Source organism: Osmia lignaria, chromosome 4 (assembly GCF_051020975.1).
Source record: "Osmia lignaria lignaria isolate PbOS001 chromosome 4, iyOsmLign1, whole genome shotgun sequence".
NCBI lineage: Eukaryota > Metazoa > Arthropoda > Insecta > Hymenoptera > Megachilidae > Osmia > Osmia lignaria.
The window spans coordinates 9,469,019-10,000,000 of NC_135035.1; the positions used below are offsets into that span (position 1 = coordinate 9,469,019).

Sequence of the window (530,982 nt, forward strand, 5' to 3'; positions counted from 1 at the left end):
AGTTGCCGGTCTGCCGGGGCGCCGCGCGATGCACGTGCATTGTGCACCGTGAAAGAGAAACAGAGACGCGAGCTAGATAGGGAGGAAGGAAGAGAAGGAAGGAACAGAGAGAAACTTCTTGGTCGAGTCGGACGATGATTCACGCTGCTGGCAGAGAAGGTGTCACTGGTTGTATGCATAAGAGCGACTCATTACTGGGGGCCCTCGCCGAGGCCCACGTGCCTCTTCGGACGCAGAATGCAAATCGAGAAAGCCTCGAGCTGTGTATCTCCAGCTCCTCCACTTTGGCCTGATCGACCTCGAAATCGCTGCGTACGATAACACGCCGCATGTGGGACGGCTTTGTTGAGGAATGAAACGCGTTTCTGGGTGGTTTCGAGCTTGCGACAGAAGCTTTCGAGGAAGTTCTACTCGAAGATGAGGAAAACAGGTTTCACATAGTTTCTAGATTTTATTAACTTATCCAATCGATCGATCGTGAACGGATATTAATTTTCTGGCTACACTGTTGGTATGCCTGGTAAGGTGTTCGTAACTACCACTGTTTAACCTCGGACCACGCCGTCATTTTCATAATGACAATGGCTCGACAGCCTACACGGTGTAACCATGATGAGTAGTTTACGCTGCGACTCCCGCCACCTTCGCAAATCTCCAACCAGTCAGAGCCATGAATCTCTACCGATCCTTGTCTACTTTGCTGCATTGTAATCTTCCTAGACAATATCGTACCGTATAAAACTTCAATTCTAATCTGAAGAAAATTGAATTAAACAGCTTCCATGTAGACGACACGCGAAATCTTGTTCGATGGTTGTAAAAAAAAAGAAGCAGCTTACGATCGGTATCGTCGTTCGGTGCCTAATGAGAGTGACATTTCGTGATTATCGTCGTAAAGATCATCGAATTACGATCAGTCGGGACCACACGTGGGAAATGTCAAACGTCAATGTTACTCATCAACGTTAAATCCTTGAGGAGCGTATATATTAATAGTGAAGTTATGGGTAAGGAACACAATTGCGGATCGTGATTCGATACTAGACATATACTTATCACTATTGTTATCCAGCCGGGATGTCATCGGGGTCTATCGGCGGTATCACGATCGGTAGCTATACGTGTACCGCGAATAAACGATTACGATAACTCGGGGTCGATAACGATCTCGTTTATGAGCGACTCCTGGACAGGATCAACGGTGAACCTAGAGCCGAGACAAAAGCCGTGGATCCCAGTGGAAAATAAAGGTATTTCACGATCGTGAATCGCCAGTCGTACGACTCGTTATCTAATCTCTTTGGAGGACAATTGTTTTCTTTTTAATTGTTTTGAGACACTTGTCGCGATCGACGATCATTGAAATCGGTAATTTTCAAGGGTTTTCCTCTTGAAGATTTTAAAGTTATGGGGAATCAAATAAAAATTAATTTCACACTGATATTTTGGATTTGAAAAATAAAAAGTACAATTTTCATTCCAATTGAAAATTTGCTCCTACAATTTATCCTGCCAACCTTTCGTCTCTTAACTTCAATTATCAACCACAATGGAAGTTTTTACCAGTTTTTCCTATTGAGTTATGGTTGGTATTAGGTAACAATAGGGACGTTAAAAATAATAATCAACGATTCAAACGTCAGGATATCGACTCGCTACGAAATTCATGAGACTATATCGTATCTGGTTTGATCGATTAATCCTGCATTTCCTCCGCAATCAGCCTTTCTTTTTCCCGCTAACAGTCCTCGCGATGGTAAAACGCTGAAAGCGCGACTCGCTTACAATATTGCAAAGCGTGACTCATTCGACGTCTTTTGCTCGACCACGCGTGATTATTTCACGTTTGAAACCACCTCCGCGGTGGCAGGCATACACACCGCACACACTGTCGGCACTGCCACCTCTCCTTTATCACATTCTACACGCTACTTATCGGTAGTCTTACCTGAAGACTACTGAAAATTTCTTCTCACAAAGGAAACAGGAAAAAAGCCATGCCTTAATGTTCCACTTTAAAGCGACGGAAATGAATCATTTACGCGAGAAATTCGTAAATGAAGAAAAGGTAGATTGAAAAGTCACGTTTTACCGCTTCCTGGCGCCTCAGCTGGTCCAGACAATACGTTACACACTTACAATCGCTGTACAAACGTCGAACAATGGTCCATGCGTTAAGACAATACGTCGTTAATGCCTCCCCTGTGCTCGTGACAAGATTTTTCGCTGGTAGACCGGTGAAACCGGGATTCAAACGAAGACGATGGTAAACCTGAATCTCTAGACCGGTACAACTCGATCCTCGACGATTTTACGGGAAAAGTATGCGGAGGAGGAGGACTTCCTTAATTGCGTTGTATAATTAGGAACGTTAATGAGGTACTTGGATCGTCGTGAACTCTTCCCGAGGGTTAATAGACATTTACACACAATAAAATGGCAAGCTTGCCGGTCATTTGTCTGGTACATGTGAGGCAGTGTACGAAATTAAATTTTCCATGAATAATGGTACGTTCTATAATTTATTATTATATTAGAAATAATATTAAAACTTTGAAGGCTATCGTGGGTGAAATTTTACGAAAATATCCTACGATACTAAATCAAAAGAAAAATCGCGTGATTCGACGAGCTTCGACGTTGAAAACCACCCTATTGTTTCAGCTTCGCTCGACGCCCACGCGATGAAATAAAGAAAAAAAGGGAAAAAGGCGAAGAAAAACGAACGACGAGCATTCCCGCGAGGCGATCTCGCATAAAAAATTCCCGCGTACGTTTCCGTCGATCGAGCCTGCGATGCGACACGGTCCTGGACAGAGAATTATTCGACGTTCCTGGATACGAGATCTCTCGATATCCCGGAGAAACCACGGAGTTCGATCTTGCCTTCGCGATTTCACCTTCCTCCTTTTCTCCACCTTCCCGGTTTCCCTTTTCTCCTCCCTTGCGATGCCTGTTTGTGGCGTGCCACAATGCACACAGGGTAACTGGGAGTACGGTCATAAAGCAAACGATAGAGAGACAATATTCTCTTGCTGAGCAAACAATGGCTAACTTACGACAATCGTAAACAATCCCCTTATCCGCAGGTCGTTAACGCTGCATAATAATTTTCGCCAACCCCCACCGATCACACGCGTGCCTAGCTATTATTTCCTGAGGGATCGATCGGGAGCAGCGGCGATCGATATCTAAGCAGCACCGCTCGTTAGAACCTACTCATCTACTTCGATTCGATAATGCCCACCTTTAAAGGCGCCTAGTCAGACTATTGTCGCGTGCTGGCTTCATTTTTACCCTGTTACTGCGGAATGGACTCGAACAGATATTTGTGGAATTTAAATGATGGTCCATTGTGAAAAATTTTAGGAAATCTAATTGCTAAGTCCCCATTAGAAAACCTCGCGTGCAATCTGCTCCCTCGTCTAGATAACCATTGGCTGGAGGGCCCGCATCCCATTAGCGCTCGATAATTCCCCGTTGATACATCTATATTAGATTCACTAATTCTCCCAACAATTGTCTCTCAATTTTCCATCGGAGGAAATATTTTCCGTTTAATAAGTCCCGATCGCACACGACCGGGCTCGAACAATTACATCGATCGAATCGTATCAATGCTCGATGCAATTTAATTGGAACGGTTTGGCCGTGTTTCGATACGTCAATGATAACGTCAAGCTCGGCCCATTGAAAGCTATCGATTCGAGCAACGCCGAATAAGTTAATTAGCCTCTTTATTGGCAAATCGATCACAATGCGTCGCGCGACGTGGATCGTATACTCGAAACGGTGAAAAAATCGAGCAGCAAGTAAGTCGAAGAAAATATCTGACAACGTTTCCACGGGTTATCTATAATGAGATCGATGGCATTGATTCGAGGCAAAGTTGAAAATCACTTTGGTCAAACGCTCGGCACGGAAAACACGCCTACAGGCCGGGAACAGGCGCGAGTGATCTATTTACGATCAGGTGTGATCTATCGGCGATCGACGACCGTGGGTGGCGGACATTCGATCCGCAGGACTAAATCTTTACACCGTCGAGAGGTCATTCTGACTCATTTCAGCCATTGACACGATGTATTTTCCAAAATCCTCGAGAAAATTGATATCTTCGATTTTATAATCCGTAGGTAAGATAATAAAGCTATCTCTCTTTCGTCTCGAAAGGATTAATGAAACGTTTAGCAGCTGAATTCACGAAACCTTTTTACCCGTCCCGTCGTTTATAAACAGCATGAAAGATCGCGGGGGAAAAATCTGCACGTTGTACGGCGGTGCAGAAATCGCCCGCAGCTATACACAGACCCGACGTAATATATATCGATCGGGACGCCGATTGCGTAATTGCAATTAAAGCGATCTTGTAATCGTAAGCCGGGTATAATTAATGAACTGAATCGTGCTGACGCTCCGAGTGTTGTCTATCGCGGCGCACGATCGTGCTGCGGGCCGTGAGTAAGCGCAATTTGCCATATTGTCTCTAATAATCCTGGCTAATTAGTTTTGTCTCCCGTTTATATCGGTCTCGCTCACACCCGAGCCTCCTCTGCCGCGTTCTACAAACGGAAGAGAAAGCATCGCCCACGCGTGGCGCGTGACCGAGTTGAAAAAAATTTGGAAAAAATCTGGTGACACTGTTACGAGAAAGCAGAGGACAATGGTTACATAAAAAATGGTTAATTTCCATAATCATTTCGTTAAAAATGATTTGCATGATAGTGACGGAAGGAACATTGCTGCTTCTTGATTTACCCCGAAGAAACTCGAGCGAAATCCCGGTCAAAGAAGCTAAATTGAAACGTAAAAGGGGACTAGGAAATAATCAAGGACTCTTCCATGGGTTTCTTCTTCTGCAAACAGGGCATAAAACCCTGCCGGTCATAAATCCGCGACCTACGGCCGTCGAGTCACTCGCTGGCTCGCTTCACCTTCTTGCATTACCTTTGCCTTACGTGCAAAACTAATTTCCTTCACTAATAGACCGGGCTTCTGCCTACGTTTCTACGTCCCCCATTCGTGGACGTTCGCGAGGACACGAAGGAGATTCTTCCTCTCTTTCTCCCATCGAATTAGCGTTCTTTCGACCTGGATGAGCATTCAGTTTTACATGGATTCCTAATGTTAAAGAAGAAAGAAGGTGAATATCAAGAAAGTTTCTATTTCAACGACAACAAGCCAGCGACAGGATCGTTCCGAGCGAATTGCTCGTCGAGCTCGTAAACTATGACGCCGGTTTAATTACACAGTGTCCTGGTCACCGTTGAACACGTTTCTGTCGCAACGCGAGCCAATAAAGCCCGGGGAAATCTTTGTTAAAAGATCGCCGCGAACCAGATAAATCTCAATACAAAGTCAATTATAGCTGGCAGCTATGGTCGCGAAGGTGGGCGTGAATAGGTCGAACGAAGCGTTTGCATCACGTGTAGCGGTGCAACTTCTCGATGATTTACAAATTCTGGGTAAGCCAGGTTGAGAAACCTCCTCGTTGACTGACAGCTCCATCGAGCCATAGAATGACGTTGTTTTTCCACTCCTATCACATAAACGTAGTTTATTAAAATTGGACCTCGCTCCATTGACGATTAAGCGAGAATTACGAGGCTCTCGCAGCCGGTTTTCTTCTTTTTTCTTTCCTCGCCACGAAACAAACAGTTATTATCTTTTAAAACTACATTTTGAAGCCTGCTTTAACCCTTCAACAGCGGTGATTTTTCACTGATATTACATTGAAACTAGGGCTCTCTTTGACTCCGCTTTCTACTCGTTCAAATAACTAAAATCGTGGCAATTATTAATTTAACACTTTCAGCAACAAAGTACAAAGGCATCGCTTTGCGTGTCAATGCTAAATACTCGGGCAGCCTCCCGGGACGATAATTAGCACGGAACGGAGAAGGAATGTTCAATTTTCATTTTATGCAGACTCGAGGAATCCGTAAGAAATGGGAAGAAAGAAACGTTTTTGCGCCATTACAACCTCGTTTCTTTTCACTGTCCTTTTTCTTCCCTCTTCCTTACTTCGCCACGTTATAATGACGCTCGCATAACTCTTGTAAAACGACTTCTGACCAGGTACACGAAGACAATCAGATAACGAACACCCGCACGATCTTACGTACACAGCAACAACATGCGTTACGACTTACTATACGGATGTAATCAGCCGTGTTTCGATTTTCTTCTCGCTAGTTTCGAGTTTCTCTTCCACAGAGAACGTATGGGGTTTGTGGGTAGCAACTGGATGATACAGGTGAACTTACAACTAAGGTTAAAGTTTTTTAATGCAAATGTTTTCAAAAGATCATCGCAGGACTATTGTGCAAGAAAACTGTCCAAGCTGGACGTTGTAACAGAAATTCCTGCTCCACTTCGATCGAACTGTTTATGGCAGCTGTAGCAATAGCATCGATCTCGATCCTCTCCTGAATCGTTTAACATTATAATGACGAGGCCCCCAAGAACACTCGTAACAGGTAGGAACATACTTGGAGACCTGTTGCGAGAGAACGGACCCCCCGTAGCCTGCGTTCACCGACATCAGATGTTATCTTCATCTATCTAGGCCTAGAGAAGCGAGCCGCTCGATCGGCTTTTCATCTCCTCCTGTTTCAGCTTGTGGCCATGTGAAAATAAAGACGCCTATAACACTGAACGAGTGAATTTCTCTAGCAATTATAATATGCACCGCCCCACACAATTTTATGTTCAAGCCTTTTAATTTTAAAAACATTTTGCGGTCCTTCAAGGAATATTATGTTGCATAACTATTCTTTTCACAATTTTGATGGTGTCTGAAATCCCTATCTTACCGATAGCCCTCGCAAAGAACTATCATGGTGGCGCGAGCTATTGACATCGGCACGAATCACGTTATCTTTCTTTTTAAACCGATAATAGTTTACCATTTTATGATACAGAGGAGATATACCTAAGGAGTACTACTACTGCTAGTAGTCTCTGACCAGTAGTCCTGACTCACAGGAGACACTTTCTACGTTCGTTTAATTTGATGTATTAAACGCATTAGGGGACTGAACGAGTTGATTTTATTGTTCCCTTCCATTCCTCCTATCACTTACATCCCAGCATCACTTATATCACTGCATCCTTTACATCGCTTCTTTCTTTATGTCCTTGCATCGTTTTCACCACTATCACCCTTATATCCCTGCTCCCTCACATTCCCGTATGCCTAACATCCCTCTAACCTTTCCACATTTCTATCCCTTACACTCTTCAATCCTTTACATCTCCTTTAAATGTCTGTTCCTCCTACAACCCTGCTTCCCTTATAGCCCTGCATCCGACAAATCACTCTATTCCCTCCAATCTGCGGTACCTTACATCCTTGAAATAACGCTTATGGCGGTCATAATAGTGCCCTCTAGTGGCGAAAAAAGGAACTAAAGTACGGATGAGTTTAGCGCCCTCTGGCGGTAAAAAATGGAACTAAACCATGCTCAATTTTTGGCCCTCTGGCGGCAAAAATGTTAACTAAAATTTCGACCTCGAATCAGCGCCCTCTGGCGATAAAAAAAGGAACTAAACCTTGCTCAATTTTTGGCCCTCTGGCGGCAAAAACGTGAACTAAAATTTCGACCTCGAATCAGCGCCCCCTGGCGGTAAAAAAAGGAACTAAACCATGCTCAATTTTTGGCCCTCTGGCGGCAAAAATGTGAACTAAAATTTCAACCTCGGATCAGCGCCCTCTGGCGGTAAAAAAAGGAACTAAATCTTGCTCGATTTTTGGCCCTCTGGCGGCAAAAATGTGAACTAAAATTCCGACCTCGAATCAGCGCCCCTGGGGGTGTCTGGGACCCCCTAAATCATGACTCGTCGAAAACAAGGGCATGTCCAATCTTCTACATCTGTAGTCACTGCCTGTAGTCACTGCTCTAGGAGAGTGTTCACATAACGTAAAGTAAGTATTTTAAAATTAATATACTTTATATGCATACTTACAGTAACGTTATATTGTATAATGACTGTCTGTATTATGAAAATTATAAAATACGAAAAAGATGTTCGATAAATTAATCCAGAACTTTTCAATTCATGTTATGAACATTTAATTGTTTCTAAAACATCTTTATCTCTTTTGCAGTTCTAATACCAAGGAAGAATGACTGAATTCCCAATGTACTCTGCAGATAGCTGTTTACCATACATTCTTACCGGATGTATTTTTTATGGCTTTGGTTTGAAGTGGTGCTATGAATATGCCAAATACTGGGTGTCTCTAAGATCTAGAGATGATTCAAGTACAACCAAAGGATTAAGACTGATAGAAAAATGTGAGAAGTTATTAAATAGACATCCTATTGAAGGGAGTTTAAAATTAATAGCAACTGCTGTAGGTTTAGCTGGTACAATAACTGGTGGGATGCAACAAGTTGGCAATGTGTCTCCTAAAGTTGTACTTGCAACAATCTATTTGTTTTTTGCATTCTCTGGTCTTGTTGATGTTTTAAATTTCTACTTTCCTCACAATGTGAGTGAGGGATTAGTTAAATTGGCACTTGGTCAAAGCTTCTTCATAGAAGGATTTCTCTTCTTATGGGGAAGTGTTGGAAGTAATGCAATAGTGAATTTAATCTTAGCCTTTATAGTATGGACCACATCTCTGGCTATTGCCTTGGAACTTGTGTGGCCTGAATTGAAACTATTAAGAGCTTCTACAACACTTCTTCATGGTGGTTGGATAGCACACATGGTACGGGTATACCATACAGGTATACCAGTAAGACCAGAAGGTGTTGCTCTTATATTTTCTTGGCATGTAGCAGCTGCTTCAGCTGTAACATTATGTGTGGTAGCAATAACAAGAAGCTGTGCTCCTAGAATCATACTAGGAGAACCACCAGAGATTCCTATTTATGATTATTGTCAAGAGCCAGATCAGAGAATGTAAAAATCTCAAATGAGTGCAATATAATTTTGTGCTATTATATAACATTTATAATACGCATAAAAATAATATTTTTAGAGTAGCATATTACTAAAGTAGTTTCAAAAAATCAAATAACATATAATACTTGCGATTTTTACACAGTATTAGTATTTTTTTACTTAATATTTATAACATCGAGATATATCTTGTACCACAACGAACATTTTCTATTTTATACAACCCCTACATAAGCGCGATAATATATACAATTTTCTAATATCCCGAAATAGTAGGTAAAAATACTCATTAGCAATTAAGAGGTGCCTTACGATATTGTTGCTTATTTATTTATTGAGTAGAGAAATACATCATCTTTTGTAATAAATTTTTCTATTTCACCACAAACTTGTATGTGCCAAAAGAATTTGCATAATTATACACTGTAAATAATTCATTTCAATAAACATTTATAAACCATAAATTGTAGTACTTTATTTAAAACAAGGAATACGGAGATACAGTGATAAAAAGAATAAAGAAGGATGTGCAGAAACATTCGTGAGTAAGAATTAATCATGTATGGATTCATTTTATTAAATGTGTAAGGAAATTTGTGGCATAACAAGTCATATGCCATAATACTTTTGTACCCAATATTTTATTTCGACTACGATTAGTTACATAATTTACATTTCATAGAATTGGCACATTTACAAAGAACGGTATAAAACTTATTAATCGTAAATATTGAGTCTGATAAAGTAAATACCGTAATAGTGCAAAGAAACAAGAGAAATGTATAGATATTTACAATGTAAATCGGAAGTTTCGATTGTATAAATACTTTGAACGTATTAATAAATACGTATAAATGTATATCATAGAGTAAGTCAAATGTAAAAACTCACCATAGTTGATGAATAATGTTGTGTTGATGAATAATGATGAATATTGTTCAGTTCATAAGACGCTAACAGTATCGTAGTATTTAATTTAATCAACAAAAGTACCTTAGATCTAACTATGAATGATAGCTATATTGCAACTGATGAAATATTCATTAGGTATCAATATTATATAAATGTAAAAACCAACTTGAATGTAAAAACATCTAAAAAATGGCAAAAAACCTTCTCCATTAACTCTTACTATAAAAGTAAGCTACAACTGTTATACAGGACGTTAATCAAACTTTTAACCAATACTGCAAACATATTCCATAACTTCGTACGTATGTTATTTATGCCTGTAATTTTTCTTACTAGTAATAAAATATGAAGTGTCACACATAGACACTAGTGTAATAAAATGCACAATCTTAAACATGGCTTGAAATTTACTGACTTAAACATCTGGCACAGAATGGTCCATCAACGTTTTTAATAAGCTGCTATTCATTCTGAAAAAACAACATTCATTTAATACGCAAATTTCTATCAAATTATTACTTCAAGTATTAACACGAATGTACTTTTTAACCATATGGTCGTAAATGTACGATGGAATAACCGTCACAGTGATTATGTTCCCGCCATTTTCAATTTCAGCCGTAATTTCTTTATCCTTTAGTCCAATAACATTCTGAAACATTGTACGAAGTTGATGAAATTTATCAATCTCGTTGAATACTTGAATTTTCAAGTTTGTAATGTACCTTCCCATTAATTTCAAGTATTTGATGATCAGTTAAGAGACCATTTCTAGCAGCTGAAGAATCTTTAACTAAAGCAATAATCTTCCCGTTCTTAAACTGAAACCCGATGTATCCTGTACTGTCTTTGTGCATAGTTACCGTGCGTTCGAAAGGTCTAAAATGATTAAGATTTAATCAGGATATTTGAAATAAAAATAAAATCCACAGGATTTCTTTATAATCTGATTGACCCGCCATAACTAACCTATCCCGTACCACTACTCGGATGTTATTAACGTCAGCATTTCGTAACATTTTGTGAACTTGTTCCATAGTGTATCCAGCAACAGAAACATTATTGATACTTAAAATTTGATCTCCAAACCTTAATCCAGCAAGTGCAGCAGGAGTATTTTGGCTCACAAGACACACAAAGATACCATTATTTACAGCATGTACCCTTAGACCAATTTTACCATCTTTATCTTTGCAGAGGATCAACTACAACAAGACAGTGATATTTTATATTTGAATATTATATATACTTATATAAATAAAGTATGTTATACTTACTTCCCTTATTCCATTTGTAACTTGAGCTCTCTGTAATCCCAAAGACTGTCCAGACAATGGTGCAACCATACCTGCTAATGGCCCCAATGTTGCAGGGGTGCAGACTGTCATCTGGAAAAAAAAATTTTTTGATGTAATCATTGGACATTAAATTATCATGTATTACTTACATCTGATTTATGTACAAGGGAATATTCAGGCATATTTTGTGCTATCATTTCCTCTGTAAGTTCCAAGCCCATATATTCCCCCAATGAGGGGTATAATGGAATAGAAGAATTATAAACTGGTGCAGTAGGGGCAGATTTTTCATGTGATATAGGTGGAACATTATACTGTGATTCTGCTTGTAGTTGTGCCTAAAAGTAAAATAATATATTAGTTAAAGTAACATTGCTTGAAAAATAGATGAATGTTTTCTTATTTACCTTCATCATATGATCTACCTTCATATCTTCAAGAGTAGGATACAGAGACATTTTGTATAGATTTTTCTGAAAGAAAACACATCTCTATGTGAGATACCTTCAACAAGATACTATGATATAAAATGTCATTCATTAAAAAATAATGCATCAAACAAGGGTAGGAAGGGAACAAAAACTTTGTAAATAAATTTATTACAAAACATGCATAAGTATCCAAGATTTCGAGTACTGCAAATATCGTAAAAAGCCGGAGATATGCGGCATACCAATGTGATGAATCTACTGCAACGCCTAAGAAAGATTCTTAAACAAATATGTATACCCACAAATAAATATCTTAATATTATACCTTTAAAAAATAATTAATATAACGTAATAATTATATTGTAATATGTAAAGTTGTGCGCCAAAAATTACACCACTTTGTGTAAAAACACCCAAGTCACACGACTTGAACGTCACGAGTAATACTTTGAAGTATTATTGATAAGCTACATATGATGAATAAAACAGCCACGGTACTGGACAGTGTTAACGTCAGTGCTGTTAGACCAATTTGTCGATTGGTTGCAATCGTTATATATATTGTGTTCCTTCATGCAAACGATTGGTTCAGAGTCTTCGTTGTGCGCCATTATGTGCAGCCCCGACACCATGTACGCCAATCGCTTTACTCATTCCCCTGTAACCCCGCCAGACCGCTTCAGTTTGAAATTTCATCGCTGAAGCCTATCGTTTTTCTAATAAAATTTTTGAACTCAATGATGAATCTCTCTAAAAAACGTATCCTACATACCTAAATAGTTGCATATAGTTGTTTTATCATTTATAAATGCAATCTCATTACGCGATAAATTCACTATCAAGTCTTAAGTAGAAACTTAACAACTCTGGTAGTGGTAAAGAAACTTATACTCAAAGGACATTAGAAACTTCTAAACATTTTATAGAAAGAGACGTATTTATTAATTGCTATGGACGAAGAGGAAGCGGAAGGACCGGAAACTCCCTATATGACGTGGCGATTTGTGTCTTGCGTTTCAACTTCGTTGACAAGTTAAAGAAGGAATGAAATAACGGTGGGGGAAAATAGAATACGGTAGGGGAATAGCGGATCGTCGGCTAATATGTAGGTAGTACTCAGTAGTGTGGCCTCCGTGCGGGCCGTGGTGGACCAACAGGTGTTTCGAGCTTGGCTTTCGCGATACCGGTTCCCTTCATTTTCTAGCGGTGTTTACACCGGTTCCTTTCACTCACAAATATACATCGAATTTATCCATAGTATACTTGCTGCCGAGCAAACGTAATATGATGTCGGAGACCGTTGTGACAATGGACAGTTCCAGCAACAACACCAGCAATAATCCTCGACAGGTGCCTACGGTGAAGACAGAACCGGGTCAACCGAACCCTCTGACTAGCATTAGATTAAACGTGCCCTACTTCACCACCATACCCGGTATCATCAAACTCGTGCAATTGGTGAGTACATTACATTGGTTTCCTCTTCTCGTTATTAGAAAAGAATTGATCGCTAAAAGAAACTTATTCAGCGAACTTATACAAGATTAAAACGCAATTTCGCCTCGCTCTTAACCGCGATCGATACAATGCTTTCATTATCAGCTATTCAAAATAAGAGTATTAAAAGATATTTACTGAAAAATACTTTAATCCTTTGTAATCTTTATTTTCTGCTTTATTTTCCAAAGTAACAGATTATGTAGCATTACGTAATTCAACCTTACATTATCTTAATAAGAACAGAGTTTCCTCCATTGTAATTAATAACTAGCAACGAATGATATGACTTGTAAATTTAAATAAAGAAAATATATTCAAACTATAAAACAAAAAACAAATATCATGTTTTGCACCTTACGTCGAAAAGATTTCGTTCTAATTGTAAGAATATTTAATGCCGTAAAATAATATTTTATAAAAGTAAGAACAATCTTATGTTCCGTAAGATCGTATTTTTTACGATGCAATTAATCTCATTGTATTTTGGCAGACATTCATCATTGTTTTGGCGCTTTGACTGTCCATCTATCTTTTATACGGCGTTGTTATTTTGAACGCGTATGTTTTGGAGCGTTGCGCAATTATGCGTCCGATTCGTGAAGCTTATTTTCTCGCAAGAGAACCAGTTTTCATTCTGAATAATCCTGTATCGTAAGCAATAAAACTTTGATAACGTTTAAACTGGCAGGTAGGAAACAGTACAACCTTCGAATTGTATGGTTTGCATCATGACGTTGAATGTGCAACGGTATAAATGCATAACGGGAACCTCTTTACGGAACTGTTAACAAAGTATCCTGAGGGGACAGAAAGGGTAGTTTCTAATTATGAGACTGCGATATCAAGCGTTAATCGTTGTTAACCGGTAACGTTAAGCACATTTTCCGTTTCTTCCGATGTTCAGCAATGTTCAGCGATGTTCCTTGTCGAAATCGATGGTACCGTTAGGTGATCAGCATCGGTAAGCATCGTTTCTCTTTGGTTTACGCACGTGCAGTCAGAGACACGCCCGTAAATCTTTCTTCTATATCTGTGGTGTATAAAGCGCGTGTACCTTCCTTCAATTTTTATATTACAAAAAAATCTGTTTGTTTCTTACCACGATACGATTGAATTTCCGATCGAATATCTGAAATAATCGTTCAGATAATCACCCCACCTGTCATAACTTTTCGATAACGCGAACGAGCGAGCATAATTTTAACGAGACTCTGTAAAACAATGTTACCTTGGCGTAACGATGTCTTTTGGTACACAAAAGTAGGAAAATGCGTGCGTGACGAACGGTGATTTTGCAATAGCACGATTGAATTACCAACAGATAGAAATCAAATACAGCACGGTGTTATTTCATGAGACTTTGCCGTCCTCGAACGGAGGGTATCTTATTGATTGCACATTTACATGCCGTGCAAAACACCGTGTCACGGATTCTGTGTAACGAACTCGTTACGATCATTCAGCGTTAATGAGTTTCGAGCGTTCAAATGCCAATTATCAGCCCCTTCGTTTCAACCGAACGCAAACGAAAGATGGAATTCTCGCGACGTATGGATTCCAAATTTATACAAGCGTCAATGATATTTAAAGAACATAGAGGAACCGGTTTTTCGAAAAGAATGATAATCGTGCATAGTCGAGGAAAAACTTGGCTGGTGTGCTGGCATAGTTTCAATACACTCGGAACACGTCCCTACTAACTAGACGCACGTTTGATGACCATACATGTTCATCCCGATGACCGGGACCATACGTGGCGTCCCACATACTCAGAGTTCCATCGTACTGGCACACGTCGAGGCCGCACCAACGGTATCGAAACGATTCATTAAGAATTCAAGCTGTCCTTGACTTTTCGACGATGATTTTCGTTCCTGTACGATCGATCTACCACTACCGGTTGCCCACCTATGCGACTTGATACGTTTTACCAAAATTTTTACTAGTTCGTCAGTAGGAAATGTTAACAGTATCGAATCTTTAAGAAACAATGTCTTCTTCTTATCAGTCTGCATGTACAATCGCGTTTGTTATGCAAATCCGACTAACCGAACCTTGAGAGGTAATAATTAATAGCAAGGATTCGTTGTCACGAAATTGCGTGTAGGATAAACAAGAATTGGAACATACAATAGTAGAAGTAGTATAATACAAATGCTATGTTCTACGCGTTGTGTCATTTGCGCGCGTCATATTTATTTTCGCGTACATACGTACTCCGCATATAGGTTTAATCTTACATTACGTATATGTGTTGCCCTCCATTGGAATAAATCTAGGTATTTTTCAGGGTCGTCGATACTATAGACTTCGTGACTTTTCCTAGCGTTCTTTTAACGCTTTCCCTTGAGTCTGAATAAAATTACGTTTATTCGATTTTTTAAAAGACTTTTTCATTTACCCAAAACACGTTTTAAATGAATTTTAACTTGTAGCCTGAGCCCCGAATAATTCCCATGCAAGTATACAAGCAGATTATCCTATACGAGGGGTTAATTTCGGTCAGGGTAATAGACGCACACGTTCCTTCTCTGACCAGTGATCGTCTTCTATTAACTGTGAGAAGAGAACGTGTGAAAAAGTTACGCTTTTAAGGTCACCACGTATTCTGATATCGATATAGGGTACATACAGATTAGTGCTCTCGGTATATTTGTCGAATCATTTTTAGAGTCGTGTTGACGCATAACTTCGATAACACGATTCAGAATATCCTCAGTTTAAAAAAAGAAATTTAAAAAGTTTGAAGAACAGTCGTACAATTTCGTGACGAAGACGGTGTTTAACATTTTACTGGAAAAATAAATGCCTGGCTATTCTAGTTGGGGTAGGATGGAACGAGCAACGCACCGAATTACGCAATGCCAATTATTACAACGGTTGTCGGGTCGTAGTGGCACGAGTTCTTATGGTGTGTAGGCTGTTCACCAGGCATATCGGCTGGTGCAACAAGTTATGCATCGTAGTAATTGCACGCAAGTAGCTTATAGCAAGGACAAGCCGCACCTCGCAACGCGGACTACTCGCGGCCTGGTCGACTATGTACCTATCGGAATCGACACGGACGGGTCATAAGAACGATCATTTTTTTTGCGCTCGCGCTTGCAAGAATACCGCCAATCGATTAAACTAGTTCCATCGTTTGATTTGTCGAACAAGCGAGTTCAATCGTTTGTTCACCGAGTTAGCGTTTCTAGCTTTCTCTCAACATTTCGGAAAAGAATCGAACCGAGCCATTTCTTAGCCTTTTAAGAACATTGCGCTTACGTTATATCGTAGGCAGAACATTATGCAAATGATTCATTCAATTAGTAGCGGCCAATCAAACGTTGCTAGTCATGCTCACTTTTCGTCTCGTTTTCGTGGAATGTCGCGAACAAGAACAAAAGGAAATTACGTAGGATAACAAAGCAGTACGCGCACCGTTTATGAATGGTTAATGTTGATACACATACCTGTCGAAGAAATATGATTCACGGTCCTAGAAATTTCTATGCGATATCTGGCGATAGGAAAAATGGTTTGAGCTCTACGTAATTCTTGCAAGAATATGCACGTCAGTATATACGCACACAATGGCACGTCTATCGGTGTTTACTGACACACATGCACGTACATCGACGCAAAATTTTTAACCTTATTCAACGCGATTTACATTGCTAATTACGTAGCTATTTCTATAACCGCTGTTTATTCCATCGTGATCCTACGAGCACGATAACGTAAGTTAATTCGTCAGAATAGTAATCGTTTGTGCAAATCGCAACGTTGCTTAAATTGATTAGCAGATAAGAGAAAAAAAAAAAAACAGGGCTTCTTTAGAAAAGAACGACAGCCTTTCGAGAGAAAGGCAATCGTTACAACACCTTAGAACATAGCGTAAATCCTGTAACAATTTGTTAATTTAAACGAGTACGGTAGCTATTATTACATTATTGCAAAGAATAATGCCGCGATGACGATTGTATTATAAGAACATTATTTTCAGAAAGTTCAGATAAAACAGGGTGTGTGGCAGAGTCATCGCTGTTTTAAGAAGTAAGCTTACGTCATCGTTTCGACATTTTACCAAACTTTATCGCATAATTTGTAAAAATGGCTCCTCTATTATACTGCTAAAACTTCATGATTTGCATAATTTAATCTTATTTGAGGAATCGATGCTTTTGAATATTAATTAAGAGGAGTGACAATAGTTGAGCGCGTCGTGAGAATGGTTATAGCTGCAAAAGTTACTAGCGTAGGATGTACCTGGTAGCCACTTAGTAATCGCATACGAATAACGCATGTGGGTCGTAAGGTTTCTATCCGAGTTTTCTTATCTATGCTTGGACTTGGTATGTTCAAGTAGTGCTCTCAATTTCATTCAAGTAAGCGGTTTTCTACGCGAACGGATAGCTACGGTCGCGTTACGAAGTGCAAGCAATTCAGCGTTGCATCCACTTCTGGATTACAATACTTTTACTTCGCGACAGAAATACTTCTGAATAACGTTTGGCGCGCATGTTTTGTTCTACATTTATTCGATAAACTCATCTGACCCTTGACGATATTAATCGGGAATTTGTTTCACGCGATGTTCCAGTGGACTTTCGTCCTCGTTCATCAAACACTATGAACGATCGTTCGACGATAGATCTGAAATTCCTGTTGCTAATTTTAGAGCCGATGCCGTTTCTTCGAGTACTCTGCTTGTTTTGTTTCGTGCTTTCGCATCCGTTGTGTTTTAAGTAATTCGATCGAATTATCATGAAAACGCGTGATTATGAAAAGTCGAGAGGAAAATTGTAGCAGAAAAGTAGCTGGAAATGTCTATCTGTTACGTTCCGTTTCGCTGCTCGTTGACTCTGATTCTGGGGGGACAAGTGAATGGGATTTAGGACACTACCGTCATTATTAGGATCGTTAATATTATGTATGTATATTAGAAGTAATGTACAGACGTACAATCCCTCCCATGAATAATGTAGAACCCCGACCTATATTTTCGAGCGGCTATTTCTCCTCCATAAAGTTATTTTAGGAACCGTCGTCGTTATTTCTCGTTTCTCTGCTCTCGAATCAAGAGAACGGCGAACAAATTTTGTACACAATCTCGCGTCGATGGTGGCCAGAGGAAACAGTTTGAACAAGTTGAAATATTCGCAGGAAACCATCAGCCATTAGCTCTTCTAGACGCGTATATTTAGCGAGGAGACCAGTTGGCTTAGACGTGCCACCATCAAAAGGTCAATTAACAGAGTACCTATTTTTATGCAGGAAAAATGGTTAGAAGGTAAATTGTATTCTAGATACTTGACAAAGCGTGTACGGACGAAACCTATTCGTGTTTAATCGGTGTGTCTTGTAAACATTTGTAATGTTCGAGCTATTCCTACGAATATTAATAACTCGTATAATATTGCACGAACCATTGACGCTAGGAATTCTTAGCTGCACATTTATTGCGGTCGACGACGTTTTCAAACGGTGAAAGTGAAATTCTATCTTCGGTGCACAGTTCTAGCGTTCCTATCGTTCGCACTTTCGCGCCCGTTCACTCTTTCACGCATTCCTGTCTCTTGAACATTTTATCTGCATTCATTTTGCGTTTCTTAAGTTTTACTTAATACTTTGGGTAGATATATTGTAACGATCAAACGGATTACCAAAACTTTCTGCGAGAAGGTGGAAACAGGACTGTTTCTAGGGTGAAGGTTTGATCGATTTTGGTAAGGTTTGAAATGTCCGCGATACCGTGCACGCAGTATGGCGGCAAAGAAAAAGAAGATGCCGAGGAAAGGGGTTAAACGTCCACTTGACTGGACGTTAGTCGACGAAAATATCGAAGATGTGGAACGGATAAAGCTGGATGCCGAAACGCAACGAGAACTGGGCTGTTTGGTCGGCGAGCACGTGTTCCTCGAATACCCGTGGGCGTACGTGCAACGAGATCTCGTTATAAATTTCTCTAAACTACCCGAGTCGTCTCTAGAAGCGTTTCAAGAAAAAATTCTCGCCTACAAAGCCGACACGTTTCTTCTGGGCTACGCTTCAACCCAGTTGATTTCCGACGAATTTGTGATTTGCCTTAGCGAGCACGCGAAACGCATTGTCTGCGAGCGAAACAGAGATATCTCGAAGGCAATCTGGAACAAAGTTGCGAATAAAGTAAGAAAAAAGGCAAATTACTGGCAGTCTTTCGGCAGCGAGTTGGAAGTGGAAGAAACTTTTGTGAAAAATCTCAGGGAATTGTTCGAAGTGGAAATTGTGTTACCTGGAAAACTGTTGGGTTCGAACCGAAAATTATGCGACAGAGGTTCGAACGATTCTAGAGATAGCTACGTGCAGCTCGTGAACGCGAACGAGAACTTTGAAAACATCGACAGAAAATGCATCGCTAGAACTGTTCAAACGCATTTGCCATCTCGGGAGGCTTTCGTTCAAACGTACCTTAAGAATCCTAGAAATGCATGGACACAGTATGTGTACGAAGACACTTTGAACGACGCTTCTATTCATGAAGAAGATCTCGAAGAAAAATCGGAGGAGAATGACGAGGAACGATCTCGAGAAAAAAGCGACATCGAAGACAAGGAGGTCGAAGAGATACCCAGAGAAAAAACTCCATTAGAATTATTTCTAGAGGCTCGATCACAGGAGATGATCGAGGTTATCAGATATAACGCAGCAGTAAATTTACACGTGGACGATGTTCAAAATTTATCTCGTCCAGAATGTAAAATCCTAGCTCTTCCTAAAGCGAATACTTTGCGCGAACGATGCTCGTTCATTCCTTTCAATTTTAAAGTCAATAAAGCTATTTCAAACGTTTCCGTCCATCCGAAGTTAACAGAGTACGTAGCAATTTCGTACATCAGCGTCCCAACTGGAAGCTGGGAAAATAAATTTGCGAACGAAGGCGAATTTCAAACTAGAGTGCTTCTTTGGTCGTTTCAGGATTCGCTTCGTCCACAACTCAGCCTTCAGGACCACAGAGAGATTTATTCTGTTTGCTTTTGTCCGTACGACGACAATTTAGTGATCGGAGGCTGTTCTACCGGCCAAACGATCGTTTGGAACATCGAAGATTATTTGAGCAGCGATCGAAATGACAAAAATATAAAATTTAGAACCTCATCGCAAAACAACGCGCCAGTATTTCGTCCGATTGTTGTTTCGGATAAACATCGTTCTCATTGCCTACCTGTTCGAACGATCTGGTGGATGCCTGCCAGCTATAAAGTAGAGCCAAATGGAAAGTTGACAAAATCATCCATTTCCACGGACGTGCAATTTCTAACCGCTTCCGAGGATGGCACGGTTGCCTTTTGGAACCTTTCTCTTAGCTCCAAGTTCCGCACTCTCGTCGAGGACGAGATTTTTCAACCAGTCTTTCGCTTAAGGGTTCCAATTTCGAGCCAAGAATCAGAGAATGTAACGCTGTTATGTTTGTGTCTACCATCGATCAAGAACCCGAAGGATACGGAGTACACGAGAAGTTTGTGGATAGGTTGCAGAGAAGGATTGATAAAGTGTAAATGGGAAGAGCAGGCGGAAGATACAGCAGAGATCGTCGAATGTAAGATCTTAAATCATTCGTACGTGCACGACGGTCCAGTTACAGAAATTACGAGATCTCCTCATCTTCGAGATGTTCTTTTGACGATCGGTGGACGAGTGTTCGCCATTTGGAGAGACGACTATCTGGATTCTCCGTTATTCTGGAGGAGGGCTCGTAGGTACACGGTTTGCTGTTGGGCCAACGAACCCGGAGTTTTTCTCCTCGGCACCCGAGACGGTGCATTCGAAATTTGGGACATAAAGAACGAATCGAATCAGCCGGTGTTTTCGCGAGTCGTATCATCGAGATCGATCAGCAGTCTGATATTGTTGGATTATCTTGGGTGCAAAGGTTCGAAAATGATCGGTATAGGAGACCAAAATGGATTTTTTCAAGCGTTCGAAGAACCCGAGATCTTTCGTGGCGATCAGACGATTATCGAGAGGATGGATTGGTTCGAGGAATACGTGTGGCGAGAAGCGCGAAGGAAAAGAGTTTTCATCGGTTGGCAAGAGGATTTTCTTGCCAACGATCCGGTCATGATAGCGAAACGAGCAGCTAGGCGTGACGAAGAACGCAAAAGAGAAGCGGAAAAGACGAGGGAAAGGCTTCGTAGAGAGCAGGAAGCGCGTTTGAAATTGAGAGCTGAGAAAAGGACTCGCAGTGCACCGATATCAAAGGATGTTGCGTGGAAATCGAAGGAATTCGATAGAATGAAAAATGTACTTCTTAGTAAAAAGGGCTTGGTTCCTGCCGAGCTCGAAGCGAAAAGGCTTCCTCTGGTTGTCGCAAAAGCGGAAAGGGATGCAAAGTTGAAGAGAGCTCAGGACAAAGTTGCCAATCAGGAAGCACACTTTTTGAACAAACTGCTCATTGATTTTCCAGAGTTGTTCGAAACGAAAAGGGAAGCTTTGAAATCCAAAGAATCGGTCGAACAACAAAAATCCGTGGACGATTATTTGAAAAAATTTGACGAAATACGCAATCGAGCTAATGAGATGTTAACTAAAAATTCGCGCAATTAAAAATTCAATATTTTTGCATGGTTGTCATTTTGCTTCTATTTATATGGTAGTAAATAAGAGAAATCTGACAAAATACACGAGAAAATATAATTAAATGCAGACGTATTTTTTCATGTTTCAGGCTCTTGGTATAATATGCATGGCATGCGCGTCTCCAGCATGGGTAGGTGCAACCCACTGGTTTCTATTTGTCGCTGTGACAGCTTTCATCGCCTCTTTATTATGGTGTTTCGTTTACGTGTTGTCGATTCGAGAAGCACTTAAACTACCCATCAACTGGATTTTGACGGTAAGCGAAAAGTTGAAACGTAAACGTAATTACGCAAAGTTAACTGTATTCGATTATTCATAAAATATTCATTTTGCAGGAACTTTTGAATACTACGGTGTTCGCGATACTCTACATGATAGCCTTCATAGCACAATTGTCGGTATGGAGCGCGTTGCACCATGTGTCTACCTCGAGGAACATCGCAGCAGGGGTAAGAATAAACGAGCTCTATCAAAAGAATGTAGGACGCGAACGAAACATTTCGGCTAGAATCATAAAATTCTCGTTTCTCGTCCCTTAACGACCGCATTAAATTGACATGAAAAACACGACACAGATAACAGTCGTTAAAATTTCTTGTTTCTTCATAGGTATTCGGAATTTTTAACACGCTTGCGTACGCCGCTGGAGCGTATTTCCTGTACGTCGAATGGAAGAGCAGCAATACGCAGTGAAGATGATCGAAGGTACTGAAAGAAATCAAGGTACCTGAAGAGCACCTACGACAAAGCTACTACACCCGGGTTCTATCGATCCAACGACTATTCAAGATCATGATAGACCATCGCAGAATCATCGCGTTCGATCAGAAGAATAAGCACCAGGCTAAAAGAAGAGATCGATGGGTTGAAGCTAGTCCAACGTGGCCCTTTCCCAATCGTGTATCGTAGCTTAAGATCAGAGAGACTCTGTAATCTATGTGCCTTAAAAATAGTTTGCTTGATCGACAACGCGCCTCGATCGCTCTCGTAATCGTCTGGAATCGCGTACGCGCTGTCAGGATCGATAGAAATCGTGTTTCTTTCGAACTCGACGCATAATTTCTTTTAGACGTTTCGAATTTCAAAGTGTTCCGGACAATTACGAGAGCATCGCGCGTTTGTTAACCGAATACAGTTTGCCGCTGACCTGAGACAGGTTGCGCGCCGAACGGGAGATACCAACGACTCTCCAGAACTTCTTCGTTTCGAAGGAGATTCGTAGATTCTCCTTTTTCAATTTTCTCACGGTACGAACAATAATACTATTACCAAGAATGTTGACAGCAATCGTCTCGATAAAGTGAATCGCGACTCAGGGTCGATAAAATCCATATTGGACGTGAATCTTCCCAACTTTCTTATAGTCGTGTTTAGTTTCTCGGTCGTGTTACTGTGCGTACATCGTACAGTACTCTCCCGTCCAATTCAATTTTTCTAATCATACCCTTTCCGCACTATCGCGAACTTTTTATATTTATATGTATACACCTGTTAGACATATACATATACGTATCTATTTCATATAAGTAATATATTTGCACAAATTTGAGATGCAGTGCGTTGTTCTTTCTTTCCTTTTCTTTTTTTCTATTTACTTTCGTTCATTCATAAAAGGACTCGAATACAATTCGTGTTTGTGAATCTAAGGACAGTTCGTTGGTACGTAAACGTTTTTAAATACATTGTATTTCTTCTGTACACATTACCATGGAAATATATGTTCGTTTTCATTTACGATTCCCAATTTCTCCTTTTTACAGCCATCATAGTGCGGTCGATGTATATTAGGTAAGGATAAATTAAGGTAAAATTAAAGTGACCAATTGTTAACAGACAGAACGAGCTAGCTTGAAACTATTGATAGCAACATTTATCTTAGATAAGCGAAAAAATTAGAAATAATGATTCTTATGCGCTTTTGCGGCGACGATCTTTCTCTGAAAACACGTATTCGAATATGATATCATGAATGACGTCATTCATGGTACCGCGTTCGAAACGCAAGCGTACACTTCAGTCAATCCCAGACGTCCGCCGCGTGACCACCTATCTCATTAAGGTCAGTTTAAACCTTGTGCACATTGTCGTTTGCATTTGCCGGTTAATAGAAACAATCGTAAATCCTGTACAGAGATACTCGTTGCATCGATATCGTGGGTTTCTCGAGCAAACCTTGTACGAGAAGTGTGGTAAGAGCAAATTATATCTAGTTTTCAATGTATAGATTATCCATCAATTCGTTTTGACATGTTATCGTTAGAACTGACAAATACAAAATACGTAATGGGCAATCTCTTGAGTTTATCGCATTTAATTACGATTTACCTGATTATCAATGAATTATCAAAGGACAAGCAAGCATCTTATGAAAGACCGGTGAAATGTGCTCTGCATGATTCTCCAGTATTTTTATCGGTTTCATTGGTAGATGTGCTTTCATTTAAAAATAACTAGTGACGACATTTCGCGGGTGTTTGTTTATTCGTAGCCGCGCTAATTCGAGGATATTCACGATACACATTAAGAGAAGGAATCTTTTATGTCTCCCCGATATGCTGACTTTTGAATTTTGCTTTAATTTTCATTGAATCAGCGATCGTGTAAATGTTATGTATAGAACTTACTGCAAAGCGTTGCTTTTGATTAGATAAAGTACTGTAATCTTTATTACAATCTGTCATGCAAAGTATTCATTTCCTGTACGTTCCTCAACATTGAACCGAAGGGGAAAGTGATGACCGTGTTATCGATCGACAACAAAGTTTAGGGGTGCGGCAAAATATACGAAATGAAAGTGAAAATATCCGCGCTTTTCGCTTCGAAACATGCTTCTGCGTTAAAGTATCGCATTTACATCTACCTTTCGAATTTTTCTTTTTTTTCTTTTGTTCGTCGACTGAACGTAACACAAGAAACCTGAGCTGGTGATCGGTGAAGGAAAGCAGCGTTTCTTTGGTGAAAATAAAACGCGCGACTCGATGGCTATTCTTGGGTGTCGGAAAGCGGAGGAGGTTGTTCGCAAAATGTAGGCCGCGCCTCGAAATGTTAGCCTTGGCCCTCTTTTTCCTCCTGGAGTTACTTTCCATGGAATATGTATACTCGTTGCAACGTGCTATCTTCTTTTTTTATTATAAAACAAATATTTTATCAAGCAGAGGGAACTTTGAATCACTCCTAAATCATAAGGTACACCTGCGTCAGTGTGTAATAATAATTACTGAAACATATCTCGTATCAGTTGCTAGGTAGAAAAGTGTAATCATAAATAGTTCGTGGATGATATCACAGGCTGCTTTCTCCATCATAACGTGCCGCTTTCACTCTCGTTTCAGAATCGGCAACGAAGGGAATGACAATGTCGCATTCGGTAACCATCAGAACACAAACGGTGACGAGTAGCTCCACGTCGGTCATCATCAACACTGGTTATTTGAAAACGTGGGGCGGTCTTTTCAAGTTATTGCACGTGGTAAGCCTTGCCATTAAAAAAAAAAAATAAATAAAAAATTTACGTGAGAAAAGATTAGTAATCAGTACCGTTCTGTTATCGCTACGAAGTTCCGCTTCCGCTCAGAAATTGCAATCTATGCGATACACAGTTTGGTTTAATCTCACTTTACGTGTTTCCCCGTTCACTCTTTATTGACCGTGTTTTTTAGGCACTGGGAATAGTTTGCGTGGCAATAATTGGCCATCGATTCACCACGCATGGTGGATACCAATATACCGCTGAATTATTCTTTCTTTTAATAACGACGACGTTTATGATCTCTAGTTTTATCCTACTGGTAAGCTGTTTAGCTTCACTCTCGACGTCGTCTATCATCTCAAAAACCATCTTCGTAAGTATTAGAAATTTCAGAAGAGATTCGTTATCACAAAATAATGTATTGTAAAATGATCTATTCTTTTATAGGAACTTCTCTATCATTCTATAGCATTTGGATTATATTTAGCTGCATCGTTAACTTTTATAGTGCATGTATCGAATATGAAAGGCTACAGCCAATACGAAGTGTTAATGGCTGCTGCGGTAAGTGGAAAGAATAAGATGATTGCATTTAAAATTTGTAATGTCCCTCGTAATTTTAATTTTTTCATTTTAGATCTGCGGTTTGGTAAACTCTGCATTGTATCTCCTAAGCACTATCGTTGCTCTCCGTACATACAGAGGAATTTGAGAACATTATTGTGCCTTTTACTGAAAATCTTTTCAATATTTTCAATATTGTCATAATCGTCTTCGAATCGTACGTATTGTTTCAAGTTTCGGACATCGAGTCGAATCTAACTCATGGTTTTGTACCAAACCTTTTCGAAGAATATTTATTGTAATTTGTATATTTTATAATACTGACACAAGCACAAACGCAACAAACAATTTACGCTTACTCGAATGGTTAAGTACGTTTTATAAATACCATGTGTGATTTAATATTTTATATTGTCTATTGATATTTTATACGGTTCCTCCATTTATACGCATTTATTCACAGAAATCGTCTTTGAAATGTATTTATTTTACTTGTATCTAACGTTTATGTAAGAAAAATATACCAAGAAAGAGTATACGTAGCTACCGATTGTAACTCATTTTCCGATGATGCCCGATTAGATTACCGTTGTCCACAGTCCGAACAATTAATCATTTACAAAAGAGCCCCTCAAATCGCTTGTTTGTTATGCACACCATCGATCGACTGACGTAATTATTATGAGTCAGAAAATTCGAAGATACAGCGTGGACTAAAACAAAACTTTCGCACGACCATTGCCACGACGTGGATCTGCACGTAGGAACGTATCGTGCGAAAAGAGTTTTGACGAAGTTGAACAAACAGAGAGAACAGGATGCTGTTAATTACATTATGTATGCAATCGAGAAATCGATGACTCGTTTCATTTTTGTCCATCGATTCGACAATGATCGAATCATACTGCCGTGTACGAAATTTAAAGATCACTCTGTTCATCTGCTTCCTTTGCCCAATACAATTCCCATTTCGTTCTTTTTTTTTTTTTTATATTTCCTGTCTACCGTCGACCGGGTGTACGTTCCGGCGCGGCACGTGCCAGAAATAGCCGGTATCCCTTGTGTCGAATGCAACGCAGGGGGTGCAACGACATTTAAACGTTCTGGATCGACGGTGCAAGACCCACAGTTTGCTGAAAAGAGCTCGCGGACACGGTTCTCTCCCCCGTGTGTGTTCAGTAAATTATTCGTCGAGCAATCGACAATCTCGGTTTTCAACGTACAAGAGATCATCGTCGAGTCGAACCGTCCTCTACCTCGTAACAATGCGAATTAATCGTCGTTTAATCAATTAGAGCGATCGTATCAAGGGGTCTGCTCGTACACGAGACGGTTTAACGAACTTATCAGACACCTACGCATTGGCGACGGATCTTCCTTTCGCGAAATCTTCGAGTGCAGGATAAAACAAAGGGAATTACTAAGATCGATCGAATAAAACAATTACATACGTGATGGGTAGAAACGGAGTCGGTCCAGTGATCAGGATGTCGTCCACAGGCACCCATACTGCTGGAGGCGTGGAATGTTGCTTCTGTAGGTGTTGCACCTGCATACACATTGAATTTTTGAAAACTATGCCTGGAATGTTGAAACTGTGCGAAACGGTAAGTTCTAAATGCGTTAAACAACTGTATAGAGAACTTACGGTAATAATAACGGAGCGTATATTTGTGCGTAGATTATCAGTGGTCTGATACAAAGCTTGCTAATTAATTACGGTTTAAAATACAGTACAACGATTGGCTCGGCTTTCGAAGGATCTTTGACTACGTCTTCTGCTTGCTTCTTGACGTCAGCGGTGTTACTTGCCTGCTATATTGTATCTGAAAAGTCGTATAAGCTGATTAGATCCTCTTTGTTCGTACGTAGAAGCTGCTACATTGGTGCCATCGATCGACAAGTGTCGAATTTTCAGAAAAACTATATTTCTATTTTCTTGTAGGAAATGATGTTTAACGCTTTAGCCTCCTTCTTGTACTTAAGTTCAGCTTCCTATTTGGCATTCTCTACAAAGATATTTCTCCTCCCTGATTATTACATCAGGCCAGGATTTGACGTCTATCCTGCAATGACAGCAGCCTATGTATGCGCAATTACTTGTTTATTTTATTCAGTTTCTGCACTTCTATAAGTTTATTTTATTTGTACAGTTTATGAGCGGCTTTGTAGGAGTGCTGCACGGTGCGGATGCGTATTTCTCCTACATTCATTATCGAACGGGAAGATGAAGAGGTAAAGGTGTCCAGTGTCTGAAAATATTAACCTACGATTAGTGGGTAAAGGATAAAAGGGAAAGCAATGCATATAATTGCATTGCAAATTATAAATTTTCTATGATGTACCGCCGCCCTTTATTTGAATTTGAAAGTAAAAGGCGCAAAGATCTACGAAGTTCACATAGCGCCGTCTGTCATCGATATTTCGAAATGCAAAATCGATCTATGGTTGCGCTACCTACTACTAATTTATGGAATTAAAGGCTAAAAATCATTTAATTCAGTAAAATTCGAATACTTGACATCAGAGCATAAGTTTAAAATAAAAAAAGGAACGTAGCAGATGGATATAATTTTACTACTATTCAATTAATTAATAATTGCACAGTTACAGTAATTGTAGCACATCTTTTTTTGTTCAATAAATGTTTATAAAACCTACTTCTTTCGTCTTTCTGTTTCCCTTTAAATGACCTTGCATTTAGACAGAATTACTTCAGTGACCTCTGCACGTCGCGAACAAGAAAATACAATGATTCATTTAAAAAAAGAACCAATCTGACCTTCGCATTTCTTAAGCGACTCCACCTAATTGCTACCCTGTAATGCTTACTCTGTCTGTTCAAACAAATTTTTATCTAACAATCCAACGCTCTTACCTGCTACAACAGTGTAAATTAATTACGAATTTAATGAACGTATTTTAATTAATATTCTCAACTAGCTGTAGGTGGGGTGACAGAGGGTAGGTAAACATGCTTGTCTACACGTATAATTTGATGCAAGTAAAAAGAGTTGCTGTTTGAAAAGTTAAAAAAAAAAATAGTTCTAAAAATCACAAACGTAACGATTCAAGAAAAAGGATTGACGAAGGTTTCTTCTTGATTGAGCGGTATCCACGACCCTGACGAGTGGCATTGGTTGTAGGTGGAGTGCAATTTTGAAGAGGACTGTACAAAAACTGTGCAGGTCGTTTCAATACGTACCAGGGTATACGTGGATCCCGGAGAGTGAATGGAAGTTATACGCGTCGGTCCTCACGGACTCTTCGATGGAGACCGTGAGGTTTCTCTTTCCTCTTTGCCGCACCTTCCCCTTCCATGATCCATGAAGCGTAGCCAGGTCTCTCTTCTTCTTTTGGCCTTTAATCTCTGTCTTTGTTGCATGTTTGCGGTTTCTGTTGCTCTCGTAGAAGCCTCACCGAGCATATCACACGGCTGGAGGCATGTGGACGACAGTTTACTTCGGGATCCCGAACCGGTCAATTCGCGGACAATTTCGAACGCTGTCCGCGATCAAGCGGAACTAACCCGAGGAAAATCGTGCCGCTAATATGGGGTTGCACGCCAGAAGCATCAACGATAGTTTAAGACTAGCGTCGACGATCAAGGGTAATTAATTTTTTTTTTTTCCACGTTCCTTAATCACCTGTCTTACGACGACGAAGAAAATAAATCCTGTTCGTGGAATAATGAAAAGTTTGATTAGAACTTCAAATATATTTTGCATTTGGGAAGCACAAGATTTTTGAACAAATCTTCTGTAGAATATTTTCTTGGCCGTCTTTGGGGCTCAAGCGGTAAGCAGGTAGATGGCTAATTGCACTCGATGTCTGCAAAAATCGTAAAGCAAGGGGGTTAACAACTCTGCCATTTATTACCTGCTTCCGGTGGAGGGTACCCAAAGCAACAAATTTTACCCTCGAATTGGCCGAACAGATTTAGAGCTATTTGACGTGCTTTCCAAGCGCATTTTGTATCTCGCGTGTAATTCAACAGGTGCCAGTCACGTACCTTCTCTTCTCTCGTTCCTTCTACACAAGGTGCTATTCCTTCTAACACAGTGTAATGCTTTCTCGTTTTATTTCGAATTTTGCGTAATGTAAGAGTGCAGAATGTTACGTGGTAATTTGCTGCATTATAACCATGGAGGAAAAAGCAATTATTTATACCGGTGTGTCAAATTAAAGCAATACTTTCTCCGACTAAGAGCGTGAATGCAACTATCCGATTTCACTTTTAATATAAATCAGTTTAAACAACTCTATCATCTATGATAATTAAATATCATTAGTGCATGAAATTGATTTGATTTACATGCCACAATGTAACGAAATGAAACGGTACTTTAATTCGCGATAATTCGCGAACAAATATTTATTTTGCGACAGACGAGAAAGGATGTAATACTAACAGTGAATATGTACTGTGTCGATAGAAGGATGAGAGAGGTCTGGTATGTACAGGTGCCGATAAGATCTTGGAGTTTACGAACCAGTTAAGATCAAACTGGTATGCGACGCGATAGCAATTTGCAATACGGTTTCCATTCAGACGAAAATTATCGTCTTAACTGAATCAAAGTTAGGAGCAATCTAGTACGAATGAAAGGCATGTGCGCAGATTTCATGCTTGTTATGTGATGAAACCCATCGACCGTCACGGAGACAAACATTCTCCTGTTTATTCGCGATGAGGCAAAAGCAATCACTGGACAAAAAAATATCTATATGTAAAAGTTTATTGCATAACGTTTCGTACGTCTGTAATTGTTAGTGCTTATCTTCGTTTTGTGATATCAATGTGCCTAGTACATACGCCTCTCGTATTATATCGCTGATCACCGGTTGCGATGGAGCATTCGACAAGCAAGACAAATTTTTCCACGGAATATATTGTGCATTTTCATTTGCATCAGACGAAATAACATGATTTCTAAGAACAGTTATCTTAATAACCGGTGCATGCATTTTTGCTTTACAGAGCGTTAAACGTCTGAGCATGTTTGGAATATTCGTATTAGCGGCAGAAAAGTTTTTCGCCAACAACGTATCTATGTTACAACCGAGCCTCTGTTTCGAAACTATGCAACAGGAAACAAATTTTCTCCGTAATTTTGTGGTACGGTCAATTTACACGCGCGCAAACGTTCCCCGATGTTTCATCAGGAAGGCATTTATCCCTGTTACGGTGGTCGTAGGACAATCCACGCTTCGTTTACTGTATCCTTAACGCGTTATTCGAAAAACGTGGATCGACCTTTGACGCTGCAGGTAACTTTCACGAGTTACCACTAACTGCAATTAATCAGTTTCCTACGTTTTTATTTAGAGATGACGCTCCTCGATCGGCAAACCGGTCGTCGAAGTTGCGATTCGAGTTTTAGCAATGTTTCTCGTCCGATCGACACTTGTCGCGGGGCTCGTCGTTTCTGAATATTTCAGACCCTTCCATTTCCTGTTTCGTGCTGTCACGGAATTGTACGTGCCACGAAGAACGTCACCGATGGATTCTCGAGAAGAACGCACAATGTGCAATGACGTCAATCGACGAAAGGAATCGATTGAATTTTCCATATTCATTTCCTATGACCAAAAATATATCAATCGTATGGAATTCGAATACCGATACTACTTTTGCAAACGTACGTAATACAAGGAACTGTGTGTTGCGATACCACACCATTAGGTCGTTGACCAGAAATTTATGTAAGCCGAACAGTTTGTTGCGAAGCAAGCCTAAAAACGTCTGGTATTTCTTTCGTTTTCAGTAGAGAAAGGAATATTTCGTGCCATTACGAAACGATTAGTCGATCGTGAGATTACTTTGTATAAAAGTCGAAATTCATTTCGATGCGAAAGTTTCGACCGATCTCTAAAAAACTTTTGATTCGTTTTTCAGGAGAAGTGTCGTGGTCAACGACAGAGGAACCCTTTACGCCCGAAGAGGAGGATGCGATAGTGACGCTGGTGGTGGTGGTGATCGGCATAATCGCGGCTATAGTGATACTGTTCTCCATGGGAATCTTTATCGACTGCAAGCTCCAGTATGTGTAAAAAAACATCAGAGGTCCCTTTCGAACTGAGAGGTAACAGCTGATCGCTTGTTTTGTTACAGAAAGAAGAACGTTTTGAAGAAAAAGAAGTTGAAACTGAAAATGCCACCACTGTCTCGCGCGAGGAAGATTCAAAAAGAGGACACGAAATCCTTGGCATCGGACATGTGCCCGAACGGTTCTAGCGACGTTGGTTTTCGTGCAAGGGATGCTATTGTTTGACGTCGCCCACGATACTGTGAACCCTTCGCGCGAACGAGACCAGGAACGTTGGTGAATTTCATCGAATTTCTTTGCCAAGTTGAAAGGAAGTGGTTTCTAGATAACGTTAAAGAAACTGGCAAAGCAAATTGCTCGAACACGGTTCAGCCGTGATAACGCGAAGAGAAGCAGTAGTTCGCGTCAATGGCCTCGACCTAATAATGGACACAATCGTGCTAGCAATATACATATGGCGGCGAAACTTTGTAAAATGGTACATCACGAAGAAATTCTTTCCTTTTCTCTATTCTTTTACCAGAGATTAGCGCGATTCGCGCAACTGTGATTCACCTATTCCTATTTATTCTACAAGTCATTCAAATCTCTCGATCGCATCGATCGTATATATCGTTAGTCGAAAGACTTTCTAATTCTCAGGTGACGAAAATGTTTAATAATGCGATCATGAACCCAAACTTCAACCACTGCTCGAACAACAATAATGATAATAATGGATATTTACAAACCGCCTGTTGCGAACGAACGCGTACGTATACTTGTGTACACGTTTACGAAAACAGCTGTCTCTATAACAGCGAATCGATCCGAATCCGATACAAGAAATTTTGTTATTCCTGCAACGTTAAACATCCCTTTACTATATTTCGGAGAATTTGGGGAAATGCCGAAATTTGCAACGTCTAGTTTTAGTAGAGCAACAATTACATCGCAACTCCTTTGCCGAAACGTCAAGGATTCGTGACACGATTACGAAGGTGAAAAAAAGAAAAACTGCTGATATTAATGCGAAACGTGTCTGATCGTGCGTGTTCAGTAGATGAACGTGTTGGCGCCCCAGATACTTTTCGATCAAAGCCTCGTATTATTTTCAGACGAGTATCTATTTATAGGCATATCATATGTACATGTAGATACGAGGAACAATGTATATAAATTGGTATTATTCAAAAATAAAAAATTTTATTACCTTTCACCCGCACGGCTTCTTACGTCCATCCGTAAAGAAACGAGGTGGGAATTGCATCCTGTGATGTATAATCAATTAATTATTCGAAAATTGCAGTAATTAGCGATAAGATTTTATCAAAATATATTTATATAAAATTACGTGTCCATCGGATGTTTCATAAAAATTCTTCTTTTATCGTGTAATTGAAACGAGTACAAAGTTTCGATCTGCAAACCGATGAAAAATATATCGTGCAACTGTGCTGCTTTATCACCGTCTATGATAAATTCCAGCTCCTTGTTCCTTTGATCCAAGATAAAAGAATGTACATGAATCAGTCTAACTGGAAATACGGTCAAGAATTTTGTTTTTTTCCTATCGTTTCTTCTTCTCTCGAAATCGGAACGGTCTTGACCCACAAGCCGTGTGTGTACGTACGCGTATGATTTAGGCTCTCTAGAAATCACGCGCGTCCAAGGACCATCGCCAATAGAGCCATTCGAACATAGACGCCGTTTTCAGCTTGCCGGAAATAAGCGGCACGGGGATCGGTATCGAACTCTGTGCTGATCTCGAAAACGCGGGGCAACGGATGCATCACGACCATCTTCCTCTTCGCTCGAGACATCAATTGTGGAGTGATTACGAAATGTCCGCAAACCTGCAACGCGCAAATATTTAACAGCGGTATTATTCCCCACTGTTTCGAATAAATATTTTTTATGCATCGTAAGACATCTTCCTTCACTTAGTTCGCAGCAATATTTACCGGAGAACAAAGCTAATACGATTCAATTATCTCCAGCTATTTTCATAAGTGCGTTTATATCGATATCGAGGCCTTGCTTGAGGTCACGCGTATCTCTAATTAATCACTCACATGGTAATAAGCACCGAGCGCATCATTCAAGCCGTTTCAAGTTCAATAGCGAACGAACCGAATAGAATTTGAATTTACCTGTCGATATTCCGCCTGAGTGGCGAAACGTTCTTTCTGAATGCGCGTCATGTAAAGAACGTCTGTGTCGGGAAGAGCCTCCTCGAGTGTGTTAAACTTTTCCTGTGGGATTCCACGCTCGGACACGTATTTTACCACATGGTCAGGCATGCCAAGTCCAGGAGGACAAACGTACCGAAGTTCCACGTTGTACAAAGTCAATAGCCTGTAACACGACGTCTATGCGAATAAAATAAAAAGTACACGATTTGGCACAAAATTACCTTGCCAAGGAATGGACGGTTCTACCGTGCTTAAGGTCCCCGACCATAGTGATGGTGAGACCGTTCACTGTACCAATTTCATCTCTGATGGTAAAGATGTCGAGCATCGCTTGAGTTGGGTGCTCGCCGACACCATCGCCGGCATTGAGTAACGGCTTTCTACAATGCTGCGCGGCTCTCTGAACCAACGATGGAACAGATAACGATAAGCGTGCTTATTTTGGACCTTCCGCGTAACCTGAAAAAAATGAACCACTCACCGATACCGCACCCGGTTCAGGGTGACGAAGAACCACTACGTCCGCGTACCCAGCCATCACCGCGACCGAATCTGTAATCCACATTGAAAACGTTTCGATCCATTCAATTTCAGTTATTTTCGTTGACAGCTCGAACGCTTAACGAGATTTCAAACCTTCTAAAGTCTCCCCTTTTTTCACAGACGACGTAGTACCGTCCATGGATATCACACGACCGCCGAGCCGTTCCATCGCCGCGGCAAAACTGCAAGAAGTTCTGGTACTGACTTCGTAAAAGATCGATGCCATCACTTTTCCCTATTTGCAAACGAGACCGAATATTGCGAATGCTTTCCCTTCCCGCAGAATCAACAGCGAATGTTCTTACCCGTAAAATATGGTCCAAAGATCGTTCTTTCCTAACAGCACTGCGAAGCATTTCGGCGAGATTAAATACGTCCTTTAACGATTCTTTCGTGAAAATGTCTACGGACAATATGTTGTGTCCGACCAGGTTGTGGCTAATGTGAACAGGGGGAACAGAGGGAACAGGTGTCACGGTCGTCAGGAGGAGATTGGGATTGCTGTCGCTTTTGTACCTAGTCGCGTTGCTAATGGGAAGCGGTGAAATGTTGCGTTGTAATGTTGGAACTTTTGTCTGTTCCCGAGATTCTACGTCCACGGAAAAGTGAACGTTTGATTTCTGTGATGGTTGCAAAAGCTGCGCGTACGAATCTGAAAAGAAGAGCAAACTTATTCGATCTTTTAAATTGAAAGAAAGAAAGCACCTTGATCGGTGACAGTTTTCGTACCATTTTGCTCTTCTTCGGTTATGTCGCAATTCGGTGACAACAGACCGTCCAAAGCAGAATTCGGCCGGCTAACAACAACGTCGAGGATCGGTGCAGTAGTCGCAATTAGATGTTTCGTTTTAGCTTGAATTTCTCTGATATCTTGACCAAAGCCAGGATTAACCAAAACTTGCCCTTCGACGTAAGCGACCTCCCCTCGAAGTACCACCCTGTGCACCGATCCTCGAACTTTCATCCCAGCGAACGGAGTCCACTTTGATTTGCTAAAAGGCATCGCGTCCGGAATTACCCATTCGTCGTCGAGATCAACCTCGATATAGGTATTTGGCTGATCCGGTACGTTAAAGATCTTCTTCGGATTTCTGTACAGCTTGTCCACCACGTCCTGAAAATGTAAGCGTACATGATATTAGTGAACGAAACGAAATACACGTGGATCGTCGTAACTACCTCTATCGTCATCTTTCCCTCGTGAACCGCGGTCAATAAAAGTGGAAGCATGGTTTCGAGTCCAGGAAATCCTGGCGGTGGAGTCTCGCTGCATTTCTCTTGTACCGTGTGCGGTGCTTGAACGTTGAAACACAAGGTACGGTAATGAATCTATCGTATTGAAAAATTTTCATCTTTGTACGTGAAAATCCAGCAGCAGTATTTACCGTGATCTGTGGCGAAGCAATCGATCACATCTAAATTTTCCCAGAGAGCTTGCTGATCCTCCCTGGTTCCCAATACTGGCCTCACTTGACCCCGTCCGTGTCCTATTCGCTCAAGATCATCCTCGCACAGGAATAAATGATGAGGGCATACTTCGCAGGTGACGGCCATTCCCTGAAGGAAACGCGTACGCGTATTGAATTACTCGAGAAAAGATCGGCTTTTAAGAGGATTTGCAACGAGTAGGATACCTTCTCCTTAGCAGCGCGTATAATTTGGATCTCTTCTTTTCGAGCTACGTGACACACGTGAATGGGTCTGTTGTGCAAGCCGGCCAGAAGAAGAATCGCGGCCGTGGTCTGACCCTCGGCGTGTACGCAAAGAGGGTACCGTTTTGGCCAACTTTGAAAATGCTGAAATAAACTCGTTCCATGAATGATATTTTATAAAACGTGACAACTATTCGAGGTATTTCGTTTCTCAAATCATTATCACGGTTTACGGTAAATAAGATTTTTATTTGATCAACCGTGTTTACGATGGGTTTACCTTTATCCATATTGTTAAATCGGTCAATCGAAGTGTCGTAAAGGTTTCATTGAGATACATCTTGAGACCCGCTGTCAACGGAGCCAGCTCGGCCGTTATACTGTAATTATCCGACGAAGCGCCGATATAAATTGCGTAATCGCATCTCGCACTGGAGAGAGCACGCTATAATGAGAAAAAAGTAAAGAGAAGAGAGATAAGAGAATGGTTGTAAAGGGAAGCTTCGCAATTGCTTTCTTACTTCCTTGGCCAGGGCGAAAGACTGATGATCGACGACAGCTGGGTAGGTGTTGGGCATTGCAAAGATTACCGTGATGCCTCCGGCGAGCGCAGCCGCGGTACAAGAAGCAAAATCTTCCTTGTAAACTGTTCCAGGATCGCGGGTGTGCACGTGAACGTCGATCAAGCCAGGAAGCTTGATCATCGTTCGCGAAGACATGCAATCTGTGTGAGTTTTCATACGGGGTGCTCGACCTCCAAGCATTCTCATAGCCTGTGGAAGATGTTAGAATACGTAGTTCAATTTATTGGGATGAAAAATGGATAGCCACGCACGTGTCGACCCGTGAGTGGCGAAATAAGTTGATAAAAATATCTTGGGCAATCATCGAGATACGAAGAAAATGTTGCATGGCGTCGCGCGGTAAAAATGTAAACAAGACTATAACGTGGGCGTCTCGGAAAATCTATTATCTAGAAACATTGGGAAAATTCTCTTACGAGGGGAACTACCCAAGTGTTACACTCACTTATTAATGAAACTTTGCCAGGTTGTAGAGCTGGTCGAGCTGAACACGCCTATACCCCCTTTTGGGGGCAAACGGGTAATTGTGTAAAAGATATTAACAATTACAGTTAGTTACACCTTACATTCTGAAGTATGACAAATTCACAAATACAATTCGCAATCTAGAGATCCACGGTTCAAATCCTTGGTTCCCAACATTTTTTTTTTTTTAATGATAATTTGTCTCTTTTTGAATAACTATTACATATAAATTATTATTAAAAAAAAAAAAAAAGAAAAAAAAAGAAAATGGGAACCCAGGATTTGAACCGAGGACCTTTAGATTGCGAGCCATGGATCCGCTCCGCAGTTAAACACATGACTCGCAATCTAAAGGTCCTCGGTTCAAATCCTCGGTTCCAAAAAAAATTTTTTTTTTTTATGATAATTTTTATGTAATAGTTATTCAAAAAGAGACAAATTATCATTAAAAAAAAAAAAAAAAATGTTGGAAACCAAGGATGTGAACCGTGAATCTCTAGATTGCGAGTTGTATGTGTAAGCTTGTCATACTTCAGAATGTAAGGAGTAACTAACTGTAATTGTTAATATCTTTTAAACAATTAGCTGTCTGCCCCCAAGAGGGGGTATAGGCGTGTTCAGCTCGACGAGCTCTACAAGCTGGCAAAGTTTCATTAATAAGTGAGTGTAACACTTGAGTAATTCTCCGTATTAGATATTTTTAACGAACTTTGTAACTTCAATTTGCGATTGTTTCTATGACCAACGTATCCACACATATTTCATGATAACAGAACAATACGTAAAACGATTACTAATCTAGAGGATGATTAATGAAATTGCAAGGCGACGAGTAAGCTTCCGAATGATTTCTAGAAAAATTACACGTGTTACTCACTTCGACGAGCAATTTGGCACATTTAACGTCTGTGATTAGAGGAACGGAATAATCGACCGCGAGCCTTCTGGTGCGATATCCGTGCGTCATAAAATTCGAGACTCGCCGTGCACCGCCGTTCCGCATTGGCAAATTAATTACAAGATCAAATTGCTTTTTGGAAAGGAAATCAGCCAAATGTCGTAGTTCGCTCGGGCTGGAATCTTCGTTCACGCTGATATTCTCGAAGGTCCATTGCGCTGGTTCTACCTGTACATTGAAAATATTCGTTCACCGAACATTAGTTTTCGTTAAACCAATCGTTTCGTTTCAACACATTATCTAGCACCGAAAGATTGGGCCATTATCATTTTTTGATGTACTTATCATATCGAACGTTGTACGCCCTCGGATAATAGAGCCTAGTGTATCTTTTCGATGATATCTTAAAACGAGTAATTTTATAAATCCATATCTGAAGTGATAAACGCAACTCTACTTACAAATTAATATTTACAAACTGCATTGGAATTTACGGAAGGACTTTACCTACTCCTTAAAAGATACCTATTCATTATATTACATAGGAATTCATTTGCAATTATATCGAATAGCAACATTGTTTAACGTTAAGATTAGATACAGATCAATTTTTTTTTTAACGTGATCTTATCTGTGACATCAACTCGAGCATTGATTGCAGTTACAATAATGAAATAACTCTAGGACAGTCATAATGCGGTACTGTAACTCTCTCGAATCGTATTGCCCGTACGAGAGTGAACCACGAAATGTGATATCCTCGAGAATTTGTTTTAAACGATTTTTAATTCGTCGAGAGGGAAGACTTCAACTAACGAAGACCTTGAGAAACGTTATCGTAATTTGATCGAGGAGTAGTAATCCTAACATGAAAACTCTTCATGGATAACCGATAGCCGATAGTCGACATTCTGGCTTGTGGCTCGATAACGATAGGTAAGTATTTATCGAGCTGCAGTACGCTGTGACTGGGTTATTGTCTTGTCGATCAACGCATACGTGTCATTTCGTGCTTGCACGCGTCATGTTCGCGTGCTTTGATTGCTCGTTACGATTATCAACGAGTCAAATTTTTTCGCGGGATAGTGGAAGTTGACAGGCGATACTCGAACGGTGCGAATAGTTTTTAGAAAAAACGTTTCGGACGAACAAGAGATCGGACATGGGGAATTCAAAGTCGAAAAGTAAGAACGGTGCACGAGGGAAAATTCGCGGAAAAGCTGGACGTGACAGTCAGCCTGGAGGTGGCAAGTATCCAGGAAATCGAAACGACGAATACGAAGACACGGAACTGTTGTTACTGAGAAGAGCCATCGAAAGGGATCCGGAAAGTTTCGTACTAAACAATCTGATGATGTGTGTTCAGTTTTTCGGCAATTACGAAGAGTAAGATATCGTTTTTCTTTTTCACTGTTTTCTCCATTAAATCGTTTGCACAATTTACGCTATCACCAATATTTATACTGCCACGCATGTAGATATTACGATAAAACGCTTTTATCGCAATTAACGAAAAAAGAATTTCTTAGAGAAATCAAGCACGTGAAGGAAACACTGGTCTCGTCGCAGGAGGCTAAATTGAACAAACGTCTACCACCACAGAAACACGTTCTACTTCCAGACGTTCTTCAAGAACACATCTCGCGAAATGTCGGTTTTACCTCGACCAGGCAAACTTTTCGACCGACCGTCGAACCGCTTCATCCGGTTCGAATTTATACAGTCCACGATAACATCGATATTATCGAACAGAATTATTCGTCACACTACAGTAGCGTGAACGATTCGACCATGTACAATATTCTGTTGAAACCGACGGCTCATCAAGGTAAGTAAACATTCTCTAAACTATAGGGTATAAAACGCTTAATGTTACGATATACGATATTTCGTAATGTTAGGATACGTGCACCTTCAACTTTTGGACGAATTTGGAATGTCCAAGAGAAGAATGAACGATGACGAGATGGACTTATCGTCGATAGCGGAGAACGACGATGAATTTTACAGCGACGGTGAGAGCATTTACGGTCTGAAACTAGGACCGAACGCGTCCAACTATTCGATCCTACCCGATAGGTCCAAGCAAGCTGCGTCAAGAGGTTCTAACTACAGCATACACGCGAGATCCTTGCCGAATTTACACGAGGAGGAAATCGCAACGACTAGTGGACGCGATTTGTCTCATTCCAGTCGCAACGTGAAGGCCCAGACCGATTACGAGAACGACTCCTCGGCCGATGAACGGAGCTTGGGAAGCAAGAGAAACTTGTTCAAGGGAGAATTGACCAAACAAGGGAATCGACGGCCGGAAAAACAATCGTCGCAAACTAAAGTGCAAGAATTGTCGGGTCAAGAAATAACGACCAGTAGCAATAGTTCCGGTTATCGATCCGACAATTACACGATGGACAGCGACAGCAGTGGCAATCGCAGTCAAAATTTCAGTTTGTCTCAGAATTCGAACTACGAAGAGTTGGAAGAGTGGATAGCAAACGCTAAACTGCCGAATAACTGCTTCAAAAAGGTTACTTACACGGCCGATGGCAAACTTTTCGATCCAAAGGAAGAGAGGAAACAGCTAATAAACAGTAAACAGCGGAGGATCAAGCTGGCTCTGAGACGACACAACTATGATCTTCTTTACGTGAGCAGCACCGAATTCATGAAACACTTTATAAACGTTTTCGTGAATCGTTTGGCCGACTCGTTCGGCTTCGATAAGGAATCCGTGGATGACGCGAGACGAGAGGGTTGCGTTCTCTATTGCGACCAAATCATGGTTTCCAGCACGGTCAGATACAGTCGAGTCGAGCAGTATGAAATTATACCCGCGATTTGGTTGCAATGGCCCACCTGTGCTCAAGAATGGCTGGACAGACCGAGAAGTACCTGGCCCGACTACAATGACGTCGAAAAAATCAAAGACTTTGGATGTTTCGTGGTACCGGAGGGTTTTGTGCCGAAAAAAGGGAACAGCAGTATTATGGTGGACCTCGAATGGCAGCTCACTTTTCCAACTGCCGAACGATATCTTGAAACCTGTATGACTCAGTCTCAGGTACAGGTGTACTTCATCGCGTTGATGCTTCACAAGACTTTTATGAGGCCCGTTTTGGATACCATGTTCGGTATGACCGCCGCTCACATCAGGCACAGGTTGTTTTGGATGATCGAAGAGAACGACAGGCCATCGAAATGGCCCAACAATAGAATGGGAGAGTGTTTGTTATCCCTATTGAACTCGTTATATCATAGTATTAGCCAAAACGAGCCCACGCTCAGGGATTACTTCATCGCCGATAGGAATCTCTTTCAACGCGTACCTTGTGAACATTTGCTGCACACGCAGAAACAACTGAAACGCATCATCGAGAATCCGGTGATGTACGTTTTCCATGCGTTGGAGAACATTCGATACGGCGATAACTTTTTCCCTCGGCTAGATTTCGAGATGCTGTTGAAAATATTGACAGCGGACACGTTGACACTGGTCAACCCGGCGTTAGCTCAACGTATCATAAAGCCAATGCCACGACCTAACGATTCAAACGCCGAGCAGGAGGACAAATATGGTAAAACAAAAGGATTTTGGGATAGTGTCAAAAATCAACCAAAAAAACATTCCGTTCAATCGGTTAACAATAGAACGTTAATTAATCCTCGCAAAGCTACGGATTCCATCATCGAAATTTCGGTAAGTATTATGACGAAATCGTGATAAAGCTGTTATCGCTTTGAAATATTTCAACCTAATTTACGCTCATAATCAGCTTTTAAACGATTCGGTCGATCTGCTACTGTTTTTCTTTCTTTTTTTTTTCGAATAAAATATTTTGATTAGTTTCATCGTTTCAATGAGAAGATGCGAGGCGATAGATAGAGATTATTTTATATCTCTACCTTAATAGTTTCTAATCTTATCTATGATACTTTGCCTGAGATCTACAATCTATTCGTTATGGATGTAGGATATATTATTTGTACGGAATATTACCGTGTACATCGATATGTAATGAAAGCTGATTAATTGGCTGTTACTTTTACAGACGCGGTGCGCGGAGCTCGAGGGTCCAAGGTTGTGCGTTCTGCTAGATTTCTTCGTAAGGCATTTTATCAAAATCGCTGAACGTTGTAATCAGTATCGAGCCTATGGACAGAAAGCCGCTTACCTCGATCACGCAGATCGATTATCCATTATACTTTTCGAACATCAAAGATTCAAAGAGGACGCTCGAGCTTATCGCGATAAGATCAAAGTTCTTAGAAGAAAGATTGGAAGATCAGAATCCCGAGACAATATTCCGGAAACGCCAAAAAGAAACCCAGAAACCGCCTTATACGTTGCATCGTTGAAAGATCGCTTCGTGCCTGAACCTCCGGAGAGGGTTTACTCTTCGCCACGAAACAGTGATGCACCGCAATCGGATCAGACGACCGATCGTGTTCAAAATGTTACCGAAGCGATAGTTCACGAAACGCATCATCAAGAAACGAAGGAAGAAACGTTCAACCTTAAGGACAAAACGATAACGCCGAATCCAGTGACGTTACGAAAAAGTTCGAGCGATGAAAGTGAAATTTATGAATCAAAAAATGACAATAAATCGGTGCTTATTACACTGCCCGAAGTCCCGGAAAACGACTCCACGTACATTTAAAAATATATTGGAAGAAAATCAAATCGAAAACTAAACCGAAACATTCGACCAATCTTTGGTCGTTCATTCATTAATAAATTTCTCATACTTTAGAAAATCGTTTGTAATTTATTGTTACTTTAGCATTATTTATATCGTATTTGATCAAACAACAACGTGTTTCTCACTGCCAAGACTAATAAGACGACAAGAAACTGTACACTTAAACTATTAGTTGCGCGCTAAGTTGTCGAAAACCTTTTAAATAAGCTGTAGTTTGTATGTAAATATTTAAATATACAGATATGTCACATTTATTTAAAGAGTATTCAATTCCCAAAATTCCACTTACCTCCACCCCGTGTTCGGTATAGAAATCTGCTGTTCCCATGCTGGCGTATAATTTGTATCCCATTTTATGGAGACTTTGAATCGACGGTAGCAATTCCATTTTGTGCTGTGAAAACATTTCTACTAAAGTGCAAAAGTTGCGACGAAATATCTCGATCAAAAGAATATTACCTTGAAACTTCCTATGGAAAGTAAAATTCCCTTTTGCGGTATATGAAAGCCGGTGCTCATCGTTCCTTTCAAGTAAGCCTCGTACCGATTGTCACCGAAACAAGCAACTTCCCCGGTGGACACCATCTCCACGCCCAACATTACATCCGCACCTACTCGTTCAATGACAAATTATAAATTATATTCTTTAACGGATAATTGTTTCGGAGTGAAAATCGTTTTCGAACGCGTGTTTTTACCGGCAAGGCGCGAGAAGGAAAATTGCGGAACTTTAACGCCGACTTTGCCACATCCGGCGAGAACGTCAACTGGTTCGACGGATTCTCCGACAATCAGTCGCGTGGCCATAGCTACGAAATCGTGGTCCAAGGTTTTCGAGACGAAAGGAAACGATCTAGATACCCTGACGTTACACTCGATGACTTTTAGTTCGTTGTCCTGTTAAAAAAGAAACTGATTATTCGAAGAGATGAAAAAAGACCACGTTCTCCTGTGCCATTCTTAATTACCTTCGCTATCAGTTGCATGTTGAAGGGACCAGTTACCCCGAGGGAGGCAGCAATTGCCTTTGACATCATTTTTATTTTCGCTAACGTTTCAGCATTGATGTCCTGTGGTGGAGTAACGAGGGTAGCATCACCCGAATGCACACCCGCGTTCTCCACGTGTTCCGACACCGCCATACACAGAATTACCCCGTCATAGGCAACCGCGTCCACGTCTATCTCCTTCGCTTCGAGGATAAACTTCGAGATGACTACTGGGTGCTCTTTGTTCACCTCGCTGGCGCTTTTTAAATACGACTCTAGATCGTGGTTCGAATGGGCCACGTTCATCGCGGCTCCGCTCAACACGTACGATGGACGCACCAAGCAAGGATAGCCCACTTCGTCGCAGAACTCGATAGCGGACTTCAAGTTCGTCAATTCTTTCCACCTACCCGTCGATCGTATTTTTGTAACAAGATATACTTTAACACAGTCGGTGTTCTCATACTCACCTGGGTTGGGAAATCCCTATACCGTCCAACATGCGGGAAAATTTAAACCGATTTTCAGCTCCGTCCACAGACTCTGGTGAAGTTCCAAGAATTCTGGCTTGCTGCCTGTGGAGATCCATAGCGATGTTGTTCGGTAATTGACCGCCCATCGAAAGAATTATTCCCTCCGGGCATTCGTGGTCATAAATGTCCATCACCACTTCAAACGATATTTCCTCGAAGTACAATCGATCGCTCATATCGTAGTCGGTACTGACCGTTTCTGGGTTGTAATTGATCATGATCGTTTTCCTTCCTAAATTTCGCAACTCGCGCAGGCAACTCACGGCACACCAATCGAATTCCACCGAACTGCCGATTCGATAAACGCCAGAACCTGCGGAAACAGAATTCAAATTTTTTAAATATAAAATAAATTAGTAGCTAAGCATTTCGGTACCGTCAACTTGCCTATCACCATTGTGTATCCGCCAGGAAAATCTACGTCGTGCGTAGTTCCATTGTACGTTATATAAAGATAATTTGTTGTCGCTGGCCACTCTGCAGCCACCGTGTCTATTTGCTTCACCATCGGTCGTATATTGCTCTCTTGCCTTTGTATTCTAACAGCTAATTCCGAGCTCTTTACAGCCGCTGCGATTTGCTTGTCTGAAAATCCAATCCGTTTCGCGCCCAGCAAAACATCGTGAGACAATTTTGTGTGGTCGGTGTTCTCCAGTACCACATAATAGTCAATAATATTTTTCATCTTATGCAAGAACCATCGATCTATCTTTGTCAATTCGTATAATCGATCGATCGTGTATCCAGCCTTGATCGAAGCAGCGAGAACGAACATTCTCTTGTCAGTTGGCTTTTCCAATTCCTCGTCGTTCGGAGTTTTCACATACGGATCGAAACCAGTAATATTCTCGTCCACCATCCTCAAAGCTTTCTGAAAGGCTTCCTCGAACTTGCGCCCGATCGCCATCACTTCTCCTACGCTTTTCATAGAGCTACCAATCTGAAATTAACGAGACGACCGATATTCATCGCGTTTCCCGATGATCTACAATCGCGAATCCTACGTACCTTCGTGCTGACTCGTTGAAATTTCCCCAAGTCCCATCTTGGAATCTTGACCACGCAATAATCAAGACTAGGCTCAAAGCAAGCCGTTGTTTTTCCTGTCACGCTATTATGAATATCAGGTAGGCGAATACCAAGTGCCAATTTGGCGGCCACGTAAGCTAACGGGTAACCGGTCGCTTTACTCGCCAGAGCCGAGCTTCGAGACAATCTTGCGTTTACTTCGATGATATAATATTCTGCGGTGTTCGGATTCAACGCGTATTGAATGTTACACTCGCCAATGATGCCGAAATGTCTAATGACGTTGATGGCAGTCGTTCGAAGCATATTGTACTCTTTATTCGACAAAGTCTGGCTCGGTGCAATAACGATCGACTCACCGGTGTGAATACCGAGAGGATCGACGTTCTCCATGTTGCATACTGTGATGCAATTATCGTACGCGTCTCGAACCACTTCGTACTCGACTTCTTTCCAACCCTTCAACGATTTATCGATGATCAGCTGGTTAGAGTGAGCAAAAGCTTGCTGGGCCAGAGTGCACAACTCTTCCTTGGTATTAGCGAAGAACGAACCCAAACCTCCGAGGGAAAACGCAGCTCTAGCCATCACGGGGTAGCCTAGTTTTCCAGCTGCGTCCAGTGCCTGTGGATAAGAGTTGATAATACGTCAATATCTCATAATTATTTATAAAAAGACATTCCCCACGGAACTGCTTACCTCTTGAATAGAGTACACCGCGGCACTCGGTGCTACTTTTTCATTTATCTGAGCGATGCGTTCGGCGAACAGCTTTCTATCCTCGGTTTCTATCACCGATTGTATAGGTGTTCCTAGAATTTTTACGTTGTACTTTTCGAAAACACCAGTTTTCTCGAGCTCGACGCCGCAATTGAGAGCAGTTTGTCCGCCAAATGTTAACAGCACACCGTCGGGACGTTCCGATCGTATCACCTGTTCCACGTATTCAGGTATAATCGGCAGAAAGTAGACTTTATCGGCCATGCCTTTGGTCGTTTGTACGGTCGCGATGTTCGGATTGATCAGAAGGGTTTGCACGCATTCTTCTTTCAAAGCCTTGATCGCTTGCGATCCAGAGTAGTCGAACTCGCCTGCCTGGCCGATGCTCAGACCGCCCGATCCCAAAATTAACACCTTCTTCGGCCGGATGACCATGTTATCCGGCTGCTCCGTGCGGAACCTCAATTTTTTATTCAATCTCTCTTTCATCGAGATCTCCGCTACACCCTTCGTTTCGTCCTTCACGGCGTCCAAGAACACGTCGAACAAGCATTCTAAATCTTGGGGACCGGCAGTGTGCTCGGGATGAAATTGAACGGAAAAATAAGGCATAGTAGAATGCACAATGCCTTCGTTGCTTTTGTCATTCGTGTTAGTGAAGAGTGCCTCCCAATTCTCTGGCAACTGACTCGCGTCGACCGCAAACCCATGGTTTTGCGAGGTCATGAAACAACGACCGGTTCCGTGATGTGTAACTGGTTGATTGTGGCCACGATTTCCGTAACTGTGCGCATAAGTACGTAATTTTGAACAGTTACATCAATGGGTGTAAGCTTATGAAAAAACAACGATGCCTACCTCATCTTGTACGTTAAACAACCGGCAGCGATGCAGAGCAACTGATGACCAAGGCAAATACCGAAAATCGGTTTCTTTGGTCGTTGTTCAAGAACGGATCGAATGTTCGCCACCGTTGCATTACATTTGCTCGGATCACCCGGTCCATTGCTCAGGAATAAGCCATCGTATTTCAGCTTACTCACGTCGCAATCCCACGGCACGACATCCACGCGAGCACCTCGACTAATCAAGCACCTCAATTGATTGTACTTTAGACCGCAGTCTATAACGCATATACGAGGAGAACCGCTGGGATTATACGTTCTTTGTACGCTCTGAAATTGGAAGTAGAATAAATCAGAGTTACAATACGATGAACGCGATCGAAATAGATTTGATCGTCCGGCACCTGCGACACTTCCGCAACGAGATTCCTCTTGTTCGGATCCGTTATAGGTGGATCCAGAGGGAGAGAATTTACAACTGGTTGATCGAAAACGATTCTACCCAATATACTACCCTTTTCGCGAATAATTTTCGTCAATGCTCTTGTGTCGATTTCGTATATTCCGGGAATATTTTGTTCCTTCATCCATTCGGACAGCGTTCTCGTTTGCCGCCAATGACTCGGAGTTTCGCAGATCTCGCCGACCACCAGGCCAGCGGCCCAGATTCGATGAGATTCGAACCAACTGGAAAGAAATATGATAATTATGATGACGTCTCGAGGAAAGTAACAATAAATACTGATATTTGATTTCTCGATGATAGCGTTTCTAATTCCTCGTTGCCTCGTAATCGTAAACGTTACTATCGTTTCGAAAGCTTACTATGGGATCTTATGTTCGTCCAGTTCGTTTCCAAACACGCCATAATTTCCAATCAGCGGATACGTAAGCACTAGAATTTGAGAATGGTAGGAAGGATCTGTAAGTGATTCCGGATAACCCACCATACCAGTCTGGAACACTGTAAAAATGCATCAGTGCAAACAACGTGTACGTGCGTGTATACACGTTACATACACAATGTTTACGTAACTTTGAAACAGTAAATACAACGGTAGAACCTTAGATCATGAAAAGACTCGCTCCTATCTACGTTTTAAGCTCGCGTTATCTCATCGAAATAATTTTCACGAAATAACCGACTTAATTTCACGCGTTTAAATTCGAGATCTCGATGAAATTTCAAAAAGCTCATCAAAAACATATCAACGAGCTCGAATGATTGCCGGTTGAACGATAACCGACACGGTTTCGGGGAAGAAAACTGTCAGTGTATTTGTCCGATAGGCAAAGCTGTTTATTACAAGGGATTCATTAACGCATGGAAACTTTCGCAACCGGCGCTACCCGGCACAGAAACAAATTCATAAAACGACAGTGATAGTCGAGAATGAACGTGTTTCGAGCCCACGTGGCTAGTTGGTTGATTGCGCGTGCTCACGGAACACATTCATACAATTCTTTCCGAACACTCGAGCGTAATCAAGCATACCGGCTCGGAGCATTATCACAAGGAATAATGGTCGTGCTTATCGGGGATATTAATGGCCGGTTATTACTCGAATTCGATTAATCAGAGTGATTGGTAAGGTTCGTGGAAAGATCCATGCACGTGCGTCTGCTACCTGCGGCAACGCAATGGACGAGGAGCACGTGTTCCCCGAACACTCACCTATTTCACCATCGACCGGTTTCTCCGCGCCAAAATGCCTTCCCGGGAAGACGGAACCATCCTCGAGGACGAGGTAAACTTTCCTCGGTGTAACGTTAACAACCGCCGCATGGTCGTGCATTTTTCCCAAGCGATTAACGGCCCTTTCCACGAGCGTGTTCTCGACCCAGCGATCACTGCTTAGTCTATGGGTCGAGAACACGCTTTATACGATACAAGGAGGGTCGTTCGGAGCGCGGCTCCCACGAGGCTGCTCAATCTCATCCAAGCCTGCGCGTAGCGTTGCTAAACGCGGCTCCAGCCGATAGGTGCGCTGCTGCTACTTGCTCTTATGCGCACAACCGTATGAGCACATCACGTGGGGAATAGTTTCGATACATTGGCTTTCCTTTAGAAACTAGCGATACTCAATCGCGCGCCATTTTACGATATTCGCTTTCCATTTCAACGAACACCAGATTTACCTGTGTTTCCTTTGAATCGCTTCAAAATCACCGCTCAAACGCGGATATCGACAGAGACGAGAATGGAACGGAGTTAGGAATCAATTACGAATGTTCGTCGTATTGGAAAAGAAACCTGGTCGATTTCAAATGTTTTTATTACCAAAAACAGATGAAAAATTATTATCGCGATCGTGGAGGCGAATACTCTTTATTACGCTGCTATTCGATGATGCGTCCACGAATCGGTCGAAGTATCCTTGCGATAAAGTAATCGATCACCTATTAGGTGATCCCTCGCGAAATAAAATTCCATCATCGTGGGTGATAACTTGTATCCAACGCTGAAAAAATCATGCAAATATAAAGAGCATCTGCGATCGCTGTCGCCCCGCGTGATTCTATGATCATACTGTACACCTACAAGTGATCTGGCATCGGTAGATCGTTATCGTTTTTATGAACCGAGTCTAATATCTCATCGTGTCTTTGTTTCAGTTCTTCCCAATTTACTTCGCGCCCTTGATGACACAAATGCGACCGAACTTTACAATACAACGGTTCCCTATCGTACAAATGTTGATACTCTTCTTTCATCAATCTCTTCATAGTACCTTCTACTCTCACCTGTGACGTTAAATCAATGATCAACTTAAATCGTCAATCCACTTTGCTACGTACCTGCCGTGTAATCTCCTGTTCTTGTTCATTCACGTAAAACCACAAATAACACATGGCAACCTGGGGAACGTTTTCCTAAAACGATCAAGATCGATCGATGAAGGGCCACTGTCGAAGCTATGGCGAGAAGGAGATTCGGGGACACTTACTATATTATCGACTTTCCTACTGCGACGATCCGTTACGATTACGAAGCCATCATTGTCAAACTCCCGAAGGACCACATTTCTCGCGGATACCTCGCAGTTCCTGAAATCAAACTCCAATGTGAAAGTTGCAAACATTGATCGACGATGCACCGACTTTGAAACAGTAGCCAAGCAACAGGCATCCGGCGCTCTGGGATTGTATCTTCGAGATTGATCGCGCCAAATTCTGAACAGTTCGACTGGATGTTCTATTTCTTCTTCGATTTTCGCCAAGTCCGACAGATCCAATCCCTGTTTCGACCCCTTGACACACCATGATTTTTGTAAAAGAGTCGGTTTAAAAACGCGTCGAGTACAATGAACTAACCGAATCATTAATGACGATAAATGACACAAATGTATTTAAGTTGCAAATTTTTTTAGGGCTATCACTGTGCGATCAAAAGTATAAGCCTTATATTTCCACAAAATTCACGTTGTTTGTACAGTTGAAACGCGACACCTTTCAACATTGTCGAGAAGGAATACTATCGTAAAGTTACGTAATTCTACTTGGGTGTAAAAGCAAACGCGAAATAGTCGCAGGAATCGATTCGACGGAAACAATGCACCGACGTTAAGATGTTCTTACCATACTTTTCCCTCCGTTAAATCGACTGAACCCAGCGTGTTTACAACTCGTCGCGCGTTGTACCAGCGTTTTTGCTTAATCAACGGCTGGTACGCAAGCGTTCAGCATTTATTAAGTAACCCTACTCAAAACCTCCCACCATCCGTGCCGCACTCTACGCGCAAGTGTCCCTTCGTAACACCTCGAAACATGCGAATAGAATGTACCGGCTCTGTACGTCCGTACCTTCACTGTTCCTCGATCCATCTGAACTTGATGTAAGGTATCTCTACTTATATAACGACGAGGAACGAGGACGCGATTCGATGCAAACACGTTGTTTCTGACACGAGGAGAAAATACAATTCTTTAGAACTCGCTAAGTAAATCGTCCCCAATTCTTAAGCCTCCACGTTTTAATAAAACACTGTTCCTTACAAACGCAGGCAGGGATAAGTACGATGCACGTGCTATTTTACAATATTTACTTTTCACGTATTTTACAGCCGCGATAACGAATAATTAAACAAAGAAGAAACAGACGATGATATAAAAATTGTACGAAACGAACGACGATCCCATATCGTGTATCACAATCTCGATTTCAGTCCTAATCGATCTGACACTGTATCTCCGACCGATACGTTCCACCGAAAGTATAGCTTTATTTATTAAACATCTTAGATAAAACACTGTCATTCGATGGTGGATTTAATCCAAGCGATATTCGAGGCAATTTTATCGTACAAACGAGGCCTTTCGATACCGGCTTTCGAACAAGCTATTCGCCAACTACCGACACCCGTTAGAGCCCACCTACGGCCGTCCGATTGAAGGCACAACATAGGACTGCCGGCGACTTCTTCTTCCTGCGGACAGTAAATGACAATTAGATATTTCCTGCGTGGAAATCGAGTACAACTCGTACAAGCGACTTACGTTGCAATCGTCAGTGGAATAAGCTGGTTCGGTGCAAACGCTGTTCACAGACGCGATACTAATGTTTTCGCATTTCTCCATCGCGCTGTGCCTAAGCTGTACCCTCTGCAGCAGATCGCCTGATCAAGGAAAAGTTTATCTTCAGAAGAAGGGAAATGAACGGGTTAACGGTATCGTCAGAAGAAACGCAAAGACGAGAACCGCTCAGAAAGTCGTATTGTCCTGTGAAACTTGACGTCTAACGTTGAATCTATTAATATCGCTTCAAGGATATTCGCTATGATTCAAGTTGATGAGAAAGTTGTCACCGAGATTGTATAACTCGTCACATTCTAACATCCCTCTGTAAGGCCGATGCAACGCGTGGAAGAAGAGAGCGTGCAAGCGTAAACGAAACTCGTAATTCTTATATAACGGACAGTAGGATAACTAACGCAGCATTGATGTTTCGAGACACACTGTATTTGACGAGGCAAGGATCGCGTAATACGAATGGATCCCTACTCACGATTTCTAGCCCATCCGAGGGTGTTGCATTGGGACGCGTTCACCGGAGGATCTTGATTCGAGGGCAGGCAAACGGGCCTCACGAAATCCGAAAAGGTGGTCACAGGTCGGTCCAGCTTCAGCAGAACCGTCGTGCTTCCTTCCACGGGTGATTTAATCATGCCCACGATCCTACGTTCCTGTTGCCAGGGTGAGGTACTCGAGAGTCGAACAGTGCCCATTCTCGCGGACCATTCCGCCTTCGGTTGACTGTAATTACGTGTTATCATCGAACGAAAATCATTCGTGGTAACGTAACGCGAGGGATACTCACCCTTGGAAACACGAGGCTGTGGTGACCAACCAATTTTCCGCCACGAGAGTGGCATCGCACACGTGTACCTCTTCCTTAAAAAGCGCCACGTGCCAGGGCCAGTCTCCTGGCTCGGCCATCTTATTCAGACCTCGGGTGCTACCCTTTCCGCGTAAGGGTTGTACCCCACATTCTAAACATAAATCACGTTTCGATGATTCTTGTGGAAACGAGTTACGAGTCCTCGAACGTTTCCCTTACCGAGTTCGGCACACTGGACGTACATAACTTCTTTGCTCGGACAAGGCGCCCTGACGAACGTGATTTCCGTGGCCGATGGATCCTCCATGTGCACGTACTGAACGTCGTCCTCGTCGTCGATTCGAATCTCTACGGATTTCACACCCCTACCCCAAACAAACTCGCGTGTAAAGTAACGTCCGCGTTCTCCTTTCTCGCGAACGAAATACAATGTACTCACGTGTACGTCAATAAATTGCACAGCGAACTAGCGGCAGTTTGAATAACGTCGTCTATTTCCGTTCCTGGCAGCGTGGCGTTGAGATTTTCGGTACACAGCTTCCCGACAGTACCTTTCTCGTTGAACATCACGAACCCTTCGCTGTTGTACTTCGCGGCGTGCGGAGTATCCGCAGGTTGAGCTTTTACTGCTCGAATACTTGGCGCCAATGACACTAGACGGTACAATAGGAATACGTAAAGAGCAATTGAATCGCGTGGCTCGTAACAATCGAACGATACTCACGACAATCTTTTTCGTCGCTGCCGTTGGTACAGTCCACCTTTCCATCGCATCTTTTACTACGCGGAATGCAAGTTCTACCTACACCACAGTGCATATAACCGTCGCGACAGTACGCGCAATTCTTCTCGTCGGAAAGGTCAGGGCAGTCGATCACGCCGTCGCAAATTCTCGGCGACAATGCTTTCGCTTGAAGCGCTTGTACGCACCCTAAGACAATCCGTACCTGTTAATTGCAAGAACTCCTCACGCGATCTGGTTTCGGCCCTACCTGGTTTCGCTCGGCAGCCACCTTGGTCCGCGTACTCTGGAAAGTTTGAGCAGTCCAATAACCGCTTGATTCGGTCCGGTAGTCTGCTACCACATCCGTTCCAGAATTCTCTGCAGAAACTTCTGCACGGTAAATGTAGCAAATCTTCCGGTTGATTCGGTACGCAAGCTGGTTGCAACACTTGGCACACAAAATCGTACGCCAATCGATAACATTCCGCATCGACCAATTCTCTGTAACAGCAGAAACGTTTTCGATATAAATTTCATTTCCTTCAATCAAGTGAAATTTATCAAAGCTTTACCTGAAAGCGATCACGTCATCCTCCACGTCAGCCAGCGAACGATGTCCCAATACGTTTGGATAAGAGGTAACGTTATATGGAAGATGTTTGCAATAAGACAAATCTAAATTGCTGCATCTTCTAGGAGGAGGCATCGTGGTCGTTGGCGGAGGCGTCGAAACGGTCGTTTGCATGCTAACTTGAGCGTTCAGAGCTTTCAAGCTCTCCTGAACTTCCAAACTTTGCGAATCTATCGTCAAGTTGGTCAAGTACTTTGAAGTTTCGTGATTTATCTCCCGCGATAGGATGTCCACGACGTCGGCAGTGGTAATGGTTTGGTAGCGTGGATCGAATCGAACTTCAAAGTGCACCACCAAATCGCCACCCTCGGATCTGTACAGTGGAATTGTAACAAACGATTCATATACCCATCAAAATTTCATCGACGTCGAGTTGCAGGTATTGGTGTAAAGGAAACGGCTTCGTCGTTTATCACGGTTAAAAGAACACGTGTCGTGAAATCATGGGAAAGCCGTTTAAAGATTGCCAGCAGACTCGCGAGGGTTTCTCTCGAGGGGAATCGGGGATAATTTCCGAAGCGACAGCTCCGCTTTCGACGATATCTCCCGCAGAGATTCCTCCGTTCAAGTTTCATTTATACCTTCTGCTCGTTAATTGTTCGATCGCTTACCCATCCAACGCTAACACCTCAGTGGCGAGGAAAGAGATCTTCATCCAGCTACGACGGAAGATAAGATTCAATCGATCGCGATACTCTCGAGATCGTATCCGAAAGGCCTCGGTAGAGGGATCCGCTAGTTCCGAAGCGAAAGAGTCTCCTTCGACAACACGGAATGTTGCCAAGAAAATCTGATCACCTGGGGGATCCGACGTTAGGAACGTGTCTGAAAAGAAATACACGATTATAATAATATTAATTAACGGATATTCCATGAACTCGGAAAAGAATGGATAACGAGATTTCACTCTACAATAATCGATCAATTTCCATGCTGTGAACTTCAGAGATACGATACGCGTTTCTAAATGATACTTTCTAATGTTCGATCGCGAACACTTCTCGAGCGTATCGTTCAGAAAATAACGGTGTAAGAAAAGACGATAGAAAATGTAATTGCATTTTCGACATCCTAGTTGATAAATGTAAACACAAGCTACAGAATCGGGGGCAATCGAGCACCTACAGCCGAGTCGGTTCACCTTTCACCGTGCCATTGGTTAATCATTTTTACACCGCAAACATTACTTTTTCGGTTCGTGATACAATTTCTTGCGGCTTGTAGATCTACTGCACGAGAAATTCTACTTGGTAGGATCGTCGATCGACTCGAGACCGGATCGCTTTTACTTCAAGGTATTTTAACGATCACGGCTCGTTTTCCCTTTTACCGTACACGAGAGGACACGATTCGACGAGAGAAGAAAGGAATGAAAAATAAAACGTAAATGAAAATGATTGACCGAGGCTGACGTATTGGCGATTCTTCGAGCGCGGGATACTTTCGAAATGGGAATTCGGTTAGTATGGTGAGGATCGAAATGATTCAAGGACACGAATCCCCCCTTTGAGGTCGAGAACGTTGGAGGGGTGACAGTCAGGATGGCTCGACAACTCGGTCAGACCGTTAACTCTACTACTTTCAAGGTCTCTTTGCTGGACCCCAATGCGATCCTGCATCCTCCGCGACCTTTGCTTCTCTTTGCCTGTGTAAAGCATGAATTATAGTGTGAGCAGCCTCGCCACGAGCGTGTTCGCTTTCTTCTGCCTCGAAATAGAACTCACTTGCCGGTCGCTATAACTTTGAACGCAACGCGTTTATATGTTGCATGAACGAAACGTTTATGCGGAGTACGTAAAGGTGTTTTGTCGGTAACTCGGTCGAACCGTTATGTTTTGCACGCAGAGAGACCTCAATGAGCTCTGGCCGCATCCTTCTCCTCCGTTTCTTTTCTTCGAGAAGAATGCCGTATACGCGCCTATATAGGATTTTCTTCTTTTTTTTTTTTTTTTATTTAGGTTCATAGTAAATTCCTACTCTACATTCCAATTCACGCGTTGCTTTTTCAAAGGTGTCGTTGGCCGTCCGATATCTTTTATACGGGTCACGCACCGATGATCCTCTGTCCCTTCGCGTATAACTCTTCTTAACGAACCTCCTTAAATCTCCTCGTGTTTTATTCATCGTGTATTTGCATCAATTAGCCACGCAATCAAACGCAATTTCAATCTCAAGGTGAAGTACACGGGTTCGCGAAAGAAGAACCGATGTTCGTGAGAACAAAGGAACGCGTCGATCACACTTTACACTCCGCGGAACGTTCATGCACCGTGAACCGATCCGTCTCAGACAACGATCACGTTGTATTTCCAAGTAATTTCATGCCTGCCAGACCGTCGATCGTCGGTTAACCGTGGTGTAATTTCATTTGCGGCACGCCCGACAAAACGCGCATAAGTTCGCGGAGAAAGCGTTAGGAACGAGAAACGCTGAGCGCCCGTTCAAGTTCCTTGCCCCAGCGATCCTCGCTTCTACTTCGTACAGGGATAATTATTTAGAAAGATGGACGTTTGTTATACTTACAACCAAGGTATATGGAGACCCCCGAAAAGAGGAGAAAGAGCAAAAACGCAGCCAACACGCAGCATCCGCAACGATATTGTCCACCGAGTTTCCTCGTGAATCGAATATCGCTGTCCGACGAGAGGATCGAGCTCGGTGTTCCGGCACGGCTGAATCTTCTGGTGCTTACCGTGCTCACCGAGATCTGGAAAGAACATCGATAGTCGTAGATCTCCGATTGCAAAGCCAACGAAAGAAAGGTTGTCGAAGAAAGGTCGAGCTAAGCTTCGAGGAACGTCGAGAATCCTTCGCGTCCCTCCTTCTATTTCGCCGCTAGATTTGTTTAGGCACAAAAGAGCAAGCATTGCAGAGGTTTCTCGCCAGGGCACGATTCGTATTAAAGATCCCAGCAACGATTACATTGCTTCCGTCTTACGGTGGGAACGAAATTTGTTTCGAGATTCGACCTAATTAGCTGTTGCATCGATCCGCAACGATGCAAAGTTAAACACCTACGAGGATCCTTCGTACCTTGAAACGTTAAACGTTTCGCGATCAAAATTGCAAGGAGATCCGATCCGTGTAATTCTCGAAATGACGAGTTACGTAAGCGAGTTCCACGCGCTCTCGTTCGAGTTGCGTGCAATTTAGCGCGCGCATTCGGCTGAGAGTGCACTTAACAAGACAGCAAATAGTACACGATGCAAGATATAAAAGACATCGTGTACAGGCGCGAGTCAAACAACCGCGTTCAACGTCGCTTGCAACCAGCTTATTCTCTGTGACGTTCGCGTATCTAAGCGTGTAAGCGTCCGTGTAATCGTCTCGCCACCGATGCACATGCACCTTCGTTACCAACACAAAGGCAACCACTTGCTGCCGCGAATGCACGATGCGGCACAAACAGGCCTACGCCCTCGTTCAAATGTTACGCTCGGCACACGCTCCAAACCAAAGAACCAGTGAATCGTAGCCTTTCCTACCCGCCGCGAGTTTCGATTCTCCCTCCACGGCACGGTCAACTAAAGATTGTCGGTCAGATTCGCGAAACCATAGACTAAAAGTCAAAGCGTAAGAAAATCAGCGAACGGAGAAATTTACGATACGCTTTAATCCGTGCTTCTTGTTCTTCCTTTCGTTTGCAATATAACTGCGTTCGATTACGTAAAAATTTCGCTTCGCGCCAACTCTTGTTCTCTTTCTCTCTGCGTCCGTTTCAATTTATTCCAATTCATCGTCGACCGATATTGCTTTGGAAGAAACTGCGAGTCATAGGATGGAACGAGGAGTAAAAGTGAATTCGCCAACATACGAGACTGCTATTTTACAAAAGTTAAGTTAATTTTCACCCCGATCGATGCAAAGAGCAAATCGAGATCTGGTTGGTCGCGTATTACGCAAGCCGATCGCGATTGAAACACAAGGGGTGTCTTTGGCGAACAATGGCGGCCAGGTGTGTTACGAAAGTCAAATGAAAGTTTGAACACGAAGCCTTTGTATTCCTCCAACCTAGTTCGATAATAGTCTTCGACCGGACTTTTCGTAGGAAATGCTCGTTTAATGAACCACGGTTATGCAATACGTCTATACCCTTTTTAATCGGTCGCGATAAATCGTGAAAGATACACGACCGCGAAATTATACGGTTGCAACGAAAATCGGGTTCGGTCTGCGCCGGTAAAAGTAATTCTTTCGTCGGCGATGCAACACGGTGAAAGGTCGACAGACCCGATATTTTCTTACAGGAAAAGCGGCAAGTTTCTGATGAAACGAGTTAGAAGACGACGATTGCGAAAGAAGGGAACAACTTGCCGTTTTCTTAAAACAGGAAATCTCGAAACGAATCGGTCGACTTCACGAGGATTTCTTTAACAGGACAGTAACAGACTGACGATGAAAAGTAGAATTCAATGTCGGTAAACGACGACGAAACCGGTGAAGATCGGTCGAAGAGATTAGAACGTGGTTGGACTAGTTTGGAGTTAGAAAATTCTTCCGTTAATGGACACGGTCAATGACTTTCAGGCGAAAGAAAATTAAAACTTGGCAGAGCATGCGTTAGAAAAGCGCTTTCCATCGATACCGCTTTCGCGAAAGTTTATTCGTTCTTCGAGTAGACTTTCCGTTTGTTCTATCGTTCTGCTACCGCTAGAACAGTTGAACCGTAACGACAGATCGTAAAAGCGATGCGTTCTTGGCCGATTTTAGCCGTCAGGCGTATCCGTGTTATACCCTTTTAGCGAGTTCCTCCGTCGCGTGCTTTTCACCCGCGAAAGATCGTTTGAATTTCTTCTTCTTCAGAAGAAGAATGGGCGTCGATCGCGGAAAGAAACGGTGTCAACGACCCACGGAAAGAATCTACCAAGTTTCATTGGCTCGCCCGGTTCCTCGTGACTTTCTTGACCGTTATTACCGTTACTCCAAACGTCGGACTACCTTTCCAAAAGAGTAAGAATCTAGGAACGAGTTTTGCTCGCCTTAACTTACAATCGGTTAGCGGTGCGCCATTATATAGATCGCGTGCGTGTACACTTATCGTAACACCGCCTCTTATCTATACTTCTCTCCAATTGCCAGAGACAATTACACTCGCCCGGGTCCTTTCTCTGCCTGGCAAACGCGTGTTTGAAAGTTCATTCTCGAATGAAATTGCAGACTGTCGTCAGAGAAGAGTAGAAGCGAAAGAAGGTGAATAGACTTCTAGAATTGAAATTTGACTCGATTTCGAGTAATCGCAAAGCACGCGATAAGTGTCATTCGATATAATTCGAGCGGAATACCAATCGCGTGATTGGGAGCTACTAGTAGAATAACGGTATGTCGAGAAGAGAGCAGATGACGGCCCAACCCAAGCTAACCCAACCCAGCTAACGCATCGTTTCTTGTTCCACGATCAACCTAGTTCCCTGTCGAGTGCGTAGGTATTCGGTATCGTACGCTATTCGGGGTCAATGGAGAACAAGGTCGACGCGTCTACGGAGAAATACGGCGAACCGCTAGACCAACGAAATCAATGGACACGCGCGCCTTTCGTTTCTAACCGAATGGAACCGATAAAAAGGATAGTTTTCTTTAGGTCACGTTCTGGCATCACGCGTCACAGGTACCTTGTCGTTTGCGCAATTTATCGGTTGGAGGCTCGCCGCAGGACGTGCAAGTAATTTAGCTAATGATCGTGGCAACGCGACCGCAAAAAAATGAATCACGCAGCATCAGTTTACGATTTCCTTGCGGATCACCTTTACGCTGTTGCCTTTTCTGAAACAATTTGCCACCATCTTTCGAAAGTTTCTATTCCAAAGGGAAAAACAAGAAGAAGAAGAAGAATTAGAAATTGGGTGAGAAACAATAGACAGCTCTGTCGGCGTTCATCGTTTCTCATCGATTTTACGTTTTCTTCTGCGGCCGATTTCACACGGGGGCCAACCGGTTAATTAACCGCGAGACTCGAACGAGAAAAGATAACGAGGAAAACGTGTACACGGGGGGAAAGTGCGCCAGATTCGTCTCACCTTCGAATCCCACGAGCTCTTCCGCTTGTGTTCCATCGCGACAGTCATCTTCGAGCCGTTGAAACGATTTCTTTCTGCCCCATCAACGTTCCTTCGGTATGTTAGCCGCGTGAAGGCGCACGAACACCATCGCGAACCTGAATTTCGTGTCGGTCGTTGGTCTTTGTCGACGATCTCTAACACCGATTACGTCCAACAGTTTACCTCGAATACACTGCACTCGTCCAACGAATACACTCGACTATTTTATTCTCCTTCCTCGCCGACCAAATAATTCGTCCAACGAGACTTTAATTCCGCATACTTCCGCTTCCACTCGACTTCTCCCCTTATGCTTAAATTCGATGCGACTCGCTGCTCGATACCTGTGCAACAGAAAACAACAATTACATATATTCCAGGGACACCCGTACGTGCCTCGCGTCTTTTCGATGCGGAACGCAGTATCACATGTATTATCACGACAGAAAAAAATCATTCCACGAGACACAAAGTAACGCGATATCTCGAAACCTGATTCAAACGAAGCACTTGACACTGCTGCACTTAACGCGGTTCGATGAGTTTTAGTTTTCCCAACGCAACCCTCCGCCTTTCGAGATGTTCACCGATCCAAAAACGTTAATCTATGTGACCTATAAAAAATCCTATATTTCACTTTTTTCTTAACAAATTTTACCGATTCTCTCTCTGACACAAGACTGACAGAAATCGGTCAATCTATCGGTGGCTCGATTCAAACGAACCGTCGGAGATCAGAAAGTGAATTTGATTTTAAGAGGAATGAAAGACAGACGTTTCGATTTAAATACTGTTCTAGAGGAACAATTTCTCCGACGAAGTCTGTGTCGACTGCGAGGCAAAGAGATTGTCCTGGACGAAGAGAGACTGCCAGGGGAACGGAGACCCGCTTTGTAGATCGCTCCCTCGCTCCTGGATGCACTTTCACGTCATTACCGGTTCTCCAAGAGACACGACTCGACGCTATACAACGCGACGCGCCGCGACGCCTCGAGATGTATTGTCTCGACGTCGCGTCCCATACATCAAATTTCACCGAAAACTTTGATAACGTAATTACAGTGCCTCAGGGTACAAATAAAAATAAAAATCTCTGATTAGGTAACAAATATATGATTCGTAATTTTACAAGATTTTAAATTGGATGTACGAGATGATGCGTACAATTGATATTCGCATCACGTTTCGAACGTACGAGTAACGAAATAAAGAAGAGAATGTTCGAGCAAAGAACACCTTCAGCTTTAACCTGTCTCGAGGAATTTGGCTGCAGCCGAAACCACTCGTTCGAGGTAACTTTTTCAAGGGTAACTAGTTTAATTCTGGATTCCATCGAATAAAGTTGCTACTAACTTTCCTATCCTCGGGACAACTGGTTGTCAATGAACTTACTATCTATATCGTGTATTACATTCGTTCGCGCAGAAAATTTAAAAAATACAGTTTATATCGATGAAAAATTTGAAAAAAAAAAATAAAGCGAAAAGGATAAATAAAATTACATTTGATTAATTAAAGAAATATTCGATCTTTGACTTACCTCTCCTCTGCATAAGTATACCTCCGGTAGTTAGTCAATGTAGCTTTGTATTATTTACATCACTACAGCTGCTATTTTTTTTACAACATTTTATTTTAGTGTTTCGCGATATTCACTGAAATTTGTGCAGTATCACCGTTTCGTTTCACTTGGAGGATTATATTATTTTACTGTTAGATGACAGCTGTTGCTGTCGCACCGGAAGCGTTTCCCTGTTCGACTGGCGGGAACGTTAAGTTAGCCTTTCACACTTTACGAAGTAGCCAAGCTTTGCTCTCCTCAAGGCGATCCTCTTTCTTCGTGTCACAGAAAGAAATAACCGTTAAGTCGCGACAGCCGAACCTTCAGGTAGCGAGGTATACGCACGAATGTTCACCGCTCGACGGTCGAGTGCCGATTAATGACCTGGTAACGTTCCACGCGCCCTTCTCCGTCACAACATACAACATCCGCACCATCCATTCCATGTATACCGTTTACGGGCTATCCGACTAATTGTCTACATTTACATACATTACAACCATTTCTTCTTTCTTCTTTTTATTAACATACGACATAATCTCCTCTTTCTTCTCCGCGATATCTTCATTTTGTATCTTCGGTCCGTATCGAAGGGATCTTTATTCTTATTAGTTTTCTTCTGATTATCGCGCCAAATAAACGTGTCTTACTTTCTTCCCGATTCACCGGTGTGTTAATTAAAATTCTCAAGTCGCGTAAGATTTCACGCGTTTCCATATAGGTAAATTGGTATCGTTATCCAAGAAAGTAGTGTCGCGTTTAAATACCTTGTACGGTAGCTGAATCGTCGATGGACGATTCGAACGCTAGCTAATCAGTAGAAATCGTATGGGGAAATTCAGTGCGGACTGACTTGTACGGTTCGATGGTCGTATGTCGACGACCTCCTAAGAAGGAAAATACGGGTGAGAATAGAACGGCCAGCGCACGATTCGAGTACTTAATCGTTCAGTTTATTCGTATGGACAATTAAACGATACATATACATGGTGTGTACGAATTACGTGTCTCTTTCTTAGGTCTAATACATCGACAGCGATCGGAGGCGCATACAGGGCATCGAAAGACGCACGGTATCTCGCCACGATTGCGTAACTACGTTAATGATAATAATAAAAATTAAGTATAAACTACCCTGTAAAATACGTAATGCGAAAGTTCATTGATATTCGTTTATATTTATACGTGATTGTAATTCACCGATACTCGAGAATGATATTAATTTCGTAGTAATTTATATTTTTTATATATATATATATATAGTTTATATATACTTCACGTTTTCGTACCCTGTCTCTTTCGCGTAAAAACAAGCTTAAAGTTGCTCCGCGCTTCTCGCGTGTAATACCTGTATATACAGGGTGAGTGTCCCGCAAGTGGTATAAATCGTATTCCTATACTTTGTATTGCAAGTAGAGAAAAAAAAAAAAAATTGATAAAGGGAAATGCTGAACGATTCAACCATCGTTTACTCTATATAATATGTTCGAATGTTCTTACGAGTAGCTTTTCTTAAATAATAAGTTTAAAAAGAATAAAATAATACCAAGTTGATTTTTCAAACAGTCTTACCCTAATACTTTTGTAAGCAGAGTGCGAAGTAAACTGACCCGCCTAAAGAAATACGTACAGTCCTGATTTAAAAATAAAAAATAAAAACTGAAATAGAAATGAATGAATGTTTCTCAAAAATTCGATCGTGAAAAAATATAAATCATTCAACTTCATCGTCCCCGCGTTTCTTTGCTGGCAATCCACAAAGAGGCACGATTTATATATCCCATCCGCGGTGACTTATTCTGTATACTCGTGTACGATTTCTTCTACCTTACGGTTACTCTAGGAACCTCTTGTTCCACGGTTCTTCGTCAAAGTTCTTTCGAGTTTAGATCGATAACAGGGTGAGAGTAAAACGAGAATACTAGTCTGTACTGAAATTACTTAAGAGCCTCACGAGTCCGTATCTCTGGCGAGATTTTGGTGCTGGCACGGTTTCAGAGATCGGTGTCGTACCAGGCTGCAACCTGGTTGTTATCTTGCGGCGGTGCAGGAAGCTCCTCCAAATGATCGAAACTCAGGTCACCCTCGTGCGCTACGTCCATAGTGTCCATCGCGCCATATGTCGACCCTCCACCTATTTCCAACCCTTGCATCGAATCTACTGGTATCTGGTCATAACCTGTTTCGTAGAAAATTTACGATCAACCAAACGTGTTCCCTTACAAATAAAATGGAGCTACTACGTTTAATCGACAAGAGCTACACTGCCAAAAAATTCCTCTAACATCTTCTTAATCAATAGAGCACAACTTTGCAAAGTGTTTGGCGATACGTTTCCTTGTCGAGAAATAACTGTTCGTTCGACGAAAGAAAAACAAATTAGATGTAATTAAAAATCACATAAGTTTGACGAAAAAATAAGTGAAACTGAACGATTTCGAATCGAATAGTAACATCAAAAAGCAAATGCTCTTCGCGGTATTATATTCTTGATGCATTCGAGAAAACATCTTATCTAATTACTTACGAATACTTGTCTATGCTTCTTTCCACCATAAAGTACGTTCAATTAGAAAAAAGGTGATAAATATACAGATACACCATGCATGAAGTTTCACGATTAATAAGTTACAAAAAAAAAATAAAGGAATACAGAAAATGAAAAATATAAAACGCTATGTGCTTTCGCTATGCTTCGGAGAAAATGCAATCATAAAACGTGCATTACGTATGATATATGTAACATATTCATTAATTACGTGTATTGTGTCGAGAATAAAAAGCGTGTAAATAGAGACATTTAGCGATAAAGCAGAGAACAGTACATAAGAGCTGTGTGTCACCTATGTTACTGCGAGATACTGTTGATAGCCTGTATTTTAATACAAGTCCCTGGGTTAAGCTGCTGTTAAAATAACATAGAATTAAATGCATTGCTTTCTTGTTACGAATGAATATTAAGAGACAAATGGGTTACACAAAGTTTTTTAATTACGTAGACCACGTGTACCAATAGAGGAAAACAAGATACGAACACATAAATCCGCATTACCATACCAATTGGCTCTCGATGCATAAACGGAGGAGTGTTCATTTCGAAAATGAGATTCTCGATACATGTTTTTTTTTAAATCAAGAGTTTCCGAAATATCCCGCGCAAAAAGATACTTGACGAATCCATCTACGTAGGATCGAGCGTTATCGATCGTTCGAAAGCAATATAGTCGGATAAAAAGGATAAAGCTTAAAACTTACCTTGTGGCTGATACCCTCGACCTCCGTGGCTGCTGTGTACGCTAGGGGGTCCTTGTCCATACATACCATCATAGCCTTGATCAGGGCCAAGCATGTCCTGAAGAGATTAGGTAGCTCAGATCAACACAAAACGTATCTTCTTTCGCAGGCATGTCTTTAACAGCCGGCGACAATATACGCCGAGATACTTGTCACAGTATCGTATAGATAACACGCGAGGTAAAACGTTGTTTATGAGCCTATTATTACATTATAGTGTGCGACACGTTTTTAGCATCTATAGGGTTCGAAAGTAATATCGCGTTCATATTTGTCTTGTTTGTTAATCTATTGGGGATGAAACACGAATAGTGATGAAACGCATTCACATGCATATATGTATGTAACGTAGCAAACTAAGGATCATAATAAAGTAATCGCTGTACATTTATTACAGGTTCCATTGCTCCATTAGGCACGACCTTGCAGCCTGCTCAGATCTCACCAATCGTTCGAAATCTAACTCGAAATTATTTATTACCCGACTTTGAAGTTACTTTTTTTTTTAAAATTGATTCGATTTGCGCGATTATCCGTGTGTTTCGAAAAATCAGAATCGAACGTACCTAAGTTGTGCGAACTGGAATAATGGATAACGACATTCACTTTTGCAACTATCTAATTATACATGTCTAAACTTACATGGAGGGGAAGATTACCTGTTACCATGTAATCGAATAAAATTGTCATATCGCTAGTATGTTTTCGTGGCTTAATTTACCGAACACGATGTAACTAGACGTCCAAGGAACGGCAAAGTTTATGCTTTTCGATCATACAGAATTTTTTCTGTACTTATTTAATTACAAACCTGACATTCGAAGGATAGCATGGAATAATAAATGATACGAGGGTGATTTTGCAAAAAAAAATGTGCTATGTTACAAAGTGTTTGTAAAGGAATAAATTTAGCCACGACATAAGCGAAGCATGCATCGAGACAACGAATTACAGTACCTGTAGATCTGGACCCATTCCGAAGTCAGCGTTATTCCAGAGGTTCGTGTCCTCGCGTAACAACGAGTTCGTCAGCTCCATGGACAGCCGTTTCTTGTATTCCTGTGGCTTATCTTCGCTCATACGGAATAACACGGCTGCCGCGTAAGTGGCAACTCCTTCGTTTCTAGAATGAAGGAGCTCCGTTAAAGGAGCAGTAGCACCCTCCTGTTCGATCATCTCAGCACCCTCCTTATCAGCGGCTAGTTCACAAAGTACTCCAGCTGCTACGCGTTGAATGTTCTCGATTTCGTTAAACAACAACTGTAAAGAGCAAAATAAATATATTTTAACAGGAAAGTGAACATTAAATCGACACATCCCATCGGATTTACGAACCTGTACGAAAACTGGAATCACGTTTTGAGATCTGATGATGACCCTATTGTGCGATTCTCTCGCGAGAATATGAAGCGCACCCACCGTGCCTTCCACTATTTCCTCCATTCGAATTCCGCCATCCGTTTGTTGACTTCCGGTACTCGCCACGGACGATCGTTGCTGCTAAATAAGAACCGATCGATCGTTTTAGAATCGAAAATACGTGTAACAGGTGTATTTTTTTTTCTTTTTCATTGATGCTGACTCACCCGTTGCGTGTCGGGGAAAGCACGCATCAAGAGCCTAACCAGATGATGAATCGCGCCATGATCGCGAAGTGGGCCGTGATTTGCAGGGCAAAGAGCCAAGTTGCGAATTAATCCTATAACCGCTTTAACGAGTGGCCAACGCGAAGGTGGGTGAAGAAGTTTCACTATGACCTGAATTCCATAATTTAGGCGGACTGAATTTTGTGCCATTTCTGCTTCCGCGTGACGCGACGTCAAATGACGAAGCGCGCACACCGCCGGTTCGCTGATTTCTTCCCGACTATCCGCATAAATGATGGTACGCACAAGGGCGTCGACACCTCCCACCTGACATACCGTTACTTTGTTGCGTTGATTGTTGCAAGTGAGATTTGATAAGATACCAGCGGCACACGTGACGACGTTCACGTCGGTAGAACTGAGAACTTGTACGAGACTTTGTAACAGTCCTTCCAATCCGTCAACCTTGGTGCCAGCATCCGATAAATTTCTTAACGTCCATAAACAATTCTGGACGAGTCTCTGACTCGGATTACCGAGGTGCATCGCGAGCGCTTGCATACCACCAGCTTCAACTATTACCGGTTTATTGCTAGCACAAACGGACAACACTTTCAAGACCCTTGACGTCGTCCACAGAAGCTTCTCGTAATCGTACGAACGCATAATACGTACTAGCTCTATTGGTCCTTGAGAAGCTAATATTATTAACTTGCTCTCCTGGTTACCGAATGCAAGAATTTGTAAACAATCCGTTACTATGGCTAGAAATTTTACGTTATTTCGTTGAAGTAGAGCAACCATTTTTTGTAAACCCCCGGCAAGACGAACATCCATTTTGGATCCATCCTGATATAATAATAAATTATGGAGAGTCGTTATGGCGTAAAATAGGACAGATTCCATCGGGGAGCTTAAGAGCTTTACGAGAGCCGGTATGCCACTGCTCTTGAAAATAGCCAACAAGCCTTGCCTGTGATGAGATAAATTATGCAACGTGCCAACCGCGGCTTTCGTTGATTCCAAATCGTCACTATTCGAAATGGCACGTACTAATGCAGCTACCATTTGAGAACTATTCATGATAGCATGACGCGATGCTTCTTTCTTTGAAAGTTGATGGACCACCATCGCCGCTTTAGACACAACAACTTGGTCCTCGTCGTTTAACAACTTAATTAATTCTGGTATTGCACGTGTCGCTAGATCTGCGTCATCTTGATAGTTTATCAAGTTGACAACAGCATGTTTTAACATTTGACTTGGCTCTGCCAATCTCTGTACAGCCGTAGGTTGTGCAGGATCAAATTGAGTAGAAGGAATTTCTATACCTTCTTCCAGTGTTTCTGGAAACATGGCTGCACGAACGCGCTGAGATCTGGTATGATTTAATTGTTGATTCATTTCGTCAACCTGATCCTGTGTAAAACCCTGAGCAAATCCCTGATCCAAATCGAACATCAACTGGTCTCCTTCCATCTCGTCATCTTCCTTGCCGGACAAGGATGGTGCCTGAGTAACGACACCAGAATGAATTCCTGAATCACCCATGTATGAATTTTGTTGCCACATTAGAGTTTGTTCTTTGGCAGATCCCATGGGCATGTCACCCAAACCTTGATAATTTCCATGAGACACTACAACATTAATAACACAAAGTAATATAAACCTGCAGGCAACTGTTTCGTTGTTTCCTATAAGGCTACTTACTTGGTCTGGATTGATTCGAAGACATTTGGTAACTCATGGCTCCTACGGGAGAATCTATCCACACCTAAGATAAAAGAATAATTCATGAACAGTCATATTTATAAACAACGTTTAAAAGTCTCTCAAAGAATAAGAAAAACATATGTTCAACTTGTTTAAATATATAAAAAAAAATATCTGAATCTTAAAACATTGATGTTTCAATCGCGTTCGGTATCGACGTAAATGCATGGAAAGACATTGAAAAGTATGGTACGAACTGAAATGCACGTCGGTCAATTGTCGCAAAAGGGAACGGCGAGAAAAAAAATTTCTTCGATCGTATCGTTAAAAAAGTTTCGAAGACGCCACGACGCGCGTAGGGTCAGTGCACTGTGTATCGCGAAGAATGGAAGGAGGATGCAACCGCACGGAATATGGGCACGATCGAAAGATTCCTCTAAACGTTCTTGCAGCTTCCACTTTTATCTTCGAACACGAGCCGAGGACGCGTTGATTCGACTAAATACGACAGGAAATGGCATTTAGAGGCACACACGAGGCAAGAACGATGCTCGATTTCCGAAGGTAGAGGGACGCGCGTGGGCGTGCGGCACAACAAAGGCTCTGAGAATGCAGTGCATCACCATTTTCCGAGGATCCACGAACAGCGGTGAGCGGAGAGCGGGGAGCGGCAGGGAAGCGAAAACGAAAAGAAGGGACGAGAGAACTGACAAGTACGATATCCATTAATGGAAGAGAGAAAGGGAACGAGAAAAGAAGAGAGAAGAAACACTTTGACACACCCAGCGTAAACACCGCCGTCACGGAAATGACAATTTTTTTTTCCCTATCGGTCGATGTAATGGCGAATGATAAAATTCTATTTCGCTTACCGTATCGCAAGGATCGACCGAAGGCGATTTCGTGAATCGTGCTTCGAAGACACGAATGACTCACTACCTCACGCTCGATCCACTAAATTCCCTTTTATCTTCGACGCTCGATCCACCTATCGCTTCTCCGCACAGAACACTTGGCCTTTCCTGCCTCGAACCCGTCAACTAAAGATGGCGGAAAACGACGCGGAACCTTCGATTCTACCGCCACCTGTCGTCCGCACTGATTCGAGTCTGCAGTGGCGCTAGCTGTGCCCACGACGCAACCTCGATTAGTTGGATATTCCTCTAGGAAGTACAATATTTATCGATTTTCACCCCTTGTGACTACTTGATCCTGTCCAACGAAAACTTATTCCATTTCCAAAGATTCCGTAAGTAACGTACCCTTTTCCATTTTCCTACTTTTTTCTTTTTTAATTAAAACGTATCGTTTGAAAATGTTACCCTTTCGTAGCACATGTTTTACGTACTGATTTTAAGGTTACGCGTATCGAATTATGTAGGAACCAATTATAAACTATTTTAAATTTAACACTTAATCGTTTCGAAATTAGAATGAATTAATTTGCCATTAGCACGATATCGCAAGTACGAACATAATAAATGTTCTAACAGAAGTTAATCCTTTTTACTAATTTTGACAAAATGAACAAACTCAAATGATCCGATGATATGTCAAAAGAAAATATGCTAGATGGTAAAACTAGGAATGCTGCCAATAATGTCCCAATATCTCTCATGTACGGAGACTGAAGGATAATATCGTGCAGTCGAGGAGATCAATTTCAATTAAAAGACAATTCTCCAGGGCATGGCAATTTTTTAATGGATTCGTGGGTATTTGTCCATCCACGGTAGTCGAGAATTTCTGATCGAGTTCGGGAGTAAATCGTGCAACTGGACAGCTAGAATGCGCACAAAATAACAGACACTGGAGTCCAAAGTAAAATATACTGGCCGTTTGGCGGGAACACCATTCGTTATCTGCTGCGCCCACGCCGATTAATTTTCGGATGCGTGATGGCGGTACCGTTCCTTCCGTTCCGTACAGTGATGATACATTTTATGTCAACGCTGATATTGAACGGATAATCGGAAAAAAGGAAAACGCGTTTTGAAATACATCATCGTGCCGATATTGAAATATCGGTGCGAAGTTTCCTGGTATAAATTTATATCCGTTTTTTTTTAATTGATAACGAGTAATGGCTATATTTTGCATAATTTGAAAAGGCGACAACGAAGCGATTCTTTGTCGCTTAATGTCACCGGCGGATAAAATTTAGGTTGATTTAATGAATTTGAAATGTGACATGTTTTCGTTCACCATCGTTCAGTATTAAAATAAGTGTTGAGTGTAGTGTAATATTAAATTAAGTGTTGAGTGTAGTGTAGTATTAAGTGAAGTGTTGAGTGTTACAGTAACAAAAGCTATAGCACACTAAAAATTTTGTGCGAACCTTCTTCAACAATACAGTAACCAAAAAGTACCTCATAAAAGAGAAGAAACAAGTCTGTTTCGATTGATGAAATGATCATTTTTATTTCCTGAAAGCCTTGGATCGAAACGTATCAAACAGACGAATACTTTAACGATGATTCATCGTTGGTAAAGAATACAAGCTTTTTTCACGAACCATTTATTTATTCGCGTAAGAGTCGGCTGCGACGTATTCTCGTAGGTTTCATTTATTTACGAGCCTAAGAGGGGATCGCGTAGCCCACGCTTCGCTATATCGAGGATACTGCCCTCCTTGAGTAAAAACGAGCGTTTCGTATTCTCGAGTGAAAACGATCGAGAATCGACGATCGACGAGATGAACTAGCCTGGTTTAAAAAAGCAGAGAAGAAAAGAAAAAACAAGAATGAGAGAAGGGCAGAGAGAGAGAGAGTTTCGTTCGCGTGCTCTCTCGGTTCCTAAAATTTCGCAAAAATTGCCGAAAAAAGTACGGCACCGTCTTGAAGGCGGACCAGGTAGAGCATAGAGGGTGACAGATGCCCGTTCAACGGTGTGTCTCCCCACCTACGCGGCATGCTGCTGACACGAGCGTTTATGTCTGCATAAATTCTCATTTGAGCCCCGATAATAAAGTAAGCACACGAGGGGGACGGACACACGTTGCCCGGTTCGGCGAGCACAGGCTGATACATAGATCACCGTTGAACGCGGGGCAAGAAAAGGGGGAAGAGTCGGGGCAGGGTTGCTCGACGGGACCAGGGGGGAGTAGAAACTCGGGGGCTGAGAGGTTCGCAGGGGTGGAGGGAGGAACGATGGCTAGGCATATATTTATGCGTATCTATATAAGGTACACACGGGCACGTTGCCTTTCGAACGAGTCGCTACACAAAGCTGTGGATGCACGCACGTACACAAGATTCTCGAGATGTAGCGTGCTTAATTATATGCATTCTCAGAATCTGCGCTGCTCTCCTCCGCTTAATGCCCGTGTATTCTGCAATGCTCCGTGTTTACGCGGTGAGCGAGAGGAGAGTCACCGAGGCTCGTATACCGCCCCATCCTGGGACACCAGGAACGCACAGGATTTCTTCTTTCTTCCCTTCTTCCTTCGATTATTATTAGCGTTTCTGACGCGAACCGATCTTATCGTTAGATATCGATTCGTCGTGACGTTACGACACTAAAGTTTACTACAAGCACGAGGATAATCGAGGTATCCGGGCAGCGAAAAGGTGGAAATGACCATTCTTGTCCCGAGGGAAGGAAACGAGTCATCCGGAGAAGTTTCGCAGACACAGTCGTATCGTCTGGCTGGCGCGCAGTTGATGGAGTAGCCTCGTGGCTAATGTCGAGCGAGGGTGGTGACTACGTTCTCGTCGTCGAGGACGACGAACGATATCCGATTCATCATCTGGACCAACTAAAGGGACTCGACGCTAACTCCCAAGACGCAAACGAATCAAGAGAGTCGAGAATCACAACCGAGGATCGATAACGGTTGGCATGTTTCAGCAAAGTCTGACGATCGAACGATCGGGACAAAAATAAATCCATTAACGCACGAAGATGCGATCGTCGTCGAAGAACGAACGATCGAAGACGATTGAACGCGTTCCCCGTAGATATCAATGGTGTTGGTCATTCGTACCGGTCCAACAGATCCGACAGGGGAGCGCGAGCCGTGAGGCTAATAGCAAAGAGTGGTAAAGTGTCTGAGAGTGTGGATCAGCGAGGGAGGGTAGTGGTTGTACCGTGGTGTACCGGGGCAACTCGTCGAGATGGTATCCGGGGCGTGCCTCGTGTACCGCGGCGTCGTCGAATCGAAACCCTTGGCGAAGGTCATCGAGATCAGCGTACTCGGCACGTCGATCAGACGATTTTGTGCGGCACACCTGCGCTTGGGCTTATCCGGTCTGTGCGGAGCGGCTCCTCGCGCGCACAGCATGTGGGTGCGGGCTGACAGCTCCTATCGGAATGGCTCGGATAGGTTATTGGAGGTCCTCAAATGGTATCGAACAAGGTTCTGCTGGGGCGGGCGGGAGGGGTGATAAGAGGGAGCGGTTTCTCTAAGTATCGCGAAAGCCACGCATACAATTCGCTTGTACGCACACGCGGCCGGCTGGACGTGCAGCACACGTACCACCGGCTAAGCGTCGAAACGCAAGTGTGCGCGTTTCTACTAGCACGATCCGAGATCCGAGAATGTCTCGAACGTACGTCGATTTCAGTACCCGCGACTCTCCTCGGCCCGTTGCAAATGTGTGCGTAAGTCGAATGCACGCGCGTCTGTACGAGTTCGAGATTGGCCGGTCTACTCGATGCCGAGGGAAAAGATACTGCGGGACGTGGCCATCACTGATGAGCCAACCCACACCGTGCGACAGCGACAAACAGGACAGCACCGGGACAGGACAGGACCGTCTCGCTCGGTATCAGGACTGTAAATCCAGGATTTTATTCGCCCGGTATCGAGGTTTATAGTGTCCTCAGTGGTACGAACCTGTGTGAGTCGTTCGCTTGCGTACGTGTGCCTGAGTTATGTTCAACCGTCTCGCGGCAAGACGTTTGCATATCTTCGCTCCTTCGCTCTCTTATACGGACCAACGTCTTCGAGGGAGACGAGTCGAACCACGAGAACGAACAGGACGAAAAGCAAGAGGTGGAGGAGGTTGAAGAAGAAGAAGAAGAAGAGGAGGAGGAGACCAGAAGAGGACGATTCACCGCCATCCTCCCCTCGAAGAAGAACTCCGTTTACCTCGGTTCGTCATCCTCTGCCTCTGTCCGCGAAACGAGACCTTCCTGAAAAACGCGCGGTTTATCTTGGCCTCTGGTATCCCCCGTATACACTGGGTATTAACCGGCTGTCCGGCGAATCGAATTTATCGGACGGCCTGGCTTTATCGAACGCCCCCACTTAACGTCCCGCTTAATTAGACACCGGCCGACCGGTGTGCTTAATGACGAAGGAGTCCCGATGACGCCAGGACGAGCGCTTCTACTGCCATTCGATCCTCTTTGACGCCCTATCGCCAACTCCGCGCCAGCTACGCTCTTTCTATCCTTCTCTACCGCCAATTCACTCGGAATCGGACCACCGAGTCCGAATCCTTCGAAAAACCTTTGCAAATTTTGCCGCCACTTTGGGTACGTGTCCTTTTCCTTTTCCTTCTTTCAACTTTTTTGCAATGCCTGGCGTTCTTCCACTCCGTACAACTACATCGTGATTGCAGTTGCCGCGATGACGAGAAAGAGAAAGAGCCTTTGCTCGAGACACTAAGCCTAATTGACCGTGCTGATCGCAGTTGTATATACAGTAAGGCGAATTGATACCGATCTTTCGTAAATGTCAGTGATTTCCTATCAAAATCTTTGATCGGTAAAGATGCACGTTCGATTGCTTTGCACTGCTGTATCAGGGTAGAATCGTGAAATGAGGGAACACAGAGACCAACGCCGAATATGTTCGATAGTAACTTTACAACGTAAGATGAAATAATCGTACGTGATCCTGCTACCGGACAACTTTAATAAGCCAACGCGATAACGGTCAAGCATTTCTCGACCTCGGCGAAATCGTCGGAACGCATTACGTGGCAATCGACGAAAGATAATTTTCGCGTTACGTGCCAACGATTGGTCAGTATCCCCGGCGATTTGGCTGGTACTTTGTTCTTTATTTCCTTTTTCTCGTCGACTGTTTGGTCGTCGAGAAATACCTATTACGTCGAGCATTATCGTGAGAATACGTAGAAGAGGTGCTCGCGTTAGCCCAACTTCACAGAGTTAACGATAAATTATCGGGATAGTATTAGAAATTGATTACGCGCCATTGATTATTTGGGTACGAGTAAATACTGCTTACTTGGCAATAATTTATCAGAGATTAGTATTAGTTCCGTTGTTCTCGTTCAGTGGCGGGGCTGAATTTCCGTTCAAGACTTGGTATTCATGCGGGAATATGATGTTACCCTGGGAGAGTGCAGCGGCGGCGTTGGGTGCGCTCTGTAAAAAGTGGCACCCTCGCTGCGCATCGCGCGGTCTTCTAGCACGCGACGCGACGTTTCGCGACGATGTTTGAACGATCGGCACGCAGGAACGCCGGTGACCGCGTACGAAAGAAAACGAGACTTATAGAAATAAATTCAATTGCAAGAATAATTATCGCCGCTTATCCGCGTATAAAGTAGGATATCCTACGGCAGGACTCGTGACAGGTACCAATTACCTTCATAAATGAGAAGCATTCAATTCAATTTTCATAAATAAGAGCTATTCAAATGAGCGGGGTGAAGTGAAGCTGGATAAAGAGCAAAGGAAGAGAGCAAGGAGGTAGGAGGAGGAAACGGAGAAAGAGACGAGGATGATGACGAAGAAGAAAGGCAGCCAAAGGTAAAGGGAAAGGGAAGGCGTCGAAGAAGCAGAAGAAGAATCTGGGAAGGGGGAAGAAGAGAGAATCGGTGGAAGAAGGTGGAGAACGAAGGAAGGAGGCGGGCTGGCAGCGAGTTTTGGTGGCGGGGAAGTGATCTAAGCGATGCGACAGCGGGGAGTAAGCTGGATATATTGCCGCCTGAGAGCGCGCTGTTTTCAACCAATTATTTCTACTTGTGGTTGCATGACGGGTACGGGCACGGCCACGGCGGGGTGGGTCGGGGGCGGCAGCGTACGAGAAAGAGGCGAGTTAATGCCATAAATACATCAGCGTTATGGATGCCAGCAATTATATGAGCTCCGACGAGGTGGAGCGCCTCGTTGGGTATACGTATGTATACACCTATATCCTGTACCTGTCTATATACACGTGCACACGTACGCACACAGGGGTGCACAGACTCGCCCGCGCGAGCCTGCCTCTATCTATGTATGACATGATCCTTCGGCCCCGGATACCTCACCGGCCTCACCTTGGTTGCAACTGGTCCGGTTCTCACGTTAAATCGAATCTGTTGCCAATCGAATTATTTTTCTACGTTGTCCGCTCGTTTGATGTCGATCACGCGTGCCTCGAAATGATGAACCATTTTTTGAAACATCATCGACCGACGAAACATTCTCCTGACCCACGCGAAAGATTTATACAAGCAAAAGGAACAGGGGAGAAGGGAGGATTCGCTTAAAAATTTTCGCGCGTTTCGCGCCGCTACCGATCCCCTGTTTCCGTGAAATAAGACACGCACACGCGTGTGCTTACGTGTTAATATCTCCGACGTCGAAAGCCGATATGAATTTAAGGCAGCTGTAGGCGGTAAGGGAATACGAATATTTTTGACAATATTGCGAATACGAAACGTGCCGCGACGTCAGACTTCCGACCGTTTTCCCAGCGTGCATGAAGATAAGGCCAGCACGGACGAAAATGAATCGAGTGATTTTATTCGCGGCACAAATCAAGAGATTATTTCCTCCTCGCTGGACCTTGGTTTTGCTTATACGCCGCGCCGTACTTCGTGGTCTTGTGAAATTGAATCGTTGCGTTCGCAGCCTTAAATTATACGTCGTCGCCAACACCCACGCGTACCTACCCCAGGATATTCACGCGCGCGAGACTGCTTCCATTCGAGAAGTCCCTCGTGTTTTCTGGATTAAAACGTTTGTTTCGACGGGATTGCCCCGCACTCGACCTCTTTTATTACTTTACTCGGTGACTTTGCATTTTCTTCTCAACGATGTAATATGCCTTTAAAACGTCGACCGTGCGTGCCAGTCCGCTTTTAATTTTCGGCCCGCTCGAGATTCACCCGTTCTTTCTTCCTTTCTTTTTCCGTTTTTCTCGCGCGTCCCATCGTCGCGTCCTCGCCTCGTCGTATCGTCGAATTGAATAAACGCGTTAACAAAGTTTCTCCGGGTCCAAACGTTACGGAAACAAAAGGAGAAGAAAAGAGAATAGAATAGAATAGAAGAGAACACGCCCCCCTGATATCTATCGGACGGTGTATCAGGTAAACTTTGAGAAAGAAGAGAGTGTAGGAGCGTTCGAAGGACGTTAATCGATCAATCTTCACGGAAGTATCCGGCGGAGAACGTAAATCGACTTGGCGCAAAAGTTGAAGCGTCTCGCGAGTGGTTGCGCGCGATTCTCGTGCGAGGAGCCCATAATTCTGGCTCGTCCATCGTGCCAGGCCTCCATCCGCGGAGGCGATTGGCCGTAGCCACGGGTGTTCCCGACGCTTTCTGGTCCTATACCCTTTTCGTCCTTTCCTCCATTCCTCCATTCCTTCTATCCTCCTACCTTCTTACCTCGTTGCCGTTGCCGTTGGCGCTCTCCTCCTTCGGCATCCTCGAGATCTCTCTTTTAATTCTTGGGGGCTCAATTAAAATCGGGACCGGCTTTCTCCCTCGCCAACCCCCCGTGCGCGCGCGCTCCTCTTTATCTGGGCATTATCTGGGAGGCGTCGTTTGCGCTTTTCATTGCGCTCGAGACTAGCTAGCCTACTAAACGGCTCTTGCTAGATCCACGATTCCTTGGAAACGATTCCGTGGTTTGCTCGATAAGTGCTCTCCAATTAGTGCGAAAACATTTCTCTGTTGCTTTTTGCCGTGCAAGCACGACTACCGAGCAGAGAATTCGATCTGAACGATCTTAAGAAGCAGTGTTTCGTGACCTCGGCTAACTCCCATGACCTTCCCGCAACGTGTTTTCAGAGGAACGAGACCCACTCGTTCCGCTATCCATCGAAATCCAATTGCAGTCGTTTTACACCGATATGTCCGGGTGTCCCTTAAGCCCCAAGGGAACAACGAGCAAGGATTCCAAGGTAGATAGACCCATCGATCTGTACGATTACACGTGGTTGCAAGGATTATCCCTCGCAATAACGCGTAATACGCCTACCGTAAACACCTGCCATCGTTAAGATATTCGCAGCAATGTTGGGAAGGAGCTTTTTAAGCGGCGAATAAACAGACAGTGAAAGCAAACAAAGTATCATCGACAAGATGTACCGGCGGTCGGTGGTGTACTGTAAATTCTAAAGGACCGTCCATTGAACCGGGAGGACCCGGCTATTAGGACCATCAGCGGGATGCTAAATGACATCGGTGGAGAGCGCTTAGTCCGACTAAGGACGGCATAAAGTTGCGTGTACGAAAATGAATGTTTGCTGGAATTTATTATTGCCGGGCCTGGCTCGTAATTCAAACGAGGCTGGCGTTATCTTCATCAGAGGATGCACCGGCTCGTACCAAACACCGCGTGAGCTCTCGCGATGCTCAACTTCGTTCGCATTAGAAGCTCTCGTACATCTTTCATTCGTTCGTTCGTTCCTTGGTCGGTTGGTTGATCCATCCATCCAAGAATGTTCCTTCTGGTTTGATGAAATCAAACTTTTGCCCCGTCCAAGATATCGATCTGTTCGATTAAGTCATCTTAGTCGCGAAAAAAAGTCGATAAAGATTTTTAAGCGATGTACGAGATCGTTCTTTTCGCAAAACGTTAAAATACAAAATCGTATTCTTTATACGATCCTCGAGGCGAGAAGCGATACGCTTCCCTAACGGGAATTCGGGATCTGTCGATAAGGAAAAGATGCGAGTGGATTTGGCAGCCGTTTCGTGGAAATACTCAATATTTACGTCGCTGTTCGATCGCCCGTCAGAATCAGGTAAAGCCAGTAGAAAATAAGAGCAACGGAGGGCAAAGCGACGTGGGAGTTACCCATGGTAAAAGAGGAACGGACATCAGGCGAGTAAGCCACAGGGATACACTGGTTGGCAAGCTTTCGAGAAGATGGCGCCAATGGTACTTTGGAATCCAAAATTCGCCATCTTTTCCATTCCTCCGCTGATCTTTTAGGTTTTCTCGTGTATTTGTCGATGTTTTTGATCTCATAGAAAATTCCATAGATTATTCCGTCACGGTGATGAAGCAAACAAGCAGTTGGTATGGAATTCCATTCCGAATAGTACATGATATCGGAACAGAAAAGATTGGGAAGCGCGTATCATGATGGAGATCTAGGAAAAGTATAGAAGTAATTGAAAGATACGGGAAACATTATAAAAAAAGCCAACTACGAACAGAGAAGGAGAAAGAAAGAAAGAAAGCAAGAACAGAAGTGGAGGTAAAGGAAGAAAAGCAATGGTCGCAGGACGAAGAACGAAGAACGACGAAGAAGGCAAGTGGGAGGCACGAAGGGACAGCAGGTGCTTTGTCACCGCACGAGTAAATCCAGCGAGTTCTGGGACGGTTCTTCCAGATTGTGACTCGAGCGGCTCGCATCCTGCACACGCGTGCTTTTGTACCAGTGACGTCACTGAAATATGGTTGGCCTTTTTTCGTTGGAACAGCAACGGGCTGCGAAGAAGTAGTAGAACGTAGTAGAAAGGGTTGGAAAGGCACGAGGGTTCGTACGCGATGCGGGATCCGAATGGTCGTTGGTACGGGTCTGCGCGAACTCGCGCGGGCCTACGGCCAGAAAAGACAGGAGGAGGAACGTTTTTGTTTTCCAGTGACATTTATTTGGGTGCAAGGGGACGTGGGCTTCTCGTTTTGCATAAGTCAGGTGTATCTGTGTGCGAGTAGAGGCACCGTGATATAAATCCTTGCTCGAGGAGACTGCCCAGTGGCTACCTCCGTCTTTCTCTCCTTCTCCACCTTCTCTGGCTCCATTTTCATCTCTATCTCTATCTTTTCGTTTTCGTCCACCGTTTTCGCTCTCTTTTCCTCGTGGATCGCAATGCCGCACTGCCTCTTCCTCCGTCCCTCTCCTATCTGCGGCCCCCATCTTCTTCTTTGCTTTCCCTTCTCGCCCTTCGCCACTTCACTGCTGGACGCTCGAGCGCACTATGGTGCACCCTGTTCTGCATATAATGCACCGGCCACCGTTCTCCACCCCGCTTCCTTGCTACTCTCCTACGCCGCTCCACGCCGCACCGCTCCGGTACGACTCGACTCCGCACATGCATGTCCGCCGGCGTAACGTTGATGACCCACGAAAGGATCATTACCGAGCCAACGGGCACCTCGATGTCCTCTTTCGGCCTCTCTCGGCTAACATGGGAAGGTCCGCGTTCGTTTAAATGCCGGCACGGCTACCGAAAACTAACGAGCCGATAAGCTTGCTTAGGAGCCGTTCTCCAAACACGCGCATCTCGCGTTGCTTTTGTAAATTAGATCGTCGCCACGACGCTTCGGTTAAGATCGAGCACATTTGTTCTCCACCATTCCGTTCCCTCTTCATTCTTCCCCTTCTTATCCCTGCCGGGACCACGAGCTTTTGCTTTTTAACCCCGAACAATCGCTTCAACGATTCACGCTTGAATTCGACATCGCCATTACGCATAAGCTATTTTTATAACCCTAACGTACGCGTCGCGGCAAGCTCTTTGACCGCGAACCAGCTACCAAAAGATTCCATCCCGGGATACTTTCGTTTTCGACCGGTGCGATCTTTTACCGAACTTTATTTGATTTGTCATTGTATTTTATGCGGCGAAACATCGATTCCGCCGATGGCCAGTCAACGAGAGAAAAAAAATAGAAGGAGAAGATGCAAAAGGAAAGAGGGAGAAAGGGCGAAGAAGGCGCCGAGTGGAAAAAGGAAGACGGTGATGGCACTTTTGGCCGCGAATAATTCAGACGGGGGAGTCGTTTAAACGTCGGAGCACGTCGCCCGACAGGTGTAGGCATCGATTAGCATAAGGTAACGACGCCAACGAGCACGTAAACACGTCCCGACCGGGCGATCGATGGATCACGATCGCGCCGATCTTTCCAGCGATCATGATTAAAGTGGGTCTTTAGAGTGTTCGACGTAACGGATCGGCCGTTCGTCGTAAGACCGCGTCCGTGAGGAACTTGCTGTATATTCCTCTCGGTCGATCCTTCGCCGTCTGTTGTCCCCTTTCGTCTCTGCTCCTCCCCCTCTCCACCCCGGCCATGCGACTACCACACTGCTCCTCTCTATCCCTCTTTTCGTTCTCCAACTTCTTTCACCCGTACCAGCGAAGCCCGGGTGACCTTGGCTGTGATTAACACCCAAGAAAGTAGAAACACCGGCTCGCATATACGTCGACCCGAGTCGACGGCGGCAGGTTCAAGGTCGTCTCAGAGACCCACGGGTAATCGACGTCCCTGTTTTACGGGAAAACTCGCGATTGACGGACATCAGGGTCCTCCGTGAAAAGTGAATCGTACAATTTGCGTTTATAATTTATAACGAATCGAGTGGTGGTCCATGGTCGATGGCCGCGAAGGAGATGGCGATTTCTTTCGTCGGTAACATTATACCAACCGCTGCAGCCCGATCAGTAGTAGGTACTCTGGTTGTCGTCGGTGTTGCTGCTACCTGGTTCGAACTCACGCGTGTACGGCAAGAGAAGCACACGGACAGCCCTTATAAGGGTTGTCAGCGTGCTTGCCGGGATAGGATAATAAGATACCTACCTCCTTGCTTCTGGATCCTGGACAACGGGCGGAGACCGTACAGATCGTGACCATCCTGTCACGAGACGACGCACACCCTTGCACGCTCCACTATCTCTCTTTTCCCGTCCGGCTTGCGTTGCTGCATTTTCCTTCTCGTTTCCGAAACCGTCCTTGTCCATGGTGCGAAGGCATAAAATGGTATAACGAGAAACAAAGTGACGAAACGATGCTGAAATTTTCGTATAATAAAGGCAAACATCGATGCGCAAAGTCCCGAGAGCGACCTAAAACGATACGTTACCGTGCACACGTGGAACACACGTATATGGTGGTCGAGCATCGAAGTTCACGAGGATCGGACGCACCAGGGCCCCGCAGATCGTATCTACCGAGCGAGTTTACGTAGAAATCCGCGTTCTACCGACGAGCTGGACTAACCTAACTTAACCACTCTCCAACAGTCAGCCCCTTCGGCTTCTGGTATCGCACTACGAATCGTCTCCTGAATCTTTGGCGCATATATTATCGAGCGGGGACTGTCGCGAACGGTTCTCCGCTAGGAATCGTGGAATTGTCTCGAGCGAAGATTATCGAGTTCGTAGCAAAGATACCTCCTCCTTACTTCCAGAACAGGATGCTAAATTGGCCCTAATTCGAATTCGAAAGCATTCAAGATTCTCTTCTCGCGAAAGCGTGAAAAAATAAAACAGCACGTTTCATGTCGAGCGACATAGAGAAAAGTAAGAAAGCAGAGCTCGAAAGGAAAGGCGAAGCATCGAATACGAGACGCGTGTAACGTTCTTCGCTTGGCGCTTCTCATACCCGAAAGCCGTGACGTTTATGGGCCCATATGGTGGTCGCTCGAAGCAAGCTGATCGGTTCATAAAGCATCCGACCGCGATTCTCTGGTAGTCACAAATCAACTCAACTGGATCGTTTGGGCCCAGTGTTTCAGCGGTCTGTGGTGCAGCCAGGCTATATCTGTCGGAATGTACCTATGGTCTCGCGCTACTTCACCAAGACAAACGAACGTTCACGGATAGATACGAATGAACCGTCCCAGAGACAACACCGAACCTTCGTCTTCTTCGTGGTCTCTCGTAACGGACGGGCCGCGGTGTGATACACGTAAAGCGACGCCCTTAAATCACCACGGGCCCGAACGCCTCATCCTTCCCTTCCCTTTCTTTCCCTTCCCATCCCTTTCTTTTGCTTCGAAGAAGTTGCATCGAGTTAGCCGGAGGGCCTTCGGTCTAAGGAAAAGATGGATTTATAAGGAACCGAGAGTAGTCTAAGCTTTCGAGGATTCCCCCTCGTTCGACTCGCGACTTGTGTCCCGCGTCTTTTACGTCTGTCGACTATCGATCAATTGTGATCTTTGATTGGCGAATCGTGGTCAGCTAACCATTCCATTTGTTCGCCGTTCAAAAGAATGCCAACAATTTCACGAGTATCGACGGGACGGTGTACGTGGGGTGGTGGTGGTTGAGACGAAAGATGTAATCGTGGAGAACGGGCGAGATCGATACGATATAGAGCAAATATGACGGCGCGTTAAATGGGGATGCCGGGAGGAAGATTTTCCGATGACATCTCCCTAGGGAGCAGCAAATACCTCCGCGTCCCCTCTGTGTTCTTTATCACCAGCCCGGAATGCTTGATAACGTTTGATTTGTTTCAATCGTAAATATGAAGACCGCGCACAATATGGCTGCCTGTTTCTCGGAGGGGTCGCGTAGGTGATGTCGATGCAACCTCGCCTCGCAGGACATACGTGCAAACATGCACGCGATGCAGCATCCTGCCGGCTTGCAATAATTGCGCGGACCGTGTTACCACGACAACGATCGTTAAACGGTGGCCATTCCAAGCAACCTGGTTCGACTTCTTCTCCAAGCGTCGTACGTCACTTTTCCTCGAGTTCACGGCTACGAGATTATACCGTCAAATTTATGCGCGTTCGAACCTCTGCCAATAAGAAGAGCAATCTCGCCGATGAAAGGTTTCGTCGTCGCGCGCACGTGCCTTTAAATCCTGGAGAAACGACAACCGCCTCTGAAACGAGCAGAAAGTTGGACCGGTCAAAGCGGGAGGAAGTAAGAAGTAAGATACGGAGAGAAAAAGGGATGAAGAGGCTGGTATACACGCACGAATGCGCGCATCGTGGTTTTTCAATCGGGTTTCGGCATATCCTTTAATTCGTCGCTCGAGGATAACACCCGTTCCCCTTCTTGACCAGGTTGGTCAGCCGTGTGTTAACCGGTACACGTAAGCACGCACACGCGGATCAGCCACGTTTCTGCATTTGCATTCCCGACGCAAGAGGTGCGCGCACGCCGCCAAGACAGGAGGCATCGAATGTTTAATTCAAGATACGTGAGAGTGTTGAGCCGGTGAAACAGAGAGGGCAGAGATATTCTAGCACGGGCTAAGGGAGCACAGAGATACAGAAGTTGCGTGCGTATAAGCGAGCCCGAGACAACAAGAGAGAGACCGAGGAAGGGGAGAGAGAGGGAGAGAGAACCGAAAGCGTAGGGTAGCAATTGATGGGACAGGGTGGCGCGTTTGTTGAGCTAATTACTGTAAGGCGAGGCGCTTACGCGCGCCGCTACATACAAACGGCATTAAAGGTGGTGGCCATCAATCCCCGTGGGTCCCCTTTTCCAGTCCTGGCAACTCGCCTCCTCCTATCCTCTCCTGTCTTCTCTACGCGGTATCTCTGTCTCCGAGAGCACGCGGCTCTTCCACGCGATACTGCTTCTCCCTGGTATTAATTGGCGCGATCCACGACGCGTCTTCAGCATCGTTCGCAAATTTCGCGGACAAAAGAGTGCCGACAAAACGTCGCGATCGAGTTCACACTCGGTGCAACGACGACGACGATTCGACGGTTCGACGGTGTGACGGCGCGACGCGACATAAATAATCGCTGACGATAATTAAGATGGCGTTTCGGCGCTTGTGCGTGTACAGGCCGACACCCGCTGTCTCCTCGCAACGTGACATCGAGCTCACGCGTGTAGACACGCGAGGCCGTGTCCGAGCCACCGAGGGAAAATATATCGTCCGCCCTCGGCCCATTCCGCTTCGATTCTTCCTTCTCTACGCCCGCTCGGCCGCGTGGAATTCCAGCGATTCTCGCGAACTTCGGCACACTGAATATCGTAATGGGCAAAGGGTCCACGTTTCGTTCTTCGGATGGACCAAGAAAAGAAAAGGGACAAAAGAAAAAAGAGGAAAAAGCGAAGAAGAGAGAAGCAAAGAGAAGCCGAAGCCAACGGTGCCGTATGCGAGAGCTCCGCTGTCACGGTAGAAAGTATTGCGTGGATTCATCTGGATAAACCTCGCTGCGATCAATCACTTCGCGATTAACCAAACTATCTACGAAATTGAACTCGAACGGCCAAATTTATAGCGTTTTTTCTCAACAAGATAAGACGCGATACTTCTATGTGTAGCCATACCAAAAAAGTCGCGAAGCCACGCATCATTCGCTAATTACGAAAATCGCGTGTAACGCTTTTGTCGTTGAACGTTATTAACTGTCTAAATAAATGACGCGGTGGTGCGGCATCGCGCGGGAAGGAATCCTGCTGCCAGTGACATAAGTTCCCGGGTGTAATTAGGGGAATAAAGTGAGCGGAATTTCGCGAGCCACGATGCCACGATGCCCAGCTTCCACGATCGTAAAGAGGACGAGTGTTCTGGCGTAACCCGAGGCCCGCAGCAGACTCGTTGCGAGAAGGGGCTGCCGCAGAAACGACGAGGACGCGTTGGGGAATGAAGGTGGGGGGCGTCTCGGTGCCGACGTCGTCGTGCCAACCCCACGGGGCGCCAGGCTCGTTATATCTTCATTAAGCGGTCTACCTAACCATCCTGTCGCGACTTCTTAGCACTTTGCAGTTCACACTAATTTCGCGTTACTTTTTCTTTCTACATATCGGTTTCCTTGTTTCCCTTGATAAACTTGCAATAAACACGTTGAAAAAACCGCAACTGGTCTATTCTCTGCTTACTTTACCTTCCATCCTATTCTATTCTTTACGGATATTCCGTACGGATCGATATTTCAAAGAGTGGCGATTCGAGAGCGTGCGGACGCGACGAGGAACCGTGGAAACCTGCGACACGAGTTTCGCAAGATTTAAACGCGACCCTTTGTCCGAAGAGTAACGCCCGCGAATTTCGTGGTCGTGTCGGAGTAGACCGGAGGAAGCCCCTTGCCAAGGAAATTCCAAGTCCCCCGAATCGCCGTAAGATCGGGACACGTCGTTATGGGTCCGTGCGCTCTTTCCTCTTCGCCGTCTCCGTCTTCGTCTCCCTTACGGTTTGTTTCTCGAGCAGGGACAGCAGCAGCAGCAACATCGGCATCGGCATCAGCATCGGCATCAGCATCGGCATCGGCATCGGCATCGGTATCGGGGCGGAGGACCCGGTCCACGAGCAGAAGGAGGACGCGGTCGTAAATATTCGGGCGCCAAATAATGCCGGTTCCGAGCGAGAGCAAGCGACCACGACTGCTGCTCGACCCGTAATGAAGGACATCCTCGTTAATTAGTCAATAAATTATCCTTCGCGCTCACGATGCCCGTGCTCTCTCTCTTTCTCTCATCTCTCCGTCTTTCCTGCTCGTTCTCCTCCTTTTTGCCCGAGAGAACTCAAGGGCCGCATACTTTACGACACCTATCTCGCGCGACAGCACGATGCATTTCTCACAATCAGGACCCTCGAAGACGGAAACGCGTCTTGTAAGACGATCCACGAGGTGGTCCGCCGCTGGCTTTCAGCCACGATGAATTTTTCAACGACCGTTTCGTCCCCGTCCTCCTCGCCTTTCTGCCACCCCACTCGTTTACCCTTCCCCCCTTCGTCTTCTCTTGTCCACGCTTGTCGGAAAATACACCTGAACGGATTAACCGCGTGCTTGTCGCTTGCTAATTTCCTTTTCTGTTTATTAGATAACGAGAATCGGATACAACGATATCATCCTGGTAATCCGTCGACTATCTAATGAATTCTAGACGCGAGATTCGCGCGTAAATCGTTACATTCCATGAAAGTTTTCCTTCACCAGCGATGTATATAAATTCTCGTTGACGCGGCAACGAGAATCCGCGGCTGCTCGACTCGGATGATTTTCTCGTAATATCTCGTTCTGTTGCACTCGGCAGCATAAAGATTCGATCGTATACGCGTTCAAAGTACCTACCGTGCCACGTGACCGTACATCAGCTTAACTATTTCCTGGCGTAGTCTGCCGGTTCGCACGACCACAAACGACGAGAGGCCACACCGATGCCATCGACGTACAGGACTAACGCGAGTCCGTGCGCTATGTCCGTAGCTCGACGCATCGGTGATAATTCAAGAACGCTCTCGTCCATCCATGGGATATATTCGAAAGATGCTGTTGCTCTTCCGATCGAACCGCTGCCCATCGTTCGTCGTCCGTTGTCCGTCGACAATTTTAAGGGTTACACGCTTCGTAAATTCCTGTTCACCGGCTGGTGAACGTTGCTCGCGGTCCAGACTTACGAGGTATAATGTACCATCGGGAGAAACAATCGAACGGGTTAAGTCGACTCGTCGTTGGAAGCGGAGCTTCGATGAACCTCGAAAATCCCGAGGACGTAGTCGTTTGCGTGATTAGGCGTTGGAAAATCGTCGTTGTGCGCCTCCTGCAAATGCGCTCGTAACTCTTTCGCGAAATTCGTTCGAAACGGTTCGACGTTTTCTCTCTTGCACACGTCGCACTCGTAAATGGTCTTGCCAGGATGTAGACTGGTGGAGAGCACGTGTTTCCTAAGATTTTCCTGCAACAATAAAAAATGAAAAAGGGAACGTGTATTGAAAGGGGCGATCGCGAAACTGTCGCGTCAGATTACGATGCTAGAATGTTGGAAAGTGACTCGTTACTCGAAGGAAAATCAAAGTAGGTAGCGTTGAAACGGTGAAGATGGTCGGAACGACCTTTCCTTGGTATCGGTCTACAGTGAATACCTGCGACCAGAATCGGTCTGCCGCAAACCGGCCGCGTTCATTGGATACGCCATGGAGCATTTAAAGGCGCTTTACCCTCTTCGGGCTAAGTAGCCGGTCGTAGTCGTAAACATCTTCCTACCAGGCGGGCTTATACGAGCCGTTGATGGCAACGGCAACATCAAATTTAATTTCCCATAAGTAAATCTTTCTGCACGGCCAGTGCTCCGTGACGGTCTTGGATAAAGACTCGTTCACACCGTCATGGGCGGTCGTCCACCTTTACCTGGAACGTTCCGATCGCGGAAAGTGTGCGTCGTCACGCAAATCGTTCGCATGCACCTTCAATTAATCCGATCGATTCCGATTTCTTCTTTGGATATAATTTTATGTTACATCGAAACTATATACACACGTTAGTACGTATACGCCAGTGGCCGTAGAATATATCGTTTTACGAGACCCTCGTTCTACGATTTCGAATCGTGCCGCTTTATCTTCTTACTTCTTTATTTCTTTCGGGATTCCAGCAGGTCTGAGGTCATATTAATTTCTCTCTATCTGTAGGCTACCGTACCGTAACTCGAACGCGAACGTTCTCCTAACGTGTATCCATACGTACATGTACCTACGCCTGTTAGAAAATTATCGAACGCGGCAATAAGTTTGATATTCTCTTGCTCGGCCACTGATCAAAGCGGATGGTAAAATTAGAAGCGCATACGGTCAGCATTTTTATACCAGATCGAGATTTTATCGACGGGTTATCGCACGGGCGCGCGTTTCCATTTTTCAAGACAAATTTTCACACGGGTTAGAAACCGTCGAGTCTGACAGAAAATTGAATCTTGCGAAGATCAAAAGTTGCACAGCCAAAAAAAAAACAGATGCATGAAAACGAGAAGCAGATCCGTTGCTTTCGAGAATTAACAGCGCGTTTTCACCGCCACTGCCAGCAGCCAGAACAAGCGAAGCGTAAGTTTTCCGACCGGCAACAAGAGGCGGGGGGTATCGAGAAACAGAAGGAAAAGGCAGATACGGAAAAACGAAGGTGGAACGGATCGTGGAGAAGGAAGGAGGAAGGTGCGCGTAACCGTCCGAGGTAAATCATAAACTGGATGGAGGAAGGAAGGAAGGAAGGAAGGAAGGAAGGAAGGAAGGAAGGAAGGAAGAAAGGTGGCGCGTGTAATCTCGTTGACGCAAGGCAAGCCGCTCGCTACGTGGAAGGGAATTTCGTCGTTAAATCGCCTCGCACGCCGATCCCTCGTACCTTCCTTATTAAAGTCTTACGGAGTAAATGGCCATCGCCAAACTCGATATTCTCTTCGGACTAAAACGATTCTTATCCGCACGCGCCCGCCTTATCCCTGATCGACAGACCCTCCTCGTCTTCGACGTCCAAATTCGTCGTTGTAGCCCTGAACGTCGCGTCGTGCATCGAATACGAATTTAATCGGTCGTTGAATTTACGATCGTAATCGTTATCTTGGCCGATCGCTCGATCGCGGCAGGAAAAAGAAAAAAGGACAAGGAAAAAGGGAAAAGGGAAAAGGATTAAAGCGAGCGTGCACGAGGTAGGAGGTAACTCGTATCGTAGCTACTGCTCGGTACAGTTCAGAAGTGCTTACTGTTGTATCATTACCGATGCAAGACGTAACATTCGCAATTCTCCGTACCGCGAGATTACCTTGGGCCGAGTTATCCCGGGCTGAGAGCCACTGGAATGAGTTTATGTCGCTATCAAAGAGACACGGAGCCCTCGTATGCGAGTCGCATCCTAACTAAAGCTTCAAAGGGCATTAGCATACCGGCCGCTCGGTATGACTGGGCCGTGCGTGTGTGGGCATCCAGTGAGCACAATTAACTCGTTATCTTATCGCGTCTCGGTGGCGGCAGAAGCGGCGGCATGGTCCAAACGTTAAGGTGTACTTTGCTTAATTTACGCCACACAGGCTACAAAAATTGAACCGCGAGTCAACCTCCGCTCTTACCGCCTGCACCACCCTACATCGCTACGTAAGACCGATCTTCTTCGTTTATAGCACCCCACTCCAAATTCCCCTCGAATAAATGAAATGTTTAGCCCGCATTCCAAAAGAGAACGAAACGCCCGTCGATCCGAAGGAAATCAGTCGACTTTGACCGAGTGAAATGAAACTTACCAAGTTGTTACTCGCGTAAGCGCAATGACGACACTTGTACGGCTTCGTACCCGTGTGTAATCGTACGTGCCGTTGCAAATGAGAAGCAATTTTCGTTTTAAAAGCGCAGCCAGCATAAGGGCAGCTACGTAGCTCCGATTTCATGCCGCTCGTTGGATCCTCGTGTCGTGACCGATGCCTGCAACGAAGGAATTGTGTCTTCAGATAACGATTCGAATCCCGAAACGTTACGGTAAAATGTTAATCCGACAAGTAGGGATTATTAAGAAATATCTTTCGGTACGATATGAAATAGCTCGAAAGCGGAGCGGTAAAAGTGACGGAACGCGTCTCGGAGGCGCGGCATTCCCGGCAACTTCATCGTCGCAGCGAGGATAGTGATTATGAACGATGCGATATGCGTGCACGATATTACGAGGGAGCCACTGGCCGTGGCTACGTGTATATCAGGTTCGAAATGCGTGACACGTTTAATTAAAATCCTGTGTGATTTACTCCGCCGCACAGAGCGAAACTGAAAGAGACGGACAGAGATACGCGGGTGTCGAGAACGAAGAAAGAAAGAGAGGAAGGGTACAGGGTAGAGGGGACGAATGAAAAAGAGAACGAAAGAGAAACGTAAAAAGGGTAGAACGAGCTAGGAGGGAGAACAGGTACAGATCGAAAGGGAGAAAAGAGAGGAGAGGAGAAGAGATAGGGATAGAGATAGAGAGAGGGTGTGGAGAAGGCGGAGGTGGAAGAGAACCCGTGACACTCTGTGGCTGCGTTGAGTTCGACTCACGTAGTAAGTACTCAATTCGCGATGAAATATCGCGCCGACCATCGCCATGCGGACGATCATAACGGGTTGCCCGCACTTGGCCGACTGCTGCACGCAACTTCCGCTTTCGTGGCTCTTTCTCCGTCCCTCTTTCACCCTTCCACTTTGCCACTATGTCTCTTTCGTTCGGTTTCTCTTCTCGTACTCGTTTGATTACTCGCGGCACGAGAGGGAAAAAAAGGCGAAAAGAGGGACGGAGAAAAGTAGTGAATGAAACGAGATGAAATTTATTAGCGGTCGTCCACGATACAATACCCTCGATAAGACTTCATTTAAACCGAATCGCGGTACGTTTTCGCGCGAAGCCTAGGATAAACGCGAATCGCGTATTCCCAGCTATTCCTGCTTCCACGAACGATTAAGAATCAATCGATTCGCGGGATAAGACGATCCGAACCGTGATCGTTGATTAAATGGACTTGCGTAGAAATCGCGTAAACGCGTTTCCATTAATTACCACTAGAGATTTATAGCCGAGACGAAACAAATTGTGTCGATAATAGCGAAGATTTTTTATCACCGATACACGCACAAGCACGCAGCAGGCACGCACGTCTATCCTCTTGCAGAGTGGCTTGACTCGATGCAATTAGTTCTCTACTTCCTTGAACGCATCGATCATGCATCGCGTACATAACCGCGAGTGCAATTAACCGCGTAGCTTTGCACGGTTCCCAACGAGAATCTTGATTAAAATTAACGCCGGTGATAGCAGTAGCAAGAGGATCTGTTTCTTTTCGATGAAATTTTTCAAAGGATCTTTCAAATTAAGTATCTGCTCTGCTTGGCCAGACAAAGATATCGATACCCACCTACGCAACTGCGTCTTCGTTTTAGCCGCGTAACTGCAGTCGGAACACTTGTATTGCCTGTCGGATGGCGTGCTGTGGTGTACCAAGTTTCTGTGCGATCTCAATTCGGAGGCAGTTCGAAGCACCGTCGGGCAGCCCGGAAGTCCACACTTGTACTTTTTCCCTGCGTGTCGCAACATGTGCTGTCGGAGAGCGTGTCTGAAACACAGAAGAAACAGGGAACGTGTAGTGTAGAATACAGGGAGTAGGTTACGAGAAGAGAAGGAAGGGATTGCCTCGTATCGCGTGCCACGCGCTCCGTTTAATATCCTGAAAATAATTCGCGAGATGCGTATAATTTTTCGAATACCGGTAGCCGCGACTGGTCGACACGACGCGTTAAGAATAACGATTTTGCAACTAAAAGGGACGCGTTTTCGTTAAATTCAACGCGTAATAAGACAGCACAATGGTCCGACGAATGCATGGTACGCGTGTGACCATCGGCTGTTCGCACGCCGTACGATCCGATCGCAGCTGTTGCATCCTACATCAACCTGCCGGCTTGCGCACACAAGAGCTGCACTTTAAATAGTTTCTGTCAAGAGGTGACGATCTATACGGTTACTGAACTCGTTGCCAGCTCGGCGACCAACTTGGCGGAACGCGTACGTAGTTCGCGCTACTCCTACTCTACTTACTCTATTCCACCGAAAAGTTTTTCGATCTTGCGTTAATCTTTTCGAAAATATCAGGCGACACGCGGAAACGAAAGGAAGAGGAACGCGAAAGAGCGCTTAAGACACCGGCAAAACGTGCCGCGCTAATAGCGGCATTCTTCGATACGTAGAAAAGTAAGCGAAAGCTCGTCGATGTTATCGAAATCGGCAGCAAATTTCCGAACGTGGTAGCCACGATCTTCGCGCACGTATCTCTCGCTCCTGTCTCGAGATCTTTTGCGAGAGAACGTGGTCACCGTGAGGGAAACCTACCGCGGTAGCAGAGCGAAGGACACGGATTTTTTCGAGATGGCAGCTCGACGATACCGGCAGCAAACTCCACGACCGCGCAACAGATCGGTCGCTATAGAAGTCGAGCAAGAACGAAGGACAGGGAGTCAAAGGAGAAAATCGAAGCAAAAGAAATGAGAAGAGAAGAGAAGAGTAGAGAAGAGAAAAGAAGAGTAGAAAAGAAACGAAAGGAAGGTAAAGGAAGGGACAGAGAGAAGGAACGCCAGGAGCAGAAGAGGCTACGAGATCTGGGCCGTCCTAGAGGGAGTCTCGGCCTACCCAATTGGCTACGCAAGTGTAACGGCAACTTTTACAATGTCAGGATATACACGCCCTCGCACCAGCTTAGGACGTACCTTCCTTACACCTGCATTCAGGTAGTCTCTGCAAGTACGTTCCCGTGTCACCCGCTAGTCGTATACCGTGCACCCACCACCGGCTATCTCGTTACTATTTTCTCCTTAGCTCACGCTCCATCTATATACGACCCAACCGAGTCGAAACAAGCGACCGTACGACCGACCGTTCGAAAACGAACCTTTTCGCGACATTGTCAGCTGTCGCGAACGAACGTTTCCTCCTTGCGTTTCACCGCGCAAAGTCCCCCGAGTTTGGAAACGGGTCAGCATTCCGCAAATTCAAGGAAAAACAGGTAACCGCGGTGAACGCCAACGACGATGCGGTCGTGAGGCGCGATGCCCAACCTACATGCGCCTTGTAATTGTCTTGAATTATAACATCCGAGGTATTCAGAGACAAGACTTTTCCGGTGGATTTGAGTCTCGATAAAAAGGACATTAATACACGGTGCATTATATGCGGTCGCGTTTTCTCACGCCTGCCCGCTCCTCCAGCGATACTCCCGTTCGTCATAGTCACGAAGAAAAGATTCTCTGATTCGCGTCTCGATCCAGCTGTTCGACTTGATGCCTATTTAAGCAAGCAATCGAGCAGCGTTAATTTGCTTAAAAATCTATCGGAAATACGCCGGTGTCGAGCCGACGACGAGGAACGCGACGTTCCGGTGAATTATGGCATTGGGAAATCTCGTGTTGCCGAGCCATTCCGGGGGATTGGAATTCCGATAGAACAATATTAATATGGTGGCCGACAAAAGCGCGTCTCGCGGCCACGGCGACGTTGACGAAAGAGAGACGGAGAAGCGGATAGAGGAGAAGAAGATGAAGAAGAAGAAATGTTCTCGGCGTGTGTTTCGGTGGAATGTCGCAGGCGTGACAAGAGGCCGTTAAGAAGAGTCTCGGCTCGATTGGGTAAGCGGATGCGGTCACTCCGGATGATTTAGCGCGACGTCCAGCGTCATCTCGTGAAATATGTGCCGGCCCGACTCGAGGTCATTTAAAAGTCTAATCCTCGTTGCTACGATCGTCCTTCTATTCGTCAATAACGGTCGCGATCTGTCGCGATTCGTAAAATGAAAGGAAAACGATGACTCGTTGGTGTCCTGAAAATTCATAGGATCCAAAGTTAAGAAATGTTGAACGATGAAGAGTTAGCTGGTAGAGTTGATCGCAAAAGGAACAGAGAAGGGTACAGATTCGTTCGTAAAGGCAAAGTCAGACAAGATACGGCGACGTACAGGTTAATATAGCCTCGATCGTTCTGGGATGGGAATGGCGGAGCCGGTGAAGCGATCGTGTACTATCCGGGAGGAGGGAAGCGGATGAGAGTGAGCGAGCACGGGCATTAATTAAAAAGGTTGCGCATTAAAATGATTTGTTTTAATTGGCTGAACGCGCTGAGGTATTTATGGCCTCGCGGTCCTTCGCTCGGTCTGTCGGTCTGCGGCCTCTACAACGAACGTCGACTCGGACTTCTTCTTCTTCTTCTTCTTCTTCCTCTTCTTCTTCTTCCTCCTCCCTATTTCCCCTTCCATGATTTTCTCGTTTCGTTTCGTCTCGTCTTATATCTCGTCCCGACTTCTCTTCGCCTTTCTCGTCTTTCGCACCTTCGCTCACCTTCGTTCGCCGACATCTTTCCTGCCGTTCGTGCTAAGTCCTCCGCGGCCTAGTCCCCTCCGCCCCTGACCTCTTCGATTATCTCGAAATCGGACGGACGATCGTTCATTCCGACTAGCCACGAGAGCTAACGGCCGATTCTCTTCTGTTGCGCAGCAGAACCGAGGGCGATTCATAAATATCGTGCCACGACAAGTGGATCTTTATTACCACCAATGATTTATACGAGACTTTGCCTCGCTCTTTCTTCGACTCTGTCACCGACCTATCCCCCTGACTAGACGTCCCTCTCGAACAGAATTTACCAAGTTCTTTTTTGGTACCCTTTGGTTCCCTTTTTCTTTCTTATTGTCGTTTGGTTTTCGAACCAAGGAGGCATCATTCGTGGCTTTTACCGGGTCTAGGAGAACATTGAACATCGAGAATGAGGAGGTGAACGTGTGGCAGCGAACTCGACTGGATACGAGTGGAATGGACACGGTTAAAAAGGTAAATACTCGAAGAGCCTACGGCTCGAGTTGAGACTGCCACGGTGGGTGGAATCAACGTTTGCAGCGGACGATGGCTAAGGTGGGATCGTGATGGGCCGTGATGGTGGTGTGGCCGTGGAACGATGCCGAAGAGGAGGCTGGACCAAAGTGAACCGAAGGTGATGCATGGCCGACGGTTTCTACGGCGGGGCCGCAGACGAAGAAATAAAGAATAAGAAGAATATCCGCTTCGCCGGGTCCAGAGCCGGCCCCCTGGAGCAAACGCTGTCATAACTCAATCCCACCTTCGTCCGTTCGTACGTCTGTACGTCCGTACGTTCGTCCCGCACCGGTGCAGGTTGCACCTGCCTCTATCTCGCTCTTTCACCGACGATCCTTCTCTCTTCCTTTGCCTCCGCGCCTTTCTTTTTTTCTCTATTCGTCTTCCTCGCAGTCCAATCTTGATCATGGCCAAGTACCTTCTCGATGTAGAGTCATCGAGATCTTCTTCGCTCGTTAGATTCCATCGAGATTCCCTTCCTCCAAGTTGTTCATCCATCTGTCGCGGGGACAATCGCGTGTACGCACCCCCGCGTCGAATCGTTTAAAAGTCTAGAATTAACGTTTTTAAAGTCGAATCCGACTTTCTTGTAATCAGTTTTTCGCTTTTCGATCCGGGATCATCAATGATTCTTCGGCCGTCATCGATCCAACGTCGATTTCGGCCGAAACGAATTCCGTTTCTACTCGTTTCGTCAATATTGTTAGTTGTTAGCAGGATCGGCCCGGGAACCGGTTTAACGAATGATTCACGCGTTATTTAAACGCTATAAATTGCTCGATTTCGAGCGAGATAAAAACTTGTAAGACGGATCGCGCCTTTAATTATAGATTCCTTAAATTTATGTAAACAAGAGAATAAATCTACGAGGGTGCGATTCGATTGCTTGGCGAAGAAATTTGACGGGAGTAGAAATCCTCGAACCTTTCAACCGTTTCAGCGATAAATCTCTTTCGTTCGAAAGAGCGACCGGTGAAAACGAGTTCGATCGGCGTGGTAGTGTCGGTGGTGTCGGTGGCAGTGTATCGGTTGGATTTGGCAGGAACGGGAACGCAAATCGGGACAAACGATCGAACGAGCAAACGTCGGATTCTCGACGGGCGAAAAAGCCAGCTTCATTAGGGCGTACGTAACCACGCGTCAAAAATAAGTTGAACTTAACGCGCGAATCCCAATCAAAGGACGAGGTTGTAGCGGGAAACAAAACGGAATTTCGTCTCCGTCGTGCAGCGGGGAGTGGTTTGTTGGACTCGCGTTTGGCGCTGATGCTGTAAGTCGTCGAGAGTAAAAGAGAGAAGAGCCAGAGGGTGGCAAGCGGGCATAGTTGCGGGGTGGAAAGGATGGAAGGCTGAGAGAGAGGGAGTCAGAGAGGAAGAGGAGGAGGGAAGGGGGTATAAACAGGGGAAGGAAATGGGATAGAGCGAGAGATTCTAGCTGCCGCGTCAGGGAGATTAGGGGATCGTAGGGTTGGTTGTTGCCGGTACAGCCAACGCGGGTAGAGAGCGGAGGGGTGGTTAACGCTTCGCAGCCGAGGCTCAGAATAAACAACAATATTATAACGCGAGCTTAATTGCGCCAGAGGGCTCGGTAACGGGCGCATAAATCGGAGCAGTGAGCGCGCGCGCCCTCGAAACTACCCTCTCCGCGTCTTTCTCTCTCTTTGCCTCCATCTTCGTCTCGCCGATTCGCCACCCCTACAACATGTACCAGTCTTCCACGAGCCGCTCCCGGAGTAGGATTCATTTACAATAAACATGTCCTCCGCTAATTTCGTCGGCGGAAAAGGAGGAATCTCCAGAACGGAGGAGCGTCTTAACCGTAACGTACGTCGACGTTTCTACCTTCTCGTTCAGCGGAGACGATCATTCGTTAGAGCAAGATCGCGAGTTCTTCGTTATCGGGGATAACCTTACCGGATCCTTCGAGTTTCCGAATTTCTACGCGGATACCGTGTACTTCTCGGCCATTCGTTACCATTCCGACGTTAGCGCCGCGCTAACGTCGGGCTATGGAAAAAATTTTAATTAAATAAACCAATTCGTTGCTCGACCGACTGGTACTTTTTATTTCCTCTCCTCGAGTCGCCTTCTTTCCCCGTTACCGCATTACGGAACGCGCTAGTTACCGCTTTAGCAAAGTATTTGCAAACCCCCTGGAGAACAACGAGTCTTGTAGCGTATCGGGATTCGGTGCTTGATTTTGCTCGAACGAACCAGAAATCGAGCGAGTAAAGCAACGACGGAAAAAACACGAGTAAGAAAGAGCGGAGGCGTTGGTGGATGAAAGGTTGGGCTTTGGGGGATGCGGCGTTTCGAAAAGAGCCGCTAAAATGGGATGAGGAGAAAAGGAGAGGCAAGAGAGGGGCGGGTTAGGTCTGGGTTACCGGGCACCGGCTATATCTACGCGTCCTCGACCGCAGGCCTGTTTTATTTTATGAATCGCAATATTTCACGCGACAACTGGACTCGCGGGGCGGTTACCGCTAAACTGTCTGCATACGGGGGCCATGCTTACCGCGTGCCACACCATACCAAACCGTACCACACCGCGTACCATCGCTACCGACCACCATTGCCACCACGCGAAACGAAGAAAACCCTTGCTACGTGTATGCACCTTCGTACAAACGTACGTGCACACTCTCGCGCGTATCCGCGTGCATTCTTGCGACACAATGCGCGCACGGCAGACACCTCACTAATACATTTCAATGCGACGAATGCGGTGCAACAGCGTCGCATTGTTCCTCGGGGGGGCATGCAGAAATCTTTCCTCCTCTTTCTTTTCTCTCCTGGCCCGGCTCTGCTCTGCACCGTTCGGTCCAGCCCGGCCCGGCCCGATCCAGCCCGCTAACGCGGACAATCCCTCGCGGGATTCACCGGCCGGATGTTTAAGGGTGCCTACGGGGTGATCCGTAAAGACGACACCGTGCCTCATTAGCAGCGCCGACGGAGGTGAGAGAAAACGATACATGCTCGCGCAGGCACACACTCGCGAACGCACCTACACGCCACGAACGAGACAATGGTAGGCCGAGACGCGAACGGTCCTCCTCCCTCCTTCTCGGTTCTCGAAATTTACGATGATCGGAGATTTATGTACAGCTTCAATCGGAACATGCCTCACGCTCGAATTAATTGCATCACGATCCCGTACGCTTTTGTCGTTATCTCGAATCCGGTAAGTCGGGATTCGTTCTTTCGTCGAGCCCAACAGAGGCAAAGAGCAGGGGCGAGGATTCGATCGACGACCGATCAAAACTTTGTATCTCGATCCCTCGTTCGATCGATCTTTCCTCCATTTCTGAACAGAAGGGACAACGTACGTCGGGAATCTTTCGATCGACGATGTTTCTGATATTCGCGGGGCTGGCTGCGAGTTTTCTTTGTAAACAATATCAGGAGCGTGATCCGGTGTAACGTCAACGAGCGTTCGAGCGGCGAGGTTATGCCAATCTCACCCAGTATGCATATCTTTACGGCGTTTACCTGACCAGCTACGAAGGAGGTGGACGCGCCATTACTGCTACAGAAGATAAAAGATACGCGCCCGCCACGCCGCGGTCCATATATGTAAATACCTCTGGGGAACTCGCGTACACATGGTCAGGCAGAAACGAGAGGGTTGCCGGTGGGTAGAACGCTGGAAAGGACTGACCGGAGCACGACGAACAGTAGAGAGCGTGGTACGAGAGGCGGAGGGCCCGAGGGTAGAACGGACGAAACGTACGGTCAGTAGCTCGCGTATGTAACATACTATCTTGAATATGCGCATACATCGAGAATTGCCCGGTTATTCTGAGAATTGGTTAGCCGATCGAATGCGCGGGAGCTGCCCATCTTCTCGTAATTATCTCTTTTCTCTTCTTCCTTCCTTCCTTTCTTCCTTCTTTTACACTTTCAACCTTTACTCTCTTTCTCTCTCTTTCTATTGCGATTGTACGATGTTCGCGTCTTCTTCTCTAGGCTGCATCGCGTCTATTCTTTAATTATCTTTCCTCCCTTTCGTACAAACGAAAGGAGAGTTTCAAAAACAGACGTATCAGCTTTAGGAATGGCCGCGAAACTTTGTAAAACGTTTCTTGGTAAACTGTCTCCGTTTACATCCGAGATACGGAACAGAGTTTAGATTCGACATCGTCGACAACTGACGCGCCAAGCTTCTGACTTCCGTTTAGCAGGAAAATGAGACGGGAGAAAGTCCTAATCAAGGTAGCCTGGCGGAAGTTTTAACTGCTTGCGGTCGAAAGATGATGCGCGGTTCCAGGTAGCCTGGCAAGAAGTCGTCGGGACAGGAAACTGAACCGTGATCGAGCAGACGGGATTCCGGAAAGTTGGGAGATAGACGAGTCGAATTTACGAGAGAACCGAGACCGGTCGGTTAATCTCCGACGAATACACCTACAGCCGGAATAACCGGTACGGTACAGCTTTTCGGCTTTAGATCGAATACCCAGATGCCGGTTCGCGATCGAAATTCTACCGCGAAAATTCAAACGTCTCTCTATCGAAGCGTTATCTGTGGAGCGCAGAAAAGATCGCGAGGGTAAGTCGAAACGAAACCGGCGGAGCCTAATCCCTGGAAATGGACGGAACGGTGATATTAAGCGAAACCCTTGTCGTTTCGGATCGACACGGAGACTTTTGACCGAACCATTCGCTTCGAAAACTTCCGTAGTTCGAATAGGTAGTAGTAGCGTTACAAGGCAGGTAATGCGTGTAAGAGTGGTAAGAGTGGCAAGAGTCACAAGTGTGGCGGGGATCCGATGGAAGCCGGAATGGCGAAGGAGGGAGCGAAAAAGGGACGAGGAAATCGAGTCGAGCGAACGAGTGAGCATATGTGTTAACACTTGCTTTATAGCGATCGCTCTCCACTCGGGCAATGGTTTAATACTCGACGACGTGCACGGACGACACGCGAGAGAACCGTCCTCGCTGTGGCGCCTAGTTGCGGGCACCCACGTATCCTCTCGCTCCGCTCCAGCGTACTCGCCACGGACGGGAAATACCGAATACGTATTTTCATGGCCCGTTTCGAGTAGTATTTGCGGGTATTTACGAGACTGCTCGGGCATCGATGTTAACGCACTCGCAAAGGTAACTCGAGCAAAGATAAATAATGGGCCGGTGAAAGGCAGGAAAGGCAGGAAAGACAGGAGAGGTATGAGAGATAGGAAGGCACGGATAGATCTCGAGCTAGAGTCGAACGCGGTCACGGTTCGTTCGACGTTACCGATCTACCATCGATGCAATATAATTGTACCTAACTGGATATACCGTGATAAATGCGATCCTTTTGTTAGCTGGGTAATGCGGCAAGTTTTCTACGTAAAAGCTATTGTTGTCACGACGTAACGTTCGCTGTTCGTCGTACGAACTATCGAGAGGTCCCGTACACGTGCAACGTGCTCGAGCAATTACTTTTACGCGCGAGTTTCAAGCGACCGTTTAAAATTATTAATCGCTCGATAAGTTTGCTCGAAACAGAGACGATCACGAGGCATCGCTAGATAAATACATATCGTGCTACGTGCTTACCTTGTGTAGAAAGCGTCGTTGCACTCGGAACAGACGAAGCTTCGTTTCCGGCCAGATTCGTCCGACCAGTCCGACGACGTCGATCCAGTGCACTCTTTCTGATGGGCGTTCAAATCTGCTCTCCTCGAGAAGGATGCGTGACATTTCGCGCACGGAAACGGACGCTCTCCGGTATGACTTCGGATGTGATTCCGCAACGACACCTTCGTGAACGATTTTTTACACACGGGGCAAGAATATTTCGCTACCGATTTGCTACAGTTCGGATCGTCCTGCTCGTTCTCCACCATCCCGGAGTGAAGGGCTTCGTGAAATATGAATTCCGCCCGAGAATTCGTTGAAAAACTACAACTACCGCATCTCCATTCATTTTTGATGAGCGTTGCTTTCGTCTCGTTCAATTCCTTATCGTCGCGACACTTGTTCTCCCTCGTATGCCTCGTCACGTCTTGCGATAAGGCAAAAAGTGTACCGCATTTAGGACATCTGCGCAGAAAAACATCGATTACGAGATCCGACGCGTCGCGACGCTGCCTCTCCTCTTACCTGTGACAAAGCTCCGGATGATTTTCCAGAAGATGCCTCTTGTGTTCCGACAGATTCGTTTGCTTTTCCGCGCAATGAGGACACTCTCGAATCGTGCTCGTCGATGAATCTCGATTACACTTACGAGCTTTTACGATTTCCTTATGACTGGACGTTCTTCGATGTAACACCGCTTCTTGGGCTGTAACAAAGTTCATCGAGCAAAACGAGCAAAAATACGGAGCCGATTGGGAAGAGTGGTCCTCTTTTTCCTTCTCCTTTTTCACCTCCTCTTTTGTCGCGTGACAAGTCAACTGATGACGCTGAAGCGCCACCAAAGATCTAACTATTTGAGGACACAGATTGCACCTGATCCGTTGCTGATACGCGTCGGACGCGGTCATGCTCCCTTCGTGACCGGTTTCCTTCACGTGCAGCCGCAGCTGCAAATTGTATCGAAATCTGCGATCGCAACTACCGCAAGATAGTGCTCGTTGACGACCGACCACCACCGGTAACGAACCGTTCATCATCGAAACAACGTCCCGATGACTCGTGCTTAGCAAATGAGAATCCATCGACTCGTTGTTTTCGCACCAAAAATCGCACGGATTGCACTTGTAGCTGCCGCCGATCTGTAAACAAGGACTGACAAGTGTTAAACGGTATTTCCGATTTAAAGAACGAGAGGTGAAAAGATACCTGCTCGAGTATCTTGGCGTGAAGCTCGGATCGCCAGTGATGCAGAAACGTTTCCTCCGTGTTGCAATAAAACCGACAAGAAGAACATTGAAAGGGACACTGCCGAACCACGTTTGCCATATTTTCCAGTAGAAAGCGACGCGCTCGTGGCCCGCGAGGATTTACGCCCGCGACGCGACAGTGATAATGAGAGAGCAAATGCTTGCCCATTTGTACTCTTCTGACTCGAGCATGGCACGTCTCGCAGCAAACTATCTCTTTCTCCCGTCTCCGTAAACTTTTCTTCGCTTCCTTCGACTCCAGTATCCCTCTGATTTTCTGTCAATCAAACGCGATTCCGCGTCAAGTTTATCAAGTTTCCTAATTCGTGCAATGAATTAAAGGGAAAAAAAAAGTGTCGAGGTCATCGGTTAAACGTTATTGCTACCATTACCGTTGCTAGTACTACTATCAAGAAAGCTATTAAGATCGAGAGAACAGTGAAATTAAGCCGAAATTAACGAGCATCCCGATCGTTACTTGATTACGAGCTGACGTCTTTTTTGCAACGTGCAGGCTCCCGGTTCGAGGCAGACAAAGAACTCCATCGATTTCTCTGATGCTCCTTCTAGCGTGCAAATCAGAGAGAAGATGCCTGTTGTAGACCAATCGAGAAGCAAGTTTCCTGCCGCAAGGACTGCACCAATATCCTGACTCGATATCCGTCCGTGCACCCGGTACCCATTTCCCTCGCGTGTGTCCCGGCGGTGGTTGTCCGGCGTTGTCCTTAGCCAGATATTCTTCCAGTTTCTGCGAAACGCGATACGTCTTGTTCTTGATAAATAGCCACGAAAAATATCGATCTCCATAATGCCGAGATGATACTTACCTGCGAGCTTTCCGTAGGTCGCCATTTTCCACCGGTGTACGTGGGCGGCGGATGCTCTTGCTGCTCGTCCTCCGCTTCCGCCTCGTCGTCCTGAAGTTGAGACATATTTTGAGGAAGATCCTCCAATCCGGGTTTCCATTTGCCACCGGTATGACCGTGCGGTGGACGTTCTTGATCCTCTCCGTCTTCGGACTCGGAATAGGAGTCGTCCTCTCCCAAATCTTCCTCCAACATATCATCCTCCGAGTCTTCCTCCTGTTGATATTCGAACTCGTACCTAGCCAAATCCTTGTTCTCGTTATTGGCCACCAGCTCAGCAAGTATCGTGTCTTCTAGCCACGTTTGGTGAACTTGTTCGATTCTTTGACTATCCTCCTGTCGTTTTCCCTCCGTCTGCTTGGACTCGGTGTGAGACGTCATCAGAGTTTCCAAAGAATTTTCCGTCTCGTGCTTCGTCGGGTAGCCGGTACTCTCGATATTCGCCGATACCTGGCCCATCGATTGGCTTAATTTCGTTCGACTTGCCGTGACCGTTGGCTTACTGGCCGTGGAAGAAACGATATCGGGAAAACCAACGAGGGGCGGCATGCAGAGATGTTCGGTCGGATCTTCGAGTTCCGAAACACCTGGTAACATGCCGTGAAGCTTCTCCTTGCCACCGGATTCTTCCGCGTCTACTTGCGGTTTTTGACCTTTCTTTCTTTTGTCATCCTTTTTAAATTTTCTACTCTCCTCCAATAAACCGGTCGTCCTCCGAGGATTCGACTTTGAGCTACTCTGTAACTCTAACGAACTAAAGAACGCGTCCGCGTTTAGTATCTCAGGGTAGGAAACGGTAGTCGGCGTTGTGGGAGACACGCGAGCGGCCACGTTTTTGTCGTCCGGCGGTCGACATCCGGACTGACGATGTCGCACGTAATTTTCGAGACCGTGCACCGTCAGGTGACACTTGATGCAAAAATGCGTGTCGTCGTCGTCCTCGTAGCTCTCCATCGATTATCTGACCAGCCTGAAAATATACGCGTTTACGTAGGTACATTTCAATGAACGTTAATTCGCAGGACCAACGAACAAGGTTAAATTCTCGCCCCTGCGCTGGTTAATCAAGAAACTTCTCGGTGCATAGATAAAGTCGACTTATCGGCGAAGAAACTTTTTTTTTTTTTAAACGTAAGACGAACGAGAACGTAAACGGGAATGGAAATGGGGATGAGGGTCGGGTTGAGGACGAGGATCAGGAAAGGTATGGGTATGGATACGGGGGATGGGAATCAGAATGGGACTGGGAATGAGAGTAGGAACGGGAACAGGAACGGGACACGATCGAATGGACAAGTGACGGCCGGTGTATGGATTGCGCGTAAAGGGCAGTGCATCGCGCGTTAGCGAACCGCACCGGGCAAATTGAAGGTCCGATATTCGCGGAACAGAAGGGAAACAAGTTGACGCTTCGTACGAGCTAGGGGTAGGAAGATCGGTCGATGCCGCTTGGCCGTTATTCGGACGACGACACTTCGCCTCCCAGTCCTGGCCGACCCTCCGCCGCCCTCTGCCGCCACCCAACCCTGTTACCCACCCCTGCTTACTTCCGACCATACACCCTCCCGCCCTTCCTCCACCTCATACTCTTCCTCCCTCACGGACACCCTCCGCTACCTCCACCCTCGGCCTTGTTGCGCCCTTTCCGTTTCCCCTTTCCGAAGTCTGCGAACCGGCAGCGACCTCGTGGCTCCGTCTCCCTACACCCTTGTCTCTCCTCTCTCCTCACTCGTCTCTTCTCTTCTTATTAAACGAAGAAAACTACCAAATGAGATTTCCATCCGGCTCGAAACACATTCGGTTCGCGAGTCGATCGCTTAACGCACGGATCTAGGCGGATCGTTTGCTTTTGACGTGACTAAAATTCGATTTGCCAGGGCAGTAGCGGAACTCTCGAATTAGAAGGAAAACCTAACCGCTGGAGAAAGAACGCTTTCGGTAAGCGGAAGGTACGACAGCGGTTTCGGCCGCGGCCAGAGGAACGCGCAATCTAATTTCTCCAAGCTATTAATACGATTGTCCTAAAAGCATAGACCGATCGAAGGTCTTTACGCGACTATGGTCGAACGTTGATGCGTCACGCAATCGGAGTACCTGCCACGGACAGCGGAAGAAATAAACGCGAACCGGCTGAAACAAAACCGTCCCAATTTAGTTTGCCACGGTCGTAACGTACACGAATCGTTTGCAGAGCAAGGCCAATCTCACGCCCTACGATTAATTAATCGTGACGTAGAACGCGCGTACAACGTGGACAAAGGTACGCAGTGGAATCTACGAGTCAGGAAAATAGAACTGTATCGAACGGACGGATTCGCCGAGATTTACGAGTGTTTGTCGGAAAAACAAGAAGGTCCGTTAATTGGCTGGCGGTCGTGGACAACATCGAGACGTCGATACGTCAATATAATATCCAACTTTGATACATCGCGCTGAGACAACTAACCGATGGCCGCGTTAACGTTGATCGACGATCGCATCGATCGCTAATCCCTTATTACCCATCGTCGTTCTACGAAGAAAATAAAAAAAAAACAGTGCGGCGCACCTGCTACCGAGGAAAGCTTGCTTTCCCTTCGATTCTTGTAGGCGAAAAATAAACAGACGTTCGGCTAAGGGACGCGCGAGGCCACTTTGCGATCTAACTGCAGACACGAGGGAGGAACGGGAGCCACCGAAGGAAGAGGAGGGACGGATACTTGTTGAACGCACGAACTAGACGAATTCCCTCTGTTGCGACGCGACGCGAGGCTAAATTACACGTGCCTCGCGTAGTACACGAGAACCGTGCGATCTCGAGGGCGGAAAATTCAGAGTCCTCTGTACATGCGGAATACACGCTTTTTCCTTTCTCTCTTCGCAACGTTTCGTCATAATTGCATCGCATGCACAATGATGCACGACAATGCACGAATTTGACAGGCTCGTCCTGTCGATACGGGATACCTTTCCCTGTACGGTTCCGATCGGTGTCGCTAATCCGATCGAAATGGTCGAGGGTCTCGCGTCCCCTTCGTTCTTCCATATCAACCGCAATTAACGATAATCAACGCCCGACCCCACGCGTACAGACTCGTTCAACGGATCGCCCTTTGACGTTTTGGGAACGAAGTTGACTCGGCCTTTTTCAGAATCGAAAACGGAAAAAAGGAAATTAGACTACGTCGACGAAAAGTGGTAAACAACGGTGATAATTTTCGATTTTCGCAAAGCTTCCTGATCCGTTTCGTGTCTGTCGATTCCCACGAGATCGTGAACGTTACGGTTGCTTTTTACGCTTGACCCTATCTCACGAGATCGAGCAATCTCTACGAACGTAATTTCCTCGGATCGCTTGTTTTTATAATGGATACGATGGCACGCGCAACTTGCCGAGGTTTAAACCGCGCGTACCTACTCGAAACACGAGGGGCGAGGTGATCCCAGCTGGCGGACAAACGATATAGTTACGGGGCAGGATCGGAACGTACGTTGTCGTCGGACGTTTGCGAAATCGAAGGGTCCGAAAAGCGTAGCAAAGCGAGATAACCACGGACGAGCGTCCGAGATAGGTAGAGCGCAAAGAGATGGAGGTTGGTCTAGAAGGGAGATGGACCGGAGGTAGACGCAGGGGATGCAAGGTCCGGGGAATATTGAGCCGCTCCGTTAATGTTTATAACGACGTTAGACGTTGGTGTCCCTGGTAGCGTATGTATAGGTGGTATAGGATAGCTAGGTGGCTTCGCCTACCCTCTAGCGTAGCCTCTGCCTCTCCTCCCGCCTCTCACCCCTTTACATCCTCGCGTCTCTCCTTCCCTCTTATTATCCTTTGCTCTCGGCCTCTCGTTTCGTCCTCTCGTATCTTCTCCTTCTCCTTTCCTCTTCCTACCTCACGCGCGCAGCATGCTTTCTCCGTGTCCCTGTGTCCGCGTGTCTCTCTCCCTTTCTTTCGTTTCGCATCGGCTGCTCTCTTTCTCAGCGGTGGCATACAACGGTAGTAGTAACAGCGGTAGCAGCCGAGGTAGAGGCAGAGTCAGAGGAAGAGTCAGAGGCAGAGGTAGAGGCAGAGACAGAAGCAACGGCAACGGCAACGGCAACAGCAACGGCAACGGCAACGGCACGGCAGGACAGGAACTGACATAAGCGCACGAGTGTGTATGTAGAGCACGTACTCGGGGGCTCTCCAGTTCGACGGAGTAGGCGGAGGCGGGTGAATGTGGGTGGGTGGGTGGTCGTGGGGACCTCTCGGTCGAGAGTATGGGCTGTGGGTGGTGGACGGGTGGATATAGCGCGGAGGGTGAGTATGTCGGTGGGTCGACGAGGAAGAGGAGAAGGGGAGGGCTGCATCCTAGCAATGGGACGAGGGAGCCTCTGTCTAATCGATGCCGCGGCGGTGCGCGCTCGCCCCGCTGGCTATTACGCACCTTAATGTCCTTTTCCCTCGCCTCCCCCCCGCGCCAACCACCCTCGCCGCGTCCTCCTCTTCCACCTTCGACGCCGCTATCCCCTCGACTGCCTCGCTGCTTCGCTGCCGCCACGCTACCTTTCTCCTCGTCACTCTCGCCTTTCTTCGTTTCTTGCCCTCTCTTTTTCACTAGGACCCTCTACGTTCGCTTCTCTTTCTCCTTTCCGCCACCTTTCTCTCCACCGATTCCCTCTTTCTTCCGCTAGCTCGCGTTCTCTCGAACACTGAGAGGCGGCCATGACACGTGTCAATCTACCGCAGACGCCCGATCGATACCGACGGACCTCGGCTTCTCTCTGCGCTCCTCCACCTCTTTCTTCGCCCTATCGTCGACAACCACCCCATACTCTCGTCCACCTAACCACCCCATACCACTTCACCCCTCGTCAACCACCCACCCATCTACCCTCACCCTTAAACCTCCGAAGCCCCGAACCGTCCCTCGCCTCGCTCCCTATACCGAACCTTCTGCGAATGCTGCCGTTGCTATACACGCTTACACACGCTTACACACGATCGCGCTAACCCTCGACCCGTGACCCGTTCTGCCACCGTCACCGCCGCCTATTCCCACTACAAAGCAGATTTCCTTCTCGAGCCTAGACCGATCGCGCGGTAAACCTAGCCCCGACGAATTTCCTTTCTGACGTGCGATCTCAGTGTCCCTAGTTTATCCAGTTCATCGAGAAACCTGTCCTTCTCGTTTGTCCCTCGCGCGCCTCCAGCCTTCCAAACTTTTCCAACTCGCTCTCCGGGCTCCTTTCGGATCGCGCGGAATTCCAACGTTTCGTCGCGTCGTATCGTCCTACCAATTCTGCGGACAACATCGTTCTTCGATTATTTTCACTCCTATTTTATGCGTACACGCACTCGAATAGATTCTGACACCCGTTTTATTCTATTAAGTTCGTCGCAACCTCTTTTTTCAATTTGTTCTAAGAAAGCTACGCGTAACGAGTACCGAGAATTTGACGAAAAGATACGTGTAGATTCGTCTGTGGCTCCCCAACGTTTTCGATACCCTAGTAATTCATGGGTCGGACCGGAGCCGATTTCGTTAGGTTAGAAACGCACGGGCAAAGTTTATCGTGCTCGTAAACTTTCAACGAGCGCGAAAATATGCGAGCGCTACGAGGAAAGAACGTTAAAGTACGCGATCCTGTACGTCTGTTGGCGTACTCCGGTCTACGGGACGTTGATGTTTCGAGCCGATGAATCGGACTAATGTATCTTCCGCTCTCGAAATAATGCATCGAAAACCATTGCGAGTGCCGGACTTTGATCGCTATGAAAAAAAACAGGTCCAAGAATGCGCGATTCATTGGCAATTCGATTGACCGTAGGGGTTCGTCTGTGATCTCTCCAGGTTAAAACACCGAAGAAATTATTTTCAAACAAGTCGAGTCTGGTCAGCGGACTTCTCGTCCACCATCGAATTCTAATAGTCGAGCTATTTTCGAAACTCCGAAGGTTATTACGTCTCCGTGTTACGCCCTCGAACAACACGAATATTTCGCTTACTTTTTACTTACACCTAGCTGACTTATGCTTGCAAATAAATCCTCAAACCATTGTTTCTAAATGCGTCGAAACGCCATTGGATACCATTTTACATATTCGTCTATTCAAGTTCCTTCGTAAAATTCTACTTGCAGCTTATGGAACCTTTCTTGTCATTGGGAAAAAATTAAAGAATATTAACAAATGATAAACACTGAAATATTTCCTAAGGGTTTGTCTTGCAGCCATTGAGCTTCTCAAGATTTTTCATTGCTCGTGAAGCGACTCGTATTTTTTTTACCTACAATTCGAATCCAACAATGTCTAGGATTTTATATTCATGTTGAAAGACAAACTATACATTCTTTTAATTAAACTCGAGTACGTGTCGGTATCGAGTTTTTTGGGAATATTACTATTACCACAAGTAAACGCATTTTGAGATGTTGTACGATGGATGGTAACACCGTAGGAAATAGGTGGAAAAAACCGCGTACAAAGTATGATTTTACAACCCGCACTTATTTTGGCTCTTGTGAGCAGCTGACCGTAGAAAACGTGCAAACGCACACAACAGACTTGTGCACTGACCCACATTGTCGTTGCATAACGGGACGTCTTTCGAAATATTCGCAAGTTTAGTGCCTTCGGTCTCGTCTACCGACGACGGCAACGCTCGTAAAACGAACCCCCGCAGTCACCGAGAGACACAAACGCAACTGACGCGTACCACGCGCGCGGCAGACCGTTTTTCGATCTTTTCCACTCGCAATGCTTCTTACTTTAACCAACCACTTTTATCTCGAATACATTTATCCACGCTGCTAGTAAATGAAAGAAAAAGCCTAGAGAATCTGCGAGATCGGGGCAACCGCTAGCCGTCAAACTGGTATCGCGAGGATTTCATTTACGAATTTATATTCAACGTAAGCATGTAAAAGATTAACGCAATCTTCTTTCGTGAAGCGGAAATTTATTTCTACTGCTTCGTAATTTTTGAAGGATTCCGTTCAATCTTTATGATATACGGCAATAGGTTTGACAAGAAATCGCGATAAGTTGGAATCCTCTTTAACGTGGACTCTAGAGAAGAGGAGTAAAAGCATTCGATGGAAACGTCACCTAATAAACGATCTCGTAAACGTCGGGCCGCGAATGTCGTCGGCATTGAATTGGCCTGACGCGCGTAGAAACGACGCGATCGCTTTGCGACCCCAGAACAAAAACGGCACCGCGATCCTCGAAATACATAAAATACTCTTTATGACAATCGTCGTCGCCAACGCCGCCGCTACGAATCCCTAACGTCATTGGCGTAAAACTGGAGCGTGACGATAGCCGCCAATGCTCCGCGTTGCTCCTGGAGATCCCCTCTGGTACAGAGGTTCGATGTTTCGCTAAAAAAATTAAAGGTCCACCATTTCGAGAATCCCTTATCGTATTTTCCTGTCATACGTCGAATACGATACGGTTACGTATCAAATTACACACCGCCGTGACTCAAATATCCTGAACATCTGTGTTAACAAGATGTACGATAAACTAAGAAAACAAACGGAGTTCTACTTGAATTGTTGCAGCGAGATTAATCGGCCCGAGATTAATCCCGTATCGAATGTCTTATCTTTGATAAACGAAGAGAGTGAACAAAAACCCTTAAGAAACGAAGGGATAAGGTCCTCCCCGTTGTACTTATAATATCGGACCTATGAAACGTGGCAGGAAAAGATCTCGAGGACGAACGGCGGAACTGGTAGTAAATCGGGTATCGGTGCAGTTTTAATTGACAGGAATGTTTAGCGGTAATGAACGCAAAGTGGAAGGAGCCGGATAAGTATCGAGTTGGAGTAGGATAGCCACGGTAACCACGATGCCAATGAGAACGGCAACGACAACGACAACGGCAACCAACAATGGTAACGGCGACGATGACGGTGGCGGTGGCAGTGTCGGGAACGGCAGCAACACCAGCAGCATCGGTAGCAGCAACGGCAGAAGAGGAACAGCGCAGCGCCGGGGCCGCGACTAGATAGAGACACAGCGGCAGGAGCATAAACATCCCGGTGGTGGCAGTGGTGGTAGCGGCGACGTCGTCGGCGGCGGCGGAGGCGACGGGGGCAGCGCGCACGTTCCACACCGTGGGCGTCGCCATTCAGTTCCTACCACAACGGCAGGGGTGTTCTATGACGCTATAGATCATGCGGGCTCCGCCTGGTAGGCGGGCACAACCTGGTAGTTGGTACGCCAATGCTCTTTTCCCCTCGACTCGACCAGCCTTGGCAGCGCCGCCACCGGTGCCCGCCAAAACGATCTCCGCTCACCGACTACCTAAAGCCCGACCAAACCGTATCCTTCGACCTCCTTTCGATTCTTTTCCAACTCGAATCTTCGCCCCAAATTATCGTAAAGCAGACTACCGAGTGTAACGCTCGTCCTTACCTCGATGACGTATCGAACGGTCTCGAGAAAGCTCCACGTTTTTGGAAAACAACCGATCCTCTCCACGATGCTCCGACTTTTGAACTCGTATTACAAACGTTTCTCGTTTACGAAAAAATACAATCTTCACGAAATAACGTATTAAATAGCATTGAAATTAATTCTGAATCCTCGATTAACGATAACAAGGCGGAATTCTACGCGATATAGCGTGAGAACCTTAAAACGCGACTCGAGACTTTCCATCTGGTATAATATGAACTCATCAGAGCAGGAATGTTTCGGTCTTAGGGAAAACAAGATAGAGATCGAGAATTGATATCGACCGACTTAAATTTTAAGAACATCATTACGACGTTTATCGAATCCTTACTCCATCCAGCGTTAATTTTATTTTTTAACACTAGCGATCGTGTGTTCCTTTCAACGAGTTGTGTTCATTGAAACTTTTTTAGAAGTTACAGAGGGAAATCAAATTTCAACTGTACCATTCAACGTTTGAAAGAACTTGAGTAAAATTACTGCAAACAATAATTACTTAACGTAAGGGTAGTTTCTTCGTAAATTTTGAGGTTAGCTTTTAAAACCGCTCGCTATCGAGTTAATCGCATTTCTATGTCGGATTTGCGAAGACGCATTCAAGTACCAGATATAGAAGAATGTCGATGATGCACTTACCCAGGCTTACGAAGGGTTTGTTGGGCTCGAATACTGCAAAATCTCGAGAAACTCGTAGGTGTGGCTTCGTGACGCCGTAGTACCGTGGTCGACTGGTATCGCGACGCAGCGCCTCTGGTGGCACAAAGAAGAATCATTCGTACCGAGTGATTCTCCCCTCTCGTGGAATAGAGCGGGGCCGAGGTGGTTAGGGACCCCGCCTCCTTTCTCGATCATCTTACGCGCGGAACGTCAGTCCCTCGGGCCCATCGACCAACTTTCGTCGCGTCTTTTCGTTCTCGTTCTTCGTGGTTCGTTCTTTTTCCAAGAGGTCATAGTGCAAAGAGGAATAAAAAAAAAAGAAAATAAGAGGAACGCGTGGATACCACGGTGGAATCTCGTTTGAATCAGCAGTGCATCCAACGGACGTGGAGTGGTTGTCATTGCGCCGCCGCTAACGTTTACACCAGCCCCCTTCGTAGTTATCGTCGCGCCGTTGAACCGGCGAGTAGACGAAGAAAATCGACAGTCACGGAGAACGCTTCTTCCTTCGATTTTGCTCAATTTCTTCGGTAGACGTTTATTCGCTGTTTTATTTTTGCCAAGTAACCTCTATCTCTCTCTCCTCCCTTCTATTTCTCCACCTTTCTCCTATCTTTGCTTTACCATTCTTCGGCCCTGATCGTTGGATTTTTGGTCGCGATCGGTAATATGGACACGAAGGTGAGTGCTCAGTGAAAGGGAAAATCATCGGATGAAACACGGAAAGAAAAGTGGAAGAAGAGTGCGCAAGGGATAAAACGGAGCATAGCAGAGCGAAACGGAGCAAGGAAGAGCTGGCAAGCGAGGAAACGAGAACGAGTGGAGGAGACGAGAGGGAAAGAGGACTACTACTCCTGGGGCCCCCCACCACGCGGGCTGCCGCCGCGACGCCAGTCCGTAGTCAGTCAGCGCTGGACCGCCGCCCGCTCGATTTCGCGATCCACGAACGACGGTAGCCACCACTTCCACCTCCACCTCCTCCTCCACCTCCGCTTCTTTTCTCTCTACCTTGTTCGCGTTCTCGCCCTCCATCCCCGTATTCTCTTTCTTTCTCTTCCTTTTCCGCTTCCTCTATCACTATCACTATCTCACTCTCCATCCATATCTATTCCTTTCCTCCTCCTCTATCTCTCTTTATCTTTCTCAATCTTTCTCGTACTCCCCCTTTGTCCCTCTTTCTTTGTTCCTCTTTTTCACCCTTGCACTTTCAATTGGTCTCCCAGGTATATACGAACGCACATAGACACATTCGCGTACCGCTTCTCCCCCTTTCTTACCCTTTTCTTCCTCTCTTCCTTTCTCGGTATCTCTGCCTTTCGCACTCTTCCATTTTCCTCTGTCCAGCGAGCTTTTGCTAGCTCCGTACGTACCTACGAACGCAAGTACGTACGGCGGAGTGTCGTGCGCGCGTCCCAAGTGGATGCGAGGCGTCGTCGCGAGGCACACGGTCCCAGAGAGAAGTTATCGCGCGATCATCGGGATCCTCGGTCCTCGATCGAAGGATCCTTTGGATTGTTTGGAAAAAGCGAGTTCGTTCCTCCGTTTCGCGGGTCGCGTCGCATCGCGCCACTTAACGGCTGCGTTTAAACAAGCTAATCGCCGTCGCCGATTTTCAGTTTAGCTTTCCGTTGAAAGAAAAACGCGTCGCGATAAGTGTACCCGCGCCGAGATACAGGCATTACACGCGGACAGTGTCGAAAACGAGATTATTATTCACGGAGGAACGATCGCGAGATGAAAGCGTGTTAGTGTTTCCCTCGCGACACGCAGATTACAAGAAGACAGCACGCGTTCCTCGCACTTATCTTGGATCCTTCGTAGGTGCGGCTTATTCCCGACGTAACGTTCAACCGAGCGGGCCTGTATTTTCATCTCGAATCCAACAGTGAACCGATCGCAGATGTCGTTGACCAATCGTGCCACGTTACGAGAGTGATACGCGCGTTTCTGTTTGTGAGCACGAGATATCTTGAAGTGAGTTACACGCATCGATTAATCGAAAATAGAAAAAACAAACTGGCGGAACTTCGCGGTAATTCGAGTGTGCGATCAGTGCGCGGCACGTTGCTGGAATCCTTAACCTCGAAACAACCGGTGATCTCGGTCGAACATCATCCTCGTATACGACTAAACAACGTGCCTGTACAAATGTAGCTACGATTAATCGTTGACACGAAAAGAACCGGAGAACGATGAAGCCGATCGTTGGAGCACCGATCATCAGGCAAAATCGATCAATCAAGATCGCGATGAGGTAGTGCTCATCGGAAACGCGCGAGTGGGTGACTATAGTGCGAGTCGGAGCAAGGGAAACTTTCAACAGTTTCCCGCGGAAGATCTACGCCGGATCTTCGAAGGAGGTTTCCACGCACGACCGTCACATGTTTCGGATCCGATCGGCCGAGTTTAAGGAGCGAAGACCTGGAGGCCATACAGATAATCGAGCATCCCCGAAGGACGCAGATGCCCCGAAGGAAACAGCACGCTCCGCAACGTATGAAATGTGAGTACAATATTTAACGCATTTTTCCTCCCTATCCTGGCGAATGACTGTCATGCGTAGCTAGTCAGCCGAGAAATGAAATTTACACGCGTTTATTAGGTTTCCAATCGAAACGGGATGTTTGTAAATGATTCAATGTTGACACTCGACTGGTATGCAACGCCGACGTTGCATTCTCGATATTCTGTTGTCTAGTATACGTGACCACGTGTTGTACGCAGCCTCGAGGTAACGTGCCTCCTTTCCTCCACCAATTTCACGTCATACGCGTTCATTTTCTCGATAGAACAACTTTTTTAACGTGCCAAGGAAGGTTTGTCGATAAAGAGATAAATCTTCTCTGTTCTTTCGTTCGTTTCCATGATCGACCATTTTTATTTACTCACGTGTGTTTCACATCTAAACTATTGTACCGATTACAAGTTATTCGTGACACGTGCTCTAAATGTGTACGTCGATTAACAAATCTACAGCGACTGAAATAAAATTTAAGGTAAACCTTAGATAGACTGATAAACTGATAATTTTAGTCTCGTTTGAAAATTAACTACGTTAGTTTAGATCAATTAAAATATTCTTGGATTGTGTTTGAAATAGTTCACATATTTTAAAATAGTTAAAATACGATGGATAAAGGGGAGCGTTGAAAAATTTCACTATAAAATGGTAAACGATAGAGAAAAGTTTGTAACGAGTGGTGAAAAAAGCAGTCGTCAAACGGCAAGAGGATTCGTGCGTTTGAAAGCTTGATGCGCGCCATGCTGCTTTTCCCACGTGGGGAGCCATGAGGCGTAAACAAACTCGCCCCTGGTGTAGGACGCCATCTTGGTGAAGTTCTGCCGGAAACATTTACAATTCACTCAACTTGCCCTACCGAAACTCGGCCAAGCGCCGATAAATCTCGTTGTGCGCGCGCGCGGATACCCGCCGCGTACATAAATCCACGGCAGTCTACGGAGTTTCGGCGCCGTAAACGCCGCAGTTTTTCGCCAGCTTCCGTGGTGCCGGAGCTTCCGAACGAATCCACCTTTCGATCAGATTTTCGCGAAATTCCGTGTTCCTCTCGAACAGCAACCGAGTTTTCCACGTGATACGGATGTGAACGCGTTTATCCGTCCGCAGCAGAAACGCAAAGAAATCGCGATGAAGCCGTCAGCGAAAGTAGGTGCGAATAGGTCGGGAAACAACAAAATACGCTTTGCGAATCGTGCAACGCGACTTGGGCCAATTTCTCCGTTTAATTTATGACGTCTCGGTGAAAGGATTCGAGAAACAGCGTACAAATCGATCTGCCGTCTATCGAAACTAGCAACATGCCGCGACCGTTACTTCAAGGAAGTTAATTAACAATATATTACCATTATACGCGAAAAGGTTACCGTTCAATCTCGGTCTCGATCTCGTTTCGTCGAAAAATTCTTGATGAAATATCGAGAAGATCGAGCAGGATGCGCGCTTAATCGAAAGCTGCGAACGCGACAGATTCGTCTTTACCACTATTTTTGTTCGCTCCTCGATTACCTGTTAACGGTGAACGTCACGTTCGAGGTAATCGATTCTAAGAAGGTCGCATTATTTATTACCGGCCTTTTCGTCTCGAGGAACGATGGGTGATTCAGGATCGCGTTAGTTTAACGCGTTGGCTATTTATCAGAAAATTCGTAGCTGGCGCAACAGGTGCAGTTTAAAGGCACCTCTTCTCTTCTTAATGTCCGAAAAAGCAAACTCATTTGTAATTCGATCTCGTGGCTGTTTCACGATCAACCCGTAGCCAGTCGCGTTTCGTTCTGCTTCTGGCAACGAACGAGCAACCACCATGAAAGCGTACGTTGTCGATCAACAACCACCCTTAGATGTACAATAATCGATAATTCACCGTTCAGAGTATTCGTTCAAGCAACCATTATACTGTCAAAGAATCGAATAAGGAGAGAGGCAAAGAGGTAAAGAGGCGAAGAAGCCTCGACCGCGATGCGCTAATTATAAGGCTTTGCTCAAATATGTTGGGAGGACGGGATGATCGAGTTGGCCACCGTTCCGTGCGTTTCTCCGCGACGCGACGCGACGCGACTCCGTGATCCACGGCTCCATTCATAAAGCAGGAAGAGTACCTTAAGTCCGCGCACGCGCATTCAAACGGTCGTCGTCCGTCTTCGGTACCAGATATTTTCGGAGGTCCGGAATTATAAAGGCAACACGACGCTAGGTACGCTATACGGTTTCAATTCGAGACTCTGCGGAACTGGTCGAAAGACTCGCCGCAACCAGGAGAACCAGATGAAAATGATCGATTCGACGACACACAGACCTCGCTCGCGTATTCGACGCTAAACATCTTCGGCTTTGATTATATATTTAGCGCGTCGGTTCGCCAACCAACGAGCAATTAATTTTACCTACCAGCGATTTAACCGCGAACGGAAATTCTTCCTTCGATCAAATTTCTCGATCGATCGTTGTTTTTAAACGCGGACAACGTCGAACGGCCGAAAAGGAAAACACGTTTTTCCCATGGCCATAACCGATTCGAGGTCTACGAGACGGGCGGCAAAAAATTTACGACGATTCCTGACGTCCTTAAAAGGACTCGACAGGACACACGGTACCCAGTCCCGTAGATACCTGCTCCTCCTCGTAAGGAGAAATTTCACTGGTGATCGTAGTAAAATCCCTCGGTGACCCGTGGCGAACGGCACCCATTGCGCAAAACTTTCACCTCAAACAATGCCGACGCATTTTTGGGTCTCATAGTCTCACTCCCCCAGCCTCATAAATCCTTCAGCCCTGTGAAAAACGTTACGTAGCCTTTCCAACCTCTCGCAAGCTTCTCGACCAGACACGGAAACAGGAAAGTATACAACGACAACGACGACAACAACGTTCGACGCCCAACCACTAAAGTTTATCGTCGAATAACCTTCGAGAAACGCGCAGGTAGAGAGAGGATCGCGTCTGACAGGATCGATGAAACATTTTTTGGCCGAAAACAGGATGATTCCATTCGCTGCGATTCGATGAGATTCATCGAAAAACGACAATAGTAAAATCGCTTTCGTTCGAAGGTTCGACGTTTTCGCTTTATTGTACGCTGCTATTCGGCCGGCTTTCTAATCGACTTCCATTATTTCTTCCGGTGACGATGATTTACACGCGATGTAACAGCGACGAGCAAGTACTCTAAAACCGGTGTATATCTCGAGACAAACGAGCCTGTACACCGATCTCTACTTTGTCCTTTTTGTTTTATAACCGTTCGCAACTACATTTCTTTGAAACAACATTTAAATCTTAAAGCTTTCGCGTTGCATCGTTTAGAAATTTAATACCAATGAAAAATCACCGTATGTTGCTGACAAAAGTGTACATGCTTCACGGTAATGACCATTTTCTCGGATAACATTACAGGTTTTCGTGTAGATCCGTGACCCCCTTGCGAAGCGAACGTCGTGCCGTGGAAAATCAGGAATTGTACCTACACCTGTAGAAAATACGTAGGTGTTTCAAAGAAACGAATCAAGGGCTCGAATTTGATCGTATCGGTATAACGCGGCTGTAGAGCCGTCGGCAACGTAGCCCTGGTCGATATTCTCATTTGGAATAAATCATTTAACGAGAAGAGAGTTTTCATCGCATCGAGCGCGATGCGTTAGCGGTAGCTGCCGCGTTCGTCTCGTCTCGCGTCCTCTCACCCTATTTTCGATGCTCGTAAAACCGGCGTCGCCGTATCCGACTGATCCGTCTCCCAATTTATACCGAGAGACGCAACGACTGGTCGCTCCTCGGGTCTAGCGCCTGCTGCCGGATCTTTCCCCGCGCCATTCTCTAAGCGGTGCTAATAAATTAGCCGGAGAAAAAGACAGCAGTACGACAGATGCCCGATGGCTGCCATAAAGGAGCCGTTCGAGACGCTTGTGGGTGCTGGAAGCACATCAAAGCGTATCCGTACCGTTCCGATGCAGCCCCGTTATTTCATTTTCTGGTCAAACGATGAACAATAACCGAAATAAATTCACGATATTCTCGTGGGTGTAAAAGAGGTTGCAAAGGTTAATTTACCTATATCGAGAGAGAATTGCCGAATATTGAAACGCGAGCAAAATATCTTAACGCCTGGGATCTGTGGGAAATGGGGTGAAAGATTCAGAGGGTGGTGTTGGACGATCAAAGTGAAAGGATAGGAGGCGATCTTACGAATTCCTTTTCCAATTCTCTATCTGCTTCGGCGTCCGATCGGCTGGAGAAAAGGCACGGTTTGTCCTCGCAGCGACGACACGCCGTGCCACTCGAGAAGGAACTACCGGTGCCGCGGTTGGCGTTGAACGTGCTGGCACGCTTAAGTGACTTTCGGTGTTTGCCCTTTGCACGCGGCGAGACTCTTTTGCCTTTGCGACAACGTTCGCTTTGCGGCTACGCTCGCGGACGAGTAGCCGCAGGCGGGAACGCGGGGGTGGGCGTGGTGGCGGTGGTGATAGCGCGTTTGACCTCTCGTTTCTCCTTCCCTCGCTCGCCCGTTTCTCGCCGGTACGCACACAACAATTCCGCCACCCCCGACTTTTCCTTGCCAGTTTTGCAAACTCCCTCGGGTTACCTGTACTCGGCTCGAACACGCAGCGACAGGTAACCGAATCGCCGTGTCGAACAGTTCATATATAACGCGTCACACTGGGGGCACGGAAACGCTGCCGACCGAGATTGGGGTGGCTGGGTAAAAGAACGAACGTGAGCTCGTTCGAGGGTGCGAGGAAAAAACGAACTGGACGCGGCAAGTCGAGAACGTCGTTGTTTAATCATCGGTTGCCGTGAAATAAACTCGGCCATCCAGGGAAAGCACGACCGTTTAGAGTTCCACGATCGCATTCACATTTCGTCTTTTCCGTTTTTCTGTAAATAGCGGGAAATTTCCAGAAACATAGAACGTATTCGATTCGTTTCGTCGAGGTACGGTCGATAAAACGGTCGACGTTGAACGAAACCCGTCTCTCATTAAGAAGAGTAATCGTCGTCGTAAAAGTTGGCCAAAGTACCGAGAGTTCCGGATGCGAGACAAGAATTTGCTCGGACTGGTTCGATGGAAGGTTGAGGAAGAGTGGAAAGATTTCGTTGGAGAGTAGCGATCGCGACATGCCGAGCCAAAACTCGTAAACGCATACGCGTGCAGGATCGCGTTCGAAGGGTGGGACGAGTGCGCGTAAAGCGGAAGCTTCACAGACACGCGCCCCTATATGTGCACGAGTACACGGACGCGGGAAAAGTACGAGGGTAGGAAGGGAAGTACGATATCGCGGCACAGTGGCCAAGCTATCCGGCCATGCACGTACAATCTAGCTACTGTTTCGCAACGAGAAGGCCCCGAAGGGGAAGTAAGCAGTATCTCTCGAGTTTCCCTCGCGGCTCCTCGGTCCTCCGTCCTCCGTCCTCTGTCCGTCCTCCTTCTTCGTCTTCTCTATGTCCGTCTCTCTTTCTCTCATCTCCGAATCTACTATTACGGCTTGCCGCTTCGTACACCCCGACACCGCGACCCCCTTCGAATCTTGCTGGCAGAAGGGAAGATCGAAGGAGTGGGGTTGCTCCGTTCGTCCGTTCGTACGTACGTAGGGTATGTCTGTTCGTCCGGCTGTATCGTCTCGTCCCGTCTCGTCTCGACTCGACTCGTCTCGTCTCGTCTCGCGTGACGGCCTCGTCAGCCGTCAGCCAAGCTCCGTCCGGATCGATACGCTTGCCACCCTTACGACCCCAACTTCCTCCACCTTCTCCTGTGAAAAGCAATGCACCTACCATCCGCGCCCCTCACCATCGCCATCACCTACCCACCCTACTCTCTATCCCTGCTCGCGTCTCCTCGCGTCTCCTCCGCGAACCTTCCTTTTCCCCTGACCCCCGTACCTCTTCTTCCTCAGCCGCTACCTCCTCCACCACCTCCTCCTCCTCCTCCTCCTCCTCCTCTTTCTCCGGCTGCTGCCTCCTGCCAGCAAGCAGAGTCTAGTTGAGTCGAGTTGAGCCACCGGCCGGGTCAGAAGACGTCTGCTGCCCGGGCGAGCGACAGCTACCACCCTCCCCATTCAAACACCCACCTCAAACCACCCTCATTTTACCACCTCCTCCACCTTCGACCGTCCACCCACCCCTCGACCTACTCCACGACTCCATTCTACCGCGACGTGCCGCGAGATGGACAGCCTCGCCTCACCGTCGAATCCGCACTCCAAACTCGCTCACCCCTCTGTATCGTTCACATAAACGCTACCCTCTCAGTAGTGGTGGTGAACGCCACCGTCCTCTTCGTCAACCACTACCAACGCTACTTCTCGCTACTACCACCGATGCCAACTCTACCTCCTTCCCATCCTCCTCTTCCTCTTCCTTTTTCACTTCCTCCTTGTCCTCATCCTCATACTCATGCTGCTGCTACTGCACTACGTTCTACCCCTTTGCTACACCGTATCTCGAGTCCACACTTTTCCCAAGTATTCTTCCACATCCCACATCGAACGAATCGAGGGGGGAGTATGACGACAGGGACCATCGTCTTGTCAGTGGCGAGTCTGTGGTGTACAGGCGGACAGTTGCGACATACAGCTCCGCGTCTGTCAAATCGTTCCTTCGAAACTCCCTTCGAATGAACGCTTTTGCAGCTGTCGACGGAACCTTTCCAATCGAGCTCATGGCAAAGAAAAAAAAACCCGTCCAAGACATTTGGATAAAATATTATAGTTTGTTATTAGCTTAAACTTCCAGTATCGAACGTGCACCGTTCAAAGTTTGCAGAAGTAAGAAGTCGCGACGATTAGCTGTCTGCGTCTTTCTCCGCGCCTCTTGTGTCGAGGATCGTAACGGCCAAAGATCGGCCGTAATGAATCATTAGTAGTCGAGAGTCAATCGAAGATTAATTAATCGTTAAGATTCGAGAACCAATTAAAGTTTTCTCGACAACGAATCCTCTTGCTTGCGAGCACCGTAAAGATTCCGATTTGTTTTCTTCCCGGTTTCATAGGGTCTCGAGAATCGAGGCACCGTTTTCATTCGCGTCATTTCCTTCGTTACCGAATTATTCCTTTTTTTTTCTTCTTCTTCCCTTTTCGTTCCTTTTTCGTTTCGACTTTCGACTTCGCCCAGTGATATCAATCGTTCACCTTTAAACGCGGCGGAACCGTAAAGTTTCCGCGCTTTACCGCCAAGTTTGATGGCCCGGTGACTCACAATCAACCGAGGAGAAGCGGAGAGACGAATAAGCCAGGGAAATGGAGTAAGAGCATGGAAATAGTGGAAGCGAAAGAGAATAAGAGGGCGATAGAGAGAGGAAGGGAACGAAAGATATTTTGGCACGATGACAGCTTGCTGCGCTTGTCGCTCTCGTTGAAAGGAAGGTGGACGTCACGGTGTAGGGTGGCCAACGTACGAACGAGGGGTAAAGAAAGGGGAAGAAAGCGAGAATAACGACAGCTAGACGCCGCGTTCTGTAGCGGTGCAAAAACAAGGCCGCGTACACGTTAGAAACGCGCACCGGTCAGTCTAGCAACGGATAAGGCCAATAGATCGGTTCGATTTTAATCAACGTCGATTACTTCGAAGACGAACGAACAAGCGATCGATACAGTCAACGTCGAGCGTCAGTCACGCGACGCGACGCGACGTCGAGTTCAGATTTCTTGTCACGGTGACGGACTAAAGTTTCGCCGTTTCGTAAGCTCAGCCGGGGTTTCTCGTTGTCTCGTTGATTTTCCAACGATTTAAGGGAAACGACTGTTGGTGGTTAAAAAATATCGAGGGTTGGAAGGGATCTAAGGTTTGCGTTTACGCGGCTAGATCGAAGCCGGGGTCGAAGCCGAAGCGAGTAGAACGCGAACGGAAAAGAACGGTAGAGGGTCAACGAGAATGGTTCGTGCGATCCTGCGGAGCCATGGCCAGTTTTTTTCTTCCAGCAGCGTGACATACGGTGAAAATTATTGCCGTCGTCCGTACCGCTCCCCTGGCCGCTCTATCCTCTCTGCCGCCCTCCGTCTCACTCCCCCGCCTTCTTGTGGATCGGACGAGTCGGAGGCGATCCCTGCCTCCCACGATACGGCACTGACGCCATCGTAGATGGGTGCCAGCTATCTAAGGGGTGATTTCTAATTTATGAGACTGGGGCGATGTGATGAACAGACGTCATAAAGCATGTCGCGCCCCGCGTCTGCAGCCTGCCACTCCTCCTCTGCCTCTACCTATGCCCCTGCCTCTGATTCTGACTCTGACTCTGCTTCTGCCTTCGCCTCTTACTTCGCCCCCGTTCCCAACCCGGTTACGCCACCCTGCCCCGTCACCCGACCACCCGTCCAACCGTCCAACCCGTCCACCCCCCTGTTATCGCTGCCTCCGACCTCTCCGGCCCTCTTCCACCTTCCGACGAACCCTACTTCCAACGCCTCACACCCTCGTTCCGTGATTTGTGGCCTCTCGAATTCTCTTCGCGGGCTTCTCCTTCCCGAAACTTTCCTCCCTCTCACCCTCTACCCTTCTCTCTTTTCCTCTTCCCGATCGACGCTCCTTTTCTCATCCTCGCTTCTCACTTCCCCCATAGCTCTATTATCTCTCCCTCTTCATCTCTCTATCTCTCTATCCGAGGCCCCAGGCTCGCTCGTCTATCCACAACTTTGTTGAATTCTTCATAAAGGTAGACAACACGAACCTTCTTGGAAACGATTCTATCCTTCGTACAGAATAATCCAGTTATTAATTAGATTCGTTCGCCGTTGCGTCCACTCGATCGCGACTCGTTTCCGCCGAATTTCATCTTGGCATAACGCGCTTTTCACGCGCTGATCTTGCACAGTGCATCAGTGATACACTTTTACGGTCTCGTCCGTTTTAACGAGTGCCAGACGTCGCTCGCTTCCTCTCTTAATTCGTCGCTGATTCGCCACGCCGTGCCGCGGATATTTCTACCGATTGACCTTAATACGCGACATAGTTCGTATATAGATAGAGACACCGATGCACCGACGATTACTGTTGACCCGCGATCAAAAATCCTCGCATACCTTATAAACCCGTGATGATTATCGGACGGAAGATAAACTATTTCGACAGACGTTATTCCTTCATCTTAAATAGATCGCCATTGCTAATACAACGGCGTAAGTTGTAAGAGAATAGCTGAGACGGGTTCAAAGGCGTTGCTAAGCATTTTACAGTCATTTAAGAGCACAGGATCATTGGTTCGAAAGGTTCGCAAAGTGGTACGCTGGTTTCCGACAGTAGGAATGTCGGTCGATCGATCGAACGATCGGGACGTACTGGCAGGTACGTTCGATCGAAGCAGGTAGTTGCCGATGAGCCACGAGAATACGTTCAAGAAGAGAAGAACGGTTGAAAACGTAGCGCGCGATGCGGCGTGGCTCGGTGTGGTGCGGCCCACGGAACCTTTGTGAAAAATCGTGTTATAACCCTAATTTAATTTTATGGCCGGCATTACAGCGGATTGTGTTGTATATCGGGGTCTGGGCATAATGGCCGTATATGGCGGCCACGTATAATAATGGAGAAAGAGAAGGAACGATGAATAGGTGGAGGAGAAAAGAAGGGAAACGTGAAAGGAAAGAGAGAAGGACGAAAGGTAGGAGGAAGGGCGGCTAATAATCAGTTGTAACGCGAACCGTCGTAAACCGCAAAACAACTAGAATCGAGCATCAAACTGGGTACAGAAGAGAGAGAAAAAAGTTGCAAAAAGGCTGGAAGATCAACTTGGAGGAACGAACGATGATGCGGTCCAGCGAGGGTGCGTGTTTATATTTAAAGGGATGGAAGCTGGAGTATCATTATCTCGATATGGAAGGGAAGAGGTCTTTTTCATCTCGTTCCGTGGCCTTTCGTCGCTGGAGTCGCTTCGAGTTTGGCTAGTCAGATCTATCGGGTCTCTCCTTCGAAACCGATCCAATTTTTTCCATTAAGCTCTTCGCATATTACACCTTCTGTTTCAGGATAATTTCAATGAAAATCAAATACGACTAAATACGAAATATTTTCTAGATAAGGATTTTTCGATTCCTCGAAAATTTACGCTGTATTCGTAAGGTTCGAGACGGGCAGTGGGCCAAAGGGCGCAGAGTGAAGGAGTAGAAATCGTGGTAGGAAATTACTATAATACATCGGGTGTATCGAGTCCGGGACAAGAGCCGCGTATTCCGTTATTATTATTGATCGGCGTGGAGCGATATTAAAGTGGCCAGAGGGCTTTCTCTATATTTACGCTGGTTCTTCCGAAAACCGTGAAATTACTGATAATCACTGTGAGCGGGGAGTAACGCGGCTAGACGCACCCTTAACAATAACCGCGATGCTATAATCACCGATCCCCCTTTACGCTTCTTATCCCATACCATTTCTCCTTTCCCCCTATTTCTTCTCCTCTTGTCTCGATTCCTCTCGACTCCTTCTCTTCTTCTTCGTCCATTTTTACGCGTCTTGCTCCGAAACAAAGACGCGAACGCAACTTCTCGTTGAAACAGGGTCGTAAGAATCGTCGAGTGTCTTCGTGCTATAAATCGATACGCAAACATCGATCGATTCTCGAAGTATACGGTGTACGGTGTTCAGAGTACGGTGCAAAAGCGCGACAAAACGCCGTATCTCCGTGCAACGTGACCGGAACGGTCTTGGAAACGTACTCGAGAACGAAGGAACGAACGAGAATGAGCGGGGTCAGTCGTCGAGCGGGTAGGCAGCAGTTCGACTTGGGCTGCCGGCCGCCGTAAAAACGTCAATTAAAGTGTTTTATTTGATCCTTCGTTAGAACGTTGAAATGGAATTTTGATTTATGTCTGTACCGTACTCGATGTGTGTATCTGTGCATACGAGTACCATGGCGGAACTCGCCCGCGCGCGTACGCGTAAATAAAATAAATAGGAGGCTATAATTAGTCGGCGGATACGGTCGTGCACTGTACGCGACCGGTTCGCGAGTTCCAATCGACTTTGTCGACGAACAAATTCCACGGGTAGGCGCATCGAGGCGATACGGTGAACGTCTCGGCGACGATTTCGTAACTTCTCGGTGTCGATCGAAACGGAGCGAGTTTCATCGATTTCGCGGTCAATCGAATCGGTACGATCAATAACGATCCCTGGCTCCGTTTATCGCAACAGATTTAACAGCGTGGTTATCGGGCATGAGAGAAAGAAGGAAAGAAGGAAAGAAAAAAAGCAAGAGGAGAAGTTGGACGACAGGCAGCAGCGAGATGCCCACGCGCTCGTCGATGTCCTCGCGAAGCGATTTATTATCGAGAACCGGTGTGCGTTCGGGAGCGTCGAGGCCGAGGAAATAACACGTGCGATCGGAGCGTGCGCTGGAGCGAGCGAATGACCGAGTTAAGTGAAGAAGAGTCGTACCAGCCGTCCCGCCAGCCGGCCGTCCAAATGTTATTGTTTATTGTGGCCCAACGACAGCTTGATTTATCATGCGAGCCGGCCATAGCCATGCGTGAAATAGTGGCATAATCCCGTTGATTTGTGGCTACCATTGTTCGCGCTACCACTCCGCTGAAAGTATTTTTTTTTTTTGTTTTTCGCTTTTTTGTTTACACCCGATTATTGTCTTTCCCGTTCGATGCGGCGCTTTCTGTTTTTCCCAGCGTCACCGGTGCGATCCGTTTAAAGGACCTGCCAACTCGAATCGAACGTTATCGTTTGTACGGTCGCGTTTGCACGCGAAAACGCGAGCTCTAATTTCCCGTACAGCTTCGTGACTCGTTAAACGCGTTGCCGGCGAGTAGCTTTACCCGCGGAACCAGCCTATCGATTCTATTTCTTTCGCTTCGACGATTTTCCGTCAATCGCGCGGAAATTTGTACGCGGTTACTCGGATCGCAAAACCGACGCTTATTCCTCGATTACCTTACGGCTATCGATAAACCAACCGTGTAATTCGTCGCGCGTAATTATAATTCGTTAAGTCGTTGATGTTCTCGTCGATTATGCGAGGATACCGAAGGAAAGAGTCGATGAAACCGAGTTTGCTAGTACGAATAGCTTAGGGTCGGTCTCGAGACATTGTCAAGGGTCGAGTGATAAACAACTGGCGAGACTTTGAACCCGGTAAGTGGCTTGTTCTCTGGTGGGTAAGTAGCCGTCCGGTCATCGATAAGCCGACCTACTGTGCTTCTTACGCGGACGCGTATTACGGCGCGAAACGGCGGGCGGTCCCTTCCGTTTGACGAGAGCCATTCATCCTCATCCACCTACGTTGATACCTACACGGCTACCCGGACCGGTAACGCACGCACCCAGCCAGGCACGCGTGTTCTTCCATTGTGCATCCATCTATCACGCGTCAGAAGTAACGCGGCTTTGCTGCCGTGATCAGAGTCCAGGCTAGAGCCGCTTTATAGCTCCGAAACCTTCTCTCCCCTCCTCGTTTCTCTGTCCATTCGCGACAATCGACTTCCCGTACGTACACGATTCTCCTCTTAACCACCGGCACGCTCAGGATTCGACTATGTTCGTGAAAATTACAAAGATGTACCGTCATTCGGTGGACGCGATATTTTGAAATTCGAATTCCGGATGTAGGTCCGAGTCCCTGCTGTGGAAGGGCCTCTAGCGGCTCGAAACACAGGCCCTTTGGCGATGACCTGCCAACGGTTCGCGCATTAGCTCGACAGATAGCGCTGCCTAATCGGGCCTCATAAATTACCAAATTAATATCCCGCGTTGCCGACGCCAGGCTATCCGTCAGGTGTCAGCCGCGGTGCAGATAGCAGCCGCTGCCTCCACCCACTACTCCCAGTTTCCCACCGCCGTTTCGCACCGTTCCCTTCTCTTCCCTTCCGTACTCATCGCCTACCGGCCTTCCGCGTTGGACCTTTCCTGTACTCTGGCAATTCCTTCCGGTCGCGGTTCACCCCCGTACGCTTTCGGAGAAAAAGTTGGTAAAACGTATGCTGGTGGACCACCCATGACGTTTCGTTGTTCTACAAGAGTTAACGGTGATCGAGCTCATAGGCATGCAACGGAGGATACATCGTTCTCTCGGTTAACCACCTCCTTTCCTCCCTGTTGGTTTTCTACCGGCCCCTATCTCTTCGCCTCACCCTGTCCACCACGGTCTCTCTTTGTCGTTCGTTTCGACGCGCTCGCTGTCAGGCTGTCCATTCCGTTTAACTCGCCCACGCGCGACGCGTAAACGCATAAAGGGAAACAGGGCCGAAAGGTGTTCGGAGGAGGAACGGTGTGGATGGAGGAGTGTATGGGTCGCGGTCAGTGGCGTAGAGCGAAAACGCAGGGACATTCGAATGCCAAGATATTTGGATGGTGGATGAACGAGTAGCTGGTTGCACGGGAGACGAGAGAGGAGAGAAATGCGAACGAAGGGAGGATAGGCTTGGGTGGGAGCGTCCACGAAAGAAGGGGCAAGAACCGCTTACGAATTACGCGACGAGCAGCCAGCTACACAAACCGGCTTCGAGGTACCTTTATGCGACACGGCTGCCAATTAGCGAGCTGACATCGACCTGACTGACCACCGTGCACTGCCAACCAGTCGTTTCTTCGGATCCGTCCTCGCCTCCCCTTCGCCCTCGTCTTCGTCTTTGCCTTCGCCTTCGCCATCGCCATTGCCTTCGCCTTCTCTTTCGCCTTCGCCTTCACCTTCACCTTCACCTTCACCTTCACCTTACTTCTCTCGGCATGGCATCGTCGTCATCGATCTTTGCTCTAGTCGGGCTCCCGAGTTGAAATCGTTCACCCGTTTCCCGCCTTTTTCATTTATTCCACCCCTCAACCGATCTTCGATCAGATTTTTAAAAAATTCGAAACTATCGAACCGCGATATCTCGGAAAGACTGAAAGACTTTTGGCGATGACGATACTCGTACCATTCGGCGAGGTGGGTATCACGGTCGAAACGACAAGGAGAGAATTAATTCGCGGCTGACGCGAGTCGGTGGAAAGCATGAACGCACTCTCGGGATGTCCAGGGATTCGGCTTGGGTAACGAGCGAATCTTGGACGAGTTCTGGCGCATCGGTGTTGGTAATTAATCGACCGTTACTCGTATAATTTACAATGCGCGGCGAACATCGAGAGTCGTTGGTATAAAATCCCAGAAGGGACGCGCGGCAAGTCGGTGGACGGCTTAAAATCGTCGATCGATGCCGTTTTCTCGTGGAGTACCGGTCGCGAGAATCGTTCCATGCATTACCGATCGGTAGCGAGAGCAAGGCAATAATTATTACGTATGTCGACTGGTATTATTCGGGTACCTTTTAAAATGTCAATAAAAAAAACTTGAACGGGGATCCGCTATCTTTGTCGTTTCCTCTTTCACGCTCCCTTGGCCCCGCTGTCGACCCGCAGCCCTCGAGCGTCGCTTTCTTCTACCCCTTTTTTTAATGCCGATGCAGCTGCACTCTTTTCAGAGGAGGCCCCGTCACGTTGCATTACAGAATGATATTTGCTAATTGGGCACGAAGATAAAACGACAACGGCGTGGCAACTAATAACCGTCCTGCGTCCTCCGCCTCTTCATCCTCCTCCTCTTCCACCAACACCACCTCCACTGCGTCCCTTCGCGCAACACCACCTCCGCGTAGTTTCTCTTCTGCCGAGTCGGGCCTCAGGGGAGCGGATAATCATACGTTGAACCGCGTCGCAACTAGCCGGAACACTTTGGGACGATGCGCGTCGTTCCCGTATCAGCCGCGTATCTGGCCGTTTTATCGGTTCGCTTCCTCGCCAACTACCGCTCGAACGGCTCGAAGCTAGTTTCGCGGACAAATTCCAGCGTGCTCTACAACCCTCGACTTTCCACCAAATTATCGATGATCGAGAATCGAGAATTCTCGTTTCGGTGAGCCCGAAATCGCGGATCTTTTCGCAAGACATTGTTCGTTGGTGCCGATGGCACGAATCGGAGCACGAGTAGCTACAGCCCTGGGGCGGTAATAAAAATGAGAGGAAGGAGAAACGTGTGGCTCGATCTGACGTCTGATGGAGACGTCTTCGTTCCAGACAGACGCTTCGGACGTTCGCGACGTTTGATCGACGGTTCTCTCCTCCTTTCGCACACGTTGCTCCGCATCGAACTCGCCTCCTCGCTCTCTCGCCTCTCTTCGCGCATCTCGTCTCGTCTCGTCTTGTCTTGTCTTGTCTCTTCTCCCGCGTCTTTCGCCACTCGCCTCCCCGCTGCCCGTTTCTCGCTTCTTGCTTCCCGCTACCAACACCACCATCCTCTTCAGCTTCTTCTCCTTCCACCTCTTGATCCGCTCGATTCTCCAGTTACTTGGTCGAGCTTCAGAGAAGGCACTTCGCACCCTGCCGTCATCGTTCGTGTTTTTGCCAGGCCGCCTATAAATAGTGTAGCCGTGCGGCGTGAGGCGCGATCCTCGCTTTTGCTCCGAACCGGACGCCTTCTCGCGTCACGAGCTCGTCATCGTATTCAAGGTCGCCACGCTGACGAAACCAAATTCGTTCTTTGTCCTCTTCGTCTTTCGCGCTTCGATCGATGACTACCGTCGGTCGGCGGGAAAATCGATGGAAAACCGAGAGAACGACCGCGGTGCGGCGATCCCTCGTAGCCTGCCGTTATCGCGTTATCGCGTTATCGAAGAGGAGTCGGGTAGAGCGGGCGTATAGTTAGGTAAACGAGGACGTTCGTTCCCATAACTGGAACTTCCCAAACGCGAAGTTACGAATAGAGTTGCAACGGGCCGCGTTGGCTGCGAGATGAGACGGGAGGAAAACACGGGGCTAACAGGGTGCGAGTTTGCCGCGTTATAGCCAAAGATACGGTCGTACCGAGGGGTGGCTGCCGAGTGGAAGGAAGTCGGCGAGAAGGGAATCTCGATGGGAGCGAGAAAGAGAGGAAGAGGTCGGCAAACAGCGAAAAGCGAACGCGCGCTTGCACAGCCTGCGCAACTTGATAATAATAAACTGAAAAAGGAGCAAAGGGCGTTATTTTAAAAGGGAAATGCAGCGCCGTATTTTTATGTCTTCGCCAGAACTTTTCATCTCTGGCGGTGCCGGGAAAACGCCAGGGGGGCGTACGGGGGTTGCGGAGGGTGCCGTGGGACGCGGCTATCCGTGGAAAACTCGCGAAAGCTAAAGCGAACGCGAACGCGAACGACGAAGAAGAGACGTGACCGAAAGAACCGAAGCCGGCCAGGCGGGACAAAGACGGCAAAGAGGGAACGCGGCACGAGAACGCTTGGGAAGAGTGTTTTGCTAGGATACGGGCTGAATGGAGGGTGAGTAGAAGGCTAAAACGCGGAATGAAACGGCAGACTGCCGCTGATGAAATTCATAATTTAGATCCAATGCGCTCTCTGTACCTCGTTTAGAATACACTGCTATTTATAGTCGAAATTTTCCTTCGGTACAAACCACCCCTTCCGACCACTGCCCCGCCGTCACCCCGATCTCCCGAAGGAACTCGAATTCGTCCCCCTCCGCGTCTATCGTTCCTTCGCGCTCGCCAAAAACCGTCTACCGATTATTTATTCTTCGCGGGGTGGATTTTACGCGACCACCGATGACCGCGTACCCGAAGGAATTCCCGAGTGCGATATCGTCGGAGAAGCCAAGACGGGGACCAACTGAAATGATAGATTACCAAGGAACGACGTCGCGTTAGGGCCCTACATGGACCTCGTGACGATCAACCGACACGCACCAGCAGGAACCGCCCCTTTCGTTTATCGTTAGTCGTCGCGTTTCATTCGGCAGTTATTCCTCCCTAATAGGATGTAATATTATACGAAGAGTCGCGTCCACTCGAATTCGCGGGCTTTAACGGCGGGAAAGCACGAGAAGGTTCTCCGCTCCTTTCCCTTACGAATCGGCTACCTTTCGATCGAACTATGTCAAACACCCTTCTCGACATTTCTCGAACTATTATACGCGTCGCGCGTAAATTCGTGGATCGCGTATCGCGTTCTACCTACGACCGCGACCGCTAAAACGCGGAGGGAAGCGAGAGAAACGGAGAGGCATCGTAAATTGACCGTAATTGCGTTCAATGTTACGCGCGCACGAACGGATCAAAGTCAATTGCTCGAAGTGACGGAGTCGCGAGAAAGACAACGAAACCAATTGCCTCTTGCTTCGACCGAGCCTAGGCCACTTTGCAAACATTTTCTCGGACAATCTATAAGAACCCCAATACCTCCTCTTCGTTCGGTGTTTCTTAAATTTCCGACTCGCTTGTCAACTTTGGCGAATGAAAACGATCCTGGAAGTTGGACGAATTTCGTTGATAAAACAAGTCGCGTTAACGGACGGTCGTCAGTGTACGCGGTCGCACGGTCGCTCGGTGGCGATGAATGACGAGGAGGACAAAGACGGGCGCGTGCAGACAATAAACGTTAAACTCGAATGGGTTGGCACACAAAGCGGTGGCTCGTAGAAGAAAATCTAGGATATGGAAAGAGAGAAAGAGAGACGGTCTCGACAGGGAGACGACGCGTCGATCAAGCGGTCCACAGAATCGGCATTCAAAGCTTCCTTTTTCTCCGACAGGCAGCACCGATCGTTAGGAAGTCGAGTGTCAAACTGTCCGGCTTGTCATCGCGAGCGCGCCACCGCGCCGTAGCTATCGCGGCGTTTACACGTTCGAAAGAGGAATGCGAGATTCTCGCTGTCTCCGGAAGATGAACGGGTACTCGTCGATGATAGCAGGTGTTTCTGATGCGAATCAAGAGCTAGTGAACAGGTTCTTTGCGTTTACACTTTCCTTCGCGTTTTTAAGCTAAGGAAATATTTACAGTTCATTCCGTTCGAATGTTCGACGAGACGGTAGTCGACTTTTGTCATCGATTGCTCATATTCCCCCGATACCATTCGTTCCTCTCCTCCGCCGCTCTTTCACTCTTTCGTTGTTCGATCGATCGAATCGTGCGCGTCCAAGCGGTCGCGATACCGTGTATCCTTCTAATTATCCTTCCGTTCGACCCTGGAGACCGGTCGGTGCGTCGCCGTTGGAGAAAGAAGAAAAACTCGACGGGTTTACCCACGATAAATCTCGCGGTACTCAGGTATAAAGAGGGCTGTGCTCCGTTCGACGATAACATTTTCCTTCTCCGTCGTTCGTTCGTTCTTTCCGTTTCTCTATCGTATCCTCCGGGAACGCGAGAGTCCTGCTCTATCGAATTTACCGAGAACGAAACGGAGCGAAGAGGAAGATGGGCGAGGAAGAAAGGAGAGCAGCGGGAACGCGAGGTAGAAAGGGTTGAGAGATCGGGCAGAAGATAAGACTCATAATGAAAGGCATTCATTCCACCGCGAACCCGACACGCTGAACTTGAGTGACGTGGTTGCAGACAGCTGCTCAAACCTGATCGCTCCGTACGCATCTCTGTCCGTTCGTCCATCCGTCTGTCCGTCAGTCCGTCAGCCCGTCTATCCGTCCATCCGTCCATCCGTCCATCCGTTCTTCCGTTCACGTCCGTGCGCTCCTTCTCGCATGATTTCCTTTGTATAACAATATCGTATAATCAGCCGAACCGGAGCCATGAAATCGATTCGATCCAAATCCTTCTTTCTCGATCCCGATTTTCCTTCCCTTTGCAATTCAACTTCTTCATTTTACGAGCTAGGAAATCTCTCTTACGCAATCGTGTCATTTCGTTACAATTAGATACGTATGGTAAGAGGAACGGATGAACGATTCATCAGGTGTATTGCGTGGTTAGATCGACAATGGGAAGATTGGAATTTTGCGAGGAAAGCAGATTGGGGTGTACCTGAGTACCGACAATATGTTTCAGAGTCTCTAGAGTTGTTTGGGTGGTAATAAAGCTATAAAACCTGTAGATCTGGCAACCATATTTTTCAAAAGCGATTAACGTACTACCTCGGGCATCGATTTAAAGAAGTTACAAATTTTCTACCACATCTGTTGGCTTTGTAGGTTTATCGTTGAACCGTGCTTGTTTTATACGCGCTATTTACTGCAGATGTTAAGAAAAAATTCGCGTCGTTTCTATTATTTAAGGCTGGTGTAAAATCGTTGGTGCGCAGTCTGCTAGTCTCCTCTCTTTTTTTGCAGACTCGTTCAGTTTGCACAGGCGATACGATTCCTTTAACAGTGACGATTCAACGAATTCCCGATAGAGCCTTTCCATGGGAATATCGATCGATTTCCCTTGAGAAAGAACGAAACGTGTTTCGTCGAGTCACCCACGATGCGCAACTCGACTTTTCGTACCTATTATAAGTGGAGAGCGATAAATCTTTCAACTTGGTAGACCTCCTCGAAGCACGAAGCACAGAGTATAGAGCACAGAGCACGTAGCTTGAATACCAGCTTTTCGGCAAGACTGCCGGTGTTATCTTTTGAGGAGAAAACTCGACGAAAGACCGGTTACCTCGTCTTCCTGGTTTCGTCATAGCGTATCGGATACCGATGCTTTCCACCTGAAATCTTGTTTACTCGAGAAAAGAACCGGGATAAACAGTTGACGATGCGCCATCTCTGCGACTCCGATCTTCCAACGAAGGATACGGTAAATCGGCAATGAAAGAATCGATGCATCTATCTAGGACGCGATCTACTATCCGATTACCTGATAACCTGATAACCTTGACCGATAATAAAAGGAAGTGTTGCGTTGAGCGTTATGATTGAAAATGTTCCAGTGACGTATTTCTTCTTCGTCTCTTTCACCCTCACCCACGCCGAGGTCTGCACTCGGTCGCTGATGTTCCTTCCGTTACGCTTCTTCGCAGGCTCTCTTTCGAGGTCGAGCTGACCCGAGAGCGTGACGCTGACAGAATTACGTCGGGGCCCTGGTCTTCTGCTCTCGCCGTGTAGCGAGACCCAGAGAAAAGAGTAGTCGAACCCCTCGGCTCTATGCTTTGCCATAAATATCGGCGGTGACGTTTAGGGAGAAAAAAGAATCTGGCGGCTGGGAAGCATGGATGACCTCCGTTTACAAAACGGCAGCCAGCAACGCCAGTCAAGCTACCGGTCTCCTATCTTTCGTGGCTAGACACGTTACATTTACGACAAAAATCTTGCGTTCCCGCGGAATTATTTTCTTACTTAATTCGTCCCTCGTTTCCTTCGAACGATCGATTTCTTTGAAAAGGCGAGTTTGCGTTCCAAGCTACCGACTCGTAGGTCGTACATCCTCGCTTCAGAATCGTCGTTGAATAAGCGACAATTTGTATGACAATTCCTCTCGATGGTCCGGTGCATTGTGCCGGCATGTGAAAGTACGAACGTGGGCACGTTGTATCCTATCGTGCTCGTTGTCTCTTTACCTCTGCCCCTCGTTCTTTCTCTCTCTCTCTCCTCATTTCTTTTCCCGTTTCGATCTCTCTTTCGGAATCACAAATGGAGGCGCGCAACCTTCCGAAGTACGAAAGAGAGTGAGAAGGAAGGATGAAACTCGCGGGGCAAAAGGTACGGACAAGAGAGAAGATGGAAAGAGAAGGTAAAGGTGAAAAGAAGAGGGGACACGGGAGAGACTGAGAGAGGATAGTAGAGAGTTAAGGAAGCAGGACTTTGTGAAAGAGAGCAAGAGAGAAAGATAGAGCGCAGTCGGTCGAGAGATCACGATCCTTGGAGCAAAAGCAAAGGTCGATCCGTGCTGCACGTTGCACAGCTCGACTCTACCACGACGGTAGGACGAACGTTTATTAGAAGCGGAGGAAGCGCCTCTGTGACAAATGGCGTGGTTTCATTGTTGCACGAGGACCCCCGGGCCCACCGACAGGGCCGCACGGGCCCCTCTGCGACATCGTAAATCTGACCAACGTTGACGGATAGAAATCAGAACGGATGCTGGCTGCTGGCTGATGGCTGATGGTCGGTGGCGCGATTTTTACTGTACGACGGCACCAAGAGGCGCGAAACTTGTGGAACAACCGAATTACGTTCGTGCTTTTGTTCTTTATCCGATCAACTGTGTTCGCTTTCGACGACGATACTTACTCTCGAATACATCGAACCGTAGTGACTGACTATCGCGCGTCTACAATCTCGACAGCGAGGCAAAGAAGAAGAATAAGAAGAAGTGGAGGAGGAAGAAAAGAAAGAGTGGATAGGCGCGAAAAGGTAAGAAGAAACGAGCGAAGCGTCGCTAGAAGAACGAAAAGAGAGTTCGTTAAGCGACGATCGGGGGGCATAGGTCTGTCAATCGATCCGAGTCCTCGGAGAAACGAAGGGACCCCAAGATGGCTGCCCGAGAACGTACAGACGGGCCCCCGCTTCACCAGCATCAGCGACTTAGCATAAATCACTCCCGCTCCGCTCCACTCCGCTCCATTCACTCTCTTGCTCGTTCGTTCGGTCGCTTACTCTCTTGGTCCCTCTCTTGGTCGCTTGCTCGCCCGATATCCGGCTGCAGAAACGCGACCATACTGCGATCACAGCCCCGTCCGTCTTCTTTTTCTTTAAACGCGTTCTGGCTTCTCGCGATCGCGAACCGTTCCACGTCAACGATTTATCAAAGACAACGCGTACTTTTACGGCACCAGCCTTTCAAACGTTCACATACACACATACTTGCGAACATTTACATATTCGATACGATGCTTCGTTAACGCGACACCTTAACTGAACCAAATAATGAAGAATCGACAAGGATGAATGAAAGAGAACAATCGGTCGAAGCAAATGGCGGAAAACGGTCTAGGATTCGTTAACAAGTGTGACGTCAAAAAGGCGAAGGAGGACAAAGAGAAAGGTCCGTGTCTTACCCTCCTCCATATTTCCTCGTGGTGGTAGTTCTTTAGACGGCTAGCTCTGTACGCACGACCTCGATATTACGATCTCAAGAAATTCGGGGGTAAGACGGAGAAACGAACAAGGAAGAAAGAGAAGGGAAGAAAGATTTGCAAGAGGTTGGGCGAACAGAGCAAACGGACAGGTCGCTTATTTATGGCAGCCATACTTCAGATATATGAACTGGTTCCCGTCGAAAGTTCGGGACGCCGCGTCTTTCCAGTTCAAAATGTATAGAGAGGTGTCCCGCCACTCGCCTTCCTCGGAAAGATTTGCGAGGGGTCACCCTCGACGCGATATCACGCGAGTTTAATTCTTTTTCTCGATTTCAAAAAAAAAAAATCAGGATAGGAAAAGGCTCGACTGTCGTGCGTCGCGTCGAGTCGTTCGTCGGCAACGGATGGCAATTTTTGGGATCGCGTCTCGATGTTTGAGAAGCTTTCAGACATTTGGCGAATTGACGCGAATGACGCAAATTCGTGTTCCCGCCTCGAAAGAAGGAGCTTGGAACGGTGAGAAGAGAAGGAAGGGAGCAGAGGGGTGGTAGGAACGGGCATTGGGGAGAAGAGAGGCGATGGAGTAGATAAATAGATGGATGGGCAATATTATAACTCACCGGCTGTCATCCTGTACGGCGAGTCAGGCTGCTAATCAGACCCTGGCTCGCTCTCGCCCCTCGACCGACCCTTCACGAAAAATGGATTTATTGCCGCTCGCTCCGACTTCGGCACGCTATCGAGCTCTCTGATCCGTAGAACGTAACCATCGTCGTACTATTCGCCGCGCCGTGTCGAGCCTTTTACCGAGTCAAACTTGGCCCCCTTCTCACCCTTGTCTTCCTCTTTCTATCTCTCTTTCCTGTCGTTATCCATTATTTTCCATCGTCTCTGAACGCGATCGCCCTTGAAACTAGCTGGACATTTCCACGTGTCTCGGAAGCTTTCTCCAACAACGTGGCGCGTACGGTCGCAACAAAGGAGGAGGACGATCCGCGATCTACGAAGCATCGGTGGGCACGGCCAAGAAACGTCGCGAAGTGAAGGAGCGATGGGTGGCAGGGAGGTTCAGGGAGGGGAGGGCTCAGGTGAGAACCGATGCATCAAGCAAACGGTGACACTCGCCTCTGCACGGCGTGCATAGATCATGTCGACCTCGTTGCCGTCGGACGCGGTGCTTCGCGACGAAGAGACGAGGGAAAGATCTAAAGCTTGGAGGGGTATGACGACCACCCTCCTACCCTTCTTCCCACCTTACAATCCGTTGGCTTTTCTCTTTCTCGCGCTGCTTGCGTTCGGAGAGCACAGATGTACGAACCAAACGAGATAGACGCAAGCAAGAGAACGGAACTGTCTGAGATCCCTGCTCGAGAATACGTGAATATACGCGTGTACGTGCCTGTACGTGCGCGCGTGTGTTTTTTCAACGAGATTTATTACCGAACTCCTAATGCTTCGGGGCACGAGGAGAGGGTGCTGCCGCTTTTCCCACCCATCAGCTTTCCCAGCCACCCCCTCCCCCGTTCCGCCGTTACTACCGTCGCCAACATCGTCGTCGCCGTCGTCGCCGTCGTCGCCCTCGACGTCATCGGAGTCGTCGTAGTCGTCGTGCTCGTGCTCGTTGTCGTTGTCGTCGTGGGTCTTGCCTCGCCGCGCCGACACTTCGTACCTTCTCGCCGCGCCGTACCACGGTTCGTCTTCGCACGCCGCTTAATCCTCGGCTGCCACGCTATTACGAGTTGATTTACATTCCTGCGTTAACAAGGGCCAGCGGATCGCGCCTCCGATTCTCTATTCCGCGACTCACCGTTTCACCATCGTTCCTTAAGCCCGCTTCCAACAGGGGAACACTTTCCAAGTTAAAACAGAGAAGCGAGCGTTCTGAATTTCGAACGAACCAATCAGCCGGACGATCTATCCTCGGATTTTAATCTGTCGCGTTAACGCGTTACGGGCAACTACGAAACTTTGACTAACAAACCTTTGAAGACGAGAAGGGTGTATAGGGGATCCTGTTACACCCAACTAATAAACGTCATCGCCGAAATATTTACGGCTACAAACGGTATCGTAACCGCCTGATAAATCATTATTAAGCAAATCGTATTACCGATGTTAACGAGATCGTCTCGAAGGATTACGTAACTTTGACCGTGGCCGTGTTATCTTTGTATCTTTTCGATTTTCGAGATTCTCCCGTCTATAAATAATTATCCTTCGACCGAACAAACGAATAACTAGGTACGACGACGGAACAGGTAGGGAAATCGAAAACGGGAGAAGGGATGAAGAATGGTAAAAAAAGATTTAACCATTCTCGAGCGCGTCAAAGTACCGGGAAAATTACCGACTACCGGAATACCCGGATAAGGGTATCGCGAAGTAATCGATGAATCGACGGATCGACGAATCGCGTCGGATGGACGAAAGGACGGACGGTGCGCGCGAAGGGACGAAAGATTAGATTCGCTCGAGGGACTGAATGGTGTAGGTGGACGGAGTGTACGCGACGCGACGTTAGGGAAAAAAGGGCAGCAAGGTCTGTCAGAGTGGTAGCGAGGGGATGAAAGAGAGGCGAACCGCGAAGGGTGAGCGCGAGAGAGAAAGAGGGTGGAAACGAAGAAACGAGAGACACGGAGAAGAAGTCGCGAGCCAAGGAAGAGAGTCTCCTCGGTGAAACTAGGAAGAGTGGGATGGGGGCGTGGGTGGAATGGGGCATTAGTGGGGAGAGAAATACGTCGGACCGGTGCGTGTCGTGGGTGGGGATAGGTCAGGGCCGCGGGTGGAGGGACAGGGGCGAATTCGTTTGGGTGAGGGGCCAGACGGGGCGATACGGTCCGTTCGGCGTGGAACTCGCAATGGGACGGACGGGTGCATCAAGGGGAAGAGAGAAAAAGGCGCATCGCGGATGGGGTGAACGAAGAGAGAAAGAGAGTGATGAGTAGTGCGAAGCAGGAGGGCGGAAAGGGGAAGAATCGGGTGGGGGGAAGCGTGGCAAGGGGCGGGTGGAGAAGGCGAAAAGGTGATGGTAGGGACGGAAAGTGTGGGGCGGGGGCAGAGAGGGGATGAATCGTCGTTGTGTCGTCGTCGGCGGCGGCGGCGGCGAGGTGGAGGGGGCAGAGGTGGGGAAGATGACCGCGGAGCCGTCAGTGCGCCACGTGCTGTCGTCGTAGGAGGGTCTTTACTTTCGCTCCGTTCCGTCCCAGAGTCATGCCCGTCACCGCTAAATCGTGACTCCGTTTGTTCGAAGCGATTTCATCTCCGCGATTGTTACGCGGTATCAGGAAACTCGGTCAAGCGATTCGTCAGATCGCGGGTATGCGAATATAAAAATACGGTGCGGTGAGGTGCGCGAAAGCAACGAAGAAAAGTAAAGAAAGAAGGAAAGAAAGAAGGAGAGAAAGATACGTTTGGAGGAAAGAGTGACAGGCGGCTAGCGAGCGCCAAACCAGTTGAGTGAGTGGTGCGTTGCGTCTTTATTGTCTTTGCGTGGGTGGAAGATCCGTGAGGATGACGCGGTGATATGGTGTCGAAGGAACCACGGAGGACACGCGTGTCCCGATGCTCCTCGTCCAAGCGTCGCGTTCTTCTTCACCTATTCGCGACGAGGATAATCGCTCCTGACGTAATCACGGAGCTGAGAACTCATCGGGACTGACGTTTCCTGCGCTCTGGAACCACTACTTCACGGTGAGTCCTTTTTCGCAATGTTTGCGATCGAATGGCGTTAACCGGGGCTGCTCGTTTCGCGAAATTTGCGACCAAAGTCCGTAAAAGTCTCGAACGCCTCGACTCGATTAGTTATCTGACAGTGAGTATCCCACTTTCTTCTTACCGATCCTGTTTTCGCAATGAAATTAACGAACGATTCGAATCGCGTCGCGTTTCAATCTTCTATTTCGGTCCACGCGCTCCGTTCAGATTTTCCTCCCTCTTCGTCGTTAACGTGTATCTATCTTTCTCTATAGTTCCCCTCCTCACCACTTGGCACACTCACCCCCTTCCCCTTCTGCTCGCTCCTCTCGTTTCATGACACGCATACGCGTATAGAACGTGCACAGGCACGAGTTGATTCGCATGCATGCACGCACCCACGCACCCACGCATGCATGTAGAGGGTGCACATTTATTCCTCGCTGATAGACGATAAACAGCACACCGATTGGCGGGTAACTCGATTCGTTTCAAGTTTGCCAATTTCTCGCGGCCATCGACTCATAATTCATTATCCGTGCATCTAATTCTACTTGGATTAAGCTGAACCGTGTAGAGGATGGAGGGCGCGAAAACGAAGGAGAATATACCGATCAGTGATCAGACGTTGAGACGAGTTCGTTTCGGAGCATTCGGCACTCGTCGTCGTCCTCGTTGTTTGCCAAAGCGTTGAACGCGTTGCCACGTGGCACGCAGTGTGATTTGCGACGAAGATAACTGTCGACGCGTATAACTTTCCTCGTTGCGATCGCGTAGGGTGCGAGTCAACGTTTCCCAGACACTTTCGTGCGTCGTAAAATGTGTTCGCGTGGAATCGCGGTGATCGTGTGTGCAAACAAGCCACGGTGTTACACACTCGTACGTGGATAAAACGCTGCGTTCGAAAATGTCTTTTTCTGCAGCAGTAACGTTTAAAGTTATGTTCGATGAAACGATGAAATTGTAACGAGACGAAACGAAAATCGAATGGCCGTAAATAGGTATTTGCATGCTCCCGATCGATTCGAACAATTACAATTCACCGACTTAAAACTGGGCAGAAGTGACGTCATTGGACGCGATTAAAACCGTCCTGTCACCGTGAGACATCTCGTATACGCGCACAACCAGCGACACGAATTCGTGAGAAAGAAAGGATCCAGGGTATAAAGTGTTGATTTCATTGCTCGTTTCAAAATTCGAGAACGCATGACGTTCAATGGCTTCTCATTTTTCCAATGCAGTTACCTTTTTGCATTTTTTAATGGATGCCAATTATGGATCCTCGTTTGACGCGTGGCTGACATTGTTGACGTCATTGCGGTTGGCTCCCAAAACCTGATTAGGTATTTGTTTTCGCGACGATTTCATATCAAAATGATCACTGCTTCGCTACTTTTCACCCCTTTTCGATATTCTTTGCGTTTACAGTCAATTGACCAAAGGCTCGCATGCAACGAAAAACCTGCAGCGGTAAAGAAACGAGCGCGGGAACGCTAGCTCGAACGCGAACTCGAACTCGAACTGGAGCTTCAACTCGAACTCCTCTCTGCCGCGTCAATAGCACACACCCCCGCGATTCAGTAGCGCCTATTGAAGTCTGCGATGACGGGCCCCGTCTGTCAGTAGATCAAAGCCGAAGTAAGCTCTCTTTGTGATGCTCCGCCGGGTCGGTATTTAATTATGTATGAGATCGATATTCGGGCCTTCGGGGGCTCTCTTTCAACTTTCCAGTCTCTCCATCTCCCGATCTCCCTTCCTCTTACCTTACCACCGATCAACGTACTACACGCCTTTTCTCTTTTTCCCTCTTTCCTTCTTTCATGTTTTAGTATAACTCGTTGTTTTCTCTTTTTCTTCATTTCGGTACACACTCGTTACGGATACACCCTCACCTCTGGCTTCCTTTTGTTCTCGACGCGAATGGAAAACAAACAGGTGCGAAGCATTGCAGCTACAAAGTTATCGGTATTTTAACTTTCGTTGACGTTTCTAGTTTCGATTTATCCCGATTCGGGAATGCGCGAGAGAAAAATTCCATGGTTCCACGTCGAGGAAACGATTCGGGGGTTTGTTTACGAGCTCGTACGTGTTTCGCGGGCTTCGGAAGGGGCGGCGCTACGAGCGTGAGCTTTACGCGCGCATTTAAATCTCGCCCGATCGTAAAGATCTCGTAAACGGCGAACGTCCATTCGTCGAAAGATACGAACGATCTTGGTAAGAAAGACGAGATTATTACGGAGGTAAACGAACGCGGCCTCGCTGCAGTTGTAAACTGTCAAGGGACGCCGCTTCCGAACGAGTAAGTAACGTTTCAATGAACGATAGCGAAGTTGTACGCGCAATACGGTGTTAGCAGCGTTTCGTGCCCTCTTTCCTTTTTCTCGCTTTCTTTTCTTTCCAATCCCTGACGGCAGCATCGCGTTATCGGATCACTCGAAATCGACGTTTACCCGAACCGCTCAACAACTCTTTATGTACATACATATATCGTGATTTCTAACGATTCTCGTCGCGAGCTAAACGAACAACGCTTCTCGACGCGAGAACGCCGTGGGAAACCGGTCGACGAGCGATGCGTTTCAAATATTTATTCGTTAAATTTCACGACAAAAAACTCTTTGATCAAAATCATACCACTCGATGAACCATCGGTTTTATCGTGATACATACGTCATACAAGGAACAAATTCAAACGAAAACCAAAAAAAAAAAAAAAAAAGGGAAAAAAGCGTCACCCTTCGTGAACGCAAAAAAATATTAGCCAGCCGTGATGGCGCTAATTTGCCGCGACCCGCGGCGGTTTGGTTGTTCTTGTTCTCTTTCCATTCTCTCTTCCACCCCGTTGTTGTTCTCCCTCTTCCTCTCCCTTTCCATTCCCCCAATCCGGCTATTTTTCTCTGTCTATCGTTTAGTCGTCCGGCTGTTCGCTCCCTTTTTCGTTCCAACAAATCCATTTCGCTCGATTTCCATTTTTACGCATCGATTGCGCGTGTGTGCAATCGTATCGCACGACGAATGACCACGAAAGGTTATCGTTGCACTTCGAATTACGATCGATGCGCACCTTTCGATTTGACGTATCCCTGCTTCCGTTTCCGCCTTTTCACGTACACGTTTCAGCCAACCGAAAAACGCGATCGACTTTAAACTATTCCTGTTCCCGTTCTCGTTCTTCTTTCATATCTCTCTGCCGCGAAATGAACGCGAAACTTTTCGACAACATCAAGATTTCTCAAATTCGCGTTGCTCATTTTTTGAAAACGCTGTTTCGATTCGTTTGTGTTACTCGATGTCTCCCTGGAGAAAGAGAGAGGATCCAGTGAGAGAGGGAAACGAAACGCTGGAGGCTCGTCGACGGCGGGGTTTAGCCAAACGAAACGAGGTACAACGAGGGTGAGCACCACGGCAAAGGGGGTTAAAGGGAGTTAAAGGGGGTTAAAAGAGCGAACGGGACAGAGAGAGGGAAGGAGGGAGATGCGCACGTTTTTGATCGGTCGCACAGAAAATTGTATTTTCGAAATCAATTAATATCCACAGAATAATAATATACACTGGCTAATGATCGTGCAACCGTGTATATAGTCAAGTTGATCTCTCTTTCTCCTTCCGTTTATCTCTCCTCCTCTCTCTTTCTCTCTGTACCTGTCTCCCTTTCCCTTGGTTTACTCGCGATCCACCCTCGGGCTACTTCCAACTGAATTCCGCGCGGCTTGTGACGCTTGTGATTCGACCAAAGTGCGTTTGACAATTTTTAATTATCGGTAACGAGTTTGACCGCGAAGACAGGTCGACTGAAAAACGGTGCATCGGCGAACAATCGAAATGCCGGTTCTCTGTTCGATCCTCGATATCCTCTGTCGTTTCCGTTGTAAGCAACGAGTTCATAAATTGTCTGTTTAACGCGAACGAATAGTTTGTCTGTTTGCCGCGTTCCGTCGATCGGAGCGATCCCGGCTAATGGCTTATCAAAAAGGGAGATGCGTGAAATACGATAATTCCCGTGCAACTTTTTATTCGTGCCAGCCAGCTATAACCTCTGGTATACGCTGTCCCGGTAAGCGTTCCGCATGCTGCACGTTTCACCGCTAATGTCCGCTGATACGGAGCACGAGCCATCCAAATAAAGGTAGTTACATATGTACTCAGTTTTGTTCGTTAACGTTTTTATCGGAAATCTTTGCCGCGAGCTCGCAACTACATACGCATAGTTTTGTGGTAGATAAGTTGAAAGATGCTTTTTCCGAAATTTCTCGCGTGGAAACGCTCGGTAGGATAGTAGCAGGATGGTAGCGTTACAGGCGCCGCATCGATCAAAGAAGCTGCCAGCTTGACGCCACAGACGGCTCGTAACTTATTCTCCTTGCACAACCGTCCGAATATCCAGTCTCGTCGCGCTGCTTTCCTCTCCCTTTCCATCTTTCGCGACTCTCGCCAGAAACTCTAAAATTCACCGAGTTTTTCTCGCTCCGGTTGTTCGATCACGGGCTCATCCATCCCCTAGATACGTAGGTAGCTATCGTACAGCGGATAGCGCAACTCGGATAGATGATATCTCGCAGTTAGTGCTCGAAGAAGTCCAGAAACGCGAACGACGTACTTTATGTATTCGCGATAGACGATAAATCCTCCCTCCCTTTTGCCTCGCTACCGAGAAAAATTCCTCCGTGAATCACCCGCTAGATTACTCGCGTCGTTGCACTTCGGATTTCACAGGACAGAAGGAGGTGTAGCTAGCGAGAATTTGACGGAAGTTCACTTATCGGGCAAAATATTGATGAAAAATCGGGTGAATAATAATTATTCAAACTTGCCACCCACCCATCTGTCTTTCACCTATCCTTCAAAGGTGTTTCCTTTCAACCTTCGGTCGCTTTCTCGAAACGAGCAACTGCATTCCGAGGAGGAGTTAGAATCTCGAAACGACACAGACGTCGTAAACGCGGTCTATTCTCGAAGGAGTAAGGCTGCCCGACCCGACCAGGTTTGGCCCGCGCGGTTCTCCAACGTGGCTGCACGCGCGTACCGTGTATGCCCACACGCGTGTAACGGTATCGAAGTCGCGTGTAAACCGGTGAATCACTGCTTCGCCGAGGTGCTTCCTTGCGTGGGAAGATAGTGGGGAAGGGACGGAAGTGGCAGTGCCATTCGAGGACACCGATCTTTCGCGACGAGTTATCGTCGTCGGGTTCCTCCTGTTCCTCGAACTTGTCGTCTTCGTGTTCTTCGCCGTCTCCGTCGACGTCGTCGTCGTCAGCGGAAAGCAGAGAGCGATGACAATGACGATCACGCGGTGACAAGAATCGTGTCTGGGTGGAGTCGTACGTGGCATTAAAGGATCAACGTTTTCAGACTGCGAAATAGATGCGTCGCGATACGAGAAGGTTCGCAGCCTTTCGATCGGTCGTCGAACACTAAACTTTGATTTTTTGATGCTTTTCTCGTTGCACGCCGCTTCGACAGACTGCATACACTGTAGGTACACTAGAACGAAAATTCGTGACCGATCGGTCCGGCTGGACGTTCGCATTAACGTGTCCGGTCGGGTTCGTCGACACGGGGGATTTGCTTTAGACTCGTCAAGTCGATCGATTATTTTTGACAAGGTTGATCGATAGGCGGGCAGGAGAGCGGTCGGCTGAGCGGGCGGACATTGCTGGTTATGGAACGTCCTATCGTGTGAATCACACTCGTATCGTCCTCGTTGTTACGGGATAATAATGCCGGATAGTGTTATCTAGTGGCCGCGTTTCGGAGCACCTTTCCGCGCTTCCTTCAACGCTCGTCCCATCCCTCTGTTCACCTCGATACAGGCTCGATCTTGGCGAATAAACAATTTTTTCGTCGATCGGCGATCGTTTCACGGTTCCGTGGCGACGACTCGCCAACCGTGTAACCCAATTTCTCCCGGCAAGAGATTTTGTCGACGGTCTTACGACCTCGTCACGAAATGCCATTCGTCACAATTTTATCGATCAACGACGAAGAGAGGAAACTGAACAAGAGAGAGAAAGAGAAACAGGTCTCCGCGTCGTATCACCGTGATCGATTCCCGTCGATCGGCCACGAATACGATTCCAATTAACCCGCTTCCACGCATCGGCGATCGGGAACGTTTCAAGGACCTCGTAAATTTGAACGTATCAACCAAGAGGTTTGCGCGCGATAATTATGATCGAAGAATATCGTTTTCTTTGCTCGGAGATAGACAAAAGGAGTATGGCGGTCGACAATGCTTTTCTGACTCCTTGAATCTCGGTTCATCCAACACAGGAGCCGTTTTTTCGGCTGAACCGTATCGAATTCTTTGATTAAACGGAATTGTTTGATCGCCTCGATACGCACGGACTCGTGACGATTAGTGGAGGAAAAAGTGACTAGCTGTTTGCGAGACGAAGGAAGAGTTGAACAGTGGGCGATTAGCCTCAGGCATAGCTCGTCGGGGCTTGAAGAGGAGGCACCAGTAACGCGTAATCCAGGCGTTCGACCACGTGGCGGATATAAAAAGACTCGTTGTTGCCGACGATACATTACATAATAGGTATGCCCGTTCATAAACAGCGCCGTTCAACTATGAATGAAGCAGAGACCCGTACCTTTCAGTCGTATCTACTACCACGACCGAAGCGTGTACCCGGTCTTGACCTGCCTCAAATCATGTAAATCCTAATCCGTCCGCGCACAGATCGTTGCCAGTGTACCCGTTTCTGCCCGCGCCACGTCGCACTGCGAGCCCACTGATTTCGAATAATTAAAATATTAACGAGTTACACCGACGCACCTGCCGTGCTCGGTCACCGGTTAATTATCGATAGTCGGTTCCGGTATTACTCCGCGTTAACGATTAACAACGCGCAACCAGAGATACAATTCATTTCCATGGGAATCTCATGCGACATTCATTACGCCTGCTCTAAGCGTCGAACGATCTTTGCACGAAATTGTACGCGGTCGTACCAAATGTTTCGAGGAAAAATTGATCGCGTACGATTCGCGATGCAAAATTTTTCCACGTCGGATCCGCTTCTTTTCTCGAGGAGAACGCAGACACGGCGAACCAACCCGTTCGGCTCTCGAAACGGTAAAAGGGACAGAAAAAACGTCTAAGAGGCTCAGGTGCAGGTATCTCCGGCGTCCGGCTCGAAAGATCGAGTTGCTCGACGTCTTCTCGAATGCCTCGAGAAATTTAAAACGTCTAAGCCGTCAACTTTTCCGCCCCTGTTGCTTGATGCGCCAACCTTCCCTTTGCGCGGTTCTCCTCGTCCTTCGCCGTCTTAAAGCACACCTTTTTTTACACCAATCCCTTGGGAACAAACGCGAGCGTTTGCTCCAAACCCCAGTCCGATCGTACGAAAACGTATCCTTGTTTCGGAAAAGAAAATTTTGAATATTTAGCTAGAGGAAAGAAAGTTTTCGATCGTATTATTCGACCGCCACGTCCCGCCGTGCCGTGCCGACGATGAACGGTTCGTTTGATCCGATCAAAACGTTCGTAGCCAACTCGAAACCGTTCGAGGCTACGGGCGAACCTTGCTTCTCGAAGATTGACAGCTGCGAAGAGTCATCTTTGACCGCGTCATCGTGATCGTCATCCTGATCGTCGTCCTTATGGACGGCACCACGATGATTGGCTGAAAGCGCATTTGTTTCGTGACGCAGCAGGGGCGAACGGACAGCAAGATTCGTCCGGCATCGGTTCGTACGAACGTTTCGCGAATGTGCCCGTGAAGTAATACGCCTCGACTACATCGACTTCATCGCGCGTTCTTTTGTACGTATCGTGTATTGCGCTCGTTCGTACGCGTCGTGATAAATAGCTTTCGAGCCAGCAGAAGAAAAAATGAATCGATTTAAAATCGAGGGTGTACCAGGCGAAAGTTTTCAACTTTTCGGTGAAATCGAATATCAGAAACGATTTCGCGAAGAAACAAGTGGGCGATGGAAATTCTTAGCTTGCACCACGGACGTGGCCCGACGTGGCTCGTAGTTGAAAGGCTGCTTCGTCACCAGGCCTTTGGGCCTGGCCGATGCATCGGCCTGATCGGTGGGAGGAAGAGACAAGAGAAGGAATTGGAAGGAGGAGAGAAATAGGGTGTACCTGAAGCGAAGTATCCGTAACGGCAAGGATAATAAATAATAAAGGTACATGTATAGGTATAGGTATAGGTACGGGAGATTGATGGCTGCACCATGACTGACGTTCCATCAATCACCTCTTCGCCCTTCTCACGAAGGATCGACCAGCTACGACCCAACTACCTCCGCTTTCGTTTTCTTCTTCGTTCCATTCTACTTCATCGCTCGTTCATTCGTTCGTTCGTTCGCACTCTTCGTTCGTTGCAGGTTTTTTCGTACTTGCTATTATCGTGCCGGTCCTTATTAATTCGCTGCCTTTCGCGTACCATCCATTCGGTCCTTGGTTCATCGAGAAGCGACTACATACCTACTATCCTGGTCGCGCGGTCCCATCGTGACTACGCTAGTTTCCAATCCTCCTCCTCCTCCTATTTGGCGTTCACCTATTAAAAAGCCGGCTATTCTCTGGGGACGCCGACGTTGCGGCTCCTAATTCTCCCGGACCAACGGATCGTTCCCGTCCCTTTTTGTTCATTTTCCGCACGATCATTCCGCCGTGTGATGCGAGAGTCAAAGTCGAACGCGTTCAGAGGAACTTTCTAGCCGACGATTGTTCGTTGGCCAAGCGAATCTTCGTTTGCACCGGTCGCGAACGCGAAAAGATCGGATCGGACTGGAGCGGACTGGAGCGGGCTGGACCGAAGCGGAGCGGACCGTGGTAGTAGAATGGCGAGACGAGCGGCAGAGAGTACGGAGAAGGCTGCCATCCGCCAACTAATCCGTCCCCTTCGGCGTATGGTGAGTGGCCGAGACGTATCAATCGGAAGGCTGGTATAAGTTTCCGCCGTTGTGGTCCGCCGGTACGGAGGTTAGCTGTCGTGGTCAGTTTCGAATTGCGGCGATGTCAGTGACAGCTGTGCTCGAGGGCCGCGTATTGAACTCACGTCCAGTCACGCTCCTTTATACCTACTTACCTTGCCCCTTCTTGCTCTCTTTCTCTCCTCTCCCACCCCTCTCTCTCTCTCAATCGTCTCCTTCTCTTTTCTCACCGTCCACCCTCGATCGCTTCTTCTCCTTCGCACTCGTTTCGCTCGGCTAGCGCTTCGACTCGTTCGATCTTCGCCAAAGGAATGTTTCCGCTTCGAGACGATGGAAGGATCGTTCGCGTAATGGACGATACTGACCGGTAGTAATAAGGTAAAGGGGTAGCTTGTACGGTTTTCGATCGCTAGGTTCTTGCCTAAGGAAAGGAAAAAGTAAAACAACGAATAGCAATTCAATTTTTCATCGACGTCCGACTGTCTAGAAATAAAAGGAGAACGCGTTGCGTCTTGGAATCAGGAGCGAATCTTTCGACTACCTTTCCGGTCGTTGCCTCGACTTCTTTAATTAAAGCTTTCTATCCGTCGAGAAGATTCTTCGTAGCCGTAGTATTTCGGGTGGTACAGTTTCCAGGGGCGCAAGGAAATGCAAGGATATCGAAGGGTTGTTGGAGAGGCGCGCGTTCACCACGGATAGGGGATAGGTTGAAAGGAAAGGAGATGAAGAAAGGGAAGAAGATGCGACGAAAAGAGAAAGGCTGGTGCATGTCGGAGAGCCGTTTAACTTCCCAATTACTAGAAACACTGGGCCATCGAGGCGAGTATTAAATGGTTTCCACCCACGGATACCGGCACGGCACCGCGGCGTTTCTATTTCCCTTCGCGAACACTCTCGCGATATCTCGAATCTTCTGCTTTTGTCGGTAGGAAGATAGAGAGAAAAAGGGAAGAGAGGCGAGTGAGAGAAGGAGAAGAAGAATATGAGAAGAAAAGGGAGGGACTCGATGCGAGTGCGTTGCCTTCGAGTTCTCCTCGTTCTCCTCGTTCCCCTCGTTCCATTCGCCTATGGACGAACTGTAGGTACTCGGTATAACGGCGGCAGGAAGAACAGGCGCGATATTACGCTGGAGTTTCGACGATGCTCTGGAGAACGAGACCGGTGGTCGTTAGGAAGAATAGAGGCGGGGGCAAGAGTCGGGCCATCGGAACGTTTCGGGACGTTTCAGGACGTTCCAGGACGGTCGCCCAGGGACGTTTCGACGCAACGAGCCCGCCTTATCTACGCTATATCCCTTGGTCGCTGAGACGCGGAGGACCGACCGACCTATCAACCTTCCACAGTTACCTATCTTACTCTCCGACCGGATAGACTCGTACGAAATATCAGTACTCATTCGTTACAAAATAAATCTCCTCTTTTTCGTTTTCCTGTTTCGCTTAGTATCGCTAGATTGCCGAGTGGGTAGTTACTTCGAAGCAACGTAGAAATTCCACGTGTTTTTCACCCATCGGTCAAAGATTTAATGGGTGAACGCCTGTTTTTGAACAACGGTCGTGTGGTTCGGGTACGACGAATAGAAATTATGGAAGGCGTTACGGAATATGAGCAACGACGAGGCAAAGAGAAGCGAAAAGAGTGAGCAAAGTACGAAGAAGAGAGTAGCCAGCGAACGAGCAAGCGACAAAAAAGGGGCAGAGGGGACTTGACGATTTATAATCGGTGACGAATGAGCGCGATCGCAGGGAGCCCTCGTCTCTCTGGCGTTTTATAAATGTCGCGGAGCAATAAAGACGCTCGATGGATTAGCCGTGAGCCTGGCATTCCAAAGGCAGAGCGGATTCTATTCTGGTGATTTGAAACCAGGCACGCGCGTCCAATGAATCAATCGAAGCCTCGTTCTTTTTCTTTCGCGTCTCGGAGCTTTGATCTCTAAGAGAAACCTTTAACGCGGTCCACGAAGGACGAACGTTCTCGACTCGAAACTCGCCTTTCTCTGGTGGAAACTGTTCGCGATGCAACCAGACGATTCCGTGGAAAGTCTGGTGCAACCATCGGACGATCGGTTGCGGGGAGTTGGTTAAATTGCGACTCGTAGACGAGAAATTCGATGGTAACATCGAGCTGGGTCGCAGCAGCGTCAAATCGAGCACGGCGTTCTTTCTCCTCTAGTTTTTACGATACCACCGTACAGCGTACACCGTATCCACCCCCGGTGAGTGGCTCAGTGAACCTCGATCGTTCTTTTTCTTCGGCGACGCCGTGACACGAACACGCCGTATCCCCGCTGTTCCAAGAATTCACGTACGCGTCATAAATAGTGGCCCTGCTCGCACTCTGCCGGTTCCTCTGCTCCCTCACCCTTCCCACCTTCGATTTCTCGCACGTTCCGACATTTTCCAATATTCCAAACTGCACCGATTCCATCTGGGGTCCCTCCGAAGCTTCTTCAACGTCCTTCTCCTTTTTCCCTCCTGTCTCTTTGTCCATCTCCTTTCTCTCTCTCCCTTTTACTACTTTCCAAGTATCGATCCACCGTGGTGTACGCGCGAGCCTCCGAATTAGACTTTGTCGACCAACGACTCGGCGAACAAGCGACATACAAACGGGAATCGATGTTTCGTTTCGAGCCACGAACGAACGCGCGATTCTTCGGGAAAATTGTAGGCCAAGAACGGTTAAAATCGAACGATTCGTTGAAGAATTACGTGGCTGGCCGTTCGTTCAAGCACAGACGGAACGATCTATCCCGCCGAATGGAATTGGCGCCAAACGTTTTACGAGCATGCGCTCGTTCCTCGTCCCTCGTTCATCGTTCTTCGTTCCTAGTTCCTCGTTCCAAGTCCTCGGCGTGGGTTTGTTGTGCGTCGACCTTTACCTAACCGCTCCCTCCGCTCCGAGTCGTAGCTATCCCCCTTAGCTCCGCTCAACTCCCTTGGCCACCCTCTGTAACTACCGCCGCGCAGCCACCCCCGTCGCCAACCCTGACCTGATTTATGGGATTCTCCAAGTGTCTACCCTGCCGACGCGCGTTTTCGACCCTCCCTCCCTTCCCGCTGTTGCTTTCTCTCCGCACGGTACGCGCAGACAGCTGGCTAGCGTTTCCACGAACGCGTGTCCGCTTCGCCGCCTCTCGACTCGACCTCTTTCTATCCTAGCTTTACGCTTCTTCTTACCGATCGTGCTTGTCGGGCTCGTCGTACTTTTTATCACTTTCCCTACCGTACGCGATATCTTTTCCATTCGCACTCTCCCCGACGCTCGCTGGCTCTGCTTTCTCCTCTTTCCGTTTTCCCGGTAGATACGGTCGAGTAATATACGAGTCTTGCATCTGTTCGCCGAGTGACGCAACGTCCCGCCATAGATCACAGACAGGCTTTTAGAGAGTGAAGGCTGTTAAGAAGAGCGCGAGAGAGATGGTGTTTGAACAAGAAGGAAAGGAGGAAGAAGAGAAACGAAGACCGACGACAAAGACCGCCCGTAATGCGAACGGGGGTAGAGAACGATGGAAAGCACGAGTAAAAGAGAAACGGCGCGGTGCGGTGGCTGGTTTTTCGGGAACGAAAATTCGAAGGAAAGAAGGTGTACTTTGTGTTAGAAATATTTTCAATATAGATCACGAGATAATCGTGAACCGTGCGATTTTTCGATTGGCCACAAATCTACGGATGATGGTGGCTAGAACAAGAAGAGGAAAAGGGAACGAGGTGGCGCGGTGCGATACGGCACGGCGATAGAAGGCATCGTGCGACGCGCAAACCATTCAACCGAGATATACGAGCGAGAGTTTGTTCGCGCTTATGGCTTGCGTCTGGAAAGGGGGCGGTAGGTTCTGCAAGGGCTAACTGCGGAGAGAGGAGCAAATGGGAAGAGCAGGGTTGCCGCTTTATCGGAGCACCCTTATGCCTATTATACCTCTTCACCCCTCCTATGGTAGAGTTTTAACGCGAGAATCCCCTCGGCACGGCGTGGACTCGGTTCGCGCGGTCGACCCTGGCCGAACGGTGCCGAACGACCCCGAGTAACGTAGACCGAGGCTCGGCGACACCGGGTGACGCGGCGCGCGAATTAAAACGCCTCATAAATATCTGAAACAAAGGCGGCCGCTTTCGAGGGCGTACGGTGGAAAGATATACGGCCGGTTAGAATGGCTGGTAACTGGTGGATAAGAGAGGGGTCGGGGAATTGGTTGTGGCTGCACGGGGGACGCGACTCTAACCTTTTACCACTGTTCGGAAAAACTCTGAACGCCCGTAAGAGAGAAAAAAAAAGACGAACGGGGATAAAATAAAAATCTATTTTCACCGTTAGGTTAGACGGGTTCTTCTTCTTCGATCGATCGATCGATCGGTCGATCGAACGATCGTGGTCGGAACAGGACATTCTTCTGACCATTTTGACCTTTTTCTCTTTCAGGTAAGTAGTGGTCTCCGATCGTTTGAAAAGCGAGCGGCCCGCAGCCGCCGCATCGGACGGAAGACATGCGCAGCAAGCAGCAGCCGAGGCCTTCCTTTCGGTGGCCGCAGCAACGCGGTGATAATCTTACCGGTAAATATTTCAAATTCGCAACATATCAATACGCACGAGCACGTACGCACGCACGCCCGCGCCCACACACGCACGCATGCTCACAAGTAAGCAAGCAAGCATATTATGATTTCATTTGTACAACTGTTGCCATTTCCGCGCCTCGTTACGAACTTGGATTATGCGAGCATCCTCGATCTATCTAAACATCTGTTATCCTTTACGCGTTCTTGCATGGATTTTTTACGAAATTTTACTCGAAAAATCTGCTTCTTTGGCCCTTGCTCATCCTTCGGGCGTTAATTTCATAGTAGCAGCAGTGCCAGTTACGTCGTTCGAACGCGTCCGTAGTAAATTTCTTTTCCTCTACGCACCAAAAAGCTGGAGATCTTGAATTACCAGATGCCGCGTCCGCGTTTAACGTACGTGCGTGCGTCTCGATGGAAATTAGAAATACCCGGAGAGATTTATTGCCGCGTGCTCACTTGGTGTATCTGCTTTTCGAACAGTCGCGACGAGTCGTCCGATCAATTTCCTTCTTCAGAATCACAAGCTAAATCGACTGATATCGTTTGACCAAGGGACCCTGTTCTTACCGAATCTAGCTGATTTACGAACCTCTCGATGTAACAGATATTCGTCGAACCGTTTTGATGGAAAATCGTTGTAACGTCCAACGCGATAACGTACACCGGTGCGCGTTCGAACCTCGTCGTGTGATAGCTGTCAGAACGTAAGAACGTAAGAACGCGAACAGATTCAGGCGGTACGGGAGCGCTTTCACTTTGTCGAGAAGCAGAGTTTAACGTTCGAGATTTATGATGCTGGTAAGTGGGACCGATTCGTCGTTTCGTGAGGAAAAATAAAGAAGCGAGATCGCAAACGAGAGGATGAAAATGCGTTCGCGTAAGATCTGGGCGTGGAAATTGGTTGGCTAGGCTGGTCACTACCGGGCAGGAGCACCTTGGATGACGCTCAGGACAGGTCAGAGATATCGAACGATCGCGTCGGTCGAAGTGGATAACAGACTCGGATAAAGAACAAGTCGGCGTGCGTGTGCCGGACAAACGGGGTCGTCGAGGGACACGCGACTTCTCTTTCCAATAGCCTCTAGCAGGGAATCGTACCGGTCTCGACGATAACCCACGAATGACGTGACAAGCGAAATCCTGTATCCACGGTCCGGCTGGCACGGAATATCGGCGGACGTCGTCTAAATGAACCGTTGTACCTTCTGCTTTGATTTCAAAGAGCGGATCCCTAACAGCCGAGGAATATTCATTTAAATATCTGTCGATACTCGAGTCCGACGCGAGGGTTGCACCAATGTCACCGATGGACTTATGTGCCCTCCGCGTCCTCCGTTCCTCTTCCCTTTCTCCCTCTCTCCTTCTCCTTCTCGTTCTGATTCTGGTTCTCGTTCTCGTTCTTCGTCACGACTGCACGCGCACCTACTACCTGTCTACCTGCGCGCGTTATGTCCATACACGCCCACCAACTGGCCAACGTCCGATCTCTGTCGCGGAATCGTTCGATTCCGCGCTTTGTCCTCGCCATTCATGTTCCCTTCGATCCCCCTTCCCTCCATTTTCCTCTCTCTCTCTCTCATACGGAGAACTACTCAAGTATTACACTTACTTATTAATGAAACTTTGCCAGCTTGTAGAGCTCGTCGAGCTGAACACGCCTATACCCCGTTTTGTGGGCAGACGACTAATTGTTTAAAAGATATTAATAATTAAAGTTAGTTACCTCTTACATTGAGAAGTATGACAGACTCACACATACAACTCGCAATCTAGAGATCCACGGTTCATATCCTTGGTTCCCAACATTTTTTTTTTTTTTTTTTTTAATGATAATTTATCTCTTTTTGAGTAACTATTACATCAAAATTATCATTAAAAAAAAAAAAAAAAAAACCGGGAATCCAGGATTTGAACCGAGGACCTTTAGATTGCGAGTGATGTGTTTAACCACGGAGCGGGTCCATGACTCGCAATCTGAAGGTCCTCGGTTCAAATCCTTGGTTCCCAACAATTTTTTTAAATTTTTTTTTTATGATAATTTTTATGTAATAGTTATCCAAAAAGAGACAAATTATCATTTTTTTAAAAAAATGTTGGGAACCAAGGATTTGAACCATGGATCTCTAGATTGTAAGTTATATGTGCGAGTTTATCATACTTCAGAATGTAAGTAGTAACTAACTTTAATTATTAATATCTTTTAAACAATTAGTCGTCTGCCCACAAAACGGGGTATAGGCGTGTTCAGCTCGACGAGCTCTACAAGCTGGCAAAGTTTCATTAATAAGTGAGTATAACACTTGGGTAGTTCCCCTTGTCAGTCTTGTAACTTTTCGTCTCCCTCGATTTACCAATCCCTTCGATTACCTTCTTTCCCGACTACCTCTACGATTCTCCGTTTTACGAGCGAACCTGTTTATAAATCGAACGCGACCACCTGAACGAGAAGACGAGCTCGTAGCAAGTAAAACATCCCGCCGATAGGCGCCGGTAGGCACATCGACGAGCAGCGAAGGGTTAGAACGATCCGTGGATCGACTAGCTTCGACCATACGAAGATGGAAGGAGAAAGGAAAACGAGGAGGTGGAAAGGAGGTGCACTTTCCGTGCGTCGTTCAAGAGAAGCTTAATGCGGTCGTAAAACGCGCTAACGACCGACTCTCGGTTCTACTTCGTCTTTCACGAGCTTTCGTCGATCCTTCCCTTTCAAAATCGTCTTTGCTTTTCATCATTTTCCGTTACTTCTTTCCATGATCTATTAATCAACAATGATATCGTGTAAAATGCTTTCTTTCGTTGAGAGGTCGAGGGGAAAGCGGACTTTTGAGCGTGTAAAAGGTAAAGATGGAAAATTTCGATGAGCAACGCGACCGGTATAATTTATTTGTTTCCGTTATTCCTCGATCGATCGATTCGAATTAACCTTTGACACGGCGCTTCCGTAAGCCGGAATCGCGTCTTATAGCGTGCGAGCGGATGAACGATTATATTTTAATGAAAAACGATGGGTACAGGATTAACGAGGAAGAAAGTCGTGTAACGTAGTTCTACGCGTGTCCGCATTTTTCACCGATTACGCTTTCAACGATGTTCTTATCTCGTTTCTTTGAGAGTAACTATTTCGTCCAACACGCGATCTGTAGTTTATTTTTCTGCTATTACGATCGCGATTTCGAACAGTTCTAATATCACTAGATATCTCGCGTTGAGCACCTAAAGCGTTAATTTACGAAACGAAAGAAAGAATAAAGGAAGGAGGGAGGAAGACTCAACTTGAATCCCCGAGGCTAACATGCCGCGCATTCCCTCTCTTTCGTTGCCTCTGTCCCTCTTGCCTTTCCGCGGGTAGTTCTACTAGCAGCATTTTAATCCAGCAAACCGACGTCACTCCACCGCCCCGAATAATCAGCCTGAAATTCGTTGCGAGCGTAGGCAGGCGAATTGTCGCGAAACGCAACAAAAGAACGAGATATTAGTCGGCTGGTACTGCGACTACTGCGGCTGCTGGCCAAACCGTACGCTCGGGAACCGACGCTGGAACACATCGCTGACTACGGAGAACAGTGCAGAGCTTGACATTCTCGACTCGTATTTGATTTTATTCTTCCGGGCTTCTAGTCGACGACGATCACCGGATGATGAACAACGTCGTCGTGCAATTAGGCTATGCGTTGGAGGAACTGGATATCCTTGCACTTTGTCGCGACGATCTCTTCGATTATTCCAATCGAGATCTGCCGCTTATCGATCGAATAATAATCTCGTTTTCTAGTCGATGCGTTTGCATACGCCACCGCACCAGCTTGATTAATTACTAATTTATGCCGGTGCACAAGATATTCGATTTTTTTGTACGTTTTCAATTACGCGTCCTCGAGTCGGTGAAATATTCAGATTGAATCTCGATTGAGAACGAGTTGATCGCAGGGACCGTAAATAATAATCGGTCGATCGTTTCGAAAAATTTCTCGTTGCAGCCATCGGTGAGCTGATTGTTCGACGAACGAGTCGTAGAGTATCTTTAGAAATTTGGGAAAACGTTTGAACAAACGTAGCGAATAGTATAAGAATAGATAGGAAGCGTAGGAAAGAAGGAGACGGAGCAAAAGCTTGACGCGGACACGTTCGTTGGCGAGGAGTGCAAGGCGCGTTGGTGCATTCGTACCGGTCGATGCAATCGCTCGACTCGAAGAAGTGGAAAGAGCGAGTGGTACACGGGAGTGTAAGGAGAGCGGAATGAATCGCTGCCACTCAAGCAGCAGCAGCAGACGGACGTGCCGGACGGGCTGACAAGGCCGTGCTCATTCCTCGCTCGTAGCTCGCTGATGCCGCCCCGGTGCCGCAACGATGCCGCGTCGATCCCGCGCCACTGAAAGCACGGTTCTAACCAACAGCGTCGATACGACCGTCCACTACCAATAACTATAATTTACGGTTGCTAAGTGTGCCATCTTGCCTTTTATCTATTTGCTTTTCCAACTATCTGACTTTTCGTCTTTCACACGTTTCTCTATTTCTTCTTCTTCTTTTTCCTCCTCCTCCGTATCCTACTTCACCATCATCATCGCTTCGTTCGTGGCGTACATTGGGTCGTCCATCCATCTACATGTCTGTCATACATAACACGTATTCCACACTCTCGAACGCGGCTTAATTATAATACGGAGATATTTATTACTAGCCGTATCGTCTATTTCCGTCGACGACCGTAGGAGAACGCGGACCGTGCACAACCGGGTGAGAGATATCGCGAGTACTGGCTCGCGAATTATTTGCGCAAGAATCGACGTACGACAAGAGCTCGAAATCTTTATTATTTTCGTTAAAAGGGAAGAGGATCGCGTGGACGGTTTCGTGATCCTGTCGTACACGGTGAACGGTGTCGAGGGAAGAAAAATTTCTGAGCAGACGGGTGAAAGTAACGAAACTATGCAAGGCGACGCGGGAGACTCGCGAAACGAGGTGCAGGAACACGAGGACGATTGGTGGATCTGGCGATCCATGGTGCACCGCTGCTGAGTCGCGTGTTGTTTCCGTCAGAATTTATGCGAGGACGAGTGATAAGACCGTTCCGAATAATACGGTCCACCTCCACCTGCCAGCGGGCGGCAGTAGCCTCTCTCATTTTTAATTCCCCACGGTCGGCCCTCGATCTCGCTAGATCCTATCGCGGCCAGCGATCCCAGCCGAGCCTTTCAAACGAACGCACAATAGGCTTTCCGAGCTTCGCGTCAAAAGCGTCCAGGTGCCTTTGCTTTGCTTTGCTTTCCTTTCCTTCCCTTCCCTTTCCATCCCTTCGTTTCGCTTTGCTTCGCTTCGTTTCACTTTGCTTTGCTTTTGCTTTTCCACCTCCGGTCTACCTCGATTCGTCTTACCCTTTGCTTCTGCTAATTTTCCTCGATCCTTCCTCGCCCGTGTTTCCATGCAACGTCAATTATTTCGATTATACGCAATGCGGTTATGCTTGTCGGAATCAATCGGTGTGACACGGTAGGAAGACGAAGGAGAAGAAGCCATCGAAAAGACCTCGCTTTCGCCTCTCGTACGCGACGCATTGCAATTAATATCCCCGTCGCGACGACCTCGATCTGTCTCGATGCACCTGGCTTTCGTCTCGTCCCGCGCACTCGAACGATGACTCGAAATGACGGGACTGGAATTGATATTCGGAAACGAGACCACCGAACCCGTTTCGGTTTCTCAGCTTGTACTTTGCCCGCCCGTTTCCGACTTGACCGCGTACATTCTCACCCTCCGCGCGGTTTTTCTCGCGAATTTTCCCTCATTTTCGCGTCGAGTTCATCGTTCAAACGCGATCGACGTGCAATGCTCTTGTTGAGATCCCGTCGAAGCAGACGGAGACGAGAAGAGGAACGCGATGATGGGTTGGATGTAAAAGGGGAATGGTAAACAGAGGCGGAATGAGAAAGAGTGAGAGAGAGAGATAAAAGAGAAGCAAGTGGACGCGAAGTGGACGGTACGACCCGTCCATCACGTAGCTGCCGTCAGATTATCGTTCCGACACTTTCCAAGTTATTCCGACCGTGTGCCTTTTCACGGCGTTCGCTGTTTCCTTCTCTCCCGTTCCCGCCGAGAGAAGATCGCTGCTGTCGTTTTCCTCCGGCTCTTCTGCTTCTCCGACTGCTCGCTTCTCATCGAACGACTTCCAACCTACTTCTACCTACTTCGTCGCCCCCGTCCGACGAATCGAGACAGGAAAAGAGACGAAGGATAGGAATGATGCGTTCGAAGGGTAGACAGGGATGTTGAGAGGAGAATGGAGAACCGCGTACCTGGGTATTTGAAGTCCGGTCGACTCGTTTGACCGGTGTCGATCAAATTTCCGAGGACGAGATTATTCAAGGCCGTCGACGATCGAGACAAAGCTCCTTTCGCGGCCGTATACCTCTTCTCACCGTCGATTCTTACCTTTTTCTTTTCTCGCCTCGCTTCTTCGGCTTCCAAAGCTTCTTTAGCTTTCGAGAACGCGGCGTTCTCTTCGTGGAAGCTTTCGCGGTTTCGCGTTCAACTCCGTTTTTCACTGTTCCATCGATGAGTGGGTGCCTGTTTTTTTTTTTTTCATCCGAGACGGATTAAAAGCCACACTAGTCGGCGAATAATTCGCGACGAACAGTCGTTCCGCAACAGCGTGGACGAATGGAACGTGCGCAGGAAAACGCACTCGCAACCTCGACCACGCGCGCGTCATTCGATTAATAATTCAATCATCGTTCTCGATTCGATTACCTTTCGAACGAAAATAAAAAGAGAAATAAAAATAAATGTGGCTAGGGAGAGGAACGATGCGTGGGAAATTGTGCGAGAGGATGATGTTACACGCACGCGCCTATTCGTTTATCAAATTATTTCAGTTTTATACGAACCTATCGATCGACCGAAACGACCATTGGACGAACGTTGGATTCGTTTCGACAGAATTACCGCCGCTTTTCGTCGCGTTTTCCTTGGCATCGCCCGACACGTTATACGCTTTAAACGTTTCGAGAAAACATTTTCGAATAAAAGTAGAAAAGACGCCGATATATGGCCGCGGGAGTCGCGTTGTCCGGCTGCTAATTATCGGGCGTTAATTGACGCAGCGTCGCGCTCGTTACGCGTCTATCATTAGGCGAGGTAAAAGTGTACGCGAACGGAGAACATCAGCACCGCGTATTAAAATGCAAACATTCCAGTCGGTTCGGACAGTTTAATGCCTCGTTCGATTCGGGCGCACCGGCCAGGTAATTAAATCGAATGAAATTACGAACGATTAATGCTCTGGACGCGTTCGTGGGTCACGAATCAGCGCGAAATCACCGAATTCCCGGCAAAAAGTATATCCCGAAAAGAGTTATTTCATCGTTCGCGATCCGAATCTCTCCCCGTCTTTCTTTCTCGTTGTCCATACTTTGTTCTCCCTATTTTCATCGAGCAACCATTTAAAAAATTTCTCGTTCAAATTTCAAATCACTCTCGATTCGAAATGACCGATGAAGAAAAAAACAAAAGAAAGTTTACACAATGATCATCGTGAAAACCTTATATTTATATCATATTTTCGCGGTGTATTAGCTACGTTGTACGAAGCGGAGCGCGTTTCATCCCCACCCTGGACGAAGGCCATTATCGCGAAATACTGCAGATGCATTCACACACACGACGTCGTTTTTGAACATTAGCATATCCGTGTAGCGTGTACGAACGCTGGCCGTGTGCGATGTGCACGTAAGTTAATGTAGGCGCGCGAGAGAACGGCACGACATTTCTCTGATGAAGTCGAGCCGCGACGCGTAATAAGGGTCGCGAGAGACGGACCGTACGGACGTAGGTTGGTAAAAGTAGAGGAAAGCAGCGGCAGCGACAGCGACAGCAGCAGGAGGGTGTGGATACAAAAGGGGTTGCATCGAATCAGGGTCGGATCGGTACTCGACGTTCTGTCAAATGGTCATTTACTGGTGGACGCGTTAAAAGTAGCAGTGAATCGTCGGAAATTATTTGAAAGAGTAAAAAAGGTAGAAAGGTAAAAGCGCGATATTGGTGTGTACAAGATTTTCGCGTGGTTGCGCGCGCTACGAGTATCGAACGTACGGACGGTAGCTAAACTCAAGGTGGTCCACTACATCCCTGGATGAAGTTGACGCGCGGGGTGGACCTGTCGAGGAGAAGGGTCGAGGCTGGAAGCGGACGTGACACGGCCGTCTTGTGACCCGTACCGTCCCACCGACGCGACACGACGCGACGCGACGCGCCGCACCGCTCCTTCCTCCTCGTTCAACCCTCTCTCAACCCCCGATCCTCGCGACCCACGATCCCTCCAGCCCCCGCTTCCCAGTCCACATGCCACCACGCCGACCGACCGCCGCTAGTCCAGCTCTATTGTTGTTATTATTAAAGGGGGTCGTTGGGGGATGGTTGCCGGTCGGGTGAGAGGGACGATGACGGAAAGGAAGGCGGCGTCTGCAGGTGACAGATGAAACAGCTACCCTCTCCCTCGCACCCTCTTTAGATCCCTCCTCTTCTCTCTTTACATTCTCTCTCTCTCTCATCCTCTCTCCCTCTCTACCCTCTGTTCTTTCATCGAATGCACTTGTTCGCTCGCACGCACACGGTAGCTCTTACGGAAAACGAGATAGAGGAACGCTGGTAAAGGGAGAGAAACCGAACAAGAAAGATAGAATTGTAAATGGACGGGGGGAGGGCGAGAGGGTAGTCGAAGAAAGAGAAAGAAAGAGAATCGTAGCATCCTCTCTTTCGTTGCTGCAAACTCACGTTCGCTTGTCGCGTACCACACCCCACGCGGTCTTTCGATGCGGCCGACCCTTTTCTTCGAACCGAGTCCGGTCAAACTTTCGTTGCATGTGACTCGACCGAAGGTTTAATCCAGTCTCTTTTTAATCGACAAATATCTCGCGAAAATACGTGAAACGATTACGACGTTGAAATAAAGAAAGCGATGGAAATAGTTGAAGATGAAAGGTACCGTATGTTGGCGGGACAACGAAAGAAGCGAAAAACGGAAAAGAAACGCAGGGGTAGTTTGGCCGAGGTTAATTTCATCGCGGTCCAGCGTACTCGGATCCGTCGACGGAATGGACAGTGCGGGACACGCGAGGAATGCGCGTTTCGCGTTCTCTCGGTCGTACCGGCAAAGAAAGGAGGTCGTGTAGCCACGTACGTTTGCTACGAATTCTCTCGTTTCACCGAGAGGACACATCGTCCCGGTCCGCTCCGAAATAACTCGACGTCACGGATCGTCGTCACCCCCTTTAATCGCACCCAACCAACACCCTACACGGAGAGGACGCTCCGGCATCCCGTTACCCGTTTTACCCCGTTACCATTCTCGACAACTCGACGAGATTCGAGGATCCAACCGGAGATCCACCAGAGACGAAACCAATAAACCGCAGCGGGACACGATATTCCGAAGTCTCGGACAGACTGACTCGACCAACCCCACCGATTCGTTCCGTCTCTCCTACGATTCGCGTGCCATCTCTGCTTTTTTCCGGCTTTTCTGACTTTTCCGTCCTTTCTTTGCCGAGAATCGAAGACAAAATCCTCTCGCCAACATACGTCCCTTTCTTGCTGAATATGCAATGAAGCTTGCGGGTGTGGTTTCGTCTCTCGTTCCTATGTTCGTTTGTCTCGTCTATCCGTTCCGTTCATTCGTTCGACTCTTTCTCCACCCTTTTCCGATTCCAACGGACGCTTATCGAAAGAAACGAACGTCATTCTCCGTCCAATGCAAACGGTGATTCTAGTCGATGCTGGTGAACCGTATATTTGTATGCCGTACATGTATTCGAGGAAGGTTTTGAGAGTCGGCCAGCCAACCGCTACGTCCGTCAGCTGGAATCTGTTGGACGGAGACGACGGTGACGACGGTGGACGCCCAGGCGTCGTCGCCGCTCACGGCATTGATCTGTCGGACGGCTGTCTTGATATCGACGGTGGGGAGGGTCCGGAAAGACGGCCACGCAGCTAGGCGGATGCCGGACTTTTTCCAACTTCTTCGCTTTGCGAAAAAGAAAAGGAAAAAGGCGACGATCGTACTCGTTAACGAAACGCGATCCGTACTGAAATAATCGCTCTACCTATCTACATGTAATACGTAGGAAGTAAAAGTAGCGCGGGTGAAGAAGAGAGGAAAACACGGTGGCGTCGATCCCTCGTTTCCTCGTCGCGTCAGTTCCGATTTCTTTGAGCTTCCTCCCTGGAGAACCGGCGAAGGATCTCGTTTCCTTCTCCCTCCTGCTTCCCTTGATTCGGTCGCGTTCACCTCGTAGCTCGCCGGCTCGTTCGTTCGCTGTCACCCGGCAAACGTTAATCGAGGCAAATTGAACGCCGTGCGGTTCTCGACGCTCGATTAAGTTCCCCCTCGACAGAATACTCCTACCCCTTCTACAGCTTTCAGCGTGTCGCTTAATCGTTCGGTTCCAACCTGTTTCCGGATATCCGACCGATCGAACGATCCAACGAGTCCCGTGCACACCCAAACTATGCGACTTTCCCGTTTTCCTAGCCACTCCTCCGACAATTAATGCTACCTACGCGTCACGCTGGACGCCTAAACGAAAACCGAAAACCGTAAACCGGCAGTCGCCGTTCGGCTAGTCCTATAATGAAAGCCTCTGGTTTACGATCTCAGACGAAATTCCGCGAACTAGCCGCAAGATCGTTATTGCGGTAAGCCCGGCAAATTGTCAGAGGGCCGTCCGTTCGGTGGAACCATCGTTTATACGCGAACCATGGTGGGTGTACACCATCGAATTAAACTGCAAATTTTTTTCGATCGTCCGCAATTACGAATAACCCTAATTTTCGACCTTTTCGAAAGCAGCCATCGAGTTTATCGAGACTCGGAACCGTAGACGGCGAAACTCGTTACGATAGCACGCAAAGGACCGTTCGACCACCGCGTCGCTGGGGGTTAAACCCTGCAGTTGCGCGTCCTTTTCTGTTTTCTTCGTAACGATATTATATCGAGCACCGTGATGCTCGTGGTAGACGGAGAAAAAGAAAGTCGGACCAAAGAGGGCGCGAGAACCCCGGAACCGAAGATGGGTGCGAGTGTGGGTGTAGGTAGAGGAGGGTGCAAGTACCGAAAGAAGGCAAGGGGGTTTGCAGAGAGTACAAACGGATACGTACGCGAGCAACGGGACAAGGAGAAGGATAGAAAGGTTTAGGTTAGGTTGGTCGCCTGACCCGGTTGACAATCGATTGACGGCTGTCGCCAAGACCCTCCACTCTTTCCACCTTCTAACCCGGCAAGCCTTCCCGACGACTCGATGCCGTCGCGTTGCTTCTCTCGCCCTAGCAGCCCCGACGCAACGCGACGCGACGGTTCGAACAACTTTTTCCTAATTATCCCCTGTCGCGGAAAGGAAAAGAAAAGGAGAAGAAAAAGAAAATACTGTTTCGATCGGGGTGTCGACTTTTTAAGTGGAAACACGAAAGAAATGGAGGGATAAAGGAAGGAAAGAGATTCGTAGGCGGACGAATACGCGGAACAGGATTACGCGGGTAATATACAAGGTGGAACAGAATGTTGCACGGCCAAACGGATGGACGGCACACGTATGTACACGCGTACGTATTATCTTTCTCGCTCGCACACTAGCCTCTTTTCCACGCTCGGCTGTACACACCGAGACAGCTTCGTGGAGGTAATAGGATGGGTATACAGCGGGCGGTGTTGGATATTATTTGCCGAGGACAGTGACAAACGCCCGTCAACGTCATTTCCACTCGCAACGTCGGCTTCCTCCGACAGCACCGACGCGCTGCTGCGCGATATCACCCTCTCCGCGACACCTTCGCCTCTTCCATCTTCTCTTTCTCCGTCTCTCCTTCGTCTCCTTGCTCATCTCCTCTCGCGGGAGGCGAGCTCGAAACGTGACGAGCGTATCTAGTTCTGGACCGACTCGTCGTCTCTGCCAACCAGCCATCAAGAGGCGCCTCTGCTGACTGTCACGGCACTGCTCTCCCCGTTGCCGTGCCGCACCCAACGCATCCGACGCACCCGCCGTTATTCTCGATATCTACCTACTTTCGTTACGCGATTCGATATCATCCGCTTTTCCACCCCTTTTTCTTTCCATCGAACCGTTCGTTGTTTTGCCATTTTCCGACGAGAAACTCGAGCAAATCGTGGAAATTCGATGCTGTGGATTGGACAAATTGGAAACGCACCCGTAGAAATCGTCGAAGCGAGAAGAAAGAGCAGGGTTAGTTGGGCAGAAGGGTGTACGGTAACGGCGCGAGACGGGAAGGGGGTACGACGACTGGAACGGACGGGTGGCACCGTAGGGGGATAGGGGGGAGGCGTAGGTAGTCATTATGTGGAGGGAGGTGACGTCACTGACGGTGACGGATGGCTACACGTCAGGCAAGTATAAACCCCATGGTACCCAATAAATTATTGCAACTATAAATTACTTCTGTGCTCACGATATAATGCCACGGCTACCGCCGGCACGATGGTGTGCGTGTACGTACACGTACGTGCACGTGCGCGCTTGTGTGCTGTCGCGTCGAAGCCGAAGCCAAAGCCGAAGCCAAAGCCGAAGCCGAAGGTGGGGCGTGCAAACAAAGGTGGCACCATCCTGAACTAACTAGCCCCGATACGGCCACCACGAAACCCTTATACAGCTACTCTTTCCTGTTTCCCTCCTCGCCCGTTTTTCCATCGAGCGCGAATCGCGAACCACGATCCCGTCTACTCTTGCCGCATTCACTGAGAACCACTGACGTAACGTAATTCCAAGCAATTCGTAATAAATATCGTTGCGACGGCCTGGTTCGGCGTTATTGGTGTATCTGTCTCTCATCTCGATGCCTTTGGGGGGCTAAGAAGCGAGGCGAAGCGACGCTCGAAGGGACCGGGGGAAGATATTATGGGCGTGCGAGTGAGTTATACGCTTTGCCGCATGTGTGTCGCATAAATCTGCTCCGACCTCGGTACCGAACCCCTCGCCACTGCACTGGAACAGTTTCTACACTTTCCTTCGGTACAGACAACGAAGAAGACGACAACGACGAAGACTACGACGATTGACTGGCTAGTCGGCTAGCTGGCTGGCTATCTAGCTATCTACCTTAACAGACCGACTGACAGGCGAAACGATCGATATCGAAGCGCGCTTCGTTCACCCTTTCTCTCCGATCTGGCCAAAAATTTCTTTTCCTCGCTCGTGTCCGCGGTCGAAAGATTCCCGCTCCGAATTATTCTCGACGTCGATCGGCCGTAAAGCTGTCGATATAGCGTTTCTCTTGGAACCACGTTCTGCCTCGCGTTACGGTAAGATTATTTATAGACGAGCACCGTCTGCGAAGCGACGTCTTTACAATCTCGCGACTTTATCGCGACCAGAGAATATTACCGCGAAAGTCGAAACTCGCGGTTCGGATCTTTTCGAATGCGGACAAAGTAAGGGAAGAGAGGCTGGGAAATTCTTCGGTCGCGACGATCGGCTTGAAAATTAGCTGTAGCGCGCGTGCTCATCCTCGTACGCAGAAGAGACGAAGCACGGACTTGAACGAGAGGCGGAAGAAGGGTGAAGAGATCGAGAGCTGGGTGCACCTGTCCTTCCGTACATCAGCCGTCCGTCATCCGGAGGACGGTTCTCTGTCGGTGTGCCGTCTTCGCTCGAACGTTCGCGCGTACCAGCAGACATCGCACTTATTTACGTTGACACAATATTTATTAGGACGGATCGGTGAGGCGGTCGTTCGAGCCGGCAACCTATTTCGGGAGGCTGTGCTCGCGGCGAAAGACCGGCCAGTTCGGTCGTTCCGCGGGACATCCACTCTCCTTCGGGATTAAGATACACAGACCGGTCACGCGTCTTATTTTTTGACGGCTGTCACGACGCATCGGCTTTGCAGCAACCACGACGCGCGACGATCAGAAGGGTCGTTGTACTCTACTTCTCGACTGTTGCTTTCCAGACGCTCGCAACTCGGCTCGAATTCGAAGGGTTGATAGTTGAAAAAAGCATCGGCGAAAAGTGCAATGTCGCGATCGAGGGAGGTGGGTGAACCGCGGTTTCTCCCGCGACCACTTCGCGAGGGCCGCGACACCGGAGGCTGTGTAAACGAAACGATAACCGGACGGATCGACACCAGCTGCTCCGTGTTTGTTGCCGGTTCTATAAATAGGAGCGGACTGCTCGTTCTTTCTCGGGTACGCGCCTACCCGTCGCAAGATCCTTTCCTTCATTCTCTCGCCCGTTTTCTTTTCTCTCCTCTCGTATCCTTTCTTTCGTCAACCTGCCGACTGACTTTCAAACTCTTTCTCCTGTCTCTTCTCTCAACCGTAACCGACTGCAGAGACGTTGCCTCGCTGACAATTATCGTTGTCACGGCCTCTGCACCGCCGCTCGGTAACGAGAGTGACATTTCGAAAGGCAGCGTGACGCGTACCGCAGAAGATAGAGGGAGAGTCGAAAAGGACAGGCGTAGGTTCGAAGGTTACGAAGGGAGAACGAAAAACCTTTCCACACCCTTCTCGCGGTTTTGTTTCTTCATCTGAATCACCTTTCGTTCGAATCCAGAAGCCACGAGAACGTCGCGGTGCTAACAGCGAAACGGGCTGGACGATTTCAACTTTTTAAGCGGGAGTTCCAGTAACAGCGGCAGCACCTTGCGGCAGCCGCGCATCGATCATCACTGTCGCCTGTTGCTCGATCAGACGAACGAACGAACGAAGGAACGAAGGAGCGAACGAGCGGTCGATCTTGCTGGACGCGTAGCCCATCATCCATCATCCAGTCGTTCTACCTGCATCGGCGGACGCACCTACGGCGCGACCGTGCGCCTCCGATCATTAATACCGTTCGTTCTAGTACGCGTGACACGATTTACTTGATCGCTTGCTCGTTCGCTCCTTCCCTCGTTCGTGTTTCGCGAATCACATCTAAGACCGCGGAAGACAAACACGCCGTGAACGCAGCTTGTTTCCTGAAACGACGTTCAATTCGACGATCGATCGAAATTTCCAACGATAACCCGGACATTACCGTGTTTTCATTGGCAAACGCGTCGCGCTGATCCACCGGCTCTTTCGTCGCGAGATTCAGCTTTTACCACGTCGAGTCGCGTTCCACTCCATCGCTCACCGTCACCTCGACACGTCTGTCGCTTCGTCATCTTCCACTCTCGTCCTCCGCTTGCCCGTCTCATCTTTCGCTCCGTCACCGCGTCGCGTCGCGACGCCTCGCGTCGCGCTACTCTCAATTCTGTTGCTTTTTCCCCCTAGGTCTTTGATACTTTTATTGCAATGATTTTGTTGGACGTCGAATCATCGACGAGAAAGCTCGAAGCTTTGGTCGAAGAGAAACACGAAAATCCGCATGCACGATAAAGTCTTCGCGATCATAGCGCGCGATAAATAGCCGGTCGAGCAAACGATACGGGCGTCCTCGTCGCGGTAATTGACCGCAGCCGAGTCACTTTCATCCTCGCGGATATACGTATTTGCTCTGTGAATCCGGTCGAACCGGAGAAACGCAGCCACGGGGATTTATAAATTCCTATCGCGCGTTTTCTTCGATTTCGTTACAGTCGAACGAAATACCAGCCCCGAAAATTCAATTCATCGATGTTTCAACAGGGATCGAGCGATCCAAGCCTTTCCTTTGAATCGCGTCGCGTCGTTTTGATTCCACTTCTTCGAATAACATCGCGAATCCTCGTGTTTCTCGAAAGCGTTTCGACCGATCGAACGTCTTAATCGGGTGTCGAGCAAACGGGAGGATCGGTCGACGCATTTTTATGCACCGCTGGAATCGTGAGCAACAACGGCGGTGGAAGAACGAAGGAACGTGGCGCGTTCGGCGATGGGAGGAAGCGATTCGACAGCCTGATGGAGTGAGTGTTGACTTAGGATAACAGTCGGCTCATCGGTCAATCAGTCAGGTAGACTACGGTAGGTCGGTGCTCCGTCTTCGGTTCGGGCCTGTCCTCTCGTTCGGACGGTTAAGTGACTCACGAATACGACCGACCACCCCACCGGTTCCACCAGCGAAGACAAAGCGATCGGGGAAGGTACGAAAACGAGCGCGATAACGCGAAAGGGTAGACGTAGGAAAACCGAATCGTGAACGTTTTACGCGCGGACTGCAAACGCGTGAGACCACGGGACAATTTCAGAATACGTTAGTAGGCTGTTTCGGGGGAGAAGAAAAGCAAGGCATCTCGTGGAAAAGCATGGAACGGGCAAGAATCGTGAAAAACGGAAGTAGGCGACGCGTCCGTTTGCAATTCGCGAGTCGGCTGCTTCGAGAGGAAGAAACGAGAGCATAAGAGAGGAAAGGGATGAGAAAGAGAGAGGACGGAGAATGGATTCACCCGTCAGTCACTCGCTGGCAGACCGCGAGAGAATCACAATGCGAAGCCTAGCCCTCCTTTGCTCTTCGTCTCTGTTCGTCCTTCTGTACGACCAGTCACTCCTCCTCACCGCTCCCTTCGCCTTCCTGCTCGTCCGTTCGTCCGTCTGTCCGCCTGTCCATCCGATCGTCTCTTCGTCTGCCTCCTGTCACTCTACTCGCCAGCCTCCCGACGCTTCTCTCGCATCAGGAATTCATCTCCTCTCCTGTCCTGTCCTGCCTTGTCCTCCTCCGTTGCTCCTTTTGTTCCTTCCCTCCCTTTCTCGCTCCCTCACACCCTCGCACTCTTGCATTCTCGCTCTTTTACTCGGCTCATCCTCCTGCTCCGCTTGCCAGTTTCCTTGCTCTTCTCTGCCTTCGCGTTCAGTTCCACTCGGTGTGCTACTCGTTGTTACATCTCGAATCGCTCATTACTACATATCGTACTACACACGAGACCGATTGAGCAACCTTTTGCCGCTGGAAACAGACCGATTCCTTCGTTCTTAATCCTCCTATTCGTCAACGTTTTTCCGTCGGCTCGTTACCTGTTTACCGACGATCAGGCACAAAAGAGGCGGTGATAGCGAGTACAGGGAAAAATGTCTTATCTCGATTTACCCTGCAAACGAGTTAAGCTCGCGTGTTTCGTCGTAAATATTCACGACGCGCGATGTTTTAACGACCGGTCTAATTACCAGCAAACGCAACCGATTTAACACGCCGGTGGTGCATAAATTCAAGCGGAACCAGGCTCGACGCTATCCTCGACCGATACCTCAGCTAGCTTATAAAAATCTCTGTCGATGTAGTTGCGAGGTAGATCGAATCGAACCGTCGCGTCGACGGAAGTATCGACGCGTAGTATATCGCTCTAAGTTTCTCCTTAAATCTTGAACGGTAACGAGTGGCTAGCGGGGAGCGAGAACGAGAACGGGAACGAGGACGAGGACGAAGAGACTGTTCGAAGGAAAGGGTTTGCCGATAAGACTAATTATTGTTGCGCAGCAAGTACCGATGGCGGATCTCGCTGCGAGAGGATCCGGTGCGCGGCATGCGGGGGAGGTGGACGATCGCAGGGGACACGAATGAGATCGGCGAGTTCGTGTTGTCGGGGTTCCGTTCGTAGCTACTAATATATCCTTCGAGCCAGCAGCATTTGGCCGAGTCGGGTACGGGAGGAACGGATATCGCGCGGTAGCATCTCCGAAGCCGTGTCAGGGCTCGACCGCTTTTAAACTCGGTACGCCACGTTCCTTATTCCCTTCGTATCTTTGTCGAGACTGAATATGCAGCAACCCCGCGTGCTGGCCTACTCGTTAGCGGTCTGCCAATGAGGATACGCGATCTTGGCTCGCGCGCGACCATTTGCATTCTATTTCTTTTGCCGCGGCAGACTCGTGTTTGTTATTCGCCTTGCAAGTCGCTTGCAAGTGCAGGCCGCTTGGAAGAACTTGTTGGCGGGGGATATCGATTGACTGGTGGATCGAGATCGAGAAATAGCGAAGAAACAGCCTGAAGAGGTAGACGAAAGTTTGCTTCGCGGACGCGAACCAAGGGAAACGAGAACAAAGAGGAAGAGGAAGAAGAAGAAGAAGAAGTAAGAAACGGGCGGAGCTGTTGGCTACCGGTGGTCCGCCCTGGTCTCTCCGATTCCGAGCCATCCTCGTACCGTTCTCGTTCGTTTTACCTGCTTGTCCTCTTCCTCGTTCTCGAGTTGCGTGACGCGTTCGTCCTGGCGGTCGTTGGTCGCGTTCTCCTTTCATCGAGCACCTCCCGTTCTTGGTTGGTGCTCCGGCCGTTCCATCGCGAATCGTTCACGGCCACGTAAGGTTCCGGAGGGCTCCGAAGGGCCGAGGATCGAGGACCGAGGACCACTCCGGCCCCGACACAGACAATGGACAATGGGGACATAAATCTGCGTAATTAGTTGCCGATGCCTTCTCGGATCAATGCGCGATCTCCTTTCCCTCCTCTTCTTCCGTGGCCCATCGGCGAACAAACGATCGTTTGGTTGGCCAGTCGGCAAAGTAGGACGGTGCGCTTCGTCCTGTTTGTCCCCACCCTCTTGGAAGGGAGGTGTGTTGCCTCCTGTCCGCCTCCCTTTTGCCCTCCTCGGACCCTTTGCCTCGGCATCCTCATCTTTGCGTTTCTCCTCACCGACTCACGACCGAGGACGCGTCACCGGAACAAGATGGCGATGCTAGTTCCACGCGTCCGTTCGCCGATCCGCGCCCCTTTCCGGAATCTCGAGTCTCTCGCGCTTCAATGAACGGTGAACGGCCCATGGCGAACCGCGAATGACGAAACAAACCGCGATCTTGGACGGTAGCACAATCTCTGCGTCTCGACAACGAGAACGACGCGAAACGGAACTCGATTTCCACTTTCGTTATCAAAGGCCTTGCTTGTGGAATCGCGATTTGATTAACAGTCATAATGTGAGTACCGGAAATTCGTACCTTGCTCGACGCAACCTCGCGAAAATGTACTGTACTTCGTCGTGCCGACGCCTGTGATGTCGACGTCGCGTTGTCGTCGCAGACACCGATGCCAACACCAAAGCCGACGCCGACGCCGTAACTGCAAAAGGCCGATAAATGAAGCGATAACGCTATTGTACTGCTCTGCATCCTTGCACCTCTTTACATCCTTGCTTCCTATGGCGGACTTTGTCATTTCTGCTTTTTCTTTGTCTTTTGCAATCTCTTTTTTCCTCGTCATTTTCGACCTCTACTTTTCTCCTTCTTATTCTCGTTTTTCAATTTCGTGTTACTTAAACGATCGTACGATTTTTCGTTGCAGGGGAGGACGGAGTCGAAGGCTCAGGGCCCGGCACGGACCTCCAAGGGGAGGAGGGCGATTGCGTGGAGGATGACGGCCCAATTAGCCCTAGCGAAAGGGGTTGCACGGTGGTGGCTAAAGAGGAAGAGGATGGTGATGCAACCGATGAAGAGGACGACGAGGACGCATCAGCGCCAACGCCACCCCCTTCCGCAGCCGCGAGACTGAATCCTACGATTCTAAGGGAGACGGGACCCCCGGACAGGTAAAGTCGTTCGCCAAATGGATCGCTACCGACGAAAATATCCGCTGCAACGTAAATTTTGACGCGCTTCGTTGTTCGCTCGAAACTCATTAGCCGGTGCTTTATCCCAAGCTTCGTCATAAACCGCCTAAATCAACGAGAGCGCCGCTACTGTTCCCTTTGAAGTCGCCGACTCTGCGCGCCCTCGTGTGTGTACACACGCTGCTATATACCCGTTGTTTAAGCGCAACGAATTGTCACGGATCCGTGCCGCGCACGAGCGAGAGTCTGCAAGTGCCGTTCGCTGTCTCCCCGTGATAGGAAGCGAGATAGCATGTGAACAGAACAGAATAGGGGGTAAGAGATGTAGGCGGTTAGGAGAGAGAGTGAAAGAGAGAGATCGCGTACGAAGGAGGGATAAATAAGCCAGTGTCAGACCGATATCGGTGACTGCCGTGCAACGTCATACAGCTAATAGAGATAGGCACGTGTTACGCGTCGGTTTGCACTGACGATCCCACCAACGCCGACGATCACGCCGCTTCGGTACCGCTTTGCCGCATCAACGCAAACGGTTACCACGGGGGCGGTGGTGGATGCGTGTGCCGGTGGCGCCTTCTTGCCCCGCGCACCTCGCCGCCCCCCCAGTGCCGTGGAACTTCCCCTGCATGCGTGCCGCCGGTGCTGCTCCCCTTTTATCTCGCGCCACGTATTCGGCATTCAGTCAGAAGCAGTCAGTTACGAGCGAGCCGTCGACAAGCCTGCCGCAACGTATCTCTCCGGGTTTTCGCGCGTTATCGTTCGGTCAAGTGCTAGATTCTCGTTACCGATTCTCTATCTGGCCGAGAACAGTTGACCCGGTGTTCGTAGTTCGACAGGTATCGATCGTTCAACGCGAACCGCGAACCACCAATCGCCAACCACGAATCACGTTCCACCGGTACTTTTCATCCCTTGTATCTTTACGATCGTACGAAAGAAACGAATCGTTGCCGATCTCGCGTAACCTTTCGCCTTTTTGTTTCATGTTTTCAGAGAGCCAATGAGTCCGCGCTGTCCCTCGAGAGATTCTAGGGAGTCGTCCGGTCCGGCAACCGGAAGTCCTCCACCGCCTGCCACGAGGAGTACCGCGAGTCCAGTCAGCCCGAGTGGTATCGTGCCATTGCCGCTCGGTAGTCATCCTCTTTTACCACCGCATTCCGCAGCCATGATGGCAGCATACCTACAACAAACCCACCAAAGGCTGCTCCTCGGCCACTCGCCACTGTCCCGAGGATCGGTGTCGCCGTTGGTTTCATCCTCGTGCTCTCCACCGGCCGCCACCCCTGGCCTGCTAGTCTCTCCAAGCAGCATCGGCGAAGTATCCCCTTCTGCCACCCCGTTACCCGCGGTCCTCGACTTTAGCACCAGAAAGGCTTCGTCGACCGAAGATGACGAGGACGAACAGATACTGAACCTGAGCAAGCCACCGACTCCTTCCTCCTCCACGGAAACGAACAACGGGCCGCTGGATCTATCGGTACCGAGCAGAAAACGACCAGGACCTGAAGACTCCCCGCCACCGCCAACTCGCAAATCGTCCAGGTTATCCGGCGCTGCCGCATCCGCCACGACGGCACACCAAGAGGTCGCGCAAGCCGCGACGGCTGCTGGTTTCGGGAGGCCGCCGGTCGTTTCGCCGTGGACGTCGCCCGTCATGGCTTCCCACTTACCCTACTTTGCTGCCGCGGTCGCGGCCGCGGCTACTAGTCAACAGCAACTTTCCCCGAAGAGTACCGCCGGTGTAATGGAGCATCACCAGCAGCTCTGGAACGGTAAGATGAAACCACCGTCGACGTTGGACAAGTCCTATCAACCGAGCGAGGCGACCAAAGCGCTCGAGAAAATGAGCGAGTTGAGCAAGCTTGGCGGCGAAGACATGTTCAGATCGAGCTCACGGGTAACGGCGGCCGGAGCGAGTGCCGCAGCCGCGGCCGCAGCTGCAGCTGCTGCTGCTGCGGCCGCCGGGAACGCGACCGGTTCGACGTCCGGCAGTCGGCATAGCGCTTGGCAATCGCACTGGCTGAACAAGGGCGCCGATCAGGCGAAAGACGTGCTCAAGTGCGTCTGGTGCAATAAAAGTTTCCCCACGTTAGCCGCGATGACCACACACATGAAGGAGGCGCAACATTGCGGCGTCAACACGCCCGTACCGGGTGCCGCGTCCGCGTTGCATTCCCAACAGGGTAGCGTGCCGAACATTCCGACGTCGCAACAACCCCACCAACCGCAGACAACCTCGACGAGCAGCAGCAGTGGCGCCGTGGCCGCTGCAGCCGCGGCCGCGGCCGCAGCGGTCGGTGCTGGTCCTGGTTCCGGCGCACCGAGCAACAAGCAGAGCCCGTCCGAGCTGAATCTGCTGATCAAGGAAACGATGCCGCTACCGAGAAAGCTGGTTCGCGGTCAGGATGTGTGGCTGGGCAAGGGAGCCGAACAGACCAGGCAGATTCTCAAGTGCATGTGGTGCGGCCAGAGTTTTCGATCCCTCGCCGAAATGACGTCGCACATGCAACAAACGCAACACTACACCAACATCATCTCCCAGGAGCAAATCATCTCGTGGAAATCATCGGACGAGAACAAGGGTGGCAGCGGTGGAAGTGGAGGAAGCGGGGGCGGCGGTGGGGCGGTTGGTGGTGGCGTGGGTGGTGGTAGTGGTGGCGGAACCGCGGTACCTACCGGTGCCGCTTCCGGACCACATCCAGGGAACGCAACTGGTCCCGGTTCCGGGGCAACCAGCAGCCACGTAAGTGCTGTGCTCACTTGCAAAGTTTGCGACCAGGCGTTTAGCTCCCTCAAGGAACTGAGCAATCACATGGTAAAGAACTCGCATTACAAGGAGCACATTATGCGTTCGATCACCGAGAGCGGAGGCAGGCGGCGACAAACGCGAGAGAAACGCAAGAAATCGTTGCCGGTGAGGAAACTGTTGGAACTCGAACGAGCTCAGAACGAGTTCAAAAACGGAGACGCTGCCACTGGTCTTGGCCACACTCTCGGTAAGCACGCGGGTAGAATAACGTGCGAAAAATGCGGCGAGAAGATCGAGACGACCATCTTTGTCGATCACATACGACAGTGTATCGGCGCGGGAACGATGGGGGCGAATCAACGCAACTTTTTAAAGAACGCGTTAATGTCCAACCATTTACCAGCAACCTTACCGCCGACCGAGAGCGGACGCAAGAGCGTCACCGAGGACAGTTCGTCCGTGTCCTCGAGGCACCATCGGTCACCCTCGTCGGCCAGCGACGCGACAACACCAGGTAAAGAGACCCCGACACCCACCACCGGCGATACTACCGGCAGTTCTTCTCCATCCGTTCTAAACGCCATCGAAAAGCTGATCGAAAAGAGTTTCGACTCTCGCGTCAGACACGGTACGCCCGGTTTGCATCACGCTCAACCTGGGGCCCCGATGGGCACCAGTATCCTCAAGCGATTAGGTATCGACGAAAGCGTGGACTACACGAAACCTCTGGTGGATCCTCAAACGATGAACCTCCTACGATCTTATCAACAGCAGCATCAACATCAACAACAGCAGCAACATTATTCCACTAGCACCGCGGCGCGGAGAGAACGCAGCGGAAGCGAGTCGAGCTCTGTGTCCGAGCGGGGCAGCGGCGGTAGAACCGAGACGATGACACCGGAGAGGCGCGTGGATCTGTCATCGGTCGGCCACTCGGACGGTAGACATTCCCATCATCCTCGCGTCACGCCGGACAAGCAAGTCGCTCCTTCGCAAAACTTGTCCTCGGTTCGTCACCATCCAGCGACGGAGGAATCCGGTGACGAAGAATCGTCCGCCACAGCAGCGGCCACGGCGGCGACCACGGTAGTCGTTAAGAAAGAACCCCGGGACGAAGAGTCGGAGGAACGGGGGTTGGCAAACGAGGACGAACAGTCGCAGTCGCAACCGAGTCGCGAGGTGTTCGTGAAGAAGGAGATCGTGGAGGAGTGTAGAGACGAGGAGGAACAAGGTTCGTTCAATCATCGACGAAGCAGCCTGCACGAAGGTTCCGAAGAGGGTCGCGAGGTATTATCGCCTCGCATGAATCCACCAACTCCGAGGTCGAGCGGACAACCGGAACAGCTGGGTCGCAGTCCTTGTAGAAACAGCACGAGTAGTCCAACGAGCAGTGACCGTTCCGTCACGCCACGCGGAACTCCAGACACCAAAGGATCGAGCAGTCTCGGAGCGCTCTCTTCCATGTTCGACAGTTTATCCGGCGCTGGCGGTGGCGGCGGCGGGGGCGGTAGTGGGACAGGCGGAAGCGGTGGAAACGCGGCTAGTGGTTCGAGCAGCACGGTCGACTCGCAAGGCCGGAAAACCAGTAGTCATCCGTTGGCGGCTTTGCAGAAGCTTTGCGACAAGACGGAGACAAGAGGTCCGAGCGGGAGTGGGTCTAGATCGACTAGCGGTCCCGGAACTGCGTCCGGTATCGGTTCAGCGGCCGGAAGTGGTGTGGGCGCGACAGGGCCGGGATCCGGTACAACCCCGGGTGCGATTTTAGCGTTCAGCTGGGCCTGTAACGATGCCGTGGTCACCGCCGATTCGATCATGAAGTGCGCGTTTTGCGATACACCGTTTATCTCGAAGGGCGCGTATAGGCATCATTTGTCCAAGATGCATTTTGTGAAGGACGGTGTGATTCCGGACCCGTTGACGATCGGACGATCGGCGGCGGCCGCGGCCGCGGCGGCGGCAGCAGCAGCCGCCGCTGCAGCCGCGGTCTCTCAGAGTTCGAGCATCGGCCCGTCGACCGGTCACGCTTCTTCCTCGCCACCAACTTCCCAGCGCAACAAGTCGCCACCGCTGCCGCAGGCGAACGGCAGCCCATCTCAGTCAGCGGCCTCTCCCCTAGAGGAGAGCCCGCACTCCAAATTTCTCAAGTATACGGAGCTGGCCAAACAATTGTCCAGCAAGTACGTATAGTCCGAGCCCCGTAAGTAGCGGTGCCACTTGTACATAAGTGTATCTATACTGTAACGACTGTAACTAGCCACGCGGTTGGACACATTTCATCATCGAACATCCGCCTCGATCGTTCGTCCTCTTTCGCTCGCGACTCCATCGTCCGTCACCCATCATCGCTCATCACTCATCCATCATCCGTCGTTCGTTTCTTCTCGCGTTGAAATCGCGTTTCTTATGTTTCTTTTTCCCTTCCCTCCCTCGATCTGTCTTTCGTTTAGTCTCTTCGCGTCGATTTTCGATTTAAACTACTGTCCGAAACTTCTTCTCGTACGGACGATCGGATCACGCGGTCCGAAGAAAGACGACGCGTCCAACGAGGAGGTGGATCTCGAAGGTGCGTTAATTAAATTGTGATGCCACCATATCTCGCGACACCGCTGAGTCAAGGGGCTCGGCGAGCGGCCAACTTTGTGATTTTATAAATACTTAAGGACATTTACGACGAGCGAGAGAAATAGAGAGAGAATGGGAGAGACTGAACGAAAATTAAAGCAACGGAAGAACGTTTGGGGAAAAGGGATGGTCGAGTAAGGAAACTAGTGACGGGGCTGAAACGAAGGGTTCAAATTTGTCAAGATGAAAAGAAAGGGAAGGCATACCTATCGAAGCTGTCGTAAGGTTGGATCAGCATGTATACCTCTAGATCGTAAGAGCGTAGTTGATTAGCAAATAGGCTAGGCTAGGGTCCGCCCTTGTATAGGAATCTCTTTGTTGACTCTTATTGCTGCGAAACCGGTGATAAAACGTTCGGAATCGAAGCTGCTCGATTGCTTGACGAGCACCGAACTCCGAACGAACAACAGCGATATACGATGAATGAAAGAAAGAAAGAAAGAAAGAAAGAAAGAATGAAAATGAGACAGAGAGAGAGAGAGAAAGGGAAAATTAGCGAGGAGCATCGAGAAGAAGCAACGAGATGCGGTGCAATAGCGAGGCTCGCAATTATTTGAAACGTGTGCACGGCAAGTCGAGCGCGCGCAACGTGGCGTCCTCGAACAATACAACGTTTTACTTCGCTCGTAGCTCGTACGAGTAGACCATTGTAAATTTTCTTTGTTCAAATTCACTATTTATTGCGCCGTGCGAGCCAACGCGTCAACATTTTAAGTGTAAAATACTATCATTACTATCGTTCGGATCATCGCGAATACGCCGTGTATATTGATTACGAATACGAACACGATTACGATTACGATTACGATTATTCTATTACTTATGGGAAGATGAGACAGAAAGTGTAGCAGGCCCCGTTCGATGCCGGGATCGTGTCTCGACAAAAGCGAGGGCGTGCCGGTGTGCGAAGAATCGCTGGTGTGAATTGGTTAATGAATGGATGAGTGTTTGTTTGCGTGTCTGCGTGCCTGTGTGCGAATGTGAATGAGTAGCGCAGAAAAGCGCAAAGAGACGCGGGAAAACACGAAAACGCGAGTACGAGAAGGGATTTGGTGGTGGCTCGAGCGATAGATCGATGGGCGACGTGCGTTCGAGGACGAGAAAGTGCAAACCTGGAGCGGAACACACTTGTATACGTATTTCTTGTAAACTCTAATTCTTCCATCGCGGACTTTAAAAGTATTTATCGATATAACGATAATATTAATATTATTATTGTAATTATATACGATTGCTGAGAGTGTGACGGAGGCGAGAGAGACGAGAGGTCTACGTGGATGCGAAAGACGGCATACGCGCACAAGCAAAACGCGGCGTGTACACACTCGCGAAAATAAGAAACGAAACGTGGAATAGCCAACCGTGCGAAAAATACGCTCGAAAAGTACCTACCTACTTACAAATGCGCAACCACAAAGATATGCATCATGTATACGCGACTCTTGAAACCATTTTACCAGATTTGTCATTATTTAATTATTTCGGTTGTATTTTAAAATGCAATTAAAGCTCAAATAAATATATATGTTATAAAGTAATAGCGTGTCTTTGTTTTCTTATCTAGCTTTCTCTTCTTTCATCGTCGTCTCCGGTATCGGAGACACCTACTCGCATATAATATCGTCGAAAAAAAGAAAGTACCGATGGACAATTCAAATAAATGGTAAGCTGTTACGCTAGCACAGAAATCGCTTATCAGCGGAGAGTTCGCGAGATACCATAGATTAACTCTCCCAGTCAGTTATCCAACTTTCAATTCTGTCCCTCTGTTTCCTCGACTTTGATAGTACAGGAATCGGGAGAAGGCAAGAACGACAGGATGGACAGGAAGGAAACGACGGAGGGAGGAGGTCAATAGTAGAAGGGGAATAGAAGGAAAGAGGGCTTACAGACCTCGCCTACCTCTAGCCCGGGGCTGGTAATGAATTCGTCTAATGGGTCGTAAAGAATGCGATCTTATGGAGCGGAGAGGATAAAATAAAACATTGGTGGAGAGGCTACCGATTCTCGAACGATCCTTAAAGTAACCCTCGCTTTAAAGAAACGAGCTCTCATCCCTCCCCATTTCACTCTTTCTCTCTCCTCCTTTTCTTGATCCCTCACTCTCGAAACTGTCTTTCGCATTATTTTTTTGTTCTTTTCGACCGTTCTTTCGGTGGGTGAAATTGTCCAAGGCGTAAAACAAATGCGATTGTATTTACGAGTTATTCGCGACATCGAGCTTGCCACGGTATCGATATATGAAACTTATCAACCTTGCTTCGTTCCGAAACGATGTTGTATTCGAGAGATTCTATAATCATGCAGCTTCAACTACTCCGAACTGGTAATTTTTAAACGTTCGTTTCATCTTTTCACCTCCCTTTCTTAGACTGCACATGCCTTTATTTTCGAGATGTTATGAATTAAGGGGTCCCAGATACCCCCAGATGAGATAGGTCTGCAGTTACAAGGGGAACTACCCAAGTTTTACACTCACTTATTAATGAAACTTTGCCAGCTTGTAGAGCTCGTCGAGCTGAACACGCCTATACCCCGTTTTGTGGGCAGACGACTAATTGTTTAAAAGATATTAATAATTAAAGTTAGTTACTCCTTACATTCTGAAGTATGACAAACTCGCACATACAACTTGCAATCTAGAGATCCACGGTTCATATCCTTGGTTCCTAACATTTTTTTTTTTTTTTTTTTAATGATAATTTATCTCTTTTTGAATAACTATTACATCAAAATTATCATTTAAAAAAAAAAAAAAAAAAATCGGAACCCAGGATTTGAACCGAGGACCTTTAGATTGGGAGTCATGTGTTTAACCACGGAGCGGATCCGTGACTCGCAATCTAAAGGTCCTCGGTTCAAATCCTGGGTTCCGATTTTTTTTTTTTTTTTTTTTTTTTTAATGATAATTTCTATGTTATAGTTATTCAAAAAGAGACAAATGATCATTAAAAAAAAAAAATGTTGGGAACCAAGGATATGAACCGTGGATCTCTAGATTGCGAGTTGTATGTGTGAGCTTGTCATACTTCTCAATGTAGGTAGTAACTAACTTTAATTATTAATATCTTTTAAACAATTAGTCGTCTGCCCACAAAACGGAGTATAGGCGTGTTTAGCTCGACGAGCTCTACAAGCTGGCAAAGTTTCATTAATAAGCGAGTGTAACACTTGGGTAGTTCTCCTTAATGCACTTTGGTAAATAAATGATTTTAAGAAAGCAATTGACTTTTCATTTAATTTACCCACTTTCCCTTCCGAGTTATTTATTTAATGCATGTCATTTTTTTCTCAGTTATTTATTTAATTTATTTAAGTTCTTTTCGTTTGTTGCATTTTGAATGCATCACGACCTCTGCGTTCTTTAGACGCTCCGAAGCAAAAGCTATGAAGACTTTCAGCTGGTAATCACGTGAAAGACCGTTTCTTTTTCTCTTACATACATATATGTTTCTTCCTTTCGACTATCCAACTATTCAAGTACTCGTACAGGTACTTCTTTTTTTAAACTTTCTCTTCATCTTTCTTTTCGCGTCTTCCTTCGTTCCTCTAGCATTCGCGTAGGCGCTTGGATCGAGAACGAGAGCAGAGGCATTAGAGGAGGCCACCAAAAAGCGGTCCAGAGATCGTTCGATAGCTGGAGATTTGTAGCGGTTCTGGTCAACCGATAACCAACCGGCTAGCTGTTTTCGCGCAGAATCCGTTTCGTTCTCTCTCTTTATTTTCCCCTGCTTCGTTTTCGTCGATCGCATCGTGGTTTAATCGTCCAACGAGCACGACGTACGTTCTCGCAAATCTCGCGGCATACTGTTTGTCGCGATCGAAATCGTTCGAGCTGCGAAACGCGAACGGTTTAGAAAAACTCGAAGGGCAGCGCTCCCGGAGTTGGGAGTTCGCCGAGGAGAATTTTAATTCAGTTGGTACAGGAACGTTCCCCGGCGGATGATGAAGATGTCAGTTGGCCGAGAACTGGGAACGCGTGGGAGAGCCAGCTGGATACACCGAGGCTGACCAGTGGGTGTTCGCACTCTCACGCGTTCCATGCACCGTTTTTCCATCCTTCCTTTTCTTCTTCTTCTTTTTCTTCATCCTCTTTCCTCTCATTTCTTCTCTCTTCCCTTTCCGTGGATTTCCTTCTTCTTCGTCCTCATTCGGCTGGACGTTCCTTTCCGCTTCTATCTGGCCGTTTTACCTTCTCCCCTTCACACTGCCATTCGTTCCTTCTCGTTCCAATTTAGTTTCGTAAGATACGCGCGATCCGTGCATCTACTTTACGAGACTCGCTGGCGCATACTAAGCGGAATGTAGCGCGCCACCGCAAAAAAGAAGTCGCGCATAAGGGGAAAGGGTGTAAGACGCGGGTGATCAGGTAAGCTACTAGTCGAGCAAGACGCGACCGCCTCGTTACATTTGTTCTTCGCTTTACACGGCTCTCGTGTATCGTGAACAACAGGCTTAAGTTCGCGACGGAACAATAAAAATTCTATGCGACCGCTGGGCATGCAGCAAAATCTTGCCCCGACATTTGCCTTGCAAATTAGCGAATTTCAATCTGCTCTACTCACTCTTGTACAAGAAATTCGACGCTCTTCGCGTTAGTTACCGAATCACAAGGGCCGAATCATCTACCCCGATGAAGCGCATACTATTCTGTACGAAGGGACGAAGAAAATCGTGTACGAGGAATGAGAAATAAATGAAGATAGAGACAACGACGCGTTAGCCGGTGGAACGAACAACAGGGGATAGAAGGAGAGATGGTACAGGTAGCGCGAACACGAATATAGATGGAAGCGCGATGCGGCTGCGGACGCGGTGTAGGCGCTACATAGCGTGAGACGAGTGTGCGAGACCGCGGGAAGAAGTGAAGAAGAGAAGAAGAGAAGAGGTGGGAGCGAGAATCTGTCAGGGCTGGCACACTCGGGCACAGATTTACAAGGCTGCCGCTGTTTTACGACCCCACAAAGTGCCGCTCGTTCACCCGTTCTCTCGCTCTGCACCTACACGTCTGTACGCTCGTCTCTCGTCAAGGGCAAGTAAGATCCGAGTCGAGTGCACGCACGTCGACCTCTACGCTCCTACGCGGATAAAGCGAAGAGGGGGATAAAGCAATAGGAGGGTGATCCAACCCTTTGGGTGTCTGGAAGCCCCAAAAAGGCACGTCCAGTATTTTTGTTATTCACTGCCGCAATCAACTCGATCGTTGTTCGATCGTGAATTTTCCCTTTTAAACGCGTGGCGACGCGAGTTTACCGTTTTCAAGTCCACTATGACCGGAAACGTCGAATCGTCGAATCCTTTCCGCCGGTAGAGTGACTGGCAACTCGTGGAAAAAGAGTGTTTGAAAGAGGGTTACGCGAGAACTTTGCCACGGTATAGAGCCCGCTTTGTGAACGAATTCTCGTTATCGAGGAAGGAAGACGGTGCTCTGCGTCGAGCCCGCAGGTGTCGGCTCGGTGTTTTATTGCACCGTAATCGAGCCAACGAAGGCGCCGGAAGCGAGTGCAGATAGGCGACGCAGCGGAAAGCGGAAAGCGAAATCTGCGACGCGTTATTCTATCCTCTGACTCGATCGTACAACATTTTTCGACATCGATTCGCAAAGAAAACAATATCGCGTTCCTATCTCGGTAGATAGCAATCACGAGGATCGAGGAGGAACGAGCAGAGAGGCAGGGAGGTACGCGTTTGCGATTTATTCAACTTATTGCCCGATAACTCGTTTATACTCGTACGCGTTTCATCGCGAGAAACGCGTGGGTATACCGCTTACTTTAATCGTCATACACGATCGATATTAATCCGGCTCGATTAAATCACTTACGGAAAACGGCAGTGGATTTAGCAGCACGGCCAACGCTCTATCGTCATAGGTCGAATAAATTAACTGATCGTAAACGTCTGACCGTTACTCGACGTCGCGTAAGCACCATCGACGATGCGCTCCTTCTCCGCGAGATTTCTTTTCTTTCTCCCCTCTTTTCCTGTGACATATTTCGAGACACGGTGTTGAGACACGAAAAATACGAGAGAAAGGAATGGGGGTATAGAGATGAGACGGGGGAGCAAAGAGACAAAAGGGTGCTGGTACGCGAACGAAGATGGCGCAGAGGAAAAGGGAGGCTACAGTAAAAAGAGAAAAAATTAGACTACTATTTTGCAGTTTCTTATAAATATTCATTCCTTCTTCTCGATGAATCGGGGAGGGACTGGAGGCTCGCGCTCCAGGCGGTAAGTCGCGTTAAGAGCGCTAACGAGCGACCCCTCTAGCCAGAAGGGAGTTTCCCCTTCGTTTCCCTCTACCCCGCTACCTCGCTAAAGTACACCAACTGTCTCTGCCTCTGTTCTTCTCTTTAGCATCCGTTTTCCCGTCCTCCTTCATTACCTCTTCTTCGTCTCCTACCCCGTTTCTTTCCTCGGAGCAATTCCACGAGGCAACCGCGCGGTGCGCTGAGTTGTGCGAATTTGTTTAATTAGAAGTTAGGCCGGCGATACATTAGCAATGTAAATACCCCTCTCGCCTACCCTTCTCTTGCTCGTCCTCCTTCTCCTTCTCCTTTTTCTTTCTCTGGCTTAACCCCCTCGCTGGTTCTGTTTCTCGGTTCTCCTCTCGTGCCCGAAGCTGTCGGATCTACCCGCGGAGATACCGCAAAGGGTAACCTCCGCAACAACGAGGACGCACAGTGATTTAGCGTTTTCCATTCTACGCGTATCCTGTCCCGTAAGAAACGCCACGATACCGGTGAAAAGATCAGAAGCGATGGATGAAGTTGAGAACCGCGATCATGGTTTGTTAGAAGAGGAGCGGCATTGCTCCGCTCGAGCGTCATCTAATTACGTTTTACGCGGGACGGAGTAATAACTTTCAAGGCTGTATTCGTCCTCTTTCTTGCCGTTCAGCATGGCAGTTCGTGCAGGTTCGCGCACGCGAACGTAAGATTTTCCTTGGTCAACGCGACGGAAAAGGTCTCTCTGTTTGGTCCTTTTTGTATCGGTATCGCTAGCAGATTTTCGGCGAAACTGCTCGAGTGGTCGCATTAAGGATCATTAATATTTTGGAGATTTCGTGAGACGGGCTGGCGGGCGACCAAACGGTGCGATCCGATGTCATCGGATTAAGAGAAGTGGAGGCGATCGTTCGTGCGACGACTGACGATGCGACGGGCAGAAAGGGCCAGCGGAGGATCGAAGAAGGAACGGACCGGGAGGAAAACGCGAAATGAGACCGAGACCGAAACCGAGAGGAACGCGATCGTTGACGGTCGTTCGAGGGCGGCCCTTCATTGGTTTTCCCGAGATTAACACCCATAACTCATTCGGGACACGAAGCCGTGCGTCACTCCTAGCTACGCTATAATTGCCGACATAAATCAATCGGCCGATGAGATCATAAACCCGGGGCGATACACTGCGCCAACAGATCCATATAACGGCAAGTGCACGGCTGCATGTTAAATGTCAATTGACGTCGGCTCGACGTATCGGATTACCGCGAACACGGCCGCGAGATGGCTCGACTCGGCCCGATACAGATTCGAAAGCTAATATCTTTGGTTAGGCTCGTTTCGCAACTTACCCCATCGCGATTTTCTTTTTCAGGGATCGCAACGCTAAACGCGAAACGCGTTTTACGATCGTTCCACGCAAACCCTGCGTTCGTAGCGGGCTTCTTTGTCGTCGCGCCTCTACCTGTACCCTCTTTAGTCGCTGGCAAAAGGTGTACTCGTACGTACCGCAGCTCCCGGCAGGGCGGTTCACGGGCCTAAATATTGAGACGGTGTTTATTTAGCTGGGAGATATATGATATGACGCGGACAATATAATGCATTGTATTCAAATACAGGAGCCCGCGAGTCGTGACCGGGAGCACCGTAGAGGCTGGGCCCTCGCTATCGCTGAAAGCAGCAGCACTGCACCACTAGCACAGCGACGCGGCGCGGTGCACCCAACACAGCACCGGCATCGACATCGCCACCACCGTTCGCAATCCTTTTTTCCACCCCTTCCTACCCACCGGTCAACTACTTCTCTACGCCCGTATAAATAATATGCATACCGCGGTTCGATTCTCAGGATTAGACGCAGATCGCGGGCATCCACATCGAAGTAGGTAGCCTCGACCAGCGGAATCGGCAGTGAAAACTCTTGGAAAGCAACAAGACATTCAGCACTGACTGATAATGAGAGGGTACAGTCGTTGAGTCCGAAGTGTTTCACATTTTTATCCTAGGATAGAGCAAATGGCACCCGTTTTCGAGGCACAAATTCAAGACCCTTTGGAAACAAAGGCATGTCCAATCTTGTTGGATCTGTAGTCACTGCTCTCGGATCGTAAAACTGGCGCGCTTATGCGTGCATCTACGCGCATCTGCCGCACTCTCGTGTATCCGTTCGAGCAACGGACCGATGTCGGACTCGAACCATATATACACGGACGGCTCGTAAGCAGCTATGTAGCTGCATGACAGCGAGTCCGCGCCCGGTGTATCTTACCTGCTATCTACGGTCCATATCAAATGCGACCGTGTCCTTCTTCCATCCCGTTCTCTTTGCTTTTCTTTTCCCTGCTGCTGCTATAGCGACGCATTGGTCCGTTTCGGATTCCTCCGGCTACCGAAACGCACAGACTCGGGATACCGTGCATTGAAACTACTCTGGGGCAGTGATTACCCCTGGGGGCGGTGGGAGGTTTCATGCAAGATTTCCCCACGTTAAAAATAAATATCCCTTACATCCCTTGCCTAATTTCGCATGGAGGTGTCTGGCAGCCCCAAAATCAGTACCCCTCGAGAACAAAGGCATGTCCACTCTTCTCGTATCTGTAGTCACTGTCTGTGGCTATACGCACGACCGTATGTCGTTGGGTGGTCGGTCCCGTAACCGGCACGCAAACACGTACGCGTCTTAAAGACACTCGCGTGCATTCTAATCGACGCGATGCACAAACGATGCGAAGGCTATCCAGGTCCGACGCATTTCCGTACTCATTCGGAAGCATCGTTTCCCGTTCGTCGTCTGACGAAAAGTTACTCGAACTACGAAAGAGTTGACGGCAGCAAAAGCAAGCTGCTTCGACTAACGAACCTGCAGCTTTGGCGAGAGACACGGATAAGAAAGGGTCGACGAGGTGAGAGGGTGGTGTGACGGCAGCTGAACGAGAGGAGGAGAAAGAGAAATAGACGGGACAGGCGGCAGGGTGTAAGGAACGGAACGGAAGAACGAACGAACGAAAGAGAGAATTCGGGGTAAAGTTTCGTCATTGCGAAATGACACGAGTGGTCTTTATAGCGGCAACGCCAGCTGAGAGAGACCGTCTCTTTCGACGGTTGTCTTTCTCCTTCGTTCCGTGTGTATTGACAAAAGTGTCGGTCGGCTTCTCCGCCTCTCGTAGTTTCGTCGCGCCATTCTCCGATATTACCGCTCCGTCGAGGGTTCTGGCAGCGGGTAGGATGAGGGTGATTGCGACGAAATCATTGCGAGGAATAGAAGAGGTGCCGCAGTTGGGAACTCATAAGACGTAAAACCGTCTTACCGACGGAGGCAGCCACGACTAAGGGTAACGGAGGGAACGGAAAACGAGGACGAAAAGGGGAACGGGAACGAGGAGAGCAACGGAGACGGCGACGGCTGCGGCTGCGGCTCCAGACCAACGACGGAAACTCTAATCGAGGCGAAGACAAAAAGACGAGAGACGAAGAAGTCGCGAGACTCGCATCGTCCGACGGCTGGCTGCTTCGATAGATACAACATCTTCCCTTTCGAAATAACTACTTCGTTGCAATTTCGAACGTGCACATTCGCTCGATTCAAACGACCCGGCACGGCGGGAAACAAGCGCTAAATTTCACCACCTCCGAACGAGATTCGTTCACTCAGTTTTGACATGTCCAACAATTTCTGAATGAGCTTCGAGCTTGACGTCGCTCGACGTCGATCGGATCGACGCGACGACGCGTCGACGCAAAGGTAGGCGTTTGACTGCGCTCTAGCTTCGACGCCAGTCTATTCACCCTCGCTTTCATCTCGGTCTTTGGCCGATCGAGTCAACTCGACGATGATAAAGCAAATAGATAATGTCCGAACTTTAATTAAAACTGGACGGCTGAGTGACATATTTGATTATCCGAGAATGTAATTAATCGCTTCGCGAACTCGCAGCGGCAGAACGGGAGGGGCGAGTGGCGAGTGTCTCCGTTTCGCGTGGTAGCAGGGGCAACGATGCGACGGGCCAACGTACAGGCGAACAGCAGACAGACCGATAAGTCGCGGATCTATTGCAAAATTATCTCCTTTTTGCGTTCTCGCTCGTAGAACGGCCGAGTTCGCTAACGAGAGACTAATTAGTCGCATCCTTGGTCGCGATAAGCAACGACGTAACCGTACGGTTCGACACGCATCTGCGACACTGAAAACCTATCGTTTTCCTTCCATCCATACCGCCTCTCGCTTCTTCCACCTCAATTCCGATAAATTTTTTCATTGTTACGCTTCTTCGACGTTTCGTTGAACGACTCGCTGGCTATTAAGAGCCTCGAACAACCTAGATACTCGACTACACGAGATCGATGATTGTTCAAATTGTATGCGTTCGAAAACGGCTGGTGGTGACGACTATGGCGAGGGCGGAAGATGCCCCTCGCTTGATCGATGTTGTATTGTCACGCGAGGAATCATCGCGTTCACGCGGAAAGCGGAGAGCAAGAGCGAGTTAACGCTTCGAGTTGTTGCAGCGGACCACGCGAGAAGAAACCGAGGCAGATTTCCATCAACGCTCGTCGCGTTGCCTGAAAATACCGAGGCGAGTACCGCGATATTCTTCTCGACGCTTGGCGGTCGTTCCTTCGCTCGTAAATTCGCGCGTCGCGACGCGCCTCCACCGGACGCTTTTCTCGATCGATCGCGTCGAACGCGATCGCGAGTATTCCGGCTGGAGAAGACAGGAGCGCGCGAAAACGAAACGCAAGATGGGAATCGGTGGGACGGAAAGAGGCGAAGAACCGCCGTCAGGCTTTCAGCGGCAGGGTTCGCCAGCGACTGGTGATCGTAAATATCGCGTGGCGCATCAGATATTTCGGAGGGAGCGACCGAGAGTTATGGCGACCAGTCTGCCAGACGTAGCGCAAAGTCATAGACAGGGAGAAACGGGGAGCAAAAAAGAGAGAAAGAGAGAGAGAGAGAAAAAGACGGACAGACAGAAAGGGTGGCGAGAGCTATCAAGAAGAAGAGAATGCGGATGAAAATGAAGAAAGGGAGGAAAGGAGAGGAGAAAGAAGGAAAGAGAGAAAAGGAGGGAACGCGAAAGAACCCTTTGCTCCGCGCTCGAGGTTGGCGAAAACCGAGGACGGTAGAAGAGAGAAGAACGAGTAGCGAAACGAAGAGGAGCAACGGCAGCTTCGGTATAGCATAACTTCAGGTATATCCAGTGCCAGTAAATTATACGCAAAGTGTACGCGAAGGCCCCCTCGTCCCTCCGCGTCACCGCCAGCTAGCCCCTCTCCACCACCCCTCTTCCTCACCGTTCCTCATCCTTTTCCTTTCCCTTCTCTTCTTCCACGTCCTTCTCCTCGGCGCTACTTCCCACCCTCGGCACCCCAGAGGCCGCGCCTGCCTCACGTACATCATTATGATTGATCGCTTCACCTTACTTTGTAATTAAAACTAGTTGCCATTGTGCCCAGCACTGTGTGCTCGTTCGCCTGTTCCACCGTTCCCTCTTTCTCTTTCTCTTTCTCTCGCAAACGTACACCTACTCGTACACCGCTACACCCTACCTCACCGCACCCCGTACGTCTCTGTCTCCGTCTCTCGCGTGGCATTTACATACTCGGAGACGAAGCAAGTGCAACGCGGTGGCAGCAAGCACCTACCACCGGTTATCGTGCAACCAGCCATCTCTACCCATCCAGCTATCCAGACGACCAACCAACCAGCCAGACCAACGACACCGATCCGCGTCTTTGCGAGAAACAGAAGCACGCTCGTTCTGCTTCCGATTCTGCTTCTGCCACCACTTCCGTTCCGATACCGCTTACGGGGCAACGGCTACCGCCAAACAAATCCCCTACCTCATTCTTCCCATCTTTACTATTCTTCTTCCTCTTACAATAAGTCCTGAAATCTTGTACCATTCGGTCATTTCCTTTCCCTTCCATTCCTATTCCCCTCTCGCTCCTGTCTCTTACCTTGTCCCCTTCGTCGCGTTTCTACTCGTCCGTACCAAGTCACCACCGCCACAATCCGGTGAGCGCACCCCTGTCTCTTCCCGGGGGCCATGCGTCATAGTTATCTATGCTTTTTGCAACGGAGACTGATTTAGAGCCGTCTAAGGACCCGGAGCCCTACGAAAATTAAATAATTGCTAATTTATGGCGCGCATCGAGCGGCTCGTTACCTCTGCTTCGAATCTCTCTTACTCTCCCGTCTCCCTTTCTCTCTCCTCTCTTTCTTACACCCTTTCTCTCCTGTAGATTCTTTACACGAGTGTATACGATTGCTGTTTACTCTTGCAAACTTTCAATAGAATTCGCACGGACGATCGATTATTTGAGAATCTGGCAGAAAGCGGTACATTGTCGTGAGAAAGAATTTTGCGGTGAAACGTTGAGCTGAGATGGAACAACGGACATGCGTTGACGTTTCTTTACGATCCTGTTCGTGGTATGCAAATTAATGGTGACGCGGTTTAATTCGGCAATAAATAGGGGTCACCCTTGCGACGAGTATCGGACCATCGCTCAGCACGTTCCCTCTTCGTTCCGCAACATGGGAAAGATTCGAATTTATTTGATGCGTTTCGAGAATATTTATAGATCCGGTTCGGCTCGATCGCGTTGCACGACTAGTCCGCCTAGTTCCTTTCTTTTCGCAAACCATGGATAAACTTACCTCTTGCAGATCGATCGATTTCGACGAAATCGGAAGGGAACCCGTTGTTCGTACCCGGTGACAACTAGATATTTAGGAGACTCTCGTTTGACGTCGTTGCCGCGAAAATCGTTCGTCGACCGACAGTTTGCTAATCGACACGATGCGATGGTTAAAAAAGGGAGAAGAGGATGAAATTTATCGCTAAAAAGAAAAGGGAGCCACGAATATAAATCTCGGGTATTATAATGGGATCTGTCTATTATTAAAGAATGAGTGATTTAGAGGAGAGGTGGAGCCGAACCGTCGTGCTTCGCCGTCGAAGTGGGTGGGTTGCCAAAGGATCGCGAATTTGATCGGCAATTCGGAAGGTAACGGGCGTCTTCTTCCTTCACGATTCGTTACCGAGGTACCCCGTACCCGGTATCCCGACGACCGACCGACGGAATTTGGCGCTAGGGAAGTCACCTTGTGTATTCGCTCGTTGATCCATTAATTCGCATGACGTACGATCCGAAGCTTTCGCGACGTTCTTTCGCGTTTACTCGAAACGAACGTCGTCGCGTCGTTTCGCTCGGTACCGTTCGAACCTATAATTTCCAGTTATCGAGAAAGGTATCTTATCCTCGTCCCCGCTAAGACTCCATTGGAAACAACGAGCTCTCGTCGAAGAGTAATTCCAGGGTACGGTAGACGCGAAACGACCACGATACGTTCGCGTTCGATATCGATATCGAGATCGAGATCGAGCAGGGCGAAACCTTTTCACGCGAGTGAGCTACTCGTAGGTGGACCGTTAGCAGAATGGAAAAAGGATATTTTTTGGCGAGTAAAGTGACGAGAAGTCTTGAGAGGATCAGGGCCATTCAGAGCATTCGGGCGATTCCGGCGATTCGGGCCATCCGGTAGGGCCGTCCTCCGTGCTCGTCCATTCGTCCGTGCCGTCTAAGAGTCTGCCAGGATATTTACGACTGACCGACTCATTGCCGCGGTGAGTTGAGCGAGCGGTCGCCACAAATCACGCCAGAGAAAGCCAGCCTTTCTCTGCTCTGGGAAACGTCTGGCATTTTTCTCTGCCGGGATAAGTTTGACTTATTGGTGACGGTAGTCAGAAGAGATAGATAGACGAATGGATGGATGGACGCGTGTATGCAACGTCGGGTAGAAATAGGAAATACAGAGAAGGGAAAGGAACGGGTTAAAAAGAGAAAAGGCGAGAAGATACGCGGGGTAAAACGAAAGGGAAGATGCGAGAAACGCGAAAAAACTGAAATAAATTTGCGCGTACGCGTTACGAAAAGCAAGGAAAGATTAGTTGGAGAGGATCAAGGGCGAGAAAAAGGGTGGAGGTGATAGGAGGCAGTCGGTGTTGCTCGATGGTCGGTGCGACGGTGAGGTCGGTACGCTCGATGCGCTCGGTGGATGTCCCTGTCGCATAAATCACTGCCGGTATCTTCTGGCACGGCGGCTCGCTCATCACGGCAGAGTTCTTGTCGCGCCTTAATAACGGCCGCGCGTCTCGCCCGCACCTCCGCTTCGTGCTCCTCGAAACCCACTCCAACCTCGTATCGTAGCTCTCGTCCTTCTCTGCAGCCCGGACCGATCCGGCCTGGACGCTCTCCGCGCCGCATCGCCGCGACTCACCGCCATACTTCGCTACAAATCCTGATTATATTCTGCCACTGACGTTATACTGCGAGGGGACGATGCCACGTTCGAGTCTGGTTTTTGTATTCCCACCCTTCTTCCTTCCTTCCTTCCTTCCTTCCTTCCTTCCTTCCTTCCTTCCTTCTCCATCTCAACTTGACACCCCTTGTAGTACGTGGTCCTTTGCGGTTCCGCGTTCAACAACGACCGCCTCTCGCCCTGCTCGTTTCTCGATCCAGGCGGGCACCACCCGTGCTTCGTCGCTGTCCACCTTTCTACTCTATCTTCCTTCCCACCCTTTCTGTTAGTCGAGTCAGAGTCAGCAGCATCGTCGGCGGGACTAGCTACCACCCCCTAGACCAGCGGCGAACGAGCCTCCTCCGTTCGTCTTTACTCGGCCAACTCTGACAGCCTGGACCGCGTAAATCAATTTTCAATTACGGCGCAGCCAAGGCAAGCGAGCCGGCGTATCAGAGCGTCGAGGTAAGACGGAGCGAAGCGAAACAACGCGATCCACCGCATGGGCCAGTCTGGCCGGTTCACTTCTCCCAACGTTGCGACTTGAAAAGCGGGAAAACTCGTCGAGGCACAAGTCAGAAGTCGGTTTGGTCTCTTGTTAAAGTGGCTGAGGAAAAATTCGATGAAGAACACGGTGTCGAAGAACGGACGTCGTTGTTGAAGAATACAGAAACGGGAGATGGGCGAAGAAAGAGAGGGGAGGAAGGGGTAGAGAGAAAGGATGAGGGAAGGGGTGAACACCGACGCGGCTCGGTGGATACGTACGTATTATTATACTTCGCTACAGTCATATTTATAAATCAGCGATATAGCACGACGAGCGGAGACGCGGAGGGATGGAATTTATTGCTTCGTTCTCTTTCCTCTACTGCCAGTTCCTGCTGCCCCTCTCCACTGGCAAGCGTTCCCCTTGCCTTCTTCACCCTCCGACACCGCTCATTCTACGAGCCACCCCTTCCGATATCCTCGCACGCTCGCTCTTCAGGGTATACGTACCTCTCCTCTTTCTCTCTCGTTATCGTTCTCGTTCTCCTTCCTCTCGCTTCTCTCCTTTCTCTCTCGCTAGATTCGTAGTCTTTCTGGACGGAGAGTGCGCGGGCATACAAACTGCCAAGCCTGTACGTATGAGCTTAGGTCGACATTTTCCCTCCTCTCTTTGGTAATAAATCTGCGAGTCTTTTGAGCCGACGGCGGCATGGTTTGGGGAAGAGGCGCGGGGCTAGGGTCGTCGTTCCTGGGGTACCAGAGGTCGCCTTCTCTTTCTCCGTCTTTCTCCCTGTCGACCCCACGCCGCTTCACCCCGCCGCGCCACGCCGTTACCCGCTCTCCAGCTCTCCAGCTCTCGCGTCACGGGAATGTATATAATTAGCAGCATTGTGCTTCCTCGGACAGATTTACGGGTCGTATCGCTACCGCGGCTGCATGCATAAGCGCGTTAAATAAGTATTTATCCGCCCCGTGGGGGATGCGATGCCGAGCTACCCGCCTGATGGATTTGCCGCTCGAACGCCCGAAACTACGTTAAACGGCTGCCCGTTATCCGTCCTGGATGCTACCCTCTTTCTGTCACCCAACACCACCCCCACCCATCCCTCCTCTCTACACCTTCCTTTTCGATAACCGGAACGATCTACCAACGCGACCGACACCTCTTCGAATTTTCTCGACAGAGTTAGCCTTTCCTCGAGATTTTGATATCGCGGTTTCGCGACCACGTTTCTACGAATCGGCAAGTTTTTCATGTAAACTATCGAATCGTTTGCCGATCGATCGCAACACGTTTCACCGATTCCGTGGTTCGAGAGGAACGTGACCGAACGACGACGACGACCTTTCCAGCTGTGACGAAGCCGTGGATTCTCCGCTTCGATCCCATAATTTTGGCCGGTAGAATTACCTAAGCCGTGAATACTTGGAAGCGGGTGAGGCGGCGATAACGAACGAAACGAATGAGAGCGAGAGAAATGCGAGGGGGCCCGCAGGGAGGACGCGAAACGCGAACACCGAAGAAGGAGGATATAGAGTAGATTCGTCGTTGGATAACGACCACTATCGAGGCAAGCACCGCGTACCTACAGCCGCGTCGTTTTAGCCAGAGGAGTTTGGAGTTCCATAGGTTTGTCTCATTTCCGGGATCCAATCTCTCGGCTCGACGTCGGCTGCCAGGTCACGAGTTTACCGTTCCCTTACAACTGTCCTGTGTCCGACCAGTTTTGTTCCGTCCGAGAAAAGATTCAGTTTTGTCATCAACTATTACTTCCCTCCTCTATCGCACAATCGCGTCTAAGTTTCCCGCCGCGAATCGAGTTAGAGGGAAACGGAAATGCGTTGTGCGTTGAACAGCAACAAGGTAGGACGGATGGAAGATGGAAGGGATAAGCAAAAGGGGTGGTGAAAGGGTAAACCTAGTTGAATCTAGTCTACGTTCGGTGGGGTTAAGGACCATGCCGAAACTTTGTCCATTTCTATTGTGAGGGAATTCCGGCGACCAGAAGTCTTATCATCGCCAACACAGGGAAATTGCGCGCGTTGAGGAACAATGCTGCACGCGAGAACACGACGATGCGGTCGAGAAGATAAACCGTGCACCGCGCTATTTGGAAATCGAGAAAAATCGTTGTAGGATTATCCGTAACTATTTTTCCCCCAGTTCTTCGACAGAGACAGACGTGAATGAGGAAGCGAGTGAACAGAGCAGAGCAACAGAGCGACAGAGCGACGAAACGGATTCAATGGACCGGCGTGGTCAAACCCGTTAAAATCGATGAATTACGAGACAACGCATTAGTGCAGTCCGCACGATACTAATCAGCGAAATTTCCGTGCGATAAATAAACGAATGAAAGCGCGTAACCAGATACGCGCGGTAATGTCGATGCGATGGAAACGGTAGCCCTCGTAAATCGGCAGATTTTTCGGTAAAAAGGGAAAAACAAATAAATGAACAAAGAACGAAAATCAAAATCTCGGTGGTGCCGGTAACGATTGCGCCGGGAAATGTATACGAGGCCGCGGCTTATTGGTGGTTTCGAGGTGAATTTGCTCGTAAATATGTATTCGTAATATTGATTCGACATAGACGCATAAAGATAGACTAAACGGGATTTAAACGCGGAATTGTAATTTGTGTATATATTATGTCTGCGCGACCAACGGCCAGAATATCGGCCGACAAAATCATTTTTTTAAATTCGTTACAATTTTCCATCGAATTTATTGTATTATCTACGCAAGCATACCGTTTTTGCCGAGAGGAAACGAAAATTTCGGTGAAACGATCGCTGGATCGTGCTATTGCGCGATATCCTACTCTCTATTAAAAAGTTTTCTCCTTTTCCGTCGATGCCCGCCAACTCTGGAACCTCTTGAAAACGATCTGCAAAAGAGGAACGAAAGGTGGACGCAAGCGTGCACCCGCGAGCATCGCGAATCGCGAATCGCACATCGCAGACCGAAGACCGGAGACCGTAGAATGGCAAGGAGGTCGCATAGCTGACACGCCGAATGTAACGAGCCGGTACTCTTATCTCTTTGCTATTATCTCCGCTCAGCTCGTTTCCATCGGTCTGTTACGGTCGCGTTACCCTAGCAAACCCATACAAAAGTATTATGCGATACTCGAAGGTATCTGGCTAGCTATCGATACGAAACGGCTAGGCGGACGTAGGCCGAGATCGTAGCAGCCAACAATGCCAGCTCGAATTCGTGCCGTCATCTTCGCGTATGCCGCAAGCACATGGCATGCTTTCCGCGCCACCACTCACCTGTCTTATCACTCATCACGTTACGTTTTCGACACGAAGAGGAACGTTTCCGTATAGCTTGCAAGAAACGCGTTGGTCCGCATCGGTCAACGAACGTCGAACTTCTTTCCTTTCTTCAATTTCGTACGACGACAAACTACGAGCGTGACTCGTCATATTTTAGCGGAAGAGAACGGTTCAGCCGATACGAGTTAAAAAGGTAAAATAAAAAATGAACGAAGAGAAAGAGATTCGAAACGAGCTGGAGGAATAAAAGAAAGCAATACGCTCGTTTCGAACCGTTCGGTCAGCTGGAGTTTAAACGTTGCCGGTGCGGCGTGCCGCGACAAACCGATCGATCGATGAGAATGATCGTGCACGGACGATCTTGAATGCCTTCGATGACAATGAGCCGTCCGACGCGACGGTCCGACGATCGCCATTCTCATTTCAACTCCGTTTCTCGTTCTCGATCCATTTCGGTATGGACGCAAATTTTTTCCAGCAGGTGCGAGATACGAATAGAGAAAGAAAGAGCGGATAAAGAGGGTCGGTCGATTCGTGGTAACAGGATCAATCGTACATACGTCACCGGTAGATTGGATAAAAAGAGGGAAAATATTAACGGCGCGTGTGCACCTCTATGGTGGAGGAGCGGTGGAAAAGTTGGAAAAACTCGTCCGCGTGGACAACGCGCAGGATTATCGGACCTTCTGTCGTGAGATCGGACCGAGTGAGGGATTGCTTCGACAGAGCGATTACGGTGGTCGACGCGTTTCAATGGAAAAAGGAGGGGAAAGAAAGGAAAAAAAATCAGCGATACCAAACAACGGGGTCGAGTCAACGTAGAGAGGGATCCGGAGGGGTCGCGCGTTTTTCCGGGGTGAACTAATAGACTCCCGCTAGCTCGCTCAACTCGGCGTACACCCTCTTCCTCCCCCTCGCCACCCCCGCCACCTCATCCCCTTTCTAGTTCCTCTTTTCCTCTCTCTTCTCCACCCCTTCCTCGCTCTCTCTTTCTCTCTGTCTATTTCTCTCACGGGTTCCCTCGCTCGCACGCTCAAATAAAAGTTTCCCGTGACCCACCGCCACGACACCTGTTGAACTGCTGGCCAGAGCTGGTTCGTCGTCCAAAAATACGGGGGAAAAAAGTGGCAATTAGCGTATGAAACCTGTCCATCAAGCTCGGATAGGAAAGATTTACGAGCGAAAAGCAAGAGACGTCTAACAGAATTGACGCGTTTCGGATATCGAAACGCGCGAATTCGCTTCTGTAGAGCGATGATTATTTTACTCTGCCTCGAAAATTTCTCAAACCTTTTCTATGTCTCTCTCTCTCTTCTGCAACACATTTGTCGTTATAGCCGAATTGGTTTCGAGTTTAGCGGAACAATGATCGTGAATTTCGCGATCTCGACGGGTCGAAAAAAAAAGAAATTACGATTCTGCTACTTTGTTCGCGTTTCACCGACTCGACTCCGCTCGACTCTACTCGTCTCGACTCGCGTCTTTGGAGGATCGAAGGCAAGTCACGGGGTTGGAGAGGGTGGTATGTTTATTGCTGGAAGCTATCTCTTCTGGCGAGGGTGGTTGCCGCGTCACACGGGACCATTTTCATAATTCGGCCGTTCGTATTCTCAGCAACCGCGCGGCCCGAATCGAACAACAGCAGCGTGCCGCGAAGGCCACGCGTGAGCGAGTGAACAAGCTGACAACCTTCTCTCTTCAGCCGTTTTCCCTTGCTCCCGATCTCAGTTTCTCCCCCAATGCTTTGCCTCTTTTCACTCCCCTCATCCTCTTCCCTTCTTCTTTCCCACTCTTTTCTTCGATTTTTCCTTTCCTTTATACTCTCTTTACGTTTTACGCTTTACGCTTTTCGTTTGTTCGCCGTTGCGATTACCTCTACGAACGCTCCTCGATACTTTCCTTCGACTTTCTAAAACTGCTTTCTCCAACCCGTCGTTCGTTCATTTTTAGACATTCATCGGTTCATAGATCCGTTTTGTATCGTTTCTACCAGCCCTTGTTTCGTATCCCTTTCCTCGTCTTTCTGCTCCCTGGTGTCTTCGTCGGGCTGGCACTCGTGTGGGTTTCCAGGCAGTGGAGAGTAGAGGAAAGAAAAGGAAAGGAAAGGAAGTAAAAGGATAAGAGAGGAGGAGAAAGCCGAGGCCAGCATGGCGTCAGTGTCTCCGCTGATCTATTGCTCCCAGCACGGCGGATCGATGCGAGCCAATCAACCGACGCCGCTGGTCCTTCGTGTCTTCCCCGATGACCAACCGAGCCGATCTTCTACTCGGCGGACTCAGCAGGTTCGTCTTGGAGCTTTTTACACTCGGGGCAGCGCGACCACTGGCCGTGCACCGTTTCGTCCTGCGATCTATCCTCCTTAATCGGTTTCGCGCGTTTGCTTCTCCCTCGTTCGCTTCTTCCATCTTGAGAAGATCTCGAGAGAAACGTTCGAGGAAATTGAACGAGATCGCGCAGGATTAAACCGATCTAGAGTTTTTCGCTGGTTAAAACGCGAGAAGAAGGTACGGTCGGAAAAGTAGCGCGGAGTGTGGAGTACGAAAGGAGACCCTGTTGCCATATTAACCCTAATGGCTCGCAAGGACATAAAGCACATCCCTCGCGCTACGCTAACTCGTTATTATTGCCACATAAATAACGCGATAATCCTGTCCCGGCGACAAAAGTGCCAGAATTCGAGAGAAGCGCCGTTGTATCTTGCCAGCTCTTACCCTACGATGCGTTTAATCATCGACAAGTGCGAACAGTCGTAAAAATTAAAATCGTCACCGCGGCTCGTTCGAATTGTATCCGTTTTCAAGCCCCGCCAGGACCACGTTTCCCTTGTATTACACGAACAAACGGTGCAAGAACTGTCGGAGGTGGAACTGTAGGTTCGTGTGTGGGATAAGGGTGTAAAACAGGGTTTGTACTGGATTCCGTGGTAGGAAGTAGCAACGGAAGAAGAAAAGAGTGGGGCTGGAAGGGTGAAAGGGAGGAAAGGAGAAATGGGTAGAGATAGAGAAGGAGCGAGACGGTGGTGGAACGGAAGGTGTAGGAGAATGTACACCGAGGGATCCAAGAGGGCTTGCCGGAGGCACCGGTTCGGTCGGTGGCAGGGCGCGCGTCAATAAGCGTCCATCAGCCGTAATGGCAGCGAGCGCCACCTCGGATGCATTTAGATGGCTGTTTAGCCCCGGTTGTCTCGATGTGGCCTGAAATTCTCTTCTCCGCAACCTCCTTCTTACCGTTACCCGAGACTCGAGCGTTTCTCTGTTCCGCGGAAGCCAACGCGCCATCACCGTCCTCGCCACCCTTGCCGCCCTCGCCGCCCTCCTATCCCTTACACGGTTGCTCCAACTTTCGTAGTTGCACCAAACGAGGCTACTCGCCCGCGATGGTAATTAGACGGTCCGGTTCGTTTTGCACGGCTTTTTAATTAATTTGTATACCTTCTTCTTCGCAACGTATTTTCTCCGCCATCTTTTCCTCGAACCATGTCCCTTCTTCTTTCGCTTTCAACTAAGTACTTACAACGGTCCGGACGATCGGATTTGCCCGCATGCTAGTTGATCGAAACCCGGCCAGACGCGATCCGTTTTTTCCCCCATAGTATTTCGCGTAGAGTCGATAATTCGAACGGATGTTTTTCCCGTCCGTGCGTCAGCGTATGTATATCACGAGGAGCGATGGTAATCTGTATACCCGGTGATCGCTTCTGTTTGTTGGTAGCTGGTCGCTGGAGCAGCCGGAGGATGGGCAGCTTGTGGATAGGTTAGGTGGGTGGTTGTAGGGACGGGGGTTGCGACGTCGGAACGATCGAAACGGTCGTAAAGTAGAGGTCGCGTATCGTCGAAAAAGCTTCTCGAAAAACGAGAATTCGGTCGGTTCTCGGTGTACGTTTCGCCGCGATATATGCAAAAAAGCTCAGCAAGGGTGGGAGGATCGCCGCAGAGTTCGGGTTCGGGCTCGAGCTCGAGCTCGAGCTCGAGGATTAAGGACATTATTAACGGGCGTACCAGGGACCGACATACTTACGTCCGGCCGGAATGCCCCGCGATAAATACACCGGTGGCTACGAAACTGGACGAGGACGAAGAGGAAAGGGGAGCTGGCGTTTAAATAAAATCAGCATTTTATGTTACAAGGGCCGCTCTTGGATAGTGGTCGGCCGGCGAGGTACACGCCGCTACGAGAACCGCAACGAGGATCGACCGATAGACCGATCCACCGATCCACCGATCCACCATAGGCGTAGACGTTCGATTCGCAATTTCATTTCTTTGCTGACGATTTTCTCTTCTTTTGAAATGGACGCGGGTGAAAACGTATGTCGTTCCAGCAACCCTTTCGCTATCAGTCTTTGCGCCACTACGCGAGTCACTCTAGGATCTAGCGACTAACTGGATCGCGATATCCCGCAGCCAACCGGCCGTCATAGAGACGGATCGGCGAAACGGATTCAATTCGTCGACGACTTTCGGCGGCCGGACGCGTTCGGGAATCGATACCGAATCACCTTCCCTTGGGAAACGTTCGAATTTCAACCACCTCCGATACCATTTCCATTTTGGTTTTGGTATAGTTCGCGAAGGCATTCGCCAAACTTTGAAATTCGAGCACCGGCTAGAAGAATTCGTGCTGTCTGTTTCTACAAAATGAACGCGAACGGAAGAAAACCGTTCGTTTCGATGGAATCCCGTTTTGTCTCTCTGCTTCTTTCTCTTTCGCTTTCTCCTTTCGCTCCATCGTCTACCGGGTTTCTGCTTTGCTCGGTAAGCGACACGGTAAAATTTTCATCCTCCAACCTCGATATCGGTAGTTGAAATATACGGAGGGGCGATGGGGAGGAGACAGGGGCGAGTGTACTAGACCACGCCATAGCAACGAAATATTAGACAAGAGGTCCGCGCGGCTAGGAAGGTATTGGATGGGCAGTGCCGGGCTGGATACAACAAAGTTGTGGCTACACCGATGATTTAGTCCCGGCCTTAATGGAGCTATAAATACTAGCTTTTCGATAGCGGAGGATGAGGATGCTATGGCTCGTGTCGTGTACGATACTCGCCAGGATCGTAGCCTCGGGATTTCGCGTCAGGCGTAACTCTCCTGGCGACTCGATCCTGAAATCGCCGAAACGCTCGAATCAGCCTTGCCCGTCGCCTCGAACTTGACGAAAAATTTGAAATCGCGGCGATCCCGCGACGCGAAGACGTTTTTCATAAACGGTAAAAGTGGTGGTTTTCTTTGACGCGAGCAGAGACGGTTCTCGCTGCGTCGGCAACGCTCTCTCGTTCTTCCATCGGACTCTATTTAAATACGCGTCAGCTTGGTGAGTTATAGGACGTGCCACGTGATTTGCGACGAACTCGCTCCGCCATTAATTACGGCGCAACATCTTTCCTCGGCTGTGCCCGCTGCTTCGTCGCCGCTTACGAGAAACATCCACCGAATACCTCGACTTTTCGATTGGCCACGCTTCCGAAGCGATTCGGTGCCAGTTAACTCGCTTACGTTCTCTGTTCGCTGTTTCGGACGCGTTCTTCTCGATTTCTACGTACCGATTCTTACGGTTCGAGGGATAATAGGAGCGAGAAAAGGGCTGGGTTAAATTGCGAGGCAGGCGATGGCGTCGAATTCGATAAGCGGCCGACCGATTCAACGTCGAACACGGCGCGGCGGTCCGGATCGGCGTACGATGAACCGCGAGTCGAACGCGCGACGTCCTTGATCGCGGGCTAAGGATCGCGCCAGGACACTTCATATTTTAGAGTCGAGGGATGTTTGTACGCCGTTTAGATACGAGATTCGCCCATCGTAACCAGATAACGCGCGTCCGCCTCGGATATATCTCGACAGAGTTAGGCGCTACTTCGGTATCGCTCTTTATTGCTACCGACGTCCTCGAAAACCTGTTTAGTCTTTCTGCTCGTCGATCCGGCGCGCGTAAACTATTTTGCAACGCGACAGAAAAAAGAACTGGTCGCCGTTTGCTTTCGAGACTGATGCGAAACTTGCCGATCCTTTTTCCGCCCTTTTCGCGATACGGACGACACGGTTCTCCGTGTTCTTAACTCGTCGAACCTCGACGGATCGAACCACGAGGAGAGAAAAACTTGCCTCTTTCGCAGTCTTACGCGTTTATCTCGTTTTTTGTAATTACCTTCACTCGTGGATGATTCGTGTCTTATTCGCGACCGATTAACTCTGCTGTACAGAAAGGGTAGGCTGGAAGTCGAAGCGAAAAGAAAGTTGTCGCGAAACCAACGCAACGGAACTAGTTGCAGACTGATCAAGATCTACTCGATCAAGAATCGCATAAATTTTCATCGCTTCGGCTAGCCGCGATTTGCCCGTTCTTATCTTTCCTTCCGGTCGCCTTATCGCACCTCGACTACGAATAAAATTCAGAACTCTAACTGCCAAAGGTATCCAGAAAACAGATAGGGAGCGGAGAGAATTCGTATTTGGAGTCCCGCGAGCACACCCGCGGACAAGGGAAAGAATATGTACGTCGGTACTTGGACGGTCTCGATCAACGATCAATCGTGAAACAGCCGCGATTATTTCACGTCAGTTTAATTAGCACGCGGCGCCGGTACGCCCGATAAAACTCAACGGAGTGAAGCAGCTAGCCGGCTATCTCACGGGAATCTGATTTATGGCAAGTGACCAACGCGCGCGCGCACACAATCGTTGCGACGAGTATCCGTAGTTGGCCACGCGATTCTACCACACATCGCCGTACATCCCGTTCGCGTAAACGCGTAAACGCGTTCGCGAGATCTGGCGAATTCGGCGGAGGTGAGGGAACCCACGGGGTGCCATAATCGTTGCACCAGGGATCTAGCCCGACGATTGTTCCGACGCGTAGTCTAAACTGAAAAAGAGCCAACGAAACGACGGCATAGGCTCGAAATGATACGGAAACCCTGCCTTAAAGTTTCGTCGACAATCGTGGGCAACGATAAAGTTGGCCAAGTTTCAGGAAAATCGTCTGGGAAGTTGCGTTGAAAATTCGATAATGCGATCAAAGTCTGTTACTGTTTCGTTTGCCGAAAATGCTCGACCGTAAAAAACGCATTCAAATCCTATTTCCGGTTCTCTTGGACAGGTCACCTTGAGACTATCCGCGCCATCTGTTGGTTCGAGAAGCAACTAGAAAGGTTCTTACTAGCGATGTAACGCCGTTAGAGGAAACGGCGTTCGTCTTCGGCGCGCGGTATACGATTCTTACGAACGAAGCCACGGCGTGAAAATTCTCAAGCTGCATTACGTCCGATAGAAAAACAAGTTGCGATCGAGAAGGATAACTTTGGAGATAAATATCGACCGCGATACGCTTTTCGTAAAGTCATCCTTCTGCTGGATTTTCGAAGGAAAAGGCTTAAGTTTCCATCCACTTGTTGCCCCTTGTCGTTTACGCGTAAAAAAAGTGCGAGCTGTCGCACTTGTACGACGCGCGAATGGAATCGTTAAAACGAAAAATCCGGAAAACATGCAAAGAACCCCGTTGATACGAAACAAGGGATTTTACGGTCGCTTGCACCGACGTGCACACACTTATGGACATCCCGCTTCGCTGACTGAGACGTCAACTCCCACTCTGGAACCTCCGGTCTGCTCGACGTAACCTTTCCACATGTTATGCCCGAACCAGCTACCAAATTGCCGATCCATCGAAATGGGGCTGGGGGGTCAAAGAGCGGAGGGAAGAGGAGGCAATTTGTCGAAAACGGCCGATGCGTATCTTGCGTAGCCTGTTGGAGAGGGTTTCTTCGCGATCTGCGTTAAGGTATCTGGCTACGGGATCAGCCTGTACGGTCGAAGACATTGTCAACGGGACTGTGGATGCTGGTGATCCAGCTCGGAGGATGCGTTTGTGCGTAGTTCGGTATTAGACAATAACGATGACAAATGTCGTAAGAGAGAGGAGAAAGAAGTCGAGTCGGCGGAAAGGGGAAAACGGGAAAAAAGGAAAAAAGAGGAAACAAGGTGAAGAGAAGGAAACGACGTCAAACGTGACCGCGGACACTGGTGAGCCACGGATATAATAAAGACGACGATATAGGAGTCATAATGTAGTGGTGTACTTAAGATGCACCGATGCACCGATGCACCGGCGAGCATTCCGATGGTCCCGCGAGACAGGAGAGGAACGAGAAAAGGAGCGGAAAAGAGAGAGCAAAGACAGGTAAGAAGCAAAAAGAATGGTGGGGAGATGGAAGGGCAGCATCGTCCTCGTCAGCCTCTCGCTCGCTCTTCGAGGTTCCGAGACAAGCTCTTACTAATGGAGGAAATAAATTTCGGATTAAATCGTAGCCCAGCTACTTTATAAGGCTGCTTGCTCTCGCCCGATGGCGAACCGAGGTGCGTGTGTGACGCCATGGACCCCTCCTGACATCCATGGATGTTCCACCATGCCCGTCGAACGACCACCCGCCCCCTTCTTTCTCTTTCCGTTTCATCCGTTCTTTCTACCTCCGTTCGTTCCATCTGCTCCATCTGCTCCATCTGCTCCTTCTTCTCTGTTTCTTCTGCTCCCGCACCCTCTCGTCCTTACTTCCTCCTCTTTTTCGAATCCATCCTCTCGACTGTTACCCCGATTTCCAGTTTATTCTTGTTTGCCGAGACTACCAAACACCTATCGCTCAGGTGGAATAAGAGGCCGCGAATGAAAGAGGTGGGCGGTAAGGGGTGGGTGGTGTACCGAGATGGACAGGGAGTTCCGCGGAGGAGGATCAGGAGGAGGGGGTGGTGACGTGGACGAGCGGATAGTGGGGCAGGATGGCAGGTTGGCAGGAGGGGGGTGGAGGAAGGGAGGAGAGCAGGGGGCAGGAGGGACCACGCTGCGCTGTCCTCCATAAATCTATCAGTCGCGGTTGTATAAATACGACTCAATGAGGCGGCCGTGAATCACCCTGACGTGCTTCATAAGTCCCGGGAGTTTATTAAACCGGCGGGCATTTCTCATGTCGGGGGATAAGATCAATACGGCCGCGCGCGGCCACGGTTGCCCCTAACCTCCGTCTCCTATCCGCCTCCTTCCACTTCGCGTGCCCTCGGCCACCGCACCCCACCGCACCCCACTCCACCTCGCTACACCCCGCTACACCCCATGCAACGTTCACTCGGACCTGTCCCTTCGCCGGTCATCGCGTCTCTTCTCGCGCGTTTTTCGTCTGGACACCAACTCGAACAGCCTAAATAATTGACATCCTCCACTTTAAACTCATCGGCGTTTCCAAATTGCATATCTCGTCGCGTTACCCTTACCAGTGGTTGCGGTGCTAGAAATCAGCGCGCGGTCTCGTGCCATTCGCGAACGCGTTGGCACGCAAAGCGTCGGCAGACGCTGGAACGGTGGCTAAGTTCAAAAAGAGGACGAGGAGTAGATGGAGGTTGAATGTTTCTTCTAGAAGCTCGCCGGGCGATTTATGGAGCAAAGTGACGGGAGGTGTTTATTGTGCAGCATCTGTTACGTTACTCTGGCTCTACGTCTCCCTCCGCCCACCCTCTACGTTGCCGTGCTCTCTCTTTACCTTTCTCTTTCTCTTCCTCACCCTTCCATCTTTCCACGAATCTCTTCCCTCTCTCCTTCCCTCAACCTTTTTCTCTCTCCTTTGCCAAGCTCGCAGGTTCGCGCCAGCTCGCCATCATACATACAACAGACGCCCTCGATTTATAGTTTTGAATTAGATGGAAGTAAAGGAAAGGTCGCTGGTTGCTGTTGCGTAACTTTTAGATCCTCGAAATATCTAGCTTCCGCCCACCTCCACTTTTTATCATTTTTCCGCGCTAATTTATCGCTTCCCCGTGAGGCACCCCATCGAACGAGGAAAAAATTGACGGTTCGTTGATTCCAATGGAAACGCAGCACCCGCCGTTACAGTTTGCAAGATTACTCAGAGACGAAAATCCGTCTAAAAACAGGTTCGAACGAAAACGTAGAGGGAGGATGTTCGAGGGGTGAGCAAAAGGTGGATGTAAAGGGGTTGGAGAGGGTGCCTTGCCAGGGAGAGACGCGTCACTCGTTCGCTTCGTGTCACTTACACAAACAGACGTACATCACGGGCAGGCAGGCAGGCAGGCAGGCAGGCAGACGGGCGGTCGGGCAAGCAAGCAAACGAGAGAGCGAGCAAGCAAGCAAGCAAGCAAGCAGGCTGGCAGTCGGGCAGGCATGCAGCTAGCTAGCTAGCTAGCTACGTGTTCCCTTTTATGTTCCCACACGCGCGCTCGCATAAACCTGTCAGTCTTGTGTCACGTGCAGCGCAGTCATTCACTGTCGCCGGCAGCGTACCGGCACTCACGACAGTCCTGTTGCCGGTGACTGAGAGAGAAACCTCTTGCCGCGTTCGGGACGTTCTCGAATAAGAGCGTGAAAAAGACGGACGCGTTCCTAATGGCAAAAGTTTCGCCGATACCGAGAATAGAAGCAAGGAGCGAAGAGAGAAAAGCCGTTCGCGGTCCTCGGTCGCGAGTCGAGGTTGGTCGAATCGCCGGGAGAAAGAGTTTCCGTTGCAACGAAGGATCAGCGGGCTGGAACAGAGGAAAAAGGGGAGGCTGATAATTTCGCCACGCGAGTCGGATCGTGGATTATACGTATATCAAGCTCGTCCGCGGCCGAGAAGAACGGAGGAGCCCCGGAGGTTTTATGAGATATGAAAATGAGGACGGCCGTAATAAAAGTGATGTAGGGGGCTCCTCAGAGTCGTTCCTGAAGGCGCCACGAGTCACTCGTCAGGTTTATGCGGAGACGTCCATCATCCCCTTGACGTGCTTCATTGCCTGCTGGGCAAACTCTGCCGTTCCGGTTCTACGGTTTACCGCATTCGTCTTTCCCTTCTTCTTCTTCTTCTTCTTTTCCTCTTCCTCCTCCTCCTCCTTCACCGTCTCCTCTCTCTGCTACGCCCTCAGGATCCTCTCATCCACCTCTTCTTTTTGCGCCCTCGCACCCATCGCAGCTTGTGCAGAGTGCAAACAGAACGCGTATCTTCTTTTCGTCAGTATCTTTTCTACCTCTCTGCCGGAAGAGATTTTTACTCGTTCGAAATACGGAGATATAAAGTTTTGTACCTTTAGCTCGCTTGATTATGCGTCGAAGAGACGTCGTTGACCGGCCAAAATATCAATTCCAATCGAGACCAAAGAGTTAACGTATCTCGTTGGTCCCACGTTGGTCGTGGAACGCGTATCAACGACTCTTTCTTCGATTTCTGTGCCACGGGAACACGGGAAAGTGAAATATCCCCGTGTGAGACACGATCCTCTTTGTAAACGGGCTGGAGGGCCGCCGCGTCGCGCCGCACCGGAACGCGCCAAGACCGAGACCGAGACCGAGACCGAGACCGAGAACCAACAAGCGAGAACCGGGAAGGGAGAAGGGATCGTGGGCGCAGATAAATCGGCTTTGCCGCCGTAAGAGGCAGCTCGCGTGAACGTGTCTCCATTAAGGCAGCCAGAACTCGCGCTGACGTAGACGAGAGGCCGCATTTGCGGTCTTCCTCCCTCTATTTTCATTCTTCTTCTACTCTCGTGTTTGTTCTCGCTTGCCAGCACCCACCGATTCTCCTACTAAAGGCGCCGAGATCAAGAAAATAAAAGCAACAACTGGGCGAAAGAATGGAAAGAAGGAACTGGGGAAAGAAACGGTCAGTTGAAACGTTCCAATAAAAATGCAACGATTCGAAGAGAGACGAGCGAATCTGGAATTAACTCGAAGGATATTTATTTCCTGCCGATCGATAGGAAATCAACCGACTGTTCGTTAAACGTCGTACGAGAGAGACAGCGCGAACGCGTAACGCGACAAATCCGTATCCTTTCACGAGGTACACGTCTACATATATCTACGTTTTATCCTGTGAACTTGATTTTCTTTTTCGTCTTCACCCGCTACCGCTACTGTCTATCGGTATATTTATCGTCTCGTGTCGTCGAATGGATCTTGCTTGTATCGTAACGACATTCCGCAGCCTCCGCCCGACGCGCGTTCACCCTCGAAAACTGTCGCACCGCTAAGATTTATGTTTCCTGCGAGTCAACGTTGGATTGATACCCTTTCGTCGTTGGACGAGTTCGCGAACAAAGTTTCCTCTGAACAAAGTCAACGCTTATTTTACACCTTGCCCGAAATTCCGCGGGCAAGGCGGAAAAAGGCGAAGAACCGATCCGTGGTCGAGGCCCGTCGTATCTCAAGAACGACCGCAGGATGTCGGCGTGTAAGAAACGATGGTAAAGAGGAAAAAAGCGAAAAACGAAAAGTACATTTGTAAACGCGGCACGTTCTGCTTTTAAACCTATCTGCATGACACGCAGGCAGGCCTGCATTTTCAAGTTACGATCTCGCACACCGAGTTTCGATAAATGCTAAACGCGAACACGTGAGCTTGCTCGTCGAGGCACACTTTATTGCCGAGTGTCGAGCCCTTTTACGAACCACCATCACCACCATCACCACCACCGCTACTACTACCATCGTCTTCGTCATCACGTGCTCGTACTGCCTTAGAAACTTGCCTATGTGTGCGCTGTGAAGGATACACGTGCAACGATATATTCTCTTCTAGTGTCGGTAAACACGCGACCACGACCCCACGAACGGGTCGAATGATTATTCTGGCTGACCGATGAGCAGGATAGTTCTAACTTTCTTTCCAGCCCGCCTGTCGCCTTCACCTGCGCGATCTTACCGGTATACCTACGCGTTTTGATTCGCACCTGCGGCCACGAATGGTAGGTCATTTCGAGATTGAGAAAAAAGCTCGATCGTTTCCACGTGCTTCGATCGCCAAGTCCATCGCGTGTTTTCTTACGAATTCACGGTCGTAAACGGAACAAAGGGGCAAGAGCATTCGTAAGGTTAAAGGACGAACGTTCGTGGTCCACTCTCGTAGGACGAAGAGCAATTTCGACGTTTCGACGAATCCACGCCGCGACGGTTTGTTTCTTTATCCGATAGCAGTAAAATCGTATTCCAAACCGAGCGTAAAGCCGGAGGACATCGCCGAAGTGTGGAACACGAGGATAGAGAACGTGGACGCGAATGCGAATACGTTTGCAATGCAAACTGGACGATGAGAGAAGGAGAGGTAGAGTACCGGAAAGGGGGAGTAGGAGAGGAACGGGAATGAGAAAGGGGTTGGGGAGAAAAGCGAGAAGGTGGAAGCGAAATGCAACAAGAAGGAAAAGAGTGGCGGCGAGGGTGGCAAGAGCGGCAAGAATGGCGCGCAAGAGTGGGAAGAGTAGAAGGGTGCTGGACAGTCGTTCGGTTTGCACGACACGTCGCAGGGTTGACCCAGCCTCTTCTCGATCCCCCACTGGCCAGCTTTCTCCTCGTGTATCCGGCTCTTTCTCCCTGTATGCTCTGTTGCGGCGACCCCTCAGGGCAGCCCGTTACTTTAGCATCAACAACAATCTCCACCGGCGAACGCCGTTACACCGTTAGTGTCTTAGTGGCAGCGGAACAGCGCCGCGTCGCCCCGCGACGCCACCAACACAACGGTAAACGGGGATGCCGATGGTGTGTCGGTTTCGAGCGGATGTTCCGCTTCTCCGTCTTTCCCTTCTCTCTTATCCGTTCACCGTTTCCGCTTCTCTTCCTCTCTCGCACGCTAGTTCCTACGTTCGGAATACATACAGCTTCCCGCGCGCCTCTCCTTTCCTATCGACCTTCTCTCCTACTCACGCGACCATGGTCCACTCTCCGGTCAGTAATTAAACAGCCACGCGGCAGGCAAATTGAATCAGTCGAAGAGACAAGGGAGCGTGGACGCAGAGGTGACGGCCGACCAGCCGCAACTATGGTTGGTCTATAGTGAAAGGGCTATCGTGCTGCGTTCGCGTACCTTCGAAGCCAAGGCAGTCGAACGAACAGGGAAATGCAGGGATCGCGGAAGGAGGGCTACGGACTCGCTCGCACCCGCTGTCGACCGCCCGGACGTTTACAAGCTCCAACTAGCCACCCACCTCCCGACCGCCCGGACTTCGAACCATAGACCACCGCCCATCGCGTCCTTCCATCGTCTTTCTACGCTCCACGTCGGACCACGTCGCACCACGATACGCCATGCTACGCCATGCCACACTTTGCTTCGCCTGACAACCTTGCATTAACTCCCCGTCCCCTTTAAGTGCTAAGTTTACCTCAAGATTGCATAATGCTTCGCTCGCTTGACTGCGTATAGACGAGTATGCCGTTACGTTTACCCCTCGCCTCCTCTTCTATTCGGTTACCCTTACACTGCGACGTCCAAATTTTTCCGGAAATGAACCTTTCTTCTCCCTTTTCGACAACCAGTCGACCGACCGAGGCTCTGTGTTTCGCGGTAAGAGAGTCCGCTATTCTTTCCGGTTCATCGAAGCCACCCTTCGTTACGATCATGGTGATCTAATGAAAATATAACAGTTTCTATGCTCGGGCAGAGTTTGTCTGCTAGACTTCTGGCGCATCAACCTGACACATAAACTCTTATTATGCTATACGTTACCGGGAGCAGGAGGCCGGTGGCGCTAATGGAGCCACAAGTCAGCCAGCTATCGCGGCAAGCACCTTACCGGTGCACCCGTCCACTTATTTTATATTTAAGCGTCGTAAAGAAGAAGCTACTCGCAAGACGAAAGGGGATATTTAATAATCGATATTGTGACGTTTAGTCGACGAGAACGAATTGCAACAGAGGGTAGAAAAAAAATCCACGATCCGGGCATACGTTAGAAAGGGTTGATAACGGGTTCGGCCAGCCGGAGGTAAACGGCGCGACGCGACGCGTCGCTTCGCGTTACGGAAGAACACATCGGAGATTAGCGGGGCGCGACTATCGTCGAGCACCGCACGAAATCGATAATCGCGAGCGAAAACGTATCCATAAATTCGGCGACGCGGCCCGTGTACGCCTGTATGAAAATTACAAAGCTATTAATTACGACCGCGATAAATTAAGCAGCCGTGGGGCCATTATAGAGCGCGAGCCCCGGTGAATTGTTGGTAAACTTGGTCCAAGTACGCAACATGGGCGTTGGTGGTACTCTCGGCCCAACGCGGCTCACCAGGCATATAATAATGGTTGGTTAGAATGCTAATATATGTCCGGACGGGGGTGGCACCGGGGGACCTTGCATCATCGGAGGACCCAACTGGGCACTCGCCCGTTCCTGGCCGGACACCGTATAATCTACACCCCGAGACGTTATTACTCCCCGAGACACTAAAATCCCTCCGATGGTAGCACCGTCCCGCCATCCGATATACTGCCATCGCCTACCTACCGTCACTATCCTTCCATTGCCTTCCTCCTCGCTAACCACCTCTTACCATTCTCAAAAGCCTTGCACGATTTTCGCGTCGAGTCGTGGGGCTGCTCGTTGTCACCGGAACTGTTCTTCTGCGAACAGGAGGATCGTAGATGTCGATTATCGGGGAATCGGTGAATGACAGACAGTTGGTTGTCGTTAAAATTAGGTAGAAAGGAGAGATCGGAGCAAGAAGATTTCCTCGCTGTCGGTGCAGTGCAAGGATGGAAGGAACCGAACGGCAAAGTAAGACGGTGTTTGCGGCAGTGGCGGTGGTCGAAAGCAGCGACACAATGCACGCGCCGCCGGGGGTCGCGTCACTCGGAGAATAGCTAGCTTTGTGACAAACTATGCTCCAAGAAGGACCCGCAAACAATCGTGGTAGCAAGCGAGCTATCTCAGGCTTGCGTGTCCACTCGGTCATCCTAGCCGGAGGCGAAATGTTAGATTTTCGGTAGGTTTCGAATTCTCCTAGCTCGAGACGTTCATCCAAAATACGTGTTGCGTGCGTAGTCGGGGAAACGGTACCAGGGATACCGGCTTTGCACGGCAGACGACAGGACGCATAATATAACGGACGTACATAAATCCACATGCCAGTCAACAATGTGCATAAATACTGGCCCGTTGTAACGTGGTCTGTGCGAGTGGGTAGCTAAGCGGGTGGATAGCAGTAGGTAGCACCGGGGGGTTGGCCCGCGAGCCACAGAACCGACGCGACGACTCGACGGCTCGACGGCTCGACGCTTCCACGGCTCCACGGACTTGACGGGGAATGCTTTCGAGGGAGGAAAAGTTTCGAACCGCTACCCTACCATTCTCCCTGAGCTGTCGACGCGACACCGATCGCTACGTTACACGGCATTTTTCGTGTAGACGCAAAAATAAACCTGGATTGATTGGACGAATCGACAGATAAACCGAGGAATGGAACGTATAAAAAGTAAAAAGGAAATGAAAAGGGAAAGGGAATGGGAAAGGGAAAGGGAAACGGATTCTAGCAAGAACCGGTGGTATTCTCCGGAGGCACGGTTTACCTTCGTAAATACATATATACGTTTCAATCTCCGGCGTAATCCCGTACGGGCGACGGTATTAGGAAAGTTTTTCCTGCCAGTACATCACGAAGCTTGCTTGTTAAGCTTGCGCCTTACTCCTTCTCTGCCGATTCTTTTATTTGTCTTAACCGACGCGACTGACTAGTTTTGCTCGTTCGACGCAAAGCCGACGTACACGCGCCACAAACTGAGACGAACCTATCCCGATCGTTGACTAAAAATCAGGACCTACGAGCATCCGCGCTACGTAACTTTGCTCTGCGAATCCGAATCCGTTTCCGGACTCGGCCAACGCTATCTTCCTTACCGAAGCCAGGAGCTAAAGGACACCAGGGACCGGAACACCGGTTTCGCAATCTTATCTGACCAGTACGAATCTCTCGTTCCCTACCGCCTACCATCTAGACCAGATACGAGCCACTCTACTTTCCTCCCTCTCTATTTCCACCCTTCCTCCTCTTTTCTCTGGCTTCCCCTATTAGTTCTCTTCTCTTTGGTAAGTAAGTATCGTGTCAGAGAATGCAATGATTCAGAATATCTTGTTCACTGTCTTGCTGTATTCTACCGAGGTCTTTGTCACATCCGTGTATACCAAATAAATATTAAATATTAAGATCTTATTTTCTTTTTTTCTTCTCCTTTCATCCCTGTTCATCCCTGCGCCTCATCCATAGAATGAGGCATTCCCTTTTCTTTCATCCCTTTCGATGCTCGCGTTCTCGTCGCTCGATCCACCTCTCGGGTCAACCTCTACCACCGACGACGGCCGTACAATATTTATATTATCCCAACAGGACACTCCCGGCTAACACGGACATGATTGCAATCCCGTTCATATATCTTCGGCTATACGAGCGTGCACGAGTCTACGCTACGCTGGGGACGTATCAAAACCGGCGGCTACCTTGCACCGAGAACACGGACGACACCATCATAATATTTTCAGATAAACCTACGATTCCTCCCCACTGCCTTTCACCCGCCTACCTCTCTGCTGTTACCCTTTCCATCTTTCGTGGCCGCAGTCACGCCAACGTATCAGTTTCCTCGAAACACCCTCACTGACCACCCCCGTCTACCTAACGTTCGATTATTTTCGATGATTCCTGCCTTCGAGCCTTCGAGCAAGCTCAGCAACCAGCCCGAGACTCGCTGGTAAAATGGTAACGACAAGGGGAATTAGCTTGTTCGGGCCGAGCCAAGGAGAATTCGCGGAGAAGAGAAGGGATTCGCGTGCACGGATTCTCGGTGTGGTAAATGAGGCGGATCCGATCGTTTCATTGCATCAATAGTCGTAGCAAAGTTATACCAACTTTCTTGATAAATCCCGCTTACTTTGCGCCATAACATAACTTTACAGAATCGGAACCACGGCCATGGAAGAATTGCGATTCGTAACTTTAGATGAGGTCTCCCGTTACGATGCTCTTTCCTCTTTCCTTCTTCCCGTTCTCCTTAACAGTATTACCTCGTCGCGTCGCTTGCTATCCTGCGCGCCTCCTCTCCGTGGCTCGTAGAAATTTTCCTACGAGCGTCGTTTCCGTCGGATTTCGAGGAAAAGTCCGAGTTGCGACGATTCCCGCAGCCGGTTACGATCGTCCCGATTCTGGCGTCAAACATCCTCCGTTGCTTCTCGTTTCTCCCTGTATCCTGCCGCGTTCATAATACGCCAACGAATTTGCGAATCTCCGAGGGAAACAAATCTATCGATCCATCGATATCCGCGACAAATCAGAACCGAACGATTCGTTGTTTTTAACAAACCAGTCGAAAAGCGAGTCGACCACCTCGCTGGAATTCCAGCCGTTCGCTTTAGAATTTCCATTTGGACGCGCGACGTTCAGGCCACCGCGAAGAGAGCTTTCGGCAAATTGGCATTCTTCTTTCGAAACGGAACGACGGTGAATGCGAGAACGGGCTGGTTTGACGTTCGCCGAGCTCCTTTGAACGAGCGATCCTGGACATCGCATCCGAGGTGAAGTGATCTCCGGCTGCCACCGACAGTTCCTCTACCCTCTCCCAAAACCTTTCCTCCGATCCCCCTTTGCTCTTCACCCTTCACCCTTCGCCCTTTCTCCGGTCCACCGTTCACCGTTCATCGTTCATCGTTCATCGTTCCCCAACCCCCACGATATCCCCGGCCGACACTTACCGCGCCTTTCCGTGACCGGTTACGTCCTTCCCTCAGACCCGTCGTCACGCTCCTTCCTGCTCGCTAACACGGCCTCTCTTCTACCGGCGTTCACGATGCCATTGTGCGCGACTAATTAGTCGAAGCGCGAGATCGTCGAGCGAACGGCTTTAATTAACATTCCTGACTCGCTCACCACCACCACCACCACCATCGCCTCCTTCTCGGAAGAGCAAATTGAAGGCTGTAAATGTCGAGAGAATCGTCCGAACGCGATGCTACCTGCTCGTTTTCTCCTCAAAATTTGCCTATTCCTCTTTTTCCATCGAGCGATTAGTTACCGGGTATCGTCCCCTTACGTTTGACACTATTTTTATTACCGCCAAGTACGCGTTTCCCTCTATACCACACGCGACTTCTATCGCGTTAATCCGCCAACGATGGATCGGGTCAAACGCGGAAGGTTAATTTTCCGCGAATAATTGGTATCCGGCCGATCGATCCGTCAGCCAGCCATGCCGCGCACCCTCTATCCTTCCGTTAGGTGGTGAAACACGGTCTAAGTCATCTCATTCGTCTTCGGTAAGATAGTCGAGAGAGGAGATCATCGATTTCGACGGCAAGGCTAAGGAAAATTAAATGACGCAGACCCCTGTTGAAGGAAAGTTATTTGTCACGGTCGTTGATGTACCCGTTCGTTCTCCTTCCTACTCGCTCCGGTTACCGAACAAAGGGTGAACCACTTTTTTCGACCGTGTCGCTATAAACGTATTCGTAATATACTCGTAACATGTTCGCGTTCCTCGACGAGGACGAAAAGAACGACAGGCTGCTCTCTGAAATTCGATTTTGTCCGTTTCGATCCCTCTTTTGCCATTCACCTTTTCCATCAAAAAGGATAGCGAGTCGAGTTGCCGGTGCGAGGCAGGAAATAGAAGAGTGGGGTGAAGGCGAAACGGGGTGAGCCGGGTTACCCTTTCCAACCCCCGCGATAACTTTTTCCTTCTCCGCTTGTACCGTGCTCGAATTTATGCCGGACGGAGAATTAATGCGTGACAGATTTGTAGTTATTACGAGGAGGAGGAGGTGGAGGAGGCGGCGGCGGCGGAGGTCGGGCTGGAAAGAGTAGGAAGACGAGTGGCCTGGACTCCTCACTCAGCCCCAGGGAATGAAAAGGCGAAAGAGAGAAGGCGAGGTGGTAGCTATAGAAGTAGAGAAAAGGAAGAAAAGAAAGGGAAGAGAAGGAGAGAGAAAGAAAAGGCGGATTTTGCTTGGAAAAGGAAAGATAACGTTCGGGAAGAAATAGTAGGGGGAAAGAGAGCGAGACGAGGCGAAGGCACGAAGGTTTCGCAGGGCATCGAAGGCATAACCGGGCAAGGCAGTCGGGCATTCAGGCAGCGACGGCAGCGGAAGCGAGCCCATTACTTATTATAACTGCCTGGCGAGCGAGCGAACGGCTGTCAAGCATCCATCATCGCGACGAATGGCCTCGCTGCCAATAACATCCGCCGTCATCGCCAACTTTCCGCGGTCTTCCTTGCTTGTTCCCTCGCTCGCCCTTCCCACCCTACGATCGCACATCTGTACGATCAGCCAACTCGACGACAGTCGACAGACTCCAGGTTATTTGCTTTTTACCCTTTTACACGAATCCCCGCTGTCGTGATTTTAACTCGAGACGAATACCGATGCTTGATGGAACAAGCAAAGACGAAACTTTGCGAAGTGTCGCGAATCTGGATAACATATTTCACACGCGTCCATCGTACATGATTCCCCGAGATCCGTGACAACGCGAAGGAATAAACAAGATATGAGAACGCGTGGAAACGTACAATCTCGATGAAATTGACGAGACCGACAGAGATTCGGCGTGCAGCGGTAGTGCTGCATATTCAACTGCAGCCCGTTTCGCCTATTTCAGGCATATGGCACATCGTATCTCAACCCAGTCAACCGGACAGTCCGAGTGACTCATGGCGGATTACCGTGATTGCTTGTTTATGGTCATTAACATCCTCGTGGTCCCATAACTACCGCACGGCATCCCGTTCCATCAACGAGCATCACCATAGGTGTTGCGTTCTATCTGCAATCGTGTGCCTGTTCGTGTGCGCACCCCATCTCTATTGCCCGGTACGTTTAAATAAGGCGCGTGCTGTCCCTCGTGCTCATCATTTCCCGCACCGTTTCCACGTTACGAACGATTCGTGTCAACGAACAAAAATGATCGCGCATATGCTTTTTAAAAATTTAATCCCCGCAACCAAACTCTGCTGGTTCAACGAGGAAATAGAAGCAGTGGAAATCGTAGGGAAATCGCATTCGTGCAATTGGTATCGAACCGGTGGCGTTCTGCGATTTGCGCGTAACTGTTTAGCGGTGCTGATTGATGGAAACAGGTCTTCCTAGAGCAACTGCTACCCACCAACGACAATTATACCTGGTACACGTATTGTATCGTTCCCGACACATAGATCGCCGAGCTCGTTCGGTTCGACTCGGCTCGGTGGCCAGCAACGTTAATACGATCCCGGGACCCGTAACTCGCGCTACCCCGCAACACCAGCATCGGCATTGGCATCGTCATCGGTATCAACATCGGCATCGACACCGACATCGAAACCGACACCAACATGGACGTGGACGTCGACACCGAGCATCGATACCGTCAACCGACGGGTTCAGCTATCGTTCTCGCCGCTGCCACCACCGACGCTTCCACAGCCAGCAGGCCGCCGACGCCGCCGACGCCACTGCCACCCCTTGATTGCCTCATTGGATCGCATTATGTCGGCGCCATTATCATAATTCAGGGATTTTTCACAGCCGTCCCGCAGAGCGCACGAGCTTTGGCTCGAGGCCCGGTCACCCGCTGAGGGGGACACGCGTCGATCGATGCTCGCTTCGTCGCGAGCTGCCTTTACCTTTCGGTTTCCGTTTCGCTCCGTTTCTTCGAGACTATCGACCGCTCATACGGACAACGGGACAACCGAACCGTTTCTTTTACATATTCTTCTCTATTCCCCTCTGACCACTCGGGGGATTTCGGTTCCGATTCGGTATCAGTGTTTGACATTCGATAAACAAAATGGATAAGGTGATAAGACGGTCGTCGAATCGGAACGTTGACCTCGATAGACGAATCGGACGGTTCGTAAACGCGGAGGGTAACGCGGTATAATATGATAATAACGCTCACCGCGCTGTTAGATAGGTATAATTGTCGAGCATAATTCAGGGCGGAACACCCTGGACGTTCGTGATGTACGCCCCGGTAAAGCGGTTGCGAGTCTACGCTGTCCCAGACTGAAACCGGGAGAACGAGATGAGAACGAAACGAGAACGAGACGAGAAGGGGTGAAAGAGAGAGAGAGAGAGAGAGGGAGAAATATTGTAGCTGTACTTAATTTATCGGCATAATCAGCTCAGCTTCGTTAAACGCGTAACTATAAAGCCGGTAGATGAGCGGGAACGGTCTAAAACCGAATAAAGATTTCCGTCGAACGATTTGGTCTGGTTTCGCGGTACTTTTACTCGAAAGTAGCTCGATGGATTTTTTTTTTCGCGAAACAGAAAACAGAAAAGTGCGGTAGGTTAATCGAATAAACGAACGAGGGCGATAAGCTGGACGAACGCGAGAGGGTAGACTGACCGCGGACGATCTCGATCAACGAGAGGGGAATCGTAAACAGAGAGAAAGACGGTGAAAGGGTGGAGATACGGGGGCGAGTAGCAACGAGGGAACACGATGTGCGCAACCACCGGTACGCAACGTGGCGCAGCAAGTGCGAGTATTAGAGCGATTGACTGCCGGACGTAACCCGTACGTGCCTGGCCGGTAACACGTGTAACATACTGCCGTCATGTATCTCTCCCTTTCCCTCTTCCTCTCTCCTTCCCACTCTCGATCGCGCTCTTTCTCCACCGTTTAACGCGTTTACGCGGCTGGAATCGAGAACGATGGCCATCGCGGCACGTTCACGCATCCGCCTCTACCTACCATCAACTTTTTTTCATCCTCGACACCTATCGACGCGTCCCCGTTTCAAAAGATACATCTTTGAAGAAAAGGAGAGAATGGCTCGAAGAGAGGAAGCGTTGTATGATTAAAAAAGGTTGGTGAAAGGTACGCCGATAGGTTGGTAGGTAGGTGGCTGGTTTATAGCGATGCGACAAAAATGTAAATGCGATATCGTCCAACGAATCCGCGGTATAAATCTCGAGTTAATGCGTGGAACAAGCGACACTTGCTTGGCTACAGGAGCGAGTCAGCGGAGAAAGATTGGAAGGGAAAAGGGAGAAAGAGATACAGAAGAAAAGAGACTCCGTCGTGGCGTTCATTAGGAATCCCTCCGTCTCCCTCGGTTCGCTACCCCCGTCTGCCGAATCGGAGCAAAGTACGAAACGTAGAGAGATCGAGAAGGAGGCGAATAGACACAGAGGGATAGAATCGAAGAGAAAAGGAGAGAGAAAAGAGCTGAAGCGCGGCGGAAGGGTGAGGGAGCTGCGATAGATCACGCGGGTGGCAGCGCTCCTTCGAAAAACATCCATAAAACGCAGTAGGGCGGACTCAGCGACAATAAACTCTACATATAAATCTTGTCCTGTGACGCTGTGATACGCTGATGGCGAGCACGATAATCTCCGAGAATGCGGGCTCCTCCTTTCCTTCCTTCACTTCATCCCCCTTCTTCTTCTACGTCTTCTTCCTCCACCTCCTCCTCCTTCTTCTTCCCTTTCTCATCCTGATTTTTCATTCGTTCCTCTTCTTTACACTTGCTTCTTCCCTGGCGTCTCTATCACTTTCTTCGTCAACGTCACAAACGACGTTTGAACCTGTTTATTTTGGCTCACTTTTTCTTCTCGTTTCCTCTCATCGCACCCCTCTTCTCGATTACCTTTTCTAACTGTGTCGCACCTCGAACACGTTTGTTGATAAACGGTAGAAAATTGTTAAAAAGCAGAAGAGCGAATAATAAAAACGGTGAGGAGGAACAAGGGGTGGTAAAAGGGTGGAAGGGAAAGGCGATTAATCTCGTTTCGCCACGCAGAGTCGAAATCGAAGCCGTTTACGAGGAAGAATCGTTGCTCCGTTAGCCGGCCGATGTAGCTTGGAATTAAAGTCTCAGCAACGGCAGCAGCCCCTTACAGTGTCCCTAACTTCCTTCACCCTCGACCGTTCTTCCACGGTATCCCTTCGCTGCCTCGCCGCGTCTCAGCGTATCTTCGACCGTAATTCACCTCCCAGCGCTTGCTTGCCGCTCCCTAAATGCTTCTAACTCCTATTCCTTTAGCGGAATCGAACAATGGCGCGTGAAATTTCAACTTTGAGTCCTCTCTTCCCACTTTCCTTCTACCTTTCAACTTCCTTCCTTCCTTCCTTCCTTCCTTCCTTCCTTCCTTCCTTCTGTTTTATAGCTTCACCTTGTTCCAATCTCTCGTTTTTCCTCCTTCGCAGCTATACACCGTTCTTCGCTTCAACGCGAAATCTTTCGCCCGCGTAATTTAATTATTCACTCGAGAGCCAAACACATCGGATCTCGGCCAACTACTCGTTCGTTGTTGAACCGCCCTTCTCGTATCCGGTGTTAACTCGGCTGCAGAGCATGGAATCCGATTCTGACCTCGATCCCAACTTTGATCCCGATCTCGATTCCGAGTCAGAGTCCCGTTCCGCGAAGAAGGCAAGAACCAGAGGGGAAAAAAGTGCACGGAGAAACGGGCTCGAATATCTTCCTCGCGGCGACCGGTATCTCCTCCCGGTAGCGCGTCGCGTAAATCTTCGTCGTTGCTTAGTCGCAAGAACGATCGTTCTCCGGCAACTCGCCGGATAGATAAAGCAACGACGAGACGCGTCGTCTTCTTCCTTACTTGTTCGCGACGCGTCCTCACCCTCGTTCTCCTCTTTCTCCGCTTTCTCTACTCGTACTTCCAGACTGTTTCTTTTCTCTATCCCAATGGACACGGTTGTTTCGCGATAGGAAACAATGCTACGGCTGGGGAGTTATTAGCAAGGAGGGACTAGAGATCGCAGCGTCTCTCTGTCGGCGTTTTCTTCGACGTAATCAACGTGAGCGGAAGGGAACGGGAGGGTAGGTACGTCGATAATCGACGTACCGCGTCTAGGCGTTGCCGCGGTTAAGGCAAGATGGATTTGTCACGCATCGCTGTCGTTTAACCGATAAAGTGACGAGAGTCAGCCGGTGGCACGAGGTGCTAACTAGACAGAGCGGCACTCAATTACTACCGTCAGACCTCGTGTAGTTTAACTCATCCACCCCATTCCGGCGAGTCCTCCTCTCCACCTGCCTTCCCCTCTGCTAAACACTTTACGAGCAGCTTGCCTACGCGTCGCGACCGATCAACGTCGTTCTCGTAACCTCTCTTATCGAAAATGGCAGCGCGTTAACGGAGTGTACCGTACTGCACGTACCAACGATACGATGATACGCGTTCCGTTCTCCTCTTCAAGCGTGCCGCATCCTTCAGAACCCGCGATACCGCTCGACCCGTGTCCCGTCGCGACGCCACCACCCCATCCGTACCCCGTCTTACTACCACGATCTTCCCTCCCCGTTAACGCGCGACCGTCGCTTCGTTATCTTTCCACCCAATTACCACCATTCGACCATCCGATCCAACTTTTCTTCGCGCCTCTCGCGAACTATTTTTTAAGTTTCCCTATGAAATCGCTGGGTTCCAACGTACCGTATTTTCTGTGAAAAATTCAGGTATCGCGAATTTGTTGGCTGCCACACGACGCATCACGATACGATACGATGGGAAACAAATTCGTCGATACAACGATATTCGATGATACAACGGTTCGAAGATTTCTCCGAGGGATTGGCGGGAATTTTGTCGGTATTCTTACATTCTCGATGGATTCTCGCGATTCGTGCCGTTCATCGCGAGATCACGCTAGGAAAATTGGATACGGAACTTTCGACGAGGTCGAAATCGAGACCGTGTTCGAACCGAGTATAGTTTCTTCTTGTTGCATCTCTTTGAAGAATCGTACGTCTCGAAATTAGACTGGTTCTAGTAGTAATCGGTATCTCCAATTTTGGCCGTGTATATTCCTCGTAATCACTATGTAGCTCGTTTCGAAGCGTATTTCTTCGAAATCAAGGGTAAAACGTATCGCTATTTACGTTAGATTTCTCTGCGCTGCCGGCAATTACTGGCAGCCGTGCTTTCGCTTCCGACAATCTACGTTGCCGGTTGCCTGCAGACAACGAAACAATCAATAAACAACACGTGTAGATAACAATCGTGGGATGGAAACCCTCTATTTTCCAGAATGTTCCAGAATGGTCGTTGTAATTGCGGTACGTGTTTCGAAGAGCCCCGGCTCGACTGTACCTTTGTCTCGAAATCGCGTCGCGCGCACGCATAGGTATCTACCTTACGTCTACGCCGCGTCGCGCCTATTTACCATTCCTCTACTTCAATTTTTATTTTTCGCTACGTTTCGTAAACCTGCTTATGTTTCCGATGAAACGCGTTATCACGTGCGTGTTCGCGAACCGTAGGGGAGAAAGAGGTAGAGGTGCGGTGGTGGCAGGTCGGCAGGTCGAAGCAGCTGGGTAGCCGGGATCGCATGCAAATACAAGAGAAACCTCGAAACTTAGCGCCAGCTAATTACAATCTTGACTTCACCCTTGAGCTTCATAAAGGCTAACGGCTCCCGCCATGCTTCCCTTAAACCAACTTTTTGGCTTATTGTCCTTACGTACTGGCCGCGAGGGATGCTCGACCCACGCCTAACCAGTCTTACCCTCCCGCCAAGCCTCTCACCTAAGTACAAACCGCCCTCTTTTGCTGCCGAGTTACTTTCAAACTCGTTCCGCAATTCCTAACTCGATACGCGTATCGCGCGAAACGCGTTCAGTGACCCCGTCTCGGAAACCCTCTGAGAAACGAACAGGCGTAACTCACCCCCGTTAATTCTTTGAAATCGATCTCGCAATCGAGACTGGAGACGTTGCGCTAATTTTACGAATAATATGGCGATTGTACCTTGGGACGGAGTAGCTTCGATTCATCCGTCCAACGCGTCTTCCGTTTCGGACTTTGAAGCTTTCGTCGATTCTCCGAGAGAAGTTTTCGTGGCAGCGCTTGCGCGACTTCGAGTAGCTTCTGTCCAAGGGAAGACGAGACAGCAGGCTGACGGGACAGCCGGTCCACTTAAAATCGATACCGAGCTGCAGCCGTCTCCGTCGCGTGCAATTCCCATGCAAATGAATTGCACCGGCACCAACGTTACGCGAACCCTGGCTGGGATTGATTTTTCTAAAGTTTCGGGCTGGTCTACCGACCAACCTTCTTTGTCGATGAATATTCGTCGATGAACATTCCTCCACATTTCGACATCGAATACGTCGTCTTATCGATTGTCAAACAATTCCTTCCATCGGGCAACGAAGGGAAAAATAGAAGAAGAATGAAGAGATTGCGGAGATACATAGAGAGGGAGAGCAGAGATAGACGTACATGTACATGTACACTCGTCGTCATTATTATTCCGGGTGATGATTACAGGCGTAACCATGGTTGTGCTAATTATCCGGACTATGATGGATCGTTTCCGTACGGAAGGCATTCGCCCAAACAATACTTAGTTATTTCCATTAAACGGCTAGTACATAGATCGTAATACAGAGGTGCGATGGTAATTAATCCTATGCTTATTACTGGACAAGTTTGTTTAAGACGAAACAAGAGTTTCCAATGACACCTCTTTCCTAACGAAGTCCGACCTTTACCTTTTCCCTTCTTTCCCGCTCAAGAATTTGGTTATACGTACACGAATGAAACGTAATGGAAATATTTTGATCGTTTAATTAGAAGCGGTACTGTCTAAGTATAGAACGGCTGCTTTTCTCGCAATCCTCTTCGTCGTCCACCTTCTAACCAAATAGGTACTTACGTAGCCCGAGCTGCTTTTTCTCAGACTCTCCCTTCGCTCACCTATTCCCCTTCTAAACCACCTACTGTTACCACCCTCCGTTTCTACTGTATCTCTTTACCCTTCGCTGCTACGGTACACGCGCCTCGACTTCGCAAGGTCCACGCGCGCGAACCTTCTCTTGTATAATTCCGAGAGGATACTTCCAATATTTAATGCTCCGCTCCTCTTCCAGCTAGAAACTACGGATCCCCTTGGCTGGCGAACGGTGTAGAACGAGTGTACGTGTCGGCGACGCGCGATAAGTACGTGCTACCTCGATTAAGATTTCACGAGAACCGACCGAGATCCCGGAGTATGTCGTTCATTCGATATGCACAAACAACTGTGTGACGGGACTCCGTTACGGTCTTTCCCGAAAGGAAGTTGGCCGTCTCGTGTATGTTTCTCGACCACCAACTATCCTATCCAATGGTTCGACGGTTCGACATCAAAATCGTATGTCACGCGAAAATCGCTTGGTTTCTACTTTCTTCTCGGTCGGCCTACTCTGTCTAGAATACACGCGATAAAATCCTTCGACGTACATAAGTAGTTAAGCAGAAGGAAATGTTAAGGGCTTCGCGTAGTATGAGCTTGCGAGTGTAGAAGCGAGAAAGAGATAGTGGTAGAGATAGTGATAGCGATAGTGATAGTGATAGAGATAGGGAGAAAGGGGCGGAAAAGGGAGGTAAGGGGAGGAGAGAGGGCTAGAGAAGTGCCCTAGACCACCGGACGTCTAGCAGCGGAGCTGTGAGTGCAGATAAGGACCGCCACGGCGACGGCCAAGATGGACGGCCGACCGGTCTCAGCACTAGCCGGGCTTTCTACTCGGCTACCACGTCGCTACCAAGCGAGGATCTCCTCTGCCTGCTGTCCCCTTACCCCCACAAGCTTCCTGGGGATCCTTATTTATACGCCGTCGGCCCAGACTAACGCCCATTGTCCCATTTCACCCCCGGGGTAATCTGCCGGACGCAAATCTAAGGCCCTGATCCTGCGGGCTACCGCGAAAATCTATGACGCCTTTAATTTACACGCACCTCGACCCGCTATATCCTAGCGTCGTCGTCTGTGTTGCCATCGTCTCCGTCTCCACCTCAGTCCTCAACGACGCCCTCGTTTCCACTTTCTCTTACACTGTCTTTCGTCTTTCGCGAGATTTTTCTCGGATAGGTAAAAGCTTTGCCTGATATGTAACAAGTTGCGAACGAACTGGTATTCTAGTAGGGAAAACGAATTTGCACGAGTCTCTCGCTCTCTCGAATATCGAAGATCGCTAGACGACGGAGACGCGATAGCTGTGGGTCAAATATTAACGTCGTACCCGATAATTGCGAAGTAGATTGTAGGAAGGGCGGATTTCGCAGCGCGATCGGACAAACCCGGGGTCCTCGTGCACGATAACATCTCGTCCTCTCCATAAATATGTCGCAGCGAGCTTAACCCCCTCGCCTATCTGCCGGCTTCGAAGTAGGGGAAGCATTAATGTCAAACCGAGACGGGAATTATGGCTCCCCCGTCAGTTCTCAATGAATCGAACGTTTTCGGTAGGAAATCCAACCCGAAAACGAACTCTGCTCCCACCAGCCAGGGTAACTATTCCATCCTGAACGCTACTATCCTTTCTTCCTCCTTCACATTTTTCTTTTGAAGGGTCGAAAGTAGTGGTAGAAGACGAAGGGAAAGAAAAACAGAGATAGACCGTTTTCTCTTGACGAATAGCAAATATCGAATATCGAATATCGACACGCGATCAGAAGCGAGTAGGAACGCGAGACGCGAGATGCGCGACGAACGCAAACGTTCGATCGCGTTGTCTTCTCGGTAGGTGATACAACAAATAACGCAATCAGTATGCAGAAGGTTCATGCATATTTCACAGGGAGCTACAAGGGTGGCCGGTGCTAAGAAGGGTTTATGACGGGGGTTGATCCGAGGATCCCCATCAAACCGCACCACTCTGAATATCGAGCTAAGCGGCCAGGGAACGATGAACAGAGAAGGGAGACAGACCTCTTAACTCCTGCAAACTCATTACAATAAATCAAGCTTTGTTCTTCGAGCAAGCGAGCCTTTGTTAAATTCCAAAGTCGATCGCCAACCCTTTCCTACTATCCTCCGTGTCTTCACCCCCATTTCTTTTTTTTTCTTTCTCTCTCTTTGTTCGACGTACTTTCACGCTTTCTTTTCTCATTCAACGCTGTGGAAGAAGTTTTCTTTCCCCAAAGCGGCGCATCGAATCGAAGCAAATCGTTTGTCGTACGACCGAACAATTCTCGATACAGATTATGTATACTAGGAATGGCCGTGACTTTGCTACCGGAAATCCGTGGCTCGGATTTGCAGCCGAGTTGCAGAAGGATATCAAGCAGATGGTGCATTCTGCGGGATCACGTGCTACAGGCGTCGACATTGACTAATGACGGCGTAACAACGAGAGGGCGAACGAACGAGTGAGTACGGGGACGGTGTCGAGAGTAAGGGAGAAAGCATACGCGCGCGTGAGAGAGCATGAGAGAGAGAGAGAGAGGTATGCGATATGGGGATTGAAAAGATACGAGCAAGAGAGAATAGAAGCAAGGACGGCGGGGGTGGTTGGGCCGATGGCGGGAGAAGGTGGAGGTGTGAAGGGGTCAGAGGGAATAACAGGGGGAGGGGAATGCAGGAGGGCCAGACAGCGCGGCCTGGAACAGAAAATTCACCCAAGTTCACGCGACCTGTTGCACCCCCTAGCTCACCGTTTAACCTATAACCTGCCCGCCAAACACGGGTTTAACCTCGTCTTATCGCGTTATCGAACTGCTTGGACCGCGTTTGCCGCCACCGTCTTGTCTATCGGTTCCGTCTTTTACATTCTTTTTCTCCTGATACGCTATCGCGATTCCAAACAAGCTGCGTTGTTTTTTCAAACGGATCGCGACAACGTTAGCACCTTCGTTTCACGGCTAATCGATCGTGCCGATCGTGTCGCTAAAGTCACCACCGTTAGGTAATTAGTTCATCTTCGTTGAAACTGTAACAGTTCGTTATCCGTCCGTCCTCCGTTCTGTTCGTTCACACCGATTTGCGAATCGAACACGTGTCGAGCGACGAGTACGTCCAACGAAAAACAAATTAAATTCAGCGACCGCGTTAACGCGATTACCAAACGTTTCGATAAAAATGGCAATCGCGCGCGTAATGCCGTTTAACGAGCGGATCCTTCGATTAATCGATACTTTACCGTAACCGGGAACCGTTCTCTTCGCTTCATATGTGTATTTAACACTTTTTTTGAAGACGCTCGATCGTCGCCTTTGATGGGAAATTCGTTCCGTTATTTTTATTCCTTTCTCATCTTGGAACCAGCTGAAGCTGCCCGAATGCCCGATTACGCGACCGTGGTAAAGTATCAATCCGCGACGACAGATCTAAGAACATTGGACACGCCTTCTACGTGCTCATCCTTATTGGCCATCCTTTCCAGTGCTTCCAGATTCTCCCTACCAATTATCGCGACATTGTTTTACACGTACAGACGCGGCCCGTGATTTGAACTTATCCATGGTTTCAGGTGTCGGAAAATCGGTAAATGTTAAAATCGTGAGATCCAGTATTTCGTAGGGTCGAGTTAGGATAGGCTGGGTCGTGAACCGAAAAGGAGAAGAATCAGCGACGAAACGTTTTAAAAGCGACTCGGCGCGCTCACCAGTTGATGAATATTCATGCAGCTATATAATAACATTTTTGAGCCACTGTTTAGCTAATCCTCCGGACTCATTTATCGTGGCTGGCAAGGACAGCAATAATTCTTGAAAACGTTCCAACGGCGTTACTATTATTATTATGCGAATAAATACCCCTGGATTAAGCAAGACGGGGCAAGGCGTAGAACTGCTCGTGAGCGGTGCATTTTACGGAAACAAACGCGTCATGAGGGTCGACAATTTGAAATTTTTCCTTTCGTTCAAATTCGAATCGACTTACATCGGCTCTTGCGACTATCTTTTCTCGAGTGATATCTCTTCATTTTGTAAGAAAAAAAATCAAACTAACAATAAGATCGAAGCAAAGATCGAGAAAACTATGTAGCTACAGCAGTTGTCCTTTTCGACCAAATTTTTGCACGATATCTTGGCAACGGCCATTTTCTCTCTCTATTTCTTCCTTTCTTTGCGTACTTTACCTTGCACCATTATCACAAACCGCGGAGCTAATCCTTATCTAGGTTTCGTTAATGGGGAAACGCATCGAAAAGTCGCGGGTAAAGTCGGCTTCCATTTCTCTCTGTGCAACTAGTTTCTTGCTCGTTCTCTTTTGGCCCGCGTACGTAGTAACCTATACAAACTACGAAACAAAGGGCACGTCTCTTCGTTTAATGTTACCGCAGTCGAGCCTCCGAGAGATTATAATAATCTCGGTTTACGTAGCGTCTCTCGAGCCGGTTAATTTGAGAAGGAAACTTCTGCCGTCCGTGGGATTCGTGAATCTCGTGTCTCTCGTTGCTTCGCGACTCTCCCCTATCGCGAATATTCCATCCCTGCGTCTTTCGCTTCCCCCATCCTCTCGCCCCTTCTTCCTCTTCGATTGCGACACGATTATCGCTTCGTAATTTTCATTTTTTCCCGTTTTTGCTCGCTGGAAAAGCGTGCACGTGGACTGTCGAGGGCCGAGAGGAAGGGCGTCGGGTGCCTCGCGGCTCGCGGTGGCAACTTTCGGTCCATTGGCCCGACAGGATGATGTAGATTCGTTTCGTGTGCTCGGCACAACGTCCCGGCGGAGAAGACCGTCGCCCGTTCGTTCCATGAGACGACAGACGATGATTTGTGGTAGGTCTGAGCCACGAGCGGTTTCCCGATTTTTATGTAAGAAGGCCAGAACACGGTACCCGAAGGATTCCCCTCTTCGACGATCGTAAATTAAAAGCGAAACGCGGTGATGCTCTTGCGATTCACCAACACCTACTGTCCGCCCTAAGCACGCTGTCTATCGAATCGCGTTCGAACTATGCTTCCATAGAATTCGAGCAAACGAATTCTTTTTTTCTTTTTTAATCACTGAACGGAACGGTACGCGTTTCGAGTGGCTCGATAAGTCGCGCAACACGTTGCAGCCGTTTTGTACGATGACGGAAAGTTCGGGTCTAGTTTAAGCCGCTGTCGCGAGACGACGTAACCAAGAACGAGGCAAGTCACGCGACCAAGTGATATGTGTCAGGTCCACGATACTACGCTGCTAAGTAAACGTTACTTCCGCCACACCGGTGCATAATTGTGACTGAGTCGCGACGCGTCCTGACGCGAACGTTGAGAAAGACTGGATGCAAACACAGAGCGGAGCTGAGGCTGCGGAGACTTTCCGGAAAAGCGTTGTACCAAAACACATTCGGTCGTACGATTTTAACTTTTCAAAGTGCATTCAAAGAAATGTTGACGAAAAATAAAGGAGAGCAGAGAAGGAAGAAAAAGTAAAAGATAAAAAGTAGAAAAATCGAGCGCACTACTTGTGCACGTATTTGATTTTGGCTGATCGGCGCTTTAAGAAGGCATTAATTGTTTTCTATTCGAGTAAGTAATTTCGAAGCGAAATCGGGAATGGAAAGGGAGCAACATGGGTCTGTTTAGAGGGACGCGGAGCGGTAGGTAATCATCCGTAGATGAAAGAGCTGTCGGAGTCCGTCGAGGCGAACGAAAGGGAACAAGAAGAGAGAACGGGCACGAAACAGAGCCACTCTCTGGCTTTGCCGCGTACCGCGCTTTTCCCCTCCACTTTCTCCTCCACCATTGCTCCTCTACGTTCTCCTCTTGCTCGCATCCATTTTCGTTTTACCCTCGAACGAAGGGCCCCGCGGGCTGTCGTTCCCCCTCGTTTCCAACCTGTACACCACCACCCCGCCTTCTTACCGTCCCTTTAAATTAACCGATCAATCGGCCTACGCCAACGTTTCCTTCGACATCAAACACGCGTCGTTTTGCGATAATTAATCGTCAAACTTCGTACGTTCAACTACTCGCCACGGACCTTTAGTTATTGGCAGTCTAATGGAATTTTTTCCGCAGAGGAATCGGTCATCGAGAGAAACGAACGAACGAACGAACGGTTCGATGCAAGGAAGCTGCTTTTTTCCGCGTCAACGGATCAAAGGGAACTCTTCGTTCGATCGTTACATCGGTACAGCCAAACCGTACGTTCCGATATATGCCCGTCCATTGACTAAGGGTAGCAAGCACTGGATAAAGACGAGTCGGGAACAAACGACCGCGGCAACGCGCCTTCCGGCTGAAATAAAACCGTAATCGCTTTTCAACAACGACCAGACCCTTTCGATCGAATTTACTTTGCTCCCATTTTATTTGCTGTATCCTTTCGCAATCGTGCCCCAAACCTTTCAGCTGTCGTGTTTGAGGAAAAAGAACGCTCGATTTCTCCTCGATCCGCGAAGCGAGAACCAAGAGTCGAGATAGGGGTAGGAAGGAAGCACTCTTTGTAACGCGAGTCGATCTCTGAAATTCGAGGGTACGGAACACGGTGGATCCAACGCGTATAGATGTGCGAAAGGTAAATGGAGAGGGATGACGGCTAGGGGGAGACGAAGGAATAAAGAAGGGACGCGTTACCTAGGTGTTTAGACGCGATGGTTGGCAGTAGTCGTGCAGCATTCTAATTATTCAACGACGTACGGCTTACCGGAGGTCCGTGCACAAGGTACTTGCTAATAATGGCCGTCCGGCTTGCGGTTAACGTAGCTGGAGCCCGGTACTCGAGAGGTTCGTGTAATCTCTCTGTGAGAGCTCACCCTTCTCTCAACCGGCCAAGTCGAGGGTGACAGGGCTCCTAACGCGGACCAGCATCGTCCGTGCTAGCTAACGCTTCTGCTTCTGCTTTCGTGTCTGCCTCCGCTCTTGCTACTGTGCTTCCGCTACCCAGAAACCGACTTCAAACGGAATCATCAAAGGTTCATCGGCTAAAAGTAATATAATTCCCTCGTTACTGAATATACCTGATCCGTGTATCTCTGTACCTCGCGAGGATGCGATGCCTACCATTTCTCCAGCTTCAACTCGCATTTGGAATAAAAAGCAAGGACTCTTTCCTGGCTGTGACAAGACAACGCTCGTTCCAGTTATGCCTATCGTTTAATCAAAATATTATTGAGATGGTTAGGAAGGAGACGAGTAGCAGCCAATAACGTTGCCGAAAAGGAAAATTGGCAATAGGCGAAGAACAACGGATATTGACTCGATTTTCTCTGTCGTAGGAATAAGTTTCTCTTTTTTTTTCTTTCCTTTCAATTTCTTTCTCCTTGCCAAGATCGACGCTATGCGAGCTGTCCTGCTGTCCGCAATTCGGTCAAACGTTCGTGCTCGTAGGTGGCAGCATCGGCTGTTGAACGTCTGAAACATCCCCTGTTTCGTTTTCTTCTTTCCCATTTTCCCTTTTTCCTCCACTGAGCTTTTCGCGTTTTTAAAACTATCGCTTCAACGCTAGTAGTTTATCGGGCAATAGTTCAGAGTTCAGAGTTCAGGGGAAAGAACAGGCGGGAATAGGCGAATCTTGGCTGGCGGGATCTAATAGAGAGATGCCACGTAATAACGAAACGAATGACCAGGATCGAATTGGATGGCAGAAGAACCGGACGGGGTGTTGCACGAACATGGGATCGCGTCAACGGTAGCCTTTCGTTTTTGCGCAGCCATATGTTACTTTAATGTTTTAATATCGTGTCGCTACGGCCATTCGAACAACGTGGCGTCTGGATCGTTATCGATGCACTTTGCCCCGTGTTTCTCGCGTCCTGTCCTGCGTCCATCGTCTACCGTCGTCTTCCGTCCAATTTCTTGTCCGTCCTGGTCCGTTCGTGACGCAAAAACCACCACGCAGTTAAAGAAGGAAAGGACTTTTTTCTGTTAACAGCAGTAACGTGCCGGTTAGATATTCTACTCGAATATCCGTCAGAGCCGCAATTAATCAAAGTTGAGTCGAGTTGGAAAAATGAATAATCTTTGTCAACATTTCACGATTTCTTATCGATTCTGTCGATTTTCAACATATGCGAGAGATAGAAGGGTTTTTCATGGAACGCGACGTCAGGAATACATAGACGGGGAAAGAGCAACCAACTGGTTCTATCGATACGCGTTCGCGTATCGACGGCTATATCGGTCGGAACAGCGAGCAATGGAAAAGGAAAAGTACACGAATCGTCGAATTGTATTCTCGCGGCTCCTGGTTCGCGGACGATTTAACATGGGGCCGATAACGACCGGGATAAATCAGCGCCCGTCCGAACGAGGCGCGGTCCGAAATCAATAATAATGGGCAGGAGCCATTAGTAAAATTAATAAATTATGCCTCACATTATGTGCGCATTGTGAGTCGCGCGCGCTAGCACGTCGGGGTAATACGTCGTAAATCATATTAGTGAATAATCCGCATCACGATAACCAGCAGTGCGAGCAACGAGACCGTTCTACGGAAAGGCAAAAATACCCTCGACCCTCTGCCCATTTTTCCTTTATCGTTTCCACACGCATTTTATTTACCGATTAGTTTAACTTAGTTTTCCTAACATATTTCCAGGACAGCGCAACAGAGGGATGAAAAAGACAAACAAACCAAAGAGGGATCGACCTACCGGATGATGTTCGTTCGTTCATTCGCTCTTTCCGTAACGGAAAAAAGACATCGAGAGGTCCCATTCGCCGGATCTTTCGAAACGATCGTCGCGTCCGCGTCGCGTCGGTCGATCGACCAAGCCGGTCAGAGTCGGGTATCTATCGGCGAACGCATAGCTTCCTATTAACGAAGCATTTCCTACGAACGAGATCCTCCCAGGTTGCTTCGATTCTCGTTCCACTCTCGACCTCCCCGTACCATCCGATTCGTGTCTCTTCACCGTTTCGCGCCACACCGCGCTGCACCGTACCGTACCGCACCGCACCACACCACCCCGGGTCCGCACCGCGCCACGCCGCACCCCTGGGCGATATCGTATAAATGTGTCGTTAATTACTTACCCCGCGGCCGCGACACCACCCTTCTCTTCCACCAGTGTTTCTCCTCCCTCTAACCATCTCACCCAACCTTCGTTACCGCTGTGTGCCACCACCGCCTCCTCCACCGTCACCTCTACCACCCTGCCTTCCAACTGCACCACCTATTTTCTTCCCTCTCTCGCCCTTTCTCTTTCTCTTTTCCTACCTTCGATTTTCTGCACTAACTTTCTCACTCTGCTCTCTGTTACGACTACCACCGCCACCAACACCCCTGCTACCTCCTTTTCTCTCCCTTTCACCTTTCAATGCTCTCTGTTCCTCCGTCGATTTGGCCATTCCTATCTTCTTTCCGCTATCGGCTGCTTCTACTTCCTCCTCCTTCTCGTCCACCTCCTCGTCCTCGTCCTCGTTCTCGTCCTCGTCCTCGTCCTCATCCTCCGCCACGTTATGGCGCCGCGTGTTAAGGAAACTAATGTTTATTTGAAAAACTAATTGAACGGGACTCTCGCGTCTACAGCCGGCAATTAAACGAGATTACTGCAGTAGCGCTCGAGCCCCCGTGGGGATTAGATAGCACAGTAAGATATGGAACGCGTAATGTTTAACTACGGCTGCCGGCAGCCCTCTGAAGCGCCGCCAATAATTAATTGTTAGCTCGATACTGCTACCACCGCGAAAACCAGCCGATATCAAAAAACCGGAATAACCGCCGCCGCAACTGAGACTCTCGCGGATCGTTCCGCCTTCCCTCTTTCTCTTCCATCCCTCTCCACTCTTTATCTCACTTTGCCTCACTTTCCCTCACCCTGATCCCCGCCTCGTTAGCAAGCTTCGTTTCTTCGTCGTTTCGCTTTGATCACGATTCGCGTAATCTCCCAAGATGAAACTCTATGCGCGGCTGGCCGCATCGCGCCACTCGTTCCCTGATTTCAAAGCTACGCGCTTCCCGACGACGATCGACTAGCTCCGACGAAAACTTTACTAGCGTTTATTCGCGATCCCGGCTACTACCTAACAATAAGTTACGCGCGAATCGATTTTTCTCGATTTTCCAACTTTCCAACCATTCTCCACCTTTCTCGAATTCAATTTTTCCTCCTCCTTCCAGACTGACGCCAGAGGTAGATACTTTCCTTTCCTTCCATTTTCCCAGTCGCACAGACAAGAACGCGTTCTGTCCGTAATTACGCCCGATAGTCGATAATCTCCGCGTCGGTTTACTATTTGTGTCGTTGCACACACGCTTTTGCTGAAACAAAGCGAAACGGGAGCTCTTTGAATTATTCGAGCCTCCGCGCATCGAACTCCATTCGGTACGTTCTCTCTGTTTTCATTTCCTCGCCGTTCCTATCTTTCTCTTCGCGTTCCTCTCACAATCAGCTCGCGAATTTTTCTCGCGTCACTGCATGTACTTAGCTTGTACCTTTGTGACGACGCGTCATATTTTTCGAATCGTTCCTTTCCGCCTGCAGACACTGACTACGAACGCGTTACGAGTATTCGCCATTACCGATCTCGATCGTCCGCAGGATAGAGAAGTACGTAACTCGTTTCTCGATCGTTGCCCGCCGATACTAGTTGCACAAAGATTAATGCAACGCGGTAACACGATAGCGTCCGCTCGTCGACCGGATCCACGGGCACCGTTCAGCTACCCCTTCTTCGATTCACGAAACGCCGACCCTCGCTAGTTTCCAACTTATAATTATTATCTACCTATACTCTAGAGTCCGTGTAACGCCACAGGAACACGATACCCCTTCCCGCCATCTTCCTTTTACTACCCCTCACCTAACGTCCTTCGATGCCACCGTCGATATTGCGATATGTATTACATTCGAACATATTCGTTACATTCCCTTCTACATACACACTCCTGTCGAATCATCATCGTTACCGAACGAACCTGCTGCGTGCGGTACCTACTTACGTCTTCGCGGTCCGTAACGTCTGACCATACGCAGGTTTATACTACTTGGGCGCAACGACAGTGTACGTTATACGCAGGTCGGTCGAGTACGCTGCTACTTTGTACCGTTTACGCGACGTATTTCAACCTCCCTCAAATCTAGTTAACCTCGTGAACACTCAGTTAACATTTTCAGATCGAATTGAGGTGAAAATGAAAAAAGTTTCTTTTCTGCATCGATTCGAGCGAAAGGATGAATGTACCAAAAGATTGTGATTCTAGGCGATTCTCGTCGATTTCCATTGTTCCAGAGATTGAACGGTGAAAGACAGGGAAGAGCACGTCGACGGTTACTCGCGTCGAAAGCGCGATATTTCGGGTATAAAACAACAGCAAGCGCCTGACCGGCGTAGCAACGGTCACGATAACGAATGGAAGCCACTCATTGGCCTGCGATTTACAATCCCTCGTATAGTGGATACCATGCACGCGTGTATACGCACACGTGAGCGAGCGCGAACGGACCAGCTAGGCTACTAGTTTGCCAGCTACCATGGAACGAACGAATGAACGAACAAATGAACGAGAGACTGTTCTCTCGTTCTCGCACGTGCATTGTCTGCCTCGACTCGCGGGGGTGTAGAGACGCTTCCGCCAACATCGACATTACATTCCACATTAACCAAATTATGATTTAAGGTCTCGTATTGTCGGCGTGCCGATTGTTCACATCCAAATAGTTCTTGCACAGAAGCGCAGATATAAATTATAATGTGCGAGCGATTGCGTTGATCCGCATCGCGGTCAAAACGTGCAAGCGGTCACCCTATACGATAATTCAAAAGACTGCCCGAAACCATCGGAGACGAAATGATCTACGTAGCATTCCTTATCGTTTAATCGTCCTTTTCCGTCTTTCCGTTTTTCCATTTTTCGTAATAGACAGAAACGAGGAGCTCGTATGAAATAGAATTGGTAGGTGACGCGTACGAAACATAGAACAGGCGATGAAAAAGAAGCAAGATGTAAAGGGGGAAAAACGCATGGACAGAGGCTGGTGGTACTGGCGTTCGAGAGGGTAGTTGGAAGGTCGGGAAGGAGAGGCGAGGAGGTGAAGCACAGGTTGGAATAGAAACAGGCAGTCGGTTGTTAGATGGGTAGCGCGAAAGGTGGTCGGTGGAGAAGGTGGAGAAGGAGGTGGTGGAAGAGGCGTAGGTGGAGGAGGAAGGGCAACGGTAGAAGGGTAGCCATAAAAGTTTATGCTCTCCATATGTTGTAATATAGTCGGTAGCAAGCGGTAGGGAGCGGGGGGATCGGTAAAATATGCGGGCAATAAGTATGGATTGTTATTAACACGGGGCGCGCGGTGTCCGCCGCGTTTCTGAATCCATTACCTCCGCATGGCGGCTGAAATACCGACCGATATATCCGACCTGGTGTGTACATCGCCACACCAATGGCGAGGGAAAGAGTAGAGGCAGGAACGCTAGATAGCGAATGCGAGAATGAGAATGAGAATGAGAGAGGGAAAGAGAGAAGAGGACTCGGAGAGCGTATGAATGGATTAGTAGGTACGGCAGGCGCGGTGCGGCTAAAATTACGATCGGATTTCACGTGCCGTACACCCAAACCAGACGCGTACGTATGTACGTTCCGGTCTGCGTTACACCTACACCTACACCTACACCTACAAACACTTATACATACTATACAACGTACACTCTCGAACCGAAGGAAAAACCAAAACCTACTGTCGCGTCGCTTTCCTCCGTTAACCACCCTCGGCTAAACTAACGACAAGTCGACCGGACGTGACAGCTGATTTGACTTTTCCGATCTTCTAACCCTTTCGTCTCGCGGCGCGAGATGTTCGAGTATCGTCATCTTCAACGTTCGATCCTCGTCGTTCCTTAAACTCGGTCGATCGGTAAACCTGTAATCCTTTGTTCACGATCCTTTCCAGACTCTTAAAATGGAAAGACAAATAATCGCGGTGGAATCAGCTAGGCAGAGGACGGATGGGTCTGGCGTGGCTCTAACTAGACGCAATCAAGCGAGGAACCAGAGTTTGCGGCTGGTTACGAGAGAGGGTGGAAGAGAGGAATGAAGACTAACAGCGCGTCGCTCGGAGGCTAACCAGAAGTAATGCTACCTCGGATCAATCTCCCTCGGTCCAGAATCCAAAGCCACCACCGGGAACCAGGAGATCGACGTGGACATTGACATCGATGTATCGATACTAACAATAAAATCCGATAAACCATTTTCTTTTTGTCCCATCTCATATTTTACTCAAGAATTTAATGTTTTTTCATTTTGCCGACGATAAGGCATTGGTAGAACCGAATATGCGCACGTCTGCCAACGACGAAGCAGAACACATCGGAAACAAAGTCACAGACGGTGCGTTTGATAAGAGGGAGCCGACTCGGCTTGATTTAGCACGACGCTGGTGGGCCACTTCGGACACGTAGCGGCAGATTTAGTGAGCCATCGTGACGTCGCGACGGATACGTGGATACCTTCCAGGCGCGCACACCTTCATCCTTCCACTACCCTTACTTAAGCGTCTCTCACCGATACGAGAACCTTTCTCTTTCTTCCTTTCTTCCGTCTTCTTAGCTACGCTGACTGGTTCGTTTCGTAAACGGAAAGAGTAGTCCATTCGCATAAATTATGACAAGAAGACGTTTCCGGAGAGCGATATCAGAGGGACAAAGCGAGAGAACAAGAGAAAGTATGAAATATCTGCTAGAGTAACGACGTCAGTGGAGTGCGAATTTTGAAACGAAAGAAACAGAAAGAAGAGAAATAAGGGAAAAAAGGTGATAAGAGGAATTTAAAGAGTGACCATTAAAGGTAAAAGTTTGACGAGAGCTAACGAATTCGAACACGATCGTGGCTGTTAGTTGAAACCAGGATCCCGTAAAGTTAGGAGAAAAGTGGTGCAAAGGCGAACGAGGATCGCGCGACGCGACCGAATCGCTGCGGTATTTATCGCTATCCGAAATACATTCATTTTCATTTCGAACATTACGCGCCAGTGGAGGAGAAGGGTGAGGCGAGGGTGGTGATCGAGGGGGGAACGAAAAGCGGCGGCAGCGGTGGTGGTAGCGGCGGCAACGGGGGTGGTGGTAACACAACAGGGACGCGAAGGGGAAGGGAAGCGAAGGGAAGCATCAGCAGCACCGCCAGCAGCCAGGGTATTACCAAGAGCCAATGATATAGTGACTATTACCGTCACTACATACTCGTGCACGGAGTGATGGCGGGTGACTGCGTGCTTCGATAGCGCTAAGCCTCGGGGCAGTAAAATACATTGGTCCGGTAGCTGTGATCCGGCCGTATCAATGCTGCTCGCCCGTTATGCACGCGACCCGCTGCCACCCTCGCCACCCTCGCCACCTTCCACCAGGCCGGCATACTTATGCGATCCCGCGCATCCTCGCCAACTCGCGCTAACGCAACGGCCCGTACAGGCCCATCGGTCCATCGCATTCGCCCATCGATTCGTAGACCGGAATCGTTCGCCACCAATTTACTACTTTGTCATTCTTCAAAACTCTAAACAGTAAACAGGCTATCGCGTTCCCTGATTTGAAATGCACCAACTAATGCCGCCAATTCGATTTCAATTCCAATCGTCGAGAGCAAAGTGTCGTCTAGCAGGTCGAGCGAAAGATCGACTCCCTTTCCGGCAAGCTGCCTACCGGTAGCCAAAGTGAGAAACTTCGGTAATTTCCGGATAAGCGGGACGTCTCTTGGGGATACCGCGAAGGGAAGAAGAGCGTCTTTCGCGCCCGCGGCCTTGGCAACTCGTTAAATATGCATATTCCGAGAAGAGGGCCAGAGAAGGCTGGCTCGACCAAGGGAAAACCGTGAGAAGGGGATTTTCGTCGGACCGTCTTCCTCAATTATCTCACGGTTGACGATCTAATCGCGCGTACCACGCTATCGTGGCTAAACGAAACCTTTGGAAAACCTTTGAGGCGTCCACCTTTGCCTTAATACCGTCGCCTTAATACCGCCTTCTGTCCATGTGCCCTTCCGCGTCCTCTTCCCAACGCTCTTTCAAGCATACTTACTAAAACGAACTAAAATAGAAAATACCATTTAAAATCCACGCGTCCAATGGAACGGCCGACTCCGTGCAATCACAGCGGCCGAATCGTTGCAAAACGCGTCTCCCCAATTCAGCGTTCTTCGAATAATCTTCGTCTTTCAGAGACGCATCGATCTTTCCCCATTCAAGGTGGCTTCGTTGCTCCCCGATGCAACTTTGCCCGGAATTCTGCACGATTCTATTCATTGTTCGCCGACTCTCCGAATTGTCGGATAATCCAACTTCCTCGGCGTTAAAAACGTTGTTTCGGTAAGAAACGGTGTCGGGTTTGAAATCGCGATCGTCGGAATTGTCGCACGAGATCGCTGTCCACGATAAAGAGTGGCGATCCCCGCGTAATCCCCATGGATCCGTTATTCGCCGGCAATAAACAGTTTTCCGTTAATAGGACCGAGGTGGAGCGAGTAGAGTGGGTGGACTGGGTGAACTATCGGGTGGACCGGACGGACCATCGCATCGGGTAGATCGTGTGTCGATGGAACGGGTGGCGAGTGCTACGAGACTCGTACATTCGTAGAACCGGTACGCCGCGGCGCCGGTAAAATAGTAACAGCAGATGGTACAGTAGAGAGGAGGAAGTGAAGCGTGGCTGGCGAGGGTGGCTGGTGAGGGTGGCATGCATAGAGGAGAAACATCGAGAGAAGGGGTCGGACAGGAAAGGTTGCCGGTTGGCTGCAGCCTCGCTACCGGGGCGAAGCAAGTTGTATCTCACGGATCTGTCGCGTGATTAAGCTTATTAAACGCTTAACTCACCTTACTCTCTTCTCTCTCTCTTCTCCTTTATACCCTTCCTCGTCTCCTTCCCTACTCTCTACCACGCGATGGGTCGCATCAGCGTACACGTTTATAGGCCAACCGTACAACCAAATTGCAAGTATCGCGTCGCGTCGAGTAGCAAACAGCTTTGATTCGAGCTTTCTAAGAGTCGAATGAAGAAACCACGATTCGTTTTGTCATTAGCGAACGGAACAAAAAAATGGCAAACCAACGAATCGCGCGTTACTCGTTCGGCTGTCTCACCGTGGTACCGATGACTACAGATTAAACTGTGGATTTTGCGAACCGCAATGCTTGTTGCGAAATTAATCCACGCAGTTCGTTATTACGACAGTTACATCGGTGGTACATGTAATCTGACCGTGCTTTTGTTGCTGAGCACACCGAAACCGCCGAACAATTCTTCTTTGTTAATGGCGTCTGTTTACGATATAAAACTGTTTGTCCGCGATAATGGCCGTCGCAATGCGCACCAATAATTATTTCGAATTACGAAATCGCGAAATGGGCTTTTACACGGAGTTACGAACTGTAATCATTCTCCCGCGTATAAACGTCGATCGAACCGCACTGCGATTGTTGCGAGAGTCCGAACGATTCATGCCGGACTAACTGTCGCTGGAAAAACACAATCGTACTATCGATTAACGTACACGCGATTCTCTGAAAACTTTTCTTTGCTCAATGAAACTTTCCTGAACGAAGCTCCGTTTATGCGCAAACGTTCAAACGATGCCTCAAAATTCAAGCGTTTCGCTCGATTTTCATTTCCTACCGCCTTTTTTTCTTATCGATCGTGAACGTTATACCATAATGAAAATTTGCGAGAACAACGAATCCGATCCGATTGCCGCAAACTTTAACTCTGTCGGTTATACCGAGATTTTCCGTGGAACACGGCACCGATTAGTCGTGCTGTTACTCGATAAAATAATTTATCGAATATATTTCAATTTCACGCGTATTATGCCGCCCCGAAAGAGTAATTCAATGGAAAATATAAATATTCATTTGCGGGGATTTAAAGCGAACGGATGCTCTCTCTCTCACTCTCTCTTTCTGTATTTCTCTCTGTATCTCCCCCCCCTCTCTCTCTCTCTCCTCCACCTCACCCACCTGCCCCTCTCACGCATGTTCCTCTTACTCTCTCGTTTCAATCGAATTCAACCCTCCCCTTCTTTTGGACCCCTCTCGTCCCGCTTTCACCCCTCTTACTCAACGAACCGATGATTTATACCGGCAAAATAATAATTTAATTTCACCGCAGTTGGGCACGATACAAAATTGCACGACAAAAATAATAAATAAATTTTGTGCCGACCGGTCATGTCGATTTCAGTTCGCTACTTTGACCACCCTTATCCACCTACGCCTGCACACAACAGTCACAAAGCATTTTTATAGATACCTCTTTGTTTTATTATTATCGTCATTATTATTGGCATAAATGGCCGCAGGGTAGTTGAAAGTTACATAAAAACGAGAGCATCATGTCGATTATACTGATTATGATTTCCAAATAAAAATGCTGTATTTATTCTCACGGTGGCAACGTCGTGGATCGTGTTACGTACCGTCTTTCCCTACGAAGTAACTTTTCAACCTATCTGCTACAAGTAGCAAGCGATCAAACAAGCACGAGAGAAACGGTGATGTCGAGGTCGAAGGTTGTATCGTTGGCACGTTTTACTTCGTCGCGTTGCATCCCAACGAAACAGTTTCTAAACACTTTGCATTCGCGTACACCGTAGACGATAAAGCTTGCAAACATACGTTCACAGTTTGCGAACGTTTTTTCTTCTCTTTCCTACTCAAACGAAACAAAAGATACGTCTAACAAGGAGAACTATCCAAGTGTTACACTCACTTATTAATGAAACTTTGCCAGCCATTTTGGGGGCAGACGGCTAATTGTTTAAAAGATATTAACAATTACAGTTAGTTACTCCTTACATTCTGAAGTATGACAAACTCGCACATACAACTCGCAATCTAGAAATCCACGGTTCAAATCCTTGGTTCCCAACATTTTCTTTTTTTTTTTAATGATAATTTGTCTCTTTTTGAATAACTACTACATAAAATTTATCATTAAAAAAAAAAAAAAAAAATCGGAACCCAGGATTTGAACCGAGGACCTTTAGATTGCGAGTCATGTGTTTAACCACGGAGCGGATCCATGACTCGCAATCTGAAGGTCCTCGGTTCAAATCCTAGGTTCCCAAAAATTTTTTTTTTTTTTTTATGATAATTTTTATGTAATAGTTATTCAAAAAGAGACAAATTATCATTAAAAAAAAAAAAATAATGTTGGGAACTAAGGATTTGAACCGTGGATCTCTAGATTGCGAGTTGTATGTGCGAGTTTGTCATACTTCAGAATGTAAGGAGTAACTAACTGTAATTGTTAATATCTTTTAAACAATTAGCCGTCTGCCCACAAAACGGGGTATAGGCGTGTTCAGCTTGACGAGCTATCCGTACTTCTCCGTATAAGTGATTATTTCGCAATCAGTTACTGGTGTTACTACCGAATATCATTTATTTTCTTTCCCGAGTTTTCCATTTTCTCTCCTCTTTTTTATCTTCGTCCTCTGGCAAAGGCCGTTTCGGAGTATCCTGGTATCCCTCGACCGTAGACTAGAACCAAAAGCCGCGGTATCCGAGACACTTGACGCCATTAGTGGCTCCAAAGTGTTCCGCACGCAGTTAAAGTGATTTGCGACTATCCGTAACCAGGAACAACCTCTCTTTCCGCTTTATCAGCTTACCAAGCTTTTCCTTCTTCAGCTCCCCTTCTTTCTTTTCTCGTCCCTTTCCCATTTTACACCTCGCCGTTTACACCTTCTTCCTTTGGACGTTGCTCTTTTTTCACGAAATTCTTTAAAAAAGTTCTCCATTGCCTGACTCGGACCCAATAATTTCTCGCCACCTTTGGAACTTTGATCTTTCGATAACAAATGTAATAGGAAGGATGGAAATGTTCGAATCGTAACCATGGGTTATAACGTGGAGTAATGCTCGCGTGTAGTTGACGCTTTGAAAAATATTCAGCACCGTGCAGAATATAGTCGTTTTACGTTTCAACTTGCTCGTGCATCTTCCACTTTTCGTATCCGTTGAAAAGCATAATGTTTCCACCGCTGATATTTCAGCTAAATAACTACGCGCGACAGCGGTGGTTAAGCGCCGAAATGAACGGGTGCTATTAACGATTAAAAACAAAAAGGGAGCAATGACAGGAGGAAAAAGAAAAAAGAGAAACAAGCGAGCGGTAGAAAAAGGCGAAATATGAGAGCAGTTAATAACACTTTGCGGGAAATAATACTGCGAGAAAGGCCGCTTACCGTGACAAATAACGACTCTCTCGTTCTTTCCCTTCCTTGCCCCTTTCCTCCTCTACCTCTAGCTTTTCCTACACCTTCTCCCTTTCTCTATTCACGGCTCGGTACTTTGAAGCGTTTACAACGTCCCATCGTGCACCTTGCACGTCGCTTCCGTCATTCTCTACCGATTACTCCTTCTCGAGCAAAAGTATCATTCTTCAAATCAATTTCCTAATAATCCCCGATGAATCTTTCTCGATCACCGCGAAATGCAAAAGGGATGAGTACAGACTTGCTCGAAACACCCTCGTCTTTCGGTCATTCCGTCGAGCCGTCGTTCGAACTCGTTAGATCGACCAGTAACGTCGACGCGATAACAACGTCAGCCTGCGCGTTCACCGTGCGGCGAGCGTCATCGCTTGAAACATTCACGGTTGACAGATGTCACATGCTGACCCGCGTCACACCTGTCACCTGTCAACCACCGATCCGAACGAATTACGCGCTACAACGAGCACGTGTTACGTCTCGAATAATGCGTGGAAAATTTCAACGAGCTATCATTATATCGTCCGATACGTGGTACCCGAGTTCGTTGACAGAAAAATGATCGACGAGTTAGCAGACAGTACTCTCCATACCATCGAGAATAAACGAAGACAGTGAGGAGCGTCTCGCTCTAACAGGCGCACCTATACGTCCAAGTTGACCGCAAAGTTGATCTCGATCCATCCTTCCTATCCGTCACCGAGCAAGGACGATAAGAAAGAACGTTTCTCCGTGTGAAAGTTCATTTCAGACGGCAATTCAGTGGCTACTGGTTCGATTGTCGAATATGTAATGCAATAGAAGATACATACGCCCTTGTTTCCGTTTTTTCGCGTGTCAGTCGTTTGGTTCGTTCGCTAACCCATTCGTTAGACGTAACGCGATCAAGTTTATCGGTCAGTTGAAAAGCCAAGACAAGGCAAGAGAGAAAAGGACGAAGAAAGTGGAAACGAAGAGGGAAAGGACACTCGACGAGAGTCGACCTCGAGGTCTGGATAAAAGAGGACAAGGTGAGACAGAAAAGGCTGTTTCGCGAGTGGAAAAATATTTCTCACGGCATTTGCGAGCCCGCCCACTTCGGACTTTCCCCATTCTTTCCCCTTCTTTCCTCTTGCCGTGTTCAATCGGCCTTTTCTCCAGTGTTCGCGCTTTTCCTGACTTTATTTCACCGGCGAAAAATTATCGTCGTATTCGTATGCTTTGCTTCCGAGGCTGCGTCGGTGTGCGTACGTACGTGTGCAAACGACGCAAGAACAATGGCACTGAATTGGCGTCTAACCGGTGAGCAATAGGTCCATCCCTTTCGTCCGAATAAAGGCGCTCCCGTTAATTAATGGCAGCTATAAATCAGCACTCGGAATAATACCCAAGGAGACAACAGGAATAGTTTATAAAGCGGCTGTGGATTGGCGACGCCTTTGCCGCGCGTACGTCCCGACGATCTTGTCTTTTAACGGTGCGAATTTCGATCCCGTTCGCCAACAATCGAAACGACCTGATAACCGATAAGGATTCCAGGTCCCGATTGAAACACGCGATCAGATTAGATTCAGTTACCAATGCAATGTCCGAACGGAAGAGAATCGTTTGCGCGTTCCTACTTCCCACCCATCACCCTCTCTCATACCGAAACTCGTATTTTCTATGAAAAATCTTCCCGTAATGCCGTGATGTAATCACGTTTGATACGCGTTACGTAGCCGGAGCGAAATGGGTACCCTGGAAAGAAACGTACGCCGCGGAAAAGAAACGCTGTTGCTCGTTTTTCCGTTCGTTTTCTCTTCTAATTCGTTCCTCCGGGCAAGCTTCGAGAGAACGATGTCGCGGTGGTGGGTGAATTTATCTTAAACGTAAAACGAACCAAACATGCTCGCTTGATATACGGTCGCGTAATGTCTATATTTTTATTATTTACGGGCTACGAGATAAGTGAACAGACTCCCTCTTTTACCGGTCCGCTCGCCTCTCTGCTTCCATGACGATTCAAAGCAGTCGAGTTCTGTATGGAGCACTGTGATAGAGTCTCTGTGCCGCAAGAAACGCGGACATTCGTTTCACAAGCTCGACACACATTGCCAACTTCTCAGCTCGAAATCACCCTCTCTCTTCATCTCCCCCATTTTCCGCTCTTCCACCCTTTTCGTCCAGTATCGCGACCTCTCGCTACCTATTCCACCCCCGTTCCCGCTCCTGTTCGTAACCTCTGCTTATACCTTTTCCGTACTGTCTCCGTAACCGGTGCCATTGCTGCCATTGTATCGAAATATCACCCGCTTATAAATCATCGGGAACACCGCATATTATACCATCGAACTATTCGCGAAGGGGTGGAACGGCAGGCGGAGGGAAAGGGAGAACGTTGGTGACCTGTGCACGATTCTGGGATACCGACTACCGTCGAGTGCCGATTGCCGATTGCCGAGCGCCGAGTACCGAGTGCCGAGTGCTGAACACCGAGTGTCGAGGATCGAGCGAGGGGTGGTTGGTGTCCGGTATCCGGTATCCGGTGTATCGGATGTCGGCTGTCGAAGGACGGATAGTCTAGTACAGCGTTGTAGTTTTGGTACAGAGATCCTTACCACCAGGTATTCGCAACTAAAGCGCCAACGATGATTATGTCAACGCACCGTAAAGTTCTTTGATTTTATCATTCGTTCGCATCAACGACGGGACCGGCAAGATAAAGAAGCGGTTTGACGAGACAGGAACAGGAAAGTGTAATACGTTCGCGGTTAGTAGCAGTGGTAGCGATGTATGCTTTGGAAAAAGAGGGTAGCGGCAGTGTTGGGAAAAGGGTGAAAAAGAGTAGAGGTGGTGGTGGTGGTTAGCTAGCAACGGGACAACGAACAACGAACGAGAAACAACAAGGGGCAACGAGCCGCGGGCAGCTGGCAAGAGGCAGGGTTGGCGGCGGCGGTGCGGCGTCGGTGGTGGAGGAAGTGGAAGAGGAAGAGGAGAGGAGAGGAGAGGAGAGAAAGAGGGTGGGAAGGGGTAAACGGCTGTCGACCCATCGCTCATACCACGTTTCTCGTACACACGCTGATCTAGTTGTATTTATGCCAGCAGTGAATCACGTCGAAGGTTTGATTTGTCGATGGCTTTTATGGACGGGAATTAACGCGTGCAGCGCTTCGCATTTTGTTACGGCAAATGCTGTTCCCTCCACCCTTGCAGCCTCCCACCAATCTCTCCATCCACCCGTTTACCCTTCTCTTTTGGTTGGTCCAACATTTCCGAATAACCGGCAGTCGTTCGATGATTTGTACTTCCGCTTTACCAATTTTTTAATGTAGAAACATCCACCGCTCGTAGTCGCGTCGTCCTCTCGATACGATTTTAACCCTATCGAACAGACGAAATGATAATACGGTTCGTTCGCGCTTTTAACCACGCGTTCCTTTAAACCTGTTTTAATTCCGTCGGCGAAAGGGTTACAGTGACGCGCACGATTCGAGTCGTTAATCTCCCCGCGTTGATAATTCGAGCAAGCGGATAAGGAAGGTACGCGAGCGGTGGCATCGGCACCGTAGACCGTAATTGTTTGGGAAAGATGGCACTTTGCTCGGCATTTTGTCGCCTTGGACCCCTAATGGCCGGTGGTTGATAACAAGGTTTACAGACTAGACAGCGCTGCCCACTGAGAGATGTTGACAGCGGCTTTCAACCTTCCCATGCCCGAGGCTGGCTCGATCCGTGGCTAGTTCGAACGCGTTACGATTACCACTCGTCTCATCGAACATCTGCTGCGTTCTCTATGCGTTTTACTCGCGATTTCTTTGAGTCGAACCGTAGCCGAATCCGAACGACGTGGTTCAGAATGATACCATACACGACACGTTAAACGACGCACACCACACGGCACGGCCCGTAAACGCGGTCAGGCGCGTTACGCGATGCAAGAAGAAGGCTTTCCTGCTAATCCTCGGTGCAGCACTAAACGAGGTGGTGGATTTGTTGGAAAGAGCTTATACTTACGAAGACAGAGAGAATGCTCCCACTGTACACCCTCCTCCCTGCCTCCTGACTGGCTGGTAGCGAAGAGAAGCAGGAAATAGAAGGTAGGGAAAAGGTGCCGCAACGTGGCTTCTGCTCGTGAAACTACAAAGCTCCTATCCACACGCGGGCTAACAACAATGGGATGATCCTGCCGGGATTACGCGATCCGACACGAAGGAGAGGCCGACGGTTCCGTTTTGTTACCGGTGGAACACCGTAACTATACTCGCCATACAGTTTAGCGATTCTACTACCGCGACACGATTACAGCCGGTCTCTCCTTTTTCAACGAATCGCGCGGATTTCCTTCCGAAACACGCACACAACTTTTATCGCTCCTGTCGGATCTGCGACTTCTCTTCTACCCAAGTACGTTGCACCTTCGCAAATGTTGCACGAGTTTCGAATACGCGCGTACACTTTTCGCTTTGCGCTTTGATGCATTCGGAACTAACGTACCCGAGTTATTTTCGTTAAAAGTTTAATATAATACCGTTTCAGGGTTGATGCATAGACAACAAACGATAGAGACACTGAGCGATTTAGTACTCGACGTTACACCGGTATACAGAGGAGGGTAGGTAAGCAGTCAGCCAACCAGTCAGGTAGGCAGAAGTACGGACCGACGAAGAAGAAGATGGGTAACGAACGAGAACGAGAAAGATGAAAGAGAGAGGGAGAGAGAGAGCGAGAGAACGAGAGAGTCGGGTGGTGACGTTGACTAATGATGGTGGTGAGAGAACACACTCTACTCTAACCCGACCTGTTGCACCCCCAATAAACCCCGTCAAACGACGCACCGCTAAATAGAATCGCGCCGTGTCTCTCGATCTTACAGACTGCTTCATTCCGACAACTGGAAACACGATTTCTCATTACGATTAAATTCTCGCGTAATGCCGACACTTTAACTCGTCGATTTAACAACTAGAAACTGGTAAGCCGGTTTTCCCTCTCTTCCGGACTTCTGCGATACACTAAGGAGAGATGTTTCACTATGTCTTCTGATTGTAAAACTTTTCACTCATTATCACTTCTTGCGATAACATTCGTACAATTTAATTCATGTACCATAAAAGGGTTCGTTCCGGTGACGATATCAGTGGCGATAAAAGTGCGATGACGAGAACAGCGATGGCAGGCAGGAACGGTTCCGTGATCGATCGAAATGTCGGTGGAAACGCAATTGGAAGGTCGCGTCCGATGAAAAGTCGAACCGACGATCTTTCGTTCTCGCAAGACTGGCCTGACCGCGCCACGTCGAGCACTCTTCAACGCGGATTCAATCCCAGTGAGCCACGAAATAATCATCTCGCGGCGATTCATCCCTTCGCTAGCAGAAGCCTCTTATTGCTGGAATCGTGCACAGTCTGGCCAAGAGTAAACGTCTGTCGCCCTGCCTAGCCTGCCCGTTCTCCTTTTCCCCTCCTGTCAATATCTTCTGACCTCTCGATCTTTCTCTCTTTTCTCTTCTCGCATTCTCGTGTCATTTGAACGGTGCCTACATATCCTTATCGTGATCGATAATAGCGTACAACGATAAAACATAATGAAAAACAAAAGAGATTCAACCTTTCCTGCTGTTTTTCACCCATTTTCTATTTTTCTGTCACGCGAACGCGATCAACGTTTCAAGGAACAGAGAGGGTTATTCGTATTTTCGCGATATCGGTAAAATTTCGCAAACCTTTTCGCTCGAGTCACAGTAATTCGTGAAAAGGGAATATCCCGAGAGCCGTTTGTACGCGACACGCATTCCAAATTAGCCGATTGCTCTCAGCTACTTTTCGGTACTTACGGTACAGCAGGTAAATATACTTTGCTTGCCACGCACTCTTACACGCCTTCGTTGCTTTATGGCTGCATTGTTCTGAAAATCAAGAAATATGTCACCGACAGCGAGGGTAAAAAGGTTGGGAGGCAAGCGTCGTCGGTGGCAGTGTCACGGCCAGGAAAACGTTACTCTCCGTGCTCTTTTCGTCTCTCGTCCCTCGTTTCTCAAGCCTAGATTCGCCGTCTTTCGTCTCATCTACACTACATTCTTGCTAACTCATTACCCGAATCCTTTTAGAATTTAGAAGCAAACACCGAAAGACATGGAATGGTGACCACCAATTGTTCGCCACCAAGATTTTCGACAAGTAGTTCTTGAAAATCAAAAACGGCGATCTTTCAAGAGGACTCACGCCAAGTAAAGCCGCGGCGAGCGAAGCGAAGAATCGAAAGTTGATTTCACGGGTGCTGATACGATCTTCGAGAAACATCCAACCACCGTAGGTTCAAGTTATTGGTAATCCGTGCAAGGGCATACACATTCGATTTTATTTTACCGTTTCCTTTATGCGAGAGACGTAGAATTTCTATTAGCTTTGTACCCGGTTAGATTGAATAGCCGCAGGCTACCAGGCATACGTTCATGACTGTTTCATTTACAAATGTATCTCCCTCTCAGACGGAACTTTCAATTTAGTCGGATGTTTCGTACGATTGCACGAAACGCGTAACCGAGCTTGTTCCCTGTAAGCACGGTACACCCGCTTAGAATCTTCGTTTCGGGAAAATAATCGAAACGGCGAACGAGTTGCTTCTCGCGATCGATCCCACGAAATCGGCTCTCGTAGATTCCCGCAAATTTTCACAAATTCTCGGAAAATCCGGCACGATAGCAACGTAACGTAATGCAACGCAACGAGTTTAATTACTCGCGTTATCGTGGCAAAGACGAACGATAATCAGAGATATCGGCAGGCTGCATGGCAGGAATAATAGCTGATTGTACGACCTCGTCTGGCCCTTTCGATCCCATTCTCCCGTTCTCGTCTCTTTTCATTGTCAGCCACCCACACACTGCCTCGTTCTATCGTTCTGTTTTCTACACACCGCGGAACACCTTCGGTATCTTCCCCTCTGTTCCTCTGCGTTTCTCCGCTTACGTGTTCCAGCCGCGTAAACATATAAAGCGCGCACACGAAGGTACCAGACGCGTCACCGTACACGTATACAGGGAAGCGTATCAAGTCAATAATTAACACCAGTTACAACTTGTGGGAATAGTAACGGCGTTTATGCTCCCGGGGACGTCGTATTTCAGGAAAATGTGCTCGTGCCGTCGCGCCGCGCTGGTCCACGCGAGGATTTGTCGTTGGTGGAAAGCAAATTCGAAGCCTCGGAAGCCGAGGGAGAGCAAGACGCGAGATACGAAATGCTAGATGCTAGATGCGAGATGCGAGAGACGCGAGACGAGGGTGGCATAGGAGAAGAGCAGAAAGCGGCAAAGGAAAGGGGGTAGGAAGGACGGAAGGAAGGAAGGAAGGAAGGAAGGAAGGTGGTGAGAAACGTTTCTACTACCGGTTAGCTTGGTGGTAGCAGATGAACAGATACGGGTTATGGGAGGTAGAAATATAGATTTAGGCTAGAGGCGACCACCAATTCCCCTCTCATACGTTCTCTCGACTACGCGGGAGAAAGCTAATACAGATTGCCAGGGAGAGAACGGAACAGGTACGTGTGTGCGTATCCTGCACGATAGAAGATCCGCGGTTCCAACCGTCTAAGTCCTTGGGTTTATGGCGATTATGGATTCGCGCGAACGATCTTACAGGAGCACCGTGTCGGCATCGCTGCTACCATCCTTCGCTAGACTAGCTGCTCGTTCGTACGTTTAGTTTGAGTTTCGGGTTTGCCGCCGTCGTTTCTAACCCAGAGAAGGCCAAACGGCAAAGCGCGAGGGAAGAGAGCTGATTTACTACCGGCTTATGTGTTGCGACGACGACGCTACGACGTTGGATCGCCTATGAACGGGTTAATGGAGCGAAAGGGTTACGCCTCCACCTACCAACTATTTTGAAAAACAATGTCCCCCTTTCCTTACGCCCTTTCGTCCTTCTCCTCTTCTTTTCTAACGATCGTTTCTTCTAATCGATTCGATCTATTCGATCATTTCGAATCATATAGATCAACTTTTTCATTCGAGTCGCGTCAACCCCCCGATGGAAGAACAACGAAGCGGTTTATAGTAAATCGGAGCTATGCTCGTTAGCAGAAGATGTAGGGGCTAATTAAAATAAATCTTAGGAACGAGTAATTATACGTGTATTAGCTAGACCCGGTGTCGGTGTGATGGACGACGCAGCGGCAGATGCAGCCAAACGGCTCTTCATTCCTCGATTTCCCTTATTGCCGGACGGACACGTTGCGACCAGTGCGTCCGTTATTTCCGAGTCGCATTGGCCCTACGGTTTGCGCCTGCTTTCGAAATTCGATTCGATCAAAAGATCCGAACTAGAATCGGTCGAGTTTCGAACGTAGCAAAGATCGGATGCATCGTCCCCGAATCGTTCGAAATTATCGGATATTGCTACTACCAAAATCAATTCGACGAATTATGCTCGTCTCTGGCTTTTGAGCTCATCGACAATTAGTGTTTTGCCCGCGAGTCCAATTAGTTGCTGATCAAAGTAACATTTATCCACGGCTCTTTACTTCCGTTCTCATTAAGCTCATCAGTGCATCGGATGGGCACGTGTTCATGGCGCGATATTAATTTACCTTTGAAAGCAATCGAACAGTCGCGATTCACAAATTCGAACGCGGACTCGCCAAAATTTCCAATAAAATAACCAACTTTAGCGGCCCCTGCCGTTGCTGTCGCTGCTGCCGCTGCCGCCACCGCCGCCTACGCTAGCACTGCCATTCTCTTCTCCATCCCACTGGCCTTCCCCTTCTATCTCCCTCATCCTCTCGTACCTACATCCTCCCCCAACCTACACCCTCTACGGTGTACATTGTACACGCGTGCTCCCCGATCTCTCCTCTTTCTCTACCCTCCTCGCTTCCTTTACCCCTTCGTTTCCGTCCTTCTTTCTCTCGAATCGTCGATTGCGGAGACAAGCTACCGCGTCTGCTCGCATCATCCTCCACGTTTCTCTCCCTCCGGCCCAGGAATCGGTGAACTCATTATTACGATAAACTCGTGTACATACATATTTATCGCGATGCATTATTACTCTTTTGCCGACGGTCCAGCGCGGTCATCGATTGTGAATTTCATTTTGCGACTTAATGTACCGAATCGTAATGCCGCGACGAGGTACTTTTCATTAACGCGAACGCTGTTTACGGCATTAAGCCCAATTAAAAGCGTACCTACCCAGTACAAACGTTAAAGCCAAACCGTTATCTCGTTGCGCCTACAACTACCACCGCTAACGGCGAAACGACGCGCGCCAAACGATCGCTTCACCTAAGCCGTGTCTAATGCGGAGAACGCCGACCTTCTGTTTGCCAAGAGAGAAAAGCGTCGGGTCGCGTCGCGGATAGAATACGGCATCGAAAAAGGGTACGCGGATCCTTCGACTCGTCCTACTCGTTTCTCCTTTTCTACGAACGCGTCCCGAAATAATGGTCTAGATTCGGTTCCATTTGGTTAGCGCCAGCTGTATCGGCCGTTCCAGCTAATACCGATAAATTCACAGGTGTGCTGCACAAGTGCGCGTCCAGCGCCTAGTGTGCATCAATTTCAAAGGGCTTAACGCGCTAACGAAAATGCCCGTGCACGACTTTCTACCGTTCTAGTTGCCGAATATCGTCAAGGTACACCGTTTCCGGATCAGCCTTTCGCAAACGTATTTTCGTGAATATCGATCGATTTCCTCGAACAGTTTCTTCCTATCTCTAACCAGATAGGAAACGGTGACGCGCACGCAACGGGAATTCAACATTTAGGACACGTGCGTCGAACGACCGTAGAGAACGAGCCAACTCGCAAGCAGACGTTAATGCTAGCTGGACAAACGGTTGCCGCGAACCAGAGGATTTAGACCGTCGGTTAGATAGGGTGTACGAAGAGTCGCAAGGACGGAAGGAAAGAGAGACGCGCGAAGGATAGAATAGGGAAGATGAGTGAAATAGAAGGGGAGATTTCGTGGTAGGTGGATGTGTGTGTGTGTGTACGTATAAGACAAAGAGAGAGAGAGAAAGAGAGAGAGAGAGGGGGGATGAGCAAGAGCCGAACGAAGCTCAGAGGTGAGGGGGACGTTATTGTTATCTTAGATTTATAGTCATAACGGATGGTACTACCTCGCTAGCCAGCAACCCCGAGCGGTCTTATAATCACCCTCCACCTCCATCTCCTCCTGCCCCTGTTCCTCGTGCGCCTCCTCCATCCTCTGCACCCTCGACTATCCACCACCCCTCCCTCCTTCCCGAGAGTCGAGCTTGCCCTCGCGTAGCTCCACCAGCCGCAGTTTAAGTGATTTGCGACGCGGTAGAGCCGCCATGCAGATCCTTTTGCCTGTAGCTGCCCTCTCGCACCCCTCTCCGCCACCGGTACCACCGCCACCATCGCCATCGCCATCGCCATCGCCATTGCTATCGCCACCGCTAGCTCTTCGTCTGCTCTATAGCGATCCCGCGGGCAAAACGAGCACGGTTAACCCTTCTAGACTTGACGCCCACGTGGAATTAAGTCACCGGCTGAGAGGGATCGGGAAAGAAGTCACGCAACGATGAAACCGACCCCCGAACTCGACATCCGCCAAAGAAATTACGTACTGCGAATAGAACAATGAAACCGCTACTTTCCAAAACGCTACCGCCCCTTGAATCGTTCGATAGCAGCGTAAAAAAGGATTTCACCCTATTATAGAACGTGATACGCAATTCATCAATTTATGAAGTTTAAATCTTACAAGATTAGAAAATCCCGGAACGAAAAAGAACGAAGAAAAGAGGGAAAAGAAGAGGGAACGGAGATCCGTTTAGGGTGTGGAAATCTAAAACGAAGTGTTGTGACGAGCACGTAGTTCACGGATGGAGCCAATCGAGAAAACTCTGAGTCGGCGGATTTTGGCCGTGTCGCTGCTTGTTACCCAGACTTCTCGAACGGTTCGCTTCGTGACTGTTCGCGAGCCGCGAATCGAGCCTCGACTGCAAACTCGTAATCATTCTTCCTAACGTTCCTTCAGACGAGCGTAGCCTCGCGAGACTCACGTCCGTACCTACAATGCAACGAGCAAAACGAGACAGAAGCTTTCGCGACAAGCTGAATCGCTGACTCGAACGCGAAACTCGTTTTCTACAGAATGCACGATACGCGAAAGCATGCGTACGAGTACGTCTCAAAGGGTACAAGCAGTCGTTTTAAAGTCACAACCTTGCTAACGTCGCTAACTTTGCTAATCCACGAGAAAATAAGTACACCTACCAGAAAGTACGAGTGGAAGAGCTCGTAAAAAAAAGCGGGTTGCCATTCTGATGCTTTGCGTAGCCCGTTCTCTGGGGAAAGAAAGCAACCGCGAAAGTGCACTCCGCAGAAGGAGTGCGCGCAAAGAAAATAACGCGAGTCTGGGATCGCTTGGACCGAGACGCGACGACCCGGTTAGAACGATAAGGGATCCCGTACAGCTTGATGGAATTCCATAGATCCACGTCGGCGTCGAGACAGAGTCGGCTAAGCAGCCATTTAAATGCAACCGATGTGTCTCGGGGAGCTATTACATCTGATGGACGGTTATTGACGCGCACTGGCTTATACCGAGCAGCACCGCCAGCCCCGCCAACCCCGCCAACCACCCCCGCAGACCCACGATCCCACGATTCCACGATCCCACACCCCCACATCCCAACACCCTCAACCTACCCCGACCGACAGTCCCCCTACGCTCGACTCAACCACCGCTTCACTCCTACGTAAACTCTCTACACCGATTCGATGCTTCTCTACTCGTTTCTCCTCTCTTCTCTTCTCTTCTCTTCTCTTCTTTTCTCTCCTCTCTTCTACTCGCCATGTGTAAATTTGCGGCCACGCGCCTCTACCCGTTCGCGCTTCTGTCCGTTTAGCCCGTTTAGCGTCTGTATTTATTCGCCCACCTATGAACACGAACGCGATCCTCTCGAAACCAAAGGAACAACGTACAAAAAAGAGAGAAAATCCGACGAAAGCCAAGTTGAACTCGGCACGCGCGTTTATCGAGTTTCTAATGAAAGGCGATAGGGTTAACTAAATTGTAACCTTTCGCCAAACCAACAAAGCTTCGCAAGACGAAAAAATAAATAATGCTAAACATGTCACGTCTCGGATCAGGTCGATTCGTGAACAAATTTTCACGGAAATTGACAATGAGAGATTAAAAAGAAGTGTCGCTCTGTCGCGACACTGTATTTGCGATTTGTCGTCGAAGCAGTAAACTCGAATAGACCGCGTAACTGCGGAAGAACCGGTACGCTCGTATTACATACGACCCTGTTTACTACAGCTTTTCGAATTTATGTCTCGTTACGGAACGTCATTTCCAGCAGAAACGATAAAATAAATTCGAGAAGATCCTTGCAGATTGCGGTTGCTGCGTCCACGGAGTTTGCCGGAATCCCTCGCAAATCTGCCGAATGCACCTCGTATTCGAAGTGTCCGAGAAAGGAGAGAGAATTTCTTTGAATATTTTTGGATAAACGATACCTAATACCTTCGCATACTTACATTTATTCTTTACGAAAATGTAGATACGCTTCATGCAAATCGCGTTTCCGATTTTCCCTAAAACACTGTCGCGTTATCCTAACGTGATCGAACGACCGCTGACCGCTCGATAAAGGGTGACGGAAGATCAGAGAGGAGTGGTAAGCGCAAGTTTGTCGAGAAGCAGCTTCTTTTAGCGAGGGGAATCGGGTTACGGTAGGAAAAGCCGATATTATCGTCGCAGAAATATTACTCAGAAAATTGCCAGCGTGACTCCGAGCAGCCTCGTTAATTACCACGAATTACCCGAATAATTATAAGGAGCGTAAAAGTTTTTACTATCGTCGTGGGACGAGCCAACCTCGAGACTATGATGCAGAGCCTCGACGGGCCCACCTCATCTTTAAATTCACCGAGATGTAACGTTTCGTAACTCCAAAGTACTTTTGCGTACCGTTGCTTCACCCTTTGCGTCTCTTTCGGTCTTATCGCGTTTACGCGATTGTTTAACTGAGCCTAAGCTTTTTACTGAGCGCTGATGGATAAATTGCCCACTCGTGGGACTTGCCAATCATTGCGTTCGGATCCGAAAAATCCAATCCGGAATTTTGGGCCGAAAAAACTAACCTGAGTGGGTTAGCAACTACACCCACCAGGCGTTTAACGCCCGTATCTTATCGCGTTTGCTCGCAATCTACTCCAGCCTTATTTCGCCTACCAACCCACCTTTACACTTCGCGTTCGTTTTTTAATCGCCAACCTACAGTCGCGTGCAGTCGCGTGCGATCCCGTGTAAATACGTGTTGCATCGAATACACGATCGAACAACCGTTCCGATACGATCGATTTTTTTTTTTCGATAGAGCAACGTTTCTCGTTCTTCTTTACGCGGGTATCCGTTACGGAGCAATTTGTCGACGACCGGAATCCGAACGATCCGATATATACCTACAGGGTCGTTCGGTTTTAAAGTCGATGCGTACGAACCACGCGCGTCACCGTTACAATGAACCTGAACATCCATCAGTCAATGCGAATGCACTCGTTCGTTCTTGATAAACGGACGTCCACGCTTTATGGGCCACCTGTTGCACCTACGCGCGACTCCTCGTCGAACTTTTAGTCTTTGCACTCGGCTCCGCAAGAAAACACATTCGTCGAGCTCGTTCTCGAGTCTACCGGTGATGTTTCGCTCGCAAACACTCGATAGGTGCGAACATTGATTTTCAACGATGCATCTCAACGGTACGAACGAATTTCTATCTCCACTTTCATTTTCTACTCGTCTTTTCGTCTTTTTGTCTGGTATTTCTATCGCGTTTTCCTTCGAAAATTGAATAGAAATTCATCATTGAGCGAAAAGTCCACCCTAAGCGAACGCCACGATACTCGTCAGAATGCAAATTCGGCGGAACGTTTCCAGCCAGGCAAACATCGTTCATTTCCTGTTCGATAATCTTAAGATTTTTCTTTGCCAATATCTGGTAGCGTTTTAAAACTCGAGATAAAGTTTGATCGCGGCGTGGCAGCGCGACGGGGTGACGTAGCAGCAGTCTGTGTCGATCGACAAGAGCTACGCTGTTGCAGGCACGGAACGACCGCCATCAACGATGGACGGGGGCGCGATTTTAACACGGCTCGTGCATTTCCCTAATGATTTACAAGCATTATTGGGTATTAATTTCAATCTACACTCACGGGGGATAGAATGCCCCGTGACGCGACTCGACGCGGATATATCAAAAGGTCGGGGAAGAGGAAATTTGGTAGCGATACAAGTGTTAGAGGCAGAAAAGCGCGAAACGGAGATGCTCGAAGCATGCGAGAGAAAGGGAGCACAGACTGGTATAAAGAGGACGCCTGTACGTACACCCCCGACAGAGACAGATAATCAGTTAGATGGACAAGGAAACAGAGAAAGATAGAAATGGATAGAAAGATGGGTGGTAGATAGATGCATAGTGAGGAAGGAGGGTGTACGGGTAAGGGGGCAGGGGCAACGAAGAGAGAAAGAGAAAGAGGGAGAGAGGGGAGGGCTTATACACGTATAGGGGACAGCTCGACGCCACACGTCGCGGGCTACAAATCAACCGTTCCGAACAAATTATGAATGATATATTCGTTGTGCCCGCTTGATATATGCGTATCTCCCGTCGGTACCGCCTGACTGCAGTCGTGGTAACGTTTTCAAAATCTGTCGAGCCTGCCTTCCAGGTAAACATTCGCTTTCCCAACATTGAAAATTTAAAAAAAAAAAAACCGAAGCGCAGAGATTACCTAAGGTGCTCTCTGGTGCACCTTATTATCGAACGTCAACTAATTCGCCAAATTCGTTGAATCTTGAAACACAACTACAATCCGTTTTGATCGTCTTCGTCAACGAAGATAAAATCGACGTTAAAGTTTAGAGAAACTTGAAAGTGGTCGAAGTAAGATGGAGAAAAGTTGGTGGAAAATGGCGAATAAGGGAAACTGTTGCTTCGAGAGAAGAATACGCTAACGGTGTTGAAGAGGAACCCGACGTAACCAACAAAATGGAAATGTTTGAAACACCGGCGACATATACCGTGCCAATGTGCCGAATTTGTACCTAACCCAAGCGCAATAACTTGCCGCTATAAAAGCTATCGACAAATCAAATTTTGACATGATTCACTGTTCGGCATAAATTCCAGGATTCAGCCAGGAGAGACGACAGTGACACGGACATGTGTTTCATTCTCTCATTCTCTCGTTTTCTCGCCAACGCAAAGTCACTGCATCTCTCTTTCTTTTTTCCTCTATCGCGTTGGTGGCACGGCTATTTATCGTTTTATACACCCGACGAGCGAACAAGCTTTGCTATCGTTGCACGCGCATCGTTCCCAACCGTTTCGTTTCGTTTCGTTTCGTTTGTCGATGTCTCGTTGCTTTGCTTTTCTCCTCGCGCTCTAATTTCAACGAAGGATATTTCGCGTAATCCTTAAAGGAAAAGCTAGCCGATATTATTGGGCGAAAGAAAGGAAGGAGGCAAGAAGGCATCTCGTACCCTATGCATCTTTCCTTCTTGTCTCCGCGTTGTATACCCGCGGCAAAATCTTCAATTCCTGCTACGAAAGAAAAGAGCAGAAGGAGTCTAACGTCTCCCGGTCGGTCCGTTCGTTCGTTCGATAGAACCGCACAAAGGAACGTCGCGTCTTCGAACTTTTTTCTCCTTTTTTTCGAGGTTAATCAACGAAAAAAGTAGCTACAGTATCCTTCGTTTTATGCCGGAATCCAAGGATATCTCAACGTAGACACTCGACTTTCTCGATGTTAACTAAGCTCCAAAAGTAACGAGATACAATAGAGAAAGAAACAAAGACGTCGTCGTTATTGATAGGAGAACGCTATCGCGGTTAAAAAAAAAAAGTAGCGGAAACGCGTAATTCGTGCGTCGGATACCGTAACTCAGTTTCGCTAACTTCGAACAGGGAAGCCCGTGGAAGGAGCGAGGAAGCGCGCTAGGGTTATGGTATTCGAGATAGCGAAGCGAAACGTGGGTGGAACGGGGAAAGCAATCAGAACTTGGGCCATTGCTGGATATTACGGAGACGTGAGAGATGTCTCCTCGATCATATTAATTGCCGAGATAACCGTTGCTTCGACGCGCCCACTACCGGTGTGCCTGGTCCACTTTACCAGCCATCACGAAATTTCCACATTTTTTAACCACCCGATGACCAAGCGTGCATTTCAGTTTAGACTTCGTGTTCGGGTCAGATTTTGTACGAGACAGGACACATTTTGCGCCACGGCTATGTTTATCTTTGGTACGAATCGAACCGTAGATGGTTCACAGAACGGTATCTCCATCGAATTGCGCGACACCTTTTTTACTCCCTCGACCAGTTTTTCGCCAACGAATTCCTCACGTATGCAACAGGTATTGCTCTCTTCCGTTCGTAAACCGATAACAACTGCTGAATCTTCGCGTACCGCATCCGCGAGTACCATCGCCGACGAATATTCGCGATTTCACCGTATTTCGTCGTGCCTTTTATCGCTAATACCACTTTCGCACAGCTCCAGCCCGCCACGAGTTACCTACCTACCCGTATAATTTGTCATTGGAAACGAACCTAACTGAATTTGCGGCGAGGGAAAGACGCGGTTTAAAAGAGAAACTTTTGCTATGTCTATTGACAGAATCGATAGTTCATTTTAATCAACGTACCAGCTTTACGAGCATAGACGTGGACGCGATATGAATATTCCGTCGAAACAATATAGATGAAAAAGGAAAAAACAAGGGGGAAAAGAGTTATTGTCTGAGTTAGGTATAGCAGCGGAGCGGTAATGTTGGGAAATATTCGCGTTTTATTAGGTCGATCGGTGGTAGATAATCGGCGACAATCAAGTTTCACGGCGGTGATTGGACGGGCACGGTCCGATGCCAAATGCAGCTGCATATGCATGACGCAATCTCGTATCCATATCCGCAGGCCGGTGCGCGACAGAAAATCGCGAAGGAAGGATAACGCTACGGGGTTGAACGGTATCGGACGAGGAAAGTAAAAGAGGGAGCTGAAAAGCGAAGGGAAACGACAGAATGCGGGGCAAGGGGTTGCAGAGGGTCGCGAGGGGCGGCGAGGGGGGCGCGAAGGGGCGCAAAGGGATGAACAAACAACGGGAACGATGCGAACGGTGCGAACGGCGCGAACAGCGCAAATGGCACGTTACATCGAACGCGTCAAACAAGAGCATGAGCAAGAGGTAAAGAAGAAGGATCGAGAGAGCATAGGTCCGATTCCCAGCATAGTGTATCATTATTCGTCATTATCCATCTATCAATTTGTCCGACGATAACAATCTTAAATCGCTACCATTTACAAGTTAACATCGGAAAATGTGATTGAAAGGAACCAAAGGAAAACTTTCTACTAGCCTACTGGCCTAAGTCAGGTCTATCGAAGCGATTTGAGGTTTATTCGTAATCGACGCTGGCGATGTGGAACTTTGCCTTCGAGCGGATTTCAGATTTTCTCCAAGACCGCGGACGAATTCGTCTTTCGTCGCCGAACGGACGCGTAGCTCGAGAGGCATCGAACCTAAGATCGAGCATAGCGACTAAACCGTCGAGGTTTCCGGCCGGAGGCGCGCACCCGGATGTTATTGGCAGGAGAGTGGAGCCATTAGTCGCGATGATGGATGCCTGACAGCAACTCCTACCACGGTCAGCAGCCTCCACCCCGTCGACGGCAGTTATAGTAAGTAATGGGTTTGCTCTCTACCCTGAGAAGTCCTCCGCGCGCCACCATTCTGCGCCGATCTCTTCTCCGTTCCTCTCCTTCTGCTTGCCCCGCAATAACAACAAATCTTGCCTATATTAATTTCCTGACAGACAATTACTCTTTCCCCTTGGTTCAGGGGGGGCTCGAGACTCGCAACTGGGAAACTCGCGAAAAGTTTTTCGATGAAAACACGAACCCCGGTTCGACAACGCCGATCTACCACGAGAAACCGCCGTACGGTCCTAACACTTAACGCTTTACGCTTTAAGTTTTGGAAAACCGATCGGCTTCTGTTCTCTATACAATCGCTTAAACTGTAAATCGCGAAGCACAGCTTCTCCCATCGCACGAGACGCATCGTGAGCATTGTATCGTCCTCGCGTATATAGGCCACGCTGGATTGGCCACCTAACCGATCGGAAAGGGGATGCGCGACCTTCCGTTCTCTGCCGATGCCCCTCGATACTCTACGCACTAGCCACCTATTCCTTCCTTTTCCTCTACGCCATTTTCCATACCCCGTTCCTCTTTGCGCCACCGAACCACCCTCCTGCCCCATCATAACCACCGTCAACCCCTCTCTTACTTACTCATACGTACACGCTCTGCTAGTTATCTCTGTTCCCTACTCTGCTTTTCTGCGCTCCGACCTCTACCTGTTCCCAGAATCCCATCCTCCTCCCCGTCCTCATCATCCTCATTCCCATTCTCGACCACGTCCCGATCTCCATCCCCCTAACGTCCCACTCTCCCTTTCCTCCCATTTCCCCTTTTCCCGCTTCCATCCTTCCCAAACCCCACCTCCCTTAAATCATTGATTGTTGCATTATCTGTTATTGGCAATGCAATTAACCCCTTACGGTAAAACAACGCCAACTCCTCTCTCTCTCTCTCTCTCCCTCGTGCGCGCGCGCACACGCACACACATCACAACCTCCCTCCCTTCTATCCTTTCTCGCGCCACATCGTCCAGCTTGCAACCTGCAACTGCTGCAACTGCAGCTACGAATACGATCGTAATCGCGATTGGTTTCATCGCACGCGTACTAGATGCACGAGTACTTTAGTCTCGTAGCCCAAGTCTTAGTTAAAAGCACTGATTATTAAGCGGATCATGACCAAAATTGAAAGAAATAAACGATGAATAAAAGTTATTATCGCCTATTTTTCTATTATTCATTTTCTTTTTCCCAAAGTTGAATCAACCTAATAAAGTTCTTTTCTTCTCCACTCCTATTTTCTTCGTTCGTTTAACTTTAACCCTCCCTTTCCTAGTACACGTTTCTCGGTTGATTCCCTTCCCCGTTTTAACCAGTCCGTTTCGGAACATAATTGTGAAATCTCGTGCGCCCAGTACCGGTAACCACCTCGTTTCCCATTTCCCTACACCACGCATATTCTATCTCGTGCGTTACATCGCGTTCACGATCAGGTGCAATTACGAGCAAGTTAATAATCGTTGCGATTAACGCGGTCGCGCTACAGAAACGCACGGCCGATATACCATAATCCGTCGGAACCGAGCGAAAACTCGAAGCTTTTGGTACGAGCGCGTCAGGGAAAACGGTATTTCCGCGTGTACAACTTGTAAAACAATGAGACGCGAAGCTACGCAACGTCCAGGTGAAGGTCCCCTCGCGTTGGGTAACCTCGTTGAATACGTATTCCTCGGGGTCCTGCTCCGCCAATGGATGCCACGAAAACGAGGAACTTGTTAGGAGAATTAGTCAAAGTGGTGAGAAAGACGAAAGGCTTCGGTGAAGACCGGCTTAAAGCGCGTTGAATCATAACGAGGACTTACACCGAAAGCCTCCGACGAGAAACCGGCGAGCTTTCTTCGTCTGTTCGCCTCCTTCTACCTTTTATTCCCATCTATCCGCGTACACCTCTCTGTCCGCATTTCCTCTTACCCTGTGCTCCCTTTTACGACAATGTTAAAGCAACTCGACTCGAATGCTGCCCCAACTGTCGGTTCACCCCTTTTCATCTCGACGAATACACCTTTCTTCCCCTGCTCCCCTTCCATCTATGCACCTGCCTCGATTTCAATCACTCGCATTGTTACGCGTTCCGTGTCACGGCAAGAGATTATCTTTTCCGCGGAAGAAGGAAAAGTGAATGAACGAAGAAACGAGCAGCGAACAGGGCTGAAGGGTGGAAAAGAAATAAAGGAAGCAACGCGGAGACAGGATAGGCCGATAGGGCGAATCTTTTATCGAGATCGGATACGATCGGGTCAACGTATTCGACCCAACTATTAAGCTATGCCGTATCCTCTGGACCTTTATGTTCGCTTTAATGCACGCCTAGATAATTGCCTCGATGCTGTTAGCTAGTTCCATTAGGAAACATCTTATTGGCCTTAAGGCGCTTATTACTGCTCTTAATTGCACGAACGCGCGCTTTTATTCTTATTAACTGTCGGCGACGACTACCCTAATAGGATGGCGTTATAACCTGGATAATGCGTTTTCACGCAGATCCTTTCTACTGTTTCTTATCCTTTCGGCGCCTGTCTCTTTCCCTCTCCCCCTTTCACTTTCTATATCTCTATCTTTTGAAAGAAATATAGAAATGTAAGGTAAGTTGCATGGTTGATACGATGAAAGTTGTTTTTCTTTTTGATATTTACAATTAGAAAAACGCTAGTAAACGTGGTTATTGCGCGAAAGATGGCAGATTTGAAGGGGTGAGGAGGAGGAAGAGAATCGAGTTTAGAAGCGATGTACGAAAGATCTAGACTGGTTTCAGGTTCGACGCGCGTTGTATGTACCGTGGGGTATCCATTAGGGACAGAAGTATTCGCGCGCGAGATATATCGACGTCGCCCTGGAGGATTTATCGTGACAGCGGCGCTTGAAGGGATTGTAAATCCCCGTTTGAGGATCGCTGATACCAAGTTTTATGTGGGACATTAGTTGGGTGGGGCGTGGTTGAATGGTGCGGAGTCGAGAATAGCGCTAGAAAGACGAGAGGAGAAGCGCATCCGAAGAAAGGGAGAGAAAGAAAGAGAGACTAAGAGGGGTAAGTGGTAGAATTCAAGGGAAGAAGAAACGCCGCGAGAGGAAAGAGAAAGAGAGAGGGGGGAGGGTTAGAGAAAAGAGAGAATGTGTACGTGTATCTGGTGTGCATGTAAGAAAGAGAAGGAAGGGGAGAGGATAGGAAGAGAGGAAGGGAAGCTGCTTGGGCGCAATAAATTAGCCCGAAATGAAAGACAAATCGCCTCGGAGCTGTCCGCCCGTTCGCCCAATGTGATAGAAGTGCGCGGACCTAGCTGATGCCGACTGCTACTGCCTCCTTTTCCACCTTGCCTCTTTTACCACCCTACACCCCGTACTACCACTGCCATACCATCGCCATCACCCCCCGGATCCCTTACGTTTCTCCCTTTTCTTCTATTGCACCCTCTCCGTCCTTCTCTCTTGTTCGCCTCGAATTCTCCGTAGACCGATCCTTGGCCTGAGAAAAGAGACTGAAAACGTCTCTTTCGCTTCTTTCCGCTCTCTCCACACTTAGTTCGACTCGCCACGCCGCATCGCACCGTTTCGTGTACCGTGTCGCGTCACCGACCACTTTGACGGACGGCTGTCGATTCGCAAGGGACCATCTTTTCTACTCGTCTACAAACTTTCTCCAGCCTCTCGACATTTCCGCGTCTACCTTTCTACGTTCTTCTCCCCTCACTCGTGTTACACTACTTATTTCGTTCCTATTAATAATATGATCGCTAACGTTCACCGATACAATACGAACATGTTCCTTTTATTCCTCGAAACATATCGAACCGTTCGTGTTTCGGTACATCTTCGGTACCATCCCGTTTTATCCCATCAACGACGATCACGCGCATCAACCTACGACAAGGTACGAATTTTACACCGTAAACCGGATACTGTAATTTTCCAAAAAGCTCTCCATCTCCCCATTTCGTTACATCGCGCAAGGCTTGTCCAGAAAATAATTCATAGAGCAATCGCGACAACAGCAACACCGACAACGTTTGCACGACGAGCACACTGTTGCCCAGTGTCTGCGGCGAAATGAACGTTTTAATTCCCCTCCATAAAAGCCAACGACAAATCAAACGACTTTGACATGATTAACTGGCGGGCATAAATATCGGTATCAATGCACGTGCACATGCAATGACGCGTCGCGCCATACCTCTCTCCTTCTTCCTCTTTTACGCGCTATATCTTTCTATCTATCAGTCTATCTATTCATCCATCTAACTATCTATCCATCCATCCAACCATCCATCCATCCGTTCATCTATCTATCGATCTATTTATCTATTTATCCATCCTATTTTATCTATCGACTTACCTATCCATTTGTCGTACACGTTCGTATGTGTACAGCCAATCTATCTATCCCCTATTTATTCACCTGTTCCTTCGTCTAGTTCAAACTTGCCTAAATATCTCTTTTGTTCTTTCGACTATACAAGATTCAGAATATTAAATATGCAACGAATTAAGCTGCAACTCGGTGAACAATCCGAAAAGCGTAAAAGTAAGACAACCGGTTGAAAGATGTTCGTTGTCTGCGCAAAAGCAAACGCGATAGCGATTGTATGCAAATGCCAAAGCAGCGGGTCCCGATCGATCGCTACACAATTTCTATTCGTAGGGAATGCGAACCGATTCGTATCTGAACTTAGAATGCTCGAAAGGGAACGTTTCGACGAATTTGACTAATCATAAAGCTATACGATCTTAAAATTGCCACAACTTGATTGCCTCGATGCATCGCGTTTCTTGCGTTTTACAAACGAATTTTTCGGTTTCTAATCAATTCCAACCACGTGTAATCTACCAGTTTGCTTACCGAACGAATCGTTTCCGTACATAACATCCTTTAATTCGGACATCCGTTTGCAAAGCGGTTCCTTCCCAACTATACACCTCGAGAATTTCAGGAATCCTTGGAAAGTTGAAAAACTTTCCGGTTGGTATATGTAAGAAACTGGGTTACGGCAACAGGTGGGTACTAAAGTAAATATACGCACATTACGTCTACTCCTTACGACTGCAAAACGATCATTACGTATTTCAATTTCCATTTACGATTAATCTGTCGCGCTTATGCCGACCGTTGACCGTCGATCTTCGACCATTTTTTTTTACGCACTGCACGCATATTCGATTCTTTCGACCTCTCCATCCGCTGCAAACCTAACGCGTCAAGTCTGTTGCGGAAAATCGCGTTTACCTTTCGATCTTTTGCCATCCACCCTATCTTTCAATCTTTCTTTTAAGTACACAGTCTATGTAAATTTGAATAGCTGTGTTTACCAGAACTAAGCTTCAATGAACGCTTTCATTGATATATCTACGAATATAATGTACGCATTTTCAGTGAAAAAGAGAATATTTGATACGATTCAAAGGTAATCTAATTTTTCCATCATTGTCATCGATCCTCGTCATTACTAAGTACGGGGAGCACATTCTATGATAATCAACAGTACCTAATTTGTTCATAAGCAAACGACAATAACTTTACTACAAACCCCTTTTTAACGAACAATACGTACAACATAATTTATATACGGATATAAATATATAAATAATAAGTAAAGTAATAAGTACTCACTTTATACGCCATCACTGATCTTGCTAGCACAAACGTCGAGTCATCTAGGTTATCCATATTGCAACCCTTTTACAGATTATCACTGCTTTACACCCTCTACTGTTAAGTCATGCAACTACAGAAAAACTGTAGGATAAATTATATTACCTTCTGTCAGTTATCTTTATCGGTTTATCCGCCGGCGAGCCAATTTGTTAGTTTATCCTCTGGCAGTCGGTAAATGGTTACATAGTTTTCGCTTCTTTCGATAGGTAGCGTTAGTTGTTTAAAAAATCGATTGATAAGTCGTTGATCAGTTTGAGCTGTTTTTGTATAGATAGCGCCATGGTGGAAAGCAAGAAGCATACAACCCTTTCTATATGACGTCCGAAGACTGACTGATGGATCCTACCCCACTCCGCCATCACACTGCGGCCAGCTACCTTTAATTGAATTTTATATTATTAAAAACAGTAAAAAAACAATTATTTCAATTAAAAAATTCGACATATACTGTTTGTCAGTAAATGAACAAATATTAAGTACTATAGAATGAAATAATTAATGTTCACTGACTGAATAACAATACAATTTTCTGAATGTGTTTTTTTTTCTATTACTTCAGTACTGAAAATTTGTGTTTAATTATATTTAATAAACGTGTTAATGTTAATGTATTTTTAAAATAACTATCATGGTTTTTGAAAATAAAACAGAACTAAAAATGCAAATGTCATACAAAAATTGATCAGATATTATTCCTGTTTAAACTATTTGCATACACGAATGTGTATTATATAAAGTACTCTAACTAGAAATACTCATCAGTTTTTCGTTTACAGCGGAACGTGTAATGTTGACGGATATTCATTTTTCTCTTCTTTTCCTTTACAAATATTTGTTGAAAATGTTTTAAGTTTAAAGCCGGAAGTGAGGTCAGAGGAAAAGAATCACTCGAAGACAATGAAATAAAGAATGAAACTCAACTAATAAGAAAGTTAGTGAGATCATCTACGGAACAAAGGTCGATTTAAGTGATAAAAGTACCTCCAGAGTCGTTCCGTCAGAGAATTTACGTTTCACAAATCAACATTTCCAAGACTCTTTGTTCACCAAGCGACATTCAAATCATTTTCTTGTTCCCAGTCGATGTAAATCGCGTCGCGTGCTCAACTAGAGCAGTCGAAATTACATTTAACTAGTGATCTTGAAAGAAACTACCCTTTTTAGAGACATTTTATGTTTTGAAAGTGAGAACTCGAAGTATTAGTGACTGGAAAAATGAATTTTGAATTCGTTTTGTAGAAAGCAAGTAAGTGAAAATTAATTGTTATCAATGAAGAGTTTTGTTATGAAAGAATGCATATTGGTATTTATTTATTGTAATTAGTGGCGTAATCATAATTGTTCGATAGGGAGGTCATCTGACCCTAATTTGCTAAAATATATAAAATTTTATATTTTTATGAGAATGGAATATTCTCCTTCACTCCGCCACACAAAAACTAGTGATAATGATTCTCTGACCTCGTTCAATTTGCTAAGCAATCAGTAGGCAGTTATCGATATTAATTTTCTGCTAATTTACAGTGACACTTTTTCACTTTTAAAAATGACGAATTTGTATAAATACACTTAAAAGTTCTTAATTGATGACACTATTTGCATATCAGATCTTTGAATACATTAATTATTATCTTTTTGTGCACTATAATTTTCAATTTTCAGAACAAGTTTTTCTGAATGAACATACGTAAATATTTAGCTATATTTATCGAGTAGAAAAAGAATTTTACTTTTAACATGTTTAGTAAAGAAACAGTAAGCCAGTTGGAAAGAAATTTCATTGATTTTCAAGTATTTACTATAGTAATTCCGCGCGTGTCAATGTGAAACGATAGTGCTTTGACCCCGTATGAACTTTGCGGATAACTAGTTTCAAGGTTTCTAAACTACCTTGCGGCAAATTGAATATGTTACAGATCCATTTCAAAAGTCTATCAGTATTCAGTACTCCAATTTTCTGAAGAATTAGAAAAATCTCTAAAATAGCAGCTTTCAAACAAAACCACCCCAAAAACCAATTCCAATTCCCTATATTCTAAAGGAACCGTGCCCAACGATGGATTTTCTCAGAAAAACATAGAAAACAAACCATAGTCATCCCATTTCCGAACACACCTTTACAAACCAGACCATCATCCCCACACCGCATACTTTCCCTTCCCCTACACGGGAGGATCTCGATGGAGGGGGAGGTACATCGTCCTCTGTACTTATATTAGAAGGAGGAAGAAATGGACGGTGAAGAAAGAGAGGGAAACGGGTAGAGATGGTCTCGGGTTTCGATAACGTAGCCTTGCCTCGTCTAATTACTCGTGTTTACTCGCAGAAGGAGAAGAAGACGACACGGAACCACGTAAAACGCGAAGAGTCGAGGGTAGTAGGCACGAGGAAGGTCGTCCCGGAGGTACGAGCAGAAGATGGCATGCCCGGAAAGGCCGGCCACAGTGCTCACCGTCTCCCTCGTCTACCTTCTGGCACTCTTCGGTAAGTCACCAGCCTTTGCGTTGGCCCACCTGTTTTCTCGTCGCTTAATATAAACTAGCCCTCCGACTAACCTTTCCTGAGCAATCCTAACCCGGCTACTTTTAAATTCCACTGTAATCGATCCCTCATTTATTCTCAATTTTAATTAATAGGGTAGATAGGATATTTTAATTAAAAAGAGCAGGGTAGTGTAAAATCTCATGCAACTTAGGCTTTTCTTAGTTAAAGAGAAGTGTAAAGGTAGAAATGTCCCATTATTCGCCTCATTTACCTATATTCTTTATCTGTGAAGACAACTTGTGACCACCTAATTAAAATTCTCTCTAATTGAAATTCTTTTCTTTTTCTAGGTTCCTACTGTCAAATGGCACCAGGTAAACTATTAATTTTGTATTTTATATTTATCAAAATTGAAGTTATCGAGGTGTTTGTACGCGTTTGTAAAGTTCGTACTTTCTAATCACCCGGTATACAAGCATACTTAAAACGCACACGGACTCGCCAGTATCTGACTTGTTCTAAAAGCGACGAAGCACGCAGGAAGCAGCACCGGATTAAATGGGGATCTAAGGGGAGCTACAGACACTGGCCCCACGTTATAGGGGGCCCCCTTATAAGTCTTAAATCAACTATGTCAAAAAATGTTGCAGGAACTTTTCTTTATGTTTAAACGTTATTTTAATTTTATTTAAAATGAATTTCAATTTTTAGTCAAAGGGGCCTTCAAACGTCCGATAGCCTTGGAGCCCCAAGAATCTTAATCCAGTCCTGCAGTGAAGCATACGATATGCATGTGCATTTGTAACTTTTTATGTACTTGCATTTACGGAATCACATACACATAGATACACTTGGTCAAACGAACGCTAAACACCGTTAATTCATCAAGTCCCTGTTACACGTAGAGACACGGAAATGACATCTCTCTTTCGTTGTAATTAGATAGGAAAAAGAGGAAATGCAATGTCCACCCAATGTCTCTCCATATATCATCATTGGCATAACTATGTCCATCTTGGCTCCCTTATCATTTTGTTATTCATATATTGTTTAAATCTTTAATATTATTATAAGTATATGAAAAGATTTATTTGTAATTCCTAATTTTCGAATATTGCAGCGAGTGGAAAAGTTCACTTCTTCGTACAAACTGTACGTCACCAAACAAAGAAAAAACTATTCATAACTCACTTCTACACGTATAATCGCTCCATAATCAAACATCCTACATGCATATACTCATATACATAGAAAACCTCACAACATCGTTATCATCCCATATGGGACTTGCAAGTAGGAATGTGTTAGAGTATCTCGTAGGTAGATTCAAACTTTGACTGAAAATATTAGCTACCAGAAATCGTACTTTTAAGTAAGTAAAAATGAGCTATTCTAAAATTTTTTAATTTTATACACTATTCAGAAGTTTGAAACTTATTAAATGAAATCTGAATATTGAAATTAACTCAGATTCAGAAGTACTTACTCCCAATGCTCCTCGTGACGTGCGCACACAAGCGACTGAATCCCTACGTCTCATCGATTCAAACGAACGATACCGGGCAAGCAATGTTTGTCAGTCGACGCGTGACTCTCGTTGGGTCACATTCCAAAATTTCCTTATGTTCCGTTGTTTTCTTTCCACGCGAAACACATTATTTCAGTTATATTCAACGTTTCAAGAATCATGTACTGGAAGCTATGGGTGATTGTTGTAGCTGTGGTTGGAGCCACCAAAGGCTGGGGCGTGGGAGATAGTCTAAAGTACAAATTGACGACGACCTTGCTCTTCAGCGAGGCTGCTCCCACGAAATCCAGCGGGGACGTTGGCTTTAGATTGACTGGTGAACTTGATCTAGCAGCCGTTTGGAAGAATCCTGACGACCACGCGAGCTTCTTGTTGAGAATTCAGGTGGGAGACTCCTATTTGTTCAGCGAAAGTGATCTGAATGGAGTTTGAAGATAATTTTAATAGTATGCTAATGGACTACATAATATTTTAACGAAAAATCATTTTACCCTCCAAGTTTGGGATTCCTAACAGTTTGCTTCTATAAATGAAACCCTTATCAAAGGAGTCTTCATATAACTGATAACCTTTCGCTGAAAGAAAAGTGAAGATGAAGCATATTTTGACAGATATTATACTGAATATGACTGAAATTAAACGCAGTAACTTTTAAAATCAATAATTTAAATTCAAAATTCGAAGAATTTTGGAATCTTGGGATTGTAGAATTCTGAAATTTTGAAATTTTATCTCCTGTCGTAAATTAATATCCAATCTCTTCTTCAGCTTGTATCGCCGCAACTATGGATCAAATCCCGAAGAGCTCCAGAGCCAGAAGGTTTCGTGGAACATTCTTCCAGCATAGGCAAGGTCGTCGAAAAGCCTGTATTGATCTTCTGGAGGAAAGGCGAAATCCAATCAGTCTTCATGGACGCTTCGGAGAGCGTGTCTTCGGCAAATCTGAAGCGCGGTCTGGCCAGTCTCTTTCAAAACGCAATGTTCGGCGAAGGTGTTCAAGAACGAGACGCTTCCGGTCTCTGCAACGTCACGTATCGTCAGCTTGATACGAAAATCGTGGAAAAACGGAAGACGTTTTGCGAACAAAACAGTCTGCCAGCCAGAAAACGACATCCGAATCCACTTTTCGACGTGAAAATAACGAGCACACGCAATGCCACTTACGAGCCCTTGGCTCAATTTCTGCCATACAAGGTCCGGGAGGAAGAGAGGCATAAAATGACACTGACTGCGAGGTCGGATATGGGAACCATAGTCACGTCTGAGAGGACACTTGAGATGATTGATGCTACGGAAGTGAAAAGCGTGCAAGCTGATACCTTGAAACAAGCTGTGGCTGCAGTGTTACCTGGAGCCAGGGAAGTGAACATTGAACTTCAATTGGAACCGTCCATCTGTCCAGACAGTGGCTGCCCAACGGTTGGTTTGAAAGATATTTTTGGCTTTCATTTCGTTCAAAATGCAAAAAGCATTTCTATTTTCTCAAGATACATGTAATTGTCGGCCATAAAGTGTAAGAGAATATTAAGTGCAAACTATTATTCTTCCGTGTATTTATATCATCATTTTAAGAATGATATTGCATGGTCTGCTGACTACGACTTTATCTCGTGCAGAAACGATTTCTACGCCAAAATCAATAGGTCGAAAGTTTCGAAATACCGGAAAGTTTAAAATTATCTTTGTTTAAATTAGTAACTTTGTTTGTCAAGAGCTTCCTATCCGTTGTTTATTCACGTGCAGTAACCAGTTGATGATAATTATAATTTTGTATTCTTTCGGAAAACAGCTTTCTGTCTATTAATCTGGTTATGAAGAAATTATTCTCTATTAACAACATTAAATATTGATTTTCAGATTGAAGGAACGATCGAAGAATATCGCAGTGTCTTAGAGGCCAACTCCCTGGGCACCGGAAAGTCCGCTTCAGCGTTCCTGAAGCTGGTACCTCTAGTCAAATCCGCTACAGGGGAAGAATTGTTCAAGCTACTAAAAAGTCCGCGATATCGTCAATTGAAACCACAATTATTAGACATACTTGGTTCAGCATCAACATTACCAGGTCATCAGGCAGCTATGAAGATCCTCAGACAGGATGAAATAGGAGACGACACTGAAAGATACCTCTGGGCTCTGTCGTTGTCACCAACCCCGAACGCAAACGTCGCCAAGGACATCCTGAAACGATCAGAAGAAACGATACCTAATGACAAGGTATCAGAAACTATAGCCCTAACCGCAGCAGCGATGGCTCGTCACCTGAAATCACCAGCCGCCATTGAGAATGCGAGGCTCAGTTTAGAGCTAGGTCTAGAGAGTTGCACCGGAGAAGACTGTCAGCTGAAGTTCCTTCGAGCCCTGAGGAACCTCCGAAGTGAACCCGCCATCCCAACACTCCTGCGATTCTCAACCAGCGAGAGCAGGGCTCTTAGTGTTGCAGCCTGGCGAGCACTGGCTGCCCTTCCAAAAGACTCCATCACTGCCGAAGTGAAAGATACAGCTAGACGGGTGTTCTACCAGATGGGCGGACCTAAAAGAGACAGCAGTATTAGAACTCTGGCACTGGACATCATTCTGGAGACCAAACCATCAAAGAAGGATGTGGAACACCTGGTGGAATACTTAGCAGGCACAGATCCAGCCTACGAGATCCGAAAGTACCTCAATGTTCGACTGGAACAGTTATCCAAAAAGGACCCTCAATTAAACATGTACTTGATGGAGACCTTAGAGACTGCGGGGAAGAACGTAGTAAACTATAATGTGTTCTCGCAAAAAGGTCTAAGTACTGCTTTCACTAGGGACTTCTTAAAATCAGCAGACAGTAACGGATCCTTGGTGACTGTCCAAGAGATCAATTCAGGACTGCTGAAACGTGGGGTAGTCGACGTAGTTCTTGAAGTAGATAGACACGAAGAGGCTCTCTTTTCTCTTGGACTGTTTGCTGGTGGTCTAGGAAGCTTTGTTTCAAGCAGTAGCCAGGAAGAAGACACTCAGGATGATGAACCAACTACTGCAGGCATGGAGATAGACTATCTGGGTGTAGGCATTAGGCCTTTCGTTTTTTTCTCGGGTCAGGGAGAATTGATGGGTCATGTATGGTCCGGTACTGCCTCTGAACGAACTCCAGCCTTCCAGGCACTGACTTCTGTACACAGTCACAATGAATACATTCCATTGACCTCTGGACTGGTGGCTGAGGTTGATGTCCAGGGCGCAGTCAGCTTCGATCTGGCTGGGCAGATTCAACTGAGTCTTTGGTCCAGGAATGCACAGTCCTTGGTGGATCTGAAGGCTGGTGTGGTGATTCAGGGTGGAACAAAGGTGCGGTCGGACTTTGTACAAAGTATGGCAGAATTCTCGATGACGATGGAGCCGAAGTTAGAATTGGCCACTGATGTGGACTTCTCTGGACCGGTGTCATTGTGCATGAGACTCAGTCAACCAGCGAATACCGTCAAGTACCAGGTGTATAAGGTCGAGAGAGTGGCTGGAAGCAGGCATAAATTGAGAAAGACTAGGAGGATGAGGCTGCACAGTCCAGGCAGGTCTTACCTGTTGAACAGGAAGAACAACGAAATGTGTTCCAAGGTGTTTAGTTAATTACTGAAGACTGTTCGTATTGTGAATCTGAAGAAGTGTATGAAGACAGTTATTGAAAATGTTCTTTTTTTTCTGAAGGCGTATGAAAGTGCATTCTTCAAGGTATGTGTTCAATGCTCAGGTGTGATGAATATTTGTACACTGTGTACGTGGAGAGTGTAATAATTAATGACGGATGAAAAAGTATTCAAAGCCATTCCAGTTGCTGCTGCAGTGAATTTATTGAATGAAATCTGAAAGTAATTTCTTTTTAAAAGTTTGTTCAATGATCTTTTATAACAGACACCATTTTTTTACATGCATTAAAAATCAGGGTGGTTGTAAATAGTACATTGATAATGAAAGACTATAAATTTTTATAAATCGATAAATTTATACCATATTCAATATTTATAGATAGATTATGGAAGGTTAAGAAAAGTCAAGTTACTTATTTTTCTTAAAAATTAATCATTTGTAAATTTATACATGAAATGTTGCTGGCTCAGAAAATATTATACATCGAAATATATTATATTTTTCAATAAAGAAAGAGGAATAAAAATAGACATTCAATAGACATAATAATAAAATTTTAAAAGGATGAGGAGGCTAATCGACGTTTAGGGAAGATGGGCAGACCCATCCAGGACCCTATCTAGTTACGCCACTGCCATTACTCACTCTTCGGCATTTCAACGACAACCACACTCCGCTACAACCATATCCTCATACCCATACTGATAAGTCAAAGTCCCGCTAGCATCCAAATAAAGCAAACTAGTAGGCGCTAACCGTGTCGGTACACAACAAGCTCTCCCAACAGGTTTGTTCCCCCCTTCAACACCCTGAAGAGCTCCATGTACCAGAGTTTGCACAATAGCATGTTTAGTTGGGCTCAGATGATCTCCAAATGGATAAAAACACTTTCCCGCACACTGATACGCTTCATACCCAGGTGGAGCAACGACCCACTCATCATAGGCAATCAGAGCAAAATCCACGTACAAAGACCGTCGTTTGCAGGAATTTCTCCGTCTTCTTCGAGGTCCGTCATCGTCTTCAGCTTCCTCCTCTTGAATCGATCTTCTTAAACGTCTCCTCTTCACCTTACTGTAGCTCAACAGCAGGACAGGCCCATCTCCACAAGGATGATACCCAACTCTCCCATAAACTCTGAGTCTAAGAACGTTTCCAATCCTCAAGGCCACCGCTAAAGTAACGTTAAAAGCCCTCCAGTTGTCATCCCTTCTGGACTCGCAACTTTCTGATGTGTTCAATTGGTCCAAACGCACTCTGAGGATGGCTCCAGCGACGCCAAGCAGTTCTGCAGCTTCCAAAGTCTCTTCAGGATCTATCAGAGGTATCGAGAACGTCAGAATCCTGGCTCCATCGTTCGTAGGGCCTGATACGTGGATTGGCTGCAGGGCTCTGACTATGTCCACGTCCGACCTTCGGTGAAAGAGCTCCAGCATATATCTAGACACTGCTCCTCGATATTTTTTATGACTCTTCTCGTTGTTTCTTCGGCTGGTTTTGTTGGAAAAGCGATGGAGAGCCGATTCTGAAGAGGCTGGGATGGACAGATCGAACTGGATGGACGCTTTAGCGCGGACCGTGGACGTCTGCCACGATAAAGATCCTGTTTTCCATAGACCATAGGCGCAGAAGGTTCCAAGGATGGTTAATAGTAAATAGTGAGAAGGATTCATGATGAAAGACGAGGTTGGGGTTGTGATGTCGATCAAATCCTGCTTTGAACTGAAAACGAATCCATGGGTGGTTGGTGAGCTTGAAGGACCGCTTTTAAATAGCTGCCAATGGAGGAGCAGGGTTCGAAATTGACGCTGGAATGTCTTTATCATTGACAGACTACCACTCGACCTCGAGCTACCCCAGCCTGAGATGTTTGATTATGGTTGGCTGGTAATTTTTCGTTAAAAGGTAACCAAAATCAATATATCGATACCTCACTGGTAAGCTATTGTCGATGAAAAAATCTACCGATACTATTTCCATCCACTTTACATTCTCAACACAGTCATCAATTTTCATTTAAAATAATCTCAACAGAACATTTATATATCATCTCTCTTAATCCTTTCAAAAACCTCAGAAAAATGTAACTAATGTAAACGATCTATATACACAATGAGTCATCTAAGAATTTAACTTGAAACGTTTTAGAAACTATCGACTATATTGAAGAAAAATAGGCTTTGAGTCTAAAATTTAGAAAATAATTGTAGTGCATTGAACGATTTGCAGCGAAAGGGTTAATCTCACTCATGATCAATCAACATAAAGTTACATCTTCAACAGTTCCAACCAACATATTTCAAACCCTCAAAACAACATCATCAATCACTCAGAGTGACAATCCAATGGTGTCTCCGCATAAACCCAGCGACATCCCAAAGGACAAGCTTAACGATCGCTCTTTAGCTGGTCCAACGTCAAAGCCCGAGTTGATCGATTTTTTTCGCGGTTGGCGATCATCCAACAAGTTCGGTGTCTGTCGAGGACGACGCTCGCTCCACCAGCGGTCCACTATATTTAAATATAGTCGAAGATCATCGTAGTGGATGGACCAAGAGTGCTAGTCTTATGTGCGAGCTACTGATAGCAGCCGCTCCTCTCGGTGGAGCAGCAGCAGCAGTAGCCTTTCTGACAAGTGAACCGATTCGAACGCGAGTACCAACCACGAAGAAGTAGTAAACGGGCTAACTGGCCCGGTCCGTGCGGCCAGACCGATCGTCCGTCGCGAAATTTTCATCTGGAAGGATCATCGTCGACCGTAGCGTCTGCGTGCGGTCCGAGATATGACGTCGACTTGTTTCTCACCCGAACCGATTCGACCACCGATCGACCTCACCGATCAATCCGACACAGTCAAGGTGGAGTGTCTTATGATACGTGTTTCGTCCGTTCTGAATTCTTAACTTAAGATAAGCTTCCGTTTGCGCGTGTGGGTGGGCAGACTTGTTGCACAAGCGAGTTGGCGTCGTTGGATCCGCTTCATCCATGGGTCCTCCCGAGGGATCATCGTAGTTTCGTTCACCTACGCGGCCAAACTTCTTGCAGAGTTTCCACGATGGCTAAACTTAGACGTTTGCACTTGGGTTTTCGTTACGTAACCGAATAATAAGAGACTCACGTGCGAATACCTGTGCTTGCAGGGTACCGACCTGATACGAGTGTCGAGGTTTTTCAAGGACAGCAAGGAAGGGAAATTCGTCAGCTACATACACGAGGACACCAGGACCCTGTACGACGTGTTCCGGAAGGGGGCCAAAGAGTCCAGTAAGTGTCTCTTGAGAATCGGTGTCGTGTCTCGTGTTTTAAATAAAACGGACGGGCCCGCATAATGCACCGTTTGGCAAGTGGCTACGGGTGGCCACGTTCGAGTGACAAACGCGTACGACTAATATGTTGGGAGCCCGACGGATGCTCGTGCCGATTTATCGGAGATCTCACCGGTGTGACCGTGCGTTGTTATTTAATTCGCGGCTAAGGTTCTTATTTTTAACCCGCGACCGAACCCACGCGAGAAGACACCTGTCGTTCTCAGGGTCGAATCAATGTTTAACGAGGATCGTTAAAATTATTGCTGGCGGGTGGATAGCGGGATTGTAAATGTTTTCGAGTTCCTCGGTGATGGCAGGAATTTATCGCAAAAGTGACGAACTGTGGCAAAAAGTTCTTTTTTTAAATAATGAAAAATTACTTTGGGTAGTGTTAAAGTAGAATGGAAGGTATTTCAGCTGATTGGTATATTGCTGTAGATCTAAAAATAAATTAAATTTTATATATAATTAGGATTTTGAGAATGATCACTTTTTCATTAAATCATTCATAATTGCATGATGAATAACTTTGCACTCTGGTGGAAGGGCTAGGTTTAAAATGCAATCAATCATCTTTCAGCAAGATGTTCCATATGAAAGCTGAAGTATAACTCACCAAGTCATTGCGTGTTTACAATAGTGACTACAAACAACGTGCATCCGAAAACATATGCATATTACCCCCTCTTCAGCGTTTCACTCTATTTCTTCGTCTTCTGCATTTTCGTGGTTTCATGACCTCCTGGTGACGTTCGACGAAACAGTAGTTGGCAAAATCGTACAAAGTCAGCAATTAAAATTCTTGGACACTCGTGATCAACTGCGAAACGCGTGTTTTCCTCCTCTATTCGTGATCATTAAGCCTTTGGCTCGATTCTTGTTTTACTCACAGACAACGGCCCTTGTCTCGGTTGGCGCGATGGACCTACCAAACCGTACCAGTGGCTTCATTACAACGAAGCTCTGCTCAGAGCGAAGAATTTCGGCTCTGGTTTGGTGACTTTGGGGCTGACGCCAGGTTCGCACACCATCGTCGGTCTTTATAGTCAGAATTGCCCTGAATGGATCCTGACAGAGCAGGCATGCTACACGTACTCTCTTGTGGTTGTGCCACTTTACGATACACTGGGACCCGATGCCTGTGCCTTCATCATCAACCAGGCTGAAATCAATCTGGTGGTCTGTGAGAATGATAATAAGTGCAATTTGCTCCTTGACAAGGCACCAAGGTATGTGGACTTGGAAAGTTTAATTTAAGTTTCTAATAATTACTAAAAATATTGGACATAATTTGGATTGAAAGATTGACTCCTTTGTTATGGGCACCCAACATCTTAAACCTTAAACAAATTTTAATTTTGGAAGGTTAATTATATATTTTTGCTTGTAAAAATAATTTTAGTAGCGGTAACCCATCTTTAAAAAAACCATCCTCAATTTGGCTTAACCAGTGATGGAAGTCAAATTAAAAAAATTAAAAATTAAATAAATATGTTAACTTCCCATCTTCCATTTGCCCTAGGTGTCTAAGGAAAATGGTGGTAATCAAAGAAACCCGCCAAACGACGAGTCAAAGGGCGAAGAACCGTGGCGTGGAATTATTAAAATTCGAAGACGTCGAGCGTCTCGGTGCCCAAAAGAATCATCAGGAAGTGCCACCAAAAGTGAACGACCTCTGCACGATATGCTACACATCCGGTACAACTGGAAATCCAAAAGGCGTTATGTTGACACATCAGAACGTAATAGCAGCCATTTCCGCGGTATTATTGCAATTAGGAGAATATAGGCCCTCGTACAAGGACACTATGATCAGTTTCTTACCTTTGGCACACATGTTGGAACGATGCTGTGAAAATGGCATGTACATGGTGGGCGGGTCTGTCGGTTTCTATAGCGGTGACATCAAAAGATTGACCGAAGATATGAAAGCCTTGAGGCCTACCGTAATGCCAGCGGTCCCGAGACTCTTGAATCGAATGTACGACAAGGTGAGTGCTGTTTGCGAAATTGTACCTAGTTTCTCAATAGCTCCAAACCTCTCGAGATCTGCAAACACTTTTCATTTTTAATTAATTTATTTAACACTGCATTTTCATGATGATTTTAATTAGTTATAATGACTTCCCATCGTGAAACACTCTTCACTGCTTACACTCGAGGTTGTTTTATGTTGGACATCTGTTTGAAAAGTAAAGTGTGTATGAGTTAGTTCGTACGTTTATGAGTTTGTAATTTGAGGTAAGATTGGTTTTTTATTCTACAGTTGTTAACATTTTGTTAGCTGATGTTAAATACTTGGATTTTTATATTATTATTCTTTAGTCCACTTCATGGTTACTGTGCGATGTACAGCATCGAGCATAGAGGCTTCCCTAGAAAATTAGTTTATAATTACATAAGCTAATTTTAATTGTTAGCATACAATTATTAATTAAAAATTATCCAATGCAAAAACCTCCATCTGTTTATACTCTTACATGTCCACGACAGATACCACCATCAGAAACGTAAATATTTGTTAAAAAACAAAATACTTCCGCTGTTATGTTTATAAAACCTTCTGTCTTCCCAAACGCAGTGGCCAGCTCTCAAGTTATATTTATAGCAATCAAAGTTACAGGAAATTTCGAAGGCGTAGATATTTTCGAGTGCTCATCGAGGTGCAAGGACAGATTCGCTAAATAACTCATATAAAACCTTATTTATACGGAAATCGTGGAATTCGAGGTGTGCATCAAAACGAATGAATTGATGAGCAGGATGATATTTTTATACTCATCCACCCGTCAAAATACAAGGACAAACACATTAAGTAATTTATATCGGGCAATTTGTTGAGAACTGAATCGCTTAGAGATAGTGGTGTAACATTTAACAAATTTTCATCTTTGGCCACACCAAAAATAATTTGATGATTGCTCCATTGAATTTGATGGACAGTTGCATTAGCGATACTATCCAGATACACCCTCGTGACTCTGCGAATATATTTTTATTTTCACGCCTACAGCCTTCCCAGTACCTAATTTCTATTTTGAGATCATTGAACGGTTACATCTCAAAATAAAAATAAGGGAAGAAATAAAATAATTTCTATCTCTATTTTGATTCTATTACATTCTAGACAAGTTTCAATTACCCATGATCAATTAATTCAAGTTTCTCTGTCATCTATGTATCCTATAAATTACACATGTTCATGTTGCTGAAACGGTACATCTACACGGAGATCTTATTAAGGTCAGTGGTACGCAATATCTTTTGATGTAGCACTGGCAAATGGAAAATCGAGGATGACAGTCATAGAGCGACGAAACAGGTGGAGACGGACCCATCTCCACCTTAACCCTGAAATTTTGAATGAATGGGAACGTATATTGTGTGTGTCCAGAATAAATCTGTGTATCAACTTCATGACGTTGATACATATATTTTGCTTGTTCGCATTAACCTTCCGTGTTTTGTGAATCATATTATGCAACAACTTCCTCAAATCTGATAAAAATAATTAGTCAGAATCATTAACTCAATCACGTTACAATATTAAGTAACAAATGTCTGCAAAATAAAAAATATTTCATTGCAGCTGTAAAAATAAGTTTCATCGAACATTTTTTGGCGTAGAAAATGGAAGGCTTATAATGGGCTCCCTGGAAAGTGAGGCCCCGGGCTGTAGTCCCTCTTGAACTTGAACCTGAAAGGGTTAAGGCGCTTCAATTTATACTTTTCTACTTGTTCTTCCTTAAATTTTTCTTCTATAAAAGATTCACCTAATAATCACCTATATTTTGTTATCAATAAACAACACCTTACAGTTATCCACTCAAGATGGCATATACTAAGCTAAGCATCAGAAATAAAACTACCAAAAATAGATTTCAAACAAACCGTGAAAGCTTCCGTGTAATCGAATTTCATCCATAACTTAGAAGTACGTTGAAATATCTTCTCAAGAAAATTTCTCAAGTTTCAAAGCTGTCAGAATGAATACTCAGCACGGATGAACACTTTGGCAACCATTCATCCCAGATGTGTTCTTGATCAAGAACTCTTTGCGTGAAAGGATCGTTTAAATGAATCAATATCTATCGACTAGGTGTCAAGGTCCCTTGAAAAAATGTAATTTAGTATCATATCCTATTTGCAGATCCAAACCGAACTTCAAAGTTCCTGTTTCAAGAGGCTGAAATTCAACATGGGGATGCGAGCAAAAGAAGCGCAAATCAAGAAAGGTATCATCAGAAGTAATAGTGTATGGGATAAACTTGTCTTCGCAAAGATCAAGGAATCGACAGGAGGAAGATTGAGACTGATGATGGTGGGCTCTGCCCCTTTGGCAGGAAATGTGCTCACCTTTGCCAGGTGTGCTCTTGGGTGCCTCATCGTCGAAGGATATGGCCAGACAGAGTGCAGTGCACCGATTACACTTACAATTCAGGTAAGAATCAAATTTCCTTAACATAAAACAGTTTTTATTAATAGGATCCATTTATTCAAAATGTTAGGAAATTAATTATTAGTACTCTTAATAATTCATATCATCGCGTATCGTAAATACTAGATATAGCCATTTCTACTATCACTTATTAACGAATAACAGTACAGTAAATCATCCCACACCATATGGAACCAACGTGTTAACTATTCAGATTAGTCTGTAAAATGAGAAACTGAAATTCGGACAAATTTATCATGTGTGTATTTCCATGTAAACAAGATAAATGAATACGTCTATGGTGGAGGGTGTCAGTTTAAGTGGTCGTAACTTTTCCATTGATGTTATTTTTCAAAACAAAACGCACAGTTTTATTAACCATGATCCCAAAGAATCCTAAATATTCAAGCCTATGTTACAAGTTATTTTAGAATGTATTAATATGCTGAATCTATAAATGAAATGGTTTTCTTTTCGTTATTTAAAAATACTTTTATAATGGAACCTCTTGTAGCTAATTAATTTAAATGACATTACATGAAGTATTACATGAAATTATAAAAATAGTTAATGTTAATTTGTTGTATACCAATACCTGTTCGTGGCTACGAGGCTAAAAATAATTCGATAAAAACATGGTTCAAAATCCTGAACTATCTTCCTGAGTGCACCAACCTTGATCGTAAAGGCATCAAACCAGTAGTTGAAACGCAATTATCGTTTAACTGTGTCTTGAACAAGTAGTATTATATGTTGAGAGGAATGCAAAGAGGAGAATAAGTGTGTACGTCTGTTAACAGACGTTTCAGCTCGAGGTGAATACATAGTTGTGTCTCGACGAAGTAGCCGGTCAATAAACGCTCCACGAATAAATCGTACACCCGCTGAGTCATGGAACACAGGTGTAGGATGATATAGTCATCGACGAGGTAGAAAAATAAGCCCTGTTGGATTAAAAAATAAATCGTGCAGGTTGAAGTCAAGTTTAAGTAGCAGCCTGTTGCAGAATCTTTGCTACTCATGAATTTGCAAATAAATGTTCAGTCAAACTTGATTGAAATCAAGCTATAATTATTTTGAAAATTTTCAACAATCTATTTTATACTAATTTATTTGTGCAATTCTATCAATGATGAAAGCATAATTGGAGACGAGCGAAATTGTCTCGTGAGATCATTTGATTTCAATCGAGAACTGACTAAAGATCAAGTGACATACTTGGTCACTATTCTTGGCATATTTGCAGGTATTGATGTAGCTAGAAGACTAGCTAATATTTATATGCGGGCGTTGGTATTTGTGTCGAGTCATCGTAGAAAAAATTTTGCAACCACGCGCCAAAGCACGTGGCGAATCACGTCAGGTGTACAATTGCAAATATACACGCAACTGCTGTAAAATGTTGCATCGTTTCTGTACACTAGCCAATTGTTAAATTGCTTTGAACGAAATTTCAGACATGTAAAATAAATTATTTTTCTCTTATTTTTCCATCAACAATTCATGATACAATGTTTTAGTAACAAGAAACTAAACACTGTTTCTTGTATCTAATTCTTTCAATTATTATAGGGTGATCATGTACCGGAACATGTGGGACCACCGGTAGCTTGTTGCTGTATTAAACTGGTAGACGTTCCGGAAATGGAATATTACGTCCGGAAGAGCCAAGGTGAAGTGTGCGTTAAGGGTACTAATGTGTTCGTGGGGTATTTTAAGGATCCTGAAAAAACTGCTGAGGCTATCGATGAATTCGGATGGCATCACACAGGAGACATTGGCATGTGGTTACCTGTAAGAAAAAATAACTTGATTTCCATAAAAATAGTTTAAATAAAACATTTGATCGCTTAATTACCAATAATGCCTTCTATGTTACAGAATGGAACGTTAAAAATAATCGACCGAAAAAAGCACACGTTTAAATTATCGCAAGGAGAATACATAGTTCCAGAGAAAATCGAAGCTATTTACTTGCGAAGTCAATATGTATATCAAGTATTCGTTCACGGAGAATCTCTAAAGTCTTGCGTCGTAGGAATAGTAATTCCGGATGTTGATGTTGTAAAATGTTGGGCAGTGGAGAACGGTATACCCGGTACGCTAAGTGTGTTATGCGCTAATCCACAAGTCAAACAATTGATCTTAGATGATATGCTTGCTTGGGGAAAAGAAGCTGGTCTCAAATCTTTTGAACAGGTAATCATAATTAAAACAATCAAAATAATAATCTTAGAAATCTATACTCATCCACCACTTCGGGGCAAATGAAGATATTTTAATAAAAATTCATGAAAGTTTTAAGTTTTACAATTTCAGATTTATAATAGTTTTCTCTTATTGTCATGACCAGGTGAAAGATATTTACTTACATCCTGATCCGTTCTCCGTGCAAAATGGCCTTCTTACGCCAGCGTTGAAAACAAGGCGACCTCAGTTGAAGGAGTACTTCAAACCCCAGATAGAAGATCTCTATCGGCACTTGGACTGACCAGACTGAGCCATCGACTTCAAAATCTTGTTTTCGTCAGCAACGATGACACGAAGAACAGAGATGCGTTTCCGTCACATTCACAGGAATCACTTCCTCCGAATCATCGAATACTCGTAATCCCGCGACACTTTTATTATTCTATCATTTTCACAATTACATAGCAACGCAAGATAAAGAAAGCACCGTTTAGGCTATTAAGGTAATTGATAACATTATAATAAAATGAATTATTATTAGGCGCGTCTGACTTTCTCTTCAGTATAATCATCCTTCGATACTTGTATTTACAGTCTTCTTCTTTTTCTTCTTCGCCTCCCTCATCCTTGTATTTTGATACAGATTATCTATCGTTCGTATACGATTACCTAACAGTATATCATAGATTTATATTTTTATGAATAACAATAATTAATCGACCAGTGAATTACGATTTAGTACAAAGTAGACTATTCAAAAACGCGTATATATCGTTCATTTTTTTTTCTTTTTTTTTTTTTCGTAAAATGCAATCGGGCACGTGTGTGTTATGTAAAATAAACTTGACATTTACAACAATAAATAGATTATAAACTGGACAACTTCGGAGATCGTAAATGTGATTCGAAATAATTTTAGACGGTTGTTAATAGCATTTGGTGGTCTTTGATGCACGATAAAAAATGGATATTTTAAAAATTCAGGAGTGCAGGAGGTATACACAATTATTATACCAAATGCTCCAAACGGATGAAAATAATCCGCTAACGAATGTAATATTCAATAATGATAACGTTTAAAACTCATTGGTTAAGGAATACAGCTTTCACTTAATTAATCATCCTATATAGCTTTAAGATTTAAAGCTATAGTATACCACGAGACATGCGACGATTATAAGTGTTAATGCAACTGCTGCTAAAATAATTTTTTGCTGAAGGCTTCTTAAAATCATTCCCGATAATAATCGAGAACCACGTCCCAGCTCTGCATCAGTGTCTCTTAACTGAAAAAAAATAGAATACACTTCCAAGTATTAGCAATATTAAAATAAAATTTGTTTTATAAAATACAGTATCTTACTCTTCCCCTTCCTCTTTGGATCGTTTCTCTTTGATCATGGAGTTCTTTCAACACCTGTGAACCAATTTCTTCTGTTTCTAATACCATTCTATAACCATTTTGTAAGGTTCTTCCAGTATGATCTATTCTTTCTGAAGTATCTAACAATCTCTTCTTCTGATCCTCTGTAATATTGTTTTCCCATGAATCTTCTCTACTTATTTCGAGACTTTCATCCTTTGGCTTCTTAGCTAACTGGAATTCCTGAGTCAATCGTTTCAATTCTGCTCTGTGACTTTCCACTCGACCTCGTAAGCGGTCACGAGCCACGCTGTTCACCCCACGAACCTCCAGTTCAATTTGCTCCAGCTACAGAATATGAAATCGAACGTAACGATTCAAATAAAATTACATCTTTTCAATATAACCACGACATTAAAACATTAGCGGCGATTTTGAAAGAATCAATTCTAACCCCAAAATATAAAGTACAACCCCCGGAATCTTAAATAACTCAAAACCGTGATTCGTTAAAGTTAAATGATTACAGAATTTATTTACCAGCTCTTGAGCTTCTTCGATCTGCCTATCCACATCTTGAATAAACGCTCTTTTTTCATCTGTAAAATTACGTCACGTGTATTGATTATTGTTGTTTAACAATGCCAGAATACACGGAAAGTTCGTCATAAAAGGAACGATCAGTGATATGCGATAGAACGATCTCTAGGATTCTGACTCCTTTGTACTTACTGCCACTTTGTGTTCTTATTCTACCGATTTTTGCTGTAATGTCAGCTGTCAAAACGGCGTATTGTTGTTCATAGTTGTCAATGAGCGACGCCATGTTGATTATATTTCCATTGGCGACGAGTTAAGGAGAAGACAGTGACCAGTGACCACAGATGCAACAAGACTAGACATGCCAGGCATGATTATTATACCGGTTCTGCTCTCTGCATGCATTATGCAGTTCACCAGAGTCCTCAACTAATTGTAAGCCGCGCAGATTGAAAGATGGTGGGGGAACGCAGTGAGCTCTCCGCTAATCGCGTTCCACTTCGTGTGGGAGTATCGCCAATCAGGGCGAAGATGCGCACAAAAGAACGAAAACTAGTCTTTTCGCAGTTATGGTCTCCAGTGAACTGCGCATAGATCTAAGTTCGCCTGGGGTGTCTGGGACCCCTGAAAATCATAACCCGTCGAGCATAGAGCATGTCTGGTCTTTTTGTATCTGTAATTACAGGGAAAAGTAAAATTCACGTTGTAAATCAGCTGTGATTATATCAAAGCTAATACTTATCATACAAATTCTCTTTCCTTCCGAAAAAATAAAGAAAAAGAATTGAAATAAGATATTGACGGGATTTAAGAAATTATTAATATAAAAGCAGAATAAATGAAGGAAATGTTATTTTAATTCGTATTTATATCGCTATAATAGTAAAAAACGAGAAAATCAAGTATCACGATTTATAACAGTAAATTATGAGAAATATGTATTGAAAACATGAAAAAATACAATAATGTTAAAGAAATTATTGATATAAAGGGAAAATAATTCAGATTCTGTTCTTCCAACTTCATTGTCAACTATCGGCAAGAGCAAAAAATTTCAACTCGCGTATTTTTAAAGATGACCTCGAATTAATGTCAAAAAACAAAGAGCTAGACTTTTCTTCGGCTATTCTTTCTCTTTTTTGTATTTTCAACACCCGAAAGACAATTTAATTTAATATTTGAAGATAATTTAACCTTACCTGTCGTTGAGGCCGAACTCCGAATTCCGCATCGGTAAAACAGCCCATAAACTGATACAAGCGCCACCTCAGTTACTGCATCCAGAAAAAACGAGGAACTAAATTTGTGGTCTGTTTTACCTTTTTGACGTCTTCTAAACGAAAGCTTGTATACCATCCCCTGAGTGCTCGTTTTGCTCTATCCGTCCCAAAGAATTGCGCTCTGATTTCTATTTGGACATACGATTCCCAAAAATGTTTATATTACGAATAAATTAACGCAGGTGAGACCGGTCCGCCATTTTCCTGACCGTGGACAGACACCAATTTCAATATTTTGGGTAAAATAAGGACCAGAGCGTCATTCTTTAGGACCTCCAGAACACGTCCCTCCACTTTCTTTGCAATCTGTTCAGCAGGAACAAAGAAAGGTGTGTTCTTGTTTCCAGGGATTATTCTAGGAGCTGTCGGTAAAGTTTTCAACGCTATAATGTTTTGGGTCTTTTGGCCATCTTTAACAATGGTGTAGCAATGCCATCTGACGATGCATCCCGCGAATATGCGAAAGGGTGTAAAAATGAGACTGGAGATTGTCTTTCTATCTTCCTTCGTTTTCAATTCTCCAGCGTACTGCCGAGTGTCGAGCTGACCACCGCGAATCTATGTAATGTCGACAAGAATGTTGACGTTTAATTCAGCTCGTCGGAAGCAAAGAATACGCGCCGCACGAGTCTCGTGAATAATGTCAACAGTTTCCTCGTAACTTGCCGCACGCGATCGTGATAATGTTACGCATTACAGGGTTCACGTAAACTTGTAGACTTAATGAACGAACGATCTTTGTACGCGCGAGGGCTTTGGCTCGAACTGTGACGCGCCATATTGGTTTAAGAGAATTGTTCATGTTAGTGGGCTTTCGGTGAATCAGTTGCAAATGCACGTAGAATAATAGGGGTATCGACAATGGAAGAGACCAAAATCATTTATCACATTGACGACGAGGAAACCCCTTACCTGGTGAAGCTCACTATCTCACCGGAAAGGGTCACTCTTGCCGACTTTAAAAATGTCTTGAATCGGCCGAATTATAAGTATTTCTTCAAATCAATGGACGATGATTTTGGGTAAGCATCGTATCGATAGGCATATCTTTCGAATTCTACGTTTATATTACTTTTGGAGTACGATCGGCTACTGTCACTGCCCCGAGACATTATCTTTCATCTTCGAGCCGAGTCAATGCCCTACGATTTAAACAGTATCCGCTTTCGTGATAGAGTTATTATTTGATAATTATTTCTTATCCGCCGCTTGTTTTTGACAGCTTATTTGAATTACATCAGATTTCTTCCTCTAAAAAAATTTAATGCTTCTTTCTATAAACAATATTTAATTATGTTATTCATAAATTTTTTTTACTATTATATTTACATTCATATGTATATTCTTAATATTATTTACACCCTTAAATTTTTGTTTAATTTCAAATTAGGTATAATAATTTAACATTATTTTTATTCTTTCTTAACAGTGTGGTGAAGGAAGAAATTGTAGATGATGATGCTCACCTTCCCTGTTTCAATGGACGGGTTGTTTCTTGGGTGAGATTCTTGAAAAAATTCTAAATAATCATTAGTAGTCATCAGAAGAATTATGATAAGCATGAATAGATTATAAAATAAACAGTTGTTGAAATATTAAAATATCAAATTCAACAACAATGTTTTTTTAAAATTACACTATTTATATAAGTTTTCTGATTATTTATGTATCCACAAAACTTTAAGTCTGAAAGCATGTATCATTTAACATAGGATAAAGGTAGAAAGTAATTTAAGATTTATTTTAATGAGTTTCATACCATATGTTACTCTCATAGTTTTTTTCTTGAGAACTTGAATTAAAATGAAAATACAAATCCTAATTAAAAAATGAATTTATTTATTGATAGTTGGTGTCTGCTGAAGGTAGCAATGTGTCTGATGGCGCTTCACAGTGCACTGATTCAGTGGCACACAGTGAAGCAAAGCATGATCGTGTTGATCATGTGACACCAGGTCACACAAATCGTGGTCCACCACCACTTTCACATGATGACACTTTGACTGAAACTGAAAGTATGATAAGCAGTCAGCAAGGGCATCATTTACATAAAAGTTCAAGACATCATTCAGATAAATATGAAAAATATAACAAATATAATGGTATGTTATTAATTACATTAACATGTTTCTAATCACTAGAAACTGTATTTCCAATGGTGTCTATATGAAAAATAATACCTATAGGAAGCTTTTATTATTTATTGATTTATTGATTTAGGGCTTCGTATAAACGGTCACTCGAAACATAGATCAGGCCATGGTTATGAGACTGCTTCTATTTTAAGTTCAGATTTAGAGACAACAACCTTTTTAGAATCGGATGACGATGCAAGTAGCCGTATAACATCAACAACGGGCAGACACACCAACATGAGTAGCACAGTTGACAGAGCTACTTTAGGTAAATATTTTTGGTAAAAGAAAAGGGAAGTTTAAATGGACGAATAAATTTTTATATTTCAACATTAGATCGGCGTCGACCGCAAAGAAGAAGGCGTCATAGATTACCACCTATGTCTCGAACATCATCGTTCAGCAGCATCACAGACAGCACAATGTCTTTAAATATTATCACAGTCTCATTAAATATGGATACTGTTAACTTCCTTGGAATTAGTATTGTTGGTCAAAGCAATAAAGGTGGAGATGGGGGAATCTATGTTGGTTCCATAATGAAGGGGTATGCATGTATTGTACAAACTGCTCTGTATAACGAACTATTAGAACGGAGTATTTGATAAAATAAATTCCTCAATAAAAACTTCATATAACAAATTTTAATTATGTATAGGGGGGCAGTTGCTATAGACGGTCGAATAGAACCTGGTGACATGATTCTCCAAGTAAACGATATTAACTTTGAGAATATGTCTAATGACGAAGCGGTTAAAGTATTACGCGAGGTAGTTCAAAAACCAGGGTATGTTTAAAATAATTTGTGATAAATAAAAAAATTCGCTGAACACCTTGTTTTAACCGTAAACACAACTTTTAGACCAATCAAATTAGTTGTTGCAAAGTGCTGGGATCCTAATCCAAAAGGTTATTTCACAATACCGCGTACAGAACCTGTACGGCCTATAGATCCTGGTGCTTGGGTGGCACACACAGCTGCTATAAGGGGTGAAGGTTTTCCTCCGCGTCCTCCAAGTGCTACGACCTTAACATCGACATCGAGTAGTCTTGCAAGTACCTTGCCAGACACAGAACGTAAGTTCTTACGTTTTAGAAAGACGTATCGTAACTTGACACAAACGCTAAGTAAGTGATATTTTCATTAGGACCATTGGAGGAACTTCACCTTACGGTGAACACTGATATGCCGACAGTAGTACGAGCAATGGCTCGGCCTGACTCAGGGTTGGAAATTCGTGATCGTATGTGGCTTAAAATAACAATACCAAATGCATTTATCGGAGCAGATGTAGTGGACTGGCTTCATACTCACGTGGAAGGATTCATTGACCGTCGCGATGCAAGAAAATACGCTTCTCTTATGCTGAAAGCTGGTTTCATTAGGCATACAGTGAACAAAATAACATTTTCTGAACAATGTTACTATATATTCGGTGATTTATGTTCAGCTATGAGTAGCATGAAACTAGATTGCGATACTGTCGGACCATTACCTCCACCGAATGCCTGGGACATGCCTTATTCAGGAACATATGCGCCTCATTCCGCGACCGGTTACAGCCCGATGCCGTTTAACTTCACTAACGAACCGACTGTGTATGGTTATCATCGCGAAGAAAGTGTTCACAGTGGTTCAGGTGAGTCATCTAATTACATAACAATTATATTGATAAATGTTAATTATATTTATCAAAATTATATCGTATTTTATCAGGAGGCAGTAGCGCAGGTAGTGAACACATTTGCAAAGAACCTATTCACGATTTGAAATCCTGTTCTTCAGCGTCTGAATCCGAATTGCATATTCCATCAGTGCCAACAATGCCAAGTAAGAATTCCGGAAATGGGAACGGTTCAAACGGAAAGAGGTCGAACGGTAGTCGCAGTCGTTCCAGTGGTTCTGAACAGTCTGTGCAGACAGGAACTGGTTCAGGAAATCAACAAAATCAACAAGACTTATCTGGTAGTAGACAGTCATTTCGCATTGCGATGGGAAATCCTTGTGAATTCTTTGTTGATGTTATGTAGATGCCGGTGTTGTAAATAGATGAGTTATAAATTTGAGCAGAAAAGAAAGCAAACATATAAATTCAACACTTGAATGAATACTTCGAAACATTTTATGTGACAATTTTGCAAGTTCACGTGAATATTAGATTATTCTCTTCATTCTACCCTTAATATTACTGTTACAATTTTCTTTCCATTAACACGAATATTAAATTGTTGATAATGCATGTCTTCTGCCGTTCGTAATCAATATTTCAAAGTATTTATTCACAGCCTTTTACAACTTGTTGTTTCAGGTTTATATAATTGACAATAGAGATTTGATTAATTTGTTTATACATGTCGATTCAACTTTGCATTCCACTTTGTATTATATACAGTATCGAGCAAAGTAGATTCCCCAGGTTCCTGGCCTTCCCAATAGATCTCCCGTGATTCCCGGCATCCATTCATACCCATAGGCGTTCCCGAGATAAATAATAAAAAGTTATATATTTTTTTAAAAATTTTAATATTAATATCGTCAAAATTAGAATTTGTAGAATTCATGTTTCCCCTGTAACATCATTTTTCCTAGGGAAATCTACTTTGTTCGGTATTGCACTTGACAACAGTAACGTGATTAAAGTTCGTTTTTTAATTAAATGTATTTCGTATTCGTGAAAATATTTGCATGTAACGTGTACATATATATTTACTAATACAGTTCAGAAATGTTGCATCAGTATAATAAGATGAGGAAGGTATCTTTATACTATAACGATAATGTATAATGTTATTTAAATCCATTAGCTCTTTGTAGCAGTTCACTTTTATTATTATTTTATCAATACGAAATTTTCATTTTAAAATAATCGTGAAATCCATATCCGATGTAATTGTATTATGCAAAGTCGTACATTTAAACAAATTTCAAATAGAATCGTATAATTACACTTTCATTTATAATAAATGAAACTACTACTTTTTGCATGAGATATGCAACTGCTGTGTTGAAATTTAGCATACGTTTAAAAAAATTGTGACTGGTACAGTTATATTATTGTACGGGGAACTCAGTATTTAATATCAATAATTAATAATGATAATTACATTATTATATATATACACTATAATGCACGCTTTATGATAAATATATTACGTTGTAATTGTTTATGTAAAGCACGATCGCACAAGAAGTAGAGCACAAGCATGGTCATGTAAATAACACACAGTTTATGTCGACGAATTAAAGTAATAAACTATTACAACAATTCGCTATGTAATGCATGTAAATTATAATTATTTTATACGAAAAGGTACGTATTTTTATTAATATTTTTCCATTGCTTGCGTTCTAGGATTGTCTACGACAATGGGGCAGCTATTTCTTTAAAAATCGAGAGGATATTGTGTCGAAATATTAAACGATTCACTAATTATTGCTTTTTAGAAACGCACTTTCTAATCTGCTATAAACGAAAACAAAAATATTATATATATACATATGTACAAAGAAAATATGCAATAAAAAGTATGTTATTGTATATTTGGGCAATTATTGGTGAATCATTTAAATAATATGGTTCATGCGTAAAGGACGAATTTTTCATTGTATTCCTACTAATTCAAGTTATTATTTGGTAATGAAAGAGATTGTTTACAATTATGTTATGTGGTATTGCATCACAGGTTCGACAATATGTAAATAGAACGAATTATGCTCATATTAAATGTGCCATCTTATCAGTGTTAGGAAGTATTGAACAAAAAAGCAAACTGCGACATATAATTTATACATATACTAAGTGTTTCAACATGATTGAACATCTTGAAAATTCCAGATTCTTCGTACTAAAGCAAATCAAAGTGCTTTATCGTTTTGTAATATGCAGCCCTCATTTTAACATGTCAATGTGTTAAATGCAGATTTCAAAATAATAAAGCACTATTTGATTTGCTTTCATCTGAAGAATTTGTAATTTTCACTGTGTACAATATTTTTGAAACATCATGTATATACGTGCTTTCCAGGTGTATGCATTTCTTAATTGTTTATGTTTCATTCATGTCATCTTATCTATAATACGAATTATCTTCCGCATCTCACATACACAAGCTTATTTAATTTCAACAATCTTTGTAACATTTAATTGCGTCTTGCCATTGCGTTATTATTATGTAAATTTTTATTTAGCATATCGAAATAACGTGCCCTTTTTTTCTTTTTAAAAAAAAGGCCGCTAGAAAATATTTGCATTCTAAAAGTGCATTCGCGTCATTAAATTGTAAGACTATCTGAAATGTGGTATAATTCTTTCGAACGTTTCGCGTTTTTCCTTTTTTTATTTACACGAACGATCATTTCCATTACTTTCTAAATATTTATCAAGCGTATAAAGAATATTATTAATAGCATTTTTATATGTGTAACATGGAACCATGTTTGAAACTTTTGTGCAATTTTCCAAAATGAAAACTAAATCTTTTCCTTGGCATTTTATAATCATCAATATGGTAAACAGATAGGTGATAAAGAAAGTTTGTCCTTATAACGAAATAAAAAGTTTCATTGGAAAATTGCACACTGTCGTTCAATCATTCATTTCAACGAGTGTTTTTCATTTCACCACCGATTATGTAATTCGATAATTAAGAGGGTAATTAACGCAAAACTTATGATACCAACTATTATATAATTATTCTGTAAAATATATACATATATTTTATGTTGCAGACAGGCTGTACAGTATGTCTGAGAAACGCAAAATTGTTCAAACGACGAAGTTTCGTTAAAGCTAGAAACGTTAGTCAAGAAGGAGGACAAAAGAAAGGAGGAAGTGATATACATGTACAAATTTTGTGGCTCGCAGACATACTAAAGAAATTTCGTTCATTTTATTTTCTATTTATTGTGCCGCTCTAAAAAAAAAAAGGACTTGCTGCTTTCTGTCATAACATAACAAACGACTCAATTCCCTTTGCAACTTAAGTTGCGCGTTATGTGGATTACATCAATGTCAGAGACGTAATCGGGTCATTTTTGTGCCTTGTGCTGCGCTGACGGTCGACGCAGAACGGCGTATGCACGAGGAAACTTGTACTAGCGATTTGGACAACAATAGCAGAGGCAATATCTGTGAGTGTATTTTATTTAGTCACCGCGACTGATTCATTCCTTTTCTTTCTTTCAATCCGATACATTAGAGAATATTTTTTGTATTTAATTAACATCCACTATCAGCTTAGACTAAATACTACGATAATTCCAATTCTTTTAAATGACCATTAACTTTTTTTTTTTTTCATTTTTAGATTTATAATATTAGAGGATATAATATATCTATTCAATTAATGTCCATCGTCCACTTACAAGGAGAGTTGCTGTTGTGATATCTTTACAAGGAACGAATTTGAAAGAAGGAAGATTTATTAGATGATCTATCAATATTCAAAAAATCATAATTTGAGAATATCACTTCAGGAGCTCTCCTTCTTCTGTTCATCTAAACGACCATGAAATTTTGATTCCATCCGATTTGAAACGTTCTAGAGTAATTACCTGTGTTTAATTAATATCCATTATCAACCTAGATTATACACTACAGACCTGTTCTTCATTCAGATAACTTCTTGCTTCATGTTGCGTTTGGAGAAGTATATACTCTTTCAATTTCAAGTAAAACATTCTTGTCTACGTTATACTTAAGATCAACTTGATGAAATGCATCCTCGAATTTGTCTTGAAACTCTTCCCCTTTCTTTTTTTCTGCCACTGTAGTGCTTGTTTCGAGTAACTGCAGCATCGTACCAGCATCTGAGTATGTTTCAAAATCAGCGAATGCGTCTACACGAATCTATATAGTAGTGAGAACACCTGTCTCGTATGTATATTGTCGATAGAGTTTGTAATGCTGTTGCATAAATCTTATACAAGGCAAACACGTAGTTTCGTTACCCGTATCACGCTATAAATCCTCTTTTATCTTGACAATTTTTATTAGTCAATTTGAAATCATTCCTACAGATGTATATACAGGGTGACAAGAAAACAGAGGTCTCAGGGAACATTGGTACAGAGATTTACACTTTTGGTACAATGTACGCTAAAATAGTTCTCCAAAAATCAAAAGGGCACTAATGCAAGTCTACATTGCACCTTAAAAGTATAATAAACAACTTTTCTGTGATCCTGTATACATATAGTGTGTCCTTTTAGGCAATTACCAAATAAGATTCACTTTTCAAACTAAAACATAAGGACCCGTTTCTCTTTTATTTTCCAGATGAAGAGGACATTTTGGAGTACCAGTTTCTGCACAAGTGAAGACGCTCGTTAGCGCACTACGTATACGTAACGGTGGTAATAGAGGAGTTGGGAAGAAGGAAATTAAGGTATAATTTTCACTTGACCTTGATTAGATGGACGGAAGTAGCACTGGCGAAACATATATATAAATATATATATTTAATAGGCCAATTTTGATAAAGCGTCATAGAGGATAAAAAAAGGATTCAACCTCTCGTATAATTTGTAACGGTTATACATGAAATAGAATTAAGGTCATCGAATTTCTACCGTGGTATTTCAAATATCACACACGAGAATTATATATGTTTATAACGCGATCCCAATTGAAAAATGATGCCGGGTGAAGCGTGTTTTCTTTAACGCAGGGTGCATGCAAGATTGAGAATATTGTTAACTCGATACGCGAATTGTTTTATAAAATTATAGCTACTCTTGTTTCTTCGCCTTCGAACGTACGCAAGGATATCTTTTATTGTTCCTTGCGATGATATGTATATTTTTCATATGTTCTCCTGAAAAAATGGAATTAATCTAGACGACTTTTGTATTTCGTTCGCTTGTGTAACTTTGAAATTTTCATGAATGACAAACGTGTTACAGTATTGTACACTGTACTTTTAATTATACGGGTATGTGAGCATCAAATATGTAAAGTTGAAACTAACGATTTTGCGTATACCGATTAAAAACGCTAAGGTAAAGATGATATTCGCAAGAAACAAATTCCTGATTTGTTAGTACAACGTACACGACTGCAAATACTTCTCTTGTAACCAATCGTTTAAACCCTTGCTATGAATGAAGAAAAAAAATTAATTAGTATGAAGCATACTTGTATACGGACAAGTTATTAAGATATTTTTCATCGAATTTCTCATCCAAATTGTCGATTCACGAAACAATAATTTTACAATGATTATTCGCACACAGATTTGTCTGCTTTATACTAAGTAATTGAAGGACTTCGTTGTACGTACGATTTCTTATTTTTTCATGCTATTTCAATCAATTAATCGATACAAAAAGAAGGCAATACGTAAATAAACTGTAATAAAGATAGGGTTGTATAAATTCGTAAAAAAAAAAAACTTTCTGCCCCGATTCTATGCGAGCGTGCGTGCCGATGAATCGTGTGCAAGTCTCTTCCTCGTTGAAGAATAAAAAGAAACCGATCGAAAGCTCGACGATTGAATAAGAATGAAATTATTATACGTCGAGGCTTGCTCGAGAGCTGTTTCTTCTGACTGAAGTATTTTAATGTCATTTAGAGGTATCATAGTACAACGCGGCAAGATAGTCAATCGATATCGCATTTACAAACAGATAGTTCATTCCTTGTATTTTTTACCCTTTGCGAGAAACGTTTGCAAACCATTACTTCTTTTTTTAATCGTGTACGATTTTCATACGAATCGTAAATGCGACACGCTGCGTCGCGGTATTCAACGATTTTATTACTCTATTCAATTGTAATGGCGAGACGATTTGTAAAAGAAGGAAAACAAATAACGTGGAAAACTATGGCACAGTTATTTACTCAATAAACGATTTCGTATGGTGTGTGCGTGTGTGCATGTTTCGTGGGAAAATCACGAGACCGTTGAATGTTAACGATCTTTTCCTCCGTTTCTTATTTCGAACATTTGCGAATGTAACGTGAACGTTTATATCCATAGTATGTGTACGATTACACGTGGATGTAACGAATGATCACGAGGTTAATCCCTCGAGATCAGGCTAACGATACACGAAGCGTAAACTAATAGAACGACGAAAGAATTCAATACATGTAGTAGTGTGTGGATATACAGGGAAATAGATTGTAAAGATTTTTATCACTGTCTGAAATTATTATTTGTCTCTGACTTTCTTTTTTCATTACAATTTCAATGCAAAAACAGCGCAGCTGTTTCGGCAATCTACGAGGCTCATAGAGCAAACGAAATTATTTTATTACAGCGTATTTTGTTAGCGCGAGTTGTACTTCTAATTACAATTACGTTGCATGGCTGCTAATCGTCCATACGACAATTATTATTTGCATTCTTTCCTTGGTTCGTTGTTCGTATCGCGTTCCGAATCAATTAGCCATTGGATGCGGATTGAATTATGACCCATACCCATTGATGTAAGGATCTGGGTGTGCTTGGCTTCTCCACAGGAAAACAGTTTTCGAATAATTTATGGTCCGCCATCCGGGGATTAAAAACATCTCGAAGATCAAACGCAAAGCTTGATGCTCTACAACATGAACTACGATTACAAGCATAATATTATGTATAAAGATTGATTTCCAATCGTTGCATCTTCCATCGTGGCCATTGATCAGCCAACAAGATAGCAATTTCTTCATTATCGCGTCTCTCTGATTCACCACGAGGATTCATTCGATAAACTTGTCGACATAAGCAGCGTCCACAGATCACCAAACCGAGCATTTGTTAACTGGATTCATAGGCGCACCGAGAGGACAATTAAATACTTCAGCAAAGTCTTCCGAATTCGACAGAGTACCGACCACGCGAAACTTTCCGGGTGAATGCACTGCGGTTTTCAATTTGTTCCTGGTTGCTTCCGGTCTCATGGAACCACACCACACCTGGGCGAAGTTCAGAAAGAATAATTGCTTTCCGGTTGCGTTCATACCGGGCAAAGTCTCGTCGACGTCCCCGTTTACGCGCATCCATCTTTCATAAGCCTGGCGAATTCATCAAATTTATTAAATTCATTTGAAAGCAAATAATTGACAATATTTGTAACGCGATGCAACGAAAGGTTGCAGAGAATGAAAAATTCTTACCCTAAAAGCCTGTTTGATGCCGCCATTATCGGCAATATTTTCGCCTTGAGTGTTGATACCATCTATCTGCATTCCAACCTCGCTCACCGTATAATGACTATACTGGTCTGAAAGATTAAATAGTTTTCAAACTGGCGAACAAAAGTTCAAGGAGAGAAGTTAAGGGACACAGGACGGGCCTGTTACCGATAAGACATTGTGCTCGTTCGTGAAAGCCATAAATAGCTTCGTCTTTCCACCATCTATGTAGATTACCATCCTTATCGAACAGCCGACCCTTATCGTCGAAGCCATGAGTGATTTCGTGGCCGATCACGACACCGATCCCGCCGTAATTTAAGCTCCGTGGAAAGTATCTGTGATAAAATGGCGGCTGTAGTATGCCGGCTGGGAACACTGAAGGTGGAAAGTAATTTGGCAATTAGTAAAAGAATCCAATTTCGTACAGAGAAAATGGAGACTAACTTATCCTATTTTTACTGCGACTGTAATACGCATTCACAACTGCTGGCGCGGTGTTCCAAAGGGTTTTATTAACAGGACTACCCAGTCTATCCTGTTCGACTCTGGTCAAATGTTGCAAGATGTTTAATGTATTCTCAAAATACTTGTCTGGACGGATCACGACCTGAAGGATCGACGCAAATTAAATACGTTTACACGATGATCAAATTATCTAATCTCCGACAGTGTCAACTCTGAATCTTACATCCTTGTAACGCTCGTTTAACAATTCGGGCTGTAAAATGAAGTCAGGGTAACCGATCCTCAACAGCATCGCGTTTACTTTCTCGGTGGCCAATTCTTTTGTTTCGTCGTCGATCCAGGAGGTCTGATTGAGGAGCTCTCTGAACGATCGTTGTATTTCTCGGGTCATGGATAATGTCTGTGTGGAAAAGACATGGTATCTTAATATATTAAATATCACAAATAATAAGAAAAAGGTTCTTACATCATTTTTGCTTTTTTCATCAAAATACTTCTTCACAAACATGGAGCCCACAGCCATGCCCATATTAGAATTCACCTGTGCCACACAATTTTTCCATCTCGACGGTGCTTGCTCTCTACCAAAGAGAATGTAATAAAATTTCTGTTTAGCTTCTTGAAATCGATCGTCCAGATTGTTCACTCTGTGCCTCACGAATCGCCAAAGAAGATAATTCGCCACGGTTCTGAACAAAATACCATTTCACCAAATTGCTAAGGGTAGGTAAAAATTTTTAACTAAGGATTAAAGAATATACCTCGGACTGGTCTTTGACAACAAATTCACCAAATCCTGTATATACTGAAGCGCATAGACAACAACAGGTTCAGAAACATTTGTAGGACGAGCTAAAACGATTGTCAAATATCTGTGCCAATTGATTTGTGGCACTAGAGTTCTCAGTTCCCCGATGCTCATTCTCTGATACAACTCTGAAACGTTTCTTCTTTCATCGGGAGTAGAGGTGATCTGCAAAACACAAATCAATAATCGGAGAACTACAGTAACTATAATGGCAGAATATGAAACGCATACCTTGGCTAGTTTCGTTTCGAATTCGATCAATTCATCAGCATCAACGGTGGCGTTTTTCAAGGATGCACCCAACAATGTCGCAATCTTAATTAAATAATTCTTGTAGGCTTTCAGATAGATCGTGTTCGATGGTTGAAGAAAATAATCTCTCGTAGGAAGGCCCAGGGACGTTTGATCAAACTGCAATCATTTAATCATTAGGAGAACTATTTTTAAACCGAAGAGACTGAACAAAGAAACCATAATAGAGCGATTAAGGAATAACTAAACTTATAAGGAGAACTACCCAAGTGTTACACTCACTTATTAATAAAACTTTGCGACTAATTGTTTAAAAAATATTAATAATTAAAGTTAGTTACTACTTATATTGAGAAGTATGACAGACTCACACATACAACTCGCAATCTAGAGATCCACTGTTCAAATCCTTGATTCTCAACATTTCTTTTTCTTTTTTAATGATAATTTGTCTCTCTTTGAATAACTATTACATAAAAATTGTCTACATGAAAAAAATAAGTTTTTTGGGAACCAAGGGTTTGATCCATGGACCTTTAAATTGTAAGTCACAGATCGGCTCCGTGGTTAAGTACATGACTCATAATGCAAAGGTCCTCGGTTCAAATCCTGGGTTCACGTGTTTTTTTTTTTTTTTTTTTTTTTTTAGGCGATAATTATTGAAAAAGAGACAATTTATCATTAAAAGAAAAAAAAAAATGTTGGAAACCAAGGATTGGAATCGTAGATCTGTACATTGCGAGTTGTAGGTGTAAGTTTGTTATACCTCAGAATGTAAGGAGTAACTAATTGCAATTGTTAATATCTTTTGTTCAATTTGCCGTCTGCCCCCAAAAGTGGGTATAGATGCGTCCAGCTTGACGCGTTCTACAAGCTGGCAAAGTTTCATTAATAAGTGAGTGTAACACTTGGGTAGTTCCCCTTGTGAGAGTAAGGCAATTTTAATTTCGCACTCGTGAAGCTCAAGTTGGTATACAGGATTCACAAGGCTACCTGTATGACATATTGATCGCTGTTCTTAATATCCGGTGCAACCCACTCGGAAATAAGAATATCATTGTTATAGAGTCGTAATTGCGCGACCAATAGTAGCCAGTCAAATTTCTCTGGATCCCAATTTGGTCTCAAGATAGGCCATCCACCGAGTTCATCCAAGAGCTGTATAAGAGGCCGTTCCATGCGTTGCTCCAAGATCTCTAGCCACATTTCACGCGTTAAACCTCGGCATCAAGTACAATAAACTTTGTATCGCCAATTGAGCAATACATCAAGAGAATTTACCGTAATTCATGCAACTTTGGAAAAGATATTTAGCTTTCACTGTCGCATCTTCTGTGTTTAATTCCATCCCTCTGATTATCGGATCTTCAAGTAGTTCTTTCAGCACAGTGTCCAAGGATTCTCGGATCATCTCAAACGTGTCGTAGGCTGCTTTGTCTTTTGGTATAGGATTATGCCTTGCCCAATTTCCACAGGCATATTGATAGAAGTCCTCGCAGGGATCGGCGCTCTTGTCCATGTACTTCAGCATGATTTTTGCTGCGGCGAACATCTGTTTCTTAAAAAGCGTATAAGCAGAAATTACGCAAAGCTACTAGAGGGACTACGTGGCAAGTGTACCTTGAGCCTTCCTGATGGCCCATGCGTTCCCTTCACCCTTCCAGAACGCGTGAAAATCAGTACTGGTGTCGTCCTTCCATTGTTCATCGGTGATCGGCAAACCAGTGTCGGAATCGTCGACGGAAATCGAATGTCTACCACCTTGTTCACCCTCGTCTGATTCATCCTGAGAACGGTCCTCGATGTCGTCGTATTTTCCATGAAATTTCGAGTGCGGTTCTTCTTTTTTGCGAGTGTCGTATCTTAATTAAATTATATTTACATTATTATAATCATTGTAACATTTTATAAAAATTTGATATTCATTACTAACTCTTGATAATAGTTGTTCTGTATCTCGGAATTTTCTTTGATCTCATCAGCATCCTCTTCAGGGTAATAATCGTCCAGAAAGTTATCTAAATCTTCTTCAGGATCCTGATCGTTCGTCTTCTCGACATTGTAGTCTGTTGACCGTATCTGCATGAGATATCCCAATGAGTTTTCCAATATTTAATTTAATTATTAAATTAAAGGGTGTTGTTTTCTTCATCTCAAGAAATGCCTCGAGAAGACACAAATTTAATTGCCCTTGCGCGAAACGAGAGGATTGGCAGTGAGACGATCGATACTAAAACAGTACACCAGTAACGCTAATTTAATGTTGATTAACGCTAATTAACGTTGCTGCGCACGATAGTCGATGGTTGAAGATGCTCTTTTTCTTCTGTAATAGTTTTTCAATATTCCCATTTAAGAACACGTTCGTTAGAAATACAAAGGAATTCTAAAATGACTATAGAATATTAATCAGTCGTTTCCTCTTTATACACGCTCATCCTCAACTTGTATAATAAAAAAACAACTCTAATCGCCGCTCACACGTGTTCGTTCCTGCGACAACCCCTCGCGATTTCTCGGTCTTCGTTGCTGCTGTCGCGTCGATTTCGATATAATATCCTGGAGGACGAGGATACTCGGTTGTCCTGAAAACGATATTTCGTTCTCTCTTCGGGAATGTTATTCAGCCGGTGGTAAGCATGCAGACTCGAAAAGGAGGCGAGTGTTTTGATGAGAACAGATAGGAGGTGAACGAGGATAAGAATAATGAATCGAAGACGATATCGGTTAACTAGAGCGCGTTCGCTTTGAATTTGCTTGTGGATAAAGTACCCCATCCAGTTCCCTCTTGCGTCGTTGCAGCTGCCGCGGTGGAAGTAGCGTTTCCACCGGCACGTAACTTGTTTTCATTCCAGGTACTAGAATTCGGTCTTCTTCCTCTTCTTCACCGGCTCGCTCTGCCTCTCTGCTGCTGGTCTCTGCGAAGATGATTCGTATAAGTAACTCGATGGAATCTTACAGATGGATGGATTACTGCTGAAAGTTTTGATACGAGAGCTAAAATGTTGGGGTACCAATTATTTTCGGCGCTAATAACGTAGGAAACAAAAATGCAAATCCAGCTAACGTCTTTGAAATATTTTCTCCGGTAACAATGAATAAATCACGCCACGAGGATGGCACTTTACTCCGCCATTCAGATCTTCACGAGCAGCCAACGAACCGGACGTCGTTAATATCAAGTTCACTTTACGAGCCTGTCGTTGAATAGAGACTTACGCGGAAAAGTTTCCTCGGTCCTCTCGTCCTGTCTTCTAGTCGCGTGGATCAAATAAGTGCGATGATAAGGAGTCTTGCCGATCACCTGGGATCGCGATAGAGCGATAAAGATGATAGTGATCGGTAGCAACACGGCCGGGATCAAGAGCATCAGCTTGACGCGAAAGCGGCAAGTGTCGTTCCCACCCATGCACCACCTGTGGTCCCAACAAAATTTCATCGACTATCACTTCGTATACATATCATTCTGAAACGTCTTACGAACTTCAGTCGACCGGTCTCTTTGTTGATGGCCAATCGACACGAAGGGCAAGGGCCACCGCTGAAGAGGTCGTCGTCGTTGTACTGATCCATGGCACCCCTCATCTTTTCTGAAAATCAAGACCCACCCCGTTCGGTCAGTCCGGTCTTGTTACTACTTCATCGCAACACAGACGGTACGATCACAAATTACACGAGAATAAAACGAGTGGGAAAGATCGAACCCTCCTAACTCACTGATCGCGAGTCTCTGTGTAATTTTACATCGCTCGACTCTGCTTCGAGCTAGGAACACTCAAAAAGATATATGAAATCTGTAGAAGAACGAACCGGGAAGAGGGATCGGTACACCGATTAGGAACGGTGACACTGCGCGCCCGTGAAGAAGAGAACAGACTGAAGCTATTGTACGGCTCCGATCTCCGCACGAATGTTAATGTAACATTGCGCGTACGGTCAAATTAGTCCCAGCGAGACATTTGTACGGGAGTAATTTCCATATGTAACGTCGACGGTCAACGCCAATGGCGATGGCAACAACAATCGAGGCGGAGCTCTGTACGTGCACGCACACCGCGAGAGCCATTTTACGCGCTCCTTACGTCCAGTTACTCGTCAATCGACCCTAATAACTTGCAGTTATCGTTCAATAACGCGTCGCGCTGTTTTACATTCTACACGTGACCCGGCTGTTATTAAGTCTTTTCTCATCGCCAGCACCGATTGACATTTCAAGACGAACGTATATAGGAACTTCAAAAGGCGAACGAGTAATCGTCCTCGCTTTACTTCCGATCTTTCCACCCTCCTGCACGCACACTCAATTGCCAAGTTCCCAGTGCAACGTGTTTCAGATCCCTTTCCGCGAGGATATTCAAGAACTCGCTTGACGTGATGAACATAGCGGACGACGCACCATGTGTATATGTATTATGCTTCCAAATGATGAAATAGCTGACGCACCATATGCGTCTTCTAAAGAAATTGATGCTATCAGTCAGTACTGATAAAACTAAAACAAGAAACAAAAGTGTATAAATGGTTTGAAGATAAAGTAAAATAATGAGTAATCTACATGTTATCATAATTAGGAAAGATTCTTGATAGCTGGATTAAAAAATGATTGAAAGTTATGATAAAATGTTGTTATAGATTACGACAGAGTAACGAATATGGTAAATCTTTTGTTCCTCCGTTGTATGTGGACTAACTTACTGTTGACTTGAGGCTTTTTTCTGTTAATGCAATCTTCATGATTGGATAAAATATTCCAATATACTATGTTGCAGCCATAAATTTCATTTTCTTCAGGGGTCATCATTTTTGCTCGCAGACTTTGATGTACGGAACTTTAAAGGAAGATTTTAGTGTGATAATTAAATCACTAAAATGATTATTTTTACATGTTTTCAACAACCAAGCGATCTAACCACTGATTCTCCAACAATGGTAAATGCTGTTGTACAGCTAATTTCAAATTATTTTCAAAGCTGATCGTTTTTTTTTTAAGTATCAATAATTATTTGCCAATTACGTAACGATATAGAGAAAGGAAAATGTAAGAAATAAAAATTGCTTTCTACTAAAGAATAGTTTATTTTTTGTTCATTTACAATACGCGATATGTCAGCATATCATACACTGCATACCTGTTGTGCTTTCATGTTTTCGCCATAGTTGTAGTAATGATCCATTTTGACTTTTTCGTTTAATGAGAAATATGATGGCCCTGTGAATGAAATTATGGCACTGCCTAAACATTCTTCTCCACGATATAGAACAGCAAACTAAAAAAATTGCAATAAATATTATTTGCTGCCAAAGGCTATAGTACAATTGCTGAAATAAAAAGAAAAGAAAATTGTAAAGTTATACCTGTCCTTCTGTGATCGCTCTTAAAGGCTGACTAAGTAGGATTATTAATTGATTATTTAAAGTTTTGTAAACTGTACAAGGTATTACAGGATCTCTATGTTGAAAACGAAAATCACAAATTAACGTCCTAGAATAGCCATTAAGTTCGGCTGGTTCTGCCGATATCCAATGAGGAGTTTCCGTTTTCACCATATCTGAATACAATGCCGGGTGATTTGTTCCTACTACCTAATAACATGATAGATAAAAATATTTTTTTTCTAGTAAAATAAGTAGTAAGTGCATAATGAGTATACATACTACAAGCATATTATTTGTTGTAGTATCTTTTTTGAATAAATAGTATGCGTTTGGAAAGCTTTGAAGTTTAACCTTTTGGCCTACAGTCCAATGGTGAAAACCCGTATGCTTTCCTACCACTTGACCACTTTCCATGTCTATAAAATCTCCGGATTTATCAGGTATATACTGTAAATATTATGAGATAATTAAGACGCGATCGGGCTTATAGCACTCAATACGTTATTAGATTATACCTCAGATATAAAGTTCTGAAAATTTCGTTTTCCTATGAAACATATTCCCATACTTTCCTTCTTTTGAGCAACTAAATTCAATCCAGCCTCTTCAGCAATTTGTTTAACATTACTCTTCAAATACCCACCAAGAGGAAACATAGAGTATCGTAATGCTTCCTGAGGTACCTGACACAAAAAGAATGTCTGATCTTTTCCTTCATCTTGTGCTTTAAGTAACTGAACATCTGAAAAGCATATCAAATAGTGTTACAGATTATACACAAAGTATCAATATCATGCAGTCTGTTTTACTTACTTGTATTTGGTTTAAAATGTTCAAGATAAGGACCAAAACTAGTTTTAACATAATGTCCAGTTGCAATAGCATCTGCTTGGAGTTCAGACCGAGCAAAATGAAAAAAATGGTCAAATTTAATATGTTTGTTACACAAAATATCAGGATTTGGTGTACGTCCAATTTCATATTCTTCTGTTATATAGCTGTAAATGTAGAAAAGGTGAAATTTTCATTTTAAAGAAAAGATACATATAAGTACACATACTTAAAAATATTATTCCAATATTCCTTTACAAAATTGGTTTCAACAAGGGGAATTTTTAATTTTTTGCACACCCATTGTGCATATTCATAATCCTCTTCAACTTTACATACTCCTGTTTCATTAGGTATATCCCAATTTTTCATAAATACTCCAGTGACATTAAATCCTTTAATAGTGAAAAGATGTTGAATTATTAACTAAATAAAAGAAACTTAAACTTAACTAGATTTATATATTAACTCATTTACCTTTGTTTTTTAAAAGAAGTGCTGCTACAGCACTATCAACTCCACCAGACACACCTACAATTACTTTTTTAAACATTATGAATCTGGAGTTTTATTTCAATAAATAATCATGAATTATTACTGCTTCATGTATATTATTTTCTTTTCCTTGATTTTGTATTGAACCATTTTGATCTGCATCAAATATTTTAATGTTAAAACAGACCTTTGAAAGACCTAACATATATTTATGCAATATGCACATATATAATATAGTATTTAGTATTTAGTATTTACATATTTTATAAGGTAATCATTTTTGCTTGATTGCTTTTTAATACATTGAAAAAATCATTCTAATCAAAGAAATCATTTTATTATTTATTTACATAGCATGAAAATATGTAGAAAAATGTAAAATCAGGTTTTTTAAATTCAATTTTATTTCATTTATACATAAATTATAAAAAAGAGTTTCATGAATAACAAAATCTGAATTAAAATCCTCATTAATTAACTCAACGTGCTAAAGATCTGATATGGAAGGATTAGTTTCGATTTATACATCATTTCAATTTATTGTTCGTCAAATATTTCTTTAACCTTAATTACGCATGTATTGATTACTACACGTGCAGAATCATGATAGTAATATTCTGAAAAGAACTTACAAATTTACAAATATTAAAGGTTAAAGAAGTACCGAATCGATCACGTGGTATCGTATACGTATTCAATAGATTCTGATTCTGATATTACGTTTTACATGCGCATCGGATGGCCGACCGTGTACAACTTCTTCCACATTTAACGAGAAACGAATGATCGACTAAAAGAACATTACGGCATTGAATCTTAAATAAAATATATTTGAATATTTTTTCTCGTGTGCACGTGGTGTATTTTGACGAAATATCGTTACTCGTTTCCTGTGATTAGCATGTTTCGAGGCTCGCGCGTAGGTCGATGTCCGAAAATCGTCGGCCAATCGACGCACGGCTCTCTCGTCGGGAACCAGTCAAGCACGTTGACAGATATGCAACGGCTGGTCGCAGTAGCTTGCATATTACGAATGGCATTTTCTAGTGTGGATAGAAAAATATCGCGTGCTAGTTCAGTCCATCGGATTAGACGAAATTCTCGAGGCGATCCACCGATTTTGGAAGAAATGCGCGATTTCGGTGCAAGTGCAACCCATTTTGCGCAGTTTCCATGACCCAGATTACGATGGGGAGTTCGCTCGCCTTTCGGAACAGCTGTTGGCCGCGCGAAGATGTCGGCCGCGGGGAAACGCTTGGATATTTCGTGGACTGCGCGCGCCTCTTGGCGGCTTCGCCGCCACAATTTTCAGGGCTGTATCCACTCTCGACACGTTAGGCGCCTTTCAATTCTTCAATTTCATCGAGACGCGATGCAACATTTCCCGAAGAAACTTCATAATAGGTTTCTTGTGTAATTTATCAAGATGTTCGAACTTGAAAAGAAAGTATTCGAACCGGAAGCCAAAGGAATGAAATTATTATGAAAACATCTCATTAGAAAATAGTGTTGTATGGGAGATTTTTGTACACATCACGCTATCTGGTCCCTATGTTTTTTTTTTTCACGTACTATATAATTCATATAAAATGCCTCGCGCCTATTATCCCAATTTATACAAAATTATGTACACTTCGTTGGTTTGTGTTAAATTGTCTTGTATGGCGTAATTAAAATACCATATGCTATAAGAACTACAATAGTGTTGCAGCAAATAGAACATACCCACAAAGTGCGATCTTTTACGATTGTTAACGTTTCCGTAATTATTAATGTGACTTACGAATAGTTCATTATCGTGCAGACATACCCGAATGAAACTTTGGCGGTATGTTGTTCGAGACTATTCGTATGCTCTTTTTTCAATGTATTTATATCTATAGATATTAGCTGTTTTGTAAGAAACACTTTTTATCTGGAATATTAACATACTACGCGTACAACACATGAGTTATTACGACAATATTTGTTTAAAAATATGTCGATAATGTAAGAGATAAAAGAAGCACCAGCAAGAAGTGAATTAAGTCTCGTGTTAACCAAAATTTTGTGAAAGAAAAAACTATTAGGGTTCGACTAGAAAGCGTGGTCAAACAGTGTTCGTATAAAAATACGATTCTTAAACAACTCGTGTCCGTGTAATATTGTCATGTTATTACGTTGAGAGACAATTTTTTGTAGCAATTACATTCCAAGTGATTCCGGACGTACTAAAAGTACGTCGAATACTTTTGTGTAATAATAGTGAAAAATATACTGAAGTGTAATCGATGCACGATTAATGAAAGTTCGACGAAAAGTCTCGTGAGTCTTGTAACACGTACGCTTTGCAGGAGGTACCCGAGTGGTTGGTAACAGAGACGCTTAGTGGATGAATACGGTCCTGCGCGATCCCCTCCACCTTCCTCATCCCGCTATACGACCAGTCAGTTCCTTGTTTGCCATACAAAATCCAATAGTTTGCCTTGTACCTCGAGAGTGCAAGTATGCCTTTTGCATTTGCCTTTTTTTTTAAAAAGTGCGGTAATCCATTGAAGTACTCGCGAAAATGTGCATTTTACTAAGTTTGTTTACTCATACAACAAGATTTCGATGGTTTTGAAAGGGAGATCCAAGAAAGCATAGTGAGAATTCCTGTTGAGACCAGACCGACCGGCCCGTTAAGGCTTCGTCGATTTTTTGGTCGTGAAAAAACAACGGAGCCGAAGCTTTTATGCAGAAAGTCAGTTAGACAACTGAAAAAAAGACCGATACGACGAAAAAAATAATTGTGAAGAAGTGCGTAGAGTACTCGAGGTGACTCCTTTGTAAAAGGAGTACCGCAGGACGAATATTTTCACTGGAGCTCTCGGGAAAATGTGTTATGTATTTACGTGGAATATTGCGTAACGTCGAGGGCCGGGAAGTGTTTGGAAACGTGCAACACTGACAAACCTCGCTTCGACGACTTCGCAGGACGGCCTGTACGCGTCCGTGCAGCTGGCTTTACCGGCTCTATTTCGTCTCTCTGTCCCAGCGAAATTCCGCTCGCGAGGCCTGATACTGCGATTGAAATTTTCCGAAGAAAGAAATATCCACCGACGCTCCTATCTCCTCGTGGAAGAGAACAACTTTTCTCGCGATCAACTACATTTTACCTCGACCACTTGCTTCTGGACAACTTTTCTCGAAATTCCCTGCTGCAAGAACGTTCAACTTCTTTTCAGATGGAAATTGGTATGTATATTCTTCTATATCTTCATTAGATTTTTTTTTATTCATCTAAGTCACTGACATTTCTATATCCATGCAAGGTCATTATAAACTACTATGTGGATGTAGCTTATGCCTTATAGAAGCATTAGGTTATAATTATTTTTATAACACACTTTTGAGTTTCAGAACAACATTCTTTGAACAATGAGATATCTCTTCTTTCCTCTAATAAAATATCATTTAGGTTAAAGAAATATCATAATGTTAGACCCGAGTAACTTACAATAATGAGTTTCTCTATTTATTACTATGGTTATCATGTATTAAAAGTTGTTTTATATATTATTTATTAATACACTTCCTTTCTCCTCTTTGGTTTACATAATTTAAACATGCTAAAGAAACTAAATCTTCGAATGATGATGATACAAAATAGTAATTAAAGAATCGTACTTGCGCTTGTGAAAATTCTAGTGTAAAAGTAAATGCAAATAAAGTATATTTCCTTTACCCTTACGGTTGGTTGCTTATGAAAAAGTAATTGATATATTTATTGATACAAATAATGTGTTGCAGTAAAAAGATATGTTTTTGTATATCTATTCGTAATCTTATAAGAATATGTCTCATATATATCAATAAATTCAAATATTACCCATGTAACATATTAAAAGTCAAATGTTAATCCAAATGTTTGATTTTCAGATGTAATATACTTTTCATTTTATGTTTTGATGTATTCAATTTTCATTTATTTAATGAAGAGATGATTAAAACATACAGCATGTAGGAGAATACACATGATAGTGATATAGTTCGATACATTTTAGAATAAAAGTAAAAGGTATTATATTTACACTTTCATGTATTAATAACAACAATTGTCAGCATTTTCTGAAAAAATGATTTTTGTTCTAAATGCATATGCAAGTCTAATTCTATATAATTTATGGCACTTGTGTGAGGTTATAATACCTAAATAGCTTCAAAAAGTATTATTCTAAAGAATATTTTCATGTTTAGCTTATAATTTATTTTTGAATATTCCCCTAATTACATGTCCAACCACGTGCGTTTTTATTCTTTTATATTATGCAATATATGTGTATGTATGTATATAATGGTTACAAGTATGAGTAACTCATTTATTTTTAACTTCAAAATCGAGCGAAAAAATGAAGTTGCAGATCCGCTAGAATTGAATTACAGTATCAAATAATAAATTTTTAACAAGTCATTGTACCTCGAGGTATAGAAATAATTTCTAGCACGCTCAGTCAGGTCGAAAGCAACACATAAAAATCAGAAGGTACACGAGTCAAATTTGTCATGATTAATCATCGAAGAATTTCTTGTTCGCTGAAATAATGATGGATTTTCACTTTCTTTTCTTCATTTTCACAATTTTTTTGATGAAAAACTCGATATTGTTCGAAATTACGGAAAAAGTGCTCACGCTACTTTGGATACTTCGCAAGTTCTGTCACACGGATCTCGAGCGCGGTGCTTTCAAAAATCCGAAACACCGTTGTAAATTAAAATCAGTGCATAAGGGTGCGTCGAATTTATTTGCTACGCTTTTTTTGCTTTTTTTACTTGCTACGAGTCTATTTTCGTACGCGTTTAATACCGTAGTGCGGATGCATCGTCGATCGCGTCACTTTATCACCTTAAACGAAACAATACCCACTACCGAACGCTTTCGTCGTAGCTACACCTTTTTGCGTCTGCTCGTGGCGCGCCAAACGCAGCAACTATACGCGGACAATTGCAACGTTTTACGAGAGCTAAGCGTACGATGGCTGTTCCACGTGAATCTGATGTTAAACAATCCATGAATATCCCTGTGAAACACGCTTCTGAATGTCACCGTTTCTTGATCCGCAGCATTTCCAATGTGATCTGCGATGAAACGTGTTCGCGGGCTGGACGAGGTAGCATCACCAGCAGCAGCAACATTAAAGCACTCGTCAGTGAGTGCAGGAAGTGGCTTAGGTGGCGGAGGAGGTGGTTTAGAGTACCATTCAAGCAGTGGAATAGGCGTTGTTGTACCTGGCCAAGCAGTTCGATCAGTTGCTTCGAAAGAAATGCCGGGAAGCATACAATTCGGAACTGCCCAAGCTCAACAGCAATACACTGGAGCAATTGTAGTGCCGACTGCGGCTCCCTCCCCCATTAAGGTGCGTGTTATCTACTGTGTAATAACAATAGTAATGAGTTGGAAAACTACCACAATATCTTTTTCCTATTTTTTCCTGATATAGGTGATTTTTTCAAATAATTTTTATTTATGTATAATGATTTATTTTATTTTATATTTAACAGAGTTATCGTTTATAATCGTCTCTCATGCAGTATAAATATACATGATATAGCTGATACAAGAGTGAATGAAATTAATCCTTTTAAAAGCGGCTTGTCGAATTAAACGTCCACTAATTACGTTTTTTGTAATTGTTGAATTCATAAATTTATTCTCATCTCATGTAATACCATTATGAAAAAATAAATGCTCTGTGTTATTGTTATTATTTAAAAAGTTGAATGGTTTACAGATATGTTTGATGAAAGCATTTTGTTGAATTTGTTTTTAAATAAAGGTTTTCCTTACATCCCTATTATAAGTTTATGTGTACTGCTGTACAATTATTTGGATGTTGTGTGCAACTACTTTTTTATAGGGAAGTGGATCTGCAGGACTTGGTTCCACATGTAGCAGTAGCAGTGTAAATACTGGTGGAGGGTTGCATAGTGGGATAAGTAGTGACAGTAACCATAGTATGGGTTCCCAACAACCTGCACCAGGAACACAAAGTCAAGTTCATACTCAGCAACAACCAACAATAAGGCATAAGGTTCATATTGCATAATGTATATAATAAATTGTAAATATAGTGATATAAAATGTATACCAATACCTCTATAATAATATAAAGGTATGAATATAGACAGGATGTTAGGTAGAATTGTATTAAAACTAAAAGTTATTATTAAAGTTTTGTGTTTTATAATTAGCTGGAAAGGATATAATGTAAAAGTTTTGTTTCATTTTTAGGTCCATACCAGCAATGTAACACCATTAGCTTCTACTCCACCAGGCACCAGTTTGGGTGGTGGAAGTGGATCACAACAGTTTCAGAGATTAAAGGTGGAAGATGCATTGTCTTATTTGGATCAAGTAAAGTACAAATTTAGTGATCAGCCACAGGTAACATAATGAGAACTACGGATTTATTTGATCAAAGAATTACTTTAATAATCACAATGAATGCTTATCTTCCAGGTGTACAATGACTTTTTAGACATTATGAAAGAGTTTAAATCACAAAGTATAGATACACCAGGAGTTATTACGCGAGTAAGTCGGTTATTCCAAGGACATCCAGAACTTATTGTTGGTTTCAATACGTTTCTTCCACCGGGGTACAAAATAGAAGTACAAGCAAATGAACGCGGATACGCGTTTCAAGTATCTGTTAGTATGCCGAGTCCAACGGCGACACATACGGCTACATTGTCGCAACATCACTGTACAGTAAATGTCGGATCACCGCCTGTCGCGAGTCCTCCGACACAACCCGCGAAAGCACCTCCAGTTTTGCAAATAATGCATGGGTAGGATATCCCGTATCATCTGATTTCTCATTCAGTCTCTTGTTGAACTAATTTCATGATTTCTTTTTAATTGCTATCAGATCTGGGAACATTCATCACTCTTTGCCAAACAATATTTCCAATAACAGTTTGACAGTCCATGCACCATCACCACCACCGGTCCAGGCATATAATAATTCACACGTTACCGCAGCGCAAGCTCAAGCTGTGAGTCAGGCGTTAAGTCAAGCACAAGATGGCATACCACCTAGTGGACAGACTCAGCAGAGTCAACCGGTTGAATTTAATCACGCGATTAATTATGTTAATAAAATTAAGGTTTGTGTTTAATTAAAAGGATACGATAATAAAATGAAAGATTGAAAATAATCCTGTAAATTATGTATAATTACAGAATCGATTTCAAGGTCAGCCAGACAAATACAAAAGATTTTTAGAAATTTTGCACACTTATCAAAAAGAGCAACGAAATTTAAAAGAATCTGGACACATGGGGGGTACAAGTGGATCTGGTGCATCAGGGGGTGTAAAACACTTAACGGAAGCAGAAGTTTACAGTCAGGTTGCTAAGTTGTTCGAGAATCAAGAAGATTTACTCGCCGAGTTCGGACAATTTTTACCGGATGCTACTAATCAACAGAGTTCACTGGTAAGTGGCACATGTTTATTATAAACAATAAACATAACTGGGAGAAAATATTGGTTAATTCGTGTATATTGTTCCAGAGTAATAAGACTGCTACAGTTAACGATCACACAACAATCGTTAAGAAACCGTTGGGACCTAAAGCTCCTTACAATAATTCGGGAAATATTTCAAGAGATCTTCGAGAGTCGAGTAGCACTGGTACAATAGAACGGGAGAGTCGCGATCATAGAGATCGTGAACGTGAACGAGATAGATCTGGTATACGAGATATTAATAGTGTGCAGAAATTTAGCCACGGTACAGGACAAGTGAAAAGAAGTCCATCCTTCTCGCCATCGGTAACAGCGGGGAACTCTCATCATATTCAGCATGGTCCACCCCCTTTGAAAAAGCATAAAGTATCGTCTATGCGTGAATGTGTTACTATAGCGGAAGCGGGAAAGTATGGCAGCCTGAATGACTATGCCTTTTTCGATAAGGTCAGTATTCTTAAACTTCTCTAACAAGCGTTAATAAAGAATATTGAAAATAAAATATTGATTTACATTAGGTTCGAAAAGCATTGAGGTCCCAAGAAGTATACGAAAATTTTCTCAGATGTTTGGTACTTTTCAATCAAGAAATAGTATCCAAATCTGAGTTGATTCAATTGGTAACCCCATTTCTCGGTCGTTTTCCCGAGCTTTTACGCTGGTTTAAAGATTTTCTCGGTCATTTACCTGAATCTTCTAACACCAATGCAACAAACACGGGGAGTAATTTAAACGTCGAGGCGTTACCAAACAATGTCGTACGAAGTCATCAAGAGCGACCCCAAGGTGATTTGGCAATGGAAATTGACTATACAGCATGCAAACGTCTGGGTGCATCCTATTGTGCTTTACCAAAGTCATACGTTCAACCAAAGTGTACAGGCAGGACGCAGTTGTGTAAAGAGGTCCTTAATGATACATGGGTTTCGTTTCCAACTTGGTCCGAAGATAGTACATTCGTAACATCGAGGTTTATATTTTTTTTTAATTTTTTTATACAATACTTCTTGTTAGTTACAGGTATCATCATCGATGAATTTCAATTTTCAGGAAAACTCAATACGAGGAATTCATTTATCGTTGCGAAGATGAACGATTTGAATTGGATGGTGTGATAGAAACAAACGCGTCAACGATCAGAGTTCTTGAGGGTGTTCACAAGAAAATGAGTAGAATGAGTCAAGAAGAAATTCAGAAATTTAAGCTTGACGATTGTCTCGGTGGTTGTTCTCCTACCATTCATCAAAGAGCCCTGAAGAGGATATACGGCGACAAGGCTGCCGACATTATAGACGGTCTTAAGAAAAATCCTGTGGTAGCGGTGCCGGTTGTTCTTCGGCGGCTGAAGAGTAAGGAGGAAGAATGGCGGGAGGCACAGAAAGGGTTCAATAAGATCTGGAGGGAGCAAAATGAGAAATACTATTTGAAATCCTTGGATCATCAGGGTATCAACTTCAAGCAGAACGACGTAAAGGCTCTGCGATCTAAAAGTTTATTCAACGAGATCGAAACGTTATACGACGAGGTTTGTATAATTTTATTCTCTTATAAGTTAATGAAAAGTTTCTCTCGTTATTCAGAATAATTGGTTTTATAGAGACACGAACAGGTGGACGATGGTAACGGAGATGGTCAAAATAACAGCGGACCACACCTCATATTACCTTATAAAGATAAATCTGTCCTGGACGATGCAGCTAATCTTCTTATTCATCACGTGAAACGTCAAACGGCTACCCACAAAGAAGACAAGCAACGAATAAAGCTTTTATTAAAGCATTTTATACCTGATCTTTTCTTTCATCCGCGCCAGGAATTGAGCGACGATGAAAGGGACGAAGACGGTAAATGCGGATTGAAATTTGGAAATAAAGCAAACCATGATTTTTCAGAATAATCATATATTTGATTCGTTACAGACGAGAAAGAGGATTTGAATGTAGCAGCGTGTAGTAATTCTCAGACGGTAACAATGAATACCTCTTCTATGGGTGGTGGTCTTCAAGCGAATAGGAATAAACCACCGGCTTCTCCGATTTCGTCTTCCACCTCGATTAAAACCGAGCCTGACGTCAAACTACCGATCCATGCCTTGTCGAACGATCCGGAAGAAGCGTACTCGCTTTTCATGGGCAGCAACAATTGGTATTTGTTCCTGAGGTTACATCATATTCTTTGCGAAAGATTAACAAAGATGTACGACAGGGCTGTTGCCCTCGCAGAAGAGGAATCGCGGTATAAACAGCAACGTAAAGAGAGCACGGCGGTTGCTTTAAGATTAAAACCCAAAAGTAATACTCCTTAATCCTTCCTTCCACTCTAATAAAATACATTTGATCATAATTTAACATTGTTACGTGTTTAACACAGATGAACTTGAAATCGAGAACTACTATCCTGCATTTCTTGACATGGTCAAGAACGTCTTAGACGGTAATATGGAAAGCACTGCATACGAGGATACGTTACGAGAAATGTTCGGTATTCACGCGTATATTGCCTTTACGTTAGATAAAGTCGTAACGTACGCAGTGAGACAAGTAAGTGCATGTTTACTGATTGCTTATTTAAAAATTTATCTACGATTATTTCGTTTATAGCGTGTTTTCCAATGAAAACAAATCTTTAAACAAAATCATACAATTTCTAGTTGCAACATTTGGTTACGGATCCTATATGTCAGCAGTGTATGGAATTATTCCAACGAGAACTGCGTCAGCCAAAAGAGAGTAGTGGCGCGGGCGGTTTATGTGCTACAGCTTATATGAGACTCGGTGCCGAAATGTCTTATCAACGAAAAGCTGAAAAAGCAATGGCAGATGAAAATTGTTTCAAAATATACATAGTAAGTGTTAAATAATATTTTTCTTAATGAAATTTTATTCAAACTTGGAACTGAATATGCATTATCTGTTATTTACAAATAATATCTTAATCTCATATTGGTGTTACATTGACGATATAATGGTTTGATTACAGCCTAGCAGTATCATTTCATGAATTATTAATAGAACGATATTGTGTATGTTAGTTGTATAAGCATAACTTTTTCTTGTTACAGTACAAGAAGGACTGTAAAATGACAATGGAATTGTTGGATACGGAGGGCGATGAGGCGGTGGACAACAGTTGTAGGGAAAGAGAAAGGGAAGGAGTAACAGTATCTGAAAAATGGTCTACGTATGTTGAGAGGTTTTCTGCTCCAGCTGGTCAGACTAGTCCGAAAGACACCCCTACCTTAACAGACAATGAGCCGACAACCAATCATCCTGTGAGTAACGACCAGGCAGCAAGGGGGGGGAGGGGCAGAAAGCGCAAGAACACTGACATTAGCAAGAAGGTATAGGATCCACATCCCTTTTCATAATCATTGCCAACGTTGAAGTTTACATTCATTTGTATTTGATGTCTGTGATTGGAGTTGTACTGTTGCCATTCATTGTACAACTAGTGTCCCAAAGAATGAAAGTTTCTCTTCTTTTTTTTCTTTTTTTTTTTCAACTTTTTTAATTAAAAACTTTCTTCTATTATTTCGTGTGATCGTACTAAATATGCCAGTGGTACTCATGCGTGAACGTTTAATCGCAGTCCAGGCACTATTCCGGAAATCGGTCTTCAAGTGAATCTTTGTTGACTTCCTTAAAGAACAAGTAGATAATATTTCAGAAATAAACGTTGCAGCATATAAATATCGGTTGTTTGCTAATACGAGGAAGCTACGTAGCCATATACGATCTGTCATCACCAATGCTTTATCATGCGAATGGGGTCAGAGCACTAGTGTCATACTTGTCATTATATAGAAGTCACAGAACTTTGTATACATAAGCAGAATGAACTATTATTCTTTTAAATGCAAAAAATCTAAGAAAAGGACAGAAAGTCATATATTTATTTTCATAATGTTTAAAAAGAGATAAGAGAGATATGATTTTCAATTACGCGCGTCCAATGTGGTGCTGTAAATTAAGTATAACAAAAAAGAGAAAAGAGAACCTATAGTGCACTACAAATCCCCATTCTTTATTCTATATATTTGCACATACTACAAGTGTGTTGTAATTACACCGTTAGATATTACACGACAAACTATAAATTATATTTCTATATTTTAAATATCGATTTATAATAAAAAAAAAGAAAACAACGACGTTTGAACAGTAATTTTTCCAAATTTCAAAAGAAAAAGATTATTGAAGGCATTCAATAAGTATATTGTTCCAACGTTCATTGCTTTGCTTCCTCGCTTTTACAATATAAATAACCATTCGGTTGATTCATTTATTCGCGGAACTATTGTTCAGGGTTTATTTTTCAATGAAATGATATCTTCTTTTATTCGAGTTTCTTATTCAAGGTCGTAAGGTTTCATGATTTGAAGGAAAGTGTGCGGTGAACGCACGTTAAAACACACTCTGCGTTTTGTTTTTATTTTATTTATATTTATTCGTCTTATGGTTGTCTAACAAATTCTTTTTGTTTGTTCTATTTTTTTTTTTTTTTTTTCATTTTCTTTATGATTGGTTTCAATAATATTGAGAATGAAAGTGCAGAAGCTTTGAAAGCTTTAAAGTTAGGAGTATTTACCAAACTCGTTAAAAATAACTTTATTTTCATGTTGCAAACATGATTTCTCTGTGAATCTATCACCTGATATTAAGATAATCGGGTTCAACGAAATGAACAAGGAAAACTTTTATGTATACAATTAGAGTATTATGCATTATCGTACTGTCTCCGTGACTATTGCCTATTTCGCGTTTCTTTAGAAGAAATGGAAAGATAGAAAGAAAAGAAAAAAAGTTAACTAACTTAGAGGAAAGAGTAATTACGAGATGAAAGACGAGCATTTAAATACGTTTCCAAATGTACAAAAAAGAAAAAGGGGACACGGCATACACAAATGAAGTCATCCGAACAGTGCCATAAATGGATGTAAAAAAAAACGTTAGCTTAAAACTTAACACATTTGATATCGGTCAATTCTTAATTCTAAACGTTTCGTTCATTTTTCATCTTACTATTATTATTACTAGATAAGATCTACTAATTTCTAGAATTTATTAACGAATTAGAACTGAAGAGAATGTAAATATTTGATATAAATTTGTACATATGTTTTGATACGCAACTTAGGTCTACTGGTAGTGTGCATCTGCTAACTTGTAAAAAAAATTTCCACCATTCGCTGTTACATTCGAAACAAAAAAAAAAGAATCGTGAAGCCTTTGGAAAGGAAATATGGATATTGACTCGTGAACACATTACTTCCACGCCACATCACGTGTATCATGGCATTTTCTGTCGTCTCCCTTCAACTTGAAAAATTTGTTGCTACCAAAAAAAAAAAAAAATCCTTTGATACGCCGGAATAAGTAAAAATTTTACGAATGCGAAAAGAAGATGCAGAACACGAAACAGAGTAATATTTCGGAATGCTTCTCGAATACTTTCAAAGGATGTGTTAACATTTCTTGTGGAAATTAAACGAAAGAAGCTGGGAAAAAGTTCCTCCTTCCTACCTTTGAATTAGGGTATGTTGATAAAACATTGAATTTATATATAATATATATATATATTTTAGACATTAGAGATTATTTAGGCACTAGAATTGAATTTTGAATTACAAAAGTCATCTGTTGGTGCAAGATGTTATGTTACACTCTTAGAATCAGATTTAAAGGGTGTAGTGTGATATATAAGATGCAGTTTGCATTGGTTCTAGCTTGTACTTAAAACTGGAAGTAGTGTATCATGGCGTGGACTAAGTGTGTTCTTGACTTAACTGTTGCGCCACTGTGAAGTACACGTGTATTATATTAATAATAATAATAATTCTTTGCTATGTATATATTAATCTATAAGTAGTGAAGCAAAGATTATATATGGTGTAGCATGTAAATAGAAATTCACTGGTATCTTTTCAACTAATTCATAGTTCTAATTTTGAGGAACGTAACAGTATGAGACGTTGATATCCCATGATGATCTAATGATTTGCCAAAGGTTTCACAGTTTCAGCTCTCTCGGTTTGCTATCGTTGCTTCTTACCTAAGGAGGTCCTTCTGGCATTCAGTAACTTCATTCGTACACAACTATATTCTTCGCTCTACTTTTTTTTTATTGTGTCGAAACGATTCAGTCGAAGGGTGTTAATGATTTTCCATCGCAGTGAGAAGAATTGTTATGCTTGAAACGTTAGCGTTCAGCATTCGATGAGCAACACTTTTATTAAATTTTTTTTTTTTTGTTTAATATCGAACAAATCTTCCTTTGTTCAATACTTCTGGCTTCGAACAATGTGTTTATCAGATTCCACGATTAATGTGCTTTTATTTGTCACGTTGAAATGTCGCGTTAGGACTTCTTTTTAATTGAAACACTAATTAACACCACATTAGTTTTTATCGTTTGACGTCGACGTAATACATATGTTTTATACATTTTATGGGCAACAGGTATTGTTTCTTGTTTTGCTCTGCCGTAGTATTTTTTTTGTACAGTATATACACGTACGTTTGTGACGAAGAGTGGAATTTTCAGATGCGATGTTCGCAATTGTTGTTTCCTCGTTGAAACTATCTTCGTATTTTGTACAAATTGTAAACATGCATTTCCTTTACAAGGGCTCTGCATCATGGAATTTTAAGCGCTATACATAATATATATATACAATATATAAATATATAGAAAGATTATACACGTATATTTACATGTACGTGTGTGTTTATAGATTCTTTTCGTTTATTTAACAGTTTAATACGTTTTTATTAGATAACGTGGCACAAAATTTTTCATTGATTTAACTATACATACATGCATACATATTTATACATATATGTAAAACGTTGCCACAAATGATCTGATTTAAACGTTACTGTGACAATTTGTAATATAGTTTCATTGAGACTATGAAGATCATATGTGCAGACAGATTTTATGTGATTGTTATAAGCTCATATCTCCGTTTTCACTTTACGCAGTGAATTTTAAACTATATATATATAAGACATATATATATATTTTGTAACTGTAATCTGTATATGAAATGAATATACATATAATAATAGATAAACAATAATATTGTATAGAAGAGAGATATTGAAATACATGAACAATGCTTTTAAACATTATTGTCTAACATCATTTTGTACCACTAAATTTATATTACTTTGATTCTCCGATGACATTAATTTTTTGTAAAAGAACAAAGTTTTTTGCTTGTGCTTCTATGAACAAAACAAAGCAAAAGGAACAAACAAAACCAAATATTTTGTTTAATGCTATATTCAAGTATATCTGATTGATTGAAATGATGAAGATTTCTTTTTTTGTTCATCCTCCAATTTTTATTTTGAATGTTTTCTCTCATTTAGCTTCAATTTTATTCTGCTTATTATTTCAATATTATGTGTGCTAAATATTAAACGGTGATCAAATATATATATCAAGAGTTATATATCTCTTTTCTAACACATTTGCACCTTAAACAACTAGCTAAGTTTCTCATAGTTGAAAATTGTTATCAAACTGTTTAACTGGACTTCTGTTAACATTTTGCCTCTTTTGTTATGCTTCCGAATTCGAAAGTTCATTTGTCGTCTATGAATGCGCATAGATTGAAAATTGAACTGGAATTGTTCTCTAAACACACATTTTACTTTTTTTGCTTGTGATCAACGAAAATTGTTTTATTATTGTCAAGTATTATTGGTACTGAAAACAAGCTTTTGCCATATATTGAGTGTTAACTTGTACATTATTTCTTTTACACTAAAGAGTTAAGTTCTTGCAGTCTAATACAATTCTGTAGTACCTATAATATCTTTGAAAGTAGTAAAACAGCAAGTGTTCTGTTCTGTTGCAAGATCTCATTTCGACCCCCGATTTTGATTGTTGCTTTTTTCATGCATACAATTTCCCACATAAGCGTTCACATTTTCTTCTGTTGTTCTGTGAAACATATCCCTTTGCCTATCCAAGTTTATCCGAGTTTATTACTGGTAATTCTTATTTATAAAATTCGACTTTCTTGACATGAATGTGATTAATTATTTGTCAGTGTATAATGACAATCACATAATTGCAAGCAATTTGTTAAAAATGCAGGAAAAAAAGAATAGAACAAAACATGGAGAACATTTTTTATGATACATTTTTAATAGAATTCAATTATTTTTGTAGAAAAGTAGAATATTATTATTTGATGTTCATTTTTCTTCAAATTATTTACGTATATATTTTTTGTAGTTTATTATTTTGTTTTGGAGTTTCTTTTAAACTACTGTTACTTCAAGAAAAGAGTAAACCGTGCGAAATCAATTGTTTGTAACTTAGTATAACGTATAAGATATTGTAAGAAATTGTGCTGTAATAAGAACACTTAACTTAAGTATATTAAATTTAGTAATATCTATTTGTGATAGTGTAATAAGCGATAGTATTTAAATATTTTATATTAACACCTTGTAAGTTTGTATATTTTAAGAAAATTAACATTAACCGATTGTTGTAGATGGATGGAAATGGGTGGAGTTCTTTAGGCAGAATCTTGGCAGGACGTAAGCCTGTATTTCTTTACCGTAATGTTAGACAATGGAGGAAAAAGACCGCAAGAATGATGTCAGCATCCATGCCTAATGCTAATCATCCCGAGAAAGGTGCAGAGTAAGTATTTCCTTAATTTGATACCATTATATCAATCACCCATAAAACACATTATCTGAATATTTTACTTAATCTCTGCTATCTATCCTTTTAGATCAACAGACAAAGAAAAATCAATTGATTCTGTAGACTCTCTCCTGAAACGGTCTCCTGGTTTAAGATTAGCAGACTCTGGAGACACATCTGACATAATCAACTCTGATGAAACACAGTGCAGATTTAATCCTAATAATTACCAAATGTTGTATGTTGCTAGTAAGGAAGCATTCCTGTATAAAAAGAATTCGTTTAGCCGTGCCAGAGAGGTATGTCTCTTAATTATACAATTTTTCTCAATCTTCTCTGATACCATAAAACATTAATAATTATATTTTTCTCTTTCAACAGTGTCATCCAACTGTGACGAAACATCTGAACTCAAAGTTCCACCAGTGGCTAGCGTCGTGGGCATCTAAAAATGTTGCGGATGTTCAACATCGATTATGCCAGGACTGGTTAATGGGTCGTTACGAAAATCTGATCCCTCATAAGACACGGGTGATTACGGATAACGATCAAACGAGATCACCTTACCGACAATACAATCGTTATCGAGTGGAACGTTTGCAACCTGATCTATTAACGGAATCATGTGTATAATCTTACGCCTCTTATAATTTCTTTACCATTCTTTGAGAATATATTGATTACTACTTGAGAGCTCGTTTCGATAATCTCACATTCATGGATACTTTCTGTTAAGAATAAGTAGTTAGGAGGAAGAGATAGAGTTATCACGGGTCAGGACAAAATTAAGACTAATTCTTGTGGCATGTTACTTGCACGAACTATAAGAGGGAAACGTCTTATTTTTGTCACCAAAGTTCATCGCGAGCAAAGACACGAAGTGCAGAAGTGGTCGTTAAAAAAGAAACACGAAGGTATCGAGGACTATAACGAAACGTCTGTACATTATATGTACTTCACACCCTTTACCGCATTCTCAATTCGACATAAGTTTGATTCTTCAACTGTACAGGTATGAATAATCTCGTGTAAATGAAAATATCGCTGATTTGTTAAATTGCTGTCTGTTCAGCGATTTTACGAAGTTCCTTTACTTCGAGAGACTAGATTTAAACGTTAAAAAGTTGGCAAAGAAAGACAATGAGAAGGAGCGATATTTTCAATTGTATTGAGCATATGCTTGTGATCAGGTAATATAAGATAGTTACGCGTAACGTTTCATTTCTAAACTTCATTACTTTTTCAATATAATTAGATACAGGTTTTCCAGGTAACCTTTTACGATAAGAGAGTAAAGTTAAAATAAAACTTTTGATACTGCATGGAATATCTTAAACGTATTAGAATAATCTATCGTAATTTAATTGTCGTTTATAAATACATTAGAGATTCAACCAATTTTATTTTATTAAGTATTTTATTTTTGTAGATTTAAGCAATCGTTCAAATATTGTTAATAATCAAAAGCTGTTTAATATTAGACTATAAAATTAAATTAAAAATTACATCGAAGTCAATTGGTTTTTTTTTTAATGATAAATTTTAGGAGTTCTTTTCATTCATGCGAGGATAGTATAGATTTCGCACTTCTTTCCCGATAATTTTACAAAAACAGTTATTCTGAATGCTTTGTGTGCACATATGTAAAATACTTCTAATTCAAAGTTTTTTATAACTTGCTCCTCTTATTCTTTTCGTACAAACGACACGAATTCGACATACATAAGACATGTAATAAATATACATGTTTGTAAATATGTATATGCATCTATGTATGGATATGTAAGTGCATATGTACGTGGATATGTATACACATACATGTGCATGGAACGAAACAAACACTAGGCCTTATTTTTTACCTGATCTTTAGGCTACTCGATAGAAAGTGTAAAATATAATAAATATAGCGGTGTTTCTGTACAGTGCAAAGCTGTTAGTAATCAGAGTGCGGTGTTTACACGATTAAGAGAAAGATATTAATTCACCACGCACGAGGTACATAGCTTATTGTTTTACATTATTCATCATTGTATTAAAAATGTATCTTTTATTCATTTTTATTTTGTATATCGATACAAAGGTCATATACGTACGAACTTAGAAAAGTTACAAATTTTTAGTTTTTGAAATTGTATCATGGTAATGGAAAAAGGAAAATTACATGTTCGTGCGTGGTAATGAAAGAAAATAATTCCTTTGTAACATTCAGACTGCGCGTAGTCGTACAAAAAAAAAGACGAATTAATTTCGTTTAAGCGAATTTATTAAAACATATTGATGGATTACGGTGTACGCATAAACACGATTGAATTCATTTTTATTCTAATTTTGTTGAAGCCTTGTCTGTCGTTTCTGTTTGTAATTTTGAGAGTGAAAACACAAACACACCGTGCTCTTCAGTTATGCAATATACTACAGTTGTACATTAGAACTGTGTATCTTATCAAAAGTGGACAAAGAAAAAGAGAGAGACGCGGTCTTCCGATACTCGACTACTTGTGACTATTGATAGTGTATTTTATCGAGAAATTGCTAATTTTAAAAGTGTATGTCCATGTATCAAAAGTGAATGTACAGGCAATTTTATTACTCAAGATAATAATTTAATGTTGATATATTTTGCACAAACCATTATTAATATTAATAAACAATTAATATTAAGATTGTTTTATTTCATTTATTCTCAGTCGCGATAAAATCGTTTATCAATGTAAATTGTAAACAAGAAAAGATAATATATTTGATTATATTGGAGGTAAGTGGTATTTAAGGAGGAAGAAAGGAAATAGAGGGGAAAAGAAGTATCAAATCCAGCATATTTCCTACAACATTACTTATTTTTATTAAAAATAATTTACACTTTCTGTGTATTAAATATTACTAAATGAAATACTGTATACGAATACATTGCCTGTACTATTTTCTACATGCTTGCTAAAAACATTTCAAATATTTTCTTAGATATTGTACGCTTTCAAGGACTATAATTTGATGAAAATAGTTTAATTGTTATTATTTAAAAATCCTGTCCAGTGTAGAAAATTGAAATATTATAATTTTTACTAACAAAAGTTACCTTTTTATTTTATCATATCTCTGGTGTAATTTTGTTTAAAAAGCGTACAATGTTCAATGGAGAAATATTGCAGCAAAAACCTCTTTGGTCTTTGAATAAAAAAAAATAATAATTGAGTATGATGTTTCGTAATGAATGAATGATATTATGTTCACATTTATTGTTTTTAGCACGTTATAAATAGTCGATTATGATATACAAAAAAGTTTGAAACAATTTTCCCCGTTAAGTACAAAATTGTGGATTGTGCCTTATTGAAATACTGTAATAACTATCCTTGCTACTTTTACACCACCTTTGAGTACTTCTAAGGTGTATGTTAACTTAAGAAATAATTGTTAGTCACCGATGAACTTCGACAAAAGTTCACATTCTTTAAAGAAACTTTAAAATTCGAATAGAAATCAATGTGTGTTCGAATCGAGTGTCGAAGTTCATTTGTCAATGATTTTGACAATCTATCCTCGATTCGTATTTGAAAAAGACAAGATAGTTTTAATGATTCATGGTTATACTTTTTTTTTTAATAGATGGAATCAAAAGTAAATATTTAAATGATAACCATGAAATAAAATTTACACAATCGTACTATTTTTCTAATAAACAGAAAAGGACACGAGGTTTGTGGATTTTCTTAAATTTAAAATGTCAATTCGCACATTTCTTGTCTAAATAAGTATCAAAAGCGTTAATAGCTTGGGGAACAGATTTACAAATACGAATTTTGAATATCTTATCAGAAGCTTTATATTAATTATAATCTTTAGACCTGATTTTATTTACCTTCAAATTATTCATCGAACAGTAATTTGATGCAGTTAATTCAAACAAAACGATTGATACTAATCGTTAAAATAGAATTAAAATCAGGTCTTGAAAAGATTGCTGTATTTAGTAAAATTTTATGAATTATAACTTATTTTCAAATAACCAAGAAAATCTAATAAAACTTATCATTATAAATTGTAAAACATTAATACGTGTTAGTTGCCGCTGGTAATTAACATATGATGAATTTTCTCTACGAGTAATTTGAAGTAAAATTGCGATTAAACTTATCTATTTTCGAACGACAGCAAATTATCATGCGAATTTAGTTTTTAACGCATTTGAAAATCGCGCCATTCGCGGGAAGTATTCGTAACCATAGAAACACGGACTACGTGCTTAGTTGCGTGAGTCCCTTCGTCCGGGTCACATCGTTTGAAGAGTCGTCCAGGGTAACTCGGTAAGATTACTAATCTTTATCAAATTTTCTCGTTAAAACTATACGAAAACTGTAAATAATACATTCAGACAAGCTTTTGAATAAAAATATACTCGAGACAACTAGTTTTTATAATAATAATCTGTCTAAAACATGTTGCGCGTGCAATTCAACCGTGAGCTCGCCATGGTCCAATCAATTTCACTTAAATTTTCACTTTGTTAGTATATTAATACCAATAATTCATTAATAATCTTTAAATATCATTGATTGAATGCCGATTCATTGTTATATCATTATGAATACTAATTCAAGGAACAAATTATTTCTTAGGCGTGGGTTCAGATTCGATAAAAGTTCGATAGTTGAATAGCGGCCATATTTGAATATATCGATCCGGCATTCGATCAAATTTACGCGGTAGACATCAGTTGCGCACGCGCCATGTTAGTAGGATCGCGAAACTTCAAAGTTAATTGTGTTTGATCGTCGAAAAGTGCATAAATAAGATAAAACCACGTGACCTGTTCTGTTATGTAGGTAACATAAAATGAGTGTCCACGCGTTGTTTGTTTGTGATGCTAAAATAATCCCGGATGAGAAGACAAGGGGAGAATCGCTTCGGTGACACGAGGATGGCGGTGATACCCATGACCATGGCTGCTGGAGGTGCTTAAATCAGGTATGTTCGCATGTTTTGACAATCTTCTGGACACGTCTTAACTGAGGTAGTCCATGTCGTCGGACGTTTCGCCTTCGATATCATCCGATGTCGTGTTTTGACGACAGTGATATACATACGCACTCATTGCTACGTTTTCACCGGTGCGTACGCATTTGTAAGTCTTGTCGGGACATTTGCATCTGAAACACACACACACACACATGCGATATTCGTGATTTTTGCCTCGTTTACCGTCGTGCTATTATTCCCGCCATTTTCTGACGTTATCTATCGCTTGTGACCGACGATCGATAAAATGATCAGTAATTAATTTTTCTTATACTTTCTAATACTTTTGCACATAATTGTATTATAACTCACGTGTTTGGCGTATATAATTCGCCTCGACGAGTGACGAGATTGTACGTGTTCCATCCACAAGGTGCATCATAACAATTTCGTTTAGGTTCGTCATCGTTACCGCTTTCGGTAGCTCTTTGAGTTCTTGAACTATCGTGAACGATACGACGCAATTGTTCCGCAAATTCCTAAAAAACATTACATCCAAAATTCCTGCTGTTAATTTATTTACGATCTTTTGCTTTTTAATTATGTTATCGTAAAAGAAATTTTACAATTAAAGGATCACTTTTCCGAAAGGCTTGTTGTAAGGCTAAAGTGTTGTTTATGATACACCGAGAAAACGTTCGACGACAATATTATTTAACATTGATGTCTCACTTGTTTTTCAAAAATCGTCCACTATCGCGATCATCTATCTGCTTTCAGCTGTATATAAATACGTCAGAAGACGTTACGTACGAAATGGTTGACTGAGTTAAGGTCATTACTATCGATTTTGCATTTCGAAAAAGAACGTTGGAGTTTGATTCTTGAACGAATCGCGTTATCATTATGCATGAAATTACGTTCATATATACATATATAATCTCACAATTGCAATTGTATCGCGTACAATATTAGAATATTTAAATCATTTTTTTACATTAACAGTCGTCATTTCAGAAAAAATGTTATAATCATCTACAAAATAATTATATCAGCAGCTGAAAAGATTTTTGTGCAATTTTTTAATTTGGTAGCTTTTTAAGCTATAATAACAATATTTTGTGTATATTAAATATGCCTAAGGCAGAAGAGTTAATGATCTTCTCCATTTGAAAGTTATCAATGGTTTCATTGATAGTCTAGCAATCTCAAGTATGACTAATTTTAATCATTATCACTCCGCGTATTTGCAAATTTGCTAGTAATTGCAGATGCTTCGCTTGACCTAATTAATAGTCGCAAATCATCGTTGCCCAATTGTTTGTTTTATATGTTTCCAACTCTTCTGTGAATTACAGAAGCTAGTGCACCTCAAATTTTTAACGAATATCAATACAATTGTTTGAAAATTTATGTAATCCTCTATTATTTCGTTCAATTTTTAAACTTTGCAAGGCAAATTCATTTGCAATTTTACCAATTTGGTAAAATGGTGCTTGAACAAAATATATCTAAGGAAGTAAATCAAAGATTTTTCAGATCAAATTTTATTCGAACAATACCTAACTCTATGATGAACAAATTTTCAATTAATTATTGGCAGCGTACTTGTTCACTGATTAATGCCGACCAGTAGGAAAATGTACATTTCCCATATGAATGGGTTAAACAATCTCTAAGCTCCTTTTCATTTTCATGCTAGAATTTTTGGATCAATTTTCTTTATAACTACTGGATTTCATGGTTTACATGCAATTATTAGAATTTATTTTCTGAATTATCCCCAAGATGTTCTCATCAGCAAAGGGTTCTCGTACATCTCGGGTATAAAGATTTCCCTTAACGCGTGATCTGAGGACGTAATAAGGATCTCTTACCTCTGATTTCACCGCCGCGCTGTTGGAGTGGTCCACGGTGTAGAGGACAGCTAACAAAGTCACTAATAGTATCAGTTTCATCTTGCCGTTTATTTCTTCGGTTCTCCAAGTCAGAAATTCCAATTGATCTCCAATCGATCGATCGATCTCTCCTAGTCTCTTCGAGTCAGACGGGTCGTCGGAACGATCTTCAAAGGCGAACGTGTAGGATGAACCCTCGAGGCGGGATAGACCCGCGCACCGAGTCTAACCAGAACTAAGACTGCAAGGATGGTGGTGGTTCCGTCGAGAGGAACTGTTCGGTCCTCCTGGCGATCCTCTGTTAGATTCTAGACGATGTTCGCCGATTCGAACGATATTCAACGCGTGTCTGGAAAAGTGATAGGTGTGCGTGTGATTTTCCGCGATGCTCTTCCGACTTTATACATAGACTGACTGCCTCGTATAGAATGAGGAGACTTTCGAGATGCCGGGAGTTTATATAGGCTGAGCTACTAGCTGGTCGAGAACGGGTGGGGACGTCGAGGGGAATCGTCGTAAGAAAGAAGAAGAAACGACCAGGGAGTGAACGAGATGATAATATAACCAGCGCTTTCGAGAAGGGAGAAGTTGCAATAATAAGAACAACAGTATTAATAATAATCAACTTAAGTATCCTCTGACATCTGCGTTTCTTCTCGGTATCGATTCGTCGGCCGATCGCGTTCGAACGTCGCCGATAGGGGGTAAAATCGAATCGTACGACATGTAGAATTTAACCCTTTCAATGGGCAATTATGCAACGATCCAAATGATAATTCATCGAAACGATTTCGTTAAGTACCATCGAACGTTTTTGTCAAATTTCCAATTTTTCCAGTTTCTCTAAATAATGTTGTTCGTTATTTTCATCCGAAAGAAATAGAATTTATTCGTTCGAGAACGAGGTTACTCGTATAGCACGGATGTAGTTTTCATTCGATCTTGTTTTTCATTTTGTTATCGAATAAACACAGATTTCTGCGTCAAAACTTTCGTGACAATTATACAGTACAAAACTTGCGGTCGAATTATTATGTCTGTAATGTTGTTGATTTGTTTACTGAATATTGCAATATATATATATATATATCGGGATTGATTCCTACGTAAAGGCAATGATACGTTTCACTTTCCATCGCAAGTTTCGATAAATCATTTATAACTAAGCATTGATTGCAAGCTTGAAAAATCATGACGTTGGTAAGAGCATCTGCGTGTTTGTTAACCGTATCGCGTTGATTCGTTAAATGGAATAATTTAGAGAAACGAGGAGTTGTGACACGCGAATCATCTTGCCGAAATTGTAATTTAAGCCGCGCGCCTTTCTCGGCAGAAAGTTCAACCTATTATGTTTCATTCGATCAGAGAAATAATCATCGATACGCCCCAGTTTTGGCGCATAGCGTAATAGATAAAGAATCGAGCATCAGTTTCGATAGTTTCGTTGAAACTCGGACCGGTCGACCGATTTCGTGGCATTATCGAAGCCGGATCGATTGTACGAGTCGGTCCATAGATCAGCAGAGATCGAAACGGACCGATCGATGACGTTGTTTACAGGCTCGCCCACGGGTATTTTAATTCGACGACAGATAAACGCACGTGAGTCAGAATGCAGGCAGGGGCTTGACGGGGGCTTGACGGGGGCCCGTCAGCATCTCGGCCAATGGCACACTGCTTTCAACGTGACGTCTGTTGGTCGCCTCATATGCGGAGGACACGATTTATCGAGTCTCATTGACTTGACCCGTCGATTTTGCATCGGCAGAAGGAAAGAGATACGCGAAAGTTTGAGGATTATCTAGGATAGGGGTGGATAATTAGGCAAAGAATTCAAATTGAACGCATTCTTGTTTTAACCCTTTCGCTACCAAGGGCGAAAGACTGCTTATCGATAGAGAGAGTATAGTGCCATAGTTTGCCTTGAAGAAAAATCTCGGGTGACGATGATAATAACAGAAGAAGGCTTCTTATTTTCCTATCGTTTATGGAATTAGAACTTATTTCTTTTCATGAATTTTCATTTTATTCGCCCATCTTCTACACAATAGAAGATTGTTGATTTATTAGGAGCACATCCGCTAGGGTAAATCGCGGGTTTCGCAATAAAACGCTCGCGATAATCAATTGCGTGCGCGTGTACGCTTCACCGTATGTTTTTCTTTCGTATATACCTCTCTATCATTCTTTTTATCACTGTTCTCTTTCAACTCTGTGTCAACGCGAATTGCATCATTCGGCTGGCTGAAACGTAAGAAGCCGCGAAATTCGTGAGCGCATATTTTTACGCGCGAAGAAACTGCGCTTCGAGTACCACCGGCATATCGAATTTCGTGATCGCAAGGCTGATTACGTGTTTTCACTAAAGCGTAGATTGCTGTTTGGTGATTCTAAACGATACGGATTTGATAACCTTCGCGGTATTCCGGTTCGGAGCGGATTCCGCACTTCCTACCCCTTTGCGAACGAAGCGAATCTTGTGCTTTCAAACATGGCCATTCATTTTCCGCGAACCAATTGGATTTCGGAATCGAAACATCGTCGAAGGTTGTCGATTCGCGTGGTAATGATTTATATTTGATTCGTAATCGATTTAGCCGACCTTGGTAATATTACCATCTAAAAACGTGCCGGTTGCTAATTCGGCTGAATAGTTACGTGCTCGTATTTTGGATTCCATGTGTTCGCTTCGATTCGCAAAACTTTCCATGGTACACCGTAATAAGACACACGAGGAGGGCCGGGGACGAACACCGAAATTCTTGATGGCTCGAATAACGTCGCGTCATCGTCTTTAAGTTAATTAATAGCATTCTCTCGCTTTTTGCACCCCAAAACCTTCGAATCTCCTCGGAATATCTTTCTCCTCTTATAAATTTATTAATTTAACACTGGTGGAGGGGCAATCGTGAACCATAACCATTTATATTTGTTTAGTTAATTAACCCTCGGACGGCGGACCACGAAGAGAGTCCCAATTTGAATTCAATGTTATTTTAATTTTCTAAATTTTACACTGTTTCTCTGAAAATTATTCTTCTGATATGGGAAATTTTTTTATTTAAAAATTGTACATTGAATTTGTTAATATGCTAATATGTGTTGTTTTGCTCTCGATTGATCCAGACTGCGCTGTTGAAGTGTTAAAAACGTTTGTTATTCCATCCTCGGTGGAAAACAGAAAGTTTAATCAAATGTTTGCAAACATATTTTGTAATATCTTGAAAAATTCCTTGGGATGCCTCGTGGCGCCTATAATCATTTACTGATTGTAACACCATAACACGAACCAGTACGCGCGTGTCGTTTCGATTTTGCAGCCGGACAATACGAGAGGTACTAGCGATTTCCGAGAAGCAAATCAGACGAGTTTATACGAGCGGTCACGTAATCGGGCCCTGCGATTCCTTTCGGAATTTTTATGGCTTGAATTAGATATAATTGTACTGAAGGAGTTACGTGTGATCACCGTGCGTACGATCTATTAAACTTGTGTGGTCCCGAACGCTCCAGTTCTTTCCTGTATTGCGGCCTGTCCTCTTTCACGAATCACTCTTCATTATTTCAATTTCCTAATGACAATGACTCGTGGAAAGTTTCGCTTTCGTTGATCCTTTAAATTCACTGCGGACGTTAAAGATTCGCGACCCGAAAATTAACTTTACTATTAGTAATTATTAATTGCAATATTTCAGTTCCAATTATTTGCTGGAATTTGAATGGATAATCCTATAGGGAAAAAATGTAAATTATTACGATTAATGCATGAAACACGTGTACGCGAAGGGTCTGGTTCACCAAAAAATGACTTCATGACAGTGATCACGTACTGGTCTCGACTACTAGGAATTCCAAGGTTCGTTTCGTCCGTTGGCTTATCGTAGGTCCCTAATGACGTCAGCATCATCCACGAAGATCAGAGGAATTCCTCGAAAAGAACAGTGATTTGTGGATGATTAAGGAGAACTGTTCAACAGTTTGCCCGACGGTCGGTTAGGTCAAGGGAGGAAATATCTTAACGTCATTCCGAAATTACACTTGATCATGCAATCTGGTCGTAATTTCTTTTAAATTGCTAACGATTCGTCTCTAAAGATAACGTACGAATCGTAGATAATGAGTATGAAAATGTGTAATAAAATTTTATCTCGAACGATTAATTGCTCTTCAGATCACGGGGGTTGTAGCAGCACCTTCGAATCTTTGATAATTATTGGAAAATTTATGTAACTTTTATTCGCTCGTTAACTTTTCTAAACGTTGCAAGAACGTATCATGAATAAAAGTCACATATTCCTATGAAGGAAACAAAGGAAAAAAACATTTTGCCCCTTCTTTTATCACTTCCGGGAAGCTAACCGCGTGAGCCCTTCACGATCTCGTTTTTCAGAGGCTAATATCCGGGTTATCGCTCATATTTTACACGTTCGACCTTTTTTTTTCCTCTTTTCAAAGAAAAGCGTAGGCTTTCAAAATTTTCCGAACGGTTTGGGTGATCGTAACCAGTCGTGTCGGAATGACGCACACGACTTCCACGAAAAAAAAAAAAAAAAAAAAGGCATGGGGGTAGAAGTCGGATGAAGAACTACGCACAAGATGTTTCGTATCTGTTAGATAACAAGTGATTAATTTCGACAAGCGGACATTAATTAAACGTCGGAACAGTGCGTGTGCCATGTTCTTGAAAAAGCGCACCGCTTAGCTTGATAAATTGCCGATAAAGAGGCACGCGGATAACACGAGTGAAAAGATTGACTGACGCGCATCGTTTTCTATGCTCAAACAAAGATTTGTGTCAATCAATTCGTGTTATGACTCTCGATGTACCCCTCGTCCGATCAATTTAATCCCTTCGGGGATAATGATGCATACGCAACCGGTCAAAAGTCATAAAACACATAGGTGCAGGTGCATTTACAAGACGGTTGCATCCACTAAACAATACATAGGACACACAATTAAGAGTTACTATCAATTAATATCAAACTTTCCGTTGATCAGACATCATCGAAAGCCATCTCGAAATTATTATAAATGTATTAAGAAACGTTCCACGTACGAGGAGAATACAATTTGTGATTAAATATCTGTCAGCATTAACAACACGTATTGTTATTAATGGTCTTCAGAGGCGTTTAAATGGCTGGTTTTCGTGGAAAATAAATGCAACGTATTTAAGATCGTAGTTGTACCAATTGCGTAATCAGCAGCTGTACTAATTACTGGCTGTCATGGTAGCAATTTCGTGGACTGCGGTACAGCGTGGAAAAGGAGGATGGTGTCGGGTCGCCTTTGGCCATTCGGTCGAGTAAAGAGTCGGCTGAGCGGCAGACGGCGCGACGCCGTTTATTTGCGTCCGTGATGAGACGTCGGGTCGCCGCACAGGTGCGTCTCGTGATTCTTGGCGTTCGACAGCGTCTTATTTCGCGACGTTTGCCACCGATCCGTCGGACATCGGCTCCGTACAGCCGTCATGTCTGCTGTCTGACGAATCTATTCGCGGTAGACAGAGAAGCTGGCAAAGGCGGGACTGATTTTATGCCTACCGTCGTTACTAGGTTGTGTAACGACGCCAAACACGAAACGCGTCTCGACGCTGATTCTCGAAACGTCGGAGACAGGGTAACCAAGGGTGTTCGGGGTACAAAGGATTTTCAAATGGATCTCTTCTATGTTATATAGACCATGAGTCATAATTTCTTCGGGTTTAAAAAGACCCAGCTACCGCGGGAGAATTGAATTTGACCCCATGCAATTGAAATCAATAATTTTTCTTTTATTTTAATGTAAGAAGTGCCGCTCCAGGCAATCCCCACGATACCTCGATCATCTGAAAAGTGATTTATTTTCCTTCACGAGTGCTTTGATGATCTATACAGATTTTACGAGAATCATAAGCTTGTTTCCTGGGACCCAACGTCAAGATTTTAATAGATGATCGCGTCTGTTCCGAATGGCAGGGTAGTTTCGTTGTTTTATGGGATGTTAAATCCAAGACGTTAGGAGAGTCTTGATATGCCAATTATTTTCCTAGACGAATAGTCGTAGATGCATCCGCTGACGTGGACACTTACCGAACGAGATAACATAAATCTTCGAGCACGAATATCGTGGAACGGACAAACGATCCCTGCATTTTATAGGATCTTCTCGAGAAAATATAAATATTTTTCATCGCGGAGATAGCCCATCGTTGACGAGGAAACTCGAAAAGGAGAGGGCATCTCGTTTTTCAGGTATGGGCCAACGCTATTTTGGCGCTAGCTCCCGTTAAAAGCTCCCATTTGCATCTCGACTCTCCTCTGTTTGTCTTCCTCGCTTCTCGTGACTCGTGCCAAAACAATAATTATCATTAAGCTTCACGATCGGCTACTAGATCCTCGGGGAAATGGGGGAAGTTGTCGCGTTCGAAACAAAACCCCGGGAAACTGTATACGTTACCGAAATGTATCCAAACACTTAGGGCAAAATTATTTAAATCGCGCCAGTTAAGTTTGGATTGTTTTTCAGAAAGCCACGTTTCCATCCTTCTTTATATTTTTTAAAAAATTGTAAATTTATTTGAAAACATTTGGAAGAATGACAGAGGCTGTAGGTAGGACATTTAAACTAAGGTGGGTAGCATTGTGGGGTGGTATAAGATGTTACACCGTGTTCGCATGCATGCGGACGCGCGCGTAGGTGTACACACGCGGCGGTAACATATTAAACGGCGAAACGGCGGATCCGCAATGTATCGTGGTCGAATTTACGCATATTTACCTAGCCAGACGAAGACGCCGGCGCCTCAGTGACTCAAGACGAAGGGGAAAGCAAAGACAAGTCGGACGACGAGAACGAGCACGACTACAACGACGTTGTCGAGAAGATATCGGCAAGCGAGCCGACACCTTTTCACGCATCCGCCAATCCTAAAGCTGTCGACGTGAGTTGTTGCGGCGCCATAAGATTCTCCTTTCCTTCGGTTGTTGCTGGTCTTTTTTTATAAACGACACAGCCTCTGGAAATAATAATACGATCGTGCCCGCGTGTACACTTTTTCTTCTACGTGTCGCACACGCCGCGCCGCGGCGCCAGTTTGATTGTCGCAACACCTTATTTATTTATTTATTCTCCTTTTATTTTATCATTCTCCTCCTCGGTTGTCTTGTTCCTTGATCATTCGCCTTTTCGATCGCGTGGGTGGTCGCTAATGATCCTCGTCTCAAATGTATTATAAATTGAGAAAGTAATTAACGGAAGAAAAGGGAAAAGAAATTTTGATTACGTATCGATACTTTGCTTCACTCTACTGCTTCTGCGATATCGAAGTCTCTGTTCATTCTATTTCATTGATATACCGCAGGGGGATAAAGCTTTGTTTCTTTGTACGATAAGTCTGAATGAGAATGTGTCATTTCATTATAATAAGCCCATTAGCGTTGATTTATATTATTTAGTCATGGATTGTGATAATTAACGTTTTCATAAATGAATCTGGCTGAGATTGATTGCCATGTTCGCATGGATTTAATGGGAATTGTATACGTATCCAATATACAAAAGGGGGTGCACCAATTTTAATTTTCAATTTATTGAACGTGTTAAAGGAACGATCGTTAGGGGTGTCCGTGGACGATTTTAGCAGGTGGTAGGTTCGGTAACGTAAACGCGAGCTCGCTCGTTACTCACCGGAACACGTTGCAAGGTCTTTGAACAAGAGGTGATAATTCGAACGATTGAATGATAACAGGCGAAAGTAGCGGGGTGGTCTTGCAACAATCTGATCTGGCTGCCAGGCGATTTGTGCGTCTAGACGCGTCCCCGTACGCGCGTCGCGACGCTGCTCTCGGAACCTCTCTCTTCTGGTTTGTTGATTCAGCGTAACCGATTTAGCCTAACCCGCGCGATGGACACACTTATCCCGTCTTCTCGCCCGCCGATACTCATAAATTTCACGGACAGACGAAACAACCCCGGGGATAAGATGAGAACTCACACCGTGTGGCGGCACACGGGAAAGGACACGGGGATCGGTGAACGCGATGGTTCTGGCCGATGGAAGGAAGTCGTTCGATGACGGTAATCCGGCTTCCTTCCCTTGTTCCTGTTCTTCGAGCCCCCTTTTTCCCTCGCATTTGCAATAACTCCTGCAATTTTAACCCTTATTCGATCAAGGGTTCGTGGCATTTACTGCCTAAAAATATTTGATCATCCACACATTTTCCTATTCGCGATATCAGACTTGGCCCACTAGACCCGTAATTGATTAATTAAATTAGCTTCTTTGATTATGATGGACATGTCCACCTTGGCCTTTACCTAACTACGCCATTATTCTCCTCTAAATTATACAGAAGAAGGCGAAAGATGAATGTAACGCAATTACAAGCAATTAGTACAATGATTTCTGTTGAATCAAGGAAGCACATACGTCCAGGTAATGCAGCAGCTAAATTATTGGCTGTGAAACGGAGAACGATGAACCAGTCGGTTGGCCGAGAGCCTGAAAAACTAAGTATCCGAGTTTCGAAGCCAAACAGCTCCGGTGTTTGTCGGCGACGGACTAGCAAGTAGTATCCGGTCTTTCTGAACCGTGCAATTAGCGAAACTAGGCGCTCTATGAACGGACTCCGCTTTATTGGAAACCAAGCCTGTCGCGTGGCTGATGTAACCTGCGTTCAAAGTTTACTGATATACTTGTAGCTCATTTTAAATGTACAGTCCATTCCGCTGACTATGAATTTCCATTATTATTCCGTTCGATTTTCGACGCACACTCGTTTGATCAGTGCCGATGAAACGAATAATAATTTTATTTTAATTAGAATTTGAAAAGTTTAAGAAATACAAATACTTCCTGCTCGATCCATTGAAAACCATAAGACGTCAGTATTCAATTGAGAATTTGATTTCCATTCATGCCTAACCGTTCTATTTATACTCCATCGGATTCCACTCGTAACTGGTCGTCTTCTTTTTTTTTTTTCTCATCCCTAGGTATTTTGATGTAACAATTACGCTGAAAGTTACGTGGTTTCAATTAAACGTCAATCGCCTGAACGAGCGAGGAATTTGTTTATCACATTGGATGATACATGATAGAATCGGACGCGTAGTTGCGCATAAGAAGCCGAAAACGTCATGATGACCCAATCAATTGTTCGCCATCAATAGGCTACCAATAATATCGTATTATCATTTTATTTTTCTCGCTAGTTACACCAAGGCTTGTCAGATTTTTTTCCTCGAATTCGTTGCACGCTTGCAACGGCGTACATGCATAGAGGATACGTACCATTGCCATAATTATGAATGGCAACAATTGTGTCATGCACAGTTTGTTATTGACTTCGCTTGAAGTAATCTAATTTTGCGTCGGTGATGCAGAATATTCTTGATACATTGTCTAGGTCAGAAATCGTCGGTTCATCGCAAGAATTGACCTATTTGCTTGTACATAAGCATTGTTATCGCGTCACGTTAACGCCGATGGAATTATAATTGATGATTTTGCGAATTTCATTATCTCCCCAAGTTCACTGAACCCTGGTGACGCAATTTGATTTTATTTCTTCGTGCCAAGGATTAAAATCGCTGTGAAATAACGTCGGTCTAATCAACCGATGCATCGTCGTTTATCTATAAATTTATATTTGCATTTGTTAAAGAATCGCGATTGTAAACGGATACCCTGCAAACATTATCGCGCAATAAATCGTTCTAGAAAGTATTACCACGATTTCCCACGGTAGTTGCTTCTGATCAACCGAATTGCGGTTACAAACGCGCAGTAAAGTAATGCATTAGATGTCAATTGATAGTTAGAAATTGGAGCGAAACCACAGAACAGGTGCGCGCGATGATCCATCAATCTTGGGATATCGTTTTTCGATATCGGAAAGAAAATGATGTAACTTGGACTCGCAACAGGTGTACCCACGCGAATCGAAGACACATTTTACCGTTAAAAGGGGACAGTTTACTGCGTCGATAATTCGATAAATTAATTAGAAATTAAATAAATCTATTATTCTTTGAAATTAATTTCTTTTTTTCACAAGCAACGATGTACATAACTCTTATAAGGTATGATAAAAATTCAATGAAAGAGCAACGACCCCGACAACAAGATGAACACACGCGATCGCGATCCTTAGATAGTGAAATGCATCTGCTGTATATTAGACTAATTTCTTTCAAATAAATTGATTTACTGTACGATGGACGGCTTCGTATTAACCCGTGACGTACCGTCGACATCGAACAGATTGGCAACAGATGTTCACACGTGGAATGCTCTTAGGTTAACAGCTTGACATCGCAAAATTGCTAGATCGAATCTGCCTTTGCTAGCTATCATGCGAACCGCGAGCTTCGACTGGGAATTTCATCGTGATCATTTATCACCTGACTTATCCTCCTACTTATCATAGATATAATCATTCTTCAAATCAATCTCCTGAATTTTTATAAAAAATTTTTCGATGATATCATATAGGTATTGAATTTGATTTAATTGGACGTGAAAGGGTTTTAATGACAGGTAGATCGAACGCGGTCATCAGCGTGGGTGTATCGTTATCATTGTCGCACGTTCGTTTCTCCGATTTCTGAGAAACCTGGCCTAAATTCGAGAGGCCCTAAAAACGCCTAAAAATAGTTTCATAAGACGGTTGCGTCTGGGGATTCTGGATGTTGTAAATCTGTTCGCTTCTTCCCTTTCTCCTTGCTTTTCTCTTTCGTCTCGCTTCTAACGAGAATCGAATTTATAGACGGGGAAACATCGAACGTCGTCCCCCTTTGCAATTCACCCAACCGGCTTCTTTTCATCTTCCCATTCGATGGCCAAAATCATCAATATAGGAGAAACAACTTTTGTTTTCTCCCACAACCTCTCTCTCTCTCTCGTAAGGGATGATTCAAATGTGCTTCTCATTACCGAGCCCCTGGAGCGACACGGTCGTTTAAAGAAAATTTAATAACTTGATATTTTTAAAGAAAATTTAATAATTTTATATTTTTATATTTATAAATTTCCAAATTACCAAATTTCATACACCCTTCACGCCGGTGCTCCTGAGCTCCTCAGCCGGCATTTTAATCTGCCCATTTAGAATCCTCTACTCTACTTTATAAGTTTTTAATTAATTACCCAGGCATCTCTGTTCAGTATTACAATTACTCTTTTCTCCTCCCTTCAAATTTCATTAAAATCCGAGGCTCTCCTTCGTAGAGAAATCCAGAATTTCGTAAGCCAAGGCATAGAGACAGTGTGTGATTAGTAGGGTGAGTAAGAGGTACTAATTTCGTCGATCGACCAGACGTCGGACTTCACGGTTCATTCTAATCTTCTACGCAGCCGTCCATTCGGCAACGAATCTACGCACTTGGCGTTATATCGAGAACACAAAGTGTCCACGTATATAAATATACATATATATTTTGACGCCCACTTTGACGATCTTTTTGCTCCTCACTATTCGTCGAAACGCTCGTGATCATCTTTGGGCTAGGATAGATCGATCATTGATCCCTTCGATTGCTACCATCCAGCTCTTTATCATTAGTGCGATGGGATGATGATTTTCATAGAAACATAACGGTTTTCGTTTCTGCTGAATTTTTTTAATTATTATAATAATTATTGCTCGGTTAACTACTAAGCGAAAAAATCGTAAAGGAATTGTTTAACATTAACCATCTCGGTTCTCACGCACGAACGAGCCATTTCGCTTTTTATTACCGGTTTTGAATGGCTAGGAAGCCAAAATTTATATCAAAATAAAAGGAAGGAAGAGGAACTCGTTCGTGGTCCAGGGCCAATCCCCACGTAGTGGTCGTGCTAAAAGTTTTTATTTCTTATTTTTCAACAGCCTTGATTTATGAGGCAACGTCAAGTCGAAAAAGCCTCGCGGTCTTATCAAAGCTATAATTCATGCATACGTTCGGTGTTGTAAAAAATAAATTGCACCACGAGACCATTGGCTGTTTTTGCGAAAGCATTCAATCTCGAGTACACCTCAAATCACACCGCGCCAATTATCAATTGGTATTCTCCTTTACCCTACGGATATTTCCTTCGTTTCCTATAATTGCCTATGCAAAGGGTACCCTGAGAACATGTTTTTAGTACTTTGCTCGTATTCGAAGCTTTAGGGTTGATTTTTACCGTGTAATTATTCGTTGTTTCAAGCCTGAGACTATACTTGGTCTGGACAAGCATTAGGGAAGGTAAAAATTAAAGAATAGTGGTTATTAGTCAGTGAATTTTTAAATAACTGACGGTGGAAAATATTTTTTTTCAACAATTATTTAAACCTTGTACGAGTCTCTATATTATTTTTATTATTTTTTTCCAAAGTGTATATTAGTAGAGGAGTCGTTGTCCGTTCGTATCCGTCAGTAGAATTAGTGCAGCTGTCTGCGCGTCGAATGGCACATGCAATCTCGAGGTCGTAATCGTTCGAAATAGGAGCTGTTCTAGGCATCGTAGACTGCCTGCCGCCATAGTTGCAGATAGATGGAATCAAACACTATAAGCGAGCTCTGTGAACGAGAAACGGACCGTGAATTCGCGTATAAACACTCTCCTTTTCTTCTCAATGAACGCATTCCAATTGTATACAAACATTGGAAATATTTAATTTTCAAATGCATCTTTTCAATTTGGTACCTCACATACCTTGCCTTTTTCGAATTATTTCATTATACAAAATTCACGAAATCATCAATAATTCTGAATTCCCAATTTTACTAAATACAAAAATTAGATGCATTCCTCAATATAGCAATCCATTTCTGTTACTTCAGATGAAGAGATTAATTATTGGCTTGATTAATAGACAAGATGCACTATTACATAGTGGTATGAATCATTCCGTTTCAAACAGAAAGTTTCACATTGCACGTGTCAGTTTACGAAAACAAGTAACTGCATTGTGAATGCATGTTGCAACAACAAAGAAAATGCAGTAGAATGAAAGAGATGCGTGCACGCAATAGATCAATGGCGTCAAAAGAGATATGCGGCGAACAAATGTTTTTATCAGTGAATGAGAAGGCATGCGTTCGACCAATAGAATCATGTGTGCCCTTATCACTGTTATCATCGTCGAGCCAATCCAGGATTGCTGATCGGCATCCATCGAGCTTTTTCGCGTTTTCAAACCAATCAATCTGTCGGAAAGCTACTGTGCTACGACCACAATTTCCTCTGTACGTTTTGAACGGATTCTGATTAATTGGCAACAGATTACCACACTGTGAAGTCTGAAACACGTGAATGTAACGACGAATAATCGTTCTTTTGACACCATTCAATGATTAATACTTGACTATAATTCACTTGGTACTCTTAGGGTTGGAAAAGGTCGATTAGCAAAAGGGGTAGCAGGATTCGGTTTCAAATGTTTATTATTTGAAAAGTTATTTTCTAAGAACTAATTTCTTATTCTGTAAATTTAGAATTAAAAAAATTTTATTCTTGCAAAAATTAGAATTCTGGAGCTCTAAGGATTAATTTATTATTTTGTAAACTTAAAATTGAAAAAATTTTATTCTTGTGAAAATTAGAATTTTGTAACTCTTGGTATTCGAGCTGAAATTAAAAAGAATAATTGATCACATAAACAAATGCTATTTACGCAAATTGGAACATTCATAGGAAAGATAGACAAATTCATGGTAAATTTGTTTGTACATTTCTATACACTCATACATAGATATCGATAACTATACAGCGATAGGGTATTGACCCTTTGGATTAATTTACGCAACCTAACGGGAGAGCAACGCGTAAATTGTGCGTATACGATGCATATATGTCCGTTTCGTTAGATAACAAGCGATTTATCGATCTACACTTCATTAATTGCGTCGTATATCAATTATTTCCTCATAACAAACACTTTATTGCGCAAAATATTTTGCGTGCAACCTTTGCCTTCGTATCTGTAGATTGGAAAGGGTTGCTGTATTTCTTTTTTCAGGTGTCTCTGTAACAAAAATTTGAGGGAAAAGGGATACTGAAAGAACACACACGTATTTGCGTAATCGCTGTTTTATGACGTAAACTTTGTGTACAGTATGATACATTAGTTAAATTGTTTACAATTTTTGTTGTAATCACGCGTAACAGTGAAACCATACTATTTGTTCAACTTGTTTATAGACATACATTATGTGTACGGAATTATTGCAACAACATTTCACAGTTAGGCAGTAACTGGCAATGATTTTTCAAACGAATCGATAAAACGTAACAACGTAGAAAACATCGCGTCGTACAATAATTGGAAAAAGATCATTTTACATCGAAGCAAATTTCAAACGATACCATCGTGTTCTTAGAATAAGCGAAGCTCCATTCTGGAAGACCTGCGTGTGTTTTCTAGCTTCCTTTATTTTTCTCGTCAATCATACGTATAAAACATATATAAAAAAATATAAGTACAAAATAGAAGTACTAGACATCAATATCTCGTTCGATTGAAAGTTTCAAATATATTTGTAAGGAGAAGAAACGAAGTTTCAAAAATAACAAGTTAATTCTAAAGTTACTTTTTTACACTATGTACAGGGTGTCCCATAGCCCTGTTTCTACCTAAAATATTTTTTCAATTAATTGACCTTAAAATTTCTGAAATGCCTCCACTTCCGGTACCAACACATATATCGCCCGATATTCCATTTGATTTTCTAATGAAATTTTTGCCCAGTTCTATGAGATATCCTGTATAAATTGTTCAAGTATAAAGTAACATACTAAACGCGTACAGTAAAAGTTAAATCGAAGACGAATCTTGTCGCTAATCAACAATGAGTATCTAATTTTTATACCTAGTTATGCTTACGTCATCGTCATGTTGCTTAATTAAAAAAAAAAGAGAATCGAATACCAGATTCGAAGGACAAACTATGGCATGTAACATCGAATAAAAAAATATATGGAATTCGAAAATCATACCGCAATCTGTTATAAATCTCGTTGAAATAAACGTCCTAGAAGGGTCAATACGATACGACTTTGTACCTTAAATCGCAGCTATCGGTAAAGCCTCTCTACCGCATAAACAATGAAAAATATTTGTAACAATGATTAATACGTCTTTACTCGAGTAGACTAAAAAAGAATCATGCATTATGCTATAATATTTTATACAAATACTGTTTAAAGTAGTTAACATGATACTGAACTATTCGTGAAGAGGAGTACCATGTACACAGGTACACGAAAGTATCCGAATTGTGTAATATATCAATCACTTGCATGATTTTGAATACTTTCGTGAGTCAGTGTACTTGTTCGTTGTATAAATCACGAAAAGAATGCTAAATTGTCCGGTTAAATGCATAAAACACAGCGAAGAAAGAAATGGAATTTGTCATTCAGAAAATGAATTCTACATACACAAAGATCTTCGTATAATTATGTATTTTAAATTCTAAACGATTCTTGAAAATAAAATATTTGTTCAAGAATCAACATCGAATAGTTATCCCGATATACGTATATGCTTTAGGTACAAACGGTTTCAATTTTTGGCAACAAATTCGTTACACGAATCATATCAATGTGGTATAGATTATACGGAACTACGATCATATTCTTTTTTTTTTCAGATTTTTTTTCTTTTCTGTTGGTGTAATTTACAACTATTTATACGTATAACTTCCCTAGATAAACTACATAACTATATGTAACTATAATGTCCTAGTTCGGTTTGATACTAATTACATAGCATCAGGCTACTACATTTAATTAAAGAAACAAAGAAAGTTACCTTAGTGCCAGTTGTATATACACTACTGGTAATATTAAGTATATAAAAACAGATACATGTATAAAATTGTTGCTTCGAAGACATCTTGCTAGACCATTGTTATCTCGAAAACGTGTCGGCTATTGGTAAAATCTTTCTCGTACAACAGAGTTAAAAACTACTTTGTCACGTTTGTAATATCACATAAACGATATACAAATATTTGATAATACAAATGTATACTTTGCTATGCGCGTTTGCAAAACGTTTTACAAATTCCAAGTTACATTTACATTATGCAATGTATAAAGCACGCGATGTAAAGATATATATTTTTTTTTTTTCAATTATTTCTTTTCTGTAAGTTAAAGAGGAAAACCAGAAGGAAAGCATACGAAAATTTCATATCGCAAAATATAAATTCCTTAGAATTTTTCATTTTTTTAAGTAGAGAAATACAAAACGCTAATAAAATTTCAATTCAACTTTACGCAGAGATGAAAGCGTAGAAAGATGCATAACTTTCATAATAACAATCTCCGTTCAATGATAAAGCTTTAAACTTCATACTTACCCGGTTATTCGTAATCAACTCTATTACCCTGCAAGGAACTGAAAGACATTTTCGATGTACCATTCCTCATCTTCTCTGTCGGTTGTAGTCTGCTCCGGAGATTTCGCAAATAAATCTTGCACGCCCTTAAACCTCATTCGGGCGGTTGCGATGCGTTGTTACTTTCATTTCGTCGTTGCAATCGTTCCGGATGAGAGCATGCTAATTGGCTAAAATCGCGGACCACGTCGTTGAAAGTCTCGTCGCCGCTTATTCCGATCTCCGAATCCTTCATTTCTTCGTTCAGGAGACCGAGCCGCAATCTGAAACAAATATCGATAGGATTTTTAATATCGAAACTGTACAAGGTTTTCTACAGTATTTATATGGTGATCTCCTTCTAGGGAGAGCCATATCCATTTCACTACTTACAATGTAACAATATCCGCGTTGGCTTCCCTCACGGCTATCGACAAAGGTTTTACGCCACTTTCGTCATGAATATGTTGATCAGCGCGATGCTTTAAAAGTAAACACACTTGGGCAGTATGGCCTGTAATTTCAATGAACAATATTGAGCCTATAGAAAGTTCTTTAACCAAGAATTTATTATGAATACCTAATTCTGTGGCCAAATATAATGGTGTCTTCCCATCGGCATCCTGACAATTGATACGCGCTCCATTAAGAATGAGATATTCACAGGACATCACAGAACCCTGTAGGAAAATAAAATTATTTCGAAAAAATTAATGAAAAGAAAGCCTCGATTCTACTTACGCTTATAATGGCTTGGTGCAGCGCATTACGTCCCCTATCGTTAACATTCGTCCATAATTTATCAGCACCTGCTGCTAAAGCAGCACACATCACAGGGAGATTGTGCGCTGCAGCCGCTTTATAAAGTAGCATCTCGGGATGCAGATTTTCTATGTCCTCCTCGTCTGTGAATTCTTCATCCTCGCCGGCAGTCGAGTCTTGATCCGAACTTAATTCTAAGCTATTATCGATCGTTGGCTTTGGTAAATCGCATCCGAACATCAGCACCTCGAACTCCATCTTTTCTGTACATTGCTTCTCCGTTCCGACGTCTTTATTCTCGGACGTCTCTTTCGTATCGGATATCTCTGTGCTTAAGGACACTTCGCTTTTCATCGACAGATTATTCTCCGAGTCGCTCGTGGCTATTGTATTGTCATGCATCTCGGGAATCTTTTGCTCGTTTTCAGTATTCGATTCTGTATTGCTATCAGTAACTTTGGAGTCATTCAATTCGCTCGTTGGTCGTACTAATATCTTCCCGTACAATGTAGAATCATTTTTCAGATCTAGGTTCGTACTATCATCCGAGCTTAAGGAACTACGTTCAGTTTTCTTCGCCTTATCAACGGAACTTAAACTTTCGATTGACGTATGCTTGCTCTCATCCGAACTTGTCGAATGATGACCTTCTTTCACGGAAGATAGTGTCGTTTTATTACGATTAATACTATCAATTTTGTCGCAGCTTCGCGGCCGGCGACGAAGCTTACGCACGCTCCATTTGCGAAAGTGCATTTTATCACGGCTCGCGTGCTGACCGCAGGAAATCATATTGCTCAAAGGCTTCACGAATTTACGGTCTACATACTTTGCTCTTATCCAAGCTTCGCGTATGTTGCTGTGAATTTGAAAGAATTTCTGTTAGATTTCGAAGTTTCTACTCGTTTCGAAGATCTTTGCGGCGATACTTACCCGTTGCATTTCGGTGTAGCCCTAATAATATTCGAGGGAATCGGCAGAGCCTCGTAAACATTATTCACTACAGTGTTTCCGAGCTCTGCCATTACTTTTAATATCTCTGGCTCCCAGTCGTCTAAGGTGAGAGATCGAACTTTGCTGTAGTGAACACCCAAGCTTCTGTGCACCCCAGAACATTCTGTAAAAAAGGGAAATTTAAGAAATTTCTTGAAGATAGTGTTTATGGTTCCAGAGAAAAATAATTTACCTATGCAAAGGGTAATTCCAAGGTTGATACTGGCCCACCTTGGATTAGCACCGCCACAATCACAGCAACTATCATTTCCAGGGATCTTTAAGATCTGTTCCCACACTCTTGATTTAGGTTTCGACAAAGGTCTACTCGATCCTCTGTTACTCTGTGATTGCGAATCTCGTATACTAATTATAGTACCAGCACCCATGCCTCTTTGAATGGCAGCACCAATTGCTTGCTGCATGGCAGTTACCCATGCTAAGTACGCTTCTTCGCTATCAGCTTGTAATATGTGACTTCTGTAAATTGAATTATATTAATACGTACAGGTATCGAATTTACATATCGATTACTTACTTGGTAGGACTTAATACTTCAAAACAATTCCTTCTATCACAGTCAACCACTGGTTTCACAGTGCAAAGACGAAGATCTTCTTCCATAATTGTAAAATCATTATCACCAGTTCTTTTTTTGTATACTAATTGGTGGTCTCTTAAACAGAACCACCTTCTATTCCATGTTTTAAACGCGTTACTCGTACGTTTAAAAAGATACCCTTCCATCCGAGGATTGCCAGGTATGGGAGAGGGTATTAAGTCTCTGTTTGTTACGTAAATATGCCGATTTTCCATTTCTTTTTCGAGTTTAACAGAGTCAGTCCTCATTTGAATCAAATTGTCTCCAAGGTCCTTTAGAAATGGATCCAAATCTTGTGCGAGATCACTGCCTTGATGGTAATAAGTAATACATGCATTCATGTAATTAAGTAGAGTACCCAATATCTCGTGCCGTTTTCGTGCCTGTATCATTGTCAATGAATGAATATAGTCCAAAGCGGTGTGTCGGAAACATGATCGCGTGGCTGATAAAATATTTGATGTTTCTTCATATTCTGCAGGTCTAGACTTTGGAACTTGTGAATTTCTGTTTAATGCTATATCTAGATCCGCAGATATTTTTTCGAAATAATGACGAGATTCTTTCACCCTCCTGATATCACTGTTAAAATAGTGTCAGTATTACATATATGTAGACATACACTTTCAAATGAAATATTAGAAATATAAATTTAAGTTATAGTCTTACCTTTTAATGAAAGAATTAAGATCTTTAATTACAGTTCTAGATGCTTGATCTAATAAAATAGTATGAAACTTGTTCATTTCTTGCAAAGCATGGATTAACTTGTTCAGTAAGGCCATTATCTCTGAATCATCATTGAAGTACAGAGATAACTCCCAAAGACTATTGGCAAATTGGCTATAAGAAACAATTAAATGCTTAGTTTTCATGTAATTATATATTATCTAAAAAAACAATTATACATCATTTTTTTAAGCACACAATGTCTAAAAGAGTGTTTCATACATTGAATATTTATTAGAAAAACGTATTATGTAATAATTTGTTATATACATTTGTGAGTACAATAAATGCAAAAATACTGCTTATTTTTTTAAAACATTCTTTATTGAAACATAATATAGAATATCAATGGAAAATGAATAATCTTTGAACAGCAAAAGTATCAAGTGTATCATTCTTCATTGTATTAAGCTAAGTACCATATGAATGAGTCATTCCCAACAGAGCTGTAATTCATGTGTTTCCTGACTCTTCTATATTGCTTGGAATCTCCCTCTTCCTTTTTATTATTAAACCCAATTCATTTAAACTAATCAATGTTTTTTCAATTATATGCACATTATTCAATCAAACTACATTTTTATAGCTCCATTTAAATTTATATTTCTCCTTCAATTATGACATAACTCCAACTTGTCATAGTAGGTTCTATTGTTCTAGAAATTACACATAAACTATTGTATATGTTACAACATACCTTTGTTGTCCTATAAAAAGCTTTCCAGTGTCAATCATTTGGCAACAGTTTTTTAACACCTGCAAATGATATTGTTAATATATTATATAAAAATTATGTTACCAATTTTTTTTTTTTACTATGAATACAATTATTAAAGTATTGAGTAATATAATTAAAAGCACAGAAAATTAGAAAAATTTAATAAACAAAATTCGTGTATTTCAATATTTTTAGTTAATTTCTTTTGCCGAAGGATAATAGCATGTAACAAAAACCATCTTATATTGCTGCAATATCACGCATTCAGAAAATGTTTTTACTCTTTTTTTTACAAAGCAATACCTTGTCTAATTTTTGTTCGAGTAAATCAACGTTTGCCTCTGCTTCCTCGATACAGGATCTAGAAGAATGAAACGAGGATTTTAAGTTTACCCATTTCTTTTCAACGATCAATTTAATGTTAGTGCAATATGCATCGAACAGCTTATTCATCGTTCTATGCATCGTGCAACGGAGTTGTGCACGAAAGCTTAAACAAGTAGTGTCAGAACAGAAAGTTGAACCGTTTTCTCACCGAAATTTTGGCGTGTCTCTTAAACATTCCTCGAATTCGATTAAAGGCTTCATTTTGTACTATCTGTTACCGGTGATTTTCAAGCGCAGTATCGTCCGACGAACTGCAATCTTGAAATTTTTCCGTTCACTATTTCCCATCAAACGGCACGATCATTTAGACACACTATTAACATAAACCGTTCGCATTCGCGGAGAATAACACATTCCCCTCTCTTCTGTCAAACAGATACAATACGTTGAAGTTATTCTCGTCTCGGTAATGTTTGCCAGTACTGGCAACCGTTATATTAATATTGAATGAACGTAATATCCACGAACAGCCGTATCTTGAATCCTGGCGAACGTATTTCATGAAACGTTCTCTTTTAATAATCCTTTTGTATGATACATTAACGTGACTCTCTATTGTGTTCGCCTTCTTTGCAAAGCAGCAGTGGTTTTGTTTCTTTCTCGTGGTAGAACTTGCGCGATCACAGATAATTGCTCGCATTTGAAGGCATATTCAGTAGAAAAATTTGTTTGGTATTTGTAAATATCGAATAGAGTAAGTGGCACTTACGTAACGAACATATATTTCAATTTCAATTCATTAGATATTTCATCTTTCGTTTGTAATAATCCTCCAGTAAAGAGTCTACCGAATATGTGTTTCCTAACCTATTACACAATTATCAAAGTTCTTTTTGAATTCAGATAAACTGTAATGGTATCGTAGGTTGCATTCGTTGATTTGTTTCCTTCAACAGGTACAATATGACTGGTACTACCACAGAAAAATCAGCTAATAATCCTTTAGAGCAGTTTGTACTGCTTGCAAAAACTGCTAAAGGTGCAGCTGCGATAGAACTTATAAGACAAGCTGTAGAAACACCAGGTGTTCATGTCTTTGGGGAATTATTAGATATGCCCAATATCAAAGAGTTAGAAAGTGGACCTTATGTTCAATATTGGAATACTCTAAATTTATTTGCCTATGGCACGTACAAAGAGTATTTAGAAAATAAGGACAAGGTTCTAGAATTAACTTCGGTTCAAAAGAAAAAGCTTCAACACCTAACAATTGTAACATTAGCCACAAAGTCTAGATGTATACCATACTCTACCTTATTGGAGGAGTTGGATATAAAAAATGTTAGAGATTTAGAGGATTTAATAATTGAAGCCATCTATGCTGATATAATACATGGCAAATTAGATCAAAAGAATTCACAGTTAGAGGTAGATTATGCTGGGTTGGGTCGTGATGTTAGACCTGGTGATACCGGTGTGGTAGCTGAAACATTAGCTGCTTGGGGTCAAGCTTGTGGTTCTGTGTTAGCGTGTATTGAAGAACAAGTTACAATAGCCAATGTTGAGAAGCAGGCAGCTATTTATCATAAGGAAACAGTACAAAGAGATGTAAGTATTTTTATTTCTAGCAATATTGAAAGAAAAGGATATATGCTAAAATTTTTAATTTTCTTTTAGATTGCCAACATAAAAAAGTCTCTTGCTGCACAAGCTGGAGGTGGTGGTGTGCAGGAGGCTGATATGGCAGGTGGTAATTCAGGAGCAGGAGGAAGTGAATCTGGTAGAGAAGCACTATCAGTTCCACCAGATCCAAAGAAGAAGCAACAAAAGGTCAAAGGTATTAAAGGCAGTGGTAAGTTCTGGAAGACATAAGTACAGTAATATTTTATCACATGAAAATGTATCTCATCGATGACAGGATTGTAGTACCTTACTTGTAATTTTGCATTCAACAATTTTTAAGAACCTTGCAATCCTAAATTAATGTAAACTGCGATAAATAATGGTCCACGCGATTAAGAAGCATTATTGTGAACAGAGGGAGGTTCATTGCCATGGTTTGGCAATATCATGCAAATTCTAAAGAGATTAAGTTTTTATTTAAACAAAGAGAGTTCTGTAAATACAAGTAACCATTCATAGGATTATGAATCATTGTTGTGTTTGTTTAATGATAGTATATGTTTACATGAATGTTCTGTTAAATTCTCTTCAAATCATTGCTTGTGTTGTATGTTAGAATGGAAAAGGTGGGAAAAGGGTAATATATGAACGAATTTATTCATTACATTGTATTTAAAATCTAATAAAAGTTAACAAGTGCATGAAAATATTCAATTAGCGTAGAAATGAAAATCTATAAATATTCGGTCCTTTCGAATCGGTATTTTACCATTAGGCTCAATATTTCATCAAACGAGATATACATTCATTTCAAGATTTTTATACTAAAGAATTACCGTTCGTTATTGTTAAACGATATACGAACATCCAAACGTACAGTAGATTTGCACTTTTAATATTAGCTAAGCTTACGAAAAGAAAAATACATTCAAGTTGACGATATAAATCGTTGTAAACACGAGCTCAAGTTCAACTTGAATGCCGTCTAATTATTTAATTATCAGCGGTTCAAAGTAGTTAGATATAAAAAAAGGTGGAAGAATCCGTATTACGATGGTGGTTAAACATATTGTGATTGTCTTCACATCGAGAATTCACTGATACCGGAACTTTTCTTACAAGAGAAACAGTACTTTTATAATGAATAAGCTTCCGAATTTTGTAAGCGTAGCATGTACGAAAGTCTTTTAGTCAGACCAAAGATTTTATACTTTGCGTTGTAAGGTGTGAATGATATCGAAGTCGGGTTCGTTGATCACATACAGGATGTTCATCGTAACGATTGCCACGATTTTCGAAACACTTTTAATTAGTTTAACAAAAGTGTATTATAAACAAAAATTAATTGCATCTAATTTTTGTTTATAACATTTTTTGTCAATCTACCAGAAGTGTCTAAAAAATAGTGGTTATTGTTACATTCAAACACCCTGTACAGATAAGTCTGATTGATTAGTTGTTGCAGTGAATTGAATATTTGTTATTGTATCCATTGCCGTGAATAAACGGTGGATCCAGTGTGATAAATTGTTTACACGTGTCTCAGTATTAATCCTTTTTCATTGTTTGTATTTAACATCGTATGGTCGAATTTTCATTGTTTTTTTTCTTTCTTTTTTTCTCTCTTAAAGACGATGAGACGAAAGAAAGCGTAACTAGTCGAATCGATGATTGTTAAAGGAAAGGTAATGATGCGTTTAGGTGAATGTAACGTTGCTTAGTGGTCAAGAATATGTCAGACGAATTACAAAGCGTTGTAATTGCTAATGGAATAAAAAGATAATTTATTTTAGCGAGGCTTTTCTATTTCTCTGCACCCTTTAACGCCTGTCCTTTACGTCTTATGGGTTATCATAACTTAGATCGTGTTAGGCTAGCCTCTCCTTTGTAGATATTTTATATTCACTGGTAGGATAGCAGAAGTTTTAAGTAGATTGTTTATCTAATTTTATAATTGGTAGAAAAGATTGTTCTTTCTTTTTGTTTTCTTCTTGAGAAAGTGATACTCTGCATTGAGAAGTAAGTGCTAATTGAACACGCTGTTCCTTCATTAATTCTAATCTAATCTTTCGTGTTTAGTGTAATTCAATGTTTATTGAGGGATCAGTGACAAATGATACGCCTAATCGGGATTTTCAGGATCTACTAATCCGGTAAAGCACCACGAACTGAACGATGAGCCGAATTGAGAAGTTCCGCTTTTGGTGAAACCTTCTGGCATATCACCAACTTGAGCGGATTCTATCTATCTGTCTGTGTCTGTCTGTCTATCTGTCTGTCTACAACAGCGCATCGTTTCTTCTCTGTAAAGCTTTTTTTGTACTTTTTGAGAAATAAAACACGATTTTACAAACATCACACGCTTATTGTCAGATGCACCTAGCAGGCGAACAAGTTTTGAAATGGGGTTGGATCTACCTCTAGCAAGTCAGTGTATCTAGTGCTGCAGTTGTCACCCCCGTCCGAACGTGACAGTGACGATATTTAAGCAAAGGTGTTTCAACATTTTTGCTCCAAATTTAAGAATAAGTATTTAACTTTTATTTAAGAGTCGTAAGTAATCTATTTTTTAAGTTTGGATAGAAATAACACACGAAGGAATAATTTCACGATTGATTTTATTTTTACTTGATTTTTCTTCGTTTTTTTTTTTTCTTTTTAGTTTAATTTCTTTCGTTCACTTTAACGGATACATCGTAAACAGGTGTCTTTCTAACTTAGCATTCGTACGTATTTAAAATATGCTTAGATCATAACGGTTCGCGTTAATTAGTTTTAATGTTGCCATTACACTGTCTCGGTATGTCGCGTTGCATTTCGAAGTCTTAATCTTTCATAGAATTATTTACTAAATTGGTTCCGTATGAACTAACATCATGCCTTAAACGATATCATTTAATTATGTACAGTTTCAGATATTTACACGCGAATCGAACGTGTTCAAATACATGTTTTTTTATTTTAAACACTTGGACTCGTTTCCTTTCGAAATGAAATTATGTACTTTGTTTGTTACATAAATTATTCAGCGTGCCGAACGATGGATACTGGGCTCATACGTATCCAAAGTTAAGCAGAAACAATTATTCTTTGTTCTATAAAAGTTCAAATGATTTTACAAATTTGTTATTTTATGAAATCGTTATTTAACAGGTTCGCTACGGACATCAAATGCAGCGAAAGTGTTAACAACGAATTAGTCGAAGTAATTGGTAACTTGTTATTATTGTTATCAAGAAATCGGCTACGTATACGTGTCAGAGTGGATATGTTTATCGCGTATTGCGATTCTACGAAACGAATGTACAAGTCCTAACATACGTACATTATGTATAGTTAGAGGAAAAGATATAGTGTAATAGCAATTTTGTAAAATGGTATTCAAACGAAATAATGGTCCTAGGAAACCATGAAATCATCTATCCAAAAAAGGGGTTAACATAAGACATTGTTTAATTTATAGCCACGCTATATCACTTCCTCCGGTTATACCTCAGATCATACAGAATGATTCCGTCGTTTTTATTTCGTACAAAGTCGTTCACGTTATAATAAAATTTGAATGACTAGATCGTACGAGAAAACGCGATTATCGCGTTTCAATTCTACTTGTAGCAATTCCTATAGTCTGCAGAGGAGATTCGAAAAAAAGAGAAAAGGTATCTAAAGACCAACGTTCGTACATTGAAACGTTGACAAGATTTTAAGCGAATTGTAAATAGCTTCGAACGTGCATTAATTCTTAACGTTCTTGTAATATTTACATAATGAAACTTATGTACAGATAAATGATTAACTATTGATTTTTTCTTTTTTACAAAAATTCTGATCATTGGTAGAAGATCGTCTCGTTTGGACGCAAATTCTTACATTTGGCAACGATCTGGCTACAGAAATTCCTTTTTTTTTCTTTACATAATAACGAATCCGACTAATCAGTATTTACAATTAGTTAACGGTTCGCGTTCGTGTGCACAGATGATGAAACACTGTATCATGGTGTATGTACAAAAGAGATTTATGCAATTTCTCGTGATTATTATACGAATTATGCTATGATCACAGAAGAAACCAGAGCAGTATTTCAAACGCGACTTAACAATTAATTGCAATCGGTGATTACTATCACGCACAATGTGTAATATCGCGTATCTAGCATCTTTATGGTCTCGTGTGATAACAATTTTCGAAATCATTTTTCTCGTCTAGACAAGACAAAATTATTTCGACGCTTGATAGCACAATTTACACAATTTTTAATCAACTTGGAGTCTTACCCTTCTAACCCAACAGTAATATTTCGTTGCATATCAATCGTTATAATTTTCAAGATATAAGGTTGAATCATGTTTTTTCCAATTTTAGTCATGTCAAATTTCAAAATTTCAAAATAATTATATAAATCAACATTTACCCAGGGTACGAAAATTTTTCTATCGTAATGACTTCGGGTCGAAGGGGTTAAATATCAACGTACAGCATGATATTCAGCTCGAAGTATGTTCAGTCGTATTTACAAAATATTATTCAGATATTCTCTTCAAACTATTACGGGCTTCTTCGAAATTGGCTTCAGATTCGCGGACAACATGTCTGCTTCCACTGTGGCTATCTGCTATAAGGGAACATCGCTCTGATTTACTGGTCCGTTTTCTATTCTCGCGTTGTTGTTTAATTGTTTCGTTGTGGCGGTGTTTTCGTTCGAATCTTTGCTCGAGACGATCGCACTCGACTCTTCGTTGTTACCGGAAGTTTGGGTCGAGCGTGAGACTACCGTTGGTGGTGGCTTTCCGTTCTTCTGATCTTTCACTTCCAGCTCGTAGTCTGTGAAACAGAAACGCTTTGCTATTCGGAAGGGTTAATTAGAAAATAGAATTTCCTGTTTGATGAGAATAGGTGCAAAGGCTTTATACATTTTTGTGCGGCATTAACTTCGTCAAGAAAATGTTTCAAACAGATGTTTGCCTGCAGCACCTCTTCGTAGATTAGAAACGTCAAATTGTCAGTTTTTGTCGGGCGTTTAATTAAAATTCGTGAGAAACACGCTGGTTAATTAAGTTCAATTAAAAAGCGTACTGAATAGGATTATTGGTGTAACTAGAATTTATATAACAGTGTCAACAATTTTGGAATTTTAGAATTTTAGAATTTATTGGTTCTAGGATTAAATCATTTGCATTAGGTCACTTACATTCACTTTGAGTCGAACAATCAATGGTAGTGATAATATGCTTCTTAACAGCTTTATTTTGATCACACGTAGCTGCTGTTAAAGTTATCGGTGCTATCATACTGGAAGCATTGGTAGCAGTAACAGCTGAACTTTTCGTGGTGCTATATCTGGCTGGCATCATACTTTGTCGTACGTTCCTCTCTGGTCGAATTAAAATGATGTATAACTATTGACAAAAAAATAAAGAAAAATTAGAAATTCAATTTTTCCCTTGTTAGAAATTTTCATTGAGGAAATTACCTTTGGACTGAAGAGACATGCTATAGTAACCGAGGCTGAGAGACTTATAGTTACTGACATTGAGGTGATTCTTAGAGCAACGTTGTTTCCTGTACCGAAATACAGTGGCACGAAAGCTAGCCATATGACACACGTGGTGTACATTGTGAAACCTAGACAAAAATGAATAATTTATTATCAAAAAGCAAGTTATGAAATTTTATACTTTACTGATAAAATCCTTCTCTATGGAAAAATATTACATGCTTCCTCGTACTTCAAGTACGTTTAGTTCAAAATCGAAATGCCTTCAGCATAATAGAAACCTTCGAAAATTTCGACAAAAGTTTTGCTCACCGATATGTTTGCTCTCGTTGAATGCCTCGGGGATTTTTCTCGTAAGCACTGCGTATACTGTGCATACAACGATCAACATGATCGGATATGCAAAGGCGATCATGTAACTGGCATCCACGTAGCTGTTGCAGACCAGCAAATTGTCTTCTCTGGTAGGGTAATGGTGCATCGCTCTAGCCGGGTCAATAATCATCCACACCCCGTTAATTAGGATCTGGACGAACACTAATCCCGAGCAAATGATCAATTGCGACCTCGGTGATATGAAAGATGGTCTCTTTGCGCTGTGCTTGCTCGCGTTAAAGATTCTTGATATTCGATTTGTCTTCGTTAAAAGAGCAGCGTAGACGACGGTGAAACAGAAACCTGCAGCAAATCTGTTACAAAAATTTGAAGAAAAAGAAAATTACTTTTTATTAATAATCCTTGGATCTGTAATTTTCAATTCCTTCGTACTCATCAGGAATTTATGATTCATTTCGAATCAGCCTTAACAGAAAATAGTGATACACAGTTGGGGGACGTTTAAGAGATGGGAAGCAGGTGCAACGTTACGTCTAATGGATTCGTCGTTCCGCTTTATATTCTTCTTTTGATTCCCTGTAATTGAATCGTCCGTAATTCACTTCCCGATGAAATTTCGTCCCCGACTTTATCAGCTTTGCGTCGATCGATCATGCACTGTGTTACCACTTAATATCCTCACAGTCGGGGTCGTCTCGTTTCGCGGGGAAATTGGATTTTCCTGGCGAACCCTCCACCGCTGTGTGCAACTCTCCGAAGAAAAATAGGGAGTACACCGTGTTGCGTGCCTTTCATCTCTTACCTTTGAATACAGCAAACGATGTCCGTAGGTCTCAGGACAAGGGCAAACGTAACCAGATAACAGAACAGAATTCCGGACAACAGGACGTAGGACAATTCGCGACCGGATGCACGGACCACCGGGGTGTCGTTGTGCTTCAGGAACACTCCGCCGACGAACATAGTTATCTGTGTTTAAAATATTTTTAAAATATAGATTAGGATCGTTCGGATATTTGATTGACTTTTTTTCTTTTATTAAAGAACTCCGAATAGTTGAAAAGGAACAGAATGTTCTTTCGAGTTTTTACGAGCTATCTTAGCAGCGAAACGTTCAGATCGATAATGCAGTTGCTTTTTGTGGCAGCGGCAAGCAATTTCGTCCCTCGTCGGGGGTGATTTTATGTTTCACGGTCGAAATTATTACGGGATCATTATGTAGTTAAAGTGTAATCGTTTCATCGCGAGTACTCATTACACGTTACAATATGTCTATTTTCAGAAAAACCGAGGTGTATTGGATACCTTCTGTTAAATTACGCTGTTAACAATTTCAAAATACATTTCTTTCTCTTGCGTAACAATGTAAGCGTTGCAATAAGAGATGTTTCTCTTTAATTTCATTTCCTGAAAAGAGAGATATTTACCATGATTCCTACTGCAGAAAAGGACATTGCTCCTATTGCCCAACCGCTTTCTGGTCGTAGAAATTCTTCAGGGATATCACGGCAAGTAGAATGAGTTTCATCTGGTACGGTGCCTTGACGACAGGGAATGCATTGAGTCTCGTCTTTCGGATGTCGTATCTGTATGAAACACGTTCAAAATTCACAAAAAAATTGCTTCAGGTGTTGGGTTTATAAAGGAAGAATATTTAAAGAAAAAATTCATTTCATATTTTCTGAAAACCAACCCTTTGTGAAAACAACAAAAGAAATGAAAAATTGATTATTTTATTATACAGAAGAAACATCGTGATTCTATTTAAATGATGTTTACTGTGTTCAAACACTCGTCTCACGCGATCTGTCTAAAAAAGAATATTGATTTAAAGATACAGTACATAGAAATTGCAGAATCTTCGACTTACGAATTCTTGAATTAAAAATAAATAAATGTGAAATCCAATTTCGTTCGGTTGTTCTTTTTAGAATTATTTTAACAAAATTGTCACGAAGTGATAATTTCGTTTCGAAATCGGAAGCTCGACTTTCTACCGCGTGTTCGTCCAATAAAGATCAATATTTCTACGGCAATTTAATATCGAGCCCTCGTGTTGTACCATAAAATATTATCGAATTGCTCGTAATAAAATAGAGAAAGAGAAAAGAAAAGGTCGATTTTCTGGCGATGGATTTGCCTGGCGAAAAATATTTTCCAACCGGAACCGATCGAACGATCGCTATTCGAACGCGATCACAAACCTGATATTGAGTACAGTTGAAGCAGTGCCAACAGCATCTCTCGCCTTCAACGTATTTCTTTGCTTGGCCGACTTCGCAGGGCAGAGAGCATACACTTTCGGGCGGCTGAGGATGTCCAAGTTTAAATTGGATATCTGCTAGGAATATGCGAGTAGGTGACATCCAATTTTACGAAAAACGCTCGGTTTAGTGTAAAACCCTCTTACCGGACATATTCAACCGTAATTCACCCTCCAGATATTTACCGACTCGTATCCACTTATACTTGCCGGGTTGAACTTGTTTGAAGTGTATTATATTGTATCTGGCCGGCCCATCCCCGTTCTTGTCAAATTTGAACTTGTCTCCGCTTAGACCTTGCAATTTTCATTTAAATTAAATAAATTTTATTGTTATATTTTCAAAATCGACGAAGGTAGATAAATTTTGAAATATCAGTTTACCTTCGAAATCCACTTTTCTAAGGTACTTTAAAAGTTCCGTGCCTTTGGTTGGTTTCATAGAGTCGCAAAGTCCCGGTTTACCGAGGCAAAGATCTCTATGCATGTCTCTGAGAGTGAAATGAAAGTTAATATTTAGTTACTACGAATACAATCATATAGCGACGCTATGTCGTACCGGAAAGCATACGCAAACGCCATAACTGCATCAGAAACGAACTGCAGTTGATCCTCGAATGCAGTATCCTGTTTAGTTAGACGCTCCTTGGTTGTACACGGTTTCGTGTACTTTTGATTGTACGGAGTTCTGGATGCGTTCGGGTATCTACATTGGAAATGATCCTCCCAAAATTCTGAAACCGTTCATGACAAATGTATGGAACTTTGGATATTAATGGAATCAAATGAAATTTAACAATAAGCCGACCTCGCAACGTACAGTTGGCGGTTTCAGAAGTTCGGATTAACAAAGTTGAACAGATGCCCGCGTGTTACAGTCATTTCCCTTACCAACGAACCACGGATTCCTTCGGTTGTTCTCGACGGTCAGATTCAGAAAGTACTCTTCGAAACCCTTGACAGGATTGGCTTGGGGTTGAACCGATAGTGTACCCTCCACTTCCGCCTCGTTGCCGTTACTAACTAACCCCCTGGCACTCCATCCGTCGCTACCGATCCACGAAAACGCACCGGTTGCATTGCAACGTCTAACCGCTCTCATAACTCCGGCAACTTCTTGATCCGACCCGAATATGATACATCCTGAACAGAGAAACAATGAAAATTGTAGAACGCTTCGGGGATGATTCTCCTTTTCGTTTCATTTCCAGTCGCCTCGTGGTACCTGTTTATGACTACTAGTGATTCTAATAAATTAATTCAAGAATAATTATAAAATTAATTTTTCGAAATATAGAAAATGATAAATTATTCTGTTAAAGTCATCTTAACGAGGAATCTTCAAACGAAGTTCCTTTACTTTCGACGCGTTTTACAGAGGAACATTCCATTTTCCAAGCAAGGAAATAGCCTGTTAAGTCGAATGATTACTTTTCTTCGTCTAATTTCCGACTGGTGAAAAATTACATCGAGCACAAAGCGATGTACCGTTCCATTTACTTCATGGATAATCGCAAACTTACTCATCCGAAGTGCTTTAAAATGATACCAGGGGTCAAACCCGGCAGCAGAAGAAACTTCATTGTTGCCTGAAATCTGAAGGTACACAGAGAGAACAGAGAGGAATGGAATTTAATTTAATGCAATTGTTGTGCACTTCCTTTTCGACGTCTTTAATACTATCTCTTGTCGAGTCATAAAGACCGAGAGCTCTTAATTAATTTTTCTGGAGAAATGAATTCATCGAGACTCTGCAATTCAAGGACGGTGAAGGTTTAATGTAACCAAGAATTTTCTTATTCGCTTGAAATTGTGATGAAAAATTTTATTAAAAATTCCATGTATTCCCAAAAGGTGCTCGGTGTGATAAACGATCAGAATAATTCTTTATTTTGACATATATACACTTCGAAACATTTTCGTTGTCTTTGATGAAGACTGATGGACAAGGAATTCCATAGATCTACGATAAAGATTCGACATTCTCGTTCTAAACCCAGTTAAAGTCTCGACCTTTTCAACCAACGAAGTACTCGTAAAACGACTCATTGTTCGTTGCTGGGATATTCCTGTGGGAAGCTAGATTACGCGGGACTTCATCAAGGACTGGTGCACCGTATAAAATGGAACGTACGGTCGAGAATACGGAAGAAAAATGGTTGGATAAGAGTAGAACACGGTTCAATTTGCATGAAAAGGGTCTCTTCTTATCGAACACAAAAGTAAACCGTCTAACGTCTAATAAATTCTATAGGAACACATAAAAATGGAGTTTTCTTTATGAAACAAAGACTATTGCAAAATCTTTGTTTAGTATTGTATCAGGGTCGGTCTTAGAAATTTTTCACCCTGTTCAATAAAATCATGGCAAAATTTTAAAGTTTCAGAATTCTAAAATTCTAAAATTCTAGAATTCTAAAATGTCTAAAGAACTAATTTAGTCGTCCCATGCAAAGTCACTCCTGTTCCGTATTTAAACAGTAGGGAAATGAAGAAGTGATTAATGGTCTTTCTAGGGTTCAACTCAGAGTAGTTTCTCCATGAAATAAAAGTGGTAGAAGGTTAATCTTTCTTTTACCTCGTTCTCTTCCAGTTTGCGGAGCTAGTAATTTCTAAGACGATCGCTTTTATCGGCTCGCTGTTTTACTTTTAAAACATAGAACGTACGTTTCTGCTTGCTCAAGTGGATTCTTCATTGCTGAGAATGGGAACCAGTGATTCTCTAGGTGCTAGTTTCGTTCAAAGTAAAGAAGAAGTTGGAAGGTAGGTCGATGAAATATTACACTCCCTGACTCTATTCGCTCCTTGGTTTTCTTCTGTTCTGATAACAGGCATACCAGGATATCGATTGAGATAAAAAGTCTTTGGTAAAAAAGGAAAACTCTGATGCAAAAAATATAAGAAATTTATATATTTCTTTTTGAGAAAATAAAATCTGGAGATCATAAATTAATATTCAATTTCTATGACTGATGAAATTTATATTGATATTTTTATTTTGAGGTCGAGAGTTTTTGAAAGTTTCATCAATCTGTAACAAGTGTTTACATGTTTCTGGCAACTGTCTATTGAAGTTGCATTCAATCGCGTTGCATTTCAGTGTCATACAAAAATTCTTTTCGGTGGTATATCTCGTGAAATCCTGCGTTCGTATATTTCAATGAAAATGTTCAATACATTGATTGCGGTGAAGGATTTCACCTATTCGTGCTGATTTTTATACAACATAGGAATAAAAAAATATCAATTTTATTATATCATTAATACACGAAGAAGAATTTCTTTCTTTTTATCTTGTATATAATACTACAGGTATAAATTTCTAAATTAAATACTTGGCAGAATGTAAGTCTGCGATATTTCAATTTCTTCGTATCTCACGAGGTATTTGCAAGCATCTGGCTATTGTACGATCGCAGAGTGCAAATCGGTATCTATATCCTCGAAGTTGTGAGATTCTCAATGGACGACTCATTGCGCAAGGGGTATTTTCAAGTGGATCTCACGATCCCGTGACTGTTTGCCAACGAATCTCTAATTTATTCCCCGATTCGATGGACAAAGACAGCAAATCCCGATTTTATTTTACAAAATCATGTTAATTTCATTTAGGAATGCAGAAAAATATTTAAATTTAAAATAATCACGAAGACATATTAAATGCACCTAATTAATTTCTACATCTAATATTCGCATTTTTTAGTTGCACTTCCATGCACTTTCTTTATTATTCACTCTTTTCATACATATTTCAAATATCCTCGAAAATGTACATTTTGCAGTGCAAACTCGATGGAAATTGCGTAACTGGTGGTATACTTTTTTACATAGAAAATCATTGAAGTTAGTGTTATGAAAGAATATTCTATCAGCTTACAAAACATACTCACCTCGTGCTCTAGGTTTTGTTAATAATTTCAGAACGATGTTATCGTATGCAGTTTCCTCAGCAACGCCGGAGTCTTTCACGAGTTTCTCCTTGATCGCGATGCATATATCGTGTTTTCCTAATAATTCCTCGAGCTCTTCGAATGCCTGTAATAAAAAGAATTCGTTTTTTTCAAAATACATTAACGCGATTCGAATTCGAAATATAATTGCAGCTCGCATCGTCCCTTTATCGTTTCTTTTCTCGTCGGTTTTGTATCAGGCTCGCGTTAAGTGAGCTTCGAAATAAGAAGATAAAAGAGGGAAAGGAAAGTCTCCGCTTCGGGGAACACAATACGGCGCGAGCAGTAAGTAGAATGAGGAACCTTTAATGGAAAAATACGCGCTTAAACGCGATATCAAGGGAAGCCCGAGTCCCTTTGGAGGGATTGCAGTCTGAACAGCGGCGAAGAGAGAAAGGATGAAATCGAAGAATGTAGAATCGATCGAGCCCTTTATATCGGAATTCGTTCCTCGGGCGATGCCTTCGATTCTCCGCGAAACGAGATGATAGGAGAAAAAGGACAGCCTTTAATAAAAATCTCCTATCTTCGTCGATTTTGAATCGCAAATCAACCAGGGAAATATTTTAATTCCCCTCCTAACAGACATGCGATCCCTGTTATTGATTTCCGTTTACGCTGAAAACTTTTACGGCGTGTCGAACAAAAAATTTGAAAAATTAAGGGTTGAAAGCAATTTTCAATTTTTTATAAAAAAATATTTTACCATTTACGCGACATTCTTTATGAAATAATCTGATAAAAACACGGTACGAATAATGAAATACAACAGTTATATTTTCCTGGGAATTCAGTGTAAAATTCTGGCAGACAATGCCAGGAGCGAAAAGACAAAAATTATCCGAGGGTATCGCTAAGGATTCAAGGGAGTTATTAGAGCCAACTCTCGTCGTTCGCCATTCCGTCCGTATCATTTCACATTTTTCAAGTAGAAGTATTTCGCTCCCGTTCTTTTCCTTTTCTTTCTGTTTTTCTGGCTATCTTCGTGAATTATCACGTGAGGAAAAAAACCGACTCGAAGAGAATGCAAGGTTCGACTCGTTCCTATGAAAGCTGCGAGGAAATCGCGAGATATTAATGTGAAATAACATTGTTATTGTACAAACGTGACTTGTCAAAAGGTTTTTGCCGTAATCGTCGTTTCGACATTTTAACGACAAACGAGAGAACTCAGAGCGTTTCCCGTTTGTGTTCGGCGACGAAATGCGGCGTTAATTAGAAGAGGAAACGCAAGGAAGCGTAAAGAAATCTTCTTTCTTCTATCCACGAAAATGTTGCACTCTTAATGAACGTAGTTTTGCAAAAGAACGTCGACTTAATTTCCATGGAATTACCAGGTGGCTAAAACCGCGTTGAAAATTATGCATCTGGCAAGAAAACAGAAATGGTATTTGCCTTTTGATAAAAATACCTGGGAAAATTGAAAATGGAAAAGCTGAAAGCAGTAAAGGTTTGTCATTTTATCTTCGGCATCTAATGGCTTTCATCTTTCAGCTTAGAGGCTGCAACACTTAACGAATACTTTAAATGTACATGCATTCTGAACTTCATTCTTAGAAATCGTAGTATCATTACGAGTTAATGCATCTACAGTTGTTGGCTAAAAATGTATTCAAAATGGTGCTTCTTAAGAAGTCATTTTCTGCTTTAGTCGCTGATAGAAACATTGTATGCATTTGTCGGTGATGTTATTTAAAATGCAGTCTTTCTTAAAATGTTCCTTGGAATCTATCAAGGTTCCTGTTACATTTATTGTAGTCCCAAATCTTCATTGGTAATCGATATGTATTGATTTGAAATTGAGATTGGTATCCATCGATTCTTAAGGGATTGATACTGATAAAAAATTCAGTGACAATAGGTTGACAAAAGGTTAATCAAGTTTCCTCTGTCGAATTTCCCCCTTTATTTATGTGTATCTGGGGTTGATTTACCACTTTTTTGTTTTATTGAAAGAACGGAAATCAAATTGTTTCTTCCAATTGACAATCGACGAAATTAAAAAATCAAATTAAATTTAGAAAATATTCGCACGCTTGTACGATTTGCATACTGTTGCATTTTTATTAACAAGGATAACGACACAGTATTTCCATCTCGTTAGAACAGGGAAATCAAAACGAAACAATAGGTTGGGTAGAAATGAATTCTCATGTAGCAATTTGAAACCCTATTATTGTCCTTAATGCGAAAAATGGAAAATGAGAAAGAATGCCGAGTTCTAACGAGAAAATACGCTTCCAGTGAGTAGACGTTCGTGAAATAGAAAAAGGAAGGGCGTGCATAAGTCAATGCTGAACCAATATCTAGGTCAATGGTGCTTGTTAGCCGTATACCTGTCTATTGTTTCGTAGTAGCAAAGCACGTGACGAGTTGCGATAAATTACAAGTCATGTCGACGCTGTGGAGTACACCTTGACCTCTGTTTATTACAGTCTATTTCATTATTAGCGACATGGCCCTCTAGTTATGTATTTTCTTCTAAAATTTGATTCATACTTTAATATTACTTTTTTATATTTAGCTTCGCGTTTAACTCTACGCGAGAATGAAACTCAACAGCCACTTTTGTATTATCACCCACGTTTAAATATTACATATTTCGTGGCGAAGGAAAACAGATGAAAGATGAAAGCTGTAGGGGTTGTTAAAACAAGGGTAGATACCCCTCGAGACCTGTCTCGGTGAATATTTATCAGACTCGTGAAATTTGAAATTTTAAGATTCTCTTCTTTCCTTTATGTTTTTATCTCTTATTATTATTATTATTAGATACATTTTCAACATCAGTGTTTATGGAAGTTTATTAATTTCCAGTTATCGTATCTACATAAATTTTCTTCGTACGAACGTGGAATAAGAAAAAAGGAAATAAAGAAAGATTACCACCACGTTTTAATCTCGTTCAATATGTATCGGAAGATAAATCCTTGTGTACTTTAATTTGATCCTATTACACCTGGCAAAGGGGTACATTTTTTTTATCGCATGTTGTACGGTATCGTGTTGATTACCATTGCAATTGCAGAAGAAATTACGGTATACAAACCACAACTCAAAGTGCAGAAATTAGATTCTAAGGTTATATCTTGATTTTGTTGACCCGTGACAAACAAATTCATCATTCTCTTTACGGTAGAGATTTATAATTTTTACTTTGAAGGGTGGAATTGTTATTCGTTTATTGTGTGCTTATACTGTGTAAAATTAAAGAGTGTTAAGGGATTTTATAGTCGAAATTAATAATTAAACTGGGACTGGAAAGTAGCGCAAAATTATCATCCGTTTCACTGAATATCGCATGCATACAAAACCGCATTCATTCTGCGGTTGACGTGCGGCTAATTTCGGCCGTGCAAGGTCGGTTATTATGTAGCCGCGCGTTTTCAGAGAAACCTAATTAACTGTCTGCTCTTTTTCTCACTTCTCTTACGTGCCTACTTTAATACATTTGTTGAGGCAATGAAAATGAACTTGTACAGTAAGACTGAAACTGTAATTAGTTGACCCTTAGAGCAGTGTGTATTAGATCTTAATTAATTCAGTTAATTATTACTATTTAATTTGGGTACCTAATACCTGTCTACTTTGGTAATAATTTATATGACTGAACACGCAAAGGTAGATTCATGGTCCGGTAATCACAATGAGTAACTCGCGTTAAATTAGACTAATTAAATTAACACCATTAAAATGTTTTGACCCATGAATATCTGCAGAACACGGTCGAATTTCACGTTTACTACAATTGATTTATTTACAATCGGTTTCACGGTGATTTTCGTGAAATTAATGTCACGATTAAATATTTTTTGTATAAGACATTACAAAATTTCTTTAACCAGTAATACAAGATGCTGGTATATAACAAAATAGGAAGAAAATTCCGGCGACAGAAGTGTACAAAGTGAGAATTTCTATAAAATCCGTTTCAGCTGATCCTATACGAGGAAGTATCATACAAAAACAATAACGGATGGCACGCTTTCTGTATTATGCGTATCACGTATGCATCCAATGTTATTTTACCGAGGGCACTTTCGCGCATTTTTCATCCTCGACGTATCCAATCGGATAGGACAACAACGGCGACATAAAAATGCAATTTTCAGTCTTCCTTATCATGAAAAGGCTTTTGCGTATTTCTTTCAAACCACGAGTCGCATAAGCTTGGAATTTCTAGTTGTAAAGTAAGGAATAATGGGTCGGTTTGCAATTAATTTTTAAAATTTCTAAAGTTTCAAATCAGTCAGTTCATAGTTTGTAATTAACAGGGCGTAAAATACATGTTCGAACGGCGAAGCAATTCATTAATTTTGTAATAGGCAACGAATAGGTTTCGCTAGTTGCTGTGCAACCGCGTGAAATACCTGCTCGTTTACACGCACGCGCTTACCAACGGCAATTTACATCGCATTCATCAGGTAATTTCATTGTCGCGACGTTTTAATGAGATGTTCGAGTGACACGCTTTATACCGCACTTGTTTCGCGATTAAATTAATGCCAGATGATCGTTGTTTAAGATTCTCCGATAAAAGAAAGCATTATTCAATTTTCTTCTCCTTTTTTGGAAAATAATTATTTTGTCATTGTTAATTTGCAATAAATACAATTTTCAAATGGTTACAAAAGATACAATAAGCTTATTTGTTCCACTCGTTCGGAAATATAAATAAAATTGAATCGTATTCAGGCCGTAAGTAATTTAATGAAATATCGAGGTTTTATTTGTTAACGAAATTTGTATTTCACGTTTGGAATAGAAATTTCAGGTAACTTGATCCGATGGTATTCAATTATTTAAAAATAAAATCGTGTTACAGCGTTCGATGGAATTTGTTTCATGTTGGATTGAATGCAATGAAATTTCTGCAGCGATTAGTTGCGATGGTATTGTCAGATAAATGCATTATTTGAAAGCTCTTGTGCGGTTGAATCGATCAACTGTCCATTCAGAATTTCGCACGAACCAGATCACATTTTTGTACGTGTCGGGTGTATCATTTTTTTCAATATAATACATGTTTTTAATTCGTTGCCGGTAACATATACAAGAAGGAGCAACAGAAATGAAAACAGTTCGCGGATATTTCAACGTTCGCGTGTAACGTATTTCATGTTTACAATAACAGAATTTATCCGGTCTGTGTCCTTTGTTTTCAAAGGAAGACATCTGGCTCAGTTCGATATTAGATTTACGAGAAGCTCGTGCGGTGGTGTACGCTCCGCGAACGTTCGTACTATGTCACGTTAAATTTATCCGAAATTGTTGTCAGATATTAATAAATCAATCTTTTTAAGATAAAGCGAACAGCGAGTGATATACGTGTAGCGTTAGGTTGCTAATTAATGAGTAAATTTGAAACAAAACACACGTGACTCACCTTTATACCGTAATTGCTTTCTTCGTATATGATGGACACGTAGCTCCAGCCCATTATTAACACGATGTCTACCATTGCTTTTACTTGGTAATGGTCGCTCGGTATGGTGCGTGTGAAATATTCGAAACGTTGCTTGTTGGAAAGCTCCGGGCTCGTTGAGAAGAAAGAGACCTGAAAGCAGAGCAGAAAGGAATTTTCCACTGCATCGTTCTGAGTAAGTCGAAAAGAATTATTCATTAGAATAAATTAGACACAGTTCTTTAACGAATAAGGGGTAAATTTTACAAAAGATTTTAATGGACATGTAATGTGTTAAATTATTACACAGGTACTTCTTCGCGTCATAGATTAATGTAGCAAGGAGTTCTGTAAAGTTTCTCGAGGTGTGAAATATTTTGGAAACTTGCATTAGCTTCGCGTGAATTTTCTCCCCTCGTTTGTCAGCGCTTTTCCTCTCGCAACAATGCTAACGCGTCGTTACCATTACGAGCGGTATAACGCTGTAGAAATTTAATCTTCAAGTAAAACAACGCATCGTAACTCAATGAAATTATCGAACTGCTGACTTGAACAATTTTCAGCCCGTTTGCTTTGCAGCAATTTTCGAAGCGATGCTGTGAAAGCAAATGAGGATTTTCCGTTGGAAAATTAGGAGATACCAAGTAATTAAGAATTTTCAATCAACGCGTCTAAACAAAAGTTTTGATTATAATATAGTATACGATGTTACTGTGAATCAATCGGGTGTTTTCTTTATAAAATGATACGAATATCGTCCATTTTTTCCAATGAATGATCCTCAAATTTCAATGATCTACGATTCTTCATTTATAAATCCATCTCTGTAAAATGACGATTTATCTCGGTTGAACAGTTTCTGATGGTCACGCGACATTCTTCGCGATCAGTAACGAAGAAGCTCGTTCGAGCGAGCTTCCGATTGGTCTTCTTCGCAGAAGACGAAGGATTTTCGTTCGATAGTGTATATTTGTGATCGTTCGACGGGCTGTGCTCTTCGAAGATGAGTTTATGTAGCGAGAAACGAGTCCCCGTTATCTCGCGATACGGTAAGAGCAGCTTCGGCTTCTCTACAGCACACTGCACGTTATTTTACCCATTCCTTTCGTTTTACCATCTGGTAAATTCGTGTACGATGACGCGGACATATTTATCAAGCTTTCTCAGACGTGGTATTCCTTTGAGACGTGTCAATTTTTTCAAAATGATTCATTGTTTCTGTGTATCAACGTCATTCATTTTGAATTCTGACTTATTCGAATAATCACGAACGCCTTCTTAGGTCAGGATGTTTGCATTTTTACCGGTAGTCTCATCTGGAGGCTGCTGTGAAATTGCAAATCTCTTTGTGCATCGGTTAAACGACGTTATCGTTAATTGAAACGGACCGGCTGCGCCCAAACCGCGCGAAATTGCAGGCCCGCTTGCACCGAGCTCGATAAAAGCGAAATAAACGAAAGCAGACGCTCGTATTCGAATCCTTCTCATATCTAAAAACAAACTCTTTCAAGTTTCTTGGGATACGATTCTTAAAAACGTGATTTTAGCAGGTCGAATATCACGTCCTTTGATACAGGTGTCTCGAATTCAAGAATTTTGGAAATTTAGGATTTTAGATTTTTAATTATTTCCTAATAAAATTTACCAACATTTTCGAGAAAATGGGTTAATGCCGAACTTGTTGATCGAAAATTCAATTCAAGCGAATAATTAAAAATAAATAGAAGGAACGTTAAATAATAATTAGTAGTAGCGGAAAACAATTCTTTTCATCAACGTTTCATTATGAAACTCTTCTTGGTTGGAAAACAGCAAATATAAATAAAAAATGTTTGCATAAATTTCACTTTGTGAGTATCAATTAACAAGGATGTTAATTGCTAATTTTGTTGGTAACCAATTTCGTTTGAACATGAAACCAATTTTACGCAGTTAATTTAAATAAATAATAATTTGAAACTTAATAGAATTGTATTGATATTCGTCACATTAATTAATTGATGAATAAATACATTTTTCTGTGAGAAATTCAACAAAATTTCGGCTTTGCTGTTTTATATCTCACGGTGGTCTTTATTAAATTTTTCTTATAATGGAGTTGGCGTTCATTTACTCGTAAATTTCTCTCTGCTGTAATATTATGGTCCTCTTCTTCCCAATTTTCGTCAGTTTTTTTTCTTAATAATGCACTATTATGAGAAAGATAGAATTAAATGGGAAAGGTAGTAAAAATTTACGAGAAAGAATGAAATTCAAATCCCCTTCAGTTTATTTATCCTCGCGATCAGTATTTCGTAAGAAATCAATGATTTTTTATTATTCTCGTTTTAAAGTCGATAAAATTGTTATTTATAACATTTTTAATATCAAAAAAGATTTCCTTTGCATCCATCTGGCTCTAAGTGTCTCCTATTATATCATATCGATAATATAATGGTTGAGAAATTGTCCTTTTTCGAATTTCCAAGTTAATGAGACAAATCTCTGCCTAGGGTGGATGTCATTGAAACCTGTTCCCTGCGAGTAATCGGCCGATCGGTCGGTTAACAGCCAAACTTTTGACTGACGTGACTTATTACCATGTCTTTCGCAGATGGTCCCTTTCTGCAGTCTCGGGATACGTGTCAACGATGTACCAATAATTTACCGATATCTGCTCCGGCCAAATTGTCACGCTGTCCTGTTCAAGTGACGAGCTCAACTGCGTTGGTGAGTGATAAATATAATCCAATTTGCTATTTGTTCATTTTATGCAACTCAACATTTTAAATTATAAAACTTCAATTCCGTGACAACCAATTTGACATTTTGCTATTTGTCATTAGTAATTTTCCTTTGAAATCAGTATGAAATAATTGAGAAAGTATTTCAAAGCGGTCGCTGGCAATGTAATCTGGTTACAAAGGTGGTTATATTTGCGTTCCCGTATGTGCATGTCGTAGGCCAAGTTTGTTAGAAAGTTCAGCCCTGACAGCAGGTCAAATATGTTAGTTTAATAACAAACTTAGATCCATCAAAGGTTGAAGTTTGGATCACCTTTGAAGCTGGCTTACATATAACGTGGAAAAAGCCGTTTCAAAAATTTTAAGCATTTCAGATTTTTTTACGCAAAGTCATTATTTTGTAGCTTCCACTATTCTCGTTGCTTTTCTTTAACCAGAAATATAATTAAATAATATTAATTTTAGTCAATCTTTATAATTCTATCGAAAGGGGTAGAAAAACGTAACAATACGATAATGTTAAAAAGCAACTTTCATAGGATTGTTGATTTATGTTCGCTATAAGTATACTGCAGAATGTGAATAAAGTTCAGCTTTCCATTTGAAAAGTTCCATCCTGAAAAGAGTTTTCTTCAAGTCGCGAGTTTTTCACCCCTTTGTTTCGCGAACACGCGCCTTTTTACGAAGCGGTGTTAGGAATTACGGGCTGAAATGAAATCTGCCCAGCTTTCGAATTTACATTCTGCCTGATCCAGCTCCCATTTTTGCAAATACGCTCTGGGTCCTATTAAAAGTTCGCGCTTTCGAGGCTTCGCGAGCCGATTTTGTTGAGCATTCTGTCTCGAAGTACAAGCACTGGGACTACTACCACTCTTCAAACTTTCGATTCACTACCACGAATGCTTCCAGCTCTTTATTTATTCGAAAACTTTTTATCGTTCATCGCGTTGAATTCCGCTGAAAGAATGTATAAAAGAATTTTTCTTTCGTTCTAGATAGTTTTTTAGAAGCTGGGTCTGATTATAATAATAAATTAATAAGAAGTTAAATACGAAAAAATTAAAAATTTCAGAAATCAACTTTGAATAATTTTGAATTTTCTAAATTGTACCAGCAGAATATTTTCATTTACAAATCAACCCATTTCGTTAGATCCCTTCCAAGATCTTGTTTATCCAATTAAATATATAAAGAATCTTAGAATTGTGAGGGGAGTCACATTTTTTTAGGGCTGCAACCACTTTAAATTACACCCTTGCTCTCAATGAACGAATGTAATAAAACAATATGTTGGAAAACGCGGTCGTACAGCTGTTTCGCGCGACAAAATCAATATCAGAATTAAACGAACGTGAACAGGGGAGCGGAAAACGGACGAGTTACAATCGAAGAAGGAAAGAAAGGAAAGACAATCGAACCGTGGATAGCAGTCGTTTTTATCGTACTATTGCTTTTGTTTTACGCGAAAAGCAGCCAGTGCAGCGAAACGCTTGGAAGATAAGATGTAATTGTGCATACGTAAAGGTTCGATCGTTTGCCAATACATGTACGTATATCTTTTCGCGACGAACGATCGATGTCATTAGCATAGTAATATTTCAACATTACGTACAACGAGCCGGAAAATCAAGCTGCTTCGTACGCACCGAAAGGAAGCAACCAGAAAAATGTCCTGAAATATCTACGGTATTAGATAGAAAAATCGAATTGTCAGATCAATTGAACACAGAAGTTCGGTTACAGTATCGAAACTAATGAACGGTGATAAAGGATTCTTTGTTCAGTGAAACGTCCATTAATTGAACTAATAGGGAGATCGATTGCCACTCTCGGTGTCTGAGCATAGATGAAACTATTTTTCTTTCGAGCTTCGGATAAATTGGGAGATTTTTATTTTTTCAACTACGATACTCCTAATTTCAAAATTTATTACCTTTTTTGCGGTGCACGAAAATCCATTCCATGGTTCCACGAAAAAGTTCGCGTTTCTATGAGCACAAAGTATAAAATAAAACTCGTCCTGTAGGGCACATAAAGCAAAAGTCACGTCGGATTGATTAATATGAGCCGTGTGTGAAATTTGAAGTCGCGTACAGATGATGAAGAGTAATATAGGATTGTGAAGCTCGATGGTTCGTAATTTGAATCCACTGCTACCACCTTACCGTCTGGTGATTGATGACACGAAGCTGGTTCTTGCTTCGGCTGAATTTCCATACCATTTTGTATAGATTTTCTCGACTCTGTGGACATCGTGCCTTTTTCTTTTTTCGCAACTCTGCTATTCGTATAAAAATATTGTCAAATGATACATGGTACCATCTGCAGTTTCCCTTCAACTTATTAATTTGGCAATAGTATTTCGTTTCCAAATACTTTTGATTAGAATTTTTTGCAAAATGCCCTGTCAGATCTTCGATACTGCAAACAATGTTTGACTACTCAGCACGATTGTTCAGCCACGGTATTGAATATTCTTCTGGCTGGAAGCCAATACGTTCGTTACAGTTTGACGTTATTGGAATATAAAAATCAAACGAGACTGAAGCTGACAGATGTATCTCCTTATTCGCAAAATTACATAAAAAATTTATTCACCTGTATCAAGAAATAGAGAAAAATCATCTATATTTAGGTCTTTTCTATTAATAAATCATTTAGAAGTAAATCGCTGTTCTCCAAATGTTTCATGCTAAAACATTAACATTGCATAAAATTTTTAAAAGTATGATTCATGGTGAAATATATCCCACATGAGTTTATCGGGTTACCAGGATATCGAGGTTCCAATGAATCGATACCTTCTCGCAAGTCGAACATCGACTGTGAAATTTATGGGGTTGGAAGAGGCTTTTATAAGTGTCAGCCGAGGAAAATGTACAACCGGGAAAAGTGAACGAGGTCGTTAACATGTTTGAAACATCGAACCTATTTCCTGAAAGCAACGAGTGTAAATTCACTCTCTATCTTGCATTTTCAAGAACATTTACACGTGTTAAGTGTCCCATTTCACCCTTTCCTTCAATCGTAATTGCAGTTTCAATTTGAAATATGAAAACATCTAAAAATTTCAAAATTTATACGAACCTTTATGTAGAGTGAGTTTAGAAACTGCATTAGATGAATGACAGGATCAAATTTAAATGAAAGAATGACTGGATTCTCGGTAATGCATATAATATCCGTCGTTAAATTGCAGTTGGTATCTTTCACGGAAGAAGAGGACTTTAATATACCGTGCAATTAAGCTTGATGCAAATGTGGCGCAGTTTCGTTGCACCGGAAACGTTTCTAGATTGCTTTGAAATTTCTCCAGTAAACCACTGGGGTAATTCGTATCGATACTATCTTCTAAGCGTTCAATGAAAGCTCATTTTCAAACTACTTCATGCGAATAAAGCCCCGGTGATATATTACATCTGTAATATCGTGGAATAAAATCGTGCAAATCCTTAATATTGCATAAACGAATAAATATAAAAGATTGCGAATAAAGCCACAGAACAGAAGTTACATATGAATAAAAAAAAAGACAACAAAGAGAAGAAAAGAGTATTCCTATCGTTTCCCATAATTTTTCTTCTGATGAAAACGGAACTTCCGACCGGCAGCTTTTTATAACTTTGCTTGCTCTGTTCCATTGGCAAACGATACCTTCTTTTGTTTAGCCATACCTTTTCTCTTCTTTTTCGTTCTCCAATCCAACAACCAGAGGATGTGTAACTCAAACCCGTACATCCTACACCATCGTTCCAAATTTTGGAGCATTTTTTATAAACATTCCAATTTTCCCAATTTGAATCTAACTTTTCTTCGTTCTACTAAAATCACAGACGCGTAACAATGAACAGTACATTCCTCACGGTTGTTTTATTCTACGCGTTTCATTTTTGTACGAAGTAGGTACAGGTGAATTAGAGCGGATATATATTCGCGATTGCTGGTTGCATCAAAGAACACCGGTCCACTTTGTGAAGCGAATACTCGCGACTGCATAAGGACGCATCTTAGAACATTCTCCGTGTGCTTTCTCATTGTTGCCCCGTTCGCGATTCTCCGTCGTTCGTTGCTTTCAAACGACAAGACGCGTTCTTTGATGTAGAATTACGAAAATTCGCAGATCGTTGCTCCGAGCGAAGAAAAAGGTTCGAAATTAACGAGAAACGCGAGGAATTTGATTGAAACTGTTCGAATCCAATCGAACTGGCGTTGATTTCCGACATTTCCGTAAAATCGGAGAAATTGAAATGGTAAATAATGTATAATTTGATGTTTGGAAAGTGAAAACAAAATGCAACAGTTCGTATAATCGTCTTACAGGACTTTGAATACGCTTGAAGAAGCAAATTCGGATTTCCGTGAAAAATTAAAAATTCCATCAGGTCGGTTTGATATATCGCCGACTAAGGCGGATGATTTCATGCTAGAATGATTTTAGGTCGCGGCTCTTGTGGAGTTTCAGATGTGCTCACAGTTCGTTGCAACTTAGTATTTTCATTCTTTTAAAAAAGATGCACGTCAGCTTTTTTTATTCTTTAGCTTAGAGAGTGTCATTTCTTCTTCATTTAAACTTTTAATTAAGAACTTTCTTTAATTATTATATTAAATTTGCGACGCTGGTCAAAGGTAACCCGTACTTTTTTCGGTGTGTTAATAATCGTAATAGAGAGAAGCTACTTTGACGATATGGAGAATATACGGTTGGGTATAAATGAAAGTTTATACAGAGATGTACGGACGTGCAATTTGTAAGCTTGTCAGGTTAATAAAGAGGCTAATTTAAGTACACACCTAACTGTCTTTGCGATTCGGGGCACGTACCTGAGGTATTCGGAAAAGTCGAAGGAGGTTTGCCACTTGGATAGATGTGACCGAACTTGCCGCTCCAACCACTCCGCTGATAACTTTTCGCACTGCAGTTTTGTTGCAATGATACTCGGCGCCGTCTATGTTGCTTATTGAACCTGAAAAGCAATAATACAAGATTTTACAGACAGAATCTCGAAATTTGAAAATTTTATCCATATACAAAGTACAGACAATTCCAGTTTCATAATATTCACAATTTAGTTAGCGTTTAATTTTCCGTGTCAAAGAGGTCATTTCCTCTTCTTCATGAATTTTTTAAGCACGATGAAAGGAACAATTTCAGCTTTCATTTTATCGTTCAATGAATTATTATTACAATAAAGGGTAATGAGAATTATATGTCGATGTGCATTTAATTTATGGATCCAGAATTACTCTCCTGTGTGTTATTGGAATTAAAGTACTGATGCATTAACTTAATATACCTATTATTGTATATTCAGTTTATATCAATGTACCATTAACCTACAAAGACAAAAGTAGAGGCTTATCAGAAAAAAGATATTCTTATAAGATATTCTCCTAGTAGAAGTCTTTTTAGATATCTCTAAAAATAATAAAGAAATATGCTTTCAAATATGCATTTTACCCCACTTCGATATCTCGACTCGCTTCCGAGATACGGGAGTTGAAATTATGGTGGTAAAGTGTGTTTTAGATATAAGAAATTATGTATATGTCCTCATATCTGGTGGCCTATTTTTTTCTAGGAAAAGCTTACATAACATACCTACTATCTATGCACCTACATTTTCCTAGTGCATATCAATGTAACATTAATTTTAAATGCAATATTTTCTAAGCATAAACACAGAAGAGTATTGATTAGTAAAGTTAATAATAGTAGAAAGCATGCTCTTGAAAATGCATTTTGTTGTGATTGAATATTTCAACTGGTTCCCGAGATACAGGGGTTTAAAGAATACGCGTAAGGCTCGTTCAAGACGCACGGAGTTGTGAATGGGCGCCCCAGTGACCTACATTTCTTCCAGGAAGTGCGTAACGTAGTAAATAGTAATAGTAAAAATACGCTGACTCAGCATCACTGACCACAGCACGCGAATGGAGTCTAGGTAATTCATTGACCAAAGTGCGAGCGGGAAGAAAAATTAAGGTTCTCTTCAACCTGTCATATCTCAGAGATGGAAAGTCCGATTTACATACAATCAAATGCATATTAAAGAGGAAGGATTCACGCTTCTAACAGTGTCAAATTTGTTTATAAATATTTATGCAAATCGGAATTATTGCAATGCAAAGTTTTTCTTAAGTTTAGACGAAACCATCCAACGTAATGATTATTTTATTTATAATAATCATAATTATTGATAATAGAACAACAAAGAATGATATTAAGACGTCAAATTAATCCACCATTTGAACGATTTCAATTCTTTACCGCTAAAACCTAGAGTTCCACTAAGGATTTAAGCAAAAGGTTCGAACACTCGTTATAGGTGGATGATAAAGTTATTCTTCGAACTTGCCCCTTCGACTAAATCCAATTTCGAAGTAGTAGGAAACGAGAACGCGGTTGTGGTTCCAAATCGCCTGACGAAATTCCAGATAACTTTTTTCCGTTCCGCCTGAGATTTTCGGAAAGACCGGATTACAATTTTACGCTCCGTTTGTTTTCTCACCAAGATTCGGAACGTGATCTTATATTTTACGTGCTTGTTTAACTTTTTCCTGAAAACACGACGTTACAAAATCGTTGTCACTATTTTTCTACCTGCGGTATGCATTCGCACGTGAATCGTGAACGTTTTAAACGAACCATAATTTCATTTGCGCGTGAATACCTTCTGTCGAATGCATTCTTTTTGTCTGGCGAATCACTTTACCCGCAAAGCAGCTGCGAATTACTTCCAGCTTCTTTCATTCTGTCCCATTAAAGCGTTCTCGATTAGTTTCACGCTACGTTAAACAAAAGTCGTCATTCCGTGTCGCGCCTCTCTATATAGAGAAATCGTGGAGCACAAAATGGGCAATGAAATAATAGCTCCTTAACACCATCGTTAGACGCATAAAAATCGCATGTTTTAATAAGGGGGATACTCAAGCAGATACTTGCATACAATCACGGTATGATTGTTTATCATTGAATTATCATTTATACACAAATTGCATTTGGTAAATATACTATTGTGTTTGGTTTATTCTCCGGGTAGAATGTCAATATTACGAACTCCACATTTCCATTTCGATCATTGTTGTTTGGTTGCATGATAGTTTAATGCAACGTTTCAACATTGTGCGAAGTTGCGTTGTAGCAACTACCTCTGTTAACGAGAGAAAGCCATTAAGTAGAGCTATTCGAAGTTTCTAATTCGTTGCTAACGACCACTTCCTTCTGCATCGATGCTCGCCTATCAGAACATTGCCTGAACTGTCACGCAAAGTCGAGAAATGCGGTTCTACTTCGGAAACCCGTTTACGTTACATGAAACTTTGATCGATCAACATTGAACACAGAAATACCATTTTCGGTTATAAACACTCAATTTTAATTACCGTTCGATGAATATTTTTTAATGGAAGGGTAAATTTCATCCCATGGGTATGAGTAGGTGTATTATAATTACAGCTATCGATCAGTAGTTGAACGTTGTGTTCCCATCATCGAGCGACGATGATTAATCGTTGTCCGTTAAATGAAATTACAAGGCATTGAACAGATAACATAATCTAGGAACGATCAAAGCCTTTACAAAGTGATTCATTAAAACTTAACTAAAATGATCCGGGAGAGATACTTTAAGAGAAAATTTTAAATTTAATATTACAAATTAAAAATCTTAATGACAAAAATTAGCGAAATTTCGTTCATTCAATATTAATTAAATTTTCTAGCTGGAAATAATGCAATAATGAAATAAGCATAGCTGCGGATTCGCGAAGGCTTTGCAGTTGAAATTAATTAATTAATTAAGGTTATCCAAAATTCATGGTGTCAGCCAACAGGATAATAAGGACTGTTCGATTTGATGCTTCACAATCTCGATTCCCATCGATCGACCTCTTTCGATGCCCATTTTGAATTAATATGGTAATGAAGCTGATTTACGGGCCGCGATACAAATTGTTTCGTTATTACGTCGATTATTTCGGATCGATTAATCAGTTTATGCTAATGGGGGGACTGGCTCGGCTAAACGACCTCGAACAAACGATAAATTAATAAACTCTCGTTCGTTTAGAAATAAAATTACCAGATTGACACGGATGAATGAATATCTTTCGTTCGGTTGAAAATTTATTCCAATTTTTCAATCAGTTCCTGAAAACATTAGAATAAATTCCTTGTCGGAATCCTCGAGGACTCCACGACCCGGATTTTAAAATCGGTACAGGTTTGCACGTAAAAGCCGTGGAAAATAATTTGAGCATTTCCACAGAATTGCAAGCAGCTTTCGCGTGGCGTCCTCCGACTTTCAATGAAACTAATTACTCACCGTGTATCGGTACAGACTTCTAACGAAACCAATTTCTTCGTTACGTTGCTCTTAGATTCTCGAGAATGCCGGTTGCGTAGCCAAACGAAAAATCGTTAAGTATCTCTCGTGAGAATCAAACAGTACTTGAACTCAAAAATCCGTTCCTCCTTTTTTTTTTACTAATTATTTTGAATGTTTTTGAGATGCTTTGGTACGTGAAATAATTGGAGTGGATGAGTCTCGTACGAGGTTTAACAAGGAGATCCCAACCTCTTTTCGAGGATTTCGATGAAGCTCTCGAGAAACAGTTTTATTAGAACAGTTTTATGCGACAAGAATTGCCATATTAATAAACTATCGTTTGGCACATCGACAATATTTTCGTTTCACTGATTTTCATAGTGCTATTGATCGGATTAATTAATTAATCCGGCACAAAGGGGGCAGGTTTCAGCGATAAAGCTGAATTTCACAATTCGTGGGCTGTTATCACGAACGTAACGGGATACAGTGAATTTTGCATTGGGAATAAGCGGCTTGCAACAAACCAGTCGGTAATTTCACAGCTCAATTGCGGCATCGTAAACGAATCTCACGTGAAAAGCGGCCAGTAGTCCCGCCTCGTGCCCGAAACTTTAGCATAAACCTCATAAATTAGGAAAGAGCTTTAACCTTCTTCCATTTGCGATTTGTTACAGCATCGGATAGTTGGGATGGATATATAAGCTAGTCCGATTCAACAGGTGTTACTGTAACATACGAAACTACACGATACGTTGTACCAAGTAAACGATCCAGCTTGTATTTGAAAAGCGATATCCAAGTAAAGAAATTAGAATATAGAATGGAAAGTAGAACATAACACGTGGATGCTTTATCAGAAAGAAATACGATATGAAATGTTTTGTTGAAATAAGTATTCTTAAAATATAATTTGGTGTCTTTATTATTCTGCTTGGTCTTTAATGGCTTAACAACCGAGAAGAAACTTCCTTGTCGAGGCAATGTCGACTAGAGACATAATTTGTAATTTAAATGGATATCCTCGAAACAAGAGGTATCGGGTTTCAAAAGAGGACGAGAACTGTTGGGAAATTAAATTGCAAGGGTAATCACTCGGGAGTATGATACTTAATTACTTCGTCAGCTGAAATGCTGTTGTTCGACGATTTACAAAGCTTTGTAATAGGATTTTCCTTTTTCGGAGGAGAGGGTAAATATTATGATATAAATTTTCTCTCTCTTTTTTTTTAAAGCTTAATTCTATAAAATATTCATCTTAAATGCTACTTAATTTACTATAAATAGGGGAATTTGAATGGCATGTGTATCCAGTTCTCGTGTTTCAAATTCTTTGAATTTTACACAAAGAAATTGCAAGGATGCCCGAGAGTCTATATACCTAAATTAACGAAGCTTGTGGTGGTATTAAAGCTAGACGAAACTTTTGAACCCAGCTTCTAATAATCCAAGCCTGTGAAGTCCCTTGCGAACTCAGAATTAATTCATCGTCGCGAACGCTTGATCTTCGGTGCTTCATAGTTTAAGGTTTCGTCCTCTTGGTGTTTCGAGGTTAATCCTTCTCAGATTACTCGCTTCAAAACTTCAAACTATCAATCCCCGTAACAAGCTTTCATTTTTTCTCTGTTGTTTAATTAATCATTTTTTCGCCGATAAATTTCTCGATACTCTACTCGATACTGGTTTTATCGGAGATTTGTACATATTCCGATACATCATGTATTTAAAACAAAAGCCCGAAATCTTGCAATTTGGAATTTTGTGCTTTGTTACCTCAAGCTTTGTTATTTAGAGCTATGATATTTCAAATGTTGGTATTTCTAGTTTTAAAATTTCATATACTAGAATTTCGACCTTTGAAATCTGCACCTATGGAATTTAGAGCTTTGACATTTCACCTATGGAATTTAGAGCTTTGAAATTTCAAACTATGGAATTTAAAGCTTTTATATTCCATCCCTTTTCACACGCAGTATTCAGGTAAAAAAAAAATTAGCTGATCTCGCTATTTCTTTCATCGAATTCCTCTTTCGAAAGAGGGACTCCCAATCATTTTCGATTCCTATTCACATATACAGACACGAACACAAACAGTGACGCGATGACACGGATTAAGGAGATATTTGTACAAGAAACTAGCTGTCGTTTCTCCTACATAGGCAGTGCAAATATTTGCTAAAGGCTTAACATGCGGGCTGTAAGAGGGATCTCCCGTTGGGCTATGAATCTCCGTCCAAGTTCACCTATTCACCTACCTCCGTTTTCCATGCACTTTCTTTTTATTCCTAGACATCTAACGAAAAACTCTGCGCTGAAGAAAAACCAGGGATATTTCCCAGTGGACGACTTTTCCTCGATGAGAGAGATCGTGCAATTTGTTTTTGCTGTCTGATGCGTATCCTTTACGTCTTTGTGTACTTTATACAGTGTCTACGTTTTTACTTGGTCATTTTTATTATTATTTCGTTTCAACTTGGTAGATTCTACATCTTTGGATGGAATATTTTTATTGAAATCTTGAAATTTGGAAATTTCGAGCTTGAAGATGTCAGATTTTGGAATTCGGAGCTTTGTGATTTAAAAATTTAGAAATTCGAATTTTTCTATTCATTTTATCACCATTCAGCCTTATCAAAATTTTGCACTTATTAAATCCTTTGGAACGTCTTTTCCTTTCATTTTCCGAAGGTGCTTCCCTATTTCTTCGTTGACTATCGAAGCGTATCAACCTCAATGCCACGCGAACGCGCATTATCGTGCTCGAAGATCCGTGAAAATAAAGTCTGGTCTCCTAACGCGAAACAGGACACGCGAGATTGAGCGACCTCGAATGGGAGTTCGAGCTATGGAAAAGTCTGATCGAATGCAAGCCGATCTATCTTGTGTCTTTCCGATAGAAAACCACGCTATTTCTATTGTTGCACACTTACACGTATCTACCGAAACCAGCCTTCCGTAAACGAACCGGAAGCTATCGGTCCGCAACGATCAGTATATACATATTTCTCCAGGTTTGCCCGCGGCAAGAATGTCAATTGCTTTTTCGGGAATTCATCCAGTCTGTCGAAACGCAAAATGAAATCGTCGCGATTGTAAATCCGATTCGATTGAAGGATTTGAATTTCCATGGACTGCAGTGCTTGTTATGTGGAATCTTCAGCTTGATTTGGGGATTTGGGATTCGAGATTTTTCAAATTGGAGCATTTGAATATTAAATTTTCGGATTTGGAAACTTGGGATTTTCAGCTTTGGAATCTCAAGCTTTGAAATTCCAAATTTAATTTTTCAAGTTTTGGAATTGCGAGCTTTAGAATTTGAAGCATTGAAATCTAATAATGAAAAGATGTCCTCCTTTGAATTGTCAAATCCAGTTGATTTTCTGAATGAAAATTCGTGTAAATAAGAGAAGAGGAAGCAGGGTATCGATTTCCACGTTCACGTGAATTAAGGACAATGGTTATTAGGGTCCTGGTAACTTTTTCGAGAGAAAGGTCCAGAAGTTCATTGTTAAGATCTGCTAATTAGCCCGTAAAGGAGTTCTATCCCATTGTACGTGGTAACGTGATTTCCTAGGAAACTTCCGGGGGAAGTGAGGCGGCGACGCCGATGTTGATACAGAGGAGTAACTCGTTTCAGTATCTCTTCTCGTGGCAACAGACGAAACAGGCTAAAATTACCAGGCAAATGTTTTAATTAAACCTCGAGAACAGGAAAAAAAAGCATAAGGGTAAAACGAAGTTGAACCGAGAGTTAATTATGTAACATTTAAAACCAGAGGAAGCTTTGCTGAACTTCTTCCTTCCGGCGTTAAGAAGAAAGATACAAAGATTCATAATTCCTTTGAATTTTTTATCAGTTATCTTCTCCATTATTCAACTGGTGTATTTATTCAATTTCTTGCAATTAACTCCTTAAAAACAGAGTAACGACATATTACTATCTAATAAAATTTTCATCAACTACAACGCGTTAAAAATCTCTCTAGACATTTAAAAAAGAAAGCCCTAGAGTTTCTGTGCACACAATTTATTCCAGTTCACGTATTTCGCACTTAATTAATTCTTACAGTAGATTTTCTTAAGAAACCATGAAAGAGAAGCTGAGAGTTGACGGAAGAAAAACTGCTAAATAATTGAACGTCGTTTTTCTTACGCTATGATAAACCTGCTCGGTTCTCAGCTTTTTCTCATGTGTTTTAAAGAACTTTGAGAACACCTGATGAAAGCTCAAAGTTCCTTTGAAAGAAATATCCTTAGACCCAGAAGCTTTAACTGACAAGAAGGTAAGCGAGAAATGTCGGTAACGGAAGTTGTTTGTACTGTCAGAGGGTTTTCGAAGTGAAATCGTATGCCAACTGTTAATTGGATGACCATCGAGCAAATATCGGATGATTGCTATCCTTTGTGAATGAGCTCCAAATTTACTTATCCCCTAGATTAATTATAGCAAACGGTAACTTAAATATTTGACTGGATTCTATAGACACGTTGTTAATCTCATTTATCAATTGACCAAATATCGTGAAATCGAGGCTGCACGTTAATAATGAAATCCATTGATATTCACATGATTTCCATGAGTATTTGTTCATTCGTTAATTAGAAATCATTAATTAGAATTGTTCTGGATGATTTCATTTGTAATTGTTACTCTCTTTCTAATGTGAGAATTTAAATAGAAAGAATTTTATATTAAAATTATTTATAAATTTTAAAGTAGGTTATATTTACAGTCTTCAGCTTGGAAATATAAAAAATTTCATTACCTTGGTTAAAAGTAAATTTTCATTAGTTTTATAAATGTTTTTTTGCCGAATAAATTTAAATTAAAATGGAAAAAAGTTAGTTGTAGAATTTGCCATGTATGCAACGAAAATAATTAATTTATGGGTGTATTCTACATCCACTAATTTATTACGAAAAATTTGTCTAAATTTCGTTAAATTATGTTCTACAAAATTTTTATAATTTGATAGTAATAAATGAGAATTTATTGTATCCAGCATCGAGTTTCGAAAAAGCGAAAAAAAAAATTAATTGCAGCTGAAAGAAAATGTTAACTAAGTGGTAGGGCATCCCGAAATAAGACTACTTAACCGACATTTCTCGTATTCTTCGAGAGCTCTTCAGGTTGACTTTATATACGATTTCTCTCCACCAAGGTAACCACGAATTGCAACGTAAGTAAAACAAAGAGAATATTGTTGGTTAGATACACAATTTGAAATAAAATAAAAATAACTGGCTCGAGGAGTTAGTTTCAGAGCAGAGAATCTATAAAATTATGTTTCCGGTTTAATACAACTTAACGCGAGAAACATTTGAATATCTGTATACACGGTTACTGCATAATACAGTAATGTTTTCAGCATGGCGAAAGTAACGTTGCCTTATTAAAACTTGTCGAGTTGTTTTCTAAAATTTAATTGAAAGGAATTTTTTTCATCATTACGATAGCGTAACGTTATTAAAGTTGATCTTTCATTCTGGGTCAAATACAAATTGGAATTTTTATTTTCGAATAGAGAGAAACTTCGTTTTATTCGATTTCGATCAATTTTTCTAATAACTGGTTCCCAATCAATCATCCTTGGTAATAGAAAAAGTTTATTTGAAGTACAGAAATTTGTCGTTAAATAATTAATTTTTAAAGCTCAGGAAATGTTAAATCAGAAATTGTTGCTTCCGGTGATTACCAAACTGGATTGTAGAGAATTAATTAGATTCCAGGAATCCTGCAGATTTGCTGATCCGTCTGCAAAGCTAATCAGAAATGATCACCGACATTAAAGCCACTGAATCTCCATTAAAGCGATTGCGATCGGGTATTGGCAAATTATTCGGATATGTGCCGTTTCTATCCGATCTAACGCCTGGTATAATGTTAGAACGATCGATAATCGAACCTATAGATTGGACTAAATATTTGTGGTACAGTGTAATCCGGAAACGGTGAGATGGTTAAAGGTGGCACAATTGAGTATCTGTGGTTAACATAACACCAGATTTGAAGGTACATGATGAATGTAATTATCGCCGGATGTTGTGACAATTTCTATCAAAGTGTCTATTAATTTAGCAGTAATTACTGAGCACGCGGGAGAATGTCAAACGGCATAAATTTTAAAAATATGTAATGCAAATTTTGGGGGAGAATTATTGCGCGAGGTCGCAAATCTAGGGCCGTCCCTGGTTAGAATTGAAAAATGAAAGATGAATTGCATCCTCTCCGTCAGCAATTGTTCAGACAAGTGGAATACGACCTGCCCGAGGCAGACAGGTGTAATGGAGTGTGTAGATAGGCGGACAAGTAGAACAGGATCGCATGTGGTCAGACAAGTAGAATGTGACCGCGAAGGGTGCATTCGTAATCAGACAAGCCGAATATGCCCGTATGTAGTTGGACAAGTGAAATGGCCGGTGTATATATGGTCAGATAAGGAGATTAGATTCTCGTAGATGGTCATCCGCGTAGAACCATCCCTAGATAGAAGCATCACACTTTGTCTTATCTTTGCTTTCTCTTAATTAATCAATCGTTGATGAAAGTTTTTCGTTGAGTAATCGTTACGGTGCTTCAGATTGATTACCTCCGAACGAAAGGCCGTCAGGGATCTACGGAAAAGATGAAATCCGATAAAAATGAAGGGGTTGGATAGATGAAAACTTTGTATACAGCAGTTTGCCTGATTAATTCATGTGAACCGCAACGGACTTTCCGAGTCGCGTCTAATATCAAACTGAAACGAGAATAATTAGCCTCGCCTCTATGACCTGATTCTATTCATATTCCAGCTTTATTAATCATCAATCCGTAGCAATCCCCCGAGCGCGTTAGACCGACCCCCGCACGGCTATGATTCATAGAGCGACAGGGCAAGCAACAACCTCTTTGACATTATGTACAGTCCTGTATAATCGGCTTATATCGTATTTCGAGCAATTCACAATTGTCAAGGCGTGTATTAAGGAGAAAGCACATCCACTGTGTTGTATTATATACTGGAAATGCCACTAGACTTGATCATCTAACGAGACGTGCATATCCGAAGAGAGGATTATGTCGTGCGAATAGATATAGCTTCCAAATGTCGCATTGTCCTTTGAGAATTACAATTGAAGTTTCTTTCGACAATAAAAATCAGTAAAATAAATGTAGGAAAAGAAACTTCTTTCATAGTATTAAAAAAGAAAGAGAAAAGAAATGAAAAATGGTATCAACTTATGGGACGATTTAATAATTTATTCAACCGCGAGTCGTTTACATTTTCTTCACGTGTAACTAGACATAGAAGTAGGGTATCTTTAAGGATATAATTAATTACCGAGGTGGAATTATATCAGTTTAAAGGAGCCGCTAACGAGGGCCGCGTAATCGTTGAACTCGGCGTGAAACTTCGTTTCAGCGCTTTTTATGGTTAAAATCGCGCGTGTGAAAGATGAATTCAACACGTGACGAGGTTCCTGGCTCGTTTAAAAAGCTCCTCTCAGCGTCAGAATATATTCTATGCAGAGGGTCCGAGGAGCGGTACTCCAGTTCGCACGTCTTGCCTCTTGTCGACGAGAGATCTTGCTATTCACGGAACCGCGGATTTGTATAATCGTGCGCGGTTGAAAAAGTGCGAGGGATAGCCGTGAATGCCAACGCCTCGACGTGGTTTTAAAGATCCGCTTTGAATTAAACGGAATTTAGAAGAAAATGACAACCCTTTTACGGTTCCACGCGTAAATTGTAACGAATTCCCAGTCTCGTTCTATCGTTCCTTTTTTCTTTTTTCTTTTTTTTATTGGAAACAATTTCAAACAACGCAAAGAAGCTGATGCTGATTTTCTATTCATAGAAAATATTTCAGATGTTGAGAAACCGTGGAAATTGTTTCTCTCGGCGCGAAGTGTATCTTGTAGATGGTGTTTCAGATGCGATATCTTCAAGATGTTGGTTTACCTCTGTCGAAGTGGGAAAGTTCTCAGAGGGGAACACTCTTTCCATTACAGTTAATCCTTGGATCTGTATTCAACCAATGTATATGATTTAAAGTTCGTACTCAATTTTAAATTTGTTTTCATTCTCATTGTCTAAATTTCGTATTGGAAGGGGAAAAATGAGAAATATTTCAAAGTGAAATTGGAGATTTGAATCTTTGAAAAGTTTGCAATTATGGAATTTCGAGATTTCGAGATCTTTATTATTGAAATCGTAGGAAGGAAACGATATCATACTTTGAATAGTCGACTATGATTCTGGTGTCAGCTCTCGCCTGGAAGCGGAGTCGGTCTTATCAAGTGGAGTAATCGCGGCGCAGATAATAATATTCAAGCTCAAAGCGTCGGTTAGTAGCGAAGGGTAATCGAGTTAGCTGGCAGCGGTGGATTAACATAATCTACTTTTCAGCCGTCTTATGTGGTAACTAGTTGGAAATCTCTTCTCCCGGGGATAGCCGCGAAAGTTAAGAAGACACTGAGATATAGGACCGGGTACATAATATACGGGTAGACGGATCGTGAGAGCCTACCAACTTGAAATTACGTTGCGCACGCTGTGATGAAACGCTTTGGATTTCCATAAAAATACGAATCTCATCGAGATCCGACCGTTCCATCGAGAAAAAGTAGATTCAGAAGGCACTTCCGTAATCCTTTCGTTTATACACACACCGTGGTTTTCGCGGTGGTTAATATTGTCGTTTACTTTTTGCAATAAGGTTAGTAAAGTTACTAACAGCAGTACTTTCATTAGATATACCAACTTCGTGCTCGAGTTGTAAATTGTTTTCTGAAAACGTGCCCCCATGGCAAGCGCGAACTTTTAATTGCCGCCGGGGAATTGCGATTCCGTGTGAAACGTTTATTTTTTAATTGGATAGAATATTCGTTTCTATTAATTGTTTCTATCCTTAACACGTTGAATATTATACTTTCTATCATTAACTAGTAACGTTAATTTTCAGACTTTTAATAAATCATTAATAACGATTCGGAAATTTTAATTAATGAAACGGCAACATTTGTAGTGCGAGATTATACTGTTAATTGTAATGGATGTAATTAATATCCATCAACGCTACGACAAGTTATAACGAAACGTTTCGATGAAAATAGTAGCCATGACAATGTGTTAATGTAACGAGGGCTAATATCGTGTTTCGAGTCCTTCCATAATTAAACGGGTATCACCGTGAAATGCGTGACTTGAGGTTCAACGATATACACACTGATTAGCACGTAACGTTTCACGTCAATGAAACTTATCGTAACATTATGATAATACGATCTCGTGAATTTTAGACTAGCCAAGGCGAAATGATTAATTATCGGTCACTGTTTATGCGGTTTCCTTTATGCAACGTTCATTCACGCTTTATGTAACCAGAATTTAATTAATGTAATCGCAATGACTTGGCAGTATATCGTCGAATGGGAGATTCTATTCTCGAGCTTTTCAAATTCCTTTCCACGGTTAGAAATGAAAGGGTTATTCAAGAGACACGCAATGCAGACAATTTTTAAATTAAGAAGGATAAAAAACATGTTCATTCATGTAAATAGCTTGCTTTCACGAAGTGCCACTGTGATAAATGAGCGGGTAGGAATTAAAGTTTATTTTGTAAAGTTTCCTGGAATTTTCATTGAAACTGTTGAAAAATACCTGTTTGATTTTCAGGAAAATTATAAGTTGCTTGCGCGAAACCATTTAATCATAGAAAAAAAGAAATATGCAAATCCATGCTTAATGAAGTAATTAAATGATGCAGCGTGGAATAATTCTGGCAACTCGGAGGTTTAATAATGAACTAACTTTTCAATTACCAACTAATTTGATTGTGGTCGTAATGAAGTTTTAATGCAACGAAACGTGCATCATATATTTAGCTTATAGTTGCATTAATCCTTTTACAAGTTTGTATATCAACACTTTGGCCGCATATTTTATAAAATATGTTGTTGCATTGCATGTTGCATTCCAGATATTTATTTCTATAATTAAGATTCTATGAGTTAATGAATGTTTGACATCAACGTCAAAATATCACCCATAGAAATAAAACGATAAAAAAATGAACGATGCATCTTTTTTTATGGCGAAGCAGAGTGCAATAAATCGTGGTTTCGAGGAAATGGTTCGTCACACAGGCGGCAAATAAGAAAGAATCGTATCTGTAGTACACGTTGTAACGAAGATACCATCAATCTTCGGGATAGAACATCTGGTCGAGTTCGAGCAGAATGTAACTGATAGTTGGTGGATCGAGGACAGGTCGGACAAAGTCTGACATGGAACAGGAACTTTGTTCTCAGCACGAAGTGAACCGATTCAGTTCTCCTATTATTTCCTAGCAAAAGCTGGACACCTTTTGTCTCTCCCTTTGTTAAGCTTCAATCGAACGAACGTTTTTCTCTTTTAAACCGGTCACGTTTTCTTCCAGTTATCTATTGTGACGTTACGAAGAAAACACCGTAACTTGTGGACTTAATAAAACCACTGGCTCCAGGCAGTTTTCGATCAAATAACTTTACTCCAATTCTTCAGTTTTCATGGAAGATATTGAACTATTATTTTTGGGATATAATTTCTGGATATAAAAAGTGTATTATTCAAAGAAATTTGAATTTCTAATTAAATCACAGAAGAACCATTGTTCATTATTTCACCATTTCTGTAAAAATTCAACTGTAAAGGGTTGAATTAAATTCCATTCGTTCCCTTTATTCTGGGCTGTCCTTTTGGATAAAAAGTTGGTCAGTAAAAGAGTTAATTACCGTCATGATCGTCAATCAAACGTCATCGAATCGAAAGCTAAAGTTTCTCATACAAAATTCCAGCCCTCCCTTTTCCATCGGATTTCGTTTGTGATTCGATACGGTTGTACGAGGCTCGGTATCGAATTCACGCGGTGATTCTTTTGGAAAATCTTTTCCAAAGAAAAACAAACTCGACCCGTATTCGATGATGGTAGTTTAGATTTCAGATATATAATCGTTGATATCACATCTTCGAATTTGCTCTCGACCTACTTACACGTTCCTTAATTAATCTTCCGATATGTATCGTTATTTTCCTTGGATATTCGCTTCTTTTTCTCTCGGGGAACGAATATCAATTAATCAGTTAATTAGGAAAGACTAATGATGCATTTACTGAGAAGGTCTTCTCTTTAATCGTATCATCAGGGTGTAGCTGGGTAGAAAGTGCATCGTATTAAAATATATCACGTGCAAGATTAATGTTTTAAGAACTATAACTTTGTTATTTGATATTTTGAAAAATTGTGATTTCGTTTCTTAACGATATCGTTTCAAAGCGCTCGGTTAACGGGTGAAATTTCACGAAATATCGAAAGAAGTATCTTAACTGCAGCAATTATTAAAAAAATTTACGGTGGAAATGAAGAATCTGGAGGAACCGGTGCCGCGCAGACAAATGGATCGCAATTGATCCGGTGGTTCAGATGGGTTGGCGTGTTATATCGTTGGCACAGGTGGGACTGAATGTTCATCGAGGAGGAAGCGGGTCAGGAACGAACCAGACACGCCGAGTAGAGTGGAAATTGTTGTATTCGCTGGAAAATACCGTTCCTTTTACTCTTGGCCGAGGTACGATGAATGACTGCACGTATGGATTGTGTGGAACACTTTCAATAGAGGTATTGTAGTTCGAAGCACCCTACGAGTCTCGACGAATGTACTTCCTCTTGCGTTGCATCTGATGGCTACTTTTCAAGTTTTGCGGACTATTCGCAGTTTCTATGGTGTTTCTTTCCTTATGGTCGGTGGGCGGTCATGGGTGGAGTTTAAAATTTAATTTGGGGATTGTCTGATTTATCTTACATTATCCTTTGAGAGAATAGAAACTTTTGTCTAGGAAGAGAATTCGTGGGTAGAGACGAGGTTGGTGGTTGGATAGTTGGTGGTCATGTACCTGGTTAGTTTCGATCAGAGTTTCAGCCACAGGAAGGTGGGTTCCACTTATCCTTTTAAGGGATCATGTAGACTATAATGTGGTATCGTTATCTACCAGATGGTGTATCTCAAAACAATTTGTGTTTCAGGAATAATTATCTAACTGCTCGTCGACACGAATCCGTCCAGGTCGTTTTCGTCTGTTGCTTAATTATAAATTCGCACCCTCAGTCGTTTCAATTAACACGATTTCCTTGATACGGAAATAAAATGTTATTTCAGCGTTGAGGTTATCCTTTGACAATTAAAACATATTTCCTTTGTTATCGTATCTGAAAATAATTTCTATCTTTAAGAATCTTTCTACGGGAAACTTAATTAGAGAATTTTCGTCAAATGAAAATATTGTATTACAATAATTCTGGGGAAAAAGCAAGAGATTTCTAGTTACGTGTTTCGAGTAGTTTGTAATTAATTTCCATTAATATCGTAATATTATATTACATCAATATTAATTTCAATTTCAATCATTTATTTTTTTTTAAAATTCTGATAAAATATTTGGTAAGCAAAGAAAAGATTAAATAGCATTCTGATCAATTTTATTAATCAAACAACCATTTATATCATTTATTTTGGCAGCTTGACATAAACGATGATAGCTCTGGTTGTTTTCCTCTGTAATTCATTATCTCTTCATCGATTACTTTCGTGTTTATTGGTTTGATTTATTTAATGGACGCTAATTGTAGAAGCTGTATGCGTCATAGATATTCATCGTCAATGAATCGTAATAATTCATTCTGGATATATGGACCATTAAAACAATCGTGTGTTTACAGTATATATATTTACCATGAATCATAATTCAAGTACCAGGGATTTTAATTATTTTTCATGTACACAAATTTCATTTATTTTTGTAATCATTTTTTGCATACTTTAAGCTTCAAATTAATTTACTGAATTTTGTCTCTAAAATAAAACAGAGTATAGAATCATTGAAGATGTAAATGGTTTAATAAAAGAAGTAGAAATCACGATCTATCCCGAATTCGTTTCGAGACGCGAAACAACGAAACAGTTTATCGCGATTTATCACCCTTAAACTCTAATGACTCGTAAAAGAAGCCGGAATTAATCCAAGTGGATGGAGTAGCTTCCATTTGTTTTATCGTCTCCAATGAAGCGGCGATAAATTCTTAACGGCACGTTTAGGTACGTGTTGGTAGTATCTTTGCCCTAAGGAAAGTATAATACTTTCATAGTGTACTGATCATTAAATTAGAACAATGATGAGGTCCTCCGTTTCTGAGTAAATCAGACAGATAATCGGTAATTAATGATTATCAATTAATTAACTGCTATATAGGGTCTAAAGCAAAGTATTTACATTTCAAAATAGCAAGTACACAATTTTCCATTAACTTTTCTTGAATATTTATCATTTGCTCATGCATCGCAAGCTCGTTGCATAACAAACAAAGCCGTACAAGTGAATTTTTCCAATCGCAGGATGTTGTGCATCGAACAGCCCCGTTTTTCCGGAAGATTTGTTTTACTTCGCAGGATGTCGCTTCGGGGAAACTGGTTTCCATGGTCTTAAGAGTCCTTGACTATTGCATGGATTTCTTTTACCTCGATTGCGTGAGCAAACGAATTGTATGGAAGTTGTACGTGCTCCTATTGTAGTTTTCTTCTTTTGCAAAACATGTGTATATGATACAATTCTATTTAACAGCATGCGGTATCTTTTCCCGTTATGTTATTTTATAAATTTCCAGCATAGAATAATATCAGAGATAAGAAATCGTTGATTCCACTGTATTCCACGGCACCAGGGGTAAATCTGCCCATTTCGTGAAATTACATTTAAGGTTTGAAGTCTAGTTTCTATGCAAGTTTTGTCCGAAGCGGACAGAAGCAACGACCAGTACACGCTAATAAGCCAAATTTAATAACTGGCGCCGAACGTTGCTCGAATAATTTCTCTTTAATTATAGAAGCGTTACGAGGACAAAATTTTATGAATATTCATCTGTGGTAACCACGAGATTGTGCGGAAACTTACTTGGGATTTTTGGCGACGTAGCAAATGCTTCTGCGTTTACTTTTTATTGAATTACGGAGTTCAAACCGGTGTAGAATTTTGTACATTATTGTCCACAAGTATTCGAGTACCCTCCCATAATGATTCACACAAATGATTAAATGAAGAAATGATAAATTTTTAAATTCTAATTTTGAAAACATTAATATCATCATCACTTTTTTGAAGAAAAGCTTATTGCACGTTTGTATCTCATATTATATTATCAATTACCCAATAATGTAATTGATGAAACATTACCGGATCTCATTATACACCATCAGATGTTATTGACATGTATCGCGATAAACATTCATCGGATGGATGTTTATTATCAGCTGCGAACGAATAATATGCACTGCAGAATTCGGTGGTTTAACGTGTAAATGTTTAATCAACAACGTGATGCAGCACCATTTATTCGTACAATACGTGACATTAATTATTGGAAATTGGAATTAATTGTCCAGGGATTTCGCCAGTACATATCGCTTCTATGCTACTTGTCCGACACATCTACAATCAAATTGAATCAGTCTGACCACCAACGACCGTACACCATTAGTCTGACTATCCTATTCTACTCGTTCGAACATCCATTCTTGTCTGACTACACGTTTACCTATTCCACTTGTCGCCTGACATACGGTTCTATTCTACTTGTACGGTCGGACATGATTTCACACCACCTGGCTGATCATATACGGGTCTGGACTACTTTTCCAATTACATATCATTCTATTCCACTTATCCGACCATTTAATCCAGAATGTATTACACTTGTCCGATTACCTGGGAAATGAAATACAGTTCCATTGGATTTCATGGTATTAAGCTCGAAGGTTGGAAGCTGTTGTGAAATTTTCACGAATTTATTTTTTAATTCAATCATCGAGGGTACATTTGAAATAGAACATCTCGGGTATCGAAGGATTCTCCAATTCTTGTTTCGTATTCTCCTAGCTTCGTCTGTTTTAACGTCACCTGGCGAGGGCAGAGGGGGTGGGAGAGATTTGTTCCACAACATGATACAAAGGAAGATATTCATTGTCTCCGTGGAATACATTTTATAGGGTTACGTGACCGTTTCTTGATGTGCATGTGGCGGTTCAGTCAATCGATGCCCCATTGTATACGATTCCGATTTCCCATCGAGTTGAAACTTGTGTTTCTTTGAGATGGCAGAATAAATTTGTATTCACTGCACATCATTGTTTTTTTCATCTAAATTTGCAGAAAAATATGTTTTTTATCAAGTGTACTCTTAATAGAGCCTGCTTGAAATATCTTTTTCATTCACACTTTCTCGACCAAAGTTCACGGATCGAACCCATCGTTTGTAATATTTAACCGCTATTAGCATGTCTTTTCGCTTAATTAGCGAACGATTTAACCGACCTCGCGGAGAATCGGAAAGAAAGTTCAGAAGCAATTATTCAACTGGTGGAGAATATTAAATCAAGAAATGTAGATGCTACTGCGGTGAATTAATTGACTAATTTGTAAAACGAATAGGGGACTTTTTGCCCTCTCCTTATTTATACCAGACTCTTCTTGATTAAAAATTAGATATGCTTGGCATCAGAAGGAATTCTTTGAATTAATTCAATCGTGTCATAAATTAAAAAATATTATCATTCAGAAATTTTCTTATTAAATTTGATGAAGAATTGTATTTTATGCGATGACATAAATTTTATCTTATCAATAAGTTTTATTTCTTCAGGAATTTCTCAATGGATGACTATTTTGCTATCTAAATATCTTCCTCGTATATCAAGATGTTGCATGCATTTATTCTAACCAAAATTCCAACAATAAATCTTTGGAATACTTATATTCACGTTTGTAAGGATATCGAAGGTTTCCGTCAGTAGTCAAAGGGCCGTGGCCGGTGTCCAGATGGTCGTTTCATTTTTCAACGGCGACGTTTTCATAGCAGCATGGATATCCATTGATAAGGGCCGGCTTGATATTAATGGTAACGATAAAAGAAGTAAAGAGAAAGTGGGAATCGTAGATAACACCTAAAAAGTGGCTATTTTTCTCTGTTGGTTATCAACCAACGCATTTCTTCTTACTTTACGTTTCGACTTCTCTCTTCGAATGATTTGTACGCTCTCATGAGAACGTAGCCTTTTTTGCCACACATCTGCTGCCTTCTAATCGTAATTAAAGGAACGGTGATTTATGTGACAAAGGTGTGATAATTAATGCCTTTTATTGTTTCGTAAGAATTTCTGGTCTGTGAGAAATTTAGAAATATAAATTTCTCCAATTTGAAATAGCTAATAGCCCAGCAGTTAATACGACGTTAAACTCTTACACACAAAAAAAAAAAAAAATTAATAGCTATTAACTTTTATCTAACATGAGAAAATTGATCTCCCACTGCAGTGTATCAATATTGGCTTTTAATTGAACGCTCGTCTTCTGGTTCGTATCAAGTCGCGATCTTGTCTTCGGAAAAGATATTACCATCAATTATCGAGCACCAGGTGTGTAGTGATAAGAACACGCAACCTTTGTTACGTAGCTTTGGCGAGGGACCTCCTTTGAGAACTCTCCTGTTGCATTATACAGGATGCTTCCAAAATAGGCGGCTGAACTTTACGAGCTGATGCTAGTCATATGCAAACTGTTGAAAGTTTATATAGAGGACTAGGAAACTTTTACCTGATGGATTATGAACAACTTTTTACCAAACGAAGCATCTTGCAAATAGGGGAAGCACAAGCAAACCATCAAGGTGTTAAAAAAATGAAAAAAAAAAGAAAAAAAAGGATCCTCCAATATTTTTATATTAAGCGTGGTGGTTTTATCTAACATTCTAAAATTGCAAACCGTACAATAAAACTCCTATAATCGTAACTTGAGAATCGGCTTAGGGACATTGTATTGAAAAATCATAAAATCGCAACGCACAGTATGAAAAATAAAATTCACCTATCGCGGCACGTGCAACAGATGTAAATGGTAAGGGAGCAACGAGGAGCTAGATCGAAGCTGTTCCTCGTTGAAAATGGAAGTTGCATTGGAAACGGCTGATTCGATATTCAGCTACCATAGAAAGGCGGGAACGCGTATTCCGATGCGTTACGATTCGAAGACGCTGCTGGTCAGATTAATGCAAGCTACGATTCGCGTTGCGTTCATCTCGGAAAATCTAAAGCCGATTACGCTAACCGTGTTCTATCTTTCTCCCCTCATTCTTTTTGCATTGAAATCCTATTACCATATCGAATTTGCCTAACACCGTGCGAGCAACTGCTTTCACTTTGGCTTGTGAACCACTCAAATATCTGATCAGATAAGTGTAAAGTTTATCGGGTAGTATAACACAGTGGTCAGTCAGACAAAGAAGAGTGGATTTACCAAACGACTGAACATTAATTTCGCACAAATAACATGTTTTTACCTGGTGAAAAAAAGAGTACACCGTAATGATGATAACATTCTGCGTGGGTCGTTGTGTAAATGGGGGAGCTTCCCGTCCATCAAGGTCAAGGATTAGTATCCCTAGGGAGCAACGAAGACGTATTTAATGAAGCGGGGTGCTTTTTCCCATAGTTAGGGTCAAATTTTCAGCGTTTGGGATCGTTCTCCTCTCGACAAATCACGTTAGAAAGTTGTCCCATCAGACGAACCAGATATGGGAGGTGCTTGACTCTTTTTCTGGCCCCTTTTTCCATCTTATTTAGTGAGATAGTGTTTAAGCATCTTGGCGAACTTTCACCCCGATGGTTTTTCGTAAAGGAACTCTTTTTTGGGATGAAATTATTCACCTTGATATTTCATGTTTCGTGAATCCAGAAATAAGTCTTTATTTTTTACAAAAGATTAGACCTCATATGTTACATGTACGATAACACGGGTTTTATATTTCTATACATAAAATGGTTACAAATCGTGATACAAATGCAAATGTTCAATGATTGGCGAGGAAGAAAGATTTGCCAGCGAATCCATAAATATTTGCTCGTTCGGAATGCAGCGTGAAAGTCAGAGCGAAGAAATGATGGCATCCAAGATTGCGTTCTATTCCAGAATTATATCTGCCAGAATGTATTTCATGGAAGCATTCGTTTAATAGGAGAAATACGCGACAAACATGCGGAATCGTTTCGTGAGGGAAATGTGGGAAATATTTTCCATTATCTTCGTTCCTCTTTTTTTTGATCGACGATATCGAGAATCGAAAATTGGGTTGCTGCAGGTATGACGGTGTCCTTTTATCTCTGTATCTGTCGAACGTTGAAATTGCACTTTCCAGCTCGCAATTTGCTTGCGCTCGGTGAACCACCGATCGTTCCTCGCTTTTGTTTCGTTTTCGAGTGTGTGTAATTTTTTCAAAGCTTTCCGGGATTACTGAACTTCCGGCTTCCTCTAATCGATTAATCTGTAATTATAACAGCTTCCCTTTTATTTTCTGCGTTAAATAAACTTCTGTAACAAAATAATGAAAAATTTTTAAATTAAGAAAATTGAGGGTTGAATTTCGTATCAACAGTGTCATTCGCATCAATCATAGAATGAAGTAACGTTACGCGCAAGGTAGTTTGTGAAATCTGAAATAGAACGAATTAAGAAGCCCGAGGCATCTCACGTACGTTCAGACCTCCTACTAATTTCCTGTTTAATTGCTCGACGGTGTTACGATCGACGTGCAACCCCGTGCGAAGATCGTGCACCGAATATGTTGCCTACCGCTAGGTAATGGAGAAACTGGTGCAAGTTTGTGCATCGTTGATAATTACGTTACCGTTGGGAGTAGCTGCATCGGTGTTCACAGATATAAACGAGACTGCAGCAGCGATGCAACCCGTCGGAATGCTTGCTGGCTGGCGATAATTCAAAAACCGTTTCCCTTGTTCATTCTCCAACGGTGCGGAATTTCGATGAGCAGCTTCAATAAATTTCCCGAAAAGTGGACTCTATCCTTTTTTACGAAGAAATATTCCCCTCTGGCTAATTGAATCGATGCTATTGAATCTTTGCCATCGAGTCATAATGTGGCAAAAGATTTATTGACCGTATATATCTTGGACTGGAAAATGCTATCACGTTTCGATTTTATTGCAACCCTCGTCCACAATTTTCTGACTTTTCGCACGGGAACACGTTCCTTCCCCTGCGATTTAACGAGCGAATCTCGTTTATCGAGATTCATTATTGTATTTGATGAATTATGATACCAGTTGGTACACTGATTTACTCCACAATTAGATGAGCACATAGATAGATGGTCAGACAAGTAGTATAGGTTCACGTTTAGTCAAACAAACGATACGTAATAGATATGCAAACATTAAAGAGCATCGGTGGTCAGACAAGTAATGTAGAACCGCATGTGGTCGGACAAGTTGGTCGTGGCAGTTCGGTGGTCAGACAAGTGAGGTGGGATTGGATGAAATGGTGACCAGACGAGTAGTATAGGATCGAACTTGTTCGGAAAATTGGAAATGGAAGTGATAGGTGGGCAGACAAGTAAAACGGGACCGTCAGTGGTGAGACAAGTGGTGTATGACCGCACGTGATTAAACAAGTGGAATGAGGAGGATATGTGGTCAGACAAGTATTATATGGTTGAGCAAGTAGTGTAGGTCAACGTGCAGTCATACAAATGAAGTGGAATATATTACTGTTCTCACAAGGCGAGTAGTGCAGCATGGTATATAGTCAGACAAGTAGAATAGGTGGTCAGACAGACTATCAAATAAATTTCTACGGGGTTTTCGAATTCTCCTGGTTTCTCGTCGACATAGCCGTATCGAAACCATGCATATTTAAACAATTTTTTATATCGAGGTGCTGACAGCTGGTTATGTTTGAGGGATTGCATTTTTATTATTGTATCTCGCGCATAATTAAATCCTATAATTATTCGATCAAGTTGTTACTACAGAGTTAATCGCAACTTCCTGTAGTGTTTCCCTTCAGATCAATACCGCATAGTCGATTTTCGAGTTACGTTTGCGTGTCAAGTTAATATCCGACGTATCACGTAAGATCGTGGCATGCAGCGAGCAATTTGAAAATTTAATTTCGAATACTCGATATTCGTAGCCATTTCACGATTATCCTTTTGTACGTACACTTCGATGAAAACGAGACTTTCAGTGATTATAAATGAATTTTGTCGGTGCAGTTAATTGTTTCTGCTTCGTTTTCACGGCAAGCGATCTCAACGGTGAATCGATTCTTTTTATCTGCGAGTGTTGACATTTGATCGCCATTAAAATCAGACCGCTCTGTTTATCTTCTTGCAAGTTGTTTTCTCTATGGACGGGTCAAGCGTGGGATGCAAGTCAAAGAAAACAAATTTCCTGGAAGGTAGATTAAAAAAGTCGAAGTGGAAAATGTTGCAAGTTAATTTAAAAGAGACTTTCCTCCGAGCTTGTTTATATTGCTATACAGGAGACATCAAAGAAGTATTTTCTTTTCCTATTTAAAATATTTGGTGCCTCATTCAAACAAATCCCTTGTTTGACTATCTACTTTCGTGAAATGAAAAATAAATCTTCGTTCGAAGCTTTCTAAAGAAAATAAAAGAATGGCTAGAAGTTATTAATTGGCTGACATTTATTGGGTCAGTAATTTTTTTAATTGCTATTAAATTTGTTTCATTCCGAAGTTGATTTTTATCCGTGAAATGAGAAAGAAATTAAGAAACTAAAAAAGTGAATACCATCGGTGCTTAAACGACGAACTCTTTCATTTTAAACGACGCTGTCAGACTCTATAGCTGTTTAATAGCTCGCGACATTGCAAAGATTCGCTGAAAACTCTGGAACCGGTGTCCCGAGAAATGAGCTCAATTTCTTCTTTAAAACTCTTCTTTCCCTGAAGTCCCCTTCGTTAGAAATTAAGAATTTTCATCGATAACCGCTACCTAAAGTTTCCATTTAACTTCCTTTTTCTCGTACTCTCAACCGATTCACCGTACGAAACTGGGAGTAGATAAAAAGAAGAAATAGTGAATTTCTTTCGAGCAGAGTATCGAGAACAAAGGCGATTATCTAGAAAAAGGATGCTATTATCGAAATAAGAGATGGAGCTTCCATTTCGTCATATCTGCGAGGTTATTCGCAATCGTAATCGCCTTTCATCGTTGTGTTCCTTTTTGTATGAACGAATATTAATAATTCTTTACGTGCATCATTTTATTCAAACAAAATTTGTGTAATCGTTACACTCCCTTTGTAGCCGTAATTCAAGTAGAGTATCAATTTATTGACCGAAAAACGAGATACGAATTTCGAGCAGCATCGAGGATGAAATTACAGATTCAATTTTTTATTTTCGTATATGAAAACGGAAGTTTCATATCGAATTGATATCGATGCAAATTGCCTGACAAATATTGCCACTCCCGAAAGGATAGATTCCGGAAGTTCGAGAATCTAGCAGTTGGGAGCTGGAATCACCCAACGCTCGTGTAAGTCTCGGATATGGGGTGCAATAAAATCTGAAGATGTCTACATCACCGTGGAGCATTCTATAAAGTGAAATACCGATGAATGTCGGAAGGAATTTTTCGTCACACCTGTTACCGGTGTTTTGTAACTAACGTTAAGTTGTCCAGTTTGTGAATTAAATTTGTTCTTAAAGGATTATTTTTAGTAAAACAGATTCTACTGTTGTTAATAACGTGTAATAAACGTAACTGCAATATTCCGGAATATTGTAATGCCTGTGGCTGTAATGCAGGTGTCAGCTGCTCAGACAACTCAATATTTACACGTCTGCGTTGGACGTTACAGAGCGTCACGTTAATATCCTAAAATGTATTGATCTGTAACATTAATTGCCCTAGAATCTTGCGTAGCATAAATTAAGATAATACAATTCATTTTCCATAAATTTTACAAAAAACACTCAACAAAAAAATGAAGGTAAATCCTATCACGTTACCAAATCAGAGTTTCCTAAAATAATAAAAGAAAAATAAGCAGAAGTCAAAAGCAATATCTTAAAATAATATTTGCCAATTCAAATCAAGAGTGCACCTGGTTATTTTTTATTTTAATATCGACTTGTATAAATATTGAAGAAAAGGAAAGAATATTCATTTTTTCTTCCTCGAGGTGTTTTCATATTAAAAAAAATAATAGGACAACTTGGCTGAGACGAATATTGGACCTTCGAACGATCGGGTACAGGTGTCAATATTTGTTACCGGACACGCGGACAATAAAATCCTCTTTTACGTAAACGGCTGCCTCGAAATTCACGTGTCGAACGTGAAATTGCAATATTCTACATCATCGATTGAGAGCAGTCTCTGTGCAATGTTAACAAGGTAGCTGATCGATTCGATCACGTGTAGAATATCCTGTAATTTACACCGTGCTGTTTACCTATGTATGTTTGTTGCTTTGTCGAATCTGTCTCTTTAGGATTATTACTTCGGTTCTGACGATTATTCAAATCACCGGTTGCCCTAGTTAACAACATAGTTATTATTAAACTGTTCATAATTTACGGTAGCAGGAAAATTGGATGTATGAATGTTCAATCAACAGTGATTAATTATGTAAATTACATTATTTATTAATTATTTATTATTAAAGCGAGGTTTAAGGTACTTTAAACAAACGAATTAAGAATTGAAAATAATTAATTAATATTAATCAATTAAAATAAAATTAATAATAGTTAATAAAAATAAAAATTAATAATTAATAATTTAGAATTAGAAATATTTCTTCTGGATTAAAATCGTCTGGCTACGGTCTGTGTTTACATTTCCGCTTCAACGAGCGAGGCCCAGGAGCCTCGGGCTCTTGTAAACATAATAAGAAACCATACAGATGACACGGTCGAGTGCGAATTACAGAAACACCTTCAGTTGGGATCGAACGATCGGATCGTTCGCACGTGTTTTGTCGTGTGTGAAATTTTACCATCGAAATGAGTTGAATTCGGGAATTGTGAACGACGCGTGGTCGCGAGTGTCCTCGAAACTCGTAAAATTGCTCGCCGTGCATACGTCGCGTTTAATTAATCGCCTGCATGGTATTAAATGTAAAATAATATCAAAGTGTGAATGTACTTCGTGAAAGTGATCATTTGGAGAATTATTCGGCCATTAACGAGGTGAGTTTAATATAATTTTAACGCTTTTATGGTGAATATATACGCGGAGCTATTCGAATAAATTTATTATGATAAATGTAATCGTAGAAAACTATTTTCTTTTACTGTGAAAATTTAATAGTAGTTACTGGAGCGGTTAAACTTTCGAGCAAACTTAAAGTCATCTGTTTTAATGGTAGGCGAAGTTTACAAACGATTACTACTCGTTTAAGCGTAAATTGCGTTCAACGTAGTAGAACTTTAGCGATCAGACGAGAACTGTATTTTCTGTGCGGTTCAGTCGTTGACAAATAGTTGTCTGACTATTTCAAAGTACCGCATGCAACTTGCTATCTCACGAAACTCGAGTTTCGTTTCGAAATTTGAGAAACGGTAAAACGTCAGGATATTTTAGAGAAGATGAAACGATTACAATTGTATCAAAGTGATTTTCTATTGCGGTTTAATTCTTTCTCGAATCTAAAAACCTTGAATTCCTATTCAAATCGAATGCACCAACTCCTTTTTAAAATGGAGAACATCAGATTCTCGTTGAAAGATTGAGTCTTCTTTCAAGTTCAACCTACCGCACCATCTTAGAATTCAGAGTATCGAATCTTCTTTGAAACTGAAAATATCAATTCACTCTCGAAATTGAAATCGTTGAATCCTCTTTGAAATTGAAATTACCACCCCCTCACGAAATTACAAATACTCTTCTTCTATTTTCCTCGATTTGAATCACACAGTAATGCTCTTCTTAACACTAGAACCACCGACGTTCGATGCACGCTCATTTTTAAGTAGAAAATAATCTAGAAACTCAATAGAAAAAGGATGAAACATAATTTAAAATATACATTCATTCTTTATTTCAAGAATAACCAAGATACATTCCAACAAAAATATCTCGATAAAATTTATAATTTAAAATAAGAAACTTGAAACCATTCAGCATTGTTTGCAATATTAATAATAAACATTCAAAATACTAATTTGCCTATGTCGAGGTGTTGGAATTTATAATACGATAAGTTGAGTGCACGTTTATGGTTAAATTAAATAAAATCAAAAATAAGTTATAAATCCTAATACTAATGAATTCTGACGTTTATGAAAGTGTGCGGTAGTAGGTGAACGGTCTCGACCGTATTAATTAACGACCGCAGACTGAATATGCAACAGTTTCCACGTAGTTGACGGAGGGATCGTTGTTGGAAATTATTTTAACGCTGTCACAGGAACGTGTGACGCCAAGACGGTAACGACTTTGGACAGGGTTACCGTGTGTGTACTAACAGTTACCATGGCGCTGTTGCGAATTATTCGAAACTTGCCAACCAACTTTGATTATTGTCTTGTCGTTGGTGCAACGATCTCTCGGTTTCCCCGAGTAGACGCAACGGATCGTTGATACGATGTGTCTGCATCTCGTAATTTAAGTTTACCATGTAAACGCGTATAACAGTTGCTTAACGACGAGGATGCAAATTTTCACGATACACACGATATTTGGCGAGGCAAAGCTGCTGGACAGTTTATCCGTTCGTTATCGCGTTCAAACGTTTGTTTGCTAAACTTCTCACGCTTAGGTGTATGTATATCACCGATTTAAAATATTGGTCCACCGTAAAGTGTGGAATTCTTCAAATATTTATTGCTTTAATCCCGCTGTTTCTTTCATTTATGCTTTCATTTTATGGTATTTAAAATTCATTTCATTTTGCGATACTGAAATATTTATTCAGTTGCAATTCTTTGGAATGAAATCTTTAAAAATAGTACAAACTTTCTAGTTGATTTAATGAACAAACACCTACAATCTAATTACCTATTAATAAAATTAATATTTTTTTAATTTCAGAATGTTTAATAATTTCAGAACTTTATTCAACTCCGTACCAAAAGTATATTTCTAGTTATATAAACTCGTGAATTTCAAGCCTTGAAACTCTCTTCTTTCCGTCTATTTATTTACTTCGATGATCGTTGATCTTTCGAACTATCGCGTGCAATGGTCGTAGGTAGAGGTAATTATCGAGCAAACGAAGTCAGCAGGTGTGTCAAAGCGTTGACTGATGCGTGAATTAGAATTCACCTATATCTGCCTCGAAGTTGTTGAAAGCAACAATCATACTTTGATAGGGGCTTTCTAATTGGTAGGAAACAAGGTGACGTGGGCGTGCTGATAACGGCACGCAAAATAGCTAGCTAAGTTTCGAATAGGCGATGAAAAGCAATTACGATTTAATTTTTAAATTTGCGACGCGTCAGCTTTCTTTTTTTACACATTTATCATAGTAATTTTCTTCGAGGAAGAAATTTATTAAGTGGCGGTCGGGACTGAAACTTCTGTCGACGAAGTTTTTGAAAAAATCAATTACCGATGAGGGAAACTTACTGTGACGAAATTCTCTTCGAGGACGTTAACGACATTTCCGATAAGTTCGCGATTTTCACTAACGTTCATGAGCTCGAGATTGACTTTGGATGAAGTGAAATGGAACTATATTACGGGAACTTAATAATTGCATAGGATTTTCCATCAAGTTCGAAATTTCATTCTCTTCCTATGACGAGGGAAATATTTTCCTTTTTCATTTTTTCCTCGAGACTAAGTTTTGTTTCAAATTCAAAATATGGTATCAAAGGATGTCATAAATAAAATTTTGTTTGAATGAATGCCATATTTTGAATGCAAACAAGTGATAGTTAATTTTAGATAAGGTATAACTGTTTGTTCGGCGCACTCAATTTTATGACTGACAATGCATGTCTGATGTAACTCATGCATTTCATGCGGCACACTTTATGCGACGGGCGTTTACAAAGTTCTACGAATTTAGTACGGCTGATAAGATAACGAGCTGTGGTCGCAGCATGTCTATCTTCATCTACAACTAGCGTTTCATGAGTTTACTTCTGTTTCCGGCTACAAATGTGCTTTATGCGTGAAAAGCTCGTAATCTTTGTATCGTTGTCTTATCATCGTGAAAAGGTCATTGCCTTGTGTAATCATCCAGCGGATCGATTTCAATTGTCCGAACCAGTCGTGAGAAATAATGAAAAATTTAACAAAGTAATTAAGATTCAACCCGTTATTTATAAAATTTCTACGGTATTGAAAAAAATTCAATCCCAATCGGTTGGCAAAAAATGAATTGCCTGGAGGAACAAATATTCTTCTATAAAAACAGCATGAAAGGATCGGTGGAAGGAATACGGTTGGAAATCGGTTCGATAAGCTTGCATATATTCATTCGGCGTTTTCAGCACAAAAGTTATCCCTGGTGCGTGCGTGCGTACGTGATGTTGACCCTGATGGAAATTTCATGGTTACCGGAACGAAGCCTCTGCGAATGGTCTTTAAGGGTCACAGTTGCTCCCGATCGATCGAAGGGTGGTATTCGTTCGGCTTTCGATATTCCTTGAGCTCGTAAAAGAAAAGGTTGGAAGATTTCATCGAGTAATATAACAGACACCTTGTTCCTAAGCTCACTAGCTTGAAAGATCCACTTTAGATGGTCGTCCACGTTCGAGCCAAACTAATGGTCACAAAATTTCTTTTCATTCTTTTATTCGATAACGCGAATAATTTTTATTTTTTAATTTAAAAATCAGCATTCGTTCCTGTAAAGGAAGCGACAGTCGGAAACAAATTTCAAAACAGTTATTATTTGACAGTAACGCAGGATATACAATTTCACGGTGAAATAATCCGTCCGGTTATTTTTCACGATTCCGCGTCGGTATATCCTTAGAAGGAGGTAATATTCGTGAACCTACCCGGAACAATATAGTTTCGTGATTCACGAATGCTCGCGTGCGGCCTTTTAATACCCGGGAAGAGGATCACTGTTCTTTATTACCTCTCTTGCATTTCACCCCCTCTTGGTGTGTCTGTTATTTCATCTAGCCGTTGCTGCTTTCCTCGTTATCAACGGGCTACAGAACAGACACGAACTCTTGCAACGAGACCCATGGAGATCGTGAATCGAAAATATCTGTCGGGTTTAACTTTTTATTCCTGGCTTTTGTTTAAAAAGAAATTCTCGTTCAACGTTTCAGAAAAGAATTTAATAGATTAGCTATTCAGTCTCTAGCGTGGAAATAAAATAAAGAATTTTCAAATTATTTTATTGTAATTTTTGTACTAAAATTTTCGAACATCTGAGAGGTAGTTTCATTATATAATGTACAAGTATCTAACCGTAGTATTTGACCAGCGAGACCTTTTTCTTGGCCATCTTTTACAAATGTTTTTCCTCGTAGAACAAGAATCGTTTGCTTAAACGAGGCAACGCTTAATGTCTGTTTTCTACAAAACATTTTCCCTTCTATGTTCTACCATTTTTCAACGGTGCGGTTTAGCGCTTGCCGGAATATATTGCAGCATGTTGGTTTCTAGCAGGAGTAAAAAGTGTTCTCTGAGCACGAATTGTCAAGATAACCCGGATACACACTGAGAGGTTGAAAAATTCGTTGAATCCCGTGCTTGGAAATTTAGCGCTGATTTTGCAAACGATCTTGTTTCGAGTAAAAATTTATCAACAAATTAAGATTAAAAAATACAAATCGTATTATGCTGAGTAGTCTTCGTTCATCGCAAGAAATTCATTAAACATTATTACTTGTTGATTTCGTTCTGTTCCTTGTCACGTTGTTGCAGCGTTGTTTCGCAAGTTACCGTCTTTAATAATGGAACTTGATAGGGTCATTAATATGTCTCGCGCGACCTGGCGGTGAACGAAACTTCCGTCGATAGTTTACCAGGACGAGTTTCACGGTTATTTATCCTGAAGGCTTCTTAATAGTTGCTTAGAATAGCTTAAAATCCAATTACATTCGAAAATCCAAAATGTAAAGGAGCAATAATAGAGGAGACAGGGGTCAGACATTTAGAAGAATCAAATTAAAAGAATCGAGGAATATTACAATTTTAATTCACTAAAGAAAAGTTACTTTAAAGTATCGAAAAGTCATTTCATTTAATATATTAATTGCGTTATAGTTTTTGTTTTATTTACAATGTTACTGTCTGTCTGTTTTACTTAAACCGCCATATTATCTTAAAGAGACTGCATTTATAAACTTTCAAGCTTTATATTCCATAAATAAATTAACATTAAATAATGCGACGAAATAGGACTTGAAACTTCACTGAATCGTGATTTCGTCTGACTTATGCGCGAACGTTCTACTTAAACACTTCAGCAATCGAAGGTTTCCTTAAAAAGCGATTACAAGTTTCTCATAAAACTTTCTTGTTAAATTATTCAAACGCGATTCCCCCACCTATCTTTAGCAACAAATTTACATTGTTCCAGCTTCCAACATCAGACCTAACCAAAACACACTTCGACCGCTACAGTATTCACTGAAGTTCTGCCCTTTAAACGCGCCGTACAAATTACAGTTCCCTTCCACCCTCTCTCTGTCTTTCTCTCTGTTTAATCAAATCAAAGAGAACGAACGTAGTTGTTGAACGAACTGTCCTTCTCGACGAGGAGATACGTTGGACTCGTGCGATGTAATTACAGTAGTGTCACTCGTTCGTTACCAGATTACGTTGCTTAGTATCGATGACCCAAGTAGATAGAGAATAATTTGCTCGTTTCAATTGTTGCGTTTATTGTACATTGTCGAGGGGTCCGTCGATACTACTTTCGAGGGTTTCACATGTTCCTAATTGTGTTAACACATCGCTGACTGGAAGCCTGTTAATCTTTGGGTGATTACTGTGAGAGACTGAGTCATTTTATTTTGGGTTAGGCTTAGATCCCTAAGGTGGGCCTGGTCTTCCAAAAATATTTTACGATTCCAAACATTCCAAATTGCAAAATTACAGAATTTCAAAATTCTAAGATTCTAATCTGTTCGCTACTTATACGTCTAAACCACGTTCCAGCAATCTTGGTTCTAGCAAATTATTCAATCATTTTTCAAGAGAAACGTTTGTCTATTTCTATACCAAGCTCGTCTTGAAGATGAAAGGGCGGTTTGTGATTAATTACGACAAAGTTAGCGAAAGCTTAGGTCGTGTAATCCTCAATGAATGACCAGGCGCACGTTCGAAATGCTGCTCGACCACTGACAAATGCCAGTTATTCATAGGTAATACAGGGCTATCCATGGAAATTCTAGCGTGTTTGTATAGCTATTCGGGGCTAACCAACGAGTAGCTGGTTCGATGGATGTACCGTGGTTTGCACGTTACGACCCAACATGACAGAGTAATGCACCAGTTTATTATGGAATAAATTCCTAGATGCTTCGGGGGGAGTAGATTGAACCGAGTCGTGTTTACAATAAGCAATAACCAAACTTTTGTCGATACGAATTGAATTTCACTGTTATCGAAAGAACAACCCAGTTTCAAATTAACATCTCAGCCATTCGTTTTAATTACACAGCGCTATTAAAAATAATTGAAACATTCAGAAATCACTCGGTACGAAGTATTTTATTCAAAATGAATGGAAGTCTTACAATGTTGCGACTAAACGAGGACAAGCATTATCTTGAATCAGAATCACTGTTTTAGTTTGTTTTCTTCTATGTTTCTTGAATACTGCTTGCTTTATGATACTTTCAAGCATGCAACAGTGATTATAGCTTCACGATTCTGCTACGACGACCAAGTATAAAATGACTGTGACTGAAGCAAAAGAATCATTTGTCGGAGGAATACAAAAGCTAGCAAGAAAATGAGAACAACGTGTTAAGTTTAAAAGCCATTACTCATTTCAAAATGCTTTCATAATGATTCAAAAATAGTGGTTTAATTTATTGAATTTTTACTATACTCTCTACAACTAATCGTTGTAAAAATTTTGTTAAAATTTTTTCCTTTTCATTAACATCAAAATTTTTGTTAATTTTCTAATTTATTAATAGAGTAGACGAACGTGTCTTGAAGTGTAAATTATATTAAACAGAAGAAAAAGGAACGAAACGTTATTCTTTCTATCGTAAAATGGTTTTCTGTCTTGTTAATCACATTTTTCTTCGACAAGAATAACAGAGAGTAGCTTCCCATTGGCGAGCCTCGAGGGTTGGATTGATAAAATGGGCTGAAAGTTCCCATCGGGATCCTCTTGAAGTGTCCTCTGTCGCTTGGGGCGTGTTTCAAGAGCCGTTTCAGAAGCACATTTTCTGTAAAGGATTTCACGTTCACGAAGATGGCCGCCTTCCAATGAATGATGAAGCCACTGAAGTTAGAACAACGGATGCTATGTTCGAACGGTGTTTATTGGAGTTCCTAAGGGGAGGAATCGTTGAGACCTTTTCAATTTATGAAGCGAATTTTTTGACGTTTTTCAATGGTATCGCGTTTCCTGTGGTTGGTTATTTATTGCTCTCTGGTGATAAATTTGATTTTCTTGTCTGTTTTCAATTTCGCGTTATTGCTTTCCTGTGGATTCTTCTTATCAGAAGTGTTTTTTTTTTTGTTCTTCGAGTATCTTTAATAAAAATTCGAGGATTTCACGATTGCAGATACAATGCTTGCTATAAAAATTTCGCCTGTGTCAATTTTACCCAAATGGTGAAAGGGATTCAAAAAGTGAAACAAAGTTTGACGTGTATAGGTACAATATGAATATTTGAACTTATGAGAATCCATTGGACCTGTAAAAAAATTTTAGCTAAAACGATGCTTTCTCCCTCATGGTGCGATAAAACTTTACAATGCCATCCACAGAACTTCTAAAGGCAAAGTAAAAATGTTTATACCTTGAAAGCATCTTCATCTACGAAGAAATCATTACTATCACGAAACAGTTTCCTCGCTAATGGCTTATCTTGTAACTTTCATCGAACAACTTTCTTATTCTTAGTAACTTGTAAAGTGTTGTCATAATAATACAGTCAAATCAGAGAATATCTTCAATTTCTTTAATCTAAATTTACTGTTCAACTTTTGAAGTACATATTTTAGGTACACGTTCATATATGAAAAAATGTGTTCTCTTTGATTTAAAATTCAATAAGAAAAATGAAGATGCTTTCATTTCTTCAAGCATCGTTCCCCGCAAGTGGATGAATCCTGTCACAAAGGAACGTTATTAAATATTTTATAGCGGTTTCGGAAGTAGATCGATATCCCTTAGAGAATGTCGCGAAATGGTTCTCGAAGACACGAGGGTTCTATTCAAACTGGCAGGTGATAATGGATAGCGTGTGAAATACATTTACGTAGGAAACCCGATCCCTTTCAATGTGTGAAGATACGCGGTGCACGAAATCTCCATGGAACGATTCGATTCTCCTTTCTTTGGTCCGTTTTAAAGGTAAAGAGATAACACTTGGTTCACCACCTCGGATTTTTCTTTCTTTTCGGTGGTGATTTTATGTGTCTGGAATCCACTATCGTTCTTACCGTTGAATTTTACCACGTTTTTGACCTCTGAATGAATTTTTCTATACCATTTGCTTTTGCGTTTATGAATTGGTACGTCCGATTTTAATTGAAATATCGTTCCGTCGATCTGGGTCATGATAAATCCGTCTGTATAACTGGAGGGTTAATTATGAGCTCAGAAATGAAATTAAAAAAACTAGTCATAACAAATTGACGGAGAAGCGAGTTGATCACTCGGACATCTAAGATCATAATTTAAAAACAGTGCCTTAGGAGTACCAAGTTTTATCGTGCAGAAGGGAACATTCACCCAGTACCAGATGAAATATCTTGGAGAAAGGTAATCGCGTTAAATTTCAGTGAATTTCGGTCAAATTTACGACGATACTTCTTCACAGGGGTGGGACGTGTTGAAACGTCGGATGGTCGAGGTTTCTTCAAGAATTCCGAGGGGTTTAACGCGACGGGCTCGTTTTATCTTTCCACGAACCGCTTAGGATATCGAACCATTCTCCATGCTGCTACCTGTGATCTTCATTTTTAAATCTTAAACATCTTGTAAATCAAAATTAAAGAGTTAAATTAAAGTTGAAGTATCGGTAATTACTGTACAGCTAAAATTAGTATAAATTAATTTAATAATCAAAATAATTTAAAACCGAAGTGCCATTTAAAAATCAGGAGACTGAAAAATTAATAAACATTCGTGTTTCTTGAACCGTGAACGCGTAAAAAATGTTTACCCTGATAATTAAATTTTCAAAATGAAATTCAGAGCTCAAAGCGCGTATCCTCTAAAGCTTTCACAAGCTATTATATCTCAAAAAACTGACAGCAAGGGTTTAATGAAAAAGGTCAAAAATTACTTTCGCATTAATTTTTTGCAACCTAGAATTATACGGTACAGAAAAGAATTTCCAGGTGTTGCTCAGAAGGCTGTACAGATTGTAGCAATTTAATGAGGTGCTCTGCGGAAAGCATTTCAATGGACATTTTTTTTTCGTGAATTTCGTGCGACGTAAATTACGAGGAATTCGTTAAGGTTTTTGGTAACTTCGTAACGTTTCCTTTCTATTTTTTGTTCTTTTCTTTCTCTATGATTTTCAGTTCACTTTGTCATTATGCAATTTAAATGTGGGTCAGGAAATAATGTATATACATATATGTATGTTTCAACGAGGACAGGTGATGACCCTTGACCGTTTTTATTATTATTTTGTTTGCCTATGTGTTTCATCGCTTTTCAATCGCGAATGTATTTTCGTGTATCGTTTCACATTTTATTCAACGTTCGTTTGCCAGGTTTCATTTCATGGATTACAGAATTCGAAACGAATTAATGGTTTACACAGTCGGGTGCAATTGTCGCGAACGTGTGAAACATGGATTTAAACCGGTATCGATTCATCGATACGCATTGTGTCAAATTCTGATGCTTAATAAATGTGAACGTTTTACGTATTAAAACTTACGAATTGTACGTATTCCCTTTTTAAAACATCTCGTCGATCGCGACTGTTAATAAACAATCACTTTAACAATGAATTCAGAGCGGCATTATTCCTTTCAAGGGGGCAGCTGGAATATTTGGTTTAAGGATTGAAGGATTTATACTACACTGATCAAAATAATTGGAACATTTGTTATTCGAAAGCTTTTGTTCCTAGTACTTTGTATGGTTTTATAAATAACAGTCGATTTGTATTGTGCTCAATACTGAAAGATAGAAAATATTTATACAAACTGGCAATTGTAATATAAATCATATTATTAGATTGGTGCAAAAACAATGGCCGTTCTCGTATTGTTTATATTTCAATATCGATATTTAATGATATGTATCATTTTAAAGCTTATGCAGACACCACTGCCATTTTTTAACGTGTCCTTGTAAAATCAAAGTTTTTATTGAATTTTTCAAGAAATTATGCTTCAAATGAAATTTGCCTATGTTACATTTTATCGCGACGTCGTTAAGCACCCATGCATTCACTTTACAACCGCGTAGATAAGAAAATCGCTGGACAATGAAATATTAAAGAACACTGCAAGTATGCTTGGAATTTATAACTCGCGGCCGACTCGTACATAGTTTAACTTATCAATGCCCGATCGGTAATTACTACCTGGAACGATAATTGCCTCTGCAGAATGCATCGATCGATGTAAGCGTTCCATCTTTCATTCGAGGGATGGAAAATTTTGACGAAAGTTAGAGACGTTAGGGTATCAAACGGTGTATACGCGGATACGCAATCGGACGCGAAACTTGCAAACTTTTGGCGACAGTTCGCACACGAGTTCTCCTCGCTGTCAGCTCCAATGAATTGTCAGACCGCGGGAACGGCGCGAGTTTTCCATAGAAACTAGTCGAACCTATGCGAGGGTGGTTTTCGAGTTTCTCATCGGGTTGAATGTTTTTATCGGACAAAAAGGAATTTCTCTTTTCTCCACGAACCTTTCACCGAAATGTGCGTTAAAATATCATTTCAGAAGAAACACGAACGTGCGAGATCCGTCTCCGTAAATTGTTGAAAGACTACTCGGAACAGGTGTCGATGGATATTAAGCGGAATATTGGCTGGAACGATTGAAATTTTTTCCCGCGAAACGATTCTGTTTCTACTTGTATCAATATTAAAGTTCATCGGGAACTTATAGCCTTCCTGTGAAAACATTTCGCCCCGACAATCGGTACTTCCATCAAAGGCACCGTTGATGTCCTCAAAGTCGAATGAAATAAGAAACGAGGGAAATTCTTGTCGAGTTTCCTGTTACCCCTGCCTCGATACCAAGTTATTAAGTTTCTTTTGTCTGCGAACTGATGTCGTAGCACAAGCATCGGGGAGGTTCGGACTATCGAACTCCGGATCGAGTAACATTCTATTTTTCTCAAGTATCTCGGTTTGATAAAGTGTCTCTCTAGTGTTTAGTTTGTTTCCGTGTTTTCTTATTGTTTTTGGCTCGACGTTTCGCGTCGAGTGTTCTTCGCGAAAAAGAAATGAACACGATATCTCAGTCGAAGTTAATAAAACATTTATAATTAGAGAAATCCATATCAAAGTGAAAACGAGTGTATTTTTACATACTTATTATAATAGGTGTTGTTAATAGCGTGCATAAAACAATATTTCATTTTGCCTCGCCATTTATCTTTGTCCCAATTTACCTTAATTAATTTTCACACGAATTTATTCGGTTGACGAGCTATTATTGAAATACTTTTTAGCCGAATGAATCATTTGAATTAAAATTGAACCCCATTCGCTTTGAAATATTATTTTAGAATTATTAAAACAAAGCGGATGGTGATATTTTTTCAATCAAAATCAGAATATTGAAGAAGTGTTCGTTAATAGGCGATGAGAAATGTTGGAGTTTTAATTGCAAGAGTTTCTCTTTATTCGTTCGATAATCCGGTGAAATTAGCAGGGAAATTGTTCTGAGAGTCGTTTATAGGTGCCATTCGAGTGAATGACGTTCGATGCAGTGAAATTGTTCTATATTCGTCGAACGATGTGCGGGGAGAATTTTTTTTCATTTATCGGGAGAACGTGAGAAAGCGTCCGGTTATCGAGTTTAGAATTTTAATGACAGCGGGCATGGTGAAACGGTGATTAACCTCTATCCATCACAGCTGCACAGTGATTTCCCGGATACGACCCTTGGCACCCTTCCATATAATTATTCTCCATTATCTTATCCGTGTTCATATTTCACGGTCATATAATTTAAGGAAAATTTTTGTTAAAATGTCCTCTAGAATAAAATTTCAGTAATTTATGTCATTGAATCGTATGGGAATTTTTAATATATCTCTACTTTTGACGTTTCGCGCAGGTAAGCTTCTTAACTAGCGGGGTAGTATTGATAAGAGCCACCTACGAAGAAAGCTGTTTCAATTTCACTGCTACCAGTTCTCGATAGAGGTGACATAAAAGCATTTTCTCGTCGCAGAGCTCTCGTAATCATTTAAATACGAATTGCTCTGGAAATCGTGTAAATTATCTGTCGAGTCAATGAAAGCAGAGTTTATCGGTTCTCGTTTCTTTCCCTCTTCGCGAAAGCTGTCTCGAAGAAAAATAAAAAGATTTCATAATAATATGATTTTCCATTGAAATCTCGTCGGTAGGGACCAGTCGTTCGTTGAAAATGACGCGAATCAGGTTCACAATGACGCGAAGAAATGGTACACGAGTTTCCAGTGAATTTTTATTCAAATCCCTCCACATAAAGAATTTCAAAGGAGCCCGACGCAATCTACCGGTATAAAAGTCTGCTTAAATATTCAGCATTCTGCGGTAAAGTAATTTGGCCGGTCGGCCAAGAGCAACGTAACGGGCAAACGGAATATTCATATGACGAACCACGTTCGTTTTTACGATACGACAGTCAGGCAAGCAAGTTATTCCATTGTTGAAACTCATCAGGGATTTCTGCTTCAATTTCGAAGACGCGAAAGCTTCTTCTGACCGCAACGTTTCGCGTGATTCGACTTGAAACGAGCTCTGGATTAAGAGGCTCGATAACGCGAACCACGGAACGTTAATGAGAAATAATCAGAGAAGTATCCTTTCTCTTTTGCATGTCTGATAAAGCGTGTACGACATCAGGTTGCTTTGTTTTATTGACCGAGAAACAGGAATATGACGTTGGGGGTTTATCAAAATTTTTCGCGAATTATCACACCGGTCGTAAACTTACGCATTCGCACAGGAAATCGCTCGGCCATCCCACATTTTCTAGCTAATTACAAAATTCCATTTTTCAAACAATTTAAATTATGTTAATTTTATGGTAGCAGTAATCAGGTATGTTGCATTATATTTGAATTATGGTGATTGGTATGCAGGTAGAATTTGGGGCGTAATACCGTATGCAATATGTGCCATGCATGTAATATAATGTAATGTCGACTTGGAATGAGAGTCGACATTTGGGAACTTAGGTAACTCTTAGTCGTCGGGGTTGACAATTGAAGGGTTAATTGCTCGTTAGATATTAGAGTTTGCGGTTGAAAATTAAGTTCTACTTGTCATTGTATCATTTACTAACGTTACGTTTATTTTTACTAATAAAATCTTCACAAAATTTTATTTAAAAAATTAAAGATAACATTATGACAAGTGGTTGATGATCGAAGCTCCAGAAAGTATGCAAATAATTTATGTTGAATAATATGGAGTTGGCAAACTTGTTTGCGATTAGTATAAGTAATTTTCACGTCACTGTCAGACCATTCTTTATGTCCGGTTAATCGAATTTCCAATGTTCATTCAGCACTGCTTTTAATCGCGTCGACCCATATAATTGGCGAACGTCTATTTCACGACTGCCTTGAATTCGAAGTCCCGTCGCCTCGAAAGATCCTATTTTTCACGGAGAGTAGACCGGCTTTGTGTTCGTTCTCCTTAACGACATTAAGCCATTAACGAGGCAACTGCAGTCGCGAAACTGCAGTCGCGAAACTGCACCCTCGAGCTCGTGTTAATTCTCTCTTCATGACGGCGAAAGGAGTTTTCTTCGTGGTGGCTTTCTTTCGTTCGCTGGTTATTCACGAATCAAAAGATGATTGAAAACGTGCTGGATTATACAAAAAGGTTGATGGCTCGTGTCGTCCAAAAATGAATGAAAATTTGTCAGATGAATTTCTGATTCGAAGTAATGTGATTTCCTTTCTATTTGAGATCCAAATGTAACGTAAATTAAATTATTGTGCAATCATCCTTTTGGAAGGATGATAGACACGTTCGAGTTCAATTAATTTATTAATCAACTTTGGGTTGCCGTTTGGTTATTATTAGTCGACGGATGTTTGAGAAAACATGCTTTTAGAGAGCAACTTTGCCATCTAATTTAATCTTTTATTAATTGGATCAATCTAAACTTGTGAAAACAAGATGTGTTTTATATTTAATCTAACAAGTAACATTAAATTATTGTGCTATATTTTGCATTAATATTTACTATCACCATTTTTCTCTTATTCATTGTACCATTGTTTTTTTTTTTTTTATTTTTTATCCCAATTGTAGTTCATACATCGTTTCAATAAATCCCAACCAACAGTAGTTTCTATTTTCCTCTTCAAATATATACTTCAGCATTATGTTTCTATTTATACATGTATGCTCGTCAATATTCTGCTCGAATCTCAATATTTCAGTCAGCGACAAACAAAGACCGATAGAGAGTAGAGAATCGTCACTTTGGAATTGTTCGAAAATAGGTAACGTTTGGAGAGCGCAGGATAGTTGTTTCAAGATTTTTGCAAATAAATTAGAGCGCTAGAGGTAGGTAAGAATTTCTTTTCTTCCATAGTTTATGGTCGCTGCGTTAACGATTCAGGAAAATCGTTATACCTGCTTAGCATTACGTCTTTGTTTTGCATCTCTCCCATTAAGACACGGGGACAGAGTGTGTGGTCTCTTTAAATGGAGTCATCCGCGAGCGGAAACCGTTTGAATAGAGCTCTAATTTTTAGACGAGGAACTCCGTGGGGCTGACTCGGAATGTCGGTCAAATTTTTATGAAGAAATCCCTGAATATTCTTTCGTTGTTCCTGCATATTTTCTCTTAAAGAAGAATTTAGAATAAAAGATTAAAAAATTTTATATTTAGAGCAGATGATGAGAGTCAAATAAAATATTTTCAATTATTAAGAATTTTCATTGTTTTTTAAATCTTCAGATTGTTTTCAAGAAATATATTGCTGAAATTTTCTGCACTCGATCAGTGTATACATATATGCACCTGTGTCTTTCATTAATTAAAATCCTTGCACACGAGTTAATTAGCCCTGTCATACGGCTGAAAAATGAATTTAGCGATTGGAAAAATGAGAATATTCATTGATATCATTATTTCTGTTGTTATAAATATTATATCGTTTTGATTTTTATCAGAATATTAAAAAATGATATTTCACGAGCAATATAAAACTTTCAATATCTGCGTGTACAAATGCATTTCACTCTCTATTTTTTATTGATCTTATCAGAGAAAATCATCTTCCATTATATTTGACCTGTATACTCGAAAACATTCGATGCGCCGATTTATATTCACATTGGAATTTGCATTTATATTAAAGTCAAAATATAAATGGGACATATCACGAGTCAATTAATCATCAATCACCGTGAACATTGCACCTAACTCGTTTACAAATAGGGAACAATTTTAAAACTCGCAGCGATGCGAGTTCAATTTATAAACAAGTTTTGTTGAATTATCTCAGTAAAAATAAGATTTGTGAAGGTAAAAATAATACTTTTTTATCATGAAATTTTCAATGACTTCAACGTAACAGTCCAAGCGATAAAATTTGAATTTAAAAGAGAAACTTTTATTTTCAATAAGTTTCAAGTCGTATATAAAAGAAAATGAAAAAAAATAATTTGACACTCCTGGCAAATAAAATTATTCGGTCTGTTCCTGGAAAATTGCGGGATAGTTGGAATTTGAACTCACCTTTTATAAAATCCACTGCCATTTCCAATCCGTACGTGTCCTTATCACAGTCGTCGAGGATGTGCGCTCCAATTTTCACGCCTGGCACGATACCCTCCCCTTCGTTCAGCTTATCCAGGGTGTAGAGCATGGCTTCGAGGGCTTGTACACCGCCCTGCGGCATAACGGGTCCGCAAGTCACCGTGTCCTCCCTTTCGTGCACCATCATTAAACCTCCCAGCACGAGATCACCCTCGACCACCGCCTCTTTCTTCACGGGCCAAGTGACTTGGACGTGCGTGTTCAGATCCATTGATCGAAACTGTCGTCGACCGTGTCGAATCAGATGATGAGTTTGCGGATTTTCCAAACGGAAGTGGATCGCACGAGGACGTAGACGAACGCGATCCACCTCGTCGTTCCTTTCATCGTCGTCGAAATCCATGAAATTCGATCGTTCGACGCGATCGTGCGAACGATCATCGTTTCGTTGTTCATTTCGTAAGGTTGAAATCCAAGGATCGCCTCGCTCGTGGTTGGCCGAGCAACACACGCAACCCAACAGTACAAGCAACAGAAACTTCATGACTTCATAGTCGTGGCGCGGTTAACCGGTGACACTGTCCGATCGTTGTGGCGTACTATGGGGTTGGTAACGTTTTGTACAGGGGATTGTTAATGTTGCCTCGTTAATGGCGTTGCTCGCGATCTAGATTTCATGGGCCGGAGAACAGCGACGTTTAATTTCGTCGCATTGCAGTCTCAATCGTGCCTTGCTAACGGCATGCTGAATTCTCTGTTTAGGAGAAAGGACACTTGTTTCAGCTTTCGATCGAAGGTTTTTGAATAAATTTTCAGGGAAAAATTAAATAGATTATGGTCTTTCTTCGAAGGTGTAATCGTTCGTTTCACGAGTTGATTTTTTATTTTTCTTAATTCTTCTGAATTTTATTCTAGTATTTTCTTCGATGCATGAAAGTTTTTCGTTTGGAAATTGGAGAGGCTAATTTTAATCGATGCACTGTGGTGCACATTTCGTAGATCTGGGTCACGATTGACCCGGTCACTAGCGTTCGAGGGCTAAGGAAATTATTGATGGAAAGTGAACCTATTTGATGCTACTAAATTTATTTCGATGCCAAATTGAGCAAATTGTATATTCCCTTTTTGATTATTAGAATTTTATTAAAAATCGTGATTTTAAAAACGCATCGCGTAATTGTTTTAATCTCAACACAGCTAACATTCTCTCTGTTTTTATTTCAGACCTACTGTCCAGGAGCAACCGAAAAAAGGTCCTCTAGATTTTAATTTACTTTGTGACGAACATGCATATGCAACAGCAAAAAGGATCGTATCTACAAAAAGCATCACGGTGAGTTATTCCACTTTAAAACGGATACTCCGTTTCATGTTTACAATTCATTTATCCTTCTTGCTTTGTCGTCACTCTTGCGTTTCTTGTGCGTTTCGATGAACAATTCTGCTATTCTCTCAAAAAGCAAATCGTCGAGTTTGGTTCACAAAGTGGAACAAGATTAAAAGTTATAAGAACGTCCATCTTTATATAAAAGTTAAAATTGTCAAATTAGGAAGTTGGGCCATTTAAATTATAGCGATTGCCTCTATTTCGATCCGTTCCTCTCTGTGAACAAACCACGGTGTTCAATTTCTCTCGAACAACGGATCCGTTCGCCAAACGAATTCGACAACGTTCCACGCGTGCACGGTATCAAAGGGTAGATTACAAAGGGCACGCGAACTATCGGAATTCTTTGATTGGGTAATCTTGGCCACCCTTCGGCTGCTACCTTGGCGTCGCAACTTTAAATTACTTGCGATTCAACTCGGTTCTCTCGTCGATAACGACTCGGTACTTCCCTCGAACTAATTAAAAACTTGGACCTGCTGTCTCTCGTGTCGAAGCTCGCCGGTTCGGTTTTTCCTCCTGTTTTCGAGCTGCGCCTCGCGTCGTAACTTGTTACTGAACGTACCTGTTGCGTGAGCCTCTGTTCGGTCTGGCTTCTCGATGAAATCCTCCGTTGTCACGCTATTTTCGAGTACGGCACATTTTTGGACGACAGCCGGATTTTTGGAAGCCGACAAGCGTGACCCGCCACCATAACCAGCACCCATGCAACCTGGCGGTATTACCTGTTGCGCTTCTGCAACTTCTATCTGATCGCTCTTCGGAGAGTCGCGTTGTTTCTGAACTTCTTAGACATCGTTGATCTCTCCAGAGAGGTCTTAGATACGGTTCCAGTCGATATAGTAAGGGTGAATAAAGATTTCTTGGCAACTTTTTGAGTTATCGGTCACGATATGAAAAAGATTTCTTATCGACGATAGTTCGCTCTTTGTAATCCACCTTTCGAAGACGTATGAGTTGGATAACAACGAGAAAATGAAGAGCGATGGATATTGGGAAGCTAATCAATCACATACAAAATCATCAGTCTTATAGATTACACGGTTATACGATATTCGGCGTTAATATGCACCTTCCTCTTAAGGGAGAGCAAAAGTTAGAGAAGTTAGTGTAATTATTGGTGGAAAGGTGTTTTCAAAAATAGTTTCCTAGATTCCTTAACGAGATTTGGTGACAAAAGATCGTAGTTATAATTTGGAAATATGGTTCCGGGGAACGTTAATTTCCGGCGTGCTAATGAGTAATGATAACACGTCGTGTGTGAAATATCTCTCGTACATTCGCACGTTACGCTACAAGAATTTATGATACACACTGGGTGATAACGAAATGAGAGGTTCGTATCAAAATTATTTGATAATAGGTAGACCAACAAATTATTTTTAAACAAAAGGGTTAAATAAATATTTGATCGGAAAGATGCAAGATTTTTCAAGAGTTAAAATCGAGGTGTTCCCATTTGAGAACTTTAATTTACCACCTTCTAATTTAATAATAAAGGATTCGATGAATCAAGCTTGTTAGAGTAGCGTATCGAGGTATCGTAGATAAACTTCCTTCGAATTACGTTCAATACGTTTAATGAACCGAGAACGAAAAGGTTCAATCACATTAAGTAAAGCTTCGGTTCTTTGGGAAAGGAGTTATCCCGTCGAAAGGTTACACTTTGGAAAGTTATCTAAATGTAAAAATAGGGATTACTTAACGTCTCAAAGTATACGATACAAATACTAGTGTTATTAGGACGTAAAAAAAAGTTATCAGAGCGAAAAGAAATAAAGTGTATACAGGTAATACGAGGTAATACGAGGGTAGTCAATATCTATTAGTGTTATTTACGAACTATACAATTCCGAAGTACCATTCAATCAGCTGTTCCATTAAACGTTCAATTTTCCAATAAGTACTCGTGTATCAGTTATTCACAGCTCATAACTCTAAATTAGAATTTAGTAATCCATATCGTCAATGCTTATTTTAGATCAATTTCCTATGAAATGATGATTGAAATAGAAAATAAAATTCCTACGAATTCCAAGTATTAAATATTTGAAATTTTTAATATTTTCAGTTACATACTTTTCAAATTTTCCTTTGATTACAGTTTTTAAATTAGAATGTTTTTGAATCATATGTGTTCTAGATTCAAAATTCTTCAAATTGCAACACTAATTTAAGTATTTTCAGTTGCATACTTTTCACCAATAAATTATACAACCTACGAGTGTTTGAAACTTCACATTTATTACATTTTTCAAATTGGGTCGTCCTTGAACCATGTATGCTTCAGATTCGAAATTTTACTTTTTGATAAAATTAATTCAGCTAAACGACTTTAGAATCATAGTAATTCGTATCTTTTGACTGCTTATCGAAGCGCGAGATCTATCATAGAAATGAAAAAAAAAAAGAATAAAAGAGGAAGTTCATTGGGACATCATTGGTTTCTGTTTTGCGATAGGCGGATATAACCTGACGTTATCACCGTTTCGCTTGTCCATTGAAAACAAAAAATTGCATACAGCACTCTTTCAGGATGTGCAGCTTTTTTTTTCTTTCATCCATTCGTCTGTTTTCATCTGAACTTTTATAGTGAAAAAAAGAATTTTTGCCTGCAACACTGTTTGTACATACATCCGTTATCGTAAACGTATGATCCGTTAATTAAATTGAACACAAACAAACAAATTTTATCCAAATTTTCAGAACAGAAGTTTGAGAAAATGGATAAAATAAATAAAACACTCGAGTACTCGCAAATTTTTTACAATTATTTTCCAACGGAATCATCCCTTAGACGTAAATCATTTAAAGTCAATTTGTTCGTTTCTAACTGCACGTTCGCGTGGTTAATTCGGTGAACATTTTTGAGGAGCTACGAAAAAACATTAATTACCAGCAGCACCGAAGTAATAATGATGTTACAGCTACTTTTTACCTGACACGTTCTTTCGATAATTAAATTTTTCATCTACGAACTTCCCTCTCACGACCCCGGGAGCGCCTCGAATTTCGTTCTTAAAGAAATTGCTCAACTTTTAAAAATGGTTTCTGAAATGAGAAACGAAGTCCGTATCTATTTCACGAGGAATCATTTAGGGGCGCGCGATGAAAATTTCTCAACAATTTGTCTGCCGTGTATCGTTTCGCGTAAATTACAATAAAAACCGCAGGTGTTACTTAACGAAGGGCGATATTTTTGAGAATCCTCTGGAGAGAGGCCAATTCCAGAAGCAATCTTCCAGAGTGGTTTTCACGTTGTGTCATCTGGCGAGCCGTAATCTTACTGATATTAGCAATATTCTTTCTAATTCAAACGATCTTTCTAATACATTTTCTTCGTATCGAACGATCACACCTTCCTGTATCTCGATCAATAAAATACATTGAATCAAATGCTTACGAGTTTCGATATAGATTTCATGGAAACGCGTCGGAAGTTTGGAAGAAACTGGAACATTTTTCGTCCACCTGTTTGATTCTTCTTCAACGTTCCTTCGTGGCTCGTTATTCGGAACAGCCCCGATCGGAACGGACAATAGAAGTCCGATTCTTGTTTTATTCAGTCGAACGGTAAGTTTGAAAGAGTTCTTCGAAGCGTTCACAATGAAAACTGGTGCATTTCAAAGATCACCGTGTCGAAAACAGAGATCAGTAGTTTGTTAATTTCTTTTTTTTAAATATTCAAATCACAATGAAATCGAGATGTAAGCACGCGGTTAAATAGAAGAACGTTCGTAGTTGCGATGATTCGAACGATGTCGGGATCAAAGATACTTTTCTGTCATGTTTCCACGATTTTCGTCGTCGATCGGTCGAAGAGCGCGCGCACGCCGCTCCGTGCCATAGCAGCCACTGACTGGCTCTGCGACTGCATCAACACTACCCTCCTGAAACGTATCAACCCTCTTCCACCCTCTGCTCCACCATCTTTTCCCTACTACCCTACCTCTCCCTCTCTTTGTGACCGTTTCACGCCTGCTGTTCCCGCTGTTCGAAGGCTGCCGCCTTTTATTTTCCCGTGAGCGACCGTTTAAATCGTTCATCATAATTCTCTCGGGCTACAGCGTGAACGCGTCGCGAGAGTGGAGAAGAGAAGAGAGAAAAAGAAATGAAAGAAGTCGGTGGATTTTCCTTTATTGTTCCATCGTGGTACCGTGGAGTCGATGTTGCCCTGGCGGTCGTTTAATCTTCCAGGAAGTACTTTGATAAATTATCGTTAGACTCTGGTAGAAGCTAATCTCGCGATGAGCAGCGTTGCGTGTAGGGATAAAGGGACTGAAAAAGGTGCCACTCTGAAATAGATTTGTGGCAAACTATAGGACTCGTATTTTTCTTAGTCGTTGTTTAACTTCTTGATGGATGCGTTAGATATACTCCAGAAGGTGTTTCCGTTGATTAAAGGAATAAAATTCAGGTTTTGTGATTTTGCAATTGGAAGGAGGATTACACTTATACCTGGTTGTACTACTTGGCCTGAAACACCCAATATTTAACCCTTTGATATAATTCCAAATTCGAGCGCTTTAAATTTGAATATTTCAATTAACCAAGATAATTTCAAATTCTAACATTTCCAATATTTGGATATTCTAATTCACTAAAGCTTTCAAATTCGGCTCTTTGAAGGGTGTTGAATATTTGATTATATTAAATTTCTTAACATACCGGTTTTCATTTCCCTCAGCCATCGCAAATAAATTCCATAAAGATTCCCTGCAGAATTTATTAGGGGCTATTAGGTGGGCTTAAATATGAAATCCTTTGAATTTTCTTGAGCGAACGAAACAAATGGTTCCTTTGTTTCGTCCCTGAACGTTCCCCCCCCCCTTTTTTTTAATACTCCCTTTTCTTTTCCCATCGTAATTGTTTCAATTCTTAATATAATCCTTGAACGCGAAGAAATATTTAACAAGTCGCCGGATTCAATGAAGCGAATCGTATTTCATAAATTAGATAATAATACTCGAACCAATTGAAGTAATTGGAAAATTACATCTTTCCGGGGATACCTTACAATTTCTTCTCTGCTAATTACCTCGAGCAAAGCTGTGCTATTCTTTGACAACTTCATTTACTTTCATCGTTCAACTTCCATTATTTATATTTTTATTTCTTATTTCACCTGCTCGACAAGTATTTTAAAGCAGACCATAAAATGTACCACTTGACGTAATGGAAAAACGAAGACGGTGCGATCGTTTCTTTTATTATGCCTGTCGAGATAAATAAAAATAGCGGTACACTTGACCGGTGACTCTTTCATAAGTGATAAGAGTGCAATTAGGGCGGTAAACGAAACGTTGAAAGGCAATCGCGTTCACGGCTCTCATAAATTCAACAGAGTTAGCGGTTCTTGCACGAAACTGTCGGAAACTTTTCCTTTTCTTCTCGGTTATAATACCGATCGAGCATTTTTCTAAGATTTATCGATCAGATATCAGCTTAGAAACGTTCAATTCTCCTGATGGTTATTGCGTGTAATTAACACATTTATTAACACACCGCTTCGCACGGTACATTGTAATAAAAATTATAAATGTTATGAAAATATGGTTGAATAAAATTACCTGCTTCGTTCTAAGCCCGGAATGAGCACGATTTTATTCAGAAAGCAGCTTTAAGTAAGCACCGGGGAATAAAAGGGTAGGAATATTTATTCGAGTCGCATATGGGATCGAATAAAGGTTTCGTGTACTGCTATCATTTTTTATTTCTGTAATGATATGATTGCTCATGAAATAAATTCATTTTCAACGTATTTCTTGTATCTTAATACGTACTAAAATTGAATTGCTCGAATGAATGATTAATTATATCAAATTCAGATTTAGTTTCCATTAAAGTTTCTTTCCAAACACTTATCCGCTCGGAATTATTAATCGAATTACAAAAAGCAAAGTCTAACCAGAGTTTGTTTTTACTCGGAGGTAAATTTTCCACAGCTCTCATTCGGAAGCGTAAATCTTCCCCCGGGGAATTGGAAATAATTTCAAGAAGCAAGTTTAAAGAACATTTCCCTGTTTCTAAAGAAAAAAAAAAAAAAGGGTAAAGGGAAAGGTCCATCAAGCTCGAAGTAAATTACTCAAAGCAATTAGCTTTCGGTCTTAAATGGAATGCCGTGCAAATAAACGTTCTCCTTCCTCCGAGTCAATTGAACGAAATTCAGAGTTGCCGAAATTTCGTTGAATTAAAGGGTACAGATTGAAAATCGAACAGGGGTATGCAATTACTGTCGAAAATCGTTTACGATTGTCGAGGAAGAGTGATGAAAATAGTTTGAAATTTAATAGCGGAGCCCCGGGATCTCGAACAAGATCGAAATTGATCTAACGAAGCTTTTTCTTTTGTACTACTTGTATACTTCTTCGTTGAGGATTAGCAGTGGAACTTCCTGTTTCTTTTATCGGTTCGACTTCTCTTTTCACCGCGTACTTCCGAGCTTAGTTCTTTTTTTCTTTTCTTTTGTTTTTCTTTTTCTCGAAGCACGCTGGAAACTTGTGCTTTACTTCGCAATCTGAACGCTTATTCGAGCGAGGAAGAGAGAAAAAGAGATTTCATTGGTCCTGACGCGTTTCGATTTTCAGTTATCCCGTACCGTATTTCACCTGTCAAACTCATTCCTAGCAGGAAGTTGAAGTTTCGAAAACGACGCCTCTTGGCCGGATGTCAGGCGAATTTTCATGTTCATATAGTACTGTGTATTTCCTGCTGGAACTTGTTCACGTGGATAAAAGAAATTTCAAGATTATTCGTTGGTAAACTTCGGTCGAAGAAAATCTTGGAAAAACTTTCTTTTATCGGTGTGGAATAAATAATATATTGGCTTGGCAAATGAATATTACTTATTAAAATTTCATGAATTATAATTTTTTACTTCTACGAATAATTTTTTGCCATTGCGTATAATTGAATTTCATAATGAGTTTGAATGAGAAACCGTGTCCAAAGTTTCATAGAAACGACTGTCTTGGGTGCAAGTAAATATACGTGTAATTGAAAGCAGGTAATTTTTACGGATGAAAGTTTTTTCTGGGTACAAATTCTCGTGTCTCCAGACTGATGTACCATCGCCAATAGATTTCTCCAGAGGATCGTTAGATACGCGGTGAAGTTTTATGTCTGGGCTGGTTTTTCAAAGAAACCTTTCGGCCGCTTGTGTGTTTTTATCGACAATCTTCATACGCCAGAAATATGTCAACATTTATGAGAAATTCGTGATTCTATCTCTGCAGAGGAGTGCTTTCTACTACAGAAAGAAAATTTGATAGAAAGACAATACTGGTCTGGTCACAGTGGAACAATAAACCGTTCCCTGAAAAGATATCGTATTAATCAATTTATTGATTAAAAAATCCTTAGAGCTTCAGAAATTTTTACTTCACCTAGTAAGACTTAATTTTTTATCGGTGTAAGGAGTTTTGTTCTTGGCTCGAAAAAATTAATCTAAGTGGATTAACTACACCCACGGGGCGTTTTACGCTCGTGACAACGTAACAAACGGATCGAATTATTTAATATGTCGAGTTGTCAATTCGTTAACAAAAAAATTATCAGTCTCGATGAGCAGTAACCAAGCTGTCATTCAGCGGTGTATCGCATGGAAGCACTTCCGTAGTGCAAAAGCGGCACAATCAAGTCGACAGAATGAAACACGCAACGAGCAGGCAATACTCATAGAGCGGATGTAAATCGTGACCAGTGGCAGCAGGTGAATCGGGAACGAATCGATCTCTGTGTCTAGCAACAATATCATATCGTGCAATAGCGAACAGTTTACACGGGCTCGATGTAACTGCAAGCTGTTCAACGGTCAAACTTTCCCGGCTACTTATTCAACGTAATTTCATTCGTAATAAACGCTATGCGTTGCCGAAAATTATCGATCGTCCTTGGTTTAATTAATGGCACAATCGGTGCCGTTCCAAGTGCGGCTAATAGCAATCGTCTATTAATTTGTACGAAAATCGAAAAGGCTCTTTGACACTGTCCTTTATCAAACGTTCGAATTGCTCCTTAAGCACGCGCCACAAAGTTCGTGGGAGTCGTAAAAGCAAGATGGGGTTCGATAAATAGGAAACCACAACTATAGTTGGTGGTTGGACGGTTGGGTACGATTTACAGAGCAGTGGAAGGTAGCTAAGAAATATTTCGTAACAATGTTGGCCATTGTGGTCGACCAGGGGATAGAATCGTGAAAGGAAGCTTGCTACTATCTCAGAGACTTTAAGGTAGAGGTCTTGAGCTTCGATGTGACCCTTTTGTAGAAGAAAGCTTTATGCGAGCTGTTTTCGAACGTAAGCGCTTTCCATTCTGTCTCGGTTACTGCTGATCTGTGTTATTTATCGCAGATTTGATTTTAATTACGATAAAAATGAGAATTTTTTTTGAGAGTACACCGCAAAATGATCAATTTTCAAATTGAAATTGATTGAAAAATATTGGCACAAAAAATTGCATGTCAAAGTCACGAACACATGGTACCAGCCGTCAAAGTGTTGACACGTTAATTATCGTAGCGAAAAATGGTATGTTTTTCAGGGTTTTAGCTTCATAAATTTACATAATTAGCACGATCGTTGGCGCATGTAATCGGGAAAGAAATCATAATTCTCGTTTCAGAACGTTAAGACAGAAAAATATGGGGGTTAAAGAACGACAAGCAATTTCGTTCTTCATCAGGATCAAGAATCTGGCGTAGACACGTTAGAAATTAGTGTTACATACTTTCTGGCAGGGAAAATAAATTGGACGTGTTTTTACCTAGTTACTTAGAACATCCGCGAAGAAGGAGGCGAGCTTCCTTAGGAAATTCGTGCCGGAAGCTCGGTGGTTTGCCGATAAATTTTCACAATACAGGTCGTAGATAAGAACGTTGTTAATCAAGCGGACTGCATCGTGTAATCGTGCGTGATTCGTTGAGAAAATCTGAACTATTTTTAACAGAATCTTTCTCACTTGTAATCGTGTTCGAAATCTAAAGTTCCTTGAACGACTCACAATAATTTTTCTAATTAATAAAAGGATGGTGAATATCAATATTTGCAATAATAATAACAAAGTTAGCAATATTTAGCCTAGATAATTAACGGTATCTTGTCGTTGGTTTGCTTAACTTTGTCGTCCTGCACATTCCTGTTGCCTAACGGTGTTTCTTTTTATATATTATCCCCATTTTTTTTTTAAATTTAATAAAATAAAAAGTCCCACATTACATATAAATAAACGAAGAGCTCCCTGGAAAATTATCAAGAAATTTTACTGAAGGATTCAACGAGAGTTTGCCTCGTTTACGATGGAATTGCGTGTTCAAGATTTCTCTAACGCTCTCGAGAGATATGTTGGCATAGTGGTTGAGCTGTCATGCATGAACACCTAGTAATCGAGTTTCCTTCAAACAGCTTGCTGACGGTTTTCAACACCTCCTCTTAGGCGTTGATGACTCTGCTGCTGATTATCCTTCATCCGTGGTGATATGCTCTTCTTACCTTGCTGCGTGTCAAGTGACTCATTTCAATCCCAATTTGAAGCTTAAGGCTGAGAAACTCTAATTTATTTCATGAAAAGTTGAGTTTCTTTCAATAATTATTCACACATATTGCAAATGCGATATTCCTGTTCTACTCTGAAGTATTCTTGACAGTAGTTAAAATTAAGTAGGGCAGACATTAGTCCATCTTGGAAGTAGGTTTATTGGAACTTCAATAAGCTGCCTTATCGATTAGGGTGTTCGAAGCGATTGGATTTAGGAATCGAGACAAATGAAGATTGATTAAAAGAACTGAATATCATCAGAAGTACTTCAATTCCTTACAACAGTATCTCACACAGGAATTAAGTTTTAATTTCAATTTTAAATGTACTATAACGCGTGTACAAACCTTACATCGAATATCAGTAAATTCGTAACGACTAACTGTATAACTATATCTACAAAGAATGCAGAAGTTAAATTACAAAGTTCCACTTCGTCTTCGTTGCAATTTATCGGAAGAAGTCCGAAGAAGTTTTAGCGATAAAAGTAGCCTGGTTAGTTAATCAAGACTTCGTAAAAGATACTAATCAAAGTAGTTTATTCGATACAATAGCTGAGGGTTTTTAGAGAAAAAAGAAAAATAAGAAATTGTTAGGAGTTCTATGGATTTTTAGATTCCCAGTTGACGAATTTTCAAATTTTTCAAATAAAACCTTTTAAATCCTTTTAGCGCCCTTTAGTTTTCAAACAAATTCGATCAAATGGTATGTAAAACCATTTATCCAAAATGGAGTTAAACAAACAGTTTTGTAAATAAAAAAAAAAAGAGAAAAAGAGCGCCGAAGTTCCGCTCAATTTTGAGTAAATTCTTTGCAAACATTTGATTAGAAGCGTAACGAAACAAAAGGTTTTTGTTTCGAAACGGAAGATCGTATGTTTGACCTCGTTCCCTCGAACAGTCACCTATTGTCCCTTGCCAATATCCTACGATAGTTCCGGTTATTTCGTGACCAGGATTCGCTGCCAGTTTCCGTGAAAGGTTTTTTCTCCGTGATATCAGGTATACGATGAGATTCGAGGGCGAAACGAGGGCGGCAGCAGATCTGTTCGCTTTAAAAATTTGAAAACCTAATTTCATCACCGTCCAGGATTTTGACCGTCGCGCTATCAGACTCTCTTCCAATATTCCTTGATTCTTCCGGGTATTTGCATGCGCGAGGATCGAGCGGGATAAAAGTTGGATACATCCTGACGAAGTAAAAGTTTTCTGTAAAGTAGCGTTTCGACACCACCGAGAAAAGAAACGTCCATGGATTTCGACTAACGCTACTTTCAAACTTCTATTACTACTTATAGGATTTCCTCTCGTTGATTTCTACGGAACTTGTTGACCCTTTCTTTCACAAAAGAAAGCCCTTTAACTACATTTTTATACTATTTTCCCTTAACTTTTTACTTCTGCCGGCAAACGAACATTTTTCGTTCGAATTAAAATCGATCGAGTTGAAAATAAATTGACCTTATATTTGAGTTAGAGGGTTCTCGCGAAAAGGATTCACGAAACGTGTGTAGATCATGATATTTGAAACTGTCCTGGCACATATGTGGAGTTTTAACGATTGGGTCGCAAGTTTCAAGGCACACATGTGGATCATGAACTCTTGCAAAACTATTTGGATATATATGTGGGTGGTGGCTAACAGTGAAAGTGTAAAGTTAGAAATTTCGTCTGAAATACCAAAAATTGATGATTCCAGAACTTCAGAATGTCAAAACTCAAAAATTTTAAGATTCTATTATTTTTAAATTCTAACGTTTGACATCGTTAATAAAGTTAAAAAAAAAAATCCTAATTACGTCAGTAAAAATATTACCTAATGAAACTTTCAACAGCTTCAGCGCGATATTTAACGTGCCATAATTGATGATTATAAGAAGTTGATCCCTCTTAAAAAAAGAAAGCGTTCAGTTTACGGTGTTAGTAGTGTACGTGAATATTATCCTTTACAACGACGGAACGTTCTATATTTATACGATAAGAAGAGTTTACGGGGCAATTTTCTTGGTGAACGGGCCACAAACTCTCCAGTAATTGCAGCTTTCGTCCTTTCTTCTTTATCTCTGCCCTATGATCCTGACGCGACGCGCTTAAAAATAAACGCGTTTTCGTCATTTTCGCGGTAAAGTTTCCCTGTTCGACGTTTAATTTGCGCGACGTTGAAAGCAATTAATCGTCAACGGTGATCTCGTACATACATTGGACGACCGCGACGATTCGTATCTGTAACGAGTGTAATTATATAGGCAACTTTCAACCAGGCTACCGACGATTAGATCGTTCACCGTTGAAAATTAATTTCGGCCCGTTAGCGAACCAGTCGACCGTTGAAAAAGTTATTTCGACGCGGCCCACAGAATGCGATAGCTCGAATTACATTATTCATGAGGGCGAGTTTCGTGGAAGCGAACGAATCGAAGTTTTCATGCCACCAGAGGGACATCAACATCTAGTACATACATCTATTTCCTCGCTAGTTTTCACTTAATTACACTTTACCGATAGTCTTGGGACGAAATGCTTTTTCCTTAATTATGTTCCATAACGTTTTATGACCCAAATGCATTATTTCATTTTGGATCTTCGGATATATGAACAATAAAATGTTTTTTATAAGGGTTTCATCCCATTTTTCATTTCTTATTTTCTCTGCTCGAAGCTGCTACATTCTCTTTATTTTGATAAAAAAAAAAGTGGCACGCGAATTCATGGAACACATATTTCGACGTGTACGAGAATTCTGTGAGAAAATAAAAATGAACAGGGAAAAATTCGAAATTTTCTTGGAAGCTGTACTAGTTTTACAAAAATTATAATTTGTAATGTAGAAACCAAGAGGTTATTAAAATTAGGACAAATTATCAAGCACGATTTATACAATAATTAATAGTTTTTCGATAATCTGTATTTATTCAGAGAAAAGCGTGTTTACTAAAATTGAAATGCTTCGAAAGTCCGATACCGGAAGTATAGAAAATCGATAGGAGGATCATTTCGAATTTAATTAAACCCACGAAAGAATTGAAAAAGTGTAAAAATTCCACGAATTCTTTTTTTTCCCTATCGATAAAACGAATGTTTATGCAGTACACGATCATGATTTCGATGCTAATTGAATGGGCACATGGTTGTGTATGGTGTTGCACTTCATTGATCGTGAGCAGTTTTAAATATTTCAGTATTGTATTCCAGATGATTTCGGTATGAGGCAATTTGCAAGCAATTTGCAAGCAATCGAAGCTACTTGAATATTCTTGGAATATTTTGTACAGCTTTTTCATTCTGTTGCATAATTTATGACACGTTCAAATTTAATCAAGGAAGTAGAATTTTTTAAGTATTGCAATGATGCAAATGACGTTTTTTGAACTGAGAGCAGAAATGTTTCTCTATATCCCCTTGAATTTGGTCATTTCTGTCGCTTATGGATATGAACGCAACATTTCTTACCCCGAGACCGCAGAAGAATGTCTAAATTCGCAAGTTTTTCATCAGCTTTCGCTTCATAAATACAAAGCGTGGAAGCAGACCCTCATTTCTTTTGCATGAATGCTTGTTTAGTCCGGGTCAAGTGTCGACAATTCAAGAGAAAATCCTGTGGGAATCTCCGGTAGGATCTCGTTTATGGAACGTTTGAAGAGTTAATGAGTGTGAACGCTGAATTTCCAAGGCTTGGTATCTGATACCTTTTTCATTTAATCTTAATTAACTATCATTCGGTGGGTTTGGCGTGTCCTGAAGGATTCCCGCTCTCGTTTCAACCGAGTCCTCTCAGGGTGCAAAGCAATCAAAACGGAGGAAATCTTCTTAACTGATGTTAAATAATCTTTGTTCTGCAAAAGCTTTGATACTTATCCAGTTTCAATTTATTCCAAAAATTATTTTTTTGCTTTAATCAAGATTTGCAGCTTCATTGTTTACTAAGTTGAAATTCTTCTCAGTTACTTTTTGAACGAACATCGAAGACTGTATCCGTTTTCTTGCATGACTTACCCTTCTCCAATTACGAAGCAAATTCTTCTGGAAACAAGTGAAAACATTCGAAAAATTCCAGCCATTAATTATTTATTCCTCGAGAAACTGGCGGGGAAAAAAGCATATCTGTCAGAAACATGAAGGTACTCTGCAGTCAGTCCATCAGAATATTTGTTGAAGCCATGGCATGGACGGGAAATCTGTTTTTCTTGCTTCTCTTTCATTTTTTCATGAAGCGAAAATTACGATAACCTAGCGTGAACATTCGCTGCAGTAAACTTTTAAACTAAAATCCCGTTTTTTTTTTTCATGGAAAAATGCATTGTAAATGGAACTTCATTTGTTATGAAATTTAATACTTGACTACATTTTCCATTCGACAGCAGGGTTAATTAAGTATATGTAAGTGTAATTTTTGAATTTGTTACCGAAATTTTTCTTTCTCAGGATTTATTTAATTATTTGATTAGAGCGTACCTAGGGAGCGGAAAGTAATTAATTTCATACAGCAAATGAAAAATTGATTAGGTCTTGTGGTAAGTTGAACGCGTTCAATCTTCTCCAGAATCCCAAAACTGGGTCAAGAAATTACATTGCAATGTTCGATTGTAGCGAAGCTGGTGTGGTACTAAATTCTTTATAGTTTCACCTCGGCATTGTTACTAGGCTTACGATGAAATTTTAAATCGGATACACGTATCAAATAACTGAGGATCTTTCTTTAACTTTAATTTACTCTCTTCGGATTACGGCAAGTTTTAAGAGGTTTCCCATGTTGTGGGTGAAATTTGAATATTTTTAATAGGAGTTCAGAAAAAACGCTGAAGTCCTAGGAAAACTTTTAAAAGCTGGTTTCTTCCTGGCTGCATTGTATCTGAGTTGAAAGTGTATCAATTACGAAGTTCAACCCTTAATGTCAAAAGAAAAGATTATACCAAATAATTTTGTATACAAAAAATGTTAGATAATTATAAGGGTGTTGTAATTCCAATTCTAATTTGAACGGTAATATTAATCCTCAAAATATATGCAGTACCTTTGCCATCATTTCAAGAAAACAGAAATAAATAATGTTTTTACAGTCAGATACTAGCGAAACGTACAATTTCCATGAAATATATTTCTTCTTTATGTGGTGTTCTTTATTTCTTGCGCCCGTTAGTTTAGACACGTATTCTTTTGAACACTTTTTACAGCATGATATTACAGTTGCAGCAAGGTGCATGGAAATTGCCGGTACATTCGTGTTGCAAAATTATACGCTAGTGTACATTTAACTCGCTATAATTCAGTATAATTTTGTAATTAAACACTCGTAAGCTTTTAACGCTATTTTTGTTCTTTCGCACATGGGTATTATTATTACTTCTAAAGCAATATTTCACGGTACCATCGGACAGTTTATTTCCAGTATATGCTGGTTATTTCTTAAATTAAAGCGGATATTTTTCGAATATATATGGTGCAAAATGTTGTACAAATTTACAACTAAAAAATGTGAATATATTTCTAAAAGAAAGCGATGAAAGCACAATAATAAAATTTTCTGTATTGTATTTCTTCAATTTGTGAAAATAATTCAGTCCATCATTTTACATATTACTTTTTCATTGCATTAATAAAAAAGTTTGCATATCGAAATCCAATTACTAATTCAATGTTTGCCATTTTGTTGACGAAGAAACGAGATATTGTATTATAAAGGGCTAACAGAGGGACCCTAAAAGAGCAAAAAATAAAATAAAGGTTCAGTTGGTTGGTAGTGGAATAACAATGCCTTCGTGATATGAATGGGTTATCCCACGTGCACGTGTTTTAAGTGTTGGGTATAAAAGTATTAATAAAACCTGTTACTATCTCGAATACCAACGAGATTGTATCGGGAAATATAGTTGTTGAATATAAAACTGTAACTACAACATCGACTATTACTTTTGTAGCGAGATTAAATGCGGAAGATGAATGTTTAATTTTACTCAGCAGTAGTAAGATACGATATTGGTCCGACAATGCGCGTCTGCTAAATTGTACTGTGTTCCACTTGCTTGGATTATTAAATTTTTCGCGCATCAGTAACTCGTTTTCATTCTCTTTATTTCAAGAAACAATCTTCAATATTTTATTATCTTGTTATATTAAATACCAGCTGATTATTTTCAAAATTATTTCATGAAATAAAATAACACAATTGTATTTCAGAAAGTAAATTAAATTAAATGTTATTTCATTGGATATAATTTTTTAAAAAAATATCCAGTGTCTTAACTTTCCATTAATAAAAAAGAAACTAATTAATAATTAAAGGATCGTTTCATAATGAAACATTAAATTACTGCAATTTGATATTGGAGAAATTGCTATTATCGATGTCGCTGTTATCAGTAGAAGCTCCCTTATCTCGATGTTGAAAACTTATCGACCCCAGCTTCCGGAATATCACAGCTTTACCGACAGGAGATATTCGAGCTTTGAAGAAGCTCTTCGAAAGCTCGCACATCGACGAACTGTGTATCTTTTCCCTTATCTGCGTCGAGTATTCAAGGGTTGAAGATAAAATCGGGAAGAAAATTTCTTTGCCGATTGCGAATGAAATTATGAAATCACAGACGAGATAGATTTTTCAATGTCCCATGGACAGGCGGGGTATGTAGCCCCCTTACGATTTTTAATTAATTTTATTTATACAACCATAGGGACAAAAGTTTGATTCTTTTTCCACAATTCTATTCATTAGAAATTAGAATCAGCACAAGAATCATTAAAATAATTTTTTAACAAAATTCCTCAGAGTTTAAGAATTGTACTACTTTTGTATAATGAACTTCCTGCATGTTGAATGCAAATGAAGTGCTCGTATGTTCGAAGTTGAACATCAAATATTTGAGATAGCATAGAGGAGACCGTGTGTCTATTTGAAATCCCTGTTTGGATTCATCTGAAACCTGTGTTTAAACGAATTCGCGGCAGGAATGCAAAGTTCTGGCTGTTTGTAGACGTATTGTACAATTTATATGTGTGTAACAATTCGAAGAGTTCATTTCAGTGAACGGGTAAGTGGGTTAGTCAATCAAAGGTAGATGTTCAATCAATAAAGCAAAAGCTTTGAAGGCGTAGAACAGAAAGTAAATATCAATAAATGACAGATAAAGGGTCAATAATTCAAGTATTAATGTGCAATCATTTCAGAGAATTGTAGCGAATATATTTCCACTAAAAAAGAAAATAAAATTACAAAATAAAATTACTTGAAGGCATTTATCAGATCGATTCAGATATTCCGATCAATACTGGACCTTTTCTAAACGTCAGTTCGTATTCCCACGGGGTCGAATTAAGATCAGAATATCCTCGTACCTTTTTTATTCTCTGCGAAATCGAAAAAGGCACTGCTTCGAGCATTACGGTCCGTCTGGTTAGGTGATTTCGTATTCGTATCACGTGGAAACTGTCGGTGTCTATATCGAAATCATCGTCTGGTAGACCGTATAATATTCAGAGGATAGATTGTACCCATCGATTTCCCTGAACTTTTCACCGTAGGTCACGACGTGATCCCATAGAAATGTACGAATAATGTGAAACACGAAGAACAAGTACATTTTCACGTTTCGCCACGTTGTTGTTGCACAGGATCGTATTAAACTTCGTCTCTACGATGCATACTAAATTGATACCCTGAGGGAAAAATGATTCTTCTCGTTAGGATGATATTGTGGCAAGCTGAAATTAGACTACTTTGGTTCGTATAATGGAGGTAAATCACGCTTTCATTACGCTGAAAATATTCGTTTTAAGAACAGTCAATTTTCCACTGGTTTTTGCTAAAATAAATTCTGGTTGTTAAGAATTTGAGTAGTTCGTTAGAAAACAAAATACACAACCTGAAATATTCTACATTTGTTTGAGTGGAATTCCAATGACACCTCTGATGTCTTTCGACCCTCCATATATTAAATTTTCTCGATTCAATGCCTCCCATGAGACTCATCTGTTTATATAGGCCAGTCTATAGAAACCGAATGCTTTCCACCAACCGAGAATATTTTCTTTTTTTCTTTTGAAATATCCAGCTTCAATTTTAGCTTACAGTTTCACGAAATCATTCATAAATATTCATCGAATGTCATATGGAATTTGCAAGTTCTCATTATACCAAGTTGAAAATCTACATTTCTGGATTGTCTACTTTAAAAAAAAAAAAAATAAGATTGCAAGATTCAAACACATTTTTTACAAAAGTGAGTCAATCATCTTTCGAAGGTCACTAATGACTTTAGAACAGTAAGTCGAGAGCCTGATTGCTCGGTACAATTTGAGGATCTAATTACCCATTTTCGGATTTGCAAAGCAGGTACAATGTATATCCATCAGGAATGCAAACTGTCTGGCAGTAAACTGGCACGGTGACGGTGTCGCGTTTACGATATCCTCCTCAAGGAAATTGAATTCTAAAGGGCTTATCTCTCGACTCTCCATAGAATGTGTCACTATAACGGCTACTTTTTGCTGAAATTGCACAGGGACCTAGAGAAAATGACTAGCAGTTTGCTAGAATTATGACAAATTAAATAAATTGAATTCTCAGACGACGAAGAAACGGATTAAGACCTATCCTCGTTTTCTCCCTCGCTGATTGATTGACTCTGACACCTTCGGAATGAGAACAAGGCCCTCTCGTCAGGTCATTCGTTATTGGTGATTTTTTGCACAGTGGAATTGCAGACGATCGGTAAAAATACGTTTGTCTTAGGTGTGCCTACCGATTGTTTTTTTCTTTTCGTCTGAAAAAAAATTCCAGCATCCCTTCGGATATTGCCTTGGAATCTATCGAAGTTGACCAGAGAAGGTTAATGGTACGAATAACCTTTGACCAGCTGACAAATGTGGACGAGCAATCGTCCCGAGATCCTCAACTTATAATGTTTTTCTATCTACGAACTTAGTTTACTTATCTCGACATAATTGGAATCTCACCCTTAGGATCTCTATGATAACCCTCGATTGGCGAGAGTCGGGTCAATCGTTACCCCTTCTTCGGGGACGTATTATACAAGTTTTATAAGACTAAAAACGTACAGAAAATTCTGACTAGTATTAATATTGTATTAATTTGTTGTTAATCCAAATATTATCATTGAAACCGAGATAAAATTTCTCACTACAGTGTTTGGATTGTAAACTTTAGATTTATACAGAGTGAAAATTATCTGACGTAGTTTCGAACTTGTATTCATAGTATACAGTTTCAAAATCGCAACTCGAGGATGAAGTATGTGACACGTGAGTGATTGAGCGCGATCAGGTGTGTGCACAAAGTTGCAAGAGATTAACTGGAAGTGTAAGAGAGAAAGTATGAAATACCTCTTGACTATCTACCTAAAACAACTCATCCATTTAGTGTTTGTTTTAATTACAATATGAATACTGATTAATTCCTTTTAACGGTGATTGATTAATTAGCCAATTTGGAAGTTTCAAGTTCAACAAAGCAGACCAAAAATTCTTTCTTCTTCCAAACAAGCTAAACGATGTCAATTTCAAAGTTTCTCGTAATCCGAGGACATTCCTCTACTTGATCCCTGATATCCATCGCGAATATTCTAGTCAGTTTGTTGAGAAATTGTTAAAACCCGGAGAACTCGGATCTTCGCTAACGAGGCTACCCTCAGGATGGCTGTTTCGTTGATTTCAAGTTCGACGAAAGTTTCCTGGGCACGATTCACTTCATAAACAGTGTACGTTTCACGGAGAATAATAGATTAACCTGGATCATGGAGGAAGGAAAAAATTGCGGAAAAGTTTCACCGAATTTATCGAAGGACTGTATTCTTCTTGTGGTTGAAATTTTACGTACAAACAGTCTCGTTTCTTCGAGCTGTTAGGCATAATAATTTGTTTTCTTCATGAGAGCTGTGAAAGTTTCAAGGATAATGGTTGAAAAGGCTGGGACGAATTCGTGCAATGGATAGTAATATAAAAGGGGAAAGACGGCAAATGGAAAATAAGAAAATGTGAAATACAAAATAACGTAACGTGAAAACTGTAGTAAAAATTTATAAATTTATTATATCGTTATGTCAGTTTAATTTGACAATAAAAAGCACGCGCGTTAAAGTTGCGCGAATTTTCCGATTCTTTTTGTTTGTTGCATTTCAATTTTCAACAGGTCATTTGATAAAGAGTGTGGATTATTTGCCACAGGGACTGAAATATTACTTGGTATTTCATTATGGTGCATCTACGTCGATGAAAAACGCGTTGCACGTTTTCATCATCGCAATAAATTAAGAAGAAAAAAGGGGAAAGAGGTCGAAACTGTCGAAACAAGGTCGAGTTATTCCTTTTAATTACTTTCTTTTATTTCCAACACGAAGAACGCGTCGATACGAGATGAGATTCTTCTTTCATCACTGTAAATTATTTCTTTCGAAAATTCACGCTATAGGAGTTTCATATCATTAAAGTTATCGACAAAGTTTATTAACATTGTCAGTTCTAGAAAATTAAGATTGAGCGATTGGTTTATTCAATCGGCTTATAAAAAAAAGTCGGTGAAGTTTTTTTCGATCATCAATTTCTATCATGCTGTTCCTATTTACGAGGGCCGGGAAGATTAAGGTATATTCTTCTCTGTTCCAAAGTTTCACCCTGTTGATGTTATCTTGCAAATTGTTAGTGGCATGGAAAAACTTCGGGATAAACGATTTGTATGTGGATCTTATTTATCACACGATAAAACAAGATCCTGACTGATACCCTCTTTATCGAACGTTTAGTGAATTAATTTATGCGTTAGTGAATGTCTCTTGTGCTACAACAAATATTATCGGAAGATATAAATTTATCATTCGAAATATAAACATTGTTATTAATTCGTTAATTAAAAATCAATCTAAATCTACCCATCGCACGATAGCTAATTAAAAAATGAAACAATGCTAATTCCTGCTGTCTTGCGAAATTTCATTGCATGGAATATCAGAAGCTTAACGGATAATCCTAGCAGCTTACATTTTCAGCTCACTGGTAATAATGAATCGTTTCGCAAAGCTTAGTCGAATTAACATGCTATCCCTTAATAAGTTCTTCCTCGTTTTCTCTCTTGTCAATCATTATATCATTCCGAAGTTTTATTAATTACCAGCGTCATTAGACATGTTGCATCGAGATTAGGATCATTAGATCGTTCGATCAAAGAGAATTGAACAATGATTCATAGATTTTACCTTTGACAGTGAACGTCACATTTACTTACCTTTGATGAAATCCACGGCCATTTCCAATCCATAAGTGTCCTTATCACAATCGTCAAGAATATGAGCACCGATCTTAACACCAGGCACGATCTCTCGATCGTTCAACCTATCCAGTGTATAGAGCATCGCTTCCAGTGCTTGTACACCTCCTTGCGGCATCACAGGGCCACAAGTAACGGTATCCTCTCTCTCGTGTACCATCATCAGACCACCCAACACTAAATCTCCCTCGACGACCGCACTGTGTTTAACCGGCCACTGGTTCAATGGTTCCATTTCTACGGACGAGTTATTTACTTTATACAATCCATCTTCCACATTCGCGCGTTCCTCTCCGTTCGTCTCCAAAGGGTTCAGGTCGAAGCCGAACGATGGTTGCTCGTTACCGGTGGACAGTAGACCAAATTCAGTCGTCGTAAACGTGACATTCTCATCGATGGAAATCTCCTCGGGATCCTGGATAATTTCGGTTAGGTTCTTCGATTGATTTCGAAAGAGAAACTCTAGGGGATGATCCAACGATTCCAATAACGTTGGACCATTCGGGAGGTTGCTTTGGTTTCGAGCGTCTTCGTTGCTCGATACAGGCGCCCATTCTTCAAGATCCTTCTTCAAGTCGGAGGAACCGAGTTCGATGCTAGTCGACGTCGTGCTCGTCACTTTCGACGATCTGGATTTCCTGCCTTTCGGAAAATGCTGGTTCATCCAGCTTGCCATAATACCACCAGATACTCTACGGTCCATCGATCGCTCATTCGTTGGATGTTCGATGTCCTTTCCCTCGTTTCTGGTCGGATTAACCTGGTTCAACGTTCCATTATCCCCAGATCCGCCCACGACCCCTTTGTTCTCCGCGTTTTTCCAACGAAACTCAACGGTTGGTTCGTTATTCTTGATTTTCTCGACGCTGTTTTGAGGAACCAGGAAGTCTTCCTCGGAAACAATTATTGAACCATTAGACCTATCTTTGGAGATCACTCGGATACTCATTAACGATTGATTAACGAACCGGGTTTCCTGATCCGGTTCTGAATCATTTAATGAAATATTCTTTTCTTGCTTTAAGCTTTTCAACTGCGTCCTCTCAGTTTTCATAGTTTGTGCAATTATTTGAAAATTTTTGGAAGAGGTTTCAGTATTTTTTTTATTGAAATTTTTCTTAATTTCAATCATTGAAGAATGTGTAGGATTTTCAGTAAGTGATTCGACAAGAGAAACCTCAGCATCCTTTGTCACGCTCTTAAATAAAGACCCCTCTTCCTGTGTGGCTTTAAACTCGTCTTCCTTGTCGTGTTCATTAAGCTCCTTCCATGTCGCGTTTAATTCTATTGCATCTGTTTCCTTCTCGTCCTGCCGGTTTGACTGGTGTTCGTTGTCTAACATCAAAGATCCGGTTCCTGATTCACCATCATTTAAGTCTAGTGCTTTTGATATTAGTTCCTTCTCCTTGATCGAATTATCTGAGATGTTCTCTTTGTCAAAAGTGAAGTCTGGTTCTTGCATATTATTTTCATTCGTTTCGTTATTAAAGATGTTTTCAATTTCTTGCTGGATTTTTCTGTCATTCGATTCTACGTGATTCTGATTTGATGAATTATGTGCCGTTTCCACGACAGACAGGTATTCTCTGGTGTTCGATTCGGTAAACGCGATTGGAAAGTCTGGATCTGTGGAAAAAGTATTACCATTGTCCCTGCTAGCATTCTTGTCCACGAGTGATGCCTGTTTCAAAAGGGTTTCATTTCCCAAAGGATTCTTCGAAGCTGCTGATTTATTAAATGTCAACTCGTCTGCAAAGTTTGAAGAATGATCACCCTGCTTTGATTGATTCAAAGATTTCAAATCAAACGAAGGATATGGTTTCTCTGTATTTTTATTTCCTTTTCGGCTTAAAATTCTAATGGATTTATTAATCAAATGTTCACCGGTCATTAAATTGTATACCGATGCGTTGTCCCATTTGCCTTTCAATTTTAAATCATCATTTTCTAATTTTTCATTAATTACAATAGATTTATTCGTGAATTCGTTGTCATTTGCAACCATAAATGGTGCTGGGTTTATACCATTTACGTCTTCCTGTTCTACATCCACTTCCTTTGTCGAAAATCCTTTCACGTGATCCTTTTCTTGTCCACCTTTTTCAGAAGCTCCCAGGAACTCGTCATTTTGCAAATTCCCATCGACGTGACCGTAATACGGATGCCCAGCGACCGAGAGCTGGTTTCCGGTTGGAGTTTCGCTTGTCAGCGTCTGTTTCTCGCGTTTAGATGGCTCCTTGGTTCTTGAATGGTCCTTTATCTTGGCAGCGGAAATCCAGGACGAAGGCGAATTTCGAATCCTGTCGAGGATTTCCGTTTCTGCGATTCGTTTGTTGGCTAAAGACTTATCAGTTCGTTTTTGCGAATCTTCCAGGCGGAGTTTCCTTTCTTTCGAGTTCGTTCGTTCAACAGACGAAGCTGGCTGAGAATCTGATTTCAATCTTTCGTTTAGAATTGTGCTCGCGGATAATTCTTCGTTGGTGTCTGTCGGTAGAAATGATTCTTGACGATCGTCGTGATTACGAAGATTATGAATCGCTCGATTAGAAGCTCGAGACTGGTAAGCGGATTTGCTGCGGTTCGCCCGCAGCTCCGTATTCCCATGATCGAGCGGAAGCTGCTCATCCGCTAATCCGTGCCGTAAATTCGGCAACACCATTGAAATGGCCAATATGGCCAACCAACCGTTGTTCCGCCGCATCACCTTTCTCCCTTGGCGATCATACCTTAATCCTGAAACGAAGGAAACATTGTAATTATTACACGGTGCATTAAGTTTTGAATATTTGCCTCAAAATAATCATGATCTATTACAATTATTACACGGTGCATTCAGCTTTGAATTTTTGCTTTGAAATATTCATAATTGTTTTATAGCTAATTTTCAAATTGCAGTCGATACTTACTGCTTTATAATTCATATTTGTTAATAATTTACAAGCAATTAAATCATAAAATCTGTTAACTTATTATTTATTTCGATACGTATAATCCCAATTGCCTTTGGTCATTCAAACTTTCTTTGAAATTTCTAATTAGATCCAATGGCTTTATGAGACCACTGTTGCACCGCGTCTGCCGTAGATTTAACTTTGACCATAATTTGAATTTCTCGTGAATCTAATGCGAATCGAGCTTGCGGAATTCACGAAAGTGAAACTACCTCGGATTCGGATGGAATTGTTATAGATATAACTTCCGAGTATAATTGAACCTGAGATGAAGCTGGTTTAATTAAGGAATCGAAATAATGTTTTTATTTCAATCAAATTATTCTGAATATAAATTTGCGTTGATAATCATTACTATTTGGCATTCCGAAATAATCGCGTTCCATTTCGCGCCCATGATCCGACGGATCCTCGAAATTTGAATTATCATCGGAATTCGTGTCGAGGACGAGTGATTTTTCAAATCTGGCTGCGTACAAATTTCACACCATCGAACAGGATCATTTTGATCAGTGTCACTGCGGATCGACACAATAACGAACGATTTTTAATTAACCCCCGTGATGCGAGTACGGTATTAAAATATTCACCGACACGAGGTCAGAGTTATTAATCACGACGCGTTCGTACAGCAGCGGGGATATGTCGACGAGCATTCGTCATTTTCGGTGCCCGCTGAATCAAACCAGATAACTATCCTTGATTATTAAACAGCGAAACGAGCTATAAAGCTATCTAAAATAGCCGCAGTGATCATTGTTTCACGGTTGAGCTTGGAATATTGCCATTAAGCTCTCTAAAGCGAGGATAAATGACACATTTTGTTATCTGCATCGTTAATGAACGACAGAATTCGATTCGAAGATTTTGCTTTTATTCTAAAGGAATCCCTGATTGATTTCCATGATGCCAGCGACTTGATAAGGAATGTTTAATTTGGACGACTTCCACGAGGATTCGATTAAATTGTGTAATTAGCATTTATAGTGAGATTCGTACAGTGACATATGAGAGATAGTGGAGCAACTACTATTTCAAACGAGATTTATGTTATATGTTATTGGAATGTTTTTCTAGGTTTTCGGGTTAATTAAACGTAATAAATAAAAAATGACGTTGCTATCAATACCATTTCATATTTCTCATGATCATCAATGCTGCATAAAATCAATGAATATGCAGACACTAATAGGGTACACGAACATGCTTGAAGAGGAAATATAATCCTATTGAAGCACGCTCTATTGTTCGTCGGCCATGTAATAATTCAATAATCAATGCTTTGAAAAATTAATTTCCTGTGGCCAGTGCTCGCCACATTCGCCACCATGTCCGGAATGTCTATACCCACTTCCCATAAATTCTCATTCAAATATGGGAAGAGTTTCTATTTTTTTTTTCTAATTAAAATTTTTATTACCCTCTTAAGTATCATTAAGAAGCTTGTTTTACATTGGTAAAACAAATAGAGTAATCACCGTGTTCTATTTAATGAACGTTGGATTGTATATTTTCATAAAAATCAATAGCAGACATGCAATACGTTAATTTAACTGTCTCGTAGTCGCTGTCAGGTGTTCGTGATTTTGACACATACGTTTGTATCTTATCAATCTTTATCTTCTCTCCGCTATACAAGATGCTAATTACGAGGGTTTCAATTTTTGTTATCAAAATTAAAATTACGTTATCACTGTCTCAAACATCGAGGGGTTAATAGTGTCGTTTACTGCCACAGTGTTCTTATTTTTGAACAAACCCGCATGAATCCGCAATAAGGGAGTAAACTACAGGAATCTGGAATACAATTAAGCAAATCACGATAGCGCGTGTTGTCGTGGGCGGCACGAATGTCAGCAGCTCGCAGCAGGGCAATTAGGGATGGAAACGGAACACTCGCGAGCAAACTAGCGTAAGTGCACAATGCGTCACGATAATTACACGCACTAGTTGTAGCGGATAATACCGGGGACTACATAATTCTCTTCGCTTGCAGCTCGATTCATCTTTTTCTTCCATTGTCACATTTGAATAGAAAATAATGAGCGTAACATAGAAGTTGCACAATTTTTTCCAAGGAATCTATTATCATTTTTTTATCATTGATATATAAGGAGGTAAACACTGCGTGTGTATCCGATTCAGTTAACATAATGTCGTGATAGTTGACCCATCATCAATCGTTATCAGGCAATGGGACGTAGCTGCATTACGCATACAACACGATTTCACGGTATGTACTGCCTCTGGGATAACGGCTTGATAACAATACCGAGGTTTCGCTTCGACATCTCTGCTTGGAAACGACTTCGGTTACCGTGCGGTCATAAATGAAACGATGTTAGTGCGTTTCTAATTAAAGTACACTGGCGTATGTTGATTAACAATCCGCGGAAGCAATTTGATGTTACGATCCCGGGGGAACGCGGCTACGTTCCAGCGAAATATTGCACCCCTGGAAACCGTGTCATCTTGATTAATGGAATTGTGAACAATACTCTTAATTGATCGTCGTTTGTTGATTTTCGAACAATTCTAAGTGTCATTTAGAAATACTTGGTTGACACGTTCCGTCATTGGTAATTAATCCTATGAATATCATTTCGTTAAATAATTAAAATTTGAAGGCGTTAATTAGGATTAGATAATTAGTAAGAATTTTGATAATCTCGTTTCATTCGATTCATTCTTCCATGGTATCACGATCTGACATAACAAAATGGCGAACCTTCCAATTTACATGGAAATAAGGAAGCGGGATAGTTTTCTCATAATTTCGAGTCGTACAGCCGGAAGTGCAGTGGATGCGTTCGGATTTCATCTAGTTTGAAAGGACCAACTCAACTCGAATGGAATCCCATGGTGGTGTCGCCTCCACGCAGCGTTCCGCGTGTTTTCCAGCGAACAAAAGAAGATCCTTGATGGGACGCGAAACGAAATGGATGAATAGAGAGGCCAGCAGCGAAGCAGAAAACAATCAGCAACAAAAATCGTTGTCCCAGCGGTGTGTGCTTCGTCGAAATTGGGAATTTCATTGATATTCGGTCGCTTTAGTCGCAAGGATTAATTGCTCTTGCTCAGAGGCATCGTAGTTTGGACGAGTTCCAATTTTCTAGAAATTTTCCATTGCCTTTTTTTTTATTTCTACGGTTTTACCAATCCATGGAAAGAAGGTGCAACGTTGCCAAGATTTATTTATCCCGGAAATTTCGCTTTGGATCTAAATTTAATCTATAACATCTTCGGAACAACGCGTTAGCGTTCGATCAACCTCTTAAATCATTAAAGCTCGAAAAAAGTGAGCCTGCATCCGTATGACGGTCGTTTAGAACCGTCCACGCCAGCTTTTTCTTTTTCCTTCGAAGAATGATAGATGATGCGTGTGGAGATACGATGGGAAAAATCTGTATTGCAAGCCGGCGGACAAATTTCGTCGAAATTCGGAGCGGCTTACGAAGTTCCTTTAAGTAGGGATGGCAAGTTACATCGGTTTAATGCCTCTTATAGACAAACTTTTTATCGAAAGTTTGCGGATAAACTTGGACCAGTTATTAAGGGATGTTCGAAGAATCCTTAGCCGAAGTTTATGAATATAGTTTGGGAATTTTTTGGAGTTTCATAATAAACTGATAATTGTGTGTAACTAACACGATTACATAAAGAATGAACTGGTAAATATCTTTCCTGACAGATATCGAAGGATTTCTTTTTGAAAAAATTTTATTGGAACTTTCGAACTGGTTTCAAGAGTAGCTTATGAAAAAAAGAACCTTTGTAAGCTCAGCTTAAAAAGAATTCTGAAGTTGCTTAAGCAGATTATATTGAAAATTTAAACCTGGATTTTATGGGATTTTCAAACAGTTATTAAATAAATTTCATATACATTTTATGACAATAGTAGGATGTATTTTGCATTTGAAATTTTATTAAATTCTCACTTTATCATTTCAAGACTTTAGAGAGTAATTTTGATTTAGAATTGAAAAGGATGAGGAAACGGTTATTCATTGTAATTTTTAGTTGACAAAATTTCTCCCATTATGGTAAAATAGGTCGTAAGTAACTGAAGCAATCCATATTCTTTTTGAAGATAAAATCAATCATCAAAGTATACTTTACCATTTTACGCCTGGGAAATGGAAATCTCATCGTGCGGATATTACTATCAGCAGAGGAAAATTATTATAAACGAGCAGTCTTTATAAGTTGAGACTGAAAGTTATTGAACAATGCAGAGCATTCATGAAATTTACGATTCCCCATAAAATGTTAGTTTTATTCCGAAAAACTCTGAAGGAAGCCATGAGAAAAGGTCCTTTGTAAAATACGAATCAAAATTCCAGAATAATAGCCTCAGAAAAGCATTTATGAAAATTAAAATTATTTAAATTTGAAGATCCAATCACAATAAAAGAAATTCGATTCAAAGGCACGCATAGTGCATTTTTCTATATGGATCCGGTTTTTCATTTCGGAAACCTTTCGTTAAAAAATCATATCTCCCTAATTACCTTGGCGATTGTAATTTCGTTATCGAATCATGTTCATCAATCTTTGTCTCTCGATCGCAGTCTAAGCTGAAATTAAGGGTGATAAAATACATTTGTAAGTCGATTAGAGGAAACGGACGAGTGACAGAGAATAGTTTTAGAAGTTTTATTTTGTGACTTTTGATCGAGCTCCGTGACAGGAAACTAAAAATTCTCCTCCAACCCTGGAATTTCTGCGATCCGAAAAATTCGAAGTTTCTAGTAGGTCAGTGAAGTGAAAGCGGTCCTTTGAATCACCTAATGAGCTTGTCTAATAACTATTTCAAATTGCAAACTGTAACAATGTTCCAATATAGAATTAAAACGAGTATGAAGTTTCTATATGAAATTAGCATGACGAACAGTAACCCTACTTTTCTCCCAACTTAGTAAAATGGAACTTTCGATTCAGTTTGAAACTTCTATCAAAGATTTTAAGCTCTGTGCATCCTTCAAAGTCTTCAACGAAATCTGAGCACAGCGAGGTTATCAAAGGATTCTCCTAGATGGTGAAACGGTTTCCAACTTTTCCACAATGTTGAAAGCGACTGAAAACTGAAATTTTACATAGTCTCGACAAAGTTAGAATATTACAAAATCGTCTACCGTACGGTGGATACAAAGAGGAACATCCGGATCAAGTTTTACGGTGGATACTTCAACGTGGGTGATACTTTCTGTAAAATTCGATCGAATTTGAAAGGAATGGATGCACAAATCATTTTCGCGAGTGTCAAATTGGAGTTTGCGCTGAAATTTCTAGGTGTAGAACTCCACCAAATTCTCTGCTAGCTTTCACGGAACGAAGTAGAATACGTCGCAAAGTTGCAGGACGTATTTTTCATCGAGTTCGGCTCGAGTAGAACTTTAGCCAGGAAGTTATTACTAGGTAGCCTCGACCGAAATTTGTACGGCGAGCTATTCGACTGCCTTCTGGATTTTCGATGTTCGGTTTCACGCTTGAAAAATCACCGGCGGAAGTAGCAAACCGAATTTCACGCTGAAAGTCGACGAAGAAATCAAGGTTTTACTGTTGGCATCGTACATCAGCCGTCTTTTTACCGCTTCAACTTGATAAATTGCAGCCGGAAGTATTACAGAGCAACCGATCCAAGTGATCGTTGTACATTGCCCTTCGAAATTTCAACGACGAGGATTATCAATTTATCCACGACTATGAATTCATTTCGAAAGGAATTAAATTTCTTTCAATTTAATTTATCAATCCAAGATGATTTTTTCAATAATCTGAAATTACTTCATTGCAAACTTTCAATCTATCGAAAGGAAACTCGGAATATATTCAATTTACGCTAACAAGGACGCTTGAAAAGAAGTTCTATGGTTGCCTTTGTTAATTCTCAGTGAAGTACTCTGCGACATCTCAGACAGCGAACGCGATGCACTTTTTTAATCACATTTTAATCCTCGTTGGAGTCTTCCAATCGGATTTCCGGGAAGAAATCAAGTTGGATCAATAGTTGGAATCCGGAAATATTTGAAGCGCAAAGTTCGCCAGGAAGGTGTTCTTCATTAAGCCCGAAGATTTCCGTGGAACTTGTACTGCCTTAAAGTTTTGCCCCTCATTTGGCCGCACCCATTTGCATTTAATTTCTCTGATTGCAATCCGCCGAACCTTTGATCGGGGCAAGTTCACGCGTCGACCACACTGGGAATTAGGAGTCCCATTTTGAAGTTCGCCGGCGTCGAAAACCGAGGCTTCGTCGCGACTGAATAAGTAGCGTCTCGGAACGTTTTGACTAAAGTTTCCAGCGATTTATCGCGTCTGAGCTTGGCATTTCATATGCGCGACGCGTTCCTTCTCAAAATGCTTCGTTCGGTATCGCGCGAACGCATAATGTCGTCTTTACAATTTCATATCGCGTCGCGTTGCTCGGCTAAGGTTAATTGTGGTTCATTCTTCGTTACTAATTGCATATTTCGCGCGGAAATTAATGACCGTTTTTTGCAAAGACAACTTCCATCACAAGGAAAAATGTAGGACACAAAAGTTTCTTTGCAGGTTTTCATAAACACTCAGTTTTTGGTGTCTTATTTCTCAAAAAAGCGTAAATCTACGTGATACGCGCGAGAAAAGCTCAGATTAAAATATGCATACTGCATAAAAGTATCGTAATTCTGTTTCTGGAAATGAAACGCCAAGGTGAGAAACGTGCGATCCGAGTCTACTTTTTATTCGGGTTACATAAATCATTCGAGCGATGAGAATGTTTGGTAAAATAGAATAATGAAATCTTGAAAGTGTAGTCTAGACACGTTTTCATTATTCTTGTCTGACCATCAATGGCTCTTTTCACTTGTCTGACCATCTATCGTTCCGTTCTACTTGGATAGCCATTTACGATTTCATTTCACTTGTCTGATCACTCATTCTATTTGCGCGATTACCTACCACCCCATTCTACTTGGTTGAGCACCTGCGACATCATTACGTTTGCCTAACTACCCACGATCTCATTTCACTTGTCTGACCATCCACAGTCCCATTGCACTTGGCTGACCTCCAATGTACCCATTACACTTGTCTGATTACCACTCGTTCGATTCTACTCGGCTGACAATCTACGACCTCATTTCACTCGTTTGACAGCCTCTTGTTCCACTTTATTTGGATGGCCACCCATGGTCTCGTTCTACTTGTCTGATCGGGTCTACCCCCATTTTGTTCGAATGAAAACCTGTGCCCTCGTTCTACTCGTCTGACTATCTGTTGTTTTATTCTACTTCTTTGACTATCAGTATTCTTATTCTACTTGGCTGGTTACTGTTGATTCCATTTTACTCGCCTGATCATTTGTTGCCTCATACTACTAATCTGGCCATCTGCTGCCTCGTACTACTTGTCTGATTAATTGTGGTCCCGTTTCACTGACTTAATTACCTGCGATTCTACTCTACAGTTAAATGATACTTCTTTGTCCCGTATCTTCCAGACTAATATAATACTCGGGGTATTTCTGTTCAAACGAAACACCTGGTTAAATCGATGCGACTACCTGTTGATAATCTTCCAATGTTATTCTTGCTGCTATAGTGTAGCAGGACATCATTTGCTCTATTAAATTATTTTAAATTATTTTAAATAATATTGCTATTGAAATTTGAAATTTGGAAATTAACTATTCGTATTCTTCACAATACATAATTTATCGAAATGGATAAAACTATCATCTTGCTATTACAAATACCATCCTACGTGCCACAAATAATTAGATAACGTTTGAATTAAAAGGAAGTTACTCTTTTCATTTAAACTCTACAGTTGGTTTGCTCGAGGGGATGATTTTTGCGAGTGCTTCAAGCACCACAAATCTTCATGGACCTTAATTTTTGCACGTTCGCGAGCTTCCATAGAACTGATTAACCGCTCGAAGAAAAAGAAGGAAGTAAAATCTGGCTACGGTCGGGGAAAAAAAACCGGGAGGACGAACCGGAATGAAACATTGCTATGCCTTTCGAGCAACAAGTGTTAAATATCTGTTTATTCGGGGAAACTGCAGGTAGTCAGAGTGGAATCTTTTGAACTTCTCTTTGCACATCGTGCAACGAGTAACATTTTCTATTCATACGAAGATTCAATCTCCCGCAACCATCATTTTTCATTCTGTCACGTAAGGAAAAGTTGAAGGGAAGCGTATATTATACGAGACGTGTTAATCAGAGAAGTGGATCTTCCAACGCGACGTACCGAGAATTTAATAAAACCTGTTGTCTTTCAACGCTGTAAACTATGTACTCTTTCATGATGGGTGTTATGCCTTCGGCCGTAAAAAAGCTCCGCGATATTACGAACTTTATGGTGCACCAGGGACACGTGTTCGTGGAGAAGCTGAAGGAAAACCATCGGCTTCATTCGATCTTGAAGGAAACTTGTGCTTTTATGGGAAGACGGTGGAAAATTAATTACAAAATTGCACTCGTTTGCTATTATTAATTTTAATATCAATTGTCTGATCACTCATCTTAAAAATTTTATTTTTCTTCAAGCTGTAACTCTCTTCATCTCTATTCCAGTAGAAACTTAAATATTCTTAAGCCGTGATAAATGTAAACGCTGATAAAAGGTGGAGGCGATAATAAGGATCATGGTTCTTCGTTTGTGGCAATTCTACCGCATATTTGTTATCATTAAAAACAAGCTTAAACCGTAATCGTTTTCCTCGTGGTTACTAATGATCTCGCCGAGTGGTTGTTAGGTGCAGTTTAATTTGTAATCGAGCGGTTCCATTAAATCTTCTTTTACGGGTTATTCAGTCCGTTGGTTTTTTTTACGCTGAAATTTTTCATGTTTTTCTTTTGAACGCGACGTAAATTCCATTGTGAAATTGAATCTGCTGCTCTTACTCAATGGGGCTCGCGGTTCCGTGAAATTTGTCGTTGTTTGTACTTCGTGGGTAGCAAAAACCATTTGGTGCATTTGCATGCCATTAGAAGCGTGTTGCTTTTAATGACCATTATCATTTTATGCAGATTGCGTTTTTACGTGTCCACTGCATGTTTTGATCGTTAAATTTCCCCTACCTTATTTATCATTCATTTATTATGTTTGCCCATTTTTCTTGCTCTCACGTGTACTTATTTGCACGACAAATTATTTGATTTATTGCGCTATAATATACTCGACCCTAAGAGTTTATTTATAGTATGTATAATCACTGAAAACGGGTCAGGTTTGTTGGGTTCATGTTAAAATTATGAAAACTTCTAGTAAATTTACTGGTTCTCCTGAAACTGTGATTAAATTTCGTGTTAAATGGGAAAACTTTCAGTGTAAATCAAATTACACTGTTTTTATATCCCCCTGTATTTTATTCTCACGGTATATAAAAAATATCGATTCGTAGAAGTTATTCCAGCTTGTTATCAATTTACAGTAATTAATTCTTGCCTGAGAAGTAGTGAAAATTTTTTAATTACTCCACATCGAGGAGGGAAATGTGAAATTGAATCGTCCTGTTTTTATTTTAGAAGTGATGCACGAGACGAGTAGTGTTTCACTTTCCAACAGATATACTTCACTACAAATGTATTCGTAAAAATATTTTTCGCATTTTACAGCGAATGCAGTTTTCAATTTTACGAAAAGCTGATGGTTTTTATACCCTCGGGATGTTGGCAAACTATACTTGAAAAACAAAAAAGGAATCTTCGTAGGGATTCATAGAGACAACAATGGTACGAGGCGAGGCTATCTTCCATTACGTGGACGCATTCGTATTTAGGTCAGAAAGCCTTGGAGGCACATGCATTTGAAAAATCTTATATCACTTTCGTGGAATTTCATTAGCAGAATGTTGTATTTTTTCTGGGAAATTTTAAAAACTTCTTAAAGTTTACTCGAGATTAGATGAATTTCCTGAATTGTTTCAGATTACTACAAATTAGACCAACTGCAAAACAGGAAGGAAGGAAATTAAACTTATTATTTTAAATGGTCTCCCCTATTCTTTTTTATTCAAGCATTTAATTGTTCCATTTTACAAACCAGTGGATTCAGTTGCATCAGTTCCAATACAATTCTTATCTGGTTTAATTTTCAGATTTCCAAGAAATTTCACTAGGAAATTGGCCCATTGTTTTCAGTATCCTCTCTATTCCTTGCACGAATTGCATCGCTCGATTATGCAAATGCGCGACTTTCAGTTTACGCGTTGGAAATCTGTCTTTACGAGTTCCTCGAATCTCCGAATTCAAATTAATTAGGGTTCAAAAATTACGTATTCTTTTAGGATTCATGTAAAATCGAACACGTTAAATGCTGTTTAAACTATTTTCATTTGCGGCGTATAGCAATATCGAAAGTTTCAATGATTCAGGAAGATTGATCACTTCGTAAATCTTTGCGATGCAATCAATTCGGCGTTACTGTCAGCTCACTGACGAATCGCGTCGGTGGTGTATGCAAATTTCAGAAATATTTGCAAGCATCTCGCGTTTCATTCCCTGGATTAGGATTTAATCGAACGCGTTCAACGGTATTTACATGTTGCACACATATTTGGATAGTCGATCAAAATATTCCAATAACTGACGCTCGATCGATCTCGAAACAATTTTCACGAATTTATTGTTTATATTTAATCGAATATTGCGAGCTGTTCTCGATTATTATAGAATAACGTTGTAACACTGTAAAGGTATTCATAACGAGGTGCTTACGTTTCAAGTCTCTAATCAAATTTCTCACACTGTTTGCATTTGGGCGTGTCTTAGCGAGGAATTAGGTCGGCGATCGTTCTTAACGAACCACGAGTTACATCATTGACGATCTAACTGCACAAGCCGATGAACACATCAGAAACCACCAGCTGAAAATTTCGCTTCAGACTCAAGTTTGACGAGCAATTAACTGCTTCGCCATGAACGGTTCGGATTTTTGCGGCTAACCAACGTTTTCACGCGTGCAAAACCGTGACTGGAAAGGTAAATTTCGGCCAAGTTTAACCTCTAATAAGGGCTGCCATAATATTTGCCCGCTTGTTGTCGAAAGCAGATATCGTCGGCACTTCGGACGATGTTGTTAACTTTGCAACGTGCAACCTCGTTGCTGCGTTGGCTGTTCAGATTAACAAACAATCCAGATGTTTCTCGAGTTTCCTTGCTTTGTTTGCACACTGTTATTGTAATGATCACTGTAATTTGCATTGAATAATAGAGAAATCGTAGTTGAAGGAACAATGTTTCTCATCTCAACTTAACAATTTAGTTCAAAATTCACAATTTTCTTCTTTTTTCTTTGGAGGTTCAATAGTTTTTTTTCTGTAATTTGATCGCGTACAAGAATAGAATCTCGTATATCTAACGTGATCATTTTCCATGGACTAGATAAGATTCTACTGATAATTAAACTTACGACATTAGATTATTGTCGTTCATTGAAGCAACGCGCGCCTCTCCTTCCTTTAAGCGAAGTTTATGGATAGCGATACAGTTAATCTTGGCTGATTAACGGTTATCCTTTCTTCGAGTTAACGATCAACGTTAAACCAACTAAAACATTTAATCTAACAGGGAGCTCCGTCTAACACGATTTAACAGCTGTTGCTCATTATTACTTCACATACGAGCAGACGTATTTATGCCCTTGCTTTCTATCCTGAATTTATCTGGTAGTTTTCCAATTTTATTTACAACCTGAAAAGAAAATTAAATTAGACATTTTTAAGGGAATATAGGTCACTGAGATGCCCAGAAATAGATTGAATTGTTCGAATTTTTTTTTCCAAGGAATCATGGTTACATAATTTTTTATATTCAGCTCAACCATAATTTTCAATGTTCCAAAGGTAATAGATACGTGTCCGAGAGTTCCACGGTTCATTAATTCAACATCATTAATATTAACGTGTCGCTCTTTTGTTTCACGAAACAATAGTATTAATGTCGTTACTCCTTCATTTATTCCTGAGTATTAAATTTCTTCTTTTCATCACAGTGACTGACAGCAAAAATATTAACATTAATATGTGTATATAGTCGTAGCTAAAGGGATGATATCTCAGACTTGCTTGTCTTGAAATGTAGCCCTAGAACGCAATTAATATAAACACGTTCTAATTAACATCTATGGTAATACGTGCATAATACATCAATAATGTAAGGAATATCTATGTGTATGGTGGTTCAAGTTTGCCTATTATACAATACCCAAGTTTCCCTTGCAACTTTGATATTAATTAAACATGATATCCTATGTTCAGTATAATAACATTTCTATTATAATAATATATTTATTAGTGTCATTGGAAAAACATTGACGGAATTTAATTAACGTATACAATTACAATTTAATTAACATGTAATATGAACCTGATTTCATGTGACTAATAATTAATTAACAGAAACTATTTATTTTAATATATTCTTTGTGTTTGCAAAGTTTTAAAAACCACCGTGTAGTCTTTAACACAATTTTCTCAAAAAACCACTGAGCTTCTACAATTTTCTGAAACAAGTGCTTTTAGCTCTGGGAACATGTTCCAGTTTTCTTAACTTTCTAACACCATGCGATACTTTGATTAAACTTTTTCTCGAGCTCATGGCTGAAATAAGAAGAGATTGTTAAACTCAGTATTGTAAGCATGGTTTTGGTTAAATCTTTTATCTAGACAATTTTACAAAGATACTTTTGTAACGTGGAAGTCATTGTCTTTTGTAAAATAAATATGATTTTGTTGTGGGGTTACTATAATAGTTATCAGAAAGAACTTACTGGCTGGGTCAAATTATTGGCTGTCAGTGTGGTAAAGGGTGAGATTTGTTGTTGCATCTTGAACAAAGTGGCATCGAACTACACCTGCTAGACCACTGATAAGATTATTTACAGGGCGAACGAAATCGTGTTACACGCATCCGTGCCCGGAAACTGGCACTGCACGGAAGCATCGTAGATCCTGAGGAGGCTACAAATCGATTCGGTTCGTTGAAGAAATTATTTGGAAGTTCGTCAAATTTTGTGTAGGATGTGCACATTTTTTATTCGGTATACTTTAATAAATAAATTTCAACCTTCAATAAACAGTACAGCAACAATTTTTACTATATAAAAATTCAAACTGCATTTGGAAAGGAAATCATGGACAATAAAAAGCTGTCGAAAGGGCGTTACATAAAGAATACAATTTCGTTTGACAGTTGAAACAATATGGTTCGTAAAAAGGATCTTTATCGAATGGGGAATAGTGTCGCGAGATTTTCCATCTCGCATGTCGCGACGTTGTCAGCCACGTAAGAACGCACAAAATCGTAAAATAGGATCAATGGGTGTTTACATTTACCAGGAAACGAAACTGTCGAAACAGATGTCGATGGGAATAAAAGTTGTCACTTTTGTCTAGAAGCGGGTTTCTGATATACCGAGACATGAAAAACTTTCCACGGGAAATATCAGTTCTTTTTATTACAGTTGAACGCGTTCAGGGAAATCATAGATTTTATGGTAGAATATTAAGCTGACTACACTTTTCACTTTATTTTCCTTTTTTTGTGCGATTTAACACGTTGGCCGACGCAGCGGAAATGAATAAGCCCAGTGAGACACATTAAAGGTACCATTTATTCAAAAGGGATTAACAATTCCTTAAATTTTTGTATTACTATTCTAATTAGCTGAGAATATCTCCCTAAATATCAAATATTTCACTATCTAAGAAATCTCCTTGAGACATGTTTCCCAATTTCCTGATTCACATATCACCGCCAATAGATTGTCCCAAAGTAGTCACTAAAATATCCCAGAAGCTCTTCTGTATCTTTCACAGAGTACTGTAGGAAGGAAGAGGGCTTTCCCAAAGTGCTATAAACTCAATCGAATAATACGAGTCGTAATTCATTGCTGCAGATCTCATAGGATTTCAAGGTGTGCTTTGTTCGAAAGCTATATTCGTAAGCAATTCTCTAGAATTCACCGTTTATGTTGTGATATGTAAAAATCACTTGATCTATTGCTTGTCGACCTGCAGTGGGTCGAATTTTCGGGCTCGCTGTTTTATGGCCCTATAACGGAGTAATGGGTGGACAGTACCTTCTATCATCATTTTTCGCTTAGCTAACGGAAGCAATAAAAGTGACAAGTAGAAGCATGAGCTCCTCCCAGCGAGAGCATGTCAGAAAATACGACGTGTCTTTCAATAAATCTATGCAGCTAAGGTAAATTTTGAACAAAACATTTTTACTGACAGGAAATCGATATCGGAGGAGAATAAAACTTTAGGTTCTTATCCTTCGATCTTAGAGAAATATATTTTTACGTATACTTTAGGCTTCAAATTGGTATAGCATAATTCTTTTTCATTCCCATGTAGGGGTTGAAAAATAGTGTACTATTTTAAAGCATGCGAATTTACAAGGTTCATTGCAAGAGAAAAGCCAGAAAATCGGCTTTCTTCTTCGTTACACACTACTTTATTTTGCTAGTCAGCTTCTCTCCCTGATTTCAATCCTCGTTCGCATTATGACGCAATGTTGTTTCGAAGCAGCAGCTCGTTCCACTGCCTATTAGCTTTTACGATAGTCGTAAATTTGAATATCGATGTAACGTCGTCTGCATGGGATTTCTTCTTCCTTTTATTCGCGGAGGAAAATGTCGTTTGGATGACAAATGAATCGACTTATTGAGAAATATTGGTAATTGCCTATTATATCGTAGGATCTTGATGATTACGTATTACAACACACAATATTTTTAATGATGTGGATTTTGCTTAAATGAATAACAAGAATGCAGTATAAAATTTAATATGAATCGTGGAAATTCGTTATATCAGTTCATTTTTATTTTCACAGCTGTAATTAACAGTTTTAATTATACATTCCTTGGGGGTGGTCATCTGCTTCTGAGGTTTCTTAAAATTTTTAAATATTCATTTTTCCGGGTAAATTTTCTATGCGTTGTATACCTGCGCAAGGTTTATGTAGCTCCTTTTTATTTCTTTGTTCAGGCAGTAAAAAAGACACAACGATGCCAAGTCATAAAGTACACCATGTTGTATCTAACATAAAAGACACTTACCATTTTCTCTAATTCAAATGTTTAAAACTTCGACTTTGAGAAAAGAAAAAGTTATAAAAATTGCCTCGAAATTGCATTACGGTACAATCGATAGTTATTTGAAATATTTGTTGACACAAAGAAGTTTACATTCTCGATTCTAACGATTTCCTTTTCTGATTATATTTTGTTATACACTTCTAGGTCGTTTTTTGCCGAACGTCGATACTGTTTCGTTCACAGTTTTTTCAAAGATTAAAAGATTTGCATTCATCACACGTATTCGAAGGGATTCCAGTAAACTTCGTTTATTCTAGGCTAATGAAAAACGTCAGCAGACATTAAGCTGATCCATGCATCGATAAATCACGTTTGATGAATGTTGCAAGGGGATGCTAAAAGGTAGTCGTCAATACGTATATTCCGCTCCATTTGGTTTCTTCATGATCAACGAGAATTCCCAATTCGAAAATATTTCCAAAATTAATTTCTATTAATTAATGAACTCCTTTGACCTCATGTTCAAAATCATTATACTTATTCCTTATAAACAGAAGAATTTACTCTTTTATATTAAAGAATAAACCACCGCATAAAACAGATTAAATAGTTCGGTTTTAATGAACTAGTCAAAAGAAACATTTTCTTCGGTGAGAAAAATTTACATTGTCACGAAATATTGGCACGGATTTTTATTGGAATTTCCGGTGGTAGTATTTCCACCCGAACGACTTCGTATTTTCGAATTTCGTTTTGCATGTTACACGTGAACGAACGATTCCTTTCGAAGCAATATTTTCGGCGCTGAAAGTACGCACGCGTGTGACACTATTATTTCTTTTCTGCGGTTTCAAATGTATAATGTGGTGTACAGGACGGGCATCGAAGTTGTTTCATCGCCATTTCTGTTCTAAATTGTCGGCGTTCGATGCACGTAACGCCTACCCGTTGTTCACCCGCGCAGAAGTGCATCGACGCCTGCATAAATATTTATGCACTCGCGGATTCCTCGTTGAAATAATCGCGAGGGGAATAGAAAGTTTCTGCTTTTGGAATTCCTTCCATTGTGAAAAGTATGCTCTGCGTGAAATACTCGGAGGATGTTTCGAAGCATCTCGTGAATATGCTTCTTCAACAGCGACCTTTTATACTAAAAGAATATTCTACACGGATCAGCATTTTTCGTTTCCGGATTGATAGAATTTGTAGTGTTACATTCTGTTTGTGAACGTGATTATAGTATAATTTTACAAGTTGCAAAATATTATTCTAGGCTAGAATAAGCTTATTTGACTATTTGCAGTCTTATTCTCCTTGTATAGTTCATTATTGACCTGTACTACTTGTTTCACTTCACACTACTTGTCTGCCCATGTATACCCTATACTACTTCTCTTCTCAAGTCATATTATTCTGTTGGTCCGACTATGCATTGATTGATACTACTTGTTCGCTTGAATGAATTTCTTTATTACAAAGCAAGGAGTCGATAAATGTACTTTCAGTAAGATTCTCGATGGAGGTCGAAACAGTTATTTGTATTGTATCAACAAAGGAAATGTAGCAAAGGAAGTCGTATTACTGGAAAGGGGCAGTCGGAGTGAAAAGTTTACGTACGAAAGTGAGCGGAACGAGATTGCTCAAGAACCGGACATAAGTGGCCCAACCCTTTCGAAGCGACTGAATGGATCCTCAAAACTTTCGTTAAGAGTTTATTCTTCGACCTCTGAGATACTATACCCGAAATGGGATGTCATAAAGTATCATTCGATCAATTCAAAATATCCTAGTCATTGGAAAAAGATAATTGCTTAAAAGATAATATTTGAAAATTCATTAATTTTCATTCTTTTCAGAAACCTATGAACTATTATCGTTCGGTATTCCAAAGAGTTTAGGGGTTATTAACTTTTCAGACCTACTTCAAGAAACTCGATTCTTATTAAGGCGAAAAGTACTGGGTTTATTTTCCGCTTTGTTGCAATTGAAGTATTACGTTACAACGTCGAGTAGTGAAGCCGGAAATCGTGACGAACTTCATCGAAAACAATATCGATTGTCTTCCGTTTTCAATGCAATCCTCGTATCTGGCATTGAATTTGTTCTGAGAAACTCCTTACTGTACTGGACTTTCACGAGCAGACTTGTTCTTCCGTTTTCTCGTAATTTCCTCTCTTTTTCTTGTTTTATTTCTTCACGAGCTAACAAAACATCGCAGGAGACGGGAAAGAATTCTCCTTGGCAATTGAAAGAAATGAAGCTCGCGTTTCAATTATCCTTCGGGATGGAAAATTGCATGTCCTTTCGCGAAGATTTCAATGCGATCGACCATCTGTTGTAAATATTGATCGTTAAAAATTCAACTTCCTTCAGGAAACTTTCTTTGGATGTTCAAAGTTGTTGTCGAAGAATCTTCTGATCTTCGAAGCAACTTTGACTCGTCTATTTTGCTGTTTGCAAATTTTAAACGAGATTTGTATTTTTATTTGTATTTTTATTTTAAACGAGATTTATATTTTTTTGTATTATTACTATTATGAAACTGTTTTATTAACGCAACAAATTTAATAATTTATTTTGTTGCAAGTAGCTTCTTCTTGATTCAGATTTCTGTAATTGTAAGTGGTGTAATTACAAGAAACGTGGTATTCTTGGAGAGATATAAGATTTCTCTTGGAATAATTTTCAAAGGAAAAACAGATAAATGAACGAAGAGCAGTAAGTTATTCGTCGAAGTTACAATTACACTGTAATTACTTAAGCCGGCGCCTCATAAATTACGTAAAGTTAACCGGGTGCCCGTAAAAGTAGGTAATTTATAGAACAGGAAAGTTTCAGAGATCGATGAACGAATGCAAATATGTTTTTTTAATAAAAAAAAGTATCATTAAATCTTCATTAGTCAAATTAGATTGTATTTTAATAAATGCGAGGTGTAGAGACCTAAAAGATGATCTCAGATGGGAAGTAATATATATTTCGAGGAGAGACATCAATCTGATTCTAAAAGAAGGAAAGTTTCTCTCAAGAGATCAGGAATATTGCATGAAAAATGTTATAAAATATTTTTGAAAAGTAGGTCTGTCAACGCGACGGCAAACTTCGGTTAAAAATCGTGGGCAGGTATGAAACATCATGATAAATAATACTGTCTCGATACCCTCCTGGGTATCTTATCGTATACAAGGTGTTCCATTTATATCAATCAAGAAAGATATTTTAGCTAAAGTAAACTTTGAGCTTTAAGCTGATATAAATTAATACAAAGTATAAATTTTTGTTATTTAATGAAAATTTTAGATTAAAAATTGTTCTTCTTTAGAAACATGTATATAATTCCATACTGCAGTCTGTAGGAAAATATTTCTACTAATTAAACAGAGTCACATTTTTTTAACAATGGGGGGATTGTTATCTCAGTTTCAACAAAGCATACAATCTTCCTGCAGCATGGTATTTATAAAGATTATTTTAGTCTTCTAGTTAAGGACTTAATAAATGCACTTCTCTGTGAAAACAGAGAGCATGTAGCTTGATACTATTGTTCAGTTTTAATAGGAAGGATCTATTTTAAGCTAGAGTCATAGTTGAAAGTGTCAGAAACCACAATTCGCGTGACAGTGAGAATACAGTGATAAAATAGACGATATTTCCTACAGGGAAAGGATAGTATTATGAGTTTGTTTGAACTTTCGCTTTTTTCTTCTTAAAACGTCTGGAACCACTTAGGGAGCTTGTAATCATCTTACGAAGTGAAAATATCCATTGTTGTCGTACATACTTAGAAGAAAGAAGTAATTTCGTCAGCTTTTAACAAAATTTTCCTTAAAAGGAACCATTTCTTCAGAAAACAAAACCCATTATCTGACTCTTCCCTTCTGTCCAATGCTTTTAACATCGGATATTAAAAATAAAAATATCACACCTACTTTTTGAAGCAAAAAAATCCAATTTTTTAAGGTGCCACCCTTTGTTAGCTGTAAATTTATGATCTTTGTAATCTGAAGTTCCTTTTTTTACGTCTAGTAACAAATTATACGATACATCGTGTAAACTCAACAGCAGGTTCACGCGATAGATTATGATTACGATAATGTGCACGATGGAATACATTACGTTAAATGAAATTGCAAGGTGATTCGATTAAATTTTCGTTCGCAAGAAGTGAACGAGTTACACGTAATCGATGGCGTTTAACGAGGATGCTGACGAGTTCGGTCGAAGATAAAAATTTATCATCGTCGAAAGCAAGGTCTTGGCGTGTTTTATCTTCGGCGTACCGTGAGAGGATTTACGAGCTGAGATTGCTTGCCGAAATCGCACCGCGAGATAGAGGAACGCAGTACGTTCACTTCGTAACTATACGAAGAGCATACCTTGAATTCTACCTTGAATTAGTATGCTTTCTCGTTAATAATTCCGCGATTCTTATGCTCGCGGGAGTAACCGGTTCGCTTAGGATAATTAAAATAATAATCTACGCTGATAAAACAAAGGGAGATTTTTCTGATGCCTCGCCGTGTCGATCTTGCAACGGAATGATTATTTTTCCTGATACCGTCAGTATTTTCAGAAGAAAATTATTGTATCTATTTTTTACTGTGCCAATTAACGTGTTAATATTATTGGCAGAGATTTTTCTCGGCTCATTTATTTCCTGTTTTCGGTCAATTTTAATCGAAAACAACTTTCGGTTAATTCAACGTTTCTTGCACGTTTCACAGCGGAATTGCATTTCCGCTCGAATAATATTTCACATCTTGTTTGCGGTTGGCAAACGTTGTACAAGTTGACTCCTCGATTACAGGTTACCAAAGAAGCGGAACCGAGAACACTTCTCCTTTAACAGATCCCATCTAGAAGATCCGGCAACGCGAAGGGAAGCGGTGAACCTGAATACAGATGCTCTAAAAGCTACTGCAGAATATCAGCGATGGGTGAGTGTCGTGATTAAGTACAACCATGAATCAGTATGTACATAAAATTTCATGCACTACAAAGTAAATATTCCAACGAAATAGTATGCTTATTTATAAAGAGAAAACGGTATATTTCGGGAGATTAACGATAATAAGCGTAGATATTTAACAACCTTCTAATTACGGAAATACATATTTTGGAATATTATTCGTTCTCGGTATTTCACTGAATATCAGTTTACTCCGTTCTATTTCGACCCCCTCCCACAAATATCGTTGATATGACGGCAGCAATTATCGCGTCAAAACACAGCTACGAGTAACATGGCGTGAAAATTGTTTACGACAATCGCCACTTTCTGCAATTACGATCCGTAAATATCTCTCGACCGATTGCAGCCATCTAGTGCCGGTTAATTATAGAAGGACAATATTTCCCGTATATTGATCGTATCGTTGTTCAATTAGAGCGCAGAGAAACGTTATTATTACCGAATCATACGATGATTGTTAATTATATCTCTTTATCGTTTCCTTGTCATCCAAATTTAAATAAAATAATTTTCTATTGAAAGCAACTTTTTAAATATCAGCTTCGCGGCTCTAAATCTCGAAAAATATAATTTAACCGTCTATAAATCACGTAAGCAGAATCTGGAACGGGCTAATAAATAACTCACTGAGTTTCGCTTCGCTGCATTCGGACCCTGAAGCGTTGCAGAAGCTCGCTAACTTGAACTTTCAATTGATCTTTGCGAGGTAACTTTCACTGAAACGATCATAACTTGAAGAGAATTCAACACAGGTCTCCGTTAACACCTTCCTCCTTTCGTTCGAAGTAGCTACAAAAGCGCGTTAACCCTTTCAGTATTTACTTCGTCATAACTACTCGTTTGCTGCAATATCGGTGCAGTTGCAGTTGCAGTTTATGAGAAAAGTTGCAGGGAAAATTGCAACGGCAATTCTGGCTTGAAAATAAAAAAAAGAAAATTAGGTTTATGTTCATTGTAGTTACAACTTTTTTTAATTTTACTTCAACATTAAATGAAACAATTATACCGTACAGTAAATAGTATAGGGAATGGCTTTCTCGGGCAATTAATTTGGTTAATGGTAATTTCTATTATTCGACGCACGAGACCATTTGGTTATTAATGATATGACGTGTTAGGTTAATTTGCACAATCAAATAAAATAAGGCTTTAATTTTCTCTGTTTGATTTCAACCGGTACGTTTAGTATTATTCAAACAAACATCTGAGGAAAAATTTCAAAGAACGTACTGAGCTCGACTAAAACTTCAAAGGTTTCTTTAGAAAGGGTTAAAATGAAGGGATAATTAGAAGGGTAGTAGGAAAAAGAAGTGGTAATCTTTTGCGGTGCCGAATTGCATCGGGAAGAGAAGTTGGCTGAGTTCAACTTTTTGATTTGCGATAGCCTTTGGAAACAGAAACGTTTGATGTGTACTGTTTGCACAACGGGATGAATAGAAATTCCTCGAAGATATTCGCGATGAATAAACCTTGGCCGCGGTAGCGACTGTTGAAAAAGGGCCGAGGTGCTCGGCGAACTTCGCGAAGCGAAAATATTTTCGGCGGATACTTTACTGTTCGGTATTTCAGGCTGAGGAATTCTCTTCACCGATCTAGGGCGAAGATATTTTTCGAAGTCAGCCGCGTTTCTCGTTCGCGAAAAGCTGTAAACTCGTTGCAATAAAATTTCTCTTGATACGTGAAATCGACGAAAGCTTTGATTTATCTTGGATATTTTATTTTACGACACGCGTTGTCACGCGTGGTTACAAGTTTTTCATTTTTCACAAGATAAATTCGACTATGGATGAATTAATTGAAGGCAGATTTTTAATAAAGTGATATTTATCTTTCACGATGAATAGTTTACCGACGTCTGTTGATTTTTGCAACTATTGTATTTGTGAATCAAACAGAGTAGATATCGAACTCGTATCTACACCGACAAAATTCTGTACATTTGAAACACGGGGAAATATATTCTATTGATCATCAGTCTTTTCAACATGACGAAGGCAAAACTTCCAATGATAAATGTACGAAGATCCATCAATTTTTCAGTCTACCAATTGTTAGAATGTCAGTAGGTATCGGATCGTTTGTAATACCCTACTGTCACAGAGACGTCACGTCTCTGTTTTTCATTTTCAGAAACGTTCCGTAGAATTTCTGCAAGTATAAAGATATTTGATAGACGTTATTGTCTCTCGTTGACACAGTTCCCGAATAAACAAACCCTTTCTTTAAATAATATTTCAAAATACGACGAAGGAAAAGAATTTCATGAAGAAGTGGTAAACGTCAAAACATTTCTCTGTTTTATTTTGTAGATCTTTAATCATATTTTCTTCTTTCAAATCGAGACCCTCCGAATAATGTTCAACCGTCAAGAAAGTTCTTTCCTGACCATTTTTGTAAGTTTCCTCGAATACTTTCGATTGGAGGAATTTGTCGGCCATTGTATCGCTGTTCATGGATACTTCCACTTCACTTTGCGACCACTTTGCAGAAGATTCGAGCCTGAGTATCGTGTAAAGTGGTGCAGCGGGCACGGAAAGCTGCTTAAAATCGAACCGATCGTAAATTTGACCGTGCTATAAATTCAGTGGCGAGAGTGGGTCAGTATCGGCGATACAATCGAACGATAGATCGATTCCGCATCCGAGGATACGTTAAACATTTTTTTTACACAAGAATAATTGTAATTTCTCTTCTCTGCGAGAAAGTGCCATTTCGTTTCTATGCGCGTTTAATCATGAGAAATGTGCTCGTTAAGAATCCAAAGGTAGAAATGCAGACGCCATAAATATAGATTACGATCTACCAGCCACCATTTTAGCGTGAGTTTTAATTAGTATAGATTAATATATAGGACGTGTATTTATTGTATCGCATTACAATATTCATAAGAGAAAGATTTTTTTTTATTATTTCATCAACACGTTTCATTTCCTCTTAGATTACCTTGAATTTCAGTTGTTGAGTTTATCTATTCGAGGTTAATGCTTACGCAAATTTAAACATGTTTTAGCTTAACATGGAGGGTAAAAAGGTTAAATGGACTCCAACTCGACATTATTAAGCCCGTTAACGTGTTTAAATTTACCTTGACTCGTGCTAACGGAGGTCATGTATTATTACTACTCATTAGTTTTCCATAAAAATAAAGGTAAATGGAAAATGAGAGAATTAAGCTGCAAACTTTTCTATTTATTATTTTGACAGAGTGTTAGAATACATCGTTAGATGGAAATTCGAAAATTTGCTAAGTTATCAAAATCACAGTGAAAAGGCAAGTTTCTTTGATGACCATTCTTCAATTATATGTAATTCTCGCTGCGAATCCTTCTTCATAAACTGGGTTGACAACGACACAACTCGACGTTCCAGCCACCAAGGAACCATGTTTTCAGTGCATACCAGGGGAGGATACGTGAAGTATGGTAACTCGTAAATCTCATAAATCTGTGATACAGGAATGCATAATTACTCCTGGATACTTGTATAATCCAGGCATCTTACAATTAGTGCATCACGCATGCTGAAGGATACAAAGTTTCAATCCCATTAACGTTCTACGAGCATCCTCGTATTTCTTCCTCTTCTCTTCGAGTACCTTTAGGAAAGAATGATACTTGAACCGTGAAATTTATTACTCATAAAGCGAACTTGCGAGAGCAATAAATTCATGGTAGAAATATGATGCAGTCGTTGGATCATGGTTCTGCAACGACACCACTTTTGTAGATCTTCTTTTCAAGTTAGATAGGATTTTCAATCGATCTTCATCGAAGGAATGAAAAGGATAATTTCCAAACTTTTAACTATTTCTTCAGATATTCCTTTGTCAATTTATCAACGTAGTTGATAAACGAGTTGCTTGGGGTCGGGGTCATCGGTGGGGTTTGATCTAATATGCATATTTACATGGATCGCATTTCCGTACCTCCTTAGGGTACTTCCGGATATGGATTCTAGCGATCATCCAGCGTGTCGATAACACAGTCTCGATGGTATTAAGATATTAAAGTCATCTATCTTGTTTTTTTTTTTCTGATGATTTCTTTCTTCGCTGGAAAATATGTCTCTAACGACATATTGCGTCGGATGCATTCCATTAAGGATGCACCGCATACTTGCATATTCCCTGGGAAACTGACAATGTCAGCGGTGTTCTATCGTATTCCTTCCGGCTGCATTTTATTCGCCTGCCGCTACTTCGAATATGTTGAGTTTTCCGCCGATCGGGAATTTACAGGGGGTACGTAAAATGGATCCATCGAAGATTGGAATAACGTTCCCGATATCCGATAAATCCTGTATCTAATTTCTTCGAAGATAACGAAAGGGTATTTTTGTGCATGGCTGGAATGCATCAGCTGGTATTCGATTCCACAGGATTTAGGAATTTGAATATTCGACGTATGAAATAGTTGATGTTCGTGCCAGGAAATATGCAAACAGGATTTGTTTAGTATTCCTGGATTTATGTTAGGTTACCGACGCAAAGGATATTCTTGAAAATACACGAAAATTTCATAAAATAAGGATTCATATTTAGCTGCCAGTGCAACTTTTTAAATCATGCAAACTTTATACTAAGTTTAGATCCAGGGGATGAAATATATGAAACTTCTCTCTAATCAAGTGACTGAAATCTTAATAAACTTCAGAAACTCAGACATTTTTTTACAAAAAATCTTTTCTTTCCTTGATTCAATCTTTAATTTAATCTACTGTTTCTTATCTTTTCTTTTCAATTCTAAAGATCTTTTTACTTTTGAACAATAGAAATTATTTTTCTGCTTCCTTTCTCATTTTCAGTTTATTTATTTTGCAATTTCATCTACATCCGTCGAATTTTTATCTCCTGACCAGCAATTTCTCGCCTTTATTCGTTGTAACGTGAAACACACTCTGTCCGTCCTTCTATCGTCCCAGAATCGTCGGACGCATTCGTTTGACGTTTTGTGAACGGAAACGTACGTGCTCGAGGAACGTCCGTGTATAAAGTAGCTGAAAAGCGGTGCTCCTGGTCCTCTTGAATCGCGTTTTCGTCGCACAAAGTGGCGCATACAGCTTTTAAATATTCCCGCTGAGTATTTCCAGGCTCGAGAGTTTCCCTTTGACAACCTCGATGAAGCGTTTGCGACACACGATTCATTAGAACGTCGAGCTGTTCCGCGTTTCGAAGCGTGGAACATGCGCGGATACGTTCGAGACGCGGTATACGGTAATTCGAGGAAAGATTTACATACACAATTCCGTTCTGCTTGGCAATATTAGTTACAAGTACACGTAGTACTACGTGCCACGCCTGCTGCTGATTATTTATACTGCAATCGCTAATGAGTACATCAGCTATTGCGCATTTCGTGCTATAATATTTGATGAAGCGATAAAAGCAAATAATAAAAACTAACTAGGAAGTAATGATTGATTCCTTCGCCGTGAGAGAATAACAATTCAATAATTATTCCTTATAAAAAAAAGGTGGAAATTGCATTTGGAAAATTTACAGAATTACTATAATACTTCTAAAATTCTATTAAAATTAAAATAATTTCTCTTCTCTTATTAAATCGAAATAATTGATTGTATAATTATAATATATTAACACTTGACGTAGATTGATGTTGAAAGAATTTCTCGTCTCCATACAGTTTCAAAATTGCCCATTTTCTACCATTGTACTTTCATTAAACCTTTCATCCCGTTTGGACTGACGGTACAACCGATCGAAAGTGCTGAATAAATTTTTCACTCGTTTCGAATACGCACGCTTTCAGCGAAACTCTTTAATGTATTTCTCTTTATTGAATCATATGAGAGGTTTTGTGAAAGTAGAGTGTTTAAATTGCGGCCATTCGGATTTCGTTATAAACGACCATGGAAATCAGGTCGGTACTGGGATCGTTTCCAATTATATCGTAAATTCTTTGCAGAATTTCAGGTAGAAATATATCACAGAAATTTCATGTTTTGTTTTGAAGTGATACTTCAGTTAGAATTTATATAAATGGCACTTTATTCTATATTCTTGAATTTATCATCTTCTTTCAAAGAGTTGTATTTGGAAATTCCATGAGTTATTGAAAATGGGCTTGAAATTTGTTAAAAGGAAAAAACATTGTAGTGACTGTGACAGAGAGAGAAAGCGGGAGAGTATGAAATGACGAATGGGCAAGCGAATGAATTTGGAATAGAGCGTGTGATAGGTTGGATGAGGAGAGAGCGAGAAGAAATGAGTGGGGGAATGAGAGAGAAGAGCGCGAAACGGTGTAAATATAGAAACGCGAATCAGAATTAGAGCGAGCGACGAGGCGAAAGGTGTGTCGGCCTTACCTGGTACTTTACATAATACTTTTTGAGTTCTACTAAAAACTACAACAACATTTTGTAAGTTTAAAAATATTATCTGATTTTATTCACATTTACATACAATTTCAATGAAGTAGCATATTTTTACATAATTTATGTACGTTTAAATACTAACGCAGTTTGAGTATTTTCGTGAATCTGTATAAGTTACAATGATACATACTGGGAAACGTGAGAAACAAAGTTTTGAATTTGCGACGGAAATTTGATACATTACCTCAAAGTTATACGCGCACATAAAGGATTAATTAATTAATTCCTGCAATTGGCGCACAATCCTCTGTTCCTTCCGTATGTGTCTCCATGAGAAGCTCTTCAAAAGCATTTTATTTCCTCATTAGTTTCAATTCACGAGTAAAATCTGTTGTTAACAATGCAACTGCACACGACCATGCAATTAAAATAGCCGATCCATGAAAGGTAATTAAAAACTAAATCAGCAGATTTAATAATTACTCTTCGTGCATCCTTCAGGTTAAATTAATTCATATTAGTTTTAATTGCATCCTGTCACAAAGACAATTGTCCAATCGTGACGTAAAAATATCTTTTCCGATCAGTGACACGGGATCTTTTCTTTTTCGTGAAACGACCCTTAACCTTCTTCGTTTCCACTCGATTTGTCACACAACGGTGCTCCTTTATCGTGTAATCGTCGCGTTGAAGTGCATGCAATTACCTTGCCACGCGGAACAACGAGATCCTGTAAGAAATAAAAAGTAGCCCAAGGTCGGCAGAATCCATTAACAATCTCGTGTGTTCGTGTCTAATAAAATTGCTAATTTGAATGGCAACCGACCGGATCATTAGCAGCGAACGGAAGCTTGAATGAGTCAGTGCTTGTTTTATTCTAATTGACTAATAAGGCTGTTTCTTGCTGCTATCGAGGTGTGGCTGGCAATATTCGATCAGAAGTTAATTAATAATCGTTTGAATAAATTGTCGAAGGTGTGTCTTATCGTTTTTACATTGTGAATGAAACTTGTTATTCCATCGTGGATCTCTAATGATTTCTCAACGTGATTTTTAAAAATATCATTCGGTAATTGGAATTGAATCTAGAATTGGTGTTTCAAGCAATAAAATTTGAGTTCTCTTCTTCCTCTTCATTAACAATTTTGGTGCATTGCCAGTATCCGTAATTGACGAGGGTTATGTAGATAACTAAAGCCTGTAATTCCAATTTAGGAAGGCGATTGCAATGGCTGTTTGATTGTACCTAAATGAAAATTAATTCACCAAACGATCCTCGATTTTGGCCGGAGGCCGAACATTTGTTACCCATAATTATCATACTTTCATTCTGATTTCCTGCCAATGATCATCGGAATATCAATCGCCATTAAATAGCGCGTCATCGCTTTAATGAGGTACACGAGTACCCTGATCAGTAATAAGGAAACGATTTTCGTTTAGTAGAATTATTATTCTCGATAATTTTATAAACATATAAATTTTACTAATCGATAATTACTTCGAACGATGACTTAAAAAATATTGAAAGAATGTTCGAAGACAAACAGATAGCGATAAGAGAATTTTCTTGGATCTTTAGAAATAAGAAGACAAGATAAAGGATCCTTGAAGATTCTTTTGTGGTGTTCCGCTCGATAATTTATTCGAAGCGGAGCATCTTGCAACTTTGTCGAGCTCACACTCGGGAAAAAGCGAAAAGAAGAAGGAAAAAACATTCCCTGAAGAACGAGGGATGAAACTGGGAAGCGTTGAAGGTTCTTTGAATACCAGGAATCTGCTATTTCATCAATCTTGCTCGTTGACAAAGCAGTGTGACCGGATTTGGCAGCTAGACGTCCTTCGATTCTCTACTTTTCTTCATTTTCTTACCTCTTCTTCTTCTTCCTCCTCTGTATTTTTCTGTATTTTGGATTTTCAGTGTTCCCTACACAAAGTCAACATTTTCGTTCACCTTAATGAGTGTCTGTCGTAGATGTTTCAGGGATGAAGTCTCACAGGAAGCATAGCTGTCGTTAGAACAGTATTTATCGAGCACAGAAGTTTGCAGAAACAAGGGAAAAAGGACAAACTCTGAAAGATTAACAATTCACAGGTGAACCATAAATCCAACCCATGTTACAATTATTAGCACGTTAACTACCACAGTGTCAGTGGTTATTTATAGTAGGATACATTAATGCCTGGATGAAAGTACATTTCGTGGAAATTATTACTATTGCAATTTAATGTTTCTTTTTATTAAAATAGATTATTCGTGGAATTACATTTGAGAACTTAGAATATTATTAAGGTTAAATTACTAATTTCCAGATAATTAAAATTAGAGGTGTAACGAGTTCTAAATTATTAATTTTCAAATTTCTATTGCTAAATAATTTTTCTAATTCAATTATGTAAAATTCGAGAACCCCTTCCACATCACTCAACGTTCTAACCCTTCCATTTTTCTATACTTCTTCTGCAACACCTTTTAACATTTCTTACCACCCTCCCCACTGTGTTTTTCCCTTCGAAACCAGTTTCATTATTCTTTCCCATTTTACCAGGCTGCTTATCCTTCGTCTCATCGTTATTACATTACCTTCTTCCGCCTGTTTTATCGTCTCGTTTTTCAGCGACGAGCTTCCGAGGAAGGCTCTCCTCTTGGTTGCGTTTTAGAGATGTACGAAGCAAAGTCGAAACTTCGTTCAACCGAATTTCGAGCAAACGAATGTTTCCCCTTTGGGATAGTTTCCCGCGGCCGATTGCTGGATAATGCTGGGTAATTCAAAGGGGAAAAGTTTTAGCGATCCTTAACCGGAAATGGAGCGACGAACGAATAGGATCGATTTCAGCTGTCCTCTCATGAAATTACACCGTATCTCTTATACTTTTTAGTACTTTTTCATTCGACACTTTGAAAGATAAATTCACGATCATGATTCATTTATAGGAAATCATTTCCACTATTTTATTTTTAATAAGTCTGTTACTGTATTTTTGGTACATTAGCTTTCAGTTTTTCAATTCAATTTAATCGAGTACTTCGATACAACAAATTCAATTCGACTTTTCAACTTTAACATTCTTCTCGATCTTTAAGTCACTCGTTTGGAAATGATCAATCGATCAGAAAATTGCTTTCCCTGTCACGGACCAGGAGACAAATAGAATTTACCTTCCTTCCGATGTTACGTTTCGACAAAAAACTACTTGGCTCGTGGCACGATTAAAAATCGACGATACGAAAATTTCCTGAATTCCGGAAACGTAGACACGTATCCCATGCGAGTAACCACGTTCATAAATCACTGGACAACATCGCCGTTTTAACTGGTTATCGTCAATGTCCTAATGAAAGATGTATGTGCTGAACGAAAATGATTTCTGAAATGAAATATCATTTTCAATTATATGAAATGTAAAATAAGGACACGGTAGATGGTTTCTAATCTAATGGTTTTTTATTTTTAACAGAAAAATCAAATTCACAACATATCCGTAAAAAGAATTCAACAATTTCATATCCTGCATATTACATGTACTTTCGAAATTAGTAATTAATCTTTTAATATTATAATTTAAGGTAACGTTTCATAAAAGTGGGTAGGAACTGTAATGTTTCAGAAGTCGTATATTATCTCCTTTATACCGGTAGCTTCGTCATAAAACGAGCATTAAGAGCAATTCAAACGATCCCATAACTTTGTTCCAACACCATAACTCCATCCGCGTAGCAATTAATTCCAGGACGGAGTGTTTGAATCGTCACGCGTGAACTATCGTAATTACAATGCAATAATGAACTTTGTGGTAATTTGATACGTATTATATTACCTCTTCAATCTCTCAAGTGTTCACCGCTTTTGCGTATAATCAACCGTCGCGCTTAAATTCGAGAATTTTGTGCGAAAAAAACATCCTTTATCTAATTAACGATCCTTCTAATAGAAGATTTTTGAGTCTTTTTATTCGAACAGACAAGTTGGCGACAAGTTTATCGGGCAGAAACGTTTTGGTTCGTTCTAAAAGGGTAGTCACAAATCAGATAAAATCGCTGCTGACCGTTGAAAGATTATTAATGGCCGCTGCGATATTTGGAGCGTTGATAAATGAATCGGTGGCACGGCAAACGATCGTAAGAAAATATTTCAAAATTCTAATGTATCGAATTAATAAACTTGACACGATTAAATCTTGTTTGCGCCGCTGCGAATTGCCCGGTCGCGAATATACTATGTTTGGTTAATTAATATTTGCTGAGATCATGGCTACAATGATTCCGGTATCGTTAGCTGATTTTAATTAAAATTCTCTAGTGTGAAATTGATACAGTATTTATTGTTAAAATAATGATAATTTTCCATAATGGGTGATGACTTCTAACCATAAATTCCCTTAGTTATTTTATAAATTCCCTCAATTAATTCCAAATTTCCATGAATTCATGTCCTCTCAAATTAACGTTCAGTGCACATAAATTTGATAAATAATGTCGCTAAATTTCATGAACAATATTTCAACCTTCACCTGATATTTAATTTTTAAATTAATTTAGAAGTTTCATTATTGATTATTTAATGAATACATTTCGAGAAAATGGGGAAAATAGGTGAAGTGAACATGGAAATGCTCTCTATATTTCTTCCTCGTTTTTGTTGGTTTCTTTTTGATCGTCGGCTAAGCGGATTTAACTGGCTAAATTTCTGTCCTCTGGTGTATGCTATTGCTATAGTCATGACAGATTTAAAAGGAACGCGCAGTGATTCATTTTTAAGCTTGATAATGCATTCCTACTACCAGATTTTCCATACAAACTGGACGCATTCTTATTCCAGGACACATGGAACGCATTACTGGAGAATCCGTGTATGTTTTCTGTCACATTTGACTTTTCATTCTTAAGAAAACTTATATTTATAATGAAAATTTATTCCATACATTTTTCTTTATCGCCCTCGATTTTGCAATGCAATTTTTCCATTCATTTCAGCCATAAAGAGAATTTAATTGATATTGGATTGTACAATAGATTGTGTTGAATTGTTCCAACAGTAACAATATAAACAATTCATTCAATAATATTCAAATGGCCGGAAAAATATTCAACGTAATCGTCAATCAGATTGCACGATAACTTTAATTACAGTTAAATGACAGTCGTATTAACGGTTCGTTTATATTGAATTACATGTTATCGTCGAATCTGTCCTATTAATTCGTGTTGGATAGAATGTAAGCAAAATTTACACGATTGACAGTCGCCCAAAAGTATTATCGAGTGGCGAATTCTTTTGTTCCATTTGCATTCATGAAAAATTCAGTCGATGTTTTAAGAGCTGGCGGAAAAGCTTCTTACCATGAGTGGTGCTTAGTCCTCCTTTTTTAAAACTTAAAGTACTAATCTTTAGAGTACCAACGTTTCTTGTTGACCTTTTTGCCGGTTTTGGTATCGAATTTAATATTTAATCCCTTCTACAATTTTTATATTAATTTCTCCAGCACTTTTTGATAATTCAAGTAGTATAGGTCAGCCATTAAAGCGTCAATGCTTTACTTCTACTACATTCAGCACCAATCACGAATCATCTCATTCTTTTTACTTGGAACCGAGTGGTTTAAGACCCATACTTGATGGGTCATAAAACAGCCATAGGTTTACGGCTCTTTCATTACGATGAATCTACTGCTATTTCTTCTAATCTAAAGCTGATCCACCGACTTATTCTTCACGGTCGTCTTTCCACAAGAAAGGTGAGTTATTGCGATTTCATTTGATCCTCCGTTCGTTTAAAAGTAAACTCCTTCGCAAATACTGAAATAACCGTGACGTTGTTTTTATCGAGTTTCCTTGCTATTTCTTCCAGTTTGAGATTGATTCGACAGTTTATCCCCCGATAGTTTCTTATAAGCTTCGTTGAATTATAAATCATAGTGTCTGTATCGTTTAAGCCAGTATTGGCTCACTCATCATCCATGTTGCATTATTTTCTATTAATATATCGTATTGAAAATTGAAATTTAACTCTATCATTGCTATGGACGTACGTGAAAGGATTAAAGATAACCCCATGTTAACTTATTATGTCGCCGTATTCAGTAGATTTTTTCTTCTTGAAAACATTAAACGGAGTTTCTACGAAAATTTTAAAACGTTCTCTGACATTTAATCTTCTACGATTTTCTTTAAAGTATATTATCGAGGTCTTTGTGCAGCGCAAATCTCTAGAGAGCAACACAGCATTTACGTAGAGAAACGGCCGGAAGAAATAAAAGAGACACAGTAAGGGGATCTTCTTTGTTCCTGATGGAACAGCTTTTGCGAAGCAAACAGCTTCTCAAATGTATCTTTCCGTGGAATTCAAATGAAAGGGAATGTTGAAGAGCGCAGTCTAAATTACTACTATCTTTTAATGGCATTATATAATTCACGTTGATTAAAGCGATTACTTAATTTTATTACCAAGAAAATTTTCTGGGGTTGCGTTTGATGAAATAAACAGTTATTTCGTTTAATTCCTGATCTTTTAAGTTAAAATAACATTGTTGGGAAAAAGAATGGCAATTCATTATCATGAAAATTTAAATTAAATTGCGCGTGTCTCTCTGTATATCAAACAATGCGATCAATTTTTCTATAAAAGTGTCGCTATGTTTACGAGCACAGATGCGATAAATGTTTTCGTCCATTTACATAGATAACCGTCCACACACTTCCGGTCGACAGGCAGATTATTGAAAAAACATTCCAGCCGAAACTGTGTATGTGGGTGTGGAATGCGTTAAATGGGCAGCATGCGGAATGCGAGGATCGTATCTTTTCGGTTCATTTAAATTTTACCATTTTTTTTTTGTCACGTGAACGTAGACATCGAGTCGTTTTAATTGATCAAGTCATTAATGATGTTTCGTATTAATTGAGAGAGGATTCCAGAATTCTGGATAGTTATTTAAAAAATTCTATTTTCGTGAAATTATCGATAATTGTCATATCATCATACGGGAAAATTTTTGGAGGACACTTTCGAGATTCCGAAGGGAATAGGAATACATGAAATTCATGTGAATCGCGAATGTAATTCCCCGGATTTGATCAGTATTACAGGAATCCTAGATAGTCTTGCTAATAATTCCATCGCTCCTCTGTTGTTCAAATTATGACAGAAGCTTATGGTATTGGATTCTGTACGCAGAAACCTGGCTGGAACTGTCCGGATGCATTACGACAGCAATATTGCACGTGTTTCCAGCTTACAATCAATGCGTCTGGTTGACATCGACGATCTAAGTGCTAAACCGTGTAGCTAGTCACTGTTAACGTTGCTCATAATCTTAATCTCTAATTACACGTGAAAAAGTTCTAACGAGTCTGTTATGGGAGCAGAAAATTGTATTCTACGAGACTTCGCTAATCTTCATTACGGTAATGAGCATTATTCATTCCAAAGTGCATTGCAAATTAAATTTTTATATCGTTGAAAAATTTTATTTGAAATAAAGGTGACGAATAATTGATTTCGTGGTCAATGCGTTAAGCAATATGAAAAGAGACTTTTTTCCGTGAATGTAATTTTTCGAAAACTCCATGAAACCGCCATTAAATGTATCCCAGTGGGCTCGTATGGATTTATCATGAGCCCGCAGTCGCCATCGGCTGCTCGCATTTATGTATAAATATGTTTCCCTTGGAAGTACAGCGAAGCGTAGTGGATGGAAGTAGAATAGGTCGAGGAATAGTCAGCCATCCGGTGAGTGGAATAGTCCGCATAAGAGTCGGGGTGGATTAAGGAGAATATCCCCGTACGTGAGCAGACAGCCAGCGAAGTAGAATACGCGTGATGATAGTCGAACATTCGTCGTGCATCCAACATTCTTCGGTGATATTAAAATTCCTATTACGATGATGATCTGCTTGAATGCAATCGCACTGACGATAATTAATTTTTCTGTCAATCGAGATAAAACGATGCCAATCGTGTAATTAATTTGATCGTTTAAAAATTATTAATCATTATTAGACTATTGGTAGAAATTGATCTATCAATGAAATAGCTATGATACGAAGGAAGATTTCATTGACTAGAAGTACGTACATCTTAGTTTCTGCTACTTATTCAAGCTTTAATGTCGTCAAACGCTTTAACGAGCAACAGCTTCCTCAAATATCAGATCATTTTATTAACTCGATCGAGAATTAAACAAGTTTTAACGAGGAAAGTCATAACTTAGTTTAGATATTTACCTAAAGTATAAATTAGTCAGAGTTTTCTCGACGTATGAATACTTTAACAAGCAACAAACTTGTTCGAATACTCAAACGTAAGAACCGACATAGATTCATCGAGGAAATAAATTTTCGAGCCTGATTCGTCGAAATAATTTTCAGGACAGCGAGTTTCTAAACGAACCCGTTCCTACTCGAATATTTCAAGCAAAAGTCTACAGTTATGTGAAAATATTTCCGACAAGTATCCACTCGCTTTGTACCGAATTCAGGCCAGACATTAAATATGTCTGCCGCGAAAATACATTGACATCTGATTATTTTAACAACTGGGTCAGATCGTCGCTCTTCTGAAACTCATTAGCGTCTTGCTGCGACACACGAGGCTGAAGAGCATCGACGATATACAAACGACAATGTTTCCACTTAATTAGTTGTCAATTAAGTATAAAATATCGTCGCGAATATTTCAAGAGGACTCAATTTACGCTCATAAGTAGTGCACCGAGGAAAATAATTTCATTTTTATCTTATTTGAAGATATGTTGGATTCGTATCCATGTTCAAAATTTTTAGAAATTAAATAGGAAATTTTGAAATTTTAATGACAGGAAAGCAATTAATAAATTGGGATTATCAAGTATCACGAATTTCCTATTTGTCAAAGGTAATCGAGTTTTACTACGATTCAAGCCATATTGTTCCCTATTATTCGTGCTTATTGGGGCGACAATCGTGTCGTGTCATCTAAGATTTGTTCCTAAGGAAACTACAACGTTTGCTGTCGAACAGTCCTTAAAGTATCGACAAAGTATCAACAACGGGTCGAAGTTGTACGGTTAATCCTGTGGTTTGGATATCGTTTCAGACAATGGATTCTCATTTCGCATGGCTGAATATGCACAAAAGTCATAGCGTACAAAAGCCAAAGAGCACGTCTGCAAAAGGAAAGCATGTTAGTATGCGCTGAGGGATAAGGTCAGGGTAGACTTGACCCTTATTTCTGCATACACGAGATGCACCGCTTGCACTTTGACTGGAGCTCTCACGTATTCGTAATCTTTTTTTTTTTAATGATAATTTGTCTATTTTTGAATAACTATTACAGCAGTGCTATTATCATTGCATTTATTAATAATTAATTACATGCACTGCAATTTTTATAAAATTTAAGTTATTCAAAATAGAATATAGAATTTTAGTTTAGAATTATATAGAATTTTAGTTATTCAAAAAGAGACAAATTATCATTAAAAAAAAAAAAAAAAATAATAATGGGAACCGAGGATTTGAACCGAGGACCTTTAGATTGCCAGGTATGTGTTTAACCACGGAGCGGATCCATGACTCGCAATCCGAAGGTCCTCGGTTCAAATCCTTGGTTCCCAACAATTTTTTTTGTTTGTTTTATGATAATTTTTATGTAATAGTTATTCAAAAAGAGACAAATTATCATTAAAAAAAAAGAAAAATGTTGGGAACCAAGAATTTGAACCGTGGATCTCTAGATTGCGAGTTGTACGTGTGAGTTTGTCATACTTCAGAATGTAAGGAGTAACTAACTGTAATTGTTAATATCTTTTAAACAATTAGCCGTCTGCCCCCAAAAGGGGGTATAGGCTTGTTCAGCTCGACGACCTCTACAAGCTGGCAAAGTTTCATTAATAAGTGAGTGTAACACTTGGGTAGTTCCCCTTATAAGAGCTTGCAAATTTGTAATTAGCCAACGATATTCGATTTTTGTTTCTAAAATAGCCGAGTTATTAAAATTTAAGGATCCAAAGTTTAATTGGATGGTAAAACGAAAATTCCTGGAAATTAAAATCTAACAGGACATCTATAATTTTCTTGCATTTTATTCTGAACTGATAAATGCATTTCTTTCTGGATAGCAGAAACTCTTTCATCTGTTTTGTTCCTGACACTTTTGCACGGCGTTTTTCTGCGTGCAATTAACGTGGCGACTGAAAACTTTTACGATGACCTGGTTTCTCGACAAAAACATTGGACGGGACAAACTATTCAATGCATTCGTGGAATAAAATTCTATGCAATTATAATTATCACTTTCTGTTTCTTTTAAGAAATATTTCTTACTTGAAAGTTTTTTCTTATAAGACCACTCGTACGTGTCTATTTGATTAATTACAAGAAACCAAAAAATGTTTCGTGTTTAAAATTCCTGAGCACTTGCTCCAGAGTTTTAAGGAAGACACGAGTCATGCCTTTCTAATTATTCGCAAATTTATCCTGGAACAAGAACATTCCATGTGTTTTCACTTGCTTAATCTCCTCGCGGGTATTCTTGGTGACTTACGAATAAGAGGAAGTATTTTCCTCGGGGTTGGCAATTATCTTGAAAGGACGAGATTCAATAGAATCGTTTGAGAAGAAGATGGAGTTTGCGAAAGGCGAGCTGGATCGAATCTCAGACAAGCGAGCACTTAAATTTCAGCTCAATTTCTTCAGAAACAACGGTACTTATTTTTAATAGTAATGTAAAGTGTCTCAGGTCGGGTAGCACAACCGAGCAAAGGATCATTCTATAAACAAAAATAAGCCGAAAGAAGAATAAATTTCTTTTCGTTTGAGCTTTCGTTTTCCAGAAAATTAATTTCGAAAATTCCTCGAGTACGAAACGAAAGAAATTTATTATTTTTGCTTATCGAATCACCCCCTACCCCCTTGTAATATCCGACCTGAGAAGCTTTCTAGTACAACTATAATTTATTCACAACACATTTCCAAAAAGAAATTAGAAAACGAATCAGAATTTTCAAGTATCGCGATTGAAGTTCAAGAAGCTTGAGCGCGTTCACTTGGAAGCCTGGAAGGTTCGTTCTAGCGGAGCGGAAAAATCTCTGGTAGAATCTGAGCAAGCAATACGTTGGGGAATTTCGTTTTCCCAGTGAACGACCCGGTTTCCTTATCGTTGCCGTGCAATAAAAACGTCGATGAGGTGGGACATCCCCACGGGTGTGCAAACGGCGACGAGTTTCTTTCGATTCCACTCGCTCCGAATCAACGCGTCGCGACGTTACACGGCTAAGCGTAAAGCAAAGCTGTTGTTTACGATGTTGCGCTCACAATAGCGGCGACATGTTCTCTGCGGGTGGTTAGTCGTGTGTCGGGAAAGGTGAGTAAGTTACATGGGGTAGGCGTGAACGGCAAAAGCCGTATGTATATCTGGTGAACGTGGATACGTGGTAACACATTGTGGATGTCTGTTTCAATTTACGTTGAAATGTTTCTTTTCTATTGACTGCTGCATTTTCATTTATTTTTTTTTTTTTTTTTTAGATTGCTTCCCTTGTATTTGAAAAATTTAGACAGATTTTCTGTTCCTACACTTATAAAAATTTTTGAAGTATATGGAAATTACCTGAGAACCATTAAGACCGTTAGTGGGATGTCGATATTCTTAACGATAACGTTGTTAGCGCTTGACGAAATTTTTATTGAACGTTACTCACTTCCGTCAAATATTTTCCAATATTCTCGCGACCCGAGTGGAGAACGATGTCAGCCGTCAGCACGGGAACAAAGGGTAGAACGTTATCGTCATCTAACACGAAAATATATATTGAAAACGAACAATACTGCTCCGTGCAATTGCATCCGAGTGGCAACGACACTAACGACTGTATCAATTTCCCGTGAGCATGCTTATATATAGGAAAGATCTTGTGAATTTTCTTGAAAATGATTTTTGAGAATTATAGGACAGCCATGAATTTAATTTGTGGAAAGAAAGATTGAGATATTCTGTCCAACTTAAGTTCTATCCCAATTTAAAATCATTCATTATCACCAAATTAAATAATTACAATTTGATATCAGGAACATAGTTTCCTCATTAACCTTATTTTTCATATAAATAAATAATATGTAATTAAATGAGCATACATAGCCGACAAAATGATGAACATGAAAAGAGTTGTGAAAATTCGGTGTAACGGAACCGACAAATATTTATTTTCATCGCTGTTCCCATTAATTCGTCGCGTTTTAACAATTTTCTCTCTCTCTCTCTCTTGTTTTTTAATCGTAAAATACCCGTGGCTCGAGCAAATAATTTTTATCTACTCGTCTCTCTGTTTTGCTTAAAAAAAGGCTCCTCGGTGTTCGGTAAATATAGAACGAATTATCGACTGATATAAACGAATTTGTTTCACGAAACACGTTTCGCAGCAATGTTCCGTGTAATTTGCAACGTTGATCGTTTACCACGCGATTATTCTGTTGATTTACAGGCTTACAAAGCTGGACAATGTCCCATCCCATCGAACCGTCAGCAACGTGAATTATATTTGAATCAGTGCTACATCATGAGATGTTGCTACTTTATCGTTTGATTAATTTTGCAGCGTGATATCCTGAATACAAATTAAACACTCAGTTAGGTAAATTTACGAGTAATGAACAATACTCAATTTTTATAGTAAAAAATATCGTCTCTGGTTGCAAGAGAGATTATTATTCGACGAAATTACAGTTTTAAGTCCCAATGAAAGATCTTTTGATACACGAAATCCCTTTGACAAGTTGTAGCATGGCTGTAAAATATTTAATTCCTCGTGCATTTATGAAAGGAAAAAATTTGAGACCAGAATATTGCTGCTGGATTAAAGTAACGTGGAAAATTGACAACTTTTACAGGGAAAATCGTGTCCCTTAAAAGATTTTTTACGACTCGTTCGTTCCTTTTTTTTGAAATCAATATAAAAAAGTTGAAAAGACGAGAGCATTATCGTCGTTCAAAAAATGTGACATTTTCGACTTCTTCGGATGGAGTTTTCAAGCTCCTGCGAAAAGTTTCACGTAACTCGATATTTCGATTATACGAAACGTGGAATAGAACACCTTTCGAGAGAAAAGTGAAGAGTAAGATTTTGAAACGGGATCTTGGATGGATTCCAAATGCTTTTAGATAAGAAACCAGTTTGCTTGGAAAATTTTTCGTCCACGCTGATGAAGGAGCTCGATACTCTATGACCCGTGGAGATCGTTATTTTGGAAAATTTACATGGTTACGGTGGAGAAGAAAATCTCATTACTCCGTTGTCGTCGAGCGTACGTTGTGTAACATATAAAATTAAAATATATCGTAACTACAAATTTTCCTGTTTAAATTATTTTCCGCAATTGTGGCTCACTGTGAAGGAAAATAGAAGTAATTCGTGGTACGGTTTACCTTCTCGGTATATCTGTTTTTTAAGTGCATACTATTTTCACAAACTGTTTTCATTAACTGGAAGTGGTTGGTTCTTCATGGAAATAAATAATGAATTAACCAATCTATAAATGTTTCAAAATTGGTCACTGTTTGCTTCAACTAACAATCAACCATTTTGTGTTAGAATATTTTTCAAGAGTTTATATGGTAATTTTCTTTAAATTTCAAACTTTAAATTGATGCGCCACGTGTACTATTTTGAAATACTTTTATATCATGAAATTATTAATATTCTCACAATGTCAGTGTCATCAACCTCCCTAATTTTATAAGAAGTGCAGCTACCAACGTTCGTTGCAATTTTAGTGCACGTGTTTCGCGAAGGGTTGAATGTAATAAAGTAGGAGGCGAAGAAAATGATTTTGCAAACGAGCCTTTCACGAGCTTGCAAACCGAGGTCGAAGGTGCACACCGACGAAATTGTGGAGGACGAAGCGTAACAACGTTGTTTCACCATGCAAATATCGCGAAAAGGATTGCAATTCGTATGCATCGTTGTGATGCAATGCACGACACGGAACGTGACGGATGTTTACGTCTCCCACAAGGCTGGCCAACTTTTCTGGCTACGATAAAACTGCATTCAGTTTCTCTTGGCATTTGAAAATTTGTCCTCAATTGTAGGAGACATCTAATCCACGAATGCCTTCCGAGGTCTCGTGTTTCTTTTAAACTCTTTTGAATTCTGTTCGTGATCGGCTATCATCGTGTTACGTGTCAACAGTTACATACGTGCACTCGTATATTCAATGTATTCATACTTCAATTTTTTTTCCTCCTCGATACATAATTTGTGGAAGGGAAAATTTTATAGAACGCGATGGATCGAAGTGTTTCAAGTAACTCAACACGAATCATTAGTGAATATTTAATTTTCGTAGTGAAGAGATATTTAATTATCTCTGAGTTAAGTAAATGAGATCATCTGAGAACATTGGTAATTCCATTACTGGTTTTAAAGAAACTTCTCCTGGAAGCAGATTTTTATTAATTGAAATGGGATCTGATGGAATTTGTACATCTTCATCGAGATCAGATTTTTATTTAATTCTTGAAAAATATCTTCAGCCAGAGTTTCAATCATTTTCATAATAACTTAAAATTAGAAATATCTTTTCAAACATTTGGAAATTTTTAATCAGTGATCCAAGAAACCTACAAATTCTATTTTTTCTAAAGGTTAAAATCGTCAACACAGGTGATGACGTTTTCATCGAACTCGTCACATGTGTAGCAGGTATACCGATACGTCAGCACACGTCGGTCGTTAGCCACGATATCAATTTGAATCCACCAGTTTGATTCTGACTGACGTCCGTATACTTGTATTTCTGTCCCTCGTGTACCCGATCGTTTAGAACTTTAATTTTCCCTCTCCTTCCTCACCCTCTATCGCTTTTTTTTTTCGTGTATATTGGTAGGCCAGGATTGCATCGTCGGTTTGATTGTTAAATATTTCGTTTAATCAGACGTGTTCCGGAAATCGAGCTAATTTATAACGATGGCTTTGTAAAGCCCTTTCGTAGTTACGGTTCGACCGGTAAATCTCTATGTCCAGAGCGTAATAAGTCTTCGAAAGCGGAAATTGAACGAGGTAGGGAGGATCATATCGATCTTTCCGCGACCCTTCGTTGTCCTAACGAGATATTGGATTCGATTGTTTCGATGAACAACCGGAAACGAGCATTTCCATTTCACCTACCTTTTATGCAACCGATACATTCACTTCCCGGATTTGTTTAAGACGACATTGGTACTGTGTCCCATATGAATTAACATATATAATTAACATTTTAATTGCCTTGATGAAAATAGAATTAGTTAATTTACAAATTTTAAATTTCAACCTTTCTATTAATTATTCTACAATAGCAATATAATTAATTTAATTAAAATTGCTAGTGTAGCTAACATAATTAAAATTGCCCCATAACAAAAGGGAAAGTTATTCGAACAATGGTCAATAAACTTAGGGCCTAATTTTTGCCAATATTTGAAGCAAGCTGTCGTATCAATTTTACGGCTCGCTAGGGAGCTGATCATCGATCGTTTCGCAATGTGATTGATGCACGCGATGTTCGGTACATAGCGCAGCATGATGAAGGAGCCCAAACAATGAATTATTCATTCTCATCCGAACGAAGAGCAACGCGGGGGAAACAATGATGCATCGTAACAAATAGGTTGCCGGTTTCGTGCGACAGAAATCGAGGCAATCGAAACAATGGCAGCTGCTTCAATTTGATAGGTTAACGAAATAGTTGATTCGTCGAAGAACGAAGGTAACTTCGTTATCCACGGTTTGTAAGCGCGTACAAATTACTCGTTCCAGTTTAAAACGTATTTTCTGTCTGACGGACCGAAAACGGAAACAGCGAGAAAATCTGTGCATCCCTTGTATTGTTTCGGATCACGGCATTTACGTTTCAATGAACACGTTCTTCGACTTTAATCGACGTTCTTTCGTTCGTGTTTCTCGTTGAATTAAAAAGGACGGGATGCCGGAATGCGAGCGTTCGTACAACGTGATTCGGTCCCAGGCAATTTTTCATGAATTCAACGCGCAACTCTAAACCGTGAAATGTTTCACTCAAAGTAGGTATTTCAATTTGTATCACTTTGAAAACTAACTGGTTGGTTTTAATATAAAATAGTGTAAAGGAAAGTGGGAACAAAAACAACATTGTAGATAATTCAAAATTTATTGTAGCTATTATCGCAAATTTTATACAATCCGATATACAGCATTGGCAAATAAGATAACAGCTAGTAAAATGTAATTTTTAAAACACCAGCGAAAAATTGTTGTAAAAATTGGTTTTCTGAACCGTAATTTCAATTGCAAACATTACGTGTACACATACAAATATTTACAGCAATTAATTTTAATTCGTTTCGTTCCACGTACGAGCACGATCCTAATTATAAATTAAAGAATGAAATTATTTATTGAAGTTTACAAATTTTATTAAAAATATCAAGTGCATCGCAAAGTTCATCATTACTAACTACCATTAAAAGTTATTTATTCAGGAATCGAAAAAGGAAAAAGGTTGTTATATTAGCTAACACAGAAAATGGGGTGACCCGAGAGAATAACTACGAAAGGTGAATCCGAAAAGAGGGAAAGAGGCTAAAACAGTGAGGAGAAGAATATTTCTCGGTTATTTTACCATTTGGTGTTTCTTAATTGCCTGGAACATAGGAATGCACTCTGCTTATTAAGTTCCTCAAAAGTGTACATAAGATTGCAATAAAGTTGACCGACGATTTCCTCCAAATAATTAATTAATGACGCGACTTATAGTTTCAATTTTCAATATCAATTATGTAGCTCACGCTATGATTCCATTAATTGCAATCAACAAATTGGTGTACGAAAAAAACTAAAAATAATAATAACGAGAAGATGTTTAGTAGCTCACAAATTTCCAGGGAAAGCTCCATGTGCTCACGGTGGGTTGTCTAATAAAATGAGGAAAAAGCGGTCGCAATCTGCCGTAAAAATGTCCTGCACACGACACATTCCCTTCCGCAAGAATCTCGTTTTACAGAAGAGGTAAAAGAATCACTTTTTATCCTGGCCCGTAGCGTATAGCTTCCTGTTTCGCGTCTCTTAATTAACGGGGATGCGTCCCTTTTAAAACCATGTGTGTTTCAATCTCGCACACCAGTGTCACGTTCGCGAACGAACTCAATTTCTTCTTTCTAATAACGTTTTAAAACCAGACACTCTCTCTGCTTATCACCATTTTATCTTTCCTTCGTGATGCGTCGAAAACGAGTAAACTGAAACCGAGTCGAGTTATCGTCCACTTTTCAATTTTTACTTTCACCATCTTTTTTCTCCTTTCTTTCTAGCAACCTAAAACTTAGAGGCAGTGTCTACAGACTCAACACGACTGTCTTAAACTAGTTACTGCTGTCCGTGAAGATGTTAGATCCAAGGACCTCCACCCCCAACGTGGACAGAGCGAAGAAGAACAGCAAGGAAAGGGTGATCCAACCCTTCCTTCAACACTAGATATGGCGGACTCACCACCAAAACCAGTAGAACCATATTAGGGCCGCAGGCGTCAGGAGTGGGGGCTCCTGGCGCCCTTGCACGTGGTCCGAGTAATGGCCGGCACCGGGTGCGACCCTCGGTGTCGGCCAAGGGGGAGGTCTCAGTTTGGACTTCCCCCGAGATGAGCACCAGTGTGCCAGGCGTGGAGGGCTCCGGAGTAATATACGGAGTCCTCCTTTAACGTCAGTGCTGGTCGCCGTGGGGTTTTAGTCAGTAGGAATCTGACACTCCCTCGCCGCCCTTCCCCAGGGACGGTGAGGGGTCTTATGCAAGATTTCCCCACGTTAAAAAAAAAAAAAAAAAAATTACTCATATCAACTCATCCATATAAAGTATAGAACGAGGTGAATCCCAGGCAGTCTTATCGCGACAGCCGAAGGGTGCAGACCTCCAGTCGAACGTGCATATATCATTAATTTATTTTTTGAACTTATTTAATTTATTTCATTAATTTTCTTAATTTATTGGGTAAGCTCACAAACAGGATGAAATTTACGATTTTATCCCTTTTGTGAGCCTCGATTTACCATCCCTTTTATTCATAATTTTTTCACTTTTCGTAAGACTGGCGGGATCCACCTCAGTATTCCTTATATCTTCTATACACTCGTATTCCTTACATTCTCTATATCCTTTATATCTCTGGACCCTTTATATCTCCGTACCCTTTATATCTCCGTATCCTTTACATTTCCGTATTCCTTACATCTCTATATCCTTTATATCTCCGTACCCTTCATATCTCCGTACCCTCTATATCTCCGTACCCTTTACATCTCCGTATCCTTTACATTTCCGTATTCCTTACATCTCTATATCCTTTATATCTCCGTACCCTTTATATCTCCGTACCCTTTATATCACCGTACCCTTCATATCTCCGTACCCTCTATACCTCCGTACCCTTTATATCTCCATATCCTTTATATTTCCGTATCCTTTATATTTCCGTATCCTTTATATCTCTGTATTCCTAACATCCCACCACGCCCCCTAGCGGCAAAAATGTGAACTAAATTTTCGATGTCGAATCAGCGCCCTCTGGTGCCAGAAAAAGGAACTAAACCTTGCAGCAATTTTGGCCCTCTAGCGGCAAATATGCGAACTAAATTTTCGATGTCGAATCAGCGCCATCTGGTGCCAGAAAAAGGAACTAAACCTTGCAGCAATTTTGGCCCTCTAGCGGCAAAAATGTGAACTAAATTTTCGATGTCGAATCAGCGCCATCTGGTGCCAGAAAAAGGAACTAAACCTTGCAGCAATTTTGACCCTCTAGCGGCAAAAATGTGAACTAAATTTTCGATGTCGAATCAGCGCCATCTGGTGCCAGAAAAAGGAACTAAACCTTGCAGCAATTTTGGCCCTCTAGCGGCAAAAATGTGAACTAAATTTTCGATGTCGAATCAGCGCCATCTGGTGCCAGAAAAAGGAACTAAACCTTGCAGCAATTTTGGCCCTCTAGCGGCAAAAATGTGAACTAAATTTTCGATGTCGAATCAGCGCCCTCTGGTGGCGGAAAAGGGAACTAAGTTTTGCAAAAATTTTTGTCCAGAATGAAAGATAAACTAATAAATAACTGGGAAGGGTGGGCGTTTGCTCCTAACGAGAGATAAAATAATGAAGGAAACAGAGGGATAAAATAAAGAAGGAAACAGAGGGGTAAAATAATGAAGGGAACAGAGGGATAAAATAATGAAGGAAACAGAGGGGTAAAATAATGAAGGAAACAGAGGGGTAAAATAATGAAGGAAACAGAGGGATGAAATAATGAAGGAAACAGAGGGATAAAAGTAATGAAGGAAACAGAGGGGTAAAATAATGAAGGAAACAGAGGGATAAAATAATGAAGAAAACAGAGGAAGAGAAGCTGAGGTCCATAAGGAATGATGAAATAATAAATGAAATGAATGGGGGCCAGAAGAGCTTACTTAATAGGCTAGGAAAATAAATAAAGTAAATTAAATAAATTCAGAAAATAAACTGAAGATATATGTATGCTTGACAGGTAGATCCGCATCCCTCGGTGGTCGCTATACGACTGAAGACGTCTTACTTCTCAAGGTTGAAGTATTGACAGCGGTGCTCAATCAGTTGTGACATTTCAGAAATTTTGTATTTTGAATAAATAACTCGGAAAGGAAATTCGGTAAATTAAATAATAACTCAGTTGCTTTATTAAAATAATTTATTTACCAAGGTGTATGAAGTGAATACAAGTTTGTCAAAAAATTATATAATTACTTTTTTGGTCTTGTGCTGTTGACTGATGTTGACTGATTTCTAAAAAAAAAAAAAAAACAGTATTAGAGGGAGTAGGAATTGTATCTTCTAAGTTGTGAGTGCAAGGTGTGATTAAAAAGGGACTGATAAAACATTACTGTTATACTTACTGTATTCTGTACATGCAGTCTTAATCATCACTTGGGTTGTCTGGTACCCCAAAACTATGATTTCTCGAGGACAGAAGCATACCCAGTCTTTTTGTATCTGTGGTCACTGTCTGAGGTGAAAAAGGAACTGCAACTTGTCAAATTCAAGTTTTATTTGTCGAATGCCACAAGTTTTCAGATTCCTCACTCGATTCGATTCCTTCGTCCCTTGAGGGGCTCGTTTATTTTACAAAGGGAAAATTTAGGTCAAAATCACTGAAATTACCTTGAACATTGACGGAACGTCGGCGTGCCGATTATCGAGCCCTTTTCTCGATCCCTTATCTTTTTTTCTTATTCTCAGATAGCGTGATCCTTTTCTGGTCTCGGTTTCGCACATCAAAAGCAAGCTTGAACATCGTCGCAATCACAGAGACTCTCTTCCAGTTACTCGATAAGCCATCGCACTTCGACTATGACCCACATGCTCAACGACAAAGAAACGTACCTATCTACTTTTATCCGGCAACCCTGCTGCGACAAACTTCTATGCGAAGCTGACACGTACAAAGAATCGTCGAAGCAATATTTCGATTTCTGATGATACATTTCGATGGAAAGGATAATCAGTAATCACCTGGATCAATGTATTATTAAGGTCGTCTTCCAAATTCGTGTCAGGTTCTAAACATAAGAGCCCAATTTTTAAATTTCTCTACAGATTTAAAGTTGTTAAATCGTAATAAATATAAAAAATAATTAATAGATTGCAACAATAATAATATTGAAATGCTGCTTCTTTTAATTTAAACGAAACATTGAAAGGATCTTCCTGTATCCCACTATCGCCAAGTTTAAAACGAGATTTGATAATGCTAAAGATCATTTTTCACAACTGTTATTTCGAACATGCAAACGAACGAAACAATTCTTTCGTGAAAAAGCTAGAAATATTGACATATTTATGTTGGCTATATGCCCTGCATCGGAAACAAACATTTATTTCATTTATTTTATACACACCATTGGAACTAAAACGAAACAATAGAATCTAGAGGTATTTTCACAGAAATATCTATATCAGAGTGAAAGCTGCAATTTATAATGTCCCGGTGTATTTAAATAATAATTTGTATTAATTTAGTGCAAGCGAACGTGTGAAATGATATTGTATTTCATTGAAAATAGAGGTATCTTTATAAAATATTCACAAAATTTCATGAACGTTTGCCTCGTTGCATTGCATTAGAGCAATCTTAATGGGTTCTAGAGGAGATAAGAGGGTATCAGTCATCAAAAACTCATCAAACTTACTGCATACGCCTAAAGTGTGCTTGGCTACGTTGCACAGATTTCCTTATCACATTTGTTATCAACATCACCGACATTTCAGCTGTCGGAATAGAGCTTCTGATACGAATTGATTATCGTTTAACCTGGAGGTAAAGAAGCAAAATTTGTGGTAATAGCTACGATAGATTTTGAATTATCTACAATGTTACTTTCATCCTCGCTCTTTGTAATATTTTTCTGTCCAGAAATTATTTCAGAAATTCTGTATTTCTCAAATCTGCACTTTATATATAAAAATGTGAAGCAACAAAGTTTCACCTTTAGAAAACTACCTAAAGAGAAATGAAGGGAGTTTTAAACGGGCTACTTCTCGCAGAATTCTTTATCCCGTCCATTAGAAGACGGTATCTGGAGCTTTCGAAATTAACACGCCCATGAATCGACGGCGACGAGGAGTCGCCAGTTAAAGCACTTGAACAGCCATTAACACCTCGAGCCACCCTCGGACTTGTTGCATGCAATAATAACAAAGTTTCCTGACACCATGACCGATTTCCAGCAAGCTCTCCGTTTGTCTTTCGAAACTCACGACACTTGTCTCGGGGTAAAGAAAGTTTAAGTTCGCTGAAATTGAGAATGATTCGATCGAAGAATGGAATGGAAATGGTTCGATCGGGGATTCATTTTGTTTAATTATACAGGACGGCAAATTATAGGGGCGGAAACTGTAAACTGCTGGTTATCTTGTCGGATCTAGATAACTTTTGCAAGCAACTGAAGGGGAAAATGAAAATTGGCGGGCCTCCAGAGAGAAACGTATCCACTGTGGCAGAGTGAAACTCGACAACGGCTCTCAGAGTACCTCCTCCCTCTCTTAAGCCTTTGAAGAATGGAATTGTAGCTTGTGTCTCTATTGTTGCTGGGAATTGTTGCCTACAGTTCGCTGGACCTATTCTTTCTTAGACGACCGGCTTCAGAGTACGTTTTCACCCTTTTCTTTCCTGTACCTCGTAACTCTTTAATTCTGTGCTACCTACAATGTTCTGGTTTTAATAATACCGCTATGCAGAAGATAATATTGTCATGCTTCTAAGTTATTTTATTTTGAAATAGAATTAAAGGTACTAGTATCATGAATGCTATAAAATAAATTTTGATTATTTTAGAAATTTGGAATGGCAAGCTGTTGAAAAATCAAATAATGGAAAGCATCGAATCTCAGTAAAATAAAAATTTGGCTGCATTGTACAGAAAGATAAAGTACGTGGTAATTGCATTGCTTGCTGATTTGAAATTGCCGTGCAAAGTGCTTTCAATTACGAGATTAATTGTACCTAAAATTCTTCATAACACAAAGGATATGAAACACAATTATAAATTATGTTTGTTACTCGGCTGTGTCGAATATACAATAACCCATTACTCTTGCTATTCGAGAACACGACAAAACGCACCTGCAGAATTTCGCGATATTTCACGTAAACTGAACACCTTTTTACCGTTAAAAACTTAATTAAATTCGTGAGAAGTAAAGTGGGTTGACATCAATTAATTAGCAGTTTTCCTCGTCGCATTGATAAAGAGAACTGACATTCTATATTGTCAGGGTGTTTATAACAGAAAGTGCAATAACTAGAAGAAAATATGCTCTGTATAATTTTATAAGTCAAAGAAATTGACAGCTTCATTACAGAGAATTAAATTTTCATTTTACAGAATAGAATAATTTAAAATTGTTTGGATTTCTGACTGCACAGTATTATTTGCCTAGAAATTCTCGATTCAGCAGTTGCCAATCTATGATTTCAATCGTATGCAGCTGTATGACGGTGCATAAAAGAAGTTTCATCGTGCGATATCAAAGATTAGTATTGAATATATCGACCCAGTTCAAAACTATCATTATTAAAAATCGATTCAAATGCGTCGAGGCACATCTTATAATACTACCGATTTAGGAAAATTAAAGTTTGTCTTGAAAATATTCATCGCGTAGTCGACTGATACGGAGAACTACCCAAGTATCATGATAATTTGTATAATGTTAATTTAAATGTTAGTATAATGATAATTTGTCTCTTTTTGAATAACTATTACATATAAATTATCATAAAAAAAAAAAAAAAAAATTGTTGGGAACTAAGGATTTGAACCGAGGATCTTCAGATTGCAAGTCATGTATCCGCTCCGTGGTTAGACACATGACTCGCAATCTAAAGGTCCTCGGTTCAAATCCTTGGTTCCCATTTTTTCTTTTTTTTTTTTTTTTTAATGATAATTTTTCTCTTTTTAAATAACTATTACTGTTGTGCTATAATCATTGCATTTATTAATAATTAATTACATACACTGCAATTTTTATAGAACTTAAGTTATTCAAAATAGAATATAGAATTTTAGTTTAGAATTATATAGAATTTTAATTATTCAAAAAGAAACAAATTGATGCAAAGATAGCAAAAATGAAATATTTAACCTTTTAACCTAAAATAATAGAGAAAAATAGATTTGTTATATAGATAATGGATACGCGGTTTCAATCTAGGAATAGATCAATTTCGAAAAATAACCAGTTTTCGCGGAAGTTTTTCAACCACTGTACGACCATTCGACGTCGATATTCGTCGAATATAATAGACACTGTTGGAATTGAATACTTTTTTACTCTGAAACAATATTTCTATCGCCTACGACACGAATATAGGTGACACTTTAAATGAACGACACAGTCTATCGTTCAGGGTGTTCTATCACGGTGTGGATAAAAGAACATATTGATATTTCTGTTTCTTTGTTTGTATTAAATTTTTTACGTGAACGGTCATAAAAAATATTTGTCCAGTCATTTAATAGAATCAAGAAAATAGTAGCCACGATTCAACAAGTACTATCAAAAGAAAGCGTACATGCACGTTATCTTACTCGAACTTCTAGCATTAAGCAATTTATCAACGAAGTTTCTCCAACATCAATCACTGAAACAATCCTTATCTTTTTCAGTTGAAGAAGAACCAAGAACCAAGATAAAGAATGTCCATCGACAAATCCCGGATCTTCACCGTTAACCCCATAAGAATTGATCTTTTTCGATGTCTTTAACGGATAGTTTGATCATCCTAGGATTTAGATGGTGTCTCCTTTTCTTTTCTTATAATTTGCAATTGAAAACAATAAAAAAGGCCTTGACTAAGGGAAGAAATATTGCGAAGGTATCATAATCGTCTTTCAAAGATTTTTAACCCTTTAAGGGTGAAATATTTCTAAATTTGAAATTGGAATATTTTTTTATTTAAACGAAATATTTATTGAAGGGTTAATTAGAAACGTGTGATTCAGTACCAATGAAATCAGTATGGTATCACTCGCACCCCCGCTTTCGTATCAAGATTGCAGAATTAATTTGTCTGCAAGGTTGAATCACGAGTAATCGATGCTATCGGACTAGCAGAAGCTTGTTCGATGAAACGGTGGCACACCTTTGCTTAAAAGCGGTCAAAAAATCGTATGGATTTTATTGCAATCGTACTAATTAAGAGATTTTATGATTGAAAGCACATGAATGCCACCGTTTGAGTTTAAAAGGGGAGCGCCAGCTCAGAAAAGTAATTAAGCTTTAGATTTCGATAGACAGGGAATAATTTTTAAGATAAATTCTTCTTAAAAAACAAAATATTCCCTTTATTTAATAAAGGGTATATTGCATTAATTGCGTAAATCCTTAATTACAATTATCACAATGAAACTTAGCATGCCAATTCTGCTCCATTTAATTAAAATGTCCCATTTATCATTTCTGCATTTATTAAAATATTTTTAAATATTTATAGTTCCATATGTTTCTGGATAAAAACAATTTCATTTAATCGCATTTCTGATGGTCTTATTTTTCTATCGTTTCAAAATATTAATTAGAGTAATTGGGTTAATGAGCGTACTTCCTTGTCTTCAATTTATCATACTAAATTTGTCATCCTTAGACCCGCTTTCAATTTGTCGATGGTTCCTTTCTTGCCGCACTTGTCACAAGTGTAAGAACGGATATTGCGTCACTCGCTAGCAACAAGGGAATTACAAACCACTTATCCTCGAATAAATCTACACGGTGCTAAATTAAATATCGATCGCGCCTACATAATGAATTCCACGATGCAAATTCTCTCCGATTTCCTGTGCGCCGAGTGATTTCTTAAACAATAGGATACACGCGACAACGAACTGAACACGTCGACGGCCTATTGTGCCCGCCTCGAGCTACAAAGTGTCACTGTTCCAACAAAACGCCACAGCAATTTGCACACACTATGCGCAGACGGATAGAAGTTTAAATCGCGATTTTTAGAAACAATGGTAATCCTAACACTATGATTTATTTCATCAATGGTTCGCGAACTGCAATGAAATTGCTTGGAAAAAAGTGAAATGAGAAAACTTCACATTTTTTCTAATGGAATACATAATTAGTGAAAGAAAATCGAAGGCAAACTTTGATTAGCTGTAGCATAATTATTTTAAATAATCAGAATATTTGGATGAATCATATTTATTATCACTAAATTTCCAGTTAATTAAATGTTATGTTTATTATTCGTTACTTGTTACTTGTATCCTCTTCAAAGGAAACATTTATGAAACTGACGTCTCTTTGGAATATTTTCAACAATAGTCCCTGGAATTTATTCATTGGAAACGTTTATTTGCAAAATTGTGAATATTCTTTTATATAGTGCATTTATATCGAACAGAAAATTTCATATATTTAAATAATTATTCGTGAGCTAATATTCGTGATTTAATATTGGGAAATGAAATAAATTGATTATTTTTGCTCAATAAAAGCTACATTTTAAAACGTTCTATTCGAAGGTAAAAGAGTGATGCATTTGAATCGCGTAACTCTCTGGAAATACATTTCTGAAAGTCTTCGATCAGCTGTACTTTTATCGATCGGGTTTTACATTTCTTATCATTCAATTTAAGGAAAATTTCTTTCCCTTAAATTGAATTCTAAATTCCAATTTCAATTTCTAGATTTCAGATCTTACCTTGTTAATCACAGAGCAAAGTCGATAACGTTTCATCAATTTTTGATTGAATTGAAATAATTTTAAACGAATTCTTTAATCTATATTTAAATGTGAATTTCATTGAAGAAGGATAGCCTTTCATTATGCATACCAATTCTTGGTGGATGATAAACTTTCAGCTTCATCGTTTCCCCATTTCAACGTCTACCATTCGATCGATTTATGGCGTTGATAATTCCCTTTCACAAGTTGCGTACTGCTCGCTCCACTTTTGCCCTCTCGAATCCACCACCGAGTTCCGTGCGATCCTTTTTCTGGTGAGAACAAAAACCCCACATGCACGTATTGTGGATGTACGATAACGTGAAATACGATTTAACGAGCTCCGATTTTTAATTCATCAGTTAATGATCATCAATCGATGACTTTTGTGCGAAGAAGTCCTTTGAATTTCAAAACAAAAATTCTTTGAACTATACCCTTTTCCTTTCAATCTGCAGTATTACTAATTTTCAAAAACATATTTCATAATTAAAATAATTCTTTGAAAGCTCATATTTTAAATATTTAATTAAGAAAGTATCTCTGCGAATTTGATTAAATTTCCTTTCAATGTCAATTTTTAATTACACAATGTATATATAAATCTTAAGATGTTACCTAATTCATTTCGAGGAAAGAAAATTTCTTCCCGATTTGAACGGTGTGTACACTGCAAAAAGGCACTTAGCAGCTCCTCACCTTTACTTCCCCTTTATTCATCCATTACTACTTTCTTTACTTTTCACCCCGTTTCCTTTAACCCGTTTCCATTTCTCAATTTGCTATTTCTTCATCTCCTTCCTGTTCCTCGGTTCTTTTCACTTTCCTAGTTCTCTGTTAATTCACAGAGAAAGAGGTTCTTATTCTCACTTTCTTTCGTTTCTCTCGTTTCAATGTATTTTACAACTAATTACAAGCGAGTGAAAACGTTCGCCTGTAGTTGATGTCTTTGTGATTAATTAGCTTTCCAACTGTCCGGGATTGAGAAGAAGGTACTCCTTGCTATTCCCTTTCGGGATGGTAAATGTTTAATGAACGTAACGAACGTAAGAAGTGATTTATTACCGTGTTTTACGCCAGTGTATCATGGTTATCCACAACCTCTGCCGGCGAACATATATTTCGACTGATAACGTTGTTAGCGTCAGAAGCATCCTGCTGAGGTCATTTTTCTGCGTAAACACAGCATGGGGTAAATACTTGCGAAGAAACCACTCGTAAGTATCACAAGTAAACCAATACTTGTGAACTATTTCTATAGAATCAAACAGCAGCTGTGACAATTCCGAACATAACTGACCGATTTATCAGCTGTTGTTAACAAAGAACCACTACATTTTGCAATTTCTGTGAAGGTAAAATGCACATTTATCTGACGGAGTCGCACCAATTATCAGGTCACGATACAATCATTAACCATCAGTTCGGATAATTGCATCGGCTGGATGCGACAGGTCATTACCGGAATATAATCAGAAAGTTTTGTTCAACTAATGGCTCGTTAGCCAGTTCCTTTCCAATAACTGTCGATTAATTGATCAAGTTTTGGCTGCTTATGCAACTTCGAACACTCTTGCCGAAACAAGAGGATATTACGGCGAACCGTCCTAAACTATGTACGTGGAGATCATTTTCCAGAAGAAAGGAAATTCTAAACTTTGATTAATATACTAAATGTCAATAAATATTAGATATTAAAATTAGTAGTTGATATATTAAAAAATTTAATGATTAATTTTGGTGGAATATTCATGGTATTCAGAACTCTTCCTACACTTCCTAAACTCAATATCTCAATTAACTTTTTTTTCAAATTACACCTCGGTGTATGCAATGCGATTCGTGTACATTGGTGCACCATCGTCCCGTAAAATGAATGACAAACTTCTACAGAAACTCGACCAGATTTGTGTGTCGTGTTAGTCAAACTGTTAAATTAGTTTCCTGTCGCCAGTCACCAGTGGCCACCATAGCAATCAACGTGTTAAATCCACCACTTTCGTTCTCGCTAAATCCCGAATGGAATAAACGATTGTTACCAAACCGCTTCAGACATTTAATCGCAGAACAACAACTTTTTCCCAATTGCAATAATTGAGAACGAATTATTCAAAAGTTGCAAATATAAAAATCATTAGAAATTACATAGTTTTACCCTTTTCTATGTAAGCTAATATTCTAAATAATCACAGCTACATTTCCCTAATTATAAATAAATATTCATTCCATCCGACGTGTAAAATATTCTTGACTGATAGTCAAGAGGGTTGTGATACATTCCAGAGGGTTCTAACACTCACCTTCAGTCGAGAGTTTGCCCCGTGGCAATGGTTCTTCCTCCCTGGAGAAGTTGGAGCTGATCCATCACAGTTTCTCGTAGTTTGTACACCTCGATGTGCAGTCAACGTTCTTCAATGGGAAACAATACGTTGAAGAGTTCTGACTCGACAGATTTCGCGACAGAGTTCATTGCACGCTTGATCACTCGCACGAGTTTCGTTCACCCTACCACCCGGCAATGATTCATTTCTCTTTTTCCACTTGTCACCTTTTAAATAGTTCCTCTCACTCGAATATTTCCGTCTCGCCTACTTTCACGGTTAATGGGCTGAACTTTCAATGAAGATACTTGAAAAGTTTTGGGAACAAGTGAAACTGCATTGAATGGATCCAGTTTGATGACATCGTTACGAGTCTTGAAATATAAATTAAAGTGATTTGAACATTTTAAATTGTTGAAGTTTCATGTTTAAAAAATGTTTACCAGATTTATTTCACGAAACATGCTTCGACGATGATTCTCTTTTATCATTGAAAGGATTATTGTTAAATCACGATACGAAGGATTTTAAACGACGAACGCGGGCTCTTGAAGAGGATGCGAGCTAAGGTCCAGCCGAATGTAGCAACGCGTGTACACTGAAGGAACTTGCGAAGCGAGGGCGCCGGCTTGAACCGCATCAGCCCCTCTTCCCAACATCCCGCGCGTCGCGCATTCTCTTATCAGACCCTGCCCTTCTATCGCGATAAGCCCTCGGAAAAATTTTCACGAACCCACAAATGACTCCAGGAATTTTTAAGCTGGACTTGGAAACTTTCTAACAAAGGGCATTCTTTCATAACGCAAGTAGAACAAGTCAATGTTATATCAGATCAATGGAAACGGTATAAAGTTCTCTTCCAATAAACTTTCACAACAATAGAAATTTGTAAATTAATTTTCGTAATGGTAGAAAATTGTAGAATTAATCGGTGCATGAAAATTTAGTTGAAATATCGTACTGAATTTAATATACATTGGGGTTTCTGATATCATTCTACCATTAATGAGTTTATGCTGCTTAACTTTAACGTAATTTAAGCTATAACGAATTTCACATGACACAATTATTGGATAATAAATTTTACCTAAGCTTTACGATTTTCCTGGAGTTCCAGTAAATTCCTACCTTCTACGTCTGTGCATACATTACACTGGTAAATACAAGATATTTATCACGTTAATTCTGGAATACTAATATTACATCTACATTACCCTACAAGTTCTACGTCGCTAAGAGATCCTCAATATTTCATAAATTTAAATAATTTTTAATTTTTCATGCACAGAGATGTGTCATCTCTTACTTTTTATAATTGTTGAATTACAGTTTAGGCAGAAATAAAATTTTGCAGTTCTATTTATTTTTAGAGGTACACTTCGAAGGGTACTCACCGCGTTTTCACCGACTTTTCAGGAAAGCGTAAAAACATTTTCATTTTTCTCCAACGAGTAATAAAAATTAACAAGCATAGGAAAGATTTTATTCGTACCCTGAGGGATTTACTAAACCAATACAGAAAGTTGTTTGGTAGGAAAAATTTCATTTCCTTTGCTTACAGAGATTTAAAAGTTCTCTCCTCTTTCATTAAAGAAAAATAATTTTTTATGACGATTTTAGATTGGAATAATTGTAGCTAATCGTGTAAAATTATAACTTCAAGTATTCGCTTACGCACTCTTAATTAACGAAGGTAGCTTAATAAAATTTCGAAGCTAACGAGTTTGATATTTACTAGGGCGAAAATATTCACTAGGTTGAGCGTGAAAAACTTGTTTGATTTATACTAAACTGAACCTCGTACAAGGTTAATAAAAAGGTGCGAAAATTAAAGTTGAAAACTGGATGTAGCCAGTTCTGAAAAGGATCTTCGATATAAATATCTGTAACGAGGATCATATTTAACCAACTACATTATTTTAATTAGATATCGTTACATTAGCTCCTAGTTACAGAGCAATAATTAATACTACTTAATCCTGTAATTATTTTCATAGAACGGTTTGCATTAAACATAATCTATAATTGTTATCTAAAACAAACAACAGAAATTCATTTACGTTTGTTCATGTTTAATTAATGAGATCTGCAGACGTCCCCACATACCGCGAGATGCTTTATTGCTTTAGATGTGCGTGGAATGCGAAAGCTTACGTAAACATGAATAGTATACAAATTTCATATGGGCCTGCTGTTAAAATATTCTAGCCGAGTTTCAAGGAGGCTGACATATGATAGATGATGAAAAAATAATGTTTATTGGCCCTGGATAACGTATATTACCATTACTTTACACTGCTAGTAGAACGAGTCAATGGTGCGTCAGACCTCTTGCGCGGGCAAGTAGTATAGGTCAACGATAAACCAGCCGCGCCAACAAAATTACACAATAACGAAAATTTTTACACACATGCGATATTGTGTATAGGTATATGTGATTTAATTTAAAAAGAAAATAAAAATTGAAAAAATAGTGTTTAATAAGTGTATGTAACAGGTGGATATTGAAAGGGATCACTATAGCTGACCACAAAGAGTTGACTACCGCTCTGGTAATCTTGTTTCCTGTTACACATTGAACAATGGTTACCAATATTTGTTGTAGAATCCATCGTTTGTCAAATAATGTTGCTGGAAATTTGTTGCATTTCAAAGGATATCATGGTCAAATAGATTTCAAACGCGCTTACCGAATAATCGAACGAAATAGCAAACTACGAAACGAACTTCATCATTTTTTTGTTTATTCTGTCGTGGAAAATTTTATCTTGCAAATTGAAAACATTTGAAGCGCACTGTTTCGCGAGTCATGGAAAAGGAAATTTGCAATTCGAAGCAGTTCCAATAATGCAATTGCTGTTTTGAACAGTGAAAAGCAAAAATATTCGAAATTGTTGTTTTCTATTTTCTCACAAACCATCCGCTTTCCCGTGTGGCGAGCAATATTGATTTTCGGACATCGTTAAATTCGCAGTATCTTATCGCGGATTTGAAATAATCCAGGAATCGATCGCTTGATCCGAAAAAACCAGTGGCACCTTGATTAACGAAGCTTTCGCCTTACAGAGAAGGTTCAATTTTGCGCCAATGTGAACTTAAATTGCTCCGATTTGTCTGATTCCATTTATACGATTCAACTGTGCTAGATGTTCAATTTCAATGGCAGCAATTATTATCACGCAAACAAGTCATGAACTGAAACTTACTTAGTTTCGCTTCGGCTTTGTATCGTTCGGTCTGTCGATTGAAGAAATGTTTTACGATCACAACATTTAATCATAGGATCATTTTTAGGTAAATTGGTCCATTAGAAATTTTTGCAATTTGGATTTTCTTAATTTTCTAGACTTCGAATTTGTTAGCTTTCTAATTTCCTAATTTTCTAATTTCATAGATTTTTAATTTCCTAATATTCTAATTTCATAAGTTTCTAATCACCTGGCTTTGTAATTCCCTAATTTTCTAATTTCATAATCTTTTAATTTTCAATATGCCTTCGGCAAAATAGAAAATATCACTCACGAGATTTACAGCATGAGAAATAAAGCTCTGTATGAGATGACCATTTTTGTGGTATAACTTCCACTTCAGAAGGAAAGTACAACAAATATACTACAAGATTAACCGATTCACAGGATTACTCGGGGTTCATCCATTTTAATCCGCTCTTATATACGTTAACAGCTGCAACGTCTAGCAAGGAAAAAGGTTCTTCAGTTTTATATCCTTCTTCTATTTCAACAAGAAGGAAATTTATGACTAACGGAACGATAGTCTTCACGTTTTTGTATTATGGAAACAACTCTGAGGTTTTGTGAAGTAACCACTCTAATTACCTTTTTATTCGTTTCAACTCTCGTGGAAGTGCAGTTTTCATTCCTCAAAAAGCACTAAAGCTCGACTGAAATGCAGTATTCTTTTTTCTATTATTTTATAAACTTTCAAAAAAATTTATGTGCATCTATTTATTTCTACAATAGAATTTCATGAATTGGTTCTGCCGAACATAACGAAGAACTTAATGAAATTCACAAGATCTGAAATCAGTTTGAAGTTTGTACTCGTTTTTCCGCTTAGATTAATTACAGATATTTGAAGAAGGACTCTTGGAAGTTGAAGTAGACGTTGACACCGAAAGTGTGGCGTAACTGGAACTTTTCAAACTTCTAACTACAGCTGAGAAGATGCAGCAAACTTCTAATTAAAGATAATATCGAAGAAAGTTAAAATGTTTCAAGTCAATATGCTGATTTTATGCTCCATGATAAGTAGTCATAAATTGACGTTAGAGCTGAAAGTTGAAATAATGGATGGAACCAATGGATCATGCATATGAAGCGTTTCATTTCCTTGAACATTTACAATTCATGGAAATGTTATGGAAAAGGAAGTTCGGTTCCCTTTGAACTTTGAAAGAACGGCTCAAAACTTCTGTAACTTCTTACCAAGTAAAATCGCCACGAGTTAATGATACATAACACATTAGAAATGCAATGTATTAAAATTCCATAAAAGCACCATAATGTCAATTTTACGACAATGGCGTTTGGCAACAAAAATATTTTATATCAGATAGCTATAATTTTGCAGCCTATTAATATAGCTGTCTCTAGAAGTGAAAGGGTTAATCAGATTATTCCTCTGGGGTCTCTAGCAACTCCAATTAATTGGACGACTAAACGTGAGAATTACAAGACGATTAAGAGTCTACTCAGCAATTACTTCCGGTGGTTTCCTAAAATCTTCTGTCGAGTTGATTAATTCTGTGGCCAGAGGCTTCAACCGGAAGTTAAACAGAGGACGCGCTCAGCAAGGGTTGGAAATATACAATGAAAAGCAATAATACCATTTCCCCAGAGAATTATTATCAAAAATGATAATAATTGATAAATAATAATTTTTTGGAAGAATGTTTGAAATACATTTTTTCTGCGGCTTTTAAAAGTGACCAATTAAAAGTTATACCTTTGGACATGAACGTAGATTGATGATATGAAACGAACTAATTTCTTGGGATACGGATAATCTGGAAAATCAAATATATAGGGAATTATACGATGTCATTACGCGAATGAAATTCCCTTTGATAACGCGCCGTTCCTGCCACCGATAGGGTGAGCCTTTAAATATTTATGTTTTTCATCCCTCAAAGCAGGTGACGTTATTTCACCTTCGTAAACGGTGACACGAGGCGGTGAAATAAATATTAGGTGGAACTTTTGGTGGGACGGATTTAAATATATTCCCAAGTTGGCCCGTTCATATCTCTGATATAAAGCTTTTGATCCTGCCATTGATTTTTTTTGCGTAACTTCGTAGGTATTAAAAGCAGAACCGCTTTTGAAATTAATAAACGTGGGGATGGTGGACTGAAAAATTTAATAAAATATCGTTTCAGTAGAAAAACGAGCAAATTAAATTTTGTAAAATACACCTGCAATATTTTCTTCAATATTTAACAAAAAAAAAATTAAATGAAAGAAAAAAGAAAAGCGAGACGGAATGAAATTACAAAGAAACAATTGCATGATCGATGTAGAGTTTAACAACAATGTTTGATTTTCGTTTGAAGCTACGGAAGGAAGTTGTGCAGGCAATAAAAAGTTCTACGTGGTCGAATGAAGTTGCATTACTGGCTTTCCACGCGGCAAAAGAGCTCAACTTTCGAATGCAGAGCCGGTAAAACGTCGGTAGCAAGTGGCATTGAGAACGAGCTTCATACCTGCGTGTTTCATTCGAAATTTCACGTGGTTCTTTCCTACGGATAGCTGTTCGAAACTTTTCTTACAATTCTGACACGATAACGAACCCCTCAGGCAACTTTTACCGAACGCTTATTTCTCTTGGAACGTATTTTATCGTTGCTTATTTCCAGCTTTTCCGACCTCCACAAGAAATACAGACCGACATAATTTTAACATATTTCCTGTTATACGAATCATGGGTTATTCATAATTTACCTCCATGAAAGAAACCTTTATTGTCTGTAATTTTTCTTCTCTTTAAAAGAATATAACTTAGCTAATTTTTAAATAAAGGATTTTTCAGAACCTTCACTTATCTATCCGGCTTAATTTGAAAGCTATATAAATAAACCTTAATGGATATTGGTACCCCGCTGATCAATTTAATTTGGTTTCTCAATAATCAATAAAAAAATTTATTTTAAGAGGATTACGGTAAGCTTCTTCTTACTGTAAATATTCCGATAAATTATGATTGAATTTAGATATTGACGATAATTTTGTTGAGAATAATATTTCTAGAAAATTTGTAAACGCGTTTAGAATATTAAACAATATTACACGATTCGTTATGCTCGAATAACGTTGCATATAAAAAGAGAAATACTCGGAGTGTCTATTGCAACAAAGTTGAAATGCTTAAGGTAGCATTTTCGCGAAGGCTCGTTGCATCCGGATGCAAATTTCTCTGGGAAACTGTTGAACAACTTCTCTGGAAGTTGGTGCGCGCAACGTTCTCTCGTAAGAAGTTTAAGATCAAGCATTATTTTGCAACTCAGTCCGCAATTATTAGCAGAAAATGGCTCTTTATCGTTGAATTATTCACGTTTAGACGGGTCACGACTTTGTGGTGTACGAAGTAAAATAAGCCACTGAGATATCCTTCTTTTTACGACCCTTCAGTTGTAAACTTCCATTCTGAGAAAATTAAAAAAATCTATTACGTTTGATGCATCGCGAGAGAAACATAAAATATTAGAATGGAAAATTAATTTTTCGTTAATTTTCATGGAATAATAATATCATAAAGAACTCAGAAAATTATTATATTTTTTCCCAATCGTTTTCCTATTAAATATATACTCCTAATATTTCTTTATTTCTGCGTACACCTTTCATTTCGTAATATCGCAGAGCGTGGAATTCCTTTCGATAAAGAATGAAAGGAGGCCACTCGTCACGCACCAGAGTCCCCAATGGTCAAATGTAATCGCACCGCTTTTTATTAACGCCCCGCACGGTTGTTAAGACGTCTATTACATTTTAAACATACCCTTACGAGTTTCCATGCTTTTCAATATACGTGGCTGGAAAATGAAGCATACCTATCCTTGCCTCTTTTATTCGAATCACGCGACCACCCTTGGGTTTCATCATTTATTCTTTGATGAATTTGTTCAACACCTTTCTTATCTGACTACTGTGACTGATGAACGATTTATTCTAATGAATATTAATTGCAGACTTACAAGCTGACACATCGCCAATATACATCAAGAGAGGAAAGGAAGATTTTTTAATATTTTATAATTCTACCGACACGGTATGAATAAAGGATGTATTGTAATATTTCTAAAGTGGTAGGAATTAAAATTATTTCAAAATCCACTTAAAATTTATTGCATATTTGACGCAGCAAGCACAGCTGTTCTCGCTGCAGCAGTGAACGTGTTAACAGATTTTCGTAGAATAAAGAAAAAATAATAAGATAGGAGAATGAAAGTGTTAAACACGAGCCAGGGATTTTTTTCTTGAAAGACGGAAGAAAATCCAGACAAATTGTTTCTTATTTCTTCTGGCAACTCAAGATATATTTTTTAAATGTCACGAGCGCGAAAACAAGCAGAAATGTAAACTTGAAATTACATGAATTTTGTTCCACTCTGGGAAAATAACTTTTTTTTCAAAGCTCGCGTGTGCTTGTAGGATTTGAATATAAAACTAGCAGCTTCTGGTAATGGAAACATAGGAATTGTTTAAAATTCATGAAAAATTATGTTACTGCTTGACGTTTCGTTGTTAAAATTATATTTAATCTGCTTGTGCCTTAAAAATAAATATAAGTGATTTTTGAATAATTTCAATGTCTAAATGATATTTTTTTAAAAACATTCACAAACCGGTGACATAATTTCTGAACGTCGATACGTATCGATGTCCAAGGGACAAAAGGGTATTTATAACGATCAGTTACTTGAAATTTGGCACGTCCGACAGAGGGATTTATTTCATCCCTCCAAAGGAAGGGTTGATACGTTCCACTTTCCCGACTCACTCGAAGTACACACAGATGAACGTGGAATGAATGACGGGTCTGAGGGATCGAGATTATAAATATTGATCTCTCAGCTTAAATGAAAAAAGCTACTCAAGTATTCTAATTATGAGAAAAAAAGTAGAAAATAAAAGTAAACCATTCATCCAGTGTAAAGTTGTAACAGAAATTATTTTTGTACAGCTTTTATAAAATGCAAATTAAAGAGGAAGTTTTTTCAAATTAACATAATATACTGTATTACGTGAACAATAATATTACAGGAAAAGTTTACTAATTTCCTGAGGGTTTAAAGAGAATTCCATTAGTTTACATCCTTTAAATGTTTAATTACAAATAATAGCATTAATTTGAATTAATGAAACTTTTCTATATTCCAAAATAAAATAAGAGTGATTATTAAGAAGAATTCTATCAATATGGTGAATATATCAGCAGAAAAACTGAGCCACAGATAACAGAGAACCACATTGTCCTTTTGGACAAATATCGGTAGCAACAGAAACATTCTCTTATTCTCGATGAAAAATACATCCGGGAAAACTACTATATTTTCAGACGAAAGAAGATACGCTGTGTTTTGTGGATAGAAAAATTTCTGACCAAGAAATTCTCTGACACTCCTTCATTCGAAGGTCCTTCTTGTTAAGAAGTTTCTTTCGCCTCGACAGCAAAGCTACTTAATCGAGGAATCACGTAATTGCTAGCTCGGTTAAAATCAAGCACACTACACTTCAAGTAAGTGTATTGTCTCTTGTTCAAGCATCGGCTTCGAAAAATTTATCTACATTGATTTTTCAAGTGACAAATTAGCTTTGTACTGACAAATAATAATTTGTTTCATTTACGTAAATTACGAAAAACCATTCGCAAAATAAATTTACATCAACGTTCATGGGAAAATTATTTCTCCGAGCACTTTACATATTACCGCAGGAGGAAAGTAAAAAAAAAAAAGAAGAAAAGAGTAGGATCGAGAGTACCATTTTTTCTACCTGATATTTGCATAATGCCTGCAGCATACCTGTCACAAATGGTTTTTCGATTTTTCAGAATCTATGCATCATATATAACCCTTCGTCAGTCGAGAGTGAAAAGAGGAAGTACCATTTGTTAATACCGACGAAGGTTATTGAAACCGTGACTGTTCATGTGAGATTCCGAATTAACGTAGTTGTAATTTATATTTCGTGGACGTCGAACGTGTTAAATGTTCCATCAATTTTTTCCCCGGTTACGTAAGTTATCCGAAATTACCCTGGTCGCCTGGTGCATTTATCTTCCAAGGGATTAGCATTTTACGAGGCTAAGGGTTGTTCCAGCTAATAAAGTTCATGAATTCGAACCTCGTGTAGGAGGATTTTGTAAGAGTACCGGTAGAAAAGTGGAAAAAATATGGTAGTAGATCAAAGAATTATTCCTGACATTTTGACAGAGTTAGCGATAGCAATGATCATTGGATATCAATTTCAATTTCTTATATACAGGGTGTATTTTTTACATTGGTTAAAATTAAAAAATGAAGTTTATTGCGAGCCTTCAACGACAGCGGATGATATACGAGAACGTATTATTAGTGCATGTGCTGTAATTATCACAGAAACAGTAGAAAATGTTCTTCGCTCACTGATAATTCGGTTACGCAAGTGCAGCACTTCGAACACCATTTAAAGTAAAACTTGTTTTAAAAATATCTCGGTAATTATTCATTTTAAGTACCACTTTGTGTAATATCTTTTTACGCAAAATTTGATGATTTATCCTAATTTGAGAAAAAATATTAGATATTCCATTTAAAAAATTAAACGTGACTAATATCTTACTAAAAAAGTAAGGTAATGAAAAACCTTATGTTAGGAGACTCACCTTGTATAGTAAAATTATTCTGCTATACAATTCATGATTGTACTGCATTAATTAATCATGAATCATTTGGTCTTGGCTATAATTATTAGTCTAACTGAAAAGGAGAAGTAAGTATATTCAAATTGATCTTAATAATGCTAACCAGCAGCAATTATTCAGTGATACTGATTGTATCGTAACTTGCCAAGTTGAAAATTGCAGGATATATAGTCCGTCCATAAAATGATGGGTATGGGAATTTCTAGTTAACCAATTTATCTCTTCATGTATCATTCATAGTCCTGCGTTGAAATTCAGAGGTTAAAGCCATAGGAATACATGTCTCTCCTGTAAATTTAATTGATGCCGGTTATCTATCAACAGGATCGAACATTTTCGATTATATATTCTATTATTGTAATACGTAACTTTCGTTTGTACGTTAAGCTCATAATTCTTGTTCAATAAATGCCTGATTAAAAATGAATCGATCCAGTATTCCTTCCTGGTGACGGAGTGCTCCGGTTTCGATACTGTTCATCCTTTCCTAATTGCCATTAATACCGTCATATGGTACTTAACATATCAAAGACACATCTATCAACGTCATTGAGTAATTAACTGTAGCGAGTATGGATTTGATGCAGCTGTTAGTGTTTCCCATGAATGATCAGATAATTCTGAAACTGAGTTAGATAATCAGTTCTAAGATTATTTAGTATTAAAGCTAGATGAATTAATAATAAATAAATAATGGATGATATTCCACCAATAGGTTACTAATTTTTATAATTTCAAATAAAATGCCTGAAATCTGTAGTTTCGAAAACTTTGTTTGCCCTCATAAAAATTTATTGCTCCATCCACCAGTAAAGGATTCTTTTATTTCAAATTTTCCTGCAAATATTGTCCCCAATAAAATAGAATAATCCAGCAAACAAGCCCTCGATTTTAACAAGCATTAATTGCTGTTTTATTGAACAAATATTATCGTTGTGCAATCAACGTTATAAGAAAATCAATAAATAAAGAAACTAATTGAACGGGACATGATAATAAACGATGAGCAGGATTATTGCATTGTACTCGACGTCCGGGTTGATACTGGACGTTAAATAAAAAATCGCGATTAACGTTCAAGGAAATTTGCAACGTGAAGAACAAATATAATTCAGTGTATATTATCTACCGCCCAACAAACATTGTACTTATCTGGATTATTTATGATGTTTTAGTACTATTACAATAGTGGCGGCACGAGATGAAAGTTAGCGTGTACTGTTCTGTATCACGGGTACAGCAAATAATTAAGAGAACATGATTACGAAAACGGTAAATTATTTATTTACTTTGGCGTTTAATACTTTTGAATAAGACTATATTCTAGCCAAACTAAAAGAACTGTGAATTTCCTCGCTATCATTAAATTTAAAAGCTGCAATTATTTCTGTCAACTGTTTCAAAGCGATTAATTAGAATTTCCCTTTTTACCAATTACAAATTGCTTCTCTTGGAAAAAAGGCGTTGGAAATAAAAGCGACTTTTTCGTAAGGAACATAGATAAATCAAGTCAGAATGGTTTAAAAGTATTCTGTGAAGAGGGTTTTTTTTTGCAAACAAAAACGAAGGAGCTTCCGTAATTAATTCCAAAGATTAATGGACACGATTAAAGTTCCGACATTCGATACGGTTTCCTTGCTCACGGTTTCGCCGATCGATGTTGCGTAACGTTAATTAATTAGCGGTACGTTCAATCGTTTCGTTTATCATTTTATCGCAACATCCTTACAGGGTCAACGATTTAATGATTTTTCTTTCAAATTATTTCCCATCTATCATTGGATATAATTGATTAATAGTGAGACACAAAGCGTTCTGCAGTTTTACGAGATATGTCATTAAATTACCAAGAGGTATAATCTTGTAACAAGTTATAAACAGTTATAATAACGGCGTTTTATAACATTCTGCAGACACAGCCTGTTCCATAATAAAAGAGGATGTTTTTTTAAATACACAACGTTTACTATGATAATTGCAATAATCGTCCGCGAATCTTTCATAATTAATAGGTTGGGAAACAGTCGATAAATATCTTATAACCGAACACTTACATCACAACTCGATTTGTATGAAAGTCTGTAAGTTTCTGCATTTAAACCAGAGAGCCTAATTAAAGTGATACACTGTCGTCGTTAAAACGAATAATTAAATCACGGTTATTGCACACGATGGTTTCATTTGCAGAAAGGTGGTATTTTTTGTAAATTTGTAAAAACAATTGGCTAACCAAAAGCTATTACATTTCAAAGTGGAAGTTCAAGGCTGTTACCTTTCGAAATTATACCATACCCTTTCGATTTGAAGCAGAAACCGGAAAGGCAGCAAACTAAATCCAAGATCAAGGCGCAGCCGAAGTAGAAACAGCCGTTCTCGCTTCGATAAGCATCGAAATCCCTCTACTCGCGTATCCTCTCGCGACAGAAATGACACTGGTGGGGCGGAACAGGATGTTTTGACCGCGGTCTTTCTTCTTCGGTCAGTGTGATTTCGTTCGTTGCGGTTCGCGCCTCTCGATTCTGAAAAAAAAAAAAATAGAATTTCATTACTATCGGTTCTCATCGGTTAATTCCCCGAGTTTGCCCTTACATAATTAACCCTTCTTCAAACAACGTTGAATCGACGGTAATTACCTTTGTAAGGTGAGTGTACGGCTTTCTGAGAACGTCAGGTAACGAGATATTATTTTAAGAGGTGTATGGTAGTTTCAAAGGTGATCGATTTCATCGAGTAAATTGATTACACTGTGAACGTAGCATGAAATTGTTTATCACCGTAATAATGAAATTTTTTAGTCAGTTTGTTCCTACTTGATCGTTGATTCGATGCTCCGTATAACAATTATGCAAATTCGAGAAAATGTTGGCTGGAAACCCTATCAAAGGAAGGAACACGGGGAACGTTTCGATTTCAGCGAGATATTCTAATGAAACGGAGACACAATCAGATGGGGAATGAAGTTTCCAATAAACGCCGATATGGCATCTCCGTTTCCACGGGATCTGGTTATGTTAATTTCTCACGATTCTACGAATCTCTGAACAGAATCCGTTGTCTGGAGCCACATGTCGAGGGAAACAGTAATTTTCATGTCGATGATTATCGATGTCTCTTCGGTTGAATTGATACCTTGATGAAATTTCAATTACCGTAATTATTGCAAAATAATCAACAGATGCGTCGTCGGCGATATTAGAAATTCCATTCGGTAAAATAATTATGGGATGTAAAATGTCTTCATGGTTCGTCGAATACGTATGATTGCGGTCTTTCACGCGAAACCCGAGTCACGACAGCGAACGCGTTAATTGCGTGATCAAATAGTAGTTAGGCAATTTTCCTTCTTCGTGGTTGGAATTGAAAATGTATCCAGTTCGATCGGACCTCGTGAAAGGAGCAAAGATACCGATCTTCAAGGTGATTCGAAACAGTCGTACGTCTCGATACCGATCGGTACCGATGATGTATGCATGTATTCGATATTATCTAACGACATTCGCCACCTTTTTCATGTTAGAGCGTTCGTGCTTCAAGGTCTGTCTCGTTAGTTAATTTTTCCACCGGTGAAAGTGCAACTTCCGTTATCTAAATTGACCGCCTACCTTAAGCGAAGAAACGTCGTTTCGTGATTTCGCATCGATGGAGACAAACTCGACCCTCCGTTCGTAGTTTCTTTCGCATCGGTCACGAGTCATTAGAAACATTCACCAGCATCGCATTAAGTCGAATCAACTCCAGAAGGAGCGTTTAATTACGATCGACATTTTATTTTCGCAATAGTAATACTGAATTGAGATGAAAATATTTAATAACAATTACCCATGATTAAAATTTATATTGCTCCAGGAGCATCGGTAGAACGGAAATGTAATTAGACTCCGCTTTATTCGCAAATTAATTTAATAAATTCCTTCTGAATCCCACCGCTGGTTAATATCCGCGGAACTTGATTTCTGCTCAAATTCATACCGTTTCTGCAACTGTTCACCTTGAAATCGTCTCCTGGAATCATGTAAATGGTACAGCTTCTATCGGTGCGAGCATACATATTCAACGGGTTTTGATGTTGCAACACCGAAACAAATATACATAGGTTTCTCTACGCGTGTATTCCAGAGATTTCACGTCAAACAATAACTCTGTCGTCCTGTTTGTGCAATGGCAGTGACGCGATAGCAATTGCTATGATTCAATATTCATCTGAGAATAGTGATGCCACTTGCTCAATGCGGAGTCTTATCGAACGGAAAGCAGATACCGTTTTTAATTAATTTTCGAAAAAGACCAAGTGTCGTGCAGAGAATAAGCAATCGATTGAAAACCGTTTCATTTGTAATATCTCAAAGGAAAGCATCGTCAGACAGGAACTAAACTGGCTGATCGAAACGATACGTGTTTAAAATTACTTACAAATTGGCCGAAGTCAGAGGCAGACATTATTCTTAACCGAGTTAACGGAACCTCCTTCGGGGCCAGCGGTTGTTTTACACGTTTCTCGTTTCTTTCGGGACTCCTTCATTTCTCTTCTCCCGTCTATCGTCCATTTTTCAACGTCTGCCGTTGGTATGTGCTTTTAGCATTCCTTCCTCGATCTTTCATATCAATCACCGAGTCGAAAAACCGTCCTGTACATCGCGCATCCGCGAAACTTCTCGCTGAAATCTAACTGAAAACTCGCTGACAAGTATTTCGTGTCAATGAATTTACATTGTGATTTATCTGTGATTCCGTGATCTCGCTTTATCAGACTCTATCATTGTTCCATTCCTTTTCCTAGCCAAGTGATAAATCTTCGAAGGAATTCGTTGAGACCTGGTCAATATCAGTGCAACCTTCCGTTTCCTCTGGTTCTCACTCTCTTCGACTTCACCGACTGTTCTTGTTTTTATGATCGTACGTCTTTCTCTCCCCGGGCTCGTTTCCGTTTCCTTCGTTGCAATTTTTAAGTCTGTTCCCAGTGAAATACGAGCTGAAGGTTTTCTACGAAGCTTCGATGCGAACATTCAGCCTGTCCGCACGTATACACGATTTATTAATTCGATCGAACGTGCTCCTGGTTTTATACGACTGACAAAAGTCGAGGGATCATGAGAGTAATGTTAATTATTTCAATTACTGCTGTCTCGTATTCATACATTTCCTGGCTCTATCGAATAATAATTGCAATTTGAAAATTAATCATTTTGCAACAGAAAATTGTAAGAGTCGACAAATTCTACAAGATTTTTAATTATTGATCGTTTGCAATAATGAAAGCTATAGATATCTTTGGCACAATTTTTTGTTCAGCATAAAAAATACTATCAGAAACCATCATCTAACCATACCTTCTAATGAACATTTCTCTGCCTCCATCTACGGCATCAGTGTCCTTTGTGTCTCTGCGAGAGACTAAAGCACGTTTGTTCCATCAGTGGAACGTGCACAGATCGGTTATCTTATGCAGGTCAAACCATCACGCAAGTGTAACATTACTGGTAGGTAATGGCCGCTAAGAGAATTATAGGTCGTTAAAGTTTACCTTGACAAAGGGCTGACGACAATCAACAAGCGGTACAAATGATTAAACGTCAAATACAAACGTGCGGAACATCGGACACGGGGTATCCGATAGTCTTCGAGTGTAATTCCACAGCTAAACCGTTAATTACCATTCGGTTTCTCTTGCTTTCTCGTCGACTCTTTCATGAAATCGAATACAGATTTAAATTGACTGTTTGCATGATTCTACCCCGTTCTTCCCGCTCGTTTCTGATTACGTCATTGCGGTGGTCGGTGAGCAAAACTGCGAATTTAATTTAATTAACGCGTTAATTGTTACGGTGAAAATGGACGAAACTGGAAAATGGTAATCATAGAACGTTGGAATTTTAGAAAATTAGAATTCTGAAATTTTTAAACGCCTTCGCTATATGATCTCCATCTGTTTTTAATAAACTTATAAATGTCTGTTGCAGAGTACCGAATAAAACACCGCGCTCCATCAGCATTTCAGCCATTAATTATGAAATCAACGTCGCTTCCGGGTCCACGTCGACATATCCAAGCAATTTTGCAAACATTGCAGGAGTATCGTTAAACTATCCCTCTTGTAAGAGTCATTGATAAGCGAAGCATCGGTCGTATCTCGGCAATATTTCAATCAAGCTGCCAATAAATCTCATCATCCATCGCTAGACCCTCCATGTTTCTCTCTGCGTGTCACCTCTCTTCTCTAAACACGACTTTTTTACGAGTCCATCAGCTGTGCGGACGTACGGAAGCATCGCGCGATTTCTAAACTGAAATACTTCGTAATTAATAATAAATCATGGCAACGGAGAAGACGGATACCTTGAAACACTTCGTGAAAGTGAAGCCTGATAATCAGTTCAAGCCTTCGGAACGATGGCGAATAACGAGGAACGTTTTGGTGATCGGAACCGCGTTTATGGTGAACTTTACCGCGTTCATGGGGGCGACGAACCTCCAGAGTTCCATCAACGCTGATGATTCCTTGGGGACCTTCACCTTGGCCTCCATTTATGGCAGTCTGATTTTTAGCAACATCTTTCTGCCAACTTTGGTCATAAGGTAAGTCGTATGAAATGTTGAAAATTAAAGTGCAATGTTTTGCGAAAGACACATTTTTTCTCCGGGGAGACTTGAAATTTGTACTCATAGACACCATGAAGCCATTAAGAAGTAGCAACGTATTTAAAAGAGGGCGCGAATCACGAGAGCGCACCTTTCCGCTTCCCTTTCACGGCATTGTATTCAAGCGCGCGTGACCTGTTTACCCAAAAAGGGTCAAGCAGTCGACCAGCATTTATCTTTTGTATTTTTTAATCCCCCGCGTCGAGTTTCATCTCGAGCTCGAGCAAAACGGGAGAACCGTGGCATGAAATGAAAATAGTCTATTTTGTTTCTTCTCTGGGAAAAGAAACATTTCGGAAATCACAATTACTGATGATTAATCCATTGAAAATTTACGATCCTTTTTTCAAATCATACAAATTTTTTATCCTTTCGTGTGCAAAAAAAATTTCACGGATTAAATTTCCAATTACACTAATTAAGATTTTTAATAACCGTTATAATCATCAGAAATTGCTGAAAGAGTTAAATTAAATAAAGCATTGGAACGTATTTAACGAATTACGTTCAATGAATGTATGTACGAACTGCGAAAGCAGCGAAAGGAGAAATGTTAAAGAGAAAAATTGCAGAGAAACCTCGGAAAAAGTAGGTCAAAGTTGAAGCAGAATACAAGCATAAAATGATGTTATCCCATCGGTTTTCGTTGCAGCTGGTTGGGTTGTAAATGGACGATATCTTTGTCTATCTTAACTTACGTGCCGTTTATGGCAGCTCAATTTTACCCAAAATTTTACACGATGATCCCAGCTGGATTGATGGTTGGCATCGGTGCCGGACCACTTTGGTGCGCCAAGTGCACTTATTTGACCGTCGCAGCGGAAGCTTACGCCACTTTGTCGGATGTTGCTGCAGATGTGCTCGTCACCAGGTTTTTCGGCCTGTTCTTCATGTTCTACCAGATGGCACAGGTCTGGGGCAACCTTATATCTTCGGCAGGTACGTATAATCACCTCATTTTTTGCTGGTAACAGGTTCGAACAAAGGGATGTCAAAATTTTTCATTTTTCTATCAAAAGTTTGATCGATTGAAACTTTTTTTATCGAAAGGTACTGACGTTGTCGATATTCTACCTCATCTTTAGAAACAAAAAATTATAGAATTGTTTCAAAGTAATTTTAGAATTTTCAAGAGAACCTTGTGTCTTTTAAATAAAATTTCCAATCTCCAACTGAGAGTCTCTTCAGGTTCCTCTGGAATTCGATTGAGTATATGAATAATCGACAACAGGATTGAACACTTTTTTATCACGGTAAACTGTATTTCATTGTAAATCGTTAGCGACTTTAACGAACTCAATTTAATCTCCCTTAACCGGTCTCCGTTGAAATGCTTTGACGTGAAAGTAGTAAAAGTCTTCATGGCTCTCCTACCTTTCCCTTCAACTTCCAACTACCTTCTGTTTTTTTCTCTCCTCTTATCCTGAAGCTTGCTCGGCACGGTTTGCGCACCGCCCTCCAACAGACAAGGAAATAAAAGCTTTAATTGCGATGCAATTTGCCGTAATGGGGAACAATGTCGAGCGTGTTTCCTAGCGAATTTGAAATGGAACGGCCGGAGGGGGGGGGGGGTGAACTTTATCGTCAAAATGGAACGATCAAACAACGCGGACGGTATAAAGGTGATAAAGTGACGCCAGGATCTAGCCGGCGTACAATTTTTCTCCGTCAGAGAGTGAAAAATCCTCGTGACCGTGTTTTAGAGGGAAAAATTAATTAATTAGCTAGACACGGCGAACCTCGCTGCTGGTACTTTGCTTTCGCGCCTTCGACGACAAGCCTGCGTACTCTCTAAACCTCCGAGGCTATATGTCACGGTTATTTTATAATTCCTGACTAAATTGTTGACATTTTGGGGCTTCTGATGAAACCGTTCGTTTGAAAAATGACAGAAAGTGTGAAAAATAAAAGGGCGAATCTCCCAATGCTATTCATAATTATTAGGACACTCCTTTGTAATATCAATAATTATTATAATCCCTTTTTACTCTCTTTTTCCAAATTCGGTAAACGTGTTCAACATTCGATAAGATTGCTCGTATTCGATGCCACGGAATCTGTGTTATTCCACACGCGTCGATATAAACCTTCTTTATCCCGGGCAATCGTAAACCGAAGAAATAAGTGATCGAAGGAGTATAAAAGCATCAGGGGGTGTCGTAACCCACGTTCTTCAAGAGTTTTAACGACACCACGGATTGGTGTACTTCTCTGTCGACTCTCGTGGGGGATGACAGTCTGTTCCAGTTTATTTATGAGCCATCCTGAATGGAAGGGCGGAATTCCAAGATTCCGAAACTTTTAGCGTTTCCCCGATACAACGCGAAATCGCGGGACACCGAGGCATTGTTATGCTAAACGGGAAAGCATAGACCGCCGGGATGATCGGGAAATTCGAGCGTAGACTTCCACTTTAAAAACTTTCCGACATCTCATTAGAATCTCCGAGCATAATGGAGAAAATCGGGCCAGTAATTCTTCGTCCCTCGGAAACGGATCCTGATCCACAGAAGAAGAATCGAATTATCGTATTACGACGTTCGGATCTTTTGTTTGTCGAATAAATTCTTTCTTTAACTTTGCGCGATTAACGTAAAAATATTGCCACGTCTGGTCGAAGCTGTTTCTAACTATTCCTTTTCACAAAAACTTCTCAATTTACGGAGGTTCTATAAAACACGAGGGGAATTTTGAATTTTTTCCCGACATAAAAAATGTAACTTTGTAGTTGAAGTGTACTGGAAACAGTCGTTTCAGAAATTAGCGTTGAGCTGCTTTTAGCTTAATTGAACAAGTTCTCTAACGAGTTCGGAATTTGAATTTTAATCCTACAGAGGTTGACTTTATATTCGCTGTATTTTTGACATTCAATGAAGTCAAAAAGTTTAATGAATTTATCAAATTGCAACTGGAGTAACAGTCTCTTCTTGTTACGAGGGAAAGCCAATTTATTCTGCAGCCGATATCATTCGCTTTTGTAGAATTTATTTTCTTTCTCCAAATATATTATTGTTATCAATTATTTATGTCTGCAGTTCTTTCTTATGGGATGGATTCTGTACCAGTAAACACAACGTTAAACAGCAGTATTGTAATGGAAGTATGTGGCGCTAATTTTTGTGGTGCCACCTCCAACACCACCGACAGCCCAAAATTAGAGAGGCCATCGGAAGAAAGAATTCATCTAATTTCCGGCATCTATTTATGCTGCATGATTGTCGCCTCTTTGATAGTCACATTTGGTGTCGATTCTCTTTCAAGGTAAATAAATTAACCATTAAATCAATGGAATTTTGCGATCAGAAATAAATTGACCATCAAATTGATGGAATTCTGTAATTGATTGTAGTTCTGGCAATTAGTCGAAGCTTAGTTAATTGGTATTCCACTCGATATGATGTCGTAAAACTACGTTATTTTATATTGGAACCGTGGGATCGATGCAGTTCGTAATTGAAGCTTAATGGAAGAAATAAATATTTGCATTTATAATTGCATTATATTTTGATTTTATAATATCATAAGAGTATCAAGTTTTATAAACTGAATCCAGTCTGTTCTGCCCGGAAACCATCGAATTGAAAGTTAGAAGGTCTCGAAGTTCAGTAACAGCAAAGTTTAAGGATATAGGGTGAGAAGTTACTATAGATTCAGAATATTCGGAAGTACAGAGTGTAAAGTTGTAAAATTCACAACTATTTCAATCATGAATTACAAACTTGTTATTCCAATTCGAATAAACGACCCTAATATAAACCTACAACGATCCCTAATAATGCACACACGTCTGAAATATCCAAAAATCGTGTTCAATTTCTGCCAGTTACATTATTGACAATACTCCTATAAAACCTTCGAAGAAAACGTGTATGATTTTATATGGAAGCTGCTTTCAGAATTCGCGTTACGAAAATCAGTCTCATCAGTGAGTTATTGGAAAACGATATCGCGTATGAAAGTTTCAGTTGCATAGAAACGAATGGGTATATACGAAACGCTGAGTCTCACTCGAAAAAATACATATTCGCGTGATCGTGAATCGGCTAAGTGGAGGCGTATTGATAGGATCGACTTGCAACCGAAGCAGAACGTTATTGTCCCGTTTGCCATAAACATTTCGAGTACATCCAGATGTATCCTCGAGTCCAGAATTGATAGGACATTAAATCGCGACTGTAGGATACCGCGGGTATTGTTTCTCTTCGAAGAATTACGATCGGTTTGCTCTGACGATCAACGCAATCCGAAAGAAATCTTTGGAAATCTGTACGGTGGATGTTTTATAGCGAAGCATTAATATTGATTCGTTCGTAACCGGATAACATTAATTGCGTATCGATACTTTGTACAAGATGTTATGAGAGATAAAAATGAACGATACTTCCATTCTTTACGAGATGTTCATTTTAAATCGATCATCTGAATTTAACTCGATTTTCGCGTTTCTTCAGATACAACAAAGGAAGATCAGGTTCGGCAACAGGGCTATCAGGATTCAAGCTGCTAGCGGTGACACTGAAGCTCCTGAAAGAGAAGAACCAGCTATTAATATTACCAATAATAATATTCATAGGGGCTGAACAAGCGTTTTTGTTCGCTGATTACAATGCAGTGAGTGTCCACGTTCATCCTCTAATTTCTTATCAATTATTTTCTAACAATTTCTATCGATTTATTCAAGTCCTTCGTGTCCTGTGCATGGGGAATCAGCAACATCGGTTTCGTGATGATATGCTTCGGGGTGACGAATGCCATAGCTGCATTAGGCGCAGGATCTATAATGAAACTGACAGGAAGAAGGCCTCTAATGATATTCGCCTTCTTTCTTCACGTTGGAATTTTAGTTTTTTTATTGCGCTGGAAACCGACGCCAGAACATAATTATATGTTCTTCCTGATGTCTGGATTATGGGGTCTCTGCGATGCCATGTGGCTGGTACAAGTTAATGGTACGTATCTTTTGATTTCATATAAACGCGCTTTGAAATCAATACCGCTTCCACCATCTCCTGGCAAACGGTGAAACTAGCAGATTTAAAAATTTATTTTTTTAAAACAATACTACCCTTGAATGGTTCGATAGAGTTACACAATTCACAAATTACAATTCTGTACATTTTTTATTCTAACGCTTTGTTAAAATTATATTGTGCCTGAGGAACGTTTCAGTAGCGCCAGTGCAGTGAAAATTCATTTATTTGTTGCAATAATCTCCTTAGTCACTGTCAGATGGCAGCAATGGCATTATTTTCAAAATGCATCTAGATATATAAAATATGAAATTTAAAAATAAAAAATTCATTTACAGCTTTGTCTGGGCTGCTATTCCCAGGAAAGGAGGAAGCAGCCTTCTCGAACTTCCGTCTATGGGAATCTACGGGTTCGGTGATCACGTACGCGTATAGTCCTTACCTGTGCACTCATACGAAACTCTACTGCCTTATGGGGATCTTGGGTCTCGGAATGATCGGTTATGGTCTGATCGAATGGTCTGGGAAAGCTTCCAGAGTGATTCCGGAATCCAAACCGGACTTTGAATTGGTCGCGAATGGGGAAGTAAATGACACGTCGAAACTTTGAAGCTATCGAGCTGACAAATCTTCTTGAGTACTAAAAAAAAAAAAAATAATTATGTGAGCTCTAATGTGATCAATCTACAATTTCAATTATATAAATAACGTAGGAAAATTTGCATGTCGAGTCAAAGGGGTTGAAAAAATTTAAAGATTGATCCAGAGGATAGCATAAACGAAACACCTAAAGAGTATCATTTTAATTCAACAATAATTTAACGAAGTTATTCGAAAAACTCTCGTTGTAGGATCATGTAAATTATATATATATATGTATATAATTGCGATATACATAGAAATCATACATAAATCAGATGCATATCAAAATTATATGTACAGAAAGAGTTCGGTTGGAGGCGCAGTCAGGACCTGAAGGTACGATCATTGTTGTGTGATTTGTACCACAATATATGTTTTTATTTTATTCTTGTGGACACCTACTAGATTTTACACAGGTATTTTTTTCGCTTAACCGCTAAGATTTCATCTCCGTTTCTCCCCTTTCTTTTTTTTTTTTCTTTAAATACGTATGTAATTTAATGGTACATCGTACGTGTGTGTATGTGTATGTACGGATGTGTGAATGTGTGTGTCTAGGTGCTAACATTCAAGCTAAAGCTACGGCTGCTTAATTTAATTGTATACTTAATGTGCTTAATTGCCTTTCACTTGTACGCGTGTTCTGTTACGTATTCACATATTCATGTACATACGTATGCCTGTGTGTATGTATGGTGTGTCCTACGTGTCCTTTTTTTCCCTTCTCGTACTTCGTTTATTCGTATGCTCATCGTATGTTGTGCTGTCACGATCAATTGTCCCCCGTCGAAGACGATGGTAAACGACTGATTAATTTCCTTTATTTCATTTCGTGCATGCCATTCTCTACGGTGATTCCATTGAACGAATCATCGACGAATCGCGACGTGGAATCAATTGATCCTGCATCCGGTTCGCTCAGAATTGTCCAATTGCTGATTGTATTTGTGAATCGTGTTTTGCTAGCTTAAAACCCTCGTTTATGTACAATTCAAGTTTCTTGCAGTTCAGTTTATATACTTTTATAAAACGTAGTAGGAACTTTGGTTTCGCTGAGCAATGTTTCAGAAGCAGTTTCCATTTTATTCGTGCCACGAACTTCATCTTTTCTTCGTTTTTTTTTTTTTTCTCGTTTTTTCCATTCAAACTTTTGTGTCTCTATATCGTATCATTCTTTGTTAAATTACACTTTGTATTATTAGCCTGACGTATTGTTCGCGATTTATAATCTGTCCGGACTCGTAATTCGACCGGAAACTGCTATAAAACATTCGCCCGTGGATCTATCTTCCTTAGAAATATGACACTCACGAATACAATTCACGTATGTACTTTTTTTTGTGTGTGTTTCTTTTAATACTCATGTTATTTGTTTTTTGTTTTTCTTATATTTCCGTAATCATCTATTGAATATCAATTTTTCCACGAAGAAAATACACATGATTCATAAATCACACTCTCTCTCCCTCTCACTTCAATTTTATTTATTCTCTCAACATCCATCGCGCCATTCTCCCCCTTCTTTTATAACAAAATTTAATAACCGGAATATCTCTGTACAAACACTTTTTTGCATCTCTTTCATCGTTTCACCTTCTATTAAAAAATCTAACACGAACCCACCCTCGAAAGATCAAAATTTTGAATTTTGAAACAACTTACCCTTCGATCCAACCCCTTCAATCGTATACCATTCCATCGTTTTATAATACACCGTATCCATGTCATTCCTTTATTTTTTCAGAAAAAACATCTGCTTTCCTTCGTGTCTCACTTTCCGTGTTTACTTTAGGAACAGATCAGATTTAAATCGTACCTTAAACAGTAGAATGCCTTAACGTACTCGTTTACCCTTAGAAATTTATATCCGCTTCCTTGTCACCCTTATCCCTGTCATTTTTTTCACTCCGACTTTAATTGATTCCTTTACTGTGAATCATCCACGTCGTTCCAGCTATTTTATAGCTATGTACGATTTAAAAAGTGTTAGACTCTTACAATGTTACAGTCCCTAGGTGTCGCCTTAATATGTACACACGCTCCTAGCTACCCTCCCCCTTAAAGGATCTCGTGGTTATAATAATTGTATAACGGCTATACTGTATACAGGTCGGCAGGAAAGTAGGGGGTCAAATTTTGGTAATGTATTTTAATCCTAAGGGTGCAAAACGTGTAGATTTTTATGAATTTTCAAAGCGCAATTAATCTTACACAGAGTAGATAAAAACAAGGTGAAAAATCAAATATAAAAATTACGAATACATGAAAGTGGTCATTAAAGTGTTAAGATGATGATTAGATGAATTAACTTACGATATCAAAGTTTGGAAACTTACTATCCTGTCAGCCTGTATAGCCAATTATAAACGGTCTGGGTTATCGAAGTACATGTGTGTGTATATGTATGAACGTGTAAGTGTATATGATGTCTGTCCCTCTTTCGCTGCTCCAATCATACTGTGTTTCGTTAATTATACTCGAGCTTGAGATATTAAGAAATCGTGTCGTACCATTTAATGGGATGGGTGTCGCCTACAGTATCGTTTATTACGCAAGGAAGGAAAAATGTCGATAGAAGGTGTGTGTTTCGATCGATCGATAAACGACCGATCCTGCCTTTCATTTAGGACAGACGAAAGTAAGAGTTTGTTCGCTGGAAGCGGAACACATTCAAAGAAACTCTATTATTCACTATCGATTAACCGGGAATACATGAGAGATATATCCTTGTGGGATGGTCGATATTTTAAGCTTCTTGTTATCGTATTATAATTTTTATTTATTTAATCAGCTTTCCTTTACCAACGAACCGTTCCTCTGGATGCGTAAATATGGAGATTCGTCCGTGGAAATTGGAACCTGTCTCTGTCCGTTCCGTTTCCTCGCGTTTTCCCCCTAAAATCACCGACCTAGCGGAATTATCTTCCGTACTATATAATTTGCAGTCGAAATAGTATATTTGCTGTTCATTAGTGTAAACAGTATAAACCGGAAATCGTGTTTGTTATCCCTTATAGAAACGACCAATTGCCTTGTGACGTTCAATTTCCTTTTGATCCAAAAGGTAAGAGACATTTACTTTCCCGTATAAGTACAGCAGCGAGCAAGGTAGGCTTCCCTAAGGAAAATGGCAATTTTGGAGAAGATCTTATAACTGTAATACTCGAGAGTTAGAATGCATTATGCCTAGTTGATTTGGGACATTTTTGTACTCGACAAGTAACAAAATTTTTCCGAGTGATGGCGCTACCTAGGAAAGTCTATCATGCTAGGTACTGTACAATTTCGTGTAACTTAAACTTCCTTTTGTTAAGGGTAAGTGCAGGGAAAGAATGATCCATCATTTGCCTTATTTTTTTACCTATGAAAGCAAATGTCGAGAACCTCCGCTCCTCCACTTCTCCCCTTAACCGAAAGAAGCCTCCGTTGCCCCCAACTGTACATCGATTGCAAATTACCATGAACGCGGAAACGGAACGCATCCAATCTATCGTCAGCGGGCTAAGCAAGATCGAACATTTAGGAACGAAAGATGCGTAAACGTTTAATACGTATACCTCGTATATGGCAGACTATTACGGACTAGTGATTTTTTTTATTTTTTTACTTTTTCCATGTTACTCCTCGGTATGACCTGAAACCACCTATTGGAGTAGCTTTCTTTTTTATATCCATCTGGTTCGAATAGAATTTTCGGCATCAGGAGGATTAATTATACTTTCGAACACGTTATTGCGTTAATTTTTTCTTTTTAAACTCGCTACAGATTTCTTCTTCTTTCCCCCCATCGAAAAGTCAATACACGCGTAACATACAGACGAGCGCACACCCAGAGAACAATATGGTTGAAACATTTGATCTCGAACGAAGCCTGCGATGAAGTGGTTTGTTGTCGTTGTGTTCCTCCGGTAGAAAACGAAATGAAAAATCTTGTGTGATGATCCGTTATAAACGATAGGCGGCGTTACTGTAAAACATCTCCGTTGCTATTTCATGGACAAATGAACTCGTATCCCTGTGTGAACGGTATTGTGAACGGTACTGTTGCTGTTGTGGTTGATTGCTCTCGTTGCTTCAACTATGTTCTTCTTTTCTGTGTGCGAAATAGACTGGAACGTCTATTCCTCGATCCTTCTATGTTCCAGGTTCGGTCACGTACGTATTTGTCGTACGATTCCTCGTTTTGTGCTTCGTCCGGTTGGTTCCACAGACGGACGATCCTCATTTAACTGGAAACTTTAATGATCGTTTCACGAGTTAGCGTTTATCTGTGCGATTACTTGCGGAATTTACTTATCCTAATTTGACGAGTCGACACGTTGATAATCGTCCTTTGATTAACGGGTCTAACTGCGCTTCGGTAATTTAAAAAGCCCGCTGGATCTTCTTTACCGTAGACTCGTAATACTGTTGGACCGTCTGTCGATGATGCAGCTATTCGTCGTTGACGACGAACGAAACCGTCGTGTACTACCGTCGATAAATTGTCCGATTTTCAATCAGTTCCTATGAAACGAAGACGGTAAACAGCGCGATTATCTTAACGCTCGACTCCTGTACATCACATTAGTCACATAAGGTTAAAACTATTTACAAATAGGTCTCGTATACGCTTGCGATCACAAACGATCTTTACATCGATCGAGGGTAGCGGCGTTTCAAAAATTCTCGCCCTCCGACCGCTGGGAATGGCGCGAATTTTCAAGCAGCTCCTACCAAACGCGAGTATTTGTTTCTATTAACGCGACACTATAAATTCCATCGATGAATGTCTCTCGTGGAGCTGTTGCGTAAATTCGAGTCCTTAAAGCTTTTATTCTTGTTCACTGGTTTCGTGATCGATAAATCTTTTTCAATCACTGTGCCTCTTACGCCACGCTCTTCGATAACGACCTCAGCGTGTTCTTCAGGGACTGCCTTTTGTTGCAGAACCAAATCCTTATCACCTCTCTGTCGTATCCGAGACGCTGAGCTATGTTCGTTATTTCGTTACCTGAAAAATTGATCAATTATGATTTTAAACAAATTTTATAAATTGTAAAATTTCCTTGCCACAAAACGTGTTAATTGAAATTGTTTGATGAAAAAGGTAGGAAGAAAAACTACCATTTGGATGAGTGTTCCTGTCGAAATGAGCGTTCAGTAATTCCAAAGCTTGCGGTGTGAACGAGGTTCGTCGCTTTCGTTTTTTGCTGGGTTCAACGCCGATGAAATCCGTCAGATGATTCACCCCGCTTTTGTACCTGTAAGCAGACACACTGTTCTCGCTCGTATCCACCTTGTTAACATATTTTAATGAGCTAATAAAAGGGAGAAAGAAAAAACAAGAAGAACGAGAGGAGCACGGAAAGCGTTCAATTTTAATCTATCCACCCAATTATCTCCCGAGTTATTCCTTTTACAGAAAATATTTCAAACGGACTTTAATGTAAAAAAAATAAACACTACAGTTAATTTTTTATTTCAAATGGTATTTCATGTAAATGTTAGACCTTACTCAACATATATAAATGAATAACATATATGAAAAACATCCCCGTTCGACTTGGTATAAGGAAACCCAATTTTAATCCGGCGCCCGTGCAAATACCCCGATCATGCTTTAATCAAATATTAAAACAAAACACGCAAGCGTTGGTCAGCCGTGTGTTAACTCGGCAAACTTTCTCTACGTCAAAGCTCGTCCCATGGAAAACGGAAGCGGCGTTGTAAACAGAAGAGGAAAGAGACGAACGTGGAACGTTCGTAGACTGATCTAGTCGATCGCCTTCGTTCGGAAAAACGACGAAGACTCGTTGGAAAAAGGTAGAGGAGGAAGAAAACTGTTTACAGGGCATTCATCCCCTATGGGCCAGCGTGGACGATGAATTTTCCCGAATGGAACGCGACGTCGCCGGGCACAAATGAAATTAGCGATCGAAGCGTCGCGGCGGCTTCGAAAAAAGCCCGTAACCGTAAACAGGAGAAGTTCCGCCGGGAATCGCGGCTAAACGAGCCAGAAGGGTGGAAGGGTCGCCGGCGTCCCGACGCGTACGAGGGGGCGTAGTACGCGGACACCGCCGCGGAATTTATGTTTTTAATTTAACTCCGTATGACCAACTGTCGAGCCACGCCGAAAAAAGTGCGGGCCCGAGCCATTAGCATCTCTCGCGCGGTGATATTTCGTCGAATCGGCGAAAACAATATGCTAATGGAGAACCGGACGAAGAACCGATGCTTCGGAACAGAAGGGGTGGCTGAGGCGAGGGGTGAAAACAGATACCGTCGACGATTAAAAATGTGTTTCTCTGGCGTTTAACGGATGGAAACGAATGATGTTTGGAAGTAATGATCGGATAGACTGATTTATACGACTGGTAGATTAAACGTTTGCCAGGGAGAAATTTTCTTAACGCTAAACTTACCACGCTTGGTTAAATTAAAAATATAATTTGTCAAAAATGCTGTGAAAAAAGAAATAAAATAATTATTATTTAGATCTTAATATAAGAAAATATATTTTTCTTCATTTGGAATAGGAATAAGTATACACGAAGTATCGGTAGGTTGTGTTAACCCCTTCGCTACGACCGAAAATTTTAATAATACTGTGACTGTCGTAATAACTAAATATTAACAAGAATTTCTGAGTGTTTCATATTATTTCCAATAACCGTGCTATATTAATATTAACACGGTTTACCGATGATTTAATTACCGATTCCAGAAACAAACAAATTTAATATATTGACAAAAAAGCTTTTTGCTTCTGGACAATGTTGTTCAAAGTACACGCTGCATAATTAAAATTAACCATACGGTAGATTATATTTTTCCTACAAAGGTGCTTTATTTTCGGTACAGCACAGTGTATTGATTGCTTTCCTGTTATTGGCCCTGTGGCTTGATAAATGTTCGAGCCAACTGACACGCCGAAATGCGAATTCGATGATTAAGAAAATATTAGAATCTCCTGGTTACAGAAAGATAAAATTCAATATCTGGCTGTGATCAAAAGGAACATATCTATCGAATTCAGCACGGATTACGTTTTCAATAATCTTAATAAACGCGTGCTCGCGATAATAAATGAAATGACTACGAAATGATAAACGTACGCTTACAAAGGGAACGTTATTAAAACGCGTGCGTTGGCAGCGAGGAAAGCCGCGACGACGAAGAGGGACGAGGAGGACGAGAGAGAATATCAAACTGGCGTCGAGGGTTAGCTCGAGCACGTATTCCAGCACAGGTGAGAAGCCAAACGAAAAGGTAGAAGGGAACAAGCACGGCTAACGACGAACAAGGACACCGCTAAACGTGTTCGTGAGGTTTAATCCACGAGGGTAAGAGAATCAGAGAGTGTAAAAGAGGAAAAAAATTAAACGCTGTCACGAGAAAGAAAGAAACTTCCACTTTAATATTTCCCATAGTCACGTCATCTTCAAACACTAATTTCTCCCTGAAACGATTAACAATTCCTATGGGAAAAACACGATATTAAATATTAATCCCTTCAGGAATAGAAAATTCATTCGGGGGAGAGTCAATTTTACACAATTGAAACTAGTACATCTAAATTTTTTCAAGATTACCTAAGAACTTCAGGTATCGAAGCAGTAGTCTGCGAGGAAAGAGAAAATGGAGATAAACGACGGGAACGAGTAGAAAGAAGGAAGTGTTGGCGTGGGTGTACCAATGGAATCGAGCAGGTATTAGCGTGTGGGTGGCAGAGGTAAGAGGTAAAAGCCATGGAGAAAGAGGAGAAGAAACGACAGAGTGTAAGAGTGGGAGAGGAACAGCAGGCAGGAGGGGTACATCAGAAACCTGATTTTAATTAGTCCACAGTTTAATTACTCGGCAGATAAATCGTGCACGTGCACCGCATAAACTAGCCGCTTTCATTTTTCCCCGGACGCGGCCGGCACGGTCGCGTTTACCTCTACGCCGCGAGAATGCGGGATGGGTCATTGTTACTAGCTCGCTTTCCGCTCGCGGAAAGAGAAATGACCGTGGTTAAACCGTCATCGAATCGGCTGAATAATCGTCGACTAGCTGACCGGTCTGAGACTCTTAATCCTTCCATGCCGAGGCTTTCTTTGAAACTGAGCTGGAGGTGAATCGTTTTTCTTCGAAGGGTGGTTAAAAAAAATATTTAAAGGAACAGTGTAAATTTTAGAAAATAAAAACAGTATGAAATACAAAATTAATTTAAAATTCAGACTCTCTCCATGGTCCGCCATCCGAGGATTAATTGTATCCTTCTAATGTATCTTATTAATTATCAATAAACATGGTAAAACTCAATATCAATTTCAATGATTATTCAAAGAATAAATTAAAAAAAATAAAAAGAAATTAATACATCACCATCGGTAAATTGAAAAAGCAAAAAAGAATGATCAGAGATTGCGGGATAAAACGCGTTATCAAGAGCGAAGTCATTAAAACGGGAAACGTTTCAGTGTCGGTAATACCGCTGGTGGATGATTCGCCACGCGAAGGTGTTAATGCACAGTCAACAAATCATTTTGTTCGTTTTGGGAAAATCTGTTGACGCTACGCCACGGGAATGCGGAATGGGTCATTGTTACCGGCTCGGCCGCGGAAAGAGAAATGACCGCGTGCTCCTGTCATCGAATCATCCGGTTCACGGTCGTGATATGTATATACACAGCCGCGTACGTTACCCTATATAAAACCGTGCGTGTGTGTGGTTTTTTGCATACACTATCCGCACCGTACATACACGTACTTTCCGCGCTTTTACCGACAATAAAACGGTGTCACGGTGAAATCGAAACTATAAACCGTGTTAGGTGTCGGTCGCTCGTAAAATTCGCACGATCGACGCCCTTAGATTGTTTTACCAATTAAACGAGCCTCGTTCGATCAGAGAATATGATCAGGAATAATAATCGAGAGGCAATAAGATCATACGTAGAATCAAGAATATAAATGCACATTTAGAATCAATATATTAGTTTAAATTTAATGTGTACCAGATATGTTCATTTACAATTACAACTACGAAGCAAAGTATGAAAAAGAGAATCGGTAAGAATCGGGGTGGGAAGACAATAAATCGAAAGACAGCAGGACGTTCGTTATGAGGTCGGTCGTGTCGGCGACCACGGGCAAAGGATGAATTAAACTTTGAATTTCGCTAATTACAGATCCTGATACAGAGTTCGCAGAAAATTGAAGTGGCCTGGACTGCGTGTATTCGTGAACAAGGCAAAAGCCGATATCCTCGAGGAGGAAGCCGATAGGCGACTTCTTTCGCGACACGAATAAAACCGCCGATACCTGTATCGGCCTGAGCACCGTCCCGCTAACGGTTTCCCCCATTCTAATTAACATTCCGCGTATTTATTAGACGCGGATCTGCAATTAATCAGGTGGATTCAATTAGCGAATTACCAATTAGCACGCACGCGTTCACACGCTCTCGGACACCGCTTCAGATCCTGTTGGACGATTACGGAATAATCGTGTTCCATGAAACGGCGACTTTAAAAACGATCGTCTTGAACTATAATTCTAATATTCTGAAGATTTAAGATACGAAATGTTTGGAAATGATGGATCTTTTTGAACAAAAACGAAATTCATGGAGGAGGGTTGAATTTTTATTAAATAAACTCACCTCTCTTCAGCCTCTTTCATCCACCTTTCGAGGACCGGCTTTATCTTTTGCGCGCTCTTTGGCGTGATGTCCAACTTTTCGAATCTAGAGCCAACAATAAGTTATGATTCTCGTTCTCTCTGTTCGCGTTTTACGAACAGACGAACTCGAAAAAGATACGATTCCACGCGGAAGACGTAAAGACATGATTTAAACAAACTCTATTTAATTTCAATTTCATCCCTTGATGATTACTCGGACATTAAATTAATTTTAAAAAATAAGAGTCGTCACTCTATTAATATTTGAAATCATTGTTGGTCACGAGAAAAAAATTTGATATTTAAAAAAGTTTCTGGCCAACCCTTAATCTTTTCCTCGTTCATTCTCAGTGAAAATTGAAGAAAGACAGGTCCATGAAAATTCGTCTTTTCGTCTTCGGCTAAAGGAGCACTAAGAGGCATGCATTGACTCAAAAAACAGGACATTGACAATGCGTGCATGCTTAGAGGTTTTGGTGATGCCGTGTATGATGTTGCCAACGCGTTTGATCGTTCTAAACGAGACACGTTATTTGTTCAAGAAAAACAAGATCAACGACTAGAAACATGAAAATCTAAGCAACACATTCGACGGACGCCAAAATTTAATAATTTTTTTTTTCTCCTTTGTTCGCGAGTTGGCGACATCATGCCCAAGTTTGCCAATGCCCTGGCTCGAAGAAAATTCGTTAACAAGTGCTCCTTTCGCATCTGATTTTTGCCAGAAACGGAGTTAGAAATTAGTTAAGAGTGCTCGCAGCTATACCCAAATATGTCCCATTCGCAACTATCGTAACGTGAGATGATCGGTAGAGAATCGATGACGAACGAAGGAAGAAAGATAGATAGAAAAGGAAGACACAAGAAAACTTTGTACCGGTTCTTGTTAACGAAATAACGTGATTAACCTTTTGTAATTTGGATCAACGAAGTCTCGCATGCTTGGGTATAACTGCTATCCTTCGAGAGGATTTGAAAAAAGTTTTTAGATCTTTAGGTAAATTAAGTAGAATGAGGGGTGAACGTACGTAGCGTGCTGCTGAGAGGCAATCTGCGTGGCAGCGTACATCTGGGTAGCCAGGGCACTGGGGAACAATCACCAATGCTTAAATTAGTCGTTACGATAAGAACTCTTGGATCTAGAAACAGTGTTTCTACTTGCCACCGGCATTACCACGATGGTTCCTCCCGTTCTCACGGGGCAAACATTGATCATTATTTAGAAATGAACATTCCTCCTCGGAGAAATGAATTTTTCGAGGAACCACCGTGGCAGATCACACATTATACATTTCTCAGAGAGTACGGATCGCGTGAAAATTCAATAACGTTCTGTCAGGGATCGGTTAATTCGATGTATTGCTAATTGAACGCGGATTCAGGGATATACGGTGTTAAAGTTTGATCCTTGGTCTAGAAATGTATAGGAGGTAGATATTTTATTTCTATTATTTTTCCCGGCCATTTCCAGTGACCTGGCACACTGTTGTTAATGGTAACCTGTAT

At 42.2% G+C, this 530,982-nt stretch overlaps 28 protein-coding genes and 1 long non-coding RNA gene across 75 annotated transcripts in view; 15 read left to right on the forward strand and 14 right to left on the reverse strand.

Annotated features, from left to right (window-relative positions):
* Positions 1-7,810: 7,810 nt before the first annotated feature.
* Positions 7,811-10,004, forward strand: LOC117603391 (transmembrane protein 45B). Its single transcript, XM_034322502.2, has 2 exons — positions 7,811-7,927; positions 8,111-10,004. Exon 2 carries the CDS (start codon positions 8,129-8,131, stop codon positions 8,915-8,917), a length of 789 nt encoding a protein of 262 aa, XP_034178393.1. The 5' UTR covers positions 7,811-7,927; positions 8,111-8,128; the 3' UTR covers positions 8,918-10,004.
* LOC117603387 (syntenin-1) lies at positions 9,767-12,061 on the reverse strand. Its single transcript, XM_034322499.2, has 8 exons — positions 11,880-12,061; positions 11,531-11,596; positions 11,273-11,461; positions 11,103-11,213; positions 10,795-11,030; positions 10,551-10,704; positions 10,368-10,477; positions 9,767-10,295 (listed from the first exon to the last, which is right to left on the reverse strand). The coding sequence occupies exons 2-8, from the start codon at positions 11,579-11,581 to the stop codon at positions 10,241-10,243; spliced, it is 906 nt and encodes a 301-aa protein (XP_034178390.1). The 5' UTR covers positions 11,582-11,596; positions 11,880-12,061; the 3' UTR covers positions 9,767-10,240.
* Positions 12,062-12,649: 588 nt separating this feature from the next.
* LOC117603396 (plasmolipin) lies at positions 12,650-23,389 on the forward strand. Its single transcript, XM_034322512.2, has 4 exons — positions 12,650-13,012; positions 21,744-21,911; positions 21,991-22,104; positions 22,265-23,389. Exons 1-4 carry the CDS (start codon positions 12,839-12,841, stop codon positions 22,346-22,348), a joined length of 540 nt encoding a protein of 179 aa, XP_034178403.1. The 5' UTR covers positions 12,650-12,838; the 3' UTR covers positions 22,349-23,389.
* LOC117603377 (dynein axonemal intermediate chain 3) lies at positions 13,020-21,737 on the forward strand. 2 transcript variants are annotated; one of them, XM_076688120.1, is made up of 2 exons: positions 13,020-17,969; positions 18,078-21,737. In XM_076688120.1, exon 2 carries the CDS (start codon positions 18,803-18,805, stop codon positions 21,620-21,622), a length of 2,820 nt encoding a protein of 939 aa, XP_076544235.1. In that variant the 5' UTR covers positions 13,020-17,969; positions 18,078-18,802; the 3' UTR covers positions 21,623-21,737. The 2 variants fall into 2 exon arrangements, with proteins under 2 accessions (XP_076544235.1, XP_076544236.1); XM_076688121.1 differs by having other exon boundaries at positions 18,203-21,737.
* A 202-nt stretch (positions 23,390-23,591) lies between the features above and the next one.
* On the forward strand, positions 23,592-26,224 carry LOC117603392 (uncharacterized). 4 transcript variants are annotated; one of them, XM_034322504.2, is made up of 6 exons: positions 23,610-23,714; positions 23,787-23,844; positions 24,988-25,124; positions 25,315-25,497; positions 25,572-25,688; positions 25,762-26,224. In XM_034322504.2, exons 1-6 carry the CDS (start codon positions 23,625-23,627, stop codon positions 25,834-25,836), a joined length of 660 nt encoding a protein of 219 aa, XP_034178395.1. In that variant the 5' UTR covers positions 23,610-23,624; the 3' UTR covers positions 25,837-26,224. The 4 variants fall into 4 exon arrangements, with proteins under 4 accessions (XP_034178394.1, XP_034178395.1, XP_034178396.1 ...); XM_034322503.2 differs by having other exon boundaries at positions 23,592-23,844; XM_034322505.2 differs by lacking the exon at positions 23,787-23,844 and having other exon boundaries at positions 23,643-23,714.
* A 135-nt stretch (positions 26,225-26,359) lies between these two features.
* On the forward strand, positions 26,360-27,848 carry sing (MARVEL domain-containing protein sing). The gene is given in 3 exon segments (XM_076688159.1): positions 26,360-27,295; positions 27,370-27,552; positions 27,675-27,848. Coding segments are annotated over 3 exon segments (510 nt in total). The 5' UTR covers positions 26,360-27,142.
* Positions 27,140-49,747, reverse strand: rudimentary (carbamoyl-phosphate synthetase 2, aspartate transcarbamylase, and dihydroorotase rudimentary). Of its 2 annotated transcripts, none has more exons than XM_076688112.1 (27): positions 49,673-49,747; positions 47,699-47,837; positions 47,278-47,560; positions 46,887-47,203; positions 46,008-46,812; positions 45,288-45,932; positions 44,667-45,219; positions 44,217-44,592; positions 43,726-44,152; positions 43,456-43,654; positions 43,217-43,368; positions 43,047-43,151; positions 38,034-38,282; positions 36,629-36,880; positions 36,388-36,552; positions 36,090-36,251; positions 35,841-36,012; positions 35,635-35,750; positions 35,185-35,569; positions 34,761-35,107; positions 34,549-34,690; positions 34,394-34,464; positions 34,134-34,312; positions 33,871-34,075; positions 28,894-33,573; positions 27,337-27,940; positions 27,140-27,237 (listed from the first exon to the last, which is right to left on the reverse strand). In XM_076688112.1, exons 2-25 carry the CDS (start codon positions 47,821-47,823, stop codon positions 33,376-33,378), a joined length of 6,630 nt encoding a protein of 2,209 aa, XP_076544227.1. In that variant the 5' UTR covers positions 47,824-47,837; positions 49,673-49,747; the 3' UTR covers positions 27,140-27,237; positions 27,337-27,940; positions 28,894-33,375. The 2 variants fall into 2 exon arrangements, with proteins under 2 accessions (XP_076544227.1, XP_034178340.2); XM_034322449.2 differs by lacking the exon at positions 49,673-49,747 and adding an exon at positions 48,549-48,805.
* Positions 29,157-32,936, forward strand: LOC117603395 (uncharacterized). Of its 2 annotated transcripts, none has more exons than XM_034322511.2 (3): positions 29,157-29,298; positions 31,588-31,732; positions 31,804-32,936. In XM_034322511.2, the coding sequence occupies exons 1-3, from the start codon at positions 29,241-29,243 to the stop codon at positions 31,961-31,963; spliced, it is 363 nt and encodes a 120-aa protein (XP_034178402.1). In that variant the 5' UTR covers positions 29,157-29,240; the 3' UTR covers positions 31,964-32,936. The 2 variants fall into 2 exon arrangements, with proteins under 2 accessions (XP_034178402.1, XP_034178401.1); XM_034322510.2 differs by lacking the exon at positions 29,157-29,298 and adding an exon at positions 31,075-31,330.
* On the forward strand, positions 38,768-42,988 carry LOC117603376 (uncharacterized). Its single transcript, XM_034322473.2, has 5 exons — positions 38,768-38,990; positions 39,178-39,440; positions 39,584-39,882; positions 39,956-41,751; positions 42,104-42,988. Exons 2-5 carry the CDS (start codon positions 39,217-39,219, stop codon positions 42,713-42,715), a joined length of 2,931 nt encoding a protein of 976 aa, XP_034178364.1. The 5' UTR covers positions 38,768-38,990; positions 39,178-39,216; the 3' UTR covers positions 42,716-42,988.
* On the reverse strand, positions 49,206-49,726 carry LOC117603393 (pyridoxine/pyridoxamine 5'-phosphate oxidase). Its single transcript, XM_034322508.2, has 3 exons — positions 49,673-49,726; positions 49,416-49,618; positions 49,206-49,335 (listed from the first exon to the last, which is right to left on the reverse strand). Exons 1-3 carry the CDS (start codon positions 49,724-49,726, stop codon positions 49,206-49,208), a joined length of 387 nt encoding a protein of 128 aa, XP_034178399.2.
* A 70-nt stretch (positions 49,748-49,817) lies between the features above and the next one.
* On the reverse strand, positions 49,818-62,428 carry LOC117603381 (atrial natriuretic peptide-converting enzyme). 7 transcript variants are annotated; one of them, XM_034322488.2, is made up of 15 exons: positions 61,142-62,428; positions 59,785-59,945; positions 59,581-59,717; positions 56,090-56,273; positions 54,178-54,391; positions 53,508-53,879; positions 53,204-53,436; positions 52,936-53,142; positions 52,651-52,864; positions 52,431-52,576; positions 52,191-52,362; positions 51,879-52,126; positions 51,371-51,489; positions 50,453-51,300; positions 49,818-49,921 (listed from the first exon to the last, which is right to left on the reverse strand). In XM_034322488.2, the coding sequence occupies exons 3-14, from the start codon at positions 59,626-59,628 to the stop codon at positions 51,127-51,129; spliced, it is 2,331 nt and encodes a 776-aa protein (XP_034178379.2). In that variant the 5' UTR covers positions 59,629-59,717; positions 59,785-59,945; positions 61,142-62,428; the 3' UTR covers positions 49,818-49,921; positions 50,453-51,126. The 7 variants fall into 7 exon arrangements, with proteins under 7 accessions (XP_034178379.2, XP_034178377.2, XP_076544239.1 ...); XM_034322486.2 differs by lacking the exon at positions 61,142-62,428 and adding exons at positions 60,094-60,215; positions 60,377-60,693 and having other exon boundaries at positions 59,581-59,945; XM_076688124.1 differs by having other exon boundaries at positions 59,581-59,945.
* A 152-nt stretch (positions 62,429-62,580) lies between these two features.
* arm (armadillo) lies at positions 62,581-68,827 on the reverse strand. Of its 4 annotated transcripts, none has more exons than XM_034322482.2 (7): positions 68,628-68,827; positions 67,753-67,816; positions 66,043-67,679; positions 65,792-65,953; positions 65,414-65,716; positions 64,418-64,514; positions 62,581-63,341 (listed from the first exon to the last, which is right to left on the reverse strand). In XM_034322482.2, the coding sequence occupies exons 2-7, from the start codon at positions 67,787-67,789 to the stop codon at positions 63,157-63,159; spliced, it is 2,421 nt and encodes an 806-aa protein (XP_034178373.1). In that variant the 5' UTR covers positions 67,790-67,816; positions 68,628-68,827; the 3' UTR covers positions 62,581-63,156. The 4 variants fall into 4 exon arrangements, with proteins under 4 accessions (XP_034178373.1, XP_034178370.1, XP_034178372.1 ...); XM_034322479.2 differs by having other exon boundaries at positions 65,792-65,956; XM_034322481.2 differs by lacking the exon at positions 68,628-68,827 and adding an exon at positions 68,013-68,352 and having other exon boundaries at positions 65,792-65,956.
* Positions 68,828-85,304: 16,477 nt separating this feature from the next.
* On the reverse strand, positions 85,305-268,956 carry LOC117603374 (uncharacterized). 2 transcript variants are annotated; one of them, XM_034322467.2, is made up of 11 exons: positions 268,817-268,956; positions 264,949-265,223; positions 264,802-264,867; positions 101,357-102,365; positions 101,008-101,277; positions 100,489-100,806; positions 99,808-100,421; positions 99,262-99,747; positions 90,229-90,426; positions 88,597-88,774; positions 85,305-86,268 (listed from the first exon to the last, which is right to left on the reverse strand). In XM_034322467.2, exons 4-11 carry the CDS (start codon positions 102,347-102,349, stop codon positions 86,029-86,031), a joined length of 3,297 nt encoding a protein of 1,098 aa, XP_034178358.2. In that variant the 5' UTR covers positions 102,350-102,365; positions 264,802-264,867; positions 264,949-265,223; positions 268,817-268,956; the 3' UTR covers positions 85,305-86,028. The 2 variants fall into 2 exon arrangements, with proteins under 2 accessions (XP_034178358.2, XP_076544233.1); XM_076688118.1 differs by lacking the exons at positions 264,802-264,867; positions 264,949-265,223; positions 268,817-268,956 and adding an exon at positions 110,457-110,575.
* On the forward strand, positions 110,701-177,114 carry tio (zinc finger domain-containing protein tiptop). 9 transcript variants are annotated; one of them, XM_034322458.2, is made up of 5 exons: positions 110,701-111,429; positions 112,299-112,980; positions 151,678-151,809; positions 170,993-171,236; positions 172,251-177,114. In XM_034322458.2, the coding sequence occupies exons 3-5, from the start codon at positions 151,743-151,745 to the stop codon at positions 176,191-176,193; spliced, it is 4,254 nt and encodes a 1,417-aa protein (XP_034178349.1). In that variant the 5' UTR covers positions 110,701-111,429; positions 112,299-112,980; positions 151,678-151,742; the 3' UTR covers positions 176,194-177,114. The 9 variants fall into 9 exon arrangements, with proteins under 9 accessions (XP_034178349.1, XP_034178350.1, XP_034178348.1 ...); XM_034322459.2 differs by having other exon boundaries at positions 110,701-111,007; XM_034322457.2 differs by having other exon boundaries at positions 111,379-112,980.
* On the forward strand, positions 267,190-272,461 carry Mtp (microsomal triacylglycerol transfer protein). Its single transcript, XM_034322478.2, has 5 exons — positions 267,190-267,330; positions 267,681-267,704; positions 269,049-269,242; positions 269,627-270,277; positions 270,716-272,461. The coding sequence occupies exons 1-5, from the start codon at positions 267,264-267,266 to the stop codon at positions 272,459-272,461; spliced, it is 2,682 nt and encodes an 893-aa protein (XP_034178369.2). The 5' UTR covers positions 267,190-267,263.
* Positions 272,462-273,135: 674 nt separating this feature from the next.
* LOC117603386 (uncharacterized) lies at positions 273,136-274,889 on the reverse strand. Its single transcript, XM_034322496.2, has one exon. The coding sequence runs from the start codon at positions 274,303-274,305 to the stop codon at positions 273,136-273,138; it is 1,170 nt and encodes a 389-aa protein (XP_034178387.2). The 5' UTR covers positions 274,306-274,889.
* Positions 274,890-275,195: 306 nt separating this feature from the next.
* LOC117603384 (long-chain-fatty-acid--CoA ligase 1) lies at positions 275,196-283,214 on the forward strand. The gene is made up of 8 exons (XM_034322490.2): positions 275,196-275,337; positions 275,620-275,743; positions 276,680-277,016; positions 277,310-277,778; positions 279,938-280,228; positions 281,798-282,019; positions 282,107-282,424; positions 282,579-283,214. The coding sequence occupies exons 1-8, from the start codon at positions 275,263-275,265 to the stop codon at positions 282,714-282,716; spliced, it is 1,974 nt and encodes a 657-aa protein (XP_034178381.1). The 5' UTR covers positions 275,196-275,262; the 3' UTR covers positions 282,717-283,214.
* A 144-nt stretch (positions 283,215-283,358) lies between these two features.
* Positions 283,359-285,609, reverse strand: Vti1a (Vesicle transport through interaction with t-SNAREs 1a). The gene is made up of 5 exons (XM_034322509.2): positions 285,518-285,609; positions 284,511-284,991; positions 284,319-284,377; positions 283,779-284,126; positions 283,359-283,701 (listed from the first exon to the last, which is right to left on the reverse strand). Exons 2-5 carry the CDS (start codon positions 284,602-284,604, stop codon positions 283,549-283,551), a joined length of 654 nt encoding a protein of 217 aa, XP_034178400.1. The 5' UTR covers positions 284,605-284,991; positions 285,518-285,609; the 3' UTR covers positions 283,359-283,548.
* A 498-nt stretch (positions 285,610-286,107) lies between these two features.
* dsh (Segment polarity protein dishevelled) lies at positions 286,108-296,625 on the forward strand. 4 transcript variants are annotated; one of them, XM_034322489.2, is made up of 10 exons: positions 286,108-286,620; positions 287,028-287,097; positions 287,448-287,700; positions 287,819-288,001; positions 288,070-288,280; positions 288,392-288,520; positions 288,596-288,810; positions 288,882-289,373; positions 289,451-289,699; positions 294,012-296,625. In XM_034322489.2, the coding sequence occupies exons 1-10, from the start codon at positions 286,460-286,462 to the stop codon at positions 294,050-294,052; spliced, it is 2,004 nt and encodes a 667-aa protein (XP_034178380.1). In that variant the 5' UTR covers positions 286,108-286,459; the 3' UTR covers positions 294,053-296,625. The 4 variants fall into 4 exon arrangements, with proteins under 4 accessions (XP_034178380.1, XP_076544243.1, XP_076544242.1 ...); XM_076688128.1 differs by lacking the exon at positions 294,012-296,625 and adding an exon at positions 291,087-292,744; XM_076688127.1 differs by lacking the exon at positions 294,012-296,625 and adding an exon at positions 292,463-292,744.
* On the reverse strand, positions 296,460-303,293 carry LOC117603375 (neprilysin-4). 4 transcript variants are annotated; one of them, XM_034322468.2, is made up of 16 exons: positions 303,079-303,292; positions 301,868-301,973; positions 301,603-301,799; positions 301,156-301,301; positions 300,317-300,462; positions 300,004-300,245; positions 299,665-299,922; positions 299,377-299,579; positions 298,363-298,542; positions 298,085-298,296; positions 297,790-298,012; positions 297,547-297,723; positions 297,303-297,465; positions 297,024-297,233; positions 296,838-296,944; positions 296,460-296,735 (listed from the first exon to the last, which is right to left on the reverse strand). In XM_034322468.2, exons 1-16 carry the CDS (start codon positions 303,182-303,184, stop codon positions 296,460-296,462), a joined length of 2,952 nt encoding a protein of 983 aa, XP_034178359.1. In that variant the 5' UTR covers positions 303,185-303,292. The 4 variants fall into 4 exon arrangements, with proteins under 4 accessions (XP_034178359.1, XP_034178360.1, XP_034178361.1 ...); XM_034322469.2 differs by lacking the exon at positions 303,079-303,292 and adding an exon at positions 302,194-302,347; XM_034322470.2 differs by lacking the exon at positions 303,079-303,292 and adding an exon at positions 302,101-302,317.
* A 145-nt stretch (positions 303,294-303,438) lies between these two features.
* On the reverse strand, positions 303,439-306,924 carry LOC117603385 (mitochondrial tRNA-specific 2-thiouridylase 1). 4 transcript variants are annotated; one of them, XM_034322495.2, is made up of 8 exons: positions 306,869-306,924; positions 305,068-305,241; positions 304,820-304,985; positions 304,573-304,757; positions 304,275-304,501; positions 304,039-304,206; positions 303,739-303,966; positions 303,439-303,650 (listed from the first exon to the last, which is right to left on the reverse strand). In XM_034322495.2, exons 2-8 carry the CDS (start codon positions 305,141-305,143, stop codon positions 303,498-303,500), a joined length of 1,203 nt encoding a protein of 400 aa, XP_034178386.1. In that variant the 5' UTR covers positions 305,144-305,241; positions 306,869-306,924; the 3' UTR covers positions 303,439-303,497. The 4 variants fall into 4 exon arrangements, with proteins under 4 accessions (XP_034178386.1, XP_034178385.1, XP_034178384.1 ...); XM_034322494.2 differs by having other exon boundaries at positions 306,811-306,912; XM_034322493.2 differs by lacking the exon at positions 306,869-306,924 and adding an exon at positions 305,806-305,946.
* Positions 306,925-306,971: 47 nt separating this feature from the next.
* Positions 306,972-325,821, forward strand: Sin3A (SIN3 transcription regulator family member A). Of its 3 annotated transcripts, none has more exons than XM_034322453.2 (18): positions 306,972-308,301; positions 310,168-310,460; positions 310,962-311,135; positions 311,336-311,488; positions 311,564-311,895; positions 311,976-312,213; positions 312,290-312,544; positions 312,622-313,023; positions 313,095-313,546; positions 313,627-314,101; positions 314,174-314,420; positions 314,496-314,867; positions 314,947-315,116; positions 315,227-315,421; positions 315,638-315,916; positions 321,092-321,243; positions 321,338-321,548; positions 321,631-325,821. In XM_034322453.2, exons 2-18 carry the CDS (start codon positions 310,188-310,190, stop codon positions 321,880-321,882), a joined length of 4,632 nt encoding a protein of 1,543 aa, XP_034178344.2. In that variant the 5' UTR covers positions 306,972-308,301; positions 310,168-310,187; the 3' UTR covers positions 321,883-325,821. The 3 variants fall into 3 exon arrangements, with proteins under 3 accessions (XP_034178344.2, XP_034178346.2, XP_076544228.1); XM_034322455.2 differs by having other exon boundaries at positions 306,973-308,301; positions 315,638-315,847; XM_076688113.1 differs by lacking the exons at positions 321,092-321,243; positions 321,338-321,548; positions 321,631-325,821 and adding an exon at positions 317,713-319,655 and having other exon boundaries at positions 306,973-308,301.
* LOC117603397 (uncharacterized) lies at positions 324,551-328,542 on the reverse strand. The gene is made up of 3 exons (XM_034322513.2): positions 328,083-328,542; positions 326,578-326,744; positions 324,551-326,396 (listed from the first exon to the last, which is right to left on the reverse strand). The coding sequence occupies exons 1-3, from the start codon at positions 328,161-328,163 to the stop codon at positions 326,252-326,254; spliced, it is 393 nt and encodes a 130-aa protein (XP_034178404.1). The 5' UTR covers positions 328,164-328,542; the 3' UTR covers positions 324,551-326,251.
* A 13,567-nt stretch (positions 328,543-342,109) lies between these two features.
* CenB1A (Centaurin beta 1A) lies at positions 342,110-348,917 on the reverse strand. Of its 3 annotated transcripts, none has more exons than XM_034322475.2 (11): positions 348,777-348,917; positions 348,545-348,602; positions 348,221-348,279; positions 347,464-347,637; positions 346,732-347,376; positions 346,387-346,673; positions 346,134-346,317; positions 345,180-346,059; positions 345,019-345,118; positions 344,832-344,952; positions 342,110-344,722 (listed from the first exon to the last, which is right to left on the reverse strand). In XM_034322475.2, exons 1-11 carry the CDS (start codon positions 348,827-348,829, stop codon positions 344,554-344,556), a joined length of 2,730 nt encoding a protein of 909 aa, XP_034178366.1. In that variant the 5' UTR covers positions 348,830-348,917; the 3' UTR covers positions 342,110-344,553. The 3 variants fall into 3 exon arrangements, with proteins under 3 accessions (XP_034178366.1, XP_034178367.1, XP_076544238.1); XM_034322476.2 differs by having other exon boundaries at positions 347,943-348,279; positions 348,777-348,809; XM_076688123.1 differs by lacking the exon at positions 348,777-348,917 and adding an exon at positions 347,943-348,022.
* A 267-nt stretch (positions 348,918-349,184) lies between these two features.
* Positions 349,185-352,549, forward strand: CSN7 (COP9 signalosome subunit 7). 2 transcript variants are annotated; one of them, XM_034322500.2, is made up of 4 exons: positions 349,185-349,322; positions 349,525-350,176; positions 350,246-350,420; positions 352,331-352,549. In XM_034322500.2, exons 2-4 carry the CDS (start codon positions 349,532-349,534, stop codon positions 352,378-352,380), a joined length of 870 nt encoding a protein of 289 aa, XP_034178391.1. In that variant the 5' UTR covers positions 349,185-349,322; positions 349,525-349,531; the 3' UTR covers positions 352,381-352,549. The 2 variants fall into 2 exon arrangements, with proteins under 2 accessions (XP_034178391.1, XP_034178392.1); XM_034322501.2 differs by lacking the exon at positions 352,331-352,549 and adding an exon at positions 351,823-352,021.
* Positions 352,550-352,867: 318 nt separating this feature from the next.
* Positions 352,868-440,478, reverse strand: Glurb (metabotropic glutamate receptor B). The gene is made up of 15 exons (XM_034322450.2): positions 439,763-440,478; positions 375,186-375,328; positions 367,624-367,794; positions 362,178-362,322; positions 359,179-359,430; positions 358,847-359,021; positions 358,672-358,778; positions 358,435-358,584; positions 358,229-358,362; positions 357,452-357,610; positions 356,827-356,993; positions 356,001-356,377; positions 355,665-355,816; positions 355,383-355,590; positions 352,868-355,015 (listed from the first exon to the last, which is right to left on the reverse strand). Exons 1-15 carry the CDS (start codon positions 440,466-440,468, stop codon positions 354,807-354,809), a joined length of 3,255 nt encoding a protein of 1,084 aa, XP_034178341.2. The 5' UTR covers positions 440,469-440,478; the 3' UTR covers positions 352,868-354,806.
* Positions 370,238-463,651, forward strand: LOC117603399 (uncharacterized). The gene is made up of 3 exons (XR_004581216.2): positions 370,238-370,350; positions 418,837-418,945; positions 462,602-463,651. It is a non-coding gene; the product is annotated as an uncharacterized LOC117603399 (long non-coding RNA).
* A 46,414-nt stretch (positions 463,652-510,065) lies between these two features.
* On the forward strand, positions 510,066-519,848 carry LOC117603554 (UNC93-like protein). The gene is made up of 7 exons (XM_034322836.2): positions 510,066-510,222; positions 513,538-514,153; positions 514,869-515,155; positions 517,252-517,477; positions 518,668-518,827; positions 518,898-519,165; positions 519,525-519,848. Exons 2-7 carry the CDS (start codon positions 513,891-513,893, stop codon positions 519,794-519,796), a joined length of 1,476 nt encoding a protein of 491 aa, XP_034178727.1. The 5' UTR covers positions 510,066-510,222; positions 513,538-513,890; the 3' UTR covers positions 519,797-519,848.
* Positions 519,849-520,933: 1,085 nt separating this feature from the next.
* pdm3 (POU-domain protein pdm3) overlaps positions 520,934-530,982 on the reverse strand; it is a 124,147-nt gene continuing 114,098 nt past the window's right edge. For 5 of the 9 annotated variants that reach the window (XM_034322829.2, XM_034322825.2, XM_034322832.2 and 2 more), the window contains 4 exons: positions 530,505-530,561; positions 529,457-529,540; positions 524,935-525,086; positions 520,934-524,821 (listed from right to left, as the gene is read on the reverse strand). In XM_034322829.2, the coding sequence (XP_034178720.1) occupies positions 524,697-524,821; positions 524,935-525,086; positions 529,457-529,540; positions 530,505-530,561 (418 nt within the window). In that variant the 3' untranslated portion in view covers positions 520,934-524,696. The remainder of the gene's footprint in view (positions 524,822-524,934; positions 525,087-529,456; positions 529,541-530,504; positions 530,562-530,982) is intronic. The other 4 variants (XM_034322827.2, XM_034322828.2, XM_034322830.2 and 1 more) reach the window with 3 other exon arrangements.

What these genes read in the sequence shown, in the direction of transcription:
- LOC117603391 (XM_034322502.2), top strand. Translation starts at nt 8,129, where the DNA reads ATGACTGAATTCCCAATGTACTCTGCAGATAGCTGTTTACCATACATT.
- LOC117603387 (XM_034322499.2), bottom strand. Translation starts at nt 11,581, where the DNA reads ATGTCTCTGTATCCTACTCTTGAAGATATGAAGGTAGATCATATGATG. An exon ending in AGGTAGATCATATGATGAAG is followed by an intron (nt 11,462 to 11,530) that starts GTAAATAAGAAA and finishes TTTTACTTTTAG; the next exon opens with GCACAACTACAAGCAGAATC. An exon ending in CGAGTAGTGGTACGGGATAG is followed by an intron (nt 10,705 to 10,794) that starts GTTAGTTATGGC and finishes TAATCATTTTAG; the next exon opens with ACCTTTCGAACGCACGGTAA.
- LOC117603396 (XM_034322512.2), top strand. Translation starts at nt 12,839, where the DNA reads ATGATGTCGGAGACCGTTGTGACAATGGACAGTTCCAGCAACAACACC. An exon ending in TCATCAAACTCGTGCAATTG is followed by an intron (nt 13,013 to 21,743) that starts GTGAGTACATTA and finishes TTCATGTTTCAG; the next exon opens with GCTCTTGGTATAATATGCAT. An exon ending in CCATCAACTGGATTTTGACG is followed by an intron (nt 21,912 to 21,990) that starts GTAAGCGAAAAG and finishes TTCATTTTGCAG; the next exon opens with GAACTTTTGAATACTACGGT.
- LOC117603377 (XM_076688120.1), top strand. Translation starts at nt 18,803, where the DNA reads ATGGCGGCAAAGAAAAAGAAGATGCCGAGGAAAGGGGTTAAACGTCCA.
- LOC117603392 (XM_034322503.2), top strand. Translation starts at nt 23,625, where the DNA reads ATGACGTCATTCATGGTACCGCGTTCGAAACGCAAGCGTACACTTCAG. An exon ending in AACCTTGTACGAGAAGTGTG is followed by an intron (nt 23,845 to 24,987) that starts GTAAGAGCAAAT and finishes CTCTCGTTTCAG; the next exon opens with AATCGGCAACGAAGGGAATG. An exon ending in AAGTGTTAATGGCTGCTGCG is followed by an intron (nt 25,689 to 25,761) that starts GTAAGTGGAAAG and finishes TTTTCATTTTAG; the next exon opens with ATCTGCGGTTTGGTAAACTC.
- LOC117603395 (XM_034322510.2), top strand. Translation starts at nt 31,075, where the DNA reads ATGTTTCTCGTCCGATCGACACTTGTCGCGGGGCTCGTCGTTTCTGAA. An exon ending in CCGATACTACTTTTGCAAAC is followed by an intron (nt 31,331 to 31,587) that starts GTACGTAATACA and finishes TTCGTTTTTCAG; the next exon opens with GAGAAGTGTCGTGGTCAACG. An exon ending in TTTATCGACTGCAAGCTCCA is followed by an intron (nt 31,733 to 31,803) that starts GTATGTGTAAAA and finishes GTTTTGTTACAG; the next exon opens with AAAGAAGAACGTTTTGAAGA.
- LOC117603376 (XM_034322473.2), top strand. Translation starts at nt 39,217, where the DNA reads ATGGGGAATTCAAAGTCGAAAAGTAAGAACGGTGCACGAGGGAAAATT. An exon ending in TTTTTCGGCAATTACGAAGA is followed by an intron (nt 39,441 to 39,583) that starts GTAAGATATCGT and finishes AGAATTTCTTAG; the next exon opens with AGAAATCAAGCACGTGAAGG. An exon ending in GAAACCGACGGCTCATCAAG is followed by an intron (nt 39,883 to 39,955) that starts GTAAGTAAACAT and finishes TCGTAATGTTAG; the next exon opens with GATACGTGCACCTTCAACTT.
- rudimentary (XM_034322449.2), bottom strand. Translation starts at nt 48,669, where the DNA reads ATGCACGACCATGCGGCGGTTGTTAACGTTACACCGAGGAAAGTTTAC. An exon ending in TGTTTAACGTACAAGATGAG is followed by an intron (nt 46,813 to 46,886) that starts GTAGGCATCGTT and finishes TTATGCGCACAG; the next exon opens with TTACGGAAATCGTGGCCACA. An exon ending in TACGCGCTGCTAAGGAGAAG is followed by an intron (nt 36,013 to 36,089) that starts GTATCCTACTCG and finishes CGTTTCCTTCAG; the next exon opens with GGAATGGCCGTCACCTGCGA.
- LOC117603393 (XM_034322508.2), bottom strand. Translation starts at nt 49,726, where the DNA reads ATGTGTTATTTGTGGTTTTACGTGAATGAACAAGAACAGGAGATTACA. An exon ending in AACAGGAGATTACACGGCAG is followed by an intron (nt 49,619 to 49,672) that starts GTACGTAGCAAA and finishes TTAACGTCACAG; the next exon opens with GTGAGAGTAGAAGGTACTAT. An exon ending in CTACCGATGCCAGATCACTT is followed by an intron (nt 49,336 to 49,415) that starts GTAGGTGTACAG and finishes TGATTTTTTCAG; the next exon opens with CGTTGGATACAAGTTATCAC.
- LOC117603381 (XM_034322488.2), bottom strand. Translation starts at nt 59,628, where the DNA reads ATGACTGTCGCGATGGAACACAAGCGGAAGAGCTCGTGGGATTCGAAG. An exon ending in GATGACGTGATCGCTTTCAG is followed by an intron (nt 53,437 to 53,507) that starts GTAAAGCTTTGA and finishes CTGCTGTTACAG; the next exon opens with AGAATTGGTCGATGCGGAAT. An exon ending in CAGCGACGAAAAAGATTGTC is followed by an intron (nt 52,865 to 52,935) that starts GTGAGTATCGTT and finishes TGTACCGTCTAG; the next exon opens with TGTCATTGGCGCCAAGTATT.
- arm (XM_034322479.2), bottom strand. Translation starts at nt 67,789, where the DNA reads ATGAGTTACCAAATGTCTTCGAATCAATCCAGACCAA. An exon ending in TGATTCCAGTTTTCGTACAG is followed by an intron (nt 65,717 to 65,791) that starts GTTCGTAAATCC and finishes TGCTCTTTACAG; the next exon opens with TTGTTGTTTAACGAAATCGA. An exon ending in TCGAGGGTATCAGCCACAAG is followed by an intron (nt 63,342 to 64,417) that starts GTAAGTTTTAAG and finishes TCTACGAAACAG; the next exon opens with GTTATGACCAGATACCAGTA.
- LOC117603374 (XM_034322467.2), bottom strand. Translation starts at nt 102,349, where the DNA reads ATGGAGAGCTACGAGGACGACGACGACACGCATTTTTGCATCAAGTGT. An exon ending in ACGAAGACGCAGTTGCGTAG is followed by an intron (nt 88,775 to 90,228) that starts GTGGGTATCGAT and finishes CCTTCGTTGCAG; the next exon opens with GCATCGGTCACGACACGAGG. An exon ending in CTTACGCGAGTAACAACTTG is followed by an intron (nt 86,269 to 88,596) that starts GTAAGTTTCATT and finishes TTATTGTTGCAG; the next exon opens with GAAAATCTTAGGAAACACGT.
- tio (XM_034322458.2), top strand. Translation starts at nt 151,743, where the DNA reads ATGCGCAGCAAGCAGCAGCCGAGGCCTTCCTTTCGGTGGCCGCAGCAA. An exon ending in ACGCGGTGATAATCTTACCG is followed by an intron (nt 151,810 to 170,992) that starts GTAAATATTTCA and finishes TTTTCGTTGCAG; the next exon opens with GGGAGGACGGAGTCGAAGGC. An exon ending in GAGACGGGACCCCCGGACAG is followed by an intron (nt 171,237 to 172,250) that starts GTAAAGTCGTTC and finishes TCATGTTTTCAG; the next exon opens with AGAGCCAATGAGTCCGCGCT.
- Mtp (XM_034322478.2), top strand. Translation starts at nt 267,264, where the DNA reads ATGGCATGCCCGGAAAGGCCGGCCACAGTGCTCACCGTCTCCCTCGTC. An exon ending in CTACTGTCAAATGGCACCAG is followed by an intron (nt 267,705 to 269,048) that starts GTAAACTATTAA and finishes TGATTGTTGTAG; the next exon opens with CTGTGGTTGGAGCCACCAAA. An exon ending in GCTTCTTGTTGAGAATTCAG is followed by an intron (nt 269,243 to 269,626) that starts GTGGGAGACTCC and finishes TCTCTTCTTCAG; the next exon opens with CTTGTATCGCCGCAACTATG.
- LOC117603386 (XM_034322496.2), bottom strand. Translation starts at nt 274,305, where the DNA reads ATGATAAAGACATTCCAGCGTCAATTTCGAACCCTGCTCCTCCATTGG.
- LOC117603384 (XM_034322490.2), top strand. Translation starts at nt 275,263, where the DNA reads ATGACGTCGACTTGTTTCTCACCCGAACCGATTCGACCACCGATCGAC. An exon ending in ACATTGGCATGTGGTTACCT is followed by an intron (nt 282,020 to 282,106) that starts GTAAGAAAAAAT and finishes TCTATGTTACAG; the next exon opens with AATGGAACGTTAAAAATAAT. An exon ending in GTCTCAAATCTTTTGAACAG is followed by an intron (nt 282,425 to 282,578) that starts GTAATCATAATT and finishes TGTCATGACCAG; the next exon opens with GTGAAAGATATTTACTTACA.
- Vti1a (XM_034322509.2), bottom strand. Translation starts at nt 284,604, where the DNA reads ATGGCGTCGCTCATTGACAACTATGAACAACAATACGCCGTTTTGACA. An exon ending in AATAAGAACACAAAGTGGCA is followed by an intron (nt 284,378 to 284,510) that starts GTAAGTACAAAG and finishes GTAATTTTACAG; the next exon opens with ATGAAAAAAGAGCGTTTATT. An exon ending in TCCAAAGAGGAAGGGGAAGA is followed by an intron (nt 283,702 to 283,778) that starts GTAAGATACTGT and finishes ATTTTTTTTCAG; the next exon opens with TTAAGAGACACTGATGCAGA.
- dsh (XM_076688126.1), top strand. Translation starts at nt 286,460, where the DNA reads ATGGAAGAGACCAAAATCATTTATCACATTGACGACGAGGAAACCCCT. An exon ending in TCAATGGACGATGATTTTGG is followed by an intron (nt 286,621 to 287,027) that starts GTAAGCATCGTA and finishes CTTTCTTAACAG; the next exon opens with TGTGGTGAAGGAAGAAATTG. An exon ending in AAAATATAACAAATATAATG is followed by an intron (nt 287,701 to 287,818) that starts GTATGTTATTAA and finishes TTATTGATTTAG; the next exon opens with GGCTTCGTATAAACGGTCAC.
- LOC117603375 (XM_034322468.2), bottom strand. Translation starts at nt 303,184, where the DNA reads ATGATGACCCCTGAAGAAAATGAAATTTATGGCTGCAACATAGTATAT. An exon ending in GCAAGAGGGAACTGGATGGG is followed by an intron (nt 300,463 to 301,155) that starts GTACTTTATCCA and finishes TATCTCATGCAG; the next exon opens with ATACGGTCAACAGACTACAA. An exon ending in GGCCATCAGGAAGGCTCAAG is followed by an intron (nt 299,923 to 300,003) that starts GTACACTTGCCA and finishes TGTTCGCCGCAG; the next exon opens with CAAAAATCATGCTGAAGTAC.
- LOC117603385 (XM_034322495.2), bottom strand. Translation starts at nt 305,143, where the DNA reads ATGTTTAAAAAAGTAATTGTAGGTGTGTCTGGTGGAGTTGATAGTGCT. An exon ending in TATTGGAATAATATTTTTAA is followed by an intron (nt 304,758 to 304,819) that starts GTATGTGTACTT and finishes CTACATTTACAG; the next exon opens with CTATATAACAGAAGAATATG. An exon ending in TTCAGAACTTTATATCTGAG is followed by an intron (nt 304,207 to 304,274) that starts GTATAATCTAAT and finishes TAATATTTACAG; the next exon opens with TATATACCTGATAAATCCGG.
- Sin3A (XM_034322453.2), top strand. Translation starts at nt 310,188, where the DNA reads ATGAAACGTGTTCGCGGGCTGGACGAGGTAGCATCACCAGCAGCAGCA. An exon ending in GTTTTGCAAATAATGCATGG is followed by an intron (nt 311,896 to 311,975) that starts GTAGGATATCCC and finishes AATTGCTATCAG; the next exon opens with ATCTGGGAACATTCATCACT. An exon ending in TTTAAGATTAAAACCCAAAA is followed by an intron (nt 314,868 to 314,946) that starts GTAATACTCCTT and finishes TGTTTAACACAG; the next exon opens with ATGAACTTGAAATCGAGAAC.
- LOC117603397 (XM_034322513.2), bottom strand. Translation starts at nt 328,163, where the DNA reads ATGAAACTGATACTATTAGTGACTTTGTTAGCTGTCCTCTACACCGTG. An exon ending in GCGCGGCGGTGAAATCAGAG is followed by an intron (nt 326,745 to 328,082) that starts GTAAGAGATCCT and finishes AATGTTTTTTAG; the next exon opens with GAATTTGCGGAACAATTGCG. An exon ending in GAATTATATACGCCAAACAC is followed by an intron (nt 326,397 to 326,577) that starts GTGAGTTATAAT and finishes TGTGTGTTTCAG; the next exon opens with ATGCAAATGTCCCGACAAGA.
- CenB1A (XM_034322475.2), bottom strand. Translation starts at nt 348,829, where the DNA reads ATGAAGCCTTTAATCGAATTCGAGGAATGTTTAAGAGACACGCCAAAA. An exon ending in TGGAATTACCCTTTGCATAG is followed by an intron (nt 346,318 to 346,386) that starts GTAAATTATTTT and finishes CCTTTTTTACAG; the next exon opens with AATGTTCTGGGGTGCACAGA. An exon ending in ATATTTGGCCACAGAATTAG is followed by an intron (nt 344,953 to 345,018) that starts GTATTCATAATA and finishes TTGAAATTACAG; the next exon opens with GCCATACTGCCCAAGTGTGT.
- CSN7 (XM_034322500.2), top strand. Translation starts at nt 349,532, where the DNA reads ATGACTGGTACTACCACAGAAAAATCAGCTAATAATCCTTTAGAGCAG. An exon ending in AGGAAACAGTACAAAGAGAT is followed by an intron (nt 350,177 to 350,245) that starts GTAAGTATTTTT and finishes ATTTTCTTTTAG; the next exon opens with ATTGCCAACATAAAAAAGTC. An exon ending in CAAAGGTATTAAAGGCAGTG is followed by an intron (nt 350,421 to 352,330) that starts GTAAGTTCTGGA and finishes CGGGATTTTCAG; the next exon opens with GATCTACTAATCCGGTAAAG.
- Glurb (XM_034322450.2), bottom strand. Translation starts at nt 440,468, where the DNA reads ATGAACCAGCATTTTCCGAAAGGCAGGAAATCCAGATCGTCGAAAGTG. An exon ending in ATTACGGTTGAATATGTCCG is followed by an intron (nt 358,363 to 358,434) that starts GTAAGAGGGTTT and finishes TATTCCTAGCAG; the next exon opens with ATATCCAATTTAAACTTGGA. An exon ending in TCAACTGTACTCAATATCAG is followed by an intron (nt 357,611 to 358,228) that starts GTTTGTGATCGC and finishes TGTTTCATACAG; the next exon opens with ATACGACATCCGAAAGACGA.
- LOC117603554 (XM_034322836.2), top strand. Translation starts at nt 513,891, where the DNA reads ATGGCAACGGAGAAGACGGATACCTTGAAACACTTCGTGAAAGTGAAG. An exon ending in GGTGTCGATTCTCTTTCAAG is followed by an intron (nt 517,478 to 518,667) that starts GTAAATAAATTA and finishes GCGTTTCTTCAG; the next exon opens with ATACAACAAAGGAAGATCAG. An exon ending in TGTTCGCTGATTACAATGCA is followed by an intron (nt 518,828 to 518,897) that starts GTGAGTGTCCAC and finishes GATTTATTCAAG; the next exon opens with TCCTTCGTGTCCTGTGCATG.